Below are 576716 nucleotides of genomic sequence, written 5' to 3' on the forward strand. Positions count from 1 at the left end.
TATGACATCATTGGGTTTGTCTCGTCAAGACCTTTCCAACGATATAAAATTTTCCTCGATCTGATTCCCATATCAAAAGATATGGCCAAATAAAGTCTTTGCTAATCAAATTGTGCCACGTTTTTAAGCCTGCTCTATGGTGCCCATGTGGTCCCCACATGACTATCCACGTCAAAGGTCACATAAGAGTTGCCGACTCATTCATGTACGGTGTTACGTAGATCAGTTGTGGATCCATTCATACTCATTGAACTCTTTTTGTGAGGCCTACCATATAGCACACATAATAAATATATATTACACATGCACGAGCCCTTTATGGCCACAACACCACCCACGTGGTAAATTTTCCCCAAGCTTCCGAATCCCTCATATGCCATAACCCTTCCAAACAAATGAACATTCATACATAGACATACACAAGTTAAGCGGGTGCGGCCCCTCCTTGGCCACTTCACCTCAGGAATAAAATCCTAGCGGGATTACACCCAGACCCTTGCGAACTTCCTGGGGTGGAGGCATCGGGGTTACATAGACCCTCCGTAGACCACGCCTCCAAGTATCACCTCACAACCTATCATGGCTATGTGCATGGGCTCCATTCTGCCACATTGACCCGACCATTCCACTGCTTGCAATACAATCGACTATTGGAGTGACCTAGCCTTCATTCAACCTCCAAGGTGGCGTGGACATACGACATGACACCTCCCCATTCTTTGTCATGACATAAGTGTTGGCCCACTATGCCATGTTCGCTCAGAGATAAAATCTTGGGACTTTGGTACCGTGGGATATCGCTAGGGAAATAATTTTGGGGTGACATGTACTTCCCCGGTTCCCCACCTTGCATGAATGCTACCCTTTCATTCAATGTCAATTATTGTCATGCCACTCCTGGCGACGATGTCTGCCATGATGGCCTTGGATCCCACCAGACCCTTCGCGCTTTAGTTAAATATGCAATTCACGTTATAACACATATGAACCAACTATGAATCTCGCCTTACCATGTTATCCCAACGTTTACATCCCGATGGAGTTGAGTGTGCTTCCAATTTGAACTGCTAGGGTAAATCTTCTGGGGTCCATCCAACGACCCCGATTACCCCCTCTTTTGCCCTTGGAAATAGCTCCTAGTCGCTCAGCTTATGAAACTCAATCCTCCTAGTTCCTCTGGGTCTTGAATCCCAAATGTAACATTTACAATGCATGAAAGGTTTTTGTGCTATTCCCCACCCTTAAGGCTCGATCACGGTGGTTCTATGCACATGGGCCATTTTCGGCTTAGTGCCCAAGCCCTAAGAGTATTAAGGCTCAGCCCTTGCTTGAGCCATACACACCAAAATTGAATCTAATTGTTTTTAAATGGAATTTAGTCAAGGTCTTGGTTGCAGTGGTTCTGGTAAGAAATTGGGGCCTGACTCCAAAGTTGTGCCTGGTGTACTTATAATTTTATAAAGCCCCTTGGCCTACAGCTTGCAAAATTCACATATATATATATATGTGTGTGTGTGTGTGTGTGTGTGTGTTATCCCTCTTGAGCTTATATATGCCTCATCTTGGCCTAGTTTTACATATTTACAGGTTGCATAAGCAGATTTATCAACACAGTGGCTAGAAATTTAATGTTAGTAATTAGTCATAAATAAAGATTACCAATCTCTTAAAACTCAGGCAACTTAGGCTAATTTCAAGCCCATAAATATGCATAGGAAATGAGCCATTTCTTTAAAACCTTAACATAAGATGTTGACATTCCTCATTCATGCAAGATACAACACTCCTTAGTATTAATATGACATTAATTCAACACAATAAATAGAGACATGATAATTTCATACACAGAGACATAAGAGTATTCTTATTTTATAAGAGATTTGGCAACTGAGAGTGGGACTCTAACTCTCCACCCAACCTTAGACACATTGTAGCAAAGCCTTTCTTGTATTAGTCACCCTCTAGCCAGATTTCGGAGCTTGAGGAGAAGTGCTTTCAAAGCAAACAAACTGATGCTATCAACTAAAACAAGGTGTTCCAAGGCTACACCACCTTCACCCACCAGCTATCAAATTTAATTCAGTTAAGGACAATGAACTACTACACTCGTGTACCACCTTCATCCACTCAGGGAATTAAAACAATAACATCAACTGCAACAAGGTGTCTCAAGGCTACCCTGCTTTCATCCACCAACTATACAATAATTTCATATTAGGTAGGGAACGCTTCCTTTTGTACAGAGGTACTTATAATACAAAATCCCAATATCTCTAGGGATTTAGACACAAATATTCTCAATTCAGATGTGGAGAGAGAGATATAGTTAATGATAAGGAGGCTTTATCAGTTGTATTATCTTTGATGGAACAAGAGTGCACTCTCTAGTAGCTTAGTGGAAGTTCCACCTGTGTTCTTAGCCCAACTCCGTGGAACTACCTTCAAATGTTATCAACCCACTAGCCCTGAGTTCCTCCACCTCTCAAAATTTATCAACCAGCACAGTCTCTAGTGGATCTATCAACACTATAAGGCACAACTAGTACTTAGTGATTATAAGCCAACAAGTCTTATGGGTTTCTTAGCTAGATTATCATCTGAACCCACTCTGTGATTATCAACCAACAAGCCTCATGGGTTTCTTAGCGATGTTATCACCAAAGCTTCCCTCTCCCTGAATTCTCTTAGTCCTGGTATCTTCTTTGCCCTCTTAGCAATTATGATTGACCACCAGGAGCCTCTAGACCTCCTCTTTTCCATGTTCCCCTTCTCTATCTGTGCGTATGAATCATGTATGGTTCTTTCTTTCCCAATCCGAGCCTCTCGACCTCCACTTCCCTTGTTGTGTATGAGTCATGTATTTTCATAGATCTCCAACCTTCACTTTCTCATCGTGGTCCTGACTACTTGCTCCTCTCTCCTCATTGATTCAACAGATGAAAATTGTCTATCTCTTTGCGTGGTATACGCTGACTTCTTCCTTGGACAATGCAACCCACACCCTCATAATTTTTTTGTTCTTTCTTGCTTGTAGTCTTTTCCCAACAAGAACATGGGCACGCCCTTCTTTTCAGCTAAATTTAATACACAGTCAATTCTATTAAAACATATCAATCAACTCATCGCTAGCATTTATAACACCAAGTTCCTCAAGCAATATCCCTTCCTCAAACTTTGGAACCCATTTCCCTTTCTCTTGGCCATTTTTTTTTAATTTATGGTTACATAATTACAAGTAAATGTTTACAAGGGAAATTCACTCACAGAGGATGTCACATTTGCTCAGGTCATGATAAAGGAATTCAACAATCAACTACCACCAATATTAGGGTACATATAGGGTTTAGTGCTCTTGATTAAATTCCATTCCCTGATATGTGATAGAATCCAATGAAATGTTGCAATCCCATTGATTTTGAAATTCTAAAAAATGGTAATTCTGTTGAAGCTTGAATGAGATTTTCTCCATATGAAGTTCAATCAGGTTGGAACTACTCTCAAACATCCTGAAACAATTAATGGTAATGTTAGAAATTTAAGGATAAACTTAAGAATTTAAGAATTTAACATTACCATTAGGGAGCATCTAGGGAGTGCCTAGGAAGTGTCCAGGGAGTGTGATAGAAGTGTGTACAACAACACAATCTAGCACGTGGGAGCGCATACATGACCATGGCCATTTCAAATTTCCAGGGAATATGAAAATTGAGGTCGGATCATAGTTCCATTTTTTGAAGCATGCTCCAAGGGACACTCCTATAGTGCTCCCACTTAAAGCAAGGTTCCAAGGTCTAAAGCGGTTGGGGGGTTGCAGTTCCTACAACACTAAGGTTGAGTCATGAAGGCCACTCTACTTCATCAATTCAAGCTGAACAATTCTCTTAAAAATTAAAATCCCCCTAATCCTAAAACATGCCCAAATGTTATGGTTGGTTTCTCAACTATCCTACACAAAAAACACCCAAAAAGCAACTTTTTCTCTTAGGCTACTAGTGGTTTAAGGATGAAGGCAACTTTCCTTCATTCGCATAAAACCAACAAGTTCCCATCAAACCACAATGAGCTATAAGCACACACTTAACCATGGGTGTTTTCTTAGTTGTCTTGCACAACACAAAGGAACCCCTTTACTTCTTCATTAGTTCCTATGCAACCTCCTCTCTCAGTGTTTTAGTGCCCTGCCCAACAAGCACCTAGAACACAACTTTATGTGGTAACTCAGGTTTTGGGACACATGCACTCAATTTTTCTTAGACAAGGATAGGATCTATACGATCTCCCACCATGTTTCCATATCTCGAGAGCTTCTCTACTATCCAATAATGGATACACAAAATATGCCATTCACCGATGAGAGCCTCCCCTATCCCTCCCTGGGTTTCTTCTCTCCTCAATTTCATGTCCAATCTGCCAATTCGTGGTCATATTAGAAGCTTCTAGTCAAACTCCTAAAAGTTTATAAATGTACTTTTCCCATCTCTTGGATGAGACAATTTGGTATAGCCCAACCATCTTCATAATTATAGAAGCTAGTAGTTCAACTACCACACCGTTCCTCTTAGATATTTTCTTGAAAAAGATGACAATATTGGATATTCTAAATATTTAGCTCAACCAAATAATTATTAGCAGATGTTATTTGCATAGCTAGATTTGATATCATATCCCTTTTGTCAGTTTCCCTTTCTTCTCATGGTTCGTATCATAGCTCCACCTCTTCCTCCATTGTTTGGTGTTTCACATTAAATATCATTACAATAGTTCTGTTTTACATTAAAAAGCATTACAATTATTTAGGGTTTTTTGACCGTTTCACATTCAAATTCCCACCAAAGCCATTAATATAGTTAATTACAATATTATCGAAAAAATTAAAGAATAAGGTGTTACAAAATTATAACTACAATTAATTAACTTAGTTAATGCCACACTTTTATTTAAATTTTCTATTAAATTCCTATATCTGTTTATCTATTTTGAATATTGCATGTAATATCATACTAATGTTTTAACACCAAAAAACTAAGAATTAAAAAAAAAAACATATCCTACTATTGTTAAAATCCTTTTAAAGTCAGATAATTTTGATCTATTACCATTATAATCATACATACTCCAAGTCACAAAATCCAAGTTTGACCGTGGCATCCTCCCATTGTCCTGATGTAGTTCATTGAATCCACAGGAATTGAGCTTGTAATCATGTGAATTTGCTTTGGAAAAACAAAAGTTCAGTAATTCTAAATTCTGGTAACAATATTGTGATCTTTGGATCTTTAGTCAATGGGGATCTCCCCGATCTGTATTTCCTGGCAGGAACCTGTTATTTTATTTTATCTGGATATGCTTCCATGCTGATTTTTTTACCAAATGTTTTGGGTCAACTACAGTGGTAAACATATTGCTTCTTATATCTCTTATATAATATAATATCTAGCTTTTTCGTCCTGGAAAAAAAATAATGAATTTCAAAAGTGGAACATTCCAAATTTCATTAACAACACAACCCATTTCTGAATTTGGAAAACTAAATAACCCAAACATGCCAGAACATAATAGGCATTGCTTGAAATTCAATTTAATAAAGAAATTCAATGATTTATGTGGAAATTTGGAAAATAATGTTGTCTCTGCTGATGATTATGGATGATTATCTTTATTATTGATTTGACAACGAAGTTAGGCAATTTTTTTCACTATTTTGAAAAATAAAATGAAAATTGATTTATATTATATTGGTTTATCTAATATCCCATAATTTCTACAATAACACAAAGCTTAATTGGCTACATAATCTGTACAAACTATTAAACAGTAACAAAGCTTAGTTTGCATAACTAAATCAATACATTTTATTAAAAGCAAGCAAAGTAAGTTGAACCATGTTCACTCAAGTTTAACTTGAATCATGTTCACTCAAGTTTAAGGATATTAATAATAAATAGTATAATTTGACAGTGGCCAATTTATTACAACTTACAAGTGACATCAAAGTGGCCTTTAGACTACGAAAATACAGTTTTTAGATGCAGATCTTGTCCATAGTCTAGGCATCTTCAAAGTGCATGCCCTGTTCTAAAGGGGTGTCAGGATTCCTGAAGCCGCGAAAATCCAACTGTGAATAGAGTGATCAGCAGGTAAAGACATTTCTTGATTTTTCAGGCCCCAAGATCCTCTGCAACCCATAGTCGATCTGTCTCTGCGCTCTGTGGAAAAGAATCCTCTGGTTATGGAAAATGAAAATTCATCAGCATTAATCGCGGCTCCAACCAGTGGGTAAAAATGACCTCACGAATCCGATCATTCAGATAATGATAGGGATGTCCCACACTTTGAAGAAGCTGTAGCAATAGAACTTTCTCTGAAAACGAAAATATGGCATTATCCTCAGTTTCAACTGATAAATCTGTAAGATGGATAAATATCTGTAGGAAAAGGAGAAAAAAGAAAATCCCCTCAATACCTCTGATATCAAAAGAGATCATTGAAGTTTTTTATTTTCAAATGTAACCTGCTTTTTTTATTTACTAGAATTCAATTTACTGAAAAAGAAAAACTGGCCCTAAGCTGGGTAGTGTTCATGTTTTAGTTGCATATCTTAGTTTCCATATTTTGTCAATATCATTATTCATCCCAGTTTATAAAACTTTTCTTTGATCCCTTACATTTTTTTTATCACACATGGAGAGTGGAGTTCTCATGTTTTTAGTTAATCGATTACATACTTTCTGTTCTTACTGGCCAGCCAAAAAAATTCATCCACAATCACTTTCCAGAGACCTCACATATCTCCCAATTCATTTCCTCATTTAACTGCAAAATGGCAGGATTATGCTAATTGGATTCAAAGAAATAAAACTACAGGTTTAGAAGGAAATAAGAGAAAATGGATACAGAAAACGGGGAGGCCCTTGGAATTATGTAGTGCCTCAATCAATATCAAGTAAATACAAAATTCCTATTTTTAACGGAAAAATAAATATGGAAATGGGATTTGCAAAATTTTGATTATAAAAAGTGCACGAACTCCACAGGAGTAAGAAGTTGCAGATTTGTACACAAAGAAATTGGTGAAAATCGCCATCAAGTCCTTGTCTCTTCCAACATGCAAGTCAAATTTGAAGGAGTCTTCGAGTTATTTTGTGGAAAATGGCCCAGCTCACGCTGGCCGGTCTAACGATCTGGCGGTCCTTTTAGTCCAGCTCTTCGCAAACAATCACACTAAAAAACATGGAACATCCAATGTTGTTACTTCCCCTAGAATGTCAACAGTTGCATATGGAAGACATGAATTGGTAAACAACACTAGAAGAGCTCCTACAAACAAATATGCCGCTTAGGCTTCACATTAAACTCCAATAATAAATAGATACACATTGTTAGAGATATTAAATCAAATCCCTAAATGATAGGAATTGACTATCCAAGAAAAACACAATCATAACCACGTAACAATAATCACCTAATCTCCATTAATTCTAACATTCCCCCTTAATGGAGAAAGGGTTCTTAAACACACCTAACATGTCCCTAAACAAATCAAACTTTAGTTTTCCCAGAGCCTTAGTAAATATATCAGCCATATTATCACAAGAATTACAATATTCAACACAAATCTCTTTGGACTGCACCTTCTCCCTGACAAAATGAAATTGAGTGTCTATGTGCTTAGTGTTTTTATGAAACACAGGATTGTAGGCCAGTTTGATGGAACTTTGATTATCGCAATTGATAACCGTAGCTTTTGTCTGTTCTTCTCCTGCATCTTGGAGAAGTCTGCGCAACCAAACTGCCTCACATGCTGCTGCACACATAGCTTGATATTCTGCTTCTGCTGAGGATAAGGCAACAGTATGTTGCTTCTTGCTACACCAAGAGATGACCCCGGACCCAATGTTGAAGGCGTAACCTGTAATTGATCTTCTATCATCTAAATTTCCTACCCAATCAGAGTCTGTATAACCTGTCAAACTAACATCAAATGAGTCAGAATACAAAATACCAAAGTTTGAAGTTCCTTGCAAATACCTCAACACTCCTTTTGCTGCAATCCAATGGTTCTCATGAGGTCGAGTCATGAACTGACTCAAAACACTCACTGCATAGGCTAGATCTGGTCTCGTTGTAGTCAAATAGATAAGACTACCAACCAACTGTCTGTACAATGTTGCATCTGCATATTTCGAACCATCATCCACCTAAAGTTTGTTGTTCTGCTGTAAAGGCACAAATGCAGCCTTGCACTCATCCATTTTGAATTTAGTCAACAAACTCTTAGCATACTTACCCTGGGACAAGAAAGTTTGGTTTGAATCTCTCCAAACTTCTAGACCCAAACAGTAATGCATTTCTCCAAGGTCCTTCATCTCAAATTTCTGTGATAACTGCTGCTTGATTTCTTCAATGAGATTGTCTGCACTCCCTGTCATGATCAGATCATCTACATATAAAGAAATCAACACTATCTGTCCCTCATCATTAAACACAATATACAAATTGGGATCATTTTTGCTCCGTTTATAACCATGCATGAGGAAAAATGAGTCAATTTTTTCGTACCAGGATCTAGGAGCCTGCTTTAAACCATATAAAGCTTTTTTTAATCTACATACTAAGTGCTCTTCTCCCTTCTTAACAAACCCCTCAGGCTGCACTAAGTATACTTCTTCTTTTAAATCACCATTTAAGAAAGCAGATTTAACATTTAATTGATGTATTTTCCAATGATGCTTAATGGCTAAAGCAATAATTAGTCTAATGGTATTTAGTTTTGCAAGAGGGGCAAATGTTTCCTCAAAATCAATACCTTCTTTCTGAGAATACCCCTTTGCCACCAACCTTGCTTTATGCTTATCAATAGACCCATTTGCTTTAAATTTCAACTTAAATAACCATTTGCAACCTATGGGTTGTTTATCATTAGGAAGCTTTACTAGATCCCAAGTATTGTTCTTAATAATATATTCATTTTCCTCTTTCATTGCTTCCTTCCATTCAGAACTCTTACTAGCTTCATAACAATTAGAAGGTTCTACAATGTTTAACATACCAGTCATGAGCGCATAATCCCTATATCAAGCTGGTAACTATTTCAGCCTGCTAGATCTCCTGAGCGGTGGGGGTTCAATTATTCTGTTGTGTTCTTCTCTTTGTGGACTGAACTCGATTTCTTCCTCTTTATCCTGCTGTTGTTGCTGCTGCTGTTGTTGTTGCTGACTAATCCCTATTTCACTATCCCCATCTGAAAGTAAGGGTACATGCCATTCTTCATTGCTTTGAACAGGATTTCCATCATCAACTTGTTCATGGAATACTACGTCTCTACTAACAAACACCTTGTGAGTAGAAGGATCAAACATTTTATAAGCCTTATACTCACTACAGTATCCAATGAAGGTACATTTAATGGCCTTTGAATCTAACTTCTTCCTATTCTCTTTGGGAACATGTGCAAAAGCTTTACAACCAAATATTCTAAGGTGAGTTACTGCAAGCTTGAAGCAAAACAATGTTTCAAAAGGAGTTTTATAATCAAGACTTTTAGTAGAACTCCTATTCTTCAAATATACTGCAGTATTGACAGCGTCTGCCCAAAAACCATTAGTTAGATTCTTACCTTTCAACATACTACGAGCACACTCCACCAGTGTTCTGTTTTTCCTCTCAGCTACTCCATTCTTCTGAGAAGTGTAGGGTGTTGTACATTGTTGATGTATCCCATGCTCGTTGTAGTATTTGATGAAAACCCCTTTCTTGAATTCTCCACCTTGATCTAATCGAAGAATCCTGATGAAATTTCATGTCTGCTTCTCAATCATGTTTCTGAATTGCTTGAAATATTCAAAAGCATGACTCTTTTGTGTAAGAAAATATACCCATGTGAATCTTGTACAGTCATCAACAAAGATTAAAAAATAGTAGGCCCCACCTAACGATCTTGTCTGCATCGGGCCACATAAGTCAGTGTGTACAAGTTTGAGTATATCCCTCTGTTTCCTATCTTTAATAGCAGGAAATTCATCTCTACGCTATTTACCGAATGCACATGCTTCACAATCAATATGCAACTTCTTCAAAACAGGAAGACCATCTACCATACCTTTGTTCTGCCACAGAAGGAGGTCACTGAAATTGATATGCCCAAGTCGTTGATGCCACAAATTTTCAGCAAACTTATCCAATGACATCAAGGCTTGCTGTGGCGTACTATTCACATCCAGTTTGTAGAGTCCTCCTATGCGAATACCTATAGCAATAGGCTTTATCTGATCCAACAAATCTTTAATAATACAATAAGATTTAAAGAATTCTACCTTGAGATCCTGATCTGTAATCTTTGATACAGAAATCAGGTTCTTCTTAATACTAGGAACATACCACACATCAGATATATCCCTGATCTTTCCATCAGGCAGAGTAACAAGAACATTTCCATGTCCCTTGATCTCATACCCTCTATTATCTCCAAGGCATAATTTTTTTTTTTTGTAAACTGTGGTGGTACTTCTTTCTATTATCATAAACCAAAATATTACATTATCATGGTGGCCTCACCCCGCCCTTATGGGAAACCGGGTATCTCAGCCACCTTAAGTTTTTCATTGCCAGCCAAAAATAATAAGTCCAGATTCTGTTTGTCCAAGCTAAATAAACTAAACAGTCTTTACACTTACTCTTACTACTTAAATGCATATAACATATTTCCCTATCTATAACAGTGAGGATCTTAGATTTAACTATTCTTTGAAAATTCATCAAAATTAATGCATATCTGTTTTCATGGAACTCCAGCTGCTGGCTGTTGATCAGCTTCTCGGTTGACTCCTAGGTGTCCTTCCTTGATCATCGCCTGAATTTCCTCCATCTTTTTGTTTTGCATCTCCAAAGTAATCTGCATTATTCTCAATTCTTTCCTTAAATTTGGAACTCCCTGCGCCAATTCCGCCATTTCTGTTGCTGCTTGTTCCAGAGCCTTTGCCAGCAGTCTCTTCATTACCCAATATACATGTATAGACTGCTTAAACAGAGTCATCCTACCCCTAGTATCGCCCGGGTCCGGAAGAAGGAACTCCCAGTCTTCCATCTCAGAATCTGATTGAGCTTGGATGGCCTCTTCTTCCATGTGTTGTATTATCCTTCTGATTTTTGGGTTGGTGTTCATGTTGTAGGCTCTTTCTGCATGTTGGATTTTCCTATCTAGAGATCTTTTTGACTTTCTACAATACCTCCCTGTTCTCCCTCTGCCCCTTCCTTGCGGGCTCTGCCCTCTTTTTCTTCCTCCTCTATTTCTGTACTGTCCCCTGCCACCCCTATATCTCCAAGGCATAATTTTACTCCAATGTTGGATTCTCTAAAATTTTTGAACCATTGCTTTTTACCTATCATATGTGAGGAGGCTCCAAAATCTATGAACCAAATATCTAATTCATCCTCCTCAATAGCTAAAGCAGTCTCAGCCTCAGCCATAAACAATCTGACATCCTGATTCTGTTCTGCATCTGCATCAACCAAATGACCTACATGCCTCTCCTCATCTGCCTTTTTCTTATGGCAAAGTTTAGCAATATGGCCTATCTTACCACAATAAAATCATTTAGGAGCAGAGTCATGTTTATGCGAGGTCATACCTTGTGGTGTCCTTTTTCTTGATGCGCTACCTCTCCTGTGATCAGCCACTGCTTTCCCTTTTGGCTTGAACTTTGTCATCAATGCAAGATCTGGATTTTGAGGTTTGAGAGACAACCTCCTTTCCTCTTCCTATAGCAAAATCCCAGTGAGCTCTTCAAAGCCTGGAGGCTTTTCTCTTGCATTCAATCCAGTTATAAACATTTGATAATCATCTGTCATGTCGTTCATGGTAATTGTCACCAGATCATCATTTGCCACGGTCTGACCAATATCAGTTAATTTATCTTTAACTTCCTTTATCCAAGATATGAATGAAGAAACAGACTCATTCTCCTCCATCTTGATTGAGAGAATCTTCTTCCTGAGGTACAAGGTTCGACTGGTGTTCTTGATCTCATACATCTCTTTGAGAATTGTCCAGATGTCATTCATTGTCTTGCAATCCCGAATGTGAGGGATGATGCAATCTTTGACTGATAACTTAAGTAGCACCTTTGCCTTCATCTCCCTTTTCTCCCAGTCTTGAATTGTTGTATTCGATCCACTAGTTGCAATAGTCGGCTTGACTTCATCACCGGTGGCAATGCTATAAGCATTATGTCCCTCAAGCAGACTCTGAAGCTTAAATTTCCAATTTGTGTAATTGGAACCATCAAGCTTATTACTCTCATTGAGATAAGCTTCAGCAATTTGATTATTCATCTTGAATGAATAAAATCTTCAACAATTTGAGCAAACCTCAAATGTTAAAAAAAATACCTTGTTCACTACAAATTTCCTTCACAAAAAAAAATTGCCCTCCTCCAATTTCACTTAAAAGAATTCCAGATCCTCTTTTTCTTTTTAAAAAGATCACTCCAAAAATACACACCCCTTTTTTTTAAATAAGGATTCCTTCAAAAAATAATGAAATTCCTTTTTGTTTTTAATTAAAGAATTAAAATCTTTAATTAAAAAACTTCCCAAATTCAGAAATCCACGTGAAGATTTAATGTAAAAAAGGGTGGCTAAAAAAAATCCACGTGAAGCTTTAAAGTAAAAAGTGGCTTTAAAAAAGATGCATAAATACTTTACAATTTAAAAAAAAAAAATCATATGTGGCAATGTGCTGCCAAAAGACAACCACCGTTAATCTCTTTCAAATGCAGCCACAAATTTAATCTCCTCTCCTCAAATTTAATGCAGCGAACAAACGCAGTCTTTAACCACCGCAGCCACTGCGTTTCCACTCTTAGATAACACAATCGTCGTGACTGTTCACCTCTTTTTCGCGACTAGTCACAAGTGTACACCAGAAACCTGCGACGATGTCGGAATTACTCTTCATTCAACTCAGCTTACAGGCCATCATCGCGATTACTCTTCATTCAACCTGCGATGACATCGCGATTACTCTTCATTCAACTCAGCTTACAGGCCTCTCCTTCCTGCAGCTCTGATACCATGTCAACAGTTGCATATGGAAGACATGAATTGGCAAACAACACTAGAGGAGCTCACAGGTGCGGATCACCAAGGGCTCCTACAAACAAATATGTCGCTTAGGCTTCACATTAAACTCCAATAATAAATAGATACACATTGTTAGGGATAGTACATCAAATCCCTAAATGATAGGAACTGAATATCCCAAAAAAACACAATCATAACTACTTAACAATAATCACCTAATCTCCATTAATTCTAACATAAAATATATGTAAGCATTAGTTTAGTACTCCCCTACACGGCTCCGCTGGTCACCCCTACGACGTGGCAAGTATCCTTCGTTTTACATGCTAAATCAGTGCACCCTCAAATAGTTCCCTTGCGATGTTTATATTTTTCATGGCTGTCCTGTGAATTAATGTCTCTATAAATTCGCCAGGTTAGACTCTGCAATCTCCATAGCAGAGAGCCCAATATATAACTGTGTGATATTTTCATAGTGTATTCAATCTTCATGGAGACTTTGCCTTATGTTTCTTTTTTATAGTGTGATCCACTTTGTCGGGTTCATTAGCAGAGCCTAGCCGAGAATTGACTCATAATTTCTCATTAACCAGTTACTTTTAACAAGTGAAACATTAGCTTTTAACAAGTGAAACATTAGCAGAGCCTAGCCGAGAATTGACTCATAATTTCTCATTAACCAGTTACTTTTAACAAATAAAACTAATCCTCAGGACTAATTTGCATTATGTTTCAATCTGCGTAGTGCTGCTGCTAAGTTATGGCATGAATTATAGTTTGAATATAAAGCAGTGGTGAAATCAATTGCATTGTCAGCGCTACTTTGCATTATGTTTCAATCTGCATAGTGCTGGTGCTAAGTTATGGCATGAATTATAGCTTGAATACAAAGCAGTGGTGAAATCAATTATATTGTTCAGCATCTTAGCTACTGGTTTATAAAAGTAAACTTTAAATTCAAGAACTGGCATGCTAGTTAAGCAAAATGCATTTTGGTTTCTCAGAGTAAGCCTAGATTCGAGAGTTGACATACCAGTGAAGTGAAATTCTTTATTTTTCTATTTGGGCCAGGGAAGCAAGAGATGTGTGGTTTATTTTTCTATTTGGGCCAAGGAAACAAGATATGTGTGGTTATGTATCTTAGTCCACATTTAGTTTATAAAACTTTTTTTTTTCAGAGGAAAAAACCAGTATAGATTTATATTAAAAAAATATAAAAGGTCTTCAGTACATAAGACAGATGACTGAGCTATAAGATAAAGCCCCCCACTATTTGCTGAGTAACAATAGACAGATAGTCCAAATCAACCAGTGACTGAAACAGGAAAAACATAAGACAGATGAATGAGCTATAAAACAAAGCCCCCCACTATTTGCATAATAACAAAGACAGATTGTCCAAATCAACCAGTGACTGAACCAGGAAAAACCCATAAAACACATCTATATAGCCCGCTTGTCCAAGATTGCCACAGATTACAAAACTGGAAGAAACAGACCGCATAATGTAGAAGGATCCGACAGCTTCTCCTTTTAACGGAGATCCAAAAAGACAAAACCATCGATGCCAGAAAATAAGCAGCCGCAAAGTCATGTATCATGAACATTTGGCGAGAGGACATTTTGGTGAGAAGATTCATGGAAAGCCAGGATCTTCTGAAGAATAGCATGTAGGGGTTCCCTTGAACCAACAGGATATAATAAACAACGACCTCCAGGATGAGGAAAACCTACTCCACCATATAAAAGCATCCTGAACAGAAGAAAAAATCATGTAAGGAAACCCAAACTGTAAAGACAAATCATACCAGATATTGAGGGTCGAGGCACATTGAAAGAACATATGCAGATTTGATTCCACTTCGTTGAGGCACATGGGACACCTGCTCGGCCCCTGCCAATTTTTTCTCTGAAGAACCTCCCAAGTAAGATTTTTATTCCAATATAACAGCCAGGAAAAGATGATCATTTTGAGAGGACATGTAGCCTTCCAGAAGCGGGAAGGAAACAACGGAAGAGGACTCCCTCCAATGACAGAGATCAAATCAGCGTAAATAAGCTTCACGCTCGCAGGCTGATTGGTTCTTTTAAGGCTCCAAACCAGAAGGTCTTTAGTGCCCAATCGCATGATTCCCAAGCTGCTGAGACTTGCTTTAACCGAATTCCATAGAGAGAACATCGAAGGAGGCAGATGCAAGTCCTCCCCTTCTTTCCACACCGGGAAAGAACCAGACCATTCCTTTATCAGCCTATCCCATGTAAAATATCCCAGCCTGTGAAGAAAGAGGACCAGCGGCAGAGGAAAAGAGAAATTCTGGGCGCATGAAATTGAATCATAACCAATGAACATACTAGAGCCCGAGAAGAGAAGGTTTTAAATACTTGGGATTTTCCTTAAAGGCTAAAGGAAACACAAAATCGGACTGGTTATGGCTCTTGGATCGGTTTTATAAAAGGATCTCAAGATGGGAGTTTAAACTTCTTTCTTTGGCCGGCAGATTCGTTCTCGTCCAGGCTGTCCTTTCTCAACTCTCAGTCTATTGGGCACATATCTTCTATCTCCCTTCAAGTACTATTAATCATATGAACAGGCTGATCGCAAATTTTCTTTGGGGAGGACGCTCATTTCAGAACAAAATGCATCTTGTTAAGTTAGCGGCTATATCAAAACCAAAATATGCTGGAGGATGGGGTCTTCTCGACCTGCGCATCTTTGGAAATGCTCTCCTATGTAAGTCTCTCCATCGAGGTATCTTCGGTGATGGGCCGTGGAGCAAGATTATAAAAGGAAAATATCTAAGAGGAAGGTGCATTGAACACTGGTACAGGAGGGAGTCCATTGGCATCAGGAGTGGATCGTCGATTTGGCAGAGTCTCAGTTTATGAAAACTTTAAAGCTACGAAGTCCAAACCTATTGAAAATTACTGAAATTCATCTTTGAAATTTAAATTGAGCAATATGGATCAAGGTTGTAATTTTATTACAAAATTTAGTGCATACCCACCAGGAAGAATTTGCCATCATTGAGCATTTGCAGTTCTGGGATTGGTTCAAGGTTTCTTTTTCAATTTGGGTTTCAGTGTTTTGAATTCAATGGGAATGGCTAGCACTGGGGAATTGAGTGAATCTGAGAAGATGGACGATGCACCCTGAAACACAATCCCATCTCAGAGAGTTAGAAGTCTGGGTTTATGAGGAAGGGCCTTGCCAACACGGATTAATAACAAAAATTTCTTATCCTTGTGATTGTTGAAGAGAAAGATGTGATGGATTCACGTGATTGTTGAAAAGAAAGATGTGATGGATTCACTAGGTAATCATTATCTACATATATGCGAATGTGGACCTGTCAATATGAAACTTAATTTTAAGGCTCGTTTGACAAAACCACTTCACAAGGACTTCTGAAATGGCATGAGCCATAAAGCTTAACCAATGTCATCAGTCTTTAGCGAGGAATGACATTTGTATACTTCAATCTCCAAGCCTGAGGTTTAGTATTGCCTAATGAAATACCATATGACCACAACATAACGTTGCCTGATGAACATACCATATGATCATACCTTATAATAATTATTATGATTAAAATGGGTTTGAGGCTAGAATCTTCATTATTTATCATGAACCTCAGTATTGGATATGAACTGGCACAACTGACATAAAAATATTGAGTTTCCATATACCATCAAAACCAGGATGGAATGATTCTTTAACAAAAGACCCCGGTGGAATATTTATACTCCTTTCTCATAGGCTTTTTGCATCCAAAATCATCCAAACAAGTATGAAGCCTAAGCAATGTTGGGATCCTGATTGTAAATTACATAACTCCCGGTACATACATGTGAGTATACATTTTCTCATGAATCATCAATATGTATATAGATCGTAAGATAACATTAATTTAAATCATATTGAAATTATATTTATAGAAGGAAATGCTTTCTTGCTCTTATATGATATTTGTTTTTTATTACATTTCTTGGTTAAATGAGTAAAATAGAGGTAATTATTTTCAATATCATTAGATTTTATATCTATGTGGGAGTTATATTTGTCGAATAGTGTTGTAAGAAATGTGGGAGTTATATTTGTCAAATAGTGTTGTAAGAAATTAAGGTATTATATATTTTTTAAAATAAAGTTTTATATCAATAAGTTGGTATATGTTGTCAATTGGTTTTCTCTTGGGTAGTTGGGAGGAATGATTGTTATCTTTCCCACCTAGGTTCAATAGCCACAAACGAAATTTTGAGCTCATATTGAGTTTGTTGTAATGGCTTCAAGCCTTCTTGCTAAATGACCCTGAGCTCTAAAGAATATCATACCCTTACATGGGAAAAAAGGAAGTTTACAAAGGTAGTAGAATGACAAGAGCCAGGGGTTTTAGTACGCCCTAGAGAACAAGAAGAAATAATTTTTCATGGAGTTTAGGGAGAAACTCAATTAATCAAGCAAAAAGGAATATGTAGTCCATCAAGGAATCAAGCAAGTCATTGCATTAAACATTAGCAAATTCATTATTGTGGAAGTTTCTTCACTTATTATCAAGCACTCTCTTATAATTCTTTGGCTAACGATGAGTATATTTTTCATAGCTATCCTATGAATTAATGCCTCTATAAATTCACCAGCTTAGCCTCTACAATCCCCATAGCATATAGCCCAATATATATTTGTGTTTGATATTTTCATAATGTATTCAATCGGCCCAAAGACTTTGGCTTATATTTCAATCTGCACATTGTTGGGTTATGGTACGATTTATAGTTTGAACACAAAATAGTGGTGAACTTAATTACTTTGTCAACAATCTTAGCTATTGATTTATCAATGCAAACTTTAAATTCAATAACTAGCATACCAAAAGTCCTGGCTAGCCTATAAAGGCATCCAAATCATTGTCATAAACCATCATTTTCTCCAAGAAGTCAAAATCAGGGCACTGTTCATATGTTGTCCCACTTGATTGTAATCTCTTACTCACCTCAACGAAATAAGCACAAGGCTTATAGCCCAATACACCATTGACTTAAGGCTAACATTAAGGCCTACCTTCACAAAGAGAACATTCCTTTAAGGCACAAACACCGAAAGACCTCCATGTCTTCTTATCCCAAAATAAGGATACCTTTCAGTTGTTCAACCACACAACTATTTCAATAGGTATTCTTTACCATCCACATTCGTTTTAAATACCAAACAAACCAATTCAAGCTCTTCAATAGATTTTCCACAAGTTAACTAGTATGCTAATTAATTCTTTAACACTTTTCTCTAGATGTTCTGTGAAGACTCTTTTCTCTCAGTCTCTACTTTAGAACCAAAGAATTTACTCTCACATCTAATCCACATCAATGGGACATTCTGTTGAGAGGTAGCAGATTCCAAACTTCTCTTGCCTATCTAGCGCAGACCAAGCTCCCATGGTTGTGATTCACTAAGAGTCTTCCACAACCAGCCAATCATCCTGGTCATCTAAGAAGTTGAGAGGGTTAACATCCCCTTGTCTTCTTAGCCATAACATCTTACTTGCAAAAAGGGCTATTACATTCATAATCATGTTTCACATGAACCAAGTTGTCCATTCAATAGGCAAGCACATAAATATACACAATTCATTAACATGATCTCTATTTCATTAAACATGAATTACTTTACATGTTTAAAGTTTAGAAGGGCACTTATCTAATCAATAGTGGCTTGCAATTGCTAAATTGTGAGCCTCTTTCCACCCAACCATAGGCTTAGTTGTTTGTTCTATCCTTTGTAGTTAGCCACCCTCGAGTCAGACCATGAGGCCATGAGGGAAGTCACACACTCAACCATTAAAGGTGGAGAAAGGTTGCACATAGTGAGAGTGAAGCAATAGTGTTTTTGAGAGCAAGAATTTCAGGATCATCATTTTCAAAAAAATACACAAAAGTGGACTGGCCTAGGAGTACACACACATTTGAAATATATATATATATATATTTCAAAAAAACATTTAAAATACTAAATTAGTTATTGAATTGATGAATGCATGCATGTTTTTACATCAATGACAATAGAAATGGGATCCACAATACATTAATGATTAATAATTCAACATCTAGAATCTAGATTTTTCAATTACGAACAAAGATACAAATTATTAAGCAATATAATAGAAAGTAGACCATTAACTAATGGCATGAAATAGGGTATCTAGAAATTATCAACAATAACATGATCAAATAGGTTTTTTTTATAAAATAGACCACCTACACACTGAAATATGAACACTGAAAGGTCTAAAACAATAAACCGAGCTAGTTGCTAAACACCACTCTACAAAAGAAGTGTCAACCAATTGTGAAAGCACCTTTGTTTCCAAATGTTGTAGTTGTGGGGTAGCATTGCCATACATGTTCCACCATCCTTTGAAAAACAATGTTCCACCATCAGTTATATTGAGATCCTCATCATTAGTATCATCTGTCATACTTTTCCTCTACATCATTCTCTAGGGACATTAGTCGACACTGCCCAATTTTGATCAATTTGCCTAATCGAAGCCTTAAAATATGGTTAAAAAAAATAACATGCTTGATCAATGATTTTGGTTTGAATGATGGGTACATTTTTGCTAAGGCCATGAGAAAAAAGTTCAACAATCAACACCACCAACACTAGTGTTCATAGAGGGCTTGGTGCTCTTGATTTAATGCCAATCATGTACCCTCATATGTGATAGAATCCAATAAAATGTTGTAATCCTATTGATCTTGAAATTTTGAAAAATTTTAAATTTGCTAAATTTTGAATGGAATATGAAATTTTAATTTCTCCAAAAATATGAAATTTAGCAAATTTAGGATATGCATTTGTTCCAGAACTATTGGAACATGCAGTCTGATATTTAATGAAAAATTTTGAAAACAAAACAAAAAAAATGAGAAAAGAAATTTTGAAAACAAAACAAAAAGTTCAGACATTTTAAATTCCTGTAACAATATAGTGAATTTCAAAAATGAAACATTTCAAATTTTGGTAACAGCACCTTAAATTTCTGAATTTGGGAAACTAAAGAACCCAAATCTGCCAGAACAGAATAGACCCTGCTTAAAATTCAATTTAGAGGAAATAATTTTTACAAAATATAATGTTGACTCCACTGCTGATTGTCTCCATTATTAATTTAACCACTAAATTATAATTAATTTTTAAACTAACTTATATGGTTAACCATATGATCCGTACAAATTAGCCGTTAACAAAGTAATATAAAATTAAAATTTTGCATAACTAATTCCCATATATTTTATTAAGAGATTCTGTTAAGGAGAAGCAAAACTTGAATTATGTTCACTCAGGTTTAAAGATATTAATAGTAAATATGATATATTTTATTAAGAAATTCTGTCCATGGCAAACAAAGTAACTTGAATTATGTTCACTCGGGTTCAAGGGTATTAATATTAAAGAGTATAATTTGACGGCTCTCAATTTACTACAAATTACTAGGGACATCAAAGTGGCCCTAAGTTTGCTAGTGTTCATGTTTTAGTTGCATATCTTAGTTTCCATATTCGTCAATATATCATTATTCATTTCACTCTATAAAACTATAAAACTTTTCCTTTACCTCTCCCATTTTTTCTCACACAGAGAGTGGAGCTCTCATGTTCATTTTCCTTTATTGGTTGTCCTTTTAACAGTGCCAGGGCATGATCATGCTAATAAGATTCAAAAAAATACATTTACAGGTTCAGAAGGAAATAAGAGAAAATGGATACAGAAAACTAGGAGGCAAATTCTGTCAATGGCAAACAAAGTAACTTGAATTATGTTCAGTCAGGTTCAAGGGTATTAATATTAAAGAGTATAATTTGACAGCTCTCAATTTACTACATATTACTAGGGACATCAAAGTGGCCCTAAGTTTGCTAGTGTTCATGTTTTAGTTGCATATCTTAGTTTCCATATTCGTCAATATATCATTATTCATTTCACTCTATAAAACTATAGAACTTTTCCTTTATCTCTTCCATTTTTTCTCACACAGAGAGTGGAGCGCTCATGTGCTTTCAATCGATGAACATACTTTCTGTTCTTACTGGCCAGCCAAAAATTCATGCAGAATAATTTTCCAGAGATCTCACATGTCTCTTGATTCTTTGTGTCATCATCTCTTCATTTTCCTTTTTTGGTTGTCCATTTAACAGTGCCAGGGCATGATCATGCTAATAAGATTCAAAAAAATACATTTACAGGTTCAGAAGGAAATAAGAGAAAATCGATACAGAAAACTAGGAGGCCCTTGGAATTATGTAGCGCTTCAATCAATATCAAATAAATACAAAATTCCTATTTTTAACAGAAAATAAATCTGGAAATTTAATTTGCAAAAATTTGACTATCAACTGGAAAAATGCATAAACTCCACAAGAATAAGAAGTTGCAGATCTGTACACCAAGAAATTGATGAAAATGGCCACCAAGTCATTGATGCTACTTCCAGCATGCAAGTCAATTTTGAACGAGCTTGGAGTTATTTTGGGGAAAATGGCCCAGCTCACGCTTGCCGCTCTTGCGACCTGGCAGCCCTTTAAGTCCAGCTCAACGCAATCCTCTTCGAGGGGAAACGACCACACTAAAAACATGGAACATCAAACACTGTTACTTCTGGGACTCCCCCACACGACTTGGCCACTTGATTAAGGGTCAGCCGCTGGTCGCCCCTACGACATGCCAAGTGTCCTTGTTTTACATACTAAATCAGTGCACTCTCAAATAATTCCCTTGTGATGTTTATATTTTTCATGACTGCCCTGTGAGTTAATGCGTCTCTAAATTCATCAGCCTAGCCTCTGCAATCTCCATAGCAGAGAACCCAATAGATAACTGTGTTTGATATTTTCAGTGTGTATTCAATCATCATGGAGACTTTGCTTTATGTTTCAACCTGCATAGTGCTGGGTTATGATTAATAGTTTGAATACAAAACAGTGGTGAAATCAATTACTTTGTCAGCAATCTTAGCTATTGGTTTGTTAAAGTAAACTTTAAATTCAAGAACTGGCATACAAGTTAATCAAATTGCATTTTGGGTTATCAGAGTAAGGCTAAATTTGAGAGTTGGCATACCATTGAAGTGGAATTATTTATTTTTCTATTTGGGTTAGGGAAGCAAGAGATGTGTCACTGTCTATCTTAGTCCTCACTTAGTTTATGAAAACTCTAAAGTTACAAAGTCCTAGTCTATGAAACCGGATTCACTGGAAATGACCTGCATGTCCGAATCCCACGAATCGGACACAATTCGATGGTGATTCGAATCCTAGAACGTGACATGTCGTGTCCTAACATGACACAATCGAATCCCACACATGTCATGTTAGGACACAATGTGACACGATTTTGGGATTTGAATCCCAAAAAAGGGAAATCCATGGGCATAAAAACGCATTGTTCTATCAATGATTTACCATTTCTCTCTTTCAGTTTTGCATACATTGAGTTGTGGACAAAGAGATAAGGGTTTGGAGCAAGGAGCTAAACGTGTGGAGCATTCGGCAAGGAGATTCAAGCACCAGGTAAGTGCATTTCATCTCTATTTTTTTGCATTTCTATTACAGCCGTTTGTATATGAATTTTTTTTACAAATTTGTGCATGTTTTGTTTATTTTTTTTACAGTATTCATGGGTCAATCAAGGGCAGCAGTTACGGGGCAAAAGAAGGGGAAGAATGTCTCCATTGGAGATGCCCCTCCTCCCCCAATATCATCAGAGTCTGCTGCAAGTAATGTTGAGGGAAGAGGAGGACTTAAAGACAGCGTTGAGAAATATCCCTTGTGGACATATGTCACAAGAGAGGATGGGACAAGCACCAAGGGGAAGGGAGGAGGCAATGTGCAATGGAGATGCAACTTTTGCCACATTTCTTTCGAAAGCACATATTACCGTGTGAAAGGCCGTTTGTTGGCTTTACCAGATTGTGGAATTGGAGCTTGTAAAATTGTTCCTTTACAAAAAAGGAAAGAAATGGAAAAGGAGTTCATGTTTGGTATGGAAAATGTGACTGCAAAATCAAGAAAAACCAAGAATGAAGACCCCCTTCGATTTTTGAGGAAAGGCATCACCAAATTTCCATTTGAAAGTTCTATTGGGGGAAAAGCAAAAAAAAGAAGAGCAATTTCACTTGGTCCAGTGGACAAGATTTTTCAAAAACAGAAACAGGAAGAGCTTGATCTCACCATTGCCTTCTTTTTCTATCAAAACTTCATATCATTTAACGTTGCACGCTCACCTCTATTTATTGAGATATGTCGAGCTCTAACTCACAGGTCTCCATCATGGTATGTGCCTCTTGGTTCAAAGAAGCTTAGAACCACATTGTTGATGAAAGCAAAAAAAGAGGTGCAAAAAATGCTTGCGCCTATTAAAGCATCATGGCCAACATTTGGGGTTCGCATTGTTTCTAATGGATGGACAGATCCAACACGACACCCAATCATCAACTTCATGGTGTCTTCCTTGAATGGTCCAGTTTTCTTGAAAGCAGTGGATACACTTGGAGAATACAAGGATGCACAATTTATGGGTGAGTTATTTATTAAAGTTATTGAAGATGTAGGTGTTGATTCTTGTGTGCAAATCATTACAGATAATGCACCTATTTGCAAGGCTATTGGCATGATTGTGGAAGCTAAATATCCACAAGTGTTTTGGGCACCTTGCATTATACATTCATTGAACTTAGCACTGAAATCCATTGCTTCTGATGTGCTTTGGATTGGTAACATTATTGAGGATGCACGACATATCCGTAACTTTGTGCAAAATCATACAAATTCCCTCACTATCTACAAGGAGTACAACAATCTATCATTGTTGAAAATTGTTGATATACGGTTTGCCTCTTCATTCATGATGTTGAAGAGGTTGAGGGAGGTCAAAACCGCTCTTGGGGCCATGGTTATTTCTGAGTTTTGGTCTTTTTGGAGAAAGACAAATCAAGTAGCCTCTAAAAGAGTGAAGGACACAGTGCTAGATGATGCTTGGTGGGAGAGGGTAGATCTAATTATTCAGATCATGGACCCTATCGTTTCTTTGCTTCGATTTGCAGATACAGACAAACCCATCCTAGGAGAGGTTTATGGGGGATGGGATCCCATGATTGAGCCTGTGAAGAGCATTATTCTACAGAGTGAGTGCCCCGAGTATTAGACATCACTAGACTTTTATGTTACTATATAGGATATTCTTGTCAGCAGATGGGACAAGAATTGCACACCTTTACATTGTTTGGCTCACTCATTGAACCCAAAATACTACAGCCATGAGTGGCTGAATGGTGGACCTTCCTGCAAATTCCCTCCTCACATGGATGGTGAAATCTCATAGGGGAAGAAAGATGCATTCAGGCGGGTTTTTCAGGATAGAGCATTGCTTGATGAGGTGGAGGATGCCTTTGTAGAGTTTTCCACTGGCATTGGTCGATTTGCAGGATATGATGTGATTAGAGACAAGGGGGCTAAAAAGCCCTATTCTTGGTGGGCAAATCATGGGGCAACAAGCCCTCCTCTTCAGCAGTTAGCCATGAGGCTCCTCTCTCAAGTGACTTCATCATCTTGTTGCGAAAGGAATTGTAGCACCTATGGGAATTTTTATAGTGTGAAGAAGAGCAGGCTTGAGCAGTCCAAGGCAGAGACAATGTTGTATGTGCACACCAACCTTCGTCTTATTTACAAGCAGAGGGAAGAGTGGTTGAGGAGAAAGACAAAGATGTGGGATGTCTTCGCTCATGATATGGGTCTGGACAGCAGTGTTGAGTTGGCATTGGCCAACATGGATCTCAATGATCTAGTGCTAGAACCTGTTAGATTTGATGACTGTGATATTTTAGAGGGTGTTAGAGTTGGTCTAGTAGCCCTCCACCAGAGATCAAAGCTCTTTGCATTTCATGATTAGGTGTCCCATCAGTGTGATCATGTTGCATTCCGTTAGGCATGCCATAATCTTGGTGGAAGGAGTTTGTGTCGTTATTCCCCTCTTGTTTGGCACTGCTGGTTCAGGTTTGTTCAAGTAAATAAAGTCCTCAAAGGGTCATTCATCTTGCTTTAAGTTTTAAGGTCTTAGGTCTAGGGTTGAGTCTAATTTTGTCTTGAGAGGTCATCAAGGACCAGCAGGCCAGAGGGATGTCCTTCATTAAACATTTCTTATCATTGTACAGCTAAATTTTTACCTTGTTCTCAAAAACTCTGTTTTTGAAAACAAGGTCATTATCTCATTTTTGTAAAAATTCTCAAAATTTCAAATTCTTCAAATGTCGAAGTGCAGCCTTGGTCTCCTTTGCCAAAGCATCCCAGAAGCTATCCCTGCAAAAATTTTCAGAAGAAATCATCATTTCAACCAATTTTTCAAAGAAATGAAATTAAAGGTCAGAGCCAATTAAATCAAAAAGTGTCAACATTCAAAACATTACAAAGTGGGTTTTGGGCAAGTAAAAATTAAAAGGAAGCCTATAAAAGCATGCCATCCCTCATTGGTAGCTCATTTGCCTCTCAACACTCCAATAGAATACTTGTCAAGTTGGTTTCGAAGTTCATTGGGCGAATTGAGCAGTTGCAGCAGCGCGCTACGCATCAGAGGAGGCGCGCTACGCGTTGGGGGCACGCTACGCATCAGCGCACATTTTCCAGTGTAAATTAACTCAGGCGCTACGCGTTGGAGGCGCGCTACGCATCAGGCTGGGCGCGCTACGCGTAGGGTTTCTTGCTCAGGAAATCGCCAGCAAGCCACCAAAACTACTTCTCTCTCAAAATCTTTTCAAGTAGGCCTCTAATCCATGGTGATTTTGGTTTGGCTAAGATGAATGAACAATGAGCATGCAAAAAATGCCATGCTAATATGGAGTAAAAACCCTACCTTGCTGTGTCAAAATTTAAAAATATAGATGTGCTAGGGTTTCATTGAAATTTGCTGCTCAAGGTTACCCATTTTCCATTCCTTTTTCCCCATATTTTCATCACCATTTTCCTTGACATTTTTCCATACAATCATATAATTTCCTTATTAAAAATCATTAAAATCCCTAAACCCTACTAATTCCTAAAAACCCTATGTAAATTTCCTAAACCCTACCTCCCATTAAAATCCCACAAATTATGATGGTATATGTTCCATGTTCCTTTCCTAAAATTTCCTTTCACATTTGTTTTCCCTAATTCCCTCAATGTTCCCTTTTCCCTAACATTTCCCATGTGTGTTTGTCCCCTTGGTAACAGCATTTAAACAAGTCAAAACAGCAGTTCATTAGGTGCACAGTCAGCATTATTTTTCAGTCACTTGCCTCCAAAACCGTGTCAGAAACCGAAACAGATTATGAACAAAGTGATGACCGTGAATTAACACCATAGGTAGAGGTGCCAAGGAGGCATCACAGGGGTGGTAAAGGTGGTCAGCATGTCAGGGAGGAGCCCACTTCTTTGGCTTATCTACAAGCTTGTCCACTTGCAGTGACATGTTTCCGATACCAATCATGTTATGAATATTGCGAGAGAATCTCCCAAATGCAACACCACAGGGAATTGGTCCGCTTGTTTGTCCTACATTTGCACAATGGGTATGTGAATCTTGCAGGAGTGGACTTCACATTGTCACCCGAGATTGTTGCTCAAGCAACAGGGATACCCTATATTGGAGAAGAGTGGAACAAGCGCCAGCAGTTGGACAGATTTCATTATGAGCCATATATCAAACCTGTATATATGAGACACCTAACTGTTGTTTTTCCCTTTAGATTCTTAAGAGACGAGTATGCACCTTTGATGAGGATCATCATTCGCTACTTCACTTGTGAGGGCAGATTTTCACATTTGTATTCGTACCATATCCGTTTGTTGATGCATTTCACACGGGTACGAATGATGAACATTCCATTCTTCATGTGCCGAAATATAGAGAGGATGGTGCCCTTGGTGCAAAGAAAGAGCCCAGCACAGCAACACAAGAGCATCTATCATTATGCACTGATCAAGATTGTGGTCATGCATCAGTTGGCACAACAGGGTATTCCATGGGAGGATTTCATTTCTCGTGACTTGTTCACAATGCCACAGCCACCTCCTGAGGTTGTCCGTGATGAGGGAGGGCCTTCACATCAGTTTGACATTCCAGAGCCCGAGCATGTCATCTCCCCTCCATTTGTTACATATCAGAGAGGCCACAGGGCCTTATTTGCATCTGCACGGCGAGTATTATCTTCACACCAGGTGGAAGGGGTCTCGCCTTCTTCATCAGCACAGCGAGTGTTATCTCCACATCAGGTGGAAGGGGCCTCGCTTTCGACAGCAGCACAGGTACCAGAGAGAGGCAAGCAGCCCAAGATCGATGAGGGGCCATCAGGTGTTCCAGGCATAGATGTTGTTGACCTTGATATCATTTCTCCTAGCCTAGAGTCAAAGGAGATCATCCAGCAGCTAAGGGCTGAAAATGACTTGTTGCAGCAAAAGTTGGAGATGGCAAATTGGACAATTACTTATTTAGAGCAGCGCAACAGCAATTAGAGGATGAACACTCTCTTGATGAGTTGTGGAGGATCCGAGAAGACCAGAACTTGGCTCGCAAGAGACCCGGTGATTTGACACCTAAGGAGCAAAACTATATGCTCATTCAGGTGAACACACATTTAGAGAGGTTGATAGCAAAGGCAAACAGGGAAAAGGACATGCTCCGACACATGAAGAATCACTATTGGGCTCGAATGCATGTGTGTAAAGCAAGAATGAAGGTACTCAAAGGGCGATTGGCCAAGGCACTAAAATGGAGAAAAAGGCTCGATCCCCTTCATATTTTGGCTGAGGCTTCCTTGAAGGAGCATGGCACTAAATGACACACCTTCAGCTCAAATTTCAGGAAATTTTGAGCAATTTTGGTCAATTTTGACTTTTTTGTGCCAAACACAGGTTTTTGCCCTCAACGCGTAGTGCGTCGCGCGCTACCCTAAAGATGGGCAAGTCCATTTCTCAAAAACTCAGCATTTTTGGATTTGTCATGACAAATTACACTTGCTCAGTAATTGCCAAGACATTTCATCAGGTTTTGAGCCCTCAAAAGGTCAAAAAACATGCAAAAAATGACTTTCTGCCACTTTTTGGACACACAGGAAGCAGTCTTGGGAGATTGCAATTTTGGAGGGGCAAATGACCACCAAATTGAGAAATTCCACTTGGGCTGGAAAGTAGACATCCAGACCTTTCCAACAAGCCTACTTTTGCCTCATTTGGATGCCGGGAAGTGCCTCAAAAGTTGGCTCAAAGGCGCGCTACGCGTAGAGAATTGGGGCGCTACGCATCAGGGAAATTTGCCAGATTTTCACCTACAGCTCAGCAAAACGCAGATTTGACTAGTTTTGACTTTTTGGAGTGATTTTTCATCCTCCTTGATGTAATTGATGTAATTTTATGATGTCATGGCACTTATTTATCTCTTCTAGAAGATTCATTCATAAAAAGTCAAAAATTTAATGAATGAATTGGTTTCCTAGCTTATAGAGGCAAGTTGTTTTGACTGCCTAGATTTTAGTGCTCAGTTTAGAATTGGTTGAAATAGCTCCTAGAAGGATGAGCTCGACTCCTAGAGGCAAGGAAAGGTGTTAGCCTGCCTATATTATGTATTTTCTTAGTCATTTTCATGGTTGGACTCTTGAGGGATAAGCTTAGACTGTATTACTCTTTGTATCTCTGCAATTTTGGCAAAGGAAAGACCAGGGTTTTGCAGCACTATTTGGGATTCCTGTGGTTATTTGTGTTGATGGTGTGCTTCTCTCTTGTACTTGTAAGTGTGTTATGTGTATCATTTTCCAACTTCTCTTTTCTGCACATTAAGTAAATGAAGTGTTAAGGTAGAATTCATAATTTATATGCTCTGCCTTTAAGTTTGCTTAATATCTATGTTTTCCTCTGTCTAAAGAGAACTCTCGAAAGTTTCTTGCTCTCTTTAGCTCCTCACCGGTCATTTCTATCCATTCACTTAATTCAAAGGCATCAAGACAATCTCCTACCTTGCCCCAAAAAGACCTCTGCAAAAACTGTGTCTCATCCCCGCACCCAAAATTGTTGTTCTCAGTTTTCCACCAAAACTCTTAAAATTTAAAATCAAACTTTCCCTATCAGTTTACTAGCCTAAAATCAGTGTTCTTTATTGGTCATCTCCGCCCTTTGAATACCTCTTGCCGAGATAGACCCGGAGAGAGCCCTCTCCTGCCCCATAGGGCTAGCTACGAGGCTAAGTGGTTTGATGTTGCCTTGGATTTTGTCCTTTTTAGCCTGAGGCCAAATTCAAGCGCTAATAGAGGGGTCATCCTCCACACCAACAGAGGCAAAGGCGACTATGGATACAGGGGAAGAGGAGGATGCAGAGGAGAGCAGTGGTGAGTCTGGTGCCCATGATATTGAGGACATTGATGCTAATTCTGATGATGACTATGAGGATTGTTGACTCATGAGTCATGGGCTACCTATTGCCTTGAGGATTGTTGACTCATGAGTCATGGGCTACCTATTGCCTTGAGGCTTGTATACATGTAGTTGTTTTATATTTTCTATTTCTATTTGCCATTGGCATTGCACTACCTATGTAACACATTTTGATTTGATGACTTAATGAGAAAACTACAGTTGTCAATGTCTTTATCTTACTATCTTGTAAGTTGTCTTTCATTTATTAATCATGATTTATGTGACATGTATTGAATTTTGTATGTACTATGCATGCTATAATTTTACTAACTTACTTTGTAAACAATAAAACTAACATCTAGATGAAGATCTATGTTTGAAATCAATGAATTTGTATCATTAATGAGAATTTGTGTAAGAAATATCTAATTTTTATATATATATATATATATATATATATATATATATAAAATAATATATAACGAATCCTACGTGTCTTGTTCCGGGGGGTCAACGAGTCCGAATCCGACTCTCGAATCCCCGTATCCTACAAATCCCGAATCCTCATGTTAGGTGACTTAGGTCCTAGCCTATTGCAGATGGCTGAAACACACCTTTGAAATTTAGATTAAGCAATATAGATCAAGGTTGTAAATTTAATATAAAATTTAGTACATTCCACCAAGAAGAATTTGCCATCATTGAGCATTTGCAGCTCTGGGATTGGCTTAAGATTTCCTTTTCCATTGGGGTTTCAGTGTTCTGAATTCAACTGGAGTGGCCGGTACTGGGTTATTGAGTGAATCTGAGAAGATGGCCAATGTACCCTGAAACACAAACCCATCTCAGAGAGTTGTTTTTCTACATGGTAGTTTGGAAGTCTGGTTGTACGAGGAAGGGCCTTGCCCAACACGGAATAATAACGAAAAGATCTTATCCCTGTGGTTGTTTAAGGGAAGGCTGTGACTGATTCACCAGGTAATCGTTATACAAACATATGTTCATTGGACTTGTCTATAATGAAACTTAACTGTGAGGCTCTTTTGACAAAAGCATCTCACGGGACTTCTGAAATGACATAAGCCATAGAGCATAACAAATTACATCAGTTATTAGTGAGGAACGACATTTGTACCCTTAAAAGTGCAAACCTGAGGTTTAGTATTGCCTAATTAAATGACCACAACAGAGCCTTTTTTTAATTAATGATGTGAATAAAGGATCAAACCTTAATGCTTATTCTCATATTTGATCATACCTTGTAATAATTATTATGGTGATTAAAACGGGTTTCACGCTAGAATCTTCATTATTTATTATGCACCTCGGTATTTGATATGAACTGGCACAACTGACATAAAAAATTTGAGTTCCACCAGGATGGACTAATTGTTTAACAAAAGTATTTGATGAACTGGCACAACTGACGTGAAAAATTTGAGTTCCCATATGCTATCAAAACAACGATGGACTAATCCCTGAACAAAAGGACCCAGTGGAATCTTTATGCTACTTTCTCATTCCATGCACGGCTTCATCCAAAATCAATTAAACAGGTATTGAACCTAATACAAGTTGGGATCCTGGTTGTAAACTACGTAATCCCCAATACATACATGTGATAATACATTTTGTCATTAATCATCAATATAGAGAAATCTCGTTAAGATGGCATAAATTTAACTTATATTGAAATTTTATTTACTCTGAGATAGTTTCTTAATTTCAAATAATGTTTTTTTTGGTCATAAATTTTAGTTAAATGCATTTAATAGACATAATTATTTTCAATACCAATAGATTGTATGGCTTTGTGGAAAGTACATTTATAAAACCTTATAAATTATAAGAAATTAAGTTACTCTATACTTTTAAAATAAAGTTTTATATCAATAAGTTGGCAGTGGTAGAATAATATTAATATAGTTTCTTGGGGTGGTAGGGGTTGGAGGGGTTATCTTTCACCTCGCCGACCAAAAGGAGATACAATATGCCTAGAGTTTGTTGAGGAATGTAACTAGTTTCAGTCTTCATAATTGTATTTGAGTTATGATGTAATGTATTTGTCAAAAGAAAGAAAAAAAGAAAATTATTTATAAGCATGGGTTTCATGCTTTGTTTATTTTGTTTCTAGGTCAAAGCCTTCATTGAAGGCTTCTAGGGTTAATGCCATGAATCATAGTCTTTGTCATCATGGAATATGCCCTTCTTGGGCTTTGCACGTCAAGAAAGAAAATTGATTTTGATGTAAATGGGCCATATAATCCTCCTCCACGAAGTCGGCCTCAAAGAGCAGATTCAAACTACTATATATACTCATTCATTCGACCTATTGAGAAAGAGATACATACATGAGATTCGAACTGCAACCAAAAGAAAAAATGAAGTGTGAAATACAAGGAGGAGAGCCTATTCTATGGCAAGAAGTAAAGGAAGCCAAGCGAAGGAGTTTAGAAGGTATGAAATGTGTTATTCTTTGCCACATGTGTGAATTTATTGAATTGTTACAACACCGAAAAGTGCAGGATTGAGTTAGGAGACCAAAAATTGTAGAAGAAGGAAGAGAGGGGCCGAAACCCTAGTTGATATGATGTTTTTCCTTGACTTGATATTTGAAAGTTTGACTTCTTCATGGGAGGCTAGCTTGGTGGATGGAGGAAAGTCTTTGTCTTGGTCAAAAGGTCTAGGTTGTCTCATTTGATTTGATTCTAGAGAAGAGAAGAATAATTTCTGAGTTTTTCCCCTAGGAGATGGGTGTTGCCCTAGCTAAGTGCCTACATCTTGTGTTCTTTTGTTGTCTTTGTGATTTTCATAGTTGTGGCAATTGCCTTGATGATAAGTATATGATAATAAAGAAAGAAGTAATAACAAATCACAAGAAATTGCCAAGATAAGAGAAATCAAATTTAAATAAGCCCTAACTAAGTTTCCCTAAGGATTTCTCAACAGGGTTTGGGTTATGCCACCAATAACTAGGAAAAACATCTAGATTTGTGGCTAGGGTTAGAAATAACCATAGCAATAAAAATTCCTAGATTGTTGGTCTTCAGGGATTCTATGATTGTCATTCAACGGGTGAACAAGCTTCAAGTAAAAGGTGACATCCACAACTCTCCTATATTGCAAAGAATCACAACTCAATTGAGGAGCTATGAAACAATAGAATTTTACCATGTTAAAAGACATTTGAATGTCAAAGCAAATATATTAACTAGTAAAGGTGTTAGTTTGAATCAGGGCATGTTGGAATTCAAGGAAGGTATAAAAAAATATAGTCCATTACCATGGCCTTGAGCTTCATTAATATGGTAGGGCATATGGATCATAAACAGGTGATCAGCTGTGAGAGAGTTCACCAAAATATTGGCTGGCATCATAAAAGTTTCATGGCATCAATCCTAGAATCTTCAAAATGGCAACCCGCAACAACCGATGTAAATACTTTGGAAAGCCCCCAAGTCATCTGTAATTTCCTGTTGCAGGTACGAAGCACGAACATGTCGAACATTTGGACAATCAGCGTTTCTTGTAAAGATTGGTAAAAGGGCTCGATCGATGTCAACCTTCATATTGCGTCAGGGATAGTTTGTAAGCGCATTGAAGTTTTAATGGAGGTGATTTGGAAGGATACCAAAGTAGAAAGCGAGGAAGAATGTCTAGACAGCACCATGAATGCAATAACCCTGATATTGATTGGCATTAAATGGTTAGCTTGGTCGAGGAGAGACAAAGCAAAGGAGAGACAAAGCTCCAAAATATGAGAAACTCCAAGAAATGTTGGAAGTAGAGGTGAAAATTTTGGATTTGAGGTTGAAGAAGCTGGAATTAGACAAGAACAAGGGAGCAAAGGATGTGGTTGAGGGCATCGAATACTAGCAACATGGACTGGCAAGGTGTGCTCACTCAAGCACAACCAGAGAAAAGGAAAGCGACAGTAACAACCATGGTATAAATTCCATGTAATAAAAGTTAATAAAGTTAAAAATAATAACCACGGATGATGGGACACTTATTCCAAGCTGAATGTTGGGAAAAATCCTAGTGATGGGGATCACTTGTGATTGTTTATGGCTAAGGAAACTGGCAAAGGCAATGGCTAAGGCTTTGGAAAGGAAAAATGGCATTTTGGCACATTTATTTATGAAAATAATGGAAATTAGGAGAAAAGGGAGGTGAAAGGTCACAGGTTGCATGTAAGGAGGAAAATGAAGGAAAATAATGGAAAATGAAGAAAATAGAGGCCTCATTCATAAAAAGACTTCAGTGGATTAGTTGGTAACCTTTTGTCAGTTCAGTTTTGGAGCTCTCTCATTACTCTCTCTCTCTCTCTCATACTCTTAGAGACTTAGAGTTTTCATGGAGCACTCTTGGAGGGTGTGGCATACTTGGATTCTTGGAGCAAGGAGGCAAAGGAAGAGCAGGAAAGTGAAAGAAGGCATCGGGATCAGCAAATACATCAAATTTTCTTGCGAGTACCAAGTTTCATGTATGTTTCCTTCACTAGTTTTGGCATGCATTGCATATGCATGTGGATTTTTGGTTGTGATATATCATTGGCATGGAGGATGGTCGAGATTGACAGTGGATTTCCTAGCCTTGCCATTTCCTGGATAGCCATGGTGATTGTGGATTTATTTTCATTATTGTGTTTTTGGTTGGTTCTCATGTTTCCTTAGCTTGGGTTGAGTTACTAGTCCTAGAGCCTTGGTTGGACAAACGCTCTAGAGCCCTGGAACAACTTGGGTTGAGTTACTAGTCCTGGAGCCTTGGTTGGACAAACACTCTAGAGCCCTGGAAAGCTTGGATAGAGACTGATCTGATAATGGTTTTGTGATGTTCGACCGTGAGGTGGAATCACTGTTTGATGGGTTGAGGTGGATGGCCTCTGGAAGCCCTAGATGGTTTTTTATTGATGTGTTCTATGAAATCCCATATTCATGCTTGGAATATGGCACAGGGTGAATGACTGAAGAGGGATTTGGCTCAACCATTCTATGGTCGGGTGGAACGTGGAAGTCCCATCTCAGGTTTGGATTTTGCATCATTAATGAAAGTGTATTTCTCCTTGTATTTCTATGAGCATTTTGATGGATTATATGTGGTATATATTGTTGTACTTTTGTGAGTATTTCTGCTGCTATTATGTTGGTTATGTATGTATTTTATGACAGTAGCCATTTGTGGCTCTCATCATGTTTTTACTTGTAATTGAATGATCAATGTATCTATGACCTAATGGATGTAATGGCAGTTGATGTGTTGAGGCATTAATGGTTATTAGCAATTCTTAGCTAAGTATGAGACCCGTATGCTCAGAACTATTAATTATACCTATAGATTACACATTTGAAATATGTTTGACGAAATTCATGTCATGGCTAGTAGGGGTCCAGTTTAGGTCTTGAACAAGTATTTGCTTTAGTATTGTCATTTCCATGTTATTTTACTGATCTAAAGAGATGGTTCAATTCTGGGCAGTGACCTGGGCTTTGGACCTGAAAAAGTGGCTCAATCCCAGAATCGCTGGCAGGCAAGCTTGTGAGAGCGACTTTGGGTTGCTAGTCGCACTCATGCCTATAGCATGGGAGAGACTGAGCCTTAAATTGTCCAAAAGCTCAGTGGAACCCCAAGGCAAGTTGTCTAAAGTATTGGATTGGTTCCCGAGGGTCCTGTAGCTGATGATTAATGTTTGTATGGTGTGTTTCCGTCGATTCCACTTCCTCAACGTGACTTAGGAGGTCGAATCATATCATAGTGGCCTATTGTTGCTTGCTTAGCCCGGCTGGCCAGTTTCTTGGGTAGATGTGGGAGGAGGGTGTTACAGAGTAGTATCAGAGCATGGTTCACCCCTCAGACTGAATGGTTTATGTGTTGGTCATGCATGCATGCTAGTTGCATGTGTGTCCTTATATTCCATGTGCTTGTTGCATTTGCATGATGTTGTTCATGGTTAGAGTGATGTCGTCATGTGAAATTTGAGGTGTTATTGTGGAATGCATCTCTCTAAGTGTATGACGGGTCACATGTTGATTTATGTCACCTACATGTATCGTTGTACTATGCTTGGTTACATTCTTGTATGCTTGGTTGCATGTATCATTCTTGCAAGTTTGATTTCAAGTATTGTTCATTCATGCTTGATCATACGTGTTTACGCATATGTGTGGATGGTTATGAATCACTTATGCATGTTCATGTTTGCATGTGGTCAAGTGTATAGTGACATAATGATGGTGGTTGTCATGCATGAGGCTATGGTGTGTTGTTGTTGAGGTCATGCATTGATGACTGGACCCTAGCTAGAATGACGGTTGCATGGTCATATGCTTATGTTTCATGTTTCTATATGTTGTCATGATTATGTTATACATGTATCACGTTGATTTGTTGATCTTGCAGACAAGGTATCCTCCCCAAACTATACTAAGGTACGTTGGTTTATTATGATTTGGTTTAGCTGACATGATATACCTTGCAGGAAGAAATATCAAATGGCTAGCAAGATGGTTGACTACAAAGACTCTCCCTATGAATCAGAAGAGAAATATGGTGTTGGGAACTCTTCCGACTTGGCAGTGACACTAAGAAGTTTAAAGGAAGAAATAAGGAGTTGTAAGGAAGATAATGACAGAATCATACAGGCACAGGAAAAGTTAGCAAAGGTAAATGCAGTCATACTTCAGAGCTTGTCAGATTTGCAATGACAGGGACCACTTCAGATCAGCCATGAGCAGGAGGATAGAACTAATGGGGCATATGGTAGTATATCACATGGTGGTCACAGATCAGATAGAGATGACACAATTAGAGATGGCAGATTGTTGGACACTCCAGATAGGAGAAGGGATAGACACATGTATGATTCTAGTTCTGATTTAGATAAGCACTATGATTGTCATCAGTATCATCCTTACAAGAGGAGTGATAAGGGGTATTTTCCAGATGAGTTTAAGAAAGCAAAGCCATAAACTTTTGATGGATAGGTAAAGAAATCGCAAGATGCAGAGGCATGGTTTCTAGGCATGAAGAAGTTCTTCAGATTGCATGACTATTCAGAGAACATGAAAGCTAGAGTGGCTACATTCAGTCTCAAAGGAAAAGTAGACATTTGGTGGGAAGATGTGAAGAATGTCAGAGGTATAAATGAGGAAGATTTGACTTGGAGTGAGTTTGAGCGACTATTCAAGAAGAATTATTTTTCAGAAAGATACTTTGATGACAGGGCGAAAGAATTCTATGAGCTAAAGATGGGATCCATGACAGATGATGAGTACACTAGCAGATTCTTGGATTTGTTGAGATATGTGCCTTACCTCAAGGAGGAGAAGGCTAAGATTCAGAGATTCGTTAGTGGGTTACTGGTTGCATTCAAAGATAGGATTGAGTTCAACGATCCTAGATCATTGGAGGAGGCCATCCGAAAACTGAAGCATTACTATGAACAATCGAAGCACAAAATTGAGACTAAGCTAGAATGGAGAGGTAATGCAAAGAACAAAGGAAAATGGGACAAGAAACGAGTACGACCACAAGACACAGGTAATAAGGAGAATGTTGCACCACGTAAGAGGTTCAATGCATCAGATAGAGGACAGGGACACAGATCTGAGGAGCATAATAAGGAGCTTGTGCAGTGTTGGACTTGTGGAGGAGATCATTGCAGGAAGGATTGTCCACAGTACTAGAGTGGTAGGCCTAAGATATACAATGTATAGGAGGCACAAACTATTGGATATGTTGGTTAGAGTATTCCACGTATCTATGTGGCATTGGATAAAAACTGACAAAGCATCAATCATCTATCATTGAAATGGACGGTAAGCTTTGTGATCAAGTTATTTCTATTTTGATTGACCTTGGATCTAATTATAGCTATGTTAGTCCTGACTTGGTGGATAAGTGTGGTTTGAGTAAGGAATTGCATGCAGAGTCTTGGTTAGTGCAGTTGGCTACAGGTACAAAGAAGCAAGTTCATCATTGGGTAAGAGCTTGTGCATTTGATTTGAATGGTATGCCTACTGCAACACATTTGAATGTATTACCATTGGGTTCATACAGTATGTTGTTGGGCATGGACTGGTTGTATCTTCATAGAATCTTACAGGGTAAGAATAAAGCTACATCAATTAGGATGGTGACAACTATGCAAGAAAAGCGTAGTCGCAGGAAAGGGTGTAAGCTATTCGCAGTGCACATCTCTAGTGATAAGGGTAAGGAAGTTGAGGATATAGATGTGTTGAGCATATACCCAGTTTTATAGCAATTCAAGGATGTATTTCTTGAGGACATTACAGAGTTTCCACCTCATAGGGAGGTAGACTTTTCTATTGAGTTAGTGCCAGGGGTAGCTCCAGCATCAAAAGCACCTTACAGGATGAGCACACCTAAGTTGGTTGAGTTAAAGTTGCAGTTAAAGGAAATGTTGGATAAGGGATACATTAGGCCAAGTGTATCACCTTGGGGCGCACCAGTCTTGTTTGTGAAGAAGAAAGATGGTACTCTCAGATTATGCATTGATTACAAGCAGTTGAACAAAGTGACTATCAAGAACAGGTACCCTTTGCCGAGGATTGGTGACTTGTTCAATCAGCTGAAGGGGGAAACAATATTCTCAAAGATTGATCTGAGATCCAGATATCATCAAGTACGCATCAAAGAAGAGGACATTTACAGGACTGTGTTCAAGACCAGGTATGGGCATTATGAGTTTGTTGTTGTTCCATTTGGCTTAACTAATGCTCCAACTACATTCATGTGTTTGATTAATAGTGTGTTGCGTCCATATTTGGATAAGTTTGTTATTGTGTTCATTGATGATATATTGGTATATTCTAAAAATTGAGGAAGAGCATGCTGAGAACTTAGCAACAACGTTGAGGTTGTTGAGGGAGCATCAATTGTATGCTAAGCTCAACGAGTGTAGTTTCTTTTAGACTGGGGTACATTACTTGGGACATGTTATCTCCAAGGAGGGCATTGCAGTAGATCCAGAGAATATTAGAACCATCATGGAGTGAGTAGCTCCTAAGAGTGTGGATGAGGTGAGATCTTTTCTGGGTTTGGAAGGCTACTATAGGAGGTTCATCAAGAACTTCTCGCAGATTGCTTGTCCTATCATATCATTGGAAAGGAAAGGTAAGAAGTTCGAATGGACTGAGTAGTGTGAGGCTAGCTTTGAACAACTTAAACAGTTGTTGATGCATGCACCAGTGCTACAGATTGCAGATCCAGACAAAGAGTTTGTAGTGTGCACAGATGCTTGCAAGAGAGGACTTGGTGGAGTTCTTATGCAGGATGGATAGGTGGTATGTTATGAGTCCCAGAAACTAAACAAGCATGCGCAGAACTACTCGACACATGATCTTCAGTTAGCAACGATCATACATGCATTGAAGAGGTGGAGACATTATCTTCTTGGCAGGAGATTTGTACTTATGAGTGATCACATTAGGTTGAGATATTTGTTTGACCAGTCGAATCTGAATGCTAGGCAAGCTAGATGGTTGACCACGATCAACGATTTTGATTTCGAGATCAGGTACATCAAAGGCAAAGAGAACAAGGTGGCATATGCTCTCAATAGACAAATACAAGTACATCACTTGGAAGCTATGAGCTCCTATGGGATGGACTTACGGGATAGGATCTTGCAGGCAAGCCAGCATGATGTCAAGTATATGGAGATTGTGCACAGGTTGTAGCGGATGCTGGTACAGATACAAGTACAGGTGGCAGTACAGGTACATGTGCGGTATAGGTACAAGTAGTGGTTCAAGTACAGGTGGATGTATAGGTATATGTATGGGTACAGGTACAGGTACAAGTGCATAGGGTATGGATTATTGTCTTACAGCAGATGGGTTGGTCAGGTTCTGAGACAAGATATATGTACCAGATAATAGTGAGCTCAAGAAGGTGATCTTGAGGAAGTTTCATGTGAAACCTTATTCAGGTCACCCAGATTACTAGAAGACACTGACATCAATGAAGAGACTTTAAAATTGGTCGAATTCGAAGAGAGATGTAGCGGAGTTCATGGCGAGATATTTTGATTGTCAGTGAGTGAAAGCAGAATGCAAACATCCAGGTGGAGTGCTACATCCGATCACGATTCTAGAGTGGAAATTGGAAGTTATTTCCATGGATTTTATCACAGGGTTGCCTAAGGCAGTGAAACAACATGATTCCATCATGGTCATTGTGGTCAGGTTAACAAAGGATGCACACTTCATTCTAGTGAAGTCTACATTCTCAGTTAGTGATGTGGCACATATATTCATCAGAGATGTAGTTAGACTGCATGGTGTTCCAAAGAAGATTGTGTCAGACAGGGATGCGAAGTTCATTTCCAAGTTTTGGAAGGAGTCATTTGCAAGTTTGGGCACAGAGTTAGCCTTCATCACAGCTTATCATTCGCAGACATATGGACAGACAAAGAGGGTCAATAGGATATTGGAGGACATGTTGAGGATGTATGTGATGCATCAGTTGTGGAAGTGGGAAGAGTACCTTCCACTGGTTGAGTTCACGTACAACAACGGTTATCAGGAGTCATTGAGGATAAGTCCTTTTGAGGCATTGTATGGGTGGAGTTGTAACACTCCTATTAGTTGGAGTGATCCAGTTAGCGAGGTATTGATTGGACAAGATATGTTGGCAGACATGGAACAAAAGATGCAAGTGATCAAGAAGAATCTAAAGGAAACAAAGGATAGACAGAAGAGTTATGCAGATAGGAACAGGTTGTTCAAGGATTTCCAGGTCGGGGAATAGGTGTACTTGCGCATCAAACCAAAGAAGAGCTCCTTGCGGATTGGATCTTGTGCCAAGTTGGCACCAGGTTTTGTGGACCCTTCAGTATCATTGAGAGGATTGGGCCAGTGGCCTATCGACTTGCATTTGTAGAAATTTTGAATAATAAACACATATTCAACAGAGATTATCCCGATTATACACTATTGCAGAATACATGCATAATACATAACCTCCTCTACGTTGATCATCAATTTGCAGAAGCAGAAACAATAACATGCGCACATAGAAGCATCAATCACACATATCAACACAGTATTTTCCCGGGGAAAGCATCTCGCTAAAAACCCCAACTATCTGTATATTATATTGATTGAGAACATGTAACAAACATAGTACAATACTCCTCACAAGTATCCAACACTATCTCCACATGTTACACACAATACAGCTCAGATCTGATCTCCAAATCTCCTCCGCTGCTTGCCTGCCTCCACTGCACAATACCTGCTGAGAATGAATGAGAATGGCTGATCCAAACTCCTATTTACCTTGTGAAAATCACCCACACTGTAAATCACGTGAGCACAAGCTATATTTCACTTGGTATTAGCCCACACTACGCAGAGATCATTGGCATAACTCAATCCCATGCATGTGCACAACTGATAGCAATCTCAACCTCTAACACCTGTCCTTGTTGAACTGTACATGCACTGAGTTAACTGATGTATTCTTCAGTTGCATTATGAGTTAATAATTAGTGAATTAATTCATAACTAATTCACACAACTCATCACTTAGTCTATTGATCAGTTAGACTAAATACAACTAGTTCAACTAAGTCAAACTGAACTCAACTCCATTAACTGCTCATCCAACTCCACAGAACTCAACCACATGAGTTCTAACTGATGTCCTGCATGCAATAGCTCAACTGACTCATAAAGAAAGCGTATTTCCTTCTGACAGCTGCATGTGCCACATCTGTAGCTCAAACTGAAGTGCTCTAAGAGGATAAGATAAAGTTTATAATCTAAATATTATTATGAGACAATAATATTTGACTTTTCTATTTTTTACTAGCAGTGTAAAAATAGACTCTGATCACTCCTGCTGTGATCACTCCTGCTGTGATCACTCCTGTTGTGATCATTCCTGCTGTGATCACTCCTGCTGTGATCCAAAAATAGACTTTGCGCCATAACTTGCCTGCGGACCCACTTAGTGAAGGCGACTCCTTTCCATTAAGCTCCATCATCTTGTTGCATTTTTAACAAGCATTTCTTGTTGCACACTTTTCAACACTCCTTCTCAACAAGAAAGGCTTCGTCTCAAACCCGATCCTATAACTCTGGAATGTTCTACATGCAACACATCTGGCCGGTCCACTTGCTCTGTCATCAAAGTCTCTGACTGCTATTGCCTCTGTCGACTGAAGACTCTACATCTCTGTGCTCTTCAGTATCTGATTGCTCTAGCCTCTATCACTTTGATCTCTGATTGCATCCGTGCTGCTACTGGTTCTATCTCCCAGCATTGCATCCGCACTGCACCTCCCAACTGACCTCCCTGTTGGGCTAGAAACATCCTCTAATGCTGAAGCTCTACCTGCTGCTGACAAGTGCTCCCTCTCTGACATCTGCACTGCTGCAACATATCCATGCATCTCACACCATTGCACACCTCTATGTGCCACCTAGCACTGTGCAAAACACTTGTGCCTCTCGCATTGCTACAGCCTGCTAGCTATGCGCTGTCCAAGGATTCCCTGCATTGTCGCTCTCTCTGCCGCTCCATCCGCATCTGTCTCTACCCAATCAGTCAATTCCTGCTACTACACATCTGGGGCTCCCGTAGCAAGGTCTCATCCAAGAGGTTAGGTACCTCAAGGATCCTGCCCCTCCTCCTTGGGACGATCAATCCACATCACCCCACCTCTTACCTGGAGGCATGGCTACATGCGATCCCTCAGCCCACCTGGCTCGAAGTTTCCCCCTACTGGAGGTCTCTGCATGAGTAGATGTCTCTACTCAATCTCCTCTTAGCTTCCCCTGTTGTGGCTCCTCCACAACCTCCTGAAGCTGTTGCACCAATCGTCGCTCCTCCACAATCGTCTGAGACTTCTTCTGGCTCTGCATGTTGAAAGGTAACATACCTTCCCTCTCAACCACCAAGTCTCCATCAATTGCCTCGCTGCTCAAGGCTTTGCATGCATCTTGAACCTCAAGAGCATATAGGTTCTTGACCCATGAACCCTACTCATGACAACGAAAGCATCGCACTTTCAATTTGTTAACCTTCTTCCCACCACTAGAAGAATTGGATTCAGAAAGAGAACCCTTCTCCTTCCCCTTCTTCACCTTACTCACTAAGGCGCAGTTCTCCTCATCTTGCATGGATGAAGAACCGTCTCTGGTGCTCCGTCTAATCTCCTCCTGCACAAGATCCGACCAAAGTCTCTCCCATCCTGGCAGTTTCTCCCTTCCATTCACCGAGTCTTGGTAGCTATGCCAACTCTTAGGAAGGTCAAGGAGTGCTAGACTCACCATCCTCATCCGACAATCACCCCCACACTTCCCAGCTCATCCCTGCATTGGGTGAACTTCGTGAGATACTGGGGCATACTGTCTCCATTATCACACTTAATGTTTCTGAGTTTTATCTCTTGCTTTGGAATTAAATTCGAATTCCACCAGCTCAAAAACTCAACCACTTCCGATCTAGAATTCGTGAGAACAAAGTATTTCTTGTACAGAGATCGACTGTATGGGCATTCACCGAATATCTCACCTTCCAAAAGAAGGATGAACGCAGAGGCTACCTGGCCCGATTACAGACTCTGCCTGAAGAAATAAAATGTAAACACTTTCTGAATAATAGATCTGATGATCAATCCTCGCTTGATATCCTGTAAAAATCTCTTCTACAAATCAAGCAGCTCCGATACCATGTACAAATTTTGAATAATAAACACATATTCAATAGAGATTATCCCGATTATACACTATTGCGGAATACATGCATAATACATAACCTCCTCTACATTGATCATCAATTTGCAGAAGCAGAAACAATAACATGTGCACATAGAAGCATCAATCACACATATCAACACAATATTTTCCCGGGGAAAGCATCTTGCTAAAAACCCCAACTATCAGTATATTATATTGATTGAGAACATGTAACAAACATAGTACAATACTCCTCACAAGTATCCAACACTATCTCCACCTGTTACACACAATATAGCTCAGATCTGATCTCCAAATCTCCTCCACTGCTTGCCTGCCTCCACTGCACAATACCTGCTGAGAATGAATGAGAATGGCTGATCCAAACTCCTATTTACCTTGTGAAAATCACCCACACTATAAATCACATGAGCACAAGCTATATTTCACTTAGTATTGGCACACACTACGCAGAGATCATTGGCATAACTCAATCCCATGCATGTGCACAATCTCATGCACAACTGATAGCAATCTCAACCTCTAACACCTGTCCCTGTTGAACTGTACATGCACTGAGTTAACTGATGTATTCTTCAGTTGCATTATGAGTTAATAATTAGTGAATTAATTAATAACTAATTCACACAACTCATCACTTAGTCTATTGATCAATTGGACTAAATACAACTAGTTCAACTAAGTCAAACTGAACACAACTCCATTAACTGCTCATCCAACTCCACAGAACTCAACCACATGAGTTCTAACTGATGTCCTGCATGCAATAGCTCAACTGACTCATAAAGAAAGCGTATTTCCTTTTGACAACTGCATGTGCCACATCTGTAGCTCAAACTGAAGTGCTCCAAGAGGATAGGATAAAGTTTATAGTCTAAATATTATTATGAGACAATAATATTTGACTTTTCTATTTTTTTACTAGTAGTCTAAAAATAGACTCTGATCACTCCTGTTGTGATCACTCCTACTGTGATCACTCCTGCTATGATAATTCCTGTTGTGATCACTCCTGTTGTGATCCAAAAATAGACTTTGCACCATAATTTGCCTATGGGCCCACTTAGTGAAGGCGACTCCTTTCCACTAAGCTCCATCATCTTGTTGCATTCTCAACAAGCATTTCTTGTTGCACACTTTTCAACAGCATTGCCTCTAACAGTGAAATTCCATGATGTTTTCCATGTATCATTGCTTAAGAAGTACATTAAGGATGTTGATCATGTGATTGACTAGTCTGTATTGCAGCTGGAACTAAATGGAGAATTCCAGCCGCAACCTCAATGTATATTAGAGAAAAATGTGCTCATGCTTGGGAACCGAGAAATCGAGCAAGTTAAAGTGCAATGAAAGCACTTTGGACCCGATGAAGCTACATGGGAGATGGTGGATCAGATGTGAGCTATGTATCCTTCCTTGTTTGTGGGTTGAGGCAAAGAAGCTTTGATATGGTGGTTTAGTATATGCTATATGATGTTTTCATATATGCTTAGATACGGTGTGTAGAACATGTTTTGATATGATTTGGTATATGTTTTGGTATATATTTTTGGTAATGTTGCTATATGTACACATGTATATGGATGTAAATACCGCCATGAGCTATGTTATAAAGCTCCACTATGCAGTTTGTTATCATGTTGTCATGATGTTTTGTTTTGAGTAGATCTTTCATTATAAATACTGCATCGAGCTATGTTATAAAGCTCCATGAGCAGTATGTCTTCTTTCAGCAGGTTGTTGAGGTATATGTGTGATTGAACACAGAGGATGGTGTCCCCTAAGGGGGAGGTTTTTGTAACAACCCTGGTAAAAATTCCATGTAATAAAAGTTAATAAAGTTAAAAATAATAACCACGGATGATGGGCACTTATTCCAAGCGTAATGTTGAGAAAAATCCTAGTGATGGGCATCACTTGTGATTGTTTATGGCTAAGGAAATTGGCAAAGGTAATGGCTAATGCTGTGGAAAGGCAAAATGGAATTTTGGCACATTTATTTATGACAATAATGGAAATTAGGAGAAAAGGGAGGTGAAAGGTCACATGTTGCATGTGAGGAGGAAAATAATGGAAAATGAAGAAAATAGAGGCATCATTCATAAAAAGGCTTCAGAGGATCAGTTGGTAAACTTTTGTCAGTTCAGTTTTGGAGCTCTCTCATTACTCTCTCTCTCTCTCTCTCATACTCTTGGAGAGTTAGAGTTTTCTTGGAGCACTCTTGGAGGGTGTGGCATACTTGGATTCTTGGAGCAAGGAAGCAAAGGAAGAGCAAGAAAGCGCAATAAAGCATCGGGATCAGCAGCTACATTAATTTGCTTGCAGGTACCGAGTTGCATGTATGTTTCCTTCACTAGTTTTGGCATGCATGGCATATGCATGTGGATTTTTTATTGTGATCTGCCATTGGCATGGAGGATGGCCAGGATTGACAATGGATTGCCTAGCCTTGCCATTTCTTTGATAGCCATGGTGATTGTGGGTTTATTTTCATTGTTGTGTTTTTGGTTGGTTCTCATGTTTCCTTAGCTTGGGTTGAGTTATTAGTCCTGGAGACTTGGTTGAAAAAATGCTCTGGAGCCCTAGAACAACTTGCGTTGAGTTACTAGTCCTAAAGCCTTGGTTGGACAAACACTCTGGAGCCCTTGGCGGGTTGAGTTACTAGTCCTTGAGCCTTGGTTGGACAAACTCTTTGGAGCCCTGGAAGTTTGGATAGAGACCGATCTGATGATGGTTTTGTGATGTCCGATCATGAGGTGGAATCACTTTTTGATGGGTTGAGGTGGATGGCCTCTAGAAGCCCTAGACAATTTTTTATTGATGTGTTCTATGAAATCCCACATTCATGCTTGGAATATGGCACGACGGTGAATGACTGAAGAGAGAACTGGCTGAGCCATTCTATGGTTGGGTGGAACCTGGAAGTCTCATCCCGAGTTTGGATTTTGCATCATTAATGAAAGGGTATTTCTCCTTGTATTTCTATAAGCATTTTGATAGATTATATGTGGTCTATATAGTTGTATTTTCGTGAATATTTATGTTGTTATTATGTTGGTTATGTATGTATTTTATGACAGTAGCCATGTGTGGCTCTCATCGTCTTTTTACTTGTAATTGAATGATCAATGTATCTATGACCTAATGGATGGAATGGCAGTTAATGTGTTGAGACATCAATGGTTCTTAGCGATTTTCAACTGAGTATGAGACCCCTATTATCAGAACTGTTAATTATACCTATAGATTACAAATCTGCAATATGTTTGATGAAATTTCTATCATGGCTAGTAGAGGTCCAGTCAAGGTATTGAACAAGTATTTGTTTTAGTACTTTCATTTCCATGTTATTTTACTGATTTGAAGAGATGGTTCAATTCTGCGTAGTGAACTGGGCTCTAGCCCTGAAAAAGTGGCTCAAATCCTAGAGTCGCTGACATAGCACTGATAGTTTTGGTCTCTAGTCGTTAGCATAGCTCTGATAGTTTGGTCTTTGGTCGCCAGCAGGCAAGCCTGTGAGTGCGAATTTGGGTTGTTGGTCGCACTCATGCCTATAACATGGGAGCAACTGAGCCTTAAATTGTCCAAAAGCTCAGTGGGACCCCAAGGAAAGTTGTCTAAAGTATTAGATTAGTTCCTGAGGGTCCTGTGGTTGATGATTAATGTCTGTATGGTCTATTTCCGTCGGTTTTACTTCCTTAACGTGACTTAGGAGGTTGAATCATATCATAGTGGTCTCTCATCACATGTTTACCCCTGTTGGTCTGTTGCTTCAGTAGATGTGGGAGGAGGGTGTTATAGTGACCTAGCTGGACCATTCAAGTAGGCTTCTTAGTATGTTTTTTATAAGTATATGAATTGCATATACTTTTTGTATTTAGGTGATTTTTGGAAGTTAATTAGGATATATATATATATATATATATACAGAAACAGATACAGATACAGATATAGTAAACCAAAAGCAAAGTAGGAGAAAAGAGACTCATTGGAAATGTAAGTGATTTCAAGAAGAAGAAGATACAACTGAATATGTAAGGTACTGGCCTTGTAACCAGATTCCATTTATAATATAAAGCTTCAACTATTTCCTTCAAAAAAATATTAACATATGTTTCTATAAAATTCTTTAAGATATATTACATTGAGAAAATATTAACTGGATATATTGTTTATTAATTAAATTTAATTAAATCCAATTTAAGTGACTTGGATAAATTAAGATATTTTGGATTGAAAATTTTAATGTCAAAATTGAAAATCCTATTAAAACAAAAATTATGTTAAAAATGACAATAATACATTTAAATAAGAAAACAATTTTGACAACTGTAATTGTAAATATACAACTTAAAGTCCATAATTAAAATTCTATTATAAAGTTAAAGGTATTTATTGGTGTTGTATGCCAGATTAATTGTTTTAGAATAATGTTTCCCTTATGTCATAAACATTTTACATTTATGGTGATTGTTTTAAAAATGAACATTTTTTTGTCATATTAATGAAGTATTTTGTCAACATTGTTCCAAGGATGCCATCTCTCAAAGAGTGAAAGAAACATAATACAACAAATTGATCAACTCAAAATCATAGCGCCACCTTGGCCATGATTTCTTCTATGTTCACTAAACTTTTATTTATATGTTCACTAAGAGTCAACTAACATGAATAAGTTATTTTAAAAAAATGTTTTTTTTAACTGAAAGTGGCCGATTTATATTAGTAAAATATGTATTAAGATGACACAACAAAAATGCATTATGTGATTATAGTGAGAAGGAGCCATTTAAAAAATTCTAGCTAGAAGATAACATTGTTCCTGACTAGTACAAGCAAATACAAATGTTCAAGATATTTATATGGTAATATCTATAATATACTCCTCAAATTGGGATGACAAAACATTTCATTTAGAGGAACCCAAGAGTGGAGGAGGCCATTGGCTTAAGAATCAATACTTTACTTCTCATTGAATTGGAGTGTTCGAGTAAGGAAGAGACTAAATACTGGAAACAAAGCTCTTTTTATAAAGATAATTAATGCAACAAAATAATGTAATTATTGCATTTATGAATCTCTATTTTGAGTTGCATCTAGTTTCATTTGATCATTTGTATGCACTATTAGTATCAAGGGAAAAATACCCCTAAGGAAACCCATCATAAATTCTTGAGTGCAAGAGTCATGCACCCCTAGTCTCCTAGAGTATTTGTGGAGCCATTTTAGTAATATGGTATTTTGGAAACTAATATGTGGTAGTTATAAGGATACTAAAGTTTGGTTGGAGTTATAAGATATCAAGCAAAACTTTCCAGTGTTCGAGCCACTTTTTGTTAGGGTGAAATTTGGTGAGATGTTTCCCCCGATAAAATGTCCCCATTATACTTTTCACTATTTGGAATAGGGAACCCATTTGCATTCTTGCCTGACAACCATTATTGAATTTTCCATTTACTAGTTGTGGCTCGATCCACCATGTCTGATTTTTTAAACTAAATAATGAAATGCAACAAACCTCAAATGCAAATGCATATGTTCTAACATTACTAATTGTAGTCAAAAAGTAAGCATAGAACCACACATGCTCCTATTGATGACTCATGAATTAATTTGCTAAGAAACAAAAATATGAGTAAATGCTTGCAAACCTCGAATAGTCCAAAACAACTATTTACATTCCTATGCTCGTAGATTTACACAAACATTTCCAAAGAGCATAAATAAGAATGCAACAACTACCCATAAGAATAGTCTAAAGAGTGAGATACATTTTTACACAACTTTGGTGTTAAGCAAAAACAAGGATTAAATTTCTCCATAAAAGCACTTGGCCATAAGTGGCTTCTCCTCATTAAAAGTTCCAACAATAATACATGAAAGCTCCAAGAACCAAAGGACCCTTCATTCCATCTCATCCTATTAATACCTCTCCAAAAATAACTACCCCCTCTTGGGCTTGGTGGTTGAGTGGCAGTTTTAGTTTCATTCAAGTCATTATTGGTAACAAGAGATGGTCAAGTGGTAGTTTTTGTTTCACTTGACTAACGATCCCTCTCCTTTCCTAGCCTTTAAAATTACAAATTTGTCCCTTTTCTCCAAGAGATTTTCATTATATTTAATTTTACATTAATTTGATGCCACCTCATTCACTCTCTGACTATCAAATACATCCTTGTGGAGTCCAACTGAATAACAAGAAAGGAATCAATTTTCTTAGAGTAATGATAAGTGTAACACCTCGAAGGCAACTAGTTCTTTTGTAAGTGTCCCAAATGCACTTTTAGTCTAGGCCCATTATAAAGATTTTGAGTTTTATTAATGGCGTGATGGTTCACCTTATCCACACCTTATCCTCCTTAACAATTCATTCTAATAAACTACCGGTTTGAAGTGTATCTACTAGTTTGAAGTGAATTTATACTATCCCCTTTTGAAACAAATTGTAGGGTATAGCATTAAGCCACAACCTCTCCTTGTGGATTTATGCATAAAAATCTCGCGCATTAGAAGAAAAATTACACCAAATTTTCCTTTATGGTTGGGAGCTTAGTTGATCAATGTTTCCTTATCACATGTCTTTTAACTTTTGGTGCAATATCCTTTTCAACCTTGAAAGCCTTTTGTATCACATCTTATGTGTTGCATCCAATAAAACTTTGGGATGATGTGATAAGTCTTCCACTTAAAAATATCTTGTTAAAAATTATGCGTCTCTTTTAAAAATTGTCTTGTCCTATATGTTTGCACTTACACAAATATTGGTGTGGTACAATATGCTTGGGAATGTATCGCACTTACAAAAATGTTGGTGTGGTGCGACATGCTTTGAGATGTATCACACTTACACAAATTTTGGTGTGGTGTGAGTCGCTGACCTATCCTTATGTGACTCTTTTAAGACTTTGGATGAATCATGATTACTTCATAAAAATTTTACATTCACACCACATGAAACTTTAGGGGAAATAGCATCTATCTTATGTCTTCTAAACTTCTATCTTTTGGGTATCCCACTTAACAAAACTTTGGTGTGATGTGATGTAACATTTTGTCACGGTGAAGGAAAGATTGAGAAAGTGCAATGTGATAGAATAGAAGTCATTGTGGCGGAGGAAAATTTTGGGAAGTGTGATATTTCACATAACAAGGTATTTTGGTGTGATGTAATGTGAAGGAGGGAAACTTTGCTCCATGTGATTTAATGTAGAAAAATATATTTTGATTCAATGTGATATGATGCAATGTAATGTAGAAAAGCACATTTTGATTCGATGTGATATGTTGCAAAGTGTAAACTTTTGGCCCATGCAATACACCATGTTGAAAAACTTTTCCCTACAACACATTGGAAGAAAGAAAAACTTAGGTTTGTGCAATGCTTCGCAAGAAAGGAAACATTCCAAGGACGTGATGAAGGAAAGTTTGTCTTAGAACAAAGAGGAGAGTTCACTTGTAAGTTTTCCTTTGTCGTGACCAAGGAATTTTATAGCAATGTGATATGTCATGTTGTTTTGGAAATTCCCACAATGTTTCTAGATCTCGAGAGCTTATTTTTCTTTCCAATCACGAATACACAAAATTTGACATTCACCCATGACAGCCTCCCCATGTTCTTCCCTAGGTTTCTTCTCTCCTTGGTTTCAAGTCTAATATGCCAATTTGTGGTTAGATCAGAAGCTTCTAGTTCGATCCCTAGAAGTTTATATATGTACTTTTCCCAGCCCTTGGATGAGACAATTGGATACAACCCAACGACCTTCATAATTATAGACGCTGGTAGATCAACTACCACATCCTTCCCATTAGATAGTTTCTTGGGAAAGTTGACAATCTTGGATATTCTAAATATTTAGCTCAACCAATCAATTATTGGAAGGGATTATTTCCTTGGCTAGGTTTGCTATCATATCCCCCTTGCTAGCTTCTCTCTCGTGGCTTCTCATGGTTCATACCAAAGCTGCACCTCTTCATCAGTTGTTTGGCATTTTACATTAAAATATCATTACAAATTTTGTTCCAGGTCCTTTAACCCTTTTACATTCACATTCCCACAAGGACCATTAACATAATTAATTACAATATTAATAAGGGAATTAAAATCTAGGGTATTACAAATATATAACTTTTTAATCAACTTAATTGATGCCATAATTTTTATTTAAATTACAACAAAATTCCTATATATGTTTAACATTAATTTTGACTATTACATATAATATCAAAAAAACATGTTTTAACAGGATCCAGATTTAAACAGGAACACAAAAAATTACAGATATAACCATAAATACAAAGATGCAGTAGAAATAACACGTCATTTCATTGATATAAAATACTGAAATATGCTTACAAACAGAATGGAAATAAGACTAGCTCAGGCGATGGTAGCTTATCTTTGAGAAGATATGTGGCGGCTACATGCCTCTGAACTGAGTTACAATGAGGCTCAGGGGCCTTTTTATTATTGAACAATAAGAGCAAACCCTAAACAACCAAAACCCTAACCCAAGGAGTTGTAACACCAAGAGTTTACGGGCCCCGTTGGGGTTAGTTGGGCAGCCAACTGCCGGGGGTCATGACTTGGTCATATTATCTCCATTTGACGCGCATAATACCCTGTTGGAAAGATCTCTCTGAGGAATACGATAAAAAAAATGACTTGTCAAAAGTCGTTGACGATAGATTTCCAAACAAACGTTGTTTAGGGCCTCAAAACGGCTCTGGAAGTTTAGGACCTGAAAAACTGCTAAAAATAGTAAATTGTGGTACAATTAAGGAAACTGAAAAACTGAAAGAAACAATGGTGGTAGTCCAAGTGGAATTGGCGAGTGGCCACCAATATCCCCCTGGATCATTCCCCCCGCCCCCCCAGGAAGCAATGGTCCCCATTTGCATTGAGTGCCTCCATGAGATGGGGAAACTTCTGCAGAACTTAGTCCCTGGTGAGCTGTTCTGCAATCTCTAATGTGTCCAGTAATGGTGGGAAGCATGGTCGAGGGTGGTCCACATTGAACACTCAGTGCAAGCCAAGGAATGGGGGAATGTTGTGCTCCAAAGCATTGTTTCCCACATCTTTGTTAATGGTGTAAGGACCATATCGGAGTGGTCTGAGCTTCCGATGGGCTCTGGTAAGGCATTCTTTCTGAAAATGCAACCAAACTTTGTCGCCCACCTGAAACTTGTGTGACACCTGATGTTGATCATGTCGCTGCTTGTACTTGGCATTTTCCAGAATGGAGTGGCGATATATCGTCCCGTTAGGTAGAGGTTCTCTGGGAGTCAAATCAAACGAATGCTTGACTTGACAGTGTAACGGTACCCCTGTCGGTGAGGAGAAGATGTTTATGTATCCTTTCATGATCGTATCCACCTGCTCCTGCTGTGTGGAGGAACCCTTCTCGGGGTCCATGAATGTAGCTACAATCTTTCCCTTACTTTGAGAGCGAACCAGAAAGAAAATAATTTTCCTAGTCTGGGAGATGATCTTACTACCTTTGTTAGCAGAGATCAAAGAAGTGGCGGTAGGTGGGGCTACCTCCAGTATCCTGTATAATGTATTACACAAAGAAATAATAACAGCGCGAGGTCTTGACTCACACTTAGCATGTCGCTTCCAGAAGTATGGTTGGCCTAATAATACATCACAAACATCAAGAGGTGCAACATCACACCATACCTCATCTCTGAAGGGCTTGATGCTATAGGGAAGGCAACACTGCTAGCAAACTCAGAGATCTCGTCCTTGGTGAAGCCACCTGATGTTGTATGGTTGCGGGTGTGGTATGGTCGGTAGTCCTAGCTGCTTCACGACCTCTGTTGAAATGAGGTTCTTTTGGCTCCCATTGTCAACAATGAATTGTAGGGGCGAACCCTTCACCCACATTTGTGAGTGGAAAAGACGCTCCCCCTCCTTTGGATCTTCGGGCTCATTCTTCTGGATCTTATAGGTGGCAACAGTGGTGCTGGGCTCCACATCAATGATCTACTTCCCTTTGTCATTCCTCTTGTCAGGTTTTGACTCAAGGTCAAAACATGCATCTAATTCTGAAGCCTTTAACTCGGCCACCGACGACTGCTTGGCCCGACACTCACTTGTATTGTGAGTGGGGCTCTTGTGGAACTCACACCACTTTCCTGTGTCCTTCTTTGACTTCGTGGTGTTGTTGTTTTCTTGCGGCTTCGACGGGGTGTCTTGGGTCACCCCGCCTTGGCTTTGTCCTTTGTTCTTCAGATTCGCAAATCCAAAGTCTCACTTCTTTTGTTTAAACTTCTGCTCGATCTTGACAGTGTATCGGTATGTCGTGTCAAGCGAGGAGATGTCTAGGAACTCCATCTCGTCTTGGATGTGCGTGTGTAGGTAGTCGCAGTATTTGAGTAACAAATGTTTCTCAAAATCCTTGATACCCAACTTCGTGCTAAGGGTATGAAAAACATTGGTAAACTCTGGCACATCTTGGTCCCTTCCCTGCTGCAACGTGGTCCACTTTATGTATCTATCCTCATAGCTTCCAACGGAGTAGTACTGCTCCTTGATGGCATCCCGAAATGAATTCCAAGTGGGCGTGGCTGAAAACAGTGAGATCGTACTTTCATCCTTCTGCTCACAGTAGGTTTTCCACCAGTCCTTGATGTGGGGGGCTTCTTTGAGAAGAGCGAAAGTAATTTTTCCTGGCTGGAAAAATCATGAACAAAAAAATACCCTTCTAGCATATTTAACCGTTTATCTACGACATCTGCATCTATTTGACCCTTGAATATGGGGATTTCAAAGTTAACTTGTACCTTAAAGGGTGTGGTGTTTCCAGAGTAGCTATTAGATGCGTCACCCCTCGGTAGTCGTTGAAGGATCTGGGCAAAGTTGTCCATCATCGCATCCCTCTGTCACTCGAGGGCTTCCTCAAGAAACATTTTGAAATGATCTCTTGCCCCCTGGTCTTTCTTTTCTTCCACCATGGGAGGTCGTCAGGATTTGCGAGGCTGATCTTACAAATGTTCAACCAAATCAAGCCCTAACTCCTTATATCTCGACCTCGTTGGGGACATGTAAAAAAAACAGATAAAGAGAAGACTGCTCTGATACCAATGATCTGGATTTAAACAGCAACGTAACAAATTACAGATATAACCATAAATACAAATATGCAGTAGAAATAACACGTCATTTCATTAATATCAAACACTGAAATATGCATACAAACAGAATGGAAATAAGACTAGCTCGGACTATGGTAGCTTATCTCTGAGAAGAGATGTGGTGGCTACATGCCTCTGAACTGAGTTACAATGAGGCTCAAGGGCATTTTTATTATTGAACAATAAGAGCAAACCCGAAACAACCAAAACCTTAACCCGAGGAGATGTAACACCAAGAGTTTATGGGCCCCGTTGGGGTTAGTTGGGCAGCCAACTTCCGAGGGTCGTAACTTGGTCATATTATCTCCATTTGACGTATATGATACCCCGTTGGAAAGATCTCTCTAAGGACTACAACGAAAAAAAAGACTTATGAAAATTCGTTGGCGGTAGATTGCCAAAAAACGTCGTTTAGGGTTTCAAAACGACTCCGGAAGTTTAAGACCCGAAAAACTGCTAAAAATAGTAAATTATGCTACAATTAAGGAAACTGAAAAACTGAAGAAACAATGGTGGTGGTCCAAGTGGAATTGGTGGGTGGCCACCAATATCCACCTTGGATCATAACAACAAAGATCTAAGACTTTCAAGAAAAACATATACAACTATTGTTAAAATCCTTTTAAAGTCAGATATTTTTAATCTATTAGCATTATAATCCAGTAGTTGTGTCGTCTAATTGTCCTGATGTAGTCCATTGAATCGAAGAGATTGAACTTGTGATAATTATCCTGCTCATTGGATTTGTTACAGAACCATTGGAACATGCACAGTCTGATATCTCTTTTAAAAAAGGAAAATTTGTAAACAAGATAGTAATTTTAAATTCTTATAACAATATAGTGAATTTCAAAGATGGAATATTTCAAATTTTGGTAACAACACATTAAATTTCTGAATTTGGAAAACTAAAGAATCTAAATCTGCAAGAACAAAATAGACCTTGCTTAAAATTCAATTTTGAGAAAAAAATGGCAGAATATAATGTTGACTAGTCTCTATTATTAATTTAACAACTACTTATAATAAGTTTTGGAACTAACTTAATTGGCCATATTATCTGTACAAATTAGCAGTTAACAAAATAACAGAAAGTTAAAGTTTTGCATAACTATTTCCCATATATTTTATTAAGAGATTCTGTTAAGGAGAAGCAAAACTTGAATTATGTTCACCGAGGTTTAGGAAAATCACGGGTAAATGTGATATATTTTATTAAGAAATTCTGTCAATGGCAAACAAAGTAACTTGAATTATGTTCACTCAGGTTTAATGGTATTAATAGTAAAGGGTATATAATTTGACGGTTCGCAATTTGCTACAAATTACTAGGGACATCAAAGTGGCCCTAAACTTGCTAATGTTCATGTTTCAGTTGCATATCTTAGTTTCCATATCCGTCAATATATTATTATTCATTCCACTCTAAAACTTTTCTTTGATCTCATCCATTTTTTCTCACACAGAGGGGAGCTCTCATGTTCTTCCCTTATTCAATAGATAAACAACATTCGGTTCTTACCGGCCAGCCAAAAAAATCACATATCTCTATTGATTCTTTGTGTCATCATCTCCTCATTTTCCCTTTTCCTTTATTGGTTGTCCATTTAACTGTGCCAGGGTATTATCGTGCTAATAAGATTCAAAGATTAATTGCGGGTGCAGAAGGAAATACGAGAAAATGGATACAACAAACCAGGAAGCCCTTGGATTTAATTGTGTAGTGCTTCTATCAATATCAAGTAAATATAAAATTCCCATTTTTACCACCAAAAAAATCTGGAAATGGAATCTGCAAAATTTTGGTGTCAACTCGAAAAATGCATAAACTCCGCAAGAATAAGAAGTTACAGATCTGTACACCAAGAAATCGATGAAAATGGCCACCAAGTCATTGATGCCACTTCCAGCATGCAAGTCAATTTTGAACAAGCCATGGAGTTATTTTGGGGAAAATGGCCCAGCTCACGCTTGCCGGTCTTGCGACCTGACAGCCCTTTATGTCCAGCTCTTCGCAATCCTCTTTGAAGGGAAACGACCACACTTAAAACATGGAACATCAAATATGGTTACCTCTAGGACTCCCCCACACGACTTTGCTACTTGATTAAGGGTTAGTTGCTGGTAGCCCTTGTCACATGGCAAGTGTCTTTGTTTTACATGTAGATTTTTGTGTAGATTCACAGCTCATGTAATATATTAAAACATAAGACAAGAATTTACTCTACTTTTTAAACAACAGAAATCAAGAATCAATGAAAACAATAATTGACAAGAGGAAGATAATTAAAGGCAAATAACACAATTGTTTCTCTAGGGAAAGCCACTGCTCAAAACCCCAACTATCTATTGTATTAATCAGAAATCTAAGTAATAATACAAAGCTTGTTCTCCCAAGAACAATTCCGCACAAGTATGATCAACTATCTGCCTCACAAGCCCGCACTGAGCAACACTTAGCCAATTTCTATTGTCCGTTGAGCCCTTATTTCCTTGCGCAATCCCTGTGAGGAATAACACATATTTGATTGGGAATTCCTTCTTCCATAACTGCGCAATCCAAACTAGGTCTTCTTCCTAATTGCATGCATGATCTGTACAACTCAGATCACTCTACCACTGATAATGCAATGTCCCTGCGCTCTAGTCTCAACTGGGTCTTTCTCTGAACTGACATGCATATGTTTCTAATGAGGGAATCTTCAATTAGCTGGAGTAGCACCTGAGGATGCACCAGTGCACCAACTCACTACTAGACATCTACTAGTTCTACAAATAGTTAGATTTAGTTTAATTGTCTATAAATCAGTCGAACTGAGTTATATAATTACAACTCAAATAAATTCATCATTAACTTCTAAGATTTAGGTAGAACATATACATGACTACAGAAAGACTTCCAACTCGAATTCTTAAGCTAATTAAGTTAATTAAACTTAATTAACTATTTACAAGTTGTTATGAAAATAGAATTCGATTTTAATTCACAGTTTAATTCAAGAACAAATTAAACTGGAATTTCTTGTTGTCATTTCTCAACACTCCCTCTCAACAAGAAAGGGATTATCAGTTACCCCGATCATGTCTCTGTGAAACTCGAATTTACATCTTGACAATGCCTTTGTCAAAATGTCAACATCTTGCTTCTCTGTGGGAATGTACTACAACAACATAATCTGTCTCAATATACAATCTCTGAGATGATTATATCAGATATCAATATGCTTGGACCAATCATGAAAAACCGGATTTTCAGAGAGTTTGATACAACTTTGATTATTGCAGTAAATCACAATTGGATCCATCTGTTGACCAAACAAACCAACTAGAATCTTCCTCATTCAGATGGCCTCATATGTTTCCTAACTTGCAGCCATGTACTATGTCTCTGCCGAACTGAGTGCAACCAATCTTTGTTTCCTATTGTACCAAGAAACTATTGCTGATCCATACTGAAGATCTCTCCTAATGTGCTCTTCTTGTCGGATGGACTCCTTGCCCAATCTGCATCGGTGAAACCTTGAAGCTTCACTCCCTCTGTCTGTCTATACCATAATTCATACTAAGTAGTGCCCTTGAGATATCTCAACACATGCTTTGCCGCCTTCCAATACAGTTTGGTATGCCTAACCATCGCATGACTAAGTTGGCTAACTGCATAGCACATATCCGGTCGTGTGTTCACCAAATACATGAGTGAACCCACAAGCTGCCTGTAAACAATAGCTTCCACTACTTCCCTTGAAGTAGCATTCTCCTTCCTCCAGATACCTGCTAGAGGAGTCTCCATGGATTTGTTGCTCTCCATGCAGAACCTCCTGAGTATCTCGTTGGCATACTTGCCTTGAGATACAAACAGTTTCCCATCACCTTGCCATACTTCCATGCCCAGAAAGTAATGCATGAGCCCCATGTCCTTCATCTCAAACTCTCTTGCAAGGTCCTCCTTGCAAGACTTGATTAACTAATCATCCCTGTAAAAATCAAATCGTAGACATATAACACAATGATCAATAATTTACCTTCCACCACTATGTGGTACAGATTTGCACCCACTGCACTCTTAGTGAAGCCCAACCCGGTGAAGTGGCTATCGATCCAGGTGTACCAAGCACAAGGTGCTTGCTTCAGCCCATAAAATGCCCTCTTGAGCCAACAAACATGTGACTCACAGTCGAAGGTCTCAAAACCTTCAAGCTGCTCTATGTACACGTCTTCCTTAATCGTGTCATTAAAGAAGGTTATCTTTACATCCATCTAATGTATCATCCAACCCATCTGCGCTAATAGTGCCAATATAGATTTGATCGTTGAGTACTTTGCAACAGGAGCAAAGGTCTCATCATAGTCGACCCCCTCTACCTGTGAAAAGCCACGGGCCACAAACCTGGCCTGATGCTTCTCCACACTACCATGTGCAGCTTGCTTTACCTTGTAAGGCCATCGAGAGCTCACCATTGACTTGTCCTCCGGCCTTGGGACCACATTCCAAACACTGTTATGAACTATGGAGTCATACTCCTCCACCATGGCATCAACCCAAACTGGTTTTTGCACTGCCTCCTCAAAGGAAGATGGTTTTGTCTCAACACAATCGCTCATAATAGTCATGTATCCAGTGTACCTCTCAGGTGACCTCCTCTGCTTGCACTAAAATGTGGGTGCTTCCACATTATCCCGTGCATCATGCAATACCCTGTCAACCTCTTTGGTGTGATTTCTCCCATATCTGAAAGATTCTACCTGAGTGGATATCTCCACTCCCGGATCCTCTGCATGTGATTGCTCCACATCAATCTGAGGCTCCTCAACCACATGTAGCTCAAGCTCCCTCTCAAGGGAAACTAACCTGACCTTCTCCTCATCGAATCTGACATCCCCACGAACCATTGTCATCTTCTTGGTCGGAAAGTACACCTGATAGTTGTGAGTTGTATCAATGCACCCCACAAATATCCCCAACTTTCTTGTCGACCCAAGCTTCTTCCATGCATCTTTGGTCACATGGCAATATACCGATGACCCAAAAATCCTGAAGTGACCAACATCTGGCTTCTTAAGGTAATAAGCCTCACCTGGTGTCTTCATCCCAAGAATCTGATGCGGGCTACGGTTTTGCAAAGAAACTGATGTGTTGCATGCCTCAACCCACGAGTGTAGTGGTAGGCCCTGATCATGGAACATCACCTGTGCTGCTCCTACAATTATTTGTTCTTCCTCTCGGCCACCCCAGCTCCTACAATGATTTTGTTCATCCTCTCGGCCACCCCATTCTGTTGTGGGTTATGGGGTGTCATCAACTCCCGTTTAATCCCTTATGCTGCACAGAAGTTCTTAAACTCATTTGAGACATACTCACCATTGTTATCACTCCTCAGAGCTTTAACCTTCTTGCTAAACTCTTTCTCGACCAATGCTTTAAATTCACAAAACTTTGTGAAAGTTTGATCCTTATTCTGCATGAAAAATATCCATCATTTACAAGAAAAGTTGTCAACAAATATAACATAATACCTGTGTTTGGTCATGGATGTGGTCTATAATGGTCCACATACATCTGAATGGACTCGCTCTAGAATAACTTGCTCTAGCGTACATTTGGGAAGACCAATAGAGATCTGCTGCATGATTTTCAAAGCCCCATGATGCAAGTGGCCCAATCACTTGTGCCACAACTCACCAACATCTCGGCTCTGCACCTTCTCTGCTTTCGTTTTCAAAGCAGCACAATCCTCTACCTCCAGCTTATAGAGATTCTTGACTCGAATCCCTATCTTCTTTACTTGACCTGTGGCTATGTGTTGAAGGAATGCCTTTCCTTTTGAGAAGATCACATCATAGCCTCTATCCTCAAGCATGGCGACCGATGCTAAGTTCTTCTTCAACCCAGACACATACACAATATCCCTTAAGGTGAGAGGAGCACCCCCCCCCTCTGAAAAGTAATCATGCCCAATCCAATAGCACTATACCTCACATCGTCACCCATCTCAATATGCATCTGGAGATCTTTCTCCTCCAGGTCACTGAACAACTCCTTATCACCAGTCATGTGGAATGAAGCTCCATTTTCAAGGTACCATACACTACCCATCATTAATGATACCATGCATGCAATAAGAGTAAAGTCTAATTCGAATTGAGAGACCAAAGCCTCACCCGCCGCTCCTCTTAAGGACTTCTTCTTAGACTCCTTGAGCTGACAATTTGTAGGAAAATGGCCCAACTCGTGACAATGAAAACATTTAACTTTCGTCATGTATTTCTTCTCACCTCCACGGAAAAAATCCGATTTGGAATGGGACGCCTTCCCTTTCCCTTTCCTTGCCCTACTCGCTAAGGCACGATTTTCCTCATCATTAGTCTTTGATGAGGAACCATCTTTGGTGTTCCTTCTTATCTCCTCCTGCATCAAATCTAACCATAGTCGTTCCCAATCTAGCAGCATCTCCCTCCCGTTGACAAAGTCTTAATAGCTATTCCAACTCTTGGGAAGGCCTAGGAGAGCTAGGCTCACCATATCATCCTCGGCAACGATTATTCCAACACTTCCAAGCTCATCACGATAGTGAGTGAACTTGGTCAAGTATTTTGGAATGGTCTTGCCTTTCTCCATCTTGATTTTTCAAAGTTTGTCTTTCAGTGCCAACTTCCTATGGTCACTGTTGTTCTGGAATAGGTCCGTCAATGCTTTCCACATAGCATACGGGGTTTTCTTCCCATGGAGACTTGAGACAATGTGATCTTGAACTCCCTCAAGGATTATCCGCCTCGCCTTCGCCACACACTTCTTTCATTCGGCCAGATTTTGTGCATTCGATGTTGTTGGCTTAGGAACGTCTTGATCAACAAATTCCTTCAAGCCATTATCCTCCAACACAACCTTCATTCTGTCCTTCCAGGCTATATAATTAAAGTTGCCTTCCAAAGCATACTCGAGCCGCAAACCATAAAACACCATCTGCGATCCTGAAGTATGTATTGCAAATTCAAATTTCACCTGTAACCCAAAACTCAAAACTTTGAAATCTCCTCTAGTATACTGTCTTCAGCTTCGATACCATGTAGATTTTCCTATAGATTCACAGCTCATGTAATGTACTAAAACACAATACAAGAATCTACACTACTCTTTAAACAACAGAAACCAAGAATCGATGAAAGCAATAATCGATAAGAGGAAGATAATCAAAGACACATAACACAATTGTTTCTCTAGGGAAAGCCACTACTCAAAACCCTGATTATCTATTGCATTAATCAGAAATTTGAGTAATAATACAAAGCTTGTTCTCACAAGAATAAATCCGCACAAGTATGATCGACTCTCTGCCTCACAAGCCTGCACTGACCAACACTTAGCCAATTTTTGTTGTCTGCTAAGCCCCTATTTCCTTGCACAATTCCTGTGAGTAATAGCCCATATTTAATTGGGAATTCCTTCTTCCATAAATGCGCAATCCAAACTAGGTCCTCTTCCTGATTGCGTGCATGATTTGTACAACTCAGATACTCTACAACTGATAGTACATTGTCCCTGCACTCTAGTCTCAATTGGGTCTTTCTCTGAACTGACATGCATGAGTTTCTCATGAGGGAATCTTCAGTTAGTTGGAGTAGCACCTTAGGATGCACCAATGCACCAACTCACTAATAGACCTCTACTAGTTCCACAAACAGTTAGAACTAGTTTAATTTTCTATAACTCAGTCAAACTGAGTTATGTAATTACAACTCAAACAAACTCATCCTGGACCTCTAAAATTTAAGGATAACATATACATGACTATAGAAAGACTTCCAATTCAAAATTCCTAAGCTAATTAAACTTAATTAACTATTTACAATTGCTATGAGAATATATGATCCAGGTGGATGTTGGTGGCCACCCACCTATCCCATTTGGACCTCCACAACTGTCTCTTTCAGTTTTTCTGTTTCCTTAATTAGAGCACAATTTACTATTTTTAGCAGTTTTTTGGGTCCTAAACTTCTGGAGCCGTTTTGAGGCCCTAAACGACGTTTTTTGGGAAATCCACCACCAGATTTTTTTTGTTTAAAAATTGTTTTTTCCGTCGTAGTCCTCGGAGAGATCTTTCCAACGGGCTATCATGTGCGTCAAACGGAGATAGTACGACCAATTCGCGACACCGAGAAGTTGATGTACCAACTTACCCAAAAACGGGGCCCACAATTTGGCGTTTCATCTTCTAGGGTTAGGTTTTGGAATGTGAAGGGTTTTCCATTGTTTCTCAATAATAAATAGGCCCTCGAGCCTCATTGTAACATAGTTTTTGGAGAACAGTTCAGAGGCATGTAGCCGACACATCTCTTCTCAGAGATAAGCTACCATCGCCCTAGCTGGGTTATTTCCATTTCTATTTGTAAGCATATTTCAGTGTTTTACAGTAATGAAATGAAGTATTATTTCCGCTGCATATTTGTCTTTATGATTATCTCTGTATTTTATTGTGTTCCTGTTTAAATCCGGATCAATATATTTTGATTTTAATTCACAGTTAATTCAAGAACAAATTAAACTAGAATTTCTTGTTGCCATTTCTCAACATTACATGCTAAACGGTTGCACCCTCAAATAATTCCCCTCTGACATTTATATTTTTCATAACTGCCCTCTAAATTAATGCCTCTTAAATCATGAACTTAGCCTCTACAATCTCAATAACGGAGAACCCAATATATAACTGTGTTTGATATTTTCAGTGTGTATTAAATCATCATGGAGGCTTTGCCTTATGTTTCAATCTGCATAGTGCTGGGTGCTGGTTAAATCATAATTATAGAAGCTAGTAATTCAACTGCCACATCTTTCCTCTTAGATATTTCCTTGGAAAGATGATAACATTGGATATTCTAAATATTTAGCCCAACCAATTAATTAATGGCAAGTATTATTTCCATATTTAGGTTTGATCTTTCCTGATTTCTCATGGTTCCTATCAAAACCCTACCTCTTCATCCGTTGTTTGGTGTTTTACATTAAATATCGTTATAATTGTTCTGTTTTACATTAAATATCCTTACAATTGTTAAGGGTAACCCTTTCACATTCACATTCTCACAGAGGCCATTAACATAATTAATTACAATATTATCGAAGAAATTGAAAAACAAAATGTTACAAGTACAGTTATTAAACTTTTATTTAAATTTCTATTAAATTCCCATATATTTTTATCAATTTTGAATATGGCATATAATATCATAGTCTTGTTTTAACACCAAAAAAAATAAGAGTTAAAAAAAGCATATCCTACTATTGTTAAAATCCTTTTAAAGTCGGATATTTTAAATCTATTACCATTATAATCATACAAACTCCAAGTCACAAAATCCAAGTTTGACCGTGGCATCCTCCCATTGTCCTTCTGCAGTTCATTGAATCCACAGGGATTGAGCTGGTAATCATTACTTTGGTTAGTGAATTTGCTACAGAACCATTGGAACATGCACACTCTGATATTTTATTAAAATAAAAGTAAGACAAAACAAAAGTTCAGTAATTCTAAATTCTGGTAACAATATAGTGAGTTTCAAAGGTGGAACCTTCCAAATTTTGTTAACAATACAACACATTTGTGAATTTGGAAAATTAAATAACCCAAACATGCTAGAACATAGTAGACATTGCTTGAAATTCAATTTAGGGAAGAAACTCAATGATTTCTGTGAAAAATAATGTTGTCTCCGCTGATAATTATTTTTATATTGATTTGACAACAAAGTTATTACAAATTTTCTCATTATTTTGAAAAATAAAAATTATATTATATTTATTTACCTGGTATCCCATATTTTCTACAATAATACAAAAACTAACTTAATTGGGTATATGATATGTACAAACTATTAACCAGTAACAAAGCTTAATGTTAGTTTTGCATAGCTAAATACATACATTTTATTAAAAGCAAGCAAAGTAAGTTGAACCATGTTCACTCAAGTGTAACTTGAATTATGTTCTCTCAAGTTTAAGGAATATCAACAGTATAATTTGACAGCTTTCAATTTATTACAACTTGCTAGTGAAATCAAAGTGGTCTTTGGATTACATCACAGCTTTTAGATGTAGATTTTGTCAATAGCATGGGTATCTTCAGAGTGCATGCTTTGCCTCTACAATGGTGTCAGAACTCCTAGAGCCACGAAAACCCAACCATAGATGATCACAGATTATGTGATCAGGAGATAACTTCAAACGTCAAGAACGCAATAAGTAATAAGAAGACCAGCCCTCAACAGGTAAAGACATTTCCTGATTCTTCAGTCTCCCAAGATCCTATGCAGCCTTCGTTGATCTGCCTCTGCCCTCAATGCAAAAGAATCCTCACTATGGAGAATGAAAATTCATAAGTATTAATCATGGCTCCAACCAGTGAGCAGAAACGATCTCATGAGTCCAATCATTCAGATAGTGATAAAAATGTCTCTGAGTCTGAAAAATCTGGCCCTCAATAGCACTCATAACTTAAATATGAGAAAACAAGCAGATAGATAAATCTGTGAAAATAATGGTGAAAACAAGGATATGAGATAAATCTGTAAAATAAGTAAATGTCCATAAAAAAAAAAGTGAAAACAAAAAAAACAAAAACAAAAACAAAAACAAAAAACAAAACTATGATCCCTGATATCGGAACAAATTGTTAAAGTTTTTGATTTCCAATATAACCTGTTTTTTATCCCTGATATCAGAACGGATCGTTAAAGTTTTTGATTTCTAACATAGCTTTTCTTTTCTTTTTTTTTATATATTTAATAGAATTCAATTAAAGAAAAGAGGAAGAAGAAGTTGCCCTAAGCTGGGTAGTGTTCATGTTTTACTTGCATATCTTAGTTTCCATTTTTGTCAATATATCATTATTCATCCCAGTTTATAAAACTTTCCTTTTATCCTTACATTATTTACCACACATGGAGAGTGGAGTTCTCATGTTTTTATGTTATTCAATCGATGACATACTTTCGGTTCTTACTGGGCAGCCTAAAAATTTCATCCAGAATCATTTTCCAGAGACCTAACATATCTCTCAATTAATTTCCTCATTTAACTGCAAATTGGCACGATTATGCTAATTGGATTTAAAGAACAATAAAAAACTTGGAACATCCAATATTGTTACTTCCCCTAAAATATATATAGCCATTAGTTTGGCACTCCCCTACACGGCTCAGCTACGTGATTAAGGGTCAGCCGCTGGCCATCCCTACGACCTAGCGAGTATCCTTCGTTTTACATGCCAAATCAGGGCACCCTCAAATAGTTCCCTTGTGATGTTTATATTTTTCATGGCTAGCCTGTGAATTAATGTCTATAAATTCGCCAGCTTGGCCTCTGCAATCTCCAATAGCAGAGAGCACAATATATAACTGTGTTTGATATTTTCATATGGTATTCAATCTCCATGCAGTAAAGTGTGATTTAGTTGGTTTCTTAGCAGAGTTTAATCTTCAGAGCGTGGAAGAGAATTAACTCATGATTTCTATTAACAAGATACTTTTATAACAATGAGACTAATTGAGCTAACCCACAAAACTACTGTACATTATATTTCAATCTGCATGGTAGTAAGTTATGGCATGAATTATAGTTTAAATGCAAAACTGTGGTGAAATCCGTTATATTGTCATCAATCTTAGTTGGTTTATAAAAGTAAACTTTCAATTCAAGAACTGGCATGCTAGTTAAGCAAAATGCATTTTGGGTTCTCAGAGTAAGCCTAAATTCGAGAGTTGACATACCAGTAAAGTGAGATTCTTTATTTTTCTATTTGGATCAGGAAAGCAAGAGATGTGTGGTTATGTATCTTATTCCACATTTAGTTTATGAAAAATTTAAGGATACGAAGTCCAAACCTATTGAAAATTACTGAAACTCATCTTTGAAATTTAAATTGAGCAATATGGATCAAGGTTGTAAATTTAATATAAAATTTAGTACATACCCACCCGGAAGAATTTGCCATCATTGAGCATTTGCAGTTCTGGGATTGGTTCAAAGTTTCTTTTTCAATTTGGGTTTCAGTGTTCTGAATTCAATGGGAATGGCAGGCACTGGGTGATTGAGTGAATTTGAGAAGATGGACGATGTACCCTGAAACACAAGCCCATCTCAGAGAGTTAGATGTCTGGGTTTATGAGGAAGGGCCTTGCCCAACACGGATTAATAACGAAGAATTTTATCCTTGTGATTGTTGAAGAGAAAGATGTGATGGATTCAGTAGGTAATCATTCTCTAAATATATGCCAATGTGGACCTGTCAATATGAAACTTAATTTTAAGGCTCGTTTGACAAAACCACCTCACAGGACTTCTGAAATGGCATGAACCATAAAGCTTAACCAATGTCATCAATCTTTAGAGAGGAATGACATTTGTATACTTCAATCTCCAAGCCTGAGGTTTAGTATTGCCTAATGAAATATCATATGACCACAACATAGCGTTGCCTGAGGAACATACCATATGATCATACCTTCTAATAATTATTATGATCATACATACATGTGAGGATACATTTTCTCATTAATCATCAATATTGTTAAGATAGCATTGATTTAAATTATATTGAAATTATATTTATTTAAGGGAATATTTTTTTACTCTTATATAATATTTGTCTTTTTATCACATTTCTTAGTTAAATGAGTATAATAGACATAATTATTTTCAATATCATTATAGTGTATAGCTTTGTGGGAGTTATATTTGTCAAAGAGTGTTGTAAGAAGTTATATTTGTCAAAGAGTGTTGTAAGAAATTAAGGTATTGTATACTTTTAAAATAAAGTTTTATGAGGCATAATACTTGCTAAGGTTTTGCAAATGGGGTAGCAAGCTAAGTGGGCTTGATTGTGGGGAAAATTCCACAGTTATGCGCACTTGAGCCAGAGGCAATCTGGGATGGGTGACCTCACGAGAAGTCTTGGTTACCGGGTGCAAGCCCTGGAAGTGATGATTGATGCTAAGTGATTCATTTCACTAGTTTCAATCCCACTTCTTCACCCTTGTGAGCATCACCCGATGCAATGAGTGCTAAGTGGACTATTCAAAAATCGTCAGAAAGTCATAGATAAATGACTTACTTAACGCAGTTGAATCCCAAAACATGATATCTAATAAAGTTTCACATCAATAAGTTGGTATAGGTTGTCAATTGACTTTTTCTTGGGTAGTTGGGAGGAATGATTGTTATCTTTCCCAACTAGGTTCAGTACCTACAAATGATATTTTGAGTTCATATTGAGTTTGTTGTAATGGCTTCGAGCCTTGATGTTAAATGAGCTTGAGCTCTGAAGAATATCATACCCTTACATGGAAAAAAAAAGGAAGCTTACAAAGGTAATAGAATAATATTAATATATTTAGAGTGGCAAAAGCTAGGTGTTTTAGTGCGCCCTAGAGGACAAGAAGAAACACTTTTTCATGGAGTTTAGGTAGAACATCAATTAATCAAGCAGATGCATATGTAGTCCATCAAGGAATCAAGCAAGTCATTTCATTAAACATTAGCAAATTAATTACCATGGGAGATTCTTCACTTATTACCAAGCACTCTATTATAATTCTTTGGTTAATGATGCGTATATTTTTCATGGCTACCCTATGAATTAATGCCTCTATAAATTCACCAGCTTAGCCTTTGCAATCCCCATAGCATAGAGCCCAATATATATATTTGTGTTTGATATTTTCATAGTGTATTCAATCATCATGGAGACTTTGGCTTATATTTCAATCTGCATATTGTCGGGTTATGGTACGATTTATAGTTTGAACACAAAATAGTGGTAAAATCAATTACTTTGTCAACAATCTTAGCTATTGATTTATCAATGTAAACTTTAAATTCAATAATTGGAAAGAAAATACAAAATTCCTATTTTTAATAGAAAATAAATATGGATATGTACAGACTTCAAATTTTAAGCAATATAATAGAAAGTAGACCATTAACTTATGGAATGAAATAGGTTATCTACACATTGTAAACAATAACATGATCAAATAGTTTTGTTTACAAAATAGACCAACTACACATCGAGATATCAAGACTGAAAGGTCCAAAACAATAAACTGAGCTAGTTGCTAAACACCACTCTACAAAAGAAGTGTTAACCAACTGTGAAAGCACCTTTGTTTCAAATGTTGTAGTTGTGGGGTAGCATTGTCATGCATGTTCCACCATCAGTTATATTGAGATCCTCATCATTAGTATCATCAATCATTCTTTTCCTCTTGTCTAGCATTTTCCTCTACATCTTTCTCTAGAGACATTGGTCGACACCGCCTAATTTTGATCAAATTACCTAATCCAAGCATTAAAATATGGTACAAAAAACTTAACATGCCTGATCAATGATTTTCGTTTGAATGAAGGGTACATTTTTGCTAAGGCCATGAAAAACAAGTTCAACAATCAAAACCACCAACTCTAGGGTGCATAGAGGGCTTGGTGCTCTTGATTTAATGCCAATCATGTGCCCTCATATGTGATAGAATCCAATAAAATGTTGTAATCCTATTGATCTTGAAATTTTGAATTTTTTTAAGTTTGCTAAATTTTGAATGGAGTATGAAATTTTATTTTCTCCATATGAAGTCTAATAAGGTTGGAACCACTCTCAAACATCTTGAAACATTTAATGGTAATGTTAAAAATTTAAATAAAAGGATAAGCTCAAGAATTTAACAATTTAACATCACCATAAGGAAGCATCAAAGAAGTGCTTAAGGAGTGTCCAGGGAGTGTGATAGGAGCATGTACGACGACATGGTTTGGCATGTGGAAGCACATGTGTGAGCATGGCAATTCCAAATTTCCAGGGAGCATGAAAATTGAGGCTAGGTCAATGTTCAGTTTTTTTGAAACACACTCTAAGGGGCACTCCTATAGTACTCCTACTTGGAGCAAGGTTTTAGGGTTTGAAGCAGGTGGCGGGCAGAGGTTCCTAGAACACTGAGGTGGAGTCATGAAGGCCACTCTGCTTCATCAATTCAAACTCAACTGCTCTCTTAAAATCTCCCTAATCCTAGAGCCTTCCCAAATGTTATGGGTAATTTCTCAACCATCCTACACAATAAACACACAGAAAGCGACTTTTTCTCTTAGGATACTAGTGGTGTAAGGATGACAGCCATTTTCCTTCATCCGCATAAACCCAACAAGTTCCCATCAAACCACGATGAGTTATAAACACACACTTAACCATGGTTGTTTTCTTAGTTGTCTTGCATAACACAAAGGGGCCCCTTTATTGCTTCATCAATCCCTCTATAGGTTCCTCTCTTGGTGTTTTAGTGCCTTGTCCATCAAGCACCTAGAATACAAATTTACATAATAGCTCTGGTTTTGGGACCCTTGCACTTAGTTTTCTTAGACCAAGATAGGATCTATACGATCTCCCACTATGTTTCCAGATCTCGAGAGCTTATTTTGCTCTCCAAACACGAACACACAAAAGTTTCCATTCACTCATGAGAGCCTTCCCATGTTCTTCCCTAGGTTTCTTCTCTCCTTGGTTTCATGTCTGATATGCCAATTTGTGATTAGATCAGAAGTTTCTAGTTAGATCGCTAGAAATTTATATATATGTACTTTTCCATCCCTTGGATGAGACAATTGGATACAACCTAACTGCCTTCATAACTATAGAAATTGGTAGATCAACTACCACATCCTTCCCATTAAATAATTTCATCACAATCTTCAATATTCTAAATATTTAGCTCAACCAATAAATTATTGGAAGGGATTATTCCCATGGCTGGGTTTGCTCTCATATCTTAGTTTCCATATTCGTCAATATATCATTATTCATTTCACTCTATAAAACTTTTCCTTGATCTCTTCCATTTTTTCTCACACAGAGAGTGGAGCTCTCATTTGCCTCCATTATTCAATAGATGAACATACTTTCGGTTCTTACTGGCCAGCCAAAAAATTCACATATTCCTTGATTCTTGGTGTCATCATCTCCTCATTTTCCTTTCCTTTATTGGTTGTGCATTTAACTGTGGGAGGGCATGATCATGCTAATAAAATTCAAAGATTAACATTTACAGGTTCACAAGGAAATACGAGAAAATGGATACAGAAAACGAGGTGGCCCTTGGAATTAATTGTGTAGTGCTTCCATCAATATCAAGTAAATATAGAATTCCTACTTTGACCACCAAAAAAATCTGGAATTGGGATCTGCAAAATTTTGGTGGTCAACTCGAAAAATGCAAAAACTCCGCAAGAATAAGAAGCTGCAGATCTGTACACCAAGAAATTGATGAAAATGGCCACCAAGTCATTGATGCCACTTCCAGCATGCAAATCAATTTTGAACAAGCCTTCGAGTTATTTTGTGGAAAATGGCCCAGCTCACGCTTGCCGGTCTTGCGACCTGGCAGCCCTTTAAGTCCAGCTCTTCGCAATCCTCTTCGAGGGGAAACGACCACACTAAAAACGTGGAACATCGAACACTGTTATTTCTGGGACTCCCCTACACGACTTGGCCACTTGATTAAGGGTCAGCCGCTGGTCGCCCCTGCCACATGGCAAGTGGCCCTGTTTTACATGCTAAATCAGTGCACCCTCAAAAAATTCCCTTGTGATGTTTATATTTTCCATGACTGCCCTGTGAATTAATGCCTCTATAAATTCATCAGCCTAGCATCTGCAATCTCCATAACAGAGAACCCAATATATAATTGTGTTTGATATTTTCAGTGTGTATTCAATCATCATGGGGACTTTGCCTTATGTTTCAATCTGCATAGTGCTGGGTTATGATTAACAGTTTGAATATAAATGGTGAAATCAATTACTTTGTCAACAATCTTAGCTATTGGTCGGTTAAAGTAAACTTTAAATTCAAGAACTGGCATACAAGTTAATCAAATCGCATTTTGGGTTATCAGGGTAAGGCTAAATTTGAGATTTGACATACCACTGAAATGGAATTCTTTATTTTTCTATTTGGGTTAGGGAAGCAAGAGATTATTCCTCATTTAGTTTATGAAAACTCTGAAGCTACAAAGTGCTAGCCTATTGCAGATTGCTGAAACACACCTTTGAAATTTAGATTGAGCAATATGGATCAAGGTTGTAAATTCAATATAAAATTTAGGACATCACCCAAGAAGAATTTGCCATCATTGAGCATTTGCAGTTCTGGAATTGGTTCAAGGTTTCTTTTTCCATTTGGGCTTCAGTGTTCTGAATTCAACTAGAATGGCTAGTACTGGGTGATTGAGTGAATCTGAGAAGATAGACAATGTACCCTGAAACACAAACCCATCTCAGAGAGTTGTTTTTCTACATGGTAGTTTGGAAGTCTGGGTGGTGAGCTTTGTGAGTGTGTGAATGTGGTGGAGAGGACTTGTTGATCGACTCCCATTAAGATCATAATGAGTGTCCACATATTGAGCCATGTGGTGAGTCGTGTCCCATGCATTGCGGTGAATTCAAGGGGTGATTATGGAATGGGATATGCATATACCGTAAGGATTGATTAATATGGCACCATTTTCCTTTTATTTTTGCTTGATTAGCTCACTCATCAAGCTTTTTGATGCCTTAGAACATGATAATAGGAGGTTGAGGCCAGAGTATTTTTTCCTTGTCGAATTCACTCTGTAACATAGTCTAGCGGGTAGTCTTGCGATGCAAGGTTAAAGAGTAAGGATTTAATGATTAATGTTGAGTCTCCTATAATAGTTAGCTTGGAGACATTGATAGCTTTTACAAACTTTATTCCTTGCAACAAAGCATACACTTCAACCATACTATAATTTCTTGCTACACTATTGTTCCTTTGGGGTTATAAATACCCCTTAGTCCCTGCCAACCCTATAGCTTTCAACATTGCTTTCCTTGGTTTGTTTGGTTGATTTAACTTTGGTTTTTTATACTAAAAGGATAAGCTCAATAATTTAAGAATTTAACATCACCATAAGGGAGCATGAAAGGAATGCTTAAGGAGTGTCCAGGGAGCATGGCAATTCCAAATTTCCAGGAAGCATGAAAATTGAGGTTAGGTCATTGTTCAATTTTTTTGAAACACACTCTAAGGGGCATTCCTATAGTACTCCTACTTGGAGCAAGGTTTTAGGGTTTGAAGCAAGTGGGGGGCGGAGGTTCCTACAACACTGAGGTGGAGTCATGAAGGCCACTCCGCTTCATCAATTCTGTTGAAATATGGCAACAAGAATATTCCAATTTAATTTGTCCTTGAATTAAATTGTGAATTAAAATCGAATTTAGTCTTAACAGCTACTTGGAAATAATTAATTAATTTATTTTAAATTAATTAGTTGGAGAAATTCAAGTTAGAAGTCTTTCTGAACTCATGCAAGAGTTATCCCTTAAATTAAGGAGATAAGATTGAGTTATATTTGAGTTGTAATTGGTTAACTCAGTTTACTGAATTAAGTCCAGTTAAATTAGTTCCAAATTGTTTGAGGAACTAATAGTGAGTTAACAGTCGTTTGATGCATGCATGCACTCAACTAGTGCTACTCCAGTTAACTGAAGATTCACTCATCAGAAACTCATGCATGTCTATTCTGAGAAAGACCCAGTTGAGATTAAAGTCAAGAACAGTGTACTATCAGTTGCATGTGTTTTTTCAACTCATGCATGCAGTCAAGGATTTATCCTTGAGGATTGCGCAATTTTGGAGGAGATTATCCACTTGGTAAATGGTTTTTCCACTTGGTTGAAGGCAAATCATCCACAAGGAAGAGCGCAAGGAAATAGGAGCTTGGAGGGCAGAGAGGAAGGCTGGAGAGAAGCCAAGATTGCCTGTGAGCATCTGTGAGGATTGTACTGAGAGCTGGCTAGCTGTGAGATCTAAGGCTTTGTATAATTCCTATGTATTTCCACCTTGTATGTTAATACAATAGCGTGGGGTTTTTAGCTGAGGCTTTCCCCAAAGTATTTTCATGTGTATTGTGCAATTGATTCTTCTTCTTCTGGTTATATTGTTCAGCTCGATTTTTAAGCTTTCGTAAATTGATAGTAGAAGTAGGTTATAGTATTCTGCTTTGATTTATATTGTTAACCTACACAGATTTTCTACATGGTATCAGAGCTGTGAACAGTATACTAAGAAGAGAATTCGAAGTTTGAAGTTCAGGGTTGCAAGTGCAAATCGAATTCATATCATACTTCAAGGTTGGCCAATGGCATTCTATGTTTTGAGACTCGAGTATGCCTTGGAAGGTAGCTCGAATTACATAGCATGGAAAGATAGAATGGAGGTTGTATTAGAAGACAATGGCTTGAAGGAATTCATTGATCAAGAAATCCCAAATCCAACTTCAACTAATGCACAAGAGCTGGCTGAGTGGAAGAAGTGTGTGGCAAAGGCGGGACGGATCATCTTTGAGGAAGTTCAAAACCATATTGTCTTGAGTCTCCATGGGAAGGATACTCCATTTTCAATGTGGAAGACATTGAAGGACCTCTACCAGAACAGTAACGACCAGAGAAAATTGGTGCTCAAGGATAAGCTTCGAAGAATCAAGATGGAGAAGGGCGATACTATTTCCACATATCTGAACAGGCTCACCACCTACAAAGATGAGCTTGGCAGCGTGGGAATAACTACTGCCAATGATGATATGGTGAGCCTCGCTCTCCTTGGCCTTCCAAAGAGTTGGAATAGCTACTGAGACTCTGTGAATGGAAGGGAGAAACTGTCGGATTGGGAACAACTATGGCCGGATCTTATGCAGGAGAAGATTAGGAGGAGCACTCGAGATGGTTCTTCATCCAAGAATGATGATGAAGAAAATCTGGCCTTAGCAAGTAAGGCAAGGAAAGGGAAGGGGAAGGCTTCCCATTCCAAATCGAATTCTTCTCATGGAGGGAAGAAGGGTGACATGTCTAAAGTAAGATGCCTTAATTGTCACGAGATGGGACATTATGCAACTAATTGCCCATCAAAGAAGTCCAAGAAGGGATCCTCGAAAGGATCGGAAGGTGAGGCATTAGCCTCTCAGTTCGAAATGGATTTTACCCTCATCACATGCATGGCGTCATCGATGATGGGTTGTGTCTAGTATCTTGACAGTGGAGCCTCATTCCACATGACCAGTGATAAAAATTTATTTAGTACCTTGGAGGAGAAAGACCTCAAGATGTGCATAGAGATGGGTGACGACATAAGGTATAGTGTTTCAGGAGTGGGCATGGTTGCTTTTCAGAGGGAACATGGAGCTCTTATCACCTTGACAGGTATGAAGTATGTGCCTGGACTAAAGAAGAACTTGGTATCGGTCACGATGTTGGAGGACAAAGGCTACGATGTTGTCTTCAATAAAGGAAAGTCGTTCCTAAGACACATAGCCATGGGTCAGACCAAGAGGATAGGGATTCGGGTGAAGAATCTCTATAAACTAGAGGTAGATGATTTTGCAGCATTGAATACGAAAGCAGAATTGGTGCAAAGCCAAGACATTGGCGAGTTGTGGCACAGGGGGTTAGGCCATTTGCATCATGGGGCTTTGAAGATAATGCAGCAGATATCTACAAGACTTCCCAATGGTAAACTTGAGCAAGTTGACACATGCAAAGGTTGTACCTTGGGAAAGTACACCAAGTCTTCCTTTCATGGTCGAGACAGTTGGGCAGAGGCTATCTTAGAGCGAGTTCATACTGATGTGTATGGACTATTCTCGACAGCATCCACAACGAAGCAAAGGTATTACGTGATTTTCAATGATGACTATTCTCATGAATGCTGGATTTATTTCATGCAGAAGAAGGACCAAACCTTCAAAAAGTTTTGTGAGTTCAAAGCTTTGGTCGAGAAAGAGTCAGGGAAGAAGATCAAGGCCTTGAGAAGCGACAACGATGGAGAATATGTCTCTCAAGAGTTTAAGGACTTCTGCGCAGCGGACGGAATTAAACGAGAGTTGACGGCACCTCATAACCCACAGTAGAATGGGGTGGCCGAGAGGAAGAACAAAACTATTGTAGGGGCAGCACGGGAAATTCTGCATGACCAAGGCCTACCACTTCGCTTGTGGGCTGAGGCATGCAACACAACGGTCTATTTGTAGAATAGAAGCCCGCATTGCATACTTGGGATGAAGACACCAGAGGAAGCTTTCTCCGATAAGAGACCAGATGTGGGTCACTTCAGGATCTTTGGCTCATCGACATATTACCATGTGACAAAGGATGCATGGAAGAAGCTTGAGCTGATAGCAGAGTTGGGGATATTTTTGGGGTACATTGATACACCTCATAGCAATCGGGTGTACTTGCCTACCAATCGGAGGACAATGGTTCACAAAGATCTCAAGTTTGATGAGCAAAAGGACCTGCGAGTTTCTCTTGAGAGGGAGCTCCAACTACAGGCTATGGAGGAACTATTAGTTCCTAAGGAGGAGGAGCTTTAGACTGATGTAGAGCAGCCACATGCAGAGGTTCCAGGAGTGGAGACATTCACTCAAGCAGAGTCTTCTAGAGATGGACAGAAGCGCACAAGAGAAGCTGACAGATTGTTGGAGGATGTGCGAGAGAATGTGGGAGCACCATCTTCTTAGCACATACAGAGGAGGTCACCTGAGAGGTACACTGGATACATGGCCCTTGCTGGGGAATGTGTTGAGATGGAGCCACCTTCTTTTGAGGAAGCAGTGCAGTAGCCGATTTGGGTTGATTCTATGGTGGAGGAGTATGACTCCATAATTCGTAACAGTGTTTGGGACGTGGTTCCAAGACCGGAGAACAAGTCAGTTGTGAGTTCCCGTTGGATTTACAAGGTAAAACAAGCTGTTGATGGTAGTGTGGAGAAGCATAAGGCAAGATTTGTTGCCCGTGGCTTTTTACAGGTCGAGAGGATCATGTTGCTGCAGTATATTTCGACAAAGGAGCAAGATGCTGACATTTTGACAAAGGCATTGTCAAAGTGTAAATTCGAGTTCCATAAAGACAGGATCAGGGTGGCAGATAATCCCTTTCTTGTTGAGAGGGGGTGTTGAAATATGGCAACAAGAATATTCCAATTTAATTTGTCCTTGAAGTAAATTGTGAATTAAAATTGAATTTAGTCTTTACAACTACTTGGAAATAATTTATTTATTTATTTTAAATTAATTAGTTGGAGAAATTCAAGTTAGAAGTCTTTCTGAACTCATGCAAGAGTTATCCCTTAAATTAAGGAGATAAGATTGAGTTATATTTGAGTTGTAATTAGTTAACTCAGTTTACTGAGTTAAGTCCAGTTAAATTAGTTCCAAACTATTTGAGGAACTAATAGTGAGTTAACAGTCAGTTGATGCATGCATGCAATCAACTAGTGCTACTCCAGTTAACTAAAGATTCACTCATCAGAAACTCATGCATGTCTATTCTGAGAAAGACCCAGTTGAGATTAAAGTCAAGGACAGTGTACTATCAGTTGCATGTGTTTTCTCAAAGAGAAAACTCATGCATGCAGTGAAGGATTTATCCATGAGGATTGTGTAGTTTTGGAGGAGATCATCCACTTGGTAAATGGGTTTTCCACTTGGTTGAAGGCAAATCATCCACAAGGAACAGTGAAAGGAAATAGGAGCTTGGAGGGCAGAGAGGAAGGCTGGAGAGAAGCCAAGATTTCCTGTGAGCATCTGTGAGGATTGTACTGAGAGTTGGCTAGCTGTGAGAGCCAAGGGTCTGTATAATTCCTATGTATTTCCACCTTGTATGATAATACAATAGTGTGGGGCTTTTAGTTTCGGCTTTCACCAAAGTATTTTCATGTGTATTGTGCGATTGATTCTTCTTCTTCTGGTTATATTGTTCAGCTCGATCTTTAAGCTTCCGCAAATTGATAGTAGAAGTAGGTTATAGTATTCTGCTTTGATTTATATTGCATTATCGGGTTAACCTACACACATTTTCTACCAATTCAAACTCAACAAATCTCTTAAAATCTCCCTAATCCTAGAGCCTCCCCATATGCTATGGGTAATTTCTCAACCATCCTACACGATAAACACATAGAAAGCGACTTTTTCTCTTAGGATACCAGTGGTTGAAGGATGATGGCCATTTTCCTTCATCCACATAAAACCAAGAAGTTCCCATCAAACCACAATGCGTTATAAACACACACTTAACCACAGTTGTCTTCTTAGTTGTCTTGCATAACACGAAGGTGCCCCTTTATTGCTTCATCAATCCCTCTGTAGGTTCCTCTCTTGGTGTTTCAGTGCCTTGTCCATCAAGCACCTAGAATACAAATTTACATAATAGCTCTGGTTTTGGGACACTTGCACTTAGTTTTCTTAGACCCAGATAGGATTTATATGATCTCCCACTATGTTTCTAGATCTCGAGAGCTTATTTTGCTCTCCAATCACGGACACACAAAATTTTCCATTCATCCATGTTCTTCCCTAAGTTTCTTCTTTGCTTGGTTTCATGTCTGATATGCCAATTTGTGGTTAGATCAGAAGCTTCTAGTTAGATCATTAGAAGTTTATATATGTACTTTTCCCATCCCAGACAATTGGATACAACCCAACAACCTTCACAACTATAGAAGTTCGTAGATCAACTACCACATCTTTCCCATTAGATGGTTTCTTGGGAAAGTTGACAGTCTTGGATATTCTAAATATTTAGCTCAACCAATAAATTATTGGAAGGGATTATTTCCATGGCTAAGTTGCCTATCATATCTTAGTTTCCATATTCCTCAATATATCATTATTCATTTCAGTCTATGAAACTTTTCCTTGATCTCTTCCATTTTTTCTCACACAGAGAGTGGAGCTCTCATGTGCTTCCATTATTCAATAGATGAACATACTTTCGGTTCTTACTGGCCCGCCAAAAAATTCACATATCTCTTGATTCTTTGTGTCATCATCTCCTCATTTTCCTTTCCTTTATTGGTTGTGCATTTAACTGTGGCAGGGCATGATCATGCTAATAAGATTCAAAGATTTACATTTACAGGTTCACAAGGAAATACGAGAAAATGGATACAGAAAACGAGGAGGCCCTTGAATTAATTGTGTAGTGCTTCCATCAATATCATGTAAATATAGAATTCCTATTTTTACCACCAAAAAAATCTGGAATTGGGATCTGCAAAATTTTGGTGGTTAACTCGAAAAATGCATAAACTCCGCAAGAATAAGAAGTTGCGGATCTGTACACCAAGAAATTGATGAAAATGGCCACCAAGTCATTGATGCCACTTCCAGCATGCAAGTCAATTTTGAACAAGCCTTCGAGTTGTTTTGTGGAAAATGGCCCAGTTCACGCTTGCCGGTCTTGCGACCTCGCAGCCCTTTAAGTCCAGCTCTTCGCAATACTCTTCGAGGGGAAACGACCACACTAAAAACGTGGAACATCGAACACTGTTACTTCTGGGACTCCCCTACACGACTTGGCCACTTGATTAAGGGTCAGCCGCTGGTCGCCCCTACGACATGGCAAGTGGCCTTGTTTTACATGCTAAATCAGTGCACCCTCAAATAATTCCCTTGTGATGTTTATATTTTCCATGACTGCCCTGTGAATTAATGCCTCTATAAATTCATCAGCCTAGCATCTGCAATCTCCATAACAGAGAACCCACTATATAACTGTGTTTGATATTTTCAGTGTGTATTCAATCATCATGGAGACTTTGCCTTATGTTTCAATCTGCATAGTGCTGGGTTATGATTGATAGTTTGAATACAAAACAGTGGTGAAATCAATTACTTTTTCAACAATCTTAGCTATTGGTTGGTTAAAGTAAACTTTAAATTCAAGAACTGGCATACAAGTTAATCAAATTGCATTTTCAGTTATCAGAGTAAGGCTAAATTTGAGATTTGACATACCATTGAAGTGGAATTCTTTATTTTTCTATTTGGGTTAGGGAAGCAAGAGATGTGTGGTTGTCTATCTTAGTCCTCATTTAGTTTATGAAAACTCTGAAGCTACAAAGTGCTAGCCTATTGCAGATTGCTGAAACACACCTTTGAAATTTAGATTGAGCAATATGGATCAAGGTTGTAAATTTAATATAAAACTTAGGACATCACCCAAGAAGAATTTGCCATCATTGAGTATTTGCAGTTCTGGAATTGGTTCAAGGTTTCTTTTTCCATTTGGGTTTCAGTGTTCTGAATTCAACTAGAATGGCTGGTACCGGGTGATTGAGTGAATCTGAGAAGATGGACAATGTACCCTGAAACACAAACCCATCTCAGAGAGTTGTTTTTCTACATGGTAGTTTGGAAGTCTGGGTGGTGAGCTTTGTGAGTGTGTGAATGTGGTGGAGAGGACTTGTTGATCGACTCCCATTAAGATCATAATGAGTGTCCACATATTGAGCCATGTGGTGACTTGTGTCCATGCATTGCGTTCTAGCCTATTGCAGATTGCTGAAACACACCTTTGAAATTTAGATTGAGCAATATGGATCAAGGTTGTAAATTTAATATAAAATTTGGGACATCACCCAAGTTTGCCTCATTGAGCATTTGCAGTTCTGGAATTGGTTCAAGGTTTTTTTTTTCCATTTCAGTTTCAGTGTTCTGAATTCAACTAGAATGGCTGGTACTGGGTGATTGAGTGAATCTGAGAAGATGGACAATGTACCCTGAAACACAAACCCATCTCAGAGAGTTGTTTTTCTACATGGTAGTTTGGAAGTCTGGGTGTATGAGGAAGGTCCTTGCCCAACACGAAATAATAACAAAAAGATCTTATCCCTGTGGTTGTTTAAGGTAAGGCTGTGACTGATTCACCAGGTAATCATTATCTAAACATATGTTCATGTGGACTTGTCAATAATGAAACTTAACTGTAAGGCTCTTTTGACAAAAACATCTCATGGGACTTCTGAAATGACACAAGCCATAAAGCTTAACAAATGCCATCAGTTATTAGTGAGGGATGACATTTGTATCCTTTAGAGTGCAAACCTGAGGTTTAGTATTGCCTAATTAAATGACCACAACAGAGCCTTCTTTTTAATTAATGACGTGAATAAAGGATCAAAACCAGGATGGACTGATTGTTTAACAAAAGGACCCAATGGAATCTTTATGCTACTTTCTCATGGCCTTTTTGCATGTACTGCTTCATCCAAAATCAATTAAACAGGTATGGAACCTAATACAAGTTGGGATTCTGGTTGTAAACCACATAATCGCCAAAACATACATGTGATAATACATTTTGTCATTAATCATCAATATAGAGAAATCTTGTTAAGATAGCATAAATTTAACTTATATTGGAATTTTATTTACTCTGAGATAGTTTCTTAATTTCAAATAATGTTTTTTTTTATTTTATTTTGGCATAAATTTTAGTGAAATGTGTTTAATAGACATAATTATTTTCAATACCAATAGATTGTATGGCTTTCAATCTATGGCTTTGTGGAAAGTACATTTATAAAATCTTATATATTATAAGAAATTAAGTTACTTTATACCTTCAAAATAAAGTTTTATATTAATAAGTTGGCAGAAATAATAGAATAATATTAATATAGGTTTCTCAGGGTGGCAGGAACAGGAGGGGTTATCTTTTGCCCCGACGACCAAAAGGAGATACAATATGCTTGGGGTTTGTTGAGGAATGTAACTAGTTTCGGTCTTCATAATTGTATTTGAGTCATGATGTAATGTACTTGTCAAAAGAAAGAAAAAAAAGAAAATTATTTATAAGAATGGGTTTCATGCTTTGTTTATTTTGTTTCTAGGTCAAAGCCTCCATTGAAGGCTTCTAGGGTTTATGTCACGAGTCATAGTCTTTGTCATCATGTAGTAGACCCTTCTTGGACTGTGCATGTCAAGAAAGAAAATTTATTTTGATGTAAATGGGTCATATAATCCACGTCCACCAAGTCGGCCTCAAAGAGCAGCTTCAAACTACATATATACTCAGTCATTCAACCTATTGAGAAAGAGATACATACATGACATTCAATCTGCAACCATAAGCAAAAATGAAGTGCGAAATACAGGAAGGAGAGCCTATTCTATGGAAAGAGGTAAAGGAAGCCAAGTGAAGGAGTTTAGAAGGTTTGAAATGTGTTATTCTCTGTCACACGTGTGAATTTACTGAAGTGTTATAGGACCGAAAAGTGCTGGACTGAGTTAGGAGACCAAAAATTACATAAGAAGGAAGAGAAGGGCCAAAACCCTAGTTGACATGATGTTTTTCCTTGACTTGATATTTGAAAGTTTGACTTCTTCATGGGAGGCTAGCTTGGTGGATGGAGGAAAGCCTTTGTCTTGGTCAAAAGGTCTAGGTTGTCTCATTTGATTTGATTTTAAAGAAGAGAAAAAGAATTTACGGGTTTTTCCCCTAGGAGAGGGGTTTTGCCCTGGCTATGTACCTACATCTTGTACTCTTTTGTTGTCTTTGTGATCTTCATAGTTGTGTCAATTGTCCTGATGGTAAGTATATGATAATAAAGAAAGAAGAAGTAACAAAAAATCACAAGAAATTGCCAAGATAAGAAAAACAAATTTAAATAAGCCCTAACTAAGCTGCCCTAAGGATTTCTCAACAGGATTTGGTTATGCCACCAATAAACAGGAAAAACATTTGGCTTTGTGGGAAGGGTTAGAAATAACCATAGTAATAAAAATTCCTAGATTGTTGGTCTTCGAGGATTCCATGATTGTCATTCAACAGAGGAACAAGCTTCAAGGAAAATGAAACAGCCACAACTCTCCTATATTGCAAAGAATCACAACTCAATTGAGGAGCTTTGAAACAATAGAATTTTACCACGTTAAAAGACATTTGAATGTCAAAGCAAATATATTAGCTAATAAAGGTGTTAGTTTGAATCAGGGCATGTTGGGATTCATGGAAGGTATAACAAAATATAATCCATTACCATGGCCTTGAGCTTCATTAATATGGTAGGGCATATGATCATAATCAGGTGATCAGTGGTGAGGGAGTTCACCAAAATATTGGCTGGCATTATAAAAGTTTCATTGCATCAATCTTATAACCTTCAAAATGGCGACCTGCAACAACCGATGCAAATACTTTGGAAAGTCCCCAGGTCATCCACAATTGTTTGTCGTAGGTACAAAGCACGAATATGTGGAACATTTGGACGATCAACCTTGCTTGTAAAGATTGGAAAAAGGGCTCGATTGAAGTCAACCTTAATAGTCGTAGGTACAAAGCACGAATATGTGGAACATTTTGGACGATCAACCTTGCTTGTAAAGATTGGAAAAAGGGCTCGATTGAAGTCAACCTTAATATTGCGTCAAGTATAGTTTGTAAGAGGAGTGAAGTTTTAATGGAGGTGATTTGGAAGGATATCAAAGAAACAAGAGAGGAGGAATGTCTAGACGACACCATGAATTGCAATAAGCCTGATCTTCTTTGGCATTAAATGGATACCTTGGTTGAGGAGAGACAAAGCTCCAAACTGTTTATTTTATATAAGGGGTAGTTTTCAGTCACAATGGCATAGCTGAGGAGACGCCAATAGACTGCCAGGAGAAATAGTTGTGTTAGCAGAGCTTGGGATACTAGATAGGTAGAAGAATGGAAAGAGATATGCAAACACTTGTGTTTAGGCAGTAGGAGAAAATGAATCATCACCTGGACCACTTAACTAAAAACATGGAATACATTCTATCTTTGTTGAATAGGCAAAGTGAGATGGAAACAAAGGAGAAGCAAGCACAATTGGCATTGCTAAACCAAAAATGTGAAACACTGCAATAAAAATATGAGAAACTCCAAGCAATTCTGGAAGCAATGGTGAAAATTTTGGATTTGAGGCTGAAGAAGCTGGAATCAGACAGGAACAAGGGAGTAAGAACAAGGGAGTAAGGTGTGCTCGCTCAAGCACAACCAGAGAAAAGGAAAGTGACCTGCCTGGACCATCAAAGTAGGCTTCTTAGTATGTTTTTTTGCAAGTATATGAATTGCATATACATTTTGTATTTAGGTGTTTTTGATTGAGAGAGAGAGAGATTGGACCATCAAAGTAGGCTTCTTAGTATGTTTTTTTGCAAGTATATGAATTGCATATACATTTTGTATTTAGGTGTTTTTTTTTTTGAGAGAGAGAGACATTTTGTATTTAGGTGTTTTTTTTTTGAGAGAGAGAGACATTTTTTATTTAGGTGTTTATTTTTTTTTGAGAGAGAGGGTTTGGACCATCAAAGTAGGCTTCTTAGTATGTTTTTTTGCAAGTATATGAATTGCATGTACATTTTGTATTTATTGACATTTTGTATTTATGTACATTTTGTATTTAGGTGTTTTTTTTTTTTTTGAGAGAGAGAGACATTTTGTATTTAGGTGTTTTTTTTAGGATAGAGAGCTCGCCTAAGCACAACCAGAGAAAAGGAAAGTGACTTGGCTGGACCATCAAAGTAGGCTTCTTAGTATGTTTTTTGCAAGTATATGAATTGCATATACATTTTGTATTTAGGTGTTTTTTTTTGAGAGAGAGAGAGAGAGAGAGAGAGAGAGAGAGAGAGACTTATTGGAAATGTAAGTGCTTTTAAGAAGAAGAAGAAGAAACAACATTTTGTATTTAGGTGTTTTTTTGAGAGGGGAGAGAGAGAGAGACTTACAGGAAATGTAAGTGCTTTTAAGAAGAAGAAGAAGAAACAATTGAATATTAATATGTAAGGTACTGGCTTTGTAATTAGATTCAATTTATAATTTAAAGCTTCAATTGTTTCTTTCAAAAAAATATTAATATATGTTTCTATAAAATTCTTTAAGATATATTACATTGATCAAATTTTTTTTTTTTTGGTTGATAAGTGGGTGAATCCTGAAAATCACGCTTACCTTGTGGCTGAGAGGCCACAACTTAGGGGCATCTAAGCCATCAAAGTCACCCGGGGATCACACCCGGCCTGAGCCGCATCAGTAGAAACCATACTGGATTTTTGGTATCAACGAGACTAGAACCGGTGACCTTTACTTACGGAGCGCCTTAACAGCGCGCTCCTTCACCGACTATTCTATATCTCTTTGATACATTGATCAAATATTAACTAGGTATATTATTTATTAATTAAATTTAATTAAATCTAATTTAAGTGACTTGGATAAATTAAGATATTTTGGATTGACAATTTAAATGTCAAAATTGAAAATCCTATTAAAAAAAATTATGTTAAAATTTGACAGCAATACTTTTAAATAAGAAAACAATTTTGATAACTGTAATTGTAAATATACGACTTAAAGTCCATAGTTAAAATTATATTATAAAGGTAAAGGTATTTATTGGTGTTGTATGCCAATTAATTGTTTTATAATAATGTTTCCCTTATGTCATAAACATTTTACATTTATGGTGATTGTTTTAAAAATGAACCATTTTTTGTCATATTGTTGAAGTATTTTGTCAACATTGTTCCAAGGATGCCATCTCTCAGAGAGGGAAATAAACATAATACAACAAATTGATCAACTCAAAATAATAGTGCCACCTTGACCTTGATTTCTTCTATGTTCTCTAAAATTTTATTTCTATGTTCACTCAGAGCCAACAAACCTGAATAAGTTCTTTTTAAAAAGGTGATTTTTTTTAACTGAAAGTAGTTGATTTATATTAGTAAAATTTGTGTCAAGATGACAAAAAAAAAAGGCAAAATTATGTGATTACAGTGAGAAGGAGCCATATTTCAAAGTTTATAGTTGGAAGATAACATTGTTTCTGACTTGTACAAGCGAATACAAATGTTCAAGAGATTTATATGGTAATCTCTATAATATACTCCTCAAATTGGGATGACAAAACATTTCATTTAGAGGAACCCAAGAGTGGAGGAGGCCATTGCCTTGAGCGTCAATCCTTTACTTCTCATTGAATTTGAGTGTTCAAGTAAGGAAGAGACTAAATACTGGAAGGGGACAAAGCTCTTTTTATAAAGATAATTAATGCAACAAAATAATGTAATTATTGCATATATGAATCTTTATTTTGAGTTGCATATAGCTTCATTTGATCATTTTTATGCACTATTAGTAAGGGAAACAATATCCCTAAGGAAACCCATCATAAATTTTTGAGTGCAAAAGTCATGCACCCCTAGTCTCCTAGAGTATTTGTGGAGCCATTCCGATGAGATGGTATTTTGGAAACTAATAAGTGGTAGTTATAAGGATACTAAAGTTTGGTTGGAGTTATAAGATATCAAGCAAAACTTTCCAATACTCGAACCTCTTGTTGTTAGGGTGCAATTTGGTGAGATGTTGGAGGCATTGAAGACATACTCATGAACATCGTGGGTGAAATAAACATGACCTAGTACATGCTAAAGTCAACACAAGAAAGTACTAAAGCCCTTAAGTGGGAGTCTCTCACTCAGTGATTAAAGGTGGAGCAAGTTTGCATGGAATGAGATAAAAGTGGTAGCATTTTTTAGGGCAGGAATGTCAAGAGCATCATTTTCAAAAGATTTGCAGGCACAAATTGTTTTGCAGGTGTTTGTGTGTGAGACATTGCATTTATACTCAAAACTATATTTGAAATGCCAAATTAGTTACAAAATATACGAAAACATGCATATTTGTATATCAACGAAGATAAAAATGGCATCCATAGCACATTAATGATTAATCATTCGGCATCAACCATTTAGAATCTAGATTCTATCAATTACGAACAAACATACAATTTTTTAAGCCATATAATAGAAAGTAGACCATTATCTAGCAACTATCGACAATAGCATGACCAAATAGTTATGTTTACAAAATAGGCCATTTACACACTGAAATATGAAGATTGAAAAGTCCAAAACAATAAATTCAGCTAGTTGGTAAACACCTCTCTACAGAAAAAGTGTTCACCAATTGTGAGAGCACCCATGTTGCCAAATGTTGTAGTTGTGGGGTAGCATCACCATTCATGTTCCACCATTGCTTATATTGGGATTCTCATCATTGGTATCATCATTCATCTTTTTCTTCTTGTCTAGCCTTTGCCTCTACCTCAATTCTCTAGGCACATCAATTGACATTGCTCAATTTTGATCAAACCGCCTAATCCAAGTTTTAAAATATAGTAGAAAAAGCTTAACATGCCTGATCAATGATTTTGGTTTGAGTGAAGGGTACATTTTTGTTGTAACATACCCCCTACTATCCCTAGACCTTGCTAAGATTAGAAGGAGGTAGATACTAAGCTGACCCATCCCCCAAAGTCCAGTTATGGAAATGGGGTCTAAATTTTTTGACTTTCTCAAAACCTAAAATAGATGACATCCTTGGGTTCGTCTCATTGAGACCTTTCCAATGATATAAAATTTTCCCCAATCTGGTTCCTAGATCAAAAGATATGTGACAGAGTAAAGTCTTGGCTAATTAGACTGTGCCACGTCTTCATGCCTGCCTTGTGGCGCCCACATGGCTGTGCACAGCATAGGCCACATCGCATTTGTCGGCCCATTCATGCCCGGTGTTACATAGATTAGTTGTCGACCTGGTCATACTCATTAAACTTCTTTTGCAAGGCCTAACATTTAGCACACATAATATATATATCTATATCTATATATATATATATATATATATAGACACACACACATGCATGAGCCCTTTATGACCATAACACCACCCACTTGGAAGATTTTCCCCAAGCTGCCGACTCGCTCATATGTCATAACCCTTCCAAACAAATGAACATTTATACATAGACATACACGGGTTAAGCGGGTGCGGGCCCCTCCTTGGCCACCTGACCTCAGGAATAAAATCTCAACGAGATTATACCCATCCCCCAGTGAACTCATTGGGGTGGAGGCATCGGGATTACGTGGACCCTCCGTGGACCCCACCTCTACGTATCACCTCACAACTTGTTATGGTTGTGCGCATGGGCTCCATTCTGCCACATCATCCCAACCATTCCCATGCTTGCAATACAATCGACTATTAGCATGACCTAGCCTCCATTCAACCTCCAAGGTGGCGTGGACATATGACACAATACCTCCCCCCTGCTCCGTCACGCCATAAGTGTTGGCCCACTATGTCACGTCCGCCCGAAGATAAAATGCCGAGACTTTGGTACCCAACTCTAAGGAATACCTATAGGGAAATAATGTTGGGATGACATATACTACCTCGGGTCCCCACCTTGCATCAATGCTACCCTCTCCTTCAATGTCGATTATTGTCATGTCACTCTTGGTCACGATGCTTGCCATGATGGCCTTGGGCCCCGCCAGACCCTTCACGCTCTAGTTAAACATACAATTTATGTTATAACACATATGGACAAACTATCAAACCCACCTTACCATGCTATCCTAATGTTTACATCCTGACAAAGTTGGGCGTGCTTCCAATTTGAAATGCCATGGTCAATCTTTCAGGGTCCATCCAATGGTCCTGATTGCCCCCTCTTCCGCCCTTGGACGTAGCGCTTGGTTGCTCGGCTTATGAAACAAAGATTACCTATCTTTTCAAACTCAGGAAACTTAGGCTTATTTCAGGCCCATAAATATGCATAGGAAATGAGCCATTTCATTAAAATCTTCACATAAGATGTCCACATTCCTCATTCATGAAAGATACAACACTCCTTAGTATTAATATGACATTAATTCAACACAATAATTAGAGACATGATAATTGCATACACAAAGACATAAGAATATACTTATAAGAGATCTGACAACTGAGAGTGGGACTCTAACTCTCCACCCAGCCTTAGACACATTGTAGCAAAGCCTTTCTTGTACTATTCACCCTCGAGCCAGGTTATGGAGCTTGAGGAGAAGTGATTTTAGAGCAAACAAACCGATGCTATCAACTGAAACAGGGTGTACCAAGGTTGCACCACCTTCACCCACCAGCTATCAAATTTAATTTAGTTAAGGACAATGAACCACTTCACTTGCATACCAACTTCATCCACTTATGGAATTAAAACAATATCATCAACTGAAACAGGGTGTCTCAAGTGTCTAAAGAAACTTTTTCTCTTAGGATATTAGTGGTGTAAGGATGAAGGCCATTTTCCTTCATCCACATAAAACCAACAAGTTCCCATCAAACCATGATGAGTTATGAACACACACTTAACCATGGTTGTTTTCTTAGTTGTCTTGCACAACACAAAGGAGCCCCTTTATTGCTTCATTGATCCCTCAATAGCTTCCTCTCTTGGTGTTTCAATGCCCTGTCCATCAAGCACCTAGAATACAACTTTACATAATAGCTACTGTTTTGGGACACTTGCACTCAGTTTTCTTAGACCAAGATAGGATCTATATGATCTCCCACTGTGTTTCCAGATCTCGAGAGCTTCTTTTGCCCTCCAACCATGGATACACAAAATTTTCCATTCACCCCTGAGAGCCTCCCCATGTTCTTCCCTAGGTTTCTTCTCTCCTTGGTTTCATGCTTGATATGCCAATTTATAGTTAGATCATAAGCTTCTAGTTAGATCCCTAGAAGTTTATATATGTACTTTTTACAACCCTTCGATGAGACAATTGGGTACAACCCAACTATCTTCATAATTATAGAAGTTGGTAATTGAACTACCACATCCTTTCCATTAGATAGTTTCTTGGGAAAGTTGACAATCTTGAATATTCTAAATATTTAGCTCAACAAATCAATTATTGGAAGGGATTATTTCCATGGCTAGGTTTGCTATCATACCCCCTTGCTGTTTTCTCTCTCGTGGCTGCTCATGGTTGATACCAAAGCTGCACCTCTTCATCAATTGTTTGGCATTTTAAATTAAAATATCATTAAAATTTTTATAACAAATCCTTTAACCCTTTTACAATCACATTCGCATAGAGACCATTAACATAATTAAGTACAATATTTGTAAGGGAATTAAAAGCTAAAGTATTACAAGTATATAACTTATTAATCAACTTAATTGATGCCCTACTTTTTATTTAAATTACATTAAAATTCCTATATATGTTTAATAATAATTTTGAATATTATATATAATATCAAAAAAACATGTTTTACAACAAAGAACTAAGACTTCCAAGCAAAACATATACAACTATTGTCAAAATCCTTTTAAAATGAGATAATTTTAATCTATTAACACTAGAATCCAAATATTGACCAACTCCAAGCTATAGAATCCAAGTTTAACCCTTCAATAGTTACATCCTCTAATTGTTGATGTATTCCATTGAATCCATAGGGATTGAACTTGGATAATTATTCTGCTTATTGGATTTGTTGCGGAACCATTGGAACATGCACAGTCTGATATCTCATTAAAAAAGAAATTTTGAAGGCAAAACAAAAAGTTGAGTAATTTTAAATTTTTTTAGTAATATAGTGAATTTCAAAAATGGAACATTTCAAATTTTGGTAACAACACATTAAATTTTTGAATTTGGGAAACTAAAGAACCCAAATCTGCAAACACAGAAAATTTAATGATTTTTCAGAATATAATGTTAACTGGTTATCTGATTGTCACAGAAAATTTAATGATTTTTGCAGAATATAATGTTAACTGGTTATCTGATTGTCTCCATTATTAATTTAACAACTAAATTATAATAAGTTTTCACACTAACTTAATTTTTAACAACTAAATTATAATAAGTTTTCACACTAACTTAATTTCACCTTATGATCCAGTTAACAAAGAATATAAAGTTAAAATTTTACATAACTAATTCCCATATATTTTATTAAGGGATTCTGTTAAGGAGAAGCAAAACTTGAATTATGTTCACTCAGGTTTAAGGATATTAATAGTAAATATGATATATTTTATTAAGAAATTCTGTCAATGGCAAACAAAGTAACTTGAATTATGTTCACTCAGGGTATTAATAGTAAAGAGTATAATTTGATGGCTTTCAGTTTACTACAAATTACTAGGGACATCAAAGTGGCCCTAAGCTTGCTAGTGTTCATGTTTCAGTTGCATATCCTAGTTTCCATATACGTCAATATATCATTATTCATTTTACTCTATACAACTTTTCCTTGATCTCCTCATTTTTTCTCACACAGAGAGTGGAGCTCTCATGTTCTTCCCTTATTCAATAGATGAACAACATTCGGTTCTTACTGGCCAGCCAAAATATTCTTACTGGTTCTTCTCTTGATTCTCAGTGTCATCATCTCCTCATTTTCCTTTTCCTTTATTAGTTGTCCATATAACTGTGCCAGGGCATGATCATGCTAATATGATTCAAAGATTAATTACAGGTTCAGAAGGAAATACGAGAAAATGGATACAGAAAACGAGGAGGCCCTTGGAATTAATTGTGTAGTGTTTCCATCAATATCAAGTAAATATAGAATTCCTATCTTTACCACCAAAAAAATCTGGAAATGGGATCTGCAAAATTTTGGTGGTCAACTCGAAAAATGCATAAACTCTGCAAGAATAAGAAGTTGCAGATCTGTACACCAAGAAAATTGATGAAAGTGGCCACCAAGTCATTGATGCCACTTCCAGCATGCAAGTCAATTTCGAACAAGCCTTGGAGTTATTTTGGGGAAAATGGCCCAGCTCACCCTTGCCAGTATTGCGACCTGGCAGCCCTTTAAGTCCAGCTCTTCGCAATCCTCTTCGAGGGGAAACGACCACACTAAAAGCATGGAACATCAAACACTGTTACTTCTGGGACTCCCCCACACGACTTGGCTACTTGATTAAGGGTCAGCCGCTGGTCGCCATGACAAGTGTCCTTGTTTTACATGCTAAATCAGTGCACCCTCAAATAATTCCCTTGTCATGTTTATATTTTCCATGACTGCCCTGTGAATTAATGCCTCTATAAATTCATCAGCTTAGCCTCTGCAATCTCCATAGCAGAGAACCCAATATATAACTGTGTTTGATATTTTCAGTGTGTATTCAATCATCATGGAGACTTTGCCTTATATTTCAATCTGCACAGTGCTGGGTTATGATTGATAGTTTGAATACAAAACAGTGGTGAAATCAATTACTTTGTCAACCATCTTAGCTATTGGTTTGTTAAAGTAAACTTTAAATTCAAGAACTGGCATACAAGTTAATCAAATTGCATTTTGGGTTATCGGAGTAAGGCTAAATTTGAGATTTGATTGAAATTCTTTATTTTTCTAATTGGGTTAGGGAAGCAAGAGATGTGTGGCTGTCTATCTTAGTCCTCATTTAGTTTATGAAAACTATGAAGCTACAAAGTCCTAGCCTATTGCAGTTTGCTGAAACACACCTTTGAAATTTAGATTGAGCAATATGGATCAAGGCTGCAAATTTAATATAAAATTTAGTACATCCCCCAAGAAGAATTTCCCATCATTGAGCATTTGCTGTTCTGGGATTGGTTTTAGGTTTCTTTTTCCATTTGGGTTTCAGTGTTCAGAATTCAAGTGGAATGGTTGGTGCTGGGTGATTGAGTGAATCTGAGAAGATGGACAATGTACCCTGAAACACAAACCCATCTCAGAGAGATGTTTTTCTACATGGTAGTTTGGAAGTCTGGTTGTACGAGGAAGGACCTTGCCCAACACGGAATAATAACAAAAAGATCTTATCCCTGTGGTTGTTTAAGGGAAGGCTGTGACTGATTCACCAGGTAATCATTATCTAAACATATGTTCAGTGGACTTGTCAATAATGAAACTTAACTGTAAGTCTCTTTTGACAAAAACATCTCACGGGACTTCTGAAATGACATAAGCCATAAAGGTTAACAAATGCCATCAGTTATTAGTGAGGAATGACTTTGTATCCTTTAAAGTGCAAACCTGAGGTTTAGTATTGCCTAGTTAAATAATTAAATGACCACAACAGAGCCTTCTTTTTTATTAATGATGTGAATAAAGGATCAAACCTTAATACATATTCCCATATTTGATCATACCTTGTAATAATTATTATGGTGATTAAAACGGGTTTGAAGCTAGAATCTTCATTATTTATTATGCACCTCAGTCTTTGATATGAACTGGCACAACTGACAAAAAGAAATTGAGTTTCCGATATACTATCAAAACCAGGATGGATTGATTGTTTAACAAAAGGACCCAGTGGAATCTTTATGCTACTTTCTCATGGCCTTTTTGCATGTACTGCTTCATCCAAAATCAATTAAACAGGTAGGGAACCTAATACAAGTTGGGATCCTGGTTGTAAACTACATAATCCCCCATACATATTGGGATCCTGGTTGTAAACTACATAATCCCCCATACATACATGTCATAATACATTTTATATAGAGAAATCTTGTTAAGATAGCATACATTTAATTTATATTGAAATTTTATTTACTCAGATAGTTTCTTAATTTCAAATAATGTTTTTTTATTCTGTCACAAATTTTAGTTAAACAGTTTCTTAATTTCAAATATTTTTTTTATTCCGTCATAAATTTTAGTTAAATGTATTTAACAGACTTAATTATTTTCAATACCAATAGATTGTATGGCTTTATGGAAAGTACATTTATAAAATGTTTCTATATATTATAAGAAATTAAGTTACGTTATACTTTCAAAATAAAGTTTTATATCAATAAGTTGGCAGAAGTAGTAGAATAATATTAATATAGGTTTTTCGGGGTGGCAGGAATGGGAGGGGTTATCTTTCACCCCGACGACCAAAGGGAGATACAATATGTCTGGAGTTTGGGTTATGCCACCATTAACTAGAAATAATATATGGCTTTCTGGCATGGGTTAGAAATAGCCATAGCAATAAAAATTCCCAAATTGTTGGTCTTTGGGGATTCCATGATTGTCATTCAACAAGTGAACAAGCTTCAAGGAAAATGCAGCATCCACAACTCTCCTATATTGCAGAGAATCACAACTCAATTGAGGAGCTTTGAAACAATAGAATTTTACCATGTTAAAAGACATTTGAATGTCAAAGCAGATATATTAGCTAATAAAGGTGTTAATTTGAATTAGGGCATGTTGGAATTCAAGGAAGAGATAACAAAATACAACCCATTACCATGACCTTGAGCTTCACTAATATGGCGGGGCATATGGATCATAATCAAGTGATCGGCAGTGAGAGAGTTCACCAAAACATTGGCTGGCATTATAAAATTTTCATGGCATCAATCCTAGAATCTTGAGAATGGCAGCCAACAACAACTGATGCAAATACTTTGGAAAGCCCCGAACTCATCTGCAAACATGTGGAACATTTGGATGATCAACCTTGCTTGTAAAGATTGGGAAAAGGGCTCGATCGACAACAACCTTAATATCACATCGGGGATAGTTTGTACACACAATGAAGTTTCAATGGAGGTGATTTGGAAGGATATCAGAGAAACAAGCGAGGAGAAATGTCTAGACAACACCATGTGTTGGCTATGTGGGGCTTGACCCAGGTTCAGCGTTAGTTAGCCAAACAAATCCCTACACTACTGGCCCTTTCGGCATCAGCCCGCGGAGCGCGGACCGAAGTCTCACCTGAAGCAATATGGGGGGATGCTGGAACCAAGTTTCTGCACCTTGAGATGGTCGTGATGTCAGTTTATACCCTTTGTTCCTACTTTCACGCAAGTCACTAAGTTTTAGGGCTCTGTCAGTCTATCCCTTTATTCCGCCCTTCAGTACCTCCACGAAGGCATATGATTGACCTTCACACAACCTTAACCTGCGATCCAGGTACTTTCACGCTTCTATGACAACGTTTTGTATAGATTCCCAAGTTATCTTAAGTGTTTTACTTATCTTACTAAACAATCACAATTAGCACCGCGTAATCTGATGTTTTTACTTGCATTCATTTAACCAATATAATCACATATATTTGCGCATTACATAAACATTGTAAATTAAACCCAAAACACAATTTAACCAGATGTAGTAACATGAAATAAATACATAGAATTTGTTGAACACTTCTCTTTATTGATATCTTCAGTTTAATACAAACTCTATCTGCCCTGTGCACTCAGCTGCAGAGCCTCTACCTATGCTAAGACTCGAAAACTTAGACTTCTCTACCAAGACTCGTCACTTCGTTCTTCTTTGCTATCTACTAAAGACTACTTAGAGGTTACTTACTTAGCTCCTTTTTATACAATCCCATGGTCCGCAGACCATGGGTGGATCTTTACAGCCGACTTTACACATTACAAAATAAGGGGGAACAACCCTTTGTGACTCTCTAGACACCTTCACGCTCTGCGACCACAAAATGCAGATACTCTACAACTTTATTACAAAATTTGTCCCAAAACTGTCTTTGGGGGTACCCATTCCCAACAGGTCCCCAACACAAACATGGTGACTTGCCCTTGAGTCACTCTGCAGGCGCGGAGATCTTGGCACGAAGACCTCCCAGCTCAACCTATATGACCGCAACCTCGGCAGTGCACTGTGCGGCCGCCTGCTTCGCTTCTTCAACCAACTACTCGGTCGCTGGTCCTGAACTGTCGACCTGAAGCTTCTGCTGAGTTGCTTGCAGATTCACAAGCTTTCCTTCAATAGAGGTCGTGACCGAATAAGCCTCATCCAACCAGGGCTTCAAGCGCGCCTTCAGCACTGCCTCCTTGTGCTGCGCTGCATCTACCTGTTCTTTCAACTGCTTGGCCTCCTGCAGCTTTTCCAGTCTCTGCGTGAGAGCGACAGTTCGTGCTGTACCTTTTACTTCGTCATAGCACTGTTGCAGTTCTCGTGCTTCTGTCTCCAGCCGCTGTACATTAGGGTCCTCCTACAGGCTCATCAGGACCTCAAACGATTGTTCAAAAGGTTATGTGCAGTCTGCTACTGCACTGTCTACTGTCGTTATCGCCTCTGTGACAATGGTTGCACGCTGCTCCTTTACTTCTGGCAGAGTTGAAGGCTGAGCGTTCAACTGTAACTCTGTAATCTGTAAGTTCAGCTCCAGCTGAACCCTAGCCATCTCTGTGCGAGTGTCGTGCACCTCGACCAGTTCTTCCTCAGGAATGGCCAACTTCGGGACCATTCGGCATGCCCCCTCCACGACCTGAAATATACACTTGTTTCGGTCGGCTACCTCAGTCACGACAGCGATGGCAGAGTCTTGTTGTAGGGCAGCTCCTAATAGACTGTCTTCTGGCAGCTCCCAAGCTACCAGCACAATAGACAGCAAGATCCACGCATAGTGGAAAGTCTTGCTGAGCTCCTGTGCCTCATGACAGTTCTCAAGGAACTCACCGCAGAGATAGTGCGCCCAATTGAATTGGACTCCTTCGGCGCATTAGGTTGTAAGAGCAGCGACTGGTGCCGGCACTTCATCTGCGCGACACTTCCTCATAACCTTTCCTGCGAAAATCTGCATGGCCACCTTGACTCCAAGGTCGTAGATACTCGAGATAGCATAGCCTCACGACTTCTTCACGAGCTTGAATTTCTGCTTCATAGCCTCCGCGAGGGCCTGCTCGCCACCTTTTCCGCCAAACATCATGGCCAGATTTTCTCCTGTGTAGGGCAGCCGTGTGATCCTATGGATCAATCTGTCAGTGATGGGTATTGGCTCCTCCAGCCACAGACACCCATCGTGCACCAAGCATAGCAGCTGCTTGATGACCAATACTGTAATGGGGGTGCGGTTGTAGTGCGGCACCCATAGCAGGTTGAGCAGACCTGCCTTGTCTACTCCCCTGAGCCACTTCCGCGGTTCCAATGCAGTCATCCTGGTGGTTGTGTCAATAATGTGGCGCATTAGCTGCTCTGTCGCTAAGTGCGGGAACTTCTCATGGTTAGCTAAGTCCCAATCTTCCAGTTTTAACAAAGGAACCCGCCCCAAGCGTGGTCCTTCAAAGACAATCTCGTCTGGCAATAGAGGGGTTTGCAAGGGGACCTTGCTCTCGTCAATGTCCTTTGGCACCTTGGTCTTGCCCTTGCGTGGAGGGACATACTCGGGCAACTTAGTGATAGGGTCAGCACCCTGGACTTCAACTTCCTCCACTTCTACCCCCAAGTCCTCATCATCCATCGGGATGTCTTCAATTTCTTCCTCCTCTGGCTCTAGGTTAATGGCTTTTCCCTTTTCCTGTGCGGTGGGCTTGTCCTTCAGTGGGTTTCTTGGCGGCGTGCGCACCGGTATTGCAGCCTGCTTTCCCTTTTTGTCCTTCACACTCTCCTTGGTTGGGGTTGGCTTCGCTCTAGGTGTCCGTGGTGATTTGGGAACTTTAGCTAATACTTCTACAACCTCTAGAGCAATTCCTTATACCACCCTAACAACCTCCGGCACAACCCCCTCGGCTGTCATTACTTCGGTGTCCATAGCTTCAGCGGGTGTCGACATGACACTATTCAATAGTTCTTATGTCTTCTTTGGTAATTTCTCAAATGTCGAACTCGCTATTAGAGCTTCAAAGAATTCATGGTTCATGTGCACCTGAGAGCTCAACAACTCAATTCTCAAAATACCAAGTGTTTTTCGCAGGGCAGCCGCCTGTAATTTATAGGACATTTTGAATTCAAATCTGACCGTTCCCCCCACATTCAGTTCATTAATGCTGGATTGGCAGAAGATTTTCAAGGATCTTACCCATAAATTTTGTCTTAAATGTTGACCGCCCTCTCCATTTGGCCACAGTTCTACTGTCAAATCATGAATAGTGACTTTAACGGTCACTTTCCAGCTAACCTGCGCGATTTCTCCCTGGGTAGTGCAACTCCCTTCGCGTTGTCGCGAACACTATGACACTTCATTGCTCTACACAATCCTCCAATCGTGCAGTTCCCCAACCCGAGCAGTGTAGTTTATAGTCCCGCGCCTATTTTCAGCTGCCTGGAGCACTAAGACTATGCTACCTCATATAGTCACCTGGCTGGATCACCGATGTATGGCTTCAATCGGCTGCCATTCACCTTTCCTGGGAAGGGATCTCCATTCAATTTAACCAACTGAACTGCTCCTCCGTCGGTAATCTCCTTAATGACATAGGGCCCTAACCAATGCATTCTGAATTTCCTTGGAAATTTATCAAACTTGTTGTCATATAACAAAACCAGATCATTTACCTTAAAGTTGCGCAGCTTAATGTGTCGATCATGCCATGCTTTTTCGTGCTGCTTTTGGACTTGTTGGTGAAATCTAGCTAGAAATCTCTCTTCCTCAAGCTCAGCAAGTTGCGCGAGCCTCTCTTCCAAGACTCCGCGATCTGTCATACCCTGTGAGTGCCGCTATAAGCAGACTAGGCACAGTGTATTCCATGGGCATCACTGCTTCAACACCATATACAAGCCTAAAGGGTGTCTGTCCAGTCAAATTTTTGCATGTCATCCGATAGGCCCATAATACTGCGGGTATGCGTATGTCCCAATCACTTCGCTGAGCATTGCAAACCTTGGTTAGCATGTTCTTCGGCACCTTATTGAATGCTTCCACCGCCCCATTATCCTGTGGGTGATAAGGTGTACTTTTCTGGTGATATACCTGAAATTCCTTCGTCAGCGCGCTGATCATTTCGTTTAGAAAGTGCGTACCACAATCACTCATCAAAATCTTGGGACACCCAAATTACATCAGTACGTACTCAAAGAGGAACTTCGCAGCAGTTGCACCTGTGTAGTCCTTCATAGCTTGTGCCTCCGCCCATCGATTCAAATACTCAGTCACAGTGATAATGTACTGTGCTCCCGTCTTCTTCCCTTGGGGTTGAATGGGTCCCACAAAATCTATTGCCCATTTCTTGAAAGGTTGTAATGTCATCTGTGGGTTTAGAGGTAGCTCATCTCTCTACAATGGCCTGCCAATCCTTTGACACACATCACACGCCTTGTAGTAAGCTTTTGAATCCCGATGGAGGGTTGGCCACCACAACCCTGCGGGTAGAATCTTCTGCGCAGTCACTCTTCTTGCGTAATGCCCTCCCGCGATGCCTCCATGAGCGTCCGCGAGGATACTACTTTTTTCAAATTCCGGTACATATCATCTAATACTTCATCAGACCCCATTTTTTACAAATGTCCGATAATGATAGAAAAGTCTGTCGCATGCACCACTAACTCCTCCTTCTGCAGGACGATGTAGCCTTCCGGGGTGGTTCCTGTCATTAGGAAGTGTATGATGTCTTCAAAGTGACCATCCGTGATGCGCACTACAAATAGCTGCGCGTCAGGCAATCCCTCCTCCAAATTAGTGGGCTCTTCCCCCGTTTCGATGCGCGACAGATGGTCTGGTCCCGCGTTCAGTCATCCAGGCTTCACAATAACCTCAAAATCATACTCTTGGAACAATAACAACCACCTACAGATTCTCCCCCCCAACACAGGCTTATTGACCAGGTATTTCAACGCGGAATGATCCGTATACATCTTAAAATGTCCACCTAGAAAATAGTGTCTAAACTTCTAGAGCACGTATACCATGGCTAACCCTTTGCGCTCGGTGGTGGAATAGTTCTTCTCAGCCTTGGATAACCTCCTACTTTCGAATGCTATAGGATGGTCCAATTCTCCTCTTCCAGCCTGTGTCAGTATTGCTCCTAGTGTTATACATGACGCGTCTCCATGCACATGAAATTATTTCTTCCAATCCGAGAAGACTAAAATCAGCGCAGTGGCCATTTTCTCTTTCAATACATCCAAGATTTTCTTACAGTCCTCGTTCCAACTGAATGTGACATCTTTTTTCAACAACTTCTCCATAGGCGCAGTGATCTGGGCACAACCCTTGATAAACTTCTTGTAATACCCAGTATGTCCTAAGGTTGCACGCAGCTGTTTCACACTCCTCAGATCCTCCAAGTTAAGTATCATTGTGATCTTCGTGGGATCTACCATCAATCCCTGTCTACAAACCACATGACCCAATAGGGTCCCAAAAGGAACACAAAACAAGCGCTTCTTCAGGTTGAGCACAATCTGGTACCTTCGACAAGTATCTAGCTTCAGGCGCAAACTTGCCACATGGCGTTTTACCAGCTCAAACATAGTTCAGTCATCAAAGTACACCTCCAGAAACATATGAATGAATTCTTTGAATGCAACAATGACTACGCGCGAAAAAATCGCAAGTGCATTCTTCAATCTGAAAGACATTACAATGTACTGAAAACATCCCCATTTAGTCGCGTCATCTTGCTTCTATCCTCAGGCGCGATTTTGATCTGATGGTACCCAGAGAACCCATCAGTGAAGGAGTATGCTTCCTGGCCACCTACATTATCCAATACCTCATCAGTGAATGGAGTCAGGAAAGGATCATGTACGCAAGCGTCATTCAACTTCTTGAGATCTACGCATATCCTTATTTCATCCTTCTGCTTTTTTTCTTGTACCACCATTGGGCTTACCCAATCAAATTCTTCTACGGGCTAAATGATGCCTGCTGCGAGCATCTTGTTTAGCTCTAAGTGGACCTTCTCCTTATACTTCGGATTGAGACGGTAAGGTCTTTGCTTAACCGGCTTCACATCGGGTTTTAACGTGATCTTCATAATGCCCAGGTCTCCTATTATCCCCTTTAGCTCCATAAACTTGGTAGGGAACAAATCCTGGTATTCGTGGAGCAATTCGACAACCTTGTCTACCGTCGCGTCATCCTAGTAATCGCCAATCTTCGTGAATTTGGGCTCCACATCCGTACCAATATTTCCCCGTTTCGTTTTCAGTGGTGTGGTTATATCAGGGTTCTCGATCTGCGATCCCTCAACCTCGTAGTGACCCTCGGTTTTAGGGATATTAATTTTTCGTGGATCCACATCTTCTTCTTCAGTAGTCACGTTATAGCATTCCAGTGTGTGGCTCAGCTGAGTAGTCCATTTGGGTTGAATCAGATCCAAAGGATCTTGCAATATCCTGAAGATTGTTGCTTTAATTTCTTGTAGCGCTTCGTTAATATAGTCAAACCCATATTCAAAGTTGAACATAATTATGAATCCTTCGTGCATAATATCCCATTCACCTGTACCATGGTGGAGCTCTGCCTCCAAGTAGCAGTTCATCAGGATGACATTCAAGGTGTGACAGAACAAGTGCACCCATTCAGGTTGGGGCTTCACTCCATAAGCCTTAGCCCAATTGGCCAAGTGTGCGCGCGGATCATCCTTCCCGTCATACTTGTCCATCATTCGTACCTTCAGCTTCCCAAAGCGTGTTCTCATCTTCCTCCTACATTCGCGCCAATCATCAAAATTACCCTTGTGCGTACCCCACCATCTCACGGGCGTAGCGTGCAGTGCCCAATCCAAAGCCTAGAAGCACTACTTTTCTGGTACTTCCCTCTCAAATGCATCCAAAAATACATCTACATCATTCAAGCCATCGTAAGTGGGCAGATTTCTTACCTCTAATGATACACAGCGCAACGACCAGGTCATCATGTTACAACTCAGCGTGGTTACTTCATGTAGCCGATTCTGTCAGCGCTTTGATTCTTCATCATAGTATGAGGTGCAGGAACTCTCACGATCCCATGTAATTCATCCATTCACTATTGGATTCACCCAATCTTGGTCTCGCGTTGTTATCTTATATATGCAGTCCAAATCATCATCGCTTTCGTAATCGCGGACTGGTTCAGTATAGCGCGATCCTTTAGCAGGATCTAGGGGTACTATTACACGAAGCGATTTCTTTTCAAATATCATCTTTCGCTTCTTTAGGTTGATTACCCCGTTCATGTCAGTAGCCTAATCAATGGCAAGGAGCACAAGGTAGGGGTTGTTGTCATCCACAATTTCTATCACTTCAAAGTTAGCCAATGCACTCACGCCTTCAATATCTACAGTCACTCCTTGCAGCTGTCCCATGGGGATGATCTTCTATTGATTTTCCATCCTTAACTGAATCGGAGACCACTGCAACGTGGGTCTCCCCATCTGCTCCCAAGTCTGCTTTGGTAAGACGTTCGCATCTGACCCCAGATCCATTTCATATTCTCCTATCTGCGCGGTCAGTCTCATCTCTCGTCCTGTCCTTGCTTTATGCTTACCAATCTTTCGTACAACGCGCGGTTCACCTGGAGTGTTCCCGACGCATCTATTTATAAGCTCCTGTAACCCCTTCACAACCTTGTTATCGCGCAACAGCTTCATGCAGGTTTCTAGAAAGGTCGTAAGCATAGAAGGGTCCATTTCTTGATCAGGCTTATCCTTTCTCCCTTAGGTAGAGACCTCAACAAAGCTCTTCCTTGCTTCCATGAATGTTTTGCGTGCGCACTCCAAATCAAATTCAGCCTCCTTCGCCGGAGCTTTGTGAACCCATACATTGTCTTCATGTTGTTTCCACTTATCATCACCCGTTGCAATTCCACTTTGGAGCACTATATTCACATTCAGATCCTCTTCGTGAGGCTCAGACCTCATCATCTGCAGTTTTTGAGTCAGCTAAGGTAGTAGCGCCCATTTGTCGCGTATCCTTGCTATCAGTGTAGGACAGTCCTCTATCTCATTATCAAACTGAGTACAATATTTGCACGATGGACGTGTTGGGTTAGTGCATTCACTGGCATAGTGTCCTGGTCCTCCATCGTTGTAGCATATTAGATGTCCCCGACCTCTGCCAGGTCCTCCTCCACCTCGGCCTCGTCCGCGCCCCTGAAAACCTGTTTGCGCCATCCCAATGCTTTGGTTAGGGGGCCACGTTTCTGCCTGGACTCTATAGGCGGGTGTTTTGTCCATCATCAATTCATAACTTTTGCAGTTGTGCTCATCATGCCCTACCGACCTGCAGAAGTTGCAGAACAGTTGTTGCGGTGTTTGTACAAACTTCTGCAGCAAATGACAGTTATCTGTCGTATGTTTCCCTGCTACCTGACATATAGCGCACCACAACGCAGGCCCCACGCTCGGTCCTGCTTGGGCCTCCAGCCTCAAAGGCATCGATCCTCCTCCTGCAATATAGTTCGCAAAGACCGAGCAGTGGTCTTTGTCATGCCCTTGACCTTTACATTTCAGGCACCATATCTCTTCGCACACCTCCGGTCGAACTGTTATGTCTTGCTTCAAACTTTGCATTTCAAGGCAAATATTTTGCAACTGTGCATGGATATGTTGAACCCCCAGATTCGAATCTTGCATCGGTGTTTCATGCAGTCTCATTACAATCTCCAAGGCCTCTGCCTGAGTCGTAATCTTTTGTTGTGATAGTGCAACCCTTAGGTGTGGCAAGAGCGAAGCCATGAACCACTCGCAGTGTTGTCCATCTGTTAAGTTCATATTAGCTTCACGGATTTTACACTTCAACCTTTGATCCAATTCCCAAGGTGTCTCGCCTGGTTTCATCGCGATTTCCTTGAACCCCACAATCGACTGTGCCTCGGATTTAGGCCTACTAAACTCTTTATTCAGCGCGGTCTGGATGTTTGCCACCCCAACATTTGTGTTATCATTGGAGTACTTGATGTACCAGTTAGCGCGTGATCCTGCAAAGCACTAACCAATGTCGCCTTCTTCATATGGTCATCTATGACGCCCTGAGCTTCCCATACAGCTTTCAAAACGAACCAAAACTGGTCCGGGTCCTCATTTCCCAAGCCCTTAAACAAAGGCAGCTTCACTGAATTTTCCATGTTGAACTGTGGTGGAGGTGGTAGTGCTATGGGTGAATTCGCAGGTGACGGTGGTGAAGTTGGAGGTGGTGTAGGTGGAGGTGGCAATCACGGGAATCCCTGTCTTATTAACTGAATTGCACTTCGCGGAGAAGCCTGCGCTACTCCCTCTTCATCACCCAATGGCTGTGAGATCAGTGGGCTATATTTAGGACCCTTTCTTCCTTCGTTTCTGTAAGTCTTTCTATTTTGCGTAGCTCTGAACATTAAGGTAGCTGCATAACCCGTTTTTCGCACAATAACGTCTTAATCTAGGTATTTAAAGACTTCAAGTACTTACCTCGCAGACCTTTGAAAAAGTGTCACTCCGCCTTGTTGTAGCTAACTGAGGTATCGACCGCAAATTCAGTCACAAATCCTCCTATGATGCGATCGAGCCAATGATCGACAACACGGGCGATCTTATCCTCAGAGGCTTCTAATCTCTGTACTAACTTCGGGGTCCAGACAATAGGACTGTCAAGTCTCCACCTTCCTTGGCTATCCGCTAGCTTCACGATCCACTTGTATAACTCAACTAGAAAGGAACAAAAAAAGATCTTGTGGATTTTTGTATATAAGTACCTGTCCAACCACTATTCCTTTGTTAGTCACGGATTTCTGTTTTCCTGCGCCGTGAATTCATGGATCTTCCTATCCAACCAGTCTTCGATCTCTTTCTTAGTTGGATTCCAGTGATACGACGTCACACATCTCTCATGCATATTTTGGTCCCAGCAACGGAACCATTTGTTGGCTGTGTGGGGCCTGACTCAGGTTCAACGTTAGTTAACCAAACAAATCTCTACACCACTGGCCCTTTTGGCACCCGAAGCAGTATGGGGGGATGCTTGAACCAAGTTTCCGCACCCTGAGATGGTCGTGATGTCGGTTTATACCCTCTGTTCCTACTTTCGCTCAAGTCACTAAGCTTTAGGGCTCTACCAGTTTATCCCTTTATTCTGCCCTTCAGTACCTCCGCGAAGGCGTACGATTGACCTTCGTGCAGCCTTAACCTATGATCCAGGTACTTTCGTGCTGCTATGACAACGTTTTGTATAGATTCCCAAGTTATCTAAAGTGTTTTACTTATCTTACTAAACAATCACAGTTAGCGTCGCGTAATCTGATATTCTTACTTGCATTCATTTAACCAATATAATCACATATATTCTCGCATTACATAAACATTGTAAATTAAACCCAAAACACAATATAACCAGATGTAATAACAAAAAATAAATACATAGAATTTGCTGAGCACTTTTCTTTATTGATATCTTCAATTTAACACAGACTCTATCCGCCCTGCGCATATAGCTGCAGGGGTCCACACACTCAGTTGTGGCATTCTACCCTAGGCCTCTACGCACTCAACTGCAAAGTCTCTACCTACAATAAAACCTGAAAACTTAGACTTCTCTACCAAGACTCGTCACTTCATTCTTCTTCGCTATCTACTGAAGACTACTTAGAGCTTACTTACTTAGCTCCATTTTATACAATCCCATGGTTCGTGGACCATGGGTGGATCTTTACAACTGAATTTACACTTTACAAAATAAGGGCAGACAACTCTTTGTGACTTTAGACACCTTTGCGCTCCGCGACCACAAAATGTGGAGACTCTACAACTTTATTACAAAATTTGTCCCAAAACAAGGGCTTTTAGCCCCAAAACTATCCTTGGGGGAACCTGTTCCCAACACCATGAATGCAATAAGCTTTATCTTGATTGGCATTAAATGGCCACCTTGGTCGAGGAGAGACAAAGCTCCAAACTGGTTATTTTATATTAGGGGCAATTTTCAGTCACAATGACATAGCCGAGGAGATGCCAACAGACTGCCATGAGAAATAGTTGTGTTAGCAGAGCTTGGGATAGGTGGAATAATGGAGAGAGATATGTAGACACTTATGGTCAGGGAGCATGAGAAAATGAATCATCACTTGGACCACTTAACTAAAAACATGGTGTACATTCTATCTTTGTTGAACAAGCGGAGTGAAATGGAAGCAAAGGAGAAACAAACACATTTGGCATTCTTGAACGAAAAATGTGAAATGTTGCAACGAAAATATGAGAAACTCCAAGCAATTCTGGAAGCATAGGTGGAAATTTTGGATTTGAGGCTGAAGAAGCTATAATCAAAAGGAACAAGTGAACAAAGGACGTGATTGAGGGCATCAAATACACCAGGAGCATGGACTGGCAAGGCGTGCTCACTCGGGCACAACAAAAGAGAAGGAAAGTGACCTGGTTGGACCATCCAAGTAGGCTTCTTAGTATGTTTTTTGCAAGTATATGAATTTCATATACATTTTGTATTTAGTTTTTTTTTTGGAGGTCAACTACGATATATATATATATATATATATATATATCTATGGTACACTGAATTCACAGTAGGAAAAAAGGGACTTATTGGAAATGTAAGTGCTTTCCAGAAGAAGAAACAACTGAATATGTAAGGTACTGACCTTGTAACCAGATTTCGTTTATAATACAAAGCTTCAACCGTTTCCTTTAAAAGAATTATTAATATAGGTTTCTATAAAATTCTTTAAGATATATTGCATTGATCAAATATTAACTAAGGTATATTGTTTATTAATTAAATCTAATTAAATCAAATTTAAGTCACTTGGATAAATTAAGATATTTTGGATTGACAATTTTAATTTCAAAATTAAAAATCCTACTAAGAGAAAAAGTATGTTAAAAATGACAATAATGCATTTAAATAAGAAAAATTATGTTAAAAATGATAATAATACATTTAAATAAGAAAATAATTTTGGCAAAATAATGATTCTGTTATGTCATAAACATTTTACATTTATGGTAATTGTTTTAAAAATGACAATTTTTTGTCATATTAATGAAGTATTTTGTCAACATTGTTCCAAGGATGACATCTCTTAGAGAGGGAAATAAACATAATACAACTCAAAATAATAGTGCCACCTTGGCCTTGATTTCTTCTATGTTCACTAAGAGTCAACTAACCTAAATAAGTTCTTTTAAAAAGGTGAAATTTTTTAACTGAAAGGGGTCGATTTATATTAGTAAACTTTGTGTCAAGATGACAACAAAATGTAAAATTATGTGATTACAGTGAGAAGGAGCCATTTAAAAAATTCTAGCTAGAAGATAACATTGTTCATAACTCAATACAAGTGAATACAAATGTTCAAGATATTTATATGGTAATCTCTATAATATACTCCTCAAATTGCGACGAGAAAACATTTCATTTAGAGGAACCCGGGATTGGAGGAGGTCATTGGCTTGAGCATCAATCCTTCACTTCTCATTGAATTAAAATGTTCAGGTAAGGAAGAGACTAATTACTAGAAGGGACAAAGCTCTTTTTATAAAGATAATAATGCAACAAAATAATGTAGTTATTGCATTTATGAATCTCTATTTTGATTTGCATCTAGATTCATTTTATCATTTGTATGCACAATTAGTATCAAGGGAAACAATATCCCTAAGGAAACCCATCATAAATTATTGAGTGCAAGAGTCATGCACTCCTAGTCTCCTACAATATTTGTGGAGTCATTCCAATGAGATGGTATTTTGGAAACTAATAAGTGGTAGCTATAAGGATATTAAAATTTGGTTGGAGTTATGCGATATCAAGCAAAACCAAGTTTGGTTTCCAATGCTTGAACCACTTGTTGTTAGGGTGCAATTTTGGGAGACGTTAGAGGCACTGAAGACATCCTCATGACCATTGTGGGTGAAATAAACATGACCTAGTACATGCTAAAGTCAGCACAAGAAAGTACTAAAGCCCTTAAGTGGTGTGCATTAGAACTAGTGACATAGGGAACAAAGATTTGGCACTCGAGTCCCTGGACCTCTATAGGTTGTGTTTTCATTTTTTTTATTTCACCTCTCTTCCTCATATTTAGGTAGGATTCTATATATCAAATTAAGAATATGCACATGTAAGGTTCATTATTAAGATGAACTCTAAAACATATATCAAAAGGTTTAATATCATGTCTATAAAATCCCAAAACTCATAGGATGCACTTACTTACTTTAAAACATATGATAGTAAGTTGTTGATGGGTCGAAATGACTTTAGTCAATAACAAGAGTTGCCCTTGATAAAGTGTCCCAATTAGACTTTTCACTATCTGTAACAAAGAACCCATTTGCATTCTTGCCTAACAACCATTATTGGATTTGTGGTTTACTAGTTGTGGCTCAATCCACCATTTGTGATTTTTTAAACTAAATAATGAAATACCACAAACCTCAAATGCAAATGTATATGTTCAAACATGACTAATGGCAGTCAGAAAGTAAGCATAGAACCACACATGCTCCTATTGACGACCCATGAAATAATTTGCTAAGAAACAAAAATATGATTAAATGCTTGCAAACCTCGAATAGTCCAACATTAAAACAACCATCTACATTCCTATGCTCATATATTTACACAAACATTTCCAAAAGAGCATAAATAAGAATGCAACGACAACCCATAAGAATAGCATAAAGAGAGATACATTTTACACAACTTTGGTGTTAAGCAAAAATAATAGAATAGTACACAACAAACACACACAAGAATTAAAGTTCTCCATAAAATCACTTGGCCAAAAAGTGGCTTCTCCTCATTAAAAGTTCCAACAATAGTACATGAAAGCTCCAACAGCCAAAATACCCTTCTCATTCCATCTCATCCTATTAATACCTCTCCAATTATAACTGCCCACTCTTGGGCTTGGTGGTCAAGTGGCAATTTTAGTTTCATTCAAGTAGTTATTGGTAATGAGAGGTGGTCAAGTGGTAGTTTTAGTTTCACTTGAGTACCAATCCCTATCCTTTCCTAACCTTTAAAATTACACAATTATCCCTTTTCTCCAAGAGAAATTCATTATATTTAATTTTGCATTAATTTGATGCCACCTCATTCCCTCTCTGACTATCAGATACATCCTTGAGGAGTCCAATTGATGGTTCACCTTATCCTCCTCCTTACCAATTCATTCTAATAAACTACTAGTTTGAAGTGTATTTATACTATTCTTTCTAATAAGCTACTAGTTTGAAGTGTATTTATACTATCCCCTTTTGAAACAATGGTAGGGTATAGCATTAAGCTACATCCTCTCCTTGTAGATTTATACATAAAAATCCCAAGCATTAGAAGAAAAACTACACTAAATTTTCCTTTATGGTTGGGAGCTTAGTTCATCAATGTTTCCTTATCACATGTCTTTTAACTTTTGGTGCATTATGTTTTTCAACCTAAATTTTCCTTTGTGGTTGGGAGCTTAGTTGATCAATGTTTCCTTATCACATGTCTTTTAACTTTTGGTGCAATATGTTTTTCAACCTTGAAAGCCTTATGTATCACATCAAAAGGTTTTTTTAGTGAGATATGTTACACGCCTTAAAACCATCGGTGCAACAAGTTTTATGTTTCACAACATGTTAATATTTGGGATGTTGCAATAAGTCTTATGTGTTGCATCCTATAAAACTTTGGGATGACATGATAAGTCTTCCATTTAAAAAGATCTTGGTAAAAAATATGCGTCTCTTTTAAAAATTGTCTTGTCCTATATGTTTTGCACTTACACAAATATTGGTATGGTGCGACATGCTTTGGAATGTATCACACTTACAAAAATGTTGGTGTGGTGCGGCATGCTTTGAGATGTATCACACTTACACAAATTTTGGTTTGGTGTGAGTTGCTGGACCTGCCCTTATGTGATTCTTTTAAGACTTTGGATGATGATTTCTTCATAACAATATTACATTCACACCACATGAAACTTTGGGTGAAAGAGCATCTATCTTAGGTCTTTTAAACTTCTATGTTTTGTGTATCCCACTCAACAAAGCTTTGGTGTGATGTGATATAACATTTTGTCACGGTGAAGGAAAGATTGAGAAAGTGCAATGTGTTGCATGAAAGGATTTTTTTGTGCAATGTGATAGAATAGAAGTCATTGTGGCAGAGGAAAATTTGGGGAAGTGAGATATATCACATAAAAAGGTATTTTGGTGTGATGTATTGTGAAGGAGGAAAACTTTGCTCCATGCGATGTAATGTAGGAAAACAAATTTTGATTCAATGTGATATGATGCGATGTAATGTAGAAATACATATTTTGATTCGATGCGATATGTTGCACAAGTGTAAATTTTTAGCCCATGCAATACACTGTGTTGATTTCTTTTTCCATACAACACATTGGAAAAAAGAAAAACTTAGGTTTGTGCAATGCTTTGCAAGAAAGGAGACATTCCGACGATGCGATGAAGGAAAGTTTTCCTTAGAAACAAAGAGGAGAGTTCACTTGGAAGTTTCCCTTTGTTGTGACCAAGGAATTTTATAGCAATGTGATATGTCATGTTGTTTTGGAAATTCCCTTTGTCATGATGAAGGAAAGTTTGTAGTGATGTGATATTTCAAGTAAAGGCATTTCAGGTGCAATACACACTATATTATAGCAAAAACAACTTTGTATGCAATACAATGCAACCAAGCAAATTTCTATTAGACGTGAAAAAACAAGTTTCACTTAGGTTTGGAAGAAATTCTAAGGGGGATGAAAACGAATTCAATTTGAACTTTTCCTTTGCCATGATTGAGACACGGGGGCTTCACACAATGAACCCCTAACATATCACGTGCGTTTGTAGAATATTAAACAATACCCTTAATTTGACTACATATTGGAAAATACCTCTAAAAATAACATTATTTAACCCCCTACCAATATGAACCCAATATACCTTCCCATTAAAAAAAACCCCACTTCCACTAGATATTATAGGTATCAACATTTTCATTAACATTTTTTTATACCCCTTTATATTTTTTCATTAACTTTGAGCTCCATCTTTTATACCTATAAATATAAAAACCATTTACCCCTATATCTCCCCCAATATATTATATTCATTTTTTTCTCAATATATATGCCCCAATATGAATGCACCTGGTATGGTATTACTCCCCTAGACTTGAAGCCCCTATGGATTGAGACAATTTTGGAATGATGTGATATGCCATGGCTAAAATTAATTGTGGAGTGGCATGTGTTGTGTTAGAGTTAAAGACATTTCTGATGTGACATATAGCATGGAAACAAAATTTTGTGAGTTGTAAAAAGCAAGTTTTTGGACAAATTATTAAAAAACTTCTAAGAACAAAACCAACTTTGAAGTAGGGAAATATATTAATGCACAACCTTAGGATCCCACTGATTTCTAAGGGAAATAAACAAAGCAAATTTCATGAGAGGCTTCAAAGCAAACAAAATCAATACTAAACAAAGTTCATTAAGGCTTGAAAATCTAAAGGAGGAGCTCCATGCTCTTTTGATATCATTAGATGATGAAAGTCAAAATAGTACTAGGAAGGTTGTTGCTAGCTCAACAATTGGTGATACATTGAGTGAAACTATGAATCTCTACAACACAACTTAAAACAATTGCTAACTTTGTTTAGAAGATTTTACCTTAACGAAGCACCTAAGCTTCAACCAAGATGTTCCCATTGTACCTTCTCTTTTGTATTCGCTAGAGGAGCGTTCATTTCTAGTTTGAGTAGATTATGAATTATGAATGCAAGGTAGGAGAAAGAAGTTAATTCCCCAACATAATTCTCCTTTAGAGGCTAGTGTAGTATCAGAAAATTATTATATGTAAATAATGCTAAAAATCCAAGTTAAATGTCCATATTCTTTAGTATTAATTTGTTGTTATTGAGCATTTATAGCTTTGATATAATCACCCCAATATCATAAGCCTTGGTAGTAGCCCTACTAGCAATAAACACTTATAACATTAATAAAGATAATAACATCTTCTACCTCTTCTAAAATTATTTTCTTCAAACTTTTACATTTACTTTTATTGCTTGCGTAAGAAGAGAAGTAAAAGTAATTAAGGTTTTAATCCTACTTTAAAAACATGTGAAATGATACTTGTTAACCAATTTTAAATTTAAACACAAATGTTATTTTTTTATTCCTTGAAGGATGAAAAAATATACTTATTTTCCCAGTTTGTAATATTTAAACAAATGCTAATATTTTTTTGTTCACAAGGGATGGGAGATGGTGCTTTTGTGATAGAAGAGCAGAAGAGAAGAGAGCTCTTAGGGTTTGGTTTTATTTTATTGCTTTGGAAAAATTACTAATTTGAGTTTCACAAAGTTGATTAGGTTGCTATAAAATTAGTAAATTGATGTAATTTAGTAATTGATTTAAACTTTTTCAACCCAATCCAATCCCTAATGTAATTTAGTAATTGATTTAAACTTTTTCAACCTAATGTAATTTAGTAATTGATTGGGTCAGAGAAATTAAACCAAAACCAATGTTCTCTTAGCGGACGATTCGTCAAGCAAACCCAAGGTGTTCTTAACTGACCCGATCAACGCAACCTTTGATCATAACCATCCATTCAACCATAAATACAAAGAAAGACATACAGTGCCTTACTCGACTTAGCTCCACTCCACGCAACACTGTGCTAAGCTCTACTTCAACAATGCAGGATAATTCCGGGTCCCAGGGGTCGGTAAATTCACGGTTTCTGCTCCGCCATCGTGCAGAGGCGGCGAACCAAAGTAGGAAGAGGCCACGTGGTGCCGCGCCAAATGCTCCACCAGAACCAGAACCTTCACAGAAGCGGTCGCGCTGGCATCTACCTGGAGTTCCTCGAGAAAAATTATCGCCGAAACAAAATGTTGAGGCGCCAGCAGTGCCCTCGGGAATTCTGGGACGGAGCTCTAAAGCCCCTGTGACGCAGAAAAGGGGCAAGGCAGGGCAGCGGAAGGCGCCAATTTCCAAAGGGAAATTAGTCATTGCAGATTCGCCGAAGGAAAGCAGTAAGATTCAGAAACCTAATCGTCGAAATCCGCCCTCTCGGAAAGTAAAGAAGCAGAAGCAGCCCCCTGCTCTGAGTACCAGTCCAAGCCTGAGTCCTGCAAAATCTGAAGATTATGTTACTCCACGCGTGTGCATGTGCTGCGAAAGTTGCCGGAAATCGCAGCAAAACCCTCCGCCGGGATCTGCTGCTGAAGAGGAAAGCGCTGATAATATGACTGCTTTAAGTGACATTGGTAGTTCTAATGTCGACTATGTTACAGCCTCTGTCAGGTCGCGGGAAGAAAGTGTCAACTGGAATAGATCACCGGTCAGATTACAGGAAGAGACGCACATTTATCCCGACATGCGTCCCATGAAGTACTGTGATTACATTAATTATATCAAAGAGAAATCACGGCGACTTCTAGCTGCCAGGGATTCTTGAACAACATGTAAAGGGTTCGGTCTTTTCTTTGCTGCCAGGGATTCTTGAACAACATGTAAAGGGTTCGGTCTTTTCTTTTCTTCCTTACGGTTAACTTTATGTGCAACAATTCAACATTGCTAAATCTGAATATATACTAATTTAGCTCAATTACTTTCATGTAGAGATAAATTATCCCTTTAATGCCAGGTGGTATAACATTTCATTTACTTTCAAACATATTAACTCTCTTTCTTTTTAATTCTAATTAAGAAGTACTTTTTGATACTTCTATTTTGGTGTTCTAAAACCATTTAAAACTCTTAAATCATCATCGATTGCATTTATCTAGTCCTACCATTTATAGATCTCCAAGTTAATGACATTCTCAATGCATGGACATGGACATTATTATTGGTTAGAGTTCATAATTTTCCATTACATTGCTTAGATAGATGTGCAAAAGTTTCCATAGCTTTTCATCAAGTGTGTTGTTTTTCTCTTTTGCTTTGAAGATGCATGCATCAAAACATGTATTCAATATGCTTGAACATTAATCGTAGGTTGATGGTCTTTTTGCATGGTAACTTAAAGAATCATATGGTTTACGTTTATAAACATTGCTGCAGTTTTCAATGTTCTATATTGTTTCCTATCAGATTTTTAAATGCTTTTGTTGTTGAATTCGTTACAACCTTTTTTTATAGTCAAACAGTTTGCTTGTATTTAAACCTAGTACAACCATTACCTTTGGAATAAACTTCAACATTGCCAATTGATTATTATTTTTCTTTCAATTGATTTTGGCGTAATGCAGTTACCTCTAATTCATGTTTCTCACAAGGATGGAAATAGTGGTTTCCATGATATTCCTCCTTTTTCCTAGGTTTTGCTAGGATTTATTATTGTTTACTTTTGTTGTAAACTAAACTTTTGACCTTAGTATCAAATTTATTTAGTGGTCATTATTTTGATGTTTGTTGTCTAAAGTCGTGATTGTTTGCAACAACATTTTAAGATTTGTTCGTGACAAAATAGTTGGAGGAAAGAGTTTCAAAAGGCTATCTTATGGATGGTCAGTGTCATGTTGGGTTAGGTGAATTTAGCAAATACACTCTAGCCATTTTGTCATGTACATTAACTTTTGAGTAGCACAAAATATTGTGACTTCCTATTTTTTATAGTGTTTGTACCTTCTAAAAAATGATATTATTTAGATTTTTACATTCCAAAGCATATACAAACAAACATTAGTAGCATATCCCTTCCATGAGTTTCCTCCTTTTTCCCAGGTCTTATAACAATTTGCTTTTGTGGTAATCCAAACATTTGACCTTAGTAGATTTTTTAGTGGCTATGATTAGGATGTTAGAAATATTTTTTCCCACATCTTGTTTGAGGAGTTATTGCATGACGAGAGTCATGTTGTGTTAGTGAATTTGGCAAATACACTCTAGCCATTTTATCATGTACATTAACATTTGAGTAGAATAAAATATTGTGACTTGCCTATTTTTTTCTAGCTTTGTACCTTTCAAAAATTGATATCATTTAGATGCCCACATTCCTCACATTTCACATGCATAAACAAACTAACATTAGTAGCAAATCACTTCCATGAGCTTCCTCCTTTTGTTAGGTCTTACCACAAATTGTTTTTGTTACAATCCTAATTTTTGACCTTAATAGAAAATTCCTAAAGTCTTAAACCCTTTTGGTTGCTCCATCTAAATTTCCTCCTCAACCACCCCGTTTAGGAATGCTATTTTCATGTCCATCTGGTGGATCATCCGCTCCATTTGTGTTGCAAGTTTTAGAATTTCCCTGATGGATGAATAACATGCCACTTGTCCAAGCACTCTATGTGGACTCCTGTTTTATAGAAATACTATAGTGTTGCATGCCTCTATCCTTTGGCTCTTTTTTCTTGGCCTTGAAAAGATGACTTGGCATAATTGCCAAGTGTGCACCCCTTACACACATCATGTTGGTCAAATGCACACTTTCTTAGTTGACATGAGGGGGGAAGATAATATTCCTAGTTGGTAAAGGTTGTGGTCAGATTGCATCCAAGAAGAAATATGGAGAGGGATAAAAGTTGGAAGATCAACTAAGATAGAGGACCTAGTTGATTTAAGAATGAGTTTTCTTAAGAGCTTTCCAATTAGTAGGATTTAGACCAGACACACTTTCTTCCCTTGTCACGAGCTCGCTCTTCTAATGCTTTTATTACGATTCTTCCATCTAATGCATCCTATCTACTTTACATTGCTTCCTACCTATAACTGACAAGTAAAAGAAACCTTTTAAAGAAGAAGATCACCTTAGTCATGTTTTATCTTCTTCCTCCTTATGCTTCTTTGTCTTAGGTTCTTTTACTTCCGTAGTAGAGTAGTCTTCTTCCCTGCCCCTCTTGCGATTAGGACAATCTCTTTTGTAGTGTCTAAAGTTGTGACAACCATAACATCTTACTTTAGCCATGTTCTTCCTTTTCTTCCCAAACCTTTCAAATCTTTCTCTTTGTTTTGACACTAATTGTTTCCTTCTTTCTGATTTTTTTTACTTTCATTCTTCATGATGTCTCCTTCTACCTTGACATAAGACCATAACTTGATGTATGGGATAGATTCCTCTTCTCTAGAGGCAAAGAGGTTACCTTGTTCATCAGTTAATGCATTTAGAATTACTGAGAGTATTTTGTTATCTGATACTTTGTCTCCTAGATCCTTTAGTTGTTCTTTTATTTGAGATGCCTTAGAGAGTCATGATGATATCCCTTCATCTATGTTCAACTTATGAAGTTCATTTCTAATGGGTAATAAATTTTCTATCCTGCTTATAGAGAAAAGTTCTTCCAACTTATCATATATTTCTTTAGACGTTTGTAGCTTTGCTACATAGGAAATAAGTGAATCTTTGATGGATTCCTTGAGTATCTTTTGAGCCTTGAGATCCTTTTTCATGTATTTGGACAATGCTCATTCTTCGGATGGTTTGGAGACTTTCCCATGAACATGATCAATGACTTCATTTACTTCAAGGACAATGTCTATCCTATTTTTCCAAGCAAGGAAGTTTAATGCCCAACCAACTTTTGATCTTCCTTAAGAGATGGTCATTTTCCTAGATTGTATTATAATAAGAGGTACTTACTTGAGAAGAACAAATCTTCAACTTTGATGATCAACTTGTTTCTACTTGCTTCAAGTCTTTTGGAGAGGGAGGACTGACTTTTAATTCAATCTTTCTTAGAGCCTTCACATCCTTTGATGATGATATCTGAAATGCTTCTAGGGTTTATGATATGCTTGTTCTTCTTTCACTTATGATCTTTCACTTTGTTATTAGTGTGTTATTTTTATGAAGACAATTATAAAAATAAAGACAAGTGACACAAAATATAGGCTTCTCACGCCAGGGCCAAAACCTCTCACCTCTTGAGAGGAAAACCCGATAAAATTCTTCTTCTAGATCTTCAATTGATAAGTACCAAGACCATGGCACTGAACCCTTGACTATAGTATCTTTCCAAGACACTTGTCACCCACCTTGATCTGTTCCTCCCTTCTTCGTCTTTCCTCCTAGAGAAACTTGATCTCTATCTCGTTGAACTACACCTCCACAGCTTCCCTAGAGAATCTCGGTCTCTAGTTCTTCTAGAGAGAACCTTAGCCTCTCTTGTTGCCCCAAAAGAATCTGTTGCCCAAACTTCGCATTGCCCTGAAGATTTTGCTGCCTAGACTTTGCACTTCCAAAAGATTTTGCTGCCCAGACTTTGCACTTCCCAGAAGAATCTTCAATGTCCCCAGTAGATGATGTCCTAGAAGCCACTTCGTCCTTATTCTAGCCCTCTTTCTTTTACCTTCTTCTTACACTTTTCCAATGAATGCTTGTACAAAATGTGTGTCTCCAAATGAGGTCGAGTAGGGCTATATATACCCTTCTTCATTGCCCTTTAGGCCGACTTGACAACTGGAGTTTAGGCCGATTTCATCTTGCTTCTTCCTTATAGTTTGTAGGTCGGCTTGAAGGGGTTTGGTGACAAGTTCTTGGAGGATACTTTACATAAACAATATTGACCTTTTTGTGAAGTGTAACATGACTTCATTTACATGATGACAATGACTCTTTTGTGACTAGATGAATAAACCCTAAAGAATCTCAATGGGAGTCTTGACTCAAAAACAAAATTCCTTGCTCATGAAACCCATGAAGCAAGTTAATATAATAATTTCATTTTTCTTATTTACATCTCTTTACATAAAATCATAATTACATGTCATTATGAAGACGGAACCTAGTTACACTTTTCAACAGGCTAGAGGAGCTGCGATGTAAGCTCCAAGTTTAAAGGAGGGTCGACTAGTCGATCCCCGACTTGGGTGGGGCCTAGTTAGGTGGTCGAGTCCTGCTCCAAGTTGGGCCTCAACCGACTCACGATGAATGGGAAGAGGGGTCCGACCCTTGACCAAAGTGAAGACCCCAACCTATGACGTTAAGGATGACCGTGAGCTTGAACCCAAAATTATTATGCATCAACGAGAAAGGTGGAATGAGGGGTGAGGTTGAATGTCACTATGAGATTTTTGTGTAGTCGCAACATGGTTTGGGGACTCCATTACTACATAGGAGGTAATGAGTATTTTTGTAGAAACAAAGAATCATAGGTTGTGTGGGCCGTAACTCGCAGGCCCCCGGATTGGAGCCACCATGGGATTGAATTGAGGGACCCCTAAAAATGGTAACTCTTCAAGATGTTGATGCATTAGCCATCTACTTATTGATATCTACTTTGGGGAAAGTCTCAAAATTGCAGCTTCTCATTTCATCAAGAAGCTTGACAATATTTTGGAGGTTACTCTTCTAGTTTCTACTTCAAGGTGTATGGCTTTTGCTTTGGTCGAACATGCTTTAATAAATTAGTTTACAAGAATTTGGCCTTCTCATAGTTTAATGGCTATATGGGTTTAGAAAAATCGATAGGTATTAATGAAAGACAAATTAACTCACTACTTTTTGTAGCAAGGGTATTTATACATTCTTATTTTAAGCAAAAGAAGATAGGGAGCTCTAACACAGGTTTGGTATGTACTTCTATAGCACCAAAGATATGTATTTCAATACTTGTATTTCAATACTTGTTTCAGGACACCATGATCTCCTTAAAACACCATGATCTTAGTTCTTAAATCCTTTTCTCTGTACATCTCCCTTTCCCTTTCCTTGTGGTTGCTTCCACTTGGAGTTGAGAGTTTTTCTTGTTCTCACATAGATTTCACGCTTTTACTTTATTTTCTTCTCTTTTTTATATAAGAGATATTTTGATACTCTCGCTTTCTACAAACATCATTATACCAAATAGTACCATTAACTTATTTTGTAATCATTCTTTTAATAAGAGGTTTTATCTTATCTCGTTTATATTCCCTAAGGAGGGTATCGATTTTAACTCCTTTATGGCAACCCTAGAGAATGCCCCTTCTAATTTTTTAATGAAAGAAAACACAAACACAAAGCCAAGTAGGGAAAGTAAAACGCATGATCGTGAGTAAGTTTAGAAATCTCATAAGGTCTCGCACAACGAGCGCACATTCACGGGAAAACGTGAATGTTGACGACATAATAAGAGCAATCCACTAAAAGAAATGTCGATTGCATGAAAGATTTGTCCTTTTACTAAATTTCAAAACGGAATGTCTCTTTTGAAGACGTTAGAAGGCTGGGCGGAAAAGGGCTTTTAGACGAGGAGACGAGTCTGCATATGGGTTTGCATCCATACGGAAAGTCTGGCAGATGGTAAACTGGTCCATGTCCACCTTCCCCAGAGGGGATTTAAGGTGAATCTATTCCTGGGGAATACGATTGTATGTGAAGTCTAGGATTTTGGCTGGATTCTCGCAGAGATTTTGACGACACTAAGAAGGAAATTGGGTTTCATGGGCAACGCTGATTACAGCTTAAGCTTATGCTTATGCCAGGACCGGCCATTGTAAGGAGACCGTGGGAATGCTTTGCGAAATTCAACGAATTGGCATTGTGCTACTAGCATATTCCAATCGAAAACTGAGTTTGAGTTTGAGTATGATGTCTTCATGGAGTGCGTTCTCCTTGACATGTATGCAAAAATTTGGGAGTCTAGAGGATGCAGCAATGTGTTCGAAAAATGCCCTACGAGATGTAAGTTTAGTAGAATGCGATTATTACAGGATATGCGCATAATGGGCACATTGCAGACGCCTTGGAGTTGTTTGAGAAGATGCCTGAACAAATGTGGCCCTCTGGTATTCGATGATTTTGGGGTATACACAGAAAGGGCTTGTGGATGAAGTCTTGGAGCACTTTGAGAGATGACCTGAGCCGAGTGTGGTGTCATGTATGGCGAGGGTTGCAGCATATGTGCAAAATGGGTATGGTGAACAGGCTTTGAAGCTTTTTCAACGGATGCTGGCAGGCGTGAAACCCAATTCAGAAAACTTTGCGATTGTTTTTGCGGCGTGTGGCAACTTGTCAGCTCTGCTGCAGGGCAGGGAAGCCCATGGAGACATTAGTAGAAGTGGATTTCTATCTTATGTTTCGCGGTGAGTGACATGTATGGAAAATGCGGAAGTGTAGAAGTTGCACGCCAGGTGTTTGGCAAAATGCCTTTAAAAGATGTGGAAGATGTTGTTGCATAGAATGCACTATTTAAGGATATGTGCAAAATAACAATGTGGATGAAGGTATGGGACCTTTTTTTTAGAAAATATGCCTAAACGGGTTGCTTGGAATACAGTGATTGCAGCATATGCACAGAAAGGGCACAGCAAGGAGTCCTTTCAACTTAGTGTCATTTAATGCAATGATTAAAGCATATGCACAGAGAGAGCACAATGATGAAGCCCTGGAACTCTTTCAGAAAATGCCCAAGGCAGACGTGGTCTCATGGAATAAAATGGTAGCAGGATGTGCCCATACTGCACTCGTTGAAGAGGCCTTGGAGCTTTTTTAGAAATTGCCCGTGTGATCATGTCTCATGGAATGTAGTGATTACTGGATATATGCACAGAATGACTATGTTGATGAGGCTATGAAATTCCCTTAGAAAAATGCCCAAATGAACTGTGTTCTAATATGCATTGAAGATCTCTTTGAGAAAAGGATTTGGAGATCTCTTAGAGAAAATGCCAAAATGAGATATGGTGTCTTGTAATGCAATCTTTGCAGGATAAACACAAAATGGGCATTTTGAGGAAGCACTGAAGCTTTCTCAGAAATGCAATTGGGAATTGTGGTGTCAAACTCTAGAGCTTTGTCCTTGTTCTTGTGTCATGTGCCAACTTAGCAACTCTTGAACCGGGCAAGGAAGATCATGAAGTTGTTGTAACGATTGAATTGAATTCTAATGTTTATGTGGGTTCTAATTTTCCCGATTTGATCATTTAAATAATTGTAATTGACTATGTTTGGAGTTGTTTTATGTGGGCACAGAATGATTGGACTATATTCTAATGTTTATTTGGGGTGTCATATCTGTGATGAATTATGTTACCGTTTAATATTGTTTTTATTTCCGCATGTATATTTCATTACCATAACATAATGGTATGGACATATCAAAACATTGTATGTATTTTATATTTTAAGTAATGAAGAAGCCAAACAATTGACTAAGGCACACAAGTGTCTATAGAGGCCATGATACCACGTGGAGAATAGTGAGGTGTCTAAAAAGGGATTTCTACATGCTTATCAAATCCCAAAACAGATTGCTAGATCAATTTTGTGAATTACCTTTATTTCCCCTATTTAGAAATCCAAGCCAATTATTTAATTGGTAGAAGTTTTCAACTACCAAAATTATGAGAGCATAGGATGGTAGTTGATAGAAGCTCCTCAACAACAAATGCAAGAATGGTCAAGTACCTAATTGATGGAGTGATGGCAATTATTCCCATGCAAGAGGTTTGTGAAACAATCATGTTGTTTGTTAAATGAGGAATGGGCAAGTGTATCCATCTTGGAAAATTGTGGATGACCCCAATTTCTTGAGAAAAAGAAAATCATGACCGAGAGAAGGGGGTCACGTGCATGAGAAGGTGGAGGGTTGTTTTTGCATGTAGATATACAAGAGAAGAGAGTTGAGGCGAGTAAAGTGATTTCCATTGAGAAAATCAAACACAAATCCCTGATTTCACGTGAGAAATTTCTCAAAAAAATCACTAAGTCCTTTATTGCATTGCAAGTCCTTTAGTGCCTCAACATTACGCTGCTCTATTTCAAATTCAATCTACTATGGCTCTAGGATATTGAGGCCATGGAAATAATCTCAGAGAAATGGAGAAAATGGGTTATTGGGTTTCTTCTTCCTCTATGTAGACTAAAGATGTGTTGCCCTTTATATGTAGGAGACTCTCAGGTTTCAAGTGCACAATATTTAGGCTCATCGTTATCGATATCTCACTCAACAAATTACTTCTTTACGATGCTCCCATATACTGCAGTCACCAAGAGACAAACTAACAACAACATTAATTATGACTCTTGATTGGTGTAGACTTAAGGGATTGTTCCCAACCCCCTAGAGATATCAAAGACATTGCTAGACTAGACCCCTCACCAATAGGTAGATGAGATCATCTAGACATCAAAGGAGAGTTGCTTATTCATAATTTGGCCTTCCAGGAGAAATTTGACCTTTCTCGGAAATAATTTTGCCTCACAGCTAATTCGACCTTGGCAAACATATTCTCTTAGTAAATTATCTCGGCCTTAATAAAATAGGTGTTGTTATCATGTTTCCTTATCGAATATTGCATGGTTGAATTGGGGTGATGTTTAGTTGAAGATCCCACCCACCTAAAATACCATCTAGTAATGCAATGGAAAGTCAATGCATCGAAGAAGGAAATATCACTCTGTCCCATCCATTGCCTAATACTCTCTATATAGGTTATCCTTGTCACAACACTCTGCCTTTATCTTCTGCCCTTTCTCACTTGGACAAGCATTTAACACACGTAGTTTAAGGTTATTAAAATCTCTAGGATGCAAGTAGCTACCCTGCTCAACATTACTCAAATTTATTAAGTATTTATCCCTGGTAAGATTGCTAATGGCCTTTCAACGATACATAATCAATTTGAGACAATACTCCTAAGCTAGGTTGCGAGCTGCCCAATTTACATGATAATGGTTGGGTGTCATTTTTTGCTACCCCATATACGTCTTCATTCTTGATTATGCTCTTTATCTATTTTGTTGAAGTAATCTTAGGGGCACTGTTGGTCATGCCTCTCAAGATTACTTTCTTATCATCCTTGGAAATGAATCCCATGTCCATGGTATGGTAACTTTTCCAATGCTTCCTTATAGAGATCAACAATTGAACACCCAATACCATGTTAGTGTCTGCTAGATTCACCACATAGAAGTCATCAACCATGGTGTAGTTTCCCATCTTTAGTTCTAGTCGTGAAGCCTATATAGTTCATGTCATGTCAAACCCACTTGCCACCTCTACATCGAAAACCCCAAATTCCTTTGCAGGGATGCCTCTCCTGGATACTAACGCCAAGTCAATAAAATTGTGAGTTGACCTGCCATCAATTAGGACAATGACACACTGCCCTTGTATTATTCCTTTGACCTTGAAGGTATGGTAACTTGGAAACACCTGAAAGTGTGGCTATGGTGCCACCCCCAATCTGTGGTTGCTCATCGTTTATATTGTTATGCTCATTGTCTCGAACTAGTCTTATTTCTTCTTCCTCAACACTATTTGAATGTACCTCAATGTATTGCACTTTTTCTTTTCCCTTGCACTTGTGTCTTGCTTCCCAAGGCTCCTTGCAATTGAAATAGAGTTTCTTCCTCCTCAGGTCATCTTGAGTCTCTCCATCCAATCTGCTTTTCCCAAAATCCTCTTTCTGGAAAGGCTTCTTGTCTTCATTTTGATTGGGATGTGAAGGTTTGGAAAGGACCTTTTTGGGAACTGCATCCTCTAGATCCCATGTCCTAATAATGCCATCATGTAAGGACCCTGTCTTGAAGGCCTTAACCTAACCACGTAAAATTTCAACTAGTCCCTCAATGAATAATATGACCAACTTGTGTTTTGACACATCAATCACCATGACCGCTAATCTCTGAAACTAAAAAATGTATGTATAAGGTGTACCTGTCTGTTTGAGCTATGCCATCTTTTTGAAGTGTAACTTTGGGTTCTTTCCAAACTAATTGATCAATCTTTGTGTGAACTCCAAGTAAGAGGTGATGTTAGAGTGTTCGAAGTTGATCAACCCATGGTGGTACCAACATTCATGAGCTTCACCTTCAAAATTTAGTGTAGCATATTGTATGGATTTTGTCTCTGTCATAGGGTTGAGTTGGAAATATGTTTCCAACTTATGTACCCATGCTTTGTCCATGCAACTAGATGAACCATTAAAAGAAGGGATGATTATCTTCCTTGATTTATCTAGGAGCTCATAATTTTGTGACCCCCGATCATAATCTTTTGGCTTGTTCCTATACTTGAAAGCACAAAAATATTATAGGGACATTACCGCATGAAACTCATCTCCTAATGCCCTCTACTCTCTTAGATAATTAGTAAAATATTCACCTTGCCTTTCTTTCCCTTAGTTCTCTACTAGTTGCTCTTCCAAAAAAATTGGTAAGAGGGGCCTAGATGTTATTCTGTTTGATGATTGTGAATTATATTGGGCTAGGCTATAAGTGTTGCTCACCTCAACATGTTGCCCATAGTGGCCATTTGACCCTCCAATGCCATGTTGTTGACATTTTGTTGATTCCATTGAATAATGGCCATAGACTGAGTGAAAACCTACACCAACTCTTGCTTCCCCTATGCTATAGTTTGCACAACTCCTGTTGTCCTCTTGCCAAGTTGTTTAGGAAATCCATGATGCTCCCAAACTGCTAATTGTTTTTGTCACTTATTTCTTCTCCTTCTTCTAATTCAAAGTGAGGGAGATATTTTTCTTTTCTCAGTCTCCTGTTTCTTTTCTTAGTCTCTTGTAAGTAATGTATGCCCTGTCCTCTTGAGTCATCAAAGTATTGTGTATAGGCTAGTAGAAAAACTGGCTCTAATACCAGTGTAATGTCTCTAACCAAAATATGCCAATAAATCTTGCAATAATTCTCAAAATTTTCTTTCATACATTTTCATAAACACTTTGTATAAAATCGTTTCTTTAAACATTGTATGCAAAGAAGAGAACATTTTTGGTAGATACATTTATTCAAACATTTTGCATGCTTACAAATTAGAATAGCTTACCTGACACATGAATAGCAATAACTCAACCAATTTATTTCTTAATTTTGGAGCATGACAATACATGCCAATATCTTCATTGATGCAAAATTTGGAACCTGTGAATTGCTCCTGTAAATGACACCACTGGTTGAAGAATTTTGTTGGAGTAAATAACTTCGGAAAATTTATTGATATTGTCCCAAGAGAAAATGCAGCCTCCCTAGGAAGAATGTGGCCCCCACAAATTAGACTCAGATTCCATATTGAATTCGACCCTCCAAACCATTTGGCCTCCTAGAATAACATTGACCTTTACAAATTTAATCAGCCCCAATAATAACACAACCTCTCCACAAATAAACTCAATTTCTACAATAACTTGAGCTCTCCACAAATAAATTCAGTTGCTGCAATATTCTTTGCAAATAAATTTGACTATTGCAATAACTTGACCTCCACAAATAAATTCAACTGCTGTAATAACTCAAGCTCTCTAGAAATAAATTTAGCTGCTACAATAAAAGATCAGTCTCCTAGTGGATTTGGTTCCTCCAATTTAATTGGCCTATAGAAACAAATATGGCTCTACTGCAATTATATTGATATGTGCGATAATCTGACCATCCAAGGGAATTCCACCTCTTGTGAGATAATTCATCCTCCAAGGAGAAATTCGACCTTCCTCACAAATAATTCGGCCTCAATCCTCCTTCCAGCTCCCACGATCAATTACAAATAATCTCCTCCAATTGAGAACTTATGAGGAATTTATATGACCCCTCATTAAAAAATGAGGGTGGATAGTTTGACCACTGAAACCAATCTTGATCAATTAGGGTGAATCGTTCCACCCCTGAAGACCTGAGCTGAGTGTGGTGTCACAGAATGGGCATGGTGAATAGGGTTTGAATGTTTTTCAACGAATGTTGTTAGGTGTGAAAACCAATTCAAAAACCTTTGCGATTTTTTTGCTATGTGTGCCAACTTGGCAGTTTTGGTGCAGGGTAGGGAGGCCCATGGAGACATAAGTTGAAGTGGATTTATGTCTTATGTTTTGTGGGGAGTGACATGTATGGAGAATACAAAAGTGTAGAAGTTACACACCAAGTGTTTGGCAAAATGTGTTCAAAAAATGTGGTTTCATAGAATGCAATACTTAAGGACATGTGCAAAATAACAATGTGGATGAAGGTATGAGACTCTTTTAGAAAATGTCTAAATGTGATGTATGTTGTTCCTTGGAATACAATGATTGCAACATATGTACAAAAATGGCACAACAAGGATTCCTTTCAACTCTAGTGTCATTAAATCCAATGATTAAAGCATATGCATAGAATGAGCACAATGATGAAGCCTTGGAACTCTTTAAGATAATGTCTAAGGAAGACATGGTCTCATGGAATGCAATGATAGCAGGATGTGCACATATTAGACTTGTTGAAGAGGCCTTGGAGTTTTTTTTTTAAAATGCTCATGAGATGTTGTCTCATGGAATGTAGTGATTACTAGATATGCACATAATGGCTGTGTTGATGAGGTTATGAAATTCTTTGATAAATTTCCTAAATGAGATGTGGTCTAATGGATTATGATAATTGCAAGATGCACATAGAATGCATGCATTGAAGACCTTTTTGAGAAAAGGCATTGAAGATCTCTTTGAGAAAAATTCCTAAATGAGATATGGTATCATGGCGTGCAATCATTATACGATATGCATAAAATGGGCATTTTGAGGAAGCACTAAAGCTTTCTCAAGAAATGGAAGTAGGAATTGTGGTGTCAAACTCTAGAGCTTTGCCCTTGTTCCTGTGGCATGTGCCAACTTAGAAACTATTGAATTGGGCAAGGAACATCATGAAGTTGTAGTAAGGATTAGATTGAATTCTAATGTTTGTCTGCGGTGTCATGTCCGCATTTTGATCTTCTAAATAATTGTAATTGATTATGTTTAGAGTTGTTTTATTTTGGCATATAAGGATTGGATTACATTCTCATGTTTATGTGGTGTGTCATGTCCCAATTTTGATCCACTAAATAATTGTAATTAATATGTTTAGAGTTGTTTTATTTTGGCATGGAAGGATTGGATTACATTCTAATGTTTATGTGGGGTGTCATGTTGCCATTATGATCCTTTGATTAATTGTAATTATGTTTAGCATTAATTTTAGTTTGGCATGGATATTTTATTACCATGACATATTGATTTGGAAATATCAAAACATTGAATGTATTTTATATTTTAGGTGATGAAGAAGCCAAACAATTGACTAAGGCACAAGTTCCTATAGAGGCCATGATACGACAACATGTTTAGTAAATCTCAAGACACCTTGCTAGATCAATTTTTTGAATTACCTTTATTTCTCCATTTTCAGAAATCCCAGCCAATTATTGAATGGATGTGCAGAGGATTGGTGGAAGTTGTCATCTCCCAAAATTATGAGAGCACATGATGGTGGTTGAGAGAGTAATCCCAATAAAAAATGCAAATAATGGGAAAGTACCTAATTGATGGAGTGATTTCGTTTATTCCCATGTAAGAGGTTTGTGAAACAATCACGTTGTTAGTTAAATGAGGAATGACCATGAGTATCCATCTTGGGAAATTGTGGATGACCCTTGCTGCTTGGGAGAAATAAAAATCATGGTTAAGAGAGGGGAGTCATGTGCACAAGAGCTAGGAGGGTAGTCTTTGCATTTATACATAGAATATAAGACATTTGAGGTGAATAATGTTGGAATTTATTGAACCCAGCACCCAGTATTTAGTTCCCAACAATTATTAACTAATCGAATACACGACTAAGCTTCTAACCAAAAAAAATAATTAGCAGAAGAAAAATTACTCGATTTGAATCACATACACAAACAAATTGTTTCCCAATCAACAGTTCTTCATTAATAAATTAATCACGAAACTTACTTGGGCTCCTATCCTAGGATAATGGCCCAACTGAGAAAATACAAAATTGATCACCAGCCTCACTACACTCTCTCAGACCCAATACACGCTCACTAAGAAGCCTCTCTCAATCTTGAGTTGTTGTTGTTGTCCTTCTCCTCACCTTAGCTCTGCCTTTATAACTTCACATTGATCCAAAACCCTAATCCTAACCCTAACCCTAATTTAAAAGTGATGGACAACTGAGATTAGATCTCACCTCACTTGAGATCGACGACTAAGATTAAAACTTAACCACTAAAGTAAATACTTTACTTTATCTAAGTTTTATTTTAGCTCAATAAGCTAAAACATAATTATATGTTTTTTCCTAAGTTAAACTTGGGCTAAGTTACATATTCTAAGGTGATATGTGGGTGACTTCTACATGCCTAGACACAAGCTTGTGCTAAAGTACCTGTCTGAGCTACAAACTTCAACACTACCTCTTAGTGAGGGAGGTACTTCTGGAAGAACCTCCTCCACGTAGATCTATCTCCAAGCCCATCTCAGTATCTGTAATTGCTCCCTCTAACACTAGAGCCTATTCTGTTACCTGAGTTGAGAACCCGTCACATCCAGCCATGCTCTGAGGATCCTTCTCCTGAGCATCCATCAATGTCATATCATACCAGTTGAGCTCTGGGAAATACCTAAAGAATTACTCTTTATCGCCACTTGCTTCCTCTCAGTAATTGACATTGTTCCCATATCTAAGATCCCTTCTGATATTCCCATAGGTTGTCCCAACAACCTGTATGACTGCCCCTATTTGATGTCAAGCACTACAACTGCATCCAATGTTTCTCCCTCGCAATATAGAGACACTTATCCATCTTGGAACAAAACTCTATATCTAGCATCCTCCAAGGCTAATACTGAGAGCATGTGTACCATCAACCTTGAAACAAAAAACCCTGTCTCACTTCCAGAAATCCTCCTGACTCTAGCTGGAATCTAACACCTAATCCCCTTCATTGCATGCGTGGTGATAGCTCCACAACTCACATGGAAGTATGAGTTTATCTTTGAATTACTGTGGAACACTAACTTCATCCTTGTCATGTGGTTGGATGTTCCATTGTCCACTAGCCATAAGCCACTTTCCTCGTACAAAACAGTACTACTGTTAGAAACATAGGCAACTAGAGAAAATTCTTTCTCAATTTTTTTTGTAAAGTTATCAATCTCAGTTGATGCTGATGCAACCACCCAATCCTCCGCCTCCTCCTCCTTCTTATATGGACACCATCTTGGATAGTACCAGTCTTTTGACACACAAAGTACTTCACTTTGCTCATATCTTTCATGGAAGCAGATCCCCCACTTCCCTTCCCTTTACTTTTTCCTTTTACAAGAAGAACAAATTTATCCTGATCATCCCTACCATCATGTTGGCCTACAGTTTTTGAATGTCTCTTTGTCTCTTCCTATACGAAATCATCCCAGAATATGTCCCAATTATGCAATTTTCAGATGTGATGATCCCATCAACAAAGACATAATGTTTTGGAGGAAAGCTACTCAAGGCTGATATGACCAACTATTCACTATCAATATTTTCCGTTGTTGCTGCACAAACTAGCATGTCTTGTAAAGAGGCAAAAGCTAGAGAGTACAACAACACTTGGGATAAAGGCCCAATATCACCACAACCTAAGCCCCCTACTCTTCTTAGATTTTCACTGATGGGAGGAGCCCCAATGTTATTCACTTGTGATATATGTGTATCTATAATAGGTTTGAAGTGAGGGAAGGTGGCTCATTCAATGGAAGGATTCTTGAGATTTGGGAGAAGCTAGTAAGACCTTCCACGATATGAGACATAGGGTTGAGATATATAACAAGATATGAATGCATCCAAGGTTAAGGTAGATAAGAGAAAAAATGATAAATGATTTACTTCAAGAAGTGCTAAAGCAAATGCCTTCAAAGAATCTGCAAGTTGAAGGATTAGAATCTAGGGTTCCCTCTTGATGTGATGGCTAGGTCATCAAATATATAGAGAACCCATTGTGGGAATTCCACCAAAACTCAAAGACCACTAGGGGAGACACAAATGAATAATTATATATGAATGAAATTCAGAACGTCCACCTCCAAAAGATTTCACACCAAGCCCTAGGGGAGCCTTCCTATCCTTAAAGGGACGAAAAAAATAGGTGAAAAGAAAGATAATTTTTGAGTTTTGGGGATCACCAAGGATTTAAAATTAGTGCCTAACCATTGGGAGGTATGGAATCAAGGATAATCTCAATATGGGCAACTTGTTCTTTTATGGAGACCTAATGGAAGAAACTTCACTACCCCTTTAGATATTTATACTTCTTTGACACTTGTTAATGGAGTTTAAAGGATGCAAATGTACTAATCCTCTAAGAACATTCATTCATTCATTATCAAAGGAGTAATACACACAAAAAATCCCAATAGTTACAACTTCAAACAAATATTCAATAACTAGGGCATATTAATAACCATGAGACATTGTTCCATGCATTATACATTAGCAAAACCAGAAATTCATCATTAAATAACACTTACAAGATAGTGAAGAAGATATCCATCCACAGTTACAATGCTAATTAGAAGCTCCAAAAAAGGTAACGGAAATATCCAAACACCAAAATTCATCCATAAATCTCTAAAACCATCCACAAATTATAGGTTTGAAAATCTCTAATTAGGTATTGAAAATCCCAAGTGTTGATGGATTAGGATGAGACTAGGTCTCACCTATTTATACAAGTGTTATAAGTTCAAATTGCAAAAGACAAAGCCCCTCCATGTGCCTAATATGCTAAGTAAACCACCTATGGTTACAAGCCATCCATGCTAACTTTAGAATTAAATTAAATTCTCCTCCTAATCCCACACAAGGTTGAAGTCATGCATGCATGGAGGCCTAGAGGGCTAGCATTGAGGCCTCTTGTGCTAGAAATGTGTGAGAGAGCCTCAAAAATCATGATGAAGAGGGTGATACCCTCCTTTTGCTCCGAAACATCTCCAAACCCCTATTTGAGCTTTGTGGGCTCCAAATGGGTTTAGTGGGTATCCAAGTGGCTCGAAATCAAGTTGATGCTCCATTAATGAGCGTTGGAAGATGACACATGCCCTCCCATGTCTCCCTAGGAAAGATAGAACCTCCTATAGTCCTTTAATCAACTACCAATTGTTGGGTACATTGTGTAGTTGACTGGGGTATCTTGGTGCAAGTGTATCATCATCTCGAATAATTGGGGCACGAACAAGCAAATGGTGGTGTTGAAGAAGCCCATGGTGTGACAATCAATGCTCTACATGAATGGAGGCCCATGGCTCTCAACACTCACCCTACAAATGCCATTGTGTTCCTCTAGAGGGATTGGATCCCATAGAGAGAGGCCAAGACCAAGATGAAAACCCACCTGCAATCTTGTATAAGATCCACTGTGTCTTCTCACCTTCCAATACAATGATTCATTAGTGCAATTGAGTGAATAAACATGTTAATCAAGGGAAAAATTGAGAACTTCATAGTGGGTTTCCCTTCCAAATTTGGAGCATTGAACATGTATTGGTGTTACCATCTTGAGTAGGAGTGGTTAATCAAGGACCCTATTAAGTGGTTTCAATCTCTAAGGGATGATAGTCCAAGATACACCCTTCAAATGGCAATTGTCATGTGAAATAGTGATGGAACAGAGTGGGGACAAAGGGAAGGATCCAAGCCACATGTCATGTTACAATGGTAGCTATAATGAGGAAATCCCTCAACTTGGGCATATGAAAGTAGGAGCAAGAAATATTGGTACATGAGTTACTTTGACCTTCGTTTTACCACCCTTCTTCATATGCCTTTTTCCTTTTATTGTTTTTTCTTTATTTTACTACTCGGGGCTCTAGGGTATGAGAGCATGATGTGTAAGAAATAGAAGTGATTACCCCCTCAAGGTGGGGCAATTTATCATCAAGGGGCTGAGACATTCATGGGTTTCTTAATGATTCAAGGGAGCATTCATAGGTGCCATAGGAACCAGGGTTATGACCATAATGATAGGGGGTAGGGCTTAGGTTTAGCTTTTTCCCACATGCCAAATTCTATTGTCCCAACCATCTTTTGCATTTGGTGGTACATTTCCTATTGTATGTGTCCATATTATCCTTTTATCTTCTTTTTTTAGTTGCATCAACCTCTGGGGCATTTTTCTAGGCCCAACCCTAGGTGTGGACAAGGGGAAGGGGATGCTAACACCTTGTGGACCCAATGGACAAATGTGGACAACAATGTCTGAATCTTGTGTTGTCATTGTTGACCTTCTCCTTACCTTACCCTCGCCTTTATAAGTTTACATTGAGCCAAAACCCTAATCATAACCCTAACCCTAATCTCAAAGTGATGGATGGCCGAGATTAGATCTCTCCTCATGTGAGATCGATGGCTAAGATTAAAAATTAATCACTAAAGAAAATACTTTACTTTATCTAAGTTTTATTTTAGCTCAATAAGCCAACACATAATTATGTGTTTTTTCCTAAGTTAAACATAGGCTAAGTAACATCAACAAATATTCTAAGGTGATATGTGGGCGACTTCTGCACGCCCAAACACAAGTCTTGTGCAGAAGTACCTGCCCGAGCTACAAAATTCAACAAATAAAGTGATTTCCATTGAGGAAATTAGACCAAAATCCTTGGTTTAACACTTTGATTTCATGTGATAAATTTCTCACAAAATCATCGATTCCTTGATTGCATTGCAAGTCCTAGAGTCCCTTAACATTAAGCTACTACCTTCCAAATTCAATCTACCATGGATCTAGGATCCCAAGCCATGGAAATAATTTGAGAGAAATGGAGAAAATGAGTTGTTGGGTCTCTTATTTATATGTGGAAGTAAAAATTCGAAGTTGTGAAACTAGTCCTTAGGGAATTGGAGAAGCTCTCATTCATCTCCCTTGATAAAAAAAAATAAAAAATCAAATCATAGTTGGAAGCTCTTTAGGAGCTAATAGATGTGGAAGATATCATAAGCCAACATCAAAAAGAAGAAAATACATATGCCACAAACTTCACAAAGATTTTAGATTTGAGGAAGAAATGTGGTGAATTGAATCCTAAATTTTTTTGTTGAAATTATGGGATAGGAATGCTAAAGCTAAGGAAAGCTAAAGCTAAGGAAAAAAAAATAACATGTCAAAAAAATTTCTTTGGAAGATGGTTCAAATTTGAATGATTTTGAGCAATTGAAAAGGAAACAAAAACATATTTTTATTGTTGGAATATACAACTAGGTTCAGTCTTCATTATTGTACTTGAAATCAAAATGTAATATATTTGTCAAAAGGAATTTTATTATTATTGAAATTGACTTATTAAAGCATGGGTTTCATGCTTGGGTCATTTGTATTAGTTCAAGCCTCCATTGCAGGCTTTAGGTTATTTGTCAAAGTCATTTATTGTTTGACTCCTCCGTCAAGTCATCCCCTTCAGCAAAGTAATCTACTTAGATCTTCAATGTCCTCAAGAAAGTCTTCATCAAAGTCTTCAAGTCGGCCTCAAACTATTATTCTCATGTCGGCCTTATAATAGTGACACGTCTATTTAAATAGACATGTCGACTCATTTATGTGGAGGAACCTCTATATAACCAACTAAGGTATTCACATTAGGATCATCTTAGAAGTTCGGATTTCAGGAGATAAAGGTTACAAAGAAGGTGTCTTAGTATCACAGTAAGGAGCTCAGAGAAGATGTTTCAAGAGCTCGGATTAGGCACAGGGATGAACTCAGTGCTACCACAGTGATGATGACTCGATACTCTCATAATTACAAGGATGACTTGATGGAGGATGTCTTAAGTCTAGATTGTAAGGGTCTTGGTCGTCTCATCTTGAATCTAATGAAGGAAGAATTTGTGACTGGGTTTTCCTCTTGAGGGGGGTTTTGCGTTGGCAACGTGCCTACCTCTTGTGTTCTTTTATTTGTTGCTTGGAATTAATCTCGATGATAAGAATAATAATTAATAAGATCTAATACTAATAATGATAACATCACAAGTTAATGTCATTAATAAGGGAAATCGTTTTAACTGCCACTTCTATGGATTTCCCAACACGGTATCAGAGCTATGGTCAAGGGAAGTTTGAAGATCACTTGAAGTATTCTCAGTGAAAATATATGGTTGCATTGAAGATCAAGATCAAGATCCCAAGGACATTTATGGGCTAATATTTTAAGGTATCTTGAAAAGATGAAACTAGTCCATTCACCATATTTCAGTGAGCTAGTCCGTTCACCTATTGAAGACATCAAGTATGAAGGAGAAAGAAGTTTGGATCTTTTCTAGAATGGAGCTTAGAAATTTTGTTAAAGGCACAAATAAAGATTTCAGACATTCTCGCTATATAAGCTCGGATTTCAGAGAGTCTATTTTCGATGATTACACAGAAGTTCGTATAGGGTTTCAGAAATATATGATCAGTGCCTTTACACAGAGAAGTTCAAATATTGCAGTGTACATAGTTTGGATGACTTCAAAATTTGGTATTATAGTGACCTCCATTCGATGATCTCATAACCACAGTATCCTCATCTCAATACATTGTAGTAAATTTAGTTCGATGGTACTATAGTGGTATTTCCATAGTATCTCGGTATTATTATAATGGTGAAATCACAAGATGAAGAAGCCCGAATAGGGTGGAAATATGATCTCTATGCTTCCTTAGTTTGGTGAGATACTCTTACAGTTCGATGTTATGCTCCCATTCGATGGTATTCTCCCTTAGTTCAATGTTATTTCAATTCAGAATTATCACAATGAAGAAACCTCAGACATTACAGGAACGAAGCAAAAAATAAGGCACCTTAATAAATTGTGTCATCCTTTAAAATACAAAGTTTGTCCTAAGGTAAATAACATTGATAAGGAACCATCTTGAAGAAAGGACTCCTTGAGGTAAGTATTTATACTACAACAAGTTACCAAATTAGAGGTATGTAATCACAAGGTACGTGTGTTCTTCTAAATGATTCTTGCTTATAGTTAGTCTAGGATAAAGATTGTAATCCCTAGATAACTTACATCCTTATCTTCTAGGTTTATTTTCTAGGATATCAAATAAAAGGTCCCATTGATGTTTGAAAGATTCCCTCCCCCATGATTATGTAGAAGATCTAACTTAAGAAATTAAATTATGTCTTTGGTATCACATATTCTGCTTCAAAGTATGTATTATAGGTATAGCAGATCATGACTTACACTTCCTACAAAGTTTGTCAAGAAACATCCCCAGGTATGTCTTAGACTATAAAATTCTATTTATCTCATTTTGAAAGTTTGCATTACATGAATAACATCATTATGTCTACCCTTGAATCATAATGATTCTTCTTCTGAGAGATTTATCACTTGATAAATCTACCCCTCTTCATATTCTTAATTGATTTTGTAGAAACTTAGGTAGGTTCTCTGGAAATCCCTAACCTGAGGGTATACTGACAATGTGTGAAACTCTAGCTTACTTAGGGTTATTGGGTAATGCTATTTAAAGTTTTTGTTGATGATGTCATGATTGGGATTTTGGCATGATCATGAAATCTTAACTTGTCAGGGTTGAATGATGTTTGTTTGAGATCTCGATCCTTCAAAATTTTGGAATAGTATGGTTTGCTTTGCTATGTTATGAAACCCTAGATCTTTAGGGTTTGGTTGGGGCTATGAGAAAAACCCTTATTATGTATTTAGAGTCATAGAAATGAAACCCTAGGTATGTGTTCGTTTGGTTGAAACCTTACACTGTTATAGGACGAGATATGTCTAATATATTAATGTTGTCTGACATATGATGTGCCTATGCATGATGATGAAGTCCTAGATATATGAATTGACCTATTTGTTAGTGGTCATGAATCCTAGGGTTTGGAATTAAGCCTTAGTCAAAGTTTGTCTTTCTTGGATGATAGTATTCTAGGGTTTTGGAGTTAAACCCTAGTACAAATAAAAATCTTTGATGTATGATGACAATGTGATAATTTGAAATTTGTATCTGAATTTTGGTTGGGATTGATGTTTGATTGAAAATATAGGGTTTGCAACTAACCCTATTGGACACGGGTCATGTTAATGACCAAGTTGTGATTTTGATTGATTCTTTTGTATGAAATCTAGGGTTTGTATGAAACCCTAGTGAGAATTCTAACATATGAATTTTAAAAAGTTGTTATATGGTTTATATTTGTTTGAATTGTTTCTAGGGTTTTCTATGTGTTGTAGTAAGGTATGTCATACCTTTGGAAGAAACATTGAAACCCTAGATGTAATGAAAGTTGTTATGATGTAGTCTAGGGTTTATGACAAAGTCCCTAGCAAGATGTTGAAAAGTATGTTTCTCTTGGTTATAATTAAGTTTGGGTATCTGATATATATAAAGTCTTAATGCTTCCATTGCTATACGCTTTTGATATGGCTAACATCATGCTTCTATAATTTTGGTTGTACTTGCTATCTAAGTTGTGCAGGTACATCATCTTCAAGTTGGTGAAGATGATCGTAAGTAAAATTGACGTGATAAGCATGATATATGAATGACTCTGATAAGAAGGATGGAAGCCATGAAAGATTCTCTGATGTCGCAAAGAAGAAGTAGAACTCCCTAAGTTAAGAGGGAGTCTGGATGAAATCTCCTTAGGTTAAGAGGAAGCTTGAATGGAAGGAATCTCCCTAAGATAAGATGATGTTTTGAGAATATTCCTTGTATAGGAATAATTAGATCCTCTCTATTTAAGAGGGAGTGACATATATGATTCTCTGCTTCATGTGTCATGCACTAGACCAAGACTAACAACCATAAGTTTAGTGAAGTCCATGATTAGGAGAAGGAAATTGGAGAATTCATTTTGAGGTGTTGCTGAAAGAAGGAAAGAAGGATTCAATTAAAGAATATGTTGCTACATATGAAGTGCGAAGGAAAGTGTATGATTGAGGAATCTTCTGTCAAAGATTCATTTGATAGTCCCACTATGAAAAGTTGGGAAGCAACATCAAGTTGTCAGGAAGACCTTGGAGGTTTGTATTTGATTATGTACATGTGAAAGTATATTATTGATTGGGGTTGTGTTTGTACAGGTAAATCTCTCGAAGGTTTTGATAGCATGCTAGTTACTGATCAGTTTGATCAAGAGATATTTGTGGTCCTTGATCTGCTGGATCAAGGGGTGTTTAGGCTTTGTTAGTGAAGCATTGCTTGGGAAGACATCTGGCCAAAACTTTGTGTGGATGTCTAGGTCCCGAAATTGGAAAGGTGGCGTTGGTCATTGAGCTCTGACACGTACCTGGATTTCTAGGTTGATGGTTAGTAAGTAAGCCCGATGGTACCTAGAGAGGTTGAAAGCTTGAGTCCATCTTAGTCCCACGGAGATAGATTTCCCTAGTTAGGAATCTAGTTTGTGGAATTGCGGTGCCTAAATTGTTGAGAAACCAATGGATAGATTGCCTTGGTCAGGAATCTAGTCTGTGGCATTGTGGTGCCTAAATTATTGAGAGACCAATGGATAAATTGCCTTGGTCAGGAATCTAGTCCATGGCATTGCGATGCCTAAACTTCTTCATAGATGAGTGTTGAGATCTTCCATATACCTTGTTGATTATATGTAAATATGAATACCTCCCTAGTTAAAAGGGAGTGTTGGAAAATGTAACTAGGTTTAGTCTTCATTATTGTACTTGAAGTCAAAATGTAATCTATTTGTCAAAAGGAATTTTATTATTATTGAAATTGACTTATTAAAGCATGGGTTTCATGCTTGGGTCATTTATATTAGTTCAAGCCTCCACTGTAGGCTTTAAGTTATTTGTCAAAGTCATTTATTGTTCGACTCCTCCATCAAGTCATCCCCTTTAGCGAAGTAATCTACTCAACCTCTTCAAAGTTCTAAAGAAAGTCTACATTAAAGTCTTCAAGTCGGCCTCAAATAATAATTTTCATGTCGGTCTTATAACACTGACACATCTATTCAAGTAGACATGTCAGCTCATTTATGTGGAGGAACCATTATATATACCCAACTAAGGTATTCACATTAGGATCATCTTAGAAGTTCATATTTCAGGAGATCAAGGTTCGGTGATATAATAGTGGAAAGAAGCTTGCATATATCTCAGAAGACAGGTTCAGACTATCTCTGAAATTGCAGTTCGGATATCACAATATGGTAGTGCAGATTTCAATGCAAACACAACAAGAAGGATTCGTTGTCACAAAAGTGAATGATTTATCTTTGTATAGTTTCTGTGGCACTGTAGTGAGTGGTTCGGATTATAGAGAAGGTGTCTCAGTATCAAAGTAAGGAGCTCATAAAAGATGTTTCAGGAGCTTTGATTAGGCACAGGGATGTACTCAGTGCTACCACAGTGATGATGACTCGGTACTCTCATAGTTACAAGGATGACTTGATGTAAGATGTCTTAGGTCTATATTGTAAGGGTCTTGGTCGCCTCATCTTGAATCTAATGAAGGAAGAATTTGTGGCTGGGTTTTCCTCTCGACGAGGGTTTTGCCCTGGCAGTGTGCCTACATATTGTGTTCTTCTATTTGTTGCTTGGCATTAATCTTGATGATAGGAAAAGATAATTAAGAATATCTAATACTAATAATGATAACATCACAAGTTAATGTCATTAATAAGGGAAATCGTTTTAACTGCCACCTCTATGGATTTCCCAACATTTCTTCCACCATGTCTTGATTTATTTTTTTCTCTTTTTTGAAGACGTAGTACTCTTTCCCTCATCTTTGGAGGGATCGTTTGAATTCCTTGAGCCCAACACTTAGTAATCGATTTTCAACAATGATTAACTGAATGAATACATGGCTAAGTTCCCCCAATCAACAATTCTTCATTAAGAAATTAATCACGGAACTTACTTAGGCCCCCATCCTGGAAAAATGGCCCAAATGAGAAAATACAAAGCTAGTCACCAACGTCACTACACTCTCTTGGACCTAACACACGCTAATTGAGAAGCCTCCCTTAATATTTTACTACTATTCTGCCTTAGCTCCCCACTTTAGGCTCAATTTATAATTTTCCTAAGCTAAGATTGACAGCCAAAACTAGCTCATCAAGTTAACTAAAGATAAGTTGCTTTACTTTAGTTAACTATCCTATCTTTAGATTTGTCTACTTTAACTCAAGTACAAGTCATAAATTTTCTTGCTTTTAATGCACATCTCATGCATGTCACATGAAACACATTCACATGCGTGCAACTCACTTGCATACTCTCATGTTGCATGCAAGCTCCTAAAGATGAAAATCATGGTCCTTCTAGTTCAGACACAAGACTAGAGGTACCTTTTGAGCTACAAAACTCAACACTCCCTCCTAGTGATGGAGGTACTTCTGGAATAATCTCCTCCATCTGGATTTGTCTCCACGCCCATCTCAGTATTTTTCGTTACTCCCTTTGACTTTGAAGTCTGTCATGTTTCCTGGCTTAAAACCTGAGCTGAGAACTTGTCACATCCGTCCATGCTTCGAGGATCCTGCTCATGAGCATCCATCAATGTCATGTAATACCAACTGAGTCTTATGGCAGTACATGAAGAATCACTATTCCTTTCCACCTATTCCCTCTCAGCAATCATTGTCAATCATGTATCCAAGATCCCATCAGATATACCCACAGGTTGTCCTAAAACCTGTATGGTTGCTCTTGCCTGATGTCAAGCATTGTAGTTGCATCCAAGGTTGGTCCTTCTAAATATAGAATTACATGTCCATCTCAGGACAAAATTCTATATCCAACATCCTCCAAGGATGACACTAAGAGCACACGTACCATCAACTCTAGAATAAATAACCCTTGTCACCTCTAGAGATCCTCCTGACTCTAGCTAGAATATGACAAATCCAGTGCCCTTCACTATATGCATGGTGTTATTCCCATTAAACACACTGCAACCTCAACCTGTCTCTGAAATACTGCAGAAAAATGACCTCATCCCTGTCATGTGATTGGTCACTCTATTTTCCACTAGCCATCACCCAATCTTGACAGTTGCTTAACACCGCCCTCTCAGGAGCCCTACTGGCTCTAGTTTCTTTCCAGCTAGGTATGTTAGTTTTTGTAGCATCAGATGTGTTCTAGCCACGAAATTTGGTGGAGAGGCTAGAATATATGAGATCTCCAAAAGTCAGAAATCATTTATGGGAATTCCACCTAGAAGTGTCTCAATTAGATTATTAACCAATTTTTAAATATCTCCTAAGTCTAGCCCTACTGGCTCTAGTTTCTTTCCAGCTAGGTATGTTAGTTTTTGTAGCATCAGATGTGTTCTAGCCACGAAATTTGGTGGAGAGGCTAGAATATATGAGATCTCCAAAAATCTGAAATCATTTATGGGAATTCCACCTAGAAGTGTCTCAATTAGATTATTAACCAATTTTTAAATATTTCCTAAGTCTAAACTTAGGGAATATGGTTAGTTAAACAATATTAATTGAGATAAGGTGGGAACCATTTAGAAACTTACATAGATCGATCCAGAGATGATTCTAGCCATTGATTAAGTTTTAATCTTTGTCGTTGGTGCCCCAACAGTGGATTATAAGAATGGATCGATGTGTTGATGCAGAATACACTTGAGCAGTTCGATTTCCTTGGTAGATTGATTTCTTGAGTAGCAGCAGTGAATTTTTGGAGAGAGAACCAGAGATCGAAGTAGTGAGTGAGGGGTAGGGGTAGTGATCCAGAGGAAGTTTTCCAGATCCAGAGAGGTAGTAGCAAGAGGGCCAAGTTATCCGAGTGATGCAACACAGTAGCTTGAGAGAGGGAATTTTAATTTGCAGGAGAGAAAATCGTTCTTAGATCTAGAGGTCAAGCGAAGGATCCAGAGGGACGGAGAGACGAATTTCTTAGCAGCAGAAGGCAAAACGACTTCATTAGAGACCATTTAGAGGTTAGACGTCATAGTGATTGCACAATCCAGCGCAGAGGGTGACGCAGAAGCTTCAGGAGGTCGAGTTTTCTGTAGGAAAATTGTGTCAGGATTGCTTGTGGAGGAAGGGTAAATGCACTTCAATAATTTTGCCCAAATTTTCTTGTTGTGGATTGCTAGTTTCAGGCATCCAGATTGTACTCATTTTCACTATTGCATAATAATAAAAAACCTCACTACTACATCGGTTTTCCCAAATTGGGTTTTCCTAGGGACATTTGTTCAAAAATAATTGTCTCATATTTTATGTGTGTATGCTAACATTTCTCAGTTTCCAGCGCATTATTTTCCACAATATTTTATTTGTGAAGGTTGCAGTGTGTTTGTTTCGATATTTGTCATAGTAGATAAGTTGTTAAATTAATTAACAATTAGGTTAAATAATACTAGTTGCTTCTATAGGATTCCATATTGGAATTTTCACATGGTATCAAAGCGCAGTTGATCAACCAGGGAGCTTAGAGGCGAAAGAAGGAATTTCACTCTTTATTAAAGAGAAGCAGACCGAAATTCCCAGGAGTAACATAGTCCTTTTCCAGGAGGCCAAGTTAGTTGAGGAAGTTTGATTTTTCTGAGCAGAGGCAAAAAAAATTGATTTTCCAGATCGAGTGATTTTAGAGGCAATGGGAGCAACTCATATTTTTTCGTTGGGAATATTCTAGGTTGACGCATAGGGTTTTATTGCAGTTCAGTAGAGTAGAACCAATGTCAGGTGGAAAAGAGAAAATCACTCAACAGAGGGAAAATTTCTCTCAGGGAACTTCGAGTCTCAAAAGTTCGATTTTTCCTTGCAGTTTGGTTGTTATTGTGAGTTAATATTCTCACTCCAAAAGGGAGTGCAAGTAGCAGAGAAGCAGCCAAGTAGAAGGAAAGAAGGAGTTTTTGATAGTTAGTTGAGATGGCCACTGCTGGGCTTAGATCAGGATAGGTTGGACGGATCATCCAACTATGTCATCTGGAAGGCCATGATGTCCTTCCTTCTAGATGAATATGGCCTGAAAGCCTACATTGATAATGTAGTGGCATTTCCTCAGAATGCAGATCAGTAGAAAGAATACAAGAAAGACATGGAACAAGAAAATCAATTAATCTTGGATGGAGTTTGGGATCATATAGTCTCACATATAGTTGGCAAATATATTGCCAAACATATGTGGGATTCTCTCTCCATGTTATAACAAGGAACTTCTGAGCAACAAAAGATGTTTCTTGAGAAGCTCAGATGCATCTGGATGCAGAAGGGGGAAGGCATAGATCCGTTCCTTACCAAGATTCAGGAGGTCCAAGACTAGTTGTCAGCTATTGGGGCAACGCCTCAACCCATGGAGCTAGTGCGATTGGCACTCAACAGTGTCTCAGAGGATTGGCAGGTCTTTTTGTCCAAAGCATATTGGGCAGATATAGGCTACTAGAGTGGGATAGGATTGTTGGCCGATTTGCAACAGGAGTTGAGACGAGATCTTTTAAAGAGCTCCATCAGTGGCAACAGTAGTAGCGAATCGAAGATGGTGAAGGAGGAGGAGAATGTGGCCCTCACATCTAAGGGTCCCATTCAGGGGAATGGGGAGCATAAAAAAAGGACCTATCAAAGGTAAAATGTTTCAAGTGTGGTGAGATTGGTCACTATAGTACCCGTTTACCTCTCAGGAAGAAGGACAAGGAGGAGAAGCAGGACCAACAAAAAACTTCAACAAAGATCGACAGGTTGTCCTCCAGGCCGAAGGAAGACTTCGCGATGTTTGCAGATATACCTCCAGGAGTGAGATGGGGAGATTTGGTACTGTAGTCTCAAAGAACTTTAGAGATTGGGTAGGGTCCTTGAGGAGTCCACATCATGGATCAATTCCTTGCTACAGGGGCCCATAGTATTCAGTAGCATGATGGATTAATGGCAGTTGATGCATTCAGAGACCGAGTGATAGTTGTAGAGACTAGTAACAGTAAGATCCTAGGGAGCGTAGTGTAGAGTTGGAAACAGTGCAGTTGGCACAATGCAGAGTCAACAACAATGAAGACTCTTCAGTGATAGTGCATGTGCTAGTAGCAGTCAGAGACTCGGGAGACATATGCACCATACTTAACACAGTTGGATTATTTTCAGTTGTAGATGTTGCAGTTGCAGCAACAACAAATGATAGGGAGCTGTAGCATTGGCAGCAACATGGTAGTGTCAACAACAATAAAAATGCAACGGATATAAAATTTTGTAGTGGTTCATTGACAGTGATTGAGGGAATATCGCAGTGACTAAGGGAACAACGCAGTGACTAAGCAAACAACGCAGTGGTTGAGGAAGCAACATTTTGACTGAGGGATTAACATTGTGATTGAGGGAGTACGACAGTCATTTCCATCATAGTTTCTTGTTAGACACCAGGAACGTGATAGAAGTGATACAGAGACAGATTGTTGTGGCAGGGTGTGCAACACTAAAACACATTCCTCGCTAAGAGGGAGTGTTTGTTTTTGTAGCATCGGATGTTTTTTAGTGACAAAATTTGGTGGAGAGGCTAGAATACATGATATCTCCAAAACCCATAAATCGTTTCTAGAAATTCCACCTAGAAGTGTCTCAATTACTTTATTAACCTATTTTTAAACATTTCCTAAGTATAAACGTATGGAATAAGGTTAATTAATTAGTATTAATTGAAATAAGGTGAGAATCATCTAGAAAATCACTTGGATTGATCCAAAGATGATCCTAGACATTGATTAAGTTTTAATATTGGTCATTGGTGCTCCAACAATGGATATAAGAAGAGACCGATGTGGTGATGGAGAATACACTTGAGCACTTCGATTGCCTTGGCAGATCGATTTCTTGGGTAGCAGTAGTCAATTGTCAAAGAGAGAACTAGAGATTGAAGTAGGGAGTGAGGGGCAAGGACAATGATTCAGAGGAAGTTTTCCAGATCGGGAGAGGCAGAAGCAAGATGGCCAAGTTATCCTAGTGAGGTAGCGTAGAGCTCTACGCAGTAGCGTCAGAGAGGTCAGTTCGACTTGCTGGAGAGAAAATCATTCTTTGATCCAGAGGTCGGGTAGAGGATCGAGAGGGTCAGAGAGACGAATTTCTCAACAACAGAAGGCATAACGACTTCATTAGAGACTAGTCAGAGGTTAGACATCATAGTTATTGCATAATACAATGCAGAGGGTGACGCAGAAGCTTAAGGAGTCTGAGTTTTCTGTAGGCAAGTTGTGCTGGAATTGCTTGTGGAGGAAGGGAAAATTCCCTTCAATATTTTTCCCATATTTTCTTGCTATGGATTGTTAGTTTCAGACATCCAGATTGTATTCAGATTTTCACTGCTGCATAATAATAAAAACCCTCATTGTTGCACTGGTTTTCCAAAGTTTGGTTTTTCCGGGGACATTTGTCCAAAAATACTTTTCATATTTTATGTGTGTGTGCTAACATTTCTCAGTTTCTAACACATTATTTTTTCGCAGTATTTTATTTGTGATGGTTGCAGTGTGTTTATTTCAATATTTGGCGTAACAGATAAATTGTTAAATTAATTAACAATTAGGAGAAATAATACCAGTTGTTGCAATAGGATTCCATATTGGAATTCTCACGAAGTATCCTCCTGGCCCGACATTACTAACAATTACTTCTTTGATGCACTCAACAGTTAACACAAACTATCTATGAGAAAACTTGCTTTGTCTCGTCTGCCTCCTTCTAGTGTTCTAACCTCAACAACTAGACCTCTACACACCTACAAATGGTTGCCACTTTTTGATCGACAAAACTCCTTCCTAGTGTGTTATCTAGTTATTCTTGCATGCCCTAACATCCTTTTAGGCTCCCTATGCATGTCCTTGTTTCCACTGTAGCTCATATGACCAACTTCTCAGGCACTAATACCACTTTTCCCATAACCAACTCGAATTGACCTTTGATTGCTTGCATGTTGTGGTAGTTCACATGGCCTATTCCCATTCAATGAACGGCTTGAATCCTCTATCAAACCTCCGCTCGTGGCTTAGCTGGCTTTGTTGAGCGGATGATTATGTCCCTTTTCGTTGTCCTTGATCTCTTGTGGCTTAGGCTATTGCGGTTGTTGGCCTACTGTCGAGCCTTGAGTCCATGCACATAGCTTCAATGTCTAATCATATGTTAGATGATTGTCGCTAAACCATCACTTGTGTCCTTTATTCATGGAATTTTCTACACCCTTTTTTGATTTTTGTCGGTCCCGAACAAATCTAATGGTAGCTATTAATGCTGGTTGGCCCTGTTACCCACCACCTATGGTTAGTATCCATAGGATAATTTTTTTAGCCTAGATGGTCCTCAGTTGATAACCAGAAGCCCCTTGCAACTACCAGATAGCTCGATGTGCCACTATATCCACCACCTGAGCTAGCCATGTGGTCCCTCGCCCATCTGTTATGATTGTATGTTTGAATGTGGGCCTTCCAACCTCGAAGGTATATCTTTTTATTGTGTAGTCGAGTATTTTTGTTTACTTTATGGACACTTTTGGACATGAATTGGTGGGGGATTCGGCAGAAAGAGTGGGTTTGGTTTGGGCTCTTGTCTCCTCTGTCCAATTTGATGGTTAACCTTGTATCCTAGTCCCATGGGATCTCTTTTATTGAATACTTGCTTTAGGGGTGGCACTACATGGGAAACCCCGAGTTTCGTTGCATGATCCCTCTTCCCAACACCATGTACATCACTCCCCTCTGCTCATTATAACCCCATTCACCATATTTCCCATTTGGGTCCACATTTGTCCATTAGGTCCATAAGGAGTTAGCCTCCCCATCCCCTTATCCACACCCTTGGATCGGGCTTAGAATGATTCGTCGAAGGTTTAAGCAGATAAAAGAAAAATAAAAAGCATAATTTGGCCACACTCAACAGGAAATGTACCATAAGATGCAAAAGATAGTTGGGGCATACACATTTAGCACGTGGGAAAAAGTCAAACATGACCTTTACCCCTATCATATGGCCATCACCCTGGTTCCTAGGGTCCCTCATATTGACCCTTTCATCATTAGGGAACCCATGATTGTCCCAACCCTTGGTGGGCGATGAACTACCCCACCTTAAGGGGGGTATTCATTGCTATATCTTATGCATCATTCTCTCATCCCCTCGAGCTCCGAGCATTTATAAAAGAAAAATCAATAAAAGGCAAAAGGAATATGAAGAAGGGTGAAAAAACAAATGCTGAGGTAACTCACGTTCCACAATTTCTCCCTCCTAATTTCATACACCCAAGTGTGGGCTTCCCTTATTTTAGCTACCCTTGTACGATAGCATGTGGCTTGGAGTCTTCCCCTCATGCCCCATTCTATTCCACCATTATATCACATGCCACCTACCGCTTGATGGATGTACCATGTACATGTCATCCCCTTTAGAGGTAGAAACCACTCAACAAGGTCCTTGGTTAACCCCCTTATCGAGCTTGGAGACACTTGTACATGCTAAAGCCCACTATGGAAGGGCATGCCACTATGAAGTGTCCATTTGATTCCATGATTTTTAAGCTCTTCTACTTGATTAATCTAATGATTTATTGTACTAAAAAGCAAGGGGACACATTGGATCTTATACAGGATTGCAGGTGGGTCTTTATTTGGGGTTTGGTCTCCCTATACAGGGTCCAAGCCCTCTAGAGGGTCATATTAGCACTTGTGGGGTGAGCGTCGAGAGCCATGGGCCTCCACCATAGTAGAGAGCAGATTGCCACATCATGGATCCCTCAACACCATTCATTGATTGCTCATTTTCCACCTTTTGGATGAGGATGATGCACCTGGAACACCATGCCCAATCGACTTCACATTTGCACCACACACTTGGAAAATGTTCGAGGCCATAGATGAGGATGTGTTTTTCTGTGAGAGATAATGGGAGGGATTTCACCATTCTTCTAGCCCTTACAGATGGTATACAAGCTTATTTGATCCACTTGGAGACCCATGAGGATGTTTTGTGCCCCCATAGTCACTTGGAGACCCATGAGGATGTTTTGTGCCCCAATAGCCACTTGGAGACCACAGGTTGTTTGCTTGGATATCAAGGGGCCAACCCCTTGATCACTATGTTTGGAGCTCATTTATTCATTTCAACACTCATTGGACTCCATTAGGTCTCTCCAATGGCCCTTCGACCTATTGTATCTATTATTTTTCCCTCTTGAGAGGCTTATTATTGTATTATGGAGCTACCTTGGTGGGCTTGTCACCAATGGATGTTATTTTCACATTATTTTATTATTTTCGGCTTAATTAGGCGTAATTAGGAAAATCAAATTATTTAGGAAGGATATAAATTGATGAGAGATCATTTGAATCTCATCATCACTTGGATTTGGGTCATTTGTTTCTTCTGCAAATTTTGATGGGCCTTTTGATGGATGAATTAGGGATCTAATGCATTTTGATGTTTGGAAGGGCTTAATTTCTTGTCTTGGAGCTTCTATTTTCTTGCATCTTATGATTGGAATAATTTTGCTATACTTGTGAGTACCTTTTCATGCTTATTTTGTAATTTTGTCTCATGAAATTATCCATGAAATATTTTTGTTCATGAAGTTGGTGTAGCTGCTCTTTGGCTTATGTGAAGTTGCTGGTCTTGTCTTTGCAAGGGATTTTTCATTTGATCTTTGTGAAGTATGGTGAATTATTGTCCTAGGGGTACATGATTGTTCATAATTTACCTTGATAAGTCATCATTTGCAACATAAAAGAAGTGTAAATTTCCTTGAGTAACTTAGTCATTGCTTGAGCCATACGAAGTTGCTAGAGAACTCCTTGATTGTAATTAAGCCTATCTAAGCATTGATCTCATTTGACTCCATTCTCCCAATTGGCTAGGCATTGGTTTGGTCCTAAGGTGATCACAAATGAATATTATTCTCACCTCCCTTCCTTCTTTCTAAGCCCTAACCTAATAATCCTCCTAGGTCATCATCTGAAATCATTTCTACCCATTTGAAATCCTTGAAAATCGATCAACTACTGCGCTCCTGTTAATTTTAGGTATGTTCTATGCTTAGAGCAATTTATTCCAATTTTCATAGTTAGCTCCATATCTTTTCCAGATTAGCAACCACATCATCATTAGAGTAAACTGCAGATAGAACATAAACATAAATCGCAGAAGACAAGCCAAGACAAGAGGACACAAGATGTGGCGCTAGCCAGAGACAAACTCCAATGTGGGGAAACCCTTGATCAATTCTTCTTATATGTTCTTCGATAGTTCAACAAAGAGAGAGAGAGAGAGAGAGAGATAGTACGTGCTTCAACTAATTCTCCAAGGTGACTCCTTCACCTATTGTTGTGCTGCATTTCGTCATCATGTTGCACCTCACCGTGCTGCACCATGCTGCACCCATCATCACTATGCTGCATCTCATCACGCTTCATTAATCATGACTGTACCCATCACTGTACTGCATTATGTGCCATTGCTGCACCATGTTGCCATCCTGACGTATGTGTTGGCTACACCTTGCTTGCTTGTTGTCCTTAGCATGCTTGTTGTTGCATGCGCTAGTTGTCCCTTGCATGCTAGCTGTAACATTGCATGCTTGGTGTATTTGTTGCTAAGTACCATACAACTATCCCAATGTTAGTTAGCTGTCCCTTGGATGCTGCTCTCCTTCGAAGACAGATGCTCTGGCTGTTTCTATAGTTCCTGGCAGTTCTGGTAGTTCTGGCTATTCTTGGCAATTCCGAAAACTTCGATTGTTCTCGACAGTTCCAAAAGTCCCGGTAGTTTCGACTTTTTCGGCAGTTCCAGCAGTTTCGGCCTTTCCGGCTTTTTCGGCTTTTTCGAATTTTTTGGCAAGTTCCAGGTTTTCTGGATTTTCCGGAATTTCTGGCTCTTTCAGCAGTTTCAGCTCTTTCGACAGTTTCAGCTTTTCTGGCTCTTCCAGTGGTTCCGGCTTTTCTAGCAGTTCCGGCTTTTTCGACTTTTCCAGCAGTTCCGGCTTTTTCGGCTTTCCGGTAGTTCCGGCTTTCTGCCCTTTGGATTTGGGCAACGTTATTCCTTAGGATCTCTCCTCCTACTAAAACCCAAACACAAGTAGAAAGAGGAAGAGATCCCAAGTGTGTTGAAATGACTTGAAGGCCACCTCTATTTATACTAAAAGGTTGAGCACATGTGGGGTTTATTTGGTTGCTGGGTGACCTTGACAAATTGTCTTATAACGCAAATAAATTCATAACTCCATGAATACTTATCAGAATCGGATGATCTTTAGATCAATCCTACACCTCTCGATGAGAGGGATCCAAGAAAATTATCAGCTGCCATAAATAAGATCACCCACATGGAGTTTGGCACTAGTTGCCAATTTTAACACTCCCTCTCAACTAGGGAGAACTCCATCCGTTGATCCATATGTCCGATTGTACTATCTTTGCCATCAGTTCCCTGCATTGCTCTACTCTGCTCTGATTTGTTGAGCTCTACTCTACTAAACCATGAAGAAGAATAATTGATCGAGAATGTCTCATACCATTCTCTACTGATCTGAAGTCAGTTTCATCTGAAGAGAGTGTGTCACATCACTCTTACTAACCCGAATTCAGTTTTATTGATCCCAGATCAATATCACAAGAGAGTGTCTCAAACCACTCATACTGATCCTAAATCAGTTTCATTGATCCCAGATCAATGTCACAAGAGAGTGTCTCAAACCACTCATACTGATCCTATATCAATGGAGGTCATCCTAGCATAGGGAGTACGGTAGATACAGCGACGCGTCCATCGATAGTACTACTATGGTCCCTATCCTCATTTCCCTGCTCATCGATTAGATGAGAGGTACTTTCCATGAGTCCCAGACTACATGGGTAGGATGCCTCGACGGGAGAACTAATCATCTTGTCCACAAGAGAACGAATCATCCTGTTAGTGGATGCCATGGAGAACTAATCATCCTGGCCCACAGGAGAACTAATCATCCTGTTCCACAGTTGCCATGGAGAACAAATCATCCTGACCCACAAGAGAACTAATCATCCTATTCCATAGTCACCACGGAGAACAAATCATCCTGGCCCATAGGAGAACTAATCATCCTGTTCCACAGTTGCCATGGGAGAACTAATCATCCCGGCCTAGAGGAGAACTAATCATCCTGTTCCATAGTTGCCACGAGAGAACTAATCATCCTGGCCCACAGAAGAAGTAATCATCCTCTTCATAGCACACCACCAGGGGGAGGGTGAGTCGCCTTATGGTCGTATGTTGCTCCAGTAAGTACCCCAAGCCCCCCAGAGCTCCCAGAGCTCAATTTATGAAACATGAAAGACCCTTATAAGAAGGTCTCTCAACGACTCCAAGTCGTTCGGGAAAGTCACAGATTTTACCTTTCCCTAGGGGTTTGACAAAATGTCTATGACCTGTACATCAGTCTCAATGCGATGGACCCTCCTCACTCATAGACTTACCATATCACAGATAAGGCAGTGTTTGATGTTTATCTACTGGAGCAATCATCGAATACAGGATTCCTCAATAATCGAATCCCCCCTCTGGTTGTCATAGAGAATCATAGGGGTATTCATCATGTGTACAAATAGCTCACTTAAGAGCTTTTGCAACCATGCAGCTTCACACGAGATCATACTCGTAGCTATGTATTCAGTCTCGGTGGTGCTTATAGAAACCGACTTCTGCTTCCTGCTCATCCATGATATCGAAGCAGAATCCAAAGAGAACAAGCACTGAGAATTTCTCTAGTGATCCTCCACATTGCCTGCCCAGTCAACATTGGAATAATCATGCAGTTTCATATTTCTGGCAGTGTATCTAAATCCACGAGAGATTGTGCCCCGAAGATATCTCAGAATATTCTTTGCACCAATCCAGTGAGGTTCAACCAAATATGAGCTCACCATGCTAACTGCAAAACATATGTCTGGACATATTTCACTAAGAACATCAATGCGAATGAGTTTATGAAACTCAGAGGCATTTCCCAAATCTGGTCCGACATCACTACCATATAACTTCTGAAAGTTAAGATCCTTGAGGTAGTCACAGGCTTGTAGTTTATCATTTCACATCCAGAATCCAACTTCCTCTTACTTCTGCAAATGAGAGGGTATGCACTTGTCAGAAATAGGTTGTCCTCGTAAGGTGCTGGTATGAGAGGTCTATCATCCACAACCTTCGGGTAATGGTTTGGATCAGTTTCACTCCTAGTGAATCTCAGCTTCATTAGTCAGCTATCAATCCTCTCATACTACGCCTGGGGTGTTTTTCATCAAGCCATAGAGGGCTTTCTTCCACCTATATACATGAGATTCCCGATCATGAATCTCAAACTCCTCAGGTTGTTCAAAACCTGTGGACCTGCTGCATGAGGGGAATGGTCCCATTATAAGATTTTCCTTCAGTACATCTCAGACATGTACCTTCATGCTCTACTTGAATTCAAACATCCCTTTCCATCGATGAATGCCACCCTGAAACCTTTGACTTCCATTTCCGAGATGGACACCAAGTTCTTCTTGTGATCAGGTACATAAAATAGATTCTGTAAATGAATTGAGTTACCCTTATTCAATTTGGATTTAACATTCCCTACACCCTTTCCGGGATAGGTAGCATCGGCTCCAAGTATAATCCCACGAATGTTTCCATCTCTACCAAATTAGAGAGTGCACCCATCTATCCGATGAAGTGCCTTGAAGCACTACAATCTATAAGCTAGATTCCCAAAGAATCTGAAGGAGAGGGCCAATACAAGATAACGCTTCTTTATATTATCAGAAACAACATTTGATTCTTTATACCTGGGGTTCCTTGATTTCTATGAAGAGTTGGCCATTTCCTTGATGACCTGCATTACTTGTCATTCCTTTGATCTTTAAAGATGTCCCTAGAATGATTGTTATCATCATAAAGTGATGTGTCCCTGCCATTCAGACACTCCTTCGCATAATGGCCGAACTAGTTATTTGCCTTTCTTTCCACCCTGATATCCGGTCTTCCAATGAAGTGATCTTTAGGTAGGCCATATTCTACTGCACCATTCTGATAATATTCTCTGCTTTGACTTCACCCTTGGTGAATTTGAAGAGGGATGAGGAATCCACTGCTCCTTTTGTCCTTTCCCAACCATCTTCGGTGATTTGTCTTTCACTCTTGCTTGGGCATTGTCTTCACCTTAGCTCTGATACCATGTTAATTTTAGGTATGTTCTATGCTTAGAGCAATTTATTTCAATTTTCACAGTTAACTCCATATATTTTCCAAATTAGCAATCACATCAGCATTAAAGTAAACTGCAGATAGAACATAAACATAAATCACAGAAGACAGGCCAAGACAAGAGGACACAAGATGTGGCACTAGCCAGGGACAAACCCCAATGTGGGGAAACCCTTGATCAATTCTTCTTATATGTTCTTCAATAGTTCAGTAGAGAGAGATAGAGAGAGATAGTATGTTTACAACAGAAGTCAACACTTTGACTTATCTAGATAAGAGCATAGATCATCTCTAAGAAGATGATACATGAGATCAGTTGAAGACATGTTGCTTCAACTAATTCTCCAAGGTGACTCCTTAACCTATCATTGTGTTGCATTTCGTCATCATGTTGCACCTCACCGCGTTGCACCATGCTGCACCCATCATCACTATGCTGCATCTCATCATGCCTCATTAATCATGATTGTACCCATCACTGTATTGCATTATGTGCCATTGCTGCACCATGTTGCCATCCTGACCTATGTGTTGCTGCACCTTGCTTGCTTGTTGTCCCTAGCATGCTTTTTGTCCTTAGCATGCTTGTTGTTGTATGCTAGTTGTCCCTTGCATGCTAGCTGTAACATTGCATGCTTGGTGTATTTGTTGCTAAGTACCATACAACTATCCCAATGTTAGTTAGTTGTCCCTTGCATGTTGCTCTCTTACGAAAACAGATGCTCCGGCTGTTTCTGTAGTTTTCGACAGTTCTGGTATTTCTGGTTGTTCCTGGCAGTTTCGGCAGTGCCTGACAATTCCAGCAGTTCCAACAGTCCTGACAGTTCTGGCTTTTCCGGCTTTTTTGACAGTTCCGGCAGTTCCGACAGTTCTAGCTTTTCTGGATTTTCCGGCTTTTCTGGCAGTTTCGGCTTTTTTGGCTTTTTTGGATTTTTCGGCTTTTGCAGCTTTTCCAGCAGTTCTGGCTTTTCTGGCAGTTCCGGTTTTTCCGGCTTTTCCGGCAGTTCTGGCGTTTTCTGTAGTTTCGACTTTTTGCCTTATGGATCAGGGCAACGTTATTCCTTAGGATCTCTCCTCCTACTAAAACCCAAAGAAAAGTAGAAAGAGGAAGAGATCCCAAGTGTGTTGAAATGACTTGAAGGTCACCTCTATTTATACTAAAACGTTGAGCACATGTGGGGTTTATTTGGTTGTTGGTCGACCTTGACGAACTGTCTTATAACGAAAATAAATTCATAACTCCATGAATACTTATCAGAATCGGATGATCTTTAGATCAATCCTACACCTCTTGATGAGAGGGATCCAAGAAAAATATCAGCTTCCATAAATAAGATGACCCACATGGAGTTTGGCCCTAGTTTCCAATTTTAACACGTCCAAATTTGAGTTAGATCCCACAGTGGAATCTCATGATATTTCAAGCCCTAGCTTGAATACCATTCTCAATCCCTAGGTTCCCTCTGGTTGGTGGCTTCATTAGGATAATTGTACTCAAATTCCAAGAAAAATTCAATTCCTTTGATCCTATTCTCCTCCTTAACTTGGTCAAGGTCGTCCATTTGTTACTCCAATCCAAATCCTTGGCCTCGTTTGGGCCCACTTGGGCTTCTTTGTGGTCCTACTACATTATAATTTCAATTTCACAAAGAACTTAGAAACCCTAGTCTTCTAGGATTCCTTGATATTGGGAACTTATTTTTAAGTAACACTCCTCAAACCCTAGGTCTATGCATCCTCTTAGATCTTCTAAGAGAGCCCTCCATCTTGATTCCATAGCAGGTAAGCCCATTATCTAAGTCTCTCTTGTGAATAGGCTTTGGGAATCACCTTTCATCTCATCATATTGATCTATCTTTTCTGGTGATTCCTCTCATATTGAGACTCCTCCCATTGGTGAAAGTTCGTAAAGAGCAGAGAGCTTTAGCTAAGGTGACAGTGGGCTATCGCTCTATTGTTTCCACTTAACCTAATAGTTTCTATATAGGATCCCCTCCTAGGACCCCTTCTAGTTTGAGCGGTAACATTTTTGGTGTCGTTGTTGGGGAAACAAGACATGTGTCTTGTTTCCCATACGATAATCCTGACATATAATTCTTGGCAACTCCATTGGAAGAACGAAACCCTATTTCTTCACTGAAATTTGAAGTCAATGCTTTTTGGGTGAAGCAAGAAATTTTCGAGGCAATTTCATTCACCCTGGCGACTCCCATGTCATTAAAATCCCAACATGTTTATCACATATATTACCACCATAGGTATGTTAAGGGCCCCGAGATATCCCACATCGGAATCCATGAATAATATGCCAATGTTCGATGGGGATCCGCATTCTGCAGTGAGTCACGTTATAAGATTCATGAGGTTTGCTTCAAGGAAAAGTATAACCCAACCTTGTGACCAAATGGAATTATTTGTCCTATCCATTGCTCCGGATACTGATTGGCTTGAATTATGTGAACCTAAAAGAATCTCTTCTTTCTCAATGTTGGTTGTGTACTTTCTTTGTCATAAGGGACCAACTCTACAAACTAGTGAAGAAATGTGTTGAACCTTGGACTTGGCCATCCGGGAGGAGGAGCTTGCTAAATATGGTTTTTCACTTGATGAAGAATATCCCAATCTTTAGGAGCAAGTTATCAATAGAGAAATTGATGGAGGAGAGGATGATGAATCAATGAGTATGTCTTTTGAGGAGGATGTGGAGGAGTTGTTAATCGCAAATTTGGAAACTAACAATAATGACCGTGGGAAAATTTCCTTTGAGGATGAAGATGGGGAGTTTGATCTTGAAAGTCGCCAAGTATTGCAAGAAAGGATGATGGAATTCGATGAGTCTTGCAAGCAACTTATGGATGTGTGTAGCATCGAGGAACTTTTATCCCAATTATACGAGGCATCAGAGAGGTTCTATAATATGAGATGTGAGTATGATAAGAACCCTACAGATGCCCTCCTCCTTGAAGCATATTACCAAAATCATGTAGTAAATACTTTGAGTGATATTATTCAAAAGAAGAAAGAGGAAGAGTCCTCCTTGCCTAAAAGAGAAGAGAAATATTTGTAGCTTGGTAAACGTCTAATACATAGTGAACAAGGGGATGATTCTAAGGAAGATCATGATCATCAAATGTATGAAGAATTTATGGGTGATTTTTATGTTGTTGATTGGGGAATTGGGTATGATTATAAAAATGAAGGCCCCATAGTATCTCAAAGGAATGAGCCCAAAGAAGAAGAAAGTGCTCCCCCCTTTTGGTTAACAATATTGGTCCATGTGAAGTCCTCCCTAATGATTGGAAAGATATATTATTTATGTTCCAAGATGACGATAATTCGGTCAAAAAGCATCTTTCTACCATTATGGATAATTCCAATATCCTTTGTGCGAAAGGGATTGAGGAAGATGCTTCCTTTAGCCATGCCAGCAATAAAAGGCCTTTATTCATGTTTGAATAGTCCTCGCCTTGTTGTGTTCCTAGCCCTGAAATGGATGTTTCTGATAAAGCTCATTCCCCTAGTTTTGATGAAGAGTCGGTTTTCCCTACGGAAAATGGAGAATCATTGTTTTTACCCAGATACAATGATGGTCCCCCCTCTTGTTTTCCCAATGACCAAGATAATATCATCCTAAACGTGTCTGAGTCATTCACCCCTTCTAACCCTGAGGATGATAAGCCTAAGATAGTTCTTCATCAAAGGTTCATGTACTTGATCATTGACATTTTTATCTTCTGGTTAGAAGAAAAAATTCAATCCTCCTAGGTGTTATCTTTCCCTTATTCCAAGGTTCCTTTATATGGAATATGGTTCCCAATCCCCTAAAGACATTAGATACATTTCTAGATCAAATCCCTCACAAATAGGTATATGATATCACCTAGACTTTAAAGGAGAATTACTGCTTCCAAATAGCATGTAGTAGGTGGTCTAGATCTTACCCCAACTCTTCTTTGGGACACAATTATCTACTCAGATATATTTTCTTTTTCTTTGTACATCTCCCTCCCCTTATGATTGCTTGCACTTAGAGTTGAAGGTTTTTCTTGTTTTAGCGTATATCTCATGCTTTACTTTGTTTTCGTATCCTTTATATAGGAGAAATTTCGTGACTTGCCTATTTTTTTCTAGTATTTGTACCTTTCAAAAATTGATATCATTTAGATGCCCAAATTCCTCACATTCTGCATAAACAAACTAACATTAGTACCAAATCACTTCCATGAGCTTCCTCCTTTTGTTAGGACTTACCACAAATTGTTTTTGTTACAATCCAAATTTTTGACCTAAAGTCTTAAACCCTTTTGGTTGCTCCATCTAAATTTCCTCCTCAACCACCCCGTTTAGGAATGTTATCTTCATGTCCATCTGGTGGATCTTCCGCTCCATTTGTGATGCAAGTTTTAGAATTTCCCTGATGGACGAATAACATTCCACTAGGTCAAATGTCTCCTCATAGTTAATGCCCTTAACTTGTGAGAAGACCTTGGTCACAAACCTAGCCATATTCTTCTACACAGCCCCATTTGCTCCATACCTCACCTTGTACACCTAGTGTGAGCCTATTATATATTTTCCCTCTGGCTGTGGCACAATCTCCTAGACATTGTTCTTCACGATGGAGGACTATTCCTCCACCATGACATGCCTCCAAACCTACTGAGAGGTTGCCTCCTCATAACAAGAAGGTTCTATGTCCAACGACTCAAACATTAACACCATATATATATATATATATATATATATATATATATATATATATATAGTGTACCTTTTAGGCTACTTTCTCTGCCTAAACATAGAGCTAGTAGTGTCAGCTTACTCTTGGACATAATTAATTCACATCTCATCCCTCTTGGCTCTGTTCCTCCTTGTGTTGGGAGTCACTGACTAAGTGGTCGCCTCCACTCGTCTTGGTCTCTCCTCCTTTCTTGTAATGACTCCTGATCATCTTGTTGTGCAACCTGCTTGCCACATGATTGAGACTCAATCTGTTATCCTAGTTTAGGCTCCTACTTGTGAGTGAGTAGCTCCTCCCCATGTACTCCAACTTGGTCCCACTCCAAGGATGCCCTCGAAGCTCTGTCCTCCTAAAACCTCATGCCTCGCCAAATAATAGTCTTCTTGAATTATTGTATATACACCTGTATGCTTGAGTTGTCTCAATGTACCCCATGAAATTTCCCTTTTTAGCTGTGGGCTCTAGCTTCTTCTAGCTCTTTTTGGACACATGGATCTAAACTTTTGTGCCAAAGATGCGAAAGTGAGAAACATCTAGCTTCTTGTTTGTGAAAGCCTCCTCTAGTGTAACTTGTCCAAGCACTCTATGTGGACTCCTGTTTTATAGAAATACTATAGTGTTGCATGCCTCCATCCTTTGGCTCTTTTTTCTTGGCCTTGAAAAGATGACTTGGCATAATTGCCAAGTGTGCACCCTTTACACACATCATGTTGGTCAAATGCACACTTTCTTAGTTGACATGAGGGGGAAAGATAATATTCCTAGTTGGTAAAGGTTGTGGTCAGATTGCGTCCAAGAAGAAATATGGAGAGGGGTAAGAGTTGGAAGATCAACTAAGATAGAGGACCTAGTTGATTTAAGAATGAGTTTTCTTAAGAGCCTTCCAATTAGTAGGATTTATACCAAACACACTTTCTTCCCTTGTCACGAGTTCTTACCTCTAATGCTTTTGTCATGATTCTTCCTTCTAATGCATCCTATCTACTTTACATTGCTTCCTACCTATCACTGACAAGTAAAAGAAACCTTTTAATGAAGAAGATCACCTTAGTCATCTTTTATCTTCTTCCTTCTTATGCTTCTTTGTCTCAGGTTCTTTTACTTCCTTAGTAGAGTAGTCTTCTTCCCTGCCCCTCTTGCAATTAGGACAGTCTTTTTTGTAGTGTCCAAAGTTGTGACAACCATAACATCTTACTTTAGCCATGTTCTTCCTTTTCTTCCCAAACCTTTCAAATCTTTCTTTTCGTTTTGACACTAATTGTTTCCTTCTTTCTGATTTTTCTTTACTTTCATTCTTCATCATGTCTCCTTCTACCTTGACAAGAGACCATAACCTAATGTATGGGATAGATTCCTCTTCTCTAGAGGCAATGAGGTTACCTTGTTCATCAGTTAATGCATTTAGAATTGCTGAGAGTATTTCGTTATCTGATACTTTGTCTCCTAGATCCTTTAGTTGTTCTTTTATTTGAGATGCCTTAGAGAGGCATGATGATATCCCTTCATCTATGTTCAACTTATGAAGTTCATTTCTAATGGGATATAAATTTTCTATCGTGTTTATAGAGAAAAGTTCTTCCAGCTTATCATATATTTCTTTAGATGTTTCTAGCTTTGCTACATAGGAAATAAGTGAATCTTTGATGGATTCCTTGAGTATCTTTTGAGCCTTGAGATCCTTTTTCATGTATTCTGATAATGCTCATTCTTCGGATTGTTTGGAGACTTTCCCATGAACATGATCAATGAATTAATTTACTTCAAGGACAATGCCTATCCTATTTTTCCAAGTAAGGAAGTTTGATGCCCAACCAACTTTTGATCTTCCTTAAAAGATGGTCATTTTCCTAGATTGTATTATAATAAGAGGTACTTACTTGAGAAGAACAAATCTTCAACTTTGATGATGAACTTGTTTCTACTTGCTTCAAGTCTTTTGGAGAGGGAGGACTGACTTTTAATTCAATCTTTCTTAGAGACTTCACATCCTTTGATGAAGACATCTGAAATGTTTCTAGGGTTTATGATATGCTTGTTCTTCTTTTACTTATGATCTTTGACTTTGTTATCTTATTAGTGTGTTATTTCTAGGAAGACAATTATAAAAATAAAGACAAGTGACACAAAATATAGGCCTCTCTAGCCAGGACGAAAACCTCTCACCTCTTGAGAGGAAAAGCTGATAAAATTCTTCTTCTAGATCTTCAATTGATAAGTACCAAGACCATGGCACTGAACCCTTGACTATAGTATCCTTCCAAGACACTTGTCACCCACCTTGATCTGTTCCTCCCTTCTTCGTCTTTCCTCCTAGATAAACTTGATCTATATCTCGTTGAACTACACCTCCACAGCTTCCCTAGAGAATCTCGGTCTCTAGTTCTTCTAGAGAGAACCTTGGCCTCTCTTGTTGCCCCAAAAGAATATGCTGCCCAAACTTTGCATTGCCCTGAAGATTCTCCTTCCCAGACTTTGCACTTCCAAAAGATTTTGCTACCCAGACTTCGCACTTCCCAGAAGAATCTTCAATGTCCCTAGTAGATGATGTCCTAGAAGACACTTCGTCCTTATTCTAGCCCTCTTTCTTTTACCTCCTTCTTCACACTTTTCCAATGAATGCTTGTACGAAATGTGTGTCTCCAAATGAGGTCGATTAGGGCTATATATACCCTTCTTCATTGCCCTTTAGGCCGACTTGACAGCTGGAGTTTAGGCCGATTTCATCTTGCTTCTTCCTTATAGTTTGTAGGTCGGCTTGAAGGGGTTTGGTGACAAGTTCTTGGAGGATACTTTACATAAACAATATTGACCTTTTTGTGAAGTGTAACATGACTTCATTTACATGATGACAATGACTTTTTTGTGACTAGATGAATAAACCCTAAAGACTCTCAATAGGAGTCTTGACTCAAAAACAAAATTCCTTGCTCATGAAACCCATGAAGAAAGTCAATATAATAATTTCATTTTTCTTATTTACATCTCTTTACATAAAATGATAATTACATGTCATTATGAAGACCGAACCTAGTTACACTTTTCAATAGGCTAGAGGAGCCGCAGTGTAAGCTCAAATTTTAAAGGAGGGCCGACTAGTCAACCCCCGACTTGGGTGGGGCCCAGTTAGGTGGTCGAGTCCTGCCCCAAGTTGGGCCTCAACCAACTCACGATGAAGACCCCGACCTATGACGTTAAGGATGACCGCAAGCTTGAACCCAAAATTATTATGCATCAGCGAGAAAGGTGGAATGATGGGTGAGGTTGAATGTCACTGTGAGATTTTTGTGTAGTCGCAGCATGGTTTGGGGACTCCATTACTACATAGGAGGTAATGAGTTATTTTTGTAGAAACAAAGAATCATAGGTTGTGTGGGCCATAACTCGCAGGCCCCCGGATTGGAGCCACCATGGGATTGAATTGAGGGACCCCTGAAAATGGTAACTCTTCAAGATGTTGACGCATTAGCCATCTACTTATTGATATCTACTTTGGGGAAAGTCTCAAAATTGCAGCTTCTCATTTCATCAAGAAGCTTGACAATATTTTGGAGGTTACTCTTCTAGTTTCTACTTCAAGGTGTATGTTTCTTTCTTTGGTCGAACATGCTTTAATAAATTATTTTACAAGAATTTGGCCTTCTCATAGTTTAATGGCTATATGGGTTTAGAAGAATCGATAGGTATTAATGAAAGACAAATTAACTCACTACTTTTTGTGGCAAGGGTATTTATACATTCTTATTTTAAGCAAAAGAAGATAGGGAGCTCCAACACAGGGATGGTATGTACTTCTATAGCACCAAAGATATGTATTTGAATACTTGTTTACTATAAGTTAATTGGGCTTCAATTGAGTATGTGTAGATTCTTCTTCTTCAGTGCATGATCAAATGCAAGCAAACAATACCCTAACACATCATCCTTGCAAATTTTGGTGCCTAACCCTTCCAGCTTGCAACTATTTTCCTCTTGATTTCACTTCCACATTGTATTCAAAGTTTGCTTAACTCAACGTTAATTGAGATTGTACTTGTACCTGGCCTATCACTCATTGGAGTTTGTTACCTTATCTAGTTCTCATTGTCACACTAGGTGTTGGATTTTAAGGGTCTTAGACCTTTTAGAGTATATTGGTATTTTGGTTTATCAAATTATTTCATTTAGATACCATGGATTCACTTGGCTATCTCCTACCTAATAGGCAAGAGTTGAACATGATTTTTAACAATGAATTTTACATACATTTTGTGCATGCCATTTGGAAAAACCCCCAGAAGGGGTTACATATAAAGATGGCATTTTACCTTGAGTACTTCATGGAGGTGAGGGACAAACTCATTATCTAGTCCCCATACACAACTTGTCATTTGGGCATATTCTCTCTGTATCCCCCCAGGCCAATTTTGAGTGGGCTCACATAGACTTCAAGTTTAGACAAATCACCATATTGTACGAGTAGAGAGGATTAGTTAACTTTGTCATCTTTGTGAGGTGGAAACATAGGAGCACTACATATTTTGTGGCCCTATTTATTATGAGATCCATGGGAGATTTTATTATTTGTTTAGGTGGATTTAGACCCTATCCAACTTCTTCTACTAAGACTAGAGATGTGTAGCCCTTTATATGGAGGAGACTCTCTAGTTTCGTGCCCAAATCTCACTCAACAAATTATTTCCTTCTTTGTGGTGCTCCCATATACTAGGGTCAACAAGTGTCAAACTAAGAGAAACAATACTTACGACTCTCAATTAATGTAGACATAAGGGATTATTCCTAATCCCTAAGGACATTAGATACATTGCTACACCAAATCCCTCAAAAGTAAGTAAACAAGATCACTTAAACTTTAAGAAAAAGGTTGTTCCAAATAACAATGTAATATGCTATCTAAATATTCCCCAACTCTTCCTTACGACACCATGATCTCCTTAAAACACCATGATCTTAGTTCTTAAATCCTTTTCTTTGTACATCTCCCTTTCCTTGTGGTTGCTTCCACTTGGAATTGAGAGTTTGGAGTTGAGAGTTTTTCTTCTCCTCACATAGATTTCACGCTTGACTTTATTTTCTTCTGTAAGAAATATTTCGGCGTAAATCACATGCAGAAAAATATTTCTTACAAATGTTATAGATCACATAAGCCTCAATTCTACCATTTATTTTCTTCTCTTTTTTATATAAGAGATATTTTGATACTCTCACTTTGGATAAACATCATTATACTAAATAGTACCATTAACTTATTTTGCAATCATTTTTTGAATAAGAGATTTTATCTTATCTCGTTTATATTCCATAAGGAGGGTATCGATTTTAACTCCTTTATGGCAACCCTAGAGAATGCCCCTTCTAATATCTAATGAAAGAAAACACAAAGGCAAGTAGGGAAAGTAAAACGCATGATCGTGAATAAGTTTAGAAATCTCATAAGGTCTCGCACAACGAGGGCACATTCACGGGAAAACGTGAATGTTGACGACATAATAAGAGCAATCCACTAAAAGAAATGTCGATTGCACGAAAGTTGTCCTTTTACTAAATTTCAAAACGGAATGTCTCTTTTGAAGACGTTAGAAGGCTGGGCGAAAAAGGGCTTTTAGACGAGTAGACGAGTCTGCATATGGGTTTGCATCCATATGGAAAGTCTGCCAGATGGGTTTGCATCCATATGGAAAGTCTGCCAAGGGTAAACTGGTCCATGTCCACCTTCCCCAGAGGGGATTTAAGGTGAATCTATTCCTGGGGAATACGATTGTATGTGAAGTCTAGGATTTGGCGGATTCTCGTAGAGATTTTGACAACACTAAGAAGGAAAGTGGGTTTCATGGACAACGCTGATTACAGCTTATGCTTATGCTTATGCCAGGACCGGCCATTGTAAGGAGACCTTGGGAATGCTTTACGAAATTCAACGAATTGGCATTGTGCTACTAGCATATTCCAACCGAGAACTGAGTTGGAGTTTGAGTCTGATGTCTTCATGGAGTGCGTTCTCCTTGACATGTATGCAAAAATTTGGGAGCCTAGAGGATGCAGCAATGTGTTCGAAAAACGCCCTACGAGATGTAAGTTTAATAGAATGCGATTATTACAGGATAAGCGCATAATGGGCACATTGCAGACGCCTTGGAGTTGTTTGAGAAGATGCCTGAACAAATGTGGTCCTCTGGTATTCGATGATTTTGGGGTATACACAGAAAGGGCTTGTGGATGAAGTCTTGGAGCACTTTGAGAGATGGCCTGAGCTGAGTGTGGTGTCATGGATGGCGATGGTTGCAGCATATGTGCAAAAATGGGTATGGTGAACAGGCTTTGAAGCTTTTTCAACGGATGCTGGCAGGCGTGAAACCCAATTCAGAAACCTTTGCGATTGTTTTTGCGGCGTGTGCCAACTTGGCAGCTCTGGTGCAGGGCAGGGAAGCCCATGGAGACATTAGTAGAAGTAGATTTCTGTCTTATGCTTCGCGGGGAGTGAGATGTAAGGAAAATGCGGAAGTGTAGAAGTTGCACGCCAGGTGTTTGGCAAAATGCCTTTAAAAGATGTGGAAGATGTTGTTGCATAGAATGCAGTATTTAAGGATATGTGCAAAATAACAATGTGGATGAAGGTCTGGGACCTTTTTTAGAAAATATGCCTAAACGGGTTGCTTGGAATACAGTGATTGCAGCATATGCACAGAAAGGGCACAGCAAGGAGTCCTTTCAACTCTAGTGTCATTTAATGCAATGATTAAAGCATATGCACAGAGAGAGCACAATGATGAAGCCCTGGAACTCTTTCAGAAAATGCCCAAGGCAGACATGGTCTCATGGAATATAATGGTAGCAGGATGTGCACATACTGCACTCGTTGAAGAGGCCTTGGAGCTTTTTTAGAAATTGCCCGTGTGATGATGTCTCATGGAATGTAGTGATTACTGGATATATGCACAGAATGACTATGTTGATGGGGCTATGAAATTCCCTTATAAAAATGCCCAAATGAACTGTGTTCTAATATGCATTGAAGATCTCTTTGAGAAAAGGATTTGGAGATCTCTTTGAGAAAATGCCAGAATGAGATATGGTGTCTTGTAATGCAATCTTTGCAGGATAAGCACAAAATGGGCATTTTGAGGAAGCACTGAAGCTTTCTCAGAAATGCAATTGGGAATTGTGGTGTCAAACTCTAGAGCTTTGTCCTTGTTCTTGTGTCATGTGCCAACTTAGCAACTCTTGACCCGGGCAAGGAAGATCATGAAGTTGTTGTAACGATTGAATTGAATTCTAATGTTTATGTGGGTTCTAATTTTCCCAATTTGATCCTTTAAATAATTGTAATTGACTATGTTTGGAGTTGTTTTATGTGGGGGCACAGAATGATTGGACTATATTCTAATGTTTATATGGGGTGTCATATCTGTGATGAATTATGTTACAGTTTAATATTGTTTTTATTTCAGCTTTTATATTTCATTACCATAACATAATGATATGGACATATCAAAACATTGTATGTATTTTATATTTTACGTAATGAAGAAGCCAAACAATTGACTAAGGCACACAAGTGTCTATAGAGGCCATGATACCACATGTGGAGAATAGTGACGTGTCTAAAAAGGGATTTCTACATGTTTATCAAATCCCAAAACAGATTGCTAGATCAATTTTGTGAATTACCTTTATTTTCCCTATTTAGAAATCCAAGCCAATTATTTAATTGGTAGAAGTTTTCAACTACCAAAATTATGAGAGCATAGGATGTATGAGAGCATAGGATGGTAGTTGATAGAAGCCCCTCAACAACAAATGCAAGAATGGTCAAATACCTAATTGATGGAGTGATGGCAATTATTCCCATGCAAGGGGTTTGTGAAACAATCACATTGTCTGTTAAATGAGGAATGGGCAAGTGTATCCATCTTGGAAAATTGTGGATGACCCCAATTTTTTGAGAAGAAGAAAATCACGACCGAGAGAAGGGGGTCACGTGCATGAGAAGGTGGAGGGTTGTTTTTGCATGTAGATAAACAATAGAAGAGAGTTGAGGCGAGTAAAGTGATTTCCATTGAGAAAATCAACCACAAATCCCTGGTTCAACACCTTGATTTCATGTGAGAAATTTCTCAAAAAATCACTAAGTCCTTTATTGCATTGCAAGTCCTTTAGTGCCTCAACATTACGTTGCTCTATTTCAAATTCAATCTACTATGGCTCTAGGATCTTGAGGCCATGGAAATAATCTTAGAGAAATGGAGAAAATGGGTTATTGGGTCTCTTATTCTACTACGTAGACTAAAGATGTGTTGCCCTTTATATGTAGGAGACTCTCAGGTTTCATGTGCACAATATTTAGGCTCATTGTTGTCGAGATCTCACTCAACAAATTACTTCTTTACGATGCTCCCATATGCTACGGTCACCAAGAGACAAACTAACAACAACATTAATTATGACTCTTGATTAGTGTAGACTTAAGGGATTGTTCCCAACCCCGTAGAGATATCAAAGACATTGCTACACTAGACCCCTCACCAATAGGTAGATGAGATCATCTAGACATCAAAGGAGAGTTGCTTATTCATAATTTGGCCTTCCAGGAGAAATTTGACCTTTCTCGGAAATAATTTTGCCTCACAGCTAATTCGACCTTGGCAAACATATTCTCTTAGTAAATTATCTCGGCCTTAATAAAATAGGTGTTGTTGCTGTGATGATCAATCATGTTTCCAACTCCCACGATCACCTACAAATAAACTCTCCAATTAAGCACTTGTGAGGAATTTGGATGACCCTGCCTTATTGATCTCATCCCAACTAGTCTTCTTTAGTGCATAATCAAATTTCACTTATGCATCTTATTCAAAGTTCCATTGACTCATTGTCAAGTTGGGATTGTACTTGTACTTGGCCTATCACTCATCAAAGTCCATTGCCTTGTCTAGTCCTTGTGGTCACACTAGGTGTTGGTTCATAAGGGTCTTAGACCTTTTAAAGTCAGTTGGTATTTTGGTTGATCAAGTTCCTCCATTTAGATACCATGGATTTACTTAGCCATTTCCTACCTTCTAGGTAGTAGCTGAACATGATTATTAGGGATGACATTTATAGACAATTTGTGCACACCACTTGGAAAAATCCCCAAGAGGGGTTACATCTAAAGATGACCTTATACATTGAGCACTGCATGGAGGTGATGGATGAAATCATTATCCAATCCCCATCCACAACCCATCATTGGGCATATTCTCTCTACATCCCTCTAGGGTAGTGTCAAGTGGGCTCACATGGAATTTGAGTTGAGACAGGCCACCGTATTGTATGAGTAGAGAGGATCTTCCAACTCCTACATCTTCATGAGATGGAAACACAGGAGCACTTCATATTATGTTTCCTTATTTATTATGAGATCCATGAGAGATTTTATTATTTTCTTAGGTGGTTTTATACCCTATCCAACTTCTTCCGCTATGTAGACTAAAGATGTGTTCTTCTTTATATGTAGGAGACTCTCAGGTTTCATGCCCACAATGTTTAGGCTCATCGTTGTCTAGATCTCACTCAACACATTACTCCTTTACGATGCTCCCATATACTATGGTCACCAAGAGACAAACTAATAGAAACATTAATTATGACTCTTGATTGGTGTAGACTTAAGGGATTGTTCCCAACCACCCTTAGAGACATAAAAGACATTGCTAGACTAGACCCCTCACCAATAGGTATATGAGATCACCTAGACATAAGGAGAGTTACTTATTCATAAGAGGATTTGGTTCTTCCAATTTAATTCAACCTCTATAAACAAAAATGGCTTTGCTACAATTAGATGGATTTGATGTGATAATCTGACCATTCAAGGGAGCTCCACCTCTTGTGAGATAATCTGGTCTTCCAGGAGAAATTTGAACTTCCTCATAAATAATTTTGCCTCACAGCTAACTTGACCTTGGCAAATAAATTCTCCTAATAAATTATCACGACCTTAATAAAATAGGTGTTGTTTTCGTGATGATCAATTATGTTTCCAACTCCCATTATCACCTACAAATAAAATCCTCCGATTAAACACTTGTGAGGAATTTGGATGATCTTGCCTTATTGATTGGTTAGGGTGGATAGTTTCACCACCAAAACTAATCTTGATTAATTAGGGTGGATGGTTCCACCACCGAAGCTAATCTCCATGAGGGTTCGCACCCTAACACAAAGCTCCAAGAGCTCTTGGATGAATTATAAAAAAACAACAAATTCATATCCAATAGTAAGCTCCAGTCTTCCTTTTATTGGCATGGGTTATTAGAATACCATGGTTTATTACCACAGGCCTCAGTTTTCCCCTTTTTTAATAAAGTGACTTTATAATTTTTATTTTTATTTTTTCCCAAAGCCACTTAATAACACCCTTTCTATTTAATTATTCATTGTAACTTCTAAATGTTGCTCTTTTCACTCGAATGAAAGTCAAACAATTATATTAATTGATTCTCCTTCTTCTCTATAACCTATGAGAATCAAATAGGCTACTGGGACAGTGACCATTAGGAAAAGGGACATTACAGTCCTCCCTTTCTGAAATTGCTTGTCCTCAAGCAATCTAGAACCCACATACCAATTCCAAGGTCCCAAACATGTTTGTAGAATGTTCTGGCATATAAATTTTGTACCATTTCAACCCAACCGAATCCTGTATTACTAGCTCATTTTTCCATACCTTGAAGCACTCCACTAAAATGTGAATTGACCTTCATAAAATTCTTAGTGAAATTGAAGAGCATAGCTCCTCATGATCCAGCTTCATAACATCTCCCACAAAATCTCGTAGAATAGAACCAATATAAGGTTGCTCCAGAATCCCATCTTCCACCTTGAATTCACATGATGGAAGATCAATTTCTATGGTAAGCAAGAGCCTTGTCGCTAAAGACACACCTCCACACTTAATCATGTTGCTATATGTTGAATATCAACTGGATGGTTGAGTGTTGTGTAAAAAAAAATTGAATACCTGGGAACACAATGAGTTAGAAATGATATTATTTAAATGGCTTGGTTGTTGCAACCTACTGTAACATGCTTCATCTATCCAAATTTGGAGAATCCTTTTGTAACAATCTTTGGTCCATAAAGTATCAACTTGGTCCACCAATTTACCCATGACATAATCATGTTGCCTTATCGAATATTGCATGGTTGAATTGAGGTGATGTTTAGTTGAAGATCTCATGCACCTAAAATACCATCTAGTAATGTAATGGAAAGTTAATGCATCGAAGAAGAAAATATGACCGTGTCCCATACATTGACTAATACTCTCTATATAGGTTATCCTTGTCACATCACTCTGCCTTTATCTTCTGCCCTTTCTCACTTGGACAAGCATTTAACACACTTAGTTTAAGGTTATTAAAATCTATAGGATGCAAGTAGCTACCCTGCTCAGCATTACTCAAATTTATTAAGTATTTATCCCTGGTAAGATTGCTAATGGCCTTTCAATGATACATAATCAATTTGAGACAATACTCCTAAGCTAGGTTGTGAGTTGCCCAATTTACATGATAATGGTTGGGTGTCATTTTTTGCTACCTCATATACGTCTTCATTCTTGATTATGCTCTTTATCTTTTTTGCTGAAGCAATCTTAGGGGCACTGTTTGTCATGCCTCTCACGATTACTTTCTTACCATCCTTGGAAATGAATTCCATGTCCATGGTATGGTAACTTTTCCAATGCTTCCTTATAGAGATCAACAATTGAACGCCCAATACCATGTTAGTGTCTGCTAGATTCACCACATAGAAGTCGCCAACCATGGTGTAGTTTCCCATCTTTAGTTCTAGTCATGAAGCCTTTCTAGTTCATGTCATGTCGAACCCACCTGCCACCTCTACATCGAAAACCCCAAATTCCTTTGTAGGGATGCCTCTCCTGGATACTAACACCAAGTCAATAAAATTGTGAGTAGACCTGCCATCAATTAGGACAATGACACATTGCCCTTGTATTATTCCTTTGACCTTGAAGGTATGGTAACTTGGAAACACTTGAAAGTGTGGCTATGGTGCCACCCCCAATCTCCAAATGTGGTTGCTCATCGTTTATATTGTTATGCTCATTGTCTTGAACTAGTCTTATTTCTTCTTCCTCAACACTATTTGAATGTACCTCAATGTATTGCACTTTTTCTTTTCCCTTGCACTTGTGTCTTGCTTCCCAAGGCTCCTTGCAATTGAAATAGAGTTTCTTCCCCCTCAGGTCATCTTGAGTCTCTCCATCCAATCTGCTTTTCCCAAAATCCTCTTTTTGGAAAGGCTTCTTGTCTTCATTTTGATTGGGATGTGAAGGTTTGGAAAGGACCTTTTTGGGAACTGCATCCTCTAGATCCCATGTCCTAATAATGCCATCGTGTAAGGACCCTGTCTTGAAGGCCTTAACCTAACCATGTAAAATTTCAACTAGTCCCTCAATGAATAATATGACCACCCTGTGTTTTGACACATCAATCACCATGACTGCTAATCTCTGAAACTAAAAAATGTATGTATAAGGTGTACCTGTCTGTTTAAGCTATGCCATATTTTTGAAGTGTAACTTCGGGTTCTTCCCAAACTAATTGATCAATCTTTGTGTGAACTCCATGTAAGAGGTGATGTTAGAGTGTCCCAAGTTGATCAACCCATGGTACCAACATTCATGAGCTTCACCTTCAAAATTTAGTGTAGCATATTGTATGGATTTTGTCTCTATCATAGGGTTGAGTTGGAAATATGTTTCCAACTTATGTACCCATGCTTTGTCCATGCAACTAGATGAACCATCAAAAGAAGGGATGATTATCTTGATTTATCTAGGAGCTCATAATTTTGTGACCCCTGATCATAATCTTTTGGCTTGTTCCTATACTTGAAAGCAAAAAAATCTTATAGGGACATTACTGCATGAAACTCATCTCCTAATGTCCTCTACTCTCTTAGATAATTAGTAAAATATTCACCTTGCCTTTGTTTCTCTTAGTTCTCTACTAGCTGCACTTCCAAAAAAATTGGTAAGAGGGGCCTAGATGTTACTCTGTTTGATGATTGTGAATTATATTAGGTTATGCTATAAGTGTTGCTCACCTCAACATGTTGCCCATAGTGGCCATTTGACCCTCCAATGCCATTGTTGTTGACATTTTGTTGATTCCATTGAATAATGGCCATAGACTGAGTGAAAACCTACACCAACTCTTGCTTCCCGTATGCTATAGTTTGCACAACTCCTGTTGTCCTCTTGCCAAGTCATTTAGGAAATCCATGATGCTCCCAAATTGCTAATTGTTTTTGTCACTTATTTCTTCTCCTTCTTCTAATTCAAAGTGAGGGAGATATTTTTCTTTTCTCAGTCTCCTGTTTCTTTTCTTAGTCTCTTGTAAGTAATGTATGCCCTGTCCTCTTGAGTCATCAAAGTATTGTGTATAGGCTAGTAGAAAAACTTTCTCTAATACCAGTGTAATGTCTCTAACCAAAATATGCCAATAAATCTTGCAATAATTCTCAAAATTTTCTTTCATACATTTTCATAAACACTTTGTATAAAATCGTTTCTTTAAACATTGTATGCAAAGAAGAGAACCTTTCTGGTAAATACATTTATTCAAACATTTTGCATGCATACAAATTAGAATAGCTTACCTGACACATGAATAGCAATAACTCAACCAATTTATTTCTTAATTTTGGAGCATGACAATACATGCCAATATCTTCATTGATGCAAAATTTGGAACCTGTGAATTGCTCCTGTAAATGACACCACTGGTTGAAGAATTTTGTTGGAGTAAATAACTTCGGAAAATTTATTGATATTGTCCCAAGAGAAAATGTAGCCTCCCTAGGAAGAATGTGGCCCCCACAAATTAGACTCAGATTCCATATTGAATTCGACCCTCCAAACCATTTGGCCTCCTAGAATAACATTGACCTTTACAAATTTAATCAGCCCCAATAATAACACAACCTCTCCACAAATAAACTCAATTTCTACAATAACTTGAGCTCTCCACAAATAAATTCAGTTGCTGCAATATTCTTTGCAAATAAATTTGACTATTGCAATAACTTGACCTCCGCAAATAAATTCAACTGCTGTAATAACTCAAGCTCTCTAGAAATAAATTTAGCTGCTACAATAAAAGATCAGTCTCCTAGTGGATTTGGTTCCTCCAATTTAATTGGCCTATAGAAACAAATATGGCTCTACTGCAATTATATTGATATGTGCGATAATCTGACCATCCAAGGGAATTCCACCTCTTGTGAGATAATTCATCCTCCAAGGAGAAATTCGACCTTCCTCACAAATAATTCGGCCTCACTCCTCCTTCCAGCTCCCACGATCAATTACAAATAATCTCCTCCAATTGAGAACTTATGAGGAATCTATATGACCCCTCATTAAAAAATGAGGGTGGATAGTTTGACCACTGAAACCAATCTTGATCAATTAGGGTGAATCGTTCCACCCCTGAAGACCTGAGCTGAGTGTGGTGTCACAGGATGGGCATGGTGAATAGGTTTTGAATATTTTTCAACGAATGTTGTTAGGTGTGAAAACCAATTCAAAAACCTTTGCGATTTTTTTGCTATGTGTGCCAACTTGGCAATTTTGGCGCAGGGCAGGGAAGCACATGGAGACATAAGTTGAAGTGGATTTATGTCTTATGTTTTGTGTGGAGTGACATGTATGGAGAATACAAAAGTGTAGAAGTTACACACCAAGTGTTTGGCAAAATGTGTTCAAAAAATGTGGTTTCATAGAATGAAATACTTAAGGATATGTGCAAAATAACAATGTGGATGAAGGTATGAGAGTCTTTTAGAAAATGTCTAAATGTGATGTATGTTGTTCCTTGGAATACAATGATTGCAACATATGTACAAAAATGGCACAACAAGGATTCCTTTCAACTCTAGTGTCATTAAATCCAATGATTAAAGCATATGCATAGAATGAGCACAATGATGAAGCCTTGGAACTCTTTAAGATAATGCCTAAGGAAGACATGGTCTCATGGAATGCAATGATAACAGGATGTGCACATATTAGACTTGTTGAAGAGGCCTTGGAGTTTTTTTTTTGAAATGCTCATGAGATGTTGTCTCTTGGAATGTAGTGATTACTGGATATGCACATAATGGCCATGTTGATGAGGTTATGAAATTCTTTGATAAATTTCCTAAATGAGTTGTGGTCTAATGGATTATGATAATTGTAAGATGCACATACAATGCATGCATTTAAGACCTTTTTGAGAAAAGGCATTGAAGATCTCTTTGAGAAAAATTCCTAAATGAGATATGGTATCATGGCATGCAATCATTATAGGATATGCATAAAATTGGCATTTTGAAGAAGCAATAAAGCTTTCTCAAGAAATGCAAGTAGGAATTGTGGTGTCAAACTCTAGAGCTTTGTCCTTGTTCTTGTGGTATGTGCCAACTTAAAAACTATTGAATCGGGCAAGGAACATCATGAAGTTGTAGTAAGGATTAGATTGAATTCTAATGTTTGTCTGCGGTTTCATGTTTGCATTTTGATCTTCTAAATAATTGTAATTGATTATGTTTAGAGTTGTTTTATTTTGGAATAGAAGGATTGGATTACATTCTCATGTTTATGTGGCGTGTCATGTCCCAATTTTGATCCATGAAATAATTGTAATTAATATGTTTAGAGTTGTTTGATTTTGGCATGGAAGGATTGGATTACATTCTAATGTTTATGTGGGGTGTCATGTTGCCATTATGATCCTTTGACTAATTGTAATTAATTATGTTTAACATTGATTTTAGTTTGGCATGGATATTTTATTACCATGACATATTGATTTGGAAATATCAAAACATTGAATGTATTTTATATTTTAGGTGATGAAGAAGCCAAACAATTGACTAAGGCACAAGTTCCTATAGAGGCCATGGTACCAAAACATGTTTAGTAAATCTCAAGACACCTTGCAAGATCAATTTTTTGAATTACCTTTATTTGTCCATTTTCAGAAATCCGAGCCAATTATTGAATGGGTGTGCAGAGGATTGGTGGTAGTTGTCATCTCCCAAAATTATGAGAGCACATGATGGTAGTTGAGAGAGTAATCTCAATAAAAAATGCAAATAGTGGGAAAGTACCTAATTGATGGAGTGATTCCTTTTATTCCCATGTAAGAGGTTTGTGAAACAATCACCTTGTTAGTTAAATGAGGAATGACCATGAGTATCCATCTTGGGAAATTGTGGATGACCCTTGCTGCTTGGGAGAAACAAAAATCATGGTTAAGAGAGGGGAGTCATGTGCACAAGAGCTAGGAGGGTAATCTTTGCATTTATACATAAAATATAAGACATTTGAGGTGAATAATGTTAGAATTTATTGAACCCAATACCCAGTATTTAGTTCCCAACAATTATTAACTAATCGAATACACGAATAAGTTTCTAACCAAAAAAATTATTTAGCAGAAGAAAAATTACTTGATTTGAATCACATACACAAACAAATTGTTTCCCAATCAACAGTTCTTCATTAATAAATTAATCGCGAAACTTACTTGGGCTCCTATCCTAGGATAATGGCCCAACTGAGAAAATACAAAACTGATCACTAGCCTCACTACACTCTCTCAGAGCCAACACATGCTCAATGAGAAGCCTCTCTCAATCTTGAGTTGTTGTTGTTGTCCTTCTCCTCACCTTAGCCCTGCTTTTATAACTTCACATTGATCCAAAACCCTAATCCTAACCTTAACCCTAATTTAAAAGTGATGGACAATTGCGATTAGATCTCACCTCACTTGAGATTGATGACTAAGATTACAACTTAACCACTAAAGTAAATACTTTACTTTATCTAAGTTTTATTTTATCTCAATAAGCCAAAACATAATTATGTGTTTTTTCCTAACTTAATCTTGGGCTAAGTTACATATTCTAAGGTGATATGTGGGTGAATTCTACATGCCTAGACACAAGCTTGTGCTAAAGTACCTGCCTGAGCTACAAACTTCAACACTACCTCTTAGTGAGGGAGGTACTTCTGGAAAACCTCCTCCACCTAGATCTATCTCCAAGTGTTACACAGTAATTTGTCACTGTCTTCATCCCAATCCCTCTACTGTGTCATGTGTCAAATAAACATGTTCATATCTTCCCACCAATGCAAGAAGATTAAGCAAATGCTTTCTAATGCTTCCAATTGACCCTCATTCCCTAAGTTTTTGCCTCGTCGCGAGTAAAACCTTAATATACGCGACAGACCTCTGTCATAAACGGTCTCATCGTGACTCCGTCGCAGGTGTACACCTGTTTCCTGCGACGGTCAAATTTCAAGTCCCGGTGCGAGGCTATTAACTATCTATAGCGACGATCGGTCTGCATGCATTGCTTCCTAGCGATGTCGTCACTGAGACTTAGTTCACGACCAGTGACGATCAAGATTGGGTGAATTTGTTCCAAGAGTCGGCCTTCTGGATGTCTCTAGACCTGGTTGTTTGGTCAGTTTGGGTTGCCTTTTCCCCCTCTGGGATGGTAGTTCCATCTTTTGTGCTACCTTTTTTGAGGATAATTTCCATCTCCCTCATTTCATGGAGACTCCTTCTCCTATAAAATCACTCACCATTGCTATGATCTGCTAGTTCTTTTGGTTGTATAGTGCTGCTAGTGCATTTGAGTTTGGTAGATAGCTTTGGTGTGAGTGTGACAAGTGTGGGATTGCTAAATAGTTTGCAAGAGGTTGTGGAGTGCCCTTAACCTTGTATTAATGCTTGTGAGTGAGAGAGAGATATTGTTGTTTGGGAGACCTATTTTTGAGAGTGAATGCTTGAAGAATCATACTGGCTGGACCCTCCGAGAAGGCTTCCGATGTCAAGACTTGGTTGTAAGCTTTGCTCTTGATTTATTATTAATACAATCAATGATGATTTCTTATGTCTTGTATGTAATTTACTTGATAGCTCATGACTTCTTGACTTTATGAGTAAATAGATCATTGTTGTTCTCGGTTACGTGCTCTGTTGTTTTCTTGTGGTGTTTCAGGTTGATTGCTAATTAAGAAGGAAACGGAAGCTGGAGCAGCGCAACGGAACTTCATCAACCACCGGTTTGAGGTAGGCCTTCAACGATGACTATTTAAGGCAATCAATTGTTGTTTTGTCTTTGTTATGACTAGACCCACTTTAGGGCTAAAGGGGTTGTCTCTGTTCGCAGAGGGAACACTTTCCTACTTCACAAGTTGGTGACTCCGCTGGGGAGTCCTTCGTATGTTTTTCTCTTGTTTGCTTTTGTTTGGTTTTGATTTAGTGTCTCTTGAATTTTGGGGTTAAATTGTTAGTCTTTTGGGTTACCTGGGTCAATCTGGGAAGTCCCTTTATTATCTGTAAGGATAGACTGATCTTTGTTTGGGAGTTTTCGTTCGTCTTTCATTGTTTTTAAGTTCGTCGCTGGAAAAAGCTTAACAGTCATGCTAGCGTCGTCTTGTCTCTATTTTAAAGTTCCGTGCATCACTGAATCCTGTCGTACAGTGGTGACGATTCTGGAATTCAGCCCGTCGCGGAAGAGACGTGCACTATAGCGATGACGTCACTCTGTTGCTACGGCTAGTGGCTGATTGTCCCTAGTTGCTGGTGTTATGCCCGCAAAGATTCTTGTAGAGTTGTTTTTTCAATTCTACCTCCTGAATTCACCAGTCTTGTTAATCCCTTGTTATATTTCTCTTGCCCATTAGTTTGTTTTTAATTGCTTCTGGTTAAGATACTCTCTCTTTGGTTTCATTGAGTGGATCTTGCATTTTTGGCTTTGTGACCTAGTTTTTTCAAATTTTTGAATTACTTGGCTTGGTTGCTTGTCTGTCCAAGGTTCATCTGCAACCATCTTGTTGATTTGTTTGAGGTTTCTTCATTGTTTGTTTCTTGCTAGTTGATTTTTAGTGACAATTATTGAACCAATTTTTGATATTGATTCGATTTCTTTTCACTACCAAACATAGATCACAATTGTTTGGATCGATTGGTTCACACTTGCTTGTTTGTCTCTTTAAATTCAAAACAATCAAAATCAAAAGACTGCATTCATTTAGTATACAAAAGTGAAAGTATATTTGCATTTCAAGTTTTCATGTTTGAGAAATTGGAAAGCAAATTTAAAATCTATCATCAGTAGTATCGATGCACTGTAGGATTGATGTGTTTATGCGTTGTGTCTCTTAGCTGATCTTGGTTTTGTCTTGGTTTGGGAATGATCTCTCTACCCTCCTGTAGGTAGGTGTTCATTGAAATAAAAGATGCTTTACTCATTCTAGCTGCATCCTAGGTTTTTTTGATATACATACGGTAAGGCTTGGAAACTGAAACATAATTCAAGAACAACTCTAAAATGAACTGAATGAACTTAACAACGAATTGGAACATAATGCACATTATTTAGAGGTCTAGGCTAGAGACGTGCTTCGGCATCGTTAAACCTAGTCATTATTGCTTTCACTTAAGGTTGGGTGATTCCTCCTTCTGTGACTCAATAGCTGCCTAGTATGCACTTGTGCTCCCAGTACCGTCGAGTATATGTTGGGAGACCCCACTAGGTTATCATCCTATATCCTTAGGAAGCCGTGTCTACTGCCTTGAAAACTGTAACGCGCCAAACATAGCATTCAGGAAGATTGACTACCGTATGGGAAGTCCTTGGTTTCATATGATCGCTAATGTGTATATGCAGTTTTACGAGTTGTATGGTAAACCTTTTTCCTAGTTTCTCCAGAGTAGTCACTTTCGTTCCTTTTCAGACTCCTTAAAATAAAAGGTCCATTTGAGCACTTGTCCTTTCAGGCTCATTAGATATTCGAAGACGACTAGAGTCATCTTTTCGTCCTTTTCTTCACTCTGTAAAGATGAAAAGGTCAAGTTCTGTTCCTGTGTCTTAAAACTTATTCGACCACGTTCACACTTACCTTATGAGATCTTGTTTCGTTTTAGCTTGCATAGGGTTGTCTTCATTACTTGATTAGTTTTCCCTAGGGTTTTTGAGTTAAATCATCCTCGCGGAATCACCGATCCCGTCTCCCGTTCCAAGCGACCAAGGATCTCCATCTTCTGTCACTCCTGAGGTACCGGTTGTTAGTGATACTCTTCCTGTCATTCCGAGTATCCAACTGCTTAACTCTCGCGCTCCGGAAGAAGAGTCTTACCATATTCATTGGAACCCCATTTGGGAGCTTTCCGAAGAAGACTTTCCCCTTACTCCTCCCGGTGTTTCGGTCCCAATGTCTTGCTTTGACATGGATGAAACGAACCCCATCACGGGTGAAGAGACCTTTATGGCAAGTGGTGAAATCCCTATACCTACGGAAACTTCACCCTTTCGTGTCACCCCTCTTGGTATCACGTTGCCTCTACGCTATAATGCTCTGGCTGATATCATAGGTTCTAGGTCTCCCCTTACAAGTTCCATGTGGTCTTGTACTGTCACTCCGACTTCGGAACCTTTTACTCCCCAGATTCACAATGTGACTGTCACATCTGTTCCGACTATTCCAATCGTTTGTGTGGCTTCCTCAACCCCCATTGTTAGTGCCATCACTGCATCTTCAGTTGTGACCACTGTTGCCGGACCTTCAGCTGGTCCTCCAAATAGTGGCCCGTCAGCATCCACATCTGGGGTTGTTAACCCTAGCCTTAGTGCCCCACCTTCTTCTGGTTCCATTCCAGCAGGGGGGCATATGATCAATATTTCCAAGCTCTTCAGAATCTGGATCCACAAAATCTGTTTCATTATTATGATTCTCGAGGAGCCCATATTTATCACCCTGGACCCATAGCATCTCAACCTGCGGTTGAGGTTTCGGTTCCGTTATCAACCTGCGGTTGAGGTTTCGGTTCCGTTATCTGTTGCTTGGGGTACCACCACTTATCATGGTGGCCAAGCACAACCTTCAAATTTTCAAGGTCCACCCTATCAAGGTCAACCGTCTTACGGGTAGCTGTCTCACGGACAACCGTATTACAGGCAACCTTATCCAGGGAAACCTGTTGGCCCACAAGGACAACCCATCTAGGGACAACCTTCGGCCTTCAGTGGTTCTTCTTTCACATACTTTGAGTAATCTTCTGGCAACCCAGGACAACCTTACATCCAACAAGGCCAACTTGGTGCTCAGTAAGGTCACCCTTCTGGACAAGTTGGTCAGCCTCAAATTCAACAAGGCCAACCAATTGTTTAGCCTACTCAACCATCTGGTTAGTCTGGAAAACCTTCAGTTGCGCAAGGTCAACCTAATACCCAACAAGTTCAACCTTCTGGGAAAATGGGTCAACCTCAACCTCAACTGGGCCTACCTTTTAGCCAGATGGCTCAGCCTTAGTTTTCCCAAGGACATCTGTCTGGGCCTGCTCAACTGGGCACTCAAGCGCTCGTTGTTTCTCAAGCTCCACCCAGTTTTCAGCCCCAGTCTGGGCTTCGGACCCAATTCAGTCTCCAAACTCAAGTTAGATCCCAAACCCAACATGCTTATCAAACGCAGCCTGGTCCCCAGGCTCAGTTTGGAGCCCAGCCGCCTTATGGTTTCTAGCAGCCCCAAGGGCAAACTCAATTTACCCCATACCAAAATTATCAATAGCCGCTGGTTAACCCTTATCAAAATTTTCAGCAACCATATGTTGCTCCTGCAGGACAAGTTGGTAATCAGTGGAATGCTGGGGGTCAAATCTAGGGTCAATCGCCTAGTTACAGTTATAACCCCTATGGACAAAATCCCTACGGACAAAACCTTTATGGGCCAAATCCGTCCGGAAAAAATCAATGGGGGCAACCGAGAACTGGATGGAACTCTGGTGATGCTTCTTACCCGCGGCCTCAGATGTTCTTTAACCCTCAATTACCCTTTTTGGCGACATTGGAATTACTGGATGTGTCCAAACTGACAAATGATCCCATTCTTCATAATCCGTATTGGCCACCGATTTCAACTAAAATCCCCGGTGATTGTCCCAAATTTGATGGTAAGGCTGGAGAAGATCCCCAAGCTCATGTCATGACTTATCACCTATGGTGTTCATCAAATTCATGGCTTGATGATTCAATCCAGCTCCGCCTTTTCCAACAGACTCTCACTGGCTCTGCCGCAAAATGGTATATTGAGCTAGCTTGCGGATCTTTTTAGGACTTTAACTTGCTGGGTATGGCATTTTTAACTTATTTTCAGTCGCTGATTCGATATGAAACAGGCACACATCTCCTGACATCCTTAAAGCAGAACACGGCCATGCATATCTCCGATCATATCCATGAATGGAGGAGACGTCGTCATTTGATTAAGTTCTGGATCCCTGATCAGCTTCTAATTGACTGGTTCACAACCTCATTCGTTGGTCCGATAGCCCGGGACATTGCTATGGGGGCATGTGTAACTGAAGAGCAAGCTATCGCGCATGATCAGTATCTCGACTTGGTTTACTCCCAGTCTGGTACGCTATATGATTATTTTCCTGATGCTCCGCGACCTGGAACTTCTAAAGCCCCGTCAACACCATCTGTTGACGGTGTCATCGGTTCTGTTAATGCGTCCTCTAAAAAATCTTCTGCAAACCCTGGGAAGCAAAAGTCTAACGCTCCGAATGAAAATGCTTCTCAGGCCGTATCCAATTCTGGTAACACTTCCGAGGTTAACGTCGTTTAGTCCACCGCGGGGGACAAAACTTCGAAAGGAAAGAAGAAGGGAAAAGGAAAGAATAAAGCCGATCAACCGAAGCAAGATTCCCCTAAACCTCCAACCGAGGAAGGTGCCAAGCGCAAGCCTAAGTATCCTTGTCTTATTTGCGACGAGGATCACTATACTAAAGACTGCCTAAGGCGGTATGAAGTTATTCATTTGTTAAAGGGTGCCCCTGGGACTCCTGCTGTGCTCAAAGAGCCTTTTCCCTCACAACAGACTCAAATGGTGGCTGATCCATCTCAATCCTATTCTCCCTTCGGTTCTCAAGTATTTATGGCTGGGAAAATTCCCATCCACATCAGTACTCAGTCAAAAGAGTATCCTTCGCCTGTCGGGAAGGAAACTGAGGTCCCCTCTAGTGCTCCTTCGTCCAGTTCTGGTCCGCTCCATATCGAGCGACCTAGTATTGAGTCAGTCATCTGACCTCCTTCTAAAGGGGTGCTCTGGAAGTCTTCTTACAACCCTAATGCTCGTGCTGCACAACACTATAGCATCGTTGAGGACTTAGCCTAGGCTCTGTCAGCTATGTCCACATTAGAGGTCCTCTAGAGCTGACCCTCTCAGCGGAAGTCGTTGCTATCGGCCATCGATGCATTGACCCGACTGACTCAGATTTGATCACTTTTGACCTAGACAATCATGTACCGATATTGCCTCACCAAATTGCCTTCCTTATTCAAGTCATCATCAATTCTAAAACTATTCACCACACTGTCATTGATGAAGGCACTTCTACTTGCATTATGTCTATTGCTTGTTGGAAGGCTATCGGTTCTCCGACTCTAAGTCAGTCTCCCAATACCTTGGAAGCTTTCGATGGGAGAGTCTTCTGTCCTTATGGTATAATCCCGCATCTGGCTATTACCTGGGAAGGGAAGACGGTCGAAGTGGAGGTGGAAGTTGTCGATGCCAATTTAACTTATAACCTCCTTTTAGGACGAAGTTGGACATATGCCATGCAAGTTGTGGCTTCATCTCTATTTCGTGTCCTTCGTTTTCCCCATCAGGGGAAGATTGTCACGGTAGACCAGTTGTCCTTCTTCGCCTCTTCCTCTTCCGATGGCAACGTGCCTTTCGTGGAACATACCTCCGTTTCATATGAGAGTGTGGGTGCTAGACTTTTTAAAGATCCTACCCTTATGGGTGTTTTTTCACTCCCACCTCCCAACATCACTCCCGTTCATATGATTTCTGTTTGTTCTAATCCTTAGGTTCTTCCTCCTGTTGATCGGGTAGAATCCTGGGGCAATATGATGCCGTTGAGTCCTATCGAGCTCAACTACGTCGAAATTGTTTATGTATCGGCTTCATCTCCTGACCCTGCTCCTTCGAGCAGAGCTCTCGACTTGTACATCCAATACCCTTGGCTCAGAGATGGCACTTCTTCAAACCCTTTACAAGAAATCTTTCCGTTTGATGAAGCAATTATGGAGACTATGTCTTTTGAGGAACCCCCTTGGTCTGATCATCACCATCGTTCCTTGTTTCTCTATACCCATGGGGCAATGCTTACTTGTCTTGAGCAGTTTTCTCCTTGTATCCCCTTCCAACCCCTTCAGACGCCCATCCAAATTCATCAATTTTTCTTTGAAGGCAACATGGGGAACATTACGCAAACTCAGCCTATCAACATCTTTGTTAAACCAGGGGTTGTCGAGCACATTCATATCAGAGTAACTTGTACTCCGGAGGAGATTCAGCTTTATACTAATCTTTTTCGAGAATTTCGTGATGTTTTCGCTTGGTCTTACGAAGAGATGCCCGGCATCGATCCTAGCATCGTGGTGCATGAAATACCTACATATATGGGTGCCAAACCTGTTCGACAACATCTACCTCTCGTGCACCCCCGAAAGGCTGCAGCTATTAAAGCGGAAGTCGAAAAGCTTCTTAAAGCTGGCTTTATTTACCCTATCCCGCTCACAGATTGGGTTTCTAATATTGTCCTTGTGACCGAGAAACAGGGCACTATTAGGGTATGTGTTGATTATCATGACATTGATCGTGTCTGTCCCAAAGACAACTACCCTACACCTTTCATTGACCAGCACATGGATGAGTGTACTGGGAGTGAGATCTATTCATTAATGGATGGCTTTTCTGGTTATAACCAGATTAATATCTCGCCTGCGGATCAACACAAGATTGCCTTTATCTACTTGTGGGGTACTTTCGCTTATAAGAAGCTCCCTTTCGGTCTAAAAAATGCTGGTGCTACCTTCCAGCGCGCAATGTTTTTGGGATACCCCTTTTCTTTGGGCTACCACTGCACAAGAGTCATTCAAGTAGCTCAAGGCCCTCCTTGTTTCTGCTTCGTTGTTACGTCCGCCTGATTATCACCATGACTATACTCTTTATTTAGCCGCTGCCGATAGCACCATCGACATGGTTTTGGTCCAAGACGATGATGATGGTACTGAGCATGTTATTTATTATCTCAGTCACAATTTACTTGATACAGAAACTCGATATGCCTATGTCGAGAAGTTGGCATTGGCATCCGTTCACGCCATCCAACGTTTCTGCCACTATATATTATTGCGCACCACGATGGTGATTTCTGACTGCAACCCAATGACGTACATCTTGTCACATCAGCTACTGGGGGGCAAGTACTCAAAATGGATTGTCATCCTTCAAGAGTTTGACTTGGAGTTTACTACAACCAAGTCTAAGAAGTCCCTCGTTTTCACTGAGCTGCTTTGCTCCCTACCATCTGCTACCATGCCCTCTCGATTAGAGGACCATATCCCGGATGAATCTCTATTCTTGATTAGCACCCTCAATCCTTGGTACGGGGATATTATTGTCTACCTTCAGACATCCTCCTTTCATCCAGATTTGTCCAAGGATGCTCGACGACGTATTCGCCATCTTTCTCAACCTTATCGCATTATTGGGGAAACCCTATACCATCTCGGTGCTGACTCTGTTCTTCGTCGTTGTCTCACGTTCAAGGAAGCTGAACGAGTTCTAAATGACTGCCACTCTGGCGCCTGTGGGGGTCATATGTCCGGATATGCTACTGCTAAGAAGATCCTCCGTGCTGGTTATTTTTGGTCATCTATTTTTAAGGATTGCATTCTTGTTGTCCGCTCTTGTCATGCGTGCCAAATCTACCAACGGAAGATGCGTGCGCCTCCTGCTCCTTTACACCTTGTCATTACTGTCGGCCCTTTTGCCAAATGGGGCATTGATTATATCACTTGTAACCCTCGCTCGGGCGGGGGGCATGGGTGTATCATCGCTGCCATCGATTATTTCGCGAAATGGGCCAAGGCGATGCCTACGCTATCTAATGACGGTAAGACAACAACACAATTTTTATTCAATCATGTCATTTCACGATTTGGAGTCCCTAAAGCTATCGTCATTGATCATCGTTCTCATTTCCGTAATCATATGATGACTGAGTTAACAACCCAGCTGGGCTTGCGACATGATAGTTCAACACCATATTATCCTCAGGCCAATGGCCAAGTAGAAGCTGTCAACAAAGTTTTGGTCATGATGCTTCAACGCACCATTGGCATGCACAAGTCCAAGTGGCATTTGATGTGGTTTTCCGCCTTATGGGCCTACCGAACTTCAGTGAAGGATGCCACCGGGTTCACCCCATTCCAATTAGTTTACAATCTGGATGCTACCCTTCCAATTGAGTGTGAGATCCCTTCTCTTAAATTAGCCATCGAATTACTCCCAAACACTACTCCGGTAGAAGAACGTCTTCTTTACCTAGAGTGGTTAGACGAGACCCGTCGACTAGCCTCTCTAGTCATTGAAGTGCAGAAGAAGAGAGTGAAAACTCACTTCGACCAAGCTGTCAATCCTCGTTCTTTCGTTGAAGGAGACTTAGTCCTGCTCTATGATCAAGCGAATGATAAGCTGGGGGCAGGCAAATTCAATCCTATGTGGCATGGGCCTTACATTGTGAAACGTGTTTTGCAAAAAGGGGCCTATGAGCTGATCGATTATGAAGGGAATCCTCTAGATAAGCCCCAAAATGGGCTTTATCTAAAAAAATATTATGCATGAATTTCATGCATCTGATTTGTACATACGTGTGTTTTCAGCAGGTGTGTTTTCAGTGTGTGTTTGCATGCTTGGCTTGGCGTGTAGTCATAATTTCCGCTTATTGTGTCTTACTTCTTGTGCAGATGTCTGGTACACCTTATGTTGGTTTCGCTGATGGTGCCTACTGTAGTACCCGAAACCTTTCTTCTGCGGCGTGGGTGATCTATGATCCTCACGGTGAGTTAGTAGACCTTCAAGGTGTTTGTCTGGGTTGCACCACAAACAATGTCGCTGAATATAGCGCTGTCATTGAATTACTGATCGAGGTTGTCAACCTTGATATTCGTGCATTGGTTGTGAATCTGGATTCTCAACTTGTTGTCCACCAGCTTAACGGGCGTTATTCCGTTAGAGATCATCGGATTTTAAGGTTGTATTTACGTGTTAGATTATTGGAAATGAATTTTGATTTTATTACATATCAACACATTCCAAGAAGATTAAACACATTAACTAATGCATTAGCGAATCATGTATTAGACAAACATTTACGCAACATGTAATCAGAACATTGTATAGAAGCATTTAAAACACAATAATGAACCATAGATAGCATGTATAGATATATGTATCGTGTGGCGCTCCGAGGCGCTCAAAAAATAAGTGTGTATGTAAAAAATAGAGTCTGTGTTCCCAACATATTTGAGACACATGTCTCTCAAAAATCAGCAGAAAGTAAAGCCTAGGTATCTACTGCAATGCGTTCTGCTCTCTATAGCTGACCACTGCCCGTGCAACTCGTCTCAAGAGCCTATGCACCTTAGGTGGTATTTCGACTGTATGTCTTTGGTACTCTACTAGGACCTCCTCGATCCCCCTGTAATGTGGGAACCCGTCAGTCAAGACCTCAAGGTTATGCGCTATCTCCTCCACTGCATTGCCACTAGGGCGAACCAGGGCTAGTTCCATGTTGCCTTGCGGGTCCCTCTGTGCCTCAGGAGCTAGTCCTACTAGCCTCTCCAGTCCCACATCTGCAAGTAACATAAGAGACATTATTAAGACATATGCATGATAAAATCCAAAAACATCATAAAAAAACAAAACACATAAATAGTGTGGTGTTTCAATCAAGTGTTTTACCTCCCTCATTCCACTGCTCGCCCATAGGAAGCAGCATGTCGGGGTCTCCATGTAAATCTGTGCCTACGTACGGCCAGTCCTCGACTATGACCTTTTGACGGTCTAGCCACTCTCGGAACAACATCCCCCATGATACTAGTCGACCGCCACCCCCTCACGGCATAACATGTGCCTAGCGGGTGATACGGGTCTCTCGTGGCCCAGGCACGTACAGGTCCATGTCCTGTAGCTGAAGAACCGGTATCTACTCTAGCATGAATGGGATCAAAATAGATCCATACCCGAACTGTTTCACCTCCCCGCGCCGGCACCTCATCAGTTGTCTCTTCATGTTAACGGCGACTACTTCGGCCCAGTTATACATGGTCAGGTTAAGGCAATCAAGAGCTAACTCAAGGTGAGTCTTTGTTGCCTCATGTTGGGTTTGAGAGCCCGCCGTTCTCGTCACCATGAACAATACCGAGCGAAGATTCAAGTCTTCCACTCTCGGGATTTGCAATTTTCCATTAGTGGCTGATTTTCATGCCCTTGGGCACACCTGTGTTATCAGCATATCTAAAGTCTCGTCGGCAACTCGTTGACCCTCTAAGAACGGCCTCTCGCCGTGACAAGACAATCTAGTCAGAAAATATATGTCCATGGCATCAAATTCAATATCTTTGCCCTGGATGACAAACTTCCCATCCGTCGGGTTCCATGAGCGGATTAACAGCTCTAACAAGTCAAGTTGTGCTCGAAGATGTGGAGTGAGGAAGAATTTCAGCAATCCACACTCGAGTAGGGCTCTTCAACACCTGGGATCATTAAAAGCTTGTTCGTCATTGATATCATGAGTTCTTTCCTACCACACGAAAGCCATTTTGCCCTGCGTCAAAGGAAAAAATGATTAGAGCCCTTTTCATAAGCTCAAATGCATGAATTATAAAAAATGTTAACTTTACGGTGCCATCGCGGCTATTTTTCAAACAGCGGCGACGGCTCGAGGTCAGCCGTTCATTTTTTCAGCGACCGTCACGGGAGTACATCTATATCCCGCGACGATCCCGATGGTAGTACGTGTTAACACGCTCGGTCGTCGCTAACCCGTGCGGATCTTCCGCGACGACCAAGAGGTGGATTTGGATTTTAAAATCCACCCAAAATCCACCTATATAACATCAAATTGAACGAAAAAAGCTTTGAAGTACAACACAAAGGAAAGATTACTTACTTGGTAAAGCTTCGGGCGAGATCGTTGACCATCGGTGTCGGAATCAAGCTCGGGATCTCGCTTAGTTTTGCACACCAAAATGCCAAAGGTAAAAATTCACAAGGTAAATGTAAAAATAAACTTACCATACCCCCCTTTTAATGTGTTTTTTTCAAAAAATTAAAATTTTACACTATATGGTTTGGGTTTTTCCCTTTTATTTTGGAGTTTTGGTTAGGGTTTTGAGTTTTTTGACCTAATATCCACACATATAGTGTTTTTATGTTGAATGGGTCTTATGATGTGGTGTTTTTGTGCAAAAACACAGATGGTGGATACATGTCATGATCTGTATACACTTAATCCATATTTTGCAAAAGTCCTCTTTAAAGATCTTTTCCGACTTAAAAGACGAAAAGATTGTCGAGTTTTCTCTTTTGACTCGTTAAATGGAATAAAAGGCGGCACACTTTGAGCTCTTTTCAGATCGTATAAACATGAAAAGATTTCCGGACTTTTGTTGTTTCAAGTTCGACACTGGTCAAGAAACAACATGTCTTCGATCGCTTTTTTACCTTTTAAGATGGAGGCCACTAGTTACGAAAAGTACTTCTTGATCGTAATGGTCAAGCGATTCTCTCGAGTATTATTTTATATTTTTTCGGGCTCGAGGGACACAAATGTATGAAAAAGGACCCCCCTGGAGTTTTCTTTTCTGTGTCTTTTTCAAACTCTCTAAACATGAAAAAGACTCTGAGTTTTCCCTATGTCGGACTCGTTAAACCCTAACGACATTGGACTTGTCACCATGATGAGACTCGAGCTTCTCCTCCCTAGGGCTCGTTAAACTATCACTAGGTTGGATTCGTCCAAAGGACGAACTTATATTACAAGCATATGCTATCCCCTTCAAGCTTGTTTCCAAAAATAATTGGGGTACTCACCAGCAATGGTGGGGGAAAATTTGGGAATCATCATTGGTTACCTGCGGTAGCTAGTCACTCTTGAACATCGACACTTTTGCTTCTTGTCGGGTTGGGATATCCATACATCGTCATTTGGCCTTCCAGGGTTTTAGGTTGCCATTTTGCCTCATTCCATCTGATCCATGTTGTCTCCATCGAGCCTCTGATCCCTTGGTACCTAAATGCTGCCACATTCTGGAGTCGTGTCGCCGATATGTTCAAGAGTATAATCCTTCTGCAGTTCACATCCTTACCTCCTCCTCTGATACTCTGTTTCACCATCTACCATTTGTTCCTTATCTCGTGTCGTTGATGGGGGAAACATTATGGCCCTCCTACGACGGATTGTCTCTTGTCGACATCAGCTCATTATCCAAGAGATTGGTCTAGAGATCCCTTTCGGTACCTTGGAACTTGCATGCCTCAATGGCAAGTTCTTTGCACCTAACGACAGACTTTCATCATTGGTCTTCGATTAGGGTGATTCCATAAGTGTTCGACTTCAGCTCATTTTTCACACTTAGTGTATTGTACTGGAAAGTAGCTTGAGAGCCATTGGCATTATTGGTGGTTTCTCTCGCGCTTGTTAACGGTTTTCATCATTGACTGGTAATCAAGCGACTTTCTATCATACTCGACCTCAGCACATCTATTCGCATGCTAGAATTTGTACTATGATTGGTTGGGTTTCAAGACTCCGAACTAAGATTACATATGTTTAGGTTGCGTGGATTCGTTCGTGATTATATACATGACTCTTTGATGGATGGCTGTGACCATACCTGAGTCTTCATGGATGGCTGCGACCATACCTTTATCATTATCATGGTCTTATCAACTGGGTGGCTGCGTCCATACCACAGACCAAGTTTTGTATGTCTTTTGGATGGCTGCGCCCATGCCTAGACTACATGTATTTCACTATCAGAGATATCAGTTGTACTTGCGCCTGTAGGTTCTTCCAGGTGGTGTTCTAGTTCAGACAGTTTCATAAAGCATTTCACCCCTCCCACTCTCTCGGGTTTCATGCTTTAAGGGGCATCTGTTACACAGTTATTTGTACTGTCTTCATCCCAGTCCCTCTACTATGTCATGTGTCAAATAGACATGTTCATATCTTCCCACCAATGCAAGAAGATTAAGAAAATTCTCTCTAATGCTGCCAATTGACCCTCATTCCCTAAGTTTTTGCCTCGTCGCGGTTAAAACCTTAATATACGCGACGGACCTCTGTCATAAATGGTCTCATCGCAACTCCATCGCAGGTGTACACCTATTTCCCGTGACGGTCAAATTTCGATTCCCAGCGCGAGGCTATTAACTATCTGTAGCGACGATCGGTCTGCATGCATTTCTTCCTAGTGATGCCGTCGCTAATACTTAGTTCACGATCAACGACGATCCAGATTGGGTGAATTTGTTCCAACAATCAGCTTTCTGGATGTCTCTAGACCTGGTTGTTGGGTCAGCTTGGGTCGCCTTTGCCCCCTCTGGGATGGTAGTTCTTTCTTTTGTGCTACCTTCTTTAAGGATAAGCTCACTCTCCCTCATTTCATGGAGACTCAGTCTCCTATAAAATCACTCACCATTGCTATGATCTGCTAGTTATTTTGGTTGTATAGTGCTGCTAGTGCATTTGAATTTGGTAGATAGCTTTGGTGTGAGTGTGACAAGTGTGGGATTGCTAAATAGTTTGCAAGAGGTTGAGGAATGCCCTTAACCTTTTATTAAAGCTTGTGAGTGAGAGAGAGATATTGTTGTTTGGGAGACCTGTCTTTGAGAGTGAATGCTTGAAGAATCATACTGGTTGGACCCTCCGAGAAGGCTTGCAACGTCAAGACTTGGTTGTAAGCTTTGCTCTTGATTTATTATTAATACAATCAATGATGATTTCCTATGTCTTGTATGTAATTTACTTGATAGCTCATGACTTCTTGACTCTATGAGTAAATAGATAATTTTTGTTCTTGGTTACGTGCTCTGTTGTTTTCTTGTGGTGTTTCAGGTTGATTGCTCATTAAGGAGAAGCTAATGGAAGCTGGAGTAGTGCAACGAAACTTCATCAACCACCGGTTTGAGGTAGGCCTTCAACGATGACTATTTAAGGGAATCAATTGTTGTTTTGTCTTTTCTGTGACTAGACCCACTCTAGGTCTAGAGGGGTTACCCCTGTCCACAGAGGGAACACTTTCCTACTTCACACCAAGCCCATCTCAGTATCTGTAACTGCTCCCTCTGACACTAGAGCCTGTTCTGTTACCTGAGTTGAGAACACATCACATCCAACCATGCTCTAAGAATCCTTCTCCTGAGCATCCATCAATGCCATATCATACCAGTTGAGGCTCTCGGAAATACCTAAAGAATTACTCTTTATCGCCACTTGCTTCCTCACAGTAATTGACATTGTTCCTATATCTAAGATCCCTTCTAATATTCCCATAGGTTGTCCCAACAACCTGTATGACTGCCCCTATCTGATGTCAAGCACTACCACTGCATACCATGTTGATCCCTCTCAATATAGAGACACTTATCCATCTTGGAACAAAACTCTATATCTAGCATCCTCCAAGGCTGATACTGAGAGCATGTGTACGATCGGTCTGCATGCATTTCTTCCTAGTGATGCCGTCGCTAATACTTAGTTCACGATCAACGACGATCCAGATTGGGTGAATTTGTTCCAACAATCAGCTTTCTGGATGTCTCTAGACCTGGTTGTTGGGTCAGCTTGGGTCGCCTTTGCCCCCTTTGGGATGGTAGTTCTTTCTTTTGTGCTACCTTCTTTAAGGATAAGCTTCCTCTCCCTCATTTCATGGAGACTCAGTCTCCTATAAAATCACTCACCATTGCTCTGATCTGCTAGTTATTTTGGTTGTATAGTGCTGCTAGTGCATTTGAATTTGGTAGATAGCTTTGGTGTGAGTGTGACAAGTGTGGGATTGCTAAATAGTTTGCAAGAGGTTGAGGAATGCCCTTAACCTTTTATTAAAGCTTGTGAGTGAGAGAGAGATATTGTTGTTTGGGAGACCTGTCTTTGAGAGTGAATGCTTGAAGAATCATACTGGCTGGACCCTCCGAGAAGGCTTGCAACGTCAAGACTTGGTTGTAAGCTTTGCTCTTGATTTATTATTAATACAATCAATGATGATTTCCTATGTCTTGTATGTAATTTACTTGATAGCTCATGACTTCTTGACTCTATGAGTAAATAGATAATTTTTGTTCTTGGTTACGTGCTCTGTTGTTTTCTTGTGGTGTTTCAGGTTGATTGCTCATTAAGGAGAAGCTAATGGAAGCTGGAGTAGTGCAACGAAACTTCATCAACCACCGGTTTGAGGTAGGCCTTCAACGATGACTATTTAAGGGAATCAATTGTTGTTTTGTCTTTTCTGTGACTAGACCCACTCTAGGGCTAGAGGGGTTACCCCTGTCCACAGAGGGAACACTTTCCTACTTCACACCAAGCCCATCTCAGTATCTGTAACTGCTCCCTCTGACACTAGAGCCTGTTCTGTTACCTGAGTTGAGAACCCGTCACATCCAACCATGCTCTAAGAATCCTTCTCCTGAGCATCCATCAATGCCATATCATACCAGTTGAGGCTCTCGGAAATACCTAAAGAATTACTCTTTATCGCCACTTGCTTCCTCTCAGTAATTGACATTGTTCCTATATCTAAGATCCCTTCTAATATTCCCATAGGTTGTCCCAACAACCTGTATGACTGCCCCTATCTGATGTCAAGCACTACCACTGCATCCCATGTTGATCCCTCTCAATATAGAGACACTTATCCATCTTGGAACAAAACTCTATATCTAGCATCCTCCAAGGCTAATACTGAGAGCATGTGTACCATCAACCCTGAAACAAAAAACCCTGTGTCACCTCCAGAAATCCTCCTGACTCTAGCTAGAATCTAACACATCTAATCCCCTTCACTGCATGCGTGGTGATAGCTCCACAACTCACATGGAAGTATGAGTTTGTCTCTGAATTACTGTGGAACACTAACTTCATCCTTGTCATGTGGTTGGATGTTCCATTGTCCACTAGCCATAAGCCACTTTCCTCGTACACAACAGTACTACTGTTAGAAACATAGGCAACTAGAGAAAATTCTTTCTCAATTTTTTTTGTAAAGTTATCAATCTGAGTTGATGCTGATGCAACCACCCAATCCTTCGCCTCCTCCTCCTTCATATATGGACACCATCTTGGATAGTACCAGTCTTGTGACACACAAAGTACTTCACTTTGCTCATATCCTTCATGGAAGCCGATCCCCCACTTCCCTTCCCTTTACTTTTTCCTTTTACAATAAGAACAACTTTATCCTGATCATCCCTACCATCATGTTGGCCTACAATTTTTGAATGTCTCTTTGTCTCTTTCTATTCGAAACCATCCCAGAATATGTCCCAATTATGCAATTTTTCAGATGCGATGATCCCATCATCAAAGACATATTGTTTTGGAGGAAAGCCACACAAGGCTGATATGACCAACTATTCACTATCAATATTTTCCGTTGTCGCTGCACAAACTAGCATGTCTTGTAAAGAGGCAAAATATAGAGAGTACAACAACACTCTGGATAAAGGCCCAATATCACCACAACCTAAGCCCCCTACTCTACTCAGATTTTCATTGATGGGAGGAGTCCCAATGTTATTCACTTGTGATATATGTGTATCTATAATAGGTTTGAAGTGAGGGAAGGTGGCTCATTCAATGGAAGGATTCAACAAAGGTATGATATTTGGGAGAAGCTAGTAAGACCTTCCACGAAAAACCCCTTTGAAAGATGGCGACATGAGACATAGGGTTGAGATATATAACAAGATATGAGTGCATCCAAGGTTAAGGTAGATAAGAGAAAAAATGACAAATTATGTACTTCAAGAAGTGCTAAAGCAAATTCCTTCAAAGAATCCCCAAGTTGAAGGATTAGATTCTAGGTTCCCTCTTGATGTGATGGCTAGGTCATCAAATATATAGAGAACCCATTGTGGGAATTCCACCAAAACTCAAAGACCACTAGGGGAGACACAAATGAATAATTCTATATGAATGAAATTCAGAACGTCCACCTCCAAAAGATTTCATACCAAGCCCTAGGGGACCCTTCCTATCCTTAAAGGGACGAAAAAAAAGATAATTTTTGAGTTTTGGGGATCACCAAGGATTTAAAATTAGTGCCTAACCATTGGGAGGTATGGAATCGAGGATAATCTCAATATGGGCAACTCGTTCTTTTATGGAGACCTAATGGAAGAAACTTCACCACCCCTTTATATATTTATACTTCTTTGACACTTGTTAATGGAGTTTCAAGGATGCAAATGTACTAATCCTCTAAGAACATTCATTCATTCATTATCAAATGAGTAATACACGCAAAAAATCCCAATAGTTACAACTTCAAACAAATATTCAATAACTAGGGCATATTAATAACCATCAGACATTGTTCCATGCATTATACATTAGCAAAATTAGAAATTCATCATTAAATAACACTTACAAGATAGTGAAGAAGATATCCATCCACAATTACAATGCCAATTAGAAGCTCCAAAAAAGATAATGAAAATATCCAAACATCAAAATTCATCCATATATCTCTAAAACCATCCACAAATTATAGGTTTGAAAATCTCTAATTAGGTATCGTAAATCCCAAGTGTTGATGGATTAGGATGAGACTAGGTCTCACCTATTTATACAAGTGTTATAAGTTCAAATTGCAAAAGACAAAGCCCCTCCATGTGCCTAATATGCTAAGTAAACCACCTATGGTTACAAGCCATCCATGATAACTTTAAAATTAATTTAAATTCTCCTCCTAATCCCACACCAGGCTGAAGTCATGCATGCATGGAGACCTAGAGGGCTAGCATTGATGCCTCTTGTGCTAGAAATGTGTGAGAGAGCCTCAAAAATCATGATGAAGTGGGTGATACCCTCCTTCTGCTGCAAAACATCTCCAAACCCCTATTTGAGCTTTGCGGGCTCCAAATGGGTTTAGTGGGTATCCAAGTGGCTCAAAATCAAGTCGATGCTCCATTAATGAGGGCTGGAAGATGATACATGCCCTCCCATGTCTCCCTAGGAAAGATAGAACCTCCTATAGTCCTTTAATCAACTACCAATTGTTGGGTGCATTGTGTAGTTGACTAGGGTATCTTGGTCCAAGTGTATCATCATCTCGAATAATTGGGGCATGAACAAGAAAATGGTGGTGTTGAAGAAGCCCATGGTGTGAAAATCAATGCTCTACATGAATGGAGGCCCATGGCTCTCAACACTCACCCTACAAATGCCATTGTGATCCTTTAGAGGGATTGGATCCCATAGAGAGAGGCTAAGACCAAGATGAAAACCCACCTGGAATCTTGTATAAGATCCAGTGCGTCTTCTCACCTTCCAATACAATGATTCATTAGTGTAATTGAGTGAATAAACTTGTTAATCAAGGGAAAAATTGAGAACTTCGTAGTGGGTTTCCCTTCCAAATTTGGAGCATTGAACATGTATTGGTGTTACAATCTTGAGTAGGAATGGTTAATCAAGGACCCTATTAAGTGGTTTCAATCTCTAAGGGATTATAGTCCAAGATACACCCTTCAAATGTCAGGTGTCATGTGAAATAGTGATGGAACAGAGTGGGGAAAAAGGGAAGGATCTAAGCCACATGCCATGGTACAATGGTAGCTATAATTAGGAAATCCTTCAACTTGGGCATATGAAAGTAGGAGCGAGAAATCTTGGTACATGAGTTACTTTGACCTTTGTTTTACCACCCTTCTTCATATGCCTTTTTCCTTTTATTGTTTTTTCTTTATTTTACTACTCGGGGCTCTAGGGTATGAGAGCATGATGTGTAAGAAATAGAGGTGATTACCCCCTCAAGGTGGGGAAATTTATAATCAACAAAGGGCTGAGACATTCATGGGTTTCTTAATGATTCAAGGGGGCATCCATAGGTGCCATAGGAACCAGGGTTAGGACCATAATGGTAGGGGGTAGAGCTCACATTTGGCTTTTTCCCACATGCTAAATTCTATTGTCCCAACCATGTTTTGCATTTGGTGGTACATTTCCAATTGTATGTGTCCATATTATCCTTTTATCTTCTTTTTTTAGTTGCATCAACCTTTGGGGCATTTTTATAGGCCCAACCCAAGGTGTGGACAAGGGGAAGGGGATGCTAACACCTTGTGGACCCGATGGACAAATGTGGACCCAAATATGGAAAATGTAAAAAGGGCTTGTAATGAGTGGAGGGAAGTGAGATATATGGTATCACGAAGCGGGACCACACAACTGAAATAATGGTTTCCCATGTAGTGCCACTCCTAAAGATAATAACCAATAAAGGAGATCCCACAGGACTAATATTCAGGATTAACCGCCTAGTTGAGGTAAGGGAACAAGAGTATAGTCAAAACCTTCCTTCTTCCAAGTCCCTAAGTAATCCATGCCCAAGTGTGCCCAAGAAAAACAAGAATAAACACCCAATTACATAATGAAAAATCATACCTTTGGGATTGGATGACTCACCTTCAAACATATGATCATGACACATGAGTGAGGGTACACAATGGCTGACTAAGATGGCAGATAAAAGTAGCACATCAAAGCTATCCGGTGGCTGCAAGGGGGTTGTTGGATGCCCATTGAAAACAAATCTAGGAGAAACTTTCTTCTATGGCGGTTACCCACGAGTGGTGGGTAACATCCCCCAATACTACCAAGTCATCTCTAATCTATGTTATCCTACTTAGGTATGATGCAATTGTGTCGATTTCAGACATCTTGGCATTTCTCAGTTTCTTCTTTAACACCATCTTTCTATTTTGGTTTGTACTATGGTATAACTTGTTTAAGGATGCCCACATCTCAAAGGCATACTTCTTCCCCCTCACATGAGATATGATATGGTCTTTAAAGGAGTCTAAGATTATTTGTAAGAATTTACAGGGTAAGTTCCTCAGACAGAACACCAAAAGGACATCGCTCACAACCAGATCGCAGATCAATACACCAGTATTTTGACGTCGTTAAAACCCTCAAAGAGGGAAACAGTCCACGGCCTGAGCCAACGTGGCCACTTCAGGCAATTTATTAATAAAAGAATGAAAATTTACATATGTTTCTCTCATGCACGGATTACCCTACAAATGACCCTCCATGCGCTTTAAATAGAATTCATGGACCAATCGGGTGTCAAGCCACGGATCAAGTGTCGGTAATAGCGAGGAGAGAATGAACCGTCGGATCACTACATATCGTGACCGTCGGATTGTAAGTTACAAAATGTACAACGGTAAAGAAACACACTTTACCTAACTTTATACCTAACTCTATACTAGACCAAGTTGTACTTAACTATTTCCTATGTGTCGGAATATCCTAACATCCCCCCTTAAGAACAACTTGGGATAGGATTGAAGGATTTACAAATATGACACAATAGGAGAAGGAAGGAGGCACTAGAGCCTATCCCCCCTTAGTGACAACTTCCTGAACTCCAACCATAAATCGAAGTTTAGTGAACTTCGCCTCTGTGAGAGCCTTTGTGAATATGTCTGCAACTTGATCATCTGTTGAACAATATTGCACTTCAAGAACATGGTCATGGATGAGCTTTCTGATGAAGTGGATGTGCAGTTCAATGTGTTTGCTGCACTGATGTTGGACTGGATCTTTGCATAGCTGAATGGCACTTTGATTATCACACCAAAGTGTAGTCGGATGCTGCTGCTCAAAGCCAAACTCTGATAGGATCTGACGAAGCCACAAGGCTTCCTTACTAGCTTCTATGGCACCATGATACTCTGCTTCTGCTGACGAAAGAGTAATGGCACCCTGTTTCTTGCAAACCCATGTAATAGGTCCTGAACCAAGAGTGAACACATAACCGGTAGTGGACTTCCGATCATCAGGGTCACCGGCCCAATCGGAATCAGTGAAACCAACCAATAGAGGAGATGCTTCGGCACTGTAATGAATCCCAAACTGAACTGTACCTCGAACATAACGAAGTATTCTTTTAGCTGCTTTCCAATGAATTTCACGGGGGTTTTGCATGAACCGAGCAACAAGGCCAACAACAAAGGAAAGGTCAGGACGAGTATGGGTTAGATACAAAAGTTTTCCTACAAGTTGACGGTATAAGGTAGCATCAACTTCAGGAGAAGTACAAGTGATTGAAAGTTTGACTCCAGACTGAAAGGGAGAAGGGGCTGGATTACAGTCTTCCATGTGAAAATGGCGTAGAATATCATAGGCATACTTGGACTGGGAAAGAGAAATACCCTCCTTGGATTGCAAGACTTGAAGTCCGAGAAAATAGTGTAAGTGTCCTAAGTCTGTCATTTCAAATTTCCTTTTAAGGCTAGACTTCACATGGTTTATAAGGTTGGGATCACTACCAGTAAGGATAAGATCATCAACATAAAGAACAAGGATGATAAGAGAGCTGCCCACTTTCTTGGTGTAGACAGTATTGTCAGAATGACACCTAGAAAAGCCAGATTCTAAAAGAAAGCTATCCATTTTGGCATACCAAGCCCGAGGAGCTTGCTTGAGACCATAAAGGGATTTCTTAAGTCGACATACAAGGCTGGAGTCTGTTTGTATGAAGCCAATGGGTTGTTCCATATAGATTTCTTCATGCAAGTCCCCATGCAAGAAGGCAGATTTAACATCCATCTGATGGTCTTCCCATTTGAAAGAGGCAGCGAGGGAAAGAACAAGGCGGATAGAGTTCATTTTGGCAACAGGGGAGAATGTTTCAGTGTAGTCAATGCCTTCAACCTGTGAAAAACCCTTAGCAACAAGACAAGCTTTATGTTTATCAACTTTCCCATCTGGTCCATACTTGGTTCTGTAAACCCATTTGCATCTAACAAGTTTTCGTCCCTTTGGTAGAGGAACAAGATCCCATGTATCATTTGCCAACAATGAATGATATTCTTCATTCATAGCTGCTTCCCAATCTGGATGGCCTGAAGCTTCTGCAAAGGTGTCAGGATCATAATTTACTGGAGCTTGAGCCAGTAAAGAAGAGGCTCTCTCGAACTGAGAACGTGTACGTCGCTGATTTGTAGGATCACCGGCAAGATCACCTGCTGCATCTCGAGTAGCACGAACCCATTTTGGAAGCTCAGGAGCTGAAGGAGGATCCTGAGATGGTGGGGGAGGATTGTCATCCTCACTTTCATCATCTGAAGAAGAAATGTTTTCAAAAGTAGAAGAGATAGGGAGAGGTGGCACAACCGCCGGACTAGGCTCGTATGCCGATATATTTTCATCAAATTTTACATCTCTTCTAATGATAACATTTTTGGACTTAAATGGAATAAGTCTATAGCCTTTGACATCTTCAGAATATCCAACAAAAGTACATTTTTCACTCTTAGGTTCTAAAGCTTTATGCTTTTCATCTGGAATATGGGCCCACGCTTCACTTCCAAAAACACGAAAGTGACTTACATCTGGTTTGATTGAGCTCCATGCTTCTTCTGGAGTGATATTCTTTAAAGCCTTAGTAGGAGTGCAATTTATTATGTAATTTGCACAGTTAATTGCTTCTGCCCAAAAACTAAGACCAAGTCCTTTAGATTGTAGCATACAATTAGCCATTTCCTTTAAGGTGCGATTCTTCCTTTCAGCTACACCATTTTGTTGTGGAGTATATGGAACAGTATGTTGCATTTAAATTCCATTCTCAGTGCAATAGTTGATGAATGTGTTTTTAATATATTCTCCGCCATTATCAGATCTTAACTTAAGAATTTGATGTCCAGATTGTTTTTCAACAAAGGCCTTGAAGGCCAAAAAAGTGTTAAATACTTCACTCTTGAGTTTTAAGAAGCATACCCAAGTGCGTCTGGAGAAATCATCAATGAAAGTTAAGAAATACTTGCAGCCAGAGAATGACACAATTGGAAGTGGACCACATAAATCACTATGCACACGCTGTAAAGGGGCTGAGGCGTGCCAAGAGGCACGTTTTTCAAAACTGTCCCGATGATGTTTTCCGAGTACACATCCGGAACAAACACCATCTCTGCAAGATACCATAGGAAGACCTGTCACCATATTTTCTTTACATAGATGCTGAAGGGAGCGATAGTTTAAGTGACCAAATCGCTCATGCCAAAGTTTGCTCACTTCATCGTTATGAGCAACAAATACTGAGGGAAGATTTGATGACCCAAAGTTGTGAAACTTATACAACCTTGTGGAATCATCAGCAATGCCAGTAGCCAAAATCTGTTTAGGATCTCTTAAGTCCTTGATTACAACATCATGAGGTGAAAATTCAACGATTTTACCTTCACCTGAATGAGTTATCTGATATACAGATAGAAGGTTGCAGGATAAGGTTGGAACACATAATACATCATTAAACTGACCATTGTCTAGATGAACAGTTCCAGTCCCTACAACATTAAGAGATCTATCATCACCAACATATATATTTTTGGTGTTACAATCATTTAAAGAAGAAAACATGGCTTTGTTTTTGGCCATGTGATAAGAAGCTCCAGAATCAATGAGCCACTCATGAGAATGAGAAGAAGAAGATACATTTAATGCATAGCCAAACCGAGATGCTTGACAACCACATGCAGAAAGTGCCATTCCTGAAGATGAAGTTGAAGTTGAAGATTGCCCCAAATGGATGTTATGCTTCTTCATTGCTGCTTCCAAGGCTTCCATCTTCTTAAAGCATTTTGATTCTAAGTGGCCATCGCGATTACAAAAATTGCAATGTCTATCAGTCTTCTTCCCTTTGTTTTTATTTGTCTTATCATTTTTTTGAAATGATTTTTCATTTTGGGGCTGAAATTGCTTAGGACCCTTGTTTGGTTTAGGACCATTCTTTTTAGGATATGACATCTTGGGATTCTTTGAATTTGGTTGCTGCTGGGCGGCTAACGCTTTCTTGGAAGAGTTTCCAAGATTAAGAAGACCAAGGTGTAAGAGTTTTTCTTGTTCTCTTATTAAAGAATCACAAAAAGAGTCAAAGGAAGGGGACTTGTAGTCTGTTCCTTGAGAAATGAAGGCTTCTCTTGTAGAATGGAAGGTGGAAACAAAACAGAGTAGGCTGGTCCCTACTTTGTAAGAATGGAATAGATAAGATTACTATCTTCTTTCTTAACTTTAACACCTTCCAAAAGATATCTAAGGGTCTTGAACTTGGACAAGAAATCTTCAATGCAAGAAAAATTATTAGGGTCCAATGTAAGCAACTCATTTTCAAGTTGATGGGCTCTAATTTCATTTTTAATGCCAAAAACTTTATTGATTTGTTTCATTGCTTCATCAGGAGAATCAATTTCTGCAATATGGAATCTAAGATATGGAGAAATAGACATCCCTATCAGTCCACGTGCTTGATCTTGCCTATTTTCCCATTTAGCAGCCTTATCTTCATCCTTCGGTTTCTTTTCTTGGCCTGAGGCTATTCTGAAGAGACCTTTACTTCTAAGTAAATCCTCAATGTAAGCCAACCATTGGAAGTAGTTGGTGCTGTCAAGGGTAACTTGGTATTGACTTTCCATTTCAATGGAAACTGAAGCTAAAGATGCTGAAAATAAGTGTTCCAATGGATAGATCTCGAAAAATTAGGCTGGTTTAAAAAAAACGGCTCTGAAAACGGCTTCCGGATGAAGAAGTTATGGCTTTTTGAAAAAAAGTTGTTGAAGTTGCTGACGAAGTGCGGGAATGTGCGGAAATGAAAAACTCCGCCCCCACAAAATGGAGACTTGAACCCAAGACCTCTACTCTCTTAAAATAGCTTTGAACCAATTGATCTATACAAAAAATTTGAGAGAGAGAGAGAGAGAGAGAGAGAGAGAGGTGCTTTGGGTTGCGTGCTTGCCTTGAGAAAGCTCTTTTTCCCTACAAAACACAAAACCCAACACGGACATGCAAAGAAAACGAACCTTCTGGCTCGAAGTTAGCTTTAGCTGAAAAACTATATATTTTCAAAAATGAACCTTGCGGCTCAAAGTTAGCTTTGGCCGGAAACTAAATATTTTTCTCAATGTTTCTGATTTTCCAAGATCACCCTAAGGAGCAGGGAAAAGAGCATACGCATGAGAAAAATCCTTCCTTTCTGTTTCTGATATGCCCAGATCGCACAGAGTCGCAGGGCAAAGAGCATACGTAGAAATGAAAGGTATAGATCCGGTAATAAAAAGGCTAAATAAACCGAAACCGAAATAAACAGAGAGAAAATAATAGTAAACTGCAAATAAACACTGTATACCTCCAAATCTAAAAAATGACGCAGCTAGGGCTACCGGAAACCTTTTCGCGTGAAACGAAAGGGGTTCCTCACTGGAACAGATGCTCCAAACACAACAGAGCAGTCCTCTCGGCCCGAAAGTAGTCAGAAACAGCAGATCTACGAAACGACAGTCGGATGCAGTTCTACCGACTTCAGATTTGGATCACCAACGGACGCGACCCTCAAATAGCTCTGATACCATGTAAGAATTTATAGGGTAAGTTCCTCAGACAGAACACCAAAAGGACACTGCTCACAACCAGATCGCAGATCAATACACCAGTATTTTGACGTGGTTAAAACCCTCAAAGAGGGAAACAGTCCACAGCCTGAGCCAACGCGGCCACTTCAGGCAATTTATTAATAAAAGAATGAAAATTTACATATGTTTCTCTCATGCACGGATTACCCTACAAATGACCCTCCATGCGCTTTAAATAGAATTCATGGACCAATCGGGTGTCAAGCCACGGATAGAGTGTCGGTAATACCGAGGAGAGAATGAACCGTCGGATCACTACATATCGTGACCGTCGGATTGTAAGTTACAAAATGTACAACGATAAAGAAACACACTTTACCTAACTCTATACCTAACTCTATACTAGACCAAGTTGTACTTAACTATTTCCTATGTGTCGGAATATCCTAACATTATTCTCTTGGATTTTACGTTCTTATTAAACTTAGAAAACTAAGTAGGATTTGCGGGAATTGGGACAATCCTTTCCACGATGTCGCACAACTCCTACTCAAAAAGAAAAACAATCTGCTCTTTCCATGGGCTAAAATTTCCATCCAACCAATCCTTGTAACATAACCCAATAGTCATCTCAAAGCCCACTGACCAACAATAATTTTCACCCTTTTTTGTTTTTTTTTTTATTACGTGATTTTTTTTGCTCATAAAAGATTTATGCTCGTAAAAAGAATCTTCTTAGCGCTTAAAAAAAGTCTTGCCACCTTTAGAAAAAAAATCATTCGTATGATGCCATCCAACCTGGCTGCAATTATTCGACATGAACCCGACACTTGTAATTTCAAGATCAATTTAGAGTTGGGGCTTTGATACCATGTAAGAATTTTCTGAACCCAATACTTGGTATTTGGTTCCCAACAATTATTAATTGAATGGTTACATGACTAAATTTCTAACCAATAAAATATTTAGCAAAAATAAAATTAGTCGATCTAAATCACATAAACAAACAAATTTCTACCCAACCAACCCTTCTTCACTAATAAATTATTTTTGGAACTTATTTGGGCTCTCATCCCGGGATAATAACCCAAATGAGAAAATACAAAACTGATAACCAACCTCATTGCACTCTCTTGGAGCCAACACATGCTTACTGAGAAGCCTCTCTGAATCTTGTGTTTTCATTTCTGTCCTTCTCCTTACCTTAGCCTTGCCTTTATAAGTTTACATTGTGAAAAAACCCTAATCCTAACCCTAACCCTAATCTCAAAGTGATGGATGGCCGAGATTAGATCTCTCCTCACGTGAGATCGATGGCTAAGATTAAAAATTAATCACTAAAGAAAATACTTTACTTTATCTAAGTTCTATTTTAGCTCAATAAGCCCACACATAATTATGTGTTTTTTCCTAAGTTAAACATAGGCTAAATAACATCAACAAATATTCTAGGGTGATATGTGGGCGACTTTTTCACGCCCAAACACAAGTCTTGTGCAGAAGTACCTACCCGAGCTACAAAATTCAACAAATAAAGTGATTTCCATTGAGGAAATTAGACCAAAATCCTTGGTTCAACACTTTGATTTCATGTGATAAATTTCTCACAAAATCACTGATTCCTTGATTGCATTGCAAGTCTTAGAGTCCCTTAACATTAAGCTACTCCATTCCAAATTCAATCTACCATGGATCTAGGATCCCAAGCCATGGAAATAATTTGAGAGAAATGGAGCAAATGGGTTGTTGGGTCTCTTATTTATATGTGGAAGTAAAAATTCGAAGTTGTGAAACTAGTCCTTAGGGAATGGGAGAAGCTCTCATTCATCTCCCCTGATAAAGAAAAAAATAAAGTAAAATCATAGTTGGAAGCTCTTTAGGAGCTAATGGATGTGGAAGATATCACAAGCCAACATCAAAAAGAAGAAAATACATATGCCACAAACTTCACAAAGATTTCAGATTTGAGGAAGAAATGTGGTGAATTAAATCCTAAATTTTTTTGTTGAAATTATGGGATAGGAATGCTAAAGCTAAGGAAAAAAAATAACATGTCAAAAAAATTTCTTTGGAAGATGGTTCAAATTTGAATAATTTCGAGCAATCGAAAAGGAAACAAAAACATATTTTTATTGTTCGAATATACAACTAGGTTTAGTCTTCATTATTGTACTTGAAGTCAAAATGTAATATATTTGTCAAAAGGAATTTTATTATTATTGAAATTGACTTATTAAAGCATGGGTTTCATGCTTGGGTCATTTGTATTAGTTCAAGCCTCCATTGCAGGCTTTAGGTTATTTGTCAAAGTCATTTATTGTTTGACTCCTCCGTCAAGTCATCCCCTTCAGCAAAGTAATCTACTCAGATCTTCAATGTCCTCAAGAAAGTCTTCATCAAAGTCTTCAAGTTGGCCTCAAACTGTTATTCTCATGTCAGACTTATAATAGTGACTCGTCTATTTAAATAGACATTTTGACTAATTTATGTGGAGGAACCTCTATATATAACCAGCTAAGGTATTCACATTAGGATCATCTAAGAAGTTCGGATTTCAGGAGATGAAGGTTACAAAGAAGGTGTCTTAGTATCACAGTAAGGAGCTCAGAGAAGATGTTTCAAGAACTCGGATTAGACACAGGGATGAACTCGGTGCTACCACAGTGATGATGTCTCAATACTCTCATAATTACAAGGATGACCTGATGGAGGATGTCTTAAGTCTAGATTGTAAGGGTCTTGGTCGTCTCATCTTGAATCTAATGAAGGAAGAATTTGTGATTGGGTTTTCCTCTTGAGGGGGGTTTTGCGTTGGCAACGTGCCTAAATCTTGTGTTCTTTTATTTGTTGCTTGGCATTAATCTTGACAATAAGAAAAGATAATTAATAATATCTAATACTAATAATGATAACATCACAAGTTAATGTCATTAATAAGGGAAATGGTTTTAACTGCCACTTCTATGGATTTCCCAACATGGTATCAGAGCTATGGTCAAGGGAAGTTTGAAGATCACTTGAAGTATTCTCAGTGAAAATATATGGTTGCATTGAATATCAAGATCAAGATCCCAAGGACATTTATGGGCTAATATTTTAAGGTATCTTGAAAAGATGAAACTAGTCCATTCATCTTATTTCAGTGAGATAGTCCATTCACCTATTGAAGACATCAAGTATGAAGGAGAAAGAAGTTTGGATCTTTTCTAGAATGGAGCTTGGAATTTTGTTAAAGGCACAAATAAAGATTTCAGACATTCTCACTATATAAGCTTGGATTTCAGAGAGTCTATTTTCGATGATTACACAGAAGTTCGTATAGGGTTTCAGAAATATATGATCAGTGCCTTTACACAGAGAAGTTCAGATATTTCAGTGTACACAGTTTGGATGACTTCAAAATTTGGTATTATAGTGACCTCCATTCGATGATCTCATAACCACAGTAACCTCATCTCAATACATTGCAGTAACTTCAGTTCGATGGTACTATAGTGGTATTTCCACAGTATCTCGGTATTATTATAATGGTGAAATCACAAGATGAAAAAGCCTGAATAGGGTGGAAATATGATCTCTATGCTTCCTTATTTTGGTGAGATACTCTTACAGTTCGATGTTATGCTCCCTTTCAATGGTATTCTCCCTTAGTTCGGTGTTATTTCAATTTAGAATTATCACAATGAAGAAACCTCAGACATTACAGGAACAAAGCACAAAATAAGGCACCTTAATAAATTGTGTCATCCTATAAAATATAAAGTTTGTCCTAAGGTAAATAACATTGATAAGGAACCATCTTGAAGAAAGGACTCCTTGAGGTAAGTATTGCTACTACAACAAGTTACCAAATTAGAGGTATGTAATCACAAGGTACGTGTGTTCTTCTAAATGATTCTTGCTTATAGTTAGTCTAGGATAAAGATTGTAATCCCTAGATAACTTACATCCTTATCTTCTAGGTTTATTTTCTAGGATATCAAATAAAAGGTCCCACTGATGTTTGAAAGATTCCCTCCTCCATGATTATGTAGAAGATCTAACTTAAGAAATTAAATTATGTCTTTGGTATCACATGTTCTGATTCAAAGTATGTATTATAGGTATATAAGATCATGGCTTACACTTCCTACAAAGTTTGTCAAGAAACATCTCCAGGTATGTCTTAGACTATAAAATTCTATTTATCTTATTTTGAAAGTTTGCATTACATGAATAACATCATTATGTCTAGCCTTGAATCATAATGATCCTTCTTCTGAGATATTTATCACTTGATAAATCTACCCCTCTTCATATTCTTAATTGATTTTGTAGAACCTTAGGTAGGTTCTCTGGAAAACCCTAACCCAAGGGTATACTGACAATGTGTGAAACCCTAGCCTACTTAGGGTTATTGGGTAATGCTATTTAAAGTTTTTGTTGATGATGTCATGATTGGGATTTTGGCATGATCATGAAATCTTAACTTGTCAGGGTTGAATGATGTTTGTCTGAGATCCTGATCCTTCGAAATTTTGGAATAGTATGGGTTGCTTTGCTATGTTATGAAACCCTAGATCTTTAGGGTTTGGTTGGGGCTATGAGGAAAACCCTTATTATGTATTTTAGAGTCATAGGAATGAAACCCTAGGTATGTGTCCATTTGGTTGAAACCTTAGACTGTTCTAGGATGAGATATGTCAATATATTAGTGTTGTCTGAAATATGATGTGCCTATGCATGATGATGAAGTCATAGATATATGAATTGACCTATTTGTCAGTGGTCATGAATCCTAGGGTTTGGAATTAAGCCTTAGTCAAAGTTTATCTTTCTTGGATCCTAATATTCTAGGGTTTTGGAGTTAAACCTTAGTAGAAATAAAAATCTTTGATGTATGATGACAATGTGATAATTTGAAATTTGTATCTAACTTTTGGTTGGGATTGATGTTTGATTGAAAATCTAGGGTTTGCAACTAACCCTAGTGGACACAGGTCATGTTAATGACTAAGTTTTGATTGGTTTTGATTGATTCTTTTGTATGAAATATAGGGTTTGTATGAAAGCCTAGTGAGAATTCTAACATATGAATTTTAAAAAGTTGTTATATGGTTTATATTTGTTTGAATTGTTTCTAGGGTTTTCTATGTGTTGTAGTAAGGTATGTCATACCTTTGGAAGAAACATTGAAACCCTAGATGTAATGAAAGTTGTTATGATGTAGTCTAGGGTTTATGACAAAGTCCCTAGCAATATGTTGAAAAGTATGTTTCTCTTGGTTATAATTAAGTTTGGGTATCTGATATATATAAAGTCTTAATGCTTCCATTGCTATACGCTTTTGATATGGCTAACTTCATGCTTCTATAATTTTGGTTGTACTTGCTATCTAATTTGTGCAGGTACATCATCTTCAAGTTGGTGAACATGATCGTATGTAAAATTGATGTGATAAGCATGATATATGAATGACTCTGATAAGAAGGATGGAAGCCATGAAAGATTCTCTGGTGTCGTAAAGAAAAAGTAGAACTCCCTAAGTTAAGAGGGAGTCTGGATGAAATCTCCTTAGGTTAAGAGGGAGCTTGAATGGAAGGAATCTCCCTAAGATAAGATGATGTTTTGAGAATATTCCTTGTATAGGAATAATTAGATCCTCTCTATTTAAGAGGGAGTGACATATATGATTCTCTGCTTCATGTGTCATGCACTAGACCAAGACTAACAACTGTAAGTTTAGTGAAGTCCATGATTAGGAGAAGGAAATTGGAGAATTCATTTTGAGGTGTTGCTGAAAGAAGGAAAGCAGGATTCGATTAAAGAATATGTTGCTACATATGAAGTGGGAAGGAAAGTGTATGATTGAGGAATCTTTTGTCAAAGATTCATTTGATAGTCCCACTATGAAAAGTTGGGAAGCAACATCAAATTTTCAGGAAGACCTTGGAGGTTGGTATTTGATTATGTACATGTGAAAGTATATTATTGATTGGGGTTGTGTTTGTACAGGTAAATCTCTCGAAGTTTTTGATAGCATGCTAGTTACTGATCAGTTTGATCAGGAGAGATTTGTGGTCCTTGATTTGCTAGATCAAGGGGTGTTTTGGCTTTGTTAGTGAAGCATTGCTTGGGAAGACATCTGGTCGATACTTTGTGTAGATGTCTAGGTCCCGAAATTGGAAAGGTGGCGTTGGTCATTAGAGAGACTGAAAGCTTGAGTCCATCTTAGTCCCACGGAGATAGATTTCCCTAGTTAGGAATCTAGTCTGTGGAATTGCGGTGCCTAAATTGTTGAGAAACCAATGGATAGATTGCCTTGGTCAGGAATCTAGTCCGTGGCATTGTGGTGCCTAAATTATTGAGAGACAAATGGATAAATTGCATTGGTCAGGAATCTAGTCCATGGCATTGCGGTGCCTAAACTTCTTCATAGATGATGTGTTGAGATCTTCCATATACCTCGTTGATTATATGTAAATATGAATACCTCCCTAGTTAAGAGGGAGTGTTGGAAAATGTAACTAGGTTCAGTGTTCATTATTGTACTTGAAGTCAAAATGTAATCTATTTGTCAAAAGGAATTTTATTATTGTTGAAATTGACTTATTAAAGCATGGGTTTCATGCTTGGGTCATTTATATTAGTTCAAGCCTCCATTGTAGGCTTTAAGTTATTTGTCAAAGTCATTTATTGTTTGACTCCTCCATCAAGTCATCCCCTTTAGCAAAGTAATCTACTCAACCTCTTCAAAATTCTAAAGAAAGTCCACATTAAAGTCTTCAAGTTGGCCTCAAACAATAATTTTCATGTCAGTCTTATAACAGTGACACATCTATTCAAGTAGACATGTCAGCTCATTTGTGTGGAGGAACCATTATATATACCCAGCTAAGGTATTCACATTAGGATCATCTCAGAAGTTCATATTTCAGGAGATCAAGGTTCAGTGATATAATAGTGGAAAGAAGCTTGCATATATCTTAGAAGACAGGTTCATAATATCTCTGAAATTGCAGTTTGGATATCACAATATGGTAGTGCAGATTTTAGTGCAAACACAGTAAGAAGGATTCGTTGTCACAAAAGTGAAGGATTTCTCTTTGTATAGTTTCTGTGGCACTGCAGTGAGTGGTTCGGATGATAGAGAAGGTGTCTCAGTATCAAAGTAAGGAGCTCAGAGAAGATGTTTCAAGAGCTTCGATTAGGCACAGGGATGTACTCGGTGCTACCACAGTGATGATGACTCGGTAGTCTCATAGTTACAAGGATGACTTGATGGAAGATGTCTTAGGTCTATATTGTAAGGGTCTTGGTCGCCTCATCTTGAATCTAATGAAGGAAGAATTTGTGGCTGGGTTTTCCTCTCGACGAGGGTTTTGCCCTGGCAGCGTGCCTACATATTGTTTTCTTCTATTTGTTGCTTGGAATTAATCTTGATGATAGGAAAAGATAATTAAGAAGATCTAATACTAATAATGATAGCATCACAAGTTAATGTCATTAATAAGGGAAATCGTTTTAACTGCCACCTCTATGGATTTCCCAACATTTCTTCCACCAAGTCTTGATTTATTTTTTTCTCTTTTTTGAAGACGTAGTACTATTTCCCTCATCTTTGGAGGGACCGTTAGAATTTCTTGAGCCCAGCACTCGGTAATCAATTTTCAGCAATTATTAACTGAATGAATACATGGCTAAGTTCCTAACCAAAAATATTTAGTAGAAAAAAAAATTACCTGATCTGAATCACATACACAAACATATTTTTTCCCAATCAATAATTCTTCATTAAGAAATTAATCACGGAACTTACTTAGGCCCCCATCTTGGAATAATGGCCCAAATGAGAAAATACAAAGCTAATCACCAACGTCACTACACTCTCTTGGACCTAACACACGCTAATTGAGAAGCCTCCCTTAATATTTTACTACTATTCTGCCTTAGCTCCCCACTTTAGGCTCAATTTATAATTTTCCTAAGCTAAGATTGATAGCCAAAACTAGCTCATCAAGTTAACTAAAGACAAGTTGCTTTACTTTAGTTAACTATCCTATCTTTAGATTTGTCTACTTTAACTCAAGTACAAGTCATAAATTTTCTTGCTTTTAATTCACATCTCGTGCATGTCACATGAAACACATTCACATGTGTGCAACTCACTTGCATACTCTCATGTTGCATGCAAGCTCCTAAAGATGAAAATCATGGTCCTTCTAGTTCAGACACAAGACTAGAGGTACCTTTTGAGCTACAAAACTCAACACTCCCTCCTAGTGATGGAGGTACTTCTGGAATAATCTCCTCCATTTGGATTTGTCTCCACACCCATCTCAGTATTTTTCGTTACTCCCTTTGACTTTGAAGCCTGTCATGTTGCCTGGCTTAAAACCTGAGCTGAGAACCTGTCACATCCATCCATGCTTCGATGATCCTGCTCGTGAGCATCCATCAATGTCATGTCATACCAACTGAGTCTTATGGCAGTACATGAAGAATCACTATTCCTTTCCACCTATTCGCTCTCAGCAATCAATGTCAATCCTGTATCCAAGATCCCATCAGATATACCCACGGGTTGTCCTAAAACTTGTATGGTTGCTCTTGCCTAATGTCAAGCGGTGCAGTTTCATCCAAGGTTGCTCCCTCTAATTATAGAATCACATGTCCATCTCAGGACAAAATTCTATATCCAACATCCTCCAAGGATGACACTGAGAGCATGCGTACCATCAACCCTAGAACAAATAACCCTTGTTACCTCTAGAGATCCTCCTGACTCTAGCTGGAATATGACAAATCCAACCCCCTTCACTATATGCATGGTGTTATTCCCATTAAACACACTACAACCTCAACCTGTCCCTGAGATACTGCAGAAAACTGACCTCATCCCTGTCATGTGATTGGTCACTCTATTGTCCACTAGTCATAACCCAATCTTGACAATTGCTTAACACCGCCCTCTCAGGAGCCCTACTAGCTCTAATTTCTTTCTAGCTAGGTATGTTAGTTTTTGTAGCATCAAATGTGTTCTAGCCACGAAATTTGGTGGAGAGGCTAGAATATATGAGATCTCCAAAAATCAGAAATCATTTATGGAAATTCCACCTAGAAGTGTCCTAATTAGATTATTAACTAATTTTTAAATATTTCCTAAGTCTAAACTTAGGGAATATGGTTAGTTAAACAATATTAATTGAGATAAGGTGGGAACCATTTAGAAACTTACACAGATCAATCTAGAGATGATCCTAGCCATTGCTTAAGTTTTAATCTTTGTTGTTGATGCCCCAACAATGGATTATAAGAATGGATCGATGTGGTGATGGAGAATACGCTTGAGCAGTTTGATTTCCTTGGTAGATCTACTTCCTGAGTAGCAACAATCAGTTTTTGGAGAGAGAACCAGAGATTGAAGTAGTGAGTGAGGGGTAGGGGTAGTGACCCAGACAGGTAGTAGCAAGAGGGCCAAGTTATCCCAGTGATGCAGCACAGTAGCTTAAGTGAGGGAATTTTGATTTGCAAAAGAGAAAATCGTTCTTAGATCTAGAGGTCGAGCGGAGGATCCAGAGGGACGGAGAGACGAATTTCTTAGCAGCAGAAGGCAGAACGACTTCATTAGAGACCAGTTAGAGGTTAGACGTCATAGTGATTGCATAATCCAGCGTAGAGGGCGATGTAGAAGTTTCAGGAGGCCGCGTTTTTTGTAGGAAAATTGTGTCAGGATTGCTTGCAGAGGAAGGGTAAATGCACTTCAATAATTTTTCCCAAATTTTCTTGCTGTGGATTGCTAGTTTCAGGCATCTAGATTGTACTCATTTTCATTGCTGCATAATAATAAAAAACCTCACTACTACATTGGTTTTCCCAAATTGGGTTTTCCCAGGGACATTTGTCCAAAAATAATTGTCTCATATTTTATGTGTGTATGCTAACATTTCTCAGTTTCCAGCGCATTATTTTTCCACAGTATTTTATTTGTGAATGTTGCAGTGTGTTTATTTCGATCTTTTTCATAGTAGATAAATTGTTAAATTAATTAACAATTAGGAGAAATAATACCAGTTGCTTCTATAGGATTCCATATTGGAATTTTCACATGGTATCAGAGCGCAGTTGATCAACTAGGGAGCTTAGAGGTGAAAGAAGGAATTTCACACTTAATTAAAGAGAAGCAGGCCGAAATTCCCAGGAGCAACGTAGTCCTTTTCCAGGAGGCCAAGTTAGTTGAGGAAGTTCATTTTTCTAAGCAGAGGCAAAAAATTTTGATTTTCCAGATCGAGTGACTTTAGAGCCAAAGGGAGCAACTCATATTTTTTCGTTGGGCATATTCTAGGTTGACGCATAGGGTTTTGTTGCAGTTCAGTAGAGTAGAACCAATTTTAGGTGGAAAAGAGAAAATCACACAACAGAGGGAAAATTTCTCTCAGGGAACTTTGAGTCTCAGAAGTTCGATTTTTCCTTGTAGTTTAGCAGTTATTAAGAGTTGATCTTCTCACTCCAAAAGGGAGTGCAAGTAGCAGAGAAGCAACCAAGTAGAAGGAAAGAGGGAGTTTTTGATAGTTAGTTGAGATGGCCACTACTGGGCTTAGAGATCAGGATAGGTTGGACGGATCATCCAACTATGTCATCTGGAAGGCCATGATGTCCTTCCTTCTAGATGAATATGGCTTGAAAGCCTACATTAATAATGTAGTGGCATTTCCTCAGGATGCAGATCAGTAGAAAGAATGCAAGAAAGACATGGCACAAGAAAATCGGTTAATCTTGGATGGAGTCCGGAATCATATAGTCTCACATATAGCTGGCAAATATATTGCCAAACAGATGTGGGATTCTCTCCCCATGTTATAACAAGGAACTTCTGAGCAACGAAAGATGTTTCTTGAGGAGAACCTATGATGCATCTGGATGAAGAAGGGGGAAGGCATAGATCCCTTCCTTACCAAGATTCAGGAGGTCCAAGACCAGTTGTCAGCTATTGGGGTAGCGCCTCAACCCATGGAGCTAGTGCGATTGGCACTCAACAGTGTCTCAGAGGATTGGTAGGTCTTTGTCCAAAGAATATTGGGCAGAGATAGGCTACTAGAGTGGGATAGGATTGTGGGCTGATTTGCAACAGGAGGAGTTGAGATGAGATCTTTTAAAGAGCTCCATCAGTGGCAACAGTAGTAGTGAATCGAAGATGGTGAAGGAGGAGGAGAATGTGGCCCTCGCATATAAGGGTCCCATTCAGGGGAAAGGGGAGCATAAGAAAAGGACCTATCAAAGGTCAAATGTTTCAGGTGTGGTGAGATTGGTCACTATAGTACCCATTTACCTCTCAGGAAGAAGGACAAGGAGGAGAAGCAAGACCAACAAAAAATTTCAACAGAGATCGACAGGTTGTCCTCCAGGTTGAAGGAAGACTTCACGATGTTTGCAGATATACCTCTAGGAGTGAGATGGGGAGATTTGGTACTGTAGTCCCATAGAACTATAGAGATTGGGTAGGGTCCTTGAGGAGTCCACATCATGGATCAATTCCTTGCTATAGGGGCCCATAGTATTTAGTAGCATGATGGATTAATGGCAGTTGATGCATTCAGAGACCGAGTGACAGTTGATGCATTCCGAGCCCGAGTGACAGTTGATGCATTCAGAACCCGAGTGACAATTGCAGAGACTAGTAACAGTTAGATCCTAGGGAGCATAGTGCAGATTTGGAAACAGTGCAGTTGGCACAATTCAGAGTCAACAACAATGCAGATTCTTCAGTGATAGTGCATGTGCTAGTAGCAGTCAGAGACTTGGGAGACATATGCATCATACTTAACACAGTTGGATTATTTTCAGTTGTAGATGTTGCAATTGCAGCAACAACAAATGAGAGGGAGCTGTAGCGTTGGCAGCAATATGGTAGTGTCGGCAACAAAAAAATGCTACGGATATCAAATTTGCACTGTGGTTGATTGACAGTGATTGAGGGAATATCATAGTGACTAATGGAACAACGCAGTGACTAAGGAAACAATGCAATGGTTGAGGAATTGGACCCAGAAAACATAAAGTTAAGTTACCTTTTAAATTTTTCAAATGTGGTAAAATAGGTCATTATGCTAAGGGATGTCCTTTTAAGGAAAATAAAAACTTTTAGAAGAATTTTTTTTATTCTAAAGAATGTAGTAGTTCTTTAGATGGAAGTGACACAAAAAAGGGGGGATGTAGGAGAAGTTTCCTTCATAACCTAAGAAAATCAAGATAATGATCATGATGATGAAGAGGTCAATGATTCAGATAATGAAGAACCAAATATGAGAAATGATTCCTTCTAGGGACTCGAAAAATATTTAGAGATCGGATGGTAAGGTGAAGATCTTCAAGAAAAGTTGAAGAATAGTGAAAATGAAAAATGCTTGCCTAGAAATAAATACAAAGAATTGAAAAACCTACTTGAGAAGTGTTGGGTGTGGAGCTTGATTATCTTCTTGATTGTTCATAGTTTTTTTGTTTTATTCGTGGTTGGATCCTAGTCCTTGATGAGGAGGGGGGTGTGGGGGAGTCCCCCCCTCACACTGTTTCTTCCAAGCAGGGAAACTGCAATTCTTTGGAGCCCACCTTCTAGTGGGGGTTTGGGGGTTGCGCCTTCAAAGCAAAAAATAGATGAGAATATTCCTTGTAAAATATTGTAATTTTGTAGTCAATCTGGACTATGTATTATTATTCTGTGCGAGAAAGAGAGAGGAGATTGTGTGTGAGAGAAAATGAAATTACATTAGATTTGTTGTAGGTTGTATATCTTCATTTTGTTAGATAATATAAAAGGAAGTCGTGACTGTTTCTCCGTGGACGTAGCCCAAATTGGGTGAACCACATATATATGTGTTTCTCTTGTTGTATGATTTTCTATGTTTGTGTTTCTGAAATATTTATGTGTTCCATTGCTCTGTTATTTAATTTCTAACAACTCGCATTAGAGTTGAAGGTCTATTTGGATGATATACTTGAAGGAAATAAGGATTCCTGGTTCGAGTAGGAGTAACGACAGAAGATGGTAGGTTTAGGGTTGATAAATTCAATGGACAAAACTACTAGCTATGGAAGATACAAATGGAGGAGTACTTGTATAAGAAAGATATTTACCTATAATCGAGTGGAAAAACAAAGAAACTGACAAGTATGACGAATGAACAATGGGAGATTCTTGACAGAAAGGCACTAGGAACAATACAACTGTGCCTGGAAGCATTAGTGGTCTTCAAAATTTCAAAGGAAGTGACAACAAAGGGTCTAATGATGAAATTGGCCAAAATATATGAAAATCCTCGTTTTCAAACAAGGTATTTCTTATGAAACGTTTATTTAATATGAAGATGTCAGAAGGTGGATCTGTTACTGATCATTTAAATGAATTTAAAATGGTACTAGCCAATTAAATTCTGTAGGCATAAATTTTGATGATGAAGTTAGGGCTCTATTATTTATGTGATCATTTCCAGAAAGTTGGAATGGCTTAGTCATGGCCATCAATAATTTTGTCTTTGGTGCTATCCTTAGTGAGGAAATGCAATGGAAAAACTCAAGTGAGACAATAGGTAATTCTTTGTCTACAAAGACTAAGGGAAGAGAGCTAGAGAGGGGAAAGAGCATGGGACATCACAATAGGTCAAGGAATGGTAGATCAAAATCCAAATCAGGGATAGTGGCTGTTGCACAAAATATTGTCACCATGACATTCTGCAATCTGTGTGAGTCTATCACCACTCATACTTTCCTCCTTTGCAAGTCTTAAAGCTCAGTTCTTCATGTCAAGCCTTGAAAATAAGAGAAAGCCCTTAAAAATCTATAAAACTCTGGTTCCACACTTTCTCTTAGCATTACCTGTGGTCCCGCACCTACTGGTCATTTCCCCTGCGTACCTGACCGCTCTGTCTCTGTGTAATGGGTGCGGACCCCTGTAAAAGTCAAAAAGGCGCAAGTAAATTCTTAGAAACTTACTTTGAGTCATTTCTGGAAGCTTCTAGAAGGAATCTTGAGGTGGCAAGTTCGCTCCTTTAAGGTTCATGCATCCCATACCTTAAGGAGCTAACACCTTGATGTGAGGAGCTTATCCCTTTGAAGGAGGACTCTATCCCTTCATAGGTGGACCTTTAACCTCCTTCCTTTGCACTATAAAATGAAGCATTGGGCTGGTTACTGGGGGGGTTGAAAGCTAAAGATTTTTGAGGTGAAATGCCGCTGGAACTTAATCTTCTTAATTGAGCTTTTGTGAGGAAAGATTACATACCTTGTTGATCTCATTTGGAAGAGTGTGAGGCTTGTCAAAGTAGAGGGGATTCCTGTTTCGGACCCTGGGAGGTGCTTGTACAACATTAAGGCACCAAAGGTTGTAAAGTTCTTCTATTTTCAAAGTTAATACAATCAAGTTTATTTTTCTCAATACGTTGTGTTTTATGGTTTATTTCATGGATTCCTTGATCACCATGATGAATATGATTTATTATATTAGCTATGCAGGTGTTATTTGGTGTGTGCTTGTTTGTGATTGCAGGTTCTCAAAAGGAAACTCTTTCGGACGATCGAAGCGTGGCTGCCACAAACCAGCGTTGGACTTAAGGTAGGGTCTATAACACGTCTTAGTTTTTATTAATGAATCGCAATATATTTAGAGAAAGGTAGATTTGCTTATCCTGCTTGTTGCTAGATATCTGTTGATACTATGGAGATCGGTCTTGTCCGCAAGAATGATTTATCTGGCCAACAGTGGCCTGAAATGTGGGAACAAAGGAAACCTGAAGAAAGAGTGTAAATCTCGAAAGGGAAAAGGAGATGGAAAACAGAAGAACAATCGTGAAGTGAATGTAACAAGTGATGTGTTGCAGGATGCTTTGATCCTTTCATTATAAAATATTATTGATTCTTGGGTGGTAGATTCAGGGGCTTCATTTGATGACACACTTGATAACATGATTATGTTCGAGGAGATTTTGGATAGGTTCATTTGAGTGATGATAAACCCTATACAATCATTGAAATGGGAAAGGTTTTTATAAATCAACAGAATGGAAACCAATGGCTATTAAAGGAGGTAAGGCATGTTATAGATCTAAAGAAACCATCTAATTTCAATAGGGAAATTGGGAGGTGAAGGGTGTGTAACTACATTTACAGACAAAACCTAGAAGGTCATTAAAGGAGCCTTGGTAACAAAAAAAAAAGAAAATGTTTGTACATTGTATTTATGTAATGATATTTCTAATTCGGTTAATGCTTTAACCTCCACATTAGCAGATACAACACTCTGGCATCATAGGTTAGAAAAATAAGTGAGAAGGGGATGCAAATTCTTTACTCAAGGAATTTGTTGCCAGGTTTGAAGAATGTTGATTTAGATTTATGTGAGAATTGTGTTTATGAAAAACAAAGAAGAGTTAAATTTCCCAAAGTTGGGAAAGAAAAGAAGAGTGAGAAATTAGAGTTTATGCATACAGATGTATGGGGACCTGCTTAGGTATCATCTCTCAGTGTCTCTCATTATTATGTTACTTTTATTGATGATGCAACTATTCTTATCCAATACTCTTTGAAACAAGACTTTAAGTAAAGAAGTAGACTTAGTCATAGTAGAGATCCGGAGGATCTTCCTCCTTCTACTTCTTTTATTTTTCTTTCACCTCTTTAGTCATGTGAGATTCTTCCCTTTTGTTGTTGTTGTTGTTGTTGTCCTTCTTAAGTTTTGGACAATTCCTTTTGTAGTGTCTATATTTTTGGCATCCAAAGCATTGGATTTTGGAAATATCTCTATTGTTTGTTCTTCGTGGACCAAATTTGCCAAAATTTCCCTTTTTCATGACCATGGTTGCAAATGCTTTATCCTTTGATCCCACATCCTCTTTTTCTTTGAGTCTAGTTTCCCCTGTCTTGCATGGAGACCATAATTCACTTAGTGGGGTAGCTTCCTTCTTTGCATATATGATTGATGTGAAGTTGCCCCAATCCTCAGGTAGAGCATTGAGTACTACAGTTGTCATTTCTTTGTCAGACATGACTTGTCCTAGCTCTTGAAGTTGATCCTTCATGTCAGATATCTTCATGAAGTATGGATCTATTCCTTTGATATCTTCATCTTATACAAATCTTTTCGAATAGATATCACTTCTCCAGTTGTGATTACTGAGAATACCTCTATTAGCTTATCATATATTTATTTTGATGTTTCAATTTTGGCGACATAAGGAATGGGAGAATCTTTGATGGATTCTATTAGAATCCTTTGAGCTCTTGTCTCATCCTTATTGTACTTGGCTAAAGCTTGAGTTTGTTCCTTAGCAGGGATAGTGATATTCCCTTTTATGTGTTCTAGAAGCTCATTCTCCTTGAGGAGTAAATCAGTCCTCTTCTTCCATGCAAGGAAGTTAGTGGTCCCAACCAATTTATTACTTTCCTTGCAAAAATACATTGATGTATAATCAAAAGGGGATATATACTTGTTAGAGTTTGAGATGTAGTGGAATTGCTTTTTTCTTGAAGACTTGATGGTTTGCCTTCCTTGGATCTTGATGTTCTCCAAGTTGCTTTCTTCAAATGGACTTGATTGATGACTTGGCTTGTAGTTCTTTTCCTTTTGAAGATGGTGTTGCTTGATGTAGATCCCTCCTTAATTTTCTCTTCTTTTAGGTGTCGTTATACAAAAGGCTTCTCCTTTTGCTTTATAGTCTTCTTGTAGTCCTTTCTTGTCTTGATCAGATTGAGACTTCTTGGCTTGATGCTTCAACTTTTGTACATGTCCTTTCTTGATGAATGTTCTTGAGATTCCCTTTCCTTGATAAGTCACCTTAGCTCTGATACCATGTTGAAGAATCAAGGTTAATGATGTATAGTAGGATTCTTCTAGACATGATAAAAATTTGTGAAGCACTTTTGCAATTTATCTTTGTTATCTTGATCTTATTCTTCTTATTATTAGTGTGTGTTTACTTCATCAAACTGCTACCAAAACACAAAAAATAAAGAACACAAGATGTTGGCTCTCTGCCGGGGCAAAACCTCTCTCACTTAGAGAGGAAAACCCTTTCATGAATTTCTATTATTGAAGCTTCTATTGATCATGCTAAACCATAGACCCTTGACAAGAAGATCCTCCAAGCACAAGTCAAGCCCTTTCAAGATTAATTCCTCTTGCAACACTTTTTCCTCCTCCTTATATCACTTTGTCTTTCTCCCTCAACACTTCTTCCGACAACTGTAAAGACCTTAGATTGTATGCTCTAGAATTATCCTTGACCTTTTCTTCCTTTGCTTGAGATGGAGCCTTTCTAAATTAAGAAGATTACCTTGTATATTTTTTCATCTCTAGTGTTGCTCTGCTACTAGCAAGCCTGGACAGTACCTTGGCAGAGTCACGCAGGAACACAAGCATTGCTCCACTGCCAGCAAGCCTGGACAGTACCCCGATGGAGTTTCTTGCTTCACCTCTCTACGTAGGAAGCCTTTCTCTTTTGTTGACTTTGTTATTTTTGAAAGAGAACTGTGCATAGGCACTTATTTATTTTTGGGGCGGAATCAGGATCCCGACTTATTGAGAGCATGAGAGGTTGTTCCTTCAGAGAAGAATGTAAAGACCTCTGATTTAGGTTTACTTTTTTATATTTTTCCCCTTCTCCTTGTCTACGATTTGGATAAAGCTTGAAAACACCAAAGTAGAAAACTGAGTACAGGCATGAGGTTCCCAGAGTGGACACAGGTTCATGGTTGGATCAATGCTCTCCTTACGGATGGATTGTATTTTCCGTTAGGACTTCATCGACCAAAAGTTAAAACCAGACACAAGGAAGATGGACATAGGACTCTCCAAGTGCTGCAGTGTCACAAGAACCTTTGAACTTCAGCCACATACGCATTCAGAAGCCAGGACACAGGTCTAGGCACAACACTTATTGGCGTAGTGAGAACAAATGGAAAACTGAACAAGGAAGGAAACAAAGCAAAAAGAAAGAAGAGAAAGAACTAGGAAACCAAAATCGAAAGACAAGACACCAAAATGACTAAAGTGAACATTATTTAAAACCGAAATAAGAAAACCATAATGAACTACCAGGAATGAGTTCAAGACGAGTGCAAGGAAAGGAAAACTAATATGCAACTAATCCTACTCCTATCCTAATAGCTATACGGTCGAGGTTACATGTAATGAAATTTCCGGTGAATCCACCGTAGTTGTTCCCAACCTGCATCCACAAAGATATGAATGATTAAATCATATAAAAGGTGATGTGCAACATAAAAGATAGAAACTTGAAAAATATACACATGGGAAGGAAGGTCTTGCCTGTGGGTAGAAAGGTGTGTCAGAACGACTACTTTTACCCAATGCACATGCTTACCTCTTTGATGGATACCACTTTTCAACAAGCCTTAGAAGCCTCTTGCAGGTGTGTCCTTGTTTGCACTGAGCTTCCTAGCAAGCGCGAGGAAGGATTGAAACTTGTTTCCTACAACGAAGCTTTCCATGTAAGATTGTTCAATCCATTCAATGATTGGATCATAAAATTCACAATGGCCGTCTTGAAAGCTTTGTGATCTCCGAAAAGATAAATTTTCAATGGGAGAAGCATGATCACAATGGGAATATTGTAAAGAAAAATAGATTTGATCATCCTCGACAGTCATTCCAAGACAGTGAGGACTTGCCATAACCATTAACGAAGGCTGAAGTGCCACACCTACTAGATGGAAATCTGAAGAGAGAGATGTTAAGAAATGAAGGTTAGAGAGTGTGAAGCAACTGTCATCAGATGTGTTGAATGGAAAATGATAATCTGAATGACAGTCACCCAAGATAGAGAAATGATCAGATGAGCTAGTTGAGACGTCATATTCCTAGTTTGCAATGAACAAAGAAAAATTCATTTGAACAATCTTGTGAATGCTCTGAACAATGGAACCAAGTTCGTTGTGAGCTAGATATGACGAACCACCTTCCTGCAACTGGTGACCAATTGCACAAGAATCATAGTCATCACAAGAGTTTAAGAAGGATGCTAGCACCGTGAATGCATGAAATCAGTTGAGGCATGGTGAATGGAGAGGAACTTGATTCATGTGACAGCTTGTGCATTCATCATCACACTAGGATATTTTTGGTGAGATGAGAGGACATATTTGCAGTACAAGATTCACAAGAAGACTGAGGAGCTAATTGTGAAGGGGGGAATTCGATAAGTATGATTGCGGGCAAAGATAGTATTTGAGATGATCAACTTCACAATTCCATGACTTCGTGAGAGGCAGACATTCCCAACCCGAGTTTGACATGAGAGGTTTGCATGAAGATGGATGCACTGTAACGGATTCGTGAATTCAGTCATAAATGAAATTTTGAAAATTTGAGAGAGGACACTCGGAATACCAAACATTTTTCACACGAGAATTCACATTGAGCGCAACCATGTAGATAGACGGATTTTGTGCGAGAAATGAGATCTAATTTGGTTTGGGTGGATTACCAGAGTCGCGAAGTCCTAACATAACCATCAACGAATGTTGAAGTTCCTCGACTCCCTGACACGTCTTGGAACTTTCTAGAATTACAGAATCACGTTTTGAAGCTTGAACCAGATCATGCATGGCTTGAGGGTGGTTGCTGTTGCTAATTTCAAAACTGATTTCTCGATGGTAGTCATCTTTGTCACAGGTTTCAACAACAATTAGATTGCTCAATTGAAGAGGATCTTTTGATGGTACACCCAAAGATAAATGAATTGGTGAGCTTGCATGAGTAAGCTGATTTGACGAGTTATCTTCATGCAACATAAGAGATGATGAGGGGTGGGAAGAGTCCAATGTGATTAGACTATTTTCAATTTTATCATGGACAAACTCACTGCCTTGTGTCAATAGAGGAGATTAATCATCGGATGGAGAAACAAAAGAGCATGGAGTATCTCTGTCGCATGTACATGCGTTGAAAATGGTAGGACACAAGGGAAAGTGAGGTGACGAGGAATTTTCGATACATACGTCTTCTTTGATCGGAGCACATTATAAATCTAAATTAGAATCTCCATAGGAAACCAGAATATCACATGATGTGCTTGGGCATTCGTCACAACATACGAACATGGAGTTATCATCATTGGGATGATTACTGCCCAAGGCTGGGGATTGATTGAAGGAATTGATTGTATGGGATGTTCCACTGAGATTAGTAGATTGAGGATTGTTCAAGAGTGGAAGCTCATTGTTTTGATGCGGACAATTTTGAAATAGAGAGGGAAGATTGATAGTGTCTGCACCTTTCTGTTCCTCTGCCTGTGTAATGTGACTTCCTTGCACCTAATCACAGTTTGAGCCAACAACCTGAGAATCAAGAGAATGTGAACAACTAGCTTGTGAAGCAGATTAATCAAGCATGTCATGGTACAAGGAGTCCTGGCTTGTAGATGATAGAGGATGACAGAGACGCGGCTCAGATTTAGACTTGATTTATGAACAATGACGTCTTCTTGCGAAATGGAGGAGTGAATCTTCACTATAGGCTTCTTGAGCCATTCTGGAATTTCCTCCATTGAAGCGGGAGACAGATGAGAAGATGGGCTCGGGACATGCTGTGCAGATTTCTCATTTTCATGATGCAAGGAGGCTTCCACATCGGAACTGGAAATGGAGGAGGACAAGGAACAAACGGGGTAGTGGGCCCCTTCTCTGCAATATGAGGTGCCTCACAATCTGCAAGAGTTGGGGAAGAAGGGAAATTTGGTGGTTCACCATATTGGGAAACATGAAACAAGCATTTGAACTCTTGTCTCAAGAAATCCGAGTTGAAAAGTTGGTCAATAATTTCGTAACAAAGGTGAATGAACCGATCAACAAAGTCCTCAATTGATTTGTCAGGCTCCATTCTTAAACGACATATTTTTTCACAAACATCCCAGTGACTATACTTATCGAAAGATTTCCTAATAATCTCGGCAAGATGGCCGAATGAACCGATAGAAGCAATGGGTAATGTATGACACCAGTGTTCAACACGACCTTCAAATGTGAGGGTGAGTAGTACAACCTAGACATCTTTGGTCTTTATTTGGTGACGATGGAAAAGTGTCATAACTTGAAGTACATGCACACGAAAACACTGTTCGCCCTTGCCATTGAACTTGAGTTTAGATAGGTCATGGATAACTTTTGCGAGGATGGTACAATTAGGCTTTTTAGAAAAACACCCTGAGATTATGATTTCAGGAAGAGCCATTTTAAATAAGAGATTCAAACCAAACTCTATGGGCATTTTCTATCATCTGGTCCTCCTTCTAGCACCATTTTCTTGACGGTGCTGGAAATTTGTCAACCAAGGGGATCTCCCTGTTATGAAGTCCCAACTAGACCTCACACTATTTGGTGTAGGAGTCCCATCCGGTATGGTGGCCCGGTTTCCATTTATTTAGATATTTTCCTTAGCTCTTATTGTCATCACATGAGAGTCGTACGTTGGTATCTTCAAATAACAAGGTAAGAGTTCTTGGTGAGTGCGTAACGTAACTGTGTCAAGTTTATCTTACTACAAAGGTGGGGATAAAAGTGAGCCTCTAAGTGAGAGGTAATAGTACCACCGAGGAAGAGACACGTGCAAACCAGGAAGGTTTGTCTAGCATCCAACGGAATAGTCCACAATGGATGCGGTAGTCGTTAAACCAAAGTACAAGGGAAGATCCATCCAACATCCAATGGACTAGTCCACAATGGATGTGATGGTCGTTATAACTAGTAAGCAAGGAAGGTCTATCTAGTGTCCTGTGGAGTAGTCCACAAGGATGAGACAATAGTGATAACCAATACAACACATTCCCAACAAGGTAAGCACTAAAACAACTGAAATAGTTCAACTATCTTAGTACATGTGAAACAAACATGAATTACAAATGCTGAAAGAATAGTATCACAAACATCCACAAGAGATGCATGAAAACGTGCTAGCCTAAACAAGCTTATGTATTAAGAAAAATTTCCAAGACACATATGTACATCATATATCACTAGCCCCAGTAGTGAGACATTGAAGTGACTCCTCGCTCCTCAAAGAATTGACTGAAAACTCTCTATGCTTCATGGGAGTAGCCAAGGTGAAAAGTGCTTGCTCATACAATGGGAGGGGTATATATAGCCAAGGGTGATGCTTGACCCTTATGACTCTTAGACTACCCTCATGACCGTTCAACTTCCTATGACTTTTCAACTGACATGACTCTTCAACTTTATGTGTGCGTCCGTTGGACTTTCATTTTACATTACATTCAGTTACAATAGATATGGCCCATAGTGGTGATGTGGCCTTGACAACTCATGACAGAACTAGACATGACACTATTGACATGGACTAGGTGGTTGTGGTGGAAATGTCAAGATGTCGTCGCTGCTGAGTGATGGATGTGATCTTGGATGTGCTTTGTCTTCACCTCTGCATGGCTTGATGCAGCAGGGTCTTCAATGGTCTTGGTCTTGTAAGATGGTTACATACATGTGTTCCCTTCACTTAAGATTCTTTTTTCCATCCAATTGCAAGTAAGTCTTCTAGCATGTTCACTCCTTCATCCTGTTCGTCATCTTTTCATGATCTATCAACGTACATGTTCCTGCAATTCACTTAGGGCGAGATGACATTAAATCCAAAACCTCCTAGTATAAGATGATGCATTGTTTTCCATGGACCAGGCTCGGGACAAATGATAGATTGGGAAGAGGGCCTAGTAACTGCATACAACGTAGTTCCAGGTGACAGGGAGAGAGATTGTCGTTGAGACTACGCAGAGTGCAGCTCATGCTTGGAAGGGGAACTCCGAGGAACAATATTTACTGTCGGGGAAAATTGCGCAGAGGCCACTAGGAGGTAGGATTGTACAGTTGAGGACACCAGTGGCAGCTCCAAGGTGGGACCGTGAGGGACACCTCTATGCAGTTTCCTGAGGGAAGAAAAGGTAGGAAAACAGAGGGACCATAGGAAAATTCTATGTAGTTTTTGAGAGCAGTGAGTCCCCGTTGAGGGATGTCACTCGGAGGATACCTCTACGTAGTTTCTGGGAGCAGTGCAGGCTTAGGTATCTACACAATGCGGGGTTCCATCAAACAAGAATAAGGCTTGATGACTGATCTTACAAAGTGCGTAGTTCAGGTCGGGCCTTGAGGCAGTTTCTATGCAGTTCTGAGAAGGAAGACAGGCTGCTCACGTTTGGGGTTGTGCAGTGAAATTGACCCGGAGGACAGCCTCAAGAACTCTGCAGTTCCAAGCAGTAGAGAAATACCACTGAGGGCTGATACTACGCAGTGTAACTCCGTCGGAGCCTGGTGAAGTGGGGTTGTTCAATTAGAGAGGTTTTCAGGAAAATGGCTAAGTGTCAAAGGCAAGTGAACTTGTGAGAACATCGACATTGTGATCACACACTTACTATACTTCAACAACATGACAACACTGACCACTAGGACAACAGATCAAAGCATGACTCTTTGTGGGAATGTCTAGCGCTGAAAGCGACAAGTGTGACACTTGGGATAAACCTTTGGACGACCGCGATGTCAGTTGCATGATAATGCTCACAACTTTGTGTACGAGTGCGATAGGTGTTCACATGGCTAGGAAAACTTTTATACACAAAGACCAACCTTCATGGTCACCATAATGGTCGCAAACATGACATAAAATCAAACATGTTAAAAGACGACAATTTATCAACAAGCGAAAAGGAGCAAGACGTGTAGAGGAAACACATGCAATGAATTTCAGTGCTTGCAACCATGCATGTCATTGAAGACAAAATGATATGACAATGATAAGAAGTCCTTCAAGCTACACTAAGAGGTGTATTTCAAAATATGTGCTTCATTTTCCATACCTACCCTGCCTTCTTGTGGTCCCGATCTTCTATCATGCCTTGGGTTCCTTGGTATTCTCATCTTCCTCCTTGGCTCCTTGAGAGTCCTCTAGCATGTCATCCTTCTGGTGATCACTGAGAGACACATTTTGCACAGTTTCAGTGGGCAGTGACTGTTGTGGGATGAGGCCCTTGGAGGAGACATCTGCGTAGTTTCAGGATGCAAGGTAGACTGAGCAGATGAGGGACAAACTGCGTAGTTTTAGGATGCAAGGAACTGCTGCAGGATGAGGTCCTAGGAGGAATCCTCTGTGTAGTTTTAGGATGCAAGGAAGACTAGACAACTGAGGGACAAAATTGCACAGTTTCTGGAGATAGTGGGTTTCGGTTGAGGGAAGGACACTGGGGGAAACCCACTGCGTAGTTTTGAAAGCTAAGGGAGGTTGGGATTTCTACAAATTGTGAAGTTAGTGTGTGAGATGATTGTGAAACATGTCTATGTGATAAGGAAAACCCATTCTCACACAACTTTTCCCTTGAAGCAAAACAAAATTACCTTTGCATGATAAGCGATAATCCCCTGCTCAAATATGACACATACTATATAAATATAAAAGCATGAATGACTCTTAAGATTGAAAAGGGAAGCTTGAGATCAATAACTTACCAAATAATTGATTAAGGAACGATCGATCACAGGATCTACAGTAGGCTCTGAAATTTGAGTATAGACCAAAATTTGGAGGATGTTGCAACCACTACAACAGTTTCAAAATTGCAAATTTTGTTGCACTTTCAACAACAGAAGCAGAGTATGTTGTTTCTATAGAGGCTAGTAAAGAAATTATTTGGTTACAAAGGTTTATGGATGAGTTGGGCAAGTAGGATATCGGTAGGTTATATAGTGACAAGCAAAGTACCATTCAACTTGCAAAGAACTAAGAATTTCATTCTAATACAAAACATATATAACTCAAGTACCATTTCATAAGGTTAGTTATGGAAGATGGATAGTTGTTGGCTTAGTGGGCCCTGACCCAGGTTCAACGTTAATTCAGCCAAACAAATCCCTACACTACTAGCCCTTTCAGAATCAATCCGCAGAGTGCGGACTGAAGTCTGACCCGAAGCAGTATGGGGGGATGCTGGAACCAAGTTTTCGCACCTAGAGATGGTAGTGATGTCGTTTTATGCCCTAACTCTGCCTACATGCATATTGATATGATTTTTAGGACTTATTGATATACTTATCTTAATTGGCCTCTAGACCCTCGCGAAGGTCTACGATTGTTGTTCGTGGACCCTAACCAGGCGAATCAACCACTTATGCACCTCTGTAATTACTCTTACTTTCGTATTTACCCAAATTAGCTTAAGTATCTAATAACTTCAATATGCATTAATATGTTCTTCGCATAAACATATTTTATTACTTACGTATAGATAACAATGCAAAACATATAGATTCGCGCATCAATACAATGTTAAATCTTGAAACCATTATTCAACATAATATAACCGCATTTATTCATAACAATAGTAACTAGATCAAACACATATATTTCCAGAGTAATCCTCTTTATTAGGACTTCAGATCTTCTTATATAATCTAACTACCCTGCGCACTCAGCTGCAGGGGTCCATGCACTCAGCTGCGGACTTCTACCCTAGGCCTCTGCACACACAGATGTAGAGCCTTTCTTCTATTCTAGGACTCTTTGCTCTTCTCGCTAATGACCCATTACATTCATCATTATTCTCCAAAAACTGCCTTAGTCTCTTCTAATACTCTCCATTTTATACAATCCCATGGTCCGCAGACCATGGGTGGATCTTCTAAAGCCGACACAACTTACATAAAAGAAGGGCGGAAACCCTCTATGACACTTTACATCTACGGGCTTCGCGACCACAAATTGCAGAGAATTTACACTTTACATACAAAAATTTGGGCTTTCTATGCAAAAACTTGTGCTTTTAACCCCAAAATCAACCCTAGGGGACCTTGTCCCAACAGGCCCCCAACAAAAATATGGTAACTCGCCCCGAGTCACTCTACTAGCGCGGAGATCTTTCTACGAAGACCTTCCAGCTCCACTTGTACCACTGCAACTTTCGCTGTACACTACGTAGCTACCTGCTTGACCTGCTCCACCAGTTGCTCCGTTGTTAGTCTTGCGTTGTCCGCCTGGATCATCTACCGTGTTATTTGTAGGCTGGCGGACTTCTCCCCAATGGTGGCGGAGAGTAAATAGGCCTCTTCTATCCAAGGCACCAATTTGGCCTTGAGGACTGCCTCTTTTCGTTGCGCTGCTTCGCGTGTTCTTTAAGTTCCTTTGCCTCCTATGGCTTGACCAATCTCTGTGTGATGGCGACGGTGCGCGTCGTCGCTTTGGCTTCGTCATATTGTTGTTGTAATTCCCTTGCCTTAGTATTCAACCTTTGCAGGGTGGGATCTTCCTACAGACTTGTGAGGATCTCCATCAATTGCTCGAAGAGTGCAGTGCAATCTGCCACCGTGACATCTACTGCAGCGACTGCATTCTTGACAACTGCCTCGCATTTTTCTTTGACCTTTGGTGGAGTTGAAGGCTATGCCTGAAACTCGGGCTCTATAATCTTAAGGTTTAGCTCAAACTGAACCTTGGCTATCTTGGTCCGAGCATCGCACACACCTACATCCAACTTCTGAATCTTGGCCTCCATAAACGCCTCTTCAGGGATGTGCTATTCCAGAACAGTTCTGCACGCTTCTGCTACCACCACTGCAGTGTGCTCATTCTTCTCCTGGACCTTCTTCCAGGTGTCTATTGTTGATTTTTTCTCAAAAAACAATTGTTCGTTGTTAACCTTTTGTTCACTGATCACACTTAGCGTGCGCTGCTCTCGAGCCTGAAGTTCTGCAATCAAACCTGCTTGCAGCGTGTGAAGGAATTCACTTGGGTGCATGGCTAAGTTGAGACCAATGTTCCTTAATGCAGCCTTGTTAGCATCTGTCTCCATATTTAGGGCTCCATTAGGCAGTGTGACAGCTTGTGGATCCAAAGAGCGAACTATCTTCACTGCTCCAGTGGTCCCCGATGCCAAACTACTCGACACTGCGCTACTCTACCCTACACCTGTGTGCAGTTGAGTAGTTTGGATCTGTAGCTCACGCAAACCCATCTGAATGGAAACCAAGGCTTGCTTTTGCTGCTTCTCGAACTGCTGCAGCAGTTCTATCATCGCGTCCCTTACTTTATCCCCGATTTCATCCAAGTTGCCCTCTATCAAGGTGATCGGGTCTAGTGACAACTTGGTGGCCTTGGACTTTTTGCGCAGCCCTTCCTTCTCCTGCTCCCTGTTCCGCTTCACCCGGAAGGGAGTGCTTTCCATATCTGCACCACCCTGATTTGATCATTCTTCTTCTTCTGTTTGTGGTGAAGGGGATTTCTGACTTCTGTCAGAATCATGTTCTTTCTCCTATTCCTTGGTAGCGTGCTCTGCTTCCGCACGTGCCTTCTCCGCAGCCTCCTTCTTTCTCTTTTCAGCCAACTACTGAATTTTCAATTGGGCCTCTTCCTTCTTTTGCTTTCCCGTGGACTTACTAGACCCGATAGACAAATATGAGGTCATGGGCCACTCAACTAGCCAATGATCAAGGACCGTGGCTATGGCATCATCCATCGCAAGGTATGGGATATCATACCACTTCTGTTCTGGGTCCTTGCACGCTCGGATGGAGATACAGTGGAAGTTAACTTTAAACTCATCGTATCCTGACAACTGCTCAAAAACAGTTGGTGACTGTCTTGGCTTGCGGTTGATGGCCATAATGATGCACATCTCCATCAATACCCAGAATACCTTTCTCTCGTGGACCCGCTCAGCGTCCTTCACTGCCCATAGCGAAGCAAATTTCGCTTATTCTAGCAAATCTGTCACAATCGGAGGAAACCGACTGTCCTCCAGCAACTGGCACGCAACCAACACAATTGATAGCAAAAACTGTGAGTAATGAAATGTTTTTCTGTGGTCCTGTGCCTCCCTGTAGTTGACCAGGAACTCGCTAAAAAAATAGTGTGCCCAATTGAATTTTATGCCCTCCTCGCACTGGGCTGCTAATGAAACAACTGGTGTTGACACCTATTTGCGACACTTCCGCATTACCTTCCCAACCAAGATCTGAGTGGCCACCTTCACTGCAGGGTTCGCTATACTCAAAATTGAGTATCTACATGACTTCTTAATAAGCTTAAACTTGTCCTTCATTCTTTCAGCGAGGTCATGTTCGTCCATCTTTTAGCCAAATTCCTTGGCCAGATTCAACCCTAAATGGCGTAGTAGGGTGATCCTATGGATCAACATATCAATTATAGGTATTGGCTCCTCCAAACACAGGAACCCACCATGCACCAGGCACAACAACTGTTTGATAACTATCAAATTTATGGGAGCATGGTGGTAATGCGGCACCCATAGTAGATTCAAAAATCCTGCCTTCTCCATGCCACGAATCCACTTCACTGGCTCCAACGCGGTGACACCTAAGTCTTTGTAAAATACTCTCTTCATGAAATTATTAGTAGGTAGGTGGGGGAACCACTTCATGTCCGCTAAGTCCCAATCTTCAAGCTTAAGATGGGGGACGTGCGCAAAGTGTGGTCCTTCAAACGTGATATTCTCTGGCAATAGAGGTGTATTAAGAAGAAATTTTCCCTCATCTGGGTCCTTCAGGACCTTCACCTTACCCCGGTGCGGAGGGATGTATTCTAGCAGCTTTGAGATAGGATCTACCCCCTCAATGTCAATGTCATATGTACCCATACCAGTTTCTTCTGCGCCCTCATCAGATTTTAAGTTTACCACCTTGCCTTTCTCCTATGCAGTGGGCTTCTCTTTCTTCTGGTGCTTCCTTTGCGACTCGTGCACCAGATGTGTCGCTCTCTATTTGTCCTTCTTTGTCTTGGAAGCCTCTCTAGTCGGCGTAGGCTTCGGCCTAGGCAACCTTGGTGATTTTTGCACTGCGGCGGGCACTTCCATACTTACGACCTCAGGGGAAGCTCCCTCAGAGGCCATAGATCCTCCAACACTTGCAGTTTCTACGGGCGTCGACATGAGACTATTTAGGATCTCCTAGGTTTCCTTAGGCAACTTGTCAAACACTGAATTGGCCACCAAATCCTCAAAAACCGTAGGATTCATGCATAATCGACATCATAACAAAAAAGCTCTCAACATGCAAAGTGTTTTTCATTGGGTGGCCATTTGTAATTTATAGGAAAATTCGAATTCAAATCTGACTGTTCCCCCCAAAATATGCTCATAAATGCTAGATTGGCGGCATATTTTCAAAGATATCACTCTTAATTTCAGCCTTAAATGCCACCCCCCCCACCCCCCAGCTCCTCTTATCCGTTTTCTCACTGTCAAATCATGAACAGTGACTGTAACGGTCACTTTCTGGCTGCCTTGCATGGTCTCTCCTTCTATAGCATAGCTCCTGTCATGCTTCTACTGATGTTGTGACATTCTTCCATCCCGCACAGTCCCCTAGTCACACAACCGTATAACCCAGGTAGTGTAGTTTATAGTCTTGCACCTCCTTTCAGCTACCTGGAGCACTAAGACTATGCTTCCATCATATAGTCATCTGGCTAGATCCCCGGTGTATGGCTTCAATCGGATGCCATTTACCTTTCCGGGAAATGGATCTCCATTCAATTTCACCAGTTGAATTGCTCCACCATCGATAATCTCTTTGATGACATATGGCCCCAGCCAATGCATCTGAAATTTTCCTGGAAATTTATCAAACTTGCTGTCATATAATAAAACCAAATCATTTACCTTGAAGGTGCGTAGTTTGATGTGCCGATTGTGCCATGCCTTTTCGTGCTCCTTCTGAACTTGCTGATGGAATCCAGCCAAAAATCTATCTTCTTCAAGCTCTGTCAGCTACACGAGCCTCTCTTCCATATCTTCGCGATCCGCCATTCTTGTGAACACCGTTATGCGGAGACTAGGTACAATATACTCCATTGGCATCACAACTTCTATGCCATAGACCAACCTGAAGGGTGTCTGACCAGTCAGCTTTTTACAAGTGGTTTTGTAAGCCCATAGCACCATGGGTACATGCATGTCCCAATCATTCTTTTATGCATTGAAAATCTTCGTTAGCGCGTTATCCAATATATTATTAAATTCTTCGACCGTCCAATTAGCTTGCGGGTGATATGGCGTGCTATTTTGATGATAAACTTGGAATTCCTCTGTTAGCACACTGATCGTTTCATTAAGGAAATGTGTACTGCGATCGCTCATCAAAATCTTTGGGAAACCAAGCCTAGTTAGCACATATTCAAAGAGGAAATTCACTGTTGTTGCCCCAATACAATCCTTTACAGGCTATGCCTCAGCCCATCTGGTCAAATACTCCATCACGATGATGATATACCACGGACCCGTCTTCTTTCCTAGAGGTTGAATTGGGCCTACAAAATCAATTGCCCATTTCTCGAATGGTTATAACAACACTTGCATATTCATAGGCAGCTCATCCCTCCGCGATGGCCTGCCCATCCTCTAACATGCATCACATGCCTTACAATAAGCCTTGGAATCCTTATGCAGTGTCGGCCACCACAACCTAGCATGTAAAAGCTTCTGCATTGTTGCTTTCCCTGCATAATTTCCTCCCACAGCTCCTCCATGAGCTTCAACGAGGATTCTGTTCCGTTCAAAATTAGGTACATAACGTCACAAAATTTCATTCAAGCCCGTTTTATACAAATGTACTACAATGACAGAAAAGTATGTTGTGCGCACCACCAGCTCCTTCTTTTGTTGACTAGTATACCCTTCTGGAGTCATTCCCGTCGTTAGGAAGTGTATGATATCTGCAAAGTGATTGTCAGCTACATGCACTACAAAGAGCTACGCGTTAGGCAATCCTTCCTCCAAATTAGTAGGCTCCTCTCCTGTTTCAATGCGCGACAGATGATCTGGTCCTGCATTCAATCATCCTGGCTTCACAATGACTTCGAAATCATATTCCTAAAACAACAGCAACCATGTACATATCTTCCCCCCCAACACAAGCTTGTTAACCAGGTACTTTAATGCAGAATGGTCTGTATACATCTTAAAGTGTTGGCCTAGCAAGTAATGTATGAACTTTTGGAGCGCGTACACCATAGCTAAACCTTCGCGCTCTATCGTTGAATAGTTATTCTTAGCTTTAGACAACTTCCAACTTGCAAACGCTATAGGGTGATCCAACTCTCCCTCATTGGCCCATGTCAGTATTGTTCTGAGCGCAATACATGACGCGTCCACATGCACATGAAATTCCTTCTTCCAATCCGGGAAGACTAGGATCGACGCGGTGACCATCTTTTCCTTTAACACATCCAAGCTTCATTGACATTCCTCATTCCAACAAAATGTAGCATCCTTCTTTAGCAGCTTCTCCATTGGCGCGGTAATCTGGGCATTGCTCTTGATGAACTTTTGATAGTATATATTGTATGCCCCAATGTTGTGCGCAGTTGTTTCACACTTCTTTGCACCTCCAAATTAATTATAATTGCTATCTTAGCTGGGTCCACCATTAATCCTTGCCTGCATACCACATGGCCCAACAAGATTCCGAAAGGAACATAAAACAAGCATTTCTTCAAATTGAGTGCGATCTGATACCTTAGGCATGTATCAAACATCAAGTGTAGGCTAGCTACATGGTGCTTCACTAACCAAAACACCGTCAAGTCGTCAAAGTATACCTCAAGAAACTTGTGAATGAAGTCCTCGAACGCCATGATGACTATGCGCGAAAATATCGCAATGCATTCTCCAGCCCAAAAGGCATTACAGTATAATGGAAGCATCCCCATTTAGTTGCGAAGGTCGTCTTACTTCTATCCTCCGACACGATCTTTATCTTATGGTACCGCGAGAACCCATCAGTGAACGGATATGCTTTTTGTCCTCCTACATTATCCAAAATTTTGTTGGTGAACAGATTCGGAAAAAGATCATGCACGCAAGTGTGATTCAGCTTCCTGAGATCTATGCATATCCTTATTTCATCCTTCTGCTTCTTTTCCTGAACTACTATTGGGGTCACCCAATCAGATTCTTCCATTGGTTCAATAATACCTGCTGCAAGCATTTTATCCAACTTTAAGTGGACCTTTTCTTTATACTTTGGATTGAGGTGGTAAGGCCTTTGCTTGATCGCTTCACGTCCGGTTTCAACATAATTTTCATAGCTCCCAGGTCTCCTATTATCTCCTTTAATGAGAACTTCGTAGGGAACAAGTCTTGCTACTTGCGAAGCGACTCACTGAGCTTATCCACCGTAACATCATCCTAGTAGTCCCCTATCTTTGCAAACTTCAGCTCCACCTCTGTCCCAATGTTCACTTGTCTTGTTTTCATTGGCACAGTGATATTTGGATTTTCTATCTGTGGTCCCTCAACTTCATGGTGACCTTCTATTTCTGGGATATTAATGTTCCTCGGATCCTCGTCTTCCTTGTTGGGTTGTGTTATATTCTTTCCATGACTAGCTCCCTTAGTTTACTGGGGGGTTAGAGGGGGGGCGGAGCCCCCCCCAACAGGGAGGTCACAGGGGGTTTGAGGGGGGTGGGTAGCCCCCCTCTACGGGTCTGAGGGAGCACCTCGAGGAAATTTTTTTTGGACCCTATATTAGGTGGGCAGACCTACCTATGGTTTTGTGCAGGGTTTTCGCACATGGTTTTGGGCGTGATGGTTTTCGGTCCATGGTATTGGATGCTTCGTCATGTATAAATATGTATTGTAATATTGAAAGGAACACAATGAAAAATCAAGTTGTTAGTCCCGGTTTTGGGATCCAGGGGACAATCTCTGTGTATATGTGATTTATGTTTTATGCTCTCACATTGTTTATTTTCTGTGTTTTAAGAATTCGTATGCAGGTAATTTTTGCACGGGGTTAAAACCTACATTCCTCTTCAGCAGTCACATTGTAGCATCCTAGCACATGGAATAGCTGGGTGGTCTAATCTGGTTGAATCAAATCCAAGGGATCCTACAGTATTCTGAAGATCGGTGCTTTGACCTCCTGCAGTGCTTCATCAATGCACTCAAATCCATCTTCAAATCTAAATGTCATCATGAATCCTTGTCTTAAAATATCCCATTCGTCTGTGCCGTGGCGGAGCTCTGTTTCCAAGTAACAATTCATAGGTATTATGTCCAAGGTGTGACAAAACAAATGCACCCACACCAGTTGCAGTTCTACTCCATAAGCATCAGTCCATTTGGCTAAGTGATCGCGTGGGTCACTTCTTCCATCATATTTCTCTATCAATTGTACCTTTGAGAGACCAAACCACACCCTCATCATTCTTCTATATTTGTGCCATCCATCAAAGTTGTCTTTATGTGCACCCCACCATATTGCAGGCATGGCGCGCAGCGCCAAGTCCAAGGCTTGGAAGCGATTTATCAACGTCAGTTAAACCAGCATAGTAAGCCAGACTTCTTCCCTCCGATGATACGAAGCGCAGTGATTTGGTCATCATGTTACATCGTAGTGTAGACACTTTGTGCAATCTATTATGCCAGTGTTTCAATTCCTCGTTTGAATCTGATGTGCAGGAGCTTTCGCAGTCCCATGCAAGGCGTCCATTAGCTGTCGGATTCACCCAGTCTTGATCTCGCGTCGTTATCTTATAAATCTGATCCAAATCATCGTCACTTTCGTAATCACTTTGGTTTAGTGTAGCATGGTCCTTTTGCAGGGTCCAACGGTATTACTACACGGAGAAATTTTCTTTCAAATGACATCGTCCACTTCTTCAAATTGATCACCCCGTTCATGTCGATAGCCCAGTCGATCCTAAGGAGCGCAGGGTAGGGATTGTTGTCGTCCACAATCTCTATCACTTCAAAATAAGCCAACGCGCTCTTGCCTTCAATATAGACTATTACTAATTGTAATCTTCCCATGGGGATGATCTTTTGTTGATTCACCATCCTCAATTGAATAGGAGACCACTGTAGTGCAGATCTCCCCATTCTTTCCCATGTCTGTTTAGGAAAACCATTCGCATCTGACCCTAAATCCATAATAACTTGATCCATTTCGTATTTTCCTATCAGTGCAGTGAGTCTCATCTTCTGCCCTATTGTTGCCTTATGCTTACCAATTTTCCTGACCACGCGCGGTCCATTAGGAGTATTACCAACACATTTATTGATCAACGCTTGTAACCCCTTTACGGGCTTGCTATCTCGAAGCAACTTCATACAGGTCTCCAAAAATGTAGTAAGCATGGATGGGTCCATTTCTTCAAACTTCTTATCCTGACTTCTTGAGGTAGAAGCCTCAACGAAGCTTTTCTTTGCTTCCATAAATGTTTCCCTCGCGCACTCCAGATCAAACCCGACATCCTTTTCTAGAGCTTTGCGTACCCATTCACCTTCTTCAAGCTGCTTTCCCTTATCTTCACCAATCGTCATTCCACTTCACAACACGATGTTCACATTAGGATCCTCTTCGTGGGGTTCAACCCTCATCATCTGTAGATTCTGGGTAGGCTGCTGAGGCTGCGCCCCTTTTTCACATATCTTAGCTAGTAATACAGGGTAGTGTTTTGTTGCATGGTCAGACTGAGTGCAATATCTGCACGAGAGGTGAGTCGGGTTCGTGCATTCTCGCGCATAGAGTCTTGGTCCCCACAGTTGTAGCAAATCTCAGGTCCATGTCCTCTACTAGGTCCTCCTCCACCTCAGTCTCACATGCGCCCTTGAAATCCTCCTCGTGCTCCCTCAGTGCCTTGATCCAGAGGTCGAGATTCTGCCTACACTCTATATGCAGGTGTTCTATCCATCATTAGCTCATAGCTACGATAGTTACGCTCATCATGACCCACTGATTGAAAGAAGTTGCAAAAGCATTTTTGCAGTGTCTGTACAAATTTATGCAGTAGGTGACAATTGTCTGTCACATGTTTTCTAGCTACCTGACAGATAGCACACAATAGCGTGGGCCCTATACTTGGCTTTGCTTGAGCTTTCAGCATTAGAGGCATTGACCCTCCTGCTGCAACATAATTCATGAAGACTGGACAGTGATCTTTTTCATGCCCCTGACTTTTTCATTTTAGGCACCATGCTTCTTCGCACACCTCTGGTCGAACTACTCTATCCTTCTTGAGACTTTGAAACTCTAGGAAAAGGTTCTGCAATTGTGCGTGAATCTGTTGAACTCCCAAATTAGCATATTGCATCGGTGTCTCATGTAATCTCATTGCAATCTCCAGGGCTTCCGCTTGGGTCCCAATCTTTTGCTCTGCTAAAGCAATCCTCAGATGAGGCAAGAGCGAAGCCACAAACCACTCGCGGTGCTACGCATCCGTAAGATTCATGTTAGCTTCGCGGATCATGCACTTCAATTTAGGATCTAGATCCTAGGGTGTCTTGCTAGGCTTCATCATGATATCCTTGAATCCCACAATTGATTGTGCTTTAGACTTAGGCCTACTGAATTCCCCATTCAGCGCGGTCTGAATATCTGCTAATGAAGCCATCGGGTTATTAGTGCAGTACTTAATGTACCATGTTAGCGTGCATTCCTGTAAAGCAGTGACCAATGTTGCTTTCTTCATATGATCATCTGTTATACCTGAGCTTCCCATACAACCTTCACGACGAACCAAAACTGGTCTGGGTCCTCATTTCTCGAACCCTAAAAAATGGACAACTTTACTGCATTCGCCATATTGAACGGTGGTGGAGGTGGTGGCGGTGTGGGAGAAGGTGTTGCTGTGGAGGTGAATGCGGAGGTGGGGTGGGTGAATGTGGTATTTGCAGGATCCCTCGTCTTATTAACTGAACACCACTTTGCAGTGAAGCCTGTGTTGTTTCCTTGTCGTCACTCAGTGGAGGTTCGATCAGTGGGCTATATTTAGGGCATGTTTTCCCTCTATCCCTGAAGATCGTTCCATTTCACGTAGCTCCAAACATCAAGGTAACTGTATAAACCACTTTTCACATAAGAGCATCTTAATCCAAGTATTTAAGGACCTTAAATACTTACCTCACAGTCCCTTGAAGAAGCGGCGCTCTGCTTCGCTGTAGCTGACCGAAGTATCGACCGCGAACTCTGTCATGAATCCTCCTATGATACGATCAAGCCAGTGATCGACAACACGTGTGATCTTACCTTCCGAGGCTTCCAATCTATGCACTAACTCTAGGGTCCACACTATTGTACCTCAAGCCTCCACCTTCCATAGTCGTTTGCCAATTTAGCGATCCACTCGTATAACTCAACTGGGAAGGAACAAAAGAATATTTCATGTATCTTTGTGTACAGGTATCTATCCAAACACTGTTGTTTCATCATTCGTGGATTTCTATTTTCTTACGTCACGAATTCGTGGATATTCCTATCCAACCATTCTTCAATTTCCTTCTTAGTCGGATTCTAGTGATGCGACATCACACATCTCTTTATGTAGATCCCGGTCTCGACAAAGGAACCATTTGTTGTCTTAGTGGGCCCTGGCCCAGGTTCAGTGTTAATTCAACCAAACAAATCCCTACACTACTGGCCCTTTCGACATCAATTTGCGGAGTGCGGACTGAAGTCCCACTCGAAGCAATATGGGAGGATGCTAGAACCAAGTTTCCACACCCAGAGATGGTAGCAATGTTGTTTTATGCCCTAACTTTGGCTTTGCCCAAATCGATAAGATTTTTAGGGCTTATCGATATACTTCTCTTAATTGGCCTCTAGACCCTCGCGAAGGTCTATGATTGTTGTTCATGGACCCTAACCATGCGAATCAACCACTTACGCACTTCTGTAATTACTCTTACTTCCATATTTATCCAGATCCACTTAAGTATCTGATAACTTCAATATGCATTAATATTTTCTTTGTGTAAATAGATATTATTACTTTGCATACATATAACTATGCAAAACATATACATTCGCGCATCAATACAACATTAAATCATGAAACCATTATTCAACATAATATAACTGCATTTATTCATAACAAGAGTAACTAGACCAAACACAGATACTTCCAGAGTAATCCTCTTTATTAGTACTTCAGATCTTCTTACAGACTCTAACTACCCTGCGCACTCAGCTGCAAGGGTCCACGCACTCAGCTATAGACTTCTACCCTAGGCCTCTGCGCACACAGTTGTAGAGCCTTTCTTCTATTCTAGGACTCTTTTCTCTTCTCGCTAATGACCCATTACATTCATCATTATTCTCCAAACACTGCCTTAGACTCTTCTAAGACTCTCCTTTTTATACAATCCCATGGTCCGTGGACCATGGATGGATCTTCTAAAGCCGACACAACTTACATAAAAGAAGGGCGGAAACCCTCAATGACACTTTACATCTATGTGATCCACGACTACAAATGACAGGGACTTTACACTTGACATACAAAAACTTGGGCTTTTAACCCCAAAATCGACCCTAGGGGACCCTATCCCAACAATAGTTGAAGCTGGAAAATATACACACTAGCCAGAATCCCACAGATATGTTGACAAAAGTGGTAACTAGGGAGAAACTGAGTTTCTGCTCAGTTTCAATTTGTCTTTAAGCATTGTAGTGAAGATGAGAGACAACCAAGTCGAAGTAGATGCATTGTCCAAAAAGTGAAGCAACAATGGAGTTGATATAATTAGTCTCCAAGTGGGAGATTGTTGGGTGTGGAGCCTAATTATCTTTCTAATTGTTCAATGGTTTTTTGTTTCGGTCATGGTTGGATCCTAGTCCCTACTAATGCTGACTAATGCTGACAGTGTGGGGGGGGGGGGGGGTTACAATAATTTGGAGCCCCCCTGAAGAAAAAAACAGATGAAAAAATTCCTTGTAAAATATTGTAATTTCATAGTCAATCTCGGTCGTTCATAGGCAAAAGATCTGACGGTAGAAATTATGTTAATTTAGGGTTTTTAACCCTAGAAGGCAACCCTTGGTTTATCTGAGGGAATTGTATTGCAATTGTGTATTATTATTCTGTGTGAGAAAGATAGAGGAGACTCTGTGAGAGCGAAGAGGAAATAACAACGAATTTGTTATAGGTTGTATCTCTTCATTTGTTGGATAATATAAAAGGAATACCTGACTGTTTCTCTGTGGACGTAGCCCAAATTGGGTGACCCATGCATATTTGTGTCTCTCTTGTTTTATGATTTTTTGTGTTTGTGTTTCCACAATATTTTATGTGTTCCATCTTGAAGAAGCAAATATAATTGAGGAAGTGTTGAAGGTCCAGTTGAAGAATAGAGAAGAAGAGTCTATGAAGCTTGAAGAAGAAGTTGTGTCATTGAGTGCTGAATTTGATATTATCAAGAAGAACTTGAAAAACTCAATAGTGTTGGATAAAATTCTCAACAATCAAAGACCATCAGACAATAAAATAGGTCTTGGCTATAAAGGTGCATCCTCAAGCAAGGAAGACATAAGCCTCAAACCTTTAAAGGAGAATCTAGAAATATTACTACTTCATGAAGTTTTGTTGACGTTCTTAAGAACATCCATCAGAAAGATGATAAATGGATTGAACCTCCTCCAAGGAAAAACAACTTTAGAAGATCAATCTACTCTCCCAGGTATCAAAATATCTTCTTTAGTCACCATTACTCCTGTAGAAATTTTGGGCATAGAGCAATTCATTGTGAAATCAATGAAATATACATTTATGCAAAGAACATGAATGACTATGGATTTAAACCTAGAAATGTCAATGGAAACTGCGATCCATTTGAACCACTAATGAGCCAAAACATTGTATACTACAAGTGCAATAATCTTGGTCACAAGGCACATGATTGCAAGATTGTGAAGAGAATGCTCCAATCATGCAAACAGAGAAGCCAAGTATGACATGGGAGAATGAAAAGAAGGAATATTGCAATCCATAATAAATTGCTAAAGATAAAGAAGATGAATGGTACATAGATAGTGGATGCTCAACACATATGACAGGAGATCAAAAAAAAAATTCAACCTAAAAGAAATAAATGTCAGAGTTGTGTTTGGATATAACTCTTTTTTCAAGATACTTGGAAATGGTGCAGCAAGCCTTAGAAGCAAACACATGGAGGCACCTAATGTTTTTCTAGATAAGAATTTGAAGCATAATCTTCTCAGTGTTGGAAAGATGTGTGATCAAGGGTATAATATCTTGTTTGACTCTTGGGAGTGTGAAATCGAAGAACAAGAATTATGAAGATTGGTTGCAACAACCATAAGAAGACCAAACAACATATATGTTCTAGACCAAGTAGAGCGGACGGAAATTGCATCTACGAAAAAGAGTCATAAAGGAAACAAACAAGGGAAAGATAAGAAGAGAAAACTCTTGTTGAGTTCCATATGTTCAGGGGGAGAAACCCCAAAGACATAAGTCACCCTTTTCCATTTATGTCAAAGGGGGAGAGAAAAGGAAGTGCAACATGGAGACAAAGGAAGTGGAACATGATGACAGGGGGAGCATAAGTACTGACATCGGTGACAAAGGGAGAGATTGTTGGAAGAATTTTTCATTAATGTCATATGGTGAATGGGAGAACATTCATTTGATGATTTGTGTACAAAAAATCAAGTGAATTTGGGTACAAGGATCCTCTAGATTGGTATCCCCTATCACACCATTTCGTTTGATAGGTGGCGCATTTTGTGGTTCCTCCTAGTTGGTGAGATATTAATTTTTTAAGATTGATGCGGCAAAGACGGGCTTTGAACCAAATCCTCTACCCCAAAAAGTTATGGCCTTAATACTTCATTCATGCCTTAGAAGGAGGTCAAAAATTAAAATGCAAATTTTCATAAGTCCATGGGTCAAAGATTCTTTTGAAAGGAGCTCAATTATTTTTTGTTTTGTGGCCCATGCCTCTTGCTTGAAGTCGGCTCCTAATTATATGCCACTTTTCAAATAAGCAAATTATTATTGTTCAGGTCAGCCCTAGTATAGGCCCCCCTCTAAAATTATATAAATATGATAGTGGATGAAATTCCTAGAGCATCAAATGAGATAATTCTTCTATTACAAACTCCTGGGAGTTGTTTGAGACCCAGTGCATATTGAAAATATGAAGAAGGTCAAAAATTTTGATTTGGTTAAGCCCTAATAGTTGAAATAACTCGCTAAACAAAATAATGATGTGAGGAAAATTTTGGCCTGGTCTGAGACCCATAATGAGGCATAATTTTGGCCTCTGCTGAAGTCTTTTTTGAGGCAGATTCACAACCTTTTTTGAGGCATATTCACAGACTTTTCTGAAGTGACTTTTGACCTATCTGAGGCATTTTGCGACCCTTCTTTGTGGGGAGATTCTCAACTTGTTTGAGGCCTTCTATGCCCCCTTATCTAAGGGGATTCTTAGACTATTTAATGCCTTTTGCAACCCTTTTTTTGAGGATATTCTCAACCTTTCTTGAGGGCCTAATTTGACCATTCCTAAGGTCTGAATAGAAGGTGTTCTGAGGTTTCTCCAAGGCCTAATTCAAAGTTTTCTTAAGGAAAAATTATGAGATAAATTCAGTTATGGTTAGGGCATAATTGAAGCATTATTTTAAGTTAAATTGAGGTTGATATGAAGTTGTGTTCGCATTGAAGTTGAGGCATAAATCGAATCTTTGGAACATTCCTTGATATTTTTCCTAAAGAAGACCTTGATTGTAGCATACCTTAATATCAAAAGGTTGGAGCAGAGATTCGTGCATGTCTTGAAGTAATAAAGTAGAAGCATTGAAGCATCCCCATGATGAAGTTTTGGAGCAGGCTTTCACAATTTTGGAGTAGACTTTGAAGACACTTGGAGAAATACTTGAAGTTGTCTTTGCAAGCAGTGCTTGAAGTAATTCTTGGAGTCATTATTAAGTAGGCATTGAAGGAATTCTTAAGTAGACATTGAATTCATTCTTGGAGAAACTAATTTTGAGGTATGAACTAGATCTAAATTGTTTCATTAAAGGACAAAATTAATTTGGAAAATTTATTGGAGCAACACCTGAAGTTGAATATAGTCAAGTAGAGATAACAATGATTGTATCTTGTTGTATTTGGGTCATTCTCCTTGGTACGAAAGCCTAATTTTTATTTTATTTTATCTTTTATTCTATAGGGTGTTAGGGTGGTGCTAGGGAAGGAAGTTGTATATGCACTAGTTGTCCGAGACCTAGGGCATATTGAAAATTTTAAGAACGGAGGTAAAAAGTTGTGATTTGGTTAAGCCCTAATTTTTGTGCAGAATTTGCTAAACAAAGCATTGATCTAAGGCACATTTCAGCCTAGACTAAGGCCCATACTGAGGCATAATTTCTACCTCTATTGAAGTATTTCTCGAGGAAGATTTGTAGAATTGCTGAGATAGATTTACGAACTTTTATAAGGTGACTTTCAACCTGTTTGAGGCCTTCTGCAACTCTTCTTTTTGAGGAGAATCTTGGACTGTCTACAACCTTATGTGACCCCTTTTCCAAGGAGATTCTTAGACACCTTTTTTTGAGGAGATCCTTGGCCTTGCATGAGGCCCTAATTCGGCCATAGTTAGGGCACAACTTAAGCATTATTCTAAGTTAAATTGAGATTGATCTAAAGTTGTGTTATTGTTGAAGCCAAGGCATAAATCAAATCTTGGGATTAATCCTTGATATTTGTCCTGAAGTCAACCTTTGAGACTAGTAGACCTTAACTATAACTGACCTTAATATCAGAAGGTTGGAGTAGAGATTGGTGCATGTCTTGAAGTCTTAAAGTGGAAGCATTGAAGCAACCCCTTGATGAAGTTTTGGAGTAGGCTTTGACAATTTTGGAGCAAAATTTGAAGACACTTGGAGCAATAATTGAAGTTATGTTTGCAAGAAATCCTTGATGTAACTCTTGGAGTCATTTTAAGCAGACATTGAAGGAATTCTTGAGCAAAATTTAAAGTCATTATTGGAGAAACTACTTGGAGGTATGAAATAATCTAATTTGTTATATTAGAAGATACAATTATTGTGGAAAACTTATTGGAGCATTACTTGAAGTTGAATCTAGTCAAGCAAAGATAACAATGATTGTATCTTGTTGTATTTGGGTCATTGTCCTTGGTACAAGAACTCAAGAATATTTTATTTTATCTGTTATGCTATAGGGTGGCAGGGTGGTGCTATGGAAGGAAGTTGTAGCTTCCATTCAAAGATTTTCACCTCCTTCTAGCGGGAGCTAGTAAATCTTAGGATTGTATCTCTTCCATTTGTGGCTGGTAAACTAAACTTGTGTTCCTTTGATGTGATGTTATTAGTTATTTGTTTTAATACTTAAATTGTTGAAATTTATGAAATACTGATTCACCCCCCCTCATTATTTCCAACAATTGGTATCATAGCGTGTTACCCTTTAACAATCTAATCACTGGAGTGAAAATCACGAGCAATATGGAAATGGAAGGCATCTCTTCGAGAATAATTATGGTGTTTGGTGGAAATGATTATTCACTATGAAGAAGTTGCATGGAAACCTATTTGAAGTCTTTAGGAGTGGATGTTTGGTTGTCCATCATAAATGGATACAAATTTCCTAAAAATCCTCCAATTAGTCTTGATGAGAAGAAGTTGTTTAACCACAATTCAAAATCTTTTCATACCATCATGGCTGGATTGTCATGAACCATTTAGTCCAAGGTATTGTCCTCCGCCACAACCAAAGAGATTTTGGATAAAATTAAACCTATATATGAAGATGATCATAAGGTAAAGCAGGTAAAACTTCAAAGTGAAGAAAATTGTGGCTTACTTACTCAGAATAGATGAAGTTGTCAACTGCATTAGAGGATTAGGATAAAATTTGAAGATCCATTGATCATACAAAAGGTTTTGAGATCACTTCCATTAAGATTTGTTTCCAAGGTATTTTCTATAGAAGAAACCAAGGACTTGACCAAGATGACAATGGAAGAATTACATATCACTCTTACAAAATACGAAATGAGAATAGATATAAAAGGCAGACAATAAAGCAGAGAAGCAACTTTTAAAGACACAAGGTAGACAAGAAACAAAGATCCCAAGGTTCAATGAAATACAAATGATGAATCAGATATAAAAGAAGCAAATTTAATCAAAATGCTTAAAAGTGGAACCATAAACATAAAATTAAGTTACCTTTTAAATGTTTCGATTGTGGAAAAATAGGTAATTATTCTAAGAGATGTCCTTTTAAGGAAAAAATAACTTCCATAAAAAAATATATATTCTAAAAAAGGTAGTAGTTATTCAGATGAAAGTGAAACAAAAGAGGAGGATGCAAGAGAAGTTTTCTCCATAGCTCAATAAAATCAATATAATGATCATGGTGATTAAGAGGTCAATGATTTAGATGATGAATAACCAAATATGGGAATAGATTCCTTCCAGGGACTCAGAAAATATTCAGGGACCGAAAAAGAAGATGAATATCTTCAAGAAAAGTTGAAGAATAGTGAAAATGAAAATGCCTTGCTTAGAAATAAAAACAAAGAATTGGAAAATTTACTTGAGAAGTGTTAGGTGTGGAGCCTAATTATCATCATGATTGTTTAAAGGTTTTTTGTTTCAGTCATGGTTGGATCCCAGTCCTTGAAGGGAGGGGTGTGGGGGGGCTTTCCCAACCACTATTGCTACCACGAGGGCGACTACAATTCTTTGGCGCCCACCCTGGCGGGGGTCCGAGGGTTGCGCCTTCGAAGCAAAAAATAGATGAAAAGATGCCTTGTAAAATATAGTAATTTTGTAGTCAATATGGACCATTCATTAGGCGAAAGATTTGATAGTAGTTATGTTAATTTAGGATTTTGTTCCCTAGAAGACAACCCTCGGTTTAGATGATGGAATTGTATTGCAATTGTGTATTATTATTATCTGTGAGAAAGAGAAAGGAGAGTACGTGAGAGTGAAGAGGAAATTACAACAGATTTGTTGTAGGTTGTATCTCTTCATTTTGCTAGATAATATAGAAGGAAGGTCTAACTGTTTTTACATGGACATACCCCAAATTGGGTGAACCATTTATATATGTGTTTCCCTTGTTTTTTTGCTTTTCTGTATTTGTGTTTCCACAAATTTTTATGTGTTCCATTGCTCTGTTATTTAATTCCTAACAACTGGTATCAAAGTCGAAGGTCTATTTGACTGATAAACTCGAAGGAAAGAAGGCTTCTTGGTTCAAGTGGGAGTAATGGAAGAAGATTGTAGGTTTAGGGTTGATAAATTCAATGGAAAAAACTACCAGCCATGGAAGATGCAAATGGAGGATTATTTGTATCAGAAAGATCTTTACCTACCATTGAGTGGAAAAACAAAGAAACTGACAAGTATGATGAATAAAGAATGGGAGGTCCTTGACAGAAAGGCACTAAGAACAATACAACTTTGCTTGGCAACGTCGATGGCCTTCAACATTTCAAAGGAAACAACAACAAAGGATCTAATGACAACCCTCGAGTCAAACAAGGAAACCCTTGACGTCAAACAAGTTAGTTCTTATGAAGCATTTATTTAATATGAAGATGTCAGAAGGTGGATCCGTTGCTGATCATTTAAATGAATTTAACACAGTGAACAGTTAGTTAAATTCTGTAGGGGTAAATTTTGATGATGAAGTTAGGGCTCAATTATTTATGTGTTCATTGCCAGAAAGTTGAAATGGCTTAGTCATGGCCATCAATAATTTTGTCTTTAGATCTAGTATTTTAAAGTTTGATGATGTTGTTGGTGTTATCCTTAGAGAGGAAATGTGACAAAAAAGCTCAGGTGAGACAACGAGTAATGCTTTAATTGCAAAGAATAAGGGAAGAAATATAGAGAGAGGAAAGAGCCCGAGACATCACAATAATTCAAGGAAAGGCAGATGCAAATCAAGATCGGGGATAGTGTGCTAAAATGTTGGAAGAAAGGACACTTAAAGAAAGAGTGTAAATATTGGAAGGGAAAAGGAGGAGGCTTAAGGGGGCCTGACCCAGGTTCAGAGTGGTTCGTGCCAACCAACAAAACGCCAACTATTGGCCCTTTCGGCAACAACTTGCATAGTGCAGGCTGCAGTCTCACTCGAAGCAGTATTGGGGGATGCTAAAACTAGGTTTCCACATCCAGAGACAGTGTGATAAGCGATTTCAAACTCTGGTAGCTCAGATCTGCCTTCGCACAGATTGGTATCCTTCTAGGGTTTGCTATTGTAACTAAGGTAAAATGGCTTCTAGACCTTCGCGAAGGTCTGTGATCAATCTTTATAGACCCTATGGAAGCAGTCTATCTACATTCACACTAATCAAAAACCCTAGATCTACCTTCGCGCAGATCTATCCAAGTCATTAGAAATCATAACAAAATTAACCCTTAACTTCGCTGACACAGATAATTACTTAAGATATGTGTAAATATGATAGATTCACTAGATTCACGTAGCATTTTTACATTTTTCCATAGAAAACATATTATAAAGTGACAAATCATAACATAAACAGAATAGAAAATAATACTCAGATGTAAAGTATTTCTTCAGAATCAGTCTTTATTAAGCTTGAACCTTCAGAGTACATACTCTGCCCTGTGCACTCAGCTGTAGGGGTCCGCGCACTCAGCTATGGAATTTCCAAGGCCTCCTACGGACTCAGCTGCAGGAGCCTCCTCCCTTTGCCTAAGTACAGGAAGTAGAGCACATTTCGTGGAGACTTTACATCTTTTTACAAAACTTTTACAAAAATTGGGTTAACTAACCCCAAAACTGACTCTAGGGACCCTATCCCAACAGGCCCCCAACACAAATATGGTGACTCCCCCCCGAGTCCTCATCTCTCCTCCCTACGATCTATCTCTATTTTCCAGATCGTTTGGACAAGGAAAGGAGGGAATGGCATGTACATAGTACACGATATAGCATATCGGGGATCGTTCAACAAGTTGATATGTTCCAGTGCTTATGGAGTCACTCCCTATTTCAATTTTATTCCAATTTAGCTCTAAATGAACATTTTTAGATCTAAATGAACATTTTATCAAGAATATATAAGGGAGAAGAAGGATAAAAGGCTCCGAAGGGGTATTAATTTTTTAATCAATAAGTAAACTTCATGTTCAAAAATCTATGGACCTAAAGATTCATCTCGGCCAATTGAACTTTCTCAAATTGTTTCTTCTTAAGGACCAAAAATATCTGTGCCCGGCGGAATTTACGCGAAGGGCTCTCTTTAATGGAATATATTATTTCCTGTTATGGGGCTCGTAAAGGAGTTGTGGATATTGCTGTACGAACAACAGATGCTGGATACCTCACACGTAGACTCGTTGAAGTAGTTCAACACATTGTAGTACGTAGAACAGATTGTGGCACTATCCAAGGTATTTTCGTAAGTCCCATTCGAGGTCGAGAGAGGGACATAAATGAAATTGTTGTACGAACACAAATACTGATTGGCCGTGTGCTAGCAAACGATGTATATATAAATAGGAGATGCATTGCCACGCGCAATCAGGATATTGGAGTTGGACTTGCCAATCAATTAATAAACCTTCGAACACAACCAATATATATACGAACCCCCTTTACTTGCAAGAGTATATCTCGGATTTGTCAATTATGTTATGGTCGGAGTACTACTCACAGTCACTTGATTGAATTAGGAGAAGCAGTAGGTATTATTGCGGGCCAATCCGTTGGAGAACCAGGAACTCAACTAACACTAAGGACTTTTCATAACGGGGGGGTATTTACTGGTGATATTGCAGAACATATACGAGCCCCTTTCAATGGAAAGATTGAATTCAATGAAAATTTGGTTTATCCCACACGTACACGTAATGGACATCCTGCTTATCTATGTCATAATAACTTATCCATTACTATTGATGGTCAGGATCAAGTACAGAACTTAACCATTCCGCCACAAAGTTTGCTTTTGGTTCGGCCTGGGATGCTTTTTATTTAGCAGTTTTCTGGATGTTGAATACTATTGGATGGGATACTTTCTATTGGCATTGGAAGCATATAACATTATGGCAGGGTAATGTAGCACAATTTAATGAGTCTTCCACTTATTTAATGGGATGGTCAAGAGATTATCTATGGTTAAATTCTTCACAACTTATTAATGGATACAATCCTTTTGGTATGAACAGTTTATCTATTTGGGCGTGGATGTTCTTATTCGGGCATCTTGTTTGGGCTACTGGATTTATGTTCCTTATTTCCTGGCGTGGATATTGGCAGGAACTGATCGAAACTCTTGCATGGGCCCTCAGCTAGTGCCTCGATCTTGCCATGGAGACCACCTAGCTCGACTTGTAATATTGCAACTTCAGCAACATTCTGTGCAGCGATCTGTTGCATTTCTTTTACAAACTTCTCTATTGTCGGGCCTTCCACTGCTAGGCGCATTTTCCTCTATGTTTGTTGTAGCACCTTTAGCTTTTCCTGGAGTGACAAAGTACGCTGGCAGGTTTCCTTTAGCCACGGTTGTAATATGGCCTTTAGAAGGGCCTCTTTTCTATGTAATTCTTCTGTCTGTGCTTGCAGCTACTTGCCTTCCTGTAACTTCGCGAGGCATTGCGCTGGTGCCAAAGTGCGCATAGTCGCTCGAACCTCATCATACTTGTGTTGTGTCTCCCTGACATCTATGTTTAGCCTTTACAAGTTTGGATCCTCCTGCAATTTCGTCCACATCTCCATTGCTTGGTCAAACATTATTTCACTGTCTATGATTGTGGCATCCAATGTGTTCATATTCTCCTTGATTATTGCTCTGCATTGCTCCTGAACCTGTGGCAGAGTAGTTGGATGAAACTTCAACTGCAGCTTTGATATATTCATTTGGAAATCAAAAGTAACCCAAAAAATCTCGTCCTTTGATGCACGTATCGCAGCTGCAAATTTCCTTACTTTTGTTGTAGTTGTGGTATCCTCTAGGATGTTTAATTTTGGCATTGTTTTGCAGTCCTACTCTATTGCTGTCTCTAGGATTTGACATCGTGTCTACAACTCCTCCTTTTCCTTCAGTGCTTGAGATTTCTCCGTGAACATCTGTTCATTGTTGACCTTAAACTCACTTATGACTATGAGGGCATGTTACTCTATGATCCTCAGCTCATCTAAAACCCCTTGATGCAGCCCGTGGAGGGTCTGCAGTGGCATTGTAGCCAAATTCAGTCCCATGTCCTTCATTGTGCTTAACACAACGCAATCCTCCTCTGACTCTGCGTGAACGAACCCTATGGTAATGTTATGACTCTGAGGTCCAGAGTCCGTTCCAACTCTGCAAATGTCCGACTTCCTTGCGCCAGGTTCGCTTGCATCCTGATCACTTTCCCAACACTTGCTTGAATCTTGCCAGTCTAGTTCTATAGCTTGCGCAGATCCTTTTGGATGCTCCCCAGCGTCTGCATATATTGTTGTTCGAATTGTTTCCATAACTCAATGGTTATGTATCTAACTTTGTCGCCAATCTCATCAAAATCCCCTTTTGTCAAGACCATCGAGTCAATGCGTGTTTGCTTATCAGACTTATGGTTTTTTCCATTTCCCACTAGTCTGCTCCTTTTTGCACTTCTTTAAGGTGAAAGGAGTGCTATGCTCCTCTCCACCACCTCCTTCCTGCCCTGAAAGTTCCCGCTCATCTGTCTGCTACAAAGTCGATTCTTCGACTTCTCCTGTGTCTGGGTGTTCTTTCTCAGCATGCTCTTTTGTAGTGCACTCCTTCTTGACCCATTCTTTCTCCGCAGCTGCCTTAGCAGCAACTTCCTTCTTCTTCTTCTTCTCACCGAGAGCTTGCATTGCCTTCTGAGCTGCCTCTTTTCATTTCTGCTCAACAGTCAAATGCGTGACCGAACTTTCCACACACTTAGTTGTACCCACACCAAGTTCCGTGGGTTCACGTTACTCTGATGGCCAACTCCCCACGATCTCCTGCACGTCTGTCTTAGATACCAAATAGGGAAAATTTTTCCATATGTGCTTTGGATCCTTTCGCACCTTGATTGCAACATTGTGGAAATTTCCCTTGAACTCCGCAAAGGTTGTCAATTGCTTGAACAAGGTTGGGGACAACCTTGGCCTCTGATTGATAACCATTCGAAGGTCCATCTCCATCAAGATCCAGAAAAATTTTGACTCCTTGATCCTTTCTAGATCCTTTGTTGTCCACAAGGAGGCGAACCTTGCTACCTTGGGTAAATCTTCCAGCTGCAGGGGAAATTGACTGTCCTCTGGCAATCTCCAAGCTACTAAAACAATAGACAGTAACAACCACGCATAGTGGAAGGGCTTGCTCTCTTCCTAAGCTTCGTGGCAGTTCACAAGGAACTCCTTGAACAAATAATTTGCCCAGTTGTATTGAACTCCCTTCGTGCACTGGGTATCTAGTGATACCACCACCGCTGGAACTTCATCCGCGTTGCATTTCCTCATGATTTTCCCAACAAGAATTTGGGCGGCGAACTGCACTGCCTGGTCCTGAATAGAGTAGATAGAATATCTACACAACTTCTTAACGAGCCCATATTTGGCCTTCATCTTGTCTGCTAACTCTTTCTCTCCACTTTTCCCTCCAAAATCCTTGGCAGGGTCTGCCCCTTTGTAGGGCAGCTTTGTGATCCGATGAATTAACATGTCTGTAATCGGGATGGGCTCCCCAAGCCATAGGCACTCGTCGTGTACCAGCGCGAGGAGCTAGCGCGCACACACTGTGTTGATAGTTGACAAATGAAAATGTGGTATGCAGAGCATGTGAAACAATCCCGCCTGCTTAATACCTCTGACCCACTTCATGGGTTCCAACCGCGTAACCCCAATCTCTTCATAGTCTATCTTCATCATATACTTGCTAGTTACCAAATGTGGGAACCTCTCGTGGTCTGCGAGGTCCCAATACTCAATTTTCAGCACTGGAATGCGCACTAGTGTTGTGCCTTCAAATTCCACCTATTCAGGCAACAAGGGTGTCGAAACTGTAAATTTCCTGGAATTTGGGTCCTTGGTAATTTTGGTTTTTCCCTTCTACAGAGGGATATATGCAGGGAGCCATGAGATCAGTGTTTTAAAAACTGTTTTCAAAAACCGGTTACTGGTCAAACCGGCCGGTTCCGTCCTAAACCGGCCGGTTTTTGGCACGCCCACCGTAAAGTTAAAAAATCATATTTTTCACTTTGTTTCAGGGGTTTTGGGGGGAAACTAAGGGTGTTTCAACCCTAACAATGTTAGCAATTATTGGTAATGTTAAATTCTTAAAGTAAAAGTGACATTTCCTTTAATTTTCATTTTCATCCTTTTACTTAAATTTTTAACATTACCATGAAATGACTCAGGATGTTTTAGAGTCGTTTCGACCTCATTGGATTTCATATGGAGAAACTAGAATTTTAGATTTCACTCAAAATTCAGCAGACTTAATGGTTTTCAGGATTTCATGGTTTGGGGTAAACAATAAATGCAATCGGAGCTCCAAATGATGAGCAAAACTCCTGATCTAGATGCCATTGTGTTGGACGATATTGATCCAACATCAGAATGGGTGGAGGAGACTGAAGAACCTATGTTTGAGGCTGATTTTGATATCGACATGGCTTTAGCGGGGGATGATGCAGATTATGTGGTGGCATCAAAACTAGGATCAATAGCGGCATCAAGGAAAGGCAAAGAACCAATGGAAGGCACTATTCATGCAGGTCGACAAACTCGTGCTTCCATTAGGTTCACTTCTATTGTCATTGGTGGCATTGATACTGAGGTTGCAGATCAGGCTGAGGCATCCTCAGACTCTGAACTAGATGATGTCTATGTAGCTCCTGATGATGGTCCTGTGTCTAGTAGTGATGATGAACTTGATGATTGATCATGTGTACACTGTAGACTTGTAGTAGGTCAATGGCCTCATAGCTTGCAACATTGTTTTTGGACTTTATAGGCCATTTAGAGCCTCATTTCTTATGTATTTTTCTATTTTTTTGATGATATGTGTTGTACTCGGTGCCATTTTGATATATTCACCTTTAGATGGTATATAAATGAGCAAACTTTGCATATTTTGTCTCTATTGGCTTGGAATCATGGTTTTACATCTTAAAAATAGTTTTGTTTCATTAAAATTAATTATTTAATGTATTTTTTTAAAACCGGTTCATTTAGACCAAATCAGTCCCGGTTAGACTGGTTCCAATCGGTAAACCGGTTCATTAGGTGGACTGGTCCGGTCACCGGTTCTGGTTTTAAAAACATTGCATGAGATAGGCTTGACATCTTCGGCATCCAATTCCTCTACACCTTGGTATTCTTCCTCCAAATCGACCACTTTCTCCAGTTGTTTATCTTTCTTCTCCTCTTGTTGCACCTCTGGGTTCTTCCTTGGTGAATGTCTCACCGACATTGACTTCTTTTACTTCTCCTTTGTGGCTGATTGCTTCGGCCTAGGCGACCTCGGCACGGTAGGCACGGAGGTTGTAGCTTCCATACTTGAAAACTCCGGGGCCGATGTGTAAGAAATGATAGCTTCAGAACTTACGGCTTCTGCGGGGTTTGTAGCAGTCATTTGTTCTATGAACAGCTCTCGGGCTTCTGCGGAAAAATTTGTGAACGAGGGGTGCGTCATGAAATCCTCCCAGAATTGACAACTCATAAGCTTCAAACAACAAAGTGCCCAGACAACTCTCAGAATGCAAAGTGTTCTTCGGCGGACCAACATGCTCAATTTATAGAAGGTTTTGAATTCAAATCCGACCGTTCCCCCCAAATTTTGATCATAAATGCATCTTTGGTGGCATATCTCCAAAGATATTCGCCATAAATAGCACCTACCCGCTCCTCTTAATTGATTTTGGCCATCAAATCATGAATATTAACCCTAATGGCTACTTTTGGACCCATCTACACGGCACCATCCTCCATGGAACAACTCATCCAGCTCAGCTTCACCTGTCACACTCCTGTCGTACATCGCGCGTCCTTCTTACCACGTTCTTCACTTAGTCGGGTAGCGTAGTTTATAGTCCCGCAATCCTTTGCAACTGTCTGGATTACTAAGACTATCCTGCTTCCATATAGTCATTGCGTAGGGGAAGGATCCCCTGTGTACAACTTCAGTGTACTTCCATTCACTTTTCCAGGGAATGGTTCCTCATTCAGCTTCGTGAGTTGAACTGCACCACCATGTATGATCTCTTTAATAACATAAGGCCCCAACTAGTGCATTTGAAACTTTCGTGGAAATTTCGTGAACTGGATTTCATATAACAACACTAAATCATATATCTTCAACGTGCGCAACTTAATATGCTGATCATGCCACGCCTTCTCGTGTTCCTTGTGCACTTGCTGGTGAAATCCTGCAAGGAAGTGGTCTTCTTCTAACTCCATGATCTGCGTGATCCATTCCTTTAAGGTCTCGCGATCTGCCATCTTTGTCAATGCTACAATACGTAAACTTGGCACAATATGCTCCATAGGCATTACTACTTCAATTCCATAGACCAACCTAAACGACACATGTCTTGTCGACTTCTTGTAGGTCGTCCTATAAGCCCATAAAACAATAGTTACTCACATGTCCCAGTCATTCCTATGCGTGTTACTACTAAAATTGGCAACTAGGGTAAAACTTCATATGGGTCATCTTATTCATGGCTAATAATATTTTTATTAGATTCCTCTCATCAAGAGGTGTAGGATTGATATAAAGATCATCCAATTCCGATAAGTATTCATGGAGATATGAATTTATTTTGATTATGGAATTATTATCAAACCAACCTACAACTCATGTAGGCTCAGAAGCCCAACAATCGCATCTATTCAAACACCAACGTTGTGTATAAATATAGGAGGACTTTTCCTCATTTGGACTCACTCATCTCATCACATCTCTCTCTCTCTACTGCGCAGAAAAGGGTCTCTCCCTCACACATGTGAAGCCGGAAGCTGTTGAAACTGAAGCTGCAATTGTAGAAGTAAAGATTGACCAGCGTGGACTAGAAGATCTCCTCATCTTAACTGCGTTGTAGGTTCATCTGAACCTCCTCTAAAATCCACAACTTTTGGTGGTGGAATCAAGTCAATCCGACAGATGGTTTGCAAGATATCGACTGCCCTAGTTTGAAGGAAGCTGCTGAAACTGAAGCTGCAACTGCAGAAGTAAATATTGACCTACGTGGACTAGAAGATCTCCTCATCTGAACTGTGCTATAAGTTCATCTGAACCTCCTCTAAAAGCCGCAACTTTTGGTGGTGGAATCAAGTCAATCTGATGGACGGTTTGCAAGATATCGACTCCCCTAGTTTGAAGCCGAAAGCTGCCAAAATTGAAACTGTAACTGCAGAAGTAAAGTTTGACCTACGTGGACTAGAAGATCTTCTCATCTAAACTATGGTGTAGGTTCATCTGAACCTCCTCCAGAAGCCGCAACTTTTGGTGGTGGAATCAAGCCGATCCGACAGTAGGTTTGTGAGATATTGTCTGCCGTAGTTTGATGATGAAGCCGCTAATGTTGATGTTGTTGATCTAGGGTTTGATACTGGTGATATGAATCAGATTTATTGTACTATTTCTCTCTGCTGAATTATTGAAGATAAAAGAAGATTTGATCAAAGGGTTTCCCCACACATTGTGGGGTTTTTCCCTGGCTAGCTGCCACATCTTGTGTCTCTTTTCTTGGCTTGTTTTTTGTTGATCGTTTAATGTTATATCTACACTTTACTTTATGTACATGTGATTGCTAATCTATGGAATATAATAAGAAAAAGAAGTAAACTGTTATAAGCATAGAACATACCATAACTTAACATGGTATCAGAGCCGAGGTGAAGACAAAGCCCCAGCAAGAGCAAGAGCAATCACCAAAGAGAAGATTGGCAAGGCTATCCTAAAAGAACTATGGGGTCCTCAACACTCTTTCCTGCCGAAGACAAGCTCCATGAGAAAGATGACTATCAGGGATGGAAGATGTCTATCAATGTAACCCTAGAAGATCAAGGAGTGTTGGACCATGTAAGAGGCAATATTGTTGAGCCTCCATCTAATACATCCGCTGCTGCCTGGAACAAATGGAAAAATGGAGAAGTCAAAACAAAGAAGATCATCCGGGACTCTATCAACAAGCACTTGGTGGCCTACATCTCTGAACTGGACACCTCCAAGGAAATTTACGATAGACTGGTGAGTTTATTTAAAGTTAATGATGCAAATCAAGTTTTGTTTCTTAGAAATAAGCTGAAGGAAATTCATAAGGGTAAATATGAGAGTATGAAAGCATACTTCTTAAGAATCACCGAGATCAAGAGCGATCTCCTATCTATTGGGGAGACTATTACTAACAGAGAAATGGCACTCATGACTCTTGGATGATTACCATCCGAATGGTACATATTTAGAACTACTCTTCTGAACAATAATGTAATTCCTGGTTTCGAGGAATTAATGGCTAGATGCATTCAAGAAGAAACAAGGGTAGAAGAGCAAGAAATGCCCATGCCTAAAGGTCCTCCTGCTGCCTTTTCTTCTCATGCTAAGAAAATAAATAATTCCGGGACTAAATCAAAAGGAAAGGCTAGACCTAAGGGTGGAAGAAAAGGACAATGTTACATCTGTGATAAAGTAGGTCACTATGAAAGGAAGTGCCCTGATAGAAGGACTCACACCGGGACGATGATCAAATCCATTTGGTGGCAATCAAAGGAATGACAAATTCAATAGCAAAGGTAAGAGGAGAGTTGGGAATCAAGGAAGAGGAAAACCATTCAAGAAGGCTAGAAATTCCAGGATGTATTAAAATGCACCTGACCTCAAAAAGAACTTGGTGTCCATCTAGACAATGGAAGACAAAGGCTACAAGGTAACCTTCAGCGATGGCAAGGTACATATATGGAAAAATAATGTTAAAGATGCCTTTACTCTTGGGTTTCATGTTGATTCATTATATCAGGTCGATGGATGTCTGCTAGGTTCATTTCTTATGACACATCTCTTCAGTGCAAAATTTGGCATCAGAGGTTTTCCCCCCTTCATTATAAAGCTCTACTCGGTGTAAGACAAATGGTGACAGGGATGCCCAAATTCCGAGTAGAGAAAGAATGTGTATGTCCAGGACTTTGTGAAGGAAAGCTTAAAAGGGGACCATTCCCCTCATGCCTAAGCAAGGCCTCCGATATATTACAGTTGTTTCACTCAGGCATACCTGAGGTTGGCATTAAGAGGGAGACTACTAAACCACATACTCTAGAGCAGAATGGCGTGGTGCCGTACGATTGTGGAAGCTGTCTCTATGGGTAGATGATGTAACAATGCCTGATGTGGAAGAACCAATGGATCCTATTTATCCACTTGAGCCTTCCTCTTCTAGGAAGAGGCCTTCATGGCTTAGGGGGCTACTTGATGATGCTGAAGGACATGCTGCACCCCGAGGAACCTTTCGTGAAAGTAAGAAACCTAATAGGTATCAGGGATACCTGACCATCATGAGCACGATCATACAAAATGAGCCTTCATCATTCTCAGATGTCGTCAAGCATCAAGGATGGAAGGATGCTATGACCAAAGAATATGAGTCTATCATGAAGAATGATGTCTGGGAAGTAGTTCCTAGACCCCAGGACAAGACAGTTGTTACTTCCAAATGGCTTTACAAGATAAAGCATGTAGCAAATGAAAGTACGGAAAAGTATAAGGCTTGTTTTGTTGCTCGTGGTTTCTCCCAGAAGGAAGGTATAGACTATGATGAGATATGTGCACCTGTTACCAGATATACGACCATCTGCTTGATCATAACCCTTGCCGCTTCACAAGGATGGAACCTACATCATATGGATGTTAAGACCATGTTCTTGCACGACTCGATCAAAGAAGAGGTCTATGTGGAGCAACCTGAAGAATATGAGATTTATGATTGAAAATCTCATGTATGCAGGTTGAAGAAGGCTCTCTATTAGTTGAAGCAAGCACCCTGAGCATGGTATGAGAGGATCGATAGCTACTTGATGAAGCTGGGATTCACTAGGAGTGAAGCTGATCCTAACCTTTACTTTAAGGTTGAAGATGACAAGCCTCTCATACTGGTGTTGTATGTGGATGACCTCTTTCTAATAGGTGCATACCCTCTCATCCACAAATGTAAGAGGGAGTTTGCTTATAAATTTGAAATGAAGGACCTAGGAATGATCCACTATTTCCTAGGACTTGAAGTGTGGTAGAAGCCAAGGGAAATTTTCCTATCTCAAGGAAAATATGTGGTGAATATTCTGAAAAGATTTGGTATGGTGGACTGCAAGCCTGTGACTATCTCAAGGATCTTAACTTTCAGAAGTTATATGGTAGTGATGTCGGACCAGATTTGGGAAATGCCTCTGAGTTTCAAAAACTCATTCGCGTTGATGTTCTTGGTGAACCTCCATCTGAACATATGTTTTGCAGTTAGCATTGTGAGCTCATATTTGGTTGAGCCTCACTAGATTGGTGCCAAGAATCTTCTGAGATGTATTCAGGACACAAATTCTCGTGGATTGAGATACACTGTCGGAAATATGAAATTGCATGATTATTCGAATGTTGATTAGGCAGGTAGTGTGGAGGATCACTAGAGCACTTTTTTAGTGTTGTTTCTCTTTAGATTCTGCTTCGATATAATGAATGAACAGGAAGCAGAAGTCGGTTTCCGTAAGCACCGCCGAGACCAGATACATATCTACAAGTATGATCTCGTATGAAGCTGCCTGGTTGGGGAAGCTCTTCAGTGAGCTATTTGAACACATACCACTGTGATTCTTTGTAACAACCAGAGGTGGGATTTGATTATTGAGGAATCCCGTATTCGTAGATCACTCCAGCAGATAGACATCATCACAGGAGGCTCCATCACATTAAGATGATGTACAGGTCGATACACCTTGTCAAAGCCTCGAGGAAAGATCTAATATGTGCTTTTCCCAAACGACTTGGAGTTGTCAAGAAACCCTTGTACAGGGGTCTTGCATGTTGCATACATTAAGCTCTGGAGCTCTAAGGGCTTACTGTTCTTACTCGAGCAACATACAACCGCAGGGTGACTCACCCTCCCCTAGTGGTGCGTACTAGAACAAGACTCTCTTGTGGGACAAGATGATTCGCTCTCTTGTGGAATAGGATGATTCTCTCTCCTTTGTAGCAGGATGATTAGTTCTCCTGTGAGGCCTGGATTGATGTGTTCTCCTGTGAGGCCTGGATTGATGTGTTCTCCATGGCGATTATAGCAGGATTGATGTGTTCTCCCGTGAGGCCTGGATTGATGTGTTCTCCATGGCGATTGTAGCAGGATTGATGTGTTTTCCTGTGAGGCCTAGATTGATGTGTTCTCCATGGCGATTGTAGCAGGATTGATGTGTTTTCCTGTGAGGTCTAGATTGATGTGTTCTCCATGGCGATTGTAGCAGGATTGATGTGTTCTCCTGTGAGGACGGGATTGATTAAGTTCTCCTATTGAGGCATCCTACCCATGCCGTCTGGGATTCATGGGAAGTCTGATCAATGAGCAGGGAAATGAAGTTAGGGACCATAGTAGTATCGATGGGTGCATCGCTGTATCTACCGTACTCCCTACGCTAGGATGACCTCCATTGATCTGGGATCAATGATACTAGTCTGGGACCAGTGGTAGGAGTTGTACCATATTATGACGCTAACTTTGGGTCGGTTGAGACTGGTCCGGGACCAGTGGTACATACTCTGAGACTGACTTCGTGTCAGTGCAGTACTGGTTTGGGACCAGTGAGATTGGTACATACTATGACGCTGACTTGGGTCGGTTGAGAATGGTCTGCGACTAGTGGTACACTCTCTGAGACTGTGATACTGGTATGGGACCAGTGGTGGGGGTGGTACCTACTATGAAGCTGATTTCGGGTCAGTTGAGACTGGTTTGGGACCAGTGGTACGTACTCTGAGACTGACTTTGAGTCAGTGGTGGATGATACTGGTCTGGGACCAGTGGAGTTGTACTCACTATGACGTTGACTTCGGGTCGGTTGAGACTGGTCTGGGACCAGTGGTACATACTCTGAGACTGACTTTAAGTTAGTATGATACATCCTCGATCATTTCTTCTTCTTCATAATTCGGACAAAAGCAGAGTAGAACAGAGCAATGTAAGAGTAGAGCAGAATAGAGCAAAGAAACATAGATCAGTAGAGGGCAGATCAAGCCAAAGAAGAACAGGCAGAATAGAGCAAAGCAGGACAAGGGTCAGGCTGTACAGGGCAGTGCATTTGATGGATGAATAGTAACCACTGATAGACAAATTGAAGATGAAGTTCTCCCTAGTTGAGAGGGAGTGTTAAAATTGGCAAATAAGGAAAAACTTCATATGGGTCATCTTATTCATGGCTAATAATATTTTTATTAAATTCCTCTCGTTGAGAGGTGTATGATTGATATAAATATCATCCTATTCCGATAAGTATTCATGGAGATATGAATTTATTTTGATTATGGAATTATTATCAAGCTGACCTACAACTCATGTAGGCTTAGAAGCCCAATAGTCGCATCTATTCAAACACCAACGTTGTGTATAAATACAAGAGGACTGTTCCTCATTTGGACTCACTCATCTCATCACATTTCTCTCTCTCTCTACTGCGTAGAAAAGAGTCTCTTCTCTACTGCGCAGAAAAGGGTCTCTCCCTCACACATGTGAAGCCGGAAGCTGTTGAAACTGAAGCTGCAACTGTAGAAGTAAATATTGACCTATGTGGACTAGAATATCGCCTCATCTGAACTATGCTATAGGTTCATCTGAACCTCCTCTGAAAGCCGCAACTTTTGGTGGTGGAATCAAGTCAATCCGATAGACGGTTTGCAAGATATCGACTACCCTAGTTTGAAGGAAGCTGCTGAAACTGAAGCTGCAACTGCAGAAGTAAAGATTGACTTGCGTGGACTAGAATATCTCCTCATCTGAACTACGCTGTAGGTTCATCTGAACCTCCTCTGAAAGCCACAACTTTTGGTGGTGGAATCAAGTCAATCCGACGGACAGTTTGCAAGATATCGACTGCCCTAGTTTGAAGCCGGAAGCTACCGAAACTGAAACTGCAACTGCAGAAGTAAAGTTTGACCTTTGTGGACTAAAATATTTCCTCATCTGAATTTCACTATAGGTTCATTTGAACCTCCTCTAGAAGCCGCAACTTTTGGTGGTGGAATCAAGCCGATCCGACGGTCGGTTTGTGAGATATTGTCTGCCATAGTTTGATGATGAAGCCGCTAATGTTGATGCTGCTGATCTAGGGTTTGCTACTGCTGATATGAATCAGATTTATTGTACTATTTCTCTCTGCTGAATTATTGAAGATAAAAGAATATTTTATCAAAGGGTTTCCCCACACATTGTGGGGTTTGTCCCTGGCTAGCCGCCACATCTTGTGTCTCTTGTCTTGGCTTGTTTTTTGTCGATCGTTTAATGTTCTATTGACACTTTACTTTATGTACATGTGATTGCTAATCTGTGGAATATAATAAGAAAAATATGTAAACTTTTATAAGCATAGAACATACCATAACTTAACAGTTACATACCTTCGTCAATGCATGCTCCAAAATTTTGTTAAAAGCTTCCACTATTCCATTCGCTTGTGGGTGATAGGGCATGCTCTTCTGATGATACACCTAAAATTATTCAAGCATCGCTCTGATCATTTCATTGAAAAAATGCACACCCCTATCACTCATAAAAATATTAGGGCATCCAAACCTCATTAGAACATATTCAAACAAAAACTTCGCAGCAGTGGCCATCGTACAATCCTTCATTGGTTGCACTTCCGCCCATCTGGTTAAGTACTATGTTGCGGTAATGATGTACTGTGCACCCATCTTCTTACCTGGTGGTTGTATTGGACCTATAAAGTCAATGGCCCACTTATCAAATACCTGTAATGAAGCTTGAGGATTTAAAGGCAATTCATCCATTTGTGAAGGCTTTCCTGTCCTTTGGCAAGCATCACACGCAGTATACCTTAGAATCCTTGTGTAATGTTGGCCACCATAGCACAATGCATAAAATCTTTTGCACGGTCACTTTCCCTCTATAGTGACCTCTTGCCACTCCTCCGTGGGCTTCAGCTAGTATACTAACGTGTTCAAACTCCGGAACATACCTTCGTAGTATCTCATCCATTCCCATCTTATACAAATGATTCGCAATCACTGAAAAATCTGCAACGCGAACTACTAACTCCTTTTGTTGAGTGGGATAACCTTCCGGAGTTGTTCCCATTGTTAAAAAGTGAATGATATTAGCAAAATGATTATCCGCGATGCACACCACAAAGAGCCTTGTGTCCGACAGTCCTTCCTCCAAACTACTTGGTTCTTCACCTGTTTCAATCCTTGATAGATGGTCCAGGCCTGCATTCAGCCTTCCAGGCTTCACAATCACTTCAAAGTCATACTCCTGGAACAATAGTAACCATCAACATATCTCCCCCCCCAACACAGGCTTATTGACCAAGTACTTCAGCGTGGAGTGATCTGTATACATTTTAAAGTGTCCACCCAACAAATAATGTCTAAACTTCTGCAACGCGTAGACCATCGCCAACCCTTCACGCTCTGTAGTGGAGTAATTCTTCTCAGATTTGGATAACTTTCTGCTTACGAACGCTATCGGATGATCATTCTCTCCCTAACCTACCTGTGTTAATACTATTCCTAGCGCGATGCAAGAGGCATCTACATGCATATAAAATTCCTTCTTCGAGTACGAAAACACTAAATTAGGCGTTGTCACCATTTTTCCTTCAAGACATCCAAGCTACATTGACAGTATTCATCCCATCAAAACATCGCAACTCTCTTTAACAATTTCTCCGTCGGCATAGTTATTTGAGCATATGCTTTGATAAACTTTTTGTAATACCTGGTGTGTCCCAATGTTGTGCGCAATTGTTTCACATTCCTAGGAGCCTCCAAATTCACGATTACGACGATCTTCGTAGGGTCCACCATAAATCCTTGCTTACATACAACATGGCTGAGCAAAATCCTAAAGGGCACACAGAATATATACTTCTTCAAGTTCAGCGTGATCTGATACCTTCGACATGTATCCAGCATGAGGCGTAGACTCGCAACATGGTGCTTTACCAACCCAAACACAGTCCAATCATCAAAATATACCTCCAGGAACTTATGAATAAAATCCTTGAATGCCATGATCACCACCCAGGAAAATATTGCAGGCGCGTTCTTCAATCCGAATGGAAAAGGTTGGTTTAGTTCGATCTTTTGATGTGATATTTATTTGATGATATCTCGAAAATCTATCAGTGAACGAATACGCCTCCTGTCTGCCAACATTCTCTAATACTTCGTCAATAAATGGTGTTAGAAACGTATCATGCACATAAGCATCATTCAGCCTCGATAGATCTATGTATATGTGGATTTCACCTTTATGTTTCTTTTCTTGGACCACCATTGGGCTTACCCAATCTGATTCTTCTACTGGCTCAATAATACTATCATCCAACATCTTATCTAGTTCTTGGTGCTCCTTCTCTTTATATTTTGGAGTCAGTCAATAAGGCCACTGCTTAACAGGCTTCACATCTAGTTTCAATGTGATCTTCATAACACCTAAATCTCCGATGATTCCTTTCAAATCTCAAAAATTTGTTGGGAATAAATCCTGGTACTCGTGTAGCAACTCAGCTACCTTATCAACTGTATCTTCGTCCCAATAGTCTCCTATGTTCGTGAACTTAGGCTCTGCATTAGATCCAATGTTTACTTGTCGAGTTTTCAAAGGCTTTGATATATCCGGGTGTGCCACCTTCAGTCCTTCGACTTCACGCTGTCCTTCTGTTTATGGAATAGTAATATTCTGTGGATCATCCTCTTCTTCTTTAGCAGTGACATTATAAAATTCCAACTCATGGCGCATCTGTGTACTCCAATCTGGTTGAGTTCATTCTACCAGTTCCTTCGACATTCTGAATATAACTTCTTTTATCTCTTGTAGCGCCTCATCAATGTTTTCAAACCCATCCTCAAAGCTAAAAGTCAATAGAAAACTCTCCTTAAAATGTCCCATTCAGCCGTGCCATGGAAAAGCTCTGTCTCCAGATATAAGTTTATTGGGATGGTATCTAATGTATGACATAAAATATGCTCTCATTTGGGTTGTGGTTCTGTTCTCTAGGCCTTAGTCCATCATGCGATCAATCCTTGGTCCACAACCCACGCGATATTGCTTTCTGATGCTTCCAGATGTCGCACTAGTTCAAGAGTCCACACTATAGACCCTTCAAGCCTCCACGTCCCTTGACGATCGACCAATTTAGACAACCACTCATATAGTTCTTCAGGGAAGAAATAGAAGAACACGTCAGTCTCATCTGTGTACACAAATCTTTGCAACCATTGCTCCTTAGATAATTTAGGGCTCTTATTCTCCTGAGCCGTGAATGTGTGTGATTTGCAATCAATCCACTTATCAAGCTCTTTCTTCATAGGAAACCATTTATCACACATCTCTCAGATAGATCCTGGTCTGGGCAACAAAACCATTTGTTGGCTTAAGGGAGCCTGACCCAGGTTCAGAGTGGTTCGCGCTAACCAACAAAACCCTAATTGCTAGCCCTTTCAGCAACACCCTGCATAACGCAGGCTGCAGTCTCATTCGAAGCAGTATTAGGGGATGCTAGAACCAAGTTTATGCATCCAAAGACAGTGTGATAAGCGGTTTCAAGCTCTCGTAGCTCAGATCTGCCTTTGTGCAGATCGATATCCTTCTAGAGCTCACTGCTAGAGGACCTTCATGAAGGTCTGTGATCAATCTTTATAGACTATAAGGAAGTAGTCTATCTACTTTCACGTGCTAATCAACAACCCTAGATCTTCCTTCGCGCAGATCTATCCAATTCGTTAGAAATCATAACAAAATTAACCCTTAACTTCGCGAACATAGATAATTACTTAAGATATGCATAAATATGATAGATTCACTAGATTCATGTAGCATTTATACATTTTTCCATAGAAAACATATTATAAAGTGACAGATCATAACATAAACATAATAGACAATAATACTCAGATGCAAAGTATTTCTTTAGAATCAGTCTCTATTAAGCTTCAACATTCATATTACAGACTCCTTTGCCTTGCACACTCAGTTGTAGAGGTCCGCACACTCAACTACGGACTTTCCAAGGCCTCCTACACACTCAGCTGCAGGAGCCTTCAACTTTTGCCTAAGTACAGGAAGAAGAGCCTACCTACCTTAGCACTTGCCCAAAACAATCTCTATATTGACCCCCAGTTATCAACCACTATTAGTTACCCTCGCTATGACTCAAATATATAGCATTTCCAATACAATACCATGGTCTGTGGACCATGGGTGAGTCTCAAAAATAATCTATTACTTATCCAAACAAGGGGCTAAACCCTGTTGACTCCTATCTAGCTGTGCGCTCTACATCCACATTTCATAGAGACTTTACATATTTTTACAAAACTTTTACAAAAATTGGGTTAACTAACCCCAAAACTGACTCTGGGGACCCTATCCCAACATTTCTTTCATTAGAAAATATTACTGATGCCTTGGTGGTAGATTCAGGGGCTTCATTCCATGCCACACCTGATAGGAAACATTTTCATGACTATGTTCAAGGAGACTTTGGACAGGTTCATTTGGGTGATGATAAACCAAATAAAATCATTGGAATGCGTAAGGTTTTTATAAATCAATAGAATGGAAACCAATGGCTATTAAAGGAGGTAAGACATGTTCCAGATCAAAAGAAAAATCTAATTTCAACAGGGCGATTTGGAGGTGAAGGTTATGTAACTACATTTACAGAAAAAACTTGAATGGTCATTAAAGGAGCCCTGGTAATAGAAAAAGGTGAAAAGGTTTGTACATCATATTTATGCAATGGTATTTCTAATTTTTTAAATTCTTTAACCTCCACAACAGTAGATACAACACTCTGCCATCATAGGCTCGGGCATATGAGTGAGAAGGGGATGCAGATTCTTCAATCGAGGAATTTGTTGCCAGGTTTGAAGCATGCTGATTTAGATTTTTGTGAGAATTATGTTTATGAAACACAAAGGAGAGTCAAATTTATTAGAGCTAGCAAAGAAAAGAAGAGTGAAAATTTTGAGCTTGTGCATACAATATGGGGACATGCTCAAGTATCATTTCTTAGTGTCTTTCTCTGTTATGTTAATTTTATTGATGGTGAAACTAGGAAAACTTGGGTATCTTGTATTTGAAACAAATATGATGTCTTTGATATTTTTAAATAATGGAAAGCTTTGGTTGAGAATGAGACAAGAAATAAGTTGAAGTGTCTCATATAAGATAATGGAGGTGAATATTGCAGCAAGGAGTTTGATAATTACTGTTCATAGCATGGAATTCATAGAGAGAAGGCAGTTCTAGGAACACCACAAGAAACTGGTGTGTCAAAAAAGATGAACATGATAATCATGGAGCGTGTAAGGTGCATGAGATTACATGCAATATTTCCCTTACAATTTTAGGCATATGTTGTAGATATTGTTGTTTATCTAATAAAAAAAGGGCCTTCAAGTTCCTTGGATGGTGGTATTCTAGAGGTGTCATGGACATGAAAAATGGTAAACTACTTATTTCTAAAGATGTTCGATTCTAAAACATTTGTCCACATTAATAAAGAAGATAGAACAAATCTTGAGGAAAAATCAAAGAGGTGTACCATCATTGGATATAGTGTTAATGATTTCGTTTATCGCTTATATGATTATGAGAACCATAAAATCATCAAGATTAGAGATGTGGTATTCAATAAAAGGGTTTTATACAAAGATCAATTGTAGGGAAAGAAATAAGAAAAATAAAACGCATAGTACGTAGTGCTTGATGACATCAAAGGAAAAGTAAATCCGAAGGTGCAAGGAAATCATAATGATCAACAATAGAAACATCATTAAGAACAACAACAACAACAATAATAACAACAAGGACCTCAAACTTCTGTTATTGTTGTTAGAAGATCTCCCATGTTAAGTAGACCCCTTGAATGATATTCTCCTTAATTATATTATGTATTATTGGATGATTCTGGTGAACCGAAAGGATATGAAGAAGCCATGTAGGTAGAAACTAGGAATAAGTGGGAGCAAGCCATGAAAGAAGAGATAGGCTCCTTGGTAGGTAAATAGACTTGGGACTTAGTCAAGTTGCATGCAGGTAAAACAACATTACCAAATAAATGGGTTTACAGGTTGAAGGAAGAAGATGGAGGAAAACAAAGGTATAAGGCTAGAATTGTGGTGAAGAGGTTTGCAAAAGAGAAAGGTATAGACTTGGATGAAATGTTTTCTCCTGTTGTTAAAATGGCTTTAATCAAAACTATTTTAAGTCTAGTGGTAGCAAAAGATTTACGTATTGAACAATTAGATGTAAATACAACCTTTCTCCTTGGGGATTTGGAGGAAGAGATCTATATGCAACAACCACAAGGGTATGAGGTCAAAAGGAAGGAGAAATTAGGTGCAAATTGAAGAAGAGCTTGTATGGATGTAAACAGGCTCCAAGACAATGGCATCTAAAATTTGACAGGTTTATGTCTGAACAAGGTTATACTAGATGTCACTCTAACCATTATGTTTACCTTAATAAGAAAAATGATGGAAAATATATTATATTGCTATTGTATGTAGATAAAATGCTTGTTGCAAGGGATAACATGCAGAAAATAAATGTGCTCCAAGGAAAATTGGCTAATCCATTTGAAATGAAGGATTTGGGTGTTGTAAAGCAAATCCTTGGTATGGGAATAACTAGAGACATGAAAAATCGCAAATTAACATTGTCTCAAAGTGAGTACATAGAAAAAGTGTTGGAAATATTTAATATGCAAAATGCAAAACCAGTTAATACACCTTTGTCTAGCCATTTCAAACTAAGTAAGGAGATGTGTTCCAAGACTCATGAAGAGATTGATTATATGTATAAATTTCCATACATATCAACGATTGAAAGCTTAATGTATGCAATGGTGTGCACAAGGTCGAATATTGCACATGCAGTGGGAGTTGTGAGCAGGTATATGAATAATCTAGGAAAAAACTATTGGATGGTAGTGAAGTGGATTCTCAGGTATTTGAGAGGTACCACAAATTAAACACTATGATTTGGAGGCTCAAACATTGTTTTATAACGATATGTTGATGTAGATATGGCAGGTGATGAGATAACATGAGCACCACCACAAGGCATGTGTTTATTGTAGGTGGAACAACTGTGAGTTGGGTTTCAAAATTGCAAAACATTTTTGCACTTTCACTAACGGAAACAGAGCATGTTGCTGCTACATAGGCTAGTAAAGATATGATTTGGTTACAAAAGTTTATGGATGAGTTGGGAAAGAAGCAGGAGATGAGCAGGTTATATAGTGACAACCAAATTTCCATTCATCTTGCAAATAACTACGCATTTCATTCCAATACAAGGCATATACAACTCTGGTTCCATTTCATATGGTTAGTTCTGGAAGATGGACAGCTGAAGCTGGAAAACATACGCACTAGCCTAAATTCTGTAGATATGTTGACAAAGGTGGTAACCAGGGAGAAATTGAGTTTCTGCTCAGTTTCAATTGGTATTCAAGTATGATGGTGATGATGAGAAAACCAGGTCCAAGTGAATGCATTTTTCAATAAGTTAAGCAGCGATGGAGTTGATATAATCAATCTCCAAGTACGAGATTGTTGGGTGTGGAGTCTAATTATCTTCTTGATTGTTCAAAGGTTTTTTTAGTTGTGGTTGGATCCCAGTCCTTGACATGGGGTAGGGGGCTTGCCCCCTCACTATTGCCGCCAAGGGGGCTATAATTCTTTAGAGCCCCCAAAAGTAAAAAATAGATGAAAAATTGCCTTGTAAAATATTGTAATTTCGTAGTCAATATTGGTCATTCATTAGGTGAAATACCTAATAGTAGAACTTATGTTATTTTAGGGTTTTTTTTCCTTAGAAGGCAACTCTTGGTTTATACAAGAGAATTGTATTGCAGTTGTGTATTATTATTCTGTGCGAGAAATATAGAGGAGACTCTATGAGAGCGAAGAGGAAATTACAACGAATTTGTTGTAGGTTGCATATCTTCATTTGTTGGATAATATAAAAGGAAGGCTTGACTATTTCTTCGTGGATGTAGCCCAAATTGGGTGAACCACGTGTATATGTGTCTCTCTTGTTTTATGGTATTTTGTGTTTGTGTTTCCACAATATTTTATGTGTTCCATTTCTCTATTATTTAATTTCTAACAAGAAGTGTGATGAAGAAAATATATCTTTAAAGGTCCATCTTGAAGAAGCAAAGAGAATTGAGGGAGTGTTGAAGGCCCAATTGAAGAAGAGAGAAGAAGAGTGTATGAAGCTTGAAGAAGAAGTTGTGTCATTGAGGGCTGGATTTTATAAGCTCATTAAGAACTTGAACAACTCACTAGTGTTGGATAACATTCTTAGAAATTAAATACCATCAGATGATAAAATAGGGCTTGTTTATACAAGTGCATCCTCAAGCAAGTAAGACACAAGCTTCAAGCCTTTAAAGGAGAATCTAGAAATGTTACTACTTCAAACAGTTTTGTTGATGTTCCTAAGAACATCCATCACACATTTGATAAATGGATTGAACCTCCTTCAAGGAAAAACAACTTCAGAAGATCAACTTACTCTCCTAGGTATGGAAATATCTTTCTTGGTCACCAGTACTCTTGCAGAAATTTTGGGCATAAAGCAATTAATAGTGAAATCAATACAATATAAAATTATGCAAGGAACATGAAACATTATGGATTTATAGCTAGAAATTTCCATGGAAACTACAATCCATTTGAGCCACTAATGAACGAAAACATTGTATGCTGCAAGTGCAATAATCTTGGTCACAAGGAAAATGATTGCAAGCCTGTGAATGAGAATGCTCCAATCATGTAGACCGAGAAGCCATGTATGCATGGGAAAATGAAAAGAAGGAAAATTTCTATCTAAATTTGATTGCTAAAGCTAAAGAAGATGAATGATACATAGATTGTGGATGCTCAACACATGTGACTGGAGATCAAAACAAATTTGCAATGTAAAAGAAAAAAATAGCAGTGTTGCATTTGGAGATAACTCTTTTGTCAAGATACTTGGAAATGGTGTAGAAAGCCCTAGAAGCGAACATATGAAGGCACATAATGTTTTCTAGTTAAGGATTTGAAGCATAATCTTCTCAGTGTTGGAAATATGTGTGATCAAGGGTATACTATCTTGTATGACTCTAGGAAATGTGAAATCAAAGAAGAAGACTTATGAAGATTGGTTGCAACAACCATAGAAAGACCAAACAACATATATGTTCTAGACCAAGTAGAGAAGAATAAAATTACAACTATGAAAAAGAGACGTAAGGGAAACAAAGAAGGGAAGGATAAGAAGACAAAAGCCATGTTGAGTGCCATATGTTCATGGGGAGCAAATCCAAAAACATAAGTCACCCTTTTCCATTGAGGTCAAAGGGGGAGAGAAAAGAAGTCCAACATGGAGACAAAGGAAGTGGAACATGATGACAAGGGGAGCATGAGTATTAACATTGTTGAAGAACCTAGGGAAAATTAAGTTAATGAGATTCTTCTTTCCATGATAACTATTTGTGAGGTATTTTCACTTTTTCTTATTATCAAAATCTTCTCTTGTTATTATTAGAGTGTGTCTTCTTAATTCATCAAACAGTTACCAAAACAAAAGAGACAAGACCACAAGATGTTGGTTTTCTGCTAGGGCCAAAACCTCTCACCCTTTGAGAGGAAAACCCGCACAAAATTATTCTTATAGAGATTCCAATTGATGAATACCAAAGCCATGACCTTTGATTTATTAGGCCACTCCAAGACCAAGACACCAATCCTCTTCTTTGTCACTGCTGAGATCATCATCATTACTGCAATACTGAGGCCATCACTACTGCACCATTGAGATCATTGTTGTTGCAACATTGAGGCCATCATCGAGATCATTACTAGTGCCACTCTGCTACACCTTCATCAAGATCATTGCTGCTCCTCCACAAAGACCATAGTTACCCCTTCTCTGTAACAATGAGGTCTCTATACTAAGATATGTATATATACATTGAGATCTCCATTGGGATCATGATCACCATTATGCTGAGGTAGAGTGTCATTGTGAGATCACTGAGATCCTCATTATCTGAGACTATGACTATGTCTAGAGAGTATGTCAAGAGTGTATTACTGAGAGATATTCATCACACATATGCCAAGACTGTGACTGCGTCTTAGTATGCCAAGACAATGTTTATTGAGACTGTGAGGAGGCCGGGACATCGCCTTTATGATACCCATCCGAAAAACATAGAGATCCTTCTCCATCCGAAACAATGAACTTTTGTACTCATCTGAGATTTCTGAACCACTGTACTTGTCCGAGATTTCAAAGGATCTGAGTTCCTGTACTGCCTGTAATGCATATCCTTTTCAAACCTATATATAGTGGTTAAACCTGTATATAAGCTGACATGAGAGAGGGAACCATTGTGTCTCCTTATTTGAGCCGACATGACTGCTTTTTACATTGTTTGGAGGCTGATTTCTTCAAGAGGGATTGTGCTTGTCTTTGGAGGGATGTTATACATTTCCATAGACTTGTAGACATTGAATATAGTCTCAAGAAGAGCTTCTTCATACATGACATTGTCTCTTTGACTTAATAATAAATCCCAAGGCTCTCAATGGGAGCCACTACCAAATAAACCTCTTGCTCATGAAACCCATGCAACAAGGCATACAAAAATAATTTTACTTCTTTTATTTCATCATTTACAAATATCATGTCATTATGAAGACCGAACCTAGTTACACTTTCTTTAAAAGACATCAATGAAAAAGGGAGAGATTGTTGGAAGAATTTTTCATTAATGTTAAAGGGTGAATGAGACAACATTAATTTGATGATTTGCATGCAAAAATCAAGTGAGTTTGGGTACACGAACCCTCTAGATTGGTATCCCTCGTCACACCACTTTGTTTGATAGGTGGAACATTTTGTGGGTCGTCTTGGTTGGTGAGATATTAATTTTTGAAGATTGATGTCGCAAATATGGGTTTCGAACCAACACCTCTGCCCCAAAAATTTATGGCCTTAATACTTCATTCATGCCGTAGAAGGAGGTAAAACATTGTAGTGCAAATTTTCATAAGTCTATGGGTCAAATATTCTTTTGAAAGGAGCTTAATTTTTTTATTTTTTTTCGCCCAAGCCTCTTGCTCAAAGTCGGTTCCTAATTAGATGACACTTTTTAAATAATCAAATTATTATTGTTCAGGTCAACCCCAATATAGGCCCGCCTCCAAACTTATATAAATATGACAGTGGATGACATTCCTAGAGCATCAAATAAAATAATTCTTCCATTATAAACTCATGGGAGTTGTCTGTGACCTAGTGCATATTGAAAATCTGAAGAAGGTCAAAAATGTTGATTTGGTTAAGCCTAATATCTGTGAATAATTTGCTAAATAAAACACCGATGTGAGGAACATTTTGGCTTGGTATGAGGCCCATAGTGACGCATAATTTTGGCATGTTGAATTATGTTTTGAGGCACATTCACAACCTTTTTTGAGGCATATTAACAAACATTTTGAGGTGACTTTTGACATGTTTGAGGCGTTTTGTGGCCCTTCTTTGTGAGGAGATATGTGACTTGTCTAAGGCCTTCTATGTCCCCTTTTCTGAGGAGATTCTCAGACTTTTTGAGGCCTTCTGCAACCTTTTTTGTGAGGATATTCTTAGCCTTTCTTGAGGCCCTAATTCGACCATTTCTAAGGTCTAAACAGAAGGTGTTCTGAGGTTTCTCCAAGGCCTAATTCAAACTTTCTTAAGGAAAAATTATGCGATAAATTCAGTCTTGGTTAGGTAATCGTTGAAGCATTATTCTGAGTTAAATTCAGACTGATATGAAGTTGTGTTAGTGTTTAAGTTGAGGCATAAATCGAATATTTGGGGCAATCCTTGATATTTGTCCTAAAGCAGACCTTTACTGTAGCAGACCTTAATATCATAAGGTTGGAGCAGAGATTGGTGCATGTCTTGAAGTCTTAAAGTAGAAGCACTGAAGCATCCCCCTGATGAAGTTTTGGAGCGAAGTAGATTTTGAAGGCACTTAGAGTAGTACTTGAAGTTTTCTTTCCAATAATTCCTTGAAGTAATTCTTGGAGTCATTCTTAAGTAGGCATTGAAGGCATTCTTGAGTATACTTTGAAGTCATTCTTGGAGAAAATATTTGGAGGTATGAACTAGATCTAATTTGTTGCATTAGAGGACAACATTACTGTGGAAAACTTATTGGAGTAGTTCCTGAAGTTGAATATAGGCAAGTAGAGATAACAATGATTTTATCTTGTTGTATTGGGGTCATTGTCCCTAGTACGAGAGTCCAAGAAAATTTTACTTTATCTTTTATTATATAGGGCGGTAAGGTGGTGCTAGGGAAGGAAGTTGTAGCTTCTTTCGGCAGGGTGTTACCTCTTTATAGTAGGATCTAGTAAGTCTTAGGGTATATATATATATATATATATATCTTGTGTTCCTTTGTTGTGATGTTATTAGTTAATTGTTTTGATACTTAAATTGTTGAAATTCATGAAATACTGATTCACTCCCCCTTCAATATTTCCAACATAAAGACTTAACCCAACCACATAAATATTCAACTAGTCCCTCAATGAATAATATGACATGTTGAAAAATGTAACTAGGTTTAGTCTTCATAAACTGTATTTATCAAAAGAATTTTTATTATTTTTACAATGACTTATTAAAGCATGGGTTTCATGCTTGGGTCATCATTTATTAGTCAAAGTCCCCATTGTGGACTCCTAGGATTAATAATGAGTCATTAAAGTCATTGTGTATTTTATGAGACTCTTCTTGGGCTTTCAAACAATGTACAAATAATTATTTTTTAGTCAAAGATGAATGATGTAACCTCCACACGAAGTCGGCCTCAACTGAGCAATTCGATCTCACCAAAAGCATATATATTTAAGTAGATCGAATTCATTTGAACACAATCTCTCTCACAAGTTCGATATCCAAGAAAGAGTTGGGAAAAATGCTAAGGTGAAGAAGGAGGCCAAAAGGAGTGCAAAAGTTCGTCAAGAAGGAAGGAAATGACAAAATCGAAGTTTTGGGATGTCGCTCTCTCTCTTGTGTGGGCTACTTTAGGAGATCTAAGTCTCTTTGTCAAAGTAGAAGCTGTTGTTGCTGCCTAAAGCTGCCAAGTCGAAGTTGTTGGGTTAAAGTGTTGATGCTGCTAGGTCGAAGGTTGGATTGAAGAAGGAAATTTTGGCTTGGTGTGGAGGAGGTATGTGTCTGGGTTGAAGAGTCTCAAGAAAAACTATTGAAGGAAGAGATTTTTAACTGGGTTTTCCCCTAGATAGGGGTTTTTCCCTGGCAGAGTGCCTACATCTCGTGTCTTGTATTTTTGTGATCTTCATGCAGACATAATTTGGTAATTGCTTGATGGAATATAATATATCAAATAAGTAAAAGAAGCCAACATAATTCACAAGTAATTATTAAGAAAGATAAATCTAACCCTAATTCTACTAGCATTGATTTGTCAACATGGTATCAGAGCTAAGGTCAAAGAAGATTGAAGATCACTTCATTGGCTTAAAGGAAATGATTACTCCCTCTATGATAAGAATGGAATTCAATACTTCAGGAAGATGGATCAAGAAGATTGTCTACTACTTATTCAACAAGGTAAAAATTCAAGGGTTCTTAGCTGCACTTACACGATCACTTAATGACGATAATGCATGGATCATTGACATTGGAGCATCAAGGAATACTTCAAACTCTACAAAGGAACCATCTTCTCATGTGGTGGAATAGGGAGACAACAAAAGCTATTATTTTAAAGGCATGGGATCAACATCTTTGAAGCTGGAGAATGGAGAAAAACTACATCTTAACAACATACTATATGTTCTAGGTTTGAAAAAAAAAATTCTTTCAATTTCTTGCTTAGAAGATAAAGGGATAGAGTTTCTTTTATTGATGAAAAGGTCTTAGTTTGGGGAAATATTCAAGTATTGATAAAGCTAGGGTTAGCTCATGAAGGAAGCTTGTATAGAGTCATTACACTACCTCAACAAGCCCTAGTTCATATGGAAATCAATCCCATTGAGCTATGGCTTAAGAGATGGTCATGTTCACTACAAGGTCATTCCCACTTTTAAACATCTAGTTCATGACATCCCCAATATCAAAGATGATTGTGAAGGAATTTACAAGGGATGCTCTTTGGGAAAACATACAAGAAAACTATTTTCAAATACAAAGTCTAAAGAAATATTAGGCCTCATACATTTCAAAGTGTGTGGGCCCATGTCTGACAAATCACTTGGAGGTCATATTTACTATGTAACATTTATTGATGATCACTCTAGAAAGACATGGCCCTACCTTCTCAAAAAAAAGATGAAGTATTTGAGAAATTTAAGGAGTTTAGATGTGAAGTGGAAACCCTAACCGAAAGGAAAATAAAGAAGCACGAATTAAGATGGCGCTTATTGTTCCCTACTATCCCGAACAAAATGGAGTGGATGAAAGAAATAATATGATGATTGAAGAAGGTGTATGAACAATGCTCCTTGATCGAGACTTACCAAATTTTCTATGGGGAGAGTTAACAATGACTACCATATATATTGAAAATAGAAGTCCTCATAGAATTCTTGAAAATATGGTACCCGAGGAAGAATTCACAGGGACGAAGCCAAGTGTGGACCATCTCCTAATATTTGGGAGTCCTGCCTATATCCACACTCCAAAGGAAAAAAGAAAGAAGTTATATTCTACAAGCATCAAAGGGATATTTGTTGGCAATAGTCTCTCCTCAAAGGCATATAGAATCTACATCAAGGAAGGGAGACCCATTGAAGTAAGCAGGGATGTTATATTTGATGAAAATCAAGCCTACAAAAGATCCAAGGATATTCCTATTAATTCCAATGATGAATATCTACCTATATTTGAAGAAGAAGAAGTACAACTTGAAAATCCTTCTACAATTCAAGAAGAAGAAGGACCAAGTGAGTCTATTCAACATACCAAATGCAAGGAAGATGCCAAATTTGTTAAAAGCTACTCTTGAAGATGTTGAAGGTCATGGAGCTACGAAAGGAACCTTTAGAGAAAGAAAAAGGTCGGAGAGATATTCTGGATATGGTGCATGTATGGCATGACTAATTGAAGCAAAACCATATACATTTGAAGAAGCTTCTCATCAATAAGTATGGAGAAAGCTATGAAGGAAGAATATCAATCCATCATTAGAAATGGGGTTTGGGAAATCATTCCTAGACCTAGTGACAAATCAATTGCCACCTCAAAATGGATCTACAATATCAAACATGCTGTTGATGGAAGTATAGATAAATACAAGGCCATATTTGTTGTAGGGGGTTTCTCTCAAAAGGAAGACATAGATTATGAAGAAAGCTTTGTGCACACTGTTGGGTATACTACCATTAGATCTTTGGTTTCATTGGCTGCTACAACGGGATGGAATATCCATCAAATGGACGTGAAGACAACATTTCTAAATGGGACCATCCATGAGTAAGTATACATTGAGAAACCCGAAGGCTTTGAGGTAAATGGAAAAGACACTCATGTCTGTAGACTCAAGAAAGCCCTACATGGTTTGAAGCAAGCTCCTAGGGCATGGTATGCAAGAATTGATGCGTACCTTCTAAGAATTGGGTTTGTAAAGAGTTCCACTAATCGAAATCTCTAAATCAAGGTTGTGAATAATGAGCCAGTCATTATTCTATTATATGTGGATGATCTATTCATTACAGGTGTGGAGAGAAGAATACAAGAATGTAAGAAAATGTTGGTAGCTGAATTTGAGATGAAGGATCTAGGACTGATGCACTATTACCTAGGTCTGGAAGTATGGAAAAATCCTGGGGAGATTTATTTGGGGCAAGGAAAGTATATCATCAAGTTGTTGCAGAAATTTTGGATGATGGATTCCAAGCCCATGATTACTCCTATGATCACCAATCTCAAGAAGTTGAGGAGCTTTGACTCAAGTCTCATGGATCCTACCTCCTATTGTCAATTGGTGGGTTTTCTAATGTATCTGGTAAATATTAGGTCAAATATATGCTTTGCTGTGAACATTCTTAGTTAGTTTCAGTTGGAGCCTTGTCATGATCATTGGATAGTTGCCAAGCATATATTGAGATATCTTTGTGGCATGATACATCACTGCCTAAAGTACAAGCTGATTGGCTTCACATATTTTGATTGGGATGGCAGTTAGACTGATGGAAGAATCACTATTAGTGGATGCTTTAGTTTGGGATTTGCCATGATCTCATGGATGAGTAGAAAGCAAGATCACGTTGCTTTGAGTAGTACTGAAGTAGAGTACATGGCTGCATGTGAAGTAGGAAAGGAGGTTGTATGGTTGAGGAAGCTTCTGATAGATTTGTTCGAGAAGCCTCTGGATCCTACTGTGATAAATTGTGATAATCAAAGTTGTATCAAGATGTCTGGAGATCCCGTGTTTCATGCTAGGATGAAGCATATCAACAATAAGTTCCACTACATTAGGAACTTGGTGCAGGATGGGATCGTGAAGTTGTAATATGTCCCTACAGACAATCAAGCAGCTAATATACTTACAAAGTATCTTCCTAATAAGAAGTTTGAATATCTTAGAAGCATGCTTGGTTTAGTTGATATTGTTGATCTTGTTTATGATGATAAATTTTGGAAGAGATTTGTTAAGGCCTTGTGTGTGAGACACATTACCTGGGAGGACATCTGGCCGACACTATGTGTTGATGTCTAGTTCGCGAAGTAGGGAGGGTGGCATTGGTCATGGAGCTCTGACCTCGGATACGCACCTAGATCCCTGGTGTCACGACGCCGGAGACGACGGTAGTCTTTCAACCGCTCTTGGCGAGGTGCGGCACCACCAAACACTTTCTTTTCACCAACACTTATGTTCGTGGACTATGCCTAATCACTTATCCTACTTAGTTTGTGTTTCGCAACCAAGTATTATTAATGTTTCCTTTATACCAATGAACACCCATACACATTCATTATCATCAGCAATTATAAATGAGAACGCAATTGCACAGTATAAAGAGAGGGGCAACTCCCTGAACAATGAGTCTGCCCGAATAATATATTATACAATCTTTCAAAGTTACAAAGCTTTACAAGTATACTTGGAAACACCAAGTTTCATACTTAGCCAATTTGCAACTTCATCACACCTCCGTGTGATAACCAAGATTTCCTTGCCCAAGTCGGGCGGGTGCGCCCTCACACGAGCTGCCTTTTGCACTTCACAACCAAACCTTGTCTTCGTGCATGACGGGCAGGTGATTCCACCAAGCCACCAAGACACCCTCTTCCTACGCACAACCGGTTTCACCAATGTTCCATCGTTCACCCGGCTTCACCAACGTTCCACCGTTTTATGTTTACATGATAGGTGGGTGCTCACCTGAGCCACCCAAGAACCCATGTCAACCTTCACCCGAGCGGCGGGCGACCTCTACCCGCGCCCTCACCCAAAACCGAGACAATGCGTTCTTCTTCGTGTAGCCTCGCCCAAGGTTGGGCGCATCACCATTCTGCGTCTTCCCTTTTATTGCTGCGGCTACCCTTTGTTCTGTGCACTTCTCCCTTGTTGGATGATCAGCGAAGTTTGAATGAATGAATCTGCTCCACCATCACATATAATATATACGATCCTTGGATGGTCGCGCCACCCCTTGGCCGACCTCTGTTTCATGTTAAACCAACGCCTTTCCATCCCTATTTTGCTTGGTCGGCCCATCGACCAATGCCCGGACAACGATCTTTCCAATGTCGGCTTGTCTTGATGAACACCCTCTTCCATGCTTTTAAATATATACAACCGCTCCTTGTACGTGCGCTACAAGTGTTGTTTGGTCGTCTTCGTTAGCTCGCGCGCTCGGTTGTTGGACCAACTCGTCGCCAAGCCTTCGCACTTCCATCGATGGTGAGTTCTTGGACCGCAGGTCCTTACATCCTCCTCCACCTAAAGTCATTTTCGTTCTCGACGACATACCATCCTGGTAGCCATCCACCAAGATCAATATTTCCATATCCGAACAATCTTATCCATGATATCAAGTCCTCCACATACTGCAAACATCCCTGCAACATATGTAGAACCACTGTCTCCATCATGTCTCGTCCTCATCCTGTAGTCTTTCATCAGATGCTCCACCATGCCAACACACTTCTATCATGTGTCACCATGTCGACCTCAACAACAACATCTCTCTGCACACTGGTACCCCTCATGACTCGAACTAGTTGGGTAGCTAATCCAACCATACGCCCAAACCACAAGAATGAACATCCTTATGCCACCATCAATCTTTCCCTGACTTCTGCTACATCTCGGACTCATAAAGAATCTGTCCAATTCCCATGCTCAGGTCCATGGAATCTCCATCCCATATGCAACATGTTCAGCCCACGACCTTGTTGCACAAGAGTGTACAACCTCTCCACTAGCTCATACATCTCCATGTCAGAACAGCATCTGCACAACATCCTTTGCTTCGTCATTCCCATAGAATGTCCATGACACCTCTATACATGCTCCTACATAATGTCCTTGCATAACTATCATGCTCCACATCTCAAACCTGATGTCCATGACTCTAGTTTTCCATGAATCTCCAACCCATGTAGACTCCATCCCAACCTCTGGCCATCTACATCCAAGTCTGCAATTTGTCATAAAGAAGCCTCCTTCCAAGGCCCCTTGCTTAAGTTGGTGTAGCCCCTCCCAATCAAGGTCCCTACACCAACCCTTCTCTAAGGTTGTCTATAGAGAAAGGAGGGCCAGGAAGTTTCCTACCTGACTCTCATCCACCCATGTATCAGATTGATGTTGTGTCCTCAAGTATCTGTGCACAGCCTCAATCTCCTCACATGTACATCCAAGCTCTCCAAGCTTTTCCTTCGTCAATTGAAAGTCATATATGCCCATAGCATACCTACAAAACTCCACTATACCAGTTAGATCTCTACCTTCATAATCCTCTCCAACCATTGCTTCTAAAGCAGTACTCGGACTCCCTTCATTTGCAACTCCATTGTGAAGATCATCAATAGAAGATGTCTCTGTCAAGTGCTCCCTGATTTGTGAGATTGTCCTCTCACTTCCTTCTTCATCGCTCTTGCAATGAAGTCAATCAAATTTCCTTCCTTCGTTGTTTAAGTCATACTCCCAAGTCCTCTTTGCTCCACATCCTCATGCTTCACATTTGGATCTTTGGGATACAAAGTCATAGAATTCATCCTTGGTCTATACCCCAAGCAACTCCTTCTATTCATCGGAACCAACATAGTTCTTCCTCCAGCTGTCATCAAGAGAATGTCCCAGTCCATCATTGGTATGGCTTGTGCAAGCTTCATGAAATCTTGTCCCAACACCATAGAATGATCATCCATGTCTACGATCCTCAAGTCCAACTTTCCAAACCATGAGCACACTCTTACCTGAGTGTTCTCCATCACACCAGTAACGACTTTCATGGTAGAGTTGACTTCTTTGAAAGCACTCCACTTCCTCTCCACTTCAGATTTCTTCCCAAAAGACTTTGCTGCTTTCCTACTTAAGAAGCTATGAGTAGCTCCCGTATCCACTAAAGCTGCAAATCTCTTGCCCTTCATGGTCACCTACACAAAACTTAGCTTCAAGGCATCACCTCCTTTTGTCGGCTTTATCTTGTGTCTCACATCAGCAACCTTCTTCAAAAACTCGGCCTCATAAGTGTCCATTGGCTTGTGCTCCAATCTGACATTCCTCCTAAGGTACTTCACTTCCTTGCTTGGCTCTTCTAAGCAATTCGATCCTAGCTCAGCTTAACTTCCTTCAAGCTTGTCCTTCATCTCATCCTGCTTAAGTGCACCAACCAAGTGCCCATTGACTACTTCCATAGAACTAAGCTTCTAAACATCCTCTGGATTGTCTCGGTAGTGAGTTCCTAGCCTGTCAATGTAGTCAAGCTCTTCCTGCTCAATTACAACAACCTTCTTACCAAGAAGCTTCTTCTTTATCTCCTCCTCAATTTTCTTGATTTCGGCTTCCACCATGGCACTTTTCTTCCTTAACCAGGCTCTTTCATCCAAGAACTATTGAAGACCAAGACCACTTTGTCAGATCTCCTCATCAAGTTCCTTGAGTTCACCATCCATCGTACTTCCGCATTGGCTTTTGTGTTCTTCAAGTTCCCTCCTTAGTCTCGAAAAACTTTCCCGAATCTTCATGTTCTCAGCCTTCATCAAAACCCAGTCAGAACTCCATTGACTCACCTATTCCAACACTTTGTATCAGAAGACTTTACCTACATTATGGCTAGACTCACCTGTCATAGGTTCATCCATCATCTTTGCCTTTCAGCCTTCTCCAAGTTCCCTGCAAAAGATGAACCAGCTCTTGTTCCACTTGTATGTGAAACAACTTCCTTCACCTGCAAGTATCTGTTTCCACTGTCGTCAACTTCCAAGTGTATATGCACTTGCTTCTCCCAGCTCCCTGCAAGACTTCTCCAAGTCTTCAGACTAGCTCTGATACCAACTGTCACAACCCCGAAGACGACGGTAGTCTTTCAACCGCTCTTGGCGAGGTGCGGCACCACCGAACACTTTCTTTTCACCAATACTTATGTTCATGGACTACGCCTAATCACTTATCCTACTTAGTTTGTGTTTCACAACCAAGTATTATTAATGTTTCCTTTATACCAATGAACACCCATACACATTCATTATCATCAACAATTATACATGAGAACGCAATTGCACAGTATAAAGGGAGGGGCAACTCCCTAAATAATGAGTCTGCCCGAATAATATATTATACAATCTTTCAAAGTTACAAAGCTTTACAAGTATACTTGGAAACACCAAGTTTCATACTTAGCCAATTTGCAACTTCATCACACCTCCGTGTGATAACCAAGATTTCCTTGCCCAAGTCGAGCGGGCGCGCCCTCACACGAGCTGCCTTCCGCACTTCACAACCGAACCTTGTCTTCGTGCACGACGGGCGGGTGACTCCACCAAGCCACCAAGACACCCTCTTATTACGCACAACCGGTTTCACCCGGCTTCACCAACGTTCCACCATTTTATGTTTACACAACGGGCGGGCGCTCACCTGATCCACCCAAGAACCCATGTCAACCTTCACCTGAGTAGCGAGTGACCTCTACCCATGCCCTCACCCAAAACCGAGACAATGCATTCTTCTTCGTGTAGCCTCGCCCAAGGTTGGGCACATCACCATTCTGCATCTTCCCTTTTATTGTTGCGGCTACCCTTTCTTTTGCGCACTTCTCCCTTGTTGGATGATCAACGAAGTTCGAATGAATGAATCCGCTCCACCATCACATATAATATATACGATCCTTGGATGGTCGTGCCACCCCTTGGCCGACCTCTGTTTCATGTTAAACCAATGCCTTTCCATCGCTATTTTGCTTGGTCGGCCCATCGACCAATGCCCGGACAACGATCTTTCCAATGCCGGCTTGTCTTTATGAATGCCCTCGTCCATGCTTATAAATATATGCAACCGCTCCTTACTTGTACGCGTGCTCCAAGTGTTGTTCGGTCGTCTTCATTAGCTCGCACGCTCAGTTGTTGGACCAACTCATCGCCAAGCCTTCGCACTTCCAACGGCGGTGAGTTCTTGGACCACAGGGCATTGTAGTGCCTAAACTCTTCATAGTTCATATAGTTTGAGATATTCCTTGTACTTGTTATGAATACCTCCCTAGTTAAGAGGGATTGTTGAAAAATGTAACTAGGTTCAGTCTTCAAAAAATGTATTTGTCAAAATAATTTTTATTATTGTTACAATGACTTATTAAAATGTGGGTTTCATGCTTGGGTCATCATTTTATTAGTCAAAGTCCCCATTGTGGACTCTTAGGATTAATAATGAGTCATTAGAGTCATTGCATATTTTATGAGACCCTTCTTGGGCTTTTGAACAATGTAAAAATAATTATTTTTGAGTCAAAGATGAATTATGTAACCTCCACACCAAGTCGGCCTCAATTGAGCAATTTGACCTCACCAAAAGCTTATTTATTGGAGTAGATGGAATTCATTTGGACACACAATCTCTCACAAGTTCAATATCCAAGAAAGAGTTGGGAAAAACGTGAAGGTGAGCAAGGAGGCTACAAGGAGTGTGAGTGTGGTCAAGAAGGAAGGGAAGGATAAAATCTAATTTTTGGGATGTCTTTATCTCTCTCGTGTGGGCTACTTTAGGAGATCGAAATATCTTTGTCAAAGTTAAAGTTGTTGCTGCTGCCATTTGTTGCCTGAAGTTGCCAAGTTGAAGTTGTTGGGGTCGAAGTGTTATTGTTGCTAGGTCGAAGGTTGAATCAAAGAAGGAAAGACTGAATTGGTGTGGAGGAGGTCTATGTACAGGTTGAAGAGTTTCAAGAAAAAATTTTGAAGAGATTTTTTACTAGGTTTTCCCCTAGATAGGGGTTTTTCCTTGGCAGAGTGCCTACATCTTGTGTCTTGTGTTTTTGTGATATTTATACACACATAATTTGGTGATTGCTTGATGAAAGATAATATATCAAATAATTAAAAGAAGCCAACATAATTCACAAGTAATTATCAAGAAAGAGAAATCTAACCCTAATTCTACTAGCATTGGTTTCTCAACATGACCAAATTGTGTTTTGGCACATCAGTCACCATGGTTGTTAATGTTCGAAACTTAGAAATGTATGTATCATGTGTACCTATCTGCGTAACCTATGCCAACTCTCTAAAGTGTAAATCCAAGTTTTTCTTGTCAAATCGATTAACCAAACCTCGTGTGAACTCCAAGTAAGAGGTGATGCTAGTGTGTCTCAAGGTGATCAACCCATGGTACTGCCAGTCATGAGAGTCACCTTCCAAATGTGGTGTAGCATATTATATGGCTTCTGTCTTTTTCATAGGGTTGAGTTGGAAGTATGTATCCATCTTCTGTACCCCTGCTCTGGCCGTGTAGCTAGATGAACCATAAAAAGAGGAGATTGTTATCTTCCTTGATTTTTTTGGGAGCTCATAATTTTGTGACCCCCGATTATAATATCTAGGCTTGTTCTAGTTCTTGATAGCACAAAAATATTGTAGGGACATTGTTGCATGAAACTCCTCTCCTAATGCCCAATACTCTCTTAGATAATCAATAAAATATTCACCTCACCTTTGTTGCCCTTAGTTCTCTGCTGGTTGCTCTTCCAAAAGTTTTGGGTAAGAGGGGCCTAAGTGTTATTTTGTTTGATGTTTAAGGATTATATTGGGTTGGACTATAATTGTTACTTACATTATCATGTTACCCATGGTGGGAATTTGACCCTCCAATGCCATTGCTATTTGAATTTTGTTGATTTCCCTTAATACTAGCCATAGAATGAGTTGAAACTTGCATCAACTCTTGCTACCCATTTGCCATAGTTTGCACCAACTCTTGTTGTCCTCTTTCTGAGTTGTTTAGCGCATTCATGATGCTCCCAAATTGAGCATCCACAGGTTGGCAGGAAAACCGACTCTGATACCACTATAATGTCCTTAACCAAAACATGCCAATAAATCTTGTAATAGTTCTCAAAATTCTCTTTCATATATTTTCATAAATAGTTTGCGTGGAAACATTTCTTCAAACACTTTGTATGCAAAGAAGAGAACCTTTATGGTAGAGACATTTATTCAAACATTTAGCATGCATTCAAATAAAAAACCCTTACTCGACACATGAACAACAACAACTCAACGAATTTATTAATTAATTTTGGAGCATGAAAATACATGTCAGTCGCTTCATTGATACAACATTTGGAACCTATGAATTTCTCATGCAAATGGCACTACTGGTTGAAGAATTTTGTGGAGTTAATAGCTCCAAAAAATTTATTGATGCTACCCCAAGAGAAAACATTGCCTCCCTAGGAAGAATGTGCCCCCCTCAAATTAGACTCAACCTCCATAATGAATTTATCCCTATATAATAATTCAGCTTCCTAGAAGAAAATTGAGCTTCACAAATTTAATAAGCTATTGCAATAACACAACCTTTCCACAAATAAACTCAATTGCTACAATAACTCTACCTCTTTACAAATAAATTTAGTTGTTGCAATAACTTAGCCTCTCCACAAATAAATTTAACTTTTGCAATAACTCTACCTCTCCACAAATAAATTCAACTACTACGATAACTCGGGCTTTCCTCAACTACTACAATAATTCGGCCTTTCCACAAATAAATTCAACTATTGCAATAAAAGATTAGTCTCCTAATGGATTTGGTTCCTCCTATTTAATTTGACCTCTAAAAACAAATATGGTTCAATTGCAATTAGATGGATATGATGCAATAATTTAGCCATCTAAGGGAACTTGATCTTTTGTGAGATAATTTGGCCTCCTAGGAGAAATTCGACCTTCCTTCGAAATAATTCTACCTCACAGCAAACTCAGCCGCAAATAAATTCTCTTAGTAAACTAACTCAATGTTAATAAAAAAGGAGTTGTTGCCGTGATGATCAATCTTCCTTCTAGCTCCCATGATCACTAACAAATAAATTTCTTTGAATGAGCACCTGTGAGGAATTTGAATGAACCCGCCTTATTGAACGACTAAAGCAGATAGTTTCACCACCGAAATCAATCTTGATTAGTTATGGTGAATAGTTCAACCACCAAAACTAATTTCCACGAGGGTTTCACACCCTAACACAAAGCTCAAGGAACTTTCAAATCAACTATAAAAAACAACAACCAATTCATATGCAAAAGCAAGCTTCAATTTTTCATTTTATTGTTAAGGGCTATTATTCCTATGAGTCTCCTTTTTTAATAAAGTAACTTATACCATTTTTATCATTTTTTCCCCGAAAATCACTTAATAACATATTTATTTATTTATTTTATTCACTGTAACTTCTAAATATTACTCTTTTCACCCGCACAACAGTTAAACAACTAGATTAATTGATTCGCCGTCTTCCCTGAATCAAATAGTCTATTGAATCAGTGACCATTAGGAAAAGGGACATCACATTTTGGTACTCCTGCTTTGTCCCGATATTATTGTACTAAGTAATGTATTTTATAATCATTTGTTGAATAACCATAATTTTATATTATCTTGTCTATATTCCGAAAAGGAGGGTGTCGATATTAACGCCCTCATGCCAGCGCTAGAGCATGCGCGCCTATCTAACGAAGAAAACACAAAGCCAAATAGATCCACTAAGTTTAGAAATCCCATCAGGTCTCCCACAACGAAGCCGCATTCACGGGAAAACGTGAATGTTGACGACATAATAAGCGCAATCCACTGAAAGAAATGGCAATGACAGGTAGGATATGGGCTTTTACTAAATTTCAAAATGGAATGGCAAAAATGTCTCTTTTGAACTGCCAGAGGGTCATGTCCATGCCTAGCTTGCCCAGAGGGAATGAATTATTGGGGGAATACCATTGTTAACATTTATGTATGTGAAGTTTAGGATTCTGGCGGATTCTCGCATAGATTTTAACCAGACGAAGTAAGGAAATGGGGTCTCATGGACTATGCTGATTACAGATTATGCCAGAACCGGCCATGGTAAAGTAGGCCTTGGGAATGTTTTACGAAATGCAACGAACTGGTATTGTGCTACCAGCATATTCCAACCTGGCAGGTGTTAAAGAGATTCATGAAGAGATAGGTAGAACTGAGTTTGAGTCTAATGTCTTTATGGAGTGCGCTCTCCTTGACATGTATGCAAAAATGCAGAATGGGCACGTTGCAGACGCCTTGGAGTTTGAAAAGATGCCTGAACAAAATGTGGCCTTCTGGTATTCGATGATTTTGGGGTATGCACAGAATGTGCTTGTGAATGAAGTCTTGGAGCACTTTGAGAGAAGATCGGAGCCGAGTGTGGTGTCATGGACGGCGATGGTTGCAGAATATATGCAGAATGGGCATGGTGAACAGGCTTTGAAGATTTTTCGACGGATGCTGGCAGTTTTAAAATCCAATTCAAAACCTTTGCGATTGTCTTTGCTCCGCGTGCCAACTTGGCAGCTCTGGCGCAGGGCAGGGAAGCCCATGGAGACATAATTAGAAGTGGATTTCTGTCTGATGTTTCGCGGGGAGTGCACTTGCAGACGTGTATGGAAAATGCAGAAGTGTAGAAGTTGCACGCCAAGTGTTTGGTAAAATGGCTTTAAAAGATGTGGTTGCATAGAATGTAATATTTTCAGGATATGTGCAAAATAGCAATGTAGATGAAGGTATGAGACTCTAGAAAATGCTTAAACATGATGTTGTTTCTTGGAATACAATGATTGCAGCATATGCACAGACTGGGCACATCAAGGAGTCCTTTCAACTCTAGTGTCATTCAATATAATGATTAAAGCATATGCACATAATGAGGACATTGATGAAGCCCGGAAAGTCTTTCACAGGGAAAAAATGCCCAAGAAAGACGTGGTCTCATGGAATGCAATGAATGCAATGATAGCAAAATGTGCACATATTGGACTTGTGGAAGAGGCCTTGGGAGTTTTTTTAAGAAAATGCCCGCGTGGTGTTGTCTCATGGAATGTGGTGATTACTGGATATCCACAGAATGAATATGTTGATGAGGCTCTGAAATTATCTGATAAATTCCCCCACATCGATGCCCAAATGAGATGTGGTCTAATGGAGTATGATAATTGCAAGATGCACATAGAATGGACGCATCGAAGAGCTCTTTGAGAAAATGCTTGAGTGAGATATGGTGTCATGGAACGCAATCATTGCAGGACATGCACAGGATGGACATTTTGAGGTAGCACTGAAGCATTCTCAAGAAATTCAAGTGGGAATTGTTTTATTTTGTCATAGATATTTCATTACCATTACAGAATAATTTGGATATACCAATATTCAGTCCTCTGCTTTACCAATTGAGTTATCCCGGCTCTTCCTTCTTCCCTGTGGATCATCCTGTTATAGGGTTTTAACTTGGGTCAATTAAAAAGAAGTAAAAAGGTATTTGAAGGGTTTTAACTTGTGTCAACTAAAAAGAAGTAAAAGGGTATTTTTACTGATTTTTAGAATGATCTTTATTGTTTTTGTTTTTGATCTGGAAGTCATTAATATGATAAAAATAGACTGTTCTTGTGATTACGATCATACAACATGTATTGACAGGCAAAAGAAAAAGACTAAGCTTATTACGAATCAGCAAGGATTGACGAAACGCGAAGAGACAATGTTAGCATTATAGATTTTCCGAAAATCGAGAAGAGAATATCCCGATTAGATCTCAATTTCTGGTTATTCCCGAAACTTTTAGGAAAAAAAACATATATTATGAAACTAAATCGAAATTCATACCAAGAAATTCATGTAAGGGCCATCATATCATAAGTGGGAATAGTGAGGTGTCCTAAAAAGGAGTTTAAATCTCTATTAAATTTCAAATTTCAAGACATCTTACTAGACCAATTTTGTGAACTACCATATACTTTTCCCTTGTTAAGAAATCCAAGCCAATTATTGAATAGGCGTACTGAGGATTGGTGGAAATTGTAACCTCCCCAAATTAGGAAAACAGGGGATAATAGTTGAGAGTCCTCTCCACAACAAATGCAAAGAATGGGCAAGTACTTAAATGATGGAGTGATGTAATTTATTCCCATGTAAGAGGTTCGTGAAATGGCCACCTTCTGAATTAAATGGGGCAAGAGTACCCATCTTGGGAAATTGTGGATGACCCCAGCTGGTTGGAAAAAAAAATCACGATTGAAAGAAGGGTTCATCTGCATGATTGGGCGGGGATAGCCTTTGCATGTAAACGTGAAATGGCCACCTTCTCAATTAAATGAGCAATGGGCAAGAGTACCCATCTTAGGGAAATTGTGGATGACCCCAGCTGGTTGGGAAAAGGAAATTCGCGATTGAAAGAAGGGTTCATGTGCATGACTAGGTGGGGGATAGCCTTTGCATGTAAACATAGAAGAGATGAGAGTTGGGATGAGTTAGAGTGATTTCTGTTATGAAATCAACCAAAATTTTCTAGTTTAACACTTTGATTTCATGTGAGAAATTTTTCCTTGAATCATTGGGTGTGAGTTGTGATTAGAGCTTTGCTAAATGCACATGATAAGAATAGGGGATAGGAGTTGCTCAAGGGATTGTGTAACAATGAAGTGAGCTTTAGGAGGGAATAGGAGTTGCTCCAGGGATTGTGTAACAATGAAGTGAGCTTGCTCACATACTGTGTAAGTCGAGGGGCACTTGAAAGTCATGGGGGTTCTACATTTGGTGGTGAGAATTTCCTTGTTAAGAGAACGGGGCTTCACTCAATGAACCTCTGACATATCACGTGCATTCATGGCATACTAAACAATACCCCTAATTTGACTACATATTGGAAAATACCTCTAAAAATCACATTATTTAATCCCCTACCAATATGAACCCAATACACCTTCCCAATTTAAAAAACCCCTACTTTCACTAGATATTGTAAGTATCCATTTTTTCATTAACATTTTTAATACCCTTTTATATTTTTTCATTAACTTTGAGCTCCATTTTTTATACTTCTCAATATAAAAGCTCTTTACCCCCTCTATATCCTCCAATATATTACACTATTTTTCCCTCAATATTTTCTCCTCATTATGAACCTACGTGGTATAGTATTGCTTTTTCATTAACTTTGAACTCCATTTTTTATACTTGTCAAGATAAAAGCCCTTTACCCCATATATATCCCCCAATATATTACAGTGTTTTTCCTTCAATATATATCCCCCAATATGAATCCATGTGGTATGGTATTACTCCCCAGTGAAGTCCCCATGGTTAAGAGATATTGTTATGAGAACTTATAATTCCGCACCTGTAAATTGTTGAGTGTTAAAAATTCGCTTTGATAGTATCATAGCCTAATTAAGAGGTGACCAGTTGTAAAAAGACAAAATACAACTGTAAAAAAATGAGTACAACTATATTAACTGTTGGGTGGAAATTTGGTTACCCTCAGCCAGTTGATTGGACAATTTATGCATAGATAAATTTCTAATTCTGATATTATCAAATTTTATGTTCATGTGCGTTGAAAGATGCATGCATAGACAAATTTTTATAATTCTTGTATTATCAAATTTTATGTTCATGTGTGTTACTTGAAAGATGCATGCAAAATTAAACTATGTTACAAGGTAGAATGGAAAGTCTGTAGTTTGTATTTGAGCATTAATACTGTTAGAAAATATTTTAAATCACTTGGCGTGCATTCTTTAAAGTTATGCTACAATGTTGAGTTGAATTAAGTATGTTTGCTATGCTATATATATTTATATATTTTTTCATGCTGGATTTGGGTTCTCTAAAGTGGTGATTAGTCTACAACACAATTTAAATGGAGTCTTGACTGCTATAAGCTTGTTGTTAAGGAAGTAATAATATGCATGTTAAGTTTTAGTTTGTAAGTGAATAAATTTTAAGCTGCAACCCAGGCTAATTTGGTCTTTGAATGCCTTGATGTATTGTTATTAGGGTGTAAATGTCTTTCTTCAGCCTTTATATGAGCAATGGATTGATGTAGACTGAACTATTTGGTGAATGCCTTGATGTATTGTTATTATGGTGTAAATGTCTTTTGATGTATTGTTATTATGGTGTAAATGTCTTTCTTCAGCTTCTATATGAGCAATGGATTGATATAGACTGAATTATTTGGTAAATGCCTTGATGTATTGTTATTAGGGTGTAAATGTCTTTCTTCAGCCTCTATATGAGCAAGGAATTGATGTGTTGTTATTAGGGTGTAAATGTCTTTCTTCAGCCTCTATATGAGCAAGGAATTGATGTAGACTGAATTATTTGGTGAAAGACTTTGTATCTATATAATATGGATAGTTCACTTGCCATGATAATTTTATTTTTGTGGGTATTTAAGTGCCTTTTTATGCTCATTATCTGAACTGTGATGTTTTATTGTTGCTGGACATTTTATTAGTTTAATTGGCTATGAAATGGAAAATACAAGATGCTGTTATGGATGGTGTTATGCATACCTATGAATTGTTGAGATAAAGAGTTCACCTTGCTGTATATACCGTGCTGGATATGTGTACATAAGATCGAGTGTGTGCGCACGCGTGTGCACCTTCTTATACTCATTATCTGAATTATGATGTTTTATAGTTGCTGGACATATTATTAGTTTAATTCGCTATGAAACAGAAAATACAGGACTCTGCTATGGATGGTGTTATGCATGCCTATGAATTGTTGAGATAAAGAATTCACCTTGCTGTATATACCGTGCTAGATATGCGTACATATGATATTGTGTGTGTTCGTTCTTCCATTGAAAGGTAATGATGCCCAATTTGAAGGAATTACTGCAAACGGTAGGGGAGTCTTAATTCCTTTTTTACTAGGAATTCAGTTCTATAACTTAGAGCTTTGATTATAGTTGTAGGTTTTTAGGACTTGGCCTTGTAAGTAGTTTTGAGTTTGAAGATTCTTTTCTTATCTTTCAGTTGGAGACTTGGCCAACTTTGAACCTAAGACTCAAGTAATCCTTACTTTCCATATGTTAGGATGTTTAAGAGGTTGTGCTTTTCTTTAATTTTCTTTGTGGAAATACTTAGTTTTTTCAAGGCAAAGCTTAAGAAGTTTTAAAGAAAAAACTTAAAATTTTCTTCGAAGGAAAATTTAAAGAAAGTTTGTATATCGCACAATGTCTTTGTGTGATACAATGCATATCACATGAAGAAAAGCTTTGTGTGATACAACATGTATCGTATGATGAAAAATTTGTGTGGTATGGAGAACACTAGGAAACGCTAAGGGAAGGACTCAGTGAGTCTTCCATCTTTGGACCTATTACCCACCAAAAGTGGGTAACCCCTATGACAAAAATTTCCTCCTCTTTGGTCGGATAGCTAGCCAACAACCCTATGATGATCCATAGTTAGCTTTGCTTTCTAGCTCCCCACTTATGCTCCGGTCAATGCTCTTTCCCATTTAGCATGCTTCTTTAAGGAAGGTGGGCCATCTATTAAAATATACACTAACCATTTTTGTAAATATTGTGCTTTCATTTAATGTTTGGGCATACTAATATGGATCACATGTCAAGTTGGATGACTGACCACTCTTGATTGTATCCTTGTCCCCAGGCTTCACCTGAGAGATTATCCTCTGCCCCTAGTCCAATGACCTCCCTTGAGGCTCTTTTCTTCCACTTTTTAGGAAGGGCACTAACAGGAGGCACTGATTGATATAACATGCCCAAGATAATCGATACATACCACATTAATTCACTTCCATTCTTTGGGGTTGATTGTCATTGGTCATTGGGATTAGCACCCTATATCCACATCTATGAGTTAGAGCTTGAAAATTTGCCTTAAGATAAAATCATATGAAGCTACAAATTGAAAGAAAATGAAAAATACAAAAGATGGTCGGGACATGTAACAAGCATGTGGGAAAAAGCCTAGCATGAACTCTAACCCCCTCATTAGCCATCATTTAGTTTCTAAACATTTCATGCTCTATCTAAATAAATAAAACTCTAAATGTCACAACCCTGATGAGCAATAAACTTCTACATCCCTAAGGGGTGTTGGACAAACATAAATCAAGTTGGTTATCCAAGCTATGCAAGGAAGAAAAGAAACCACTAATGTAAAAGATGCACTAGAGGGGCGGAAAAAATACGCCGAGGAAATGGGTAACTCATGTCTCAATGATTGATTCCTTTTATCATTATTATAGTCTAGATGATGGACCTCCTTCAACTGGTACCATGACTATGGCTATCTTCCTTGGAGTCTTTCCCACTCCATGGCCACATCTATTGATTGATGGGCCTGCCTAGGAATGTCCCTCCCCTTAGGGGTTGGAAGCACCTAATAGGCCTAATTCCATAATCATCCTTAACATAGTTTTGGTAGCTTGCCTACAAATCATTAGCTAGAAAGACATTTGAAGGCAAGGTTTGTGTGAGATATTTTTATGCCCCTAGCATTGAATATGGTCCATTATGATACTTTAATGGTTTTTATCCCTAATAATGTTGATCTCACTTGATTTTGAGCGTATGTTTCAAGTGGTTTCATATAGATACATTGTATGTCCCTTGAGGGATGGCTTGACACCTTTCTAGCACATTGAGGAGGATGTCTAGCCCAAATGTGAGAGTATTTATGTTTTTGCAACACTAATGTGGGCCTTTCATGCATGAAAATTGGTCCTTGAGGAGCTTCCACATGGTTGTATGGCTCCTTCACCTCCAGATAATGAAAAACTGAGCCAAGAAGCCATGTTGTTACTTTGATTGATGATGTGCCCAAAGGACCCAGGGTGCCCCTAGGCTAGCCTTATACTTACCTGATGGGTGTTTCCTTGTTCCAAAGTCTACATGAGGATGGAGATCACTTGAGATGATTGGGAGGGATTACACACTCCCTTTTGAGGCTAACGTTGTGCACTAGGGCTACCACATCACTCATGCATGCCCCAGGAGGATGACACAAGCCTTCTTGATGATGACACCTTGGATTGGGAGGTGTTACTTGGAGATGCAATAATGCATTTTGATGATGTCCCTTGGATTGAGGAAATCCACTTTGTCATTTTTCTTGATGGAGATGCTCATTTATGGAGGATCATATCATGTTGGGGAGTTTTGCCTCCCACACATGTAGAGGATTTATGACATTTTATTATGATTTACCTATTGTAAATATATATTTAGGTCGGCTTGTGACCTTAGCCTTGTTGAGCATTTTAAGTAGACTTTAGGTCTTTTCATTGTAAATTAAGAAAAAGTGACTTGGTTTCCCTCATATAAATAGTAGGAAGTCACTTTACTTTAGATCATCATCACTCACACTCATTTCTCTTCTCTTGAGAGAGAGCGCACTAGTGTTTTCTCTTGTTCTCATGGATGCAATGGCAAAGTAAAGTGTGAATTGTCTCCGAGGGGTGATATTTATTGCATGGAGAGGCTATCTTGTGGATTTATGGAATGATATTTACTTGAATAGTGTAAGTTTAATGTTATTTCTTCCATTTTGCATGTAATTTATGAAATTAGGGTTTATCTTGTGCCATACTATAAATTGCATAATCTTTATGAACTTTTGTTTCTACATATTGCAAAATGTAATTTAAGAATCCCTCAAAATAACTTGTTTTCATGCATACTTTGATGTTAAATATCTTATGAAAGAAGTCGTTGGGGTTTCGAAGGGAAGGAAATTGTCTTTCACCCTTCTTCATCCAAGGTTCGTCTACTTTGACCTTGACCTAATTGACTTCTTGCCCAATTGAAGAAAGGCACTATTCTAGTTGTGTTGATCACAATAAAGTTCTATTTTTTCTCATTTTCATGGTATTTGGGGTTAGGATTTGATCAAAATGTGCATTTAATAACATTTTAATACCTATATGTTATTATCCTTAAGTAAAGATTGCATTTTTTTCAAGATTAAGTAGAGATTGCATTTATCAATGTTTTAAAAGTAAAATCTTTCATTTATTGCATGTTTTGCCATCAAATTTAGGGTTGACATCATAGGTTTACGTTGTTATTTTGTGCATTTGTATCCATTGAGACCTATCTTTTGCTTACCTCTCTTATGGCCTTCAAGCCTTTGTTGATTTTATACTTTGTAGGGTATTTTTTGGTTGTTATACGTTTTGCATGCTATAAATCTACCCTTCATTGAAACACTAACTTATAAAAACCTTTCTTAGTTTATTTTTAGTTGGTTGAAAGTGTACATGAACATAAGCCTTTCTTGTTTGGAGTGTCGTTTCAAGGACAATTGGTTATTGTCTTTGCTGAGGGTCCAAATGAGGATGGTCACCCTTAGGAGGATTGAGGAGGGTTTGTTGCACTTAATGGAGCCCTAACACTGGTGAGAGGAGGCACTATGTTGCTCACTTGGCAACTGTGGAGATAATGTGTGGTACCCGCAACTGGATTTTGGACCCTTGGAGTTGCTTTGATGCTTGATTTGGGGACTTTCCTCAAATGAAGGATGATCATGGTGTTTGGAGACATTTTCATTCTTGTCTTTGCTGTGATGGAGCATTTGGATCCCTAAAAGGGCATGACTTTAACAACTTTTTAGGCTTATGGCTCACACGTGTGGGCTTATTTTGGGATATCTTTTTGTAAAGCTAATGGGTTTGGATAGTAATCCAATTTTACTTTTTGTCCACTTGAAAATAAAACTAATGTAAGGGCTTTTACTTGGAAATTAGAAGAGTTCGACCTCATATAAATAGAGGATCACCTCTCTCATGTATTCATTGCTTGTGTGGAATTCAACCTCTTTTAGAGAACTCGACCTAGTTTTTTGTACTTCACTACTTCGTGGAGATGTTATCTTATGTGGATTTTTAGCTATTGGAGAGTAGTGCTTGTTGTGGAGATGTCATTTTGGGATGAAAATTCATATTCTTGGATATATTATGAGTGCCTTTTTGTTGAATGTAATTTATGAGTATTGCATGTAATGAATATTTCTAGGGTTTCTATGTTCCATGTTTAAATGTTTATTATTTATATGAAATGTTTGGTAAATTTTACATGCTTTAGTTTTATATCTTTGAACTACCTATAGAACCTCCTAATGAGCTTTTCTTTAGTAAATATCTCCCTTTATAAGTGATAGTTAGAGTTAACAATTGAAAACCTAGGGTTTTCTCCGTTAATCCCTTCAACAATTTGATATTTCTATGGTCAAAATCCTTAAGACTCCATCACCCAATTAGATAGAAGGATTTGACTTCCATCTTGGTGATCAAAACTTACAAAACTTTATCTTTTTGTCTCTCCTAGAATTTCGGCCCTTCAAGGCAATCCATTAGGGTTTCAAGTTGAATTCAACTAGGGCATGGATGTTGAGCTAAATTAAAGTTGTTTCACCTTGCTTAACCTTAAAACATCGAAATCTAGCAATTTGCATGGTTGAAAGTGCTTTCATAGGGTAGATGTCATCAACCTTGGGCAATTGTAGGGCTTAAAAACCCCATAATTTTGCATTAAGGCTTCAACTTAGGGTCATTTGAAGTTCTTTTCTCTTGTTGTTGATGGTATCTTTTAAGCAAACCTTTTCCTTGCTCTTTTATGCCTGATTATGTTGTTGTTGAATCATACCTTGAAAACCCTAGGCTACAAGGTTTACCTTACATGCCTCTTCATAGGTACACTATTCCTTATCACAAAGTATTGAGCCTTGTTCCTAGTCTGAGTACCTTGATTAAGCTTGACATAGTGTCACCTTGAACCTTTTGACCTAGAATACCATTTAGGTGACCTATCCTAGGAAGCCTCTCATCTGATGAAATTCCACTAAAGAGAAGGATTCATAGTGCTAAGGTGAGAGGGGAATCCACCTCATGGTCATGTCTTAGCCTTGCTTTGTTCTTGTGAGGTGTATCACAAGACTTGCTAGATTTTGAGGTAACAATCCCAAACTAAAATACTTGTAAGATGCCTAGAACTCTGAATCCCAATAGATATATAATGTTACAAGAAGGAAAAAAGTGCAAATTTACAATAAAAACTTAAATATATTGCAAAAAGTGTGGAAATAAAACACAAAAATGGTATATTAAACCTTGTCTAAGATATTATCCTTATTATTCACAACAAGGTAGTAAACTAGATTTAATGATAAAAAATGTAGACATACGCTAGTAAATTGCCTTAAACATAAAATTAAAATATTTTTATTTTTTAATATATAAAAAGGTTGTTGTATATATCTTATGTTGTACCACAAGACTCAAGAAGTTGGGTTGTGAAACAAACTTGTACTTAAGTTGGCCTTTCATTTTGATCTTGGAAGAGAAAATTCCTTGGCCCACCTTTATCTTAGAACGATAACCACTCCACAATGAATAATGTTCACAAAATAATGAGCTCTTTGTCTTGGATATAATCAACAATGGATACAAATTAGAGAGGCTATCCTTTTATAGATAAATCTCTAATAGCTAGATAACAAATAGTTGGATTCTCTCAATAAAATATTGCGAGTCTTCCACAAACTGGGACTTAAGAACTTTTTAATTCCAAAAATATTATAAATACAATTTTTAATTACAAAAATATTACAAATAGTTAGATTAATTCCCCAATGGGGTCAACTTAGACAAATTTCCCAAAAATGAGCATCAAATTCCATTTGAAAGTGGTCAACAATGGTCTCTGATCAAGATATTAGACTTTTCTCCCCTATGTTCTATCTCCTTGGTCCATGTTGGAATTCAACTTGCACAATAAGTAGAGTGAATTATTCCTTGAGTCTTGACTTGGTCATCTTCTTCATTCACAAGCTTGCAATGACTAATTAAATGGTACATCTCTTAAATTTCTAGTCCATGAGGCTCCAACAACAAGTTTTTTTCAATGACTATTTTTTCCTAGTCCATGAGGCTCCAACAACAAGTTTTTTTCAATGACTATTTTTTCATGTGATTTCATATTCATTCACAAATAGTAGTGTAATTCGGTTATCTCCATTTCATGATAAGTGCTAGCCTTCTAAGCCCATCATTCCATACTATTCTAACCCTTATGACACCTAATCCCACCTCATACTCTCAACCAATTGGAAAAGGCCCAAATCACTGCCACATCATCATGGTCAAACCCTTGAATACTTGATCGAAATTGAGATATTCAAAACCGCTTAAGGTAAAAAAAAATTGAAACATGGGTTTTTTTTCCTCTTGCTAAGTATTTCTTTAGGACATATTGCATGCCCAAAAATGTTGAATGCTCTAGCCATTATACCCCATGGAATTTGCACACCTTGGTTTGACCGATTTTGAACGCCCATAACTCTTCACCCGATGCTTGGATTGAAAAATTTCTACATGACTTGTTTTAATCCTTCTGAGCTCTACAATTTGGACCATGTTTAATTTTTGACCACTAGGACCATTTTTCATTGGAAAGTGTGAATTTCCTCAAGAAACATGAAAACTATCACAAAAGACCGCTATACTTTAAGAGTTGTCATCAACAATACCACATCAAGGCAAAGGTCACCTGCAGACTCTATAGACTCTAACCATGTGGGATGACATAGGTATACCTTGACTCAGGCTGGACTGGCCCATACACTAGTGATCGCCCCCTACAAATGTAGGCTCCTCTAAAACCATGGGTCCACGTGATAAGTCGACCAAGGTCCTCCAATCTAGTTAGGGATGAGATCACCTCAGAGAAAATTTCAAGGGATAGGACATGGTATGACCAAATCATAAGATACTTACTCAAATAAACACAACATAGGTCTAAGAGACCTAATACATGCCCTCACATGGTTTTTACATGGCTTTAACTTGTGACCTTGTGAATACTGGCGAATGTTGCATTGGGAAATATATGTTCCCCCACTAATAGAGGGGTAACAATTGGTTCCAACTGTGGAACACCTTGTTCACTCGAGAGGATGTGAGAACCTCATAATCTTCCACATGTCACCTAAAATATCACTCATGGAAAATTTAGTACCCTATGAGAGAATCTGACCGAGATCCTATCCCTCTTTAACATGACAATAAAATCATAAATGAATTGACAACTAATCTAGGAAATGAAAAAACTATCTAACTACAAAAAAGTGAAACTAACTAGTTATGAAAGTAAATAACAATACATGAATAAAAGGAGACCACACAAACGAAATTAGAACTAATTAAGTCAACGATTCACCCTTGATAGCACTAGATATTACCTTTCTAGTAAAATTTCAAAACTTTCCCATTTATGGGTAAAGGAAGCCTTTCACCATCTAAATGGCCAATGCAAAAAGATTTTTCACCTATAATCTCAAAAAGTATTAAGGACCTAACCATAAACTCTCAAATTTTAAATTGTTGCTTGGTTTTTTTCCCTTTTTGTTTGAAAGAAATACTATATCACCGATGCATAAATCTTGTCTTCAAGCCCTTTTGTCAATTTTTTTCTTGGTATATGGCATGGCTCTTGACAAGGTGGTCATCTAACTCAACTAATTGTGAGGTTATTTCGTCCAAAGCATCTAAATCAATATAAACATTCTGCAAAATATGATAAACAAGAATTTTCAAAGGAATAGGAAATGTAGCATCCATTCCATACATAAGCTCAAATGGGTTTTGACCATTAGAATATTTCTTTGTTTTGCGGTCTGTCCATAAAGCATATTTAATATGGCTATCCCATTTCTTTTATTATTGCCTACTGTCTTTTTAATAATAGTCATTAAGTTTTCATTACTTGATTCAACAAGTCCATTGCCTTGGGGGTAATGTTAGAAGAATGAGCTATGGTAATGCCATAATCAAAACATAAATATGAAGTCTTCAAAGAACTAAAGGCTTTGGCATTATCACTTTTGATTTTCAGAGGGAACACCAAAGTAGGTTGTGATTTTACCTTCCAAGAAATTAGTGACAACATAATTGGTTGCCTTTTTAGTAGATATGTCTTTTACTCACCTAGTAAAATAATCATGTCTGTTAATATCCATTTGTGACCATTGCTAGAGTTCTCTATAACATCACTGATAAAATGAAAGCCTAATTCTTGAAATAGTGCCTCTACCACCATGGGTTGTAACGGGAGAACAACCAAGTTTTGTTTTCCAGTGAAGAACTAAGACAACCGACACTCTTTGAAAAACTTATGGATGTTAGAAAAAATGGATGGCTAGTAATAATCACCCCTAAGGATTTTATGCACTATCATTTTAGCAGCGTGATGTACACCACATAATCCTTGATGAATCTTTTTTATAAGAGTTTGGGATTCTTTTGTACTAACACATCACAATATCGATCCATCTAGATTTCTCCATCCCAAACCTTGATCAATGAAACAATGTTTGGAGGCCTTCAACCTCAAGGATATTTTCTTATGTTCACAAAGGTTCCTAGGACTACTCAAATGTTTGAGATAATGGATAATATCTCGGTACTTATCTATATCCTCTAATTATTGAGAAGTGACATTCATTATGGTACATATTTTTTTCCCATTCCTATGACTTTCTCATTTCCCTCGGCTATGAGTTTTTACATACCTCTACCCTTAATAACTTTAGTGGGTTTTATCTCTAGATCATACTCATAAATCTCAACTACCCTCTTACCTCTAGTTCCTAGGAAATCCTATTGAGATAGGATATCATTTACCTTGGAATGGGGAACAAATGTTACAATCCTAGAGTAGCCTACGTATGTGTGGAAATGCTTGAGTGATTTCATTGGAGCATAATCTTATTTCTCCATCACGACATAATTCAACTCATCATCACTAAGCATCTTACTTATTAACGATATAGGCTACTCATATCATTCTTCATTCTTTTGAAGCACACCAAAAATAGTGTTTAAGTCTGAAGCAAATGAGAAAATCATGAATTCTTTTGAATAATCAGGGCTCACCAAAATTGGTCTGTGGATGATGGCATCCCTTTATTTTTTGGAAAGCATTTCTACTTGCCTCATCCCAGTTTAATATAGGATCTTTCATTAGAAACTTATTTATGGGTTTTGAGATTTTAACAATGTTGGGTATGCTCACCTAATAAAGTTGACTTTTCCAAAGAATGACTAAAGCTCTTTCACGTTCCATGGGGGAGACAATTTTTGGATGGATTTAACCCTTTTCAAGCCCACTCTTACTCTTTCCTTTGAAACTATGTGGCCCAAAAGATTTCCTTCCATTATGCTCAACACTGTCTTCTTGGGATTTAGAGAAATCATGTATTTTCGACATCTCTCAAAAACAAGGTGAAAATGACTTACGTGATCATGCCTCTCTTTGGAGAACACTACAAGATCATCTTTGTAGGTCTTTATGATCTTCTTAGTAATGTCATTAAATTCATAGGCCATTTCTCCCTGGAAAGTAGCACCCACATTTTGTAACCCAAACAACATTCTTATATATTCAAAAGTGCCCAAGGGAGTCGTGAACACCAGTTTTGATCCATCTCCCTCTTTAATTAAAACATAGTTATATCCTTAGAACCCTTCAAGGACGAACATCATCTCAGACCCCCTAATCCTCTGCAATAACATTTTCATATTGGGTAGCAGATAATTGTCCTTAATGGAAGCCACATTTAGATTTCTGAAATCCACGCACATACAAATATTCCCAGATTTATTTCTGGTAAGCACTAGATTGGAAAAGAAATCAGTGTGTCTAATAGGAGCAATGATCCCTACTTTAAACATCTTTTGTAACGCTTGTTTCACAATAGGGTCTAGCTTGGGATTAATCTACCTAAGAATTTTTCTGAATGGCTTGACACCCTCAACTAACAAGATTTTATGTTATATGACATCATCCTTGTAAGCTTTAAGGTCATAATATTACCAAGCAAATACATCCCTGAAGTCAATCACTAATTGTTTGATCTTTCTCTTTTCCTTGAGAGTGATGTGACTTCCTACCCTTATCATATTTGGATCAATCTCAGTTCCTACATTTATCTCTTCATATTCATCTGGTCTAATCATATCAGTCCTTCCCTTAAAGGCATCATCTTGTGTGAAATAGGATTCCAAAGGAATTAAACCTGAGGGAATTTTATTTAAGGGCATAGGTTCCATGGAGTCTCCATACCTCAATTCAGGCTCATTTCTCTCGAACTCTTTAGTTCCTTTGAGAAATATAGTAATTTGATTGTCATCATTAAACACTTCTTAAGTCTTAATATTGTTCAGAATAGAGGGTCTATAAAGTATTTTAATTCGACCACTGTTCTCTAATTCTGGGAAAGGTTGCATAATCGAAGCAGATACCTATAATGCATCAACAATAGTATTCATTGACCTTGGCACCACTTGTTATCCAAATGCATCAAACACATTGATATATCCCGTGATTTCTTGTTTATACTTCTTGAATCTGTCAATTCTACAGCCATGAAGACTTTTTATTTGACAAAATGCTAGGTCTGAATCACTTGTGACCTTTAAGCATGATTTTCCCATATCCCTAGCAATGGACAATCCCAAAAATAATGGTTCATACTCCACTACATTATTAGTTTCTTCAAACTCCAACCTATACGAAAAATATAGGATCTCTTTGTTTAGTGTTGCGAAAACAATTCTGAATCCATACATATGTTTTGAGGAGGCACCATCAAAACTCATTATCCACCACCCTCTTGTTTCCTTTGGATGAGGCACCTCAAATGTCATGACCATGAATGAACCCATACTTTCCTTTATGATCTTAACTTAGTTTCTATGATTTCTAGGGTCATACACATGGTTCATTTGATAAGACTCCCTGTATAGTTTAGTTGAATTACCCTTAGGGGTAGGCAACGTGATGTAGGACAAATCCATTTGAATGGAACCACCTACATATGACATCCAATTTCATGAGAACAACATTTCCCAAGAGAAAGGCACACCCAACACCACAATATCCATATTCAAAAATACATAAGATGTATTGCAAGGTGGACTTGTAAATATTTAATTAATTCTACCGATGGGATCTCATGAGAATCAAAAGAACAAACATTCTTGTAAGGTCATGAGATTCTAAGCCCATCCTATTGGCCACCTGTAAACTCATGACATTAATTGCAACCCCAAAGTCCATTATACAATTATGAAGGATTTAATCGGTTATGATTATAGACACTAAAAATGGCTCATTCAGTGGGTTATTGATAAGTCTATTAAGCATAGAAGATGTGAGAAACAAAAAGTTATCTTCACTCCATTCAACATGAACGAGGGTACTTTGAACATTCTCCCATGATCTATGTTCTTCAAAATAAAGGGATTTCCCCATCTAACTTATGGAAGTAGAAATATTAATAACTTTGGTCAATGGGATAGGCACTTTAACATTGTTATCCCACTCAAAGAAGTCAACATATAGTTCCATGGAATCATAGGGTTTAGGGGGCATCCACCCCCCTCTCGGACGAAGAGGAAGCTTGATCAGACATTTGGATATGAGTTTGGGCTGGGGTATGGTTAGGATAGGATACTCTTTTAGCCTTCAGTTGTTAATTATTTCCTTTATACCTTTCAACATACATTTGCTTGACCTCATCATTAGAAGGTTTCCTACCAAACAACGTAGCAACCTTGTCCATCTGAGGCTTATTTGTATTAAGCTTAGTTTCATCAAACAATCCACTAATACCTTCAAATGAAGATAGAGTGCATTTATCTAGGACACTTGAACCTTTAGACCCACTTGTATTGTATATTTCCTGAAAATCTAGGTAAGTAAGCTTAGAGTCGAAGGCATCACATAATCTACAAAACACTTCACTAAACTACGAAGGGGTGTTATTATAATCTAAAGGATTTAGAGGTTTATGACCTTGGTATGGACGTTTAAGAATAGTTTTGGGAGGAAAAATATTTCTAGGTTGGAAGGATTGTTGACCATGTCTCAGTTGAACCATTTAATTTTGCATGTGTTGTTGATTTTGTATCATGAATTTCATGATCAATATATTTATTTCATTTGGTAAGTTAGGAGTGACACAAGATCATCTAAACTAGAAGTGAAGCTTTTTCTTTACCTTTGGATGCTCTAGTCTGCATTTCGACCATAGATTCTGGAAGTAGTAAGTCTTATTTTTTTTCTTCTAATTTCCAACTATCATTTATGTTCTTTGATTTTTATTTACCCTTATTGACAATATTATATTTAAATAAATTAATTGAGAAAAGAAAGTTTCCTTCAAATTCCTAGAGATAATACAATATAAGTTCCTTTTAGGGGCCTACAATCTTGAGGCATATCATGAATTAGCCTATCAAATCTAGCATTGAATTCATTGATTGTTTCATTCTCTTTTCTCTTGAGTGCATCCAAAGCATTTAAAAGAAACCTAGAATCTTTTGATTCAAACCACTTTTTAGTGAATTTAGTTTTCAATTGATTAAAACCACTAAGGCTATTATCAAGTAAGTTTGAAAACCATTTAACAACATCACCATTTAAAGAAAGCACCAAAATATTTATTTCTATGTCTTCATGTTGTACTTTTAATCCTTTTATGATTCTAGTAAAAGATTTCAAAAATTCACTAGCAGGCAGGGAATGGTCTCCATTGAAAGTTGGTAATTTATTATGGCCATTATGAAGATCATGGGGTTGACCACTATTTTAGTTAGGTCAAGTGGTTTCTATAAGTAATTTGACAAAGGAAAATCCATTGTATTATTATGATTTGGATTATGATTAGATGTACTTAGGTCTAAAGATTCTAAACATTCAAAAAATTCTCTAAGTGCAAGCAAAGCAAACTCAGATGCAATTAAATTTTATTCCTTAGCCTTAACTCTAGCTCTTCTTCTTTGATAAAATAACTCAAGCTTATGGATGTAGATTGACTCACCTTGGTTTAAATATATTGTTGTGTACATTATTGTGTGATTGGGTTCTTTTAGATCACCTTCAGTTGGAGTCGCTAGATGTTAATTTTAGGCTAACATGTTCTTTGCTTACGACAATTACTTCAATATTCCATATTAGCCCATTTATCCATTCCATTTCCGTTAGCAATCTCATAAATAATTATAATATTGAAAATAATTGAAGAAATAACATAAAGTATAGATGCAGAAGACAAGCTAAGATAAGAGAACACAAGAATATGGCTCACGCTAGGGAAAAACCTCAAGATGGGGAAACCCATAATCAATTCTTCTTATTATTTGTATCAAATATTCAATAGAGAGAGAGTACAATAATTCAAAGTCAAAATTGACTTGCCAATTTGAAGATAAATAGATGGCCCAAAAATGCAATTCTGGACTAGACAAATTCTGCCCTCTTAAGTTGGTGTCAAACTGTTGTATAAGCTTGAGATGGTTAGGGTTACTTACAATCCACTGTTGTCTCACTTAAAAACTCCAAAAATTCTCCTTTCAATTGCGGCTCTTCTAGGCAAACAAGATGCTTCCCTTCGTTGGCCCTTAGGGCTAGTCTGTACCCAAATTAGGCTTCTTGTCACCCTTATCTAGGCTTGTACAAACCTGCATCCCTTCCTGAAGAAAATGCTTTGAAGTGAAACCTCTCAAGGAGATACTTTATTCCCTAAATTTTCCACAATCCAACCCAAAAAAATACATAAATTCAACCTACCTTTATACTCTTGGATTTATACATGCAATGAAAATTTAACCATACAAAATTCCCAAAATTTTCCTCAAGGCTTACGATTGTCCATCTGAAGTATCTTGACCCTGTTGTAGAAGTAAAACCCAAAACAAATAGCCCTTTGTCCTCCTCCTAGATCTCAAATAACCCAAACATATATTTGAAGCACTTGGATTTGACAAATGAGGTTGGAGGTCACCTCTATTTATACAAATCGGTAAGGGTCAAGAGACATGTCATTTGGGCTTAATGAGCCTACAGGGAGGTGAGGCCAACCTTTACAGTTTTCATATGTGTGGGCTTCACTTCAAAAACATATTTCTCCTTCTCCAAATTTAGTGATATTTAGGTCAATTTTGGTACTCTCAAAAAGAGGAATTCATTGCAATAATTATCTCCATCAAATGAGCTATCTAGAGTGGTATTTGGTCCTAGTTTCCAATTTTAACACTCCCTCTTAACTAGGGAGAATTCCACTTACCAATATCTGACTATTGATTATCATGCCATCTGTCATCATGAACAATCTTTGTATCTTGCCTTGGCTTTGCTGAATATTGATATAGATACTAAGAAGAATTGATCGAGAGTGAGTGAGAATACCTCACCGCTCTCCACTGACAAAATTCCACCCACATAACCAAGGGTAGAACCCCAAACAGGCTTGATCCCAGATCAATTTTTTGAACACCATGCATCCTAGACATAGGGAGTACGACAATACACAATGCATCCATCTATACTAATATTGTCCCTATCCTCTTTTCCCAACTCATTGGACAGATGAAAGGTACTTCCCATCAGACCCAGACTACATGGGTAGGATATATGTTAGGGAATCCGTAGGAGAAGGTGAACCACTCATATCTGGGATCAATCCTGTTTGGGGTTCTACCCCTGGTTATGTAGGTGGAATTTTGTCAGTGGAGAGCGGTGAGGTATTCTCACTCACTCTCGATCAATTCTTCTTAGTATCTATATCAATATTCAGCAAAGCCAAGGCAAGATACAAAGATTGTTCATGATGACAGATGGCATGATAATCAATAGTCAGATATTGGTAAGTGGAATTCTCCCTAGTTAAGAGGGAGTGTTAAAATTGGAAACTAGGACCAAATACCACTCTAGATAGCTCATTTGATGGAGATAATTATTGCAATGAATTCTTCTTTTTGAGAGTACCAAGGTGAAACACTCATCCTATGCATATTTCATCAATCGTATCGGGAAGGTGAACCACTCACACTATGTGTCATCACAGAGTATCACAGGGGAAGGTGAACCACTCACCCTATACATAATGTACATATTGCGAAAGGTGAACCACTCACCCTATGGTCGCACATAACATCAAGAAGTACCCCCAGGAGCTCTCAAAGCTTAATGTTTAATTGAGATCCTCTTAGTAGGATCTTTCCATGACTCCCAACCTCTCTTTGAAGGAAGATAAACTTGACCTTACCAAGAGGCTTTGTGAGGATGTTGGTAACCTGCATGATGGAGCTTGATTCCTCCCAGTTGTTCCATATCCCAAATAAAGTGGTACCTTATGCCAATATGCTTAGAGTGGTTGTGGAACACAGGATTCTATGAAAAACAAATCCAAATTTTCAATATACAACAGAGGTTTCCAGCATGTGCTCAAATGGCTCACTAAAGAGCTTCCTCAAATGGTTTCAAAATAAGCCATGCTTGTTGCTTGATACATTCAACCTTAATGGTGCTCCTAGAGCAACAAACTTTAGTATTTGATTTATTTACGGTCCAAAGAGATATAGAACTTAGATGTGCTCTTCCCATTCACTATACTACCAATCCAACAATTCTCAGTAGTGTACCTCATATCATAATTAATATTAATGAGAAGTTATCCAACATATGAGGCTTCAACCATGAATTGTCTCAGAGTCTTCGTATCAGTTTGACTATATCTAGATCAAAAACTTCTCCATCTTATCAGACCTTTAAGCTTAGGAACAAAGCTAGATATTTCATCTTGACTTTAAAATTCAACTCCCTCTTACATTGATAAATGAGAGGATCATCATCTATTGGACAAACATCATCAATAGCTTCATCCAAACATCATAGCTTGAGCATAGCTCCCTTTGAGTATCGAGAAAGTAAACTTTCCCAAAACATAACCATCGAGCTATCTGCAACCTCCTATCAATCCTTTGGTCTATGTGCAAAAATCATCCAGTCATAGTCATGCGGCTTTTGAAGTAACAAAGATATATCGAATCATCATTAGATTCATCATAACCAACTGTCATGTCTTGCCTTCATCAACGTCCTTTGACATGGTCTTTCTTTTGTAAAAATCATTGGGCAAGAAGAGTTGTCAAGCCATTCTGCTAGGGATTCTATAGCTCCCTCTGAAGACTTACTTCAGTTGGTCCTCTAGTTTTCAATTGCGGAAACTGTATCAACAAACTTCTAGGAAGTTTTTGTTCAAATCAGAGAGAAACTCTGAAGAGCCATCATGGTTCTTCTTCAATGGGTGAAAAAATCATCCCATGAGATTATCCAAAGTTAGCTACTTTATTTCTTCATTTCTAGATGACTGCTACCAATTGAATTAAACTACCCAATTCATTATAAGGATGTTCTCATCTAGGAATCTGTGTCCATATGACTATTCTTCATAAAATCTTGGTTTTACATATCAAAGTGCCCAACGTCAAGGTCTTCTCAGTTCTCTCCTTCCAATGCTTTCTTCAAGAGGCACCTTGTCCTTCATGAAAGAGCTTGCTTCAAGATGTCATGTACTTGTTCTCAAAAGAGGAAAATTATCAAAGTTGCTCACATTGCAACTTTCAGCATCATATTCTTTCTGAGGACTTGAAAGCCAAAGTCTATTCATAAGGTACTGCAATCTTTGTTGATTCTCTGCCATTTTCAACACTTCCTTCCAATAAGTTGATGTAGACTACTTCTTCATGCATTCCTTTAAACAAAGAATGGTTGCTTCTTTTCGTGATTTAAACAATATGCTACTGCTCCTTTTATTGATGACAACTTCAAGACACCCACAAAGTTATTTCAATCAAGGAGACTATTCCTTCTCGAGGCTCTTCTTTTAAAGAACTTGATGTCCTTTTTATCATATCCAAAATCTTTGTCAATAATATCCTTTCTCTACTACAGGTCTTCAAGATAAGTCATTGAAGATTCCAAGGAGACTATTTCTTCTCATATTAGAAAGAGGATTATCCCTGATATCAATGCTTCCACTGCTTTATATATATATATATATATATTTGTGTGTGTGTGACCACGTCACTGTAAAAACCATGGATCTCATATCAGAGAAACTCATACTGTCTTCACATGTCAGTGTATATTCTTATAACTATATGTAAGGTCCCACCTTACCAACCACCAATATTATAGAGAAATATTGAACACTAAGTTCTACTAACTACCCCATGGTAATTTTAATCTTCTCATCAAAGCTATAGGGGTCATGGTTCATTAAGATCCAAAACTTACAACCATAATACTTGCTTTTCAAGCTTAAAATCACATTTAAATGATAGAGTCTTTAGTGGGATAAATAATATCAAACTTTATGAACCAAAATTTCCAAGAAGCTAATTTTTAATTCTATTGCAATTAAATGTGTTAAAGAGTGACTAATTTGATTTTGTTCTAAATAACATACCTATGAATTCTTTGGTAAAATAAAATTATTCAACTCCTAAACAAGTGGTATCCAATAATTATGAATTCATATGTGAGCTAACATTACAAGAATTAACTTATCCAAATTTGACTTTTTTCAGCATACATTTTAATTCAATGGAATTATCACTCTTTTTCATTGAGATATTTCCAGAAACACCTTGGTTGCAAATCCTAAATTCACTTAGTCATATTTATGAACAATTCATAGATGTAATTAGCTACAACCGTTTAAGAATTATGACAAACAATTTTCAAACATGAAATGTACAGCCATTGAGGCATTTTGTCAAACACTTACAACCATAATCCTTAAGGTGATTTCACAACAATTAGCTAACATGAATCTAAGATTACATTTTTTTTTTTTCATTGTCAGTAATGCCAATAATTGAACTTAATATATAAGTATAACTATTAGCCATCTTCATTGTTGCATCTATACCAACACTTTAGGCACATAAATGACTAAACATTTAGGAAATTTTGCAAATAGCTCGTAGCAATGTAGCTACAACCATTGGATAATTTTGACAAATAGTTAGCAGTCACAAAACAAGTTGTCGTAAAGTTATTTTAACTATCAAGGTATTAACCATTGAGATGTTAAAACAAGAATTTCAAGTGCATATAATAGGATAGTTTCATCAATATATATCACCAGGTAAATCCAAGATAAAAAAAAAATCAGCAAAACAAAACATTAGGCAGTTCATACAGGTAGCAACAAATATGCAAAATAGACCAAATTAGAGAATCGAAATCTGAAACTCTGTTTTTTGAAATCAAAGTTGGGTTGGAATGGTAAAATGTTATGGATACCCCCTGATGTTAATACGAATCGCAATAGAAATTCCCAAGAATGCGATTCTTTAAAACAATAATAACAAAAAAATCGTACTATCTCATTCATCACTTCTGTCAACCACATAATGTGCAAACTTATCTACAGCTGTACAAGGAGAACGAAAAATGAAATTTATGCTATTAATATGTTTTCATCAAACTCATGGTAGCCTGAATGCTTCATCCATTAATACCTACTATCAATCAACTTCCAACAAAACTGTACAAAAAAAACCTTACATAAAATGAACTACAACTATTGAAAAATTTCTTCGACATTTAGTGTGCAATATTTTATATACATCTAATTTTCAGCTAACAACCAAATAAGAAAAAAAACTGTGTAATGAACTACAAAAAGACATAATATAATGCTATCAACATACTTGACAGTGAATTTATACAACTCCAAAAATATGGGACTATGTTCCAGCTCCAATGAGAGTACGTTCCAGCTCCAATATCCTTAGCAACTCACTGTGAACCATCCGATTTTCGTCTGAACCATATCTAGGAAGAACTTCTCCCCATGGAACCCTCGAGCTACAAAAGCTCACAAGCAGTACCAAAATAGAACAGTAGAGAGATTTGCAAGGGAAACTAAGGAAGATGTTTTTTACTTCCTCTCAATATCACTCATGTTCAACCTCAATAACTAGAGCTACTTAGGAGTTTAGTAAGAATTTCAGATTTATTTTGGAAGTAATTGGCTACTCTCCATAACTCTGCCTCTCACAATCTTCCTCAAATCTCTTCCACTCTTGGCATCATAATCCACACACCCAAGTGAGAATACATGAGACTCATATATAGGAGAAGAAACAAAGTCTGGTCCTAAAGGAGTAATATGCATGCCTTGTATTCCATTTAGAGGAGTGTAACTTATGCCATTAAGGAGAGGTATGCATGCCTTAGTTAAGAAGAGTGTAACATATGCATTAAAGAGAGCGTAAGAGGAATACTTTATGACATATCTTTAATGAGTGTAAGATGAATATGTCATTCTTTGATGAGAGCGTAAAAGAGAGTGTAATGTATTATTTAAAAGAGAGAGAGTTACATAGAGCCATGAGAGTCATGAAGGAGAGAGGTGTGAAGTGATTGAGGAGATGAAGTTGATTTGTAATTCCTTTTTAACTATAATATCATAGCCTCATAAAAGAAGATAATAATAATATTAATAATATTGAGGATTCAGCCAACATTGAACTATTGACATTTATTAATGACAAGTTAAGTGGTTTTCCTTCAACTATGCTTGATTACCAATTTATGCAAGGTCATTTACTATTTTTGGAAAGTCACACTTAGATGCTAGACACGACTTCCTATTTTTAGAAAGTCATTTCAGAATTGTGCGAGTGGGATTTTATTTAAGGAAATTCATCCATGAGTTGTGGATTTTCAACATCCATGAGTGGTATTTTTCTTCCGGAGAATAGGGATTCCACACCCCTATTTCATGCATCTCCTTGCCTTAGTAGATTGAGGAATCCATACCTTGATCTACTCCAAAGATCCAAGATTCCACAACTTGATCTTTTTAAATATTCAAGACTCCATGCCCTAAATATACAAGACTCCACATCTTTATATTTCTTGGATTTAGGACTCCATGCCCTAATTTCCATGCCTTCTCATTTGTTGTGCTTTGAAACTCTACGTTTCTCCTTATTGTATTGATTGTGAGCTTTTACCCATCTAATGGTTTGCTAGTAAGGCCTTGTTAGAAGACTTGCACACATTACAATCTCATAGATCAAAGGAATCAAATTAATTTCATAATGAAATTAACTTAATCACATTTTACCAAGAATGGTGCAGGACTTCCATAATCATTTTGGTTTTGAAGAAATGACTTCCATAGTCATTCATAATTGAACATCCTTGTTGGAAAATGACTAGGTCCCCTACCACATCCTGCTTAGTATAATATTAGACATATATAATCACACAAATCTTGTATCATCCATAAATCATAATTAACCATATGCTCCACATAACCATGAGCGTCCATCGGTCTATGTGTCTCAATCCTGGATCACCATCCATGTCATACACCTACTTCATAAAGTAGATGCAAAATGAGAAACATATGTATAACATTTACTAAACCAAAACCATCTAATACACATAATCAAAGATACCACACATAAGAAGAAATATAAATATATAAAACATTGTTCCCCAATCCAGTGATCAATTTGCCATACATAAATATAAAAGGAAATATAACTATGTATATAAAACATTATTCCTCAATCAAGTGATCAATATACCATATATAACTCGTCAAAAATCACCCTTGATAGGAGTGAAAAAACTATATTAGGAAAAATAGGACACTACATACCCCCTCTTCGAGTAAACTTGGCCCGAAGTTTGACTAAACAAAAAAGGAAACTCAATACACATAGAAGATGTATCTTCCCAAGTGGCAGAACTAGGACTGTATGGGTCCCATTGGACCTTTACTTGGTCCACCATGCAACGTCTGAAATGTCGAGTGCAATGGTACAAAATGAAAATTGATTTTGCCTTTAGAGTCCCTTCGTCCATTACCTGTAATTGATGGCAATCTAAAATTTGAGAACAATCATGAAGATACTTACGTAGTACCGAAATATGAAATACATCATGCATACGATGAAAAACTGGTGGTAAAGCAAGACGATATGCCATAGGTCCAATCCTTTAGATGATCTCAAAAGGCCCAACAAATCGAGGAGAGAGCTTAGATCCTTTCCCAAATATAATAGAGATTTTATGAGGTTTTACTCGAAGAAAAACAAATTCCCCTTCTTTAAAGCTACGATCCAATCTATGCATATCAACATAAATCTTTTGTCTATCCCGTGCCTCCTTTAATATTTTTCTTATACAACAAAATTTTTCTTCTATTTCTTGAAGCATTTCAGGACCTACCAATATTCTGTCCTCTAATCTATCCCAACTTAAAGGTGTTCTGCATGGTCTTCCATACAATAGCTCATAAGGTGCCATACTAAGAGAGTGATGATAACTATTATTGTAATCTAACTCCACTAGAGGAATATAATCTTCTCACTTAGATTGTTGATCCATTACATACATTCTAAGCATGTCCTCCAACACTTGATTTACTCTTTCAGTTTGAGCATCAGTTTCTGAACGATAAGCTGTATTGAAATTTAATTTTGTCTGAAGGGCTCCTTGGAAAGTACTCCAAAATCTTCATGTGAATATAGAGGCCATGTCTGATATGATTTTCTTCAGAAAATCATGAAGTCTAATGATCTCCTTGATAAATACTTGTGCTATTTCAGATGCTTTGTAGGTATCTCTAACAGGTATAAAATGGGTACTCTTAGTAAGCTTATCTATCACCACCAAAATAGAGTTATGCCTTTTGGTTGTTTAAGGTAATTCAACAATAAAGTCCATAGATATTTCTTCCCATTTGGACTCAGGAATGTTATGTGGCTGCAACAATCCTGCAGGATGACCATGTTCTGCTTTAACTAGCTGACATTCCAAACACTTTGCCACAAAATTTTCTACATCCTTCTTCATGCCTAACCAAAAGAAATTTTGCTTTAAATCAGCACAAATCTTTTGGACTCCCGGGTGAGCCATATATGTTGCATGCTGAGATTCTTTTAAAACAAACTCATAAAGCCCATCTTGATCTGGAACTACAATCTTTTGCATAAATATCACCATATCGTCATCATCACAAGAATACCCTTCCACCTTGCTTTTCTGAGCCTCATCCCCACAAAGAGAAACTTTAACTTCCTTACACCATTCATCTACATCTTGTGCCCTCAAGATGTGCTTCCGTAAATCAATCTTCAATGAAATTACTGAAAATATGTGTGGTATTCGACTTAGTGCATCAACTACTTTGTTCAATGTACCCTTGATGTAAGTTATGTGAAAATCATAATCACTTAGGAGTTTTTACCACCTTCTTTGCATAACATTTAGATCGCTTTGAGTAAAAATATGTTGCAAACCTCTATGATCTATTTTCAATTCAATTTATTTCCCACCAGATAATGTCACCAAAGTCGCAAGGCATGAACTATAACTACTAGTTCCATATCACGGGTTGCATAGTTTTCCTCATGCGGCCTTAATTTATTATAGGCATATGCAATCACCCTACAAATCTTGTGATAATACTGCATCCAATCGATCTTTTGGTGCATCAGTACATACTATAAATGGTCTATCCATATCTGGAACCTTCAGTGTCAGAGCTATAGTCAAACATTGTTTGAGCTTGGAAAAAGCCTTCTCATACTCATTTGTCCAATTAAATTGTACTCCCTTCCTAAGCAATGAAGTGATTGGCCTCGCTATTTTTGAAAACCCTTCCACAAAGATCTGATAGTATCCCGCCATACCCATGAAACTGCATAGAGTCATGCACATTAGAGGGTGTTGGCCATTCTTAAATTGCATCGATCTTTGTTGGGTCAACAACAATGCCTTCACTAGAGACAATGTGTCCAAGATAATGGATTTTTGATTGGAAAAAAGAACATTTGGACATTTTTGCATAAAGTTTATTTTATCTTAAGCATTGTAACACCAATCTTAGGTGTTTCTCATGCTCTTATAAGTACTTTGATAGATTTGGATGTCATCGAGGAACACTTGTACAAATTTGTCCAGGTACTTCCGAAATACACCATTCATTAGACTCATAAACACTCATGGGGCATTAGATAACCCAAAAGGAACAACCATGAACTCATAATGAGCAAAACGAGTTCGAAAATTAGTTTGGAAATTTCCTCTTCTTTAACTCTGAGCTGATGATATCCAGATCGAAGATCGATCTTGGAGAATATGGTGGCTCCCTTCATTTAATCAAATAGATCATCAATGGGAGGAAAAGAATATTGATTTTGAATAGTTACTCGATTCAATTTCTTGTAGTCAACACAAAGCCAAAGAGATCCGTCCTTCTTCTTTACAAATATCACAACAACTCCCTAAGGTGAAACACTATGTCTAATCATATCCCAGTCCAATAACTCTTGAAGTTGCACTTACAACTCATGAATTTCAACAATAGACATTCGGTAGGGAGATTTGGATATAGGTTAGGTACTAGGCTTTAGCTCTATGGAGAAGTCAATCTCCCACTTTGGAGGTAAAACAATCAACTCCTCGGGAAAGACATTGGAGAATTCTGAAAGGAAAGGATATTGTTCAAAGGATGAAAGCTCTACCTCATTTAAAGCCATTACAACATACATTTGACATATTTTCCTAATACTTCACTTCATCTACAAGAATGAGATAAGTCTTAAAGAAATAGGTCTCCTCTTCACATGGAGAACCATAGATTGGCCCTCATCACTAAAAAAATGAAGGGTTTTGCTTCGATAATTAAGCACAACCCAATGGGCTTCGAGCCAATCCATCCCAATTATCACATCATCATGACCAAGTGGCATCACATAAAGATTCACATTTGTGAGACACACTCCCAAGTCTAAAGGGCACTCTTGCACTAAGCATTCAACCTTTTGAGATTGCCATGAGGCCATCTCAACCTGATCAAAATAAATTTTCTCTATTGCCACCAATTTAAATTTCAATAAAGAAATAGGAGAAATAAAACTTTCGGTTGCATCAGGATCAGTCAAAATAGTAACAACCATGCCATTTAGCTTACCATATGCTTCAAGCAATATACGCTGAATCCTGATGCTTGACATGGCGATTGTACACAACTGCATGAATCTTATGGGCTTTGCCCATATATTTAATAGTGGCTTGCTCTTGCTCTGATTGTGCTTCAATCTTCTTTTTAGGGAAATCTCGCTCATAATGAGGTCGTCCACAAGTCCAACATCCATTAGTGGGAGCAGTTTTCATAAATTTGACCCTTTTATTAGGTGATTCTTGAGTGCAAGCATTAATTTGCTGAAGATGTTGTATTGGATTATTTATTTGGTTCTTAGAAGTATGATTCATTTGAAATCTGTGATGATGTGAACCACGTGAATTATGTCTTACATATTGGCCTCTCGTTCGAGGAGGTTTCCCATGGAATGATAAATTTGGGGTTTTATCCCCACCTTTGTTCCCCAATAATTCTTCCTCAACTGTACTTGCTTGTTGCGCTACCTCATGCAACGTAGTAAGCCTAAAAACGTGCACCTTTTCCTTTATAATAGGATTCAACCCATACAAAAACTTGTTTACCTCGAGGGCTTTGGTATTTAGATGGGTAGAATATCTAAGAAACTCCATGAATCATGCCTCATATTCAAGGATTGTCTTAGTTCCTTTCTTAAGATCATGGAACTCATTCAACTTCCTCTCTAAGTATTCAGCGGAAAGGTACTTTGCTCAAAATTCCTCTTCAAATCATTCCCATGTCAAGGTAGACATGGAGTATCCCAATTGGGATTCTAAGTTCCTCCACCATAGTAGTGCACTCTCCTTAAGTTGGTATATAGCCAACTTTTCCTTTTGGTTTCTAGAATATTTCTGCAACTCAAAACATAGGTGCATGTTTTCCAACCAAGCTTCTGCTACCTCCACTTTTGTGGTACCCTTAAAGATAGGAATATTCACTTTTTCCAACTCTCTGTGTACATCTCCGTCAGATGGTATTTCTTGCCTCTCTGCTTGAGATGAAGAACCAGGAACTAAAGGATTCCCCCTAACTCTACTAATCAAGACTTCAGTCATCTTTTGGAAAGGTAACATCATATCCCTTACTTCCTTGATGGATATTGCTTAGATTCTTTAGCTTGGGGAGGTGGAGATGAGACTTCCCTCCTCCTCGTTGATGTTCTCTCCATGAATACTTAACTTGACCAAGGAAAATTCAGGTAAGTAAATAAATAAAAGTAATTAGCTTTAATTATTAGCAGGCAATCCCTAGGTCCTAGAGTTTTAACCTATGCTCTGATACCATATGTAATGTCACACCTTACCAACCATGAGTATTATAGAGAAATATTGAACACTAAGGCTGATTCAAAATGCGATATTATTTTATTTTAATTTTTTAAGACATAAAAGTTAATGCAAGGTCATATATATATATATGATTTTTTTCATTGGTATCATTTACACCACACACTAAATTCTACTAACTACTCCATGGTAATTTTAATCTTCTCATCAAAGCTATAACAGTCATGGTTCATAAAAATCCAAAAATTACAACCATAATACTTGCTTCTCAAGCTTAAAATCACATTTAAATGATAAAGTCTTTAGTGGGATAAACAATATCAAACTTTATGAACCAGAATTTCCAATAAGATAATTGTTAATTCTATTGCAATTAAATGTGTTCAAGAGTGACTAATTTGATTTTGTTTTAAGTAACATTCCTATGAATTATTTGGTAACAAAAATTCAACTTCTAAAAGAGTGGTATCCAATAATTATGAATTCATATGTGAGCTAACATTACAACAATTCACTTACCCAAATTTTACTTTGTCAGCATAAATTTTTAATTCGATGGAATTATCACGCTTATTCATTGAGATATTTCCAGAAACACCTTGGTTACAAATCCTAAATTCACTTAGTCATATTTACAGACAATTCAGAGATGTAATTAGATACAACCATTGAAGCATTATGGCAAACAATTTGCAATCATGAAATGTACAACCATTGAGACATTTTATCAAACACTTACAACCATAACCCTTAAGGTGATTTCACAACAATTAGCCAACATGAATCTAGGATTACATAAAAAAAAATTTCATTGTCAGTAATGCCAATAATTGAACTTAAGATATAAGTAGAACTATCAACCATCTTCACTGCTGCATCTATACCAACACTTTAGGCACATAAATGACTCTAAACATTTAGGAAATTTTGCAAATAGCTTACAATGATGTAGCTACAACCATTGGTGAATTTTGACAAAGAATTAGTAGTCACAAAACAAGTTTCCGTAAAGTTATTTAAACTATTAAGGTATTAACCATTGAGACTTTAAAACAAGAATTTCAAGTGCATAGAATGGGCTAGTTTCATCAATATAGATCACAAGGTAAATCCGCCAAAAAAAAAAAAAAAAAAAAAAAAAACTAGGTAGTTCATACACGAAACAAAAAATATGTAAAATAGACTATATTAGAGAATCTAAATCTAAAACTCTATTTTTTGAAATCAAAGTTAGGGTGGCATGGTCATAAGGTATGGATACCCCCTGATGTTAAGATGAATTAGAATAAAAATTCCCAGGAATCCGATCCTTTAAAACAACAACCAAAAACAAATTCCTACCATCAAATTTATCACTTCTGTCAACCACGTAATGTGTGTAGGTTTTATCCTTGTAAAAAAATTACCTGCATATGAATTCTAAAAATGGAAAATAAACAACGGCGAGAGCATAAAACATAAAACAAATATACAGAGAGATTTTCCCTTGGATCCAAAAACTGAGACTACTAGATTGATTTTTCATTATGTTTCTTTCAATGTTACAATACATATATATACATGCCGAAGCATCCATAAACCCCAACCCATTAACCCTAGATTAGAAAATAACCATAGTTCCCTTGACTAAATCTACAAAATACCATCGATAGAAAACCATCATGCCCAAAACCATGTGCGAAATCCATGCACAAAACCATAGGTAGGTATGCCCACCTAATATAGGGTCCAATTTTTTTTTTCCCGGGTTGTTTCTCTAGACCCCATACAGACCCCCCTGCATACCCCTCAATAGGGGGGCTACCGTCCCCTTGCATACCCCTCAACAGGGGGAGTGACTGCCCCCCTGTGACCCCCCGATAGCACCTCGCACAACGTACAAGGAGGGTTACCGCCCCACCTGTGACCCCCCGACAATGCCTCGTGCAACATATAGGGAGGGCTACTGCCCACCCTATGACCCCCTGCACGTAGGGTAGTCATGGAAAGAATGTAACACATCCCAACACTCTCCCACTTGTTTTATTTCTACAGAGGACCACGTGAGAGCTTAGTCATTGATCCAGTTTACAATGCCCATTGTTTCTCTACACCAAGAGAACTTCTCAGTGCTCACAGACTTTGTCAGTGCATCTACAATATTCTTCAAAGTGTCCACCTTTACCAGAAACACCTTTTCTTCCTCAACCGTATCCCTCACAAGGTGATACTGAACATCAATGTGCTTTGTCTTTAAATGATAAGTAGGGTTCTTTGACAAGAAAATTTCACTTTGGATGTCACATTCTATCCTTATAGCTCATTGTACTAACCCCATACGTGAACACAATTTCTACAACCAAACTGCTTCCTTTCTTGCATGAGTGGTTGCCATGTATTCTGCCTCTGTAGTTGAAAGTGCCACTACAGACTGTCTCTTACTCATCCAACTGACTGCACCTCCAAATAGGTCAAACACATACCCACTTGTAGATCTTCTCTGATCCAGATCTCCAACCCAATCTACATCAACAAAGCCACGAATGTCCACAAATATGTCCAATCTTGGTCTTCCTTGGTAGCACAAACCATAATCACTAGTGCCTCACAAATACTTGTAAACCCGCTTCACTGCTGTCCAATAATCCTTCCCTGGTCTTGACATAAACCTGCTCAACACTCCCTCTGCATGTGCAATTTATAGTCTAGTACAGACCATTGCATAAATCAGAATATTGACTGCACTTACATATGGAACACAGGACATGTCCTCTTCCTCTTCTTGTGTCTTGGGACACTATTCAGCGGAGAACTTTACACGTACATGAATATGAACCTTCACTGGTTTACTATCTTGCATATTAAACCTCTGTAGTATTGTCTCGACATACTTCTTATGGTTTAACCAGAGCTTCCTCTTTTCCCAATCTCGTTTAATTTCCATGCCCAAAATATAGTTGCAACACAAAGATATTTCATGTCGAATTTGGAAGACAATTGGGTCTTCAAATCCTAGATAATTTCTTTGTCATTTACAATCAGCAACATACCATCCACATACAAGACCAGATAAATAACACAGTCACCAATTAATTTAAAATACATAGAGTGATTTGCTTCGCTTCTAGTGAAGCCAAGTCCCCATATCAATGTATCAAATTTATGATACCACATCCTTGGTGACTGTTTTAACCCATACATAGACTTTTTAAACTTGCATACTAGTTCTTTCTTACCCTTCACTGCAAAGCTTTCAGGTTGCTTCTTGTAGATCTATTCTTCTAGATCCACGTGAAGGGATGTTGTCTTCACATCCATCCGTTCTACCTCAAAATCAAAAGAAGCAACAACAGATAAAAGTAATCTAATAGAAGCTACCTTTGCAATAGGAGAAAAAATATCACCAAAATCAATTCCTGGCACTTGGGACTAACCTTTTTCTACCAATCGAGATTTGTATTTCTCCACATTTCCTTTTGCATTCTTCTTTTTCTTAAACGCCCATTTATTGGCAATGGGTTTCCTTCTAGCCAAAAACTCCACCAGATCCCAAGCCTCATTTTTGTGAAAAGATGCCATTTCATCAACCATGGCCTCTTTCCAGAGTTTTCCATCCTATGAATCTATTGCTTCCCTCATAGTTCTGGAATCATCATCAGTAATAGGTAAAGAAAAAATTGAATAGAAAGAAGATGGAGTATACCTTTATGGCTGCCTTATTTCTCGAACTGATCTTCTCAGAACCGGAGTTTGTGGCTCTTCATCTTCTGATTCCTCTTCTGCTGTAGAGTCTGATTCTCCCCCCTTTACCTCAAACTCTATCTTATCAGGTTCCTTTGGTAGGACTTCATGTTTAATAACATCTTTCACCTCTCTTAACACTACATCTTGTCTGTACACAACCTTCTTTGTTTTTGGGTTCCAAAGCTTATAACCTTTTAAACCATCCTTATACCCAATAAAGATTCACTTTTCAATTTTACTATCCAACTTTGTTCTTTTCTCCTTTGGAACATGTACATATGCATCACATCCAAATACCCTCAGATGTGAAAGAGAAGGTTTCTTATTAGTCCATACCTATTGTGGAGTCTTATCCTCCAACACTGATGAAGGTGATCTATTGACCAAGTAACATGCATTCTCCACTACCTCTGCCTAAAATTCTTGTCCTAACCCTGCACCACTGAGCATGCTTCTTGCCTTTTCCATCAACGTCTTGCTCATTATTTCTACAACTCCATTTTTCTGAGGTGTTTATGGAGTAGTCTCCTACCGTGCTATACCACACTTCTTCCAAAACTCTTCAAATTCCTTCTTGCAAAATTCTCTATCGTTATCTGTTCTCAACACCTTTATCTTCTTCTCTGGTTTTCCACCAAAGCCTTAAATTTTTTGAACTTGTCAAAGACTTTAGATTTCTTCCTGAGGAAATATATCCATGTATTCCTTGAGAAATCATCTATAAATGATACATAGTACACAAAATTACCCAGTGATGGAACCGACATAGGTCCAAACACATCATTGTGCACAAGCTCTAATATCTGTTTCACCCTCTTAGCACTAGAGGGAAAACTCACCCGATTCTGCTTCCATATACACAATTTTCACAGAAATCAAAATCCAGAGAGAAATTAGACATACCTTCTGTCATACCATTACCATGAAGTATTCGAAGGCCCTTCTCTCTAATATGTCCAAGCCTTTGATGCCATAGCATGGTCTTTTCTCTAGAGACCACTAGATTTTCTACTCCACTTTCATGAACCACATAAATGTTGCACCCATCAATAACAATGCTACCTTGAAGCTTGTACAAAGTTCCAATCCGAACTCCCCACATCAATACTAGTGCTCCCTAAACCATCTTACAGGTATCTTTCTCGAACACTATTTTTACACCTGCATCATCCAACTTTCTTAAAAAAATAAGATTTTTGGCCAATGCAAAAATATGCAGAGCACCTAGAAGTGTTCTAATCCTTCCACCTTGCAACTTCAAGTTGACTTATCTGCAACCAATGATTCTAGCCTTCTTGTCATCCCCTAAGAAGGCGTCACCACCATCATATTTTGCATACTCATAGAACCACTCTATGGGGAGTGAAGTGAAAGGATGCACCTGAGTCAATCAACCATGCCTCATGATTTACATGTGTACTTGAAGAAGAAGCCATGTACACATCCCCATCTTCATCTGAGGTGGTTTTCACCTCTTCGAAAGGTGCATCATCAGATCCATTTCCTTTTTTAGGAGCTTTAGATTTACAATCCTTTTTGAAGTTCCATTCCTTTCTACATTTCTAGCACACCTTTACAAGTTTTCCTAGAGATTTATATCTCCCTCTAGATTTAGATCTCCCACTCGAGGAATTATTTTTGTTTTTATTCTGGGACCATCATCGTACAGAAAAGGAATCACCATTCTGTCCTTCCATATTTTTTCCGTGTCATCTCCTCCGATAGCAAGGATGAGACTATTTCATCAAATTGCAAGGAAATTGTATTGTTACCTATTGTAACAACCATATTATCCCACAAATTTGGTAGAGAACAAAACAAAATGATGCACTTATCTTTATATGAAACTTTAATATCAATAGATAATAATTGACTTACCACAGTATTAAAGGTGGTTAGATGCTATGTCACTGAGTCTCCATCTTTCATCCTTAGGTTATATAGCTTTTTTCATAGGAACAATTTATTCACCAGAGACTTAGATTGGTACAAAGTCCCTAACTTGTCCCACAAAACCTTCGCCGAAGCTTCCCCTGATACATTCAGCAATACTGAATCTGAGACACACAATCGTATTGTGCTCTTTGTCTTCCAATCCAACTTCTCCCAGTCTTCAGTTGACATTATTGTTGGTTTAATACCCAGATCTACTGCGATCCACTGATCTTTATCCACCAACAGATCCTCCATATTGAGTTTCCACAACTAAAAACTCTGACCATTAAATTTCTCGATCTCTATCTTTCCACTGCTCTCCATCTTCTTTCACCATAAGAATCGATCCCATAGATCTCCCACTAAATAGGGTCTACCACAGGCCTGATAAAAAACTCCTCAGCAGCAAAGGCATCCCCTTGAAGCCAAAAAAACTCTGATACCAAATGTAGGTTTTAAACCTGTACAAAAATTACCTTCATATGAATTCTCAAAATAGAAAATAAACAATGGAAAGAGCATAAAACATAGAACATATATACACAAAGATTTTCCCCTCGATCCCAAAACTGGGACTACCAGATTGATTTTTCATTATGTTCCTTTCAATGTTATAATACATAGATATATACATGCCGAAACATCCAGAAACCCCAATCCATTAACCCTAGATTAGAACATAATCATAGTTCCCTTGACCAAATCTACAAAATACCATGGACAAAAAACCATCATGCACAAAACCATGTGCGAAATCCATGTGCAAATCCATAGGTAGGTCTGCCCACCTAATATAGGGTCCAAATATTTTTTCCCGGGGCGCTGCCCTGGACCTCGTGCAAGGGGGCTACCACTCTCATACATACCCTCCCAACAGTGCTCCACACAACGTATAGGGGGGCTGCATCCCTTCCTGTGACCCCCCCGCGCATGGGGTAGTCATGGAAAGAATATAACATAACCCAACAATGTGAAAACTTATCTACAACTGTACAAGGAGAAGGAATAGCCAAATTTATGTTATTAATATGTTTTCATGAAACTCATGGAAGCCTGAATGCTTTAGCCATTAAAACCCGCGGTTAATCAACTTGCAACAAAACTGTACAAAAAAAAAAATTAAATAAAATGAACTACAACTATTGCAAAAATTCTTCAACATTTTGTGTGCAACATTTTATATACATCTAAGTTTCAACCAACAACCAATAAGCAAAAAAACCATGTAATGAACTATAAAAAGACACAATATAATGCTATCAACATCGCTAACAGTGAATTTATGCAACTCCAAAAATATGGGAGTATGCTCCAGCTCCAGTGAGAGTATGTTCTAGCTCCAATATCCTTACCAACTCATTGTGAACCATCCAATTTTCGTCCCAAGCATATCGAAGAAGAACTTCTCCCCGTGGAACCCCTGAGCTGCAAAAGCTCACAATCAATACCAAAATACAATATTAGAGAGATTTGCAAGGAAAACTAAGGAAGATATTTTTCACTTCCTCTCAATACCACTCATGTTCAACCTCAATAGCTAGAGCTACTTAGGAGTTTAGTAAGAATTTTAGATTTATTTTGGAAGCAATTGGCTACTCTCCATATCTCTCCCTCTCACAATCTTCTTCATGTATCTTCCACTCTTGGAATCATAATCCACACTCCCGTGAGGATACATGAGACTCATATATAAGAGGAGCAACAAATTCTTGCCATAAAGGAGGAGTAATATGCATGATTTGTATTCCATTTAGAGGAGTGGAACTTATTCCATTAAGGAGAGGTATGCATGCCTTAGTTAAGGAGAGTGTAACATATGCATTTAATAGAGCGTAAAATGAATATTTTATGACATATCTTTAATGAGTGTATAGGAATATGTCATTCTTTGATGAGTGCATAAAAGAGAGTGTAATGTATTATTTAAAAGAGAGAGAATGTTACATAGAGCCATGAGAGTCATGAAGGAGAGAGGTTTGAAGTGATTAAGGAGATGTCGTTGACTTGTAATTCCTTTCTAATAATAATATCATAGTCTCATAAAAAGATAATAATAATATCAATAATATTTAGGATTCAGTCAAGATTGAACTATTGACATTGATTAATGATAATTTAAGTGGTTTTCCTTCAACTACGTTTCATTACCAATTTATGCAAGGTGATTTACCATTTTTAGAAATTCATGCTTGATGCTAGACATGACTTTCTATTTTTAGAAAGTCATTCCACAGTTGTGAGAATGAGATTTTATTTAAGGAAATTCATCCATGAGTTGTCAATTTTCAATATCCATGAGTGGTATTTTTCTTCAAGAGAATAGTGATTCCGCACCCCTATTTCATGCATCTCCGTGCCTTAGTAGATTGAGGACTCTGTGCCATAAATATACAATACTCCACGTCTTTATGTTTGTTGGATTTACGACTTCACACCCTAATTTCCATGCCTTCTCATTTACTATGCTTTGAAACTCCGTGTTTCTCCTTATGGTACTGATTGTGAGATTTTACCCATCTAATGGTTCACTGGTAAGGCCTTGTTCGAATACCTGCACACATTACAATCTGATAGATCAAAGGAATCAAATGAATTTCATATTGAAATTAAATTAATCACATTTTACCAAGAATGTTGCATGACTTCCATAGTCATTCTAGTTTTGAATAAATTACTTCCACAATCATTCATAATTGAACATCCTTGTTGGAAAATGACCAGTTCCCCTACCACATCCTGCTTAGTATAATATTAGACATATATAATCACACAAATCTTGTATCATCCATAAATCATAATTAACCATATGTTCCACATAACCATGAGCATCCATGGGTCTGTGTGTCTCAATCCTGGATCACCAACCATGTCATACACCTACTACATAAATCAGATGCAAAAAGAGAATCATATGTATAACATTCACTTCACCAAAACCATATAATACACATAATCAAATATACCACACATAAGAGGAAATATAACTATATAAAACATTGTTCCCTAATCCAATGATCAATCTTCCATACATAAACATAAAAGAAAATATAACTATGTATATAAAACATTATTCCTCAATCAAGTGATCAATCTTCCATATATAACTCGTCAAAAATCACCCTTGATAGGAGTGACAAAACTATACTAGGAAAAATATGACACAACATAGGATGAATAGATGCTTCAATCCTTTTATGCTACTATCTATGACTGAGAGCAGGGTAATGATCCATCGTCCTAGGTCTCCTTCATGCATTGTCTCCTCTTCTTTTATGACAGAGGCTTGAATTAATTTCCTTTTAAAAACAAATTTCTGCTAGGCTTCTTCTTCTAACTGTTCTTCAATAATGAACACTTCAGGGATGCTATAACCCTTATCCAAGATGTCAAAGTCAAAGGAGATGCAATTTCTTTTATTGATAGATCCTGTAGTTTTTTCACAATAGAAAAAATTTCAAAAGATGACAATTATGATTTTCTTGATATGGCCCTCTTGCTTTAGACTGCTTCTCCATAAGGTGTTTTTGTTCTTTATTTTTATGATGGCTTCAAGTCTTCGAGCTTCCAGGGAGACCATTCCTTCTCAAGAGATCTAGGATCTTTGCCAAGATTTCCTACCAACATGTCTTCAATTGAATCTCTGCTCTACTACTAGACATTTAATATGGGTCAAGAAGCTTCCTATAATATATAGATAGGAAACAATTCCCACTTCTTAAAATAATGAATTATCTTTATATTACAATTTGCAAGAAGGAATCTATACACTCAGAATTAGACTTTGTTGTAGGAGAAAAAACTTCAAAAACGATGAGATTTTGATGATCATTGAGAATATTTGCAAAATTGAGATAGGATTACTTTATATGAAATAAATGCATTCCAAGAGAAGTAAGCCTTGAATGTTGTTACAAGAAAGTTGAGACAATGATTAAAGAAGGGTCCTGCTAGTTGGGGCTTCTTCACCACACTAAGATTTTAGAATAGGTTGAGGACATGAGTCACAAGTTGGCTCTTGATCACACTATCCAACATGCTTTCAGAATGAGACTATTCCAAGGATGACTGAGCATACTTGGATTGTATATGAACATGTGCCTCAAGACTGAGTTACAAGTTCTCGGCCTCTTCACTTATATACAGGGCTGCAAATTGTAGCTTGAATATTTTCTTCAGGACAAGCCTAATAGCTTGTATTAGGTATATTTTGTGGGACCTAACCTTCTTTATGGTGACAATGGGTTCTTCTTGTAAACCATTCACATGATACTTATGCCCAAAATTTAATGGAGGAGTCTTAGTTTTATCTCTCAGTGAATAAGATTTTAAATCAAACCCTCTGAAATATTTCTTCCTTGAAATTAGTACAATAGATTCAGTTCTTCTTTCAACTAAACTTATAATTCCTTCTAAAACTTGGACTTTGTTGCTTCCTTTCTCAGGTGAGAGGACAACCTCAATTTTTTTTCCAAGCAACAATTTAGATAATACAAGCACATAGCTTTTGGAATTCAGATCTTTGAGGAAAATTTGAGAATTCGGTCCTAAATTGTGATTACAAACCTCAAATTATATGCTTAGGACTACATTTTATATGGAAAATAATTCATATTTGTGTGGGCTATCAAATTACCTTCTCAGTCCTTCAGATTAGGGTTTATATGCCTTGAAAGGTCTTCGCTCTCCTTGGTTAAATTTTTGATCTAGTAAGAATATTATAGAGTGTGCACACTCCTGAGGTAAAAGAGACATAAATATGAAACTGATGTGAGCTATAGTCCTATAGAAAATGAAGGCTGCTTACTCATTTGGATTACTTCTCATATCAAAACTGCTTTCTTTGATAAGATGCTCAACATTGAATGGCAATTGGACTAGTTCTTTGGACATAGATCATGGGTACTTGATCTTGACTCATAGTCCTCTTTATGTTGTCTTCTTTCAAACTAGCAAAGGGAGGAAACCATGGAGACTTGTTAATAAACATCTCCCGTGGTTTCTTTCTCTTTCGCTCCTGCTTGGGCTTGTCCTCTCCTGAGCTATGATACCATGTTAGTTTTAGGTTAACATATTATTTTTCTTAGGACAGTTACTTAAATGTTCCATATCAACCCATTTATCAGTCCATTTCATTTCCATTAGTAATGACATAAATAATTATAATATTCATAGTAATTGAAGAAAGAACATAAACTATAGATGCAAAATACAAGTCAAGACAAGAGAACACAAGAATATGGCTCAAGCTAGGGAAAAACCCTGAGATGGGGAAAACCCCTTATCAATTCTTCTTATTATTAATATCAAATTCTTAGAAGAGAGAGAGTACAATAATTCAAATTCAAAATTGACTTGTCAATTTGAAGATAAATAGGTGGCCCAAAAAAGCAATTCTAAAGTAGACAAATTCTACCCTCTTAAGATGGTGTCAAATTGCTGTAGAAGCTTGATCTAGTTAGGGTTACTTATAGTCTACTATCGTCTCACTTAAAAACTCCAAAATTTCTCCTTTCAATTGTGATGCTTCTAGGAAAACAAGATGCTTCCCTTCACTGGCCCTTAGTGTTGATATGTACCCAAATTAGGCCTCTCATCCCCCTTATCTAGGCTTGTACAAAGCTATGAACCATCTTGAAAAATTATCTCTAAAGTGTGACCTCCCAAGTGGAGACTTTCTTCCCCAAATTGTCCACAATCCAGGCCAAAAATAATACAAAAATTCGGCCTACCTTTCTACTCTTGAATTCATACCTGCAATGACAAATTTACCCATGCAAACTTCCCAGAATTTTCTCAAGGCATGCAACTGTCCATCTGAGGTATCTTGGCCCCGTTGCAGAAGTAAATCCCAAAACAAACAACCCTTCGTCCTCCTCCTGGATCTCGACTATCTCATACATATATTTGAAGCACTTGGATGTGAAAAATGAGGTTGGAGGTCACCTCTATTTATACGAATAGGTGAGGGTCAAGAGGCATGTCGTTTGGGCTTTATGAGCCTACAAAGAGGTGAGGCTGACCTTGACAATTTGCATATGTGTGGCTTCACTTCAAAAACATATTTCTCCTTTTCCAAATTTAGTGATCTTTAGGTTGATTTTGGTCCTCTTGAAAAGAGGAATCCAATGCAATAATCATATCCATAAAATTAGTTGTTCAAAGTTGAATTTGGCCCTATTTTTTGATTTTAGCACTAAATGAGACCTACAAGTTATTCCTTTACAATAATCTCATCAAAATACACAACAATAAATTAAAAATCACCCACATGGATGGATGTCGTATAAAACCAAGTTTAATGACCTTCTCCTTAGGTCAATGGCACCAAAAAAATGTTACTGATCCCTTTAGCGGTGTTGTTAAGGTCCTGGTATTCTTGCTAGATTAACACAAATAAGGTAGGGATCCATTGTCACCTCAGCCCAAGCCCCCACTATTTAGGCACAACACCTCCTAAATAACAAAGGGGGGCTTCCCTAGATATCCTCTAACACTATGGTATGTGATCAATGCCTAATATGGAGTCAATGGGGTGAAGGTGTTTTAGATTTGCTTGTTGTCCTAGTGATAAAACAACACATATTTCTAACAACAAACTATTAGTATCCAAGTCACCCAATATATGTAGTGTATCGTATGGATTTTGGTCTATGGAATTATCCTAATTTACCATGGAGTTATTTATCTATTTAGATACATGGTTTAAGAGTTATAAGTGAAAACAACTTGTTATCATGTGGCACAAGTTGCTGAGTTTGTGTTAAATTGCAGTGAAACAAGCTATCTTCTAGGTTTAGGCTCGCTTACAGTGTTAAAACACCTCTTGGGAGTCACCCAAGGGTATAAGGGGCTAGCGGGTCGTTATAGAGGGTTTAGGAAGCCTCCCCTCTACTTGTTTGGACAAAAAATGTATTTTTTAGTTGGCTAGAAATTAATCCTTAGAAATATAGTTTATGCTGATATGCCTAGAAAATTCCAAATTTATATCCAACAAGAGAAAAAAATTAAAAATGCAATATCTCAACTCTAAAATAAAAAAAATATAGCTATAAATTCAATGTCGACTTAAAACAACCAAATCTTTATGAAATTTACTTGTGAGCTTGTAGGATTGGTTAGAGGTGCTTGAAAACACATGGTCCAATGAGGTAAGTGCTCTCCAAACCTACAAATGTGCAACCTTGTGACCATATAAAAGCACAAAATATGCTTTATAATAACTGGTACCTAAATGAGGGTTTTAGATATGACAGGTTTAATACTTATACCCAATAAAATCTTGTTATGAATGATATAGAAATTAATGACCAACAAGAAAATCCTACTCTAAAAGCAAAGATTAAAGAGAGATTTGATATTCGTTTACTTTTTTTCTTGAGTTTTGGTGGTTGTCCAGATTATACCTCATGCTTGTGGAACTCACTAATTGTCAGAGTGTGAATGGATTAGGTTTTGTCCTTACGAAAGCTACCCCCAATGTTGCTTAACTTTCTTTGCGACTTTTAGTCCCCTTTGGAGCAACTTCTCCTTGAGTGTCTCCAACATTTTCTCTTTGTTCACATAAAAATACAAGTCTTTGAGATAGTAAATCCTTCTGAAAAGTGGTTTAAAATACTCGAGTTGATCTTACCTGCCAAAATTAATAAACATGTAGGGAGACCCTAGTTGTTTGCATCCACATAGTATGATAAATCCTCAATGGGAAAAAGCATTGGTTTTAGGATAGATTTAGTCAAGAAAAAACTATATTAGATATTAAAATTAAAACTCAAAAATAAAACAAGAAAAAAGATAATGATAACTAGTCCAAAATTAATGAATAAAAAAAGTTTGCAAAATAATGAACTCTTGCTATTAAATAGCACTTGTTTCTTGTGAACAAAAATGACTACAATTGAGAGATGTTATCATTTTATATATAAATCTATAATGACTAGTTGGACTCTCTCAATAAAATATTGCTAGTCTTCTACAAACCAGGACTTAGCAATTTTTAATTCCTAAAATATTACAAATACTTAAATTAATTCCCAATGTGTCGATTTAGAAAAATTTACCAAATAAGAGCATGGTATTCCATTTGAAAGTGATGAAAAATTCTCTCCAATCCATCTAGTATACTTTTCTCTCCAACGTTTTCCCTCCTTGGTCCATTTTGGAATTCAAATTGCACTATAGGTAAAGTGAATTATTCCTTGAGGCTTGACTTGGTCATCTTCTTCATTCATAAACTTGCAACAAGTATTTTGATGGCCCATCCCTGAACTTTTTGGTCCATGAGTCTTCAACAATTAATTGACTTCACTTTCGAATAACTTGTTTTTTGCAATCACTACTTTTTCACATGATTTCATCTTCATGAACAAAATAGTAATGTAATTCGTCCATCTACAATTCATACTAAGCGCTAGCCTTCTAGGTTTAGAATTCCATACTATTCTGACCCTCGTCCCACCCAATGCCATGTCACACTCTTAATCAATTGAAAAAATTCCAAATCATCACCACATCAACATAGTCAAACCCTTAAATATTTGGTCAACTTTAATATTTTCAAAACTAATTAAGATAAAAATGTTCTAAAACATGGGTTTTGTTCCTCTTGCGTAGTATAGGAATTTGGATGCAATGCATGCCCAAAAAGGTGGAACCCAAGGATGTTGGGCGGAACCACCCATGGTTTTGGGCATGATGGTTTTTCCCGTGGTATTTTGTAGATCTGGTGAAGGGAACTAAAATTATGTTCTAATCAAGGATTAATTGATTTGGGTTTATGAATGCTTCAACATGTATATAAGGTATTGTAACATTGAAAGGAATATAATGAAAAATGCGTTTGTTTTTCCCAGTTTTGGGTTTCGGAATAAAATATTTGTGTATATTTTTATGTTCTCATCATTGTATAATTTTTTATTTTTAAGAATTCATTTGCAGGTAATTCTGTATAAGGTTAAAACCTACTTTCCCTGTGGAAGTTGCGCAACCCTGTTTGAGCAATTATGAATACCCATAACTTTTCATCCGATGCTTGGATCTAAAAATTTCCACATGGCATGTTTTCATCTTTTTGAGCTTTATAGTTTTGGCACCTATTGAATTTTTAACCACTAGGACCACTTTGCATTGGAAACTGTGAACTTCCTCAAGAAACATAAAAAATTGTCACATGAGATTGCTAAGCTTTGACAGCTGTCATGAGGATACTACACCAAGGCCAAGGTAACGTACAAACCCTATAGACTCTAACCATGTGGGGTGGCATAGGTGCACCTTGACATAGGCTGGACTGATCCATACACCAATGATCACCCCTACAAATGTAGGCTCCTCTAAAACCTTGGGTCCACATGATAAGTCCACCAAGATCCTCCAATTAGTTAGAGATGAGATTGTCTCAAATAAAATTCGAAGAGACATGACATGGTTTGACCAAATCACAAGATACAAACTCCAATTAACAAGACACGAGTTTGGGATACCTAATACAGGGCCTCACATGGATTTTACATAAATTTAACTTATGACCTTGGGATTAAAATGATGGTGAGTGCTACAGTGGGAAAATCTATGTACCCCTACTAGAAGATGGGTAATCAGGCACATTGTAGGTGGCCCTCTATGTGGGTCAAGTGACCATTTAATTTGACAAGACAAGAACATTGGTGGCATTGGACTTGTTTGATTTCATTAAGACAAGATTTAATGTCACTATGGTCCTTGTGCTTTTCCTTAAGGTCTTTTCACATGAGTGTATTCATTTTCCAATGGAGAGTAATGGAATCAAGGTATTGGATTCATTTGTTGAAGAAAGTGTAACTAGGTTCGGTCTTCATAAATGTAATTTTGATCTTTGTATTTATAAAAGAAAAGAAACATTATTTTTTATTTATTTATATCAATCAGTTTCTTTCTCATTACACATGTCAAAGTGCTATAGGGAAGTCAAAGAGTGAAAAGAAATGTTGAAGACCCTTAAGGGCATGTCACACTATATATTTATGTATGAGAGTCCAAGAAATACCTCCAAGCCAAGTCAAAAGCCTCCCCCATGCAACGACATCACAAAAGGAAGCTATCCGAAGCATAGAAGTCAAGTCGGCCTCAAGTCACCAAGTCGTCCTAAAGAAGGAGTAGACCTCTATATATAAGGGTCACTCCACCCCTCCCATGAAAGAAAATTCACCTCTGAAATCAGTGAATGAAAAGAACAAGTATAGGGTACGAAAAAGGATGAAGAAGGAGCCTCTAGTGCAGTGAAGAAGGAAGGAAGAAAACTGAAGTTAATAGAGCTATCTTAGGGCCTATTATAGTCACAAGTGCGGAGAAAAGGAGGCTCTATATGCTGTCATAAAAACTCTCATATTACAGTCATAGAATTTCGTTGGTTGGGCTAAGAAAGGAGTGCCTACTAGGTCTCTCACTCAAGTGAAGAAGAACACACAAGCGAAGGAATGAGAGAAATATAGCATAAGTTTCTTGAAGGAATCCCCTCACACGTGTGAATAAATAGGGCCACACTGCTATTACATCAAAACCACAACTATATCTCAAGGAAAAGCTCGTTTGTAAGAGGGATAAGGTACTCTTCATAAGGAAAGGAGTCTACTAAGGAACAAAGGAAAATATCTCTTCTAGTGAAAGCATAAGTAGGGCTACTATCAATTTCCAGAAGAAGAATGAAGTGCCGAAAGAAGAAGGACAAAGGCTTGACTTGTGCTTGGAGGATCTTCTTATCAAGGGTCTAGGGTTTGGAATTTATCAATAGAAGCTTCAATAAGATAAATTTCAAGAAGGGTTTTCCTCTCTAAGAGAGAGAGGTTTTGCCCTGGCTGAGAGCCAACATCTTGTGTTCTTGTCTCTTGTATTTTGGTAACTGTTTGATGAAGTAAGAGAACATACACTAATAATAATAAGAAGAAGATTGTGTTAGCAAGAAAAGTAAAAGTACTTCACAAATTGTTATCATTGCTAGAAGAATCTCATTATAACTCAGGTGCCCTAGATTCTTCAACATGGTATCAGAGCTAAGGTGACACATCAAGGAAGGGAATCTCAAGAACACATACAAGGTTGAAGCATCAACTCTACAAGCTAAGGGTTTCAAATCCATCAAGGACAAGGAGGTCTATCATCTACTCTTCTAGATCCATCAAGGAAGACTACAAAGCAAGAAGAAGAGCCTTTCATATAAAGGCACCTACAAGAAGATCCATTAAAAGAAGAATCTACATCAAGTTACATCATCTTCAAGAAAAGAAAAGCACTCTAATATTTGAAGGAAGCAATTTGAAGATCACCAAGATCCAAGAAGGAAAATCATCAAATATTCAAGGAGCAATAATTCTTCATCATAAACACTATCAAGTAAGTACTTTTATGTCCTTTTCTGAACATATCACAATGTATTTTTGTAGGGACATCAACAAATTGGTTGGGACTGATAATTTGCTTGCATGGAAAAAGATGACTTATTTACTTCTCAAGGAGAATGAACTTCTAGAACATATCAAAGGGAGTATCATTGTCCCTGCTAAGGAAAAAACTCAAGCCCTAGAAAGATATAGTAAGGATGAATCAAGGGCTTAAAGGATTCTAATAGAATCCATCAAGTACTCTCTCATTCCTTCTGTTTCCAAACTTGAAACATCGAAATAAATCTATGATAAATTGATAGAGCTATTCTTAGTTACCACAGCTAGAGAAGTGATATCATTACACAATGAAAATTACAATATGAAGATATCCAAGGATGGAATAGCTCCCTACTTCATGAAAATATATGAGATGAGAGATTAACTACAAGAGCTAGGAGAGGTCATGTCTGACAGAGAAATGACAATTGTAGTACTCAATGCTCTACCTGAGGATTGGGGCAACTTAACATCAAGTATATATCCCAAGAAGGAAGCTACCCCACTAAATGAACTTTGGTATCTATGCAAAATTGAGGAGACTAGATTCAAAACCAAAGATGACATGGGATCAAAGGAGAAAGCATTTTCTTCTATGGCCAAGAGAAAAGGAAAGTTTGGCAAGTTTGGTCCATGAAGGACAGGTAAGAAAGATATGTCCAAAGTCCAATGTTGTGACTGGCAAGAATATGGACACTACAAAAGGGATTGTCGCAAATTTAATAAGGACAACAATAAAAGGAAAAGAGAATAAGCTCACATTACTTAAGAAGTGAAAGAAGAAGAGAAGAAGAAAAGAAGCAGAAAAAGGAGGACCCTCTAGATCTATACTATGACTAAGTCAACTTCTTTACATAAGTCTTCTTTCAAATTTTTGGGTATCATAGGGACATGTAGAAGTAGGATAGAATGCATGGTTTAGGAAAAATGGAATCTTCAGGAATATAGGAGCATAATGTAGAGATAGCTCAGATAAAGATATTCATGTAGAAAGGATGTAGCTATTGAATGACCTCATCAATGCAGAAAGGAAATGATCATGATAAAATCTTAGAAAGCCACTATCATCAACAAAGAAGAAGCATTTGCAGGATGAGGACTACTAAGATCCTCTGGTGGAATCTTCAATAGAAGATTCATAACTTTCAAAAAAATAAAATGTCTCGATAGGAATTCCACTCATGGGATTCAAGAAAGGATGATATGTAGGCAAGAAAAAATGAAGCAAAACAAAGAGGCAATCTCAAAAAGATATCAAAGGAAGCAAATATGATCAAGGAAATAGTCAAGATGAGGTATGTATGCATCTATGTTTTCAGTTTAAAAGTCATGTCATCATATGTATTAATGAGCATGAGGGATGGCTCTAAAAACATGGTCAAGAATAGGGAAGATCTCTTTCATTAATAACATGCTCGAAGGCATGATTTACACACCAATAAAGGTCAACATGAGAAATTCCCTCATAAGAAGTATGAGGTGGTTGACTAAACAACCTATGAAGAAGCATATGAGAAAAGAGATCAAAGATGAAAGAACACCATGGTCACTAGGAATCATCATCTGACAAATTCATTGAAGACATCTCCCGAAAGAAGGCTTGAGAACTCTGACAAAGGAAGAAAAAGATCAAAGGACCCTTGACACTTAGAAAGGCCTTGGAGATATGAAGATACAGGATACTGATTCAAGTCAACAAGATGTCATGATGGAAAGCCATCTAGAAAAGTACTATTTCATTTAATTTTTGAGTAATATCGGGATGAAGTCATGCAGGGCTACTAGAACAAAGTATTGAAAATGCAAGTACAACTAAGAATTCATATGATGAATATTTCAGACAGAAGCATGATGAAAAATAAGTAGCTATATGATGGAAGATCCAGACATGTATCAAGAAGGCCACTTTCCATAAAGGAATGACATGACAAACCAAGAAGGAAAGTGATCGATGGTTGATGCCCTATAAAGAAGAAGCTCAACTGAATTTAATGACATCAAGGAGAGAAGTTGATCAAGCAACTAAAGGACCCAATAAGAAGTTTCTGATGTGTAGAAGAGTCCCTAGCTAAAAGAGAGCAAGTTCTTGATTAAAAGGGAGCTTGGGAAAGTTCTTGATCAGAGGGATATTGGGTTACATTCCTTCAAGGAATGGGCATATCTTCCCCATTTAATAGGGAGAGATAGACACAACATTCTTGTCTTCACTTTGGAAGAAATAATGTAGGATTGAGTAATCATCTAGCATCCAATTCTCTTTGAGGATGTGTAGGGAATCTAAGACAAAAGTAGGCAAGAGGACCGATATTCTTTAAGGGCTGGAAACCCAAGATGACAATAGTCCTAGAAGGTCATACTCAATGAACACCCAGGTGGGTATGTACCTTGAGAGACAATGATGAAGGTGTCTATACATTTTTCTCACCAACATTGTGCTATGATCTAATGAGAGATAGATATATCAGTCAAGGCCTTGCTATGGAAACAATGTTGGTTACTATGATGCTATAACAGATGGATTTCCAATCCGATTTCTCTTACATGAATTCTTCAGATTGAAAATAGCCAAACACCTTGTAATGATTTATGAATACCTCCCTAGTTAAGAGGGAGTGTTGAAGAAAGTGTAACTAGGTTCAGTCTTCATAAATGTACTTTTGATTTTTGTATTTATAAAAGAAAAGAAATATTATTTTTGTTATTTATATCAATGAGTTTCTTTCTCATTGCACATGTCAAAGTGCTATAGGGAAGTCAAAGAGTCAAAAGAAATGTTGAAGACCCTTAAGGGCATGTTACACCATGTATATCTATGTATGAGAGTCCAAAAAATACCTCCAAGCCAAGTCACAAGCCTCCATGCAACAACATCACAAAAGGAATCAATATGAAGCATAGAATTCAAGTCGGCCTCAAGTCAGCCTAAAGAAGGAGAAAACCTCTATATATAAGGGTAATTCCACCCTTCCAAAGAAATAGAATTCACCTCTAAAATCAGTGAAGGAAAAGGACAAGTATAGGTTACGAAAAAGGACGAAGAAGGAGCCTCTAGTGCAGCGAAAAAGGAATGAAGAAAACTTAAGTTAATAGGGTTGTCTTAGGGCCTATTACAGTCACACGTGTGAAGAAAAGGAGCTTCTCTCTACTATCATAACAACCCTTCTATTACATTCATAAAATTTTGTTGGTTGGGCTAAGGAGTGTCTATTAGGCCTCTCACTTAAGTGAAGAAGAAGACCACACAAGTGAAGGAAGGAGAGAAATCTAGCATACGTTTCTTGAGGGAATCCCCTCACATGTGTGAAGAAATAGGGACACACTGATGTTACATCAGACCTACAACTACATCTCAAGGAAGAGCTCGATTGTAAAAGGGATAAGGCACTCTTTATAAGAGAAGGAGTCTACTAAGGAACAAAGGAAAATATCTCTTCTAGTGCAAGCATATCTAGGGTTGCTATCAGATGCCGGAAGAAGAATGAAGTGCCAGAAGGAGGATGAAGTGTCGGAAGAAGAAGGACAAAGGATTGAATTGTGCTTAGAGGATGTTTTTGTCAAGGGTCTAGGGTTTGGCATTTATCAATAGAAGCTTCAATAAGATAAATTTCAAGAAGGGTTTTCCTCTCTAAGAGAGAGAGGTTTTGACCTAGCTGAGAGTCAACATCTTGTGCTCATGTCTCTTGTATTTTGGCAAATGTTTGATGAAGTAAGAGAATATAAACAAATAATAATAATAAGAAAATTGTGTTAGCAAGAAAAGTAAAAGTACTTCAAAAATTATTATCATTGAAATAATAAACTCATTATAAATCAAGTTCCCTAGATTACTCAACATCATCGTCCCTTAGTATGACTAGGGTCAGGAACTCGACTAGCTACTTCATCTTGGATTTCAAAATTAGGGTAGTCTTGGTGGTCATTCGTAGTTAAGGATTTTAACTAATAAATTTCATCTTGGAATTCTAGAGGGGTGGAGGAGTTAAATATGGACACAACATTTTGATCTTGGGTTTGAGTTTGAGGTTAACCTTGAGGACCTCGACCTCCAGTCCCTCAATGAGGGCGCATTCGCTAGTGGGGCATGGTACTCAATGAGAAGAGAGATCCAATTAAATATGTTCCCTAATATAAAAATGAACTATAGATTCAAGTTGATAGGGTCTAATAAAATATTTGGAGAAATTTAACACTCAGGTGCCAAAAGTGTGTAAAACTTAGATTGGTAGGTAGTGATAAAGGATAAAAAAATAGAGAGAGGATCTGGGAAGAGTCCACTGGCCAGAAACACATAGGAACACCAATGAAATTCCACACCACCAAGACGTCTTGTAAACCATAAACCATATTACACCATGCAAATACTAACATATTGAGAATGCTGCAAATATTGGACATAAAAAAATCACCCAACAATTATCTGCCCACTAGGTGTGGAGGTGCTGCGGATGAAGCTTGAATCCTTGCCAACCACTTCTTTTTTGAACTTTGTCCCCTACTATAGCTTATTTCAATGTGCTAAAAGGCACATCCTTAGTCACTTTCTCCCTCCTCTATGCTTAAAATATCAACACCAAGTGTGTGTAATGAAGGTCGAATTCTAAGGGATTGAAGTCTTCATCCAATATAGTTCCCACAAAGCCGATGTCGTGGGGAAGATATCCCACCTATAGTGGGCATTTTTCATAAGAACTATAGAAGAACACAAAGCTGTGATGGAATGACAAGACACATTTTCCACAAATCTAGTGTTGTGGAAGTAATATCCCACGTGACGGAGAATGCTACAAAGGATACAAAATAATATAGATCCAGTACAGATTAGTCGAGAGCTCGTAGAAGGAATAAGAGCTACCATAATAATGTGAAGGGATGTAGTATGGTTAACATGTGTGAATACATGGGGTAGGATAGGCATGCCATTGCGCCCCTCTTAAATGCGATGGGAGGTGGTGGGGTGGTGGGTCTCCTCCCTCCTCCGTTGGCACATATTTCAATACCCCAATCAAGGCATTGAAAGAGGGAACTGAAATTTTATATTGCTGCAATGAGCATGGATTGAGCACATGACCTTAAAATACTTAGTCTAATGCTCTCCCAACTAAGATATCGCCACTATCTTGTTTGAGATATGTATATTTACTTTCAGTGATTTTTGTTTGTTTGTTAGGAATCTAGTTGTGTATTTATTCAATAGATCAGTTTTTTTGCTAGTACTTAAGTACTGGGTTCTAGGTTCATAGGAAATCGAACACATATGTGGAGGGGATTTGAGGTTAGTTGTAGATCACATAAGTCTATTGACTAGCTAGCTAAAACGAATGGGAGATTTTTTTTTCTCCTAAGGGTAACATTTAGCTCCAACTTGGGGATGTGCTCACTATAGAGTGCATGATCCATGTACTTGAACATAGAGTTAGTGTGAATCCAAACAATACCTAATCGGTGTAGACTTGTTACCTGTATCACTTATAGAAATTGAGCATGGTGTTGATTGTCACCCTTGCGATATAGGAAAATATAAAAACTATACTAAATTATTAAAAGATGAAAATTATATATAAATGCAGGATAATCAATGTGAAGGCAACAAAGAGATATGTGAGATCAATAATGTAAGGCACACAATCCTACCTATCTAAATTATCTAAAATAAAATTTCAAGATCCAATATACAATATGAGAAGTTTTCCATCTCCTGGGAATGACAAATTCACTCCGTCAAGGTTAGACAAGTAAAAATAGATATTTCTACCTTTCCATGAATCCTATTATAATAAGGGTCATCTTCTACTAGTACTAGGTCTCATACCTAGAAATCATCAATCCTTTTCTTGGCCCTATATTTTCTCTTCTTTCTAGTTTTCTGTTCATTTGTATTGAAAGGAGGTAAAGGGTTTACTTGGCATATAACTCTCCCAATTTATTTATTCCTATTTTCTTTCCCGAGGGCACAAGGCTCAAAATGATTCTAGGTTATTTCAAGCTTCAATATTCTCTTCTTATTTTTCAATGGGATCTTTTGATGAAAAAGGTAGGAAGGACAAGTCATCATATTGATCCTTTATTGATGTCTTTGAATTAGCGAGAGGATACCTATCCACTAATCCTTAATCAATGCTAGATATATAGTTATTGTATTCCTTTATGTCTTCCACATGATTTGGAATCACATGTTCCCTATAGAGGACGAATGGATTACCATCTTAAGTGGCTATAGTAGCATAATAAATTTCCATTTACAAATGGCCACCAATTGTGGTTGACCATTTTCTTTATAAGAGCATACCCCAGGCATCAAGCACATCTATTCTAAGTCATCATATTTAGCGAACACAATCCATTAAATTTGAATTTCTCGGAATTTCATTGCTTGCCAAATTTATTCATTGAGATTCTTTGAACTTCAAGTCAAAGATCATGCCAAACACAAAAAAATTCATGAAATTCACATGAAATTAGGTTAAAATTCATCTAAATTTATTCTGGAATTGTAGGAAGTTCAAGAAGGTTCAAAATATTTTTTTTAGAAAAACACTGAAAACCATAAAATCTACCCTCTTGTGCTCATTCTATACTTTAAACTTTGCTTTTTCCCACAGTTGCAACACACTTTCGCTAGTCATGACCATTGATGGTGGAACATGTAGTCTATAACTTTGGTTGCTCATCAACTCATTGTGCAACTCATCCACTCATTGAATCATTGTGTGGCTATAGTGTATGACCACTAGCAACTCAAAGACTATAAATGAGTGCCTACTTCCCATCATTAGTATGGGCTCTGGACTTGTGGATTCATAGTTCATTTTGCAGTGTGGGCTCATCAACTATGGTTTTAGGTTTGGTATTAATACCATGTATAACTAAATTTCTAAGGTTAGAGGAAATATGAGGGCCCACAATTTCTGAAATCATGGGAAGTTTGATATAGTGGACATTGGAGTTGGACACTAGGACCTTGGATTGAGTTGGACTTTGGAGTTGGATGCTAGGTTTGAGCCTTGAATTTATGAGACTAGAGGAAAGATGAGGACCAATAGTTATTTGATACAATGGATGTTGAAGAAAACAATATGAGTGGGTAATCAATGTGTGGCATAAATTTCAGGATTTTTAGTTCCAAACTTCTAGTTCCAGTGTTCATGTACGTTTTTTTTTAGTCAATGTGAATGTTTAGATGATATATTTCATTTCTCACTAGATCATAAACTTTCTTCTTTTTTTAGATTTTTTTTTTTTATAGAAATAATTTAATGTAAACCAAAAAAGTTTAAAAATTAAAAACCTTTAGGCTTCATTTAATGACACCATCAAAATAAATTACCTTGGAATGGGAATATATCAAAATGGAAGTGAAAGATCTTATGTGCCATTTATGTGGACATCAATTCATTGGATCTTTAACAAGAGTGGTGGATCACCTCCTTAGTGTTAAGAATGGAAGTCAAGGTGGTATTGGATGCTACACTAAGACATATGATGAGAGAAAAAATATAGTGGAGAAACACTATTGTAGTTCAAAAGTGGAAAGGGGAAAAAGGGAGAAGAATAAGTAGTGATTTGAGAGGGATATTGCCATGTTTTCCTTGAATACCATTCATTCCACCTCAATCATTGGTTTCTCAAGTTATACCCCAACAAAAATAGGTGGAACCACAATATTAAATCAATTCTAGAAACTTGTGGAGAGACAAGAAGTTGATGATGCTATCACATAATTTTTTAATACATGTGAAATTCCCTTTATTATGGACATGAGTCTGTATTTTAAAAATGCATTCAAAAAGGCCATTTATTTTGGCAAGGGGTATGTTTCTTCCATATCCAAGGCTTTAAGGACTACTTTTCTAAATAAAACAAGAACAAAGTGATGAACAATTTGACTTTGATTAAGAAATCTTGACACCATAGAGGATGCGCAATTTTGGGTGATGGTTGGTCAGATTGGTGTCATTTACCATTGATCAATGTGCTTGTTTATTTCCCTCAAGGGGTATTTTTTAAAGTAGTAATGTAATGGATCAAGTGAAGACAACATAAATTATTTTTAGAATTTTGGATGGAAAATGTGGTCCAAGTTGTCATAGCTAATGCATCATACTGTGATGGTTCAAGGAAGATGATTATGGAGAAGTACACAAGAATTTGTTGGACCCCTTGTGCAACTCTCTACTTGGATTTATTGTTGCATGATTTATGGAAATTTCCTTGGTTCAATGAGACAATATGAAGAGCTAAAACAAATATAAATTTCATCATCAACCATTGACTCACTTTGAGAATGTTAGTAATCTAAAGAGTTGTTGAGGCCTTGTGATACAAGGTTTGCCACCTTTTATATTAATTTGAAAAGAGTTGTTGAGGAAAACATAGGACTAATAAGATTTGTTTTTTGCACTACTGAGTGGGAGAGATCTCACCTTTCAAAAGAATAGAAGGGAAAAATGTGGAACAAATAATGCTCAATGATGGTTTTTGGTAAAATGTTGACAAGGTTTTAAAATGTGTGGCCCAGTTGTTGATGTGATCTACATGGTTGAAAGTGAAAAGCCTTATATTGATTTTGATTATGAGGGAATTGATCATTGCAAGGAAGCCACTATAAGTGCTTTTAATAATGTGGACACTAATTACCATCAGAATTGGTAGGTAATTAATCAAAGATAGAAGATGATGCATAGTCATTTACATGCAACAACATGCTATTTGGGCTCCAAATTGTTTGAAATATTAATTATACATTAAGATGAAGAAGTCATGAATGAAATTTATGAGGCTATTGACATGATAATATAGATCCTTCATTTTTTGCTTTGGCTATATCTCATTTGAGGGAATACATATTAGAAGAAGGGATATTTAGAAAAGCAACAAAGTATGTGTTACCCACCACCAGTGAGTGATCCCTATAGGAGATTTTGTTTCTCCTATATTTGTCTTCAGTCAATAGCCAAGAATCCCTTGCAACCACCAGATAGCTCAATGTGCCACATTTCTCTGCCACCTAAGCCAAAACTTATGTGCACTCACCCATCTATTTTGGTTGTATGTCTGAAGGTGGGCATTCCAACCTTGAAGGTATTGATTTTCGTTATGTAATTGGGTGTTTATGCTTTCCTTCCTTGGAAACATTTGGACATGGATTAGTGGGGGGATTCAATGGAAATAATGGGCTTGGTTTGTACTATTGTTCCCTTGTCCCAACTTTATGGTTAATATTGTATCCTAGTCCCATGGGGTCTCGTCTATTGGCGTCTAGCTTTAGGAGTGGCACTACATGGGAAACCCTAATTTTAGTTGTGTGGTCTCCGTTGGAGCTAGATGTCACCTACCACGAGTGGATGACCCCTATAAGAGAATTTTTTCTCCAATATTTTTCTACAGCCCAATGTGCCACCTTTATTCACCACCTGAGCCATCCATTATGTGCCCTTGCCCATCTATTTTGATTGTATGTTTGAAGGTGAGCCTTCCAACCCCAAAGGTATGGATTTTCATTATGTAGTTATGTGTTTATGCTTGATTTCCTTGGACACATTTGGACATGGATTAGTGGGGGAATTCAATGGAAAGAATGGCCTTGGTCTGTACTCTTGTTCCCTTTTCCCAACTTGGTGGTTAATCTTATATCCTATTCTCGTGGGATCTCCTCTATTGTATTTTAGCTTTAGGAGTGGAACTATAGGGGAAACCCTGATTTTGGTTGTGTGGTCCCGCTTCTCGACACCATACATGCCACTCCCCTCCGCCCATTATAACCCCTTTCACACTTTTCCCATCCGGGTCCACTTTTGTCCATTGGGTCCACAAGGAGTTAGCTCCCCCTTCTCCTTGTTCGCACCTTAGGTCGGGCCTAGAATAATGCCCTAGAGGTTGATGCAGCTAAAAAAAAAGTTAAAAGCATAATTTGGCCAATTATAACAGGAAATGTACCATAAAATGCAAAATATGGTTGGGACATAATAATTTAGCACGTGGGAAAAATCCAAACATGAGCTATATCCCCTATCATTATAGCCATCACCCTGGTTCCTAGTGCCCCTATGAGTGCCCATTACATCATTAAGTAACCCATGATTGTTCCAACTCCAAGTGGGTGATGAAATTCCCAAACTCAAGGGGGTAATATTTTCTTTATCATACACATCATGCTCTCATCCCTTGGATCCTTGAGTATTTAAAAGGAAGAAAAATCAATAAAAGGAAAAATGGCATATGAAGAAGGGTGGAAAAAATACAAAGGCTGGGGTAACACATGTACCACGATTCCTCCCTCCTACATCCATACACCCATGTTTTGTCTTCCCTCATTATAGCTACCCTTATACCATGGCATGTAGCTTGGAGCCTTCCCTATTGCCCCACTCCGTTCCACCATCATTTCACATGACACCTACCATTTGATGGATTTACCATGGACCCGTCGCTCCCTTAGAGGTTGAAACCATCTAATAGGGTTCTTTATTAACCTCTCTTATTGAGCTTAGTAAGACTTGTACACTCTAAATCCCATTTGGAAGGGTATGCCACTATGAAGTGTCCACTTTTATGCTTGGTTAACAAGCTTATTTATTTAATTGCACTAATGAATTGTTGTACTGGAAGGTAAGGAGACGCATTGGATCTTATACACAATTATAGGTGGGTCTCCATTTGGAATTTGTCTCCCTATATGGGGTCTAAGCCCTCAAAAGGGTCATAATGGCACTTGTAGGGTGAGTGTTGAGAGCCATGGGCCTCCACCACAACAGAGCATTGATTGCCATGTAATCAACACCTTTATCACCACCCATTACTTGTTCATGCCCACACCATACAAAGATTAAGATGCACATGAACCACGGTTCCCAACGGATCACACATTTTCACATGACACTTAACCGTTGATCTAGGGCCTAGATGGGGTGTTGTCTCATCCGAAGAGACATGTGAGGGATTGTATCATCATTCTAGTGCTTTTTGATGGAGCATTTACATGTTTGATCCAGTTGGAGACCCATGAGACCATTCATTGTTCCTTAAAACCACTTTGGAACACCATAGGTTTTTTTCTTAGAAACCAAGGGGCCACCCCCTTGGTCATCAGTTTGAGAGCCCTCATCTTCATTTTTGCACATGGAGGAAATATCTTCGCCTTCCAATGACCCTTCACACCATTATTTTATCATTTCAACCTAATCAGGAAGGCCTATTTTATACTTTTGAGTTATTTGGTGGGGTTGTCACCAATAGGATTGTTATTTTGCACATTAAAGTCATTGTTACAGGATTATTAGGCTAATTAGACCAAATCAATCTCCTAAAGACTCATATAAATAAAAGGAGAGCCCCATTTGTAACTCATCATCATTTGGATTGGGATTTTGTTAGGTCCCTATTATACTAGTGATTACCCCATTACTATTGTAGTTGTATCCCTTATTAATATTGTTGTGCTCCCATTGTCCCCATATTGTTAATACTATGCCCCATAGAATCCCTCTATTATTATTTTTGTGCCTTTATATTATTAATGTTAGGTCAGCTAGGTTATATTGTGGCTCATTAGATGCCTATAGATAGGAAGGAGGTTCTGTCATTTGAATCATCAAAGAATCATTCATTTGTGTAATGTAAAGGAGGTTGCCCCCTCGAAGAGGCTGAATTCTAAGGCATTGATCTATCTTTTCTATCTTTTTGTGTGCTGGTTTCATAACATTTGGTATCAAAGCTTTGGATTCTATGGTTTCGCTACTCCAAATAGGTCATCGTGGCATTTTCGCTATAACTTTTTTCTGTGTCATTTTCATAAGTGAAAAAAAAACCCATTTGAGATGAGCACTAAACCTCAGGTCCGAATTTCAGAGCTTTTCGCGCTATATTTGCGGAGATATGATCTGAGGAAGTTGGTCTTTTTGCAAACTCCTGAATTACATTCCAAACCAGTGACCTGGGGAAAATCATCATAACTTTCTCTATGAGCATCGGATTGAAATTTCGTAAGAAGGTATAGAAAGAGGATGGACTGTAGTTTCTTGTATATATTTTTCAAAGCCAAAGGTTGAAATAGGGACACGTGGCACATCATACAAGTTCGCTCTAATGAACTAGTCTATAATCAGGTCACTGTGGGAGATTTGGCATAACTCTTCCTTGGAGAATCCAATTGGGATCAAGCTGGTGGCATTGGAAAGAGGACATAGAGGGCTACTGTAGATCAAATTTCAAAATTGGCTGATCCGAAATTACAAAGATACATCAAATGCAATATCGAGCTCCTACAAAGTGAAAAGAGGTGTGTAGATTTTTTTAAATTTTTGCTTAAGCTTGGTTTGAAAAATTATTTTGAAGGAATTCAAAGGGCATAATAGAGCATTATTATCAGTAACTGATGCCCCGAGGAAAGAAAATGCAAACACCTAGTAAGCAACCTGAAAGCTCTAGCATGCCTCATGAAGAAGAGGAAGAAATGCTACATGATATATCAAAATTACAAGACCAAGTGCAACAAATTTCACTCTCACAAAAGCTAACAAAAGCTAAGATAAATGGTGTGGAATCTAAGATAAAGGGTGTGGAGGCTAAGATGAATGGCGTGGAAGCTAAGATTGACGATTTGAAGATAGATTTGAAGACATATTTGACAAACTTTCTACAAGAAATACTTACTAATGGTGAAACGGTAGCAAAGTAAACTCATGATGCGAACAAAAGAAATGTTAATCATGATTTCATAGACTCTAATGTTGGATCGAAGACCCACCATATTCCAAAAATCAATATGAGGAAGTTTGATGGCAAGGATCCTGCAACATGGATACTACAGATGGAGCAACTTTTCAATTTCAATAATGTGCAAAACACACAAAAGGTACGTATTGAAACTTTATATTTGGAACCAAATCTGTTTGTATGGTATCAATGGCTTTGCTCTCATAAACAGATTATCACTTGGGAAATTTTTATGAAAGAATTGACAATACATTATGAGGATACAAAAGCAACACTTTTTTTAGCCAATTGATAAGTCTCAAACAAAAGGGTTCAATAATGGAGTACATTGAGGAGTTCCAAAAATTGAACATAAGGGTAAAGAATATTCTAGAGGAGCATAGGATTGATGTGTTCATAGGGACTTTAAAGGATAATATCCAACATGATGTTCACCCTTAGGAACCTGATTCATTAGAGAAGGCATTCAGGTTAGCAACAAAAATGGAAAGCAAAATTATGGCAACCAGGAAGCATACCACTGACAACTATAAAGATGGAAGTGTTGTTGCCCCTAGTCTTCCACAACCTATAAGGTTGAAACCACAACAACTGGAAGAAAAAAGAGCAAAAGGGCTTTGTTATAGTTGTGATAGAAAATACACTAAAGGTCATAAGTGTGCTAAGAAGAAATTATTCTACATAGATTGTGAAGAGGAAGAAGAAAAGGAGCAAGAAAGGTCAAAAGAAGAGGATATACTCCAGGAACAAAGCCTAGATAAAGAAGAAATGAATCTGACCATATATTGTAATGCATTGGTTGGAATTACCACTCCTCAAACCATCAAGATAGAAGAACAAATCAAGAATAAAAAGGTAATAGTGTTGATTGATTCAGGAAGTACCCACAATTTTATTCATTGTAAGGTAGCAAAAGAATTGAATTGCTTCCTATATCCAGCACCAGAGTGTTAAGTGATGGTTGCAAATGGAGGAACAATAAATTTTTTGGAAAGTGCCATAATATCAAGCTATCCATGGGAGAATATGTATTGACTAGCCCAATGCTTTCCATTCCAATGGGAGGTGCTGATGTTGTACTAGGAGTCCAATGGCTACAATCCGTGGGTACAATAGCTTTTAATTTTCAAGAACTTTTCGTGAAATTTTATGTGGAAGGAAAGGAAGTTGAATTAAGGGCTATTGTAGGGAAACCGGGAAAGATAACCAACTCTAACGGTATGATAAAGCTTATAAAAAAGGAACAAAGAGGTGTAATTGCACAATTATGTTCGCTAGATGTTTCCACATCAAAATCATCTATTTCTCCAGATCTCCAAAAAGTCTTGGACAATCATTCCAAGGTATTTGATACTCCCAAAGTTCTCCCACCTATTCGTGATCATGATTATGCTATTCATTTGATTCCAGGAAGTGTTCCTCCAAACATCAGGCTGTACAGATATCCCTATGCCCAAAAGAGTGAAATTGAATGTATGGTTGCAAAATGCTAGAGGCTGGTATAATTCAACCTAGTCAAAGTTCTTTCTCTGCTCCAGTAGTATTGGTGCACAAGAAGGATGGATCATGGTGCATGTGTCCAGATTATAGGGAGCTCAACAAGCTCACTATTAAAGATAAGTTTCCCATTCCTGTCATTGATGAATTACTGGATGAATTGCATGGATCAATTTACTTCACCAAGTTGGATCTTCTTTCAGGATATCATCAAATTGGAATGAAGACTGAAGACATTCTGAAAACAACATTTAGAACTCATGAGGGTCATTATGAATTTTTGGTCATGCCTTTTGGCCTTACCAATGCACCTTCTACATTTCAAGGTTTGATGAATTCCATTTTCAAACCCTTCCATAGAAAAATTTTGTTAGTATTTTTTGATGATATACTAATTTACAACGAGTCTTGGAAGGATCATGTTGAACATGTTGACAGGGTGCTACAACTATTAGAGGAGAAACAATTATATGCAAAAAGATCCAAATGTTTCTTTGGAGTACAAGAGGTGGAATATCTGGGTCATACTGTATCTCATGAAGGAGTTAAGGTAGACCCTAGCAAAATTAAAGCCATTAAGGAATAGAAAATCCCCACATCCATAAAGCATTTGCGAGGATTTCTGGGGTTGACAGGGTATTATCGCAAGTTTGTTAAGAATTATGGGAGAATAGCAGCAACTCTAACAACATTATTGAAGAAAGATGCATTTTCATGGACTCCAGAAGCAACAAAGGCCTTTGAACATCTTAAAGAGGCAATATGCCAAGCACCGGTCTTAGCTACACCGGACTTCACAAAAACCTTTATTGTGGAATGTGATGCTTCAGGAAATGGAATTGGTGCTGTTTTAATGCAAGATGAAAGACCCATTGCTTTTGAAAGTCGTCCAATCAAGGGAAAGTTTTTACACAAAGCTATTTATGAGAAGGAAATGTTGGCAATACTACATGCACTTAATAAATGGCGACCCTACCTAATGGGAAGACACTTCAAGGTAAAAACAAATCTTGATAGCCTTAAATACTTTTTAGAACAAAGATTATCCTCTGAAGAGCAACAAAAGTGGGTCACAAAGATGTTGGGTTATGACTTTGAAATCATCTACAAAAAAGGGAAGCAAAATGTGGTGGCAGATGCACTCTCAAGAAAGGATGAGGATGTGGAAGCATAGTTGTGCACCATTTCTATTATCCAACTAGATTGGATAAACGAAGCAAGGGAGGAATGGAAGAATGATGAAGAAGTGTGGGAACTTATTCAAAAGTTACAACAAGATTCCAGTACATCTGATACATTTAGTTGGAAAAATGATTCGTTATGGTACAAAGATCGCTTATACCTTTGTAAGAATTCCCAACTCAAACAAAAGATTCTTATGGAATTGCACACTTCTCCCTTAGGAGGGCACTCAGGATTTTTAAAAACTTACCACAAGGTTAAGAAGGAATTTTTTTTGGATGGCCTTAAATCAAATATTCAAAAGTTTGTGGCGGAATGTTTGGTTTGCCAACAAAATAAAGTTGAAACAATTAAGACCGTGGGTCTATTACAACCTTTATCCATTCCAAGCCAATGTTGGGAGGAGGTTTCAATGGATTTTATCACAGGTTTACCCAAGTCTGAGGGAAAGAGTGTCATCATGGTGGTAGTTGACAGACTTACCAAGTATGCACACTTTTGTGCATTATCACATCCATTTAAAGCCAATACAGTTTCTATTGCATTTATGGAAACAATTCAAAAACTACATGGAAACCCAAAGATTATTATAAGTGACAAAGATCCCATTTTCACTGGAAATTTTTGGACAGAATTATTTTCTTGTCTCAGTACTCAGTTAGCTCATAGCTCATCTTATCATCCTCAATCTGATGGGCAAACTGAGATAGTAAACAAATGTTTGGAAGGATATCTTCGTTGCTTTGTATTTGATAAACAGACACAATGGGTCAAATGGTTGCCTCTGGCTGAATGATGGTATAACACTTCCTTCCATACAACAACAAAAATGACCCCATTTATGGCACTTTATGGATATCAGCCACCATCCATCACATCATATTTAAGAGAAAATTCTAAGGTTCAAGCAGTGGAACATCACATCAAGCATCAACAACAAGTCCTCCAACTCTTAAAGGATAACCTCGTGTTGGCGCAGAATAGAATGAAACAATAGGCAGATCAACATCGCAGTGAAAGAAGTTTTGATGTAGGTGATTGGGTATTCCTACGGCTACAACCATATAAACAAATGTCCGTCAAGCAAGCTAAGAAGGATAATAAATTATCACCAAAGTATTATGGTCCATACAAGGTATTGCAAAAGATTGGTACTATGGCATACAAATTGGAGCTTCCTACAACTTCTCGAGTGCACCCAGTTTTCCATGTTTCATGTTTAAAGAAGGTTATAGGCGATAAGCTCTCAGTTCAAACAATATTACCTGAACTTGACGAGGAGGGAAAAATTATATTGGAACCGGAAGCAGTCACAGAAACAAGAACTCGACAACTACGAAATCGATCAATTTCGGAGTATCTCATAAAGTGGAAGAACTTATCTGCTGAAGATTCCACATGGGAGGATGAGAATTTTACACAGAAGCATTCATACCTGCAATTGATGGATGGAATTAGATGTTATTGATGCATTTTGATGTTTGGCATTTTTGTTATGTTATCTTGGAGCTTATAAATGCAATTGTTATGGATGGAGATACTCATAGTTCCTTGTAAGTGTGTTTTTGATGCTATTGCATTTCTAATGTTTGGGGTATCTTTTAATAATCTCACTTTTCCCCTAAGTTAATGTGAATTCATGAAAAGCATTGGATTAGTGAAAGTATTGCATGTGTTACTCATTAGGGAATGTGAGCGAATGTTCCTAGAAGCTTGTTTATCTTGTATCCTCGAAACTCCAGCATTTCCTACCCAAGGAAGTATAAATTCCTTTTGTAGTTGAATTGTTGCCTCCTAGGGTTAGTGAACGCTACATAGGGCTCCTTGGTAGAGCGAAGTTCTTTCATCAAAGATAATATTGACTCCATTTCTCCCAATTGTCTAGGCACTAGTCCTAAACCTAGTTGATCAACCCTAAACCATCCTCTTTTCCTCTCTTTTCAAATTTTATACCCTAACCCTAGAAGGTCACTTAGGGAATAGTATGAATTTCTTTAGGATGTGTGTCTTTAAGAGCGATTTGGTAGGAAACTACACTGATGATTCCTCTATTTTCCCTCCCAATTTGTGGCAATTCTCGTGTCTAGTTTAGGAAAAATCCTAAACACTAGTTTCAAAATTTATTTTACCCTTAAGCTTATTTGGTTAGCGACATTTCCAAATGTCATTTTATCTTGAAAAGTTAGAGGAAGTTAATCATTCTTTGACCTCTCTCATCCTTGCTTGACCTAGGGATCTCATTGAAGATTAATCCTCTTGTAATTTTGCAAACCTTAGGCCTCACTTGGATTCTCCTAGGTCTCTCTTGTGGTCCCAAACCTTTACATGGTTTTTTTTCTTACATAACCCTAAGATAGGTCCTTCCCATTCCCTTAGGAAGCCTCAGAATAATCAATATCTCTTGTATTGTTAATATCTTTTCCTATTAGGTCTAGGTCTCCTCCACAAGCCTTTCTTGGAGATCCATTAGCTTCTCCTTGAAGAAATTGAGCCATTATTTGAGTCTTTCATTTTAGTGGGCTTTGGCAATCACAATATACCTTTCTATTGGTTCTATCATTCAAGTGATTTCCCTTATGCCAAGACTCCTCTCATTAGTGAAAGTCCATAAAGAGCAGGGGGCATTGATTGAGTTGACAATGGGTCTTTGTCCCATTGTTGTCATTTTGTCTAGTAGTTGTCCCTTAGGTACCCTTCCTAGGACCCCTGCTAGATTGCTTGGCAACATTTTGGCGCCGTTTCCGGGGATACGAGACGTGTGTCTTATTCCCCATACAAAAATATTGACAATATCATTTCAATGACTCCATTGGAAGAGCAAATCCCTAGTTCTTCGTTGAACTTTAAATTCAATGCTTGTAGGGTGAAGCAAGCATATATCAAGGCATGAAGAATTTAGCCTGGCGACTCCACATTTGCTCCAATATAAAAACTTGAAAAATGGCCCAGAGTGAAAGAGAATTTTTCATTGACTTTCCCTATCATGACCTTGATCCTAGATATTTTCAAATATTGCAGGAAAGATAAGGTGAATGGAATGAATTTTGCAAGAATGCGGTCAAGCATGAGGGCGAGGATTTCTTACATGACCTCTATAATAGGAAGAAGGAATACCTCTATGATGTACAATAAGAATACAAATAAAATCCCTCTGACTATCTTTTTCTTGAGCTTGCCTATTACATTGGTGCATTTAAATCCTGGCGTCATGCAATCAAAGAAGAATATGGATCCTTTCCCGATGAATATTTGGATGACCAAGATGGCCAAGAAAGCAAGGATGACGTGGAGGAATTGTCAATTGAAAATTTGGGAATCAATAGCAATGATATGGAAAGCATCTGCTCTAGGGAGGATGATGAAGATCTGGACCTAGAGAGCCTCTAGGCATTGCAAGAAAGGATGATGGAATATGGAGAATCTTGCAAGTAACTTGTAGAAAAATATAACACCATGGATCTCTTCTCCAATTTATAAAGAGAGAGGCTCTATGAGATAAGATGCAAATATATAGAAAATACTAAGAGAACCCATCTCGTCAAACCTTATTTCCAAAACTATGTGGTAGAAACCTTGAATTCTATTGTTCGAGAGAAGGAAAAGGAAGAGGAGGTTTGACAACCTTGGCGACATGAAATAGGTAACAAAGGATGGTATTATTCTAAGGAATGTCATGATAATCAAGAAAATAAAGAATCTATGGATTAATTTGTTAATCAAGGTTATCATTGATGTCAATATGGCATTATTGGGATGGAAAATAATCTTGTGATGCATATTATGATGATGTCCCTTCTCATGATGACAATTCCCTCTTGTTTGATAAGGATGCCATTAATGAAGATATTAAGCCACTAAGAATATGTCTTGTCCTAGATGCTTGAACTAACCATGAAGACACCATAACGTCATGTATCCTTGCTCTTGATGAAGGAGCCCTAGAAATCATGATGATGTTCTTACTCTTGATGAAGAAGCCTAGAACCTGGATGATGTCCTTACCCTTGATATTGAAGGACTATACATGAATGGCCACACTTGATGATTTCATACGTGATGGCACTTGATTAAGGTCTTGATGACATGGAAAATGATTGGAGACATGACACGAAGGACTTGGAAATCTCCTAATGGAAAATTAATAAATGTTGCACTATGGTTGGTCACATATCACTGCACTATCATGAATTCTAAATACACTATCATGGTGACATGTATGACTTACATGATGACAAATCACTTGGGGAAACACTAATAACCTCTTGTTGTCCTAATCATCAAGATATAATGACCTATTGTTGTTCTAATCATCTTCTGCACTAAAGATTTCAAGAGAAGTCACAAAGAAAAATAAATTTGGACAGCTTGAAGGCATCCTTTCAAAATGTATCCTACACCATCTTAAAGAGGATTTTTTCCTCTTTCTAATGAGATCTTACTTGGCCTGAAAATCAAAATAGTTTGGGAGATATGATTTTTTTAAGTTAAGAATATTATTCTCGACAATAAGCCAACCTATACTTAGACATTCATGTCAGCCTAACTACAAAAAGACGTGTCCCTTCATTTCAAGGTGAAATCCTATATAAATACGTCGTCTAACACCTCATTTTAACCATAATTTCAATGATTAATTTAGAGAAGGAGTACAGAAAGAGAAAGGAGGCCAAAGAAGACAGAGAATTATTGTTTGGGCATAGTTATGGTGTTAAGATTTATTCTTCAAAGTCAAAGACAGTCACCCAGGACTAGAAGATTATAGTTTTTGAATTTATAGTGATAAAAATATCTATGAGGCTCAGAATTGTTGGAGAGGTCAAGTAAAATTTAGAACTGTTGGAAAACACTTTGGAGGGCTTGGTCAGGCAAGCAACCTCTTGTTTAGTCTCATTACTAAATACCTTGTTTCCTAAATCTCAGTCTATACTCCTGTAGAAGCTTGGATAGATGTCTATTTGAGGATAGTCCTATGGAACACTGCAATGCGAATGTGGAAACAACAAACATCGCAATTGTGAACAAACTTCAACTTTGTTGTACAACAAAACTTCGACCTCAGCCTAGTTTGTGGATATGTGGCATAAAGATTCGACCTATGATACTTGTGGTGTATAGATTTGTGACAAACTTGTAGCCCTTCTTCACACAACCTTACAATTGAATAGAATTTGTTAAAGACTGTGTTTTGTATTTAGGCATCTTCTGAGGTAGATTATTGGATAGTTTTGAAGTTGTTTGTAATCCTCTCTTCTAGCCTCTTTAGAGTAGCTTGGAGCAATTGTTAAGTGTCTTTTGAAGGAGTTTTATTTATTTGAAACAGTGTTAGAGACCTATAGTTGTGAACCTTGGAGGCTTGTGCAAGTTGAAGAACTTGAAGACATTGAAGAGTGGAACATATGGGGATTTGCACCAGAGAAGTATTGGATCTTGAACAACTCCTTGGAGAATCCCATTGAAGACTCTCTTGAAGAAGCCCATTAAAGACACTCTTGGAGAAGCTCGTTGAATTCACTCTTGGAAAAGCTTATTGAAGCCATCATGAGGTGACCTTGAAGTTTTTGAATGGGTGCCATGAAGGATAGAAGAGACACCTTCATCTGAAGAGATCAAGGTTTTCATTGATTACATGGTGTGGAGACTAAGTGAAGGGATAACTGAAGATAAACAGGGCTCATTTAAGAATACATTGGGAGCCGTGAAGTTTAACGAAATATATCTTGACGAATTAAAGCAAAGGGTTGGAGCCCAAGAGGTTGGAGCCTCGTAGAAATAAGGTTGGTGCCTTGGAAGACAAAGTTGGAGCCCTAGAGGTTGGTTCCTTGTGAAGTCCAAGTCGGTGCATGACATACTACAAGTTAGAGCCTGGGAGATTGAAGATTGGTGTCTTCATCTAGGGGTTGGACCCTCTAAACGTAAGGTCGGTGCCTTGAGAAGATAGATTCAGTTCCCTAGAGGTTGGAGCCTCACAAAAGTCCAAGTTGGTGCTTGGCAACAAGTTGGAGCCTGGGAGTTTGAATATTGGTGTTTTCATCTAGGGTTGGAGCCCTATATATATTGTACTTGATTCATTGTAAAGATTATATTAGTGAAAGAATTTATTCCTATTGTTCATTTTGTGTTCTAAATATAAGTGATCTAACTGGTAAAAGTAACAATTGAAAAGAAATATTGATTCCCCCCCCTAGTATTTCCAACAATTGGTATCAGAGCCAGTACCTTCACTCAAAGCCTAACAGCTTGAAGGTCGATCATTAGAACATAAATGGCGAAGCCAAGGAAGAAAGTCTCCAATCCTCCTAAATATGTGTCTCCCTCAACCACCGAAATTGAAGTCAATCAATTTGTGAAGGCTCCATTATTCAATGGAAACTTTCATATATGGGAAGCAAGAATGAGGAATTTCTTAAACACTCAAGGCATTGAAGTCTGGAAATCGGTGATTTTTGATAGCGTGATGGATGGAGAATCCAAGGAACATAATACTAGAGCAATGAAATAAATCTTGAATGGGCTACCTGATTTTATGAAGTCCAATTTTGAAAAATGTTCACCAACAAAAGGTATATGGGATAAACTTCATGATCTTCACTCAAAAGGAGCGTTGACAATGATCTCTAGTCAAGAAAATGATGGAAAACAAGAAGTAAATCCAGATCCCATCAAGGAAGCTGAAGATAAGAGTGGTGACATCAAGGCTAAAGAAGGCCTAGAAGATGAAGAGAATGAATAAGATCTCCTCACTAAACTTATGACTGCCATGGAAGAGATTAACAATTTGAAAAAGGAAAATGAGGAACTTAAGTAGAAAGCAAAAATTGGTGACCAGGACAAGACAAGGAAGGAAGTTGACATTGTCAAGCTTCAAGTACAAGAAAGAGATAAGGAGCTCACCAAGATTAAGGAATAATTTCATCAAAACAAGAGAAAGCATCATGAAGAAGTCATATCCATGACAAATCAATTGGATAAGGCAAAGAAACGGGAAGATACCTTGTCAATCTACCTTGAACAAAGGCATAAGAGCTTGAACAAACTTGAAGCAAAGATTGGTCAATACAAGGAAGAGGTCTCCTACCTTAGATCTCAACTAGAAGAAGCAAGGAAACAAGCAAAAGGAGCTGAGAAGATGATGGAAGATTTGACATTCATAGAAGGACAAGTTGATGAAACAGAAAAGGGGAGAAACACCATGATATGCCAACTAGAAGAAAAGGATGATGACATCATCAAGTTAAAGTTAGAAATCACTTGTCTTAAGGCTCAATCATGTGAAGCAACCAAGATGATGGGAGAAATGAAGAAGCAACTAGTTATGAAAGATGAATATTGTAAAAAGTTGAAAGGAGAAATTGTCTTTCTTAAAAAGGAAGTTGACTTGTTGAATAAGAAATTGAAAAGCTCTCAAACCCTAGATGACATCTTAAGTCATCAAAGGTCTCCCCTTGATAAGTCAGGCCTTGGCTATGCAGGTGAATCCTCAAGCAAGAAGGAAAATGCTTCAAACAACAAGGATTTGAGCAAGCTGGGAAGAAATGTTGATGCTCCCAGTTCCAGCAATGGCAAGTGTCAAGTTGACATTGGAAGAAATCCTACTCCAAGAAGAAATGCTGAAGGTGTTAATGACGCTAGAAGTAATGATTATCATCAAATGATCCCAAGGCAAAAAGAATTCAAAAGTACAAAAAGGAAACCTTCTTCTTCCAGGTACCAAAGTGTATTTCTTGGTTATTTCTATTCTTGTACAAACTTTGGGAACATGGCAAAATATTGTAGGGCATATCCCAAAGATAAATATAATGGTCCCCGTCAATCTCTGAAAAGCAATTTTGCAAGAAGAAGTTATGAATTCTTATTCAAGAACAACATAGAGTGCTTCAAGTGTCATAACATTAGACATATGGCATGTGATTGTAACTTAGCTTGGGACCCTACACAAGCTAGAACCATGCCAGAGAAGAAAGTTACACAAGTATGGAGAAAGAAGCAAATTGAATCCAGAAGTATCTTGAACTCACCAGCCAACAACACATGTTGTTGACTTGATGATGCCATCCTTGATATTCCAAGTGTTTGATAATGAGACTCTGCCAAAGGAGACCATGCATACTGTTAGGGGGAGCTTATGATTCTTAATCATTCTTGCAGAAGTTATCTGTGAATGGGTCCTATGAAATTCTTGATGAGTCACACACGGACAATCATATTTTGATAGATCATCTCTTGGGAGAAGCTCCATTGAAGAACATGATTCCTTACTTATCCGATGGACTATTGTTGAAGATTTCTTCCACTTGATCACAAGGTAGAAATATTTCTTGTCTAAAGAAGCTAGAGGAGTTTATGCAGGCAGGGGGAGTTGGTTCATCACATAAAGAAATGTAAACACATCTATCATGGACCACATTTCCAGAAGGAAGAGCACCATGACAGGGGGAGTAAAATACCTATGAAAAACTACTTTTCATGAAGAAAAGAAGCAACTTAGTAGGGGGAGTACTTGGGCACCCCGTTTTCCATTGATGTCAAAGGGGGAGAGAATGTTGGAAGGGAAAGACTATTGCCATCAATGACAAAGGGGGAGATTGTTAATTAAGGTTGTCATTGATGTCAATATGGAATTATTGGGATGGAAAATAATCTTGTGATGCATATTATGATGATGTCCCTGCTCATGATGACAACTCCCTCTTGTTTGATAAGGATGCCATTAATGAATATGTCAAGCTATTAATTATGCCATTAATGAAGATGTCAAGCCACTAAGAAGATGTCTTGTCCTAGATGCTTGAACTAACCATGGAGACACCATAACCTCATGTATCCTTGCTCTTGATGAAGAAGCCCTAGAAATCATGATGATGTTCTTACTCTTGATGAAGAAGCCTAGAACCCAGATGATGTCTTTACCCTTGATATTGAAGGACTATACATGAATGAACACACTTGATCATGTCATACATGATGGCACTTGATGAAGGTCTTGATGACATGGACAATGATTGGAGACATGACATGAAGGACTTGGAAATCTCCTAATGGCAAATTAATAAATGATGCACTATGGTTGGTGACATATTACAACACTATCATGAATGCTAAATACACTATCATGGTGACATGTATGACTTACATGATGACAAAGCACTTGGGGACACACTAATAACCTCTTGTTGTCCTAATCATCAAGCCCTAATGACCTATTGATGTTCTAATCATCCTCTGCACTAAAGATTTCAAGAGAAGTCACAAAGAAAAAGAAATTTGGACAGCTTGGAGGTATCCTTTCAAAATGGATCCTACACCAACTTAAAAATGATTTTTTCCTCTTTCTAATGAGCTCTTACTTGGCCCAAAACTCCAAATAGTTTGGGAGATATGAATATTTTAAGTTAAGAATATTATTCTGGATAGTAAGCCGACCTACACATAGACATTCATGTCAGCCTAACTACAGAAAGACATGTCCCTTCTGTTCAAGGTGAAATCCTATATAAATACAATGTCTAGCACTTAATTTTAACCATAATTTCTATGATTAATTTAGAGGAGGAGTATAAAAAGAGAAAGGAGGCTGAAGAAGACAGAGAATTATTGTTTGGGCATAGTTATGGTGTTAAGATTTATTCTTCAAAGTCAAGGACAGTCATCGAGGACTGAAAGATTAGAGTTTTTGAATTTATAGTGATAAAAATATCTATGAGGCTCAGATTTGTTGGAGAGGTCAAGTAAAATTTAGAACTACTGGACAGTCACTTTGGAGGGCTCGGTTAGGCAAACAACCTCTTGTTTAGCCTCATTACTAAATACCTTGCTGCCTAAATCTCAGTCTATACTCCTATAGAAGCTCGGACAGGTGTCTATTTGAGGATAGTCCTGTGGAACACTGCAACTCGAATGTGGAAGCAACAAACGTTGCAATTGTGGACAAACTTCATCTTTGTTGTACAAAAAAACTTCGACCACAACCTAGTTTATGGATCTGTGGCATAAAGATTCGACCTGTGATACTTGTGGTGTTCATATTTGTGATAGACTTGTAGCCCTTCTTCACACAGCCTTGCAAATGAACAGAATTTGTTGAAGACTGTGTTTTGTATTTAGGCATCTTTTGAGGCAGATTATTGGACTGTTTTGAAGTTGTTTGTAACCCTTTCTTCCAGCCTCTTTAGAGCAGCTTGGAGAAGTTGTTAAGTGTATTTTGAAGGGGTTTTATTTACTTGAAACAGTGTTGGAGACCTATAGTTGTGAACCTTGGAGGCTTGTGCAAGTTGAAGAACTTGAAGACATTGAATAGTGGAACATTTGGGGATTTGCACAAGAGAAGTATTGGATCTTAAACAACTGCTAGGAGAAGCCCACCGAAGACTCTCTTGAAGAATCCCATTAAAGACATTCTTGGAGAAGCCCATTGAAGTCACTCTTGTAAAAGCTTATTGAAGCCATCATGGGGTGACCTTGAAGTTTTTGATTGGGTACCATGAAGGACAATGGAGACACCTTCATCTGAAGAGATCAAGGTTGTCATTGGTGACATTTCATGGAGACTAAGTGAAGGGATAACTGAAGATAGACAGGGCTCATTGAAGAAGACATTGGGAGATGTGAAGTTCAACCAAATATATCTTCACGAAGTAAAGCTAAGGGTTGGAGCCCAAGAGGTTAGAGCCTCATAGAAACAAGGTTGGTGCCTTGGCAAGTCCAATTCGGTGCTTGGCATATTATAGGTTAGAGCCTGAGAGATTGAAGATTGGTGTCTTCATCTAGGGGTTGGACCCTCTAAATTCAAGGTCGGTGCTTTGAGAAGATAGGGTTAGTTCCCTAAAGGTTGGAGCCTCACAAAAGTCCAAGTTGATGCTTGGCAACATGTTGGAGCCTGGGAGTTTGAAGATTGGTGTCTTCATCTAGGGTTGGAGCCCTATATACATTGTACTTGATTCATTGTAAAGATTATATTAATAAAATCATTTATTCCTATTGTTCATTTTGTGTTCTAAATATAAGTGATCTAACTGGTAAAAGTAACAATTGAAAAGAAATACCGATTCACTCCCCCTCTCTTTAGGGAATTTTCCATATTGATGTACCTATTCACACTGTTGAAAGGAAATATTATTATTTTCCCATAGATGAAGAAGGGTTGTTGGAAGTAGATGGAAAGAGCCCCATTTATGATATTGATGATGCCATCGACAAGAGCCTTGCTTTTTCTTGCCTCCTCCATGATCCTAAGCATATAGTCACATTGTCCATGAGCCATTTCCTCACCTTTTCTAATACCATATTTTATATGGATGAAGCCTTTTCCCCTCCAGAGTATGATGTTGAGGAAGATACACTCATTAGATGTATCCCTTATTCCCAGTCATACCCTCAGTATTGTGAGTACACAATCATTTCCCCTTTTCAATCTAATCATCATATCCAGCAATCTCTTCATTGTTTCTCTCCATGTACCTGGTCTCCTTTTCCTTCCCATCATGAACTTGGGGCGATCACAGAGTATGAAATTATAAACAATGATTAAGATAGGGAGTTCTTAATCTTGGTCATTCAATCATTCCTTTTGTTCTTGCAAGAAAGGCTTCAAAACTCTAAATTGGTATCCTTCCCCTCATACAAGACTCCTTCCTACACCATATGGATATCATATTTTCCTGCCTCCCACCAACATCATCCTCCATATGATTGTTTTTATGTTGTATTTTTGGTTTATTACACAAGTAATCATATAGGCAAGTATTCTCCAATTGATCTAATTATATGTTGGTTGCATTGGATTTATGATTACACTTAGCATTTGCTTGATGTCATATGCATGTTAGAGTAGGATGCATTGCATGTTGATTTTTGCATTATAACTAACATCATATTATGTTATCATGCTAGATTAGGTGAATTCAAATTAAATTTTCATTCTCTATTATATTTTGTTTCTTGTTTATTTTATGGACTAACAAAAGCACCGATGATCAAATGACGCCATAAAAACATGTTGCCACGTGTGCTTAACTTTGATGTGCAGGTAATAGGTCTACAGTCCCAAGAGATTGCTGGTGTTGTCATAACCTCCCTGTTCGATTACATGATTTGTGAAATTTACTTGAAGCTCATGTCCCAATTGGAGCTATATGTTACCCACCATGAGTGGGTGACCCCTATAAGATGATGTTTTGCTCCTAGATTTGTCTTCAGCCGATAGCCAACAACCCCTTACATACACTAGATAGCTCAATGTGACACCTTTCTTCACCACCTGAGCCATCCATTATGTGCCTTCACCCATCTATTTTGATTGTATGTTTGAAGTTCAACCTTCCAACCCTAAATATATGGATTTTCATTATGTAGTTAGGTGTTTATGCTTGCTTTCCTTGGACACATTTGGACATGGATTAGTAGGGGAATTCAATGGAAATAATGGCCTTGGTCTATACTCTTGTTCCCTTTTCCCAACTTGGTGGTTAATCTTATATCCTATTCTCATGGGATCTCCTCTATTGGCTTATAGCTTTAGGAGTGGCACTACATGGGAAACCTTGATTTTGGTTGTGTGTTCCCGCTTCCCGACACCATAAGTATCACTCCCCTCTGCTCATTATAACCCCATTCACACTTTTCCCATTCGGTTCCACATTTTTCCATTGGATCCATAAGGAGTTAGCCTCCCCTCCCCTTGTACACACCTTGGATAAGGCCTAGAACGATGCCCCAAAGGTTGATGTAGCTAAAAACAAATAAAAAGCATAATTTTTCCACTTATAATAGGAAATGTACCACAAAATGCAAAATATGGTCGGGACATAAGAATTTAGCATGTGGGAAAAATCAAAACATGAGCTCTACACCCTATCATTATGGCCATCACCCTTGTTCCTAGAGCCTCTATGAGTGCCCCTTGCATCATTAAGGAACCCTTTATTGTCCCAACCCCTAGTGGGTGATGAAATTCCAAACCTTAAGGGGGTAATCATTGCTTTATCATGCACACCATTCTCTCATCCCTTGGAGCCCTGAGCAGTTAAAAGAAAGAAAATTCGATAAAAGGAAAAAAGGCATATGAAGAAGGGTGGAAAAAAAACAAAGGCTGGGGTAAATCATGTACCACGATTTCTCCCTCCTACATCCATACACCCATGTGTGGGCTTCCCTCATTATAACTACCCTTGTACAATGGCATGTGGCTTGGAGCCTTCCCTATTGCCTCACTTCATTCCACCATCATTCTACAAGACACCTGCCATTTGACGAATGTACCATGGACCTGTCACTCCCTTAGAGGCTAAAACCACATAATAGTGTCCTTTATTAACCTCTATTCTTGAGCTTGGTGACACTTGTACAGTCTAAAGCCCATTAGGAAAGGTATGCCATTATGAAGTGTCCATTTTTTCTCTTGATTAGTAACCTTATTTACTCAATTGCACCAATGAATTGTTGTACTAGAAGGTAAGGAGACTCATTAGATCTTATACAATATTGTAGGTGGGTATCCATTTGGACTTGGTCTCCTTACATAGGGTCTAAGCCCCCTAGAGGGTAACAATGGCACTTGTAGGGTGAGTGTTGAGACCCATGGGCCTCCACCACCACAAAGCATTGAATGCCACACCATGGGCCTCCATCACCAAAAAGCATTGAAGGCCACACCATGGGAATTTTCAACACCACACATTACCTGTTCATGCCCCATCTATACAAAGATGATGATGCACTTGGACCACATTTCCCAACCGAACACACATTTGCGCATGACACTTAACAGCTGATCCAGGGCCCATATGGGGTGTTGTCTCATCCAATGAGACATGGGAGGGCTTGTATCATCATTCTGACCCTTTTTGATGGAGCATCGACATGTTTGATCTAGTTGGAGACCCATGAGACCATTCATTATGCCCCACAACCACATGGGAGCACCACGAGTTTTTTTCTTGGAAACCAAGGGTCCACCCCCTTAGTTATCAGTTTGAGAGACCTCCTCTTAATTTTGGCACATGGAGGTCATATCTTGGCATTCCAACAACCCTTTGCACCATTATTTTATCATTTCGACCTCATTAGGAAGGCTTATTTTATACTTTTTAGCTATTTGGTGGGCTTGTCACCAAAAGGATTGCTATTTTGCACATTAACGTTATTTTTTGGGACTTATTAGGCTAATTAGACCAAATCGAACTCCTAAAGGCTCATATAAATATAAGGAGATCCTCATTTGTAACTCATCATCATTTGGATTGGTATTTTCTCTTGTAAAAGAATTCAAATCTGTAATTGATGGACGAAATTGGATGTTGTTGATGCATTTTGATGTTTGGGATTTTCACTATCTTATCTTGGAGCTTCTAAATGCAATTTTTATGGATGGATATGCTCACATTTCCTTCTAAGTGTGCTTTTGATGTTATATATTTATGTTATTACATGTCAAATGTATGGGATACCTTTTTATAATCTCATTTTTACCCTAATTTAATGCAAATTCATGAAAATCACTAGATTAGTGAAAGTATTGCATGCGTTACTCATTAAGGAATGTGAATGAATTTTCCTAGAGGTTTGTTTATCTTGTGTCCTCGAAACTCCATCATTTTCTCTCAATGAAGTATAAATTCCTTTTGTAGTAGAGTTGCTTCCTCCTAGGGTTAGAAAAAGCTACATAGGACTTCTTGGTAGAGCAAGTTCTTTCATCAAAGCTAATCTTGACTCCATTTCTCCCAATTGTCTAGGCACTGGTCTTAATCCTAGGTTATCAATCCTAAACCATCCTCTTTTCCTCTCTTTTTAATTTTTCTTCACTAACCCTAGAATGTCACATAGGGAATAGTGCGAATTTCTTTAGTACGTATGTATTTAAGAGCGAGTTGATAGGAAATTGTGTTGGTGAGTCTTCTACTTACCCTCCAAATTTGAGACAATTCACGTGGCTAGTTTAGGAGAAATCCTAAGTCCTAGTTTCAAAATTGATTTTACCCTTAAGATTCTTTGGTTAGTGGTATTTCCAAAGGTAATTTTCTCTTGAAAAATTGGAGGAAGTTAATCATTATTTGACCTTTGTAATCCTTGATTGACCTAGGGATATCATTGAGTATCATTCTTCTTGTAATTTTGTAAACCCTAAGTCTTGCTTGGATTCTCCTAGGTCTCTCTTATGATACCAAACATTTATTTTGTTGTTGTCTTACATAAAATTAATATGGGAATTTTCCATTCCCTTAGTAACCCTCTGACTAAGGAGTATCCCTTGTATTGTTAGTATCTTTTACTCCTAGGTCTAGGTGTCCTCCACAAGCCTTTCTTGGAGAGACACTAGTTTCTGTTTGAAGAAATTGAGTCATTATTTGAATCTCTCCTTTGAATGGGCTTTTGGAATCACAATATACCTTGATATTGATTCTATCATTCAAGTGATTTCCCTTATACTGGGACTCCTCCAATTGGTGAAACTATGTAAAGTGCAGGGGACATTGATTGAGGTGACAACGAGTGTTTGTCCCATTGTTGTCATTTGGTATAGTATTTGTCCCTTAGGTACCCATCCTAGGATCCATGCTAGGTTGTGTGGAAAAAATATGATAGGAGCATAAGTAATCCAATAGTATGGTGGGAATTTTATGTATCATAGGCCCTAGAATTGCAAAATTTCCCAATTCCCATCTTAAGCTAGGGATCAAGAGCATCATTGTGTGAAATGTATTGGAGTTCCTTTGACCATATTCATTCCAGGAAAATAAATAGATTATTTTTTGGAAGATTAGAAGATCTTATTTATGTTCGTAGTAAATTATAGTTGACTTTAAGTAATGTGACTAAAGACTCATCCAATTCTTTTACTCCATGGATCAATCTTGTTCCAAATGCATTAAGGGATGAAGATGATATTCACATTGACAATGATAGTGCTAGTGTTGAATCCAATTTTGATCATGCTTCTAGTGGATTCACACCCCCAATGTTCTTGATGATATAGAACTTTTGATGTAACAATTGGCCAATAAAACTTATGTTCCTATTTTAGTTTTCTTTTTGCATGATAATTTTTATAAAACTTTTCTATGTTGTCTTCATGATTTTAATATTATGTTTTATGAACTTGTTTTTAGACTTTGATTAAGGAAATGTGTTTCTAGAACATATATTTAATGGTTAATCATGTTTGCATTCTATTTTCATTTCTATCATATGTGTTTAGTGAGAGTGTATACACACACACACACACACAAACACATGTTGGGAATAATACTGAGAGGGTGGGGGGGTGTGAATCAGTATTTACAAATCAATAACTTTTTCATTTCCATAATCAGATTTATATATGCTACTTCATTGAAGGGAACTCGCGTGCGCACGCAACTGTTCTTAAGGCAACCAACGTATATCCAGTGAACTTATGATTCAATTAATTCATCATATGTTGATCTTGAATCAGTGCACTAGTACTTTATTAAACATTAAATAATAACCATGTGCAATAATAACAGAATAAACCATCACACATAAGAAACACACACGAACACCATGATTTAAGGTGGAAACCCAATGCGGGAGAAAAACCACCTATTGTTGTTGTCTCTGTCTTCTTTTAATATAAAGAATAATATGTTTACAATCTTGTACTGGTGCAGAATCATACCGGTATGTAGGCACCCACCTACAGAAGGCTACAACCTTCTCTCTTTTTCCAAATTCTACTGGAAGGGAGCTACAACCCCCTTGCTCTTGTACTAGCCAATATGTTTACTAGTACATAGGCATCGACCTACAGAAGGCTACAACCTTCACTCGTTCTCCAACTGCTACTAGAGGGGAGCTCCAAGCCCCTGATCAAATCACTAGCCACTTCTGGTAGGAAGCTTTGACTTGCTCATTGAAGGTTCCAACCCTCAGTAACCTCTAGGGACCATGTTTCATAAATTTTCATAATGGATACTCCTCGTACACAACAACACAATATGCAGGCCACGTTTCATCAAATTTTCACACTGGACCCATTAGTAACATTGAAGCTCAAAATAAATCACAACTACAATACATCCATCAAATACATCTGTATCAACCAATCACTAAAACTCAATCATCAATCTCTGAATCAACCATCATTGAATCAATCAATCGTTGAAACCTCTGACATACTGAATCAAACAATCACTGAAACCTCTGACATACTGAATCAAACAATCACTGAATCTATGACACAACTGAATCAACCATTCATCCAAACTTAATAAAATTCAACAAAAAAACTGGAACATACAGATCACTGTAACCAGTACACAAATCTAAACCCAGAACATTGCATCAACAACCAGAACCAACTGTAACCTCAAAATTCATATGTCAGAATGTATACGCTCCTTCAATGAAGCCAACCTATGTGTATACGCTACTTCCTTTAGCCCAACTTGCATATACCTCTAAAGATACTGAATCATAAAACCTATGAACCACAAACTCTACCAATTAGTGACATTCTAAAGATCTATTATCATATTACAAAGTTCTAAACATATAGCAACAAGGATCACCCTTCTTTCTCAATCAATCAATCAATTAGAATCAATTTCCTTATACATTTAGTTCTACTTTCAGATCTAAGAAGACATCATTGACAAACGACAGTAAAACATCAACACTGATATGATAGATCAGTCATCCCTAAACATCAAGCTTTTCATTTACATACGCTACTTGGAAGAGCCGAACTAGTGTGTATACACACCTTCACTAAAGCGAACCAGCGTATAGATATGAAAATACTTACTTATAACTTCGGTGCAATTCCTGACTTCAAACATACCTAGATCATTACATATAAAGGATAAAATGTGTGTTAGAAATCATATCTAGCCTATGCATTATCATACCAGATAATGATAAGTCATTCTGATCCTGATCCATCATTAAATCTCATCCATTATCAAACACTCAGGTGCATACCTAGTCTAGATCAAGCAAAGCATTAGAAACCCATAAAATGCATATTTGCCTTTGATCTAACACTTCATAAGACATTCATTACTTGTGCTTTTAGCCCTTTGACCTTCTCCTCCTTATATACTTAGATGTTTTGTCAATACCTTGGATCAAAACCTCAAACCAAAACCTCAGACCAAAAACCTCGGACCAAAACCTCGGACCAATACCTCAGACCAAAACCTTGGACCAATACCTCACACCAAAAACCTTAGACCAAAACCTCAGACCAATACCTTGGACCAAAACCTCAAACCAAAACCTTGGACAAATACTTCAGACAAAAACTTGATTTTCCATCCCATGCACACTTTTCCTTCTGTGAGAGTGCATGCATACGTATACACTTCTTCTATTCTGGGAGCTTGCGTGTATATGCTATTTGGACAAGGTGAACCATCGTATACTTCTTAAACCATTCTCTCTCTTCAATTTCTTGATTCTGATCCATAGTCCTTTGTTCCTTCATCCTATTCTTTTGTACCATTACTTTGTTCCCTCTGAATAGACCTGTTATAATGTGATTTTCCATATTACTTTTGAAATGATTCCTTTGAACTGCCCTGCATTTTTTCACATCTATAAACACAACTACCATGCATTCTGTCACATCTGAAATCTCTCTGTAGATTCATCTAGTTACCATATACGAGTGAGTTGTTCTTCTACAAGTGGGTTTCCATCAAGTACAACACATGCATCATAATCTCCCCCTTTGGACATTATGGAAACCATATTGGTGTTGATTACTTCAAGCTGTAGAACCTGTTAGATGTATCAAGCAACACCATTCTTCCCCTTTGACATCAAGGGCAAAGGGAGGACCAAGATATTCTCTCCTTTTGAGATCAAGGGAAAACAGATGACCAAAATGAAGACTTCCATATCTGAACAACTGAATATGAACATTGATCATGCTCCCCCTAGGCACAAGCTGAATTCTCTGATTAAACTCCCCCTTTGTACATGCTGAGATGCACCAAACCATCCATGCTCCCCCTAAGAACATGCAGAGTCTGCAAAAATATTTTCCAATAGAATAACATGACTCTATAATTATAGATTTGAGGCTTCCGCGATCTTCATTTCATGTGGTGTTGTTTTCTGGATTCATCGCATTCATGATTTTATTGTATCGACATTTCGAACCAACCTCTGTGGTTCATCATTAGGATCAGAAGGATTAGATGTGTTAAAAAGTCAGATTATAATCTAATCTGACTTTTTCACACATCTGATCCTTCTGATCCTAATGATGAACCACAGAGGTTGGTTCGAAATGTCGATACAATAAAATCATGACTCTATAAATCAACTATGTGAGTATGACCTTCCTATCACCAATGACTCATACATACATCAATCTCCCAACCAAGTGGGGATATACCAAATTTGACTCATCTACCCAACCAAGTGGGGATATACCAATTGTTTATACATGACTGAAATATAGCAATTATTACATCATCCTTCCCATGCATAGTGGGGGTAAAAATTACATCATATGACCAAAAAGGACTCATTAAAAGACTATGACTAACAAAGACATATTATTACATCATGGGCCTTTATATGACCTTTACATCGAGTGACATACATGACATTTGTAGACCAAATATCTAAACAAGACCATGATAGTCATCAGCAACTATCATACACCTCATATGATCTGCAACATAAGCATCTATCAACAACATCTAGACCAACAACATGTATATGTCCATCATCAGTTACCAAGATATGACAATGTAAATATCATCAACATGTGACAAAGTATTCTGCATATAGATATCAACTCATCCTCTTGATCTCATCAAGATCAACTTGCTTCGTTTCCTTAGTAGAAAGAGCCTTATCATAACCTTCCATGAATCAACTAAGCATATGTCATATCTCCAAGCAGTAACATAAAATCATTCACATCATATCATATGTATGTGAAGACACCATAGTCATAACATCATCATCAAGAATTGCATGATATTTCCACAAGAACCCTCAATATATCAACCATGTATCATCACTAGGGAACAACCCACATCTGATAAGCATCAACAATGATAATCAACATATGTGAGTAGCAAACCTATCATCATAAAGTAAGAAGTCATCATTATGTGACTAATTAAGTCATGTCTTTGAATATCCATGTCTTCAAATAGCTATGTCTTCATGTGACCTGCAATAACATCATTCTCTTGGCCAACCAACAATATTTATCAATATGAAACTTAAATAATCATCCATGTATCCAGAATAATGTGTATCCATCAAAGAGATAGAAATATGTATCTAGCAACCCATGAGCTCATAGTCATTTGTCAAACTTTCTGGATACCATCAAGAGAAACAATCCTCAACCAATATATCATGTGAGAGATAAGAACTATGGGAATTCGACACTAGAACTGCAACATATGAACTTTATGCATGATTGAAATAGTCATCCACAATCATCCATAAATCTGATATGAATAACAACTATGTAACCCTAAGCAATACAAGTATCATCTGAGACTTTATCATAGGAAACTCATAATCACAACACAACATGATGTATCATTTAAACACTTCAGCCACATAAGAATCATCACCATTGATAAGAATCATTAAGTATCAAAGACTTATAAACATAATGCCAAAAATGCATTATTAGAAGCATAGCATATGCTCCCCCTGAGCCTGTGCCACCTGTTCACTGTTAGATCTGATCATTGCATATATCAGTAAGAATTATCAAGGCATCATCATCAATCAGATATACATCAAGTCATCAACAACTTATAAGGATCAAAAGCACTTCTAAATAACATCCACAAACTGTAGTCATCAATCATCAAGACATAAAAGATAATTGATAGTTGTATGAACCATATCAGATCATTTTTTTGAGTCTATCTCATTTCTTCTTCATCAAACCAACATATACGTGATTCTGCAACTTTGAACTTGTGTATATAGGTGACTTATCTTCATGATAACTGTGTATGAGGATTAGAACACTGAAATTTCATACTTTCAGTTCCTCCCGAGTCTGTTCTACCTGTGTACTGAGCTATGCGACAAATTTTTGGTTGTACTTATTTCTTCTTCCATACCTTGGAGTGTGATGATGTTTTCTCCTTTTGGTACGTTGGCCGAAATTTTCTCCTGCATTCTTTTTCTATATGCCCAAACTTGTTACAAACATAACATCTTATATGTTTCATATTCCCTCTATAGAAGTTAATGGCTTTGTGACCAAACATATTGCAAGAAAAAAAAATCCCTTAAAGTACCTGGAAGCTGATGATCTTTCTGTGTGACGATTATTAGCTTGAACCATTCCACTTCTGCATCTTGCTGCAACATGTCCAAAATTATGACATATAAAACATTCAACATTATTCATCAAAGGAAAGAATCGATTAGCACTTCCATGGTTATGAGTAAATGATTTTCTTTGAAGACTTTCTTTCCTTGGTCATTGATGGGGTTGACCTCTTATCTCCTTGTTGAGTATCTCAAATTTTGCACTAGAGTTCCTTGCTTCAATTTGTGAGCTAGATTCACCTTTAACAGTTCATGAAAACCAAAACCAGATTTGATGGAAGGAGACCTTTGACTACTAAGAATATCATCCAAAACCTTAGTACTATCTTGAAATCGTAATAGTTTATCCTTATCTTCTAATTTACCTTTTAGGATATCTACCACTACCTGATATTTCTCTTCCTTTTCAAGATACTGCTTCTTCATGATTTCTTCATATTTTATTCCTTCTTCCACTTGTTGTTTTAATTTAAGAATCTCATTTTCTTGTTCTTCATCTTCTTGAGGTAGTTCTTCATTCTGCTTATTTGAATTTTCAAGATCTTCTCTTAGAGAGACTATCTCATCTTCAAGACTTTTATAGTAACTGGATCTTTCTATAAGTTTCTTGATTGTTGTATCCTTCTCATTTACTTCATTTCTCAATGATGTTACTTCATCCTACAGCCTTTGACATTGATCTTCCTTTTCCTTGTACTGTTTCCTTACTTTGTTTCCTTCCTCCAATTGAGATTTTAATATGGTAACTTCTTCTTTGTAGGCACATTCCCTTTTATCAATTAGATCTTTTTGATCTCTAATTGTGTCTGTGAGCTTTTTAAATTCTGCCTCTATTTGATTTCTTTCTCTTTCACCCATAAGATCAAATTCAGTTGTTGGGCTGTCACATTCATTACCTTCAAATGAACAGAGAAATGTATCTCCAGAGGACAACAAATTCGTACTTGATAATTATTTTTCTTGTTCATCTTCATTTTGAGGTGATTCTGAATCTAAAGAGTTGCTTCCACATAATGGCCAATCGTCTCTCCCACTGTCACAGTTCCTTTGATATGTATTCTTATTTTGAGGTGCTTTCTTCTTTAGCTTCTTTCCCATTGTTTCTATGGATCTCCTTCAAGCGATTAAGCTTCTTCAAAAGGACCTGCTCTGATACCAATTGTTGGGAATAATACTGAGAGGGGGGGGGGTGAATCAGTGTTTACAAATCAATAACTTTTTCATTTCCATAATCAGATTTATATACACTACTTCAATGAAGGGAACTCGCTTGTGCATGCAACTGTTCTTAAGGCAAACATCGTATATCTAATGTACTTATGATTCAGTTAATTCTTCATATGTTGATCTTGAATTAGTGCATCAGTACTTTATTAAACATTAAACAGTAACCATGTGTAGTAATAATATAATAAACCATCACACATAAGCAACACACATGAACACCAAGATTTAAGGTGGAAACCCAATGCGGGAGAAAAACCACCTCCTGCTGTTGTCTCTGTCTTATTTTAATATAAAGAATAATCTGTTTACAATATTGTGTTAGTGCAGACTCATACCAGTATGTAGGCACCCACCTACAGAAGGCTACAACCTTCTTTCATTCTCTAGCTTCTACTGGAAGGGAGCTACAACCCCCTTGCTCTTGTACTAGCTGATATGTTTACTAGTACATAGGCACTGACCTATAGAAAGCTACAACCTTCACTCATTCTCCAACTGCTATTGGAAGGGAGCTCCAACCCCCTGAACAAATCACCAACCACTATTGGTAGGAAGCTTTGACTTCCTCACTGAAGGCTCCAACCCTCAGTATCCTCTAGGGACCACGTTTCATAAATTTTCATACTGGATACTCCTGGTACACAACAACACAATATGTAGGCCACGTTTCATCAAATTTTCACACTGGACCCATTAGTAACATTGAAGCTCAAAATCAATCACAACTGCAATACATCCATCAAATACATATGCATCAACCAATCACTGAAACTCAATCATCAATCTCTGATATAACTGAAACCCAATCATCAATCTCTGAATCAATCAATCATTGAAACCTCTGACATACTGAATCAAACAATCATTGAAACCTCTGACATACTGAATCAAACAACTGCTAAATCTCTGACACAACTTAATCAACCATTCATTCAAAATTAATCAAATTCAACCAAACAACTAGAATAGATATATCATTGTAACTAGTACACAAATATGAACCCAGAACACTACATCAACAGCCAGAACCAACTATAACCTCAAAATTCATATGTCAGAATGTATACGCTCCTTCAGTGAAGCCAACCTACGTGTATATGCTACTTCCTTTAGCCCAACCTATGTATACCTCTAAAGATACTGAATCATAAAACCTATGAACCACAAACTCTACCAATCAGTGAAATTTTGAAGATATATTGTCATATTACAGATTTCTAAACAGATAGCAACAAGGATCACCCTTCTTTCTCAATCAATCAATCAATCATACTCAATTTCATTATACATTTAGTTCTACTTTCATATCTAAGAAGACATCATTGACGAACAACAGTAAAACAACAACACTGATTTGATAGATTAGTCGTCCCTGAACATCAAGCTTTTATTTTTCATCCTCTACTTGGAAGAGCCAAACTAACGTGTATACGCACCTTCACTAAAGCGAACCAACCTATAGATATGCAAATACTTACTTATAATTTTGCTGCAATTCCCGACTTCAGACATACCCAGATCATTACATATAAAGGATAAAACGTGTATTTGCAATTAGATCTATCCTATCCATTATCAGATCACATAATGATAAGTCATTATGGTCCTGATCCATCATCAAACACTCAGGTGCATACTTATTCTAGATCAAGCAAAGCATCAGAAACCCATAGCATGCATATATTCCTTTGATCTAACACTTCATAAGATATTCATTACTTGTGCTCTTAGCCCTTTGATCTTCTCCTCCTTATATACTTAGATCCTTTGTCAATACCTTAGACCAAAACCTCGGACCAAAAACCTTGGACCAAAACCTCAGACCAATACCTCGGACCAATACCTTAGACCAAAAACCTCGGACCAAAACCTTGGACCAATAATTCAGACCAAACCTTGATTTTCCATCCCATACATGCTTTTCCTTATGTGAAAGTGAATGCATACGTATACGCTTCCGTGAGCTCATGTGTATACGTTATTTGGACAAGATGAATCAACGTATACTTCTTAAACCATTCTCTTTCTTCAATTTCTTGATTCTGATCTATAGTCCTTTGTTCCTTCATCCTATTCTTTTGTACCATTACTTTGTTCCCTCTGAATAGACCTGTTATAATGTGATTTTCCATATTACTTCTGAAATGATTCCTTTGAACTACCCTACATTTTGTCACATTTGTAAACACAACTGCCATGCATTCTGTTACATCTGATATCTCTCTTGTAGATTTGTCTAGTTACGTAGATTCATCTAGTTACCATGTACAAGTGAGTTGTTCTGCTACAAGTGGGTTGCCATCAAGTACAACACATGCATCATAATTCCAAAAACACATAGACACACACACATATATTCAAAATTTCTAGTGTATCAAACTTAACACTGAATTTTATCCCAAAATTGTAATTGAACTTTGTTGAATTTCAAAGTTGTAGAACTCGAACACAATTATCAACTAGGTGAATTAGAATTTATGACAACAATATCCATAAGAATTGCAATAGTAGGATTAGCTGCCAAAGAAACCTTTACATATTTTATTAGACATAAACCTGGATAGATTTTGAGTCAAAACCAGTGACACATTTTGACAAGGTCTAGAATTTGGAGTCTTAATTGGTTCATAACCTTCAATGACATTACATTAGCAAAGGATCTTGAATCAAACATATAATTGTGCAAAATCAAATAACTCACTACTAGTGAAAGGAAGAAAGGTGTGTTTCCTCAATTTCTTTTATTATAATACATGTTCTACAAAATCACAGGAGGATCCTTAGGTTCTTTATTGAGGTTGACAATTTTCTTTATATGACCTTTTTGAGGTTCAAGCTTAGACAAATCATGAAAACGGTTAGGAACATTTAATTTTAGTTAAGGACTCCACAAGAACACTTAAAAAGAGACATCATTATTCCTTTGGGTGAGATGGGTTTGGGATTGCTACTAAAGGGGAGGATGTTCTAGTACATTTCTTTGGGGGACATTATTATTGTTTGTCTTAGTGTTTTTTGTTGGTTTTTTATTCCTGGTATAATGAAACCCTTTAAACTTACCCCATTCCTCTACAACATTACCGTGTTCATATAGTTCTTTCACACATTATTTCACCATTTCATAATGTGCTTGTTCATTAATAGGGAATGTTTTATTTGGAAAAAGAGTTAAAGGGAAATGATCATTTATCGAATTAAAATGTTTTGAATTTTCCTTATTTGCTTCATTATGAGGGTCGTCTTCATCACCATGGAAATGTTTACAACAAAGAAACTAAAGAATTCCTTCCTGATTGATCATGTTAGTAGGGGTAAGGGTGTTAGACACATTATGTTGGGGTAAGTCTTACCACTACTTGGACCTGGATTCATTCTAAGAGGGGCTTGTGATTATTGTAATGGGGCTTAGGAGGATAATTTGGACATGAACCATTTTATTTATGTAAAAGAGTTAATTTTTCCATCATAGTAATCTGACCTTGCATAAGCTTATTAGTCACTTTATCAAATCTTCAGGAAAAAGATTATAAGGTTGGGTCAATATGAATTAAATATTTAGGTTTGGTTTCCACTTTGACTCTAGGATAGTAAAACAAGGATACTTTGTTAGTTGTAATATTATGTCCAATAATCATGTCAAATTAATTTTCTTGGTCTATACTTATGCGTTCCTTGTCTCTAAGTGTATAACCGAAGTGTCCATCAAAGGTAGTAACATATTGCATTCATATTGTGTTTCCAGTGTATTTGAATTTAGTTGGTATATGCTTTACTAAACTTTCAAACTTCTGGTTAAAGTGTTGGAAACTTTCATTATCTTTATTTTTAGCTTCCAAAAATCAAGACATCAACTACTTCCCATCTTTAATGGCCGCCCACCTCTTATTCCTTCATTAGTAAAATCTAGGTACTATGATTTAGCATTTGTTCAAAATATAGGGATTTTTTTTCATGAATATATATTTCTCTTCTATATTTCTTCTACCAACAAGATATTAAAACATATCTATGTGTTTCTTAGCCATGACCACATCATTACTTGAAAATTTGGTAGCCATTCTTCAAATTGATCAGGCATTTATTTAGGAAATCCTTCAATGTTGCTCATTTCCAAAGGTTTGAAGGAATTTTTGAGCCATGGATTCGTCATCATGGGTGAGGCATGGGGATTCTTGAAGAGATTTATAGCTACATGAGTTCTTAGGGCAACTTTCCTTTTTGGAGGAATATTAGCTTTCTTACTAGGTCACTGAATTTGGAGTCTCCATATGAGAAATTATTAAGTTTGGATTTGGGATGATCTCATTAAATGAAATTGAAGCATAGAATTTAGATCATGAGGAGAAGGACTCAACTCCTTATTGCTAATGGTGCCAAAAAATGTTACCACAAAATATAGTATCCTAGTGCAAGGCCTCACTAGAAACTATAGCTTAAGGGAAACAATGAGATCAACTACTGCTATCGCGTTAGTGGCTATTCCCATGTTATTTTATGAATATATGTTATCCCCACAAGAGAGGCTTTCCCAACAGGTCTCAAATATTCAGTTACCCAAGGATTTCCAAACTAAATTCTTTCTAAAAAACCTGTTAACTAGGCACCCCAAAAATGTATTCAATAAGGTATGGCTACAGGTCAAGATGAGTTACCAAGTTAAAGGAACCCATTTCCAAGATTAGAGGGATGAGATAAGTCTTGAAAATTCTCAAATATATTCCAAACATACACTACCATGAATTAAATAGTTGCTATTATAAGTTAGGATTTAAGATAAGACATTATAAAGCATGCAAAATTTATGACAACAATAACATAAATATCCTATAAGTTATGATGGACAACAAAATACCAAATGCTCAATCTAACCCTAGTGAATTTTAAAAATAGGAGATTTAATATCACAAAATGCTATTCTTTTTTCTTTTTTATTTATGGATACTTGGTGACAAATCTTGAAAAGGGGTATTTTAGAGCCAATAAAGATATAACTTATCATGAATACTTCATATACACCCTAATTCTACAGCATTTTCAAAATGGAAGAAAAATATTTACAATAAAATAATACCATTACGTTGATATTTGTATCTTGGGAAGATATTTCCGCACAAACCCAAGTGTCTAGGCATGTAGAAGTTGACCAAAGTATTCTTAGGACACTTTCTCAAGTGTGAGAAAGTTGCTAATGTGACTTAGCCTAAGTTTAAGTTAGAAAATGGTTGCTATTGACCTAAATAAACTTAGGAAATGTAAAATATTTATTTTAGTAATTATTTTTTAATCTCATATGTTGATCTCAAGTGAGGCAAGTACTAATATTGATCATCAATCACTTTGGATATTGGGGTTAGGGATTTGGACCATTGTAAAGTTATAAAATTAAGGACAACGAGAGGAGAAATACATACCATGTTGTTGCACTAGCCATTGAAAAGGGAATTTTATAAAGTGAGGAGTGTGATACTCTAGTGAGTTGGGTCCGAGGAAGTGCAAAAATGTAGCATTTGAGATCTAGATCAACCAAGGAGATCAGGGACAGATGTAGGGCATGATTTATTGGATCAAATCCATGGTATGTTGTAACTATAATTTTATTTAGCTGGGCCATTATCCTAGGACATAAGCCTAAGTAGGTTTTAGTTATTCGTGAATAACTATTGATTAGGAATAATATGTTTGTGTTGCTTGTGATTGAGATTGGTGTATTTTTTTTCTTCCTCTATTTGTGTTAGGAAACTAGTTGTGAATTTATTTAGTAGATATATAATTTGCTAAGTTAAGAGAATGTTAAGTGTTAGGTTGAGGAAAATTTAACATGATATTAGAGATAGAAACTTTGAGAACCAATTTCTAAATCAAGTGGGAAGAAATATATGTATAAAGATCATTGAAGCAAGGTTTGGCTGTAATTGTACAAGGCGTAAGAAATTTAATTTTGTAGGAAAATAGGTCATACAATGGTATGACACAAGAGCAACTGAAGGGGGTTGAGTTCTAGGACTATATAAAATAAAAGCGAAAGAAAAAATAATTCGACTGCAGGTTAAAGTTAAAAATTTTAAAAAAAGGGGAAAGCAATCAAGCCACTAGCTTATGGTGGTCAACAAATGATCGATAGGAAAAACAAGGGAGTGGTGGGGGTTGTGTGAAGTAAATGCGCAAGCCATGAGATCAAGTAGGGACAAAGAGGTAGGGTTAGAAAAAAATGGTGGGAGACTAAACTAACTAACCAGCTAACTGGATGACTTGATTTCACCATGGGACAAGTCATAGATCTACCATAGTGTTGAGAGAAAGAGTGGGGACTTGGGTAGTTGTAAGATGCCTAATAGGTTAGACACTACTTTTGAATAGTCCTTCCAAGACGCTATGATTTGTGGTTGATAGACTATGTAGAGGAAAGAATCATTGTCTAGCAAGGATTGAAGCCATGACTTAGAGGATTCAAGGTTTGCTTATATGATTAGCTAATAGTGTTGGAAACTGCGAGAGGGTTGGGCACTACATGAAGAAAGAGATGTGTAGGCCACTAGGTTATGATGGATAGAAAGAAGCCACCAAGTATGAGCCAGAGTCAACCACAAAGGTTGCAAGGCCAGAAATGTAATCAAACTCAACTGTTGGGCTCAACAAGGATGATAAGAAACTACATAAGTAGGTAACTATGGAAAAGTGCATGTTAAGGAATGAAAAATTGGATAGGAGGTGCCGATAGAGAGCCCAACATGAGTATATTCATGTGAGGAAGGAGAAACCACTGCAGAGAAGACACATGCAATCAAGGGTAATTTTTAGGCTAAGGCCAGTCATTAAGAGACGTGACATGTTGTGGAGATGTGTGGACTTAGCAGATAATGTAGGGAATAATGTTAATCAACAATAATGAATAAGTCATAGGGTGTGGGTATATTTCAACTAGTGTGACTGGTGGAGGTTAGGCCTTAGAGGTCAGGCCTTAGATTGATTGAGGGATATCATACCAATCAAGGTGTGATAATAGAATCTTTTGGTTGAGTTTCTAATTTGGAAATATGGTTGAAAATGGTTTGAGGTTTGAGGATAGGTAGAGGACACCTATAACTTCATTCTTTGGAATAAAAGTGCTTCTTTAATTCTCATGAAGAATGGAATATGGGAGTTTGTTAGCACCAAAATCAATCCTCCTACCAATATTGTATATATGTCCATCCACAATCAAAGCGATGTGAAATCCATAAGAATTATATTAGATGCAATGAAGGATCATGTTATTCCTCACCTATTTGAGAAGAATACATGGGAGGTCTGGGAGACTTTAAAAAGGATATACCAGAGTGATAATGCCAATAGGAAGATGGTGTTGAGAGAAAAGCTCGGGAACACCAAGATTACCAAATCATATAAAATGACTACTTATCTCACCAAGATCACATAAGTTTGTGATGAGTTAGCCACAATTGGCGAGAAAGTGATAGATGGAGAGATGGTAAGGACAACCTTGAATGGCTTCACCAAGCCATGTGCTCCTTTCATTAAGGGAATTGTGGCACAAGAGAGACTTCCTGATTAGAATAGAATATGGGATGATCTCATCTAAGACTTACTTTAGTGATTATGTTTAATCTCAACTGTTGATCTCAAGTGAGGCAAGATCTAATCTTGACATCAATCACTTCAGATATCAGGGTTATGCATTTAACTCAATGTAAAGTTATATAATAAAGAGAGGAGAAAGACAACCCATATTATGGCACTAGCCACTGAGAGAGGGATTTTCGCAAGTGAGGAGTGTCATAATATAGTGTTTTGGGTTCAAGGAAGTGAAAACCTGTAGCATTGGAGATTTAGATCAACCGAGGAGATCGAGGAAAAAATCTAGGGCATGTTATATTAGATAAGATCTAGGGTATGTTGTACCTATAATTTTCTTCAGTAGGGACACTATCATAAGATGAGAGCCCATGTAAGTTTTTAGTTATTAATGAAGAACTTTTGATTGGAAAAAATCTATTTGTGTCAATTGTGATTGAGATTGGTGTAATTTTAATTCCGCTAAAGTACTTAGTTATGAATTTATTTACCATGTATGTAATTTTCTAGGTTAATAGAATGCTAGGTGGTATGCTCAAGAAAATTTAATACATTCACCATAACATCACTTCATCAATCCAAAGAAACCCCATCCATGAAATTTTATCTTCCCCAAGGAAATTCACTATCCTAGTAATTTATTGTGTTAGTTGTAGGTGTTACAACATCCTCAAAATTTTCAACTCTCTCAAAATAACTAATTTTCATATTTTACTCACTACCTCATAGGGTTTTATCACTCTTTCAACCTATCTAGGCTCTTTTGGGTCCTAACAAGAAAAACCCTAAAACCATAAGACCTAAGTTTTCCCTCCATGTCGCAAATCACAACTTCAGTATATAGTTGCAATCCTCTTGCCTTCTAACTTTGCATTTTGCAACCCTCCTTGTACTCCCTATCACTAGGTTGCAAAGTTGCATTCCAGACCTATAATGACTTTTCACTGTAAGTTGAGATCACGACTTGTGACCCCTCATCACTTGTCACACACGACCAAAGCACTGTGCACTTTCGACTTGTGAGCTGCTCTAAGCGTAAATCGCATTTGTGATCCACATCACCTCTCCACTTAATTTTCCTCATGAGAATTGTGACCTACACACTAGGCTTATCACACATGATAGAGTCATCACATAGATCTAATGTGCAACTTGCTTCCACACGCATGACCCTCCTTATAAAATCCCCTCCCTCACATTCATTTCTCCATCTGCCTTCACAACCATTAGAGAAATTTTGAGGAAAAAAGGAGCCTCAAAACAAAAATGTACAACAAAAATAAACTTTATAAGAACCAATGGGATTAAAGATGATTATTTCAACCATGGGGGATGATTCACCATTTTTGGAGTAAAATAGTAAAAATATAAAAATAAAAGAAAAAACTTCTTTTTCAACTCATATTTTCAACTTATCTCCCTATGGTTTTACTAAAATTTTGAGCAGGAGAAATACATGAAAAAGGAGAAATACATGAAAAAGGAGAAATACATGAAAAACACGATGGCAATCACATTTTTTCATATATTTCTCATTTTTCAAGTAGAAATGTCCAACAAAAGTATGCAACATGGGTACTCCTTGGATGAGGAATTAAATTATGCATTTAAAAAGTGTTCTCGCTCGAAATTTGAGTAAAACCATAGGGAGATAAGTTGAAAAAGTAGTTATTTATTTTTTCCCTCTAAAATTTGGTGAAGTAATCTAATATTATTTTATTATTTCCACTATTATTTTATAATATTCCTTAGGAGGCCCATTTGAGACCTCAAATTTTCTCTAATGAGAGCAACCAATGAACCCTCCAACTTCCATATGAGCCTGCAACCTGCGACCCGAGGTTAGTAACGGATACCCAACTTGTATTGATTACTCATTGCTACATATTGACAGGTGTTTACACCCTTGGAATGTTGAACCTACATATTCTCATTCAAAAATTTTCTTCCATGCACATACCCATTATAATTATGACTCTTCTCTTGGTATCTAAATACAATTAATATGGTCTTGTTATTTTGTCTTGGTGTACCTAATCATTTTCCATCAAGTCCCTATCATCAACCATAATCAAACCTTTATTGGGTGATGGATTCAAACTTTCCAAATTAAAATTTTATCATCCCATAATTCCATATTGAAAATTCCTAAATTGAGCATGGTTTAAATGTGTGGTAAACCAATTTTCACACATCTAGGTTCGAAAACCTTGCTCATCCACTTGAGATGTGATGCCATTTGTTGGGATTCTCATTTTGTGGTGTGTAGTGTTTCGACAGTTGTAATACGCCTCACTTCTAATATCTCAATGACCTATATCCTTTTAATTTTACCCTAAGTTCAAACATTGAGGCACATTTGAGAGCCTAGAGGCATGGAAACTCGTGAAAATGCACCCTTATGATTTTTGATCTGAATATATGACATTGCATTGCCTTTCACATGCCATCTATCACTCCAAAGAGTGATCTATACTTGGTTTGTGATTTGTGACTAATATAAGGTTGTAGATCGGATGGGCCTATCTCTAGTGGCTCCTTCCTAGATAGAAATGAGACCTTATCTTAAACCATGACTTACAATGCTCCTCAAGGTCTCTAATCACATCCATAGTGCACATTGATAATATCTTGAAGTGTGACCTGCACTAACCTATGGACATTATGTTATGAAACCAACTCAAGAAAAGATAGAAAAGATAGATCAACGCCTTAGAATTCAGCCTCTTCGAGGGGGCAACCTCCTTTACATTACATGAATGAAAAATTCTTGGATGATACAAATGACAAAACCTCCTTTCTATATATAGGAGTCTAGGGAGTCACAATATAATCCAGCCGACCTAACAATAATAATATAAAGCCACAAAAATAACAATAGAGGGATTCTATGGGGCACAGAAATAACAATATGGGGGTAATAGGGGCACAACAATATAAATAAGGGGTATAACTACAATAGTAATGGGGTAATCATTAGTATTATAGGGACCCAACATGCCCCTCTCCTTCAAAAAAGTGTTGTCCTCAACGCTTGAGTAGTTTCGGATACTTCTGCATAAAATTCTCATCCTCCCATGTGGAATCTTCAGCAGATAAGTTCTTCCACTTGATAAGATACTCTGAAATTGATCGATTTCATAGCTGTTGAGTTCTTGTTTCTGTGACTGCTTCCGGTTCCAATATAATTTTTCCTTCCTCATCAAGTTCTGGCAATATTGTTTGAATTGGGAGCTTGTCACCTATAACCTTCTTTAAACATGAAACATGGAAAACTGGGTGCAATTGAGAAGCTGCAGGAAGCTCCAATTTGTATGCCATAGTACCAATCTTTGCAACACCTTGTACGGACCATAATACTTTGGTGATAATTTATTATCCTTCTTAGCTTGCTTTAGGGACATTTGCTTATATGGTTGTAGCCGTAGGAATACCCAATCACCTACATCAAAACTTCTTTCACTGCGATGTTGACCTGCCTGTTGTTTCATTCTATTTTGTGCCAACACGAGGTTATCCTTTAAGAGTTGGAGGACTTGTTGTTGATGTTCGATGTGATGTTCCACTGCCTGAACCTTAGAATTTTCTCTTAAATATGATGTGATGGATGGTGGTTGATACCCATAAAGTGCCATAAATGGGGTCATTTTTGTTGCTGTATGGAAGGAAGTGTTATACCACCATTCAGCCAGAGGCAACCATTTGACCCATTGTGTCTGTTTATCAGATACAAAGCAACGAAGATATCCTTCCAAACATTTGTTTACTATCTCAATTTGCCCATCAGATTGAGGATGATAAGATGAGCTATGAGCTAACTGAGTACCAAGACAGGAAAATAATTCTGTCAAAAAATTTCCAGTGAAAATGGGATCTCTGTCACTTACAATAATCTTTGGGCTTCCATGTAGCTTTTGAACTGTTTCCATAAATGCAGTAGAAACTGTACTGGCTTTAAATGGACGTGATAATGCACAAAAGTGTACATACTTGGTAAGTCTGTCAACTACCACCATGATGGCACTCTTTCCCTCAGACTTGGTGTAAAGCCTTGAACCTGTACCTCCTTACACACCCTCTCAGCCTTCTTTTCCCATTCATTTCCTCCTTTTTCCCACTCATTTCCTCCTTTTTCCCACTCATTTCACCCACCAAGTTGATTAAATCATTGTATTTTAGGAATTTTTACATGGTTTTCTAACTACGCTGATGACTGTTGTTTGGTTTAGAATTTTGGTTCAGAGTGCTGCGTTTCCGCAGCCAACACAGGTTTCCGCAACTGATCCAGGTTTCTGCAGCCAGCACAGGATTCCCCAACTGTTTTATTAAATGATATGTTACAGGTGTCCTCCGAGAAGATGAGCCACATGGGCAAGTTCCAGGAGTCAAGGACATGGGACGTGTCCCTCCAGATCACCCAGAACAGCCATAAAAGCCCACGGTCAACGAGGAGGCAAATACCGGTCAACAGAAGTGTTCAGCGATGGCACGACTCTGCGTTGCTCTGTTTTTGGGCACGTGAAGCTAGGTGGCATCATCCTCAGCCACAGAGACAATCTAGAAGCACGAATCCAACAACCATACTCTCCAGATTGAATGAACACGATGACAGTTACCTAGATCTGGGGACGCAGAGGATTCACGTGTTTCTAAACAGCTGGTTGAATAGCATAGATCTCGTTAAAGTAGTTTGCTTTCTCCTTATAAATAAAGCGTCCTTGAACGCTGTAGAGTTAATCGTTTTTGTAATCATTTTTAATGTAATTTTGAGCTCCCCACTGTACTTTTACATTTGTTGTCAATACATGAGAAGACTATTTTGCATTTAAGCGTATAACTGCTCCTTGAACCGGCTGAAGTAGGCAGAGGGCCCCTGTTTGCTGAAGCCCTGTACAGTAACCTTTAATTTCTTGCATTTCTTTTTCTTGTTTCATGTATATTAGCTGTACAAATGTCTTTTAAATTGTTGCGTTTTTATTTATTTTCAACATGTATATTAGCTGTACATAAACTTTGATTTCTGTTGATTTACATTTCTGCACTTTTATGTTCATGACTGATCAGTTTGTTATGCAGGTTTCTTAGCCAAGCCCGGGACAGTTTTCCTTCTTTTCTTTTCATAACTAGTGGCATGCGTGATCATCTTGTCTATGTTGCTGACCTTCATTTTTTTGTAGTTTTGATTTTCCTTACTGTCATTTCTTTAACTTGCATATTTACTTTCTGCTCTTAGATATCAAGTTGTTCATCTATTGATGGTTCCTTTTCCATAATCAAATAACTTTATTGGGAGCCAAAATATCACTTAGTATAGCTTGATTTAGTTGCTTTAGAACTCACATTACTTGACTTATTCATAACTGTTTCTTACATGATAAATTCAGCTGAAAGGCAAAAGGTTAAGAGAAAGTTAAAGTATTGTGACTAGTCTCTTTTATGTAGTTTCACTTAGATTTCACATTGCTTAACATTTCATGATATCTTTTCATAGAGAAGATTAAGTTGAAGAGTTGAAATAGTGTGAGATAGTTGTTCTTAATTTTAGTTGGATTTAATATAGATTTCATTTTCATTTTCATTCAGCAGCAGAGATACTGGGCCGATGTCATTAGTCCTTTATTTGATGTCTTTATTTTCCTTTAAGAGTTGATTTTATTGCAGTTGTTGTTCAAGCTTTCTTGTAGAATACTTTTTAAGTTTTGAGAAATCACTTAGAGATCACCACAATCATCCACATTTCACTTGCTTTATTACATTTCCATCACATCACAGTAGGAAAGATACATTCGAAAACAAACTTTAAAAAGCTAAAAACGACAAAAGACTAAGAAAACGATTACCTAGGTACATATAGTACACCTCACTTCATTAGCTTACGAGCCCCGGGTTGACATTTAAAAGTTGCAATTTAGACATCACTAAATTGACCAAACATTTGGGTAAACCTGTGATAAAATCCATTGAAACCTCCTCCCAACGTTGGATTGGAATGGATAAAGGTTGTAATAGACCCGGTGTCTTAATTGTTTCAACTTTATTTTGCTGGCAAACCAAACATTCCGCCACAAACTTTTGAATATCTGATTTAAGGCCATCCCAAAAAAATTCCTTCTTAACCCTGTGGTAAGTTTTTAAAAATCCTGAGTGCCCTCCTAAGGGAGAAGTGTGCAATTCCATAAGAATCTTTTGTTTTAGCTGGGAATTCTTACAGAGGTATAAGTGATCTTTGTACCATAACGAATCATTTTGCCAGCTAAATGTATCAGAAGTACTGGAATCTTGTTGTAGATTTCGAATAAGTGCCCACACTTCTTCGTCATTCTTCCATTCCTCCCTTGCTTCGTTTATCCAATCTGGTTGGATAATAGAAATGGCACACAAAAATGCTTCCACAACCTCATCCTTTCTTGAGAGTGCATCTGCCACCACATTTTGCTTCCCTTTTTTGTAGATGATTTCAAAGTCATAACCCAACATCTTTGTGACCCACTTTTGTTGCTCTTCAGAGGATAATCTTTGTTCTAAAAAGTATTTAAGGCTATCATGATCCGTTTTTACCTTGAAGTGTCTTCCCATTAGGTAGGGTCGCCATTTCTTAAGTGCATGGAGTATTGCCAACATTTCCTTCTCATAAATAGTTTTGCTTAAAAACTTTCCCTTGGTTGGATGACTTTCAAAAGCAATGGGTCTTTCATCTTGCATTAGAACAGCACCAATTCCATTTCCTGAAGCATCACATTCCACAATAAAGGTTTTTGTGAAGTCCGGTGTAGCTAAGACCGGTGCTTGGCACATTGCCTCTTTAAGATGTTCAAAGGCCTTTGTTGCTTCCGGAGTCCATGAAAATGAATCTTTCTTCAATAATGTTGTTAGAGGTGCTGCTATTCTCCCATAATTCTTAAAAAACTTGCGATAATACCCTGTCAACCTGAGAAATCCTCGCAGATGCTTTATGGATGTGGGGATTTTCCATTCCTTAATGGATTTAATTTTGCTAGGGTCTACCTTAACTCCTTCATGAGATACAATATGACCCAAATATTCCACCTCCTAGACTCCAAAGAAACATTTGGATCTTTTTGCATATAATTGTTTCTCCTCCAATAGTTGTAGCACCCTGTCAACATGTTCAACATGGTCCTTCCAAGACTTGCTGTAGATTATTATATCATCAAAAAATACTAACACAAATTTTCTAAGGAATGGTTTGAAAATTGAATTCATCAAACCTTGAAATGTTGAAGGTGCATTGGTAAGGCCAAAAGGCATGACCAAAAATTCATAATGACCCTCATGAGTTCTAAATGCCGTTTTCGGAATGTCTTCAATCTTCATTCTGATTTGATGATATCCCGAACGAAGATCCAACTTGGTGAAGTAAATTGATCCATGCAATTCATCCAGTAATTCAACAATAACAGGAATGGGGAACTTATCTTTAATAGTGAGCTTGTTGAGCTCCCTATAATCCAGACACATGCGCCATGATCCATCCTTCTTGTGAACCAATACTACTGGAGCTGAGAAAGAAATTTGACTCGGTTGAATTATACCAGCCTCTAGCATTTCTGCAACCATACGTTCAATTTCACTTTTTTGGACATAGGGATATCTGTACGGCCTGATGTTTGGAGGAACACTTCCTGGAATCAGATGAATAGCATAATCATGATCACGCATAGGTGGGAGACCCTTGGGAGTCTCAAATACCTTGGAATGATTGTCCAGGACTTTTTGGAGATCTGGAGAAATAGATGATTCCAATGTGGAAACATCTAGCGAGCATAATTGTGCAATTACACCTCTTTGCTCCTTTTTTAGAAGATTTGTCATACCATGAGAGCTGATTATCTTTCCCGGTTTCCCTGAAATACCCCTTAATTCAACTTCCTTTCCTTCCGTAGAAAATTTAATGAAAAGTTCTTGAAAATTAAAAGCTATTGTACCCAAGGATTTTAGCCATTGGACTCCTAGTACAACATCCGCACCTCCCATTGGAATGGAAAGCATTGGGCTAGTCAATACATATTCTCCCATGGATAGCTTGATATTATGGCACTTTCCAGAGCAATTTATTGTTCCTCCATTTGCAATCATCACTTGACACTCTGGTGCTGGATATAGGAAGCAATTCAATTCTTTTGCTACCCTACAATGAATAAAATTGTGGGTGCTTCCTGAATCAATCAACACTATTACCTTTTTCTTCTTGATTTGTCCTTCTATCTTGATGGTTTGAGGAGTGGTAATTCCCGCCAATGCATTACAAGATATGGTCGGATTTATTTGTTCTTCATCTAGGCTTTGTTCCTGGAGTATATCTTCTTCTTTTGACCTTTCTTGCTCCTTTTCTTCTTCCTCTTCACAATCTATGTAGAATAATTTCTTCTCAGCACACTTATGACCTTTAGTGTATTTGTTATCACAACTGTAACAAAGCCCTTTTGCTCTTTTTTCTTCCAATTGTTGTGGTGTCAACCTTATAGGTTGCGGAAGACTAGGGGCAACAACACTTCCATCTTTATAGTTGTGAGTGGTATGCTTCCTGGTTGCCATAATTTTGCTTTCCATTTTTCTTGCTAACCTGAATGCCTTCTCTAATGAATCAGGTTCCCAAAGGCGAACATCATGTTGGATATTATCCTTTAAAGACCCTATGAACACATCAATCCTATGCTCCTCTGGAATATCTTTTACCCTTACGTTCAATTTTTGGAACTCCTCAATGTGCTCCATTACTGAACCCTTTTGTTTGAGACTTATCAATTGGCTAAAAAAAGTGCTGCTTTTTGTATCTTCATAATGTGCTATCAATTCTTCCGTAAAAATTGCCCAAGTGATAAATTGTTTACGAGAGCAAAGCCATTGATACCATACAAACTGATTTGGTTCCAAATATACAGTTGCCATACGTACCTTTTGTGCGTTTTGCACATTATTGAGATCGAAGAATTGCTCCATCTGTAATATCCATGTGGCGGGATCCTTGCCATCAAACTTCCTCATATCGATTTTTGGAATATGGTGATTCTTCGATCCAACATTAGTGTCTATGGAATCGTGATTAACATTTATTTTGTTCTCATCATGAGTTTCCTTTACTACCTTTTCACCATTAGTGACCCTTTCTTGTAGCAACTTCTTCAATTCTTCCATGTCTGTCTTCAAATCTATCTTCAAATCTGCCATGTCTCTCTTCAAATCTGTCTTCGAATCATCCATATTAGCTTCCATGCCATTCATCTTAGATTCCATGCCATTTATCTTAGATTCCACGCCATTTATCTTAGATTCCACGCCACTTATCTTAGCTTTTGTTAGCTTTTGTGAGCGTGACATTTGTTGCACTTGTTCTTGTAATTTTGATATATCATGTAGCATTTCTTCCTCTTCTTCATGAGTCATGCTAGAGCTTTCAGGTTCCTTACTAGGTGTTTGCATTTTCTTTCCTCGGGGCATCAGTTATCGATAATAATGCTTTACTATGCCCTTTGAATTCCGTTAAACCAAGCTTACACAAAAATTAAAAAAAAAAAACTACACACCTTTTTTCTCTTTATAGAAGCCTGATATTGGATCTGATGTATCTCTGTAATTTCGGATCATCCAATTCTGAAAATGATATCTGTAGTAGCCTTCTGCATCCTCTTTCCAATGCCACAAGTCTGAGCCAAATTGAATTCTCCAAGGAAGAGTTATGTGAAATATCCCACAATGACTTGCTTTTAGACTGGTTCAGTAGAGCGAACTTGTACGACGTGCCACGAGTCCCTGTTTCAACCTTTGAATCTGAAACACACACACACAAGAACTACAGTCCGTCCTCTTTCTGTACCTTCTTACGACATTTCAATCCGATCCCTAGAGAGAAAGTTATGACGATTTTCCCCAGGTCACCTGTTTTGAATGTAATTTAGGAGTCTGCAAAAAGACCAACTTCCTCAGATCATATATCCGCAAATATCACGCGAAAAGCTCTGAAATTCAGACCCAAGGTTCAGCGTGATTTCGTCTCAAATGGGTTTTTTTGCGACTTCTGAAACATCACAGAAAAAAAAGTTATAGCGAAAATGCCACGATGACCTGTTTGGAGCAGCGAAACCCTAGAATCCAAAGCTCTGATACCAAATGTTATGAAACCAGCTCAAGAAAAGATAGAAAAGATAGATCAACGCCTTAGAATTCAGCCTCTTCGAGGGGGAAACCTCCTTTACATTACATGAATGAATAGTTCTTGGATGATACAAATGACAAAACCTCCTTTCTATATATAGGAGTCTAGGGAGTCACAATATAATCCAGCCGACCTAACAATAATAATATAAAGCCACAAAAATAACAATAGAGGGATTCTATGGGGCACAGAAATAACAATATGGGGGTAATAGGGGCAAAAAATATAAATAAGGGGTATAAATACAATAGTAATGGGGTAATCACTAGTATTATAGGGACCCAACACATTATGATCTGTCCTAATTTTAAAATTTGCGACCTATTCTACAAAACCAAATTGCAACCTAGAAGACTTTTAGTTCAGCCAGAACCAAATTTCCTTAACCCTAATATCCCTAGGCCACACAATATTACTCTTCTCTGCTTATCTATTTGGTATTTTTTATTGCTCATGCTAATGCCAATGCCTTTTCTGAATATTTTCAAAATAACGCGTACAATAGACCTTGATTGCATAACTCTTCCATAATACTTTGGAGAAATGGTTCCACCAATGATTAGGGGATCCAATAAGATTTTTTCCAAGGCCGAGAGTAGTATAGGAGTGGTTGATAGTCCTATGAACCAACCTATTTATGGGGACACTGTTTATCATATTGATAAGGCAACACCATTCACTTGTGAAGAGATTTATTCTGAATTTGCAAAGAAATACATCCCAAAAGAACAAGAATATTTTCAAGTTTATGTCAATGTCAAGAGGCCCTAGTTACATAAAGTGGCAACACATCCTCCAATATTTTTGTGTGTCGAAATAATAGATTGGATCCTCCACCATACTGATGAAGCATAATGGGATGTCAAGAAACATGATGAAGTCATATATTCTTTCGCTACCAAAGGCATTGCATAATACTACAAGCTTCTAGAGCCTCAAAAGGTGCTTAATACCAAGTGGTTATCTCAATGTAATGAGCCCACTAAGGCCATAATAAAGAATTGGTGGCAAGATCCTAGTAGGTTCAGATTTAGGGCATACGACATCTACAAGACCAAATCCCTCAGGAAGGTCTATCAGTTAATGTTTTCTATGATGAATAAATTATATGGAAAACTAAATATTGGCACCTTCCAAGGCACATGGGTCCCTATCATGCACACAATAGCTACAAAAGGCACAATTTTCTACTGGGCTTGCATACTTGCCAATGCCATCAAAACACATACTTAGATAGCAAAGAACCTAGCTGAAGGAAAACAATCACAATTTTACATGGCCTCAAACATTCTGGATGTAGTTGGTGAAGTGTGTGATTTTGAAGGCTTAGGTTTGAAGTGGACTCCAATGAACAAGAACCAATGCACATTTATTACAAGAGTTTCTAGAACTCGGGATATAAGCACTCATTTGAGAAGATATCATATTATTTCATTTCTCCACTTTATAGCGAGCTGTTTGGGATCCTCCATGTATGTTGGAGCATTAAGGGAATTATAAAATAATAGTGGAAATAATAAAATAATATTAGATTACATAATCAAATTTTAGAGGGAAAAAAGAAAAAAATATATTTTCAACTTATCGCCCTATGGGTTTACTCGAATTTCGAGTGGAAACACTTGTTGGATGAAAAATTTGATTCCTCATCCAAGGAGTACCCATGTTGAATACTTTTAATGGACACTACTACATGCAAAATGAGAAATACATGAAAAACATGATTGCAATCACACTTTTTTCATGTATTTCTGATTTTTCGTGTAGCAGGGTCCATCAAAAGTATGTGACATGGGTACTCCTTGGATGAGGAACTAAATTTTGCATCCAATGAGTACTCCCACTCGAAATTTGAGTAAAACCTTAGGGAGATAAGTTGAAAAAATAGTTTTATTATTTTATTATTTTTTAATATTTTTACTTTTTTTACTCCAAAAATGGTGAATCATCCCCCATGGTTGACATCATCATCTTGAATCCTATTGGTTCTCATAAAGTTTGTTTTGGTTGTACATTTTTCTTAGGAGGCCCATTTTAGACCTCAAAATTCCCCTAATGAGGTGTAAGAATTCCCTTCAAAATGTTGTAGATTAGTTTCCAATAAGAGAAGCTACCTACGTAAGAATTTTCAACGCTTACAAGCATCCCCATGCTCTCCCTACACTTTCCATAGAAAAAATAGTATTACAAGAAGTTGCATATCATTTAGCTATAGGATTGTCCAAGACATTGGTTAAAGGAAAGAAAGGACCTTGGCCTATCTTCCCACTACATATTGGAGCATACATGATTCTAAACTTCAAAGAGGCCGAAGCGAAAGTTGAAGACCCACTACACTTTCATTTTGTTGATTTAAGATTTCAAAAATATGACCCAAGAGGTGTTGCACAATCTCATTACAAAGCAATTGGCTTCAAGTGGGCTTATGCTCATTTTAAATAAGATGAGGAAGAAGCAATAAAAAAACTTCTACAATGCTACGAGAGCAAAGGAGGAAACTATATAGAATGAAAAGGAGGCAAAACAATATAACAATGATATTCTAGAAAGCTTGAGTCTTGAAGCAAAAGTGACCATACTCAAAAGGAAACATGGATAAGAGTCCAATAAATAAAAGTGAAGAAGAAAATTGTTGTTGAGAGGGAATCCCAATAAAAGAAACAAGAAGAAGAGGAAACCCTAAAGAAACAAAAAGAGGATAACAGGAGAAAAGAATCCTTGAAAAAGAAGAATGTAGAAATAGCTAAGAAGAAGAAGGAATAGGAAATGTGAAAGAAAATAAAAGAGGAATAAGAGCTCAAAATAAAAGTGAAATAAGAACAACCCAGGAAATAAGAAGAACAAGCCAAAGTCGAGGAGGAAAAAGGAAGAGAGAAGAAGAAGAGAGAGAGTAAATAAGAAGATGAATCCAAAAGGAGACAAGAGGATCCAGCCAAGCAAATTGAACAAGATAATATTAAAGAACAAGAGAGAAAATAAAAATAGGACCAACAATCAAAATCTTCAAAGATACATCTAGATATGCCTCCTTTGGACATCCTGCCATCTACTCCAATTACTAGTGGACATTTCCCACTATAGGAATTGGGCATCCCACAAGAGGAAGAAGAGGAAGTGTTGGATCTCACCAGACTCACTTTTGACTAGGTTCAATGTAAAATCATGTAGGAAAGGCACAAGTGCAATGCTGAGAATCCGACTAAGCCCATATCATTGGTCACGAAAAAGGAAATTGTCATGAATACCACCATGAACCCAAAGATGATAGCCTCAGTAGGAAATTCTTTCGTGACTGCTACAAAATTAAACATGAGCCTACTGATAAAGAAACATGCAGAACTAAAGGAAAATATTGTTGCCTCTGAACAAAGGGTTTTACAATTCTAGGATTAGATTCAAGCCTTGCGCACTTGTCACTCCTAGGGTAAAGGCTTACATGCATCTATTTCAGATGAATGGCAAATACTAGTAGTGTAAATGGACCTGGTTTAGGATGAAATGATGACCCTACATCTAGTCATGGCCCAATTCCCTGACATGCACAAAGAATCAAAAGAAAGGGGGATGTTGGTAAAAGTAGCCACAACATCAGTTGAACGTATATGTGAATGGTCTAATCAATACCCTGATGCACCTTCAAAACTTCCAAGGAAATATTAGATTACAACAAAGAATGATAAAGTGGCCATGTGAATCAAAATGCAATCACATGATAAATTGGCTAGAGATATGGATAAAGTGATAACATCATATCGACACTTACTGGGCCCACTAGAGTCTCTTGTTGAATTGCACAAGATTCCTTCTATTGGAACATTAGGTGAAACAAGAACAAAGGAGGAAGTAAAACAAGAGATTCAAGCATTCTTAGAAACTATCAAGCAAGTCGCTGTAAGGAATAACTTGGAAGTTACAAAGGATGTGATCACTTAGTACGTGGTTGATCTCGTGAGGCTATACACTAAGACTGTGACTCTATAAAACTATATGAAAGGCAGGAAGCCCACCCTAAAATGTGTTAGAGTTCCTACAAAGACAGGGGATGAGTTATAACACTAGATTCTTACTCTTGCAAGAGATTACAAGCTCTGACAGACATATTTGGTTCAAGAATTGCAACTTGATGTTATAGGCCTTTCTATTACTAGATTAGTTGATTAGCTTTGTTTACTTTCTTAATATTGATGTAAATAGTATTTTGTTAAGAATAGACTCGACCATGGAATAGGAAAATTCATGTGAAATATGAAAAGTCATTGAGGGTAGGTGAAAGGTCACAAAAGGTGAGAGGTCACCTTATCTTCTATAAATATACCCTCATGGCTCAATGTAAGGGACTTTTAGTTTTGGACTGAATTGGTGCATATTGTTTGAGAGCTAATAGACCTTTGTGAATGCAAGTGGTGATTTTTCACTTCCACTTATGGATGTCATGGGATTTTCATGTGATGATGTTATGAGTATTTCAACTTTTGAAGCTCTTTGAGCCCAAGTGTGCAATTCTTTCATGTGCCATCAATCATTGTAATACTTATCATGTGGTGATTAGATGGTATGTGTTGTTCTTATCTTATGTTTATGTGGGTAAACTGCTTTATTGATTTAAGCATATATGCTATGTATGTGATTGTGCACTTTTACATGCTTTCATGAGGTTGTTGATTATGAACTTGTTTATGATCAATGAACTTATTTCTATCAAAAACATGGGTTTTATTTGAAGTTTTTATAACACTGCTTCTCTTAGAATTCATGTCAATGCTACTTAGTCATTTTTATATGCATAACATTCCACATGTTTAAATTCCATAAGTCACTCATTTGCATTTGATGACGGTTTTATTTTGTTCTCTAATGATTGTTGTTTGTTTCATCCAAAGCGAACTATAAGCAATCTGATGCTTGCCAGGACTACATACCGGATGGGACTTCTAAATGAAAATCTATAGAGTTTAGCTGGGATTATACATCAGGGAGATCCCCTTGTTGTTGGCAGAACATTCCAGCCCATCAACAATGTCATAGAGAAAAAGAGAAATTTAGTGCACACTCTTTCATAATAGAAATGATGAGTGTGTGTGTGATAGTGATCATCCTAAATTCAACTTCCCTGTATTTATAAGAGGACAATCAAGTTGACTTAAGGTAAAATAGACTAAAATCCCTAAGAATTTTTTTCAGTGATTACAAGTTAAGTAGTCACAATTTGACCTAAAACATAACTCTCTCAAAGATAAAAACATTAAAATTATCCTCTTTTTAACACTTGTGTGAGTAGAAAGGTCTCCAAGGGTGATGTAATCATCTAAAAGTGAATATCTCCATAAAAAATGTGCAAAATATGAGTCACATGAGTTATCCTCACTCAAATCCATCTCCTCATCAACAAGGTTTCTAATGATCAAGCAAAACCCTCCTCATCAAGATATCTCCATCAATCTAGCCCATGCTATCACTCTAGGACTCATTATGGGGATGTCATAATACTAGGGCATGATTTCATCATCAATAAAGGTATGTCATCCCTTCTAAAGGGGTATCAAATCATAATCATCCATAAAGTGGTCTAGGAATAGGGAAACAATCATCAAGAAAGTGTAATGTCATCTTAGGGGCGTCCTGTGGCCAATCGAATAAATCATATTTCTTGGAAATTTATTGACTTATTTGGGTAATATTTTAGGCTCCAAAGGGATCGGAGAGGTTTATCATCAATGTGGGATCAATCCCAAGGTCAAATATATTCTTTGAGTGGTCAAAATTTTGGATACAATGTTCTAGAGTGTTAGTAAGTGGGCCAGGATGTTCTTTTTGAAATGCCATAGAAGTCTTAATGAATCCCTCAAGGGATGGAAACTGTACTTGGGATAAAATAACTATAACATGCCCTCAAAATAAAGTGATACCATCATCATAGATAAATAAACCATAAAAGTATCACAATCAACCATATTTAATCCAAAAGACACAAGAGTACTTCACACAAGCATCTTTTTCAAATATCTTTCTAGCTTAGGGTTTGTAAAGAAGTTACAATTCTTAGGCATAGGAGGGCTATTTAGAGGCCCTATTATGTGCTTCCAACCCCAAGGGGAGGAACAATTCCTAAATTGACCCATCAATCTACAAGTGCAAGTGAATACTGGTATGATGGATGTTTTCTCATGGAGGATGTGACCATCCATGCATGAGTTATGAAATACCATCATTCTTGAGTCTTACAATGTGTAGAGGGAGAAATAATTGGACATGAGTTACCCCTTTCCTCGGCCTATTTTTACCACCCCATTTGTGCGCATTTTTCTTTAATGATTTCTATTTTTCTTGAATAGCTTGGGATACAAGCTTGATTTATGCATTTATTACCCTTTATGATGAAGTATTTTATTGTTCATCAAGGTTGGGATATCAAAGTTCCTTTTATTTTTATTTTCTCATGCATTAGAGAGGAACTAGATGAGGGATAATGAAGTGGGTAGAGCTCAGGCTAGGATTTTTTCCACACACTTTCTTTTATCCCAACCAATATTTTGCATTTTATCTTTATGACTCATGCTTTTTCTTTTCTTTCTACTAAATTAACCTCTAAGGGCAAGTTTTTGGGCCATTACTCAAGAATGAGGAAATCATGGAAGCAATACTGGTGTTAGATAACAATCAACCTTAAGATTGGGACATGAAACCAAGGAAAACTAGAAAGTGATAAGTATAGATTACCATGGGCACAAAATATCAATAAATGCCTCTTATTTGTGCCCATCCTGGACAATGGAAAGAAATGACTTAAAGAAGGTCACACTAGGCTAGGAGAAAAAAATAACCACTAAGGTGAAGCATCGAAAGAAGAATGCAACCAGAAGTGGTCAATCATCCAATTCAAACTCATGATTCATACTGACATTCTCTTGAAATTTAATGAAGCACTTGATTACAAACATGGTTAGTGTACCTTATGATAGATGATCCACCTTCTTTTGATAAGTAAGCTAGATGTCACAAGGAAATGATCATAGAATAGATGGATGATCCAGATTTAAACAAAAACACAACAAATTATAGATATAATCATAAACACAGAGATGTAGCAGAAAAACACTTCGTTTCATTAATAGAAAAATACTCAATTGTGCTTACAAACAGAATGGAAATAAGATAGCATGAGTGATGGTAGCTTATCTCTGAGAAGAGATGTGGCAGATACATGCCTATGAATTGAGTTACAATGAGGCTCAAGGGCCTTTTTATTATTGAACAATAAGAGAAAACCCTAAACAACCAAAACCCTTACCTGAGGAGATGTAACTCCAAGAGTTTATGGGCCTCGTTGGGGTTAGTTGGGAAGCCAACTTCCTGGGGTCGTAACTTGGTCATATTATCTTCGTTTGACGTGTATGATACCTCGTTGGAAAGATCTCTCTGAGGACTACAGGTGCTGATGGGGGGCCTCAAATTGCTCCAAAAGTTCAGGAGCCAAAAACTTCCAAAAATAGTAAACTATGCTACAATTAAGGAAACTGAAAAACTGAAAAAGACAGTCGTGGGGGTTCAAGTGGGATAGGTGGGTGGCCACCAACATCCACTTGGACCATTCCTGCCCCCTTAGGAAGTAATGATCCCCATTGTGTTGAGTGCCTCCATGAGATGGGGAAACTTCTGCTGAACTTGGTCCCTAGTGAGATGTTATCCAATTTTGATGTGTCCAGTAATGGTGGGAAGCATGGTCGAGGGTGGTCCACATTGAACACTTGGTGCAATCCAAGGAATGGGAGAATGTTGTGCTCCAAAACATTGTTTCCCACAGCCTTGGTAATGGTGTAAGTACCATATCAGAGTGGTTTGAGATTCTGATGGGCTCTTCTGAGGCATTCTTTCTGCAAATGCAACCAAACTTTGTTGCCCACTTGAAACTTGTGTGGCACCCGATGTTGATCATGTCGCTACTTATACTTGGAATTTTCCACAATGGAGTGGCGATATATCAGCTCGTTGGATAGAGGTGCTCTGGGAGTCATATCAAATGAATTCTTGACCTGACAGTGCAACGGTACCCTTGTGGGTGAGGAGAAGATGCCCCTGTATGATTTCTTAACCGTATCCACTGGCTTCTGTTGCATGGAGGAACCCTTCCCGGGGGCCATAGATGTGGCTATGATATTCCCCTTTCTTTGAGAGTGAACCAGAAAGAAAATAAATTTCCTAGTATGGGAGATGATCTTACTGCATTTCTTAGCAGAGATCAAGAGGTGGCGGTAGGTGGGGCTACCTTCGATATTATATATAACATATTACCCAAAGAAATAATCATAGAGCGAGGTCTAGACTCATATATAGCAAGTCACTTCCACAAGTATGGTTTTCCTAATAATACATCACAAATTTTGAGAGGAGAAACATCACACAATACCTCATCTGTGAAGGGCTTGATGATGTAGGAAATGCAACATTGCTGGTTGACTTGGAGATCTCGTCCTTGGTGAAGCCACCTAATGTTATATGGTTGTGGGCGTGGTACGGTTAGTAGGCCTAACCACTTCACGGCGTATGCTGAAATGAGGTTCTTTTGGCTACCACTATCAACAATGAATTGCGACGGTGAACCCTTCACCCACATTTGTGAGTGGAAGAGATGCTCCCCCTCCTCTGAATCTGCGGGCTCATTCTTTTGAATCTTGGAGGTGGCAATAGTGGTGCTAGGCTCTGCATCAATAATCTACTTCCCTTTGTCATTCCTATTTTCGAGTTCTGACTAAGGGTTCAAACATGCATTTGCTTCCAAAGCCTTCAACTCAACCACCAGTGATTGCTTGGCCCGAGACTCACTTGTGTTGTGAGTGGAGCTATTATGGATCTCACACCACTTTCCTGTGTCCTTCTTTGACTTCGTCGTGGTGTTCTTTTCTTGCAGCTTAAATGGGTTGTCTTGGGTCACCTTGACTTTGCTTTGTCCTTTGTTCTTCGGATTCATAGATCCAAAGTCTCACTTTTTTTATTTAAACTTCTATTCGATCTTGATAGTGTATCGATATTCCGTGCCAAGCGAGGAGATCTCCAAGAAATCCATCTCATCTTGGATGTACCTATGTAGGAAGTTGTGGTATTTGAGTACCAAATGCCTCTAAGAATCCTTGATACCCAACTTTGAGTGAAGAGTATGAAAAATATTGGTAAACTTTGGCACATCTTGGTCCCTTCCCTGCCACAACGTGGTCCACTTTATGTATTTATCCTCATAGCTTTCGACTAGGTAGTATTGTTCCTTGATGGTGTCTCAGAAAGAATTCCAAGTGGGTGAGGTTAAAAACAATGAGGCCGTACTTTCATCCTTCTACTCACAGTAGGTTTCCCACCAGTCCTTGACGTGGGGGGCGGCTTTGAGAAGTGCAAAAGTGATATTTTCTTGGCTAGAAAAATCATGAACAGAAAAATATTCTTCTGGAAAATTTAACCATTTATCTACGACATCGCATATATCTGACCCTCAAATATGGGAATTTCAAAGTTAACTTGTACCTTAAAGGGTGTGGTGTTTCCAGAATAGTTGTTGGAAGTAGATGCATCGCCCTTAGGTAGCCACTAAAGGATCTGGGAAAAGTTTTCCATCATCGCATTCCTTTGTTGCCCGAGGGCTTCTTCGAGAAATATTTTGATAGGTTCTCCTTCCCCCTCGTCTTTATTTTCATTCGTCATGGGAGGCCGTCGGGTTTGTGTGGTTAGTCTTGCAAATGTTCAACGAGTTCAAGACCTAACTCCTTATATCCCAACCTCGTTAGGGACATGCAAAGAAAAAAAAAAGAAAGAGAAGACCACTCTGATACCACTGATTTAGATTTAAATAGGAATTCAAAAAATTACAGATATAATCATAAACACAGAAATGCAGTAGAAAAACACTTCATTTCATTAATAGAAAAATACTGAACTATGCTTACAAACAAAATAGAAATAAGATAGCTCGGGTGACGGTAGCTTATCTATAAGAAGAGATGTGGCGGCTACATGCCTTTGAACCAAGTTACAATGAGGCTTAAGGGCCCTTTTATTATTGAAAAATAAGAGAAAACCCTAAACGACCAAAACCCTAACTCGAGGAGATGTAACACCAAGAGTTTATGGGCCTCGTTGGGGTTAGTTGGGCAAGCAACTTCCCGGGGTTGTAAATTGGTCATATTATCTCCGTTTGATGCGTATGCTACCTCGTTGGAAAGATACCTTTGAGTACTATAGTTGCTGATGTGATTTCCATAGAAATAGATGGCTTTCTATGGACCAAAACAATGCCATTTAGGGCCTCAAAATGTCTCTAGAAGTTCAGGACCCGAAAAACTGCCAAAAAAAGTAAATTGTGCTACAATTAAGGAAACTAAAAAAATGAAAGAGACAGTGGTGGGGGTCCAAGTGGGATAGGCTGGTGGCCACCAACATCCACCTAGATCAATGGAGGACCTTTACAAATAGCTATCTATAGTTCACATAGGGCTACTAGCTAGAAAGCTAGCAAAATGGGAGAAAATGCTTTCCTCTGGGGTCACCCACTTGGGTGGGTAACAATACCTACATCTACCACTAGACATTTGACTATGGGGATAGTAGGACTTGCCACTGCTAGAAGAGGACCCATTACCTTAATTTATTAAATGACATTGTATATGAGATACATTTATAATATATATTTGATGTAATTTTGTTTTGTGTGATGAGTTTGACTTATTGACAATTGATAATGTATATACAATGTATCATTTAAATTCTAATAATAATAATAATAATATTAATAATAATAATAATAATAACAATAATAATGTCAATGGATCTTAGCTTGAGTGGTTTTATGAACAAATTGTTTCCATGGCTACGTGGGTTCAAGTCTCCATAGACATGTTGTAATTAGCCTGGTTGTGGTATTTATGAAATAATTTTATTTGGTGTAATAGTGGCAACTTATCTTTCAAAGTTATTGTTTCTCTAGAAATTCTCATTTTGGTTAAATAATAATAATAATCATTGGGGATGTGTCTCCTTGGGTGGGGGGCACACTCCCCACATTTCTCATGCTCCTAGGATGGGGTGACACTTGGGGAAATGTTTCCCCAATGTGGGGGCATGTTTTCCCAAAAGGGGTGTTGGTGGGCATCCCTCAAATACTTCTCAGCTTATTGCATGATTTTTTCCTAAAAATAATAGGTTATTATTGGGGAAGCCTGATATTAAACCATATGGCCATACTAATGATATGTAATTAATGGCAATGTTAATTTCTTAAAGTCAATTCAACATTCTCATTTGAATGCTTCAATAATTAAACATTAGCATTAATTATTTTAGGCTTTTTGAGAGTGGTTCAAACCTCATCGAATTTCATATGGAGAAAGTAGAATTTAAGATCCCTCTCAAAATCCAATAGACTTGACAATTTTCATTATTTTAGGATTAGGGGAATGCTTGGATTTTATCATGTCTGAGGGTATGAAACTAGCGTTTAATCAAGAACACCATCACCTCTATGTACCTTGCGACATTGATTGTTGAACTTCTTTGTCATGACCTTAGTAAAACTGTACCCATCACTCAAAGAAAATCTTGATTTGACATATTAAACTTTCTCCACCTTATTTTAATGCTAAAAGGGCGATATTGATTATGAGGATAATAATATACTCAATGGTTTTGATGATATGTAGGTATTTGTTGTATTATGTTTTTTGTAGAATATAGAGGTCATCTAGAGCCTCTTTGTTGATATATTTTTGGTTCAAAGATGGATTGCACTTTGGTGCTATTTTGTTTATATGCACCCTTGCTATATATATGAGAAATTTTGCATATTTATGTATAATGGTTTGGATTCAGATGAATATGGATGAACATGAATATTTACGTGTTCTTTGGTTGACTCAGTTTTGGCCCAATTTTTTTTCTAGTTCCTAGCTTTGGGGTCCATTGGTTCAATGATTGGTCCAATTCTAATAACATTGGTTCATTGTCCATTATTCATTTTTAGTTTTAACTTTTGAGTCTTAACTTTAGATACTAATGACCTCAGACTGAATCTTTGACTCATCACTCTTTACTATTTTTAAGTTTTAGTAATTTCAATTTAATATTCCACTGTTTAGATTTTAGTATCTACTATTTTACTTAATGCATATTCTAGAATAATGAATGATGAATTTAAATAAATGTAGATTCTATAATAATAATGATGAATTTAAAGCAGTGTAGATTCTAGAATGATGAATGATTTATTTAAATCAATATATACACTATTTTACTATTACTATTTCATTGAATCAGTTATGATGTATGAATCAATGTATTTCATTATTAAATTTGTATTTGAATCATGTGCATGTGTGTGCCCATATGTGTTCTAGTGTTCCCCTCCTAAAAACTGGGTGGAATATTGAATAATTTAATTTATTATCATAACTTAGTAAAACAACAAATTAATATAAGGCTCCGTTCTTCAATCTTTTCCTATTTACTTAAAAATAAAAATTTAATATTATTTTTATCTACATTTATATTAAATAAACTAATATATTTTGCATTGCCAAGTTTCTTTCTTAATTATTGCTAATTCTTTTTCTTGAACTTTTCAATTTTCCAAGTCTATGACCCTGTAAAGTTAGAATATGACTTTTGCAACACTGCTTTATCCTTGTCCTTTTCTCGGAGGAAACTTTTGGATTCTAAAAACACTTCCGGTTTGATGCTTATTATTAAATAGTTTCTCTCAAATTTACTTTAGATCCATATAAATTTGATTTTAAAGTTGAAAAAGATCAAATCTAGTTATGCTTTGTTATTTGTTTATTAACTTTTAAATTATTTGTTGCTGAATGCTAAGCCTATTCTGAAAAATGTAAGTACTTTTGTAATTTTATGTTTATTTGAAATTTCAATTTTCTTTTATTTAATTTTTTTTTTTTATAATACTTGAAAAAATTCTAGACCAAAAAAGTCCAAGACAATCATAATTTTTTTCAAATTTTACACAAAAGGAGAAAATGCATCTTAACATTCCAAGAATGGATGATAGAATTATTAACTATCAACATACACATGAAGTGTCATGATTGCAATTATATCATATAACAAGCAGCAAAGTATATTCACATGAAGTTACTTTCTTTTATTTTGTATATAGTACTAATTCAATTCTTTGAACTTTTAAAGTCCGTCTTCATATGCTACTTTATACTTCATTAATCACTCTTTACACATGGAAGATGACACTCTCCATTCATCATCCTATCATATAACAAGCAACCCGCAACAAAGTATAACCCTAGGTTTGTTGTGCGGGCATAAGAAGGCACTAGAGTTCCTAGTGGGCAGAAATTTCCAGTCATGCCAACATTTTTGCTTTATTTTTTAACTTGTCAAATTTGAATGGTCAAATTGAACTGAGTTTTCATTTTTTTATTGATTATTTCTTTGTATATTTATAAAGTCAATATAGATCACATTGCCAAATTTAAATGGATATTCATTTAATAGTTCATAAGGCTTGAATCCAATACAATACTATTTATAAGGCATTATAGTCCATCATATCACTAGCAAAGATTTCAATCTGGGTGGGAAAGATAACAACGTTCCACTCAACCACTCGAGATAACCCCAATTGACCAAAACATATATGTTACATAACCACACAACATCAAATCAAAGGCTCCATAAAGATCTCCATCATTCCAAATAGCTTGCCTACAACCATATAAATTCTCTAGTGTTATTAGTGTTACATGGCCACTCAACATTAAATCAAATATTACATCAAGATTGCCGCTCCAAATAACTAGTGCATAGTTATATATCTCATTTAGTGTTAGTGTTAATGTCAACAATATGCAACAAAACCAAAAAACTAATAGTCCGTAATAATAATAAATTTTCTTTCCATTCACTGTTTAGTTTAACACATTTATTTGTAGATTTTGTGATCAAGATAAAAAATTATGTTGATTGATTTGGCATTAATGGTTAATGGATATATTAGGTGGATTTGATATCAATGGCCTATGAGTCCTTTGACTAGATTTAATATATAGTTATATATTTTTAGTTCTAAAGTTGTCTTGCATTAGCGTTCAATGTAGCTTTCTTTAGGGATCAGGTCATACGAGGGGATATCATATTTAGTGCTTCATTTACTCCAAAGTTTATGAACTTTCTCATGTTGAGATTGGACATGTATAGCTTAGCACATGTATGGGTAGAAAAAAATCCAAAAAGATAAATCAGATTCTCAATATTTTCTATCTTGAATATCTATTTTTAGAAATTTAATATTTCTTGAAATTAGATCATATATTTGGATACATTTTAGGGAGCTGTTCTTACAGTGTAATTTTGGTGGAAATCAGAGAAAACAAAAAACTTGGTCAACATTGGTTAAAGTTAGGTCAAAATTAGGGCTTCTTGTACTTTCAAAAGTAATATATTTTTGTAAACACTTGATTGAGTACATTTGTGCAAAATTTAAGCATGACAAGTAAGAAAAGTTAGGTCAAAATTAGGGTTTTTGCATTTCAAGCTTTGTTCATAATTTTGGTTACCCTTTATGGTGAATAATGTTGGGGTGGAATTTCAAGTCATTTTGAGAAATAAGAAAATAAGGTAACAAATTAAAGATTTTGTTGGTTGTACGTTTTATGGTGAACATTGGGTCAAATTTCAAGTCATTTTGAGAAATGTGAAAATTACGTCATTTTTTTCATTGTTTTAGAAGCAATAGTGACTTTGAGATTGACCATGTGTTATTTTTCGTGATGACATGGTGACCTAGATATTTGTGCCTTCCTTGATAATCATTTTTATACTATTTCAACCAAATGAGCAATGGGACCTAGACAAGAGATTGCTTGGAGAACAAGGTATTCTTTCCTAAGTAATTGACATGTGACTCATGGATCAAGTAGTGCTATTCCTCTTAAGAGGGAGCATTCTTTGAGAAGGTTCTATTGCCTTCTATTTTGGGCTCCACATGACCTATTTTCAATGCATGGAAAAGTGCCCCTTACCTTGCGAGATTTCAGTTTGACTCCACCATTTGTTCACTTCAATGGAGTTGAGTTAAGTTGAGTGAATTCTTTGAGTTCATTCTAACTTTAGTTCATGCATAAGCTATTCTTGGAATGGATTTTTCCTTAAACCAATTCTATTTGAGGAAAGGGGAAAGCATTACTTGACGAGGCATCCGAGTTGTTATTTATGACCTCAATTGACTTATTTCTGGACTAAGATGGGTGCATCATATTTGGGAGTATGATTGATTGAGACTTGTAATACTCCAAGAATGAAATATATTTATCCACGTGCTATTCTACTAGCAGACTATGGAAAATCATTAGGGATACCACATGATTTCTATATTCAAAGTGATATCCATTATGCACTAGAGATGATTGTGCATTGGTTGGAGGATTTCAATTTCACTTGGACTTTGGCTCCTAGCTTTAGTGACACTTCAATCCTTGGGTTATTTCTAACCTAAGCAGGTGTCTATTCTTATTTTTTGGGTTAAGAAAACACCTATTCATGGTTGGGAGAAGTGTTCCCTAAGTTGGAGATCACTTTTTTGAGTTATGTTATCTTGCATGAGGTTTATTTTTATCTAAAGATAAGCATTCCATTCAATGTGGGCCCTATCTTTTCGGTTTGGCTTATCCATTTTTGACTTGTGATCCATGAAAAGTAGGTGGTTTCTTGTGTCTCAAGTAGATTTGGTTTATATGAGGAGGAGAGTGTTATACTTAGATCCTTTTGGACCTCCAAGAGCTCATATATTCCATTATTCATGAAATTATTCCTTGTAGGATGAGGGTCCATCAACTAGAGCCTATTTTGGGCATAATTCTTCATTTGGCCATGGTTTAGAAAGGCACCCACTTCAAAAGAGTTCCATCACACACATCCTCATTATTTTGGCTCCCACCCATTGTTCCTAAAGCAAACTACCTAAGGACTTGTTCTTGGTAGGTATTAGCCATTATTTTAGGGAGAAATCATCCATAATTGGTAGTTCACTCACACATCCTAGCTCATGCATAGTTATATAACTCATGTAGTGTTAAGTCAACAATAAGTAACAAATCAAAACACCAATAATATTTAATCCCTAAGAGCAATGAATTTTCCTTCTACTTAGTGTTAAGTTGTGTGCATTTTGTGATTAAGATAAAATTTTATCTTTATTGGTTCAATATCAATGTTTAACCTATATATTGATGGATTTGATGTTGATGGCTTGTGAATAGTTTGGCTAGATTTAACATATAGTTATACATTTTTATTTACAAAGTTGTCTTGCATCAATGTTTAGTGTGGTTTTCTTCGAAGGTTGGGTCATACTAGGGGATACCATATTTAATGCTTCATTTCATCAGAGTTTATCAAGTTTCCTACATTGAGATCAAACATACATTACCTAATACATGGGGAAGACTCCATAAGGATAAATCAGATTCTCAATATTTTTTTATCTTCAATATATATTTTCATAAATTTCATCTTTCTTGAAATAAGATCACATATTTGGATACCTTTTAAGGAGATGACCTTATAATTCAATTTTGGTGGAAATTTGAGAAAGCTAAAAATCTAGTCAACATTGGTTAAAGTTAGGTCAAAAGTAGGGCTTCTTGCACTTACAAAAGTAATACATTTTTGGAAACACATTATTGAGTACAACATTGTGCCAAATTTAAGTACAATAAGAGCGTATGAAAAAGGTTAAAATTAGGGTTTTTTGTTTCAAAGTTTGGTCATTAATTTTGGATACCCTTTATGGCGAATAATATTGGGGTGAAATTTCAATTCATTTTGAGATATATGAAAATTAGGTCAAGATTAAGGTTTTTATTGGTTGTACCCGTTATGGTGAGCAACATTGGGGTCAAATTTCAAGTCATTTTGAGAAATCCAAAAATTATGTTAATATTTTTCTTTGTTCTAGAAGCAATAGTGACTTTAAGATTATCCATGTGTTATTTTAATGATGACATCATGACCTAGACATTTGTGCCTTTCTTGATAATTAATTTCATACTATGTGACCAAATGAGAAATGGACCCTAGTCGAGAGCCCCAGTTGAGAGTTTAGTTGGAGAACAAGGTACTTTTCCCAAACACTTAACATATGATTTGTGGATCAACTAGTGTTATTCTTGGGAGCAAGACACATTCTTTGAGAAGGTTACATTTCCATATAATTTGGGCTCCGCATGAGTTGTCTTTAATTCATGGAAAAGTACCCCTTACCTAGAGATGTTTCAGGTTGACTCCACCATTTTTTCACATTGATTGAGTTGAGTTGAGTTGATTGAATTCCTCAAGTTCAATTTAACTTTATTTCATGCATATGCTATTCTTAGAATGACTTGGTCCTTAGGCTAAGTCCATTCGAGGAAGGGGGAGCATTATGTGAGGAGGCTTCTTGGTTGCCATTTATGTCCTCAATTAACTTATTTGTGAACTAGATATGGGTTCATTCTACCCAAGAGTATGATTTCTTGAGACTTTTAATACTCCAAGCATGGAATATATTTATACACATGTTAATCTATTTGAGGACTATGCATAATTCTTTAGGGAGACCACATGATTTCTATATTTAGAGTGAAGCTTATCCATTATGAAATGGAGATGAGTGTGCCTTAGCTAGGGGATTAAGTTTCACTTGGACATTAGCTCCTTGTTCCAGTGACACTTCAATTCTTGGGTTAATTATCTCCCAAGTAGATGTCTATTCTTAGTTAGTTTGTGGGTTAAGCAAACATGTATCCATGGTCGGAAGAATTTTTCCCTGGATTGGAGATCACTCTTTTGAATTATGTTATGTTGTATGAGTTTTATTTTTATCTAGAGATAAGTGATCCACTCAATGTGGGCTCTATTTTCTTGTTTGGCATATCCATTTTTGACTTGTGATCCATGTAAATAATATGTTAGCTTGTTTCTCAAGTATAGTTGGTTTATATGAGGAGGATAGTCCTAATACTGGATCCTTTTGGATCTCCAATAACTCACCTATTCCATTATCCATACAACTATTTCTTATAGAATGAGGCTGCTACACCTAGGGCCTATTTTGGGCATCATTCATCATCTATCCATGGTAGAGGAGGGAACCCACTTTAAATGAGATCCATCACATACATGCCCATTATTTTGGCTCCTATCCATTTTTCCTAAAGCAACCTATGTGGGGAGTTATTCTTGGTAGGTACTAGTCATTATCTTAGGGAGAACTCATCCATAATTGGAATTATACTCATACACCCTACTTGGAGATGCTTTTCTTGGAGTTATCTCTCTTTATCACTCTATTCTTAGTACAACAAGGGTTCCCTATTTAGGATATTATCAACTTCTCGCCCTCACTCTATTTTGAGAGACTTTCTTAGCATGCTCATATGCTCATGTTATAAGAGATGGAGGGGAGATTTAGATTATTATTGGTTATTGCTTGAGACCATTCATTCTTACATAATTTTGAGTCCTTTCATGTTAGATTGATTGAGAAATTTGCAAGTAAGAATTGGATGTCGCTTTGATATGTTCATGTGACTTTGTCCTGAGCATGGTTAGTGAAATACCGATAAAATGATAGTTCATCTCCTTTAATGCTTTTGGTGTGGAGCTAATATATTTACACTATATATTGACAACCTTGGAATAAAGGTAACACTCTTTTGGTGGCCAATTCTTGTTCATTAATGAATATCATTGGTTCATTGTAAATTTTGTGTTTTTTAGTATTACACTTGTATTACACTTGCAAAATTTACAACATTTTAGTACATATGTGAAGTAACATAGTTATCGACTCAGTAGAGCTATTACCTCAAAACAACTCATGTAGTCCTAACTACTCATATTTTGGGGTTTAAAACATTAAAATAAATCCATAATTGAAAGATGGTGCTCTTGGTTTTTTCTTTTTTAAGTTATAATTAAAACCATTTTCCACCATGGTCCTAAATCTCATAAAGTTGAAAACAAAAACATTAAATTGAACCTTGAATCAAAAAGAGGTACTCCTAGTGTCACCCTTTTTTCTTTAGGGTTAAAATTACAATTATTTTGCAATCATGGACTTACAACTTATAAGATCTCAAAAAAAAAAAACCATAAAATTGATCCTTGAAGTGAAAATTGATGTTAGTAGTAGCAATCCTCATTTGTGCATAACATTACAATTTTTTTGAAAGCATAACCTTAATAACCAATAACATTGTAAAACCAATTCCAAAAATCATCATTTGAATCGAAATGTTGCAACTAACACATTCTTTTTTTGTTTTAGAAGTAAAATTCCAACCTTTTTAAAACAATAATGATTTAAAAAAAATTGTGTACAAAATAATAAAAAATAAAAATAAAATAAATAAGTAAATAGTAAAGGAAAATAATAAAAAAAATTAAGGAAAAAAAGCACAAAACACATAAAAAAATTAATTTAAGAAAAATAATATATATATATGGGTGCTCCTTGTCCCTCCTTGTAAGGACCTCCGGAGGCAAGTGCGACGGGCGCCGGGCGAGGTCGTGCACGAGGGCGCGCGGGCGGGCGCGCGGGCGCACGACGGGCGCGCGCTGAACGGAGAAGCGACGTTTCGGCGAGCTGAAATGCGACGATACGTTGGGCGACTTGCGACACTTGGGAAAAACGCGTGGAACGATAGAAGGTTATACGCCGATTTGGAAGAGAGCTTGCGTGAGGGCAAGCCGACATACAAACGCATGTTTCAAGGGTGCGTTATGATGGTTTTGGGGGTCGGCCAAGGGGCTGCCACCCACACATAACCCACGCAAGGAAGCATATAAGTGTAAGAGCATGGAAGCTCATAAAACACCAACGAATCTCATTCACTCTTCACATCTTCGCAAGGAGCAAGAAGGAAGTACGCAAGTCAAGAGGGAGCTGTGCATATCTCATGCGCATTGATCCAAGAAGATTGCACACTTGGTTGAGGTCTTGTGATCAGGTCGAAGGTTGGGCAAGTGTGCCCAGGGTGGATTCTAAAGTACGGTTTTGTGCAGGACTTGGTAAGGGGATTTAGTGGCTCGGGTGAGCCCCTTTGTGCAAGAGGTGCACATGGTTGTAAAGGCAGGGTTGCCTCTCTTTGTATTATTTGGTTAAGTGTGAGACTTGGTTCGGCCAAGACACACTTGTTTATTATAAACTGATATTCTTAATAAAATTGTCGGGCAGACTCACATTACAGGGAGTTGCCCCTCCCCTTTATACTTGTTGCAATTGTTATTTTTCTTGGTATAATTGCATGATGATAATGAATGAGTATGGGATTCATTAAGTATAAAGGATAATTGCAAGTTTACTTGGTTGCGAAACACAAGCTAAGTAATGTTAATGTGAAAGTAGGCATAGTCCATGAATGTTAGTATTGGTGAAAAGAAAGCGTTCGGTGGTGCCGCACCTTGCTACAAGCAGTTGGAAGACTACCGCAGGTGTAGGGGCATGACAGTTGGTATCGGAGCTTCGGTTGGAGCTGGTGAGCAGGGTTGCTCGTGACGAAGTGACAGTGGAAGCAGGTACTTGCAGGTGAAGGAAGCTAGTTTCACATAGAAGTGGAACAAGGGCCGGTTCATGGTTGCAGGGAACTTGATGAAGTTGGTGAACAGGTTTAGCAGAGGTGAAGCTTAGTGCTTGGGCCAAGCTGAACAACAAGGCATGGCAAGTTTGGAAGAATGCGAAGGGAAGCTCTTGCTTACCTTATACAGGTTGAAGAGGTTGAAAGAAGAGAATCCCCGGATTCGAGAGGAACTTGAAGTCTTGGAAAGGAATGTTGAAGACGAACTTCTTCAACTTGGTTGGACAATGGAGCAAGATGAAGCTGTAGATTGTGCAAACAAGGAAGAGGAAGCCGTGATAGTTGAAGATGTTGCAAACATGACCATGATGGAGGATGAACTTGAGGATGATCAAGTTGGACCAGGATCGTGCAGTTTGCGGACATGGATGAATGAGGAAGAGCCTCATGATGATGAAGTAAGTGTTGATACTTGTGTTTCATTTGAGCATTTGGTAGATGGACCGTATGCAGGGAAGGGCAAAGCCAGTTTGCCAATGCTAGAGAGGATCTTACCATGGATGTCTATGATGAGACCTTGTATGGAGAAGCAAGGATTGTTGATTGTTGCAGGACTTGTTGGGGTTGTTTGTGACCTTATGGTAGAAGGTGCAAAGGCCCTTGACAAGGGTGGAACTTGATGATCGTTGTGGAGGATTGGGTCATGCTTTAGCCATACGGAGATTTGGCTAAGTGCCCAACATGACTCATGGACAGATTGAAGGGCACACGTTTGATGATGCTTGGGTGGACTTCTCATGGCCGAGACCAAGAGATAGTCTTGGTGGACACTTTGGTGGAGGAGCTATGATGGAGGGACTCATGATGATGATAATATGGTTGGGTGACTGAGTTCACTAGATCGAAGATTGAAGACTTTGATGAGGATGACCGATTGTTGTGATGAGCCTACGTGGTTGGACTACATGGGCAACATAGTCATGGACATCAGGTTGGAGGCATGGAGCATGGCAGTCTTATGCAGGGACATTGTGTGAGCACTTGTAGAGGTGTCATGGACATCCAAGGAAGAGTGCCAAGGCAAGGATGTTGTGCAGATGGATTTGCTAGTGTGACATGGGGACTTATGAGCCGATGGAGAGGTTGTGCACTTATGTACAACGAGACCATGGACTTGGATGGAGTTGTGAGCAAATTATGGAGCTCATGATGACATGAGGTTGTTGTGACTTTTAGGGACTTCATACATGGTGGACTTAGAGGATTTGATGCATTGAGGAGCTGAGGTCAAGAGACTTTGATGCAATATGGGATGCATACTTTCAAAGTACATGTATGGGCATGGCTTGGAAGAGTGAATTGATGTAGAGGATCGATATGAGACACTTTGGAGTGATGAAGTTACGATGATGATAATGCCTTGGTGGCAGCACTTGGGCATGAGTTGAGCCGAGACTCAACTACTCTTGGCACATGGGAGCTGATTGATCTATGATCATGGGCAGCACATGGATAGATGAGACAGGTATATACTTGTTTCTATGGATGACTTGAGGGATGGCACATTGCAGATATGATGGAGGTTGCTTCATGGACCTGGATGTGTCACATCGAGAGTTGATGTTTGGGGAGAGTGTCTCTTCATATGAAGGAGACACACATAGATGATGATTTTGGGATATATGTGGCTGATTTCATGTAGCACATTGACACCAAACATCATGGACAACATGTTGCAGATGAGATGGATGGAGTTCCATGGACCTGAGCATGGATTATGGAGATAGATTCTTGATGAGTCAAGGATGTGGCAGATGTTTGAGGAACAACTGATGATGGCATGAGGATGTTCACTCTCATGGTTTGAGCGTGATAGTTGGACTGATCACCCGACTAGTTCGAGACATGAGGGCATGCAGTGGGCAGAGATGTGTTAACATTATGTTGGAGTATCATGGCAGCAGTTCACATGAGGACACATGATGAAGACAGGAGGTCGATAATCATGGATTAAGATGACATCTGATGGAGAGCATACCGTTGAGGTGCATACCTTGGTATGGTGAGCTTGGTGGCAGTTGGTCACTAAGTCGAGGCATGATGGAGATGAGGCTCTACATATGTTTGCTTGTGTGGAGAAGTCAACATCATGGACGATGATGATCTTGGTGGATGGCTACCGGGATGGTATGTTGTCGAGGACGTCAACGATTTCAGGTGGAGGAGGATGTAAGGACCTCCGGAGGCAAGTGCGATGGGCGCTGGGTGAGGTCGTGCACGAGGGCGCGCGGGCAGGCACGCGGGCGCGCGGGCGCACGACGGGTGCGCGCTGAACGGAGAAGTGACGTTTCGGCGAGCTGAAATGCGACGATACATTGGGCGACTTGCGACACTTGGGAAAAATGCGTGGAATGATAGAAGGTTATACGCCGATTTGGAAGAGAGCTTGCGTGAGGGCAAGCCGACATACAAAGGCATGTTTCAATGGTGCATTATAATGGTTTTGGGGGTTGGCTAAGGGGCTGCCACCCACACATAACCCACGAAGGAAGCATATAAGTGTAAGAGCATGGAAGCTCATAAAACACCAACGAATCTCATTCACTCTTCACATCTTCGCAAGGAGCAAGAAGGAAGTGCGCAAGTCAAGAGGGAGTTGCGCATATCTGATGCGCATTGCTCCAAGAAGATTGCACACTTGGTTGAGGTCTTGTGATCAGGTCGAAGGTTGGGCAAGTGTGCCCGGGGTGGATTCTGAAGTACGATTTTGTGCAGGACTTGGTAAAGAGGATTAAGTGGCTCGGGTGAGCACTACTCTTTGTGCAAGGGTGAACACGGTTGTAAAGGCAAGGTTGCCTCTCTTTGTATTATTCGGTTAAGTGTGAGACTTGGTACGGCCAAGACACACTTGTATTATAAACTGATATTCTTAATAAAATTGTCGGGCAGACTCACATTACGGGGAGTTGCCCCTCCCCTTTATACTTGTTGCAATTGTTATTGTTCTTGGTATAATTGCATGATGATAATGAATGAGTATGGGCTTAATTAAGTATAAAGGATAATTGCAAGTTTACTTGGTTGAGAAACACAAGCTAAGTAATGTTAATGTGAAAGTAGGTGTAGTCCACGAATGTTAGTATTGGTGAAAAGAAAGCGTTCGGTGGTGCCGCACCTTGCTACAAGCGGTTGGAAGACTACCGCAGGTGTAGGGGCGTGGCACTCCCCCTCTCATGAATGTATTTGAAGTAGTGACCCTTGGGCACCAATGGAAGATGAGGGGGAAACCACATCTCACACCTTCCTTATTTTTTGTTTTTCTCTTTCTTCATATTAGATATTAGAAAGGTGAGGGACAAAATGGTAGGGAAATCACTTCCCCTATAATTTTGTTTTGTTTTTTTTTCCCCTTTTTATTAATAACCATTGTGGGGTGATGAACATGTGATTCTATGTATTTTTTTTAACTTATTAATTTTTATTTTTATTTTTTTGTTGTTATTATTATTATTATTATATATATATATATATATATTATGTGGTTCATGATGTTTGGAGATCAGTGACCACTACATCTAGAGAATATTTGTACTTGGAAGGTATACCTGAAATGATCACTTCTTATTGGCTCAACCACAGAGCTTGACTTTGAGAGTGTCGAGAGAATTAAACCCATGACCTCTCAATAGTAGAGGTACTTTAACCATGAGAACTCAACTAATTGAGCTAACCTTGAGCTATATATATACAATTTGATTTATTTTTTAGTTTTTATTATAAAGTTTTTGATTTACTTTTGTATTTTTAAAAAATATTGTTATTTTTTTCATTACATATTGATATTTTTATTAAAACTATTTTTTCAATAAATATTTGTTTTTCATTTCATTTTATTTATTTTAATTTTTTTAATGATTTTTTTTTTTATAACGCCATTTTTCTTTATACCGTGGTCTTAAAAAAAATTACAATTTCAAGTCTAAAATAAAAACAATTAATTTACTTCTAAAACCACGTGTTGAGTCTATGGATTATTAAGCCTCACTTGATGTCCCTACTAATCTAGGTTGCCAACAACTTCAACTAGCTAGTTTACTCCGGGTTCTATCCTTGAAATGAGGAAACATTCAGAGAGATTTTCCACAAGATGTGTATTCCATCGAAAAAAAATGTTTTGAGATGGAGGGTGATTTTGATGTTTTGGTTCATAGTGTTATCAACTACCAAGTCTACATTGTCAAACAAGTTGAAATTAAACCCGAAGAAAAGAAGGTTCTATTGCTATCACTATTTATTTTGAGGGTTACGTTTAGGGTTTTTATTGGAGTGATACCATATCTTAGGGCGATGATTTCAGCCAAGTTGTGATTTTAGCTTTGGAAAAACATGGTGACATTAAGAGCACCATTTTTCTATTTGAGGGTCAACTTTAATGTTTTTATTTACAACTTTATAAATCATGGTTGCAAGAAAAATGATGCTACTAGTAACATCACTTTTTGAAATGGGGATGAAAGTAACCACTAAATGTGATTTCTAAAAAATTGAGAACTCTAAAGGGTTCTTAACAAGTTGATAATTATGTTTTGTGAATTAGTGTAGATTTACACTAGTTTTTAGTAGGTTTGATATTCCTAATTGTAATTCCATATTTTACTTGTTGTACTAAGGTATTAAATGTTGGAAATATGAATTGTTTTAAAGCTAAACATGAGTATACATGAGTATATTTTGTCGGTTTCAAGTATCTTGCATTGTCTACGTGAATGCTTTCTACTTTATATCACAAGGGATTCCACTTGAAGCTAGAAGCATTAGCCCAAAGTGAGAGAGATTGTGCAAGGTGAGTGACTGTTTACTTGATCCCACTAGTATTCATTGATAATATTTTTGTCACCATTGTTGGGGAGAGAAACTAGGGTTATTGAAATTGTAGCATTAGGGTACACAATTAATGAATACTAGTTTTATGTGGATATTTGCATATAATGTATGGTAACTTCACTAGATTTAGACACTTAAAATATGTTCTTGTTTTGATCCAAATAAAGTTTGCATCTAGTTTTGAACAATCCTGGGGAACTCTGGTGATAGCCACAAATTAAAGTTACCCTTTCTTCAGTAAAGATTTGTAGTAACTGTGTGAATATTTCAGCAACACCTTTGGTTATAGTACATATTTCTACAATTTTCATAGTTTCTTTAGTGGTATCTTCTACTAAATGGCTTATATGGCACCACTCAATTTTACTACTAACTTGGACATCCTTATGATGTACTTGATTAACATTATAATTGTATTACACAATTCTAGGATGATAATGTCATTTTTTCTGAAGAACATTTATAGTTGTACATATTTTTATGTCTCATGAAGATGTAAAGATGAGATTATTTATTTAGTAATTTCGAAGATTTGATTTACATGTTTGGTAGTTAAAACTATTATTACATGAAAAGCATTTAAAACCAAGTTCAAATATGATTATGGAGAGTGGAGGGATGACTCATTTTTCTTAACTAGAATTCATAAAAAGGAGACTAAAACCATAAGGAATTTAGTTAGATATTTTTAAAAGCATATAAGAAGTTTCCTAATTTAATGGGACCTATAAGAATGTCATTTTCATGTATAGCAATAATTTTGGAGATATATGTTAAGAGAAAATAATCCAACTAATCTATTAGCAACATATTTACTTGTTCGCTGATGGGCCTCTAAATTAGACATAAATTAAGGCCCATGCCTCTAAATTAAGCATAAATTAAGGGTCATCTAACCATCATTCAACATATTAAACCTCTCTTTTTGCATTAGATAATGTATTTTTAACTTTAATATATTCATTAAGAAGGTTTATGAAATTGCATATTTGTGCCTAATATTATTTATTTTTGTGGAATATTATGAGAATATTGGGCAGATTATGAAGATTTGGAGGAGAAGATAATTTAGGGACTTGCTCCTTACTATAGGAGGATCACTATTAAATAATAATTCAATAAGATATTATGGAATTATGGCACAGATAGTGGAACTCCAATGATTGAGAAAATCTAGGAATGTGTTCCCTGCCATTTAATGCAGATTCCTAGTATTGGGAACCAGATCCACTAATCAAGGAATTTTGGTAGGGAAAGCTTCGTCCTTTCATGGGGAATGATTCCTAATCATTTTGTATAAGTACCAAGTCTAATTTTCCTCTAGGAGGAGATTTTCATTAGTGTTCTTGTGGAGAGAACTTGTATTTCTGCAGCTCCATTGTATTTTCTTGGATGTAATTGTATTGATGAAAATAATGAAGATTGGTGTCATGTTGAACATATAAATCTTGTTCTCCTACATAGGTCTCTGAGTTTCCTTGGGCTTGGCCATCCTAGGAGCCTTATAGCCCTTTTGTATAATTTTCTTTCCTTCTTTTCACTTCTTATTCACATGCATCTCTTGTTTTCATTTCTTTCTATTTTGGAATTTAGTATTAATGATTTCTTGTTGTGGGATTGGGTTAAATGGTTTATGTAGGTTATTTTGCAAGATCATAAGCATCATTTCATCCTTGAAAAGCTTTTGAAGGTCATAATAATCATTGAGCTACTTGGATTAGGTTTTTTATTCCCAAATCTAGTTTTCTGGAACTCCTTTGTGGCAAAGAACAATAAATTTCTGTTATTTTTTAGAGCATGCTAACGAGCTTCAATTGAGTTGGTTCCAATTGCATTAGATGAAAAATTATTTTCCATAAAAAAAATTACCGCACTGCATTTGCACTTGATTAGGTTAGGCATTTTATAGATTTACTAGCTCACTAGTTCTCAAATTTCTAGATTTTCGACTAGTAATTTTGTGCTATTTTTAGCATGGGTTAACATAGGTATTTTTGAGTGATTCCAATTGGAATGGGGACCTAAGACATCCTAGTCAATAAAAAATTTTGTTCCATCCAATATGGATTTGATTTTCTTGTTGATTCGATGAATTATATTTTCGTATAGTAAATCTGTAACATCTTGTAGTAAATCAGGGGATCCTATAGGAGAACTAGGGTATCCTGTAGGAGAACTAGTATATCCTATAGGAGAACTAGTACATCCTGTAGGAAATCCTGTAGCGGCCTGTTTTGAGCCCAAATTGAGAAGAATCATCATTGAAGCTGGGATTAGGCCCCTACTTGACCTCCAAGCCATCAAAATCATTGTACCCCTCTTGCTCCACACCTATCTCCCCTGCCAAAAATCAAGGAAATATTAACATCTGCATTTATAAAGAAAAAAGATTTAAAAATGAGTTCTTTTATATTTACACATGCACACAGTAGTTAGTACTATCTAGATCAGATTTCATGATCAGTTAGTTTAAATCATCACATGTGATAATTAGGGTTAAGCTAGGTTTCTTTTACATTTAGTTCATGATATTTATGCAATTGGAATAGGTTTTTGTCCTTGTACTTTCTTTCTTGCAATAGGTTAAGGTTCCATTTCGAACATTTCATTTTCTGCAATTAGTTTAGGATTCGACTTCAGTACATGTTCTCCATTACATCATGACAAAAAAGGGAGGACACATTGTATGTTGCACATATAGTGCCAATACCTCTTAAGTTTGTACGGACCTCGAGTTGATAATTAAAGTCAGTAGCCTTGGGAGTTGCAACATTCTTGTTGCAATACTGAGGCTCATCACTTTTTGACACCATTATCGGGGAGGTGTCAAAGTATGCATTGTTTTTTCCCTAATTGATTCATTTCTGTTTACTTTTTGCAAAAACAAAACATAATTGCAGTAGGAATATTTCATTTCAAAAATAGAAAAGTGCATTGCATTAGTGTTTTCGTTCAATCATAAAAACAAAAGAATCTCCAACACCAACCCAACCCCCCCATTTGATCACGTGGTGTAGCAAGAACCACATTACCATTCACTTTTGCAGGTAGAAGAAGAAGATGGCAAAGAATGTAGAAGAAATGGATGAAGATGATGACAATGAGGAAGATCCTCTCGGATTTCCCATTCAAGATACTAATGGTAGTGTACACATGAAGAACATCCCTCCATCTTTTCTTCCAAAATTTCATGGTCTAAGGTCAGAGGATCTAGAAACCTTTCTCTTTGAATTTGGAATTGTTTGTAGATCTTATAGTTATTTATTAAAAAATAAAAAATTGAGATTGTTTCCAGCAACATTGAAGGATAGAGCTCTTAAATGGTTCATGAGTTTAGGGACTAATTCAATAAGATCATGGAATGATATGAAAAATAAATTTCTAGAAAAATATAAAGATCATGATCTTAAAGAAGAAATCTTTAGAACGAATCAAAGAGAAGATGAGAGTTTAGAGGATCTAATAGAGAGATTCATGTATAATGGAAAAACTACATCATTTAGGATCCGACACACTAAAAACCCTCTTGCTTAGAACAATTAGGAATGAGTGGACTGATCTCCTTGATATCATGAGTAGAGGTGATGTATACCAGTTATCATTTGAATAAATTTGTGAAACATGCAAACACATATCAGGAGGAAGGGCAAGAGTAGGTAAATCAACATCAAGATCAGTAAGTCAAGCTAAACTTGGAAATTTGTTTCGTGATTTTAAAACAGAAATTATTAGCAATCTAACCGAACAAGTAGAAATGTTAAGAATACAAAATGAGCAAAAAGAAGATGCTAATATCTGTGTTGTCCATGCATAATCACACGATGTTAAATGTTTCTCCGCATTACCAAGGTTGAAGGAAGTTCACCAAGAGGACAATGGAGCAAGTCAATTGCCAATGCAGCTATGTTATCTAGCTCCAAGAGGACCATGTTAGCCTATTCAACCTGATATAATGCAAGATCCTAATTCACAATTTCAATATTATGTGCATCTATCTAAAAGTAATTGGAACACACCCTTTCCTTGGCAACATTGGCCATCTCAACCTCAAAACCAATCTTGGAAACAAGGTTGGCAAGGAACTTATGGGAGCCATCCACAATATCCTCAATATTTTCCTCAATATCCTCCATACCCAACTCCATGTTATCCCTACCATTCGCTTCCACCACAACCACAACCCCAATCACATCCATCTCAAATATCCACTCCCACTCAACTACCTATACCACCATTTCCAAACCCACACATTGAAGTAGCTCAGCCCACTTACAATGTTGAGGTACAACACGTCCAAACATCTCCTCTTGAAATCAATGGTATTCACCACAGCTTAGGAAGAGTATTGCAAAAAAGATAATATCTTGATATCATTGAAGGACAACATCCAAAAGAATAAGATTCAAATGAGAAGACCACAAAATCATGGGTTGCACTTGGTGAAGAGAAGATGTCAAAATCAAAGATCGAAAGAGCTCTATCATGGTTACCATCAAATCCTCCATAAATTTAAGAGAACAATCAGTAAAAAGAGGAAGATTTGAAGGTCATGGTAGAAGAAGACATGAAGAATGATCCAGATAAGCAATCAAAGCAAGGGTATGAAAATTATATTGAGGCTTGGTTCTAGACAGTCACTAAGTTGCATCAACACTATCTTCTTCAATTGTGCTTGATACAATCAAAGTCAAAGCATTTGATCACTCAAATCCAGGTACATGTCAAAGCATACATTTCAAGCCTCCACAACATTTTTTCTATCATCTTGATGTGCACATGGCTCCATTGGAAGCATTCTTATACTTGAAAGTGATTTTGTTTTTCAAGTAGGGTAGGGTAAAAAAAAAAAGAAAAATAAGAGAAAAAATAAAAATCTCAGGTGAAAATCTCCTTGGAGGCACCTCAGATTGGCTCATTGATTAAAAACCTCCATGAGGTGCTCAATGGTTTGGAAAAAGAAAAATGAGAAAAAAGAAAATATCCTAGGTGAAAACCTCCTTTGAGATGCCTAGGCAGACCTACCAGTTGAAAACCTCCTTGAGGCGGCTAGTAGGCCTAGAAGAAAAAAAAAGGAAAAATAAAAAATCCTTGCTCCATGTATCTCTTTAATGAATGTAGGTGCTCTCCAACATCTACAAGGAACAAAAACAAGTTTCCACCAAAGAAAGAAAAAATAAGTTAAACCTAGTCAAAAGAAGTCAATTTTTAACTTTCTCCTCCTTTACTCAAATTCTCCAACAAGGCCAAGGCCATACCAATCCATCACCATCATCTATTTCCACTATTCGCCCATCATTCTCAAGCTTTTCCCATTCAGTTTGCTTGTTGTCCTAAAAAACTATAGGAAGGCTCTGTTTTACTACAGGAAACAAAAATACATAAATCAGAAATTTGTTTTTTCCATAACGTGAAAAACATGCATCCATTTGCCAATCTGTTTTAAGGGGAGATGCATATGGATCATGGAAACATGCTCAAGCAATTTTAGGAAATTCCATTGCACATTTTTTGAGAAATCAACCTCCATCACCTACAACCATTCTTGAATTTTCTCGATATTTGTGCATCCATTTAAAAATATGTTTCATGGGGAGATGCATATGGATGATGGTAAGATGCCCAAGAAATTTCGACAAATTCCAGTGCATGGGTACCAAGAAATCAACCTCCATCACCTTCATCCATTTTTAGTATTTCTCGAGATCCGTGCATCCATTGACCACATTTTTTAATAGGATGGTGCATAATGATTATGGCAACATTCTCAGAAATTTTTAGGTCAATCCATTCTATCGTTTGTGAGATATGGACAAAACAAGTTTGCTACAAGAGGATGTCCTGAATTACTATAGGAGTTTCCTGTAGTACTACAGGAAGTTCTGAAAATATACTGGAAGGCCAAAAAGAAGCTACAAGAGGAAATATGATTGGAGAAGTGATTCAAAAGGCCATATATTCTTTAGGGAAGGTTGATATAGGTCCCCCAACACCACTTTCATCACTCAACCACTCCATCTAACCAAAATCCATCTTTAAATTCCACTTTTCCTTACATGAAAAAAGAAAATGACCTCTGGGTGAAAACCTCTTTTGAGGTGCCCAGGGCAGGTAACTAGGATGAAAACCTCCTTGGAGGCAGACTAGTTGTTTTAAAAAAAGAAAAAAGAAAAAAAGAAAGGATACAAAAAAATAAATTAAAAAATGGAAATTTTATGTTGCAGGTCAACAAGAGGAGGATAAGCATAGCATGAGAGGGACATAAGGACCTACAGGAGCCATGTTTCAATCCACACATCTCGTATCTTCCACTGTTCACATATTCTTCCACTTATAAACCCCTCCAGCTCATCTTACACAAACTCTGTGTTTTCTACAGGATTCCTTGTAAACCTATAAGAGTTTCTTGTAGGAATTATAGTGACCTTGAAAATCCCAAGAAAGGTAGTCTAAGAGCAAGGGGATGAAACAAGCTTGTGTTTGGATGAAAAACCATTTACTCCACCACATCATAGCCATTCCTTTCATTACCATGTCACCCCTACATCCATCAAAGAAACCAATTCAAAAAAAAAATTACAGATTACAAAAGGAAAAAATGAAAACAAGCAAAAGAGAGAGAGAAGAGGGAAAGAGGAACAATACCCAGAGACAACATCTCTCACATACCATTCCCTATCACCATTATCCACTCATTTCAACATGCTTCAGAGTTGAGATAAAGTATGAAAGTTTAGTGGAGAGGCAGCTACAAGATATCCTGTAGGTATTCTGTAGGAAATCTTGTAGCAGCCTATCCCACAATGGAAACCACCCAATTTGCAGCCATATTCATAACAAAGACTCCTAGGATGAAGAAACTCCTCTAGATCTTAGCAGGAGCAAAAAAAAGTCACCAACAACAACAGACGAAGCCATCACCTGCACATCAACAAGAAGACAACCCATCAGCAAAATAATATCAACAAAAACGAAAAAGGTGGTCAAGAAGATGTACCTGAGTCATGAGAAGCACAACAACATCAACTCAATAGCAGCATGCATGTCTCTCCAACAAACATCATGTAGGTACAAGTATGCAATATTCTTGACCTCTTCTCTTGAGCATATTATAGTTAGAAATTTGTTGTCAATGCATGAGAGATGAGGCTTTATAAGCTAAGGATGGGTCAGCAGTGTCAGCCGCCTTCAACTAGTTAATTGCAGCTCACTCCTTCACTCATGCAATGTTGAAAGTCAAATTATGAAGGTGATGATTTCAAGGAATGAGGACAACAATTAAAAGATTTTTTTTTTGCAAAGGCCAAGTCACCACAACACTCCAAGCCCTCCATCCACTTCATATTCACTATCTATCCATCATTCATCCATCCCATTTCATATCTCCAAGAATAAACCCTATCTCACCATGAACATTTCTTAAAAAGGAAAACAACACATCCTCTCCATTTTCACAAATCTATCCCATTTCTCATCACTCCCATACAGTTAGAAGACTCTGAATGAAGAAGGAATGACTACTATTCGAAGGCGGAATGCTGCTACAAGAAGGAAGAAAGAAAAAATTGTGCTAAAACCCAAAATGACAATGCCTAAGTGAGACCTAATCAAAACAAAGAACTCCAATGCCATTAAGCAACCATTTAGGCCTTAAAAGAAAAGAAGAAGGCAACTTAATAGTCTCAAGAAATAATTATTTTTATTTACACAAATATGTTTTTGGGCTTGTCCTTGCAGAACTTACATCCAAGATTCTTAATGCACAAGAGAGAGGCCACCAGGGCGATGAATGAGGCACAATGAGGTCACTAAGTTGCTCAGAGGATGGGCAACACTTTCAGCAGGGGGTATGATGGGCCTCTAAATTAGACATAAATTAAGGCCCATGCCTCTAAATTAAGCATAAATTAAGTCTCATCTAGCTATCATTTAACATATTAAGCCTCTCTTTTTTGCATTAGATAATGCATTTTAAACTTTAATGTATTCATTAGGAAGGTTTATGAATAATTGCATATTTCTGCATAATGTTATGAGAATATTATGTAGATTATGAAGATTTGGAGGAGGAGATAATTTAGAGACTTTCTCCCTACTACAGGAAGATCACTATTAGATAATAAATCAACAAGATATTATGGAATTATGGCACAGATTGTGGTACTCCAATGATTGAGAAAATCTAGGAATGTGTTCCCTAGCATTTAATGCAGATTACTAGTATTGGGAACCAGATCCACTAATCAAGGAATTTTGGTGGGGAAAGATTCCTCCTTTCATATGGAATGATTCCTAATCATTTTGTATAAGTACCAAGCCGAATTTTCCTCTAGGAGGAGATTTTCATTAGTGTTCTTGTGGGGAGAACTCGTATTTCTGCAGCTCCATTGTATTTTCTTGTAGGGATGTAATTGTATTGATGAAAATAATAATTTTGTGCTATTTTATAGCATGGGTTAACAGAGGTCTTTTTGAGTGATTCCACTTGAAATGGGGACCTAAGACATCTTAGTCAATAAAAAAATTTGTCCCATCCAATTTGGATTTGATTTGCTTGTTCATTCGATGAATTATAATTTCGTATAACAAATCTATAACATCCTGTAGTAAATCAGGGGAACTTGTAGGAGAACTAGTACATCATGTAGGAAATCCTGTAGCGGCTTGCTTTGAGCCCAAATTGAGAAAAATCATCATTGAAGCTTAGATTAGGGCCCTACTTGTCCTCCAAGCCATCAAAATCATTGTACCCATCTTGCTCCACACCTGTCTCCCCTCCCAAAGATCAAGGAAAGATTAACATCTACATTTATAAAGAAAAAATATTTAAAAAATGAGTTCTTTTATATTTATACATGAACACAATAGTTAGTACTCTCTAGATAAGATTTCATGCTCAGTTAGTTTAAATCATCACATGTGATAAATAGGGTTAAGCTAGGTTTCTTTTACATTTAGTTCATGATATTTATGCAATTAGAATATGTTTCTTTCCTTGTATTTTGTTTCTTGCAATAGGTTAAGGTTCCATTTCGAACATTTCATTTTCTTCAATTAGTTTAGGATTTGAATTTAGTACATGCACTCCATTACATCATGATTGCAAAGGAAGGACACATTGTATGCTGCACATATAGTGCCAATACCTCTTAAGTTTGTATGAACCCTGGGTTGATATTTAAAGTTGGTAGCCTTGGGAGTTGCAGCATTCTTGTTGCAATATTGAGGCTCATCATTTTCACTTTGGAAATAAATTGGTTTTCTATAAGTAAATCTACACCCTTTTATTCATAAATGTGAGAAATGAAACTTGAGAAACATGACAAGTCCCAACATAAGATTTATTGCTTGAAATATCAATTGGCTCATTTGATGTAGTAGATGTCTTTGATGAATGGAGCCATGCAAGTGGTAAAGTGATGAAAATGGAAAGAAGCTAGCAATCATCCTTTAATCCTAATTTACCGTTTCTTCCACAATATGAAGTTTATTGTATAGGACAATGCCAGAAAGGTAGAAATCCTCATAATCCTCCTCCATCAACTAATATCATTGGAAGTTCTTTTAATATTTGGTGTATGGAGCACAATATTATATTAATGAGGAGGAAATGTCAATTCTAAAGCATAAAAATAATTCTTTTTGGGTGAGGGAAGAGTATGATTTTGATCTATATTTTTCTTGTGATTAGTTTCATATTGATACATTTTGTGAAATAGAAGTTGGTTTACATGAATTTTCAATCAACACATGGTAAGGGTTAAAATAGATAAGGTCAAGATTTTAAAATTGAGTACTTCACTTATTGTTGGTTAAATTCCTTTGCAATATAATGGATTGTCACTTCCCAATACACATGTGAATAAAAATCGTAGTTAGAAAAATCAATAAGGCAGTAACTTTAAGGAGAGAGTTTCGAAGAGGTAGTGAGACGTTGATTTGGTTCCATAGCATGATTCTTCTTGATAAATAAATAGGGTTGGCATAATTAAATAATGAAGATAAAGATCCCTCAATCTATATTGGATCATTATATTACTTGTCATCTATATCGATGCTTTCAAAGTGAAAAGAAATTGGAGGATTGAGCTTGCCTGTCATTTTAGTGGCAGGTCCCAGTTTGGATGATTGGGGTTTGAAACCTTTAGAGCCATTTTGGGTCATGAAACATTTTTTTTTGTGTGTCAAAACTTTCCCAGCTGTAGTTTTTACCCCTAGTCACTGATCTACACTCAAATACCTTTCCAATGACGCAATTATTGCATCAATCTTATCTTGTATGCAAAAGTTATACCTTCTGCAAGTTGACCTATTGTGTTGACCACCATGGTATGAGAGGATGCCACATCAACCCCTATTACTCATGAATATGGGGCTATCCATGCGTGGAATTTCAACAAAATTATAGAAGGTCGAATATTGTAACTCTAATTGAGGGTTGAGGAAATAGAAAGTACCCTTAGATGGCTATCAAGCAATGTTAAATATCAGGTCGCTAGGAGGAGAAGGGGTTCCATTCCATTTCATTGTATATGTTCCATAGTTGATAGAGAATATATGAGTGGGAAGTTGGAGAGTTAAAAAGAGGGAGATAAGTTTCTAAAGCAGCCATACATATTGCAAGCCTTAGGTAACTTTGTGAAAATTTCATCATTGAAATCCTATTACAGCAACTAGAAATTATTCTTCTAATATTTAATAAACATAACAATTTATTTGCTATGGAAAATAATGAATAAATCATGCTGCAACCTTCACAAATAAAAATACGGAAAATAATAGTGCTGGAAACTAAGAAATATGTTAGCACACACATAAAAATTAACACATTTATTTTTGGACAAATGTCCCTGGAAAAACCCAATGTTGGAAAACCAGTGCAACAACTAAGGGTTTTTATTATTATGCAGCAGTGAGAAATTAGGAGTACAATTTGGATGCCAAAAACTAAAAATCCTTCATAAAAATTACTAGCAAAAATATTGTGAGGAATTTTCCTCACCCCCACTACCAATTTTGGATCTAATTGCAACTCTAAGTGATTTGTTCAAACAACCTCTACATAGGTTTGCATCACCACTGACTGAGAAACTATCTCTCCATACCTCTACATAGGTCTACATAGTAGCCGTCATATCTACCATTGACTGAGAAACTATCTCTCCAACTTTCTGGAACACTTTCCCCGCCTATGGAATTGAAATCTAACTTCTCTCTAGTAAAATTGAATTGCCTCTAGAGGCTTCTGCACAGCCCCTTCATCATCCTCACTGTGGCTCTTTCTACCTCTCTGTAATACACTTCACCCGATCTAGAAAACTTTCTTTAGCTCATTGTCCCTGCACCTCACTATCTCTGCTTCCTTATGAAGCTTGAACTCTTCTGACAATTGTTGGCTCTATGGACAAATCAAACTCTCCAAGGGAATCAAAGTACACAAGTGAGTTCTCCATCTACTCATCAACTTCTTCTTATAATCATCTTTCGGACCTCCAATGGCTAAGATTAAAACTTAATTAAGGGCCCAGATGAATTCTCTGTCGATCTGTGTGAGTTTCTAGATGATTCACACCTTATCTAAATTAATTTTGATTAATTAACCCCTTTTGCTAAGTTTAGATGATCCAGGTGGATATTGGTGGCCACCTGCCTATTCCACTTGGACCCCCACCATTGTTTCTTTCAGTTTTTAAGTTTCCTTAACTGTAGCACAATTTACTATTTTTGGCATTTTTTGGGTCTTGAACTTCCGGAGCCTTTTTGAGGCCCTAAATGATGTTTTTTGGGGAAAATCACCTATGGAAAATTAGAGTTTTCACTATCTACAGTTATAGTGATCGGATAGATATTCCTAACAAGGTATCATACACGTCAAACGAAGATCGTATGCCAAAGTTACAACCCTAGGAAGTTGATGTACCAATTCACCCCAACGGGACCCATAGTTTGGTGTTTCATCTCCTAGGGTTAGGTTTTTGGATGTTTGGGGTTTTCCATTACTTCTCAATAATAAATAGGCCCTCAAGCATCATTGTAACAGAGTTCAGAGGCATGTAGTTGCCACATCTCTTCTCAGAGATGAGCTACCATCGCCCGAGCTAGCCTTATTTCCATTATGTTGGTAAGCATATTTCAATATTTGATATTAATGAAATGAAGTGTTATTTCTGCTGCATCTTTGCATTTATGGTTATATCTGTAATTTGTTGCATTCCTGTTTAAATTCAGATTAGTAGTATCAGAGCGGTCTGCTCTTTCTCTGTTTTTCTTTGCATGTTCCCAGCAAGGTCGGGATATAAGGAGTTAGGGCTTGAATTGGTCGAACCTTTGCAAGACTAGCCTCGTAAATCTCGACGGCCTCCCATGGGGGAAGAAAAGAAAGATGAGGGAACAAGATATCCAATCAAAATATTGCTCGAGGAGGCCCTCAAGAAACAAAGAAATGCAATTATGGATAACTTTGCCCAAATCCTTCAATGGTTGCCCACCGGTGGCACATCCACATCCAACAACCACTTTGGAGGCACCACTTCTTTCAAGGTACAAGTAGAATTTGACATTCCCATATTTGAGGGCCATAGATAAATGGTTAAATATGCTAGAAGGGTATTTTTTTTGTTCATGATTTTTCCATCCGGAAAATATTACTTTTTCTCTTCTCAAAGCTACCCCCCACATCAAGGACTGGTGGGAAACCTACTATGATAAGAAGGATGAAAGTACACCCTCACTATTTTCAACTATGTCTACTTGGAATTCGTTTCGGGACGCCATCAAGGAGCAGTACTACCATGTTGGGAGCTATGAGGATAAATACATAAATTGGACTATGCTTCGACAAGGAAGGGACCAAGACGTGCATTTACCAATTTTTTTCATACCCTTCGCACGAAGTTGGGTATCAAGAATTATTAGAAACATTTGTTTCTCAAGTACCACGACTGCCTACACATGTATATCTAGGATGAGATGGAGTTCCCATAAATCTCCTCGCTCGGCACAACGTACCGATACGCTGTCAAGATCGAGTAGAAGCTTAAAGAAAAAAAGTGAGACTTTGGATCTATGAAAGGGAAAGGTGCCCCCAAGCAACATAATAAAGGGAAAAGCCAAGGCCGGATGGCCTAGGACAAACTGCCAAAGCCACAAGCAAAGAACAACACTGTGAAGTCGTAGAAGGACATGGGAAAGTGGTGTGAGTTCCATAAGAGCTCCACTCACAACACAAGAGAGTGTCAGGCCAAGCAGTGACTGGTGGTTGAGCTGAAGGCTTCTGAATCAGATGCATGTTCTAACTCTAAGTCAGAACCCAACAAGGGGAATGACAAAGGGAAGCAGATTATCGATGTGGAGCCTAATGCCACGGTTTCCACCACGAAGATTCAGAAGGAGGAACCACAAGATCTAGAGGAGAAGGAGCACCTCTTCCACTCCCAGATGTGGGTAAAGGGTTCCCTATAGTTCATTATCGACAATGGGAGCCAAAAGAACCTCATTTCAGCAGAGGTCATGAAGGGGCTGGGCTTACTGACCATAGCACACCCACAACCATACACCATCGGGTGGCTTCACTAAGGAAGAGATCTTCGTGTCAGCCAATAGTGTCATCTTCCATACAACATCAAGCCCTTCACGAATGAGTTATTATGTGACATTGCTCCTCTTGATGTTTGTGATGTATTATTAGGCCAACCATACTTGGGGAAGTGACATGCTGTGTATGAGTCAAGGCCATGCATTGTTATTGTTACCTTGGGAAATAATTTGTAAAGGAGACCAGAGGTAGCACCACCTACCACCATCTCTTTGGTTACTACAAAAAAAACACAGTAATCTCATTTCCAAAACCGAGATTTTTTTTTTCCTAATGATACGCCCTAAGGGAAAGAAGAAGATAGTGGCCATGACCTCCAGATAGGGCCCCTCCACACGAAAACAACAGATGGACAAGGTCATGGAGGAGTATGAGGACATATTCACCTCCCCCGTAAGGGTGCCTCTACATTGTCAGGTCAAGCATTCCATCGATCTAACCCCAAGTGCATCGTTGCCCAATTGACCAATCTATCGGCTCTTTGTTATGGAGAATGACGAAATCAAGAGGTAGATTCAAGAGTTGCTATAGAAAGGTCACATCCGGCCTAGTTCATCACCTTCTCGGAGCCCAATCGTGTTGGTACATAATAAGGATGGGACTTGGAGACTTTGTATTGACTATCGGGGGTTGAACAAGATCACTGTCCAGAATAGGTACCCGATCCCATGGATTGATGACCTTCTGGACCAACTCAAGGGGGCCAAATATTTTAGCTAGATCAACTTGAAGTCCAGATATAACCAGGTACCAATCAAACCCTTCGATGTGTGGAATACTGCCTTCAAAGCCAAGGAGGGCCTTTTTGAATGGTTGGTTATGCCTTTCGAGTTGAAAAATGCTCCTGCAATCTTCATGAGACTGATGGATCACATGATTCGGCCATTCACCAACTCATTTGTATTGGTATACTTGGATGACATCTTGATATTCATCCAGAGTTGGGAAGAGCACATCCACCACATCTGATAGGTTCTCCATACACTACAGCAACACAAGTTGTTTTCCAATTTAGAGAAATGAACTTTTGGCATGACCCAAATTTAGTATCTGGGATACATTATTAATGAACGGGGGGTGAATGTGGATCTAGCCAAGATCCAAGTCATTCGGGATTGGCCAACCCCAACCACTTTGACATAGATCCGTAGCCTTCTGGGTCTTGCCAATTTCTACCGCAGGTTCGTGTTGGGGTTCTCTCATATCACTTGGCCCTTAAGTCAAGTCACGAAGGGAGGAGCTAAAGAAAAATTATTTTGGTCTGAATCTCAATAGAAGGCATTCGTAGAGTTGAAACATCACCTCTACTCTACACTAGTGCTCACATTACCAGACTTACAACAGCCATTTGAGATCGAGATAGATGCCTTTGACTGTGCTATTGGGGCATTCATTACTCAACAAGGGAATCTAGTGGCATATCACAATGAGAGACTTTCATACATAGTCTAAAAGTATCCAACTTATGACAAAGAGATGTATTCCATTGTGCAAGTCTACTGAAAATGGAAGAATTACATTTTGGGGAAGCAAATGTTCATCCACACAGACCACTGACCCCTGCAGTTCATACAAACACAAGGGAAGTTGCAGAATGATCGTCATCAGAAGTGGTCCACATACCTACAATAGTTCCATTTTAATATCAAGTGTAAGAAGGAAAACAAAAATAATGTTGCAAACTTCCTGAGTAGACCACTGATCATGGTGTTAACCACCATGCTCAAATCTTATGGACATGAGATTTATGGTTGGCCACTTTTCTACAAAAGTGACCTAGAATTCAACCACACATACTAGATGCTCTTCGAGGGTCAACAAGTTCCAACTTTTCACCTCCAAGATGCATTGTTATGCCACCTGGGACACCTTTGTGTTCCTTCAAGCGAGCTTGCCAAGATGATTTGGAAGCACACTACAGTCGGCTCACTAGGAATTTCAGGGTCGAGAAAACAATGGCAATACTGTAGAAGTATTTCTATTAGCCGAATGTTCGATGGGATGTTAGGAAGTACATAAGATCCCGCACTACCTGTGTCATTTCCAAACCGACCATTAAGAAGCAAGGTCTCTATACTCCGTTGCCTAACCATAGTTGACCTTGGGAATCCATGTCCATGGATTACATGTTGGGCCTTCCTTCTACTAAGCATGTCAATGAATGTGTTTTTGTGGTCGTCAATAGATTCTCGAAGAAGACCATTATGGCTGCCTGCAAGAAGAATATCATAGCAGAAGCCACTGCTAAACTCTTCTTTGAACGAGTGTGGGTACACTTTGGGATCCCATAGTCTATCATCTCATATTGGAACAACAGTTCCCAAAGTCCATTTTGGTCCAGTCTCTAGTCGATGCTGGACACCAAGCTCACTAAGTCCACAACTTTCCATCCCCAAACTGATGGCTAGATAGAGGTCATCAACATGATGATTGTACACATTCTACACATGTACAACTCAAAGAATTCACACACATGGGATGAGAACCTCCCCTATGTCCAATACAACTATTACTGGGCTCTCCAAAGCTCGACTGGCCACAACCCTTTTCAGGTGGGCTTGGGATTCCAACCACTATGTCCCATTGATGTGGCCATACCATTTGCAGCTACTTAGGTAGATTTGGCTCATGTCTAGTTCGAAGCCGAAAATGAAAACAAATTCATTGAGCACATTTAGTACATTTGCCAATTGGTCCATAAAATTTGGGAGAAATCAAATGCCAAGTACAAGAAGTGACATGATCAACATCGGTTCCACACAAGTTTCAGGTGGGCGACAAAGTCTGGTTGCATTTGCAAAAGGAACACCTTACTGGAGCCTATCAGAAACTTACACCACTTTGATATGGTCCCTACACCATTACCAAAGCTGTGGGAGACAATACATTTGAGCTCAAAATTACCCCATCCCTTGGCTTGCACCTAGTGTTCAATGTGGACCACCTTCGACCATACTTCCCACCATTACTGGACACATCAGACATTGCAGAACAGTTCACACCTACAAAGTTAAATCCGGACTGCATGGAACAAGCCACAACTGATCATATCATGGACACACAGATCAAGAAAACTTGACATCAAATAATCCAACTATATTGAGTTTTTAAAGCAGGCCAACTCCTTCACTAGGGCAAGTGGCTCACTAGGGACCAAGTTCAGCAGAAGTTTCCTCATCTCATGGAGGAACTCAACGCAGTGGGGACCATTGCTTCCTAAGGGGGGAGGAATGATCTAGGTGGATATTGGTGGCCACCCCCCTATACCACTTGGACCCCCACCATTGTTTCTTTCATTTTTTCATTTTCCTTAATTTTAGCACAATTTACTATTTTTGGCAGTTTTTTGTGTCTTTAACTTCCGAAGCCGTTTTGAGGCCCTAAATGACATTTTTGGGAAAATAACCTATAAAGAATATGAGCTTGAAACTTGGTATTCACTATTAGAAGTTGTAGTCCTCAGATAGATCTTTCTAATGAGGTATCATACGTGTTAAACAAAGATCATATGCCAAAGTTACGACCCGAGGAAGTTGATGTACCAATTTACCCCAATGGGGCCCGTTGGCATTTCATCTCCTAGGGTTAGTTTTTTTTATGTTTGGGGTTTTCCATTGCTTCTTAATAATAAATAGGCCCTTAGGCCTCATTGTAACATATTTCAAAGGCATGTAGCCACAACATCTCTTCTGAAAGATGAGCTACCATCGCCCAAGATAGTCTTATTTCCATTCTGTTTGTAAGCATATTTCAGTATTTGATATTAATGAATTGAAGTGTTATTTCTGCTGCACCTTTGTATTTGTGGTTATATCTGTAATTTTTTGTGTTCCTATTTAAATTTGGATCATTAGACTTAGGAAATAATTCAAAATAGGATAACAATCTAATTGAGACACTTCTAGGTGGAATTTCCAGAAACGATTTCTCGGTTGTGGAGAACTCCTGTGTTTTAGCCTCTCCACAAAGTTTCGAGACTAGAACACCTCCAATGCTACATAAACTAACACTCCCTCTTAGTGAGGAAGGTGTTCTCTCTAGTGCTATATACTCCACCAAAATAGTATGTCTCTATACCACCCTCTGTCACGTTGTTGATGTATGACTACTTCCCACCCACCACTGTGCAACTCTGATGCTGCTGCTAACACTGTCATACTATTGCCAACCCTACATATGCACTACAACTCCCTCTCAACTTTTTCTATGAAACTGTAACTACTGCAATTGAGAAGCATCCTAAATACTAAATCGAATATGTTCAGTATGATGCATCTATCTCCCAAGTCCTAACTGCTACTAGCTACTACACTGTCCACTGGAGAATCTATGCTGCTGCTGACTTTGCACTATGCCACTCTACCCTGCTATCAACACTGCACTGCACTCGTCAACATTTGACTGCTACTAGTATGCAACTGTCACTATGGAATCTGACTGCATCAACTGACACTGATCTATCCCTCTCTTAAATACTTTGGGCCCTCGTAGAAAGGTAATGATCCATGAGGAAGACACCTCAATGGACCCTGCCCATTTCTTTGTTGTTATGGGACTATAGCTCTAGATCTACCCACCTCTCTCCTGGATGTATAGCTGCAAACATCATGAAATATTCCTCCATCTTGGAGGACAACTTATCAATCTCAAGGGACACTGCTACTAGGTCTTGGTTCTCCTTCTTTTCATTCTTCCTGAGAGGACACTGCGTAATGTAGTGGCTAAAGTCACCACATCTAAAGCACTTGACCTTTGACAGGTCCTTCTTCTTCTTCTTCTTTCCCCTTGCCCCTGACTGGGACCCTTAGATGCTAGGCCACATTTTCTTTTTCCTTCTCACCCTTCATGCCCTTACGGCGCAGCTGATGGTACTCTTTACTAGAGCCCGCCTCAACTCCTCCTATTGTAGATTGGACCACATCATGTCCCATTTAGGAAATGTGTGTCTACCAAAAATATTTTGGAAAAACACCTACCAGTCATCTGAGACACTATTTAGTTCCAATCGTACAATCTCTTTGGGTTGGGGTGCCTCCTCAATGGATTATGATGATGTCATACTTCCCGAATCCTGCTAAGGAAGCCATCTATGTTTTCACCCTTATACATCCTTATGCTCCTCAACTTCTCTTGGAGAAACATATTTTTCTGCTCGGAAGAACTCTCAAATAGCTCAGAGAGAGAATCCCACATATCCTTGGTCGTACCTTTGTCTACCACATGTGATACTAGACAATATCAGACTCCATCCAAAATCATTTGCTTCACCTTTTCCATTTCCTTCTTGTACTTCTTCAGTTGATCGACATCCTGGGGTATTGTTACTACATTCTCCACATATGCTTTCAAGCCATATTCATCCAGAAGGAAGGAAATCCTAGCCACCCAGATGACATAGTTGGATTCTACCTGCAACCTATCTTGATCTCTAAGACCTATTGTAGCCATCTCTAAATATGGTCGAAAATATCCCTCTTTCACTTTGCTTGGCTTTTGGGTTTGCTACATGCTCTCCCTTCTACAGTGAGAAACTTTTCTCACAACTACTGCCAATTTGCAATTGGAAAAATTTAGATCTCTAAAACTTGAGATCCCGTGAATTTTTTTCCCTCTGTGTGTGTTATTTCTCTTCCACTCGACACCGATTCTACTTTTGCAAAATGCTTCAACACCCTTTGTGCCCAAGAAAGGAATTTTCTCAGTGAAAATTTGAGCTGCTGCTGATCCCTCTGCCTGCTAGAACCATTGAATTTGACATGCCAAATTTTCCTACCAATCTACATTGAAAAAATCAATCTACCCATAAATTTGAATTGTCTAGCCTATGATATGTGTAGCCTCTAGAAATATTTCCTACTGCTCTCCCTGAACAATGAATTTTCGCCTCCGCTTTTAAGCTTCCCCACATGATCAATCATGCTTTGATACCATGTGAAAATTTTACCATTGAAATCCTATTGAAACAATTGGAAATTATTCTTCTAATTGTTAATCAATTTAACTATTTATTTGCTATGAAAAATACTAAATAAATCATACTGCAACATTCATAAATAAAAAAGTGGAAAATAATAGCACTGGAAACTAGGAAATATGCTAGCACACACAACTAAAAAACCTAATGTGGAAAAACCAGTGTAACAACTGAGGTTTTCTATTACTATACAGTAGTGAGAAATTCTAAGTACAATCCGGATGCCAAACACTAGAAATCCTATAGAGAAATTACTGGAAAAAAAATATTATGAGGAATTTTCCTCAGCCCCACTAGTAGTCCGAGCTCTGATTGTAGCTCCAAGTGAGTCATTCAAACAACGAGTCAGCGTAGGCCTTTGTCACCTTTGTGTAGTTTCTTCTAAGCTCTACCTGAATCAGTTTCTCCTGTAGCCGTCTTGTGTGCCACTGGCTGAGAAACCATCTCTCCAACCTTTTGGAACACTTTCTTGACCTGTAGAACTAAAATCCAACTTCTCTCTAGTAAAATCAAATTTCCTCTAGAGGCTTATGGGAAACCCCCATGTCAGACTCATTGTGGCTCTTTCTTCCTCTCTACAATGCACTTCACTAGATTTGGAAAACTTCCTCCAGCTCACTGTCCCTGCCCCTCATTATCTCTTCTTCCTCTTGAACCTTGAACTTTTTTTCCAACTGCTGGCACTAGAAAAATCGAACTCTCCAAGGGAAGCAAACTCCACAAGTGTGTTATCGATCTACCCATTGACTTCTTATATTCCTTTGTTGGAACTCCAACAACCAAGATTAAAACTTAATCAAGGGCCCAAATTAATTCCTGTCTATCCATGTGAATTTCTAGATGATTCACACCTAACCTAATCTCTAAGCCCTGTTGTAGCCATCTCTAAATATATTTGAAAATATCCCTCTTTCACTTTGCTTGGCTGTTGGGTCTGCTACATGTACTCCCTTCTAGAGTGAGAAACGTTTCTCACAACCACTGCCAATCTGCAATTGGAAAAATTTAGATCTCTAAAACTCGAGATCTCGTGAATTTTTTTTCCCTCTGTGTGTGCTATTTCTCTTCCACTCGGTGCTAATTCTACTTTTGCAAAATGCTTCAACACCCTTTGTGCCCAAGAAAGGAATTTTCTCAGTGAAAATTTGAGCTGCTGCTGCTCCCTCTGCCTACTAGAACCACTGAATTTGACATGCCAAATTTTCCTACCAATCTACACTGAAAAAATCAATCTACCCATAAATTTGAATTGTCTAGCCTATGCTATGAGTAGCCTCTAGAAATATGTCCTACTGCTCCCCCTGAACAATGGATTTTCACCTTCGTTTTTAAGCTTCCCCATTTGATCAATCACTCTTTGATACCATGTGAAAATTTTACGATTGAAATCCTATTGCATCAATTGGAAACTATTCTTCTAATTGTTAATCAATTTAACTATTTATTTTCTATGACAAATACTGAATAAATCACACTGCAACCTTCATAAATAAAAAGGTGGAAAACAATAGCACTGGAAACTAAGAAATATGCTAGCACACACACATAAAAAATTAACAAATTTAATTTTGGACAAATGTCCCCAGAAAAACCTAATGTGGGAAAACCAGTGTAATAACTAAGGGTTTTTATTACTATGTAGTAGTAAGAAATTCTAAATACAATCCGAATGCCAAAAACTGGAAATCCTATAGAGAAATTACTGGAAAAAATATTATGAGGAATTTTCCTCAGCCCCACTAGTAGTCCGAGCTTTTACTGCAACTCCAAGTGAGTCATTCAAACAACGAGTCTACGTAGGCCTTTGTCACCCTTGTGTAGTTTCTTCTGAGCTCTCCCTGAATTAGTTGCTCTTGTAGCCGTCTTGTGTGCCACTGACTGAGAAACCATATTTGTAGCCTTTTGGAACACTTTCCTGATCTCTAGAACTAAAATCCAACTTCTCTCTAGTAAAATCGAATTTCCTATAGAGGCTTATTGGCAACCCCCACATCAGACTCGTTGTGACTCTTTCTGCCTCTCTGCAATGCACTTCACCGGATCTGGAAAAATTCCTCCAGCTCATTGTCCCTGGCCCTCACTATCTCTTCTTCCTTTTGAACCTTGAACTCTTTTGCCAACTGCTGGCTCTAGAAAAATCAAACTCTCCAAGGGAAGCAAAGTCCACAAGTGTGTTCTCCATCTACCCATCGACTTCTTCTTATAATCCTTTGTTGGAACTCCAACAACCAAGATTAAAACTTAATCAAGGGCCCAAACTAATTCTTGTCTATCCGTGTGAATTTATAGATGATTCACACCTTATCTCAATTAATTTTGATTAATTAACCCCTTTTCTGAAGTTTAGACTTAGGAAATAATTAAAATAAGGTTAATAATATAATTGAGACACTTCTAGGTGGAATTTCCAGAAACAATTTCTGGGTTATGGATAAATCTCATGTTTTAGCCTCTCCACAAAGTTTCGTGACTAGAACACCTCCGATGTTGCAAAAAATAACAAACTCCATATTGAGTACCTATTTCCTTGTATTTGCATATTTCCATACTAGAGAAAAGAGAGCATAGAGACATCACCTTCTAGTTGGTTTTTCTCTCATACAAGTTTCCTGGCTAATTCTTGTGTTTATTTGTGGATGGTGTGTGTGTATTTTTTTTGTTCTCTCTCTCTCTCTCTCTCTTTTAAATTTATTTCATCTATTTCATACATTTAAGCATAAAACTCATAATTAAAGAATATGAGATCTAAAGGAAATTAAGTTTCATAGTAACGCTTTCAATATTTTATCATATCTGTTATGATGAACTATTCTAGTGGAATATCCATGATAGTTAACTGATAATCCCTATTCCTCTAGTTGCTTTTATTAAGATGCTAGAGCGAAGTAATTATTATGTAGTTGTTTGATTAACTAGTTTATGTGCTTGCTTTGTCAAATGTCAGTGCTTCAATTGATTTAGTCAAATCTTTATTTTATGTTTTATAGAGTTATAAATCCTTTCCTTTCTATGTTTCATTGTCAGTGAAGGACATAGTAGCTAATGTTATAGAAAACAAAGCTTCTTGGTGGTGATAAAGTTGATAAGAATCAAACATAAATTTCAAGTATATATATAGTTCTACCATGACCAAGGCCCATACTAGAACAATGACATCAGGGGTTATTCCTAATTTTGAATGGATCCAAATAATCAAAAACTCAATTAGAATTTTGGATTAATAAGAAGTTTAACTTTTTGTATTTCTAGGTTTCAAGAACTAGATGGATGTCTAATACAAGTTTGGATGGCTTTGTAGATAATATGGTCTTGCATAATTGTATGTTGGTTTCTAGAGCATGTAATAACATTATGTTGTATGGAGTTATGTGTTAGTTGGGCTTGAAAGTTGCAAGGACTTACTATATTGTGTATTCCTTGGACAATAGAAAGGTAGAGGCTTGAGGATTGGTTGAATATTTGTAGGTACAACTAGTAGTATATCTAGAGAGGGTAATTTGCATGGATGTGGTTGTAGAAAATATTGTCAAGTCATCGGGAATGCTACTTTCTAAAGGTATGAAACTAGAGTTGGAAGTGATATCAAACTTGATTTAGCTTATGCTATTATTCCTCTTGCATGTACCTAATATGTCCACCTCAACTATGAAACAAAGATGCTTTTTAGTGCTGATTTTCCTATTAGAGAGACAAAATATGCAATTTGTGTTGAGGATAGTTTGGATAGGTATATCATGATGGCCTAGAGTGTTCCTTTGTACTTAGTAATTGGTAGTGAGATTCTATCTTTAACATCAGAGGCATCTGTAGTAGATGACACTTCTTATGATATTTGGACCTTGCATTTTAATGGAACCATGGAAAAATATAGTAATGGGAATGGTATTATTTTTACTTCCCCTTTTTTATGTATCTTCATAGTCTCTAAACTTGGAGTTTGAACACTCTTAATAGTATTTATGAAGCCATTTGCTTGGTCTTAATCTAGTTGTAAAAAAAAGTTTAAGATTTTACTTTTGTTTGAATACTCTTATTTGATTGTGTAGTAGGAGAACAATTTTTATCCAAGCATTAGAGACCTAAACATTAGGGGAATCAAATTTGGTATCATATTGAACTTTTTTATGGGTTTTCTATTACTATAGTTCTTAGAGAAGAGAATGAATTCATTGATTCATTAGTTGTTCTAGCAAAAATGTTATAACCTTATACCCATTTCGCCTTGGATGTAGTCAAAATGGAGGTTGTTTATATCCCGATGGTTCTAGATAACAATGTAATTTTTTAATGATGGTGAGTGTGTACATAATTTCTGGCATAATTTTTCATTATTATTCATTGTAGATTTTAAATTAGTTATTAAATTAATGAGTATATCAACATGTATATGGTTGTTTTTAGTGTGATATTGATGTATTTGGTGTGTTGGATGTTGTTCAATTAAGGATGAACAAGACTCTAATGGTTTGGTTCAAATTGAGAAATGGATTATTCAAGATCATAGGGAAAAAGTACATTTCAAGAAAACTTATGTTGATGATTCCATTATTGAGATTAATGTTGGAACTAATAATATTCCTAGTTAATATTGGTAGGGCATGTACTCCTCACGATCAAAAAAAGATTGAATAACTCATTAAATAATTTAGCGATGTTTTTCCTTAGAGTGATGGTGAATTGAAAACTTACCATATATATTATATAAAACATTTCATTCCTTTGAAAAAGATGCCAAACTTGTCTACTATAAGAAAATGCTCATTTGTTATAATCTTGCATTGATTATATAAAAGGAAGATTAGAAAATTTGTGATGTTAGGAGTATTTTATCTATTACATATTTATTTTAGGTTGCTAATATTGTTTTATGTATTTATTTTTGTGATTCAATTTTTTAGTTTAAAAAATGATAGTTATACTTTTCTTAATATGGATTCATTGTTATATTGACTTATAGGTGTAGAAATACATGATCCATATTGATGGGATATGAAATCATGTCTTTTTTCTACTAAAACACCTTACTATATTTTTACCAAATCACCTTTTTTCACCTTATAATTACTGTCAAACCCAATATACACTATGTGTAGCTAAAGGTATGATTATTTGTTGCTAGTTGTCTTATTATTTCCTCTAGATTAGAATTAAAGGATGTTTTAAGATTTATTTTGATATCTCATATGAATTCATGGAATAAAAGGTTCTAACTTAGCTATTGCAAAGACACAATTATTTATCATTTCCAAGTGTCAATGTTTTGGTTAATGATTCAATAGGTGTGGTGGTTGCTCAAGAAGAGAATAGGTGGCATGATACCTGGACTTCGAAAACTAGCGAGTACATCGCATGGATTGGAACAATGTCAAATTTAGCACAATGGAGAGAATAACCCATCCTTGGTGCATATTACAATAGCCACTTGCATAATTTCTTGGAGCTTCATGCAGTTTCATTATCCAACTGATCCATTGTGGATGAATTTGCGTTGTCTCTGAGTTGGACATGGTACCACTTTGTTGCTGCATCAATTGGCCATGGAACATTACATAGCGAGTCAAAGGAATGCACTAGATGCCTCGGTGCATAACATCCATTATGTTTTCGAGGGGAAAGTGATTATTGTTGATCGGTTGAAACACTACTGATTTAGATACCAAGATTTAAATGTGATAAAACTATGTTAATTGGATAAGTTAGCAATCCCAATTAGCGAATGGTCTTTTGAACTATTGTTGGGACCTAGATTCCTCTTATATCTATATCTCTCTCTCTATATATATCTATATATACATAGAGAGAGAGAGAGTTTTAATAGATGGTGAATAATGGATAGTGAAAAGTCTATGGAGTGCTTTGTAATATGACTTTATTAATATAAGTAAGATCTCTGCTCATGTATGTTTGGAATTATCTGTTTATGCTAGTGATTTCATAAGTTGCTAGGCATAGGTTGAACCCCGAGTTTGGCCCACTTGAGGTAAGGCCTTGTGTTGAATTCGTTTTTATTTTTCTCTTAGCATAGCATTAGTTTATGTTATATTTTATCTGCATTTTATTTTGGTACAACTGTGCTAATATTATCAGTCAATTATAATTTCCTTTTCTTGCAATCTAGTGATGGTGTGTTGAATTTCATTTTGAATTAGTTGATTAGATTTCATTTTGAATGCATATTAGTTCGTTTATAATTGGGCCATATTTTGATTTCAATTTTGTAATGTTACAATTTTGTAGCAATGCTATGAAATCCATCTATTGCAAAATCAATAGAAACTGCTACAAAACCATATGCCTGCATAACTACCTAACCATAATTGGGACATTGACCTTGAGATAAGTGTTGAATTGTGATCTCAATATGCGGTCAACCACATAGATAAACCAAGATTATTGACTTAGGCCTTGTATCACCGATAAAATTTCCTTAAGTTTAGTTTGACACGTGTAGTAGTGGTAGGAATTATGATACTTCTGCATTCAATACCGAGATATTTACAAGTCATTAGACCTTGGGTTGATAAATTAAATGATAAGAGAAGACCAATACCTCCTTAAATAGGAATAAAATATTCACGCATTCATTTTTGGTATTGTTGTCGGGGAGAGACTCAAGAGTATTAATTTCCTACTTTAGGTCAAATAGAAATGATACTAGGAGTAGAAGTGATCAAAGGGAAATTGCAAATTATTCACTTTCAGTAACCTACACCCAAATACCCTACATAGTAGGACATGATAGATGCACTAAACAACCATAAGTAGAAAGAAGAAAAAATCTTGCAAGATCCCCTGTGGTACAATAGGAGCCACTCGAACTAACATTCTGATAAGTGAGAAAGGAAAGGAAAATCATTTAAAGGTCACCCTAGTTCAAAATAGTACAGTAGGGAAACCACTGAAGGGAGAACCACCATCAAGAAGGCAAGATACTCCATTGGACGAGGAAATAGAAAGTTTCAAAGGTTTTAATAATATTTAGAACCATGAACCTTCCAGTAAAGGAAAGATGGGTGATGAATAAGTGAATGGGACTAACCAAAAGGAACTTGTCACTTTTGAATTCCCCATCCAAGATCATGATGGGTTGGTTCAAATGAAGAACACTCCTCTTCCACCCTTCCGAATTTTCATGGCATTTAAAAGAAGGATCCATATAATTTTTTGTTTGAGTTTGATGTTCTTTTTCATAGTTATGATTTTTCTGCAAATGCCCAAATATTGAAATTATTTCCTACTACTTTGAAAGATGCATCCCCTCAATGGTTCATGGGGATTTGAGGAAACTCCATTCAAACCTGGGATGATATGAAGAAGACATTTTTGAATAAATATAAGGTCTATTGTAAATTCTGGGATATCAAAGAAGAAATCTTCAAAATGTCGTAGGAATATGATGCAAGTCTAAAAGATTATTTGGAGAGGTTCCATTATAATTTACAAAGGACAAAACAAAACACCTTGGACCTAAAAACCCTACATATCCTTTTCCTTAAATAAATACAAGAGAATTGTATTGATACATTGAACCTCATGGTATTAGGAGATAATTCCCTATTAACATATGAGGAGATTTGTGACCTATGTAAGTGGTATTCTATAGGGAGCTCAAAATGTGGAAAAAATTCTCAGGGCATGGCCTTTAGAATTAATAGATCATTTGGGGCAGGGGTGATTATATTTGAGCTAGGAAACTTATTAGATAATTTTAAAATTGATATCCTTGTTTTTCTTAGCTCCCAGTTAGACACTCTACAAGCTAAAAAGAAGAAGGATTTGGCTGAGCTTGCCTTGGCCATATTTTTCTTCAACTATCAAAAGAAACACCCTCTTCAAGAATGTCCTTTAAATGGTGTTGATACATGTAACATTTGTTAGTAGAAACATTCCACTCAAGATTATGTTGCTCTACTAGGACTTAATGCAATGTTTCAAGAGGTTGATGAGGAGACCAAGAGAATTTCTTTTGTGGCTCAAAAGAAACCGTGCCTCCCCCTCTCAATAATTTTTATCTACATCATCTGATCCTTCCCAATATTTTACTTTGTCTTTTGGATGGTATCATCCTATGTCGTGGCCACCAATGGTCCCCTCAAATGCAAAATGAAGGTTGGGACCCAAGATGGGGAGGACCTTCCCCCTTTGGAAATATGGCACCACAATATCCACCTCAAGTACATTTGGAACAACTTCAACTACCTTCTAATTAACCTTATCAAAATCCATAGAGACAACAATTACCTACCCAACCTATACATAACCTGAACAGTTAAGTAGTATAACTCTCCTACAATGTTGAACTACCTCCTTTTCCTACTTATACCATTTCATCAATGGGCTACAAAAATATGAATTTGTGTTCTAGAAAAAATAATCCAAAACCTAATTCCTCCCATCATCCAAGAGAAAGATGATGAAAATAACTCTCTAGAACCAGAATTGATTTCCTCAAAAGCTCAAGATGCTTTAGTGAAGAAATCTCATGAAAATGAGCTAGATTTTGTTCCTTATCTAGAGAGGTTGTGTCTTAAAAGAACCCCTATTCAACCCGAGTTTGATTACTTGGGAGAATTAAGAAATGTATGGCTGAAGATCCCACTATTTCAAGACATTAAATATTTCCTGATCTACACAAAGTAAATCCAAGAAATTTGTCCAAAGAAGCTAGGAAGGAAAAGAAATATCCAAAGTTAGTTCATGTGATTTGGAGATTAGTTGATTTAATGATGGGAACAATATTTATTGCAAACTATGGGGAACTTGGAATCCCCATAATTAGTGTTAACATTAATAATATTCCCATATCCAATACCTTAATAGATTTAGGGAGATCCATAAATGTTATGACAGAATCAACCATGAAGAAACTCAAATTACTTAGTCTATGACCAACCCCCACCACCCTTCAACTAACTGATAGATATATCATAAAACCATAAGGAATGTTGGATGATATTTTTGTTTATGTTGGGTTGTGTTATATTCTTTCCATGACTAGCTCCCCTAGTTAAACCGGGGGGTGAGAGGGGGCCAAAAGCCCCCCTTGTACAGGGGGTTTGAGGGGGGTGGTTAGCCCCCCTCTATGGGGTCTGGGACAGTGCCTCATGGAAATTTGTTTTGGACTCTATATTAGGTGGGCAGACCTACCTATGGTTTTTGCATATGGTTTTTGGCACAATGGTTTTCGGTCCATGGCATTTTGTAGATCCGGTCAAGCGAACTATGGTTATGTTCTAATATAGGGTTAATGGATTGGGGTTTATGGATGCTTCTGCATGTATATATATGTATTGTAACATTGAAAGGAACATAATGAAAAATCAGTCTGGTAGTCCCGGTTTTGGGATCCAGGGGAAAATCTCTGTGTATATTTGTTTTATGTTTTATTCTTTCGCCATTGTTTATTTTCTATTTTAGAATTCATATGCAGGTAATTTCTGTACGAGGTTAAAACCTACATTTGGTATCAGAGTTGTTTTGGCTTCAAGGGGACGCCTTTGTTGCCGAGGGGTTTTGCTTAGGCTTGTGGTAGGCCCTGTTTAGTGGGAGATCTACGGGATCGATTCTGGTGGTGAAAGAATATGGTGAGCAGTGGAAAGATAGAGATCAAGAAATTTAATGGTCAGAGTTTTGAGTTGTGGAAACTCAAGATGGAGGATCTGTTGGTGGAAAAAGATCAGTGGATCGTAGTAGATCTAGGTACTAAACCAACGGGGGTGTCCGATGAAGAATAGAAGAAGTTGGATCAGAAGGCAAAGAGCACAATATGATTGTGTGTCTCAGATTCAATATTGCTAAATGTATCAGGGCAAGCTATGGTGAAGGCTTTGTGGGACAAGTTAGGGACTTTGTATTAATCTAAGTCTCCGGTGAACAAATTGTTCCTATGGAAAAAGCTATATAACATGAGGATGAAATATGGAGACTTGGTGACAGAGCATATGAGCGCATTTAATATTGTGGTAAGTCAGTTACTATATGTTGATATTAAATTTTCAAATGAAGATAAGTGCATCAATTTTTTGTGTTCTCTAGCAGAGTCATGGGATTGTCTGGTTATTTCAATAGGTAGTAATGAAAATGCGTTGCAGTTTGATGAAATAGTCTCATCCTTGCTGACGGAGGAGATGAGATGGAAAAATATGGAGAGCCATAATGGTGATGCCTTGTCTATACAAGGATGGTCCCAAAACACAAACAAAAATAATTCATCAAGTGGGAGATCTAAATTTAGAGGGAGATCTAAATCTCCAGGAAAACCTGTAAAGGTGTGCTAGAAATGCAGAAAGGAAGGGCACCTCAAAAGGGACTGTAAATCTAAAGCTCCTAATAAAGGAAAGGGATATGATGATGCTCCTTCTACAGAGGCGAAAACCACTTCAGATGAAGGTGGGGATGTGTACTTCCATTCTTCTTCAAATACACATGTAGATCATGAGGCATGGTTGATTTACTCAGGTGCATTCTTTCACTTCACTCCCCATAGAGAGTGGTTTTGCGAGTATGAGAAAATGATGGTGGTGATGTCTTCTTAGGGGATGATAGGAAGGCTAGTATCATTGGTCGTGGAAAAGTAAAGTTGAAGTTGTAAGGTGGAAGGATTAAAAAACTTCCAGGTGTTCTGCATATTCCTACATTAGCCAGAAATCTGATTTCTGTAAGGACACTGGATGATGCAGGTGTAAAAACAATGTTCGAGAAAGATACCTACAGGATGGTTCAGGGAGCATTGGTATTGATGTAGGGATTTCAGATTGGAACTCTGTATAAGCTGCTACGTATCATTATTGTTGATGGCTACAACAGTTATGTGGTTCTTGTAAGTGGAGTAGAAAATCTAGTGGTCTCTGGAGAAAAGACCATGCTATGGCATCAAAGGCTTGGACATATTGGAGAGAAGGGTCTTTGAATACTTGATGGTAAATGCATGGTAGAAGATATGACTAATAGATCTATGGATTTTTATATCTCTGAAAATTGTGTATATGGGAAGCAAAATCAGGCAAGTTTCCCCTCTGGTGGTAAGAGGGCGAAACAAATATTAGAACTTGTGCACTGTGATATGTTTGGACCTGTGAAGGTTCCATCACTCAGTAAGTCTGTGTACTATGTATCATTTATAGATGACTTCTCAAGGAATACATGGATATATTTCCTCAAGAAGAAATCTGAAGTCTTTGGTAGGTTTAAAGAATTTAAGGCTCTGGTGGAAAACCAGACAGAGAAGAAGATAAAGGTGTTGAGGACAAATAATGGTGGAGAGTTTTGCAAGAAGGAATTTGAAGCGTTTTGTAAGAAGTGTGGTATAGCACGATAGAAGACTACTCCATACACACCTCATCAAAATGGAGTTGCGGAAAGAATGAACAAAAACGTTGATGGAAAGGGAAAGAAGCATGCTCATTGGTGCTGGGTTAGGACAAGAATTCTGGGCAGAGGCGATGGAGACTACATGTTACCTGGTTAACAGATCACCTTCATCAACGTTGGAGGATAAGACTCCATAAGAGGTATGGACTGGTAAGAAACCTTCTATTTCACATTTGAGGGTATTTGGATGTGATACATATGTACATGTTCCAAAGGAGAAAAGAACAAAGTTGGATAGTAAATCTGAAAAGTGCATCTTTATTGGATATAAGGATGGTTTAAAGGGTTATAAGATTTGCAACACAGTAAAAATGAAGGTTGTGTATAGCCAAGATGTAGTGTTCAGAGAGGTGAAAGATGTTATTAAACATGAAGTCCAACCAAATGAACTTGAGAAGATAGAGTTTGAGCTTAAGGAAGAAGAATCAGACTCTACAAGAGAAGAGGAATGAGAAGATGAAGAGCCAGAAACTTTGGTTGTGAGAAGATCAGTTCGAGAAAAAAGGTAGACATAAAGGTATAGTCCATCTGATTTATGTTCAAATTTTGCTTTATCTATTACTGATGATGATCCCAGAACTGTGAAGAAAGCAGTAGATTGAGAGGATGGAAAACTCTGGAAAGAGGCCATGGTTGATGAAATGGCATCTTTGCACATAAATGAGGCTTGGGATCTGGTGGAGTTGTTGATTGGAAGGAAACCCATTGGTGGAAAATGGGTGTTCAAGAAGAAGACAAATGTAGAAGGAAAGGTGGAGAAATACAAAGCTCAGTTGCTAGCAAAAGGTTATTCCTTGTATTGGGAATTGATTTTGGTGATATTTTTTCTCCTATTGCTAAGGTAGCTTCTATTAGATTACTCTTATCTGTTGTTGCTGCTTTTGATTATGAGGTAGAACAGATGGATGTGAAGACACCATTTCTTCATGGGGATTTGGAAGAAGAGATCTACATGAAGCAACCTGAAGGCTTTGTGGTGAAGGGTAAGAAAGAACTAGTATGCAAGTTAAAAAAGTCTCTGTATGGGTTAAAACATTCACCAAGGATGTGGTATCATAAATTTGATACATTTATATGGGGACTTGGCCTCACCAAAAGAAAAGTAGATCACTGTGTGTATTTTAAATTAATTGGTGACCGTATTATTTATCTGGTCTTGTATGTGGATGATATGTTGCTGGTTGGAAATGACAAAGAAATTATACAGGATTTGAAGACCCAATTGTCCTCTAAATTTGACATGAAAGATCTTGGTGCTGCAAACTATATTTTGGGCATGGAAATTAGAAGAGATCAGGCAAAGAGGAAGCTCTAATTAAACCAGAGGAAATATGTTGAGACAATACTGCAGAGGTTTAATATGTAAGATAGTAAACCGATGAAGGTTCCTATTTCTGTAGGTGTAAAGTTATCTGCTGAACAATGTCCCAAGGCACAAGAAGAGGAAGAGGACATGTCTCGTGTTCCATATGTAAGTGCAGTCGGTAGCCTATTGTATGTGATGGTCTGTACTAGACTAGACATTGCACATGCACTGGGAGTATTAAGCAAGTTTATGTCAAACCAGGGAAGGAGCATTGGACAACAGTGAAGTGGGTTTTCAGGTATTTGTGTGGTACTAGTGATTATGGTTTGTGCTACCAAGGAAGACTAGGATTTGACAGAGTTTTGGATATCCATGGATTTGGTGATGCACACTGAGTTGGAGATCTAGATCAGAGATTATCTACAAATGGGTATGTGTTTAACCTATTTGGAGGTTCAGTCAGATGGATGAGTAAGAAACAATCTGTAGTGGCACTATCAATTACAGAGGCAGAATACATGGCAACCTCTCATGCAAGCACGAAAGAAGTTTGGTTCCAGAGATTGTGTTCAAGTATGGGGTTAGTATAGGGAGCTATAAGGATAGATTGTGACATCCAAAGTGAAATTCTATTGGAAAAGAACCCTTCTTATCATTCAAAGACAAAGCACGTTGATGTTCAATATCACTTTGTGGGGGATATGATAGAAGAAAAAAATATGTTGCTGGTAAAGGTGGACACTTTAAAGAATACTGTAGATGCATTGACAAAATCTATGAGCTCTGAGAAGTTCTCTTGGTGTAGAGAAATAATGGGTGTTGCAGGGCTGGATAAATGACTAAGCTCTCCCGTGGAAAGAAAACAACAAGTGGGAAAATGTTGGGTTGTGTTATATTCTTTCCACGACTAGCTCACCTAGTTAAACCGGGGGGTTAAAGGGTGTGTAGAGCCCCCCCTTCATTGTGCCGATGTTCATCAAGGGCAGCAACGCCCCAGGGAAATTTTTTGGACCTTATATTAGGTGGGTGGACCTACCTATGGTTTTGTGCATGGTTTTCACGGATGGTTTTGGGCACGATGGTTTTTGGTCCATGGTATTTTGTAGATCCAGTCAAGGGAAATATAGTTATTTTCTAATCCAGGGTTAATGGATTGGGGCTTATGGATGCTTCAACATGTATATATATGTATTGTAACAGTGAAAGGAACATAATGAAAAATCAATCTGGTAGTCCCGGTTTTGGGATCCAGGGGAAAATATTTGTGTATATTTGTTTTATGTGTTATGCTCTTGCCATTATTTATTTTTTGTTTTAGAATCCGTATGCAGGTAATTTCTGTACAGGGTTAAAACCTATAGTTTCCATATATTCATGGGAATATCTAGCTGAATTCATGATTCTTCAGCCTAAAGAAAATATTGGGGTCTACTCAGTAATCCTAGAAAGGCCCTAGTTAGCCACAATAAATGCCTATATTAGATGTAGGTTTCTGGATATGACTATATCTCACGAAATTCCACTAAGAATCTTACTCTTCATCCTCCCGCTAAACCTTGCTTGGACCATGAAAACCATCTTTGTTTTGATAATAATGATGAAGAAAATGCCTGACCTTTCTTAACCATCAACCAAGCCTCAACTTTTAATGAAAACATGGAGGATGGTCTAATTTTTACCTTTATAGCACATCCCCACATCAACTACAATTCACCACTCAATCAAGTTTTAGGAAAACAATCCCAGTAAACATGTTCACCCATTGAAATAGTACAACAACTAGACATAATAGGTCCACCAAATACTGTTATAGGAAGTCAAAACAAGGCTATTGAAATTTACCTTGGAAAAAGTATGATATTAATACCCATTTTGAACCCTCACAACAAAAGAAACTTATAGAAATACTTAGGAAAAATAAAAATGTTTTTCTTGAGATTATATTGACATGAGGGGATTCCTCCCAATTTATGTATCCATCATACCTATATAAAGGATGATTCTTGAGCTATTAGGCAACCCAAAATAAGGAGGAATACAACATTAAAAGACATAGTTAAGGAGGAATTACAAAAGTTGTTGAGTGAAAACTTCATTTACCCCTCACCCCTTGTCATTTTCCCTAAAAATAATGGAAAATGGTGAGTGCATGCTAATTATTGAGAGATAAATAAGGGTAATTTAAAAGATTGTTTCCCCTCTCCTTTCATTGATCAAGTCTTAGACACCCTAGCAGGGAAGATATTCTTGTCTTTTCTTAATGAATTTAGTGGCTACAATAAGACCCAAATAGCCCCCGAAGATCAAGAAAAAGAAACCTTTACCTATCCATGGGGAACTTATGCATAATGAGTACTTATGTTTTGGTTATGTAATGCTCCAATAACTTTCTAGCAAGCTATTCTTGATATATTTTATAACTTGACCAATGACTATGTTGAGATATATATGGACGACTTTACATATACAAGGAAAATTTTGCGAAGGCCTTGAGGAATCTTGAAAATGTATTAGTTTAAGGTCAAGAGACAAACATTTCTCTCTGTAATGGAAAATGTTAAATGCTCCTTACTAAGGGAATTGTTTTATAGGTTCATATCTCTCCTTATGGGATTAGGGTGGATCTCACTAAAATAGAAGTAATCCTCAAACTACCAACCCAAACTACACATAAGGATATCTGTAGCTTTCTAGGATATGCAGGTTACAATCAAAGATTCATAGAGAATTTTATTAAGATAGCTTCCCCATTATTCCATCTCCTAACAAAAGTTGTAGACTTCTGTTGGACTAATCAATGTCAACAGGAAGTTGGTACCCTTAAAGAAAAATTATCTACCACTCCTATTTTGCAGGGCCCTAATTGGTCCCCTCCTTTTCACATATAAATTGATGCCTTAGATACGCCCATTAGGGTTGTATTAGGACAAAAGGAAGAAAAAAAAACCTATGCCATTTATTATGTCAACAAGAACCTAATCCAAACTGAATTAAATTACATTGTAAATGAAAAATAATTCCTTGTTGTGGCTCATGCCATAAAATAAATTTCGTCATTATATTATTGCGTCTCCTGTGTTTATACACACTTATCACTCTGCAATTCAATACCTTATGAATAAACCTATTACTCATGGTAGAGTGACCATATGGCTTCTTCTTTTGCAAAAATTTGATATTAATATCCTTGAAAATCTAGGAAAAGAAAATGTCATCATTGGTTTTTTAACATGACTTCATAACAAAGATGAATCTAATCCTATAGAATATGTTTTTCCAAATGAACTACTATTTGATTTATCTACTAACACACCCTGGTTTATAGTTATTGCTAACTATTTGGATGCAGGGAAAATCCCACAACATTTTTTGCCAAGAGAACGACACAAAGTTGTTAGGGATAGTGCTATGTACTCTTGGATTCAAGGTTACCTATTTCAAACTAGGCCCAAAATTGTAACTAGTTAATGTGTTTGGGAAGTTGAAATTTATGACATCCTAAAGGCATGTCATGATGAGCCTTGTGGGGGGGAATTTTCCAACAAAAGAACTACAAACAAAGTCTTACAATGAGGATATTACTATCCAACCATCTCCAAGGATGCTAAGAAATATACTAGAATCTATGACAAATGTCAAAGAATGGGAAAACCATCAGAATCTGACAAAATGCCACTAAAACCACAAGTTATGATAGAGCCTTTTGAAAAGTGGGCTCTTGACTTTTTAGGGCAAATTAACCCACCATCAAAACATAAGGTATACATTTTCATGTGTTTTGACTATGTAACTAAGTGGGTTGATGCCAAGGCCCTACCTAAGGAAATAGAACATGCAATGGTTGATTTCCTGTATGAAGAAATATCAGTTTATTTTTGTATCCCATGGGAAATTATTACATATCAAGGGACTCAGTTCACTTTCAAACTCATTCAATCCATTACTAAGAAATTCAAAATTAATCACTAGATGCCCACTCCTTATCACCCTGAAGAAAATGAAAATGTAGAAGTTACTAAAAAAATTATGAAGACTACCTTAACCAATACTATACATCAACATCATAAGGATTGGGCCAAGAAAATCCCAAAGGCCATGTGGGTTTATAGAGTGATGGCAGCCTGAACCTCCAATACTCTGTTCTTTAAAACTTATGTCTCCAAATCTTTCCTTACAGACACACTTCAATTGTTGGAGGTCTTTCCCCAAGTATTTTGTCGAGTTTGACGACTCAACAGAAAGTAGAAACACATGGATACTTGACCCATCAATCAAAGATAGAAATGGGCTCCTAAACGTTGATTAAAAACACAATTTTGAACCGGCATGACTCTTCTATAGGTTGGTGCAACCTTTCTGTAAGTTGGTGTGACCTTTCTCTAAGCTAACACGACCTTTCTATAGGCTGGCGCAACCCTTTTGATTCTGGCACAACCCTTCTGTTGCAGGCACGAACCACGGCATGACCCTTCTATCTGTTGTGCGAACCTTTTGATTCTAGCACGACCCTTTTGTTTCTAATGCGACCCACGACGTGACCCTTCTGCGACTTAGGGTTTTTCTTTCTCGGGATGATTTCAAGCAAGGAAAAGCATGGAAATTCGAGAATTCCTTAGATCTATCATTGAAAAAACATGTAATTAAGATAAAATACTCACAACATTGATCATATCTATAGATCTATCTTGTTTGGATGCAAAATTCTCAAAGATACACAATTTATTGTATCTCAATCTACAAGATTCCACCATTCAACCACAACAGAATAATTTTTCATCAATTGAAGAAAACAAATTTCTTGACATAAGATGATGAAAAATACACCATGAAAACCCACTGATTCAATTATGAAAAGAAAAATCACAACACACAAAAATGTTCTGGCCCTTACTGACCTGATCTACATTCAACATCTCTCCAAAGAAATGAGTTTTTCTCTTTTTTAATGCTCCTCTCTAAATTCGAATTTCTCAAACAAACTAATCCCTATTTAATTGGTCTAACACATGCCTCAGCTAAAAAACTCTATCACTTCAATCCTAATTTGGGCACTCCAATAAATTTTACAAACAAATAATAAATAAAACATTTAAGAGGTCTAACCCTCTTTAGTAAATAATTTTGACCAGTCAGGTCAAAGGTAATTTATCTCATTTGATGCTCCTGCATCAGACTCTGAGGAAGAAAAGAAGGTTCCATCAAGTCTTCAAGATTCACTTGATATTTCTTTAACTCTACTGCTGTCATCCAACTAACATCTTCAATTTGTCATCCCTTCCATTTGATTAGACATTGATAATATGTTTGTCCTCTAGTTTTCTTTGTTACTCGCTTCTCCAAGACTGCTTCCACTTCTCTCTTTTCTATCCTTGGCATATGTTCCTCCCAATTTAGAGTCTAAACTTCCTCATCTGCAAGTTCATCTTGTGATTCTGCCTCTATTTCCTTGTATGGGTACAAATCTGCAACATTAAAGATAGGAGATATTCCAATTCCTTCTGACAATTCAATCTCATAAGCATTTGAGGAAAACTTCCTTAAAATTCTGCAGGGTCCTATCTTTTTCATTTTTAATTTGTTATAAGTCCTTACAAGAAATATTTCTTTCCTTAGGTAAACCATAACTAAATCACCCACTTGGAATTCCTTTTCTCTTCTCTTCACATCAGCCCTTTGTTTATACTTCCTACTACTTTCTTGTAACCTTTGCTTGACATCCTCCTGCAATTTCTGCATTTGTTCTACAAATTCTTCAGCATTTGCACTCCTTATATCTTGTTTTCCTAAATATCTCAGCTCATATACTCCTATAGGATGCATTCCAAAAAAAATCTGAAATGGGTGCATTCATGTACTCCTGTTAGGAGTATCAATGTAAGAAAATTCAGCTTGAGCAAGTGCTAAATCCCACTGTTTTGGATGTTTGTAAACCAAGATTCTTAATATGTTTCCCAAGCTCCTATTAACCACTTCAGTTTTCCCATCCATTTGAGGGTGATAGGTTGAACTATCACTGAGGTTTGTACCTAACTTCTTCCATAGAGTCCTCCAAATTTTCCCACGAACTTAGTATCTTTGTCTGAAACAATACTTACAGGAAGCCCATGTAACCTTACAATTTTTGAGAAAAAAAAATTAGCAATATGAGTTGCATCACTAGTTTTCTTACAAGCAATGAAATGAGCCATTTTTGAAAATCTATCCACAACAACATAGATAGAGTCATATCCTCTTTGAGTCTTTCGCAAACCCAAAACAATATCCATGCTGACCGCATCCCAAGGCCTGTTTGGTATTGGAAATAGCTGATATAACCCAATATTTTGGATCCTTCGTTTGGCATGTTGACAAATCTTGTATTTCTCATCAAACTTTTTGACATCAGTTTGGATTTTTGGACAGTGATAAAAAGCATTCACTTGAGTGAATGTCTTATCCTGCCCAAAGGGTCTAGACAATCCTCCATTATGCTTTTCTTTAATCAAATTTCACTTCATGGAACATTTAGGAATACACATTTTATTGTTTTTAAATAGAAAACCTCCTTGAATCAGGTATTCCAACCATTGGCTTCTATTATGAATCACGGGATTCTGAGCCACTGCATATATTTCTTTAAAATCTGCATCTTCCTTGTACATGTTAATCGTTTCTTCAAATCCCAAAACACCAACCTTCATCTCCTGCATAACTAAATTCACTCGAATCAAAGCATCAACAACTTTATTTGACTTACTTTTTGTGTGCTTAATTACAAAGGTGAAACTCTGTAACTACTCCACCCACTTAGCGTGATTTTGACTCAACTTTGGCTGATTATTTATGAACTGTAGTGCATGATTATTAGAATACAAAATGAATTCTTTGGGAAACAGGTAATGCCTCCATTTCTTTAAATCTTGAATAACAACCTATAATTCTTTATCATAAGATGAGTACTTTCGCTTGGCTTCATTCAAATTTTCACTGAAATAATCTTTAGGTCTCTGCTACTGACTTAGTATAGCTCCAATTGCTACCCCACTAACATCAGTCTCAACTTGGAAAGTTTTATCAAAGTTTGGTAGGGCAAAAAAAGGTTTTTCAGTAATCTTCTTTTTCAACAGTTTGAAGTTCTGTTCTACTGCCTCTATCCACTTAAATGGTTGTTTGTTTTCCTTTATTGCTTCAACTATTAGTGCACAGATCTGATTAAATCTTCCTATAAACTTTCTATAAAAACTTGCAAGACCATGAAAACTTCTTACCTCAAATACGCTCCTTGGAGTTGGCCAATTCACAATTGCTTGTATCTTTTCTCGGTCCATATTCAAACCTTGTTCTAAGACTACAAATCCCAAGTAAATGAGTTATTTCTTCATGAAACTGCACTTCTTCAAATTTATTAGCAACTTCTCTTTCTGTAAAGTATTTAAAACCAACTTAAGATGCTCCAAATGCTCTTCTTTACTCTGACTGAAAATTAGGATATCATCAAAATAAACTATCACGAATATTCTAGCATATTCTTTTAAGACCTCATTCATTAGTCTCATAAATGTACTTGGTGCATTAGTGAGTCCAGAAGGCATCACTAACCATTCATACAACCCACTATTATTCTTGAACACAGTATTCCATTCATCCCCCTCTCTAATATTTATTTGATGGTATCCACTCTTCAAATCTATCTTAGAAAAATACTTTGACCAACTCAAGCAATCCATCAAATTATTCTATTGATGGTGCTGGACATGCCAACATGTCAAGGGATCTCCTCGGTAAGAAGTCCCAATTATACCTCAGACCGTTTGGTGTAGGAATCCCAGCAATGGGTCGTAAGGTAATGCCTTGACCACGATGTCGCACAGAGGCAAGTAAGATAACTCTATCAGTAGCAAGGGTGTGACTGATGTAGTGAGTCAAGGAATGAGCATGAGAGGTTCCAACACTTCAAAGGGGGGAGGAAGGTGAAGGTGAGCTCCAGGTTGAAAGGGATCCGTCCCAACTCTACTAGGAACACACCACACAAAGGACATACACAGCTTCTGGCAGAGCAGTCGACACGGATGTGGTAGTCCCAACATACAAGGTAAGATAACCTTAACAACACTCACAGATCAGTCTGAGATGAGTGTGATGGTTGATATAACAAGGTTCATAGAAAGGTCTGTCTGATGTTCGACATAGTAGTCGACACAGATGGTGACAACATTAACAATGTATGCAACACATTAACAACAAGATTCATATAATAGCATACAAATCAGTTCATATAGAAGTACGTAAGTTAAACAACATATATCATTAAGGCAACTGGAGAAGTCCAAATACAATAACAACATATGCATGAAAATGTGTTGGCTTTTATTATATAAAGAAGTGTAAGTCAAAATCATACAATACACCATGTAAACTTGCTAACCCTATCAATAGAATGTTACAGCCATATCCACCTACTCCTCCAAAGAGATGTACTAGCTCCATGCAGTGGAGATGCCAAGGTGCATTACAATATTGTCCAAGCCCTCGTCAAGATAGTCTTAGTAGAAGCTTGGCTGACCAAGATCCCTTACAATGAGTTATGAGGGACTATTTATAGCAAAGGGTGGGGTGGCCCTTGACATTCCCCTTTGTGATAGTTCAACTACCCTCATGACTCTTCACCTACTCTATGACTGTTACATACAACTGTTGACACTTGACATGACTCAACATTACAATGCACATATACTCATGTGAGGCAACAAGGCTTGAGAAAGCCTTGCAAGACATCACTGGCACTCGGTCTGATGTGGTGAGACCAACTCTTTGACATGCTTGTGATGGTGAAGCTGGTGAGCTGATGCCAAGCTTAGTCGTCTGTGATGGTGTGCATGCACCTCATGGTGACATCTTGCTGAAGCGAACTCTTGGCTCCATTGCAACTGGTGCATTGGTTCAGCCCCTTCATCCAACTCGTATGCTAACATGCACATGGTATTTTAGGGTACAGTTGAACCAGCAACACACTGATGCATAGTGTCCATGCTGATCTTCAAGTGTGTGTTGCTGGTCATGTGCATCAACTTGCTGAAGTGCATGTTAAGCCCCAGTTGGACTTTCTTCTTGTCTTCGCCTTGGTGAGTGTGTTGAATGGGTTGGATTGCATGCATGCACTCAATGATATGCACGATGTTGGATCCTTTGCATGCGATCAACAATATTTCTCACCATGTTTTCTTTGTGACAGCTGCTGGGATGGATCCTTAACTCGTATTGGCATAGTTGCATCCGTGAGTGCATGTAGCACCCACTGTTGTTCCTGTTCCTGCTGAACTCATTGCACTGCCTGTGTAGCTTCAAGTTCTTCCCGAGTTGTTGCTTCAGCACATGCAACTCCTTATTTGTTCCATATTCTACCTTCACACAATCTTCATGTTGCACCGTCACTTCATAGCCTGAGTCTCCAAAGTTGCTTTCACTATTAGTGGATCTACTTGATCCCGCAACTTTGCTTCACCTCTATGTTGTCAACAACATTCCTCTTACATTTGATGTGTTTGGTATGCTACCTTCAGTTGCTATTCATGATGATGCTCACTATGATGTTGTTGCTTGATGTCCTTGTCCACAAAAAACTTGATGTATTCGTGAGTGGTTAAGCCCATGGACACTTTATCAACCGCATCCCCAAGTGTGCTCTGAATGGTGTCTTGTCTCTACTCTCTTGGAAACCATTGTACATGTACTGTTGAGAGGCAGAAGAACACCTGTGATACTTGGAGACGTGGAAACACTCATAGCAAAAAATTCGTTAGTCGAAAACCAAAATGAACATGAGAATTGATTTGCAACATACTTGGGTAAATGATCATGAAGGTTGCACAATTTCGGTCGGGAGGTGGGGAGACTGATTGCCAAGATTGCACAAGGCCTAGTCCAGGCTACTGAGAGACTCACTGACTACTGAAACTGCGTAATGCACAGTCCAGTCAGGAAGTTGGCTGTTGGGATTGTGCAATGGGAAATTCCAGCTGGGAAAGACTGCTGGCCCAAGGACAAATTTGCACAATTTTTTGGGCCAAGCAGCCACTGACCTCCAGAAATGCAAAATTCAGTCCATGAGGCCAATACTGGGCAAAAATGCACAAATCTGGAGAGGAAGGTGAGCTTTCCTTCCCCAGATTGTGTAATGCAGCCTTGGTGAAGGTAGAGACCAGGCCAAGGTTGGCCCGACTTGCCGACGAGCAACTAAAAGCGAGTAAGTCGAATGAAATGCATGGAAACACTAAGTGATAGCAGAAGTGATAAACAATGCATGCAAAACATGAATGGAGGATTGAGAAAATAGATCAACATGCATGTGGGTGAGGTCGTTCGCCTGTTGGGCCAACTTCCGTGTAAAACAGTTTCATGCATGCAACAACAGTGAGATAGCAACAAAAATTGAAACAGAGCTAGGAAAAGCTAGAATATATGTAAAAGATAGTAGGTGTTCAAAGAAATCGAGCAAAAAATACTCATACAAGAGAAAACCCAAAAAGCGACAATAATGTAGCACAAGGCATGGGAAGCGAGCTTACCCCAAAAATACTGAGCTAAATGTGCCGACTGCTCCTAGATGTGATGTGGGATGTTAGAGATACAAGGTTGATCTAAGGAATGAGCTCTGAAGCGTCCGGTTGATGATTTTTGATAACATCAAGGTTGTGACGTGCATGCCACAAATCTAGGGGAAGCTACACTTGGAGGGAGGTTTCTGAATTATTCCTTGCATGTAACCTCCAATTGCTAAACGTAGATTCTTGAAACAAGTGATGCCTTTGCATGCTGCATTGGGAGAAGCAACCTATGCATGCAAGTCTATTTTGCTTGGTCCCGGAGGGAACCGGTCAACTCAGTTTCACATGCAAGCGACTACTCGACTGCTGGATAAAAATGCGCATTCCTGACTGTCAACTGGGTTGACTGCTCAAGGGTATTGCACAATTTCTAGGCCCAGAAACTAACTACTACCCAGATTTGCACAAATCCTGGGCTGAACTGCCTGTTGATGTGAAAAATTGCACAATTCCTGTTGGGAGGGTTGGCTAGCAGGATGCGCAATCCAGGAGACCAATAGGCTGTCAGAGGGAATTACGCAATTCCTAGAGGGAAAGGCTGGTTTCCCTCCAGAAATGCACAAATTTCACTGGGAAGCTACTCAACCTGCAATTGGACCAAGTCCAGATGAGCAGCCTGTGAAGGGAAAAGATCAAAATATGATCGACATGCTACCTTTGAGTAAGAAAGACACTGAAACTTGAGGACTTGACAAAGAAAGGCAAGCTGTTGTGAAGGTTGGTAGGGAGGCTCCAAAACAGGATAAGGAAAAATTTTGGAGGGTGGTTGTAGCTGCTACAACACTTGGTGACACACTGGTAGAACTCCAGCTCTCTGCATAGACCTTGTTCGTGAAAAGCAAGTCTAACACCTCCGGAAGTATTGTTCAGTTGTTAGCTCATCTTGGTTTCACACTAACTTGATTGTAAGATGTAGCATCTGCCAAGCCCTTGGTCGATTGACACAAATTCCAAGCCAAGGAAACACAGTTGTTTCGATTGGGGTTGAGGTGTATATAGGTGCACAAGTAGTATAGTCTTCAGAGTCTTAGTTTCATCTCCGATGTTGCTCCATTACCAACAGGTCTGGACAGTACCACAATGGAGTCACATAAGAACACAAGCATGGCTCTGCTACCAACAAGCCTGGTTAGTACCCTGACAGAGTCACTTGCATCACCTCCCTGTGCAAGAAGCCTTTCTCTTCTTTCTCCTTATTCATTTTGAATTTTGAATTTTTTGACTTTTTACTGTGCATAACACTTATTCATTCTAGAGGTAGAAGAGGGATCTCGACTTATTGAGAGCAGAGGAGGTTGTTATAGCAGAGAAGTAGTTTGTTATATCTCTAACGCGTTTTTTAAGGTTCCCCCTCACCTTACTCTACTTGAATGGGCTAACAAGGGTTAAACCAAAAACAATCGACTAGAGAAGGTGACACTAGTTAGCGCACAAGCATTGTGTTTACACCAAGTTTCAGTTCAAAGAGTACGTATTTTACTTCGACATATCATGGACTAAAAGTAACAAGTTCATCATACAGAGGCAAGATGATAGATAACCAAGTAGCAATAGCTATACAAACCCTCTTGTACTTTACCCAGCTCGTTTCATGAGTCACACATAGTTTCATGCAAACTAACCTACGAACGAATGAAACAAATAACAAAGAAAAGCAAGAGCAGAAGTAAAAGTGAAAGAAAAAAAGTAAGAAAACAAGAAAGCACACAAACAAGCAAGCAAAACATGAAAGTAAACAAGCATGCAAGCAGACAACTAAAAGCAAACACTACTCCTACTCCTACACTAATGGCGCATGGGCCTGATCATATGAAGTGATACTTCCAATGCAACCACGACACATTGGTAGACCCATGTGGGTGAAGGCTTGGCCTATGAGTAACCCAGTTGTGCGGATCAACGTACAAGAAATATATGACAGTGAAGATAGCCACACTTCGTGTTTTAAAGTGCCCATGGGACATAAGTGAGTGCATGTGCATGACGGAAAATTTGTGGACTTACCATGGTGTTGTGTGACAGTACGTGAAACTTTGAAGCAAAAGCACACTCTTGATTGAGACATGCAAGAAAAAAAAGAAACAAAGATAACTTGCGTCATGCATCAGTGCTTGCAATGTAAGACTCCTCCAATGCATGAGCAATGGGATTGTGTAGTTTGAGTGGAGGAAGTGTGATCTATGTGTGAGATGGATCCTCAATGCATACAAATGAGTGATGAGGAGCCTTGGGTGATTGAATAGTTTCATGATCAGAAGTGAGACTAAGCCCAAGAGAGCGAGGACTTGACATAACCATCAGCTCAGGCTGAAGTGCCTCGACATTCTTGGGTGTCTCAACTTCATCATCAGGTAGATAATCATAAACCGGTGGCTTCGAAATATCAATTGCGATAGATTCATGATCGTGATAAAAAAGGAAACAAATGGATCACAACCTCCACGATCAGAAAAATAAATGAATTCTTCAGCATCCTCATGATAAGATGAATCAAAGAGAGGGGTAGATGAAAATTGAATGAACTCATCCTTTGTATTTCTAGAAAGTACAGAAGGATCAAGTGGTTCTTCAATGAATAATTTATCCTCTCTATTGTTGAATGATGGGCTAGCATCTAGTGAGTCTTGCGAGTGATCAACAATGGGTGAATTCGTAGATGAAGACACACATACAAAATAATGGATCGCAGGTTCACCAAAGAAGCTAGGAAGGAACGGAGGGGGCTTGGACGGAAGGGAGTCATCCCTCACCCCGTGTTGATGTTCAAACTCCCACTCATACTCTCCATGAATGACAACGCATGTTGGTTGTGCAACACCAACTCCATCAATGGGTTGTTCCTCATTCACAACAAGTGAAGAGTTCGAAATGGACGAACATAAGACAACATCATCTGGAGGAACACCTGGGTGTGAAGATGGAGGTCGAAGAAAAGAAGGAATATGGGAACGCAAAGGAGTGATGTTGGGAGGGTGTGAAGAATGAACAAATGTGCGAACATGATCCTCAACATCATTGGGCGATGGTGGAATTGTTGAATGAAAGGGAGGTGGATAGTCCATTGAGGCAATGCCTGCTCCCACATGGGATTGTGTAGTTCCATCAATGAATAAGGTTGAGTGAGGCTTGACATCAAGATTCCTCTTGGGACGAGAATATTTCTTAAGACATTACTTGAACATGTCCCAGAGATAAGCAAACTTCATCTGGCTCTTCAGAGCTTGAAACTGTAAGTCATGGAAGCGCTACCAAAAATCAATAACAGAATCATGTGGAGCCCTCTGTTGTTGTAATAGTTTCCGGTCAAGATGGTATGGATCAAAATGATCAATCATGTTGTCAATAAGATAACAAAATTTTTGACATGAGTGCACTGTATCAGCCGATAGGCTGAGCACCTAATGAAATGGGGATTCGTGAAGTGTGAATGCAAGCAGCAGACCGGCTTGTTCGTCAGTAAACTCATCTTCCTCATAAATCATGGAAAGGAAGTTATGTAAGTGCTCAAGATAGGCCACTTCGCCTTCACCATCGTACGTGTGAGTGGACAAGAGATAGAAAAGATTCCCTGAGATGGAGACATCTTCACGTTTCAAAAAACACCTCGGGGGAAGAAGAATGCAAGATTCCATGAAATATATGAAAAGGTTCAAAACTGGATGAGAGGACATTGCTTTTCATCAGGCCCTCCTTCTAGCGCTAGAAATGTTGATGGTGCTAGACCTGCCAACATGTTAAGGGGATCTCCCCAATAATAAGTCCCAATTAGACCTCAAATCTCTTGGTGTAGGAGTCCCAACATTGGGTCGTAAGGTAATGCCTTGACTGCAATGTCACATAGAGGCAAGTAAGATAAATCTGTCAGTAGCAAGGGTGTGACTGATGCAGTGAGTCAAGGAATGAGTATGAGAGGTTCCAACGCTTCAAAGGGGAGAGGAAGGTGAAGGTGAGTTCCAAGTTGAAATGGATTAGTCCCAACTCTACTAGGAACACACCACACAAAGGACATGCATAACTTCTAGTAGAGTAGTCGACACGGATGCAGCAGTCCCAACATACAAGGTAAGATAACTTGAACAACACTCACGGACCAGTCTGAGATGAGTGTGAGGGTTGATATAACAAGGTTCAAAGAAAGGTCTGTCTGATTTCTGACAGAGCATTTGACAAGGACGGTGACAACATTAACAAGATATGTAACACATTAACAACAAGATTCATATAATTGCATACAAATTAGTTCATATACAAGTACATAAGTTAAACAACATATATCAATAGGGCAATCAGAGCAGTCCAACTACAATAACAACATATGTATGAAAATGTGTTGGCTTTTATTATATAAAGAAGTGTAAGTCACAATCATATAATACACCATGTAAACCTGCTAGCCCTATTAGTAGAACGTTACAACCACATCTGCTTGCTCCTCCAAAGAGATGTACTAGTTCCGTGTAGTGGAGAAGCCAAGGTGCATTACAATACTATCCAAGCCTTCTTCAAGATAGTATTAGTAGAATATTGGCTGACCAAAAGCCCTTGCAATGAGTTATGAGGGACTATTTATAGCAATGGTTGGGGTGGCCCTTGACATTCCCCTTTGTGATAGTTCAACTACCCTCATGACTCTTCACCTACTCTATGACTGTTACATCCAACTGTTGACACTTGACTTACACTTGACATTACTCAACATTACAATTCATATGTACTCATACGAGGCAACATGGCTTGAGCAAGCCTTGCAAGACATCACTGACACTCGGTCTGCTGTGGTGAGACAAAGTCTTTGACATGCTTGTGATGGTGAAGCTCGTGAGTTTATGCCTAGCTTGGTCGTCCATGATGGTGTGCATGCACCTCATGGTGACATGTTGCTAAAGTGAACTCTTGCCTCCATTGCAACCAGTGCATTGGTTCAGCCCCTTCATCCAACTTGTATGGTAACATGTGCATGGTCTTCTTGGGTATGGTTGAATCAGAAACAAACTGATGCATAGTTTCTATGTTGATCTTCAAGTGTGTGTTGGTGGTCATGCACATCAACTTGCCAAAGTGCATGTTCAGCCCCAGTTGGTCTTGCTTCTTGTCTGCGCCTTGGTGAGTGTGTTGAATGGTTTGGATTACATGCGTGTGCTCAATGACATGCATGTTGATGGATCCTTTGCATGTGATCAAAAACACTGCTCACCATGTTTGATTTGCGTCAGCTGTTGGGATGGATCCTTAACTTGTATTGGCGCAGTTTCATCTGTGAGTGGATGTTGCGCCCACTACTGTTCTCGTTCCTACTGTAACTCATTGGACTGGTGTGTAGCTTCATGTTCTTCCCGAGTTGTTGCTTCAACACATGCAACTCCTTTGTTCCATCATTTGCCTTCGCGTGATCTTCATGTCGCGCCATCCCTTCATAGCCTGAGTCTCCAAAGCTGCTTTCATTATCAGTGGATCTGCTTGATCCTGCAACTTTGCGCCACCTATATGTTGTCAAAAACCTTCCTCTTGCATTCGTTGCATTCAGTATGCTGCCTTTAGCTGTTGTTCATGATGTTGCTTGCTACGATGCTACTGCTTGACGTCCTTGTCCATGAAAAACTTGATGTCTTCGTGAGTAGGTAAGCCCATGGACACTTGATTGACTGCATCCCCAAGCATGCTATGAACGATGTTTTCATCTCTGCTCTCTTGGAAACCATTATACTTGTACAACTGAGAGGCAGTTGAGCACTTGTGATACCTAGAGAGATGGAAACACTCATAGAAAGAAATTCTCCAGTTGAAAACCAAAATGAACTTGAGAACTGACTTGCAACATACCTGGGTGAATGATCATGAAGGTTGCGCAAATTCATCTGGGAGGTCAGGAGACCGATTGGCAAGATTGTACAAGGCATAGTCCAGGCTGCTGAGAGACTCACTGACTACTGGAACAGTGCAATGCACAGTCCAGTCGGGTAGTAGGCTGTTGGGATTGCACAATGAGAAATTCCAACTGGGAAAGACTGCTGGCCCAATGACAGATTTGCGAAAAGTTTTGGGCCAAGCAGCCACTGACCTCCAAAAATGTGCAATTTAGTCTAGGAGGCTAGTGCTGGACCAAAATGCGCAAATTTGGAGAGGAAGGTGAGCCTTCCTTCCCCAAATTGTGCAATGCAGCCTTGGTGAAGGTAGAGACTGGGCCAAGGTTGGCCCAACTCACTGATGGGAAACTAAATCCAAGTAAGTTGAATGAAATGCATGGTGACACTAAGTGATAGCATTAAGTGATAAACTGTGCATGAAAAACATGAATGGAGGATTGAGAAAACAGATCAAGATGCATGTGGGTGAGGTCATTCGCCGGTTGGGTGAACGTCTGTGCAAAATAGTTTCATGCATGCGATAGCAAAAAAAATTGAAACAGAGCTAGGACAAGCTAGAATATATGTAAACGACAATAGGTATTCAAAGAAATCAAGAAAATAGTACTCATACAAGTGAAAACCCAAAAAGCGACAGAAATGCAACAAAAGGCATGGGAAGCAAGCTTACCCCAAAACTACTGAGTTGAATGTGCTGACTACTCCTAGATGTGATGTGGGATGTTATAACTACAAGGTTGATGTGAGGAATGAGATCTGCAACATCCAATTGATAAGTTTTGATAACATTGAGGCTGTGACGCGCATGCCACAAATCTAGGGGAAGCGACACTTGGAGGGATTTTTCTAAATTGTTCCTTACATGTAACCTCCAACTGCTAAACATAGATCCCTAAAAAAAGGGATGCCTTTGCATGCTACCTTGGGAGAATCAGCCTATGCATGCAAGTCTGTTTTTCTTGGTCTCGGAGGGAACCGGTCAACTCAGCTGCACATGCAAGTGACTACTCGATTGCTAGAGAAAAATGAGCATTCTTGACTGTTAGTTGGGCTGACTGTCCAAGGGGATTGCACAATTTCTAGGCCCAGCAGTTGACTGCTACCCAAATTTGTGCAAATACTGGGCTGAATTGCTTGTTGATGGGAAAAATTATGTAATTCTTGTTGGGAGGGCTGGCTGGAAGGATTGCACAATCCAGGAGACCAACTGGTTGTTAGAGGGAATTGTGAAATTCCTGGAGGGAAAGGTTGGATTCCCTCCAAAAATGTGCAAATTGCATTGGGAAGCTTGTCAACCTGCAGCTGGACCAAGTCCGGATGAGCAGCTTATGGAGGGAAAAGATCAAACTGTGATCAACAGGCTGCCTTTGAGCAAGAAAGACACTGAAGCTTGAGGACTTGATGAAGCAAGGCAAGATATTGTGAAGGTTGGTAGGGAGGCTCCAAAATAGGCTAAGGCAAAATTTTGGAGGGTGGTTGTAGTTGCTACAACACATCCATACATGGTAAGGGAAATCTATACTTGATAGTAATCTTATTTATTGCTCTGGAATCGATGCACATGCTTCATTCAACATCCTTCTTAGGGCTAAGCACTGTTGGTACTACACATGGACTTAGGATCTCCTTTATCAATCCTTTATCCAACAACTCCTGCATCTGTCTCCCAAAATCTTCATTTTCCTGAGGAGTTAGCCTATATGCTACTTTGTTTGGTAAATTCGCATCAGGTATTAAATCTATGTGATGGCAGATACTTCTAATTGGTGGCAATGCACTTGGAAATTCATCAACAATAATGTTGACATAATCATTTAGCAAATTTTTAATTTTGACAATAAAATTATCTAAATTAGTAGAGGTCAAAATTATCTTGGGTTCATCCACAACAACAAAATTCATTTCTTTCTCCTTCTTGACTTCTCGTAGCAATTCTTTTCCACTAATCAACAACACATTTTCCCCAGTCGTTACTTTATCCACTCCATCGTTCAAAGGTAACAATATATGCTTCTTCCCATCCTTCTCTAAGGTATATGTGTTCCTCCTACCATCATGAACAACTTTTCTATCAAACTGCCAAGGTCTCCCCAACAATATATGGCACACATCTGCTTACATCACACAATACCACATCTTTATAAGTACCAATCTGTATATCTACCCGACACTGTTATGTCGCCAAGATTTGATGTCCTTTATGTAACCAGGACACTTTGTAGGGAGTAGGGTGTATCATCTTAACCAAACCCAATTTTTCCACCATCTCTATAGAAACAAGATTGTCAGTGCTCCCACTATCAATCACAACCTTCCAACATTCTTTTTCTGCTTTTATCAATACTCTTTTTAACAATAAATACTCTCCTACCTCAGGTGGCTCTTCTTTCCCCATGACTTGACGGCTTTATTCTTTTGTCTAAGCTATATTTACATTCCTTGTATTTGTTGGTTTATTGTGAGGGCAGTCCCATGACCCATGTCCTAATTCTCCACATGTATAACACCGAATTTCCTTCCTCGACTTCTACCTCTGCATCCAAATCTTCCTCTACCAAAGTCTCCTCTCTGTGGTGGTCGATTATTGGTCCCTCTTGTTTCATTCGGAGAGTGTTGGAATCTTGGTCTGGAAGCGCCTCTTCCTCTTGCTGGATTTTTACCTCTATTCCTCTGACTTTGCTTCCTCAACAATTTCTCCTCTACCTTCAAAGCTACTTGATAGACACCTTCAATTGTGTTCAGACTTAACAGACTAATTCCATCTTGTATATCGTATCTCATTTTGTTGATATATTTGGCTAATTTTTCCATGTCATCTTCAACATGTCCTGATCTAATGCTCAGCTTATAAAACTCCTCTGTGTACTCTCCAACAGGCATCCCTTCCTGGCTTAAGTTTTGTAACGGTCTAAAAAGGTTCAATTGGTAATCCTTGGGCATAAATTTACCTTTCAATTTTCTCACCATTTTATTCCACCGCTTAATCTTGAGTTTTCCCTTCCTTTCTCTGGATATTGGTAGCTCATCCCACCAAATGGCCGCATGGCCCTTCAATCTGGTAGCCACAAATTTCACCTTCCTTTTGTCTTCGACCTCTTCATAGTAAAAATACTTATCTAATACACTAATCCAATCCATCATCTCTTCCACACTAAGGTTTCCTTCATAGAGAGGTATTTCTACCTTCGGTCTTCCACTTTCTTTTGCCAACGTCCTGAGAACTTTGGCGATTTCGCTTTCTTCCTCTTATTCTTCCTCAAAATATTCTTCTTCAGCACTGGCATCTCCCTCATCAGGGACTCTTCTCTAAATAGTTTCCATCACCTCCATTCTTGTGTGAAGATGTCTAATTCCTTCAAGTAGTACTGCATTGGCTACAAGTCTTCCCCGACCTATGCCAACTCCTCCTCTCCTGGGTGGCATATTTTTTGAAATTCTGAGAACAGTACCCTAAACCTTGCTATGATACCAAATGATGGCAACCTGAACCGCCAATACTTTGTTCTTTAAAACTTCTCTCTCCAAATATTTCCTTATAGACACACTGCTTCTAAGGGAGGTTGGAAACTTCAATTTTTTGAGGCCCTTCCCAGGTATTTTTTTGAGTTTGACAACTCAACAGAAAGTAGACACACAGGGCTACTTGAACCAACAATAAAAGATCGAAATGGGCTCCTAAAAGTTGATCAAAAACATAATTATGAATCGGCACTACCCTTCTATAGGCTGATGCAACCTTTTTGTAAGCTAGCATGACCTTTCTGTAAGCTGGCGCAACCTTTCTGTAGGTTGGCGTGACCCTTTTGATTCTGGCGCGACCCTTCTGTTGTAGGCGTGATCCACGTCACGACCCTTCTATCTAAAGCATGACCCTTTTGATTATGGCGTGACCCTTTTGATTCTGGTGCGACCCTTTTGTCTGTTGCACAACCCTTTTGATTATGGTGCGACCCTTCTGTTTCTAATGCGACCCACGATGCGATCCTTCTGCGAATGAAGGTTTTTCTTTCTCTGGGCAATTTCAAGCATGAAAAAACATGTAAATTCGAGAATTCCTTAGATCTATCATTGAGAAAACATGTAATTAAGATAAAATACTCACAACATTGATCAGATATATAGATCTATCTTGTTTGGATGCAAAATTCTCAAAGATACACAATTTACTGTATCTCAATCTACAGGATTCCACCATTAAACCATAGTAGAATGGTTTTTCATCAATTGAAGAAAACAATTTTCTTGACATAAGATGATGAAAAATACACCATGAAACTCCACTAAATCAATTATGAAAAGAAAAATCAAAACACACCAAAACTGTTCTGGCCCTTACTGACTTGATCTACATTCAACATCTCTCCAAAAAAATGTTTTTTTCTCTTTTTTAATGCTCCTCTCTAAATTCAAATTTCTCAAACAACCTAAACCCTATTTAATTGGTCTAACACACACCTAATCTAACAAACTCTATCACTTCACTCCTAATCTGGGCACTCCAATAACTTTTACAAACAAATAATAAATAAAAAATTTAAGAGGTCCAACCCTCTTTAGTAAATAATTGTGACTGGTTAGGTCAAAGGTAATTTAGCATCATAGAGTCACTTGGAGGAATGCCACTTTTTACTCCTTAAGAGCTTGTATATGGGAAGTAGGTTTTCCTCTCTATAGAGTTTTTTAGTATGAAAATTATTAGTAGGTGTATCAAAAATGCTTCACTTAAGTCACTGGTGACTAGTGACCCTAACAATAGAAAATGGATGCTTCTATGCTTCAAATCTGCAATAAAACGTGAGAAAACCCTGTAAGAAAATATATGATGCAAGCCCAAAACATATAACAATAGTAAATGGAAGTGTAATAACCCAATGGAGGAATTCAAATAAATAATAAATTTAATAAAACACCTGGCAAGGAAGATTTACAACATGGGTATGTATATCCCCCTCCGTGGGATGGGTCCTTTTGATGTCCTTGTGCTTCAACGATGTGTTTCTCTCTCTCAAAAACAAATGGAAATAATTTGAACTCAAGTGGGAGCTCAAATTCGATAAGACGATAGTGGTGGTGATGAGAATGGTCAAGGTGAAGAATGAATGAAAAAACCTCTTATTTATAACAAAGTATTGAGCCAAATTAGGAATTAGAAAATACTAAAATATTATTGACTAAATCAAAATCTAGCGTTGGGAATATTTTATTATATTTTTTTGGGGAGGGAAAAAATATTCAAAATGGTCAAATATATTTATTTAGAAAGTGGTTGAAGTAATTAACAAATAAAAAAGATTTATTAATCACTTTGTGAGAATTAAGAAAGAAATAACTATTAAATAGTGGTTTAATAATGATCTCATAAGGAAAATATGAAATAAATAAGGAATAATAAATAAGTAGTGATTTATTTAAATATTCCAAGGTGATTAATTCAAAATTAATTAAGAAATAATTATCAAATAATAATTTAATAATTATTTCTGGAGAAAATTAAATAAATAATTATTTATTCAATTGAAATTTAATGAGAAATAATTTAGGAAAAATGGTTTACTAAATTAGTTCCCATGGTGAAAGTGGTTTTACCATGATAAAATTAGTTCTACATGGTGTATTTCAATCTATCTAGTAAGAAATGGCTAGGTGATCATTTTTTGGGTGATAACATATTTTCCCCCAACATAAGAGTGTTAGGAGCAAATCATATGACCGAAATACATTGTAGGTTGCACTTTCACGAGACACTGAAGGGGAGTAGAGAGAGAGAGAGAGAGAGAGAGAGAGAGAGAGAGAGAGAGAGAGAGAGAGAGAGTTGAAGCAATGCAAGGAAGGACTGGAAATGGAGGGGGAAATACCTACTAAACTGATATAAGTCTCCTTTTATTTTGGAGTACATGATCTTAAATGAGGCGAGGGAGGCATACCCATACCTGTTGAGATAACTGGGTACAAATATTAACGATGTGCCCAGTGATGTGGGACTGAGCTACAAAGTACATGATATAGGCTATGCTAGTACCAATGGGCGAGAAAGTGATACAATGATACTACGAGTCTCATATACATAATGCGTCTAGAAAACTGAGGCTAAGAATGAATACAATAACATCTGATAATCTGAGTACATGAGACATAATGCCCCTAAAGTTGACATGGTGAGGGGGGATCACAACTAAATAATCCCTAGTCAATAGGAAAGGGCTCTGAAGATATGAATGGATCATCTGAATGATACATGCATGATGTGGGCACTGCAAGCAGTAGGAACTGAGCTAGTCAAATCTATGGAACTGCATCTAAGGTTGGATCATGAGTTGTTGATATCCGAGCATGTGTGGGGCTACCTAAAGGGCCACCACCTCATGAGGTCTGAAACATCTCACACACACCCAGGAAAAGCTAGTACAATTTGTTGGATCACTGGATCATCAAGTGTACAATTCTCGGTCATGCGATAATGAGCTAGAGTCGAGCACGTGATAATCAACCAAGTCAAAGGGAAATGATGATTCCCTTTGATTGATTCGAGGCACCAAACAATGATTGAATTTGGAACCAAAATACATCTCCCTCTAAACCAATATTCAGGAATAAATGTGCTAAAGTGACAGAAGAGGGCCTGCGAGAGTTGAGGCAATGAGGATTCCTCAAGCCACGAGGAGCGTAGTAATGTGACTGGTGGACTGGCACCAAGAATGATGATTCAAGGAGAAAATATGAGAGGTGGACTAATGACTTCCCTTGTCAGAGCATGATATGCATGGTTGTCTTGGGAGTGAATGACTCGATTCCATAGGGGTTGGTAAATTACTCAGATGGAGGCTTTTCAAAGAGAGATCAATATAGCTAGAGGCCAAATATGAGAAAAATGAGAAAATGTGATGCAAATATGGATGTTATATTGTAATAAGGCTCAATGGGACAATGAACAGACACTATGGATGTAAGGGTGACTCATCTCAAATGCTCTAAACAAGGGGGACTCGATGATGTTGTCACATGGGGAGGCCCATAGGGGACCATAAAAACATGAGTAAATAATGGTTACTCATGATAAAAATTGACACGTGAGTCGACAAGTGCAAAGGTAAATTAGTACTAGAGTACAAGTGGCTTATATGAAGAAATTCTATTTTAATAGGTGGAAACGTGAGACCTCTTGGGAAAAATGGATAACTATCGAAGTTTCAAATTGCCAAAAAAAGAGAAAGACCCATTATAGAGCTTAGTGAGATATTTCCAACGATGTTGATGGTTCGTCAGACCGAGCTACAGTTCGGTTGTATTGGGCGACAAAAATACTAGGTTTTTTCTGGTAAAAGAGATTCTTGCCCCCAAATCCAATTTATTTTCATTGTGAGATGTTGGAGAATTTGAGGGGGAGGAGAAGGCCCTAAATCTTAGTGATCTTGTTATGGAAATACCGATTGTCAGAATTCAAATCTGCGAGTTTCAGTTAGGTAGCCTAAGATTATTCATCAATTTTAGTGGATTGAAAATTCAAATTAGGGTCTCAATTGACTGGGAGAAACCCCAACTCTTCCTCACAGTTTCAACACACTTTTTGGGATGTTTTCTGTGCCCTGGGGAAGAAAAAAAGGGCTAAAAAGTGCGCCCAGTGCAATTTTTTAGGGGAAAAACTGCGCTCTGAACCTGAGGAAGAATTGGTGTTGGTGGGTTCTAGGGAGCTGAGGTTGAGTGTTGAACAAGAATGTTATGACTCTAAACTGAAAAAATATAGTGGTATTTTTAAGGTATGGAAAATTTAAATTTGGTATGGCGAGAACGAGATTTTGATGATCTTTGTTCTTCGATTGAGGGGAATCAAGATATCAGAGGGGCTTCTGTGCGATATGGGTTACATAATTTCTTGGAGAACCCGTTGATGTGGGTAGGTGAGCCACCTTTTTTCTAGATTGTGACTTATTGGGATCCAGATCAGGAGGCCCTTATGATACAAGGGCATAAGATCAAGATCATGATTCAGAACATATACTTTTTAACAGGATTTCCACCCTTGGGGTTGGTGGGAGAGATTCATCCAATACTGCCTTGTGGGAGGCATATTAAAGAGTTTAGGTACCGTCTTTGTGTACCTGAGACTCGGGTGAAGGATACAAACATTTAGATACTAGACTTGGAGAGACTTGAGACACAAGCTACAACTATAGTAGTGGTGTGGATCTTGGGTAGTCACGCCTTCCATCGCATTTCTGGGGGGCAGATGATGTTGGTGGAGAGTTTTTAGGGAGGTACCTACTATGGGTGGGCCTAAATGTTGTTGATGCCATTGAAACATTAGTTGAGTCTATACATGAAGTGGGCCAATGATAATTGTTCATTTGGGACAATTTTATGCTCATTCTTCTTTGAGAATATCCCTACCATTCATCCACATGTACAGATCTTTGATGGGGGTCCATAGGAGAACAGGGTGTGTTTCTAGGGGAAGCTACTAAGACGAGGTGGAGGAGGGAGAGTTGGATGGGTGTTTTAACCTGAGTTCTTCACTCATTGGGACCAAATGCCATTGTATAAAGATGACTATCCATACAATGGAATGGACTTTCAGGGGGATCCTAATCTACCACTACTGCCAAGATGAGCATGGGGTCCATATGGTAAGTGATAGTTGTTATATTTTGGTTGCATGTATAGTTTAAAAAATATATGTATGTGGTACTGATTTATAAACTTGTGGGATACAAGTATAGCACCAGTGAGACTGACAGGATATGCAAGATGAGCTGCAACATCTGGGGTTGGAGATCTGAGAGGTTCAACATCACAACAAAGATCAAATAATGATGTGCTATTGTAGGATTGTCGACGTAGGTTTGACTTGCTACTCACCAGGGTGACAGAGTGCAGATGGCATGAAACAAAATCAGTATGCATATGTGTGCACTGGGCTTCCCTCTGAGTGGCGAGGTATCATGAGGCGCATAGTGATGGTTGGTCAGGAAGTTCAAGACTTACAGGTGTGTGGAATGGACCCACTAGCATGAGATCCACCAGAGGACAATGATTAGGAATAGGGACATGTGGGCCCCTAGTTTTATATGTAACATGCTATGGGCATGTCATATGTATTTATATTAGTGGACTCTAAACACTATAAGTTGGATATTATGATACATAATATGGTTATGCATATTTTGTGATGACTTTGGTTCACCATTTGTTTATGTTATGGATTTCCTCTTGTATATGCATGTGTTAAATTCCAATCTAGAATGTTATTTGAAATGGTATCTACATAGTTATTTTGTGCTCTAGGAAAATGACTAAATGTAATGGATTCAAATTCACATGCCAAAATATGAACTCATAGATATTTTCAAAATAGAATAGGACTACGCACATGATACATGCCATTCAATCACATGACAAGTAATAAGGAATCAATACAAACATGAAGGTGAAGGACGCGATGATCAAGAGAATCAACTAAGAAACCTATCATTGCATCATATTTGGCCTGGTTATTGGTGGAAGATCCAATGTAAACACCATCAGAGTGGACTAATGAATGCAAAGGGGTGAAAATGGCCCAAGTTGCCAAGGCTAGATTCTTGGAGAAGCGACTCGCACCATTGGCATAACCAATATGTGGTGTGAATGGCGGATCCATATGATAGATGCAAGAAGACAAAAAATGAGATAATGGGGGATGCAAGCTACCTAAATACAGAAAAATAGAAAAGGACATACATCTCAACTGGAAATGCTATGGGTAAAATGTATTTAGGTAGAGTGCATTGTAAGGGTTAGGAAGGATTTCTCCTTTTGGATCCTCTAGAAGGTATGCCCCCTTTGCCAAACATTTGTGAATGATATAAGGATCAAGCCATAATGGTTCAAACTTCCCATGCCCCAGGACATCATGAGATTGGTCATGAGGGTGGACTTTATGGTCATACTGAGCTTTGGTGCACTTTTTAGCTGCTTCAATGGTTTGCGATGCAACATGATGGTCTTCATTGGCATGCTCAAGCATGATGAGTATTTGTTCTAAGGGTTGGGTGTTTGTGAGGAGTTCAACAACAAGGTGGAGGGAGGGGATTTCACACTCGATCAGTAAGACCGCCTGTTGTAAAAAAAAGGTGGAAAGGAGTGAGCTCGTTGGTGGTTTTGACAGAGGTTCTATAGGACCACAATGCGGGGAAGAACATAAGATGCCAGTTGGTCTTATGTTTATTCATCATCTGTTGAAACATAGTTTTAAGGATTTTACTGACAACTTCAACTTGACCATTTCCTTGCGGATAATAAGATAATGAATATTGGTGTTCAAAACCCAACAGTGAAGATAGCTCACACCAAATCTCAACTTCAAAGTGTCAGCCATGGTCAGAAACCAATTGTTTCAGAACCCCGAATTGAGCGATAACATGGTTAAATAAAAATAAGGCTACAATAACTGCAGTGTTATTGAATGTTGGCATGGTTTCATCCCATTGATGAAATAGTCGACAACCACGACAATATACTTATGGTTATTAGTAAATGGCGGTCAAAACTCGATAAACTTAATGGCCCATTTACAGAAAGGAATGGTTGCGATGACATGATGGAGGGGAGCGGGAGGAGCTCTAGCCTTAGGGGCATATAATTAACAATTGGGACAGTATTTGACTACGTAAATGCAATCACTAAATATATAAGGCCAAAAGTATCTGGTGCGCATGATTTTTTGGGTAGTGGGAATTTTGGATAGATGACCACGAAAAGCATCGTCATGATAGGCATTAAGCAATTGCTCAACTTCAACATGGGTGAGAAAATAACAAAGGACAAGGCTTACACCGCGACAATAAATATCATCATTGATGAGGAGATAACGAGGGGCTTGATGTAAAATATGTATTCGATTGTCACGATTGAGATGGGTGGTGAATTTATGGGTTCACAAATAGGTGAGGATGTTGGCATAGTTAATGGATCATTCAAGGTTATAGAGAACAAGTTTTCATTTGAAAGGTCATCATTTACCGACAGATTTGGCGCACCAGTAGGAAATTCATAAATGAATTCAATAAGGGCTAAACCCTTCTTAGTCTTAGGGGTGAAAATTTCTGAATCAAATTCCTTGAGGATAACTATCCAATAGGCATACTTCCCATTGATGATATGTCAAATCAACAAGAAGGCAATGGGGTTGGAATTGGTCATGACCTTGGTGGTACGTGTAAGGATATAATGAAGTAGTTTCTGAATAGAGAACACAATAACCAACACCAAATTTTCTTCATGGGAATAGGACATAGGGGGATTGTTAAGGTTCTTGCATACATAATAAATGATGTGCTCATTTCCAGTTCAATCTTTTTGTATTAAGACCCTAGAAACTAAATAGGTGGAAGCTAATATATACAAGATGAAGTCCCTCTCAAAGTTAAGTGGGTTAATCAAGGGAGAGGATGTGAGAGCATTTTTGAGGGCGTAAAAATACTATTGAGCTTTATCATCCCAAACAAATGGAATGATAGATCAAGAGAGCCTAAGAAACCCATGAGTAGTGGTGGCATAGTTAGGAACAAACCAATGAAGAAAGTTGGCTTTGCCTTGGAGGCTTTGTAACTGACGAGGGGTGTGAGGAGGAGGAAGTTCTAGAATGGCTTGAAATTTAAGAGGGTCAAGAGTGATACCATCTTAGGACACAATGAATCTCAAAAGCTGGTTAACAGGAACACAAAACACACACTTGAGGGGTTTGAGGCGAACGTTATACTTGCGACATTGAAGGAAGATGGTACACGAATAATTAAGGTATTGTGACCGGAGCTTAGAATGAAGAGTGAGATGAACTAGATACGCAAGGATAATGTGATCCAGGTCATGAAAATAATAGGATATGGCATGCTGAAAAGTGGCCCCAAGATTATTTAAACCAAAAGGCATGACCCTATAAGAAAAGTTTCCCCATGGACTAGTAAAGGCGGTTTTAAGTTGATCGGTAAATTAGATACGAATATGATTGTATCCCAAGAATCCACCATAAAGGAAAGGACCTCATGTTCCACATACTCATTGATGATTTGGTCTATGAAAGGTATGGGGAAATTTCCTTTAAGATGGGATTTTTTTAGATAATGAAAGTTCATGTAGACACGAATGGTGCTTTGTTTCTTCAAAACGGGAACATGATTGGACACCGATGTGGTGTATTCAATGGGGTAAATGAAACCAACCTTGAGCTTATTGATTTTATCTTTGATAGCTCCATTATTGGAAAGATGGATAAGACTTTGTTTCCGATGGACAGGGATGCTTTTGGGCCAGGTGTTGATATGGTGTTCAACAATGGTGGGATCAAGTCTAGGCATCTCAAAATAGGACCATGCAAAAACATCATGGAATTCTTTGAATAACTTAATGTAAGCTTCAATTTATTTTAGGGTGCATTGTGCCCCCAAGATGATATTTTCTTTGTCCCCTAGTTTATTTGAAATGTTATTTTTTATGGTAAGGGGGATGTTAGCCATATTTCCTTCTTCGAAAGCATCAAGTGTATGAATGGGATTCCTAAACCAATCGACCTCACCATGGATGAAGTATTTGGATTCACAAACATACTGAACATGGGTTTGATTTGGAAGGAAGTACGCATGATGGTGCATATCATCCCAAGGATAATCAGGGGTGGTTATGGCTTCCATGATGTATTCATCGGAATGAAATATGGGAGGACGAAAGGAAGAATGACCACATGATGAGGAACTATCTGAGGTATATTCATGAGAGACAAGGTTCACATGTGCATCGTTAGAATGGTCGGGGATATGACTAGTAGATGTGACATATACCGATGTTGAAATCGAAGTGTCTTTCGAAGAAGGTTCAAAAGAAGCATAATACAAAACTCCTAAAGAGTCTGAATATATTGGTCCCATGGATGACGACAAGTAGAGAATAGGGGCTAACCTATCTGTCATATCGACATTAGGAGGGGGAATCACAATGGTGGTTAGGAAACCTCATGTTTTGTTAAAGTAGCAGGGTCGGAATCCGCAGTTAGAGGGGAAGTGGAATCACTATGGGAAGCATCTAACTCACAAAGGGCTTGAAGTGTATCACAAAAATATTTGAGATGGGGACAGTGATGGGAGTAATTTCCATATTTATCACACAAAGCACAAGGGTGATTCGTATGTAAGGTTTTTTTCTTCTTTGCTAACTCGGGTAAGGTAACATGGACCTCAGGAATGTTAGAGTCAGGAAAGGTATTAGAGACCACATTCTTAATATGAGGGAGCTCAGGATAATTATTGGTGGCATGACCAAAAACATCACACAAAACACATGGAGGAGAAGGTTTTGGAGGTTTAGGAGTAGTGGGAGTTGTTTGGGGTGCCTTGTATTTGGTTCCCTTTTTTTGGGTGTTGTCCCCTCACCAGATGCTTTTGGAACAGGAGTGGTTGCCTGTTGAGGTTTCTATGGAATTTAAGCAAAGGAAGGGGTAGCTAAAACGAGTTGAACTAGAGATAAAGATGTATAAGGTTTGAGTTGGTTAGGAGGAGTTTTTGCAGGAGGATTAATGTACTAGATTGGGATCCCTAAGGTGATGTTAGGAAGAATCAACGTAGCGATTACAAGAGTAGAAAATATTATTAGTGATGGGAATAAGAAAAGTATCTAACTAGAGGGGTAATGGCCTGGAGGAGTTGATCTGGGATGAGAGAGACCTGGGGGAATGGTTTTGGGTGGAAAAGGACTAGGAGAGATACCAACAGAAAGAAAATGGCTTGGAAGAATTGTACCTAAAGGATGATTTGAGTCTTGGGTAGTAGGTTGTGGAGGAGTTGGGTGCTGAGAAGGCATACCAGATTTCTTGCCTACAGCTCATGATGCTTGAAGCATTCAAACACTAGAAGAGGTAGGCTAAGAAGGAGTAGGTGGTGGGCCATAATAAGCTCCAAGTAGCATTGAATCTTTGTAGAAACTAGGAGAAAAATCAATTAAGGAAGGGATAGTCTTATTGCCAATCATCGATGAGATAGTGGTCTGAGGAGAGGTCTAAGACTCGGGGTCATAGTAAGTTAACTAATCAATAATGACGATCTTTCTATTGTGAGGAAAGCACATGTTGCAAAAGAAAATGAATGCGACAACATATATGGCATAGGTGTAAATACGACCCAACAAGATGTTATAATCTAATGGGGCATGCATGACTTCGATATCAATCAAGACTATCTTGACAACAATAGTGATGGGGAAGTTGTGATATAAACTGAGAGGCTCTGAGGGGTGACCATCCCAAGCACGAAGAATGATAGTGGATGGTGATAGGTCAGGAAAAAAACTTTCTTACAAACACTAGTGACCATCACATAGGTGGATGTGCCTTCATCTATTATACAGCGTTGGATAGTGGTTTTTTTTATGGAGATTGGTACTTGAAAGGAAACTGATGAAGGAAGGGGGGATGTTCTACTTTATCAACATTGAAGACAATCATATGATCTTTAGATGGATCCAAAACTCCCAAAGTAGATAGTAGAGCTTTCTGTTGGGATGGGAGCATCTGGATGACTTCTAGCATTGACATGGAAGCAATATACTGCGCAAAGTTATCTACTATGTTGTAGGTATGGGAAACTTTAGAAAGAAGAAAAATTTTGACGTAATGGACCTTTGGGGATATTGGGGGGAACCTTGAATTTAGGTAGAGGGATTTGTAAGGTGCCATTTAGTGACGACAGAGGCTCAGTGGAAACTTTGGGTTGGGAATCAATCATTGACTTCGTAGGAGGCTTGTCATATTAGCGTGATTGTGTCTGAAGTTTAAATTTTTTGGTGTTGACCTCTTCAAAATTCATCATGAGGATCTAGTGATTGTTTTGGCCATATTGTGAAGGTTGGGGGGTTGCATTACTCTACGTGGGTTGGAAAGCTACATAGCCTTGATGAGGAAAAGGATTTATAAGAAGGATCGATTGTGATGAAGTAGGAGGGGGATGAGGTCCTCTAGAAGCATCTGCTTGAGTTTCCCATGCTTGGAACATATAATGTAAAAGGGGACATTCATGAGTATAATGGCCAAAAACTCTACAATAGGCACAAGTTTTATCGGTTCTAAGAGCCTTGTTTTTCTTGGGCTGTCCTCCTTGTTTCTAGGTTGTAGAATTAGGATAGTCACTCTTAGGGGCATTAGGTTGTCAACCTTGGTTTCCCTGGTTACCTTTCCCCTTGTTCCTTCTCTTGGGGTTAGGGGGATTGGTATTACTTTGTTGAGCATACACTTGATTCTGCGGAGGTGGTTTCCATTATGGCAGAGGTGGGAGAGGCAAGGGAGGTTGAGGTGTTGGTGTTGGAAAGGATGGATCACTAGGTGGTGCATAAGGATAGTAAGGATTCATGACAACATTGCGATAACTATGTTAATAAACAACTGGCTTTGAAATCGAGTGACGCAAATGGGGATATGCATATTATGTGCTTGTACCTTGGTAAGAGTTGACACACGAAGGGTTAGGAGGGGGGTAGGTGTAAGCGGAACTAGACCCCCCTGGGGTTGACCATAAATCATAGGAGGTTGAGGATATGGTGATGTTTGAGGGTGGGAAGTATATCCAATGATACTGTTAGTGACATGGGATGCTCCCAGTGCATTAGTGGCACGAGGTGAAGACAGATCAGGGAGGACATTATAAACATAACCTAACTAGGCATATATCAGATGATATTTTACGACTATCTAAAGAGCTTCTTCCTTAATATGATGGAAGTGAGAGGTGACATATTTACCTATGGGTGTATAAATTAATGTGTATATTAAAAAATGCTCATGAAATTTACTAAATCAAAAGACTAAAAGCTACTCTACTGATCTAAAAAAGTTAATTCACCATCTAGAGCACAAATCATAGACATGAAAAAGGAAACATCACACATTCACAAATATTTATATATGGGAAAGAAATTGCTCAAAACCCCTTACTATATATAATGCATTAATCAAAGAATAGAGATGAAATACATATGCTTGCTCAAGTATGATCACACCTTGCAAGTGTATAGTCTATCCCTCTACTTGACTGACTGACTCTGGCCAACAATTAGCCAATTTTCAAGCCCTCCATGCTCCTATTTCCTTGTGTTATTCCTCTAGAAAATTTGCCTATTATTTAGTAATTTCCCACTATTGAATTGTAAAATTCCCTTAGGTCCTTCCTCTGACAACATGCACCACCAATACATATTGGAATATGCTACAACTGATAGTACATTGAGTTGGAATCTCCATCTCAACTAGGTAACTCAAATTCTCTACATGAAAAAATTATTTTTGGCTAAGTGATCAACTAATTGGTTGATGACTGAGTGTGGTTGAAGTTCCACTTCCACAACTTGACCTCCACTAGTTCTTTTGACAGTTAGAACTAGTTAAATTGACAATAACTCAAATTAACTGAAACAGATTGCTACAAATTAGAAATCAAACATACTGAACTAAACTCAAGCTTCCCCAACTCAAATTAACTGAGTTAATTGAGTGACAAGTTCCATGTCACCTCAGTTAACTACCTCCAAGATTTATGCTGAAATAGAAATTCAAATTTTCTCTAGTTTGACCAAGGCAAAGTCAAACTGATATTTTCTTGCTACATTTTCAACACTCCCTCTCAGCAAGAAAGGGATTATCAACCACCCCTATCCTACACTTATGGAACTTGAACTTCCCTCTTGACAAGGCCTTTGTCAAAATATTAACATCTTGTTCCTTTGTCGGAATGTACTGCAACAACATAATCTGCCTCTGCACACAATCCTGTAAATGGTGATACCATATCTATATATATATATATATATATATATATATATATATATATATATATATATATATATATATATATATATATATATATATATATGCTTGGATCGATCATGAAAAACAAGATTTTCAGAGAGTTTGATGCAACTTTTATTATCACGGTAAATAACAATAGGATCCATCATATGACCAAACAATCCAACAAGTATCTCTCTCATCCAGATCACCTCACATGCTGCTTGACTTAAAACCCTATATTCTGCTTTTGCCGAGTTGAATGCAACGTATCTTTGCTTCCTGATGTACCAAGAAACTGCTATGGACCCAACATTGAAAATTCCACCTGATGTACTCTTCTAGTTTGATGGAATTCCCACCCAATCTGCATTTGTGAAGCCACACAACTTCACTCCCTCTATTGGTTTGTACCATAGTCCATACTGGGTAGTGTGTCCGGGGCACCGTAGAACATTCTTAGCTACCCTCCAAATATTTTGGTTGTCTTAACTATATCTTAGCTCAGATTGTTGAAAAAAAAGAACATGTATGGTCATGTGTTCATAAGTTACATGAGTGAAACCACCAAATACCGACAAACAAGTGCATCCACTTCCTCACCTGAAGTGGCATCCTCCTTCCTCTAGTTGGTTGCTAGAGGAATCTCCATGGGTTTGCACCTGTCAATGCGAAACCTATGAATTATCTCATTGACATACTTTCCCTGAGAGACAAAAATTTCCCTAACACCTTGCTGTACATCCAATCCAAGGAAGAAGTGCATGAGACCCACGTCCTTAATCTCAAACTCTCTTGCAAGGTCCTCCTTGCAAGATCTAATAAACTGCTCATCACCAGTCAAAATCAAGTCATCAACATATAAAACAATAATCAACAATTTACCTTCTACCAAAATATGATAGAGGTTTCCATCTGCTTCACTTTTTGTGAATCCCAAATGGTGAGATAAATACCAATCCTGGTGTACCAAGCACAGGGTGCTTGCTTGAGACCATATAATTCTCACTTGAGTATGCACACATGAGACTCTCGATCAAAAGTCTTGAAGCCTTCTAGTTGCTAGATATACACCTCCTCCACCATAACTCCATTGAGGAATGTTGTTTTCACATCCATCTGGTGGATCTTCCACCCCATATGTGCAGCCAGAGCTAGGATCGATATGATGAAAGAGTAACTCACTACATGAGAAAAGGTCTCCTCATAGTTGATCCCCTCAACCTGAGAGTACCCCTTGGCCAAAAATCGGGCCTTAAAATTTTATATCCTTCTATTTGATGCATGATTCACCTTGAAGATCCATATCGAACCCACAACTGATTTGTCTGTTGGGCTTGGGACTACTTCCCAAACACTGTTGTTTACAATGGATTCATACTTCTCCACCATTTCATAAACCCATACTAGTTTCTCTACTTCTTCCTCGAAATAGGATGGATCGATCTCTACTAGCTTAGTCATTAGATCCATGTAGCCAGTGTACTGATATGGTGACCTTCTCTTCCTATACTAATTTGAAGGAGCACCCACATTCTCCCTCGCATCCTGCACAATTATCTCAGCTTCCTGGTTCTCTTCCTGCCTTCTCTGGATGGTTCTGCTTGAGAGACTGTCTCCACCATCTTACCCTCAACTTGTGGCTGCTCCACAACATCCCGAGGCTCCTCCTTTAGAGCTAAAATCTCCTCCTCTGGTGGGATATGAAGCCCCCTCTCAAGAGAGAACCACATGGATGTTTTCATAAAATTTTACATCCATTCTCACAACTAGTCATTCTAAGGGATGGAAAATACATATGGTAATTGTGGGGAGTTTCTGTGTAAGCCATAAATACCCCCAACTTTTTTGTCAACTCTAGCGTGTTCCTTGATTCTTTGGAGACATGGAAGTGAACAGAGGCCCCAAAAATCCTGAAGTGCAACACATCCAACTTCCTCCCAGAGAAATCCTCCTCCGGTGTGATCATACCAAGAATCCGACGAGGACTCCTATTCTGCAAATAAACCATTGTGTTGCATGCTTCATTCCACAAGTGCATAGGTAGGCTTTGGTGATGCAACATCACTTGTGCTGCTCCCACAATGATACGATTCTTCCTCTCAGCCACCCCATTCTATTGTGGGTTGTGGGGTGCTGTCAACTCTCGTCGAATGGCTTCTTTTGCACAAATTTGTTTAAACCCATTCAACACATACTCACCTCCGTTATTTCTCCTGAGAGCCTTCCCCTTCTTTCCTATTTCTTTCTCCACCAGTGCCTTGAACACTAAAAACTTGGAGAAAGTCTCACCCTTCTTCTGCATGAAGAAGATCCAACACTTCTGCGAGAAATCATCAATAAATATGACAACATAATTGTGTCTGGTAGTGGAGGCTATCGAGAAAGGTCCACAAACATCAAAGTGGATCCTTTCAAGGATTGCATGTGATCTACTATCCCGATCATGGAAAGTGGATTTTGTGTACTTCCCTAAGGTACACCCTTTGCATGTATCCTGCTACTCTAGTGCTCCTTTGGGGAGGCCTGTAGTTATCTGTTGCTTGATCTTCTAAGTGCCGTGATGCAAATGGCAAAGTATTATATGCCAAAGTTCATCGACATCGCAACTATGCACCTTCTCCACCTTTGTGCTCAATGCATCATAATCCTCCACATCTAGCTTGTATAGGTTCTTCACATGAATGTCAATCTGCTTCATCTATCCTGTGGCTACATGTCTTAGGAATTCCTTTCCTTTGCTGAAGATCACATCATAACCATGGTCTTCCAAAACTGCAACATACACATGATTTTTCTTTAGACCTAGAAAAAACATCACATCCTTGAGTCTGAAAGGGAGCTTGACTCCCTCTAAAAGGTGATTGTACCAATCTGAGTGACACTGTACCTTCCATCATCTCTTATCTCAATGTGTATATGGAGATCCTTATCCTCCAAATCACTGAAAAATATATATTCCCCATCATATGGAACAAGGCACTGCTATCCAAGTACCACACACTTCCCATTACTATGATGGCCATGCATGCAATGAGAGAAAAATCAAGCTCGAACTATGAATACAGAGCTTCACCTGCTACTCCTCTCGAGGTCTTCTTAATTCTCTTCTTGTGTGGACACTTCGTGGCATAATGCCTGAATTCATGACAGTGAAAGCACTCGATTCTAGAAAATTATTTCTTCTTGCCCCCTTTACTAGATTCTACTTGGGATTGGGATTTCTTCCCTTTCCCTTTCTTTTCTTTTATAGCCAAGGAAAATTTTTCCTCATCCTCACCCATGGATAAAGTATCATCTCTAGTATTCCACCTTATTTCCTCTTGTACCAAATCGGACCATAGGTGTTCCCAATTTGGTAGTTTCTCCCACCCATTTACGAAACCTTGGTAGCTATGCCAGCTCTTGGGAAGACTTAGAAGGGATAGGCTTACCAAATAATCCTTTGCTAGAGTAACACCAAATTGACCAAGTTCATCACGACATTTTGTGAACCTTCTCAGGTATTGTGGAATGGTCTCGTTCCTCTGTAACATATTGATATTTCAAAGTTTTTCATTGAGTGCCAACTTCCTATGGTCACTAATTTTCTAGAATAGATTTGTCAATGATTGCCACATTGTGTATGAAGTCTCTTTCTTGTGGCTATTTGAGACAATATGGTATCATACTGTTTCCAGTATAATTCTCCTCACCTTGGATACACACATGTTACATTCTTCTAGATCCTCAACATCATATGTTGTTGGTTTTAGAATATCAGTATCAATGAATTCCTTCAACCCATTATCTCCTAGTACTTCCTCCATGGAGTCCTTCCATGCAACACAATTTGAGCTTCCCTCAAGGGCATACTCGAGCCTTAGTCCATTGAAAGCCATTTTCTCAGTCTTGAAGAAAACCTACAACACTGATCTTCAAATTTGAACCTCCTGCAATGGGAACTTCAAAATATCTTCTCTACAATGATTCCAACTCTGATACCATCTAGAAATTAATGTGTAGATTCAAAATTTCTCATGAAAATTACTAAATCACAAGACTTGAAGCTACTCTACTAATCTGCAGAAGTTAATTCACCATCTAGAGAATAAATCATACACATGCAAAAGGAAACATCACATATGCACATAGATTTATCTAGGGGAAATCAACTGCTCAAAACCACTTACTATATATATTGCATTAATCAAAGAATAGAGGTGAAATACATATGCTTGCTCAAGCTTGAGAACACCTTGCAAGTGTATAGTCTATCCCTATGCTTGATTGACTAAATCTGGCCAACACTTAGCCAATTCTCAAGCCCTCCAATCTCTTATTTCCTTGCATTGTTCCTCTGGGAAATTGACCCCTATTATTTAGGAATTTCCAACTATTGAATTGAAAAATTCCATTTGGTCCTTCCTCTGACTTCATGCACCACCTGTACACATTGGAATATGATACTTCACAACATCGTGCAAGAAATTTTGAGGTTAACAAAGCAAACTCTGAAAATTTTGGTAAATAATTAAGAAGTCAACCAGACCAACAACCGAGAAAAGTGATTTTTCAAAGGAAATCATTTGCTCTTATCAATAGAAATAACAATCCATTCTCTCCTCTTGAAAATGATGTTGCATGTTTTATCTATCGTAACTTTGAAAGATAAAGTGAGGATTGGCGTGAAGTATAGGTGATGCTTCATATCCTTGAATTTTTCTTTTATGATTCAAACAAAGAAAACTTGGCTTTATCTCCACCCTTGGTCATTTGACCAAAGAGAAAATTAATATGAGAGTATCCAAACATGAAATGACAATAGAAGTTGGAAAGTCCTAGGAATCTTCAAAGATCTATCAAATTCATCAAGGTTGGGTAATCATCAATGACTTATATAGTGTAATTCACATTAAATAGAGTGAAAAACCCAAGAACACGAGAAAAAAAGATAGGGAAACCCCAAAAACAATATATTTGATAATGGAAAATAGAGAGCTATGTTCTCTTGCATCTTCAATGGGACAACCTCCAAAAGAAATGATCTAAATACATTCATAACTCTTGGAAAAACATTACAAAACCTTATATGTAATATAATACATGCGTATAGAATATTAACTACCTATGGGCTCACTTATAATGAGAGCCTATTAATTAATTTTGGTTTTATTAACAAATATGACCATTTTTTCAATGAGTGACTATTATCTAACTATTTAATGGCCACATACATTAATAATGTGTCTAAGTAAAATGGTTAGGGTAGGACCCTTACATTCCTTCCCCCTTCAAAAGCATCCTTGTACTTAAGGTTGAAGATGAGGAAATTGTCAAAGAATCATTATTGTTTATCATGTGGCATCTTCTAGTTGCATAAATTTCCAGTAGACCAATACTTCCTTGTTAATGTATTTGTGCAATTTCTACTCTGTAGTATCGAATACTAATTTTGGCTAGATCGAAATGGAATATTATTCATCAAGTTCTGGTAGTTTTGTTTTCACTTTGCAATTTGATCCCACAACCTTATTCAAACAAGACACATGAAAGACTACATGAATCTTGGAGTGGGCTAGAAGAACCAGTTTGTAGGTAACCTTACCAATGCATTGTACGATCTAATAGGGCCCATAGAACTTAGGAGCTAGCTTCTGGGGAGATTTATCTTTGAGTGATGTGTATATATTAGGTTTTAGGCAATGGAACACTTCATTTGATTCAACAAAATAACATTCAAATATATGTTCATTAGCTTGTTGTTTCATTAAATTTGTTCCATATCCAAATTTTATTTGAGGATACAGATAATGGCTTCTCTTGTGTGAAGTGTTATATCTATTACATGAACCTTGAATGTGCCTAGTACATAAAATGCCACAAACAGTGGATTTTGGCCATAACTTTCTTCATATGTGGACATTTTGGTAGCTCCATGATAAGTGGTATCATATCTCCATTTAGAAAAATGATGTCATTGTACCCAATGGTGCTTGAAGAAATAATCTCAAATATGTTTCTAAGCACTTGTTGACCACTTTTGTTTCACTATTTGTTTGAGGAATATATCCAGTGAATATTAAGCTATGTAAGTGATCCAGGTGGATGTTGGTGGCCACCCACCTATCCCATTTGGACCCCCACAATTGTCTCTTTCAGTTTTTCAGTTTCCGTAATTGTAGCACAATTTACTATTTTTAGCAATTTTTCGAGTCCTGAACTTTCGGAGCCATTTTGAGGCCCTAAATGATGTTTTTTGGGAAACCTGGGAGCAACATGGGTCCATGGACTGATGTTTCTCTTCCAAAATTTGTAGTGCTTGGATAGATCTTTCTAACGAGCTATTGTACGCATCAAACGAAGATCGGGTGCCAAAGTTACGACCCCGGGAAGTTGATGTACCGACTTACCCAAAACTAGGCCCACAATTTGGCATTTCATCTTCTAGGGTTAGGTTTTGGGATGTTAAGGGTTTTCCATTGTTTCTCAACAATAAATAGGCCTTTGAGCCTCATTTTAACACAGTTCAGAGGCATGTAGCCGCCACATCTCTTCTCAGAGAAAAGCTACCATCGCCCTAGCTGGTTTATTTCCATTTCTGTTTGTAAGCATATTTCAGTATTTTACATTAATGAAATGAAGTATTATTTCCACTGCATCTCTATGTATATGGTTATCTCTATATTTTGTTGCGTTCCTATTTAAATCCAGATCAGTGGTATCAAAGCAGTCTGCTTTTTTCTCAGTTTTTCTTTGCATGTCCCCAACGAGGTCGGGATATAAGGAGTTAGGGCTTGAACTAGTCAAACCTTTGCAAGACCAGCCTCGCAAATCTCGACGGCCTCCCATGGTGGATGAGAAGAAAGATGAGGGGGCAGGAGATCCTGTCAAAATCTTGCTCGAAGAAGCCCTCGAGTGATAAAGGAATTTGATGATGGACAACTTTGCGTAGATCCTTCAGCAGCTACCCAGAGGCAATGCATTGGCTTCCAATAGGTACTCTGGAAACGCCACACCCTTTGAGTTACAAGTTAATTTTGAAATCCCCATCTTTGAGAGTCAGATAGATGCAGATGTTGTAGATAAATGGTTAAATCTGCTAGAGGATTATTTTTCTATTTATGAATTTTCGAGTCGGGAAAAGATTGTTTTCGCTCTTCTAAAAGCAACCCCCCACATCAAGGACTGGTGGGAAACCTACTGCGAGCAGAAGGATGAAAGTATAGACTCATTGTTCTCAGCCACATCCACTTGGAATTCCTTTTGGGATGCAATCAAGGAGATGTACTACCCTGTCAAAAGCTATGAGGAAAAATACATAAAGTGGACCACGCTACTGCAGGGACGGGACCAAGATGTGCCAAAGTTCACAAACATTTTTCATACCCTTCACACACAGTTGGGAATCAAGGATTCTGAGCTACGTTTGGTACTAAAATACCATGGCTGCCTACACAGATACATCCAAAGAAGAGATGGAGTTCCTGAACATCTCCTCACTCAGCACAGGGTACCAATACGCTGTCAAAATTAAGCAAAAGTTCAAATAGAAGAAGCGAGACTTTGGATTTGCGAATCCAAAGACCAAAGGACAAAGCCAAGGCGGGGTGACCCAAGACAACTTATCGAAGCCAAAAGAAAAGAACAACACCACGAAGTCGAATAAGGACACAGGAAAGTGGTGTGAGTTCCAAAAGAGCCCCACTCACAACACAAGTGAGTGTTGGACCAAGCAGTCGCCAGTGGCCAAGTTGAAGGCTTCAGAATCAGATGCATGTTCTGACCCCGAGTCAGAACCCAACAAGGGGAATTGCAAAGGGAAGCAAATCATTTATGCAGAGCCCAACATCATTATTGCCACCACCAGATCCAGAAGAATGAGCCCAAAGATCTAGAGGAGGGGGAGTGTCTTTTCCACTCACAGATGTGGGTGAAGGGTTTGCCGCTATAATTCATTGTTGATAGTGGGAGCCAAAAGAACCTTATTTCAGCAGAGGTCATGAAGTGGTTGGGCCTACTAACTACACCACACCCACAGTCGTACGGTATCGAGTGGCTTCACCAAGGATGAGATCTTCGAGTTCGCTAGTAGTGTTGCCTTCCTTACAGCATCAAACCCTTCACAGACGAGGTACTGTGTGATGTTACACCTCTGGATGTTTGTGATGTACTATTAGGCCAACCATACTTATGGAGGCGACATGCTGTTTATGAGTCAAGGCCTCATGCTGTCATTATTTCTTTGTATAATTCATTATACAGGATAGCAGAGGTAGCCCCACCTATCGCCACCTCTTTTATCACTACCAAGAAATGCATCAAGCTCATCTCCCAGACTAGGAAATTCATTTTCTATCTAGTTTGCTCCCAAAGTAAGGGGAATATCATCACCACATCTATGACCCCCGCGAAGGGTTCCTCCACGCAGCAGCAAAGGGATACGGTCATGACAGAACACAGGAACAACTTCTCCTCACCCACAGGGGTACCACACAAGATTCAGGTGGGCAACAAAGTTTGGCTGCATCTGTAGAAAGAACGCCTTACAAGAGCCCATTGGAAGCTCCGACCACACCAACATGGTCCTTACACCATTGCCAAGGCTGTGGGAAATAATTATTTGGAGCACAACATTCCTCCATTCTTACACCATTGCCAAGGCTGTGGGAAATAATTATTTGGAGCACAAAATTCCTCCATTCCTTCACCTGCACCAAGTTTTCAATGTGTACCACCCTCAACCATGCTTCCCACCATTATTTGACACATCCAATATTGTAGAACAGCTCACTAGGGACCAAGTTCAGCAAATGGAGGAACTCAACACAATGGGGACCATTGTTTCCTAAGGGGGGAGGAATGATCCAGGTGGATTTTGGTGGCCACCCACCTATCCCATTTTGACCCCCACAATTGTCTCTTTCAGCTTTTCAGTTTCCATAATTGTAGCACAATTTACTATTTTTAGCATTTTTTCGTGTCCTGAACTTCCGGAGCCATTTTGAGGCCCTAAACAACGTTTTTTGGGAAATCTGGGAGCAACATGGGTCCATGGACCGATGTTTCTCTTCCAAAATTTGTAGGTCTTGGATATATCTTTCTAACAAGCTATTGTACGGGTCAAACGAAGATTGGGTGCCAAAGTTATGACCTCGAGAAGTTGATGTACCAACTTACCCAAAACGGGGCCCACAATTTAATGTTTCATCTTTGAGGGTTAGGTTTTGTGATGTTAAGGGTTTTCCATTGTTTCTCAACAATAAATAGGCCTTCGAGCCTCATTGTAAAACAGTTCAGAGACATGTAGCCACTACATCTCTTCTCAGAGATAAGCTACCATCGCCCTAGCTGGTTTATTTCCATTTCTGTTTGTAAGCATATTTCAGTATTTTACATTAATGAAATGAAGTATTATTTCCACTGCATCTCTGTTTATATGGTTATCTCTGTATTTTGTTGCGTTCCTATTTAAATCTGGATCAGTAACTTAAATTTTAAACAGATATTTACCAAAATTTTTGCGTGAATGTGGGGTCTCAATTTGTAACAATGGAAGTGGGTATACCATGTGGCTTGCATATCTTATCCATGAAGACCTGGGAAACCAAGGGAGGAGTGAAAGGATGAGGTAGGCCACAAAGACAAGAAGCCATTAAAATACAATATACCACCACCATAATTGATGTTTTGTTACCCAATTTCTGAAGTCCCAAAATAAAATCCATTGAAATGTATGTCCAAATTTGTGTTGGGTTTTGTGGAGGTTTCAATGCCCCTAATAAAGTTATTGTCTCTAGTTTGTTTCTTTGTCAAGAATCAAAATATGCTACAAAATATTGGATATCTATTTTCATGCCTTCCCAGAGGGATGAGCACTTAATTCTCTCATAGGTTTTATGAAATCCATAGTGACTTATTGTTGGTGACGAGTATAGCTCCTCTCAAACTTGTTGTAGGGTTGAATATCCTACCAATATGATGCACCCTCTATACCGTAATGTATCTTGTTTTCATGTACAATTTTTAGGAGTTTTGGGATTTGTCTAATGTTGTTGGATGAGTTGTCTTAAAGTATTATTTTATATTTGTTCCCTATGAGCTTCCACAAGCCATCTTGTACTTGGTAATTTCAAGGAAATGACTGACACATCCTCTTCAAATTGTATGGATAAAGCATCAACAACAACATTCTCTTTACCCTTATTATATATGAACTCATAATGATATCCTAACATGTTGGTGACCCATTTATGTTTCTCTATTGAAGACAATCATTGTTCAAGAAAGTAATCTATACTATGATGGTAAGTCTTGTTCTGAAAGAACCTCCTTATGATATATGGATTCCATGTGTTCATCTCTTTAAAGATAACTAACATTACCTTCTCATATGTGGATTTTCCCAAATTATTGTCACACAATTGATTACTAGTGAAATCCAATGGCTTTCCTTCTTGTTATGAACCTTGCACCATAAAAATAACAAGAAACCAATAATTACAATTCACTTTGAGGTGAAAACCTCCTTTTACAATGAATACAATGTTTAAGACAAGATTTGATGGTCCTAAGGCTAGGTATCCGTAGTATATATAGGGGAGATAAAGGGTACAATTATAATAAAATGGGACCATGAAAGGTTGTAGATTAAATAAGAATATAACCATAGAAATGTAATCATTCAATAGCTAAAGCTTAATAATGGGTTTTAGGGTTAACACGGGGCCCCTTCTCTTCGAAAAGATGTTGTCCTCAACACTTGACTATTTGTGAGTGCTCCTACATGAAACACTCAACTTCCCATGTTGGCTCTTCCATGGGTAGGTTCTTACATTTGATGAGGTAATCAATAGTTTCTCAATTTCTCAGTCACCTAATTGTTGGGAATCTTGTCTCATGGTGTTGGCATTGATGTCAACCTAAGATGTTTGCCTAAGGAGTTAGCTATGGAGAAAATTGTTGTTGTCATTTAGGAGTTAGTTGAGGATCGATTGTGTTGGAATTGATGTCAACAAGTTTACAAGTGTTTTCATGATGATTACAGGTTTGATTGAATGTTAATGAGGTGTTCTTAATTTTTTTAAAGACTCTACAGGCTTGGGATATGCTTACAAAGGAAGATGATCAAGTTAAGGAAGAGTTGGAGTAGTTGTAAGTGGTTTAGCTTGAGAATATAGGGTAACACAGGTTACATGAAGAGAAAAATCATTACAATATAGGTGGTTAATGTCCTAGGGTGCATATAATGAACTTCCCAAAGGTACGGGAGCATTACCCCTTCTAGAGTGAATTTCTTGGATTTTGTGTGCTTTCTAATCATTTCCAAGGGCATTTTCCAAGGTATTTGCACATGGTATTTGGTGGATAGAATCAACTTGAGTTACTCGTCATTCTAGAAGATGATATATTAAAAAATTATGAGACTTAATGGCCAGTATTGATTGTATCTTCCATCGTTCATAAAAAGGTTGGAGCGTGTAATATAAGGGATTAGATAAAGCGAGAGTGTATGAGAGAGTGTGCTACAATATTACAAAGATGGAGTGCAGATCAAAGCTCAGATTTAGAGCTCATGTTAGATGATGATGGAGTTGTAGTAGATCTATATGTCTAACATTCTTATGTTTTAGATTGTTGATGCCATTTGCTATTGATATGGAGAGGAGAGATATTGTTGTAGTTGTTGCAATAAAGACTTTAGATTAATGTCCAGTGTAACGACCCCTCCCACATTTACCTGCTTTCACGAGCTCGCCAAGGTAAACATGAGCTAAGTGTCACTATGATATGACCCAACCTCAAAGTTCTAGGTATAGAAGTGGGGCCTACAAACTGTAAGTAAACTACCATCCCTAGAGACTACTCATGACTCAAGAGCCTACCAACCACCCCAGATGATCAATCCATGACCTGGAACTCTTTTTCACTAGGTTTAATCCTTGATTGCACCCATAAAACTTCATGCATATGGTTAGGAGGTTATAACCATAGCCACAAGCCTATCTCCATGTGATTATGACCTAAAATCCCTTGTTTTGTGCATGCAGTCGTGATATCTATGCCAATTTTTTTCAGGCTAGCCTCCAAACCACTGCTTAGAACTGCCTATAACTTTCTAGAATCATGACAATGATGATAAAAATAATAAATAATCAAAATTTGAACAAGATATTGACCAATACATGCCTAATCCAAGATAGACATTTCGTCAAACAGATAGTAAGCATGGAAGCTACATGTCATGAATGCATATCTGATCATAAACTTCTAAAATTCATTTGAAAATCAACAAGAAGGCTCAATGCCTTCTCAAGCTTTGCAACAACACTTGTTAGCCCATACATTCATTAATCATCCAGTGAATGATAAAATCATGAACAAGAGCCAAAGCTAGAGCATATGATAGAATGATGCATATAACCAGCATACAACTAGAATAGAAACCATGACAAATCAACCATAAGATCACCATAATAACTAGTACAAGTGATCATAGATCACAATAGGAAAATAAATCATATTAACATATATAAATTCCAACCATGTTAGGGACTTCCACATACCACCTGACCATAGATTCAGTTGAACCAAATCACTCTTTCAGCCAATCACTCCCACGCCATATTCCAAGCATGAATGTGGGATCATAAGGGTTAAACCAAAATAGAACCAACTAGGGATTCCAGAGGCAAAACCAACTCAACACTCAACCGTAGTGATTTCACATAACTAGTCCAAAAATCACTAACATCCAATAGATTGGTCTCTTCCCAAGTTTTCCAAGGCTCCAAGGATTCCATATCAACCCACAGCCTCAAGGGACCCAAGTTGCTACAGGGTTTGTTGGGTGAAAATATTATCGTTTAATTCTGTTGTAGTACTTGCCCAGCTATTTAATTTGTCAGTCTGAGGTTCGTAGGCTTACGAGGCACATGCACTATATATGCAGGACCGAAGTGGAACTAATTTAATCTAAATTACTGAAATCGAATTAATCTAGGAAGGCATTGAAATACTAACTAGGAAAGAAGGAAATTGCATAAGGGGAAAGCAATACAACATGTGAAGAATTTGAATGGCAAACAACATATGTGAGCTCACAACAATAAAACTATCTCAAATTATATTACAAGAATCAAATTACAAATCATGAAAGCATAACAATAAAAGATGAAAAACTAAGAATTCCCTTCTCATAATTACAAAACTATTTCTTAAAGCTAATCTCCATTCTTTCCATTATTCATTATTATCCAAATGAAGAGAGAGCACTCTCTTATATACATGAGGAAGATAACCATCTCATAATTACATATCCAATATTCTCTCAAGCACTCTCAACTAATTTCCCATTATTACAAGATATGATCCCTTTGAATCCTCCACAAATCTCTCAAGCATTTTCAACTGCTTTCCCATTATTACAAAATATGATCCCTTTGAATCCTCCACAAATCTCTCACATATCTTGGATAAGATATGCTAACCAAATCCTCCATGATTTTCTCCTCAGTAATAGGCTTGCATAATTATCTCCTTAATATGGTGGAGGAGATATGGATAAGATATGCCAACCAAATCCTCCATGATTTTCTCCTTAGGAATAGGCTTGCATAACTATCTCCTTAATATGGTGGAGGAGATATTTGAGAAGTCTCTTGGAATTAATTCTTCACATATTTCCTACACATCACAAAACTCACATATTCTTGAGATATATATAAAAATATGTATATTTTCTAATATTTAATCATAAATGCACTTGTAATACAAAAATGAATAAAATGGAAAATAAGAAGGTGAAACCCAAATGTATTTATGAAAATGATATGATAAAAGGTTAATGGGATGATGAAATGTAAGGAATAGTGAAGAAAAAGGTGGATATGACATTTCTGAGTCCCAACAGGGTTCAAGAGAACTACCATCTCAACCCATAGCCTCTAGGGGCCCAAGTTGTTCCAAGGTTCCAAAGATCCTATCTTAACCCACAACCATATGGAATCTGAGAACCAATCAGAAAAACAAATGGGGAACCCACTACACCATGAATCTCTAGGAAATGGCAAGGGAAGGATGAAACCACTATCACTCCAGGAAAATATCCATGCCAATGAAAACAAATGACCAAGGAACCACATGCATATACAATGCATCCAAAAATCAGTAAGGAAATTACACATGCAACCTATTACCTACAATGTATCCCTGTTGTAGTTGTTGATCCAACCTTTTTTTCCTCTACCCACCAATTATTTTCTTGTCCTTTGCTTGTTTTCTCCAAGTCCAAGTGAATTCTAGAATTCTCCAAGAATGCTCTAAGTGTGTAAGAGTGTAAGAGAACAAAGCTAAAACTGACAAAAAGTTTTGAACTATTCCTTTGATGCCTTTTTATCATTTATGTCTCATTTTTTCTTCATTTTTCTTCATTTTACCCTAATTACCCTTGCATGCAATTTTTTTTCTCTTCACCTTCCTTTTCTCCTATTTTCCTTTATTAGTATACTTAAATGTCATTCATTTCCCCTTTTCCTTTGTCAATTCCTTTACCAATTTCCATAACCATTAATAAACCACATGTGATGCCCACTATATTGTTTTCCCACCTTTCATCTTGGAATACATGTCCCATGACATTGGTTTTATTTTATTTACATGGAAAATCAAGTACCCCTCCCACTTAGGGGAACACCCTCCTCAGTGTTCTATGACGTTTATCACGAGTAAAAACATTTTTCCCGTGAAGCTTTATAACACAGCTCGATGTAGCATTTACATCATACCAAACTGTTGAAAAAATGTACACCATACTTCTTATTGGAGAATTATAACACAACTCATTGTTGTGTTTACAACATACTACTTATTGGAGCTTTATATTATAGCTCATTGCATTATTTATAATACACATATGCATATATAAATATAAACCAAAACACATAAACCAAACACATTTGTTCAACTAGAAAATAAAGAAGGATACAAATCCTGCATCTGATTAGCCATCTCCAATGTAGCTTCATCAGGCCCAAATTTCTTCCACTGCACTTTAACTTTCTCTATTTCTCAGTTCTAGAGTATGAGTTGTTTCTGTTGAAAAATGCACTGAGGTTCTAGATAGAAATGTCCCTCTAGTTCCATATGCAATACACATTAATCAATCACATGATAAACATCTTGGAAATATCTCTTAATTAATGAAACATGGGAAACATCATGGAATTTCACTATTGGCAGAAATGTAAGTTGGTATCCCACTGGTCCAATCCTCTCTAGGATCTCAAAAGGTCCACAATACCAAGGTGCCAGATTTTAATAATGACCCAATCTTCAAGGATCTCCTCTTGGGCTTGATGCACAAGTACACATGCTCCCAAACCTAAAACTCCTTGAATTCCTGATGCTTATCTGTATAACTCTTCTGCCTATCATGTGTTGCCTTCAAATTCCTTCTAATAACCTGCATCTCTTGTTCCATCTCAGCCAACATATTCAGGCCAATCAACACCTTGTTCACTGGATCACTCTAGCTGATAGGAGTTTTACAACTCCACCCATAAATATCCTCAAATGGACTCACCCTCAAGGACTCATGATACCCATTATTATATGTGAACTCTACTAGTGGAAGATACTCCTCCCACTTCCTCTGTTGATGGATGACATATATCCTCAAAATACCCTCAATAATCTTGTTAACCCTATTTATCTAACCATATATATGTGGATGATAAGATGTGTTGAAAGCTAAGTCTATCCCCAAGCCTGCAAACAACTCCTTCCAAAACCTAGAAGTAAACTTGACATCTTTGTGTGATATAATCTTCTTGGGAACACCATGAAACCTCACTATCTCTCTGATGAAGATTTGAGCTACCTCATTAGCTAAATTAGTAGACTTCACTGCAATGAAGTGAGCTACCTTGCTCAACCTGTCAACCACGACCATGATGGAATCATGTTTTCTGGATGTCCTCCGCAAACCCGTAATGAAGTCCATGGAGATGACCTCCCATTTCCATTTTGGAATTGGAAAATGTTGTAATAAACCAACTAGATGCTTACAATATGATTTCACCTACTAACAGTCTAAACATATCATAACAAACTCAACCACCTCTTTCTTCAAGTTCAACCAATGATATAACTTCTTGACTGATGTCAAAGTATTTTGATATCCTAGGTGGCTTGAATATGGATTGACATGAAACTCCCTCAAGATAAGATTCTTGAGCTCATTTCTATCTGGCACATAAATCTTGTTCCTAAATCTCACCAAGCCAATTTATGTGAGGTGATACTCATCATCTCTATCACCTTGTTGCAACTTCTTCTTCAGCGACTGGTACTTTTATCATACTTCCCTACGTGTAAGATTCACTCCTGCAAATATGTCCCATAAAATATCATAGATGAAATATGGTTCAACTACACTCTCCTATTGAGAGAATTTGCAACTCTATTCTCCTTTCCTTTGATGTGTTGAAATATGTAACTAGGTCAGGTCTTCATAATGACATATGTAATCATGATTTTATGTATTTATTATAAAGAGAAAAATAAATTTATTATTTTCATTCTTGAGGCATGGGTTTCATGCTCGAGGGAAATTCATTTTTATTTGGATTTATGTAGGAATGCAACAAAATATAGATATACAAATAAACACAAAGATGCAACATAAATAAAACTTCATTTCATTAATATCAAAGACCTGAAATATTCTTATATATAGAAACGGAAATAAACTAGCTCGGATGATGATAGCTTATCTCTGAGAAGAGATGTGGTGGCTACATGCTTATGAACTATGTTACAATGAGGCTCAGGGGCCTTTTTATTATTTAAAAATAGGGGAAAACCCTAAACAACCAAAACCCTAACCCCAGGAGATGGAATGCCAAGAGTTTATGGGCCTCGTTGGGGTTAGTTGGGCAGCCAACTTCCCGGGGGTGTAACTTATTCATATTATCTTCGTTTGGCTCTCTCTGGGTACTATAGGATTTTCTACATCCCCTACCAATGGATATAAGTCTACTATGGACCTCCCAAAAATGTCGTTTAGGGGGTCAAAACTACTCCAGAAATTCAGGACCAGAAAAACTACTAAAAATAGTAAATGCTACTATGAAAAAGGAAACTAATGAAACCGAATGGAGGTCTAGGTGGAATAGGCGGGTGGCCACCAATATCCACCTAGATCATTCCTACCTCCTTAGGAAGCAATGGTCCCCATTACTTGTAGAGCCTTCGCGAGGTGAGAAAATTTCTGTTGAGCCTCATCCTTGGTGAACCACTTACTGTGGTGAAGGAGTTGGCCCACTTTGACAACTCGATATAGTTGGATCCTTTGTTGGAAATTGTTCTTGATCTATATGAAAATGATTTGATCAGTTGTGGCATGTTCCATGCAGTACGGGTTTAATTCCATTGGTGTGATTTGTTCTGCAATGTAGGATGTGTCCAACAATGGTGGAAAGTATGGTTAAGGCGGTCCACATTGAATACTGGGTGTAGGCCAAGGAACAGTGGAATGATGAGCTATATCCTATAGCCTTAGTGATGGTGTATGGACCATATTAGAGCAGGCAAACCTTGTGGTGAGGCCCAATGAGGTGTTCCTTTTGCAGATGTAGCCAAACTTTGTCACCCACCTAGAACTTGTGTGGAAAACTATGTTGATCATGTTGCTGCTTGTACTTATCATTGGCTCTGTCCAATATGTCATGGAACTGCTAGCAGATGTGCTGAATACACTTAATGAAGTTATTAGCCCTATCAAATTTGGACTGGACATGAGCTGAATCTACCTGAGTAGCTGCAAATGGGATGGCCACATCAATCAGACATAGTGGCTAGAATCTCAATCCCATCTAAAAGGGGTTGTGCCCAGTTGAGCTACAGACCTCTCTGTTGTAGCTATGTTGGACATAAGGGAGGCTTTCATCCCATGTGTCTGGATGCTTCAAGTTGTACATGCACAAAATGTGTACGATCATCTTGTTGACGACCTCTGTTTGACCATCAGTTTGTGGGTGGAAAGTTGTGGACTTAATGAGCTTGGTATCAAACATCGACCAGAGAATTGACCAAAATTTACTTAGGAATTTGTTGTCTTGATCTAAGATAATGGGCTGTGGGGTCCCAAAGTGTACCCACGCTCGTTCAAAGAAAACATTTGTGAACTCCGGCACATCTTGGTCCTTTCACTGCCTCAACATGGTCCAATTTATGCATTTATCTTCATAGCCCCCGGCAGGGTAATATTGTTCCTTGATGGTGTCTCAGAAATAATTCCAAGTGGATGCGGCTGAAAATAGTGAGGATTCCCTACATCCTTTTATTCACAGTCAATTTCCCACAAGTCCTTAAATGTGGGGCGGCTTTGAGGAGTGAAAAAGTGATCTTTTCCTGATTGGAAAAATCATGAACTGAAAAATATCCTTCCAACAGATTTAACCATCTATCTATGACGTCTTCATCTATCTGGACTTCAAATATGGGAATGTCAAAGTTAAATTGTACCTTCAAAAGAGTGGCACCTCTAGAGTGGTTGTTGGATAAAGATGTGTTTCTTGTGGGTAAGCACCGAAGGATATGGTAAAAGTTATCCATCATCATGTTCCTTTATTTCTCGAGGGCTTCCTCAAACAATATTTTGAAAGGATATCCTGCCCCCTTGTCTTTTTTTCTTCCACCATGGGATATCGTCGAGGTTTGCAAGGCTAGTCTTGCAAAAGTTCAACTAGTTGAGCCCTAAATCCTTATACACTGACCTCGTTGGGGACATGCAAATAAAAAAAAAGAAAGAGCAAACCACTCTCATACCACTGATCCAAATTTATGCAGGAACACTACAAAATATAGATATACACATAAACATAGAGATGCAACAAAAATCATTAGGGGAATTTTGAGGTCTAAAATGGGCCTCCTAAGAAAAATGTACAACCAATTTTAAATTTATAAGAACCAATAGGATTCAAGATGATGATGTCAACCATGGGGGGTGATTCACCATTTTTGGAGTAAAAAAGTAAAAAGATTAAAAAATAATAAAATAACAAAACTACTTTTTTGACTCGTATTTTCAACTTATCTCCTGAAATTTTTACTCAAATTTAAAGTGGAAGTACTCATTGGATGAAAAAGTTTAATTCCTCATCCAAGGAGTGCCCATGTTGCATACTTTTAATTGACCCTGCTACACGAAAAATGAGAAATACATGAAAAAACGTGATTGCAATCACATTTTTCATGTATTTTTCATTTTTCGTGTATCAGGGTCCATCGAAAGTATGCAACCTGGGTACTCCCTAGATGAGGAATCAAATTATGCATCCAACAAGTGTTTCCACTCGAAATTTGAGTAAACCCATAGGGAGATTAGTTGAAAATACGAGTTGCAAAAATATTTTTTTTTTGTTTTTCCCTCTAAAATTTAATGATGTAATCTAATCTTATTTTATTATTTCCACTATTATTTTATAATTTCCTTAGGAAGCGCATTTTATACTTCAAAAATCACCTAATGAAAACTTCATTTCATTAATATTAAAGAACTTAAATATGTTTATATACAAAAATGGAAATAAACTGGCTCGGGCAATGGTATCTTATCTCTGAGAAGAGATGTGGTGGATACATGCCTCTGAATCGTTTTAGAATGCAGCTCAAGGGGATTTTTTTATTGAAAAACAAGGGAAAACTATAAAAAACCAAAACCCTGACCCTAGAAGATGGAACGCCAAGAGTTTGTGGGCCCCGTTGGGGTTAGTTGGGCAACCAACTTCCTGGGGTCGTAACTTGGTCATATTATATTCATTTGGTGCGTACGACGATTCATTGGAAATATATCTTTGAGTACTACAATAATTTCCATAAGCCCCTACCTATGTCTATGGGCCGACTACAGAACTCAAAAAAACATCGTTTAGGGGGTCAAAACTGCTCTGGAAGTTGAGGGCCCGAAAAACTGCTAAAAATAGTAAATGCTTCAATAAAAAAGGAAAATGATGAAACTGACTAAAGGTCTATGTGGAATAGGCGGGTGACCACCAATATCCACCTGGATCATATTTTTAGGTCAAACACCCATTGAGTTCTTCTAGGGATTGTCTTTGAGTCAAGTCCTAAGAGGCATTGTCATGTATGAAAGACCCTTTCGAGCATGTTACATATTGTAAAGAAAAATTCATTTTAGTCAAATGAGAGTCAAAGATCCTCTAAGACCTTTTCATGGTGCCTCAAGAAAGTCGGTCTACATAAAATATCAAGTCTGCTTCAAGGAATAAATTCGTACCCCTAGAAATCCTATAAATAAGAAGGAACTCGACCTCATTTAGATACACAACAAGCAAGTTCAATCTCCTCAAGGAAGAAGTTGGAAAAGGACAAAAAAGAAGAATAAAATCAAGATCTACTTTTTTGGGTTTTTCTCTCTCTTTCTTGTGTTAAGGTTTCTAAAGTTGTTGGGCAAGTTGAAGTGTTGTTAGGCTGTTAGGCAAGTCAAAGTGCTGGAAAGTTGTTGGGAAAGTCGAAGTGCTGGAAAGTTGTTGGGCAAGTCGAAGTGTTGGATAGTTTCTGACCGTTGGGTCAAATTTGCAACTACTAGGTCAAAGTTGCAACTGGAAGGTCAAAGTTGCAAAAGAAATTGTTGGGCCAAAGTTGTAGAAGAAACTATTGGGTCGAAGTTGAGGAAGAAACTGTTGAGGTCGAAGTTGTTGAAGAATTTGTTGGAGTCAAATTTGTTGGAAATAAATCTCAACAAAGAGAAAGGTTGGCTTGGTCTTGGAGGGGTCTTTGTCAAGGGTCTTAGGTCTTGTAATTCGTCATTTGAAGATTCTATAAGAAGAGAAGAATTCTTGTCGGTTTTCTTCTCAAGAGGAGAGATTTTGGCCTTAGCTAACCGCCTACATCTCTTGTCCTCTTGTCTCATTATTCTTTATGATTTGGTATATGTGTGATGGTAAGAACACTAAATATAATTAAGAGAAATAATACGTTAATTAAGTTAAGTAAAATTACATCACAAGAAGTTATCAAAGTTAGAGAAACCACCTGATCTAGCTACCCTAGATTTCTTAACATGGTATCAAAGCTAAGGTGACAAGACAAGAAAAAAGTAGCTTGAAGAAGGACCATCAAAATAAGTATCAATAAAATTCAAGATATAAAAGGGACATCGTACCATCAAGAAGGGATACTCAAGGGACAAATTCAAGGAAATCATCAAGAAGGACTAACCGTCTCATCATCTTGAAGGAAGATCATAGTAGACCTCAAAACCCTAGCTCATCCAAAGAAGCATTCCACACTTAGATCATTACTAGGAAGCTCACACATTTTACAAATCATCATCTCAAGAAGAAGATCTCAAGGACCCCACCTCCACTGAAAGAAATAAGGACTACAAATTGAATCATTTTGAAGTCTCTACATTCTAAGGAACCAAGAAGAAGCGTTGTCATCACCATCAAGGTGATATCCCTTTCATTAAAGCAATGATCACATCTCAAGCATATTTGAAAAAAGACATTTCGATAAAAAATCATTGTCATCTTCAGGAAAGCAAACATCATCATCAAAATCAAGAAGGCATCAAGTTGAAGATATCACCATCAAGAAGCATCTTCACTTGACAAGTAAGTACCTCTATATTTATGTCTGAATCTGCTATCAAAATGACTTCATTTTGCAAGTAAAGAAACAAGTTGGTTGGGTCATCAAATTTCCTTGCATGGAAGAAGAGGACAAATTTGATCCTCATAGAAAATTAAGTCATTGGACATGTTAAGGGTTTAATTATCAAACCGCCAAAGGAATAAGATCAAGCTCTAGAAAATTATATGAAAAGGGAAATAAGGGCTCAAAGAATCCTTATAGAATCAGTCAAGGATTCTCTCATCCCTTATGTAGAAAATTTAGAAAAGCTGAAAGACATCTATGACAAGTTGGTAGAATTATTATCTTTGAGCATTGTAGGAGAAGTAATATCTTTGAGAATCAAGCTATATAAAATTAAGTTATTAAAGGAATAAGGGATAACCTCATATCTTATGAGGGTATCAGAAATATGAGACCAACTGCAAGAGTTGGGAGAAATAATGTCCGATAAATAAATGACCACCGTGGTGCTCAATGCACTACCTGATGAATATGGAAACTTCATATCAAGAAGATATAGAAAGAAGGAATCCACCCCATTCAGTGAACTCTGGTCATTGTGTAAGTTTTAAGAAACAAGGTTGAAATAAAAAAGCGATGTAGGACCAAGCAAACAATTTTAAGCATTTGCTGCCATGGCTAGAAGAAAAGGAAAGTTTGGGAAGTTTGGTCCTCAAAAAAATAAAAATATTGATATGTCAAAGACCCAATGCTATGCCTATCAAGAATATGGTAATTTCAAGAGAGATTGTCTGAAACTCAAGAAGGACAACAAGAAAAGGAAAGAAATGAATGAAGCCCATGTTATCGAAGAAGTGGAAGAATCTTATACGAAGAAATCAAAGGAGGAAGTGAAAAATCTCTACTATGACTGAGATAATCTCCTTCACTTTTTTCTTTTCATATTTTGTGAAATATAGTTATCATGGTAGAAATCACTATAAGTATGATAGGATGCATCAAATTAGGAGATGGCATCATATTAAAAGCATATGATTAAATAAAGAGCTCATGACATCATTCTAGAATCTTGAAAGGATAGCTAAAGTAGAAGTCTAGATTGATGTTGTAGTCATAATAGAAAGGAAGTAGCTCTTGGTAACCTCATTGAAAACATAAGTAATAAGAAATTCATCTAGCATGATATAAGATAGAAAGAACTCATCATACATCATCATCATTAGAAAGGATAATTTGAAGAATGAGGATAATCAAGGTCCTTCATTGGAGTCTTCATTAGAAGGTTCACCTCGACTTGGAAGAAGCAAGTGTCTCGTTGAGAATTCCACCTTGTATGGGATTCATTGTTTATAAGGATGATGGTATGGTGAAAAAAGATTGCAGCATGTCAAAATGGTTGAAGAAATTTCAAGCAAGGAAAGGAAGTTACCAAAGGAAGCCTAGATGGACAGAAAGAGAAAAGAGGTATGTATATGTTTAATAAATTAAGTCATGTAATCATATAGTTTCATATAACATAGGTGAATGCTCTACCTCGTAAGCATGATCGAAGAAAAGGGATATCTTCCTTTGGAAAGATGCATGAAGGAATGGTTCACATATTGATAAAATATAGTCAACATAATTTTTCCTCATAATAATTTGAGGAGGTTGACAAGATGAAGGAACTATGTATAGAAGTTCTTGGGGTACAATATGTGAGGAAAGGAAGAAAGATTCATGGAAAAGTTGCAACCATGGTCACTTAAGATAAAGAATCAACATCCAATATCTAGATGAATATAGTATGACATCTCCACGGAGAAAGTATGAAGAATCTTATAAAGTTTGTAAAGGAAGGAGGCCCTTAACATTTATTGTCTTGGGGATGTTTTTATGAAAGTGTGGGATGTTGCAACCAAGAATATGTCATGATCAAAGGCCATCGTAAAAGGTAATTTTTGTTTTATGTTCATTTTTTTTTAACAAAATCTAGATCGGTTGATACAGGGCTACTGAAACAAAGTTCTAGATGTCACCTACAACTAGCACTCATGTGGTTAGATGGAATATCCTAAAGGAAACATGATTTGGAAGAGGTAGTGGTATGAAGAAAATCCAGATCTGTATTGGAAGATCACTTTCTGATGAAAATAAGGATGACATGACTATTAATTCAATCCTACGGTTTGTTGAAATAAAGTGATGGATGGTCGCTACCCTACGAAGAAGAACTAGAAGATGAAGTGCATGACATCGAAAGGAGGAGCTCTACTAGTAGTTGATAGTACAATGAGCTCCACCAAAGAGAAGTTGTTGAACAAGTCCCTAGTTAAGAGGGAGATTGGGTATATTCCTTATATAGGAATGATTTGGTCTTCCCTGGTTAAGAGGGAGTAACAAATATGGTTCTCTACTTCATATGCCACGCACTAGAATAGGACTAATAGTCATAAGTCTTAGTGAAGGCCATGAGGAGAGATAGACACATCATTCTTGCCTTCATATTGTGAAGAAACATTGGAGGATTGGGTAAGCATCTGAGACTAATTCCAATACTCTTTGAGGATGAGGTAGGGCATCCAAGATAAGAGTAGTTGAAGAGAAAAATCCTTGAGGATGTGTTATTCTAGGATAGGAATTATCCTAAAACGACATACCCTGTGAACACCTGGGTGGGGTATTTTCCTTAAGAGACGATGATGATGGTGTTTTTTAGTCATTGGTCTTGCCAACACTATGATCTAATCTTGTGGAGAGTTAGAGTCGTTAGTCAAGCTTTTCTATGTGACAATGTTGGTTGATATGATAAGATGCTCTGGTATAAGCTGATAAGATAGCTTATGAGATGGCTTACCAACCCGACTCTTCTTATGAGAATTCTTAAGTTTGAGAATGTCCAAGTACCTTTTATGGATTATGAATACCTCCCTAGTTAAGAGGGAGTGTTGAAATATGTAACTAGGTTTGGTCTTCATAATGACATATGTAATCATGATTTTACATATTTAATGTAAAGATAAAATAAATTTATTATTGTCATTCTTGAGGCATGGGTTTCATGCTCAAGGGAAATTTATTTTTTGGGCAAGAATCCATTGAGTGCTTCTAGGGCTTGCCTTTGAGTCAACAGAGTCATAAAAGTCATTCTCATGTATGAAAGACCCTTTTAGGCATGTTACATATTGTAAAGAAAAAATATTTGACACAAATTAGAGTCAAAGACCCTCCAAGACCTTGTCATGGACCATAAAGAAAGTCAACCTACATAAAGGATCAAGTCGACTTCAAGGAAGTAATTCATACCCCTAGAAAGCCTATAAATAAGAAGGAACTTGACCTCATTTGGGTACAAAACAAGCAAGTTCGATCTCCTCAAGGAAGAAGCTGGAAAAGGACAAAAAAGAAAAAGAAAAGAAAGATTGAAGTTTTTGGGTTTCTCTCTCTCTTTCTTGTGTTAAGGTTTCTAACTTTGTTGGGAAATTCGAAGTGCTGGGAAGTTGTTGGGCAAGTCAAACTTCTAGAAAGTTGTTGGGCAAGTCGAAGTGTTAGAAATTTGCTCGAAAATTCGAAGTGTTGGATAGTTGCTGACTGTTTGTGTTGGTGCACTAAGATGACTTTATAAATCAACCTTAATCCTACATTAATATGTCAACCTGGGATTTGCCTGTCTATTTCAAGGTTGTAAGCATTGTTTGTGTGATAACAATTAGAGATTGAAATGCAGGTAATTAATCCTAACTAATCGTTGCAGAAATAAAAAATCTCTTAACAACTCATTAACTCTTAGAAATGCAGATCAAGAATTATTCTATAATTCGAAATTGGAAAGATAAATCACTTGTAAACTAAAACAAAGATCTTAATCCAATGTCCTAATACAAGAGAGGAAATCAACTTGAATAATCAAATCCATGTGCATTAAAGGAGACTGTTCAAATCATATTAATTACGAAGAATATTCAAAGCTAGAAGTAAATGCAGAAAGAATATACTAAGAGGGAACAAAAATCATATACAAACTTACTTTCTGTAAATAGGACGATATTAATTGAGATATATGATTTACTCTAACTCAACCTAGAGAAGAAACATCAACATAAATATTGACAGTAAAACATAAATAGCATAATACAAGGAGTAGTGGATCTTCAAGCGACCGAGCCCAAAGCCCCTAGGAGAAAACTGCTATCGAAACTCAATACACGAATTTAATGGAAAAATTCAAGTGTTTCAATAACCGTCAAAAGAATTACAAAATCACTTCGACTCCTTAAAGTTCAATCTGCATTCACAGTCTTGCTGGAATTTTACAAATTACAAAGTTACAAAGTTTCTTTATTTTTGATTTACTAGCGTTATATATTCTATGAACTGATAGAAAAATCAGAGCTTATCCTGAGGATCAGAAGATCCTCAGGATTTCTCGACTGAACAATTAGATTTCCACAACAATCTCGTATTTTTCCTCTTCCTTTAGCGTGGTTTGCATAAATGTAATTAATGAAGTCTTCCTTTCTTAGCACTGTCTTCTTATCCAAAAGGAACATCAGTTCTCCAATCCAGTCAACCTGCGCATAAACAAGCAGAAACTTAGGCTTTTGATACTAAAAACATGTAATTCATCCAACACTACTTTCTATTTTCTTTTCATGGTCTTTCTTCGAGAATGTGCTCAAGACGAGAGTAAATTCATGGAAAACCATATGATTAATTAAGAAAATGAGGAGGAAAAACATACCTTTTTCACAACCCAACATACTCCCTAGCTTACCTTTTTGCATGTCCTCATGCAATAAGATAATTAAGATGTAACTGATTCAGAGAATAGGCACGGTATGTTTCTTCCTAGTAGACTCAAAAACCATTTTTTCTTTTAAGTACTGCGAAGGCTCGACCTTCCTGATGTTATGATAGTTCATAATTACACCGATACCCATCAAGAGGATACCAAATGATAGGGATTCTATAGCGACATCCAATCCAAGTAGGACCCCAACTTAAGACAAGGCTGCCATAACAGGCGAGTCTAGCTGCATCTGTAGTGAAGTTCCTATAACCAAAAGGTTCTCGATTTCTGACACTATTGGGAGAGGTTGTCCATCTTTGCTTTGTAGTCAGGAGAGATGCTTCTCTAATGTCTTCAAAATATTCCAAACGTGACTTGATAGTGTCTGTGTGGATGGGGCCCAAGGTGGACACAACTCCTTCTTTTTCCATAAATATCTTATGTTGTACCCAGAGCTGCAGGGGCAGTGTAGGTTCACCTCTTATCCAAAGTTCCATTCCACTTTCTCTCATCTGGAAAGCATCATGAGCCTTAGCCCATTTGAGATGGTTTTTAGCATAAGTGAGGAAAGACTAGAACTGGACATCCCCAAGGAAGGGGCTTGGATTGGCATCCCTGTAATCTTCCAAGAAAAAATTGTGCAAATATAATTCACATAAGAAATGTTTTATATCCTCGGTCTGTGTTTGACAACATTTAATAAAATCAGGAGTAGATTTAAACTCAAAGGGTTGACTAGCTCTAATGGCCTTAACTTTTAACAGTAAATATCATTCGAGTAGAAAAAGTGCATAGTTCGTAGCAGGCAACCTATAGGCTAGTGCATCTAAATAAACATAACAAATAATTTTGATTTGTTCCACAACTTTCTGATATTATCCTTGTAGTTCCTCCACTTTCTTTTTTTCTACTCTAAGGTTGGCATAGGTTTCATCCTTTGTTGTGGTCAAGTCATTAAATTTTTTCAATAACTCCTGATATTTCTTCAAAGGCACAACTTCCTGTTGATGCTGTAGTAGTACTTGTTGTAATTCTGCTAGTTTTGTCCTCAGTTTTCAAATAATAGCCTCTACTACCAAGGGGGTATAAGGAGGTACATCCTTAGTTTGAGTAGTCTTACTACTAGTTTCTATTGACTCCGTTTGAATGGCTACTTCTGTTGTTACCACAGGAACACAAGGGTCTGTTTGAACAACTACTTCTACTATTGACAAAGGGAAACAAAGATTTGTCTACAGATCTATCTGAGTGGTTGTTTCTATCAATTCCACAGAAGAACAAATTTTTTTTTGAGTTTCTACGGAACTAGTAAAAATATCCTCAACCTAAGTCCCTATTGGACAGGTATTGATGTTTTCCATTTGAGTCCTAGTGGAATTAAGAGAATTCCCACTCTGGGTTTCAATTAATTTCGACTCCATTTCTTTCCTATGAATTTTCTTAGAGTCTCTTAGCCACTTTCTAAGCTACTTAATTTTTCTTTTTAGCTTCTTGTTTTCTTTATCCATTAATTCCAACCTATGATCATCTTGCCTCTTTACTCTTAGAGTAGGTTTCTTTACTGGGGAAGAAGGCCCAACAATAACATTCTAAAAAATAGGGGCAGTTTCAAAATTGCCAGGCTCACGTTCGAGTTAGACATGGAAAATTTCAGGGGCTAATTTTCGCCGAGTGGGCTAATTTCCATGATTTTTACACAAAAAAGATTCACCAATTTCTAATTCTTATAAAAGATGATGCTCCCAAATTTTAGAATATAAAATTATTTTACCTTAAAAATGACCAACATTATATAGAGAGTATATATAAAATCATTATAAATTTGAATAATTTTACAAATATATCAATAAACATTTTATAGTTTGCATATTAGGGATTAGTAAGATTCGCTAATATTTTTAAACTTCAAGAAAAATTTTCATCCTTAAAATTTTCCTTGGTTAGACTGTGTCTCCTGAATTGGCTTCTGACTCATCAACATTGTCAGGGTTTGGTTCAAGGCTATATATCCAGAATTAGCTTCCGTCTCCTCATCATTATTAGGGTTTTGTTCAAGTGGGGTTGTATCCCCTGAATTAAATCCAGTCTCCTCAATATTATTAGGGTTTTTCTCAAGAGAGGTTATATCCCTTGAATTAGCCCCAGGCTCTTGTGTTTTAGCTGCAGAAAAATCCTGCCCTTCCAATTCTTGCATTTCTCTTTCATTTTCAGAAGAGGGTAATGTCTCTATATAGTGAGAAACATGAGGAGAAGTCGAATGGATAGGAGTATGTTCTTGTAAATTCTCAAATTGGCCCAGCTCCTCAAAGAGAGTTCCCAAATTTTCTAAGACTCGAGCCACCTCTTCTTCATAATCCTGGGGAAAAGCAACTTGTTGCTTATCAGGGGATCCATGGGATGGTCCCACCTCATCTATGGCTAAACTAATGCTTCTCCATTGGGAATTTCACTCAAACCCTCTTTATTTAACAGGAATAGATGTCAAAAGACGAGCTTTCCTTTTTCGTTCCTTTTTTGGAGCTTGTATCTACATGGTATGATGTTCTTCCTTAGGCTGGGTGTTTTAAGGAATTCCTTCCAGGGGTAGTGCATCATAGCTTATAAAATTGTCCCAACTTACTGTAACTAAGTTAATTCCTTGATGACCACTAATTTAATTAGAGCATGATGACTAATTGTGGCCTGCATGTTCCTAGACTTCCTTAATCTACTAGCAACTGCATGCAATAACATATTCAGGAAAAATGGAAAATTAATTACTATTTTATACTTTAATGCGGCTAACAATTTAAGGTGTTGAGGTCTTAAGACATCACGACGATCATCACATGTGATATTTTTATGAATGACTTTTGCCAATTCATGCCATGGTTTGCTCAGGGATGTAGGACATATATCTTTTCCTTTCTGCACTAACTCCTCACCAGGATCTTTGAACAATTCTACAATTTCATGAAATATCGTGTGCTTTTCGACCCAATTTATGCCTTCATGGGGAGGCTTGTCACCTCTGCCATAATGGCTTCAGTTACTACTATGGTCTTGCCTTTGACAATTGTGCTTGCATTTTGTAAATTTTGCAGGAATTCCAGAGCAATGTCATCATTAAACCCTTGCAGTTGAGTAAGATATTGTGCCCATCCTGTACATTCTAAGATATCTCAGTCTTGCATGGTGATTTGTAACAGCGTAGGCTCACTGCGAATAGAGGTGCCACCCATATCTATTATTTCCTGAGGACAATATGAAAACCTGCATGCACTATTGGATCCACAAATCTCGTAATCAAACATAAATTTCATGCAGGAGTATAAATAATAGAAAATAAGTATAGATTCACGGTAATAATATCCTATCATATCGATAGGTATGGCAGTTGTTTATTAATTGTGCACCTTCACATTGTAATAATATATGATCGTCCCCCCTCTAATGAAAAAAAGGGTGAACACGACCTGTGGAGCATGTGAATAGGAAAGAGAGCATGCAACATCATTATTACAACAAAAAGTGGTGAGAACAGTCAGACAGTCAGAATTGAATGCAATAAATGCAAATCGTTCGATTGGTCAAAGAGGATTGTGAGAAATAAAGAGTACGAAATTTACATCATGGAAAGATATTTACATTTTGGAGTATGTGAGATGAAATCGGATGAGGTGCTATTTTAAATTTTTGACTGCTAATGTCAGATGATCGGATAATGTTGACGTGGTTCATGTAATATACATATGCCACCCATACTAGTTATTAAAGATGTAATCACGAATAAAAGGTTTTTTCTCCCTTTTTATTTAGTAAAGAAGAGCTGAGGACATAATAAAAGTTTGGCAAATTCAAAGTGTACTTCAATACCATATGCAGAGCCACTACTTCTAGCAGGCGTCTATAGCCTTGACAAGGTTTCTTTTTAATCGAAAAATGAGCGAGTATCTCGAACTTAAAAAATGAATTCCATTTTAAAAAGGACATTGTTCTGGTGTGATGACTAGATAGTAACAATGCCACTCATCGAATCATAACAATGTGAATAGGTTAGCTCGTGATGAGACCTCATATCCTTGGACATTACCCTGGTGTGGTAGCCATAATGGGAATGTCACTTATGTTACTTTCCTATGATCGTGGTAGGCTGGCTCGTGATGAGACCCCCTATCCCCTTTGTTTTTTAGCTTAATTTTGTATTGTTGTGTTTCTTCTCTTTTTTTGTTTAGAAGTTAGGGGAGGCTCATCAACTCCTTAAGAGTCTAGGATGTTGTAAGAAGTAAAAACAATGCCAAGGATAAATGTGCCTTAGATTCTCCATCATATTTATTAAGGAAATCACCATTTGAATGTGTAGTAAAAGAAAACTAGTATGGTGGGGATAGATCATGAACAATTTATAATATACTCAAAAAATAGACATAAGCAGGAATATTCATGGATAGAGCATGTCAGACAAAAAAATATATATATACACCAAAAAGGCTAAGAATCATGATGATTTAGAGATTACCGATTTTAAAGATTTAGATTGAACTCATAGCCAAAAGGAATAACCAGCATGGAATGATAGTAATGAGAACAACAATCATTCATGGCGATGGATAAACAATTTGTTCTTTTTTCGTTAAAGGGGACACCAAATGTTTCATTTGCAGAGGGGACAACAAATGTCCTTCGGAAAAGGCAACAACAATGATTTCTTTGAGAAGGGAACAATAATTGTTTCTTCGAGAAGGGAACAAAAATTGTGCCTTCGAGAAGGGAACAACAACAATTTCTTTGGAGAGGGAACAACAATTGTTTCTTTGAGAAGGGAAAAACAATTGTTTCTTCGAGAAGGGGACCGCAATTGTGCCTTCGAGAAGGGAACAACAACTGTGATGAAGGAACAACAACTGTGCTTTAAGGAAAAAAGGACCGACTATAAACAATGTTTGTATCAAAATTGCAGCGTACTAAATAAGAAAAAAAAGAATAAAATTTCTCAACTGTTTTCAATAGAAAATATGTACATTATTTACAGTATGAGAAGAAAAAAAAATCATGCAAATGAAGTTGTTGGGTTACCATCCCCTGCAGCTATGATTCAGAGAGTGGGATCATTACTTACCTTCTAACCGAAAGATTCCTTCGTGAGTGGTTGGTGATAAAGTTGCAACTGATGTCCATTCACTAGAAAGGAAGCACCAAACTCGTCAATGATGATTAAAGTTATGGTGCCATTGTTATGTACTTCTTGAATCTCATAAGGACCAAGCCACCTTGTCTGTAGTTTCCTTGGGAATTCTTGAAATCTAGAGTCATAGAGAAGCACCCAATCACCTTTCTGAAATGATTTCTTTTTAATAAGCCTATCATGCCACTTGGCCCTCTCTTGTTCAATAATTGTTGTACACTGCAGGGAAAGTAGCAAGCTTCATCTAGCTCATTTAGTTGTTGGAGTCATTGCGTTTGGGCTTCTGTAAGATCCAGTCCAACCTCATGGGCTGTCCTAAGAGTCTTTATCTCAAACTATATTGGGAAGATTGGTTATTTGCTGAAAACAAGTTAGTAGGGGGAGTATCCGGTAGTATTGCACCATGTTGTGCGATAGGCCCATAAGGCTTCTAGAAGTTAAGTGACCCAATTTCGTCGATTTCATGAGTCTGTCTTAGTCAAGATTGCTTCTATGACTTTTTTGGTGCTCTCTATCTGTCCATTTGCCTGTGGGTGATACGGAGATGTAACTCGATGTTTAATGTGATGATTTCACAGTGTGGCTGAGATTTTATGTCCTATAAATTATGATCCTCCATCGGTTATCACCTCCCTTGGTAAGCCATATCTTATGAACAGTTCAAAAAAAAATTAATCACTGTGTCTTCTGTGGCCCGTGGCAAGGCTATTGTTTCTACCCATTTAGTTACATAGTCTGTGGAAACTAGTATATAGACCTTTTGATTTGATGGTGGATTAAAGGGCCCAACAAAGTCAATTTCCCATATTTCAAAGGGTTCCACCACCAACTATGGCTGTAATGGCATTTCATTAGCCTAGCTAGGACGAACCATCCTTTGGCAACTATCACAAGCTTGAACATATTTCTTTGCATCTTTGAATAAGGTGAGCCAGTAATAGCCCATCTGAAGCATCTTTGTCTGATTCCGCGGTTTGTGAATTGTTTGCGACAAGGCTCGTCGTGACAGGCTTTCAGGATGTCATAGACCTCATCTTCTCGAATGCACCTTAGAATCTGTAAATTGGATCCAGTGTGGAAAAGATACCTGCCAATCCATGAAAATTAGGCACTACGTTGGACAATTAACTTCCTTTCCTTAGGCAAAAAGTGGGCTGGTAACTTCCTAACTGCTAGATAATTCGCTACATTCGCATACCAAGTTGCTTTAATCGTTACAGCGAACAGGTTCTCGTCTCGACATTGATCATCTACCGATAACAGATCATTCATCTTAGGTACCTGAGATAGGAGGTCTGCAATAGGATTTTCTTTTCCTGGCTGGTCCTTTATGGATATATCGAACTCCTGTTGTAGCAACAACCATCGAGTTACTGGCCCATTAGTGATTGGTTTGTTGGCCAAGTACTTTATGGGAGAGTGGCCAGTATACAGAAAGACTAGATAGCCTATTATATAATGTCTAAACTTATTAAAAGCATTTATAGCAGCTAGAAATTCGTTTTCAGTTATTGTGTAATTTAACTCAGTGGGGGTAAGGTTTTTTTCTAATATAATAAATAGCGTAGGGCTTCCTGTCCTCTTCTTGTCCAAGTATAACACCTATAGTTGTGTCTGATGTGTCTGTAGAGATATGGAAAGGTAACTCCTAGTTTGGTCCTTGTAATACTGGTGCAATTGAAATCAACTTCTTCAGATCTGCAAAGACAACATCACATTTGTTAGACCAATTAACTTCAACATTATGAGTTATACAAAGGTGCAACAATTTTTTAAAAGTTATCAATAAATCTATGGTAGTACCACACATATCCAATGAAACTACATACCTCGGTCTGGGTGCTAGGTGTGGGTAGTATAAGAATTACCTCTATTTTCGCTGGATCTACCAATATTCCTGTCGTAGAGATGTAGTTTCCCAAAACCACACCTTCGGTCATCATCATATGACACTTTACATTTCTTAAGCATAACCTGGTGGCAATGCATCATTCAAGTACCTTTTCCAGATTTCGTAAGCCCTGCTCAAAATCACTTCCATAGGGGGTGAAATTGTCCATATAAATTTCAAGTCCTTCGTTGATCAAATCAGAAAAAATGCTCAATATTTCTCTCTGAAATGTGGTTGGGGAATTGCATAAACCAAAGGGTAAAACTCTGTATGCAAACATACCCCAAGGGCAGGTAAACATGTTTTTGTCCTAGTCTTTAGGGGTGATCTGGATCTGATTATAGCCATTGAAGCCATCGAGGAAGGAAAAAAATTGTTTCCCTGCTAAGGTGTCGAGAACTTGATCAATGAACGAAAGAGGGAAATGGTCCTTCTGGGTGGCTTTATTTAGTTCTTTGTAGTCCACACAGATTTTCCATTTCCCATTTTTCTTGGGAACGACTACCAACGGGGAGACCCACTGACTATCTGAGATAGGATAAATAAAATTTACATCTAGCAACTTTTGAAGTTCCTCTTTCAAAATATCTTTGAGGTGAGGATTCAACCTTCTTTGGGGCTGCTGAATGGTGCGAGCATCCTTCTCAATGTAGATATGATGGGTACACAACTAGGGATCTATACCTTTCATGTCTGAGTATTCCCAAGAAAAAGATTTTTTATATTTTTAAAGTACTTGAATAAGTCTTTGTTGTTGATGACTGTCCAAGTTACCATTAATGTTAAGCATTTTACCTGGTTCAATCTCAATTGGCCTGCTGTTATAAACAACAGTCGTGGGTATATGTTGATCATCTACGTCCCTCGAGGGATCTCCCTGTGCTTCATTATCGAGGATGGATTTTAATACTTGGCATGTCGGATTATTCATGGAAACTGGTCTATTAATGAAGTTGTTAATCCCATCATCCTCCATCTGATTCTTAAATTCAAGAGCTTCTTCCAATGTGAGAGGAGAGTGTATGTTTTCTTCTAGTTATTTGGGTGGGTGTAACTAAGTATTTACAATAGGTAGACTTGGTTTAGATGGGGGATACAAAACAAGATTCTTCACAACATTTCCTTGTGTAATAGTCATGCTGCCTGCATGACATCCTATATAAGCATCTTTTGTTGCTAACCAAGATCAACCCAATATCAAAGGACATCCATCTAGCCTACTTCTTGGGTGAATGACTAGAAAGTCCATAGGATATTCCCAGGAATCGACAAAAACAGTCACATCCTGTAAGGTTCCTTCAAGTCTAACTATTAATTTGTTGGCAAGTTCTGACAAGGTTGAGTTGGGTTCTAATGCTATAATGCCCAGAACCCTGCAGGTTTCAGTAGTCAGAATATTAATGGTTGCTCCAAGATCTACTAGTGTGTTTGGAAAGGTGCAGCCTTGTATCTGAATGGTTACTATAGGATTCCCTGGGTCTTCATATTTAATCAGTGCTTGTTTACCTAGAAGAAAGTCAGATAAAGTTCCTACCACATGCACTATTGGTGGATTTTTCAATTTCCTCCCAAGGCTTCTTCCCACATAATTCCTTAATTGTTTTTGCATAAATCAGGATGTCTTGTATGGCCCGGAGGAGCAGAATATTTATACACAATTTTCAATTCCCCTAAGATATCAAAATCAGGATAGAGATTGGGTTTAGCTATTGCTAGTCTCTCAAGGAATGGGGGAGAAGAAATTATAATTTTATCGGAATTCTATTTCTCGACTGTGTCTTCTCCCTCTTTTATTTCCATAGCAATCACAGTCAAAGGATTTATTGTGGGTTTTTTTTTCATTTTCAGTTTCTTTGTTTTCTTTTGTGGAAATAATGCACCCTGACCTTAGCCAAAGCTCATTGCATTCTATTGTTTCTGTGTCATTATCAAATTCTCAAGGATTTGTACATATTGGATCGGTCTATTATTAGGTTTCTAATTTGGTTGAGCTGGCAGTTGGGGGAATATTGAAGGACGAGGGTTCTGAAATGGACCAGACAATGTGGGCTGAGGTTGAGAACCTACTCCCATGGGTAAATTTTTCATCCCCATAGGGCGCTACTAGTTTTGACGCCAATTTAGGTTCTGTGAAGTGGAAGCAACCCACTGTGAAGGGTAAGGATTACTAGCTGAATTTTTCCAAAAGGGGGCATATCATTGTGGATTTGGCTATCTAGCTCCTGTGAAGGGTTGGTTTGGTCAAGGTGACATGGAATACTATTGGGATTTCCAGGAAGAGAAGGGTGGTTGACCTTTCCATGTTGTTCCAGGATTTTGCTGTTGATTATATTGCGTAGGAAAGAACAAAGACAGGTCTTGTGGCATACCTGAGGGTCGTGCTTGCGATTGTCAATGTTTTTCCATTAAGAATGCTGGTTCTGTTCCTTCTTTAGCTTCTTTGAACACTTATTTTAATTCGATAAGCGATGGACATTGATCCATTGCATGGTCCATGTTGCATATATAGCACATTTGAATCATGTCCAAAGGACATTCTCTTTGACTCTGCTTCTTTCAGCAGTGTGGATAGAATATGGTTAGCGTTTGTTCTACCTCAGCTTCTCTTTGTCTGGCATGTAAGACATCTAACTATGTATTCAGTGTGCCTAAGATATATGTCTTGAAATCTTCCAAGAGGTTTTCAATCTCTGTTCTCATCACACCTTCGCTGGGAGGTCTGCTTCCTCTAGTCATGGAGTCTCAGCTTCCTAGCCCAATGTGTTTGCTACCCCACGAACACCTAATACACAATCGGATAATTTCATCATAGTCTTCTTGATAAATGTCACCTTTCCCCATTAGATTAAAATTTTCAACCCATTCTTCTCTGGTTCCCTTTATTAAAATGGCTTTCAAGACTGCTTTTGGTAATGTGGAGTGGGGGGATCTATGCAAATTATACTGAAACCATTTGACGTATTCCTCTAATGTTTCATTATCATTCGCAGATGTTTTGAAGATTTCATCTTTTAGATTCCTAATCCTATAGTAGTATTGGTATTTGGTGAGAAAAGAATTTTTCATGTCGTCCCATGAGTTAATGGTACTTCCACCCAAATCCATAAACCATCGCAATGATGATCCCATTAAGGTGGAGGGGAACAAATTCAATTTTTAAGGATCAGTGGTGTAATCATAACCTCTGCATAAGACATCAAACTCAAATAAAAAAACATTCAGATCCTTTGAGGTCATCCCGTGAAATGTTGGGATATTTTGTAAAGGAATAGCTTTCATTGGGCATTGGCTACTAGGTCAATGATAAGGTATTCCAACATCGAGATCTGAACTTGAGGTGGTTGATTCACCATTTGGTTGAAGATGTGCTAATAATATCCAGGGATTTCCTGGTTAGGGGGTGTTATCTGGGTGGATGGAGTATTCAAAAGTTGAAGGGACTTTACTACACTACTTAGATCTGGGATATTATGTACTTCTTTTTCATTTAGGATCATAGGAGATCCTAATTCAGATGGTTGTGGATCTGCCTTAGCAGCTCCATTGGTTTCTCTCTCTCCTTCTTTCAAATTACATGATTTTCCCTCTTGTGAAGGACCAAAGTATTGATTATTTATATTTTGGAAACTTTGCTCAGATCCTTTAGTTTTTCTATGGATCTTGGCGTAAGCTGTAGTTGGTGATTTTGTTGCTTAAGGGATCAAAGTAGAGCCCTTTCCAGATACTATTTGGGGTCCTACTAACACCTGATATTCAACTCTCCAAATTATTTCGTCTATAAAGGTTGGTCTCCCAAGGGTCATTGATCCCTGGGCTTTGGTGGTTTTTGGTATTGATTTCTGATCTATTGGTATATTTTTTCTCCTAGTCACTCATTCTTATGTAACCTCTTCGTATCTACTAAGAGAAGGCACTAGGAGCAATATTTTTTATTTTCTGTGTACACAGGTTGTTACCTCGCATTTTCAATACCCAATTATCTTCAGAGACACAAATTAACTATTATCTTGACAACCTCCCTGACAACGATGCCAAAATGTTGGTGCACTAAGATGACTTTATAAATCAATCTTAATCCTACATTAATATGTCAACCTAGGATTCGTCTGTCTATTTCAAGGTTGTAAGCATTGCCTGTGCGATAAGAATCAGATTGAAATGCAGGTAATTAATCCTAACTAATCGTTGCATAAATAAACAATCTCTTAACAACTCATTAAATATTAGAAATGCAAATAAGGAATTATTCTATAATTCAAAATTAGAAATATAAATCACCTGCAAACTAAAACAAAGATCTTAATCCAATGTCTTAATACAAGAGAGGAAATCAACCTGAATAATCAAATCCACACGCATTAAAGGATACTATTCAAATCATACTAATTATGAAGAATATTCAAAGCTAGAAGTAATTGCATAAAACATATACTAAGAGGGAACAAAAATCATATACAAACTTAATATCTGTAGATAGAACAATATTAACTGAGCTATATGATTTACTCTAACTCAACCTAGAGAAGAAACATCAACATAAATCTTGACGGTAAAACATAAATAGAATAATACAAGGAGCAGTGGATCTTCCAGTGACCGGGCCCAAAGCCTCTAGAATAAATCTTCTATCGAAACTCAATACACGGATTTAATGGAAAACTTCAAGTCTTTCATTAACTATCAAAATAATTACAAAATCACTTCGACTCCTTAAAGTTCAATCTTCATACATAGTCTTGCTGGAATTTTACAACTTACAAAGTTACAAAGTTACTTTAATTTTGATTTACTAGCATTATATATTCTATGAACTTCTAGCAAAAGCAGAGCTTATCCTAAGGATTAGAAGATCCTCAAGATTGCTCAGCTGAACAATCCGATTTCCACATCAATCCCTTATTTTTCCTCCGCCTTTAGCGTGATCGCACAGCTGTAATTAACAACATCTCCCTTTCATGGCACTATCATCTTATCCAAAAGGAATAGCAATTGTCAAGTCTAGTCAACCTGCGCATAAACAAGTGGAAACATAGGCTTTTGATACTAAAAACATGTAGTTTTTCCAATACTACTTTATATTTTCTTTTCACGATCTTTCTTCTAGAATGTGCTCAAGACGAGAGTAAATTCATGGAAAACCATATGATTAATTAAGAAAATGAGGAGGAAAAACATACCTTTTTCATGACCTAATAGTTGGGTTGAAGTTACAACTAATGGGTCAACGTTGCAACAGTTGGGTTGAAGTTGCAACTGATGGGTTGAAGTTGTCAAAGAAATTGTTGGGTCGAGGTTGTAGAAGAAATTGTTATGTCGAAGTTGTAGAAGAAATTGTTGAGGTCGAAGTTGCTAAAGAAGTTGTTGGAGTCAAAATTGTTAGAAAGAATAATCATCAAGGTGAAAGGATAACTTTGTCTTGAAGGGATCTTTTTCAAGGGTCTTAGGTCTTGAAATTCTTCATTTGAAGATTCTATAAGAAGAGAAGAATTCTTGTGGGTTTTCCTCTCAAGAGGAGAGGTTTTAACCCTGAATGATCACCTACATCTCATGTCCTCTTGTCTCATTGTTCTTTATTATTTGGTAGTTGTTTGGTGATAGCAACACTAAATATAATCAAGAGAAAGATGAAGCTAATTAGTTTAATTAAAAATGAATCAAAATCAATTATCAAGGTTAGATAAATCACCTAATATAGCCGCCCTAGATTTCTCAACATGATGTACCTATTATCAAATTCAAACTCACTGAGATTAGGCAAACATCTATCTTGCCTAGAATTCATATTGGGTTGGTCAAACAAGTACCTTAGTCAATTGTGATCACTCATTAGAACAAACCTCTTTCCAAGGAGATAATGTCTCCACGTCTTGAATGCATGAATGATAGTTTCCAACTCAAGATCATGAGTCACATAGTTCTTCTAATGCTCATTTAGCTTCCTTGATTCATAGAAAACTACCTACCCTTATTGCATTAGGAATCAATCAAGTCCTTCCTTGCAAACATCTGCACAAAACACAAACTTCTTATCAAGACCTGCAATCTTCAAAATTGGAGCATTTGCAAGAAAATACTTCAACTGCTCAAAACTATTTTCACACTCCTCAAGCCATTAAAAAATATTTCATTTTCTCCACAGAAATGTAATAGGATAGCCAATCCTTGAGAAGTTCTCGATGAGTTTCCTGTAATAAATTGATAGTCCCATGAATGATATGACCTCCTCCACATTCCTCGGAGTTGGCTACTCCATAACAGCTTTAATCTTTTCTGGGCCCACTGTTAACCCCTCATTGGAAACAACATGTCCCAAGTATTGAATTTGAGACTGAAATAAACTATACTTGTTAAGCTTGGAATACAACTAATGCTATATCAATGATCTCAATATTGTTGTCAGGTGCTCTGCATGCTCTTTCTCATTCTTCGAATATACCAATATATCATCAACAAAAACTATCACAAAAATTTTTAGGTAATGGCACAACACACTATTAATCAAACACATGAAGGTAGTTGGAGCATTAGTAAGGCCAAAATGAACCACCACATACTCATAATGTCCATACCTTGTACATAATGCAATCTTATAAATTTCTTCTTATTTGATGCACACCAAACAATGTCTTGATCTAGAATTAATCTTTGAAAACATTTTGTCTCCCTTTAGTTGATTAAACAAATCATCAATCCACAATAATGGATACCTTCTCTTGATATTCACCTTGTTCAAATGTCAGTAATCAATACACAATGTAAGAGTACCATCCTTATTCTTTACAAACAATATTGGTGCACCCCAAGGCAACACACTTGGATTTATATACCCCTTTTCAAGCATTTCCTTTAGTTGCAACTTCAATTCCACCAACTCTAGAGTACTCATCCTATATGGTGCCTTAGATGCTAGCATTTCTCCTAACATCAACTCACTAGAAAATTTCACCTCTCTATGAGGAGGAAACTCTAGAATCTTTGCAAGAAACAAATCCTGAAACTGCTGCAAAACAGGATAACTCTTCAAGACTTGACCATCCTCATCTTCCTTCCCTCTGTCACTTGAAATATGGAATACAAACAATACACATCCCTTCTTGCAACTGCGCTTTTCTTGCATTGCTATAATCATTCTCAGTGGTATAGGCCTCTTCTTTCCCTGCAAAATTTTCCTTTCCCCATCATCATCTAGACACTCAATAGCCTTGGCATAGCAATCTACCTTGGTCTTGTGAATGAATAGTCAATCCATGACCAAAAACATGTTATATGATCCCATAGGAAGCACATTTAGATGTGTTGATGTAGGCATACCATTAAGCTCAAATGCACAATATGTCACCCAATGATGAATGATTCTCTTGGTCCATGTATCCAACTACACCAACCAAGATTCTACATGCACTTATTTACTAAAGAAACACTTATCCACCAAGTCATGATTGATATAACTATGATTCGATCCATGATTAATCAAAATAGAAACAAATTGATCACAAAGTTACCTTCCATATTGATAATGGATTCATGATGATCAACCTTCCTATTTTCAACTGATGCATAAATCCGAGGAACACTCTAACCAACATCTTCAACCATATGTGCCTCCTGAGCATTGTAAATATGAGGCTTGCCCCCTGGTATGATGGGCACTCACTCCCGCGATGCTCTCCACCACAAGTACAACACCTCAAAGGTTTCTTGCCAACACGCTTATTATGTTCCTAAGGCTGAGATCCATGTCCTTTCTTAACTACATTGAACTTCTTATAAGATGCCACATTCTCATTGTCACCTACATCATAAGGTCTTCCTTGCTTCTAAGGACACTTCCCTTTAGTCTTTTCATTACCTTTCCAATCTTACTTAGGCTCAAACTTGAACTTAGACTACTCATAGAAATGCTTCAGCTTCCTGATGACTTCCTCCAATGATCGAGGCCCATCATATTCAATATGACGTTTAAATGCTAAAGGCAATCCATGGATGAACCTTTGGACTTTGGTATTCTCATCCTTGAGGTAGGGCACATACCTCAACAACTCCAAAAACTTGGTCGTGTACACTTCATTTGTTATGGAACCCATCTTGATCTCATAGAACTCCTTGGCCTTTCCATCATAATATCTCCCAGATAAGTACTTTTCCTAAAGAGTCTTTTAAACTCATTCCAACTCATCTCCTCTAGCCCGATTCCTCTAACATGATTCACATATTCCCACCAGATATTTGATTTTCCCTTGAGACTAAAGATAATTATATTTTCTTTCATATTCTCTAAATAATAATGCAACCCGAAGAACTTCTTCTTCCCAAGTAGCCATGCTTTTGCATCTTCTAATTTAATCACTTCCCCATCAAAAGTAGGAGGCTTGGCTTTCTTAAAATCTTCTAGAAAGTACCCCCTCTCACTCCTCCTATAAGGATGTTGGAAGTAATGATGTTGATGTCTCTCAGAACTAGAGCTAGAATAAAATCCATGTGTGCTAGCCCGCCTTCCAAGTGTATCCAAATATCTACCACCTCTAACTGTATAATCTATGTCCAACCTGTGTCCTCAACAGGAACTTTTTCCATATGCCCCATTTGTATTTTTTTCTTGTCCCTAACTAATCCCTTATTGTCCTTGCTTCTGCAAATATGAAAGGCTCTGAAGGATGATTGCATTAAACTTTGCTTGCTTTTCCTGAGCTCTAGCAAGCCTTTCATGTGGCTCAATTAGCCTATTATTATTTTCCTTGCAACTTCTAATCTCTGCCTTCAAACTTCTATATGTATCTACTAAATCAAGAGAGTAATCTTATTCTTGCCACCCAACTGACCTTTCCAATTCTGTAGAATTCACACCAGGCCTATAAGGGGAGTCATGTGAACTGTATTCCACCATTATTTTCTTCATCTTTGATCTTATATCTCCTACAAAAATGTCATTTTAGATAAACCAAATAGGGACCTAATCAAAATCATACCTCAGTGTATTTTAGGGGAGGTTATCTCTTCTACACAATCAATCCATATTAGCATGATACATATACATAATAACATCAACATATCAACATCATGCATCATAAAAAAAAACCATCACAATGCACACATAACAATATGCATTTTATCCCATCCATCCCAAGTGTTTGAACCTAGAAGCTAAAATATGGTATCAGATATCACTGAAAGAGAAGGGAACCCACTCTAATACCACCCTGTAATGACCCCTACTACATTTACCCACTTTCATAATCTCTTCAGGGTAAACATGAGTTGAGTGTCACTATTATATGGCCCAAAATCCAAGTTCTAGTTATTGAAGTGGGGCCTACAAACCAGAAGTAAAATAATATCCCCCAAGACACTATTGATCACTCAAGAGCCTACCAACCACCCTAGGTGATCAATCCCTAAGCTAAAACTCTTTTTCACTAGGCTTACTCCCTAACCGCACCCATAACACTTCATTCATGTGGTTGGGAGGCTATAATTGCACTCACAAGCTTGTCTTCATGTGGTTATGACCCAAAATCCATTGTTCTATGCATGCATCCATGAGATCTATGCAACTTTTTTAGGCTAGACTCCATACCACTGCCTAGAACTACTTGTAACTTTCCATAATCATGAAAATGATGATAAAAATGCTAATCAATCAAAATTTTAAAACATCTTAACCAGTACATGCCTAATTCAATATAGTAATTTCGTCAAACAAATAGTAAACATGGAAGCTATAGGTCATGAATGTATATTTGATCATAAAATTCTGAACTTCATCTAAAATTCACCAAGAAGGCTTATTTCCCTCTCAAGCTAGCTGCAACAACACTTTTTAGCCCATATCATCAACTATCCAGTAACTTATCAACCGATGAACAAGATCCATATCTAGAGAACATAATAGAACCATGTGTATAACCAACATATAACAAAAATAGAAACCATGAAAAATCATCCATAATATCACCATAATAATCAATACAAGTGCTCATAAATCGCAATAGAAAAATATATCATATTAACATATGAAAATTCCAACCAAGTCAAGGACATCCACATACCACCCAACCATAGATTGGGTTGAACCAAATCTCTCTTTCAGTCAATCGCCACCATGCCATATTCCAAGCATGAATGTGGGGATCATAAGGGTTAAACCAAAATAGAACCAACCAGGTCTTCTAGAGGCCAACCCATCTCAACCATAAACCACAATGATTCCATATAACCAATCCAAAAATCACTAACATTGTTGGGATAGGGTCCCCTGGGTTAGATTGGGGTTAAGATAACCCAAATTTTGGTACAATTTTGTAAATAATGTAAAGTCTCCACGATTTGTGGATGTGGAGAGCGTAGATGAATAGATTTAAAAGGGGCTTAGCCCTATTTAGTCAATTTAGTATGTCCTAAATTTCTACATTAATTATCAATCCGGGAGTCGTAAACTGATGAAGTGTGGCGCACTATATGTGCAAGGAAACCTCTTTCTTACCTTTTATTATTTTCAATTTTATGATCTTGTTTTTGTGGGTTTTATCTTGGTTTTTCTCCTAATGCAAATGGAAATCATATTCCTAAGTTTTAAGAATACTTTAGAAGGCAAGTTTGGGTATAGATTTTAAGGCAATTATGTCCTTTATGATGACTTCTAGAACTTAACACTTCAGAGGATCTCAAAACATTCTAGTGATGAAATTAATACTTGAACAAGAATGTAAATGTGCAGCTATTTGAATCAAACAAATGATGAACTATTGATCATGAAATCTCTATCTCTGCTGCTCATCTAACTACAGAAATAAAAGTTAAGCTATTGCATTCAAACAAATCAAAAAATGCAAACTAATAAAAGTAAAACCAATTCACTTCATTTATAGTCCAATAGCTCGCCAAGTAGCTTTTTTGGGTTAAGCCATGGCTCTGGAGGTAACGTCAATAAGATGAGGAATTGATATCTAAATTATCTACTTGCAAATAAAAATAAAATCAAGTCTTTTCACTTATAGTCCGATAGCTCGCCAAGTAGATTTTCTGGGTTAAGCCATGGCTCTGGAGATAACGTCAATAACATGAAGAATCAAATCACTTCACTCAAAATCCGATAGCTCGCCAAGTAGCTTTTCAGGGTTAAGCCATGGCTCTGGAGATAATGTTAAATGACATGAAGAATTTGATATCTAAATTAACTGTTAGCAACAAATGAATAAGACTGAAATCAAAGCATAACTGAAATTGAAAGCTAAGAAAAACAAAGTCAGTAGAGAGGACAATCTCATGTCAATAATTATTGAAAAAATTGTATGAAAATGCCTGGGCCTATCCTAACCTGAAACACACTGATCAATGTTAGCACAAATATACAATGCTGGGAAAATCATGCACAGGAATGAAACATTAGCATTATAACTGAGATGTGAAATATACACAAGTGCACAGACTACGAAATATTTACAATGGAAATAAAACAACGGCACATGAAAACTTTACAGAAATAAAAGAATGAAACCTTATCCAGCATGGGCCCTCTACATGGCCTTGGTTAACATGTTGTCAATCCGAGATTATGCTCACGCAGTCATATAAAATAGAGATTTATTGTATTGCAAAACAGAGGAAAGATCCTCTCGTTACAACAACAAGACCAGTGTCACGGCACAGTACATAAACTTAACAGCAAAATTATATCAACAAAAACTAACTCCACATGTGTTTGCAAACGCATTATTTATAAGGGAAATTACATAACTATTTTTCCTATGCAACTACTTCAGCAGAAGACACGTAAAAAGACAGCATCCGTGAGCTTAGCATGATGGTTGCCAAGATCATTCAATCTAACAAAAGGTGGCTGTTGGATTTGCATCGTGGAGGTAGTCTACAGCTGTCATAATGAACCCACGGATCTAGGAACGGTCTCGGATCCTTCACGTGTTGAAAAACAGAGACCTGCTTGCTGTAGAACTCCTCGTTGACCACCATTTGACCAAGGATTTCCTTTATGAATCTGGCTAAACCAATAGGACCTGGTCCATGTCCAGATCATTTCTAAACTGCCCACATGCTTCATTTTTCTTGATGACACTTGTAACCTAGAGATCAACAAAAACAACTGTGGAAAGTCGAGTCAGCTGTGGAAAGTGGCTGATTCCGCAGCTGATGAGAAGAATCTAAGTCAAATAGAAAACACAAAAACATAGTTAGAAAACCACTTAAATGTACTCTCAGAATCAATATGTATTGATTTTTGATAGCTTGTGAGGAACTGGTGAGAGGAAAAAGTCTAGAAAAGTGTGTAGAAGAGGTGTAGTTTCATGACTCAACATACCCCCACTGTGAAGGTGTTGCATGTCCTCATGCAACCAAAACTGTGATCATCATCCCTTTAGTTCATGTGTTCTGAGACCTCTGCTAACACATCTAGCCTTCTTTTCTTCTTTCTTGGGACCACTGTCATCCTAGGCTTCCTCATTAAGCACTTGAATTTGAGGTTGATGAGAGCTCTACTCAACCTTCTGCTCTTTTTATTCAATTTTCTATTTTTCTTCTTGCATAGCCCAAGATGCAACATGTTGTTGTCGTGAATAATCTTATCCAACCTGCTCTGTTCTTTCAATGTTTCATTTTCTCTTTTGATGTGTCTATTTAGGACCTCCAGTTCAAAAACTTCCTATTTTAGTGATTAGATTAGAGCTTCCTGGGCTGTATTAGGCTGGGCAGATGAAGTGTCTTGATCTGTGGCAGTCTTCTCCAACGTCTCAATATAATCATACATTTCTTGCTGGGTTGGATCTATCTTAGGTGTAGTCTTTCTTGGGCTGTCCCCAAAATCGGGTTGAGAAGGATTGATCTCAAAATCTTGCTGAGAAGGACTGATCTCAAAATTTGGTTGAGGAATAGGGGTATGGTGTGGGCTACGGCTAGGAGGGATTTCTGGAGGCTGTTCTAGTGTTTCCCCTCCTAAATCAATGAAGTGGGGCCCTTTAATTTGTACTTTCCTCAATTTCCCTTTAAGTCTAGAGCTCCTCCTTAGATTTTGTGAGCTAGTGTCTTCTTCTCCACACTTTGTTTTTCTTTCCCTTTCCTCTTTGCTGCAGCTGATTGTTCTTGAAGGTAAACTAGTCTTTCAGAAAGTATTTGGTGGTCCTCTTCTGAAGAAGGTTCTGGGGTTTGATAGACAGCTTCAATATTTCTTTTCCCCTTTAATTTTATTTGCTCCCTAACCTCAGTTCTTTCCTTCCTACTTTTAGACATCTTCTCTTCCTTATTAGTTTCTTTAACTATGTTAGTAGGAGTGTCCTGATTTTTCACACTTGTTTTCCTTCTCCTACTTTTCCTTGCTAATCTGCTCTCGGGTGTTTCAGGTGGATCTTGAAAGAAGTTTCTAACCAAAAACTGTTCCCAGGTGTCCTTCTTTTCCTTCAATCGTTTTTCAATCAAAATTTTTACATGGTCGTGATGGTACAAGTGGGGTTCTATGTCCTCCAAATTCTTTTGTACAGTTATGGACATCTTTTTCATGCTATTCAATAAAAAGTAAGGCAAATTGATGGTTTGATTTTCTAGAAAATTCATTAGCAACCGGGTGTGGTACATATACATGGACCCAAACCATCCTTCACATGTAATAAACTTTTGGATTATCAACAATAGACTAGCCCACTTTCCTTCTAAAGTAGAGACATGGATTCCACGTTTGAAAATGGTTATATCCATCCCCGGATTATGTAAGATAACCCTCCAGGCCCTCTCATCAAAGATTTTGTTTTTGAACCACCGTTCCCCCTCTTGTGGGAGTTCAGTTGTTGCCGCAATATATGCCTCTGTAACTGAAAATTTAAGGTCTCCAACCTCAAATTCCACGCCATTAAAAGACCTCGCAAATGTCTTCGTAACTTCTTTATTGTAGCCTCTAAATTTCTAGATGAACTGTAGCCACCTTGCCTTCCTTAATATGATTTTCAATTGTGGATACCCCTCCATGAATTTGGGCCCTTTCGGTTATGCTCTTAGCAAAAGACCCATTCCTTCCTCCTACCTTAAAATACGTCTAGGTGAGAAATGGATTGACGGAGGTGAAATGGCTGTGTTAGCGAGGAATGGAGAAGGTTTGTGGAGAAAAAAAACCAGTAATCGTAAACGAAAGAGCAGAGACAAGTAATGAGAATGAGTTCACAGGGATGCAAATAGGCCGGAAATAACAAATGGGATATTATGGGAATAGAGTGAGCTTAGCTTTTGAGATAGAAGGCTGCGAATAGGCGTGAGCACGTTCTCAAAATGGCTGTGGATTTGTGTGGCAGGATAGAGTCGTGATCAAATAGATTACGTCCTCATAATTACCCGGTTCAGCAGGTGGAATGCCAATGTACAAATAATCACTAGTTAAATTCGGAGGTGGATCATGAGGCCGTTAAAAATTAATGCAAGGTTCGTGGAGGAATCATGTAAAGGTCATGGAGCGGCTATGGAAGCTATCAATGCTAATCATTCCACATAATGGAGCCGTGGTTTCATAACTATATAGAATGTGCTTTATTTGAAATGAATTTTTCTTACCTTAGAATTTTACCACTTTCGCTCACTGACCTTTGATTGGCTGCTTCCTGTTGGTACTTTAGGTGTTTTATATCTTCAACATATCTTCCTTTGTCATACCTACATTTGGTTCCCATCATTATTTGGTTAACATCTGACTGTCAGTGCTAGATAATAGAGTGTTAGCTGCGGAATCAATCAACTAGCTGCGGAATCAGTTTCTAGCTGCGGAAACTGACACAGTGAACATATGACTGAATGGAGATGGATGGAAATGAATGATGGTTGAATGATGTATAAAAACTGGTCATAAAAGGAATTTTATCGGTGGAATGAGATGATGAAATGAAATGAAATGAAATGGAGTGAAGCGAAATGAAGTGAAATGACATGAAACTTTGAACAAAATGAGGAAAGATTTTTTTTGGAAAATATAGGGCGTCAGAAGTTTCTGATTTTCACCCTGTATTTTCTGTATAAGACTGCCAATCAGTGATTGGCTTTCAGGCTTATACAATTTTTATTTTATTTTTTATTTAAAAAAAAAAAAATAGAAAGAACAAAGACTAGGCTGGTGGAGAAGAAGGATTCTTCTTCAGCAGCCTTATTGCATAATTATCTTGAAAGATTTTGACAAATTCCTCCTTTGAGAGTGGCTTATGATAGATCTTTAATCTGTGGCCATTCAGAATAAGAGGAGTTTGATGTTCATCAATGGTTTTGATTCTTACCGCTCCATTGCTAAAGATTTTGTCAATCTCATATGGTCCAAGTCAATGAGTTTGAAATTTACCTTTGAAATCTTTAAACTTGGGATCAAATAGCAATGCCCAATCTCCTTCTTGAAACTTTTTCTCCTTGATGTATTTGTCATGCCACTTAGCTCTTTGATTTTGAACTAGATCAGTTCTTAGGATTGCTTCTTGTCTGATCTCATCTAGTTCATTCAACTACTCCATTCTATGCTTTTGGGCTTCTGATAGATCCATTCCCAATTGAACTGCTATCTTGAAGGTTCTAACTTGGAACTCAATGGGGAGCAGAACTTCTTTCCCATAAACAAGTTCATAGGGAGAATATCCTGTTATATTCCTCCATGTAGTTCTATAGGCCCATAAAGCTTCAGGAAGCCTTTCTGCCCAATCTCTTCTGTGTAGATGAATAGTCTTGGTAATGATGAATTCAAGAACTTTGTTTGTAGACTCCACTTGACCATTTGCTTGCGGATGGTAAGGAGTAGATTTTCTGTGCTTGACCTTGTATTCTTCCATCAGCTTCTCCACCAGTTTGGATGTGAATTGACCTCCCTGATCTGTCACAATTTCTCTTGGAACACCAAAGCGAGTAAAAATATCCTCATAAAGAAAACTAACAACTGAATGCTCAGTAGCAGAAAATAATGCTTTGGCTTCTACCCATTTAGTGACATAATCAGTACATACCAATATATACTTTCTTTGTTTAGATGGTGGGTTAATAGGTCCAATGAAATCTAAAGCCCATTTTTCAAAGGGTTCGATGAGTACCTGTGGTTGTAATGGCATTTCATTTGAGAGGGTAGGTTTCCCTACTCTTTGGCAGCTGTCACATCTTCTGACATATTGTTTTGCATCTTTGAAGAGGGATGGCCAATAATATCCTAAAGAGAGGATTTTATAGGCTGTCATTTTGTCAGCAAAGTGTCCGCCGCATGGTTCATCATGACATGCTTTGAGAATATCAGGCATCTCATCTTCCCTAACACATCTTCTGATCACAAGATCTGGCCCTGTTTTAAACAATTCGTTAGAAATCTATGAATACTTTGAACTCTCCTAAATAATATTTCTTCTTTCACCAGGAAATAAATGTGGAGGTAGTTTCCCTGTAACCAAATAGTTAGCTATATCTGCATACCAAGGAGTCTTAGTAGTTATTGCAAATAAATATTCATCAGGAAACTTATCCTCTATAGGAGAATCTTCCTTAGTATTCTGAATCCTAGACAAGAAATCAGCTACTGTGTTTTGTTTCCCTGGTCTATCTAACATAGTAATATTGAATTCTTGTAAAAGTAGGAGCCACCTTGTAACTTTGCCATTAGTAATGGGTTTGTTCATTAGATATCTAATTGTAGAATGATCAGTATGAATAAAAATTTCATAGCCTGTTATATAATGTCTAAACTTATTGATTGCATAAACAATAGCTAAGAACTCTTTTTCAGTCACAGTATAGTTCAACTCAGTAGGAGTTAAATTTTTACTGGTATAGTAAATGGCATAAGGAACTAAATCTTTCCATCCCAATACAGCCCCTAGAGCTGTATCTGAAGCATCTATATAAATATGGAAAGGGATTTTCCAATTTGATCCTCTCAAGATAGGCGCTTCAGATATTCTTGTTTTCAATGTTTCAAATGCTGATTGGCAATTAGGACCCCATTTGAATTCACAGTCTTTTGTAAGCAGTTTGAAGAGTGGAGATGCTATTTTGGTGAATTTTTCTATAAATCTTCTATAATATCCAGTAAATACCAGAAAACTTCTAACATCTTTTTGACAATTTGGAATAGGTAACTTGGAGATGACTTCAACTTTTGATCTATCAACTTTAATCCCATCCCCTGAAATATGATGTCCCAAAACAATACCTTCAGTAAACATCATAAAGCATTTTTCATGGCTTAGTGAAAGGTTTGTTTCTTTACATCTTATAAGGACTTTTTCCAAATTTTCTAATGCCTCTTCAAATGAATCACCATAAATTGTAAAATCATCCATATAAACCTCTACATAATCATGGATTAGATCAGAAAAAATTCCTAGTACTGCTCTTTGGAATGTTGCGGGTGCATTACATAATCCAAAAGGAAGCACTCGATAAGAAAAAGTTCCCCATGGAAAAGTAAATGTGGTCTTATCCTGATTTTCAGGTGCTACCTGAATTTGATTATAACCACTAAAACCATCCAGAAATGAAAAGTACTTTTTGCCTGCTAATGTATCTAATACTTGATCGATAAAGGTCAAGGGAAAGTGATCCTTCAAAGTTGGTTTATTCAATTCCCTGTAATCAATGCATACCCTCCATTTACCATTCTTTTTGGGTACTATAACCAAAGGAGAAACCCATCATCTATCTGAAATTGGGTAAATGAAATTTACATTGAGTAGTTTTTGAAGCTCTTCTTTCACTATCTCCCTAAGATTTGGATTCATCCTTCTCTGAGGTTGTCTGATTGGTCTACTGTTTTCCTCGATATAGATATGATGGATGCAAGTCTTAGGGCCAATATCTTTCATATCAGTATACTCCCATGCAAATGCAGTAGAATGTTTTTGCAAGATTTTGATTAGCTCTTCCTGTTGTGACTTTTCCAAGTTTTTGTTGATATTCAGTGTTTTACCTAGAAAAATTTCAATGGTAGAGCTACCAAAATCTTCCATAGAGTAAAGAGACATTTGTCTTGATGATAGATATTCAATATCAGAATCTAACTGAAATTGTGTGTGGTCATATTCTGAAGATGTTTCAAAGTTTTCTAATGTGTTCAAAAATTGACTATCTTCACTAATTTTAGAGACAATAAAGATAGGTTGTATAATATCTTCATTGTCGACCCATTCATTGTCTCCTACTTCTATAATTGCCTTTGCTGGAGGATACAAATTGAATTTCTTTGTTGAACTACCATCAGAAATGTACATATCTCCAGATCTACAACTAATGAAAGCATCAGCTATGGCTAGCCAAGGTCTTCCCAAGATGAGTGGATGTCCTCCTAAATTACTCTTGGGAGTCAAAATCATGAAATCTACTGGATACTCCCAAGAATCTAAGGAGACTAAAATATCTTCTAGTACACCATCTGGTTTGATTATTGATCTATCTACAAGTTGCAGTAAGGTGGGTGTAAAAAGAAGATTAGGAAGTTTAAGCTGTTCCATAGTCTGTCTACTCATAATGTTGATAGCAGCCCCTAAGTCAATCAAATTGTTTGGAATTTATATCCCATTTATATGTGTTTTGACAATTGGACTACCTAGATCTACATACTTCTGCATGGTAATTTTTCCCATCATGATATTTGCAATTTTTCTTACCAGGTGGATTGTTCTTGTGTCTCTTGGTTTCCTTCCTGGTCTTTTAAGACTCAACTCCTTTATTGTTTTCACTAGAATAAGAATCTATCGAATGGCTTGTAGCAAGGGAATCTTGATACAAACATTCTTTAATTCATCTAGAAAATCATATTCAGGCAACAAGATTTATTTTTCCACCCCTTTGTCTATTTGTAATCTTTCAGGGAAAGGAGGTGTGGATGAAGATGCTGGTTGCTCAACTATAGGAGTTGTGGGGGTTGACTCTTTTTCTTTTTCTTTTTGAATGGTTGGGTTTTGACAAGATGCTTCCTCAGAACCTTTATTGACTTTAAGAGAATCCTCCTAAGAGGTACCTTGCTCTTGAAAATCTATAGAAGGTTTTTCTAAAACTCTACTAGATCTGAGTTGAACATCATTAAGAGGAACAATCATATAGGTAGGAAATTGTTGTCCTTCTACCATGTAAGCATTTTGAGGATTTTTTTTGTTGGGATTTGGCAATGGTTGGGATGGTAGTTGATTTGTCTTTTGTTGAAATGGAAGAAAGAGTTGAGAATTTGGATTTCGTTTAGAAGGTTGTTGTTGTGGGAATGGCAATGAAAGTTGTGGGTTTTGATTTGGAATTGGTGGATTTTGTTGATTTGGAAAAGATGGAGGATATTGATAAAATTGAGAAAATCACCCATAAGGATTTTGCATCCCTTGTGCCCATGACTGGTATGGATTTTGAGATTGGGGCCAAGGTTGTTGCCAAGAATTCGAATTTGGCAGGAGCTGAAAGTTCATAGGATTGTTAAATCCCTGATTTTGTTGCCCTTGCTATGGTCTTCTTGAAACAAAACAAAGGGACTCTACTGAATTTGGATCTTCCTGAAAGACAATTTTGAGCCTAGGAATTGAAGGACAATCCTTGGTCTCATGACTTTCTGAGCAAATCATACATGTTTCTACAACTTTTGCATCCAAGGGGAATTCCCTTAAAGCATATTTCTTTCTACATTTTGGACAAAAGATGGCCAAGGCATCAGCTTCTTCTTTCTGCTTGTTTTGTATTTTAAGGGTGTCTAGTTGTTCACTAAGGCTCCCTAGAATATCAGTTTTGAACTCATCAAGAATATTGCCAATCTCTGCCCTACTTACTAATCCAGTTGCAGATTTGTTTGCTCTAATAAGAGAAGGATCTCTCGGTCCTTTTCCAGTTTTAGATTTCCCTATTGAGAGATGGACATGTTAGCGCTGCTATACAAGGGGATAAAAAAGGATCCATGCATGCTGTTGAAATCTCCAAGTTTGGGTTAAAGGCCTTCCACCGATCGAAACCATCACAAGAGGAAAGCCCTTGGGAAGGCGAAAATACACTATCGGGAGGCGGAAATACCCCAAAATCCATGTAAAAATCAAATTTGCAGGCATAAAGGACCGAATTAATCTCAGCCGCTGGATCTGGCCGATCAACGGTCCAGATCGCGTTGGCATATCGCAAGTCAGGGAGGCAGTGGCGGCGACATGATACATCACCGACGAGCGATCGCCAATATTGCTATCAGCGTATCGCAATGGAGGACTTACCAAAGGGGCTTTATTATTCGCCGACGAGCGATCGCCGATGGGCCGGACCCGACGGTGGTGTTAATTCCTTTGCATAAAATATCAGGTCCACAGTGACTGGGGCACAAGACTTCACCAATGAGCGATTGCCGATAGGCCGGACCCGACAACCATACAATGCTCCATCCTATAATATTTCAAATCCGCGCCTGTCGCATTTTCATTGTTTTTATGTATTCTCTTTGTATAAAGAAAATACGAAGGAAGCTTGGGCAAGTGCCGATTGCGCTGAATCTCGGACCCGATAGATTATTGAACCAGGATTGAGGACTTTTAAAGTCCAAATGAAGCAGAAATGGGCGGGATTTAGCATTGTTGCAGCGTTTTTACTGTTTAAGACCCAAACAGACACAATAACAGAAAAGAAACATTCACAGCTATTGTCTGAAAGGGACCGGTGCAGGGATTTCATAAGAATGACAACCACTACATTGTAGGTTTAGGTGCCAAGCCATCCGTAGCTGAGTCTTGCAGTCATGATACACACCAAAAGAAGGATTCGGCGGAGAAGCGGCGACCGACAAACGGAGCCCAGAAAGGGAAGGAGAAGGGCCACTACACGCCTCAACCGAAATTGAACGAAATCATGGAGCGTTAACGGCCCTGCCAGTGCAGCGGTTATCCTAACAAACATAATGGGGCATCTTTAGCACGAGGGAGCTCTCATGCATCATAGCAGACCTCCTAAAACATCTGAGTATGGTTATTCCTCTCTCAGAAAAGGAAAAGCCTCTGAGCCATACCTGCCTATTGAGGGAATCAAACGGTTATGGGACAGATCAGATGAGTCCAAGACTTCAAGCCTTATAGAGAGCTCAGAAGCATTGTAAAGGGCCTATAAAGGGTAGAAAACTAAATGTAACAAGGGTTCAACTTTTGGAGATTATTCCTCCCCTGTTTTCTCAAGCTTCTCATCTGCAGTCTTTAGTAATACAAGCTTCTTTTGCTGCTACATGTTTAATGTCCATTTCTCTTCTGTTCTATGCTTGCACTTGAAAAGTTTGTTCAAGTTTTCTGTGTGTTTAAGGCAAAATAACTGTCATCTTATCTCTACTTTGATATACTAGATTTGCAAACTTCTTTGCTGCCTGTGGCTAGCCATTTATATGTGCGACTATATGTGCATCTGCCAGTATAGTCAGTGAGTTCTTTTACTGCCTGTAGCTAGCCATTCATATAGGTCCATGTATGCTATCTGCCGGCATAGTTAGTGTTCTCCATCTATCCATTAATCTACAAACTATTGAGTATTAGTAGTCTAAAGCCTTGTGTTGTTGGGGGTGTTCATGCATGTCTTGAGTGTGAATAGAGCTGGAATGGTTGTTCGACTTGATCCAAACCATCTTTCATTCCAATAGTTCAGAGAACAATATTGAAGGATATATGTTACCAGGCATCTCTGATTTACAACCTCAGAGAGTTTCCTAGAGTGATAACATAATTGGCGCCGTTGCCGGGGAGAGGAGAATCGAAGCTCAGCTTCCCTGGGAGACGACACAGCTTCAAGCTTTGATGACAGACAAGGTTTGAACACAGACTTTGGTTGTAATCATCTGTCTGGCGACTCCACTGGAGGAAGGCCATCCTTTGGCGACTCCACATTGAAGTTCTGGCTCAGTTTGTGAGGCATACTAGAAGAAATCCGCAGAAGTCTCCAGCTGTTCCAGTGCCTGACCCTGAGAAGATTGTTAACCCGAAGAAAACATCACAGAAAGGAGCATCAGAATCAGGTAAGCCCAAGAAATCTTATTTGTCTCTGCATGAGAAGTTTTTAGTTGAGGATACACAGTTTGAAGATTTAGGGCCTAGTATTGCTAATAAAGAAATACCTACAGAGATTCATAAAGCTCCTTGTCCATTTAGTTCCCCTTTGAATCTCAGTCCAAAGAAAGCTTCCCATACTGTCCAAAACATCCCAATATATCTGCCATCCATTACATTATTTCTTACTGCTCCATCTGCTAGTGTTCTTCCACATATTCCAAACATGGCAGGACAACAAGCACCTACTAAAATGGAAATAATCATAGCCGCTAGGTATGGACCTCTAATACTGCCCACTCCCTTGAATGCTATGCCCACTGGATAATATCAGAAGTATATGCCTAAGTTCACTGGGACTGAAGGTGTCACTACTGAAGAACACCTTGAGTCATTTTATGGCTATGCTGACAATATGGATATTAGTGAAGATGATGTGTGGATGAGAGTCTTTGTCCAAAGTCTAGATGGGGAGGCTAGGAAATGGTTTAGAGAACAAGCCCCAAGATCTATAGTAGATATCGAAGCTTTAGATGATACATTCCTAAAACATTGGGGAGATAAAAAGGACTTGCTATACTATCATACGGAGTTTGGAAACCTGAAGAGGGAAAATGGGGAATCCTTGTCTGATTTTAATAAAAGATTCAACCGTATGTATAGTAAGATACCAGCTGAGGTAAAGCCTACCCCCACCTCTGCCAAACTTGCCTACGCCAGTGCCTTTGACTCTGATTTCTATTTGCTATTGAGAGAAAGAAGATGTGCCACCCTAACTGAAATGCAGGATGCAGCACTAGAGGTCGAATCTAACATTATGGCTGCAGAAAAGCTCAAAAGTCACGCTGATAGAAGGAGGCAGAGAGGCGAGGCTTCTTCTGCTTCATCCTCAGATACCAAACTTGATAAAATGACTAGAATGATCGAGTCACTATCTACTAAAATTTCTAAGCTGGAGATTGAGCAGAACCCTGGGAAGACAAGGCTCCCAGGCACATTTGCACCAAGAAATCCAAATCCATTTAGAAGAGCCAGCGAACAATTGCAAATCATTCAGAGGGGTAAAGAAACTAACGAAGAACAAAAAGTTAAGGCTCCTTTCCAAAATGTGGTCATGGAGGAGGAACAAATTGAAGATGAGGATGAAATTCTCTGTATGGAAGATAAAGGCAGTGATGCCTTTTTGACATTAGCTCCATACGAAGAGTCTTTGCTACAGGAGCAAGACAGTCAAAGGTGGGACAGAGAGACTGTTCTACAAACTGGTGAGCAACAAAGATATAATCTAAGGTCAAATGCAAATAATATCAAAGAGAATCATGCCCAATAAGCTGCCGTCCAAACAGAGACCTAGAATAGCAGACAAAGAAGACTAGCAGCTGTCCAGTCACCCTCAAAGCACCAGTTCAAGAGGTAAAAAGTCCTGACAAGCTACCTCTCTCTTTTAGCTTCGAATCAGAAGTTCAGAAGTTAAAAATAACTGTGCCTCTGATAGAACTGGTGAAGAGTGAGATGTTTAGAAAGCCTATCCTTGAGGCTCTCGAGCTGAAGACCACACGAACCTCCACTAACTTTGTCAATTTGCAAGACGATAGGCCTGCAGTTGTGCTAAGCCCAATGACTGAACCTGCCAAGGATAATTCCCCATCATTTTATGTCTCATTGACCATTCATGACAAAATTCTCCACAAATGACTCCTAGATACAGGTGCCAGTCACAATCAGATGCCTTAAACTGTCATGGAAGAGTTAGGCCTTGACATCACCAGACCATATCATGACCTATTCTCATTTGATTCAAGGAAGGTGAAATGTCTGGGATTGATTAAAGATTTAGCCATTTCCCTAACCCAACTACCCATGAAGAGCATGATAATGGATATTGTGGTGGCAGATGTCCCTCCTAAGTTTGGCATGCTGTTGTCCAGAGGGTGGATTAAGAGACTAGGTGGGACATTGCAGAATGACCTATCTTATGCCACTGTCCCAGTTTTTGGAGGAGAAAGCAAGAGATTGTATAGAGAAGCACAGTTGGCGTACATCATCAGTGATAAAAAGAATCCTTCTAATCATCCCATTTACGCGGTGGACACTGATTTTGGAGCATGTATCCTCCAAATTGAAGAATCTCAGAAGGTCTCGTTGTAGCTCAAGAAACCAATTTTTCAGGTTGAGGGGAAGCAAACAAATCAGGTTTGGGAGATGTTCTTTGATGGAGCGTGTTCCAAGGAGACTACAGGAGCAGGGGTGGTGCTGATATCTCCAAAATAAGAAAGCGCACAACTATCTTTTAAGCTGGCCTTCCAAGTCACCAATAATATAGCAGAATATGAGGCTCTGATACTGGGCCTTAATGCAGCAAAAGACAGAGGAATCCAGAATCCGAAAGTATTTGGAGATGCTTATTTGATCATTCACAAAGTAAACAAAACGTTTCAAGCAAAGCACCCAAGGCTGAAAGCATACAGAGATGAGGTATGGAGGATCAGAGACTCTTTTGATTATTTCTGTATTTCATATATTCCGAGAGTCCAAAATTAGCTTGCTGATTCCCTTGCTGTGTCTGCTAGTTTATTTATCCCTCCCATGTCGCTCAGGCTGGTCTACGAAGTCCAAATGAAATTTAGGCCATCCTTGCCTGATAATTTCCAGCATTGGAAAGTTTTTGATGATGATGATGAGATAAATAGGTTTTTGCAAGTCATTAATGAATTTTCCGAAATGAAAATTGACCAAGAAAATGAAGCCTTGCAAGAGACCCCCCAATCCCAGATTAGAAACAAAATTGGCAAAGATAGCATTGTTCAGCTTCCCAGAAATCATATTCCCAAGGGTCTAATTCCTCTAGAAAGACTGTTTGACCAAAACGATGTACCCTACAAGGCTGCCCAAAAAAAAGATCCATCTGCAGTCTGTCAGCATGATATAGGGAGTCTAGGTCAGCCTAGATATATAAAGCTGTCTTCTCATCTATCTGCTGACCAAAGTTCTGAATACTGCAAATTAATGAAGCAATTTGCTGATGTCTTCGCCTGGGAATATAGTGACCTGAAAACCTATGATAAGAATATCATCTAGCATAAAATCCCGTTAGAGAAGGGCACCATACCTTTCAAACAGAAGCTGAGGCCAATAAATCCTATGCTTATCCCTCTAATCGAAAAAGAAATAAATAAGTTGTTGGCTGCCAAAATCATAGTCCCTCTCAGATATTCCAAGTGGGTAGCCAACCTAGTAGTGGTGAGAAAGAAAAATGGAGAAATCAGACTTTGCGTTGATTTCAGAAACTTAAATAAATTCTCCAAGAAAGACAATTATCCTCTACCCAAGATGGAGCACTTGCTACAGAAGGTCTCAGAAGCCAAAGTGATGTCTTTCTTGGATGGATTTTCAGGGTATAATCAGGTTGTTGTGCATCCGGATGATCAGGAGAAGACTGCATTCACCACTCCTTGGGGCACCTTTATGTATTCCAAGATGCCTTTTGGGTTGATGAATGCTGGAGCCACCTTTCAAAGAGCTATGGATATAGCATTTGTGGGAGAAAAGGATAAATTTGTCCTTATCTACCTGGATGATATAACAGTATACTCCAGCAGCCATCAAGACCATGTGCAACATTTGAAGAAAGTGTTTTTGAAGTGCGGAAGGTTTGGGATTTTAGTAAATCCTAAGAAGTCACATTTTGCGTTAGAAGAAGGCAAGTTGTTGGGACATATTATTTCTACTGCAGGTGTCCGAATTGACCCAGAAAGAGTAAAAGCGATACAAACCTTGTCTGTCCCGAGATCGAAGAAGGACATCCAGTCTTTTCTAGGCAAGATTAATTTTGTAAGGAGGTTTATCCCAAATTTTGCAGAACTTGTGAAGCATATTACCTCTATGTTGAAGAAGGGGTCAGAGATCAAGTGGAATGGTGTAGCGAGAAATTCATTTGAGTCCATTAAAAAGGCAATTATGGAGGCAACCACTTTAATCAATCCATATTATAGCAAGGATTTCTGCATATTTTCTTTTGCCTCTGACGACACCCTTGCAGCAGTCTTATTGAAAGCAGATGAAGAAGGCTTAGAGCATCCGGTGGCATTTTTCAGTAAAACCTTAAGGGATGCTAAGCTGAGGTATGATATTATTGAGAAACAAGCATACGCTCTTATCAAATCTTTGAAAGCTTTCAGAGTATACATCTTGCATTCCAAAATAGTTGCATATGTGCCTTCTGCTGCAATAAAGGATGTCTTAACGCAGCCTGATGCTGATGGAAAAAGAGCGAAATGGATTGCAAAAATGATAGAATTCAACATAGAGCTGAAGCCCACCAAGCTGGTAAGAGGTCAGGGGCTTGCTAAACTGTTGGCTGAAGAAAATTGCAAGTCTTTGGACGTCGATTTCTTGTTCAATGTAGAAGAAAATGGTCTAATGGAAGAGCATGAAACAGCTGAATCGCAGAGAGGACAGTCAGTGGCCGAGAACCTAGCTTCATGTAGCTGGTATGCTGCAATAATTAATTTCCTTTTAAAGCTAGAAGTTCCTTCAGAATTTTCTCAAAGTCAAGCAAGAACGTTAAAGCTCAAGGCAATGAAATATTGCATCAATGATAGCTTGCTTTATTGGAGGGACCCATCTGGAGTGCTTTTAAGATGTCTAGACAAATAACAATCAATAGAAGTTATGCAGTAGTTCCATAACAGCATGTGTGGAGGACATCATTATTGGGGAACTACAACCCAAAAGATTCTCAGAACTGGGTACTATTGGCCCTCTTTATTTTCTGATGCATTTGATTTTGTTAAATCTTGTGACAGGTGCCAAAGATTTGAAAGTAAGCAGCAGTTAAAATCCATGCCCCTAAAGCCAATAATTGCAAAAGGACCTTTTCAGCAGTGGGGCTTGGATTTCATTGGTGAAATCAACCCACACTCCAGTGGCCAGCACAGGTGGATATTAGTTGCCACTGATTATTTTACAAAATGGATTGAAGCAATCCCAACAAGGAAGGCTAATCATAATGTGGTAATGAAATTTTTATTAGAAAACATTTTCAGCAGATTTGGTTGCCCACATAAGCTTATAACAGATAATGCAGCAGCATTCAGGGCTAAAGAATTGGTGGAAATGTGTGATTCAATGGGCATTAAACTTGTTCATTCCACCTCTTATTACCCTCAAGGGAATGGTCTAGCGGAATCCTCTAATAAAAGTCTGGTCAGGATAATTAAGAAGCTGTTAGAGGATAACAAAAAGAATTGGGATGCCAAGCTCAAGTATGCACTTTGGGCAGACAGAGTGACCATCAAGAGATCTACAGGAAGTTCTCCATTCAAGCTGGTGTATGGTACTGAGGTTGTTTTTCCTATCCAACTCACCCTCCCTGTGGCAAAGTTTCTCCAAACAGAGCAGGATGAAGAAGATGATATGGCAAGTAGAATCACTGATTTAACAGAGTTGTATCAGATTAGAGAACAGTTGGTTGAAAAAGCTGCAGCACATCAGAAAAAGATCAAGGAAGCCTTTGATAAAGGGACAAAAACAGATAATTTTCAAGTTGGAGACATGGTCCTTAAATGGGATGCACTAAAAGAGAAGAAAGCCAACCATGGGAAGTTTGATGCTTTCTGGGTAGGGCCTTTTATCATTTCTCAGGTCCAAGGGAAAAATACCTTCATGCTGAAGAGCATGGAAGGGGAAGCAGTTTTTTATGGCCCAGTCAATGGGCGTTTTCTGAAAATCTATGTGATTTAAGGTCTTTAGGCCTTAAAACTGTAAATATTTTATTTTATCAGTTTTAGTATAAGCAAAGTAGACTCCATGCCCAATGGAACACTAGGAAATTTTGGCTAATTTGTTTTCTACAGGAAAGGCATTTCTCTGAAAGTTCTTGAGACCTCACAGGGAGGATCTCATCCCCAGAAGGAGCCAATGTTAGCACTGCTATACAAGGGGATAAAAAAGGATTCATGCATGCTGTTGAAATCTCCAAGTTTGGGTTAAAGGCCTTCAACGGATCAAAACCATCACAAGAGGAAAGCCCTTGGGAAGGTGGAAATACACTATCGGGAGGCAAAAATACCCCAAAAACCATGTAAAAATCAAAGTTGTAGGCATAAAGGACCGAATTAATCTCAGCCGCTGGATCTGGCCGATCAACGATCCAGATCGGCGTCGGCATATCGCAAGTCGGGGAGGTAGTGGCGGTGACATGATACATCACCGATGAGCGATCGCTGATATCGCTATCGGTGTATTGCAATGGAGGACTTACCAAAGGGGCTTTATTTTTCGCCGATGAGTGATCGCCGATGGGTCGGACCCAACTGTGGTGTTAATTCCTTTGCATAAAATATCGGGTCCGCAGTGACTAGGGCACAAGACTTCACCGATGAGCGATCGCCGATGGGCCGGACCCGACAACCATACAATGCTCCATCCTATAATATTTCAAATCCGCGCCCATCGCATTTTCATTGTTTTTATGTATTCTCTTTGTATAAAGAAAATACGAAGGAAGCCTGGGCAAGTGCCGATTGCGCTGAATCCCGGACCCGATAGATGATTGAACCAGGCTTGAGGACTTTTAAAGTCCAAATGAAGCAGAAAGGGGCAGGATTTAGCAGTGTTGCAGCGTTTTTGCCATGACCCAAACAGACACAATAACAGAAAAGAAACATTCACATCTATTGTATGAAAGGGACCGGTGCAAGGATTTCATAAGAACGACAGCCACTCCATTGCAGGTTCAGGCACCAAGCCATCCGTAGTTGAGTCTTGCAGTCATGATATACACTAGAAGAAGGATTTGGCGGAGAAGCGGCGGCCAACAAATAGAGCCCGGAAAGGGAAGGAGAAGGGCCACTACACGCCTCAACCGAAACCGAACAAAATCATGGAGAGTTAACGACCCTGCCAGTGCAGCGGTCATCCTAACAAACATAATGGGGCATCTTTGGCACGAGGGAGCTCTCATGCATCACAACAGGCTGCCCAAAACATCTGAGTATGGTTATTCCTCTGTCAGGAAAGTAAAAACCTTTGAGCCATACCTACCTATTGAGGGAATCAAATGGTTATGGGACAGATCAGGCGAGTCCAAGACTCCGAGCCTTCTAGAGAGCTCAGGAGCATTATAAAGGGCCTATAAAGGGCAGAAAACTAAATGTAACAAGGGTTCAACTTTTGGAGATTATTCCTCCCCTATTTTCTCAAGCTTCTCATCTGCAGTCTTTAGTAATACAAGCTTCTTTTGTTGCTACATGTTTAATGTCCATTTCTCTTCTGTTCTATGCTTGCACTTGAACAGTTTGTTCAGGTTTTCTGTGTGTTGAAGGCCAGATAATTGTCATCTTATCTCTGCTTTGATATACTATATTTGCAAGATTCTTTGCTGCTTATGGCTAGCCATTTATATGTGCGATTATATGTGCATCTGCCAGTATAGTCAGTGAGTTCTTTTACTGCCTGTAGCTAGCCATTCATATAGGTCCATGTATGCTATCTGCCGGCATAGTCAGTGTTCTCCATCTATCCATTAATCTACAAACTATTGGGTATTAGCAATCTAAAGCCTTGTGTTGTTGGGGGTTTTCATGCATGTCTTGAGTGTGAATAGAGCTGGAATGGTTGTTCGACTTGATCGAAACCATATTTCATTCCAATAGTTCAGAGAACAATATTGAAGAATATATGTTACCAGGCATCTCTGATTTACAACCTCAGAGAGTTTCCTGGAGTGATAACAGGACACATAGTTCTGCTATGTCATGCAGTGGAAGTTGAGAAATATCTCCCTTCCCCATCATGTTTAAAATATTTATCCATTCATCTCTAATGGCTTTCAATAGAAGGGATTTCAAGGTTTCCTCATCTAAATTACTCATTTTTTCTCTCTTTAAGTTGTATTGAAATCTTTCAAGTAAATCCTCCAAGTTTTCATCTTCTCTTAGCATCATCTTGAATACCTCATCCCTATGATTGGTGGGCATACAATAATACAGATATCTATCCAAATTTTTTTGTTTCATATCATTCCAAGTCCTAATAGATTGAGTGACTAATCCCATGAACCATTTCAAAGCAGCTCCTTTCAATGTTGAAGGAAACAGTTTGAGTTTTTGAGAGTCTTCCATATAGTCATAGGTTCGGCACAAGACTTCAAACTCAAATAGAAATGTTTCAAGATCCTCACTTTGCAACCCATAAAAGTTTGGGAGGACAAATGGTGAAATGTTTTTCATTGTTGTATGAGTTTCCTCATCGGCTATAGGGAATCCAAATGAGTTATCTCCATCCCTATTTCCCCCATTGTTACCTCTACCTCCTCCATTATTTCCTCTTCCTCTACCTCTACCCCCTCCTCCAAATCCATTTACTACTTCCTCTGTCATGATAGTTTCCTCAGAGTCCTCAGAGTCCTCTGGTTCTTCTATTAATGGTGAATGAGGAAGAGTTTCTCCCTCCTCTTCTTCAGGTGATTCTACTTCTTTGATTACAATATGTTCCCCTGTAGAAGTGAAGAAAGGTTCTTCTCCTAGATCAGATTTAGTAAATAGTGTGGGAGAATCTCCTAATTCGGCTGCTGCCCCTTGAATTCCAGGAATCCTAAGGCTGGGAGTATGAGTCGGAGATGATGGAGGTGTATCTTGTCTATGCCTTGAAGTAGCTGGAGTTGTGAAAATCGAACTTTTGGCCCTAGCTATAAACCTTCCCCTAGAATCTCTTGCTCTATGCATGTCATTTTTTTATTTTTAAGTCAGGCTAATAATTCTCTTTCTGATCTTCCAGGTCACACTAGGTGCAAGAAGTGAGAATAATCAAGAAATTATTAAACTAATAACTCTCTTTTCTGATCCTCCAGATCACACTAGGTGCAAGAGGAGAGCATAACTTCAAGAAGTTATCAATTTTTCCCTTCTTTGTTTTTTGTAAGAGATCGGCTACCTAGTAACACTTCCCTGGAAACGACGCTAAAATGTTTAGTCAATTTAGTATGTCATAAATTGCTACATTAATTATCAATTCGGGAGTCATAAACTAATGAAGTGTGGCACACTATATGTACAAGGAAACCTCTTTCTTACTTTTTATTGTTTTCAATTTTATCTTGTTTTTGGGGGTTTTATCTTGGTTTGTCTCCTAATGCAAATGGAAATCCTATTCCTAAGTTTTAAGAATACTTTAGAAGGCAAGTTTGGGTATAGATTTTAAGGCAATTATGTCCTTTATGATGACTTCCAGAACTTAACACTTCAGAGGATCTCAAAACATTCTAGTGATGAAATTAATACTTGAACAAGAATGTAAATGTGCAGCCAAACAAGAATGTAAATGTGCAGCTATTTGAATCAAACAAATGATGAACTACTGATCATGAAATCTCTATCTCTGCTGCTCATCTAAATACAGAAATAAAAGTTAAGCTATTGCATTCAAACAAATCAAAAACTTTAAACTAATAAAAGTAAAACCAATTCACTTCATTTATAGTCTGATGGCTCGCCAAGTAGCTTTTCGCGGTTAAGCCATGGCTCTAGAGATAACTTCAATAACATGAAGAATCAAATCACTTCACTCAAAATCCGATAGCTCGCCAAGTAGCTTTTCGGGGTTAAGCCATGGCTCTAGAGATAACGTTAAATGACATGAAGAATTTGATATTTAAACTAACTGTCAACAAAAAATGAATAAGACTGAAATAAAAGCATAACCGAAATTGAAAGCTAAGAAAAACAAAGTCAGTAGAGAGGACAATCTCATGTCAATAATTATTGCAAAAATTGTATGAAAATTCCCGAGCCTATCCTAACCTGAAATACACTAATCAGTGTTAGCACAAATATACAATGCTGGGAAAATCATGTACAGGAATGAAACATTAGCATTATAACTGAAATGTGAAATATACACAAGTGCACCGACTACGAAATATTTACAATGGAAATAAAACAACAGCACATGAAAACTTTACAGAAATAAAAGAACGAAACCTTATCCAGCAGGGGCCCTCTACACGGCCTTGGTTAACATGCTGTCAATCTGAGATTATGCTCACGCAGTCATATAAAATAGAGTTTTACTGTATTGCAAAACAGAGCAAGGATCCTCTTGTTACAACAGCAAGACTAGTGTCATGGCACAATACATAAACTTAACAACAAAATTACATCAACAAAAACTAACTCCACTTGTGTTTGCAAACGCATTATTTATAAGGGAAATTACATAACTATTTTTCCTATGCAACTACTTCAGAAGAAGACACGTAAAAAGATAGCATCCATGAGCTTAGCATGATGGTTTCCAAGATCATTCAATCTACCAAAAGGTGGTTGTTAGATTTGCGTCGTGGAGGCAGTCTATAGCTGTCAAAATGAACCCACAGATCTAGAAACAGTCTTGGATCCTTCACGTGTTGAAAAACAGAGACTTTCTTGCCATAGAACTCCTCGTTGACCACCGTTTGACCAAGGCTTTCCTTTTACGAATCTGGCTAAACCAATAGGACCTGGTCCATGTCCAGATCATTTCTAAACTGCCCACGTGCCTCGTTTTGCTTGATGACACATGTAACCTAGAGATAAACAAAAATAGCTGCGGAAAGTCAAGTCAGCTGCAGAAAGTGGCTGCATTCCGCAACTGATGAGAAAAATCTAAGTCAAATAGCAAACACAAAAACATAGTTAGAAAACCATTTAAATGTACTCTTAGAATCAATATGTAATGATTTTTGATAGCTAATGAGGCATTGGTGAGAGGAAAAAGTCTATAAAAGTGTGTAGAAGAGGTGTAGTTTCAGGGCTCAACAAGCCCCTTGTTTTATGTAAAGTTTTGAGTCAGTTTTGAGATTCACCCATGATATGCAGCGATGGCATTGTATGAAAAAGTCTATAAATAGTGAGTCTTAGTGGAAGGAAGTAGTAACGAAGAACGAAAAAATGAAGAAGAAGTAGGAGGAAAAAAAGGAATTGGGTCTAAGGCAGGAAGGATCTGCTTCTTGCACTTAGAAAAGGAAAAGAAGGCTCCGCAGCTGAGTGCACGGAGGCCTAGGTAGACTCCGCAACTGAGTGCACAGACCCCTGCAACTATGTGTGAAGGGAAGTTTTGAGTCTGTAATCTGTGAATTGAGATCAATAAAGATGAGTTTCTGAATTACTGCGTATTTATGTTCATATCTATTTATGCTATATGCCATTGATGAATCACTTGTCTTATGAATTATTGATTGAGTGCTATGTGATTCTCTTGAATAAGTCTTAATAATGTACACAATGCATGTTTAAATACGTTCATGTAGAGTCTAGTTACTCCTTTTATGTTTATTAATAACTTAAGTGGATCTACGTGAACATCATGTTAGATTGCTTTCAGATGCATGTAAGTAACTAAATCTACTGTTAGAGGTCTCCAAGGACTAATCATAGACCTTTGCAAAGGTCTGAAGGATTTTTAGCAAGGTTGCGGTAAGGTTCCCTAAGGGTTTACCGATCTACACGAAGGCAGATCCAAGGCATTGGAAGACATCACACTAGTCTCTAGATGCATAAAATTGGTTCTTGCATCCCCCCATTTTGCTTCCGGTGAGACTACAGCCTACGCTATGCGGGTTGTTGCTGAAAGGGCCAGTATTGTAGGGTTTTGTTGGTTGGCACAACTAACTTTTAACCTGGGTCAAGACCCCCTAAGCCAACAAATGGTTTTGTTGCTAGGACTAGGATCTGCTTGAAAGAGATGTGTGATGTTGCATCATTGGAATATGACCAAGAAATAAATTGAAAAGTGGTTGGATTGGAAGATTCATGAGTTCGTGGCACAAGAAAACATGAATCTGTACCTATCAAAGGAAGAGTGGTTGAACAAATATCTGTATACAAAGATACATGAGATCTTCTTCTATACCTTCCCCATTGAACTATATGAGTGGTTAACCGAATTGACAGACTGTCAATGAAGGTGGAAGCTCGATAATCCTATAGTGTGGACTCTAGAATTAGTGTGACGACTAGAAGCCTCTGAAAACAAGATTGCGTAGGTTGTTGATCATTGGCTCGATCAAATTCTAAGAAGGTTTGTTATAGAATTTGTAGTTGATACCTTAGTCTGCTATAGCGAAGCGAAGTGAAGATTCTTCAAAGGACTGCGAGGTAAGTATTTAAGATCATTGAATACTTGGATTAAGATGTTGTTATGTGAAAAGTAGGTGATGCCATTACCTTGATGTTCGGAGCTATGAGAAGTGGAAGATTCTTTAGAAGTCGTGAAGGATCAGGACCAGAGTATAGTCCCCTCATTAGACCCCGTTCAAGTGATGATGAAGGGGTGGGGCAGACTACGCCACGCAACGTCGTTTAGCTATTTTCTTAGGGGATTCCCATAAAAAATCATCCATCCACCTCCACCAAACACACCTTCGCCCACCCCTCCACCTCCACCTCCACCCTTCAATATAGAGAACGCTGTGAAAATGCCAATCTTCAAGGGCATAGGAAGTGAAGATCCAGAGTAGTTCTAGTTTGTTGCAAACATTGTATGGAAAGTGAAACAAAATATTGATGATAATATAAAGAAGACACAGTTAGTTACCACTTTGCAAGATCATGTTCTAACTTGGTACATTAAGTATTGTTCAGATAATTGCTAGCAGAGACTAAGACAACTTTAAACAAAGAGTTTAGTAAACCTAAGTTTGACTCCCAGTCCATAATTGGATTTAAAGAAATCATGATGACAATCAATGAGACGGCTTGGGAATTTGATCAAAGGTTGAAGTGTCAAATCAGAGAGGCTAACATGCAAATCACAAATAGCCAGCATCGTGAATGGTTTATAGCATCGCTTTTGCCCCACTTGAGAATTTCTTTGTCACAACAGAAGATAGAAACATAGGCAGAGGCCTTAGAGATTGTAATGAGGCTGCAGGAATCACCTATTCAGGATACGAACCTCAGAGTACAACAAATCAACTCACAATTAGCAAGCTTACACCTAGAATTACAGAGTTTGAGGAAAGACAAAGAGACTAACCCTGAAGTATGCGCAAAAGTTATGGTGTTTGAAGTGAAAGGGCCATGGGAACGATAAATACCATTATCTCGTGTATGTGAATTATATTACAGGATGGGGGCCAATTCCCCTAAAGACAGAAGCCCCAGCAGGGCTGAGCATGGGGGCTGCACTATGGTGCACTATTTCTCACGTTACTAGGAAATATGTGACGAACAACTGCCATTTACATCAGACGTTTGTTTAGACACCTTAATAGTTGTTCTGTGACTTTTGCAATATGTGGGCCACGATGAAAGCCACTATCAAAGCTATGAACTAATGACGGAAAGAACACCTGCATACCGTGTGCAAGCAGAAACTCAGCCTCTAGATCAAGGTGCCGTAGGAGTAAGGGGAGTTTATTAGGGTCGAGGATGGGGCCGCAAAGGAGGAGGACCTAGTAGAGGTCGTGGTCAGATTATCTTGTACAACTGTGGACAGTCAGGGCACTATGCGCGAGAGTTCCAGAATCCTACACATCCATCATGTCAATACTGCAGACAGTTTGACCATACTATAGAAGAATGCTCGGTGCTGATAGCTAAAATATAACAGAAGAAAACACAGCCTCAACAACCTACGCAGAACTTACAAATGATGAGGATTGAGCCTCGCGAAGAAGAACAAAGCATTAATAATTTGTTAAGAAGTGGAATGAAGACTGACACTGGCAAAGCTAAATAGCCTGAAGAAGAAGGATGGGTATGCAAAGCGCTGAAGAAAGAAGCCAGATTTGATTTGGATCATGCTAAGGAAACATTTATGGAAGCTAAGAAGAGCTTCTCTGAGGCCTCCACCTTAGGAAGCTAGGACAAGGTACAAGAAATCAGCGCACCTGCAAAGGTCATCCTTCTGTACTCACTATGTTTTTGGAAACTTGCATGAAGCTTCTGTGATAGAAAATTTGTGGAAGGCCTGCGGGAATTAATAAATAAATGCGCTAGAAAAGAGAAATTCCTTGATGGACACTGCGCGATTAGAAAAATTGGCAAGCATAAGGCATGGACAGGGCAAGAAATGAGGCTAGCCACGCAGATAGGAGACTATGAAATGGATCGGGTCATCTTGGTTCTAGGGTCCAATGTGAACATATTACCGAAATAGACACGGGAAAGAATGGGGATACCTATGCTACAATGCTCTCCAATTTAGCTTAGAATGGAAAGCCAACAAAAAATCATCCCCATGGGATGGCTATATGGAGTAACAGTCGATATTGAAGGTGCGAATGTAGCAATTGACTTTGAAGTTATAAAAATTTTCGATGACAGTAATCCTTACCCCGTGCTCCTGGGAATTGAAGAAAAGAATGATATCATTTGAAACAAAGTCACTTCAGGTTATAGTGCCTCTAGACCTTGCAGAAGGGGTGCGCTACACTGAACTAGTCTACGATTATGAAGAAAGTGATGATGAACTAGATCAAATATACAAGATAACAATGCGAGATCAGGATAGGATTAATCCAATGGCGAATGGAGGAATTTCATGGGACTAGGAGAGTTCTTGCACCTCTGATTCAGACGAGGAATTAGAGCATTAGAAAAATCACTTGCATGAAGTATCTACATTGCGCTGCAATATGATGACGAAATCAGTGCGCTGTGTTTTGTAGGAGGTAAGGAAATTACCTTATTATGATGGTTTAACTGACGTAGATCTGTTTTTGGATGAATTTGAGCAAAAAGTCCCTGAGGACCACTGCTTCCAAGCATTAGAGTTGGAACTGTGCGCTATGCTTGCATGATGGTGGGGTACGCATACGGATATTTTTTTTGGATGGCAAGGTTACAGAAGAATGATGAAGCTACGGTTCGGGCGGGTTAACACCAGAATGAATGAGAAGTATAATGGAAGAGATGATATGTGAGATCACCTAGAAAAGTGGATAAATAGTGGGGAAAAAAACCGTAGCCAGGATGGGTCCACATATTTTTTCATACCTTGGATACCATCCCCATTAACTAGTATCCTGAAGCAAACCCGAAGTTCGTGAAAATTGGAGATTACTGGGACGACGCTACAATCGATAAATTTGTTGAATTACTCCTGCGAATACCAGGATCTTTTTCCAACTAAGTTTTCAAACCTAAAAGGAATAATCGGTGATTTGGGCATTATGAAGATCAAACTGAAACCAGAAGCAAAGCCTATTAAAAAGTGGCATTATCACCTTAATCCTAAGTATAAGGAAAAGGTTCGCCAGGAGTTGGATAAGATGCTGGAGGTAGGCATCATAGAACCTGTTGAAGAATTTGATTGGGTGAGCCCAATGGTGGTTCAAGAAAATAAACAAAAGGGTGAAATAAGGATCTGTGTAGATCTACAAAAGCTTAATGATGTGTGTGTTCATGATCCCTTTCCGACGCTGTTCACAAATGAAGTGCTAGACAATGTTGGAGGGTAGGAGGCCTATTCCTTTACTGATAGGTTTTCAGGGTATCATCAAATCAAGATTGCGCCAGAGGATAGAAGAAAAACAACCTTCGCAACAGAGTGGGGTTGTTTTCAGTACATTGTGATTCCATTTGGACTAAAGAATGTGCCTGCGATCTTTTCCCATGTAGTCATCGCAATGTTCAAGGAGTTCATTCATAAGTTTATGGAGGTATACTTTGATGACTAGACGATGTTTGGATTAGTGAAATTCCATGTAACAAGTTTGCACCTAATGTTGGATACATGTCGTAGATACCAGATTGTGCTGAATTTGAAAAAATGCATATTTTGTGTTCCATTTGGGATCTTGCTAGGTCATGTGTGCAAGCAAGGATTGATGGTGGACCCTTCAAATATTGCTGTGATTGTGAACTTGGAGGCCCCTAGGAACGTTAAATAGTTGTGTGCAACACTGGGACATACGAGATACTAGCGGAAATTTATTAAATATTATGCTCAAATAACTGCGCCGATCTTAATATTTCTTTATTGGGAAAAGGAGTTTCATGTGCATGTGGACGCTTCTTGCATTGCGTTGGGTGCAGTACTAACACAGGCCGGTGAAGGAGAAATGGACCACCCTATAGCCTTCGCAAATAGGAAGTTATCAAAGGGCTATAGAAACTATCCAATGATTGAGTGTGAAGGATTGGCCACGGTGTATGCACTGCAAAAATTTAGGCATTATCTATTAGGAGGACATTTCAAGATATATACAGATCATTCTGCCTTGAAATACCTAGTCAACAAGATTGAGTTGGGGGGGAAGATCTGTAGATGGTTTCTATTATTTCACGAATATGAATTTGAAGTCATTGTGAAGCCAGGAAGGTTAAATGTTGGACCTGACCATCTGTCATGAACTGAAACAGGAGAAGGACCTAATAATTTGGAGGAAGGGTTTCCAGATGTGTAGATCTTTGAGGTGTGTGTAGTGAATGACCACTTTGTAGACATTATTTACTTCTTAACTATGGGGATGGCACTAGAAGGATATACAAGTCAGTAGAAGAAGGAATTAGTAGTATGCGCAACCAATTTTTCAGTCATTGTGGGAAATTTGTATAAAATGGGTGCAAATGAAATATTGTGAAGATATGTGCCAGACTTTGAGCAGGAAAACATCCTTGATGAAGCTCATGGAGGCAGTGCGGGAGGCGATTATGTAGGTAAGGCTACTGCGTAGAAGATCCTGCGCGCAGGTCTATGGTGGCCAACATTGCACAAGGATTCTAAGGCAATTGTAAGGTGTGTGATGCATGTCAAAGAACTGGCAGACCATCACGTAGGGATGGGTTACCACTACATCCTCAGGTGTCCTTGTAGGCATTTGAGAAGTGGGCTATTTATTTTGTTGGGCCAATTCAACGTCCTGAGAAGAAAATGGGTGCGCATTATATTATCATTGTGACAAAATCTCTAACGAGATGGGCGGAAGCACAACCGTCAAGGATTGTGCAGGGGTTATGGCTACAAAATTCCTGTTTGAGTATGTATTAACCAGATTTGGATGTTTGAAAGTGTTGATGAGTGACAGGGGTATGCACTTCCTAGATGAAACAATCAATGCGTTGACTGAGTAGTTTCAAGTCTACCATTAGAAAAGTATGCCATATCACACACAAGCGAACAAAACTGTTGAAGCCTTTAACAAAATTTTGGAGAACATGCTGACGAAGATCTGCAATGCATAGCAGAATGACTGGGATGTATGCGTACCTGTAGTACTCTAGGCTTATAGGACTACTTGTAAGAAACTGACAGGGAAAAATATGTTCAAATTAGTATATGGGGTCGAAGTTGTAATGCCGATGGAGTACATTGTGCCTAGTTGCGCATTGCAGCTTTAGCAAATATAGCGGATCGCAAGGCCTTGGAGGAACAACTCATGTAGCTAATGGAGCTTGAAGAGGATTGATTCTTAGCAGGATTCCATCAACAAGTAGAGAAGGAACATGAAAAATCATGGCATGATTGCCACATCAAGCTTCACATATTTTAGGTAAATGACCTTATCCTATTATATGATAGTAAATTCACTAAATTTCTGGGTAGATTCCAGATACATTGGTTAGGGCCAGATATTGTCAAAGGGATTACAAATGGGGGTGCAGTTCAACTCACGAAACTAAATGGGGAACCCTTCTCGGGAAGAGTGAATGGGAGCCGATTGAAGTTGTATATAGGGGATCCTGTGTAATGACTATATGGAAGCAAGATAGTCTTAGTGCTCCAGGAAGTTGCAAGAGAGCACGAGACTATAAACTACACTACCTGGTGTGAAGGACAAAGCAGCGAGCATGCTGCGCGGAGAATGATGAAGATGAAACCAGTGAAGTTGCACTTAGGATGCTGCACCAAAAGGGAAGGTACCCCTCAGCACAGCAGGAAAATGGTTGTTGGAGTTACTGTTCATGACTTGACGGCTCGAAGACGATTAAGTGGAGCAGGGTGGTGGAAATTAAGGCAAAAATATTTGAAGATATTCCACCAAAACAACATTTATTATTAGACATTGGGGGGAAAATTCAGATTAGAATTCCAAACACCCTATAAATTACACATGCCGGTCCAACAGAGAACACTTTGTGATCTAAGATTTATTGATAAATTTCGTTGTTTGTCACCTATGAGCCAAGCATTCTGGGAAGAATTTCTGTCACAAGAAAACATCTCTCCCATAGTCTGCAAATTAATTATGGAGAGAATGATTGCCACTAACCCAGTTGAAGCCCTGAGTTCGGAAGCAGCTATGTCCAACACGCCAGGAACAGAAGTGTTGAGTGTCAAGGCCATGCCTGTGGTGCCCTGTTGAGGGCCCCGAAATCGGGTCAACAACAAGGGGGATACCCACCCGGTCGGGAACTTGGTTAGCGGCTCCTTGCCCGTTTGGTGTAGCGGGTCCGACTGGGGATAATGGGACCAGCTTCCCAATCTAAAAGATGTGTGTGTGCGTGTAGATTTTGAAGATACTAATCTAAAGGTAATTTTAAACTAATTTAATTCTAGACTCTAAACTGACTCTATGCTACTGTAATCTAACAAAAACAGCACATCTAATCTATACTAACCCGGGGTAAAATTCTTTCATTATGCGATCTAAAAAGATTTCATACAACAACTGGTAATAAAGATCATTCAGCTATCATAAGAATATAAATCAATTAAGATGAACCATTCTGCATAAGAAGTTAGGGAAAACAGTTGTGAACAGCGTATCGCATAATCGGTTATTCATATGTCAAGCAAAAACAAATGATTCCACCGTACAAAAGTGCCAAATGGTAATCCAAACATTCATAAATTAACATATAAACAAATCAGCTGTATATCACTCTAAGAATATGAGCAGAAATTAATCAAGAGATAAAAGTACCATTTATGACTGATTTTCACTCACAAACTTCAAGCAATAACGATTTATCTCTACTTACTTCTAACATCTACTAAGAGTACAAAAGTGCAACATCAGTAGCAAACATTAAAATGCAAACATAGATAAATCTCGATCCATCCATTCATCAAAAACCCCCTCCGAGGGTGCAAAAGTGCATGTTCTGAGGACAAGTTTTTTGACAAATTTCCAGACCCTTCTCCAAATGCCATGAGAACGGTTAAATACTACTAACTAACTAATCTTAATTACACAAATTTAGGGAACGACTTCAAATGACTGCCCTTTTACTAAAGCAAATTTATTTCTAAAAATTGAATCTAATTTCTAACCGTTTCTGTATCTACTCCTTAGTGCTGTAAGCAATGTGAGGTTCGCCTGGAAAGAGTCGACTGGTTGTCTTTTCCTTTTGCTCGGGTGATGAAAGTAGAAATAACAAAAGCTGGCACCTCTTTCTGAAAAACTAGAAGATATTTTTGAAAATCTTCCTCTGGCTGGGTGTTTTTTACTGTGTGTATACTTAGTATAACCCAGATTTCTTTAAAACTGATTGTGCTGTTGCTATTTCGGTTTCCGGCCGTGTGAATGACTCAATGAGTTAGGGATTTCGTTGCCTGAACAATCTTACATATTGAAAATTGCTTCCATTCTTTGTTCCAGGCTTTTCTGAAGCATCATCCCTTTTCAGCGTTTTTCTTTTTGCTTTATCCAATCTGAGCTTCAGGATCTTTTGCAAACATGCTGCTTTTGTGCGCCTTTGACTCTGAGTCTTGGATAGTCTATTTTCATCAGTGCCTGTGGAGTGATACTCTGGAATCTGCGGCTCTGCTGCATGCGGCATTCATTTGCGAAGGCATCTCCTCTCTGTTCTTCAAGTATTGGCGCTTTCCCTTTTTCCTTGGATGTTTCTTGCATATAGATTTATATTAGTTGCTGCCTTACAGTTTACGCAAAGGAAAAGAGACATGACGAAAAGATTGACATGAAAGCTTTAAACTCTAATGAATGCATAATCATGACACTCATAATGACTTGACTCTTCGAAAAACGCAACACGATCATCTTTGGATACTCAGGCGTGTAATCATTAATTTCCCTTAAGGTGCGCACTCAATTTTGGGTTTACAGATCATGCCGAAGAAACTTTGCGATGAGTGGTTTCTGCGATTCGCATCGCAGCAATTAATAGTCTCATTCGTCGTAGATCGCAAATCGCAAAATCGCAGTTTGTAGGATCGCAGATCGCAAATCGCAATATCGCAATTTTCATTTGCTCATTGTGTGCTGCTTTTGCGACGTTTGCGATATGTGACGTCGCATATCGGTCGTCGGCGATTCCTTTTTATTTTCTTTTAAGGGCGCTTTCAAAATATGCGGTGCGATGAATTTCGCATTGCTTCTTTGCAGCTTATTTACGCGCATAGAAAAACTCTTCACTCTCTCTCTGCGATGCGATATAGCTTTTAGGGAGTTAAATACAAAAATTTGGATAAAAATATTTTTGGGATTTTTTGTTAAGGGTCCCCCTTTGCTTGATATTATTGCTAATACTAAACAAAGAGGGGGGTTGTTGGTGACCACAACAATGGCGATTCACTGTGAAGAACCAGTTATCTCTGCTTTTCTATTGACATTTCCACTTCCGAAACAGAAAAATTTTCATATGTCTAAATTTTGTTATGGACAGATAGAGTAGATTACCCCTCATCCTGTCAATGATACTTTGTTTCAACCCTTCTTTTATTCCAATTGTCTGCTTCCTTTAGGCTTAGTTCTTGCATTCATACCAGACATTACTTGGTCCCTTTTTAAAGATAAAATAAGGTCTTCTCTACGTACTGGCTTTAAACTATGCTCATTTGTCATAGGTAGAGCCTCTGCTGCCCGCAAGTGTCCATAGCCTCGACAGGGTTACCATGTTATCCAGCAATGATCCTTTTTCCTGCTTGAGGTTATTTACAACACTTCAAAGAAAAATCCTTTTTGACACTTTTTCCTTTTTTATTCTCTAAAGAACAATGTCTTGGTTTGGTGGCCAATTTATGACATAGTCATTCACTTGATTTACACTTTTGCTGAACAAGCTGGCTCGTGATGAGACCCCTTGTCTTTTGATTGCAACAATCTTGAGTCGTTGCCCTGTTTTGATAGACAGTATTGGCAAAGTCAACAAGTTATAATATCTGTGATCATGATAAGCCGGCTCGTGATGAGACCTCTTATTCTTTGAGATATAGTGTTTTCTCAGATTGTTTCTCTGAATGTTGCGGTTTCCTTTAGCAGGGACGAAGTCATTGTTTTTCCTTAAGAAAGCTCTGGACGACAATAATAGAGTTTTGAAAATAATAGCTTTGCAGAGAATATTTATTTTATTATTGATGATACCTTTCATTGTGCTGGGATAAAACAATTTTTTACCAAAGGTTGCTTTCATCAAAGTCTTTTGAAAGGTTGAAACTAATATCATTATTCAGGCTAAAGTTAACTCTATTTGTCAATAATAAAAATCAGATTTTTTGAAAAGTTTTGCTATTTGTACAAGTGAAATCAAAATCTGATAGAGAGTTAGTGTGCTCTTTCATGAATCTTATTCAATGATCATTTACAATCGGTTTTATTTATAAGAAAGAAGAAAAAAAAACAAAATAAAAGAAACTAAAACTATCCTACAAAAAAAAAATAGAAGAGTGATCTTCTATGGAAAATACATTTTAAGAATCTGTCCATTCACAGGCAAAGAATCTCTTCTACCTGCCAAATCCTGCAACATAAACGTCGATGGGCCTATGACTTCTACAATCTGAAAAGGACCAAGCCACAGCTTCTGAAATTTCGTATGTTTGCCCTTTTCTTCATGAGCCTTATCCCATTTCAAAACTAAATCTCCCATCTGAAAGTTCTTTCTGGTTATGATGGCTGAGTCAAAAGAGGATTTTATTAGCGCTTGGTGGTGAGCATGGGTTTTCTTAGCTTGTTCTCGGCGTTCTTCTAGTTTGATTATCTCCATTTGTCTTAATTGCAAAGAGGAAGTAGATACTTCATCGATGTGTTGTACTAAAGACAAAGAGGGAATGACTAAGTGAGTTGGAAGAACCACTTCTTTCCCATAAAATAAATTAAAGGGAGAAGTTCCGATTGAAGCTTTCTTCGTGATTCTATCTGCCCATAAAGCATTTACCAGCGCTTTGTGCCAATTCTTTTGGTTTTGGTCGACTGTTCTTTTGATAATCCTGATTAGGTTTTTGTTTGTTGATTCAGCCAACCCATTACCTTGCGGATAGTAATTAGCAGAATATTTCAATTTGAACCCTCTTTTTAATGCAAACTCAGTCATTGCATTTCCAGAAAAGTATGATGCATTATCAAACATTAAGGCCGTTGGCAATCCAAACCTAGTGATGATAAATTTATCTATGAATTCAATAATGTTTTCAGAATTAACTGTCTTGAGAGGAACTGCTTCTACCTATTTAGTAAAATAATCTGTTGCCGTGAGGATATACCTATGTTGCTTAGAAGAGTGAGGAACGATCTCACCTATTATGTCCAAGCCCCATTGGCTGAATGGTTGCTCGATGTTGACTGGCTGTAGTGGCATGGACGATTTCCTTTGTTTCCCTGCAGCAGTCTGGCAAATTTGGCATTTCCTTACGTAATTGTATGAGTCTTTGAACAGCGTGGGCCAATAATATCCTGCACATAAGATCTTATGCGCAGTAGTCTCTCCAGCATAGTGTCCACCTGCTGGTCCATCGTGGAGTTCCTGCAAAACCTTTTCGGCTTCAGTTTTCTCAAGACACCTAAGAAGTACAGAATCATAATTCCTTTTAAACAGAACATCATTTATGAGCTGGTATTGTTTAGCTTTCAATCTTAGAGCTCTTTTCTTGGTGTGATCCAAGTGCGATGGAGCATACCCGTTCTTAAGATAATAAATGGTGTCCGCATATAATGATTCTGCGTCGTTTAGGCTTACCTCATACGTGTGTACCTCTTCAGATGAGTTCTCAGGAATTTGCGATGCTCCAGCTAACATCTTGTAGAAGCCTTGACCCCTTACGATGTTTGTTGGTTTGATCTCAAGATCGTATTCTTGTAGAGTGGTAATCCAATTTGCTCTCTTTTCGCCCACATCCTTCTGTACCAAAAGGTTTCTTACCGCTGGAAACGGTACTACGACTTTGGTATGGGCTTTAAGTAAGAAAGGTCTGAAATATTTGATTGCTTTGAAAACAACATAAGCCTGTTTCTCCACGTCTGAGTAATTGAGTTCAGCACCTTGTAAGTTCGAGCTAAAGAATGCGATTGGAGCTTCCGCCTTCTCTTGATTTACTTGAGTCAAAATCGCAGCATAAGATTTCTCTGAGGCAAAAGTGTATAAGATGAAAGATTCTGAAAAATTTGGGGTAGCTAAAGATGGAGCGTTGATGATAGCTTGTTTGATCAAGTTGAATGCTTCGTGCTCATCTATGCCCCATTTAAAATTTGAATTCTTTTTTATCATATTTTGTAAAGGAGAAATAATACGTGAAAAATCGGGGACAAATCTTTTTACAAAATTGATTTGTCCAAGGAAAGATTGCATGGCCTTTTTGTTATGGGGTATGGATATTTCGGAAATTTCTTTGATTCTGTCAGGTTCAATGTGAATACCAGATTTCGACACTATGAATCCGAGCAATTTCCCTTCACTTAATGCGAAAAAAGATTTCTTTGGGTTAAGTGAAATTCCATACCTTAAACATCTTTGAAAGATTTGTTTCAAGTCTTTGAGATGGTCGCTTCGCTTCTTGGAGTACACTGTTATATCATCCAGGTAAATCACTACCGATTTATTGACCAAACCTTTAAACGCGATGTCCATGGCTCTCTGAAAGGTAGCGCCGGCATTGATCAGACCAAATGGCATCTTCCGATATGCGTATGTGCCCCATTTGGTTCGGAATGTGGTTTTTAACTGATCATCGGGATGTACCAGTACTTGATTGTATCCTGAAAATCCATCCAGGAAAGACATCAATTCTGAGCCCGCTACTGCCTGTAGTATTTGCTCCATAGGTGGGAGGGGAAAATTGTCTTTTTGACAGGCTTTGTTGAGATTCCGGAAATCAATACAGATTCTAATATCTCCGTTTTTCTTCCTAACAGGCACCATATTGGATACCCATTTGGAGTGTCTGACGGGGAAAATTATTCTGGCTCTCAACAATTTATTTAGCTCAGTCTTTATCTGATTTTCTAAGTTGGGGTGGATTTTTCTGAGCTTCTGCTGGACAGGTTTTTCATTGTCAATCATAGGGATAGTGTGTTGAATGATAGAAGTGTTGTATGTTTTCAGCTCATCGTAATTCCACGCAAAAACGTTTTTGAATTGTCTCAGAAGACGGATATATGCTGATTTTTCTTCAGGGGCTAGGCCGTGGCCTAGATTAACGTTTTGCGGCTTCTGATCGGTTCCTAGGTTCAGTAATTCATAGTTCAGAGTTGAACTGGAGAGTTTAGAATTGGCAGACCTTTTAAACCGACTTTTCAAATCATATAAATCTTCTAACTTAACCACCGATTTAGGTATAGCGTTATCAGTGCTATTTTGCTGAATTTGGTGATCATGATGGTCTTCGTCAATTATTTGATTTGAGTAGGATCCTTCAGAGGTAAGGAAATTTACAATGTCTGGATCGTCATTGAATACTCTCCAGTTGGTGATGTTGTTAGGGATGGATGGTTTAAAGATTAATTCTATTGAAAACCTATCGGGACTAAAATATTTGGAGGGAACCAGTCTAGAGGCTACGTTAGCTAACAGGTCTGCGCTCACATTTTGGAGTCTTGGGATTGACGAAATATTGAATGCTATGAAATGCGAAGTCAGATCTTGTACTAAAGATTGATAGTGCTTTAAATGACTTGACAGGCAATGTATGGTGTTACGTACTTGTTTGACGACAATTTCGGAATCTCCAAAGACTTGAAGATACTTAACATTCAAGCCGATTGCTTTGTATAGGCCTTGCACCAAGGCTTCGTATTCCGCTGTATTGTTTGTGCAATCAAACTCAAGTCTGCATGTAAGCATGGTCTTGTTCCCATCTGGGTTAACCAGAACGCATCCTGCTCCTGCTCCATCGTTAGATTTAGAGCCATCAAAATATAATTTCCAAAATAAAGATGTATTTACAGAATTATCTAAAAAATTAAAACACTTTGAATCATCAGTTTGGGAAAAAATTTCAACTTGGGACACAACTGAATTTTCTAAGTAAGGTGAAGTGTGAGCATTGAAATTGCCGAGGAAAGAATCTACCGAGTAATTGCCTATGATACTGCTGTTGTATGCTATTGCTTCGTTCTCTCCTTCCAATTCTGTCACTATGTACTTTTGGTGCAATTCTCGTTCAACCTTTATTTGATTGGGTTTGCTGTTGTAGGGTAACCACATGTGCGACCAGTCGGTTGAGAAATATCTGTGGAGTTTTTCGGACCAATCCCTGCTAAGAATTAAACCATAGAATTCAGGGATATCAGCTACTAGAATGTCGATAACCTGACATACTTTCGGGTTAGACGACAATCTTATGGTCACATGGTTAAGTTCACCAATCACTTCGACTTGAGATCGATCAAGTTGAACTATGCGCACTGCAGATTTTTGAGGTTGAACATTCAATTTGGCACATATTGATCTGGGTAGAATATTCGTTGAAGCACCAGAATCAATCAGGCAATTGTGCACGTTTTTATTGAAAATTTCATAAGTGAGGAGAAAAGGAGGAGTATGGGATCTTGACCTTCCTCCAATCAAGGCAATGTCATTCGGATCAATCTTATTGATCATGTTGGTTGGAGGTCTTCCCATGTTGTGGGAAGCTACAGCTGTAGGTAAAGATGTAGTAGCACGGCATGTAATTCTTTCATCATTATTTTCTGTTGATGTTTCAATTTGCTCAATTCGTAAAGAGTGATATTAGCCCTAGTATTTTTCATGTCATCGATAATGTTATACTCCATTTCATCTGACACTATCAGTTTTCTTGATGGAGGTGCTTGATCTGATTGGACTGGGCTAAATTGGGTCGCTCTAGCGGTTGTTTTCTTTGTTGCGACCTTATCTTTTGTTGCAGGGCTTGCGCCCTTCTGTTTAGGGGTAGTTTGGGGAGGATCAAGTTGATTTTTGCTTCGTGTGCTAACCGGAAATGCTTCTTGATCCTCTTCTTGTGGGAGGATGAAATCCCACATTCCTTGTAGTTCCACAACTTCTTCATCATCGGTCTGCCCTTTAGTGGTATTCTCTTCTTCTTCTTCTTCTTCAGGTTCGACGTTTGACACAACATTGGGTGGTTTCACCTCCATGGGAAGGTTTCTTTTAAAAGATCTGTAGGGCTTTTTTGAAGAAGTTTCTGCTACTTGCTTTCTTATGTCAATCATCTCGTTGGACATGGCCTTTAACACCTTTTGTAATCCTTCCATATCGAAAGGATCTTTCGTTTGCTTCTTCTTGGTGTCTTCTTTGAAAGAGATCTTCTTAGATTTGCGTTCTTCTATTGCAGATCTCTTTTCTAGGGCAACTATGCGTTTTTCTACTGCTAATGCCTCAGTCAAGTTTTCAACTAAGGTCGTCTTGTTTGCCCTATCTACGAAGATGGCCAAGTTTGATGGTAAGGCCGTGATATACCATTCACATCTTACTTCCTCACTGGGTTGAGAAGCAGCGAGAATCTTGTTGAGGATCTTGTTGAACCGTAAATTGAAATCTTTAATGGGTTCTCTAGTCTCAACTTTAAGATTAGATAGGTCATTGATCAATGTCGCTGTTGATCTGTCATCGCCAAACTTGGTGAGGAATTGACTTTGAAAAATGTCCCGACTTGTGATGGACCCGGAAGGTAACGAAAAGTACCATGACCCGGCTGTTCCTTGCATTGTGTAAGGAAAAAGTCGGACGACAGCATCTTCGTTGGTAACTCCGTTGAGATTAACAGAAAGCATGAAATTATTGATATGCTCTTCAGCTAGCATGCCTGTTTCTGGATTGAATTTAGGTAGCCACTTCTTAGGATGGGCCGGTATTGGGCTCAGGGGTGGAGGCATTAAAACTGCCCCAGGATTGTTCCATGGAGACTGGGCCATCGTTGAGCCGCTAGTTAATGAGAGTGCAGAAGACGGTCCCTGATGCTGAGAAGATGAAGGTATTATGATCTTTGATGATTGAAGAGGAAGTGTGGAAGATGGATGAGTGATTTGGGATGAGGATGTGGGTGGTTGACTTCGCGGTGAGGGTGTTGAAATGGATGAAGTGGATGAAAGAGTCTCACGGTCAGACTCTGGTGGTGCTTTCCTTGCTCTTTTCCTAGTAGGGAGAGGGAGTTCACTTGGTTGAATACCAAATTTTTCACTCTTCAATCTGGTCAGAGGGTGAGCAGGATTGTACTGTGAAGTCACGCTGCTGTTAGATTTATCAGACCTATGAGAAAAAATAGAGAATCCCTGGAGTTTACGAATCAAAGTTTGAATTTTAGGGGGTTCAATAATGAGTTGGTCTGATATATTGGAGTAGGTAGCAGCGGTGGATACTCGAGCGACTTCTAACTTCGGGTTTAACCGTAGTGGAGAAGTCGGGGGAGTTGATGAGGGTGATTTACTCTCAGAATGGCATTTAGATTTTGACTTAGTTGCCATTCATAGTTCGAGCCCTCCTTCTCGCGCCAAATATGTTGAGGGCCCCGAAATCGGGTCAACAACAAGGGGGATACCCACCCGGTCGGGAACGTGGTTGGCGGCTCCTTTCCCGTTTGGTGTAGCGGGTCCGACTGGGGATAATGGGACCAGCTTCCCAATCTAAAAGATGTGTGTGTGTGTGTAGATTTTGAAGATACTAATCTAAAGGTAATTTTAAACTAATTTAATTCTAGACTCTAAACTGACTCTATGCTACTGTAATCTAACAAAAACAACACATCTAATCTATACTAACACGGGGTAAAATTCTTTCATTATGCGATCTAAAAAGATTTCATACAACAACTGGTAATAAAGATCATTCAGCTATCATAAGAATATAAATCAATTAAGATGAACCATTCTGCATAAGAAGTTAGGCAAAACAGTTGTGAACAACATATCGCATAATTGGTTATTCATATGTCAAGCACAAACAAATGATTCCACCGTACAAAAGTGCCAAATGGTAATCCAGACATTCATACATTAACATATAAACAAATCAGCTGTATATCACTCTAAGAATATGAGCAGAAATTAATCAAGAGATAAAAGTACCATTTATGACTGATTTTCACTCACAAACTTCAAGCAATAACGATTCATCTCTACTTACTTCTAACATCTACTAAGAGTACAGAAGTGCAACATCAGTAGCAGACATTAAAATGCAAACATAAATAAATCTCGATCCATCCATTCATCAAAAACCCCCTTCGAGGGTGCAAAAGTGCATGTTCTGAGGACAAGTTTTTTGACAAATTTCCGGACCCTTCTCCAAATGCCATGAGAAGGGTTAAATACTACTAACTAACTAATCTTAATTACACAAATTTAGGGAACGGCTTCAAATGACCGCCCTTTTACTAAAGCAAATTTATTTCTAAAAATTGAATCTAATTTCTAACCGTTTCTGTATCTGCTCCTTAGTGCTGTAAGCAATGTGAGGTTCGTCTGGAAAGAGTCAGCTGGTTGTCTTTTCCTTTTGCTCGGGCGATGAAAGTAGAAATAAAAAAAGCTGGCACCTCTTTCTGACAAACTAGAAGATATTTTTGAAAATCTTCCTCTGGCTGGGTGTTTTTTGCTGTGTGTATACTTAGTATAACCCAGATTTCTTTCAAACTGATTGTGTTGTTGCTATTTCAGTTTCCGGCCATGTGAATGACTCAATGAGTTAGGGATTTCGTTGCCTGAACAATCTTATGTATTGAAAATTGCTTCCATTCTTTGTTCCAGGATTTTCTGAAGCATCATCCCTTTTCAGCGTTTTTCTTTTTGCTTTATCCAATCTGAGCTTCAAGATCTTTTGCAAACATGCTGCTTTTGTGCACCTTTGACTCTGAGTCTTGGATAGTCTATTTTCATCAGTGTCTATGGAGTGATACTCTGGAATCCGCGGCTCTGCTGCATGCGGCATTCATTTGCGAAGGCATCTCCTCTCTGTTCTTCAAGTATTGGCGCTTTCCCTTTTTCCTTGGATGTTTCCTGCATATAGATTTATATTAGTTGTTGCCTTACAGTTTACGCAAAGGAAAAGAGACATGACGAAAATATTGACATGAAAGCTTTAAACTCTAATGAATGCATAATCATGACACTCATAATGACTTGACTCTTCGAAAAACGCAACACGATCATCTTTGGATACTCAGGCGTGTAATCATTAATTTCCCTTAAGGTGCGCGCTCAATTTTGGGTTTACAGATCATGCCGGAGAAACTTTGCGATGAGTGGTTTCTGCGATTCGCATCACAGCAATTAATAGTCTCATTCGTCGCAGATTGCAAATCGCAAAATCGCAGTTTGTAGGATCGCAAATCGCAATATCGCAATTTTCATTTGCTCGTTGTGTGCTGCTTTTGCGACGTTTGCGATATGCGACGTCGCATATCGGCCGTCGACGATTCCTTTTTATTTTCTTTTAAGGGCTCTTTCAAAATATGCGATGCGATGAATTTCGCATCGCTTCTTTGCAGCTTATTTACGCGCATAGAAAAACTCTTCTCTCTCTCTCTGCGATGCGATATAGCTTTTAGGGAGTTAAATACAAAAATTTGGATAAAAATATTTTTGGGATTTTTTGTTAAGGGTCCCCCTTTGCTTGATATTATTGCTAATACTAAACAAAGAGGGGGGTTGTTGGTGACCACAACATGCCCCCAGCGCTAAGTTTGCCTAGGTTGAAACAAACTAAGACGAAAGACAAACAACCTGTAATGAAAGAAAAGCAACCAACAACAAAGGAAAAGTAGAAGAAGCTAGTGTCGGTGCGCGCATCGCCAAGGAAGCATACCGAAACATAGGCAAAGCAAAAGAAAGATAAGAAGCCAAAGATAGTAGTGGACCTAGAGGCGGAAGAATCCACAGGAATAAAGGATATCGATGCTGAAGAGTGGAACCCATGACGAGACTACCTAAGTATATCCCTCCACAGAAGGGAAAAGAAAAGGTCATGAAGGACCCTGATACTAAGAAGTTTACGGTATCCATGCCCCTACTACTTGAGCAGGTCCCCTCTGAAGGCCCTCAGCTCACGTAGATCCCATTGTTAAAAATCGAGGATTGGGACCTCGCAAACCATGCTAAATTCCCACATTTGGCAGTGGATAAATATATGTGGAAGGTCTATTATGAAGAAACAAGTGTTACAGATTTGGAGACGATGGACTAGGTCTGAGGTGTCGAGCACTTAGGGTTTCTCAATCTGTTGTTGGTACCACATTTTCACCACACCCCCATTAATACAATCCGTGTGCATTAGCTCCCTACACTGGTGCATGATGGGTGCTTATGGCTAGGGGCACCTATCCCCATAACATACATGTTGATTCACAAAATCATGTGGTTGCCCTACAAATGCATCAACCTTACCAAGGAGTTTGGAGGGAAGACTAGAGAGAAAGATATTGCAGACAAAATGAAGAAGTATTACAGCCTCCTCAAGAAGTCGCAAGGGTATTTCATTCTTTCCATAACAGACCAGGAAATTTAATTCACTGTCTAGATTTTAGAAGGGAAGGTTATGAGAAAATGTTGTGCGAATGAAGTTCTGAGTCCAATAGTTTCCCTTCTCGCACAGTGCATGAAAGGCGTACAATTTAATTGGTCAAGGTATCTTTTGTCAGGAGTTCTTAGAAAACTACCGAGAAGCCCAAGAAGAAACCAAGTTGTTCCACTATGCTTGGTTGTTGATGTCAATTATGCTCGTTCCATGGAGATTGTCAGAGGATAGCCAATTTCCTCCACTCGAGGAAGGATTGTCAGAGGTAGCGAAATTTGCCTCCTTATGGTCCACAAAGGATGCTGTGTGGATTACAAAGAAAAATACATTTGGAATCTTGTGGAAATGGATCTCCATATGGCAATCAATCAGTGTCTAAGGTTGTCCCGAACCTTGTTCACGCAGCTGTTAGCCTACGCAGTGTTCAAGGTTGACTTCCACAGAGTCTATATCCAAGCACAAATGGATCTAGAGAAGAAATGGCACCAATTACCCTATTTGGTGTTAGAAACGGATGTGCAGGAGGTCATAGGATTATGGCCTATAGAGTGGTGTGCCCCTTTAGAAGTAGATGTTGGAACAAGCACAGGCGCAGGAAATTCTTTTGCGCGGAAGAGAAAGGAGGCAGCTAAACAACTTGCATGTACCCTAGCAGAATAGATAAATAAGGAAGATGCAGAAAAAGCTCACATGGAGCAAGAATGTGTTGTTAAGGAGCAGGTAGAGCAAGAGCAGCATGATTCATAGATAGGTGATAAGTCACCTTCGCTAGAGACAGGCGCATAAGAGATTTTAGGACAAAGCGACGATGATGCTGAGGGGAATAACACCCCCTTCAATTTGAAATGATGTGGCACAGAGAAACATGGTGGAACACGAAAGTAGAAATATGATAGAACACGGGTTGATCCCATGGTATTAATAGAGAGTGATCTCGATGAGATTGACAATAAAATTTTGGACATCGCCACAGAAGTGCTGCAGTAGTTTAAGAAACAATACATGCAGATGCTTGGGGGTGTCTAGAAGGATCTGCGTGAGTTGTAGCTCCAAGAAGCCAGGATCCAGGAAGATGTTGTGAAAGAAAGCAACGTGTAAGCCAGTTTGGCATGAGGAAAGAATATAGTTGCGAAGCTGGCCTAGCCACAGGACGTGTGAGCCTTCGCTTTACCTGAGGGGTTAGTCCATGAAAAAATAGATGAACAACGTGTGATGATTCACAAAGTCACAAACATGGGACTGAACCTTGTTGCACTATCACTTGAGTCTTTACATGCATTACATCAAGGGATCGTGGAAGAGCTCAAGATCAGAGAAAAATGACCACTCACTGCCGTCAGTGAGTTTAAAGTCAACAATCAGCAACTGTTCATTGAAAAGATGCAGGCTATGAAGGAAAAGGAGGCCCTACAGGTACATACTTCATGTTTGGAGTCAACAGTAGTGGAGGCATGTAAGGCAGTTCCTAAACTTCACATCTCGGAGGATGCATAGTCGGAAGCGAAAATCAGAAAATTAGTCGTTGGTGTGCGTGAGGCTAAAGCAAAAGTTGGACGAGTAACTTTTGAGTTCAACATGAAGATTGCAGAGCTGAAATTAAATTTATAGCCCACGACTCCAACGAAGCAGCGTGGAGTCGCAATTCAAGAGGGCATGGCTACCTTGGATATTACAGTCATTGACTGTGCGACATTGTTTTATCAAGCTATGGAGCTATTGACCACTCTGTAGGAGGATCCAAACCTGCAAAAATTAAACACAAAGGTACGGGAGATGATATTCCAATATAATGAGGTCAGGGCGACTGTGCACACCCTAGCTCTAGCACAACGACTTGCCAAGTTACAGGAAGGAAAGAAACTACTAACACAGGTAGAGGAAACTCAGAAGAAAGAGGCCTTACTAAAAGTCAAGATGGAGCCTTGGTTGAATAAGGCTTATTAGATCACGCTCTCCATTCAAGATAATCTTAAGGGACTACAACATATGTACTAGATGATGAGGTTAGCAGTAGAAGGACTAGCCACTAAAAACTTGGTCGAAGAGTTTTGACAGGTAGCGGCATAGAGTGATGTTGAAGTTGCAGTGATCCAGGTGGAGCTGGGGGATCTTCGCAAAATGATCGCAGTGCTAGCAGAGTGACTCGAGGGCGAGTCATGATCTTTGTGTTGGTGGCCTGTTAGGATGGGGTCCCCTGGGTTAGATTGGGGTTAATATAACCCAAATTTTGGTACAATTTTGTAAATAATATAAAGTCTCCATGATTTGTGGATGTGGAGCGCATAGATGAATAGGATTCAAAGGGTCTTAACCTCTTTTTTATGTAAAGTTTTGAGCCAGTTTTGAGATTCACCCATGGTCCACGAACCATGGAATTGTAAGAAAAAAGTATATAAATAGTGAGTCTTAGTGGAAGGAAGTAGTAGCGAAGAACGAAAAAACGAAGAAGCAGAGGGAAGAAGGGGAATTGGGTCTAACGTAGGAAGGCTATGCTTCATGCGCTTAGAAAGGGAAATAAATGCTCCATAAATGAGTGCACAGAGGCCTAGGTAGATTCTGCAGTTGAGTGCATGGACCCTTGCAGTTGTGTGTGCAGGGCAGTTTTGAGTCTGTAATCTGTGAATTGAGATCAATAAAGACAAGTTTCTAAAGAATGATTGTGTATTTCTATTCATATCTATTTATGCTATGTGCCATTGATGAATGACTTGTCTTATGAATTATTGATTGAATGTTATGTGATTATCTTGAATAAGTCTTAATAATGTACGCAATGCATGTTTAAATATGTTCACGAAGACTTTGGTGACTCCTTTTATGTTTATTAATAACTTTAGTGGATATGCGTGAACATCATGTTATATTGATTTCGGATGTGCGTAAGTAGCTAAATCTATTGTTAAAGGTCTGCAATGACTGATCATAGACCCTTGCGAAGGTTTGAAGGATGTTTAATAGAGTTTCACTAAGGTTCCCTAAGGGTTTACCGATCTGTGTGAATGTCGATCCAAGGCGTTGGAAGACATCACACTAGTCTTTGGATGTAGAAACTTGGTTCTTGCATCCCCCCATACTGCTTCAAGCGAGACTACAGCTTGCGCTACGTTGGTTGTTTCTAAAGGGCCCAGTAGTGTAAGGTTTTTTTGGTTGGTGCAACTAACTCCAAAGCTGGGCCAAGACACCCTAAGCCAACAAACATCCACCAGATTGGTCTCTTCCCAACTTGTCCAGGGCTCTAGGGATTCCATCTCAACCCAAAACCTCTAGGAACCCAAGCTGTTCCAAGGTTCCAAAGATCATATCCCAACCCACAACTATATGGAACCTACGAACCAATCAGAAAACCAAATGGAGAACCCACTACACCATGGTTATCGAGGAAATGGAAAGGAAAGGTTGAAACCACTTTCACTCCAAGAAAATATTGATGCAAATGACAACAAATGAACAAGGAACCACATGTATATACCATGCATCCAAAAACCAGCAAGGAAATCGCACATGCAACATGTTACCTGCAAAGTATCCCTATTGTCACTGTTGATCCAACCTTGTCTTATGTTGCCTAGCAATTGCTTGCTTGTCCTTCGCTTTATTTCTCCAAGTCCAAGTGAATGCTAAAATGCTCCAAGAATGTTCTGAGTGTGAAAGAGTATAAGAGAGCAAAGCTAAAATTAACAAAAAGTTGTGAATTGTTTCTCTTATTCCTTTTTATCATTGATGTCTAATTTTTTCTTCATTTTTGTTCATTTTCCCCCTTATTTCCCTTGCATGAAAATTTGTGTCTCTTCACCTTCATTTTCTCCTATTTTCCTTTATTTTCATAATTAAATGCCATTTATTGCCTCTTTTCCTTTGTCAATTCCTTTTCCAATTACATAGCCATTAATAAACCACAAGTGATACCCACTATAATCTTTTCCCACCATTCAACTTGGAATATGTGTCCCATGACCTTGGTTTTATTTTATTTACATGGAAAATCAACCAGGGGTTGTTACATTCAAATTGTTGACATGTTTTTTGCATGGATTATATTAGAGAGATTACTATTGTAGCATTAGTGTGTGAGTTTTGTATGCCTACTAAATTTTTGTTAGGGATGGTTGAGTGTGTTGTAGATATTGTAGATCATAGATCATATTGTTGCTTGTGATTGGTGTTGTAGAAATTTGTATATGTTGCCATGGACATATTTGTTTGTTGCTATTATCATTTGCAGATGAGGCTGGGTTGATGTATTGGTTGAGATTGTTTTGTGGATATTGATTGTGTTGGAGAGAATTGTGTTGCAAGTGATTGTATTTAGTTGATGATATTAGTGTATGTTGTGAGTCCAGTGTGAAAATTGGATGAAATGAGGCTCATGATTGTGTTGATTTGAGGATATGGGACATAACTTAAAATAGATTAAATGAGGTCCATGATATGCACTTGAAGGTTGGGACCTTCAGTGAGCAAGCAGTGGCTTGCGTATTCATGGTGTGGAAACATCCATTAGGTAGTGACCTGAGAACTTGGGAGCATTGGCTTTCATCTAGTTGTGGTTTAATAATGTTTTGTGGATAAATTTCTTCTGCATACAGAAGTAATCTCCCTAGACCTAGTGGCTTAGCCTAGAAATAACCAAGACAAAATTATGATGCTTTCCTTATAGATGTTTGAAATATTGGATGAAAACCTGCTTGGAATCCAATGCAAGCTTCCTCCTTCTCTTTACTTTTTAGCTCCAGTGCCAACTCCAATTTCTATAAGTGGAACCCACAAATCATCCAAAACAAGCAAGGGAACCATTTGTACAAAATAGCATATACAAACATCTCTAAACAAGAAGTCAAGGATTCATGTTCTACATATGCATGAATAAGACATATTGTATAGGAGAAACAATGCACTTTTGTATTAATAATTGTAGGAAAAGATTACAACCCTTGCAAGCCTTGACCTTGTGAACCTTTCCCAACTATCTTGTCCTTCCTTTTCCATAATGGTAAGCCTTCAATCACATGTAAATCACATGGATGGATTATGGACCTCTAGACACAAATGAGTAGCATAAGGGGATAATCAAAGTCTCCAAAAGCCAACCCAAACTATATGGTAGAGGTTGCATTTGTAGGGTAAATGAGGTGGTTTTGGATTTACCATTTTAGGGCTTAGATCCACATTAGAGGGAGGTAACTTATAGGAGATAAGAGATAAGACCTTGATAGTAGGATTTCAAGATCTGATCCAACAATAAATAGTTAAAACCACTTTCAAAGCTTATAGAGAGAGAAAATTCAAAATTAATTTTTATTTTTCCTCATTTCAAGGTGTTCATCGCACTTTTTGGAAAGAAACCTGCACTTACCAGCACAAGTTTCATGTGTGAAAACTACACCATCGCAGGTTGTCTGAAAGACAAGTGCGTTGATCCAAAAAATTAGGGGTTTTAACCAATGTAATCCAAGATTCTTGCAACTTCTGGAAAGGGAATAATTTTGGCTTTGTAGGGGATGATTGAAAAGTGTCAATGGATGATGATAGATCCATGTCCAGGGCCATCTGTTTGGATGCGAAAAAATGACCTATAACAGGTTACCCCCTAAAGTACAAAGCCAGGAGAGATGGTTGACGACTAAATTGATTTACCATGTGAAAGTTATGGATCAAGAATCAAATGGTTAAGATCACCAATTGACTGTTACAATAAATTATCATCATGATATCACTATTGAGGTAGGCATACCCATACTCAATGTATAATCTAGTTTACATGTATAATGATCAAAGTCACATCCATTCATGAAATATTATGGACCCGTGCTTGGATGACTCTTTATATGACCATAGCCATCATACTTTGTAGATATTGTATGAATATTGAAATCATATCTTGGATGGATGAAACTAGATCTGGGGTCTTCTACCTCATCACTCAATAATACAAGTCTAACCAGGTAAATAGATGTGTTGGAATTGAAAATGGTAGACACCATCTAATTACTTGGAAATGATGAAAGTCGTTGACAAATGTGATAGGAACCATCATTAATGAAAATGGCCCTCAAAGTACTAAGCACAATCTATGATGCGTGGATAGATGAATTGAAGTTGAGCACCCCAAAAAATCTTCTATTCAAAGGCCAATGATGAGAACCCATCGTTGAAAGCGAGGAAGCTTTCCATTGAGGCGTGAAAGTCCCAAGGTAATAAACAGAGTTTCTAAGTCATTGTGTTGATGTCGATATGAAGTGACCCATCGTAAAAGAGCCTTAATGTATCCCTCATCAATGACATGAAATTAGTATCAATATTTGAGACATAATATGATGACTCAAAGCTGGTTCAAGGGCGGAAAACATGAAAGAAGGCTAAAGGTATTGTAGCAGATGCCAACTAAGAGTGGACTTCTCTTGAACATATTGGTGACACTTTTATGGAGTTGGTAGCATTAACTCAAGGCCTGTCATGAAGGCTTTCAATGAGGTGTGATCATTAGAGAGGCAAGTGGATTCCCCAACCCAAAGTAGTCATGAAGGTGAATGAGTGTCATGTTCAAGAGGAACTTGATGCCATAAACAGGTTTCATGTAATATTTCCCCAATTTCCCCACCATTTTTGGTAAGTACCTCTTTATTTTTTTACAAGCTTAAGGAGGATAACATATGCTTGACTTGTAAGCTCATCCTTTGGATGATTCCTTCCATGTATTTTTAACAAACCTTGGGAAGGAGTGGTTCAGTCTCATCGTGCTTAATGAGTCCTATGTTGTTTATAATTTACAAATCCAACGAAGGGGAAACTCGGCCCCTTTTTAATATGTAGAGAGATTGCAAAAGAGGTGAAAAGGAAAACTCTAAGAGGTTCCTTGTCATAAATTTAGTCCCTTGGGCCCGAAAAGGCATAAAACAATACCCAGGAGAACATTTTAGCTATATTTGATTAAAGTATTCCTTTTTCGTAAATAATCCATCCAATTTGAAAAAGTGTTAAACTTATAATACACAGACTTCCTTTCATTTATTTTAACATCTCGAAGGAGACAAGTGCTCGATAATATTTTCATATTTTGGGAGTCTAAAAAGAGCTTAAAGAATACTCCTCTTAGAGGAATGAGTGGTCTAAATGGTGGCGACTAGTTTCTGTCATGATGGAACTTCTTAAAACATGTAGAGGTCAAGAGGTAGGAAAATAAGACCACTCATCATAGTGATTCCTTCAGGAAAGGGTAAAACACCAAGTGAAAGTGACTGATCAGCCAAGCAGATGGTGATGATGGAATGAGAAAACCAAGGCTCATCTTGTAGAAATAGACTGATAAAAAGTGGAAATAATTAAGGGATAAAGTGTGGAATCCTTCTAGGGTAAAGGTAGAAACATGCCAAAGAAGAGGACAAGAGGTTCAAATTCTAGGTCTTGATAGGTCAAAAGGAGGGATTTTGAAAAGATAATAAAAATGACCACATAGATACTAAGACGATAGAAAGGTGATATACAAGGGAATCCATGATCAGGTAGGCTCTACCATCAAGCTATGATGTGCATAGATGGAGAACTAATTTCACAACTTGATGGGGTCGAAACTAAGGCACAATGATGGCAAACCAAGACTAAGCTTGGAATAGGTTTCATTTCTAAACGAGCTTGAAACATATAAAAACTATGATTGAAAGTGGTTTCATTTTTAAACAATCTTGAAATAGAGAAAAACTATTCTTGAGATAAGTATATTTCCCGCAACATAACGACAGAGGCAAGCCACCCTAGCTTCATTCTATCCACCAACTCTTCTCATGGACCTAGATAGACTGTTAGTTATTGATAGAAATATATTCACTAGGAAGGAAGGAAGAGGATCTTGTGATATGGGAGGATGAAATGAAGGTGACACAAAAAATAACTACGCTCATAGGTTCATTTCATTTTAATGCAATCTTGAAATAATAAAAGAACTATGCTCAGAAACTATTTACCTTGACCATGGATCCTAAGGGGCCAAGGCTTCAGGAGGAATACATGTCAAGGGCTTGATCATGGCTTCCAAGAGGTTTTCATCAGATGGAAAATAAATTCTCTCGAAGGTATCAAGGGATCCAATAGGGGTAGGAAGATTAGGCTCCAATTTTCCTAGTTAAATATTTATCATATCACCTGTTGGATCTGACTTAAAATAAGTCGAGTAAATAGTTAGAGGCTCTTATTCATCAGTAGGTTTAGGCATGTAACATGTTGCCACATAATTAACCTGTGGTGAGGGGGATACCTCTTGCATATTATGAACATTTAGGGAAGTTGGATGGTTAGCAATCAAATCAAGACCAACAAATGAAAGATGGTCAATACTCACAATTTTTCCATCATATGGGAAAGACATCACTTGAAAAAGTGTGGACATGACAATGTTCATAGTATAAACATAGCCTCACCCAAGGAGAAAATTGAAATCCAAGGGGCCTTGGACTACCATAACATTAATACAGACAAATTTTCCTTCTAAGGTAATAGGCAGCTGAGGAAGGATTCTTAAGGGTTCACTGGTTCTTCTGTTAAAAGCCAACAGATTCTTTCGACACAAGTTGAGGGGAACCTAAAGCTTTCCAAGAAGTTGAGGATATAATGTTAATATAAGCTCCTTTTCCTATAATAGTGCAACATATGTTCGTATCATAAGACTTCACCATGACTTGGAAAGGCATGTAATAAAGGAGATGAGCTTTTTTTCATTTGAATCCAGTCAAAGGAAATGACCTCATTACTTTGAGGGGATTTTGCGAGAATGGGAGAAATTCCCATTTGTTTGTAATTACGCAATCTAATTTGAGGAGCGAAAGCGCTCACCCGACCTAAGAAGGGTGAGGTAATATCGATCACGGAATAACCTATCTCATTAGTCGAATGAGGACCGGCAGGGTGAGGGATTTATCGCTCATCCATCATATGGGTGGCCCCTCTAAAATAAGTAACTAAAGGGTGGTCGAGCCATGCTTACGCACCCTAATAAAGTTCGTAAAAGATTGCATGATTCAATAGCCTGAATTCCCTATAAGAGCCTTAAGGTTTTTAAGGCCCGATCCTACCCACAGCCCAGGCACAACGACGCGATTATCAGGGGCGCGCTCTACCGCTGAGCTAATAGCCCATCGTGCAGGCCTCTGGGTATGGAGACCTACCCCTACACCAACACCAATATATTGGAAGAACCAATATAGAAAATAAGCTAATAGCCCATTGTGCAAAGAACTTAAACAGTATGAACTTCACTCTCAAAGGGGAGAGTACAATCGACTACAGATTGAATCAATTCGACTATGTTCTCAACCAATGATTGGTTGGAAAAGGACTTATGGGATTCACGCTCAGGGAGAGTGGGATTGACTGAAAATGGAGTCGAATCAATCACTTCATAAATTAATGGAGGATTGGGGGAGATTTTATGGTAACTAGTTGGAAGTTGTTGTTGAGAAAAAATAATGTTTTCCAACACTTTGGAGGCTTCAGACATATGAGGGAAAAGGTAATTTTTATGACTCCCTTGACATAACCTACAGGGAAACCTAAATTTACCCTTTTTCCCAAGAACCTTATTAGCACTAGTTGACCATTTTTCACTATAATGTTCTCCATAGGTTGATGACAAGGGTCGATGTGAGACTATGGACCACACTTCTAATATCTGGGTAATGTCAGGGAAATACATAAGAAGGTAGTCACCCTTACAAATATTGCAAGGGAATTTTACTTTATGAGGCTTGTTAGATGTTTTTCCGATATTAGCGATGGTTCTTTGAATGCCCCCTTGGTTATTTTTCTTCTTCTTCTTGTTCCTTTTCTTCTTCTTCTTAGTCTCCTAGTTACTAGCATCAAGACTTTCACCATCCGAGGAAGAAAAAACAGAAGAAGAAATAATGGGCAAAGAAGGAAAAGGGTCAACTTGAGGTTGGTTTTGTTCAGGTGGAGGACTTGGTTGTAGAGCAGTTTGGACATGCGAAACTGAGGAGGTTGAAAACAACCATACCAGTAAACCCATGGTTAATCAAGGAAGGGAAAATGTAACCATGTAAGGAGCATCAATATTTCCAAAAGGAGGAAAAGGACTAGGATTCCCGTCCAAGGGGTTTCCTTGAATGATAGACTCTGAAACTGTTTCCATCAGACTCAACATAAGGTCTACTAAGGAGTAAAAAGTTATAATTCAATCAAAGAAATAGTAACAGTGAAAAGGGTCACTAGTTATGAAGGGATTACCAGGTCACCATAAACTATAATATATCGTTAGGTACATGCAAGAAATCTCCTCGAATATTGTGTTCGATGTATCATAATGGAAAGGAGGTCAACTTTATTACCTAGGGACGGTCGCATCCTAATGGGGACTTCCAATATATACCCATAGGTATATGGAAGTGCAGTTTGTGGTAGTTTTGTCTAATGCATAACCATACGATGGGGACATTCCTATATGCTCATTGTATGTGGAAATTCAGCCTATATACCAAAAGTTACATGGAAGAAAAATCCAATATACTCTGATGTACATGGAAAACCAACCATCCTCGGGATGTAATGATGAAAAGTAACAACAACCCCTATGTTTAGAGACGTCAAAACACGTCTTCTAGCGTATACCATTAAGTGTGTCTTTAATGTTCAAATTCTCCTTAGGTTAATTGATTAATTTTAATGTTTATCTTTATTAAATTTTAATTTTCAGGGATCGAACCGAATTCACCTCAACTCCTAAAATGCAACTAACATGAAAAATGAGCTATTTTCATTCAATGAAGATCTAACTAAACAAAGGAAGAAGTTTCAAACAATGATGCAGAAAATGATAACTTCCAAAACAAGATCTTTCAATTTATTATTCCAATTCAAAAGTTAAAATCCCTAACGCATGAGAATATGATATTTTTTCTATTTCTTTCAATTTTCATTATAAAGGAAAAGTGAAAAATATGACTAGATTATTGAATAAAAACAAATTCAATCAGGTTTTTATTGCAATGAAAATTTCTTTAATGAATTAATAACCAAGACAAGTAATAAAAGCCTAATTGACAAGAATAATAAAGAAGAAAATCTTATCAAAAAGGAAATCACACTCAATTTCACACAAGTTGCTAACTTTACAGAGACCTTGCACATATCAGAGACTCAAGAAGACACTACAAATAAAACAGAATTCAAAGCAAGGCAGGGGAAATGCAAATTTTTTGCTCTTATAGGATCATGATAGGTAGTATATGGAAACCAATGCGATTCATCACACTTATAGAATGGGACATGTGTTTTGGGTCACTATGTCTCAAAAGAAAAAGTGTGATGGGATTAATTCTACTCAAAACATGTAAATCAAACCTTAACCAAGCTTGAAATTAAGCTTTCCTAAGTCTAATGATAGTCTAGAAAAGATAAAAAGTGTCAACTTCAAAGGTCCTAAAATACTAGGCAAATAATACCACTAAATAACATCTTGTCCCCTAGTGGAGTTTCCAAGTTGTTTTGTGCATAAAATCCTTCTAAGGACATAAGAAATCTCCCTAGGCCTAGTGTCTTAGCCTAGAAACAACCAAGAAAAAACTGCAATGCTTTCCTAAAGATGTTTAAAATATGGGAAGAAAACTTACTTGGAATCCAATGCAAGCTTCCTCCTTCTCTTTACTTGTTAGCTCCAACTCCAACTCCAATTTCTATAAGTTGAACATGAAAATCATCCAAAATAATCAAGAGAACAAAATATACAAAATAACATATACAAACAACTCTAAATAATAAGTCAAGGATTCATGTTCTACATATGCATAAATAATACATACTATATAGGAGAAACAATGCACTTTTGTATTAATAATGGAAGGAAAATATTACAACCCTTGTAGGCCTTGATCTCATGAATCTATCCCAACTATCTTGTCCTTCCTTTGCCATAATGGTAACCCTTCAATCAAATATAAATCACATGGATGGATTATGGACCTCTAGACATAAATGAGTAGCATAAGGGCATAATCAAAGTCTCCAAAAGCCAACCCAGACTCTATGGTAGAGGCTGCATTTATAGGGAAAATGAGGTGGTTTTGGATATACCATTCTAAGGCTTAGAGCCACATTAGAGGGAGGTAAGTTCTAGGAGATAAGAGATAAGACCTCAATAGTAGGATTTCGAGATCTAATCCAAAAGTAAATAGTTGAAACCACTTCTAAAGCTTCTAGAGAGAGAAACTTCAAAATTAATTTTTATTTTTCCTCATTTCCAAGTGTTCATCACACCTTTTGGGATAGAAACCTACGCTCACCAATGCATATTGCATGTTTTCAAAATACGCCATCGCATGTTGTCTTAAAGACAAGTGTGTTGATCCAAAAAATTATGTTTTTTAGCCAATGTAATCAAAGATTCTTGTAACTTATGGAAAGGTAATGATTTTGGCTTTGAAAGGGATGATTGAAAAGTGTCAATGGATGATGATATATCTAGGTTCAAGGCCATTTGTTTGTATGCAACAAAATGACATGTAACACATAGTCCAGTGGTGGTTGGGTGAGACTTATTGGGAGTGGTAGCTTCTAGCAGGTGGTGGACTACAAAGTTTAGGGAGTGGTGGCTTCTTGTAGATGGTGGCCTGCAAATTTCATAAAGGTAGTGGCATAGAGCAAGTAGTGACTCGTGTGATCAGCAAGTTGTGGCTTGTACACATGTGGTGAATACTTTCAAAGGAAAGGGGCCATTTTATTGACCCATCTTTAATATGGAAACATACACCATGAACCATCCATTTTTATAGCCATCACGATTGGTGAAGAGAAATTATTATGCCTAGGTTGAATGATGCAAGCCTCTAACATTTCTTGAATCATAGGCAAAACATAACTCTTTTGTGCATATGGATACTTGTGAGAAATATTGTTAGGTGGTACAATTCAAGGTTCCAAATGAATATCATGGTCCTGATCTCGAGTAGGTGGAAGACATCTACACATCTATCCAAATAACTTGGAATGATTGTTGATAATTTTTTGGAGATCTGCGAGAGCAAAGGATATAGATACTTGAACATCTAATGAACACAATTGGGAAATTACATAAATTTGTCCCTATTTTAGCAATTTTTTCATGTTATTAGAGTTTATCACTTTACAAGGTTTCCCTTGGAGATGTCTAAGCTCATTGTCCTTTCCTTATAAGGAAAACATTATGAAAAGATATTGAAAATTAAAGTCCATTGTTCCCAATGATTGTAACCAATGGACACTTAATACAACCATCAACACCACCCATTTACATTGCAATATCCAAAAAATACTTCACCATATTGATCTTAATACTATGGCACTTCCTTGAACAATTTATGGTACCTCAATCTACATTCATTACTTGAAATTATGGTGTTGGATATACAAAGAAATTAAGAATTTTTTTTCATTTATTATTGATGAAGTTATGGGCACTACCTAATCAATCAATATTGTTGCCTTATATATATATATATATATATATATATATATATATATATATATATATATATATATATAGATATATATATATATATATATATATATATATATATATATAGATATATATATATATATATATATATATATATATATATATATATATATATATATATCCTTCGAAAAGAAGCTTCTC

The 576716-nt window shown here is 38.3% G+C and overlaps 1 protein-coding gene across 1 annotated transcript; it reads right to left on the reverse strand.

Moving 5' to 3' along the window:
- Positions 1 to 461858: 461858 nt before the first annotated feature.
- LOC149205569 (uncharacterized) lies at positions 461859 to 463430 on the reverse strand. Its single transcript, XM_089397441.1, has 2 exons — positions 463241 to 463430; positions 461859 to 462403 (listed from the first exon to the last, which is right to left on the reverse strand). Exons 1-2 carry the CDS (start codon positions 463428 to 463430, stop codon positions 461859 to 461861), a joined length of 735 nt encoding a protein of 244 aa, XP_089253567.1.
- Positions 463431 to 576716: the final 113286 nt, after the last annotated feature.

This window comes from Pinus tabuliformis, chromosome 1_2 (assembly GCF_031772625.1).
Source record: "Pinus tabuliformis cultivar Carrire ecotype Pingquan chromosome 1_2, CPIR1, whole genome shotgun sequence".
Lineage (NCBI taxonomy): Eukaryota > Viridiplantae > Streptophyta > Pinopsida > Pinales > Pinaceae > Pinus > Pinus tabuliformis.

Coding starts and splice junctions, on each gene's coding strand:
- LOC149205569 (XM_089397441.1), bottom strand. CDS start 463,430: ATGGATTGGATTAGTGTATTAGATAAGTATTTTTACTATGAAGAGGTC. Junction 462,404..463,240: donor AATGGTGAGAAAATTGAAAG/GTAAATTTATGC, acceptor TGATGTAAGCAG/ATGTGTGCCATATATTGTTG.